The sequence below is a fragment of the Plecotus auritus genome, assembly GCF_963455305.1.
Source record: "Plecotus auritus genome assembly, chromosome: 2".
In the NCBI taxonomy this organism is placed as follows: Eukaryota; Metazoa; Chordata; class Mammalia; order Chiroptera; family Vespertilionidae; genus Plecotus; species Plecotus auritus.
This window is the reverse complement of record NC_137771.1, coordinates 38,491,501-39,021,350: the sequence shown is the minus strand read 5'-3', so window position 1 is coordinate 39,021,350 and position 529,850 is coordinate 38,491,501. Positions and strand designations below refer to the sequence as shown.

The 529,850-nt window shown below is 46.2% G+C and overlaps 14 protein-coding genes and 2 pseudogenes across 45 annotated transcripts in view; 5 read left to right on the top strand and 11 right to left on the bottom strand.

Annotated features, from left to right (window-relative positions):
* The window catches only part of LOC308242571 (NF-kappa-B inhibitor-like protein 1), a 5,261-nt pseudogene extending 4,750 nt beyond the window's left edge, over window positions 1-511 (bottom strand). The window contains exon 1 of the transcript in view: window positions 441-511. The product of the transcript in view is annotated as an NF-kappa-B inhibitor-like protein 1 (transcript). The remainder of the gene's footprint in view (window positions 1-440) is intronic.
* LOC308242464 (vitamin D3 hydroxylase-associated protein-like) overlaps window positions 1-17,989 on the top strand; it is a gene marked incomplete at its 5' end in the record, with an annotated part of 28,020 nt that extends 10,031 nt beyond the window's left edge. Inside the window, 14 exons of the mRNA XM_080656853.1 lie at window positions 6,156-6,269; window positions 6,530-6,679; window positions 7,021-7,154; window positions 7,977-8,183; window positions 9,433-9,473; window positions 9,903-10,027; window positions 10,941-11,066; window positions 11,815-11,912; window positions 12,205-12,304; window positions 12,774-12,817; window positions 13,563-13,602; window positions 14,012-14,120; window positions 15,689-15,834; window positions 17,637-17,989. Of these exons, the coding sequence (XP_080512979.1) occupies window positions 6,156-6,269; window positions 6,530-6,679; window positions 7,021-7,154; window positions 7,977-8,183; window positions 9,433-9,473; window positions 9,903-10,027; window positions 10,941-11,066; window positions 11,815-11,912; window positions 12,205-12,304; window positions 12,774-12,817; window positions 13,563-13,602; window positions 14,012-14,120; window positions 15,689-15,834; window positions 17,637-17,765 (1,563 nt within the window). The 3' untranslated portion in view covers window positions 17,766-17,989. The remainder of the gene's footprint in view (window positions 1-6,155; window positions 6,270-6,529; window positions 6,680-7,020; window positions 7,155-7,976; window positions 8,184-9,432; window positions 9,474-9,902; window positions 10,028-10,940; window positions 11,067-11,814; window positions 11,913-12,204; window positions 12,305-12,773; window positions 12,818-13,562; window positions 13,603-14,011; window positions 14,121-15,688; window positions 15,835-17,636) is intronic.
* A 42,001-nt stretch (window positions 17,990-59,990) lies between these two features.
* Window positions 59,991-80,219, top strand: DMBX1 (diencephalon/mesencephalon homeobox 1). The gene is made up of 5 exons (XM_080655992.1): window positions 59,991-60,015; window positions 74,795-74,960; window positions 77,619-77,797; window positions 78,073-78,421; window positions 79,169-80,219. Exons 2-5 carry the CDS (start codon window positions 74,807-74,809, stop codon window positions 79,609-79,611), a joined length of 1,125 nt encoding a protein of 374 aa, XP_080512118.1. The 5' UTR covers window positions 59,991-60,015; window positions 74,795-74,806; the 3' UTR covers window positions 79,612-80,219.
* Window positions 80,220-95,097: 14,878 nt separating this feature from the next.
* TMEM275 (transmembrane protein 275) lies at window positions 95,098-103,538 on the bottom strand. Its single transcript, XM_080654295.1, has 2 exons — window positions 103,093-103,538; window positions 95,098-96,364 (listed from the first exon to the last, which is right to left on the bottom strand). The coding sequence occupies exon 2, from the start codon at window positions 96,274-96,276 to the stop codon at window positions 95,746-95,748; it is 531 nt and encodes a 176-aa protein (XP_080510421.1). The 5' UTR covers window positions 96,277-96,364; window positions 103,093-103,538; the 3' UTR covers window positions 95,098-95,745.
* A 3,318-nt stretch (window positions 103,539-106,856) lies between these two features.
* On the bottom strand, window positions 106,857-109,871 carry KNCN (kinocilin; the record flags this gene model as incomplete). 3 transcript variants are annotated; one of them, XM_080656556.1, is made up of 4 exons in its annotated part: window positions 106,857-107,119; window positions 107,936-108,010; window positions 108,662-108,730; window positions 109,721-109,871. In XM_080656556.1, 4 exons carry the CDS (start codon window positions 109,869-109,871, stop codon window positions 107,040-107,042), a joined length of 375 nt encoding a protein of 124 aa, XP_080512682.1. In that variant the 3' UTR covers window positions 106,857-107,039. The 3 variants fall into 3 exon arrangements, with proteins under 3 accessions (XP_080512682.1, XP_080512681.1, XP_080512683.1); XM_080656555.1 differs by having other exon boundaries at window positions 106,987-107,119; window positions 107,936-108,037; XM_080656557.1 differs by lacking the exon at window positions 108,662-108,730 and having other exon boundaries at window positions 106,987-107,119.
* A 6,343-nt stretch (window positions 109,872-116,214) lies between these two features.
* Window positions 116,215-155,867, bottom strand: MKNK1 (MAPK interacting serine/threonine kinase 1). 8 transcript variants are annotated; one of them, XM_080656550.1, is made up of 14 exons: window positions 155,708-155,805; window positions 145,486-145,675; window positions 143,979-144,292; window positions 137,079-137,180; window positions 134,574-134,671; window positions 131,816-131,895; window positions 130,201-130,274; window positions 127,832-127,936; window positions 124,546-124,601; window positions 122,649-122,744; window positions 120,900-121,094; window positions 120,083-120,247; window positions 118,910-118,953; window positions 116,215-117,551 (listed from the first exon to the last, which is right to left on the bottom strand). In XM_080656550.1, exons 4-14 carry the CDS (start codon window positions 137,176-137,178, stop codon window positions 117,314-117,316), a joined length of 1,251 nt encoding a protein of 416 aa, XP_080512676.1. In that variant the 5' UTR covers window positions 137,179-137,180; window positions 143,979-144,292; window positions 145,486-145,675; window positions 155,708-155,805; the 3' UTR covers window positions 116,215-117,313. The 8 variants fall into 8 exon arrangements, with proteins under 8 accessions (XP_080512676.1, XP_080512673.1, XP_080512674.1 ...); XM_080656547.1 differs by lacking the exon at window positions 143,979-144,292 and adding an exon at window positions 139,316-139,422; XM_080656548.1 differs by lacking the exon at window positions 143,979-144,292 and having other exon boundaries at window positions 155,708-155,864.
* A 2,659-nt stretch (window positions 155,868-158,526) lies between these two features.
* Window positions 158,527-167,750, bottom strand: MOB3C (MOB kinase activator 3C; the record flags this gene model as incomplete). 2 transcript variants are annotated; one of them, XM_080658201.1, is made up of 4 exons in its annotated part: window positions 167,565-167,750; window positions 163,766-164,235; window positions 160,912-161,114; window positions 158,527-160,566 (listed from the first exon to the last, which is right to left on the bottom strand). In XM_080658201.1, the coding sequence occupies exons 2-4, from the start codon at window positions 164,181-164,183 to the stop codon at window positions 160,537-160,539; spliced, it is 651 nt and encodes a 216-aa protein (XP_080514327.1). In that variant the 5' UTR covers window positions 164,184-164,235; window positions 167,565-167,750. The 2 variants fall into 2 exon arrangements, with proteins under 2 accessions (XP_080514327.1, XP_080514326.1); XM_080658200.1 differs by lacking the exon at window positions 158,527-160,566 and having other exon boundaries at window positions 160,810-161,114; window positions 167,565-167,678.
* Window positions 167,751-178,031: 10,281 nt separating this feature from the next.
* ATPAF1 (ATP synthase mitochondrial F1 complex assembly factor 1) lies at window positions 178,032-210,541 on the bottom strand. 3 transcript variants are annotated; one of them, XM_080658118.1, is made up of 9 exons: window positions 209,988-210,541; window positions 204,445-204,553; window positions 200,987-201,037; window positions 199,959-200,021; window positions 195,225-195,275; window positions 194,058-194,105; window positions 189,924-190,019; window positions 187,647-187,754; window positions 178,032-180,828 (listed from the first exon to the last, which is right to left on the bottom strand). In XM_080658118.1, the coding sequence occupies exons 1-9, from the start codon at window positions 210,332-210,334 to the stop codon at window positions 180,634-180,636; spliced, it is 1,068 nt and encodes a 355-aa protein (XP_080514244.1). In that variant the 5' UTR covers window positions 210,335-210,541; the 3' UTR covers window positions 178,032-180,633. The 3 variants fall into 3 exon arrangements, with proteins under 3 accessions (XP_080514244.1, XP_080514245.1, XP_080514246.1); XM_080658119.1 differs by lacking the exon at window positions 187,647-187,754 and having other exon boundaries at window positions 178,039-180,828; window positions 209,988-210,469; XM_080658120.1 differs by lacking the exon at window positions 204,445-204,553 and having other exon boundaries at window positions 178,039-180,828; window positions 209,988-210,301.
* Window positions 210,542-213,797: 3,256 nt separating this feature from the next.
* Window positions 213,798-214,963, top strand: TEX38 (testis expressed 38; the record flags this gene model as incomplete). The annotated part of the gene is made up of 2 exons (XM_080658117.1): window positions 213,798-213,834; window positions 214,356-214,963. 2 exons carry the CDS (start codon window positions 213,798-213,800, stop codon window positions 214,961-214,963), a joined length of 645 nt encoding a protein of 214 aa, XP_080514243.1.
* A 2,365-nt stretch (window positions 214,964-217,328) lies between these two features.
* Window positions 217,329-258,330, bottom strand: EFCAB14 (EF-hand calcium binding domain 14). 2 transcript variants are annotated; one of them, XM_080658264.1, is made up of 10 exons: window positions 257,172-258,330; window positions 255,518-255,666; window positions 249,792-249,937; window positions 239,862-239,960; window positions 235,912-236,022; window positions 234,701-234,805; window positions 231,699-231,785; window positions 228,800-228,911; window positions 225,060-225,176; window positions 217,329-220,753 (listed from the first exon to the last, which is right to left on the bottom strand). In XM_080658264.1, the coding sequence occupies exons 1-10, from the start codon at window positions 257,351-257,353 to the stop codon at window positions 220,578-220,580; spliced, it is 1,284 nt and encodes a 427-aa protein (XP_080514390.1). In that variant the 5' UTR covers window positions 257,354-258,330; the 3' UTR covers window positions 217,329-220,577. The 2 variants fall into 2 exon arrangements, with proteins under 2 accessions (XP_080514390.1, XP_080514391.1); XM_080658265.1 differs by lacking the exon at window positions 231,699-231,785.
* CYP4B1 (cytochrome P450 family 4 subfamily B member 1) lies at window positions 254,644-319,180 on the top strand. 3 transcript variants are annotated; one of them, XM_080658258.1, is made up of 13 exons: window positions 254,684-254,790; window positions 255,469-255,702; window positions 311,954-312,095; window positions 312,277-312,321; window positions 312,804-312,931; window positions 313,699-313,823; window positions 314,125-314,276; window positions 314,428-314,534; window positions 315,299-315,489; window positions 317,140-317,273; window positions 317,862-317,926; window positions 318,028-318,110; window positions 318,499-319,180. In XM_080658258.1, the coding sequence occupies exons 5-13, from the start codon at window positions 312,926-312,928 to the stop codon at window positions 318,680-318,682; spliced, it is 1,047 nt and encodes a 348-aa protein (XP_080514384.1). In that variant the 5' UTR covers window positions 254,684-254,790; window positions 255,469-255,702; window positions 311,954-312,095; window positions 312,277-312,321; window positions 312,804-312,925; the 3' UTR covers window positions 318,683-319,180. The 3 variants fall into 3 exon arrangements, with proteins under 3 accessions (XP_080514383.1, XP_080514384.1, XP_080514382.1); XM_080658257.1 differs by lacking the exon at window positions 255,469-255,702 and having other exon boundaries at window positions 254,644-254,790; XM_080658256.1 differs by lacking the exons at window positions 254,684-254,790; window positions 255,469-255,702 and adding an exon at window positions 306,008-306,205.
* Window positions 319,181-320,494: 1,314 nt separating this feature from the next.
* LOC308243099 (cytochrome P450 4A11-like) lies at window positions 320,495-336,945 on the bottom strand (annotated as a pseudogene). Its single transcript has 12 exons — window positions 336,751-336,945; window positions 329,185-329,326; window positions 328,472-328,520; window positions 327,884-327,999; window positions 326,764-326,886; window positions 326,230-326,290; window positions 325,686-325,792; window positions 325,412-325,602; window positions 325,176-325,309; window positions 323,814-323,878; window positions 323,577-323,653; window positions 320,495-320,663 (listed from the first exon to the last, which is right to left on the bottom strand). The product of its transcript is annotated as a cytochrome P450 4A11-like (transcript).
* A 34,508-nt stretch (window positions 336,946-371,453) lies between these two features.
* LOC308243096 (cytochrome P450 4A11-like) lies at window positions 371,454-433,656 on the bottom strand. 4 transcript variants are annotated; one of them, XM_080658261.1, is made up of 12 exons: window positions 433,194-433,656; window positions 380,992-381,133; window positions 380,214-380,258; window positions 379,612-379,739; window positions 378,264-378,388; window positions 377,787-377,941; window positions 377,280-377,386; window positions 377,004-377,194; window positions 376,767-376,900; window positions 375,469-375,533; window positions 375,251-375,327; window positions 371,454-372,320 (listed from the first exon to the last, which is right to left on the bottom strand). In XM_080658261.1, the coding sequence occupies exons 1-12, from the start codon at window positions 433,224-433,226 to the stop codon at window positions 372,152-372,154; spliced, it is 1,371 nt and encodes a 456-aa protein (XP_080514387.1). In that variant the 5' UTR covers window positions 433,227-433,656; the 3' UTR covers window positions 371,454-372,151. The 4 variants fall into 4 exon arrangements, with proteins under 4 accessions (XP_080514387.1, XP_080514386.1, XP_080514385.1 ...); XM_080658260.1 differs by lacking the exon at window positions 433,194-433,656 and adding an exon at window positions 410,742-410,860; XM_080658259.1 differs by lacking the exon at window positions 433,194-433,656 and adding an exon at window positions 386,370-386,748.
* On the top strand, window positions 433,249-468,843 carry CYP4X1 (cytochrome P450 family 4 subfamily X member 1). Its single transcript, XM_080658263.1, has 12 exons — window positions 433,249-433,550; window positions 444,441-444,582; window positions 445,734-445,778; window positions 447,541-447,668; window positions 451,653-451,780; window positions 451,882-452,036; window positions 459,500-459,606; window positions 460,160-460,350; window positions 463,489-463,622; window positions 465,667-465,731; window positions 467,106-467,188; window positions 467,996-468,843. Exons 1-12 carry the CDS (start codon window positions 433,374-433,376, stop codon window positions 468,162-468,164), a joined length of 1,524 nt encoding a protein of 507 aa, XP_080514389.1. The 5' UTR covers window positions 433,249-433,373; the 3' UTR covers window positions 468,165-468,843.
* A 10,787-nt stretch (window positions 468,844-479,630) lies between these two features.
* PDZK1IP1 (PDZK1 interacting protein 1) lies at window positions 479,631-487,661 on the bottom strand. 10 transcript variants are annotated; one of them, XM_080655469.1, is made up of 7 exons: window positions 487,583-487,661; window positions 485,890-486,048; window positions 485,455-485,520; window positions 485,077-485,241; window positions 482,817-482,925; window positions 480,626-480,721; window positions 479,632-480,071 (listed from the first exon to the last, which is right to left on the bottom strand). In XM_080655469.1, the coding sequence occupies exons 4-7, from the start codon at window positions 485,141-485,143 to the stop codon at window positions 479,999-480,001; spliced, it is 345 nt and encodes a 114-aa protein (XP_080511595.1). In that variant the 5' UTR covers window positions 485,144-485,241; window positions 485,455-485,520; window positions 485,890-486,048; window positions 487,583-487,661; the 3' UTR covers window positions 479,632-479,998. The 10 variants fall into 10 exon arrangements, with proteins under 10 accessions (XP_080511594.1, XP_080511593.1, XP_080511588.1 ...); XM_080655460.1 differs by having other exon boundaries at window positions 485,077-485,255; window positions 487,583-487,654; XM_080655468.1 differs by lacking the exon at window positions 485,455-485,520 and having other exon boundaries at window positions 479,631-480,071; window positions 485,890-485,953.
* Window positions 487,662-505,066: 17,405 nt separating this feature from the next.
* Window positions 505,067-520,996, bottom strand: TAL1 (TAL bHLH transcription factor 1, erythroid differentiation factor). 3 transcript variants are annotated; one of them, XM_080655952.1, is made up of 5 exons: window positions 518,208-518,300; window positions 517,849-518,006; window positions 514,028-514,474; window positions 512,590-512,684; window positions 505,067-508,557 (listed from the first exon to the last, which is right to left on the bottom strand). In XM_080655952.1, exons 3-5 carry the CDS (start codon window positions 514,471-514,473, stop codon window positions 508,103-508,105), a joined length of 996 nt encoding a protein of 331 aa, XP_080512078.1. In that variant the 5' UTR covers window position 514,474; window positions 517,849-518,006; window positions 518,208-518,300; the 3' UTR covers window positions 505,067-508,102. The 3 variants fall into 3 exon arrangements, with proteins under 3 accessions (XP_080512078.1, XP_080512080.1, XP_080512079.1); XM_080655954.1 differs by lacking the exons at window positions 517,849-518,006; window positions 518,208-518,300 and adding an exon at window positions 520,874-520,996; XM_080655953.1 differs by lacking the exon at window positions 518,208-518,300 and having other exon boundaries at window positions 517,849-518,083.
* Between the last annotated feature and the right edge of the window lie 8,854 nt (window positions 520,997-529,850).

The following is a 529,850-nucleotide window of genomic DNA, read 5'->3' as shown; positions in this document are numbered from 1 at the left end:
TGTGGCCCTTTCTAAGGCAGGGCTCTTGCACCCTGCAGATGTCAGTCTTCATATCTCCCTGTGCTTGTGGGCTGGTGTGGTTATCCATTGGGTGCCAGGATTCCTTCTGATAGCCTTATGGAATTAAATAAGGATAACCTCAAAGAATTTGTACACGTGGAATCTTTACCAACCCAGGACTTTTAGAGCCCCACAGTGGCATCCAGCTCACTCCTCAGTGGGAGGCTGAAGGTTTTGAGAAATCTTTAGCTGGTTAACACCATGATGGAAAGGCTTGCTGTAGGTCACACCCTTAGGAACTGGGTGTTTGAGGCCACCATGGCTCACATGACATAACCTGCTTGGCATGTATCACAGCCTGCATGCTTTGTCAGGTTGAGTGGAGTGGGGCTGGGGGCCCTGTGGAGTACAGAGAGCTGACAGTACTGCCAGCAGCTCACCTGAGAAGAAAGTATGTTACATAGGACTGTTTCTTCTTCCATAGCTCCTGGATGCACTTGTAAAAGCCCATCCTGCTTACCCATTGGCTATAGCCTCCTTTCTCCTTTTCTTGTCTGGAAAGCTCTTTATCTGTCCTTCAGTTCTAAGTGATAGCTTTGCTAGGTAGAGAAATCTTAGTTGTAGGTCCTTGCTTTCATCATTTTGAATATTTTGTGCCAATCCCATCTGGCCTGCAAAGTTTCTGTTGAGAAATCAGCTGAAAGCCTTATGGGAGCTCCCTTGTAGGTAACTAACTGCTTTTCTCTTACTGCTTTTAAGATTCTCTCTTTGCTAAGCCAGTGTGGATTAGTGGTTGAGCATTGACCTATGAACCAGGAGGTCATGGTTCAATTCCCAGTCAAGACACATGCCTGGAACTCAGGCTCCATCCCCAGGAGGGGGCATGCAAGAGGCAGCTGATTAATGGTTCTCTCTCATCATTGATGTTTCTATCTCTGTTCCTCTCCCTTCCTCTCTCTGAAATTAATAAAAACATATTTTTTTAAAAAGATTCTCTCTTTGTCTTTAACCTTTTGCATTTTAATTATGATGTGTCTTGGTGTAGGCCTCTTTGGGTTCATCTTGTTTGGGACTTTCTGTGCTTCCTGGATTTTTATGTCTATTTCCTTCATCAGGTTAGAGAAGTTTTTTGTTACTATTTTTTCAAAGAGGTTTTCAATTCCTTGCTCTCTCTCTTCTTCTGGCACCCCCATGATGCAAATGTTGGTATGCTTGAAGTTTTCCCAGAAACTGCTTACACTATCCTCATTTTTAAAAAAAAATATTTTTTATTGATTTCAGAGAGGAAGGGAGAGAGATAAAACATCAATGATGGGAGAGAATAATCAATCGGCTGCCTCTTGCACACCCCCAACTGGGGATTGAGCCCACAACCCAGGCATGTGCCCTTGACTGGAACTGAACCCAGAACCCTTCAGTCTGTAGGCCAATGCTCTATCCACTGAGCCAAACCAGCTAGGGCAATCCTAATTTTTGACATCAAAATTACAACTAAACTACAGAACAACCATCATTCAGAGCCACCTAAAATCTGGCTGAATGGAAGTCCTATGATTCTTGAATTAAAAAAGAAGCCACATAGAGACTGGTAGGAGGGGCTGAGATGCTGAACAGACTGGTCCTACACTCATATGTGGCAGATAAAAATTGGAACAGATATCTTGGCTGCAGAGGCCCCCATGAAGAGGAAGGGGTCCCAGGCCCCCCAGTCCAGGGTTGTAGTACCAGGAAGAGAAGTTCCCATAACTTCTGGCTGTAAAAATCAGCAGGTATTGTGACTGAGGAAGAAAGAGGGTGGCTGGAATCCCAGGCAGTTCTGTTTAATGGGCCTATGCATGGACTTACTCGGATTCACTCCTTTAGAGCTCCAGCACTGGAGCAGCAGCTTGAAATGCACCAGAGACTTACAGGGAGGAACTGAATTGTCAGGCACCAGGGTGAGAGTTGGTGATGAGTGTGTGTGTCAGCTTTCTTCCAGACAGAAATGCTGGCAGAAGACATTATCCCTTTGATAAGCCCCCACTACCACCACCACTACCCCGAACTCCCCCAGCACAGAGCTGGCAGGTGGATGCCATATCAGAGACTCCATCAATCTGGCTCACATTTTTTGCCCATCCCCTGGTGATTCCTTGAGGCCCCACTCTACCCAACTTTCAACCCCACTCAAGCTGTTTCCAGTGGCTTTTCCATGTGAATGGCCTGTCTTGGCTCATGCTTCATATCTTCCTAAAAATCTACCAAACAAGTAGCATCTGGCTTCAGTGTGTCCCATACCTCTCGCTAAGTGGCCCTAGGCCTGGTTCTAGCAATAGCCGGCCTTGGTTCACAGCTTGGCCTCAGCTGGGCACCTCCAAGCTCAGCAGCTATCTGCAGTTCACTTTGTAGCTCATGCCAGGTGGCTCCGGGCAGAACACAGGTGGAGGCCCCAGAGCCAGAGTACCCAGTGGACAGCTTGAGACCACATTGAAGCACCACCTCCCAACTATCTCCACAAACAACACACTCAAGGGGTGGACTCAGTGGGCACAAAGCCCTGATGAAGTAAGTCCTGCTCCTTTGAGTGGGCCCCTGCACAGCTGATCCTCCACAGTGGTCAGAGGTCATTGGTCAGTGGTCACAGCCAGTCCTTGTTTGATTGACCTGGGGGTAAATCCCTCCAATTGATGAGCCAACAACAATCAAGGCTCAACTATAAGAGGAGGTGTACACAACCCACATGGGGGGGAGCACCTCAAGTGCCCAGCTTGGTTGGTCAGAGAGGCTGTGCCACTGCATTCTACAGAACACCTACTACATCAGGCTACTCTACCAAGCCTGGGAGATGGAACAGCTCAATCTAATAGAAACAAACATGGGGAGGCTGCCAAAATGAGGAGACAAAGAAACATGTCCCAAATAAAAGAACAGAACAAAACTTCATAAACATAACTAAACAAAATGGAGACAAGCAATCTACTAGATGCAGAGTTCAAAACACTGGTTATAAGAATGCTCAATTAACTTAGTGAGAACTTCAAAAGCATAAAAAAGGACAAATCAGAAATGAAGGATACACTAACTGAAATGAAGGACAATTTACAGAGAATCAACAATCCAAAAAAATGAGGATAGTGTACGAAGCCTCTGGGACAACTTCAAGCATTCCAACATTCACACCATCGGGGTATCAGAAGGAGAAGAGAGAGAGCAAGAAATTGAAAACCTTTTTGAAAAAATAATGACAGAAAACTTCCCTAACCTGGTGAAGGAAATAGAATAAGATGAAGCCAAAGATGTCCACACCAAGATGCATCATAATTAAAATGCAAAAGGTTAAAGACAAAGAGAGAATTTTAAAAGCAGCAAGAGAAAAGCAGTTAGTTACCTACAAGGGAGCTTCCATAAGACTGTCAGTTGATTTCTTAACAGAAACTTTGCAGGCCAGAAGATTTTGGCAAGAAATATTCAAAGTGATGAAAAGCAAGGACCTACACCAAAATTACTCTACCTAGCAAAGCTATCAGTTAGAATTGAAGGACAGATAAGGAGCTTCCCAGACAAGTAAAAGCTAAAGGAGTTCATTACTACCAAATCAGTATTACAAGAAATGTTAAAGGGTCTTCTTGAAGAAGGAAGAGGAAGAGGAGAAGGAGGAGGAGGAGGAGAAGGAGAAAAAGAAGAAGGAGAAATAAAAAGAAGCAATAAAATGGCAATAAATACATATCTATCAATTGAATCTAAAAAACACACCACCAACAACAAAATAAAAGAACAAGCAGAACAAAAACAGACTCAATAGATACAGAGAACATTTTGATGACTGCCAAGTGGGAGTGGGGTTGGGGGATGGGTGAAAAGGGTGAAGGGATTAATAAGTACAAATTGGTAGTTACAGAATAGTCATGGGGATGTAAAGTGCAGCATAGGGAATATAGTCAATAATATTCTATTAACTATGTATGGTGTCAGATGGGCGCAAGATATATCAGGATGATCACTTAGTAAGTTATGTAATGCCAACGTAAGAAGTGTCCAAACCTGTAAGAATTTTTATGAGTTTATTTGAGCCAAACTGACAACTGCTGGGAAGCAAAATCTCAATGGATTGAGAAAAGCTCCAGAGAATGGCAGTTTTGCATCCTATTGTATACATTACAATCAAAAGAGAAGGCATAAGGAGAGATTTATAAAATTCATTGGTGATAGATTAGGGAGGTGGGGGAAAGCAAAGTGGGGAAATCTATGGGATTGGATAAAAAAGTTAAATGAAGAGACACATTCTTCTTTTACATTGGTAGGTAGAGGAAAGTTAATAATTAACATTTATAGCACATAGAGTGATATGTGGGGAACAAGATAACAATGAGGGAATAAGATACCCTGACCTTGGGCTCTGGTGGGAGATTGTGCCTTGAGGAGTCTGGAAAAAAGGGATTACTCAGACATTCCAAAGGTATCTTTGATACAAAAAAAGACAATAGACAGGCTCATTTAAGGTAAAGAACGCCTTTTTGTCAAGGAATATACAGGCCTAGGACTTGACAACCCTCCACAGCTCGCTTTCAGTTAAGAAGTTTTAATTTCAGACCATAGAGCCAGTAGAGGATAATGGTGAAGATATAGATGACCTGGTTTTAAGTCCAGGCTCCCTTACCTTGTGCAAGAGAGTTAACCTCTCTGTGAGTCAGTTGCCTTCATTGGTGAAATGGAAATGATAATAAGAATGCTTGTCCAAGGGTTTTTGTGAGGATTTAATGAATTGGTGCAGGCAAAATATTTAAAGATTAACACATTGGTATATCTGAAAATGAACATGTTATATGCTTACTTTGAAAGCCTTATAAACCACACTGACGAGAATGGTGTTGCAACTTTATTCTGAAGGCAGTTGCGTCTTATAGTCAGATTTAGGTTATATAAGATCTTAAAAGGGTCACCCAGGTTGTAGTGAAGAGATTGAGCTGGAGGGGAAGAGACTTGAGGCAAGGGGTCCAGTGAGAAGGCTGTTGAGAAAACTGAGAAACACAGAAGGTTCTAGGCAGGAAGGAGGCTGTAGAGCAGGGGTCCTCAAACTTTTTAAACAGGGGGCCAGTTCACTGTCCCTCAGACCGTTGGAGGGCCAGACTATAGTTTTTAAAAAAAAACTATGAACAAATTCCTATGCGCACTGCGGGTCCGGGATGAGTCGGCTGCTAAGCAGGACAGGCAGCGGCACCCAGCGGGCCGGATAAATGTCCTCGGCGGGCCGCATGTGGCCCACGGGCCATAGTTTGAGGACGCCTGCGTAGAGTCAGAGGTGGGAGATATGAAGGAGGCAAGAACACCTATTGGTAGTATGTATTGCTAAGGGAGTGGTCACTGGGGTCCTATTGCCTCCATGGGGGGATGACTCAGCCGAGGACACTAAGGGAAGACAACTTTGCCTTCCTGAGTGCCTGCTGTGCTCTAGGGCCTTGTCATGTCATACTTGTCCCTGACAGGAGTCCTGAGGGGCTAGTGTCAGGCTTTCCATCATTCCCTGAAGGACCCAGCTCAGAACAGCTGGGGGGCCTGTCTGTGGTCATCCTACATGACTGACTAATGATTGACTTCTAGTCCTTTCCTCTCCAAGGACACCTAGGCCATGGCAGGGGAAGGGGCCCACCCTGGCTTATCCAGTTGACTCATGGTATGGTCAAGGCTGGGTCCCAACTTTCCTGCCAGTCATGCTAGACTCTTGTCCTTTCCCAAGGTCAGATCAGCAGGGATGGGAGGACTAAATAAGAAGAAAATGTGGGATGCTGGATTGCTGACCTGAAGGCAAACCACACAGAGCTGAACCTCATTTTCATAACCCATGAGTCTCAAGATATGCATATAATGTCACTCCCACTCCAATTGTGCCCCTTCTGAATAGCAACACTAAGGGTCAGGCTCTCCTCTGTGCCAAGCCCTGGGCTGGGCATTGAGGAAGCATAGACAGAAGGGAATATCTGTTTCCTGTAGGTCTTTCATGCCAACCTGGAGACAGACCAATAAATGCTTTTAATGCTAAGGGTGAGCACAGGGATAGATATGTACTGAGCACATGTGCATGTGTACAATGGAGTGTATGTGGTGTGATGTTGAGTGTGTGGGAGTGGGTCTGAATGGATCAGTCTTTGATATCTGTCCTTCCCACCTCATTTCCACAGGAGCCAGGCCTGGACCCCAAGCCCATCCTGGAGCTGCCCCTGGTGGAGCTGGCTCAGAAGTTGCAGGCGGACGAGCTGAGTCTGGAGAGTGTCCTCTGTAGCTACTTAGAGGAGGTAGGGTTAGGGGTCAGGGTCAGGACTTAAACCTGTCTCTGGGCTGGAGTGGGGAATGTCACCTGTCATTGTTCTACTTAGAGGATTTGGAGGGCAGATGTAACTTTGGTGCTGCAGGTAGCTTGGGAGTGTGCTCATACTACGATCATCTGTCACTTTCATGCTACTGAGTCAGGATGGGGGGAGGGGCTGTGGTGACTGAATGTCCTGTCCCTGGCCTCACTGTGAGCCCTTACCTGGTTTCCCTCGATGTTGCTCAGGCACTAAAGGTGCACCAGGAGGTGAACTGCCTGACAGATTTCCTGGGAGAATGTGAGGAACAACTGCAGGCATTGAAGAAGCTCAAGAAGAGTGAGAGAGGCCTTCTCTATGGGGTCCCCCTGAGTCTCAAGGACCCCTATGACTGCATGGTGAGTCTTGGGGTATATATGCTCAGGTATATGTATGTGTGAGTGCACACATGCCCTGAGCCTGTGAATATCTGAGTGTGTGACACGGGCAAGTTACTTATCCAGGATGCACAGCTAGAAAGTGGCCAGTGGGGACTGAACCCAGCAGCTCGGTTCAAACCCAAGCCCAAACTCTTAACCACCATGTTCTTCTGCCACCTGTGAATCCACCTAAGGTGCAGCACTGTCTCAGAGGGTATGAGAATGGATGTGGGTGGGGGTCAAGTGGGGAAGAGAGTCTGTTCACTGTGTGATTCTACCCTGACCCCCCAAGAACTGGAGTTAATGTCACTTCCCTGCAGGACCATGACTCTACATGTGGCCTGGCACAGTTCCTGGAGAAGCCAGCAGCCAAGGATGGGGTCCTTGTGAAAGTGCTAAAGGCCCAGGGGGCTATTCCCTTCGTTAAGACCAACATTCCCCAGACACTGCTCAGGTATCTGAAGTGGGCAGGCTGGGGCTGGGGCCAGGGCCAGAGCTGGGAGGCTGGGGCTCGGGAGGGAACTGGGGCTTGGGCTGGGAAGGGGCTGGGGCCAGGCCCAGGACTGAAACAGCACCTTAAAGTCCTGATTTAGAGCAGAGGATGAAGTGGGAATCAGTCATGCAGACCTCAAGAGCAAAGGTTCTTGGGCAAGTCTTTGTGCCCTCTGAGCCTCAGTTTCCTCCTTATGTGCGGGTTCAATGGTCTCTAAAGGCTCCTGGGCTTGGAGGTTCTGAAAAGTTAAGTCTCTATTTCTCTTCCAACTTCTGTCTTTAATTGTTCTTCTCATCTTGTATTCTCTCCTCCCCATTCATCCTTTAGTGTATCCAGTAAAAAAAAAAAACACACACACACACACACACACATTGATTTTAGAGAGAGAGGGAGAGAAACATTGATGTGAGAGAGAAGCATAGATCAGTTGCCTCCTGCATACACTCTTAACATACCCTGATGGAGGATTGAACTTGCAACTTGACCAGGAATCAAACGTGCAACCTCTTGGTGCATGGGACAACACTCAACCAACTGAGCCACACTGGCTGGGTCTAGCATGTCCATTTTTTTGACATGGAGCTGTGGGCTCCTTGCTCCTTATTTTAGGAGGTGTGATTGGTGTCTGCTATGGGTCTTTCCTGCAGCAGCAGCTTCTCACCTCAGCCCCTGGGAGGAGCTCATGAGTTGAAGCAGCCCTGTGGTCAGCCTCTATGTGGGGAAGGGGCAACATTTCCCAGTTAAACCTTCACCTCCCAACCCCTTTTCTTCTGCATCCCTCAGCTTTGAATGCAGCAACCCCATCTATGGACAGACCCGGAACCCTTTTAACTTAAAGAAGACCCCTGGAGGGTCCTCAGGGGGTGAAGGAGCTCTGCTGAGTAAAGGGGGTTCCATCCTGGGCATGGGTACCGACACAGGGGGCAGCATCCGCATACCAGCCGGCTTTTGTGGTGTCTATGGCCTCCGGACCTCAAGAAACCGCCTCAGGTACTCAGTGGTGGTGCTGGGTGGGGGTGGGAAGAGTAAGCTCAGCCCAGCCTAGAGGAATTAGGGGCCTGGGGAACAGAGGGGCTTGCTCCACACATTAACGCTCATTCACTCAGCTTAGTACTAGGGGAAAGTTACATCTTCTGTTCAGCTTAGTACTAGGGGAAAGTGATGAAGGTAGGAGGGCTTCAAATAACGCCTGCCTCAGCCACAGCTAAACATACCATGTTTGTTACAGGTGGCAGTGGAATAGACCTTCCACTCATTCATTAACTCACTAGTTCATTAACTGAGTCATCTTACATTTATCCATTTACCTACACTTTCTCTTATTCATTCATCAATCCATCCATTTTTCCATTTATCCACCCATGTAGCCACCATCCCAGTCTCTATCCATCAATTTCACCATTCATCTACCATTTAAGTTATTTAACAAATATTGAATATTTGCTCCGTGCCAGATACTGTATGCTAGGTACTTGGGATACATCAATGACTAAAAGAGTCAAATAACCAAGCCCTTGAAAAACTTATACATTCTTCCTTCCATTTGTTTATTCATTCATCTTTTCCATCCATCACACTCATCTACCCATTCATCAATCCATATTTGCCTTCATTTGCATCTATCCATCCATCCACTCATCTTTCAACTCCACTCTGAGTACCTACTTTATGGTGACCCCTGTGCTGGGGACACAGAGCACTCTCAGACCTAACCTCTGCCAATGTTAGACATCCAAATGGCTTAGTCAGAAAGTGATTGGGGCTCTAAGAGAGGGTCAAAACTTGTGGGAACTCACAGGATGAAGCTAACATTTTTTTTCACCAGAGATTTATTACTAGTAAAAGCCAAGACTTTGAATTTTCAGAGGCAGGGCAAGGAAAGGGAAGGCATCCTGAAGGAGGCAGCATTTGAGTTTTGTTTTGAAGGATGGACATGCAGAGATGGTATGGAGTCCAGAAGGCTGTATCTGTAAGCAATTAACTGCTTGGAGCAATATGTGTTCATGGAAGAGCTAGAAGAGGAAGTTATGGAAGTTGATACTTTAAAGCCTTGAAGGGCAGTCAAAGAGATCAGACTTTATGTTATGGGTAATAGTGAGTTATGAGAGAGTTGAAGCAGCTCTTATACCTGTGTGCTGAGCCCTTGGGGAATGCATTGGCTGGGTGCTCAAGTCTCCTTGGCACCCAGGCCCTTCCCTTCAGGTGCTGAGCTGGGCTCTGTGTGGGTGGGGATTTGCAGCTACACAGGAATTGCCTCTGCTGTGAAGGGCAAGAAATCAGGTAAGCTCCCATCTGTGCCTATTCAAAAACAAACCTGCCAGCCTTTCTCCAAAGGACATTTCACTCAGCCCTGATCTCAGACAGATCAGCCCCACTGGTGATAAAGACATCTGGAAGAAGGGACTTCATGGCTTCTGCCTGGCCTCCTCTAGTCCAGTGATTCTGCCCCACTGAGAAGTGCTTTCTGTTATCTAGCTTTAATCTTTCCTGTTGGTTTCTTGATACACTGTCCCAGATGAGATTCTCCCTCCAGGCACCAGAGCTGCTTTGGCAGGTTTATCAACTCCACCTGTCCTCAGTCTTTGACCCAGAATGGCCCCATGAACTCTTCCTTTGGCCCTGATCATGGCCCTGGGCCCCACCCTCTGAGGCCAGGCAGTGGGAGGTCCCCAGAGCAGAAAGGATGCCTCCTTCCCCTCTGCTGTGCAGTGGCCACCGTGGCTGGCCCCATGGCCCGGGATGTGGACAGCCTGGCGTTGTGCCTGCGAGCCCTGCTGGGTGAAGACATGCACCAGCTGGACCCCACTGTGCCTTTCATGCCCTTCAGGGAGGAGGTAAGCCGGGTTGGGGAACAGACCTGGAGGGCTCCTTCCTCTCCCCTCCCCTCATTCCTCATTGACCTGTCTGCCAACCCCTCTGAAGATCTCATTTCCTAGCCCAAGGTATAGCAAGCAAGTTGCCCACATGCTCAGTCATGCTCAACTCCCTACACACATCCTGGTATGATCAATCTATTATCATTATCTGTCATCCATTCTTTGCCTCTGTTGATCTCTCCATCCTTATCCTGTCCTAAAATGTCTTTAGCTTAAAAATACTCGTGTCTATTCAGAATATTATCTGCCCACCCATTCAACTCCAACTATCTATTCATCTACCTACTCCTCTATCTATTCAAATCTCTGCCTACCCACCCATTTACCTTTTCATGCATTCACCCACTCACTCATTCATGAATTGATCTACCTATCCGTTCCATCCACCCAGTCACTCACATTCCCATCCATTTCTTTCTTTCTTTTTTTTTCTAATCCTCACCGGCGGATATTTTTCCATTGATTTTTAGAGAGAGTGGAAGAGAGAGGGAAAGACAGAGAGAAATATTGATGTGAGAGAAACACATTGATTGGTTGCCTCCTGCATGAGCCCAGGCCAGGGCCTGGACCTGGGAGAAGCCTGCAACTGAGGTATGTGCCCTTGACTGGAATTGAACCTGGGACCCTTCGGTCTGCAGGCCAACACTCTATCCATTGAGCCAAACTGGCTAGGGCCCATCCATTTTTTGTTATTCCAGGGGGTTCTCCAGAGGACCTAGAGCCTGAAAAGTGTATAGGAAAGTCTATATATGGGTAAGGCAGCTGTGGCCCAAGGCCCCAGTTTATAAGTCTGGCACCTGGAGAGAGTGAGATCACCTTGTCCCCAGCCCAATCTCCCATCAGAGCCTTACTCATCTCCTCTTGCCCCCAGATATACTCCAGTACCCGGCCCCTTCGAATTGGCTACTATGAATCAGATGGCTTCTCTCAACCATCTCCTAGCATGGCCAGGGCTGTGAGGCTCACCTGCAGACTGCTCCAGGATTCAGGACATGAGGTAGGCTTACTTAGCCCTGGGGAAGGGAGGTGGGGTTTGGGGAGAAGGCTGGACTGGTGAGGAAGCTGAACTGGACCATTCTTGAAGAGAAAGGAAATTATATCTGAGTTTGGGCTGCTGAGATCATTGTGTTTTCCCTAAGCTCCATGGAGAAGATGGATTGGGAGGATGTAGGGATGGGAGGAGGGGGAGGCTCACCTGTGAGAAAGGCATCACAATTCTGTGCCTTCTCCCTTCAGTGGTGGGGACTCAGGGATTCACTCTTAAAATTCCTTCAGCCTCAAATGGCCATAAAGATCTTCCTGACTTCAAAATCTTCCTCCCCCTCCTCCCTTGCCTCTCATGCCCCAGTGGCTTGTCCAGGCCCTGCCTCCCATTTGAGAACTGCTGGTTGGCCACACACGTCCTATGTGATCTTGGACCACTCTCTTAACACCCTGAGCCTCAGTTTTTTACCACATGGGGCAGCTGTGAAGATTAAATGAGCTCACATATGTAAAGCATTTGGTATGAGGCTGGATCACAGTGGAGCAGGCAGGAAATAGGGCCTGGTTGAATTCCCATCACATTCCTATGAGGGAGTGAGCATGGCACCCACCCATAGGCCTACCATGCCCTGCTGAGGAGCTGAGGTAGAAGGAGATGAGGAGTTATGTGATTTTCTCTCCTTAGATCCTGATGGATGTGGAGAGAAAACAGGGTTGGGTGGGAAAAGCTCCAGGCCCTGACTCAACCTCTGTCTCCACAGGTCATTCCCTTCTCCATCCCCCGGATAGAGTATGCCATAGAAGAGCTCTACACAGGGGGGTTGTTTGCCGATGCAGGGGCCACCCTTCTCGAGAAGCTGTACGTTTGTTGGGACTCAGACATGAACAATGGTAGAAATGGGGTGGGGGAGGGGACCTGTGGGCCTGGATTGGTGGGATGCCAATGGCTAATTGTGTGACCTTACGTCATCTATTCAGGCCTCATTTTCAGAATGTACATGTTCTAGGTTGGTGGTGGTGGTAAGAGAAGTGTTTCTTTGGGTCTGACCTCCCTCTGTGGCTTATTTATGGAGGGTGAGTTGCGTGAGTGTGGGAGTCGGTCCATGACTGAAAAGCTGTAACTGACCAGCTATGTGCCTGTGGTTCCTCAGTGAGGGAGACGTTGTGGACCCCTGCATAAAGGCATTAGTGACCGAGCTCCGCCTGCCAGACCTGCTGAAGTGTATCTTGGCCAGGATCCTGAAGTACATAGTGAGTTTGGGCCTAGGATGAGGAGGAATTCAGAGGGGGTGAGGCCCAGAGAGGAAGACGCTCAGAAAGGGGGGAAGTTGACTCAAGGAGTGGGGTAGAGTCAGAGAGGAACATGAGATCCAGAGAATGTTGGTGGCTCAGAGCTGTATTCAAGAGGAAGAGGAGCTAAAAGAAGGGTATAGAACAGAGGATTGTTCTCAGGGAGGGGAGGAAGCTTCAGAGAGGCTCTGATAGGGGGAGGACATCTTAGAGAGAGGAAGGGGTTCCACAGAAAGGGAAGGGGATTTAGAGAGACGTGAGGGCCTAAAAGGGGCTCAGGGCTGTGTGAGGTGGTAGTGGCTTATGAAGGACTTGAGGGCTCCATGTCAGTGTACCGACCAGAGCTGCTCTTCCTGGACCCTCACCCAGGGCAGGTTGGCATTGGCCTGTGGTTTCTGAAGTTGGTGTCCCCCTCTCTCCTTATCTCTAGGAGCCCCGAACTGCCAAGAATTTGGAAATGATTCGTGGAGTGAAGTGAGTAGTTGAGTCTCTTCAGGTTCAGCTCGCCAGGGTTTTGCATGGGGTGGTGATAACTGAGTGAGGGGCATGTGGTTAGAGTTGGTGTTCACTAGGGCAAAGGCAATTTAGACTTTGGAATCTAATTAGGGTTTTAGAGTCATGCCTGACACTGGGTTAAATTTAGACCTTTGAGTGGGTTTGGGATTGGGGTTTGATTTGGAGGTAAGCTCTGAGTTTAGGCTAGAATTGGGTTAGGTTGTGGTAAAAAGTTGGGTCTGAATTGAGGTTAGATTTGGGCTGGGGTTGAAGTTGGTCTGAATTGGAATTGGGGTTAAGATTGAAACTGGGGTGAGGATGTGGGTTAAAGAGAATTCTAATTTGGGCTTGGGTTTGCTGTTGGGCTTGGCCTGGTGGGGCTTGGAGTTTAGTTGCTGGTTGTAATTGGGGTGGAGTAACCTGAGGGCTGACCTGGAGCCTCACAGGTGAAGAAAGAAACTATAGTTTTGGGGGGCACTTGTGAGTCCTTGTGGCTAGTGGTGGTAGTGGGGTATTAACCAGAGGATGTGTACTCTTGGGAACATTGGACAGGCAAGGTGTCTTGGTGAGGGGACAAGACACAGGGATATTCCCAGCCCATCAGCTGATGTGCAGCCTGCACTGAGGCTAGGCCCTGCCACTTGGGCATCATGCCCCATTTGTACAAGAGAAGATCCTCCCAATCTGACCTTTGGACTTCCCAGTGTCTTCCTCATTCCTCCAGGACACCCAAGAAACTGTGGGAGCAGCACACAGCAGTGCAGGTGATGTGTGCCTGGCAAGACCTTGAGGGACTGCTGGATCAGGGGCAGCAGAAGCCTGGTGGTGACAGGAGTGGCCAGACAGGGGACAGAGCTCTGTCCTGGCCTGCAGGGGAGGCCTGGTTGGACCTGGATGGGAAGGCTTAGTGACCTATGAGGTTAATCTAGTCCATCTCTCTGGGGCCTGGATTATATGTTGTCCCCAAATCACTGTAGTCTGAGACTCCCCTTCCTATCCCTTTACCTTAGCCCCTGGTAAGACCCTGACCATTCCTAGATATCTCAGTCTGCATCTCATAGCTTGGGAATTCTTCCTGGTGCTTAACACAACTCAGCCTGGCAGCACCTGACCTTATCCTGCAAACAGTGACCTCTGCTGGTCTTATCCCTCCTGCCCCTGTTGTTGCTGCAGGAGTATCAGCAAGAGTTCATAGACAAGTGGAGGTCCTTGGACCTGGATGTGCTGCTGGCGCCAGATCTGGACCCTGCCTTCTATATAGGCTATCCTGCCAAAGCATCAGGTGAGAGGTCACTGGGTCCTGGTGGGTTAGGCAGAGAGTCAAGTACTTCTGCGTCCTGCCATCACCTATGTGACCCTGATCTTTATTTTCATTCACCTAAAAACATTTTTTTTCTCTTAAATCGAGATAAAATTCAGGTAGCATAAATTCACCATTTTAGAGTGTGTGATTTAATGGTTTTAGTATAATCAGAATATTATGCAACCACCACTGCTATCTTATTCCACAACATTTTCATCACCTTAAAAAGAAATATCGTACCTGTTAGCAGACACTCTCAATTTCCATTTGCTTTAAAAATGAACTTTTTAAAGTGAATTTCCATTCGCTTTAAAAATGAAAAAAGCACAGATGCTCCTCATCTTAAGATGAGGTTATGTACCAATAAATCCATTGTAAGTTGAAAATATCTAAGTCGAAAATGCACTTAACCTAGTGGACATCAGATTAGTTTAGCTGGTTTCTGCTGAATATGTATAAGTAAAGTAAAAAAAAAAAGTAATCAAACCATCATAAGTTGGGGACCATCTGTATAACCTACATGCAATAAAATTCACAGAGTGCAATTAAATGAATTTTAACAAATGTATATAGTGGCATCACCACCACCATAATAAATATATAGAATATTTCCATCACTGACCAAATTTCTCTCATGTCCCTCTGCAATTTTTCCTAACTTCATGCTCCACAACCACTTAATCTGCTTTCTCTCACTATAGATGTGCCTTTTCTAGGATTTCATACAAACAGAATCATAAAATATGAGGCTTTTGTGTCTGGCTTCTTTCATTGAGCATGTGCATTCACTCTTAGCATACTTTGTGCTGCCCCATTTCTAGAGGTGTCTGCAGCCCAACCCACCTGAAATGCAGGCCTCAGCATAGGGCAGTGTCTGAGGCATCTCTGGGTCTCTTGCCCAGAACAGGTGCAAGTGTCAGAAGTGATGTCAATGCATAATGAAAACCCACTTCAAGCCTGGAGCCCTCTCCCCTTGGTCCCCCACAGTGGCTGCCCAAAGGCACACCCATACAGTGCTCTGCTCTCTGCTGTCCTCTGTAGGCATCACTACCACTTCTGTGATGCTCGGTCCCTGCACACAGGTGGCTGTTGCCATGGAGAAGTCTTTTCAACTCAGGTTTGCACTGCACACGCCAGCCATCTTGAAGCCTAGTGTATTGGAGGGCATGAGCTGAATCTCTGCCACTCACCAGCTTTGCAGCCTGTGAAAAGCCATCTAACCTGTCTGGCACCTGGGTTTCTTCATTTGTACACAGGGAATAGTGATCCCTACTTCACAGGGGTGGAGAGGATTCAGAGAATCAGCAATGTAGAGAGGCCAGCATAGTGCCTGGCACTGAGTAAGGCTTGGACAATGCGGATTCTCCTTCCCCCCACCTTGCAGGAAGAGCAGGGAGTGTTTGTCAGGTGATTCCTGGGGCTATTTCAAGCCCACAGGGAAGCAGTTCTGGGAAGGACCCGAGGGAGTGCTTACTCACATCACATTCTTCCCCACCTGAGTCTTTGGGAGTTGGTGATTTCCTGGGCTAACCTGGATCTTCCTACAGCGAGCAGCTCTTACAACAGCCTGTACAATTTGTTGGACTTCCCTGTTGGCGTGGTGCCCGTCACCAACGTAACACTACAGGATGAGGAGGAACTGGCCTTCTACAAGGGATACTACGGAGATAGTAATGACAGAAACTTCAAGGAGGTCAGTGTCCCCCTCCTTCCCTCTCCCCCGGGAGCACAGACCAGTACTGATTCTTGCCTCAATCCCTGTGGATGGGCGAGGGCAGGGTGGGATGGGTCTGGACATTCCCAGGGTTTACCCTTTATCACTTCTGCTAAAGTGACAAAGTGTCACCTCATCCCTGAGGACACACCATTTAAGCTCCAAGTCATCCTCTGTCCTTGTCGGGGAGAATACTTTATGAAAACAGTGGTCTACTCGACACCTCTGCAAGGAAAGTCCAATCCAGAGGCAGGGAAGGTGGATCAGGGCGAAGGCCCCAGGGTAGGAGCTTACTGTGAAACAACTGGACACTGCCCTTCTCTGGGCCTCAGTTTCTTTGTCAGGAAAAAAAAAAAACGGGAATAAAAAAATCTACTTTGCAGAGTTATGTTAAAGGTTAAATCAAAAAAGACTGAGGCAATTAGTATAAGGTCTTGTATGTAGGAAGTGTTCAATAAATGCTACTATTATTCAGAGGTGACTTACCAAAAGGAAATGTTTCTATGGGCCTATTTAATGCAGGGTCTAAAATAACAACCCTGACTTGGGTGAGAGAGAGAAAGAGAGAGACTGACTTTAAAAAGTATGCATGTGTCTGAGTAAGACATTAAGTAACTTATTTTCTGGAAATTATTTTATTTTTTACTTACTGATTTTAGAAAGAGAGAGGAAGGGGAGAAAGAGAGAACATTGATATGTTATTCCATTTGTACATTCATTGGTTGATTCCTGAATGTGCCCTGACCTGGGATTGAACTCGCAACCTTGGTATATCGGGATGACACTCTAATCAACTGACCTACCTGGCCAGGACTGGAAATTGATTTTAGTGGTAGAGTTACCCAGTGGAACTGCTGAGAAAATAATAATAATTACACTATCTAATGTGTCTTGAGCTCTGACTCTATTCCAGGAGCTGTTTAAAAGTGATATATATAGTGCAGCCGTAGTGGCTCAGTTGGTTGAGCATTGTCCTGTGCACCAAAAGGTGGCCAGTTTGATTCCTGGTCAGGGCACATACCTGGGTTGCAGTACAGGAGGTAACAGAGACAACTGGTTGGTGTTTCTCTCTTACATGGATGTTTCTCTCTCTCTCTCTCTCTCTCTCTCTCTCTCTCTCTCTCTCTCTCTCTCAAATCAATAATATATCCTCAGGTGAGGGTTTAAAAAAAAAAAAAAAGACAGGCATTCACACCAGATGGCTATTGTTGTGTTGGCTCTTGTCATTTTTTAATTTGACAATCTAAGAGAAAAGGGGTCAGTGCCCCTGACTAAATAGTCAGGTGTTGCATGCTTTAAAAATTCTTGCTGCATACTAGTGTGATGGAAAATTGCTGTCATAAAGCAATGAAAACATATTTAAATTCCTACAATTATGTTTGGATTTCATGGCAGGCACTCAGGCTCAGCCCCCACATTCCTGGGCCTGTGTTTGGAGTCAAGGCACCTCTTTTCACTGCAGAAGCGTAACTAGGTTCTGAATCAGGGACTTGCACATTCTTCTTTGCTGTGCTAAGAACATTGGCTGAATACCTGGTTTTACATTTCATTGTTATAGTCAGCTCTTTGCACAAGGAACAAGTTTTACCCTGGAGAGTTGTAGACAAAGAACAATTTTTCCAGGTTTTACCGAGAGCTGAGGAAGCCTGGAACTCTGAGATCCAGGAAATCTCTATCTTAATATGGATTGGAGATGAGATATTTGGATTAATGAGGAAGGGTGGGCAAAGGGCTTGTGAGCAGGAAGCAGGCTCTGATTTACAGACACTCTCTCTGAGCAGGCGGTGGAAGGATCCGTGGGGCTCCCAGTGGCTGTGCAGTGCATCGCTTTGCCATGGGAAGAGGAACTCTGTCTTCGATTCATGAAGGAGGTGGAGAGCTTGATCAAGAACCAGAGGGAACACAAATGACAAGCCATTTCTTCTGGAGACCTTCCTACATCCTTATCCAAGTCTGCTCCCGATGCCCCTTCCTTCTCATGAATACCATATCCACCTCCTATCTCCTCCGGGAAGCCCACCATATTCCTTTTCCTTGTAGTTTTTTCTGTCCTCGTAGGTGCTTCATCCGTGGACTCAGAGCCACTCAAGATGGGGATCAGGGTGAAGGGCTTAATAAACATTTCTTACTGGCCAGCCTTGTGATTTCTGATCTAGGCGGCACTATAGCCTCCTGATGGCCTTCTGCCTCCAGCTGTCCTCCTCCAGCCCAGTCCCCCAGATGCTATCCCAGATTGCAGCAGAGGGGAACGAGCCCCAAACTGAGTGGCTGCAAGTGTGGGTTCCAGTCTTGGCTCTGCCACTGGCTTGCTATGCAATGCTGGGCAAATTACTTCCCCTCTCTGGGTCTGTTTTCTCACCTACAAATTGAGGGAGTTAGATTTGATTACTTGATTATTCTGTGAGCTGTGATTCCCAGGTATTTCCCTGACAAGAACTTGCCATGGCCCCCACTGGGGTCTAGAGAAAGTTTCAGAGAGCAAGACCAAGGAAGGGAAGCCTAGTCAGAGCTGACCCTGGGTTGGGACCCAGGCCTCAGCTCACAGTCTAGTGCTTTGCCCACAAAGTGCTAATTTCTTGGTGTGACACACAGCACCTCCCAAAGTCCTCCAGTGTCCTCTGCCTCATTTCCTCCAACTGGAGCCCTCTTGGCAGCATGATGCACTTCTGCCTCTGTTCAGACTTTTCCTTTTACCTGAACATCATCGCTGTCTTTTCTGTCCTTCAAGCCCTTTGTCAAATGCCAACTCCTCCAGGAAGCCTTCTTTGATCCCTCATGACCTTTCCTTCATCTGATCTCTTGAGATCCTCCTGGATCAAAACTTACCCTTCCTCCTGGCAGGTAGCTCAGTTGGTTAGAGCATTGTCCCAACACACCAAAACTTACCCTTCCCACTCCTTTCGTCACTGGGTCTTATCGGTGTGGGGACAGTGGCAGCTGAAGCACTACCTTGTGTCTGTAGCGTGGAAAGTGCAAGATAGCTTCCTGGACAGGCCTGTTATCGCCTTTGGCCTATCATTTGTCACACAATGCAAAAATCACTTTTGAAGAAACATGCCCATTCTATTTCCAGTTGCTGGTTCTAGATGGACTATGAAAATAAGAATTGTTTAATGGCATTTCTGAAATGAAAGTTAGTCAGAAAAACAGATTTTACCAGTAGAAAACTTTTATTTATTCTCTAAGTACATGAAAACTAGCATCCAAAAGCATTCTTCAGTATTTATGGAGAAAAGACCTCATTAGAATGAATAACTGAAACCTGCCTACCTCACAGGGTGGGTCTGAGAATAAAAAATATATGAAAGTACAGAGAATGTATTATAGAAACCATACACCTGAAACCTATATGATTTTATTAACCAATGTCACCCCAATAAATTAAAATATATATGCAAGGTTCTTGTAAGTAGTAAAGATATATATGGACATAATGAAAACAAACACACACAACTTCCCCTTCTCCTATCCCATTCCTCTTTGTAGTCCCACTTCCAGTCAACTAGGAAAACCAATGAACTCATCGCCCCTTGTACTTAACGCACAAACCTTCTGGAGAAAATATCTCAGTGCAAAGGGATTGAATCCATCCATCCATCCATCCATCCATCCATCCATCCATCCATCCATCCACACATCCATCCTGCATTTGTTGAAGACCTCTGAACACAAATGGTGGAATTTCAGGCAGAAAAAAGGCCTGTGTTTAATTAACTGAGTTGAAGACCCCAGGAGTCACACTAGAAGGGCAGTCTTGACTCCACTTAAAACAGAAGAAACCATTTGGGGTCTCCAGGTGCAGGGTGGACTGGGCTACTGCTACTGTCACTATGGCCTCCATCCCGCTCCAGGCTCTACCACAGAGTCTGAGACCTCTGCTGGAGGAGCCGCGGGGCTTACCCTCACTCAGTGAGTATGGATCCTGCTGTGTTCTTCCTCCCCTCTAGAGGGAGGTCTAAAAGGTTCAGAGATAGTGGGGTAGGGAGGACCAGGGCAGAGAGGTTTTATTTATTTATTTATTTTACCTCAAGTGCCTCCTGCCTCCTTTCCCTGCGGCTTACTGGCTGTAACAGTCTGGGCACCAGGGGGCAGCATTGAGCTTCCTATAGCCCAGACATTACTGCACTATCGCCTTTAATCAGATCCACTGTTACCAGGACTTTTTCAGTCAGATCCTTTTCCAAACTCCATTGCGAAGATGCGGACACTAGAGGGTGAAAAAATAAACATAAGGGGACACAGAAATAAGCCAGGTGCTTTGACTTGGTAAAATATTTGCATATTTTAGGAGTTAGGGGGTGGAATTCTATTTTTGGCTGAAATTAGCCTGAAGAAAAGGAGCAACAGATACCAGGCTAAGGGACTGAGTAAGCCCCATCCTGGAGCCAGAATTCTCTCCAGGCTGGGATTTGTCCGCTTTCTCTTGAGCTGATATTTGGGGTCAACATCTGCCTTCCTCCCCAACTCCAGCTCCAGCTCACCCACTGACCTCTAACCTCTTACTACCTCCCAGCATCACCTTTACCTGGTCTGTGTGACTGTAGGCAGGTCATTGGCACCCTCAGAGCCTCTTGCCATGGGGGCCTCTCTGAGGCCCATGTTGTGGGTGCACATGGGGCCTCCAGGGACATGATATTTCCTGCGTCTCCCCTTCTCACTCTAGTATTTCCACCTGGGAGGGCTTGGTCTGGGTGCTCATATACGCAGGCTCGGCCTTCACTGCAGCCTTAGGCAAATCTCCCAGCTTCTCTAAGCCTCAGTTTCTTCTGTAAAGTGGAAATAATGATGACATCTGTCACAGCCTCAGGATGAGACAGATTGACAGAGGGTGAAGGCCAAGCGGAAGATGACCTGGGAGTCGCTGTGGAGTGAGAAGCGGGCATGGTCTAGGTGTCTGTCCAGCATTCACTGGGAAGAGCCAGCTCCTCCTGGGAAAGCCTGCCTGAGAGCAGTAGAGGAGGACTTTAGCTTAGAAACAGGAAAATTCACAGGGCCAGGAGGCTCTACCAAGGCTGAGCCTGAGGCCCCGTGGGAAGGGGGCACCTTGAGTCCTAGTCTTGTTTCTGCGCTGTGGGATATGGGTAAGGCCTATCCCCTTTCTAGTCCCCCGTTTCCCCTTTGACTGCAGGGGGAAGGAGTGTCGGCATGTCTTGCCCGCCCCCCCCTCCCCCATTCATTTCGAAGGCTGTGCCAGTCGGCCTCTCGTCGTCCCCTGACCCCCCACCCCTCGCTGGCGCAGGGACTTACCGGCTTCTCCACCCCACCCACCGCACTCCCAATTCGTCACGTAGCCAGGCCAACGAGGGCCAGACAGACCGACCCTAGCGGGGGTGCCCCTCCTCTCCCGTGCACTGACGGACAGACGGCCGCGGCGGAAACCCGCCCCGAGTCCGGCTCCCTCTCCAGCCGCCTGGCCGCCGGCTCCGCGCAAGGGCCGCCCCGCCCGCCGCGCTCCCCGGGCGCCCGCATTAAAGCGCATATGCAAGCCATGAATTATCAACTGAAAGGAGTCAATTACCGGCTCTAAAAACGAGTGTCTGCGCCGGGAGCGCCCGGGGCCATCCGCCTATTTACGCAGCGATTTCCCCCGCCCGGGCTCGCGAGGGAGAGACGGAGCCCGAGACGGGGAGGGAGAGGCTAGAGAGAGAGGGACTGGGGGGAAGAGAGCCAGAGACCCCGAGAGTCAGGGAGAGAGACTGCGAGGGAAAGCGAGACAGAGATGCGAGCAAAGCACATCAGGCGAGGCAAAGGCAGCTTGGGTGTCTCTTCTCAGAGCAGCAAGGAGAGGTGAACCCTGTGACACCCCCACCCCCACCCCGCCCAGTGTTGGTGTGAGGACCCTAACCTCCTGGGCTGAGGGAGCTGCTCTGCTGTCTCGGGCAGCTGAGTTGGGGGACAGACCTGGGGCTCAGGAAGTGATAAGGTGGGAAGCATAGTTTTGAGAGGCCTGTCCTAGCAGGGAACTGGGGAGCAGGCTGCGGTGTTGTCCAGTGTGGGGTGAGCTGAACAGCGTGGCCGTGAAAGGAGGAACGAAGGAGTGAGGAACCCGAAGGGGGGCGGGGAGGGAGCGTCTGTGTGTCTCCTCCGCATTGAGGGAGAAGTGGTGACACCAACCCCAATGGGCTCTGTCCCGTCCGCCCCCTAGGCTCTCACCCAAACGGCTTCCTCCTCTGGAAATGCTTTTCCTGCCTCCTCCCGCTCCTTCTTTGACTCGGGCCTCCCCAGCTGCGGTGCCTGCCTTAGCCTCGGCACACACCACTTTATTTTCCGTGGTTCAGGCCTGACTCCTCCGCCAGACAGTGAGTACCTCACGGGCAGGCCCTGGCAACCGCATAAATATTTGCTGAATGTATGGAGGGAGCAGTGAGCTGGGGTAGAGGAGACCTTTGCCTGGACTGAGGCTGTGACCCAGGTGCAGAGTCTGGAGGGAAAGGGAGTGTAAAGCACTCTGTGCAGACCGTGTGGAAGCTTCCAGCAACCTCAGTGCTGGGGCAGGGGGGGGGGGGGGAGGGGGAGGTTCAGTAACGGAGTCAGGTCCTGGCTGTGCAGGGGGCGGGAGATGAGTGGAAGGAAGAGCAGGGCAAGGAGGGTAGGGGTGGGCAGAGAGCTGAGGCCTAGCTCACTAGCATCAGCAAGTTGCTGCCAGATCCCCCAGGGCTTTGCCCTTAGGACTTCAGGGTCCCTGGAATCCTAGCCTCTTCTGGAGGGGGAGGGGACAGGGAACCCAGAAACTCTGAGGAAGGAGTGGGTCTCAGTTGGGGCAGATGGAATAGAGCCTTTCTCTTCTAGCTGTGAGACCTCAAGCAAACCTCTTTCTTAACTTCTGAGCCTTAGGCTCCTTATCTATACAATGAGGACAATGCTATCCACTTCTATGTGAGTGTTCTCATGTCTGCATAGCACTTTCCCCAAGAGGGAAAAACCATGCGACAAGTAAGAAGAGTAGCTACTATTTATGGAGGCTTACCAGGTGCTAAGTGCTGTGATTAGTGAATTATCTCTCCTCCTCCTAACAGCTTTCCGAGGTTGTAAAGTCACTTTGTGGACAAGGAAACCCAAAGAGGGTCGAGGATTGGGAAGTGGCAGCCTCCAGTTTTGAAGCCATGTCTGACCCAGAGCCCTGCACCATGGGGCCGCCCAGACGTCAGACATGCCCCCCCTACCCCTGCCCTGTTCCCTCAGCCCTCTAGTCTGACTGAGCCCAGATCTGCCGAAGGAGAGGCTAGACCAGGCAGGTCAGCTCAGGTCCAGTAGAAGTGGCCCCCGGGGTCCTGTTCCCACCATGGCGTGGGCTGGGCGGCCTGCCTGACAAGTCTGCAATCCTGCCATGCCATTAGCGGGCAGCCAGAGGGGGTGTCTGCAAGCGCCAATGCTGGGGTTCCCGCGGCTGCTTGCCTATTAGTGGCTGGTGGCTTCGTCGTGATTTATTGGGGCTTCTTCATTTCCCCTTGGTCCGCTATAAACATATTTATACCACCAGAGCGACCGATAAATTTCCCTTATGAATCCTGTTATCTCCCCCATTAACCATCCGTCACCTTTTATGCGGCCATGATGGGCTGGGCCGGGGCACTGGGGCTGGGTGGGAGGCCCACTGCCCGAAGCCCTGGGCCCAGTGAACTCTTCACCTCCCCCACTGCTCCCCAGACAGAGCAACCACGGCTGCCTTGGAGCTGCCTCTAGAATGAGGCCTCAGAACAGACTGGACCAGGTGGGCTCTGAAATGTATCTTCCTCCTGGGTCTCACAAAGAGCAAGTCCCTCATAGAGCTAACCTGAGTCTCTCCCGCTGTAGCTCTGGCTGGCTTTATCTCTTCTAAGTGAGCAGGAGCCTCCAGGAGCTGCTGCCACTGCCCTTCTTCCTCTACCCACCCTCAGGGCTCACCCTCAGCCTCCTAAGTGCAGAAGAAAGCGAGGACACAGTGAGGTGCGGTACCAGGGGCTGGATGCCAGCTGGCATTTGCCAAGCACCTCCTCTGTGCCAGTCACTTTGCATCCATGATTTCATGTGATCATCCCCAAATCCTGGAGCCATTGGCCAGATGAGGAGATAAGGCTCAGAGACATTAAATGAAGAGCCCATCACCCAGACAAGGGGCAGAGCTGTGATCTGGGTTTTTTTCCGGGCCTAAAGTTTATACTTCCAACCAATGTACTCCACCACCTCTTCAGATGCCCTGGGCTAGAAGGGGTTAATCCAAGAAAGTTTTCCAGCAGAGGGCTACAGAGCAGGGGAGGGGGGAGAAGAGGAGGGAGGGGATGGGCCCTCCGTGGAAGGCTGCCAGGGAGACAGGGCAGGGCTGGGGAGTGATCTCCACAGTTGGGGAAACTTGGACACCTGTGCAGAGTCAGGCTCCAAGCTACTGGGGGTTGGAGGCAAGGCCTCTTAGAGCCCCAAGGCACCTGTTCTGCCCACATCTGGCAGGATAAGGGGCCTGGTACATGGTCTGGACTAGCAGGGTCTGACTCAGATCTTGCCATCTGTGTGACGGCGGGGGAGGGGTGGGCGCCTTTCTCTGGGCCTCAGCCCCTGCCTGTACCCGGGCATGTGTTCTGCCCTTTGAGTAGCTAACATATCAGCTTCTTTGGGAGATGGCTGCGTGTATGTGGGATGCCTAGGAGTCTTATTTTCTATCCCTTCACCCACACATCAGCCGGAATGCCGAGAGCTTCTCTGAAGTAGAGATGACTCACACCTCTAATGGAGGACCATTTCCAGACCTAGGTAGATCAGAGTTCCCCTTGAGCCCCATGGCTTCTCTGGCCCAAGGCTGATGGGCACAGGTAAGTGTTACTATCCTCATTTCAAAGATGAGGAAACTTAGGCCCAGAGAAGGAAGGATTCTGAGCAAAGACCTGAGCCCTGGGTTAAGGGACAGTGCCTGGGAGGGGCCTCAGCTGCCTTCCAGCCAAAAGGTAGCAGAGGGGGGCTGAGGAGGGGGGTGGAGGGAAGTTCACTGGGTCTGGGTTGGCCCCAGGTCAGGGGTGGCACGCACAGCTCTCTGGGGATGTTTAATTTCTTCGGTCTCCAACAACGCCATGCCATCCTGGATGGTATAGGGATGACTAGAGCAGAGGGGATTACGGGCCAACACATCATGGAAACAGATTCTCCTCTGACTTCAAGAAGATGTGGCAGATCATTCTGGCCATTCCCCTGACTCCCATGGTCCAGAGGGAATTGCTGTTGGTTACAAGATCTAGTCCATCTACTTCCTGGCTCTCCACACCACAGCATCTGTGGGGAAATAGCCATGCTGGGAGGAAGGAGACCTGCTGTGCAGCCTGGAGCATGTTCTGGCCCTTTCTGAGCCTCATCCCTTAGAAAACTCCAGCTAAGACTCCAGACTCCATGCTACCATATGCCATGGGACACCCTAACCTCAGACCACAGCTCCTGAAGTGGAGACCAGGGCAGAGACAAGCGGGCGCCACAGCCAGGCACTGGTCATCTCTCCCACAGTGGTTCATAGCCTTGCTCCCTCTCCTGGTCTCATCTGCTCTTCTCCTTCCTTTTGCCCTCTCTGTCCTACCTACCAACTGTCTGTCTGTCTTTCTCTCTCTGTGCTGGCAGCCCCCCCCCCCCCCCCCCGCCATGCCCTCTCTCCTCTCTGCAAGGTTGGAAAGAGGGGTAAAGCAGGGAGTGTGTGTATGAGAGAATGCGCAAGAGCTCCCCGCCTCTCCCTTTCTGCCCCTCCTGCTCTCTCCTTCTCCCACACTCACACACACACACTCTCTCTCTTAGTCATTTTCAATGTCATAAATTTCCACGTCTCTCTCCTCTACTCGGCTATTACCTGCGCCTCCGTCACCAGCCCTGCTCTCGCTCCCAGATGGGCTAGGCCATCTCCGCTTTGCAAATGACTCAGGGAGAGAGAGGCAGGGAAGGAGGGAGAGAAAGGAGCAGAAAGAGATGGAGAGAAAAAGCCAGCCAGCAGAAGACAAGAGACTGAAGCAGAAAGGGGGAGAGAAGCAGCCCCAGAGAGGCCTCAGTCCTCTCTTCCTGCCTCCTCCACGTACAAAAGTCGCAGCCACTAGGGAGCCTGCCTGGACCAGGGCAGAAGGGGTGGTGCTGAGTCTGGGGGTGGAATCAGGTCACCCAGTGCCCCCTTCCCTGTGGGACTTGCTGCAAGTCCTTTCATCCCCCCCCACCCCCCCGCCACCCCTTCCTCAATCGTGATTCCTGAAGGCCTCTCCATGTGCCGGTGCTGTGCTATGGGCGAACCAGACACGTGGTATCCCTCTCTCCATTGGCTAAGCATAGGAGGTAGACAGACAGGGAGGTGAGCCCCCTGCCTACAATGTGCTAGGACCTCCTGGGGACACCTGTGGGGTGGGGTGGGGGTGGAGGACTGGTTTCAGAGGTCTTACAATTGAAAGTGGGCTGCCCTGGGAGCTGTGCCTCTGGCTTCTGCACAGAGCTCTTCTCACCACCAGTGTGAGGCTCTCTCCTCCACTCCTATGTTTTGTAAAAAATTATCTTTTATTGATTTTTAGAGAGAGGAAGGGAGAGGGAGAGAGAGAGAAACATAGATGTGAGAGTGAGACCTCGGCTGCCTACTGCCTCCTGCCTACTGTATGCCCCCTACCAGGGATCGAGCCACATAACCCGGGCATGTACCCTGACCAGGAATCGAACTGGCAATCTTTTGGTGCACATGATGAGCCCCACTGGCCAGGGCCTCCACTCCTGTCTTCATGGAAGCTCTGAGCTTTCTCAGCACTGGTTCATCAGATGACAGCAGGGCCCTGGGAAGACTCAGGTGGTCTTGGAGAGAGAGCAGTTTTAGGAGACCCCATGGTTGGAGAGTGAGGCAGAGGGAGGAGCCAGATGGGGGTAGTGTGGCAGGACCGGGGACAGTGTGGACAGGGAACCAAAGGCCCCAAAGATGCTGCCAGGAGGGACTCAATAAAGCACCAGCTATGCTGCTGCTGCCGCCGCTGCTAATGATGGGGTATGTGGGAACTGCTAGTGGTGCTAGAAAGACGTGCACCCTGGGCCTGGGACTAATACCAGAACCTCTGAAAGATTTCCTGCTGTATTCTCAGTTTCCTTTCAAGACATAGATATGATCATATCACTCTCTTGGTTCAACATTCCAATGGCTCCTCAGAAACCTGAATTCTTCACCCTGGTTTAGAAGGCCAGCTGTTCTGGCCCCACCCTCCCTCCTGCTTCTTTCCTGACTTCTCTCTCCTGACATGGCTTCCAATATGCCCAGGGCCTTGGGACTCACTGTTCTCCTCTTTCCACGGGGCTGGCTCAAATGTGACCTATATGGAAGAGCCAGCCCTGACTACCCCATCTAATGATGGGTAACCCCATTATCTCTATCATGACCTTCCGAATATTTATTTTGCAGCACTTTTTACACTCTGTCATTATTGGTTTATTACCTGTTTACTTGTTTAGTGTCTGTCTTCTCTGATGGATGTGCCTTCCATGAAGTCAGGAACCATGTTTTTCCTGTTCATCAAAGACAGTATCTGCCACGTCATGAGCCCTCAAGAAGTATTTGTTGAATGAATGAATGAATGAATGAATAAGTGATGTTGGAGTAGGCACCTTCTTCTGACCTTGGTTTGGATTGGGACTGATGTGGTGATAGATGTTGAGGCTGGTCTGATGGTTTCCAGGTTGTTGTCCATCTGGCAAATTTGTTGAAATCCCAGTGTGATAGATTCTATTTCAATGAGGAGAGGCATCTTGTCCTGATGCTGGGGATTTAGCCTGTGACCAGAGTCAGGCCTCGTAAGAGTTTTACTAGTTAGGCTAACGTGATAAACACTATACTATGGTGGGTGGGTGGGAAGAGATGAACCAAAGAACTTGTATACATATATGCATAACCCATGGACACAGACAATACGATGTGGAGTCCTGGGGTGGGGGGTGGGGGGGCTATAAAGGGTCAATGGGAGAAAAAAGGGGACATATGTAATACTTTCAGCAATAAAGATTAAAAAAAAAGAGTTTTACTTGACCAATGCCCACTTTTGAAGTTCCTCTATCTATGGGTAAACACACACACACACACACACACACACACACACTCACACTCACCACAGGCACACTCATATCCATGCAGAGTGGCCTAAAATAATACACACACACATGCACAGACCCCCTTCCCCCAGAGATGTATACACATCAAGGCACACAGGACAAGCCCATTTTCCCACATTCCTACACACGCTGGACACAACCCCACAAGTTTATAGTTGAACAGAGATACACACACACCTCTACAAATGTATACTTACGTGTGCAGACACAGTAATAAAAACCAACATAATTAAACACTAAAGACATCAGTGGAGAAGACACCTGTTCACTTGCTCACTGATCTGGGAGTCCACACCATGGAGTGACAGCCTGGGCTCTGAGCTGCCCGCCAGCAGGGGATGCGCTATGCTGCTAAGTGATCCACACTCTCCTGCCTCATCCCTGCACCTCCCCTGCTCCACTACTCCAACCCTCCTGTTCTTGTGAGAGGCTCAGGCTTCAGCAGACTCAGTCTGTGGCCAGAGGCAGGCCTCAGCTGGAACTGGGGTCAGGGCTTGGTCTGTGGCCAAGGTCAAGGTTCATTGGGTGACTGGGGTCAGACTCATCTGGAACCAAGATCAAAGGTCGGTTAGGGGCTGAGATTTTGTTGATGCCCCTTGTCTCTGCTCACAGGTGTACCTCCCATATGTGCCATCCTAAGGAGCTGCTGGAGGAATGAGACGCTGGCCCTCTGCGTGGGCCTCTGCAGCGATGTAAGGCGGGGCGGGGGGGGGAGCGCGGGCTGGGCAGATAGCTGTGAGGTACGTTTCCATCTCCGCGGGTCGGGCGGGCGAAGCCATTTCCAATCTGCTCTCTATCATTTTCAATATCATTAATCCCAGACACTCTATTTTCCATGCCTGCGCAGCCAGGCCCCCGAGTGTGCGCCGTGTAAAGTGACACATATTCATCACCGGCTCGTGGCGCCCGCACCGACGCTGATACAATATTAGTGTTGCCCCCTCCCGCCCCCCGCTCGGGCCCGCTCCGCCCGGCTCCCCGATGGCACGAATCCATCACCTGGAGCTCGTGTCACTTCCCCCAGCAGCCACATTTGTTTGGGCACTTAGGAGGTAATTGTGGCACATTAGCCGGGCGGAGAAGGGCGCCGGGCCCCTGGGAGGAGGGGAGGCTGAGGCATCTTCTCCCACAGCCCAAGCCCATCCTGGTGCTGCTTCTGGACTCGGGCTGGGGTCCCAGAAACCTGCATTCTTGCTCAGCCTTGGAAAGGGTGGTTCAAGGAAGGACCCCATGTAGGGGAGGCCAACTTGGGCTCCAACAGGAAGCCTCAGAAGGGTTCCCCAGCTCCCCTGTGAGCCCCAACATTAGGGCTCGGTCTAGTGGTTGGTCTTGCCAACCAGTCTATATCCCAGTACTAAAGCTTCATTTTAAGTCACATATGTTGAGAGGGAGGTGAGGAAGACAGGAGGGAGGAGACAGTGCCCAGCCCTTGGGAGCTCAGCTGGGATGGAAAACCTGGCCCTGCCCTGGGAACCATGGTCTGAGAGGGGTGCCATGGCAGAGCCTCAGGAGCCCTGTCTGAGTCCAGGTAGAGGGGCCTGTCACCCGCTTGAGCAGTAGATGGTGGCCCAGGGCAGGGTGCTTTGAGGACAGCCTCTGGACACTGGGAGGGCCAGAGTGACTACAGTGGAGGGAGGAGCAGCAGCCGGGGTCATTGATCTGGGCAGAGGCCAGGCTATACTGGGGCCTGGGTTTTCTCTCCTCAGTCCGCAGGGCTAACACCCATTAACCTCGTCAGCAGACAAATTGCCCGTCTTGTCAAATTCCCATTTAAAATGCAAACTCGATTTGACAGAGTAAACTGAGTGGAGGTGGGAGCGGATAATCCAGTGGAAGCTCATTAGCAGGGCCCAATGAGAGGGGCCTGCTGGGATGGCCTAACGAATCTGCCATGATGAACCTCCCAACCTTTCAACACCCCACCACCCGCTCAATACCCTGACTCACCTGCCCTCCGGAGTCTGGGGACCCCAGCCGCCTACTACTGCCTCTGGGAAGGTGCATTCAAGAGCTCTGGAAGCACACAGAGCTGGGAACCAACCTTTGCCCCTCTGACTGCCCACCCAGTGGCCATGGGCAGCAACAACAGTAGCTGTGTCCCCCAACCCCGCCCTGGGTTTCCCCTGGACACTAAATGAATATTTTCCTACGTGGCCCTCCCTGTAGGGGTCCTATGAGTTGGCATTATTAACTCATTTACAAAGGAGAAACTTGGGGCTCAAGAAGGTTGCCCAGCTAGAAATAGGCAGGCAGAGCTTGGATTTGAACCCCATCCAGCAGACTCCAACGGTCCCTCTTGTAGTCACTGCACTACTTGGCCTTCCTGGATGGTAAATGGCTATCCTGCCTCCTCTGCTTCTCTGATTTCAATGCCATCACTAACTGTGTCCTGGGGCAGGAGAAGGTCCTGTCCACCCGGCCTCTCTTGTTCTGTGTTACAGCCAGGCTGCCGCTACTTGTTTCTAATAGTTGGAATAACTGATAATTAAGAAGCTGCCAACAGCCCTGGCTGGTGTGGTTCAGTTGGCTGAGTGTCATTCCATGCACCAACAGGTTGCCCACCAGTTTGATACCCGGTCAGGGCACATGCTGGGTTGTGGGCTGGATCCCCAGTAGGGGGTGTGCAGGAGACAACCGCTGGATGATTCTCTCATTGACGTTTCTATCTCTTTCTTCCTCTCTCTCTCAAATCAGTAAAAACATATTTTTAAAAAAGAAGCCACCAACAGTCAATGCATTGTCACTACAACTTGCCTCACCAGGGCACCTCTACCTCCATCCCTCACAAGTGCAGTGGAGCCCCTGCCACTACATGGGTCGCTGTGCTGCCCAGTGCACTGGAAGCGGGTGCTGGGTGACCTTGGGCAAGTGTCCTCTTGGGTCTCATCACCTGGCCAGCGCTGGCATCATAGCAAGAGCCTTCTCACCCCTCCAGTCTCTGCCCCACCCCCATCAGTCCTTTCCAGGTGCCAATGCAATTGCTCTGAATCCTACTACTTTTCCATCATGACTCCTTACTTCCCTCAAGTCCAAATTCCTCAGCTGGCATCAAGGCCCTATACAATCTGGCCTCAGTTTACCCTTCCAGTCTCTCATGGCACAGAGTGTCCAGAACTCTCCTGTCTCTGCCTTTGCCAGGCTGTGAATCACCCTCATATCCTTGTCTTGCACCACCTCTAGACTCCACACCCACTCTACTTCTCTGCAGCCCCTCTCTGCACCCCTATCCTCACCTGGCTCTAGCAGTGAGCTGGAAGGGACTCCTATGAGACTCTGGGTCCTGTCTGGGAATTGGGGGCTATAGAGAGGAAGAGGCTGGGGGCTATTCTTGGCCTCCCTCCAGTTGTCTGCAGAGCCATCCTCTGAGGCTGGCCTAATTCCCAGCAGAGCCCCGCTCCCATCTTCAGGGTGGTGCTTAGGGAGCTGAGAGCCCAACGTTAATGCCTAAGAAAGTCGTGGGTGGATTAGAAAGCGAGGGGGATTAGGGCCAGAGCTGGTGGCTGATGCAGGAGCAGAGCCCCTCCTCCTGAGGAAGAGGAGGCTAATCCTGCTTAGCGACTTAGGAGCCAGCAGTGCCCAGAGGGGGGCTTTCTTCCCATCCACGCAGGCTGCTCAGACCTGCCGGCCCACCAGGCCCTAGCCCACAGGGCGCAGCCCAGGCAGGCACAGCATTAAGAAGACCCATCTACCCTTTCTGTCCTCCAAACTTTTGGTCCACTGGTGTCCCCCAAGTCATCTCTGCCTTGTCCCCCATACTGCCTCAGCCCTCCACATGATGCCTTCTTTTTTTTTAATGTATTTTTTATTTCAGAGAGGAAGAGAGAAATAGAAACATCAATGATGAGAGAGAATCATTGATCAGCTGCCTCCTGTACTCCCCACACTGGGGATTGAGCCCGAAACCCAGGAATGTGCCCCAACTGGGGATTGAACCATGATCTCCTGGTTCATACATGGACACTCAATCACTAAGCCATGCTGGCTGGGCACGTGATGCCTTCTTATCCTGCTATCTCTATACAAACTGCCCTGTCTAAGCACATGCCCCCTAAATTTTGTAGCTACCCACACCTCCATAAACTGAGCCATCCCACCGAGACTCCTAGTGCCCCATTCCTCCATGCTGCCCAGAACATCCACTGTGGATGCTGCAGTGCTGCCCACCCTCCTCAAGGGCTGAGGGCCGAGGGCCAAGACACTTGTTTCTGCGGCTGCTGGGGTGTTGGCTACTGGTGACTCCTCACCATCAAGTCCCTCCCCCAGGGGACTGCCCTTAGCTGCCTCTCCCGTGTTTATGCCCTGTCCCTAGGGGCACTCCACGGATGACTGGTCCGTGTAGGAGGACAAAGGTCTGGCCCCTATTTCAGTCCGGGACAAGTCTGAAAGGCATCCCAGCGCCAGAGCTTCCTGTGGGCTTGGTGAAGTCGCTGTTGGGACAGCAGCACAGTCAACTCCTGCTCTGCCCAGTCCTGCCACCCACTGCTTCATAAGCATTGCTCCTCAGATCACTCCCCAAAGCCTCCTGCTCCCGTCAACTCCCTGATCTCTGCACAACGCCTCACCTTCACTTTCTTCTTTAAGTCCCAAGGTTGAGGATGGAAGATTAGGTTGATCAGTGAAGGGCCTAGATGTGGGCGCTCCTGATCTACAAGCCCATCTCAGCCATCGAAGACCTGCAGTTCCTTCTCTGGGGATTAGTCGGGGGTTGGGGGAGAGTGGGAAGGTGTCTGATACTGGCCAGGAAGAGGAGGCAGATTCTGTCTGGAAAGCTGATTGAAGAAAAAGAAGGACCCTGGTCAGAGAGCTTAATCTGAGTGGGGGAGGCAGGTCACTTCCTGTGGGCCTGGTCTTAGAGGCAAAGCAGAGCTCTGCTTTGGGAGCCCAATGTGAGGGAGAAGGAAGAATCCCACATTAGGAGCTCAGTCTGAGGAAGCAAGAGAAGAGGCAGAAGCCCACCTTTGCTGCCTGCTCTGTGGGCCTCCACTCCATTGTCCATCCAGGTCTTCCCTTGCCAGTTGTGGCTCCCTCTCCAAGGGGTCAGCCAGCCAGTGTGATGCCCACATGTGGGAGGACTGGTCCAAGTTAGCGACAGGGGTATGTGAGAAGAGCAGGAAGGACCCCACCAGCAGGCTCCTTAGATCCACTAGGCTTAACGCTGTGGCACATGGGGATAGACAACATGCTGCATGCAGGGCCTCTGAGAAATTCTGGTCCCAGGGTAACTTGAGGGCAGGGGCAGGGAACTGGACAGCTTGACCTCTGAGAGTCAGTTTTGGATGTGGGGGTCAGTTGAAGGGGACCACTCCCATTCTGCTCCCTTTGATAGACAAATGCTAATGACATTACCAGCGATTGACCAGAAACGAATAAATAATTCAGTCTGGCCTGAAAATGGGAGAAAAGTACTTAAACGCTATTGACAAGCCAGTCCCTGGCCTCATTTCCCATGCAGACTCAGGCCTCCACATCGACCATGCCCCCTGATTCCTTCAAACCCCACTGTGGGCAGCCTCAGGCCTCCCTCCCACCAGCCTGGCCCAAGCTGAGTATACGGAGGGTGACCTGAGGAAAGCAGGTGGAGAGATGAGGTTTATGGCTAGAGGTACCCCCAGAAAGGACAGTGGTTCCCCAAGTCCTTCCCCATTCCCCAAGCACTTGCAGTGGTTTCTGTTCACAGGAAGGGTGTTCCTGGCCACTCCCTCTCCAGCACAGCCCCGGGTGTGCATCCATGGGGGGCACAGGCGTGCACTCACACGCACACAGAGCCCAGCAGCTGCTGCATCCTCTTCTAGGACAAGAAGAGTGGTGACCCCCCCGGGCGGCTGTCAGTCACTGTGCTCTCAGGGAATACAAACTCATTAAATGTTTCCCTGCCTTGTCACAGGGGCCTGAGTCCCCGAGTCAGGCCTGAGGAGGAGGAGGAGGAGGAGGAGGAGGGTGAGGAAGAGGAGGAGGAGAGTGAGGAGATGGAGGAGGAGAAAACAAATGTGCAGCTGATCCTTTAAAAGCACATCCGGTATTTCTGACCCCTGGAGAAGGGAAAGTGATTATGAAGGGTGGGGATTACCCGTGGAAGGGCCTCACCGTGGGTTCTCAGAATTTCCAGCTCTTGCAGCACACTGAGCTCCCCCAAGCAGCAACTCTGTGAAACAAACTCTTTTTATGTTCTCCAAGAGCCTCCCTCTCTCTTCGTCAGCTGCCTGGGCCTGCCTCCCCTTCATGATGCGTCCTTAGCCATCATCTGGTCTCTTCAGGGAGAACTATGGACCATTCTTCCTCTGATGCCTTCCCTGGCTGCCAACACATTTATGCCAGAGTCATAGAGCCTCCATGAGGCTGGACAGTCAGAAGCCAACAAGGCCCACTGGCTAGAGAATGGGGAAACTCAGAGACCTCAGCCGAGCAGGCAGGCTGCCTCCTTGCTGGAGGCTCCTAGCTGGACTCAGGGGTGGGGAATTTGGGAGGGAGGGCTGAGACCTGGACCTGGAGGTACAGGATGCTTCAGTGTGTATGAAGGGCCTGGGCCATAGAGCCCACTTCAGCCCAGCCCAGAAAACAGTTCTAAAAGGGATCCACCCCTCTGTAAACCAAACAATCTGCTCCTGAGTGTGGGTAGAGGCCCTGGTACTCCCTGGAACCCCATTGCCTATCCCTAGTAGCCAGACTTATCTCCTTGCCCCTTTTGGAGACGAGACCCTCACCCTGCAGTCTGTAGGGTTTGGGCTGTCTCCTCAGCCCTGACCGCCCTCCTGGTCTCCCTCCTGCCTGCCAGAACCCTGCCCACACTAGGGCTTGGCCCCAGAACTTCCCTGAACTAGCCTCTTCCTTCCACCCACTCCCAAGCCAAGTCCAAGGACTCCTCAGTTTTTCCATGCACGCTAACCTCTCCCCGCCGAGGGAGTTAAAAACTCCTTATCTGTTCATCATCCATAAGACTCTTCTGGTGTCTCTTCCCTCCCCCTGGAGACCCACGGGGAGTCATTTATCCAGATCAACTGGCTCTCTTCAGTGCAAACATTCACAGGAGCATTAACAAGCCTAAAACCCAATTAACCTTCAATTACTCAGGCCTCAGCCAGATTTTCTGTGATGGGGACATGGGTAAGGAATGTGTTTGGGCACCTTGGGGCACCGCCTGGGTGGTAGCCCCCTCCTTCCTATGGGTCAACAACCCCCCCATCATGCATCTCTCCTCCTGTCCCAGCCAGTCTCTCCCCACCACTCTCCCCCTGCCCTACACCACCTTCTTTCCTTTCTTCTTACTCTTCTCTCCTGCTCTCCATTCCTTCCTCATCCCTCTTAAAAAATTATTATTTTTAAATGCATATAACTAATACATGATTTGAAGAAAACTCCTTGTAAAATCATACTGCAGAAAAATACAACGAGAAAAACTAAATCCAGACCACCACCCTTTGGTCCCATTGCCAGTAATTGGGGGTTCTCCTTCCTTCTAGACATTTTATTCTATTCATGTGCAGAGAGACAAGTGTTGCTGTGGCCAGATGCCTAGAAGTGGAATTGTTTGGAAATGTATATTTAAAATTTTGATAATTATGGCCAAACTGCCCTTCACCTCCAGAACCTCCAATGTTGTGCCAATTTGTCCTTCCAAGTCTCCTTTTCCCCTGCTCTCATCAACACTGGGTATTATCTTCTAAATGTTTTTTTAAAAATACATTTGAAAACAACAAGAAAGCCCACTGCATGGGAGAACATATTTGCCAATGTTATCTCCGATAAGGGTTTAATCTCCAAAATTTACAGGGAACTCATACAACTTAATAAAATGAAGATAAACAATCCAATCAAAAAATGGGCAAAGGACCTAAATAGACACTTTTCGAATGAGGACATTCAGAAAGCCAAGAGACATATGAAAACATGCTCAAAGTCACTAATCATCCAAGAGATGCAAATCAAAATGACAATGAGGTACCATCTCACACCTGTCAGAATGGCTATCATCAACAAATCAACAAATGACAAGTGCTGGTAAGGATTCGGAGAAAAAGGAACCCTCCTGTACTGCTGGTGGGAATGCAGACTGGTGCAGCCACTGTGGAGAACAGTATGGCGTTTCCTCAAAAAACTAACAATGGAACTGCCATTTGACCCAATAATCCCACTTCTAGGAATATATCCCCCTATGTTCATAGCAGCACAATTTACAATACCTAAGATTTGGAAACAGACTAAATGCCCATCAGCAGATGAGTGGATTAGAAAACTGGTACATCTACACAATGGAATACTATGCTGCTATAAAAAAAAGAAAGAATTCTTACTATTTGCAACAGCATGGATGGAATTGGAGAGCATTATGCTAAGTAAAATAAGCTAGTTAGTGAAAGAAAAATACCACATGATCTCATTCATTTGTGGAATATAAAGAACATTATAAACTGATGAACAAAAATAGATATAGAGGCAAAGAAGCATCGAACAGACTGTCAAACTATAGCGGGAAGGCTGGGAAGGATTTGGCGGGGGAGGTAAGAGATCAACTGAAGGACTTGTATGCATGCATATAAGCATAACCAATGAACGCAAGACAATGGGGGCGGTGTGAGGGCATGTGGTGCGGTGGGGGAGGCCGGGGGAAGGTCAATGGGGAAGAAAAGGAGACATATGTACTACTATTTGTAATACTTTAAACAATAAAATAAAATAAAAATAAAAATAGATTTGTATTGATTTCAGAGAGGAAGGGAGGAGAGAAAGATAGATACCAATGGTGAGAGAGAATCATCAATCGACTGCCTCCTGGGGATGGAGCTGGGCATGTGCCCTGACTGGGAATCAAACCATTACCTCCTGGTTCATAGATTGACGCTCAATCACTAAGCACCCCAACCAGGCTCTTCTAAATGTGTTTGTTTTTTTCAATCAAATAGGAAAATGACATCTTGTTATTTAATGTGTAGTTCTCTTTTTTCTCATTTACTTTTCCCCTTCCCTCTCATTTACTTCTATGTCTTATATCCTTCTCTTCCTTGATTCCATTCTCATTCATTCATTCATTCATTCATTCTCTCCCCTTCAGCTCTCCTTTCATTCCTGCTTCCTTTCCCTCTTCCACATGTCTTTCTGCTCTCTTCCCCACATCTACTCATCCCTCTCCTTCCCCCTCTCCTTCTCTCTCCTCCCCTGGGTACTACAGTCCTGGGGGGAGGGGCACCCAGAGAAGCTATTAGCTCTGCCCCACCCCCCTAATACTCTGAGTTCCACTTGCCTCTTAACACCTCCCTGAGCCTGGGCCTCTAAGCCCCATCTCACTCTCCTCTCCCTCTAATCACTAGGGCTTATTTCTGATTTTCTGAAGTGACAAGGAGCTGGGTTTGGGGGAGGGAGGGCTGTCAGCCAGCATCTCCTAGGATTGAGGGAGGGAAGGCTGCAGGAAGGGAGGCTGAGCTCATGGGATGTGGAGACTTTAGCAAGGCCCTCTACACTCTGTGTAGACCCGCATTCTCCAGCCCCTTCAGCTTCGACTTAAGGTGCATATATTTCTACCTCAGACTGTCTTCTAGGCTATTTCTTCCAGTTCCTTTTCTGAAGGGAAAGTGACTCCCTGACTTCCCTCAAAGGAGCTCCTGTGGACAGAGCCGCAGTACTGTACTGCCCCCACTCTTCCTCCCTGCCACCCCCCTGTGGCCCCATCTCCCTCTGTCCCACCCCTTTGACCCTGAAGGTGGGAAATGCCTCCATTACTGCAGACTCCTGTTTCCTACTCCATGGAAATCCCTGCCTCCCCTCCCCTGTCCCAAATCCATCCCTCCAAGAGCTCAGTGAATTGGCATAAATTTAATTAAGGACAGCAGCAAGTCTCTTGTCACTTTAAAGACATTTAACATTTAAAATTTGTGCTAAGAAGAGTAGGGGTCTCAAGAGAGGTGGAAGGAGGGGGGCCAGAACAATTTCAGGGAGTTACCCTTGAGCCCCAGTTCTAGCCCCGCTGTGTGACTCTAGATACTCCCCTTGGTGTCTCTGAGCCTTTCCAGAACTTCGAAGAGGCCCAGCAGGAGCAGCGTGCTCCTGTCTGGAAGTGTTCTCCCTGAGCTAATTTAATTATGTGGCCTAACTGGGCCCAGGCTGGGGAGGTGGTTAATGGCAGCTGCAAGACAGTGAGTAATCAAGAATTAATTAAGCTTTTCTAGGGATTCGAGTCCGGGCCAGGGATTCCTGGGAGCTTGGCTATGGCTGGGTGAGGTGTGGGGCTCCTCCAGCTGCCTCCTTGCCCTGCCCCTGCCCCTGCCTCCTCAGGAGTAGTGGGGGGGGGGGGCAGCAGGCCCTAGCTCCAGGAAGACTCTGGGTTCAGGGCAGCCCAGTAGGCAGTCCCTGCTCAGTGGGATAAGGAGCCCCCCTAATACTGGGAGTCCCACTTGCCTCTTAACACCTCCCTGAGCCTGGGCCTCTAAACCCACACAGGGACTAGTACGGACAGGCCAATCCAGGAGCCAGCAGTGGAGTGGGCTGTGTGTGGAGCTGTGCCAGTGGGTCTGCCCAGACGTTTCTGTTAAGGGCTCAGCCTGTGTTGAGGTTGGGGCTCAGACTAAGGTTGGGCAGGTGGCAAAGGAAATGTGCCTCTGAGCTCTGAAGTCAGGCAGCCCTGTGTTCCACTCTCAGCTTTACTACTTGTTGGAGGTGTGCGCTTGCCCAGGAGCCGTCCCACAGCTCCATCGCCTTTGCCTCTGCCCCCATGCCTGTCCCAGCTCTCCAAGGAGCAGGTTCCTTCATAGCATTCAAGGTTCAGCAGTCTCCCTCCCCAAGAAGAACCACTCAGTTAAATTGACCTCTCCCGCCCCTTGTCACTATTACATCACTTTACCTTCTGTTCTGTTCTTGTATTTCTTTGTTTCTTGTGTGCCCATCTGCCTCCTTCACTAGAATAAAGTTCCAAGTGGAGGCAAGGACAGGGTCATTCTGACTCACAGCTGGATCCCCAGAACCCAGAAGGAAGAAATCCCTCTGAACAGTTTGTTTACCTGTAAAATGGGGACGTTAATACTCTGCAGGCTTTAAGGTTGGGAGAGGGTTAGAGCATGGACTCAGGAAGCGCTGAGCGCCCAGCCTGGCCCAGACCTCGCCAGCAGTGGAGGTCATGACATGATCCACACCGTCAGCATCGGCCACGTCGTCGTCACCATCATCATCATTGGCGAATTTCATGCCCATCCTCCCGGGCCAAGGACAGGGCTGCGGGTGGAAGGCGCCCGCTGTCTCGCTCCGGGCCCGCTCCTTCCCAGGCGCCCCCGCGCCGCCGGCGCTTTGAAGTCCCAATCCGGCAAATAGAGTCAATCAATTATGAAGGGAACAATCTGGCGGCCCCTCGGGGAGCGGCGGCCGAGCGATCCCGGGGGATTAGGCCGCAAATCGCGCTGAGCCTCCCTAAGTGACAGCGAGAGAATCGCGCGCGGCGGCGGTGGAGCGGGAGGGAGCGCGGCGCTAACCCGATTATGCAGATCGGCGGGGGGCTCGGATTAGGGCGCGGGGGGCGGCTTCGCCCTAAACGGCTCGGGGATTTGGGAAACGTTTTCTCGGGAGGAGGGGGGCGGGGACTCCCCGGGCCAGCGGCCCGCATGGCGCCCAGCTGGGTGAATGGAGGCCGTAGGTCGGGCTGGGCCTGGGAGAGAAGCCCACTGAGACATCGCAGCCACACTTTTCCAGGCACACAATCGCACAGGTAAAGCTACATGCCAGGGCCCACAATAACCCAGGTCCACAAGCCCACACACACACACACACACACACACACTAGCCCACAGTCACCCTCCCAAGCCACAAAACACTAGGGAATACCTTGGGAGGCATGAGCACATACACACAGGCTCAGCATCACAGAGAAGCCAGCCCATAATTGCTCACACACTCACGAAACCCTGGCTCATGGGGACAGGAGCATGCACAGACACTCACGGACACACCATGTGTTCAGATATGCTGCCTCCCTGCCATCCCAGCAGAAACCCCATGAACACAGGACTAGATATTAGCCACACAAGGGCCCATGGAGACATGGCCAGGTCCACCTGTGTTCTCTTATAGGCCTCCCTGCCCCTCTCCCCGGGAAGCACACTGAAGACGAGCGTGTGTGTAGTGCATGTGAGCATGGATGTGGTTTTGAGTGTGAGCCTGCAAGGATCTCTGAAGTCTGGGCCTACTCTTGGGCTTCTGTGTCAAGGGCTTTCTCAGGGCAGGTGGGAGGAACTGAGGTTTGGTACTGGGCTGGGAAATAGGCTGAGTCCCCCTGGTCACTCTGGCTGGGGCTGAGGGTCCAAGACTTTCCTCACCAGGTCCTCTGGGCCTGCTGCTTCCCTGAGTGGCAGTCAGGGAGGAGGTTGGGGAGAGAGAGAATGATAGCTTCCCCTTACCTAGCCAGGGAAAGGGCACAGAACGCAGCTACCAGCCAACCCAAGGCAGGATGTCAGGAAAGCTTCTCAGCCTTTTTTCCTCTATAAACTATTCAATGTGTATGATCAGTGCATGTCCAGGGAACATACATGCTTTTGTGCTCAGTGTATGTCCGTAGTCTTTGTGTAAGTCTATGGTAATATGTCTGCTTTTGGACCATGTTTGTTTGTGGTCATTGGTATGTATATCCCTAGCCACACAAACATCACAGCCACTCAGTGACTGTGGACACACACGGACCACAGACAGGTGCTCATCCTGGACACACAAAGTGACCATGGACACATCCACTCTTTACACACACACAGGCTCAGACGTTGAGAGAGACCAATCCTTTCCATGGACAGACAATGGACACTAAATGGAGTCACTTCGTCAGTCCCCACAGCTGCTGCCAGGATGGCAGAGTGCAATTGTTGGGGCATGGAGGACACCCCACCCCATCCCCTAGGCAGTGATAGAGTGACCCCGTGGCTGACTTGATCAATGGGGAAGAGAGATCAGAGTTAATGAGTCTTTAGCAAGCAGGTCACTCGCTGCTGCCCCCAGCCCCTATGCTGTATGTACATGTGTGACAGCGTGTCTATCACACCCACCATTGTTATCACTGGGAAGAGGCTGTGTGTGAGACAGAGTTATCCTCAGAATCTGGGATCCACCTTGAGGTGGTCTGCACTGACCCCTGGACCCTGGTCAATGTGGGGAGTGGGGTTTATGGTAGGGTAAAGATGTGCTCTGGTATAGGCTGCTGGGAGTAAGGGGGAATATTCCCCTCCCTGTGTAACCAAGCCCTATTCCCTGAGCCTGGTTCCCTATTGGACTTCCTGCTCCAGCTTTCTGGTCCTGAATCCCTTGGAGAATAAACTGGAGGAGTCAGACCCTCAAGAAAAAATTTTCCTGGGTATCTCTGACCTACTGGACAGAACAGGCCAGTTGGCCTGGCCCTTCACCTGCCCCATCAGGGTGTCTGGCCCCATAGGGCAGTCAGGCCTGATTTCACACTCAGGGAGGATTCTCTAGCCCCCAGTTGTGCAGATGTGATTAGTTGGCTGCAGGGAGGGCTTGGTCACCATCAGCACCCAGGCTGTGAGGAAGGGCCCCCTGGGCAGGGGCCCCCTCAGGGGAGTAGAGGGGGAGGCCTGCAGGACTAAAGGGAATGAGAATGGGGAGAAAGCACCCCCCTATACACACCCATGGGGCCTCCAGATGGGGACTCAAGAGGCATCCCAGTGGTCCTTCTTCCCCACAGTCTGCCCTGGTCCTAATCCGGCTGCCCCACTTAATAGATGTGTGTCCTTGGACAAGGTACTTAGCCTCAGACCTCATCTTTAAAATGGGGATAAAATAATACCTTCCTCATAGGATCTATACAAAAGAAATGAAGCAGAGTGGCTAGCAGGTAGTATATGCTCAAGCGGTGGGAACTTGTATTATTGTTACTATTTTTATTAGTCCAGAAAAGCAGGCTGCAGAAAGAATCCAGCAGCCAATGATATCTTGACACCCCATCCCCCAAAGGAGGAAGGCTGGGGAGAAGGGAGAACCCTTGGGAGCCCCTACAATTTCCCCCTCCTCCATTCAGGCTTATTACCTAGGAGAGCACAGAGGGCCTGGGGACTCCGTCTGGGTAGACTGCCCTGAGGGAAGGGGTGCCTGAACTTCCCTCCCACCCCTCTGCCCCAATCCTCCAGCCCCCAAGTACATGTGCATGAGGAGTGGTTGGGGAGAGGAGAGGCCAGTCTGAAGTGGAGTGGCTCAGTTGTTTTAGGCCAGAAGCCATTACCGTCCTGGAGAGAGAAGCCTATGGCCCATCTGAGGCTGTAGCAGAGGCAAGCGGGGTCTAGACTGAAATGAGACTCCAGTTCTGCCTGGGCCTCCTTGCTTCCCCCTTTCCTTTTCTCTGACCAGGTGAAGAGACAAAGTCCAACCCATTCTTCTCTAGTTTGGACATATTCTGCACTGGCTCTTGGAGTAGGGGTGGGGGCCAACAAGGAGTAAGGGGTCCCTGCCCACAGTAACTCCATAATTGATGGCACCTACTGTGTGCCTGGGCCCCAAGCATCTCCTGTTTATTTTGTACTATCAACATAGCTGGGAACCAGCAGGGATCTTTTCAAGAAAATCATCCAATTATCTAGCCTGAGGGGCAAGACATGGCTGTGGAAATCAGAGGATTTCCATACAGGGGTGGGGGTGCAAGGGTGACTGACTAGAGGGGAGGGGGGCTGGAGACCCTGCCAGTTTGCACAGCAAGCGTGCTGTTTTATGAAAATTGCCTGCCTATTTAGGGTGGCTTGGGAAAGCCAGTGATTGAGGAGAGGGCTAAAGCATCAAGCCAGGGAAGGCATTTGGCCTCTACCAAATTCCAGGCCCAGAACCCATTTGAACTCAAGGTGGTGATTCTTGAGTCACTCCCAAGGTGGGTAGAGGGGGACAGAGATGAGCTTAAGCCCTGGGCTTGGGCTGTGTGCACATTCTTACCCAAAAAAGGAAGAGTGCCCAGAAGACTATTTTGCAGTTGTCACCCAGAGCATCCTGGGAAGGGCTGCCTTTGCTTCTTCAGTAAGCGCCTCCCCCACCTTTGCCAGGTGCTGTGGTCCCTTTGAGTTAGGCCTGAACAGGTGCTCCCCTGACTGGTGCCAGTGAGCCCTCTTCCACCCTCTTCCAGCTCCTATTCCCTGCCTCTGCTGCTCATGGTCTCTCTGTATCTCTATTTCTATTATTTCTATTTCTCTGTCTCCCCATATCCAATTCTATCTCTCTGTGAATGCATGTCTCTGTCTCTGTCTCTGTCTCTCTCTCTCTCTCTCTGACTCTATCTCTGGCTCTTGCCTGTCTCTCTTTGTCTCTGTATCCTAGTGTTGCTCAGTCTGTCTTTATGTCTCTGCCTTCAGGCCTGTCTTTCACTCTGGATAAGCCTCTGTGTTGCACTCTGAGGTCTTTATGCTCAGGTTTGAAGGCCACGGTAGCACAGAGCTGAATGGAGAGGGGAAGCTATCCTGTCCTGAGGCTGGGCGTCCTGGATGCTCATATCCCCTCTGGTGGGCTTTATTCTCTGGAGCCTGCACTGGGACTCAGTCTGGGTCAGGCCAAAGACACTCTGAAAGCTTTCAAAGGGCTTCATCTCTATTTAGATAGGTAGTCAATCTCTCCGTACCTTCCCGCCTCCCCTTTCCTCCATTTTTACCTCATGAGAAGCAGTAGAGATGGATGTTTGAGTCAAAGAAACCCAGATTCAAGTTCTAGACCTGCTCTTAACAAGCTCTATTATAATGAGTAAGTTTTTTTGTTTGTTTGTTTTGTTTTTATCTCTCCCAGTCAGGGACATCCTTCTCATCTGTAAAAGGGGGATAGGATCAGTTGCTAAAACACTTAATACAGAGCCTGACTCAAGCACTGGGAATAATTTTTATTGCATTTCCCCATTTATTTGTTTACAAAGCCCAACACAGGCCTAAGCCCATAGGAGTTTTGTTGAATGAATATAGATTTCTCTGTTTTTCCTTTCTTTCTGGCTCTATTCCCTTCTGTCTTTCTCCATCTCCATGCTTGGAAAGGGTGGATGATAAGAGCTGCTTGAGCATCCTAAATGAATTCAGCCCTGATCTTGGCTCTGCGAATGGTGACAGGCTCTGTAAACCATGATGAGATCTAAATGTAGGGTTTGGCTCTGCAACTAGAGATGGTCTTTGTGACGTCTTGGGCTCTGAAAATACTGTAGTAACAAACTCCGCAAATTATGTTGGGATTTGTAACAGTGACAGGCTCAGGAACTAGTGATGGGTTCTGCTCTGCAGATGGTAATGGGCTCTGCAAACAGCCTGATGAGTTTGGCACATAATTTAAGACTCTGCAAACAACAATAGACTCAGCAAGCAATAATAAGCCCTGTGCTGGTAAATAGGGACAGGGTCTACAAATGGTAATGGGCTTTGCAAACAGTGATGGGGGTGACAAGTTGTGATGGGCACTAGAAAAACTGAAGACTAAGTGAAGGACAAGAAAGGACCTGTGGGTCTTTAGAGGAAGGCTGTCTCAGTACCATGGACAGCAAGATGCTCCACCTCCCAGCCCTGGCTAGAACTCATCTCTCCATTTATTCATTGGTGTTGGGGGTTGGGAGAGGTGTACTGGAGAAGAATTGGGACAAGAAGAGGAATGAGGCTATGTCCCCACCCTCAAGGCTTTTGGTAGGTTGAGAAAACAGACTTCTTAGTAACCTAATGTCAGGGGGGGTGGGGATTGTCTGTGTTGACAAATCTGTTCTCACTTCAGCTGTTGGTGAGGTAGAAGGTGTCTTTCCACATCAGAAGCTTTTTGGAATGCTAAAAGGTTGTTTAAACCGCACTGGGCTTCCTGGGGGAATTGAGAAGTCAGCTTTGAAAAGCACACTTGCAGGCTCCAGCCGACCTTAAATTCTAGCTGGCACTCGAATAGCTTTGTAGCAATTTAAATTTCTCTGTCTGTCCTTTCTAGGTCTGGCCACATTAACAGGCCTGTATCACAGGGAACATTCACAGTTTTCAGAGCCTAGGGCCTAAGGAGGACAGAAGCAAGAATCTGTTCTGGGTGGGCTGTGAGTAACAGTGCTGAGAATCTGATGGTGGCTGAGATGGCATGATGAGGACGGTGACCATAGAGATAGAGAGAGGAGGTGGTGGTGCTAATACGCTAATGGAGGTGGGGAGAGAGCTGGGATGTTGATAATGGTGGAGGTGGTGGGGGAAATAATGGCAATAGTCATAGGATTAAGTGAGTTGATATATGTAAAATACTTAGAACAGTTCCTGGCACATGGTGGGTGAATCCTATGTGAGTGATAGTGGCTGTTACTATTAAGCAAGGCCCTGGAGGAGGTGATGATGATGATGGAACTGGTGGTGATGAAGTTGATGGTGAGAATAGGGATTATAATAACAAGGATACGATTTATGAAGTATCAACTGCTGCCCTGCACTATTCTAAGCACTTTATATGTGGTAATTTGTTTAATCATTTTAACCTTATGAGGTAGCTAATATTATCCCCATTTATAAGATGATGAACTCAGGCACAGAGGGGTTGCAATATGCGATCGATGGTAACACAGCTAGTAGTTGGAGACGTTCCAGAGCCTGTGCTTGGCCATGAGCTGAGTGGTGATGCTGCTGGAGCTGGGACAGCAAGTGCTGTGTTCTGTGGAGGCTGGTGACAGAGGGGCCTGAACAGTGATGGTGGTGACAGCAGAGCTGAGGGGTGGCAGCAGTGGTGGAGGAGGTACAAGGGCAATGAAGTCCTCTAAGAACTTCCTCTGGCCAGGCTCCCAGCAGGGCTTGTGCCCACTGAGGGGAGGCTCTGCCAGGTTTCTCTGGGCAGGGGGTGAGGGTTCCTGCCTCCTGTAGAGTTCTGCTCTGAAAGCAGGTAGGAGAGCAAGGACCTCCCTTTCTTGTCAGCGACAGGGGGCTTTGGGTCCCAGACAGGTAGACTCTTGGCATGGTACAGAGTGGCAAAGCGGGGAGCTGGGACTTCCCCTCCCCTCCCCCCCCCCCCTGCTCCCTACCGCCGCCACCGCACCCCTGGGATTTGGCGTCCTCTAACCCCATCACTACCCGTCCTCCAGCTCTCCACCAGAGCCCGTGAAAGCAGCAGACAGCGGCAGGGCAAGCCGCACAACATGGAACTCTCCGGCTGCCTCACCTGCCCCTGCCAGGTGCCAGCTCTGGCCTGCCTCCTCTGTGCTGCAGCGCTGAGGGGGAAGCCTTAATAGAGAATCCGCCTCTGCGCCGCCGCTTCCCGCCCGCCAGCCTGTCCCTATTATCAGCACCATCAACAGCAGCAAATGACACTCTTGGAATCTTGACTCCAATCTGATGCCTGGTCCCCAGGGCCGCTGAGAGGCGCAGGCCAGCCAGGCTGGGGGGTTAAGGAGGGGCTGCACGGTAATAGGATGTGGCCGCTGAAGGTCTATTAGCTGCATTGCAGTTGCTGATGAGCCCCCTCCCCAGCTCCTCGGCGTCCCCATCCCCGCTCAGCCAGGCTCGACAAGAAGCCTAGGGAGGAGGGGCTGCTGGGGGTGGGGTGGGCTGGGCCATCTTTAAACCCAAACACTAGGCTCCCTTGGGAAACCTGCGGCTGGAGGAAGGAAAGTTGGAGAAATGAGGCCAATCAGACACTTCCTTTTGACCAGGTGTCTGGGGAGAAAGAGGAGTAGGAAACAAGGGGTTAGTCAGGGTGGATGAGTTTTCTCATTCTTATCTGGAAACAGCCTGGGATTCCAAGTCTGGAAGGATCCTCAAGGAGCACCCCATCCAGCCTTCTTCTCCAGCCTCTTCTTGAACTCTCTCAGGCACGGGAAGCTCAGGTCCTCCCAGGCCACCTGTCTCATTGCTTAGTGCTTCCTCATTTGGAGTCCTGATTGGCCTTTCGTGGTACCAGGGCCCTGAGACCCCTTAAGGGCACTCACTCTACATCCAAGATGACCTCACTGGATTTGGAGACAGAAAGGCCATCTCAAGTCTGCTTACCCAGGTCCTCACTCCTCTTCATGGCCACAGATCTTCTGGCCCTTGCATAATGTTTGTGTGGAAAGGTTCTAAGAGGCTGGGGTGGGAGAGAGCAGATGGATGGACCCCCCCCCACACACACACGCCACACACACACACAGGACCCTGGAGAGGCTGGAGAGTTAGTGGGCGGGGCCCTGGATGAGTGCAGGACACCCAGTCCTAGCCCAGCTTGTCTGCTGGGTGACCATGGGAGGGTTATACACTGCTCACCCTAGTCTGCCTCTCCCCTGCCCCCAAAAGGCCCTTGCTGAGAAAGAAACGTAATGAAGCTGGCTTTTCTGCCTTAGGGGACTGGGCAGGAGAGTGCTTTGGGAGACAGAACTCATGACTTTGGGACTGGATAATCTGTAAATATGGTCTGATGAACACCTCCTCTACCCATGCATGATTAGCACCAGGGGAGTGAAGGAAGGTGAGGCAAAGAGTTTCCTTGGGCCTGGCTGTCTGTGGTGGGCACACCATTGGAATACAGGGCTCTGTCCTGCCCTGAGGGCACCTGTCAGGCTAAGAGCCTGAGAACTCTGGATTCCAACCCAGCAGGACAGGATTCCCTTCTGCGCTTCACAGCAGAAGGGCTTGGCCTGCCTGAGTGAGAACCCCTGGGCCAGACAGATACTTGAGGAGAGCAAAGGAGAGGAGCCCAAGGCTTGGCTGACAACCACAGCCCCTGTCCCCCTAGGTCTAGGCCTCTGACCACAGCATTGAACTCAATCTGTTCTGCCCACTGCCCCCACCATGCCCCATAGTCCAGAGGCCGCAGAAATCCAAGCTGTTTGTCTCACTGAGTGCCTGTTCTCAGTGCCCCAGCGGGGGCTTGGCCATCAGTTACAGGGCTGGCTGGACACTCGGGTCTGGATGTGCATCAGTGGATGGCAGGCGGCAGGGGTCACCAACTCCTGCTCAGGAGCCCCGTGGTATTCTCTATTCACTCTGCACCTTCCCTGCCCTCTTTGCTCTTCCCTAGTTCACCTGTGTCTCTCCATTCCCCATCATCTGTGTCCACCTCATCTGTGCCCCTTTGATCTGTCCCCTCTCTCCTCCCATCAGATTCCTCTCTCCTGGTCCTTCCTCTTCGGTATTCCCCTCTCAGCCAATTTTCTGTGTTAGACTCTCTTCTCACTCAGCCCCTTGCAGGCTAAAAAGCCAAGATTCAGCCTGTGAAACTCCATCAAGCCTACAACTGCCCCAACCAGGCCATATCCTTCTCCAGTCAGCTGCCAGTGGGGAATTTGGACCTAAGGCAAAATAGGTTCTTTGGCCCAACCAAGGGCATCTGGAGGTGGGAGTTGAGAAGAAGAGTCCTTGTGTGATTGAGGGATATATAAGGATCCTGGCCAGGGCACCCTGCGTAGAGGCGCAGTTCTGGAGATCAGACAGCAGGGGGAGCCCAATCCTTTCTCTATTCTCAGGACCCATAGCTGTAATTACCCACAGCTGGAATAACTCATAGATGTTGATTACTCTGGGTAGGAACCTAGAGGGCATTCAGGTTTTTGTCCCACTCTGAATTTGATCTTGTATTGGTAACTTAAGAAAAACAACACACCTCTTACCTGTTCCCCAGAACAACTCTATTTGGAAGCCTGCAAGAGGTGTACACACTTGGGACCTTAGACATCTGAAAGAAAGGGAGGTAAAAGAGGTGCTTTCGCTCCTCTGAGGAGGGCCACCTCCACTGTCCTCAACTTCAGGGAGACTGGTGTTCTGCCCCTAAAATGGTCCCACTGGGAGAGATAAGGAGTAAGAGTGCTCCCTTCTCATCTATAGGCAGTGTCTTCTCTCCACGGAACTCACACCTACACCAGGAAGCAAGCCCACAGCGTCCCCAACAGACCTACCTGTCTGGTGCTCAGTGGTACAGAGGAGAGAGAGGGAGCTGAGTGGGGTGGACCTTCCCTGTGACAGTGTGAGTGTATTTGTAACACATTAATAAATAGTGCGTGCCCAGGTGTGTGTGTGTGAGAGAGAGAGAGGAAGAGAGAGATTTGTTTTGTTCTTTTCTCAGTGAAACCTGAGACGGTGCCCCCCTCCCAACACACACACCCAGGGAAGGTCTGAGCCTGAGCCTGGGTCTGAAGTCAAAGCAAGTGTGTATGACATTGACCTCAACTAGATGGAGTAGCTCCTTAGGGCCTGCACCACCACCCATTTTGTCCTCAGTGCCTAAAAGCTCACCATTAAAGATTTTATCCTTAGAAATGAAGGCACTACTCTAGACTTGAATGATATCATAGTCATGGCTCTGGGGTGGGACAGCATGACGGACCCAGAAGTGGCTTGGAGAAGACCCAGGCATCTGGAGATGGAAGGTGGCAGGACAGACTTCCTGAGGAAGCCTGGGGAGGGGTCTTTCAGACGGCCCAGTGACCTGGGGCAGGCAGGACGGATGGCCTCGTGCAGTAATTTCAGGCCCATAAACACCTTTCTGGGCCTCTCATTATGCTGGGAACTGAACTGAGATCCTTGGTGTCAAACCCCCTTCTCCCCCCAGCAGGCCATGGGAGGTTGGTAAATATCGTAATCAGATTAGTGAAGTGGAGACAGCAGAGGCTACGGTGGGAAAATGCTCTGGGCCAGCCTGGCCCCCACCCCTCTCCTGGGAATCTAACCCTCTTGCCCTGCCCAACCCCTCCTCTGGGAGCCCCAAAGCCATCCTGGCTCCTCAGTGGCCTCTGCTGGCCTGGGTGACCCCACCTGGCATCTGGCTCTCTCTGGGTCTGGTGGAGATTTCTGCATCTGGGGTCTCCTCAACCTTGCTGCCCCTCTCGCTGAGGAAGCTAGCCTTCTGGGTGGCTTTTCTCAGACCACTGAGCCCAGCAGGGTCCCTGCCCTTCCTCTGGCTATGAGGATGTGCTCACCTGTGAGACTGGGATGAAGCATCAGGATTCCAGGGTGATCACAGCTGGAGGGAATATCTGGTGGGAGGTGCAGTTTTATTCAGGGTGAAGTCAGAATCCTTTTCCTCCCCAGGCTTCTCCATAGCCAAGCTGAGCATAGGTCTGGGCACAGGGTTGCTGAGCAGCATGGTCAGATGGAATGGAATGGGGCAGCAATAGCCAGAGATATCCTGTGGAACTGTAGGAGTATGAAGTCAGACTGGGAGGGGAAAGGCTGGGAGGACAGGGGTTGTTGGTGTTCTGTGGATGCTGGAGGCAGCTGGGGTGAGAGCTGGAGGGCTGGGAGACTGGACAGTTAAGGATTGGTGGCTGGGAACCTGGAGAGTGGAGATTGGGATCTGGGGGTTTGGGAGTCTGAAAGCTGGGACTGGGGGTAAAGAAGATAGGAGACAGAAGATAAGGAGCTAAAAGATTTGGGTCTGGAATACTGAGGATTGGGATATTGGGGGACTGAGAATTTGAGGTATTGTGGAACTTAGGGGCTGCAGGCTAAGAACCAAGGTGTTGGGGGACTAGGGTATTAGGGCTGAAATGTTTGCAACGGAGAAACTAGGGCACCAGTGGAGCTCTACATGGAGAGAAAGGAAGTAGTGAAACACAGCCTCAGGGGCAGGGAGAGGTGTCCCAGGTGACGGGGAGGAAGTGCCTCCCAAGGTCCCAGGCCAGGCCTCCTTCAGCCCCTCCGGCTGAGCTGGGGCCACTGTGCCAGCATCGATCCTCTCCTGGTTGGGCTGTCAGAGTGGGTTAGGCTCCAGGAATTGGTTCCCTGGATCATCTCCCGGGAGCCAGCCCCTCCTGGCAGCTTTGTTTGGCGAAAGCTCGGGGATTAGTGGGGCTGCCCCCACACCACCTCCCAGCCGCCAGCTCCTAGCGCTTTCATCCCTGAAGGTCGCTAAAGCCTCAGTGCTTTGAGATTAGGCCCCACAAAGGGGCCCCTTGTGCTCCAGCCAAGCCTTGGGGGCAGGGCAGGAGGGGGTCCCAAGAACTCAGAGTAGACAAATCCTTCTCTCCCTCCTTAGTGCATCACGAAAGTCCCCCTGGCCAAAGGCTGAAGACCCCTCCCATCTCCCGGCCCCCAGCTCACACTGTGTCTCTAAGGGATCCTGGTGAGGGGGCATTTCAGGCCACTTAGAGGTGACCCCCAGGCCTAACCTTCCATCCCCAGCATATCAGCAACTACTTGAGGTCATCTCAGGGTAGGGGTGGATGAGGGAGTAAGGCAGGGAGAGCTGGGAGGGGGAGGTCCTAGGGTAGAGGCCAGAGCAGGTGATCATAGACTGAGAGAGAACATCTGTCCAACCTGCTCATTGAGCAGATGGAGACCAACCAGGGCTGGGAGAGAAAAGGGCTTGTCCTGGGTCCCACCAAGCTGCTGGCAGAGCTGGGGCAGGAATGTGGTGAGCTGCCCTTTCACCCTGTGCCCGAGCCCAGGCAGTGGTCAGCAGGTATTATTGATGAGTGGGGATGGTTTTGTGCTTCCGCATAGAAGAGGAGATTTGTTAAATGTGGGTTCCCGCATAAAGTTGCCAGCTGCTAATTTTCACCATATAAGGGCACTGAGGGAAAACTACCAACTGCTGTTCACATCATTTCATAAAAGCAAGGATAGACTAGTGTCAAAAAGTTTAAAAAGACAGAATAGAGAGGATGGGGCTTTAAATTGAATAGCTGTAGCTTCATGTACAACATCCTACAAAAACCTTAGTTTTCTCTTGGTATTTGGTAAAATGTCTTGGGACTCCTAGACCAGGTGGCTTTGGAGGGGAAGCCTACCCCAAGGGACTGAGGGTTTTAGGTCCTATGAATCCGGGTGTCCTAGATCCAGGTCTGCCTACCCCTCTTCCAGCAGTAGTTGTTTCAGGCCTGGCACTGGGGAGATTGAGAAAAGAGGCCCTGAGACTGGGCTGCTCCTCAGAGGCTCTGCTGAGAAGGTAGTCTTCCCCTTGTCCCCCACCTTGTCCCTCTCATCACCGAAGAGACTTCCAAAGAGGAAGGGGAGGGAGCAGGCCTGACTTCGGTCGATAGAGAAATATTTCTTTCTGTCCTCTTGCTCATAAAATATTTGTGGCCAACATATTGCACAACATTCCCAGAGAGGCCACAAAAGGCAGTGCTGGGCTGGATGGGGTCAAATGGAGCTTGGTCCCAGCCTGTGGGGCTGGGGATAGGGCGGCACCCATGGTAACTGGGTGGAGTAGTGGATACATGGGTTAGCTTGAGGAATAGCAAAGGTGCTCACTAAATCCCTTGTGAAAAAGTTTCCACAGGAAGGGCTACCAATGAGCAGTAGGAACTGATAGTATTTATTAGTTGATACTTATGTGACATTTACCACATACCAGGCACTATGCTAAATGTCAACTCATTTAATCCTTATAACAACCCTGGGCGGTCGGTACTGTTATTTACCCTTTTTAACAAATAAGAAAACTGAGGTAAAGAGGTTAAGTGACTTACTAGACATCACTCAGCAAGTCATTGGCAAAGCCTGGATTTGAACTCAGGCTGTCTGCTCCAGGGCCATCCATTTAATTACTGTGCATGTCATACTGCTATACTGTGATCCTCAGCAAGGGTTGCCTCTGGGTCTCTAGTATCATCTGGCCGTACCCTCCCCACTTCCAGATGCTCCATGGTTTACTTGGGGTTTGGAGTCATCAGGAGGTACTTGTCATTTTGGAAACCCTGGGTAGAATGAAAGTGTCCCCTGTTTAGTTGTGGTAGTTTTAAAATATGATCATAAATTCTTTGACACTTCTTTTGCATGGTGGAGCTTAATTCTCCTCTCCTTGAGTGTGGATTGAACTTCATGACTTGATTGTAATGTCAAGAGCAGAGCAGAAATGATGAGATGTCACTTTTGAGGTTAGGTTATAAAAGACTTCAGCTTCTATTTTGATCTCTCTTTCTCTCTTCCTATGGCTTTCTTCTTCTCTTGGACCCCAGCCTCTATACTAGTATAAAGAAATCCAGACTATCCTGCTCATGAGGCCACATGGAGGAGAACTGGGTACCCCAGCTGACACCCAGCACTAACTGTCAGTCATGTGAATGAGCCTTCTTGGGAGAGGACCTTCCAGATCCAATCATAGAGAATGGATTCCTAACCAAGATAACTGCAACCCATGACAGACCCCAGGCCAGAACCAGCTAAGCTGCTCCTGGACTCCTCACCCTCAGAATCTGTGGTATAATAAATGTTTGGTTTAAGCCACTTAAGTTTAGAGGTAATTTGTTATGCAGAAGTTGATAACTGATACACTTGGCTAGTCTTATCGTCTGGAGTCTCACCGTTAGAGCTTCACTGATGAGTGGGTTGTCACAGTTTCCTCCATGTTTCTCCCCAACCTTGAGATAAATAACAACTGGCTAATGCTGATTTGCTGAGTTAGATAAAGGCTAGAGGATCCCTCCAAGATGCTTAGGTAATGGCATTCTGGAACTGGTATGTGGCCACTTAATCATTCTGAACCCTCCCAGGCCAGAGGTGGTCACCAAAGATCAGTCTTGACAGTTATATGATTTCACAATTTTCCTATATGGTGGCTTTGCTTCCAGAAAGAACATCCCCTGTTTTAGTTGCTAGAAAAGGGACAAGGCTGTCATGCGGATAAGGGCTTGAGGAGAGCTGGGTACTGACCACCGGAGTAGGGCCCAGATTCCACAGATCCCATCTTTGGGCCCTGACATTCCTTGGTACTCTCCATTCCTTGCCCAGTAGTGTCCATAGCTTTATTCATGGAATCCTCTCAGCATCTTCCAATCTCATTCAGGGTCCCCACTGTTAGCTGGCCATTGACCCAGAGTCAGAATTTAGCACAATATGACTGTGCACACCTCAGTGTCAAGGTGTATATGTGTGAATGGGTGAGGGCATGAGGTGAAAGAGATTTGGGTGTAGAAGTGTGTGCTGGTGGCTTTCATGTAGCTTGCCCTTGTGCCCATGTGCATTTGACTTGTGGGTTTCTGGGTGGGAAGGAGCCTGTATGCTGCTATTTCTGTTTACTTGGGACAGTGTAGGCATGCACTGTCTACCTGCATGATGGCTTTATCAGAGGGGAGGGGGGCTGTGCACTTTGGCCAGTGTTTGCTGCGATTGGGATGTATGTCTGTGTGCCTGTGTGTCTGTCTTTCCACAAGCAGGTACCAGTGCTAGGAGGACCTGGGCTGCGGTACTTAAAGGGTTAAGGGAAACAGGCGCCACCATAACTCTTAATCATAGCTTTGCAAGCTTAGCCAGTGCCCCTGTTGAAAAATGTTTCAAAAAGCAAAATAAATGATCTTTTAGTTACAGAAGTATTGATTTTGCCCACATCTAGTAATAAAGAGCAAGTCACCTGTAGCTAAAACTCTTGTAAAATATATTTTATACTCTAATAGTCTGCAGATAGAGTCACCCGCTGAGCACAAATGACAAATCTCCCCAGCGCGGCTTGCGCCCCCCATATTTCACGTCAGGGACGCAGTGGTGGCACAAGCAGTGAAAGAGCTGGGCCTCCCCGCGGGTGAAGACAGGCCTGGTTGGCCAGAGGGGAAGAAAAAGGCAGGTTCCTGGCCCATGGTCCATTCCCCTGCCCCCACCTGGACTCTTATCACTACCCTGGGTCCTGGTAGAGGTTCCAGACCGCCTGCCCTGCAAATAGAGTGCCCCCTCCTCTATCCAGGTCCCCCAGAAGGTGCTTCCTCAGGCTCTCAGAGCAGGGCTATGTCTCTTCCCACCACTCAGCTTTGGACCCTGGCAGTTTGGGAATGTTCAGGCCGGATTAAGAGTGAACAAGGGGGTGGGAGCTTCTTCCTGTTTTGAATCCCTAGGTGTGCACAGACACATTCACACATGTGTCACAAGCTGGCCCCTCCAAGCCTCTTGTATACACAAAGGGACACAGCCCCCAATGCACACATAGAGTAACCCCCACATATATTCAGAGAGACACACTTGACACCACCCTGTCCATGTAAGTACACAGATGTGCAACACTTGGCTTTATGCATGCACCCAGACACGCTCAGGAGCTCACCTAGTACACAGGCAGGCCCATTCACATGCAGACCTGCCATGTAGCTAAAGAACCAGACCACATTCACAGTACCCAGAGAATTCTTTCAAAAATAGACTTCTGTCTGAAATGACCAAATAGTTACTTTGCTTTTGGGGATCTGAATGTGTGGCACTATATATATATATATATATATATATATATGAGAGATCTGGCCAAACACATGCCCACTTGCACATATAGCTCTCCCCACCTTACTGCTTGGTGGTGGTGGAGGTGCAGCCAGGGATAAGCCCAGGCCTGGGAAGTTACTGAGTGTGTGGACTGTCCAGTCCCTCCTCTGCCCTCACCTGCTGTGTGGCCCTGAACAAGTCCCTGCATTTCTCTGAGCCTCCCTTTGGATGGGCCCAACCTTTCCCCCTGGCATTCATAGCCTCCCCTCAGAGAAAGTCTACCCAATTGACCATGTCACTTCACCCTTGGAGAAGCCAGAGCGTTCTCCCACCTTCATAACCACCCGCTGACCTTGGGCCACCCTCCCTTTTAGGTAAGGTTACCTATGGGCCAAAATGGTCAAAGGAAACTCTCAAAGGCACAGTAGGAGAACCCCTAACCCCAACGCTGGGAATAAAGAAGGATTTCTAGTCCCTGCGGCAAGGGGGTGGATAGGGCAGGTAAGGAGGGTGGAGAGTAGAAGTTCAGGGACCCGCTGGGAGTAAGAAGGTAAGGGGAGAAGTCAGGTAGCACTGGGGAAAGGCTGAGAGGTGGGGGAAAGAGGCCAGGAGCACGTGTGGGGTTTAGGGAGTGGTGGGAGCATTGGAGGGAGGGGGCTGAACAGGTACCGACCCAGCTAGGGAGGAAGGAATGCGCTGGCAACGGACCGGGTGTATGTGGGTGGGGGGGGGTACTTTGGGGTGGTCAGAAAGCGCCAGCAATACGCGGGGTATCTCTGAGTGGAGAGGGGCAGGAACCGGTCGGCGGGAGGGGACAGAGCAGGTAGCTACCTCGCGCCGGGGTTGGGGCGGGAGGGGGAGGGGGAGGAGGAGGGAGGCTCTTTAAGCGGCGGCCGCGCTAATAACCTGTCCAGGAGATGGCTCGTGGCAAATTGCTTTGTTAGTCTTGTCAGCGCGGCCGGGGCCGCCGTCAGCGCGCGCCATGGATCAAGATGATGAATCGCCGCGGACCGCGCAGATGCGGGCGGCCCGCGGCCCTGCCCGGGGGTGGGGGTGGGGGTGGGGGTGGGGGTGGGGGGGCAGGGGGCCGCGGTGTGTGTGGGGGCAGCCGCGGCCATTAACTCTCGAATTAGCTTTAAGCCGCCACCACCTAGCCACTGCCCGGGCGGAGGGTGGGGCGCGGGGGTCTCCGGCCGCGGGGACGCGAGTGGGCCAGGGAGTTGGACCCGCGCCCCCACCCCGAACCTGGACTCAGAGGAGAGTGGGCCTCGGGAAGCAGCGTGGAGATGCCTGGTCTCAGCTCTCCTGGGCAAGCCTCTCCGTTCCCGCAGTTCAAGGGTATCTCCTGCCCCTGGGGGGCGGGGGGCGCCTAGAGTGGCCCCACGGGGCACCTGCCCCTCCTCTCTTGCGCAGGGAGTGGCCGAGGGGGCTACGAGTTCTCTTTCAGAATGCTTATTGTGGGGGGAGGGCTTAATGGAAGAGCTGGGTTTGACATATCTACTTTAAACCCAGCCCAGAGCCCAGAAATGGCAGGGCTGGGGCCTGGGGACTCCAGGGAGCCTCGGACCCTCACTTCCCAGGTCTCTCTGCACAGACAGCTGGGACCGGTGGTCTCGGAGTTTCTGGGGCCTGAAGCCCAGAAAGCATCCCATTTCCCAAGTACCCAAGTTAACTCATCCCTTGCCTGCCTACCCATTCGGTTCAATTTAGAAATGTCTTCCCAATGTCCTCCTTCCCCCCAATACAAGCTACATAATCACCGGTCTACATTCACATATTGCTATTTAAATGTACACATACATGTTACACACAAATATAGGAGTATATTCATCTAACTACTCATATACACCTAAGTCACAGGATAATGAATTCTCACAAACATACAAACACATCCCGAAATGCACCGCTGCCTCCGCTCCACTCCAGACCCCAGCAGCCCCGGAAAGCCTATTGGGGGCGGTCCCCAGCCAGTCTGGGGAGGCCTTCCTTTTAAACCCTTTGAAGGTGTCTGCCTCAGCCCCCAGGCAACGGGTGGGGAAACTCTAGGAGCAGGCTAAGGAGGGAGGCCCTGAATCATTTCCACTTCTTAGCGCCTGTCTAGACGGTGGCACCATCAGAATCATTTTGCTAAATCAGTAAAGCCCACCCACCTTGTGGCATGCCAAACTCCCTGAAGGACACCCTCCCCGTACCTCTCCTACCCTGTTTTCCTCTCTTTCCATCCCAGTAGGTGCCAGGGATTTTGCATCACCCTCTCCATAAGTGTCCACCATCAGCCCAGAGCCCAGCACTGTATCGCAATGTCTGTGGAAGTGCACCGGGATGGGAATGTGGCTCTGCCCACGGTGTCCTTATGTGTGGAGGCCAGTGCATCCCTGCCAGGGTGGGTGTGGCTGGTAGTGGGGCTGCTCCAGGTGTCTGGGAATTCTATTCTGTGGAGGCCCAGTGTGGTGCATACTCAGCCACCACTTCCACATTTCTGGTACTGGGACAGCTGGCACTGGTAGGGACCTAAGATAGGAAGCAAGCAAGGATTTCTTCAGCTGGGCTCAGAGTCTGTGTAGCGGACAAGTTCCTTCAAAGGGCAAGTGCCTAGTTGGGCCCTTGGCCCCATAGCTTGGAGCCCTCAGTAGCCCTTTAGCTCACCAGCAGAACCTGCACTATTCTCAACAGTCTGCACCCCCCATGCCCAAGTCTGGGCCTGACCCCAAGTCGGGGCCAGGTTGGGTTGGGATCCTCACCCCTTCAGTCTGCCCAGCAGCCACTGCCCTGAGACTGGCAGTAACTGGGGAGGGATGTGTTGGGCTTGGGTCCCTGGGCAAAGAAAGATGATGCTCCCTCCTGCTGAAGGGGAGCTCCAAGTGAAGCCGGATTCTTCTTATGGGGGGTGCCTTCAGCAAACCCTCCTGGCACCACCAAGTAGAGATGGCTATGGGTAGAGAGGGGCACACCTTTGCTACCATGGAAGAGGCTTCAGTGACCCCCCTCACTTGTGTGTCTCCAAATGTGAACCAACATATGTGCACCTGTATCCAGGTCAGTGTGTGACTGAATGACTGTGTGTCTGTGTGTGGGGGGGGGGGGCGGGGGGGTTTACAATTTTCTCCGGGATAATCCATGTTTATGTTTGTGTGTGGAGGGCAGGCAGGTGGGGGTGCATTGTCCTTTCCATAATTTCTCCAGCACTTGGAGTGCCTGCCACTGTCCTGATTCCTTTCCCTTCCCTTCCCTCCCTTTTCCTCCCCTTCCCTTCCCTTCTCTTTTCTCCCCTCGCTCACAGGGCTGGATCTTTGAAGGGAAATTAAAAAGTTATTTAAAGCCCCTACTCCACCTTTCTTGTCCCTTTAAATGGAGCCTAAACGGTTTTGCTTTGGCAGAAGAAATCTTTTCTGGAGCTTTGGGATGGGGGTGGGGGATCCTGGTGGGAGAGAAGGGTCTAAGCTGCCTAATCCTCTTACCACCCCCTCCCCTCCCCTCCCTTCTGAGGCCCACCGCTCCCACCCGCCCCGCCCTGAGGCGCTCAGCCCCTAACTCTGCCTGGGGATCAATCCTTAATTCTGTCCATGGCCCCTTCTGCCTGCCCAGCCCAAAATTCCTGACCTTTTTAACCCGGGCCAGGACTCTAAAACCTACTGGCAGCATCAGCCAGCCAACACCTCACACCTCTCCATGCCTTCATTCCTAAGCAAACAGCCCAGCTCCCAGGAGCTAGACCCCGGAGCTTACAGACCAGAGGGAATGTCAGAACCAGGATCCAGCTGCCCCGGCCCCAAGTGTAGTACCATGTGCCTGTCCTGTGTCCTTCCTGTACCCAGTCACCTGGATTCACAACCACACTTGAATGGTCATATGAGGCTGCATAAGTACACATGAACTTGTGGTCTTGGGAGCACTGGTCACAAGGACACACTCTAGATGTAACTCACAGTTGCTGCCACTATGGCCAAAGGCAGGCTGCACAGAATTCCAGCCATACAGGGACACACGCCATACACCCCCCACATACACTGCAACACACCTGGCTAAACCCCTCTCCTGTCACCTCCACACAACTACACATACAGAGCCTCAGTCCAGTCACTTGCCACTCTACACCCCTCGCAGCGCAGTGTGGGCATTAACCTGCCCCTCTGGCACAAACCTCAGACATCTCTCAGGAGGTGTCTTCCATCACCGCATGGCCCCAGAGCTAGCTTGACCACTTTGTCTTCCTGTGCACCTGTGCACCAGTCCTGCCTGGAGAGAGTGGGGCCCTGGCAGGAACTTGAGAGGGCCCCAGGCCCAGGGTTTCCCCTTGTGGGCCAGGCGCCCTGTGTCTGTCCCCCTTGAGACAGGTGTCTGTGCTGTCTGTGAAGCTGTGCTACACCTGCAGCTGCTCCAGAGGCTTCCAGCTGTCAGACAGGTGATGGGCTGCTAGAAGCGCCATCCTGGGCATGGACTGAGTGTGTGGACTGTGTGCTCTGATTTCCGGTTGTGGGGTGGTTTGGTGGTGCAGGGATGGCAGGGCTGAGGTAGTGTGGGACTGATAGGGAAAGGGTGTGTGTGTGTGTGTGTGTGTGTGTGTGTGTGTGTGTGTATGCCCGCTTGGTCGCGCAGCTCCGGACCAATCTTGGAGGGATGGTGGGGCGAAAGTCAGTCAGGGCTCCCCACACCATCGCTACAAACCCTAATGCTAAACCCCAAAACCCCAGCCCGGGTGAGGCCTTGGAAGGGGAAGGTTTCTCAAGACCCTTCCTCGCCCCTGGGATCGGCCTGCGGTTTCTGCAAACCCGAGAGAGACAGAGATCCCGGCTGGAAGAACGAGAGACAGAGATTCGGAGGAGGTGACAGGGGTTGTCCAGGTCCACAGACCCACGGATAATCGGACCCCGGCTGCCTAGGCCCAGAGTCGCTCGACAGCACCGGCGGGGCGGGCCGAGGGCGGGAGCGGCTCGTGATTGGCAGCGACCAGGGCCATTAGGGAGCGCACGGGCCCGAGCTGGGCGCCCGGGAAACGCCGTTTAAAACTCCAGCCCCGGCCTTGATGCGCGTAGCTGGCAGCGGCGGCGGCGGCGCGGGCCGGGGAGACCAGGTGCGAGCGGGCGGGGCCGGCGAGCTGAACGGCGGGGCGGCGGGCGGGAGGGCCGCGGGCAGAGGGCTCGGGGACCGCTTCCTCCCTTGTGGTCCTTCAGTCCGGTGCTGGCTAGGAGGATCGAAAGTTTGCTTGGGACCAGGGACTTGCAGACAGACAAACAGACTGAGGAAGCCAGGGAGACAGAGTCAGGGAGACACAGAGGGGTACAAACAGGGAGAGGCGGAGAGGACGACACCCCGGTAGAAACGGAGTCCGAGAGAGCGAGCGACCCAGAGCCAGGAAGAGCGCGGCACTCGAAATCCCGAGGCGGGGAGTCGGGCGGGCGAGCCTTGGCCAGAAACTGCGCCGAGGCCGAGGCTGAGGCGCAGGCACCCGCAGAGGACGCTTGGGATCCGTCACGGTTTTGCTTCATTTGGAAGATATTACTTCGCCCCTGAAAAAAAATAAATACAAAAAAGGTTTGGATATTGAGCGGAGACAAATCCTTCTCGGTTTGGAGGGGGTGGGGAGGAGGTGGCCAAGGTAATGCGGAGCAGATGCGGCCCGGGGCGTCGCGGAGCCCCGGGCGGGGGTTGGGGAGGGGGTGCGGCCCTCCGCCCAGGTCCCCGGCCCCGTAGCGCAGGGGCCGCCCAGGCCTTTACGGCTTCCGCGTCCACACCGCGCAGCGAACCCCGCGATGCCGGGGCATTGCCCAGGGTCTGGCTCCGGTCCCGCCCGCAAGGCTTCCGCTCAAACTCTGCCGCCGACGAATGCGCCTTTTCTCTCGGTTTGTGATTCCGCACGAATTCTCCAATTGGGGGTGGTTCAGCGCTCAGCCAGCCTCTGTCCTGCTAAATGCGGCCTCGGACTAGAGTCCCCCAGGTGGGTGTTTGGAGACCAGTGGACCTCATCCTCTTGAATTCGTTTTGCGTCTTGCGGCCTTGGCCGGCGTGGGTAGGGGAAGCTCCGGTGGGAGCCCGAAGGACGGACCAGCCTGGAGCTGCTCTCGCGGTGCACTGGGTATTGCGGTCAAGGGCTGGGGGAACTGCGGGGTCTCTCTGGGCCTCCCATCCGGTGGCCGTGACCTGCTCCTGGACGGGAACAGGCAGTGTCCGCACACGGCCAGCTGAACTTTCTCTCCTGTCACAAGTTCCCGGACTCTGTGCAGGGCCCGCGGCCACACGCAGGGGGCCTGCACGGAACTTCTCCCGATTCGCCCTGATTCAGGGGCCCGAACCTTCCGTGATTCAGGTGGGGAGGCGGGCTCCTCAGGGTTGTGATTTTGTGCGACGTGGGAGTCCGGGTTGAGGGTGGGAGGAGGCTGGGGTCATGGCCTTTTCGCCCTCTTTCCTTGCTTGGAACCCCTCCCGCAGGGAACCCGCGGAGCTTGGAGTGCGGCCTCAGGGTCGGTGCGCCCAGGGCACGGGACGGTCTTTTTCGTTTTAGACAAGTCTGCCGAGGCCCTGGGCCAGCCAGGCGGGTGCTGGTTTTCTGGGAGGCTCCGGTGTCAAGGCGTAGGGGAGAGCGGAGGGTTTACTGCCTCACGGGCCTTGGGGGACGGGGCTGTTCGCACTGCGAAGGTCGTTGGCGCCGCAGCGGCGGAAACTGCAGGTTCCCAGCTCCGCGCGACAGCCGGCTGCCGGCGGCCCTTCCCCTCACCGAGTTCCGAATCGTGTACGCTGCAGGCGGGTTGGCCGGGCGGCGTCTTCCTAGAAGTCCTGTCCCTGTTAGTGTTAGGTGGGGTACAGTAAGTTATTTTCATTTTTTTGGGGGGGGGGGAGTTCGCGTTTGATTTCTCTGCTTTGCCAGTCGCCTTCCAAAGGGGAAGACACTCTGACCTCCCGTCTCTGCGAACCAGCTGGGCTAATGTGTGTGTGTAGGCGGGCAGAAAAAAAAATCGAATTTGCTGCCTAGTGAGAACAAATTATCCGGATAATTGGCTCACATTCCTTTGCTCTGTGGCTAAGCTAGAAACAGTCTTTGGACAAGAAACAGTGAATCGTACTCAGGAGGAGGTAAACACTTCCCCCCCAGCCCCACAGACCTTTAGGGGCACGGACTCCTGCGAGGATTGGGGAACCTGGCTTCGGCTGCAGAGACACTGCTTGGAAAATGAAATCCGCAGAGAAGGGCGAAGGTGCAGAGATGTGGAAACCCGCCCTGGGCGAAGGCCACAGTGAAGCCCAGCACCTGGCCGGGGATGGGCTCCACCTGAGGGCAGGCTTCCCCGTCAGCTTCAAGAGTGATGGGTGAGTGCCTGGGGGGTACCTGAACCCACGTCCCGGCCACCTGTGGGATCCCGTGTGGTGGAGAAATTGAGCTGTTCCTCTGCTCCCACATAATCATGACTTGCACTGGGGATTCCATCCTCACACTCGCACTCACAGCTGCCCAGTGGATTTTGAGCAGAAAACAAAGTTTCTACAAAGGACTCCTGGGGCTGACAGTATTCTGGCCGGGTCAGGCCAGGAACCGGGAATTCACAGCCCTCTGCCAGCAGATGGGGTTTGACAATTGGAGAACCTGAAACCAGCGTAGGTTTTGGAGCAATGGGGAGAACCTGGAGGGGCGGGGGGCACAGCCCTCATCCTTGAGCTACTCCTGAACACACCCATGTTTACGCAGTCTAGATTGATGAACAACCTGGGACACACGCAGACACACACGCTGACCACCACAGAGTGGGATGCGTTGACTAATCACCTGGACTATGGGTAGCTCACTCAGGCACACGTAGTGAAAAGTCACACACACACACACACACACACACACACACAGGAGCACACGGGCAGGTCTGCTGGACGCACTCACAAATCCTTCTGATAGACACGGGTTAAACACACACGGACATTCAGAGGCATCACATGGAGACGCCCCCCACACAAGGGCAATGCTGGGAGGCTAAGACCCCCACCTCTCCAACTGGCGGGGCACAGCCCCAAAGCCAGGATCTACAGCTCCCGCCTGGTCTCTGCGCTCCTCATTCCCGCAGCTCTCTCCAGGCTTCGCCGCCCACTCCCCCTGCCGGGTCCCAGATCCTCCAGGAACCAGCCCCCACTCCCCCCCCCCCATTTCTATTCCTTTCTCCCATTCCCCCTCCAACTCCCCCACCCCTCCCCTCGGTCCCGCTCGGCCGCCCCGCGGTGCCCATGTAAATGACAGCAATAAATATCTAATCAAGGCCTGGGGCGACGCCGCCACCGCCCGCAAAGCCCATTACCGAGCGGGCGGCGGGAAGGGAGGGGTGCTGGGGAGGCGCGAGAGCTTCCGGTGCAGCTTGCGTCCTGGTCTGGCTGTTCGTCTTGCACTAAGTACCCCTCGTCTCTGACCTTGGGTAAGTAAGTGCTCTTCCTTCGCCTCAGTTTCCCCTTCGGTTAGAAGGGCGCCGAGCTGGGTTCTCCGTTATCCTGCCCAGTCCTCCCGCCATCCAGAGATTTCTCTTTTTCGTTTAGCCACCCGTCTGTTCTTCCGACAACTTATTTGACTCGACCCCAGTGCCGCCGGATGCCCCAGCTCGCACAGACCCGGGATCCCAGCTCCGGCCCCAAATGTCCTTCTGGCTTTAGCCGGCTCACCAGCAGCGGCAAAGGACAGATCCCAGGCGAGGTCACTCCTTGCAGCCAGCCTGCGGCCGCTGCGGGTGCTGCTTCAGTGTGCCCCAAGGTTAGTGGAGCCCACCGGGCCCCGTGGCCCTTTCCAGCCTCCACAACTCTATCCGCCAGGGCTAGTTTGCATTCCCACGGCTGCGGGACCCTGTATCTATCCGTCTGCCTGTGCCCGCGCGGCGGGAACTGGGATCTCTGACCCGCACCACACGCCGCTCCCCGAGTTCCTCCAGTTGTCCGAGGCCCGCACGTGGGCCTGGAACAGCGGCTCCTCAGGGACTCCGCAGTCCCTGTTTCCCGGCCCTGCACTACCTGGGTCCGGGGGCGCCTGGAGTGACCCAGTTCATTCCTGCGGGTGTCTCTGCCAGGGCGAACCCGGCGAGCTAGGCTGCCTCCGCGCAGGTGAGAAGCCAAGAACACGCTGGCGGCTCACCCTGTCCCCCGCTCCACTCTGACTCCGTCCGACCCCTCTGACTTAGTCCCTGGCGCGCTAGCTGCATCTATGCGGGAAAGGAAGAGAAGAATCAGAAGAATCAAGCAATTATCTAGACACTTCTTCTCCCTGGGCCTCGTTCAGGAGCTGATGCTGACAGGATTTGAGGGGGGGAAAAACAACACAACAAAAACTGGCCTCTCTCATCTTCTCTCCCTCCCTCTGCCGCATTTCACTGTATGAAGAAAAAAAAAAAACAACAAAAAAAAACAAAACTTCAGCCGCCTGATTTCTTTGCACCCTCCAACCCCCAAATTAAGGACCTCAAAAGAGGGCGTAGGTGGAGGGGCCTCCCTCAGTCTCGGCCCATTAGCCTGCGGGGGGCTAATTACCCCAATTAGCGGCTGATTTATAATTAATGGCTCGGACCGAGGGATAATTGGATGTTAATGGATAACAGTTTGTGTAGGGAACTAAGCGCCTGGGCTCCTCTAGAGGCCCGTGGGGGCGGGGTCTGTCCTGAGACCCACCCTGGACCCGGCACCCCGCCCCCTCTCTATCCCAGAGCCCAGGCGAGAGGAGAGAATCTACTTTGCGGAATGGAGCTCCAGGTGCCCGGAGTCTACCACCACAGCTGATCTGACCCTTGCAAAGCCACTCACCCTGACGCCCACCTGTCTGAGGTCCTCGGCTCCAACTCCAGGACTTCAGGAGCCCTCCGCTGAGCTGCAAGGGGAATGCTGGAGATTCTGGACCTCAGCCCCAGCGCACTCCCACCCCACGTGGATCAGGCAGTGTGGGGTTAATGGTAGCAATGTGGGGCCAGGGTGATGCATCAGATGCCACTGGGGCACCCAGAGGGCATGTCCTGGGTGAGAGCAGTGGCCAGAGCTCAGTATGGGACAGGTCGGGGGCTCAGACTGTGTTACGGTCAGGGCTGCAGCTATAGCCAGGAGGTGGCTTGGCTTTTGGTGGGGGCTTTTGCCCCGGGGTAGGCAGGGCAGCAAGGGTGAGGAGGAGACACTCAGCTCTGGGCTCTGCTGCTATTAAAAGGGTCCACTTTCCTTTTAATCTCCCAGAGCTAGTCTCTCCTCATCCAGGGCATCTGACTAGCTGCATTTCCCTAGAATCTGAGCCTGGAGCCGGAACCTATTACACGGTCCCAGAGTCCATTGCCTGACAAAAACAGTGGCTCTATCTTTACTCCTGGAATGAATGTCTCATGTTCCCTGTGGTGGGTACGAAGTACTGGCTCTGGAGCCAGACTCTGCCCTACAGAAGGTGAGGTGAGGTGAGCACTTCAGGGTTCGACTCCCTGGCTTCCCTTGGCTAAGCTGCTTAGCTGTGTAGCAAGTGACTTTACCTCTCTGGGTCTCAGCTGTCTTATCAATCACATCGGAATTATGAGGTTGTTGTGAGGATTAAATGAGATGCTACCTGTCAGGACTCTATCAGGATGGCTAGCAAAATTAGTTATTATTATATTTTAGGGAAGGGCAGGCAAACAGGCAACTGCAATTTGGTGAGGTAATGCTAGGATAGGAGTGCAAAGAAGTCACCTGACAGCCTGGGGTACCAGGGGAGGCTTCCTGGAGAACAGGGTGCCTAAACCTAGTATGAGGGATCGGGATTCTCCAGGAGATGCTGGTGGAGGGACAGTTTTCCCAGAGGAGGAGGCCATCACATGTGGACTGTGGAGAGCTGCATCTCAGTGGTAGGGGGAGGGCGGTGGTGTAGTGGGTTAGGAGCGAGCAGGACAGGAGGAAGTGGATGACTAATTTGGAAATGCCTTTCAAGAAATTTGGATTTGAAGGATCCAGAGATAACTCGTCTGAGAGTTGAGTTCATTTGTTTTAAATGGGGGAGATGGAAACAGGTCTAAATGTTCACTGAAGGAGCAGTGGGGCAGAGGTTTGCAACCCAGGGGGCTGAGGATCTGAGGAAAGTGGATGTGCCTCAGACTCCCCAGCTCTTAGACAGCCAGAAGTAAATGGTGCCACATTCCCAGCCGTTAGCCCTTGTAAGTGTCTAGAATGTGTCCTTGATTATTCTCTGTGGCCTTGCTGGCAACATTGAATCACTGAATTGTTGGTGCCCTCACCCACCCCCTGGGGGGCATGGCTGAGAGCAGTCTGGTCCCTGGCAAGGGGAGGAAAAGGCTTTCTGCACTTTTGAGAGGCTGATACTGACAGTGGGTTTTCAGGGAGGCTGGAGGGTTCAGCATGACCTGAGAATGGCTCTGAGGCGCTTGGAGCTCCTGTAAAATAAACAGCATCTGAGAAGGTGCAGCTGGGGTATCCTCATCTCCAGTTTGCCCCCATACCTTGTACCTGCAGCATCCTTGGTCAGGGTAAGGCAGGAGTCTGGGTACACCCTTACATCATAGGCTTCCATTGCTGATTCTTGGAAATGTAGGACTAAGGACTGATGTGAGAATAGGCATACTTATTGGGATTGGGGCTCAGCCTTCCTTATTCCCAAACAGCCAAGGGTGACTCATTTTCCTTAAGCCTCAATTCCTCATCTGTAAAGTGGAGATAATCATACTGCCTCCCTCATAGAGTTGGGATAAAACATTAATGAGGTTACTATAGTTGAGTATCTGGCATGTGCCAGGAACAGGCTTCTCTCAAAATCTTGGACCCACTAGCTCAGAGCTGGAAGAATTCTAGGTCATCTTGTTCAGTTACCCCAACACAGACATACACCCATGCACGCCCATGGAGGAATCTCTCCTCAGCCCCCCTCAGGTGTCTGGCCAGCCCTGGGTAACACCCTTCTCACCACAGAGCTTTCTCTCCCTCCTGGGGCAGCCATTGGGGCAGTGTCATAGCAGAAGTCAGAGATGGCAGAACCCTTGCCAGTGTCACATAGCAGCCTGGGGTTGGGCAGGAGCTCTAGCCTGGTGCTCCTGGCTTCATGTATTATTGTTCTACCTGCTGAGCAAAAGTCCTTTTGGTCTCTAAACCGCTGGATAGGAGGAAGAGCTTCAGGCCTCTTCCCCCAGAGGGTTGCTAGGGGACATCCAAGACTGAAAGGTCAGCAGCATTTCTCAGGGAAGGAAGTCCGTGGCAATGGTCTACCTTCAGTCCCCACTGCTGCCACTGACACCCATGGCTAGTCCTCACCAGGGCCTATCTCTTGGCCACAGTCTGGAAATAAGTACCAGATAGATAGCTTCTCAATGACCTGGGATTCCCATTCTGCCTCTACCACTGACTCACTGTGGGACCATAGACAGGTGACTTTACCTCCCCGAGTCTCAGTGTTCACATTCATATAATGGGGATAATAATTTCTATCTGTTAGGGTTGTGCTGAGTGAATAGAAGATGGCTTGGCTCATGGTAGACGTTCAATATGAAGTAGCTGTCATTGTCAATGAGATGGTGTGACTGTGCTTGGAACAGAGGAGGCAGGTCGCTCAGAGAATGTTGTGCCTTCCCCTCCTTTCCTTTCCTTTAAACAAAGTTGTTCTGCCTTGTTCCCCACTGTGTGTGGGAATGAGAAGAAACTGAGGGGAATGGAAAGTTCAGAAAAGGAGAGGAAGAGATGAAGAGAGATGGGGAGGCTTGTGGGGTGGCTGAGCCCTGTGTGACCAAAGGAAGGGTCCACTTTCCTTTTAATCAAAGACGCCTTGTGTGTGGTTTCCTAGCAGGGCTGCTGTTAATTTATAAAAAATGCCCCCTAATAAAATTCTGCTTGATTCTTCGATTGGCTGGGCATTAGGCCGCAGCCAGCAGCGACGCGGGGACATAACGGATGCATTTGCAGATTTGGAAAATTAAAGCCATCTATATGGCGCCTGTGGCGGGAGATCCGCCGATCTGCTTGCTTAATGAAATATAAAGATTCTTTTAACCAATGTAAGCACAATTCGACAGCTTGTGAAACGCGGCCGCACCATGATGGATGGCTCTCCTGGCTTGCCAGGAATTGCGGGGCGGCACCTTTTAAATATATAATTGATTCTGTTTGGAGTGTGCAGTGGGCTGAGCCCATGCAGGGCCCGGCCTGGGGCCAGAAGTGCAAGGCCCTGTTTAGAGGCTCCCGCAGGCCCCACAGGACTCTTGGCCTCCCTGTAGGACTCAGAACTGGATGCGGTTGGGGCTCCAGCTGCCGGGCCTGGCTGAGCACCCCAGGGGCAGGTCTGAACTGCCCCTATTGCTGGAAAAGGGCCCGCTGGGCAGTGTTCCACCCAAACCCAGGCTTATAGTCCTGGGGGCAGAGGAGATGGTGGGGACAGAGTGGACTCCCGACTGTCCACTCTGCCCTGAGGACCATACTGGGCTGTGGTGGCTCTGCCTCCCTCACCACCTATTAGCCTGAGGTTCTTTCTCATCCATTCAACATTTATTATTTACTAAGCACTGGCTGTGTACCAGGCTCTGTGCTAGTGTTGCAGAAACAACAACAAAAATAGATAAGGTAAATCTATTTTCTCTGTGTTGATGGTCTTTCTATCTCACTGCATCAACTCCATCTCTTTGCGCTTCCCCCCCCCCCCCCACTTTGTATTTTTCACTTGTTCTCTCTCAGACTCTTTTTAGGGCCACATGACTTCTGAGGGTACCATTTAGTGTCCGTTCCTGTGGTCACACACACACATACACACACACACACACACACACACACACACACACACACACACCCACAGACAAACAAACCCACAGAGATATAAATAATCACAGATACTACATACACATAGCTGCACACATGGTTATGTGGCCAACCGCAGTCAGGCTGTGTACAGACATGGCCACACATGAAGAGTGAGATGAGCTGCAGACAAGTGACTGGGTAGTACCACATGAACCCAGCTCCAGTGATAGGTTGCATCCAGACAAGGGCTGAGCACCCCAAGGACAGGTCTGAACTGCCCCTCTAGGGCCTCAGAGAAGACCTGGGTTCTGATGTCCACCTGGAGTGAGGAAGAGGAGTGTGAGGCTGGAGAGGAGCTCATCTGGGGAGATTTGGGCTCACCCCCCCACACACACACACACCCAGCCTCATCTCATAACACACACACACACACGTACCCACAACATACACACCAGGGGACATGTGTTTTTTTCTTTGCTGTTGTCCTATTGCCTTGGATCAAAGCAGAGAATGGAATGTGTTAGAGTAAGAGCCTGGGTGACTGTGGTGAGGAAACACTAGCCAGTGGGAAGAACCTCATCTGTGGAAACATGTTCCACTACTTGCTAGCAGCGTGGCTAATGCAGCAAATTATCCCATCTTTCTCACCTTCCATTTCTGCATCTGTAAGATGGGGATAATAATAGTTCCTACCTCCTAAAGCATTGGGAGAATTGTTGGAGATGTCTGGTCTATCTTAATAAATAGTTGTTATTCTTAATTAATTCATCTGATCCTCATCTCCAGAACTTGCCCCTGTGATTTGGGCTGGGGTGAGGAGTCCAGAAATGCAATAGATGCCCTTTCTGCCCTCATGAAGCTCAGTCTTGTGAGGAAGAAAGAGGTGTCATCACACTGTTCTAACTCAGGTGCCAGAATTAAGAAAATCCATGGGAGGTGCTTTGTGTTCAGTAAATGGTAGCTATTATTATTATTATTATTTTTTAAATATATTTTATTGGTTTTTTACAGAGAGGAAGGGAGAGGGATAGAGAGCTAGAAACATCGATGAGAGAGAAACATCGATCAGCTGCCTCCTGCACACCTCCCACTGGGGATGTGCCCTAAACCAAGGTACATGCCCTTGACCGGAATCGAACCCGGGACCCTTCAGTCCGCAGGCCGACACTCTATCCACTGAACCAAACCGGTATCGGCGGTAGCTATTATTATTGTTGTTGTTGTTGTCACCATCATTTCTGTGACCTGAGCATAGTTATATGGAACCTGGAGAGGGAGATAATGCCTTCTTAGAAATGAGTTGGGGAAGGCCCCATGTCCTAGGAGGTATAAGCTGAACTAGGTCTTTATGGAGAGGGAAGAATTGGACATGTGAAGGGGGAAGGAGGGAAATGGTGTTTCAGGTGGGGGCCCAGCTGGAGCAAAGGCATGGGGGTGACAAGAGGGAATGGCATTGCTGGGGACTGAGGAAGAGGAGGGGTGGGCAGAGGACAGACTGGGAAGGTCTTGTAGACATTCTGAGGGCCAGTGGGCTGGGGGAGTTGTGGGGCCCAGAGAGGCCTCTCTCTTGTCTTCAGTTAATAAAGACTTGTGGATCAAAAACTCTGGCATCAGCAATAATTAAGTCAATTAAAATGTCACCACTTTGCCCTGGCTGGTTTGGCTCAGTGGATAGAGCATTGGCCTGAGGACTGAGGGGTCCCAGGTTCGATTCCGGTCAAGGGCATGTGCCTTGGTTGCAGGCACATCCCCAGTAGGAAGTGTGTGGGAGGCAGCTGATATATGTTTTTCTCCCATCAATGTTTTTGACTCTATCCCTCTCCTTTCCTCTCTGTGGAAAATGAATAAAAATATATTTAAAAAATAATAAAATAATAAAATATCACCACATTAACAGCAGTGAGTTAAAGCAACAAAGCCCTAGAGTTTGGGGGAGGGGCAACCCCCTAGGGGTGGGGAAAGGGACAGATAAAACTACTTCTAAACTCTGTGCCCTCTTTCCCACCTGTTTTGGAGCCTGGCTCCATCCCCATATCCACTGGAACACAAGGACAACCCTCCCCATCACCATCCTCCAAAAAGGAAAGAAAGGATATAAACGTGAAAATCACCTGTAATCCCATCTGCTGTCTCCCTGAGATAACGCCTGTTAACATTGCAGGGTATAACCTTCCAGGCTTTTCCCCCTATGCATTTTCATACATACATTACAAAAATGGGATCACATCATGCATACTGTTACCTATTTCTTCCACTCAACAATATATTGTGAGCATCAGCACATATAGATACACATCATTGTCTTAAACTGTGCACCGTATTCCACTGCTGGCACGGCTGTCCCTCATCTACTGAACTAACTAACCCTCTCTCAGTGGACAGCAAGGTTTCCAATTGTTTGCCATCGTAAGCAGAGCTGTGATAAATATTCCTGTACACTTATCTCTGCATACTTGAAGGAGAAATTTCTGGAAATGGAATTGTTGAATCAAATGATGCTCTCTAAAAGGCTTTTGATGCAGGAACTAAAGAGCTCCTTTGTCAGCCAGGTAGGGGAGGGACCATTTCCCACCCCCCTAGATAACGTTGGGTAATAATTTTTCTTCATATTTGCTCATCGGATTGGTGTAAAAATACCTTATTATTTCTATTTTTATGTCTTTGGTTACAAGTAAGGCTGTGCTTTTTGTCATATGTCAGATGGCTATTTGTGTTTCTTGCTTAATAAGGTGTCTACTTACTTAGCCATCTTTTATTTAAGATGATTATGTTTTTGCTTCTATATAAGAGCTCTTTATATATTATAAATGGCCTCTTTTATTCTTATTTGTGCTATTATATTTTAATCAATTTTGGCATGTCATTTATATGGTAAATATTTTTTAAGTTTATTGTTTATGGTGTATTCTATTATGCAATTTAAAAAATTGATTTTAGAGAGAGAGGTAGAGAGGGAGAGGGAGAGGGGGAGAGAGAGAGAGAGAGAGAGAGAGAGAGAGAGAGAGAGGGAGAGATGAGAGAGAAACATTAATAATTTGCCTCTGGTACGTGCCCTGGCCAGGGGTCAAACCTGAAACCTAGGTATAAACCCTAACTGGAGTCAAACCTGCAACCTTTGGGTGTATGGGACGATGTTCCAACCAACTGAGCCCCCCACCAGGGCTATTATACAATGTTTAAATACATTATGTTGCCATGTTTGTCATTCTATTCTCTTAGATCTCTGCCTTGCGGCGGGGGGAGCATATTTATGGTGCATAGAGTGGGCTTCAGCAAGTAAATGTTTTGGTAGCTGTTATGTGTGAGTGTTGACTCAGAAATCTGTAAATCTACTCAGCTCCTGACTTGTATGTCCAACTGCCAATTCAATATTCTTACGTGGAAGTTGGATCTACATTTCACACTTACTATGTTCCCTCAAAACCTTGATTTCTGTTTCCCCCTCCAGACCCCCTTCTCCCTCAATAGTCCTGATTCTGGAAATGACCCATCTTCATTCAGTTGCTCAGGCCAAAACCTTGAGTCATCCTTTTTTGTCCTGTTTTTCACACACTTTATAACTAACCTATCAACAATCATGTTGATTCTGCCTTCAAAATATGTCATGAATCTGACCATTTCTCACCACCTCCACCCCCACAGCCCTTCAGGTACCTCCACGGCTGCTGGCCTGGACTTCTGCAGGGGCTTGGTCTCTCTGCTCTTCTTCTTGACCCTCTGCAGTCTGTTCCCCGTACAGCAGCCACAATGAGCTTTTAACAACAAATCGGATCATGTTACTCCCTATTCAAGACCCTCCAGGAGCTTCCATCACACTCAGGATAGAATTTAAACGCCTCACAATGGGCCATGAGCTTTCCAGGATTTGGCCGCCTTCTCTCCCTCCAGCCTGTCTCTTCCACTAGCTCCCGCCTTCTCTCTGCTCCAGCCCCCCTGTTTTTCTTGCTGTTCCACACATGCAATTAGCTGTTCATGTCTCAGGATCTTTGTCCTTGTTGTTCCTCCCGCCTGGAAAGCCTTTCCCCCAGAGCTGCTCATGGTTTACTTCAAATATCAGCGAGCCCTTTCCTGAACATATATCCTAAAATAATCTTCTCTTTTTCTTTTTAATCCCCACTTGAGGATATGTTTATTAATTTTAGAGAGAGGAAGGGAAAGAGAGAGAAACATTGATGTGAGAGAGAAATATCAATCGGCTGCCTCTCTCACACACCCTGACTGGGTACCAATCCCACAACCTAGGTATGTGCCCTGACCAGGAATAGAATTCACAGCCTTTTTGGTGTCTGGGGACGATGCGCCACCCACTGAGCAACCCAGCTGGGGCTTGCCTTTTCTCTTTGTTATTCTCCTCCTCTGCCTTATTTTTCTTCAGAGCATTGTTCCGGGCTGACATTACCACATGTTTTATTTGTTGTTATATAGCACCCCCTCCTCCCTTGGAATGTAAATTCCACAAAGGCAGGGGCTTTGTTTGGTACTTATTAGATGGCTGCTTAATAAATATTTGTTGAATGAACATGTGTAATATGTGAATGTGTGAATGTGTGTGATGTTTGTGTGTAGATATACCGGCTGCATGGATAGATGTCTCTGAGAATGTCTGTGTTCGACACTGTGGGAATAATGACATTGAATTTGTGACTTGCTGAGTTTGTGTGTGAATGACTGTTTCTGTGAATGCCTTTCGAAGAGTATCTGTGTATGTGTGTTTGCACATGAAACGTGTGTGTGCTTGTCTGTGTGTGTTTGCACACACATGCTGCAGATGTGTGGTTCTGGATAGCCTGTGTCTATTTCAGGGAGGGTGGGGAGCTGGGACACCTGGCTACATTCTTCTTCTTATCAAATGGACCTTCCATTGCCTCAACCTTCCCTTCCCCCACCACCCTCCAGAAACAGGAAACATCTTTGTGCCTTTGGGAGTCTACAGATATTGGGCCATATTCCAAAGATAACATCTTAAACTGACACAGGGTGGGTGCTCAGATGAGGACTGTGAGGGTCTGGAGGAGACCAGGGCTGATGGGACCTTGGCAGCCTCATGTTGATCTGAACCATCTCGGTAAGAGGGATGTATTCTCTGATGAACTGGCCACTAAAGAATGAGGTTGAAGCAATGGGGATGGGAAAGGTCCCAAATTGGCTGTGTGGTTTTGACATGTCACTGCTCTTTCTTTAAGCTTCAGTAGATTAATCTGTAAATTGGGTTCATTGTTCTTGGTTTGCTTGCTTCTTGGGACTATGGTGAGAACAAAGGGAGGTAATGGTAGTGAATGTATAATATATAATAGTCATAACAATAGTGTTCTTATGCAATACATTAGGGTTACATCAGAGCAAATGCCTCAAGGTCCCCAATTTAGCCCTGGATTTGGCCCCATGTAGGCCTCAGTGAATGTTTGTTGAATGAATCGATGAATGTTCAAATGAGTAAGTGCCTAAATGGGTAAGTGGGGAAGTGACTGCATAAAACAGCAAATGGATTGACAAATCACAATGAGTCCCATTTCTGAGCACATCCTGCCTGCCAGGCCTTATTGTAAAAGCTTCTCTTAATCTTTGTAACAACACCATGAGATCTGTATGTTATTAGCCCCATTTTGCAGATGGAGGAACTGAGAGTCAGAGAAGTTAAGTGACTTAAGTGAGATTCTAGGCCATGGAGTCTGATTCCAGAGCCTAGAGCAGGGGTCCTCAAACTTTTTAAACAGGGGGCCAGTTCACTGTCCCTCAGACTGTTGGAGGGCCGGACTATAGTTTAAAAAAAAAAACTATGAACAAATTCCTATGCGCACTGCAGGCCCGGGACAAGTCGGCTGCTAAGCAGGACAGGCAGCGGCACCCGGCGGGCCGGATAAATGTCCTCGGCGGGCCGCATGTGGCCCACGGGCCCGTAGTTTGAGGACCCCTGGCCTAGAGCATTAAACCCTGCATAAGCCCTGCTGAGTAAATCAATGAATGAATGGGTGAATGAAGAAATAAGTACAGGAACTCTCACACTCTTAGTCATGGGCAAGATGGGCCACTTCCCGATGGGTGGCAGAACCTCTTGGGGGTGATGTGGACGTCCAAGGTCTAGGCTGGGGGTTGTGTCTCTCCCAGAGTAGTGTGTGACACCCTGCCTCATGTCACCTCTCCCTCTTTCCTGTCTGCAGGCACATGCCGCAATGCAGCACTACGGGGTGAATGGCTACTCACTGCATGCCATGAACTCACTCAGTGCCATGTACAACCTGCACCAGCAGGCGGCCCAGCAGGCCCAGCACGCCCCGGACTACCGGCCATCAGTGCATGCACTTACACTGGCTGAGCGCCTGGCTGGTAAGAGCTGTGGGGATGGGACTACGAAGGTTGGGAGTGGAGGAGAGGTCTAGTGGAGGAGGCTCTGGAAGGCAGAGATAGGAGGGAGGGAGCATTGGGAAAGTTTCCTCTGGGAAGTTTGAGAAGATCCAGGTCACTTAGCAACAGAGAGGGATGTCAATTCAAAATCAATAGTGCTATCCAGAGCACCCCTAGGTGTGGTTGCCAGCACTGTGCTGGGCGCTGGAGTGGCCCTATGCCTTCAAATTCCCTTAACAACCCTGAGAAGGATTCATTTGCCTGTCTCACAGATGAAGAGACTTAGGTAGGAAGGTAAGAGACTAGCCCAGAATTTTACAGCCAGGAAATAGCTGGAATGCCCAAGGGAGGGGGGATATTACAGGCACAGGAAGTCATATAAATATGAGGGCTCTCATGTTTCATATACCCATGTGCCAGGCACTGTGTGAGTCTCTCTCTCTCTCTCTCTCTCTCTCTCTCTCTCTGCATCAAACTATTCAATCCTGATAAGGAGAGATTATTATATCAAATTTATGGATATGGAAACTGAGGCTCATACAGGTTACATTTAGGCAGAAGTGGGGCAGAGGGTTGGAACATAACATATGACTAAAGTTATGGGCTCTGAAGTCACAGACTTGCAGTCATTGCAGGGTCTGCCCACTCACCTGTCTTTCCGGAGCCTCGGTTTCCCCTTTGTAAACAGAGGGCCATGGCAGTGATCATCCATAGGATGTTTGGGAAGTTATTTGAGATAACTTATGCAAAATATTCAGTAAGTGCTCAGAGGTCATTATTACCCAAGTCCCAAGGTAAGTGCTCAGGAAGGGCTGCAGGTTGGTCCCCCCAACCCCAGCCCCTGGTTAAATTGATCGTTGCCCTGTCCTGACAGCCTCTCTGTGGGCATGGAAGGATTTGATGGCACAGGTGAGGAGTGTGATTTACTGGGAGGTGATGTCACCCCCTTCCTGTCCCAGGTCAAACCTTAAGGAGCTGTTGACTACATGTGGGCCCAGCCCTGTGCCAGGCAATGCTCAGAGGATTCATGGGCACCCCTAAGGAGACCAGGTGCCTATTGACCCATGAGATGGCATGGCAGGAGGAATGTGGCCAGGACCAAGTGGTAGGGCTGCTCAGAGCAATATGACCAGCTGCTGTAGTCAGGGAAGGCTTCCTAGAGGTCATGGAGCAGGAACCAGGCCTTAAAAGGTCAAGGAGCGGGACTCGCATGAGCATAGGCACAGAAATGGGATGGGATATGAGGACCCTGCCTGCATAGAGGTGCGATCTTGGACCCTGCCAGGACCCAGAAAGGAGGAGTCAGGGATAGAAGCCACCTCTTCTGGGGAAGAGGGCACCGAGGAACTGGAGGATTCAGCACTCCCCCAATTATCTAATTCTTGAGCAAGAGGGACATGAGCTCCAGAGGGGCCTTTGTATGGAGGCCTGGGCTTCCAGCAGGAGGTTGCCTGGCCTCAAAGGCTGTGACCACCTGCCCCTTGTAGTTCCTGGAACCAGAAACAGGATACTGGGCTGTTGTTTCTCAAACAGGGCCTGGCTGACTGAGGGATCCCCACTCGTCCACTGCCCCAGGGTGACCAGCATGAGCTCAGGGCTCAGTCCAGGCTGGTATTAGTATTGGTTTGGGGAGGGTTTCAGGGTTTCTTCTTTAAAATGAAGAAGGAGCAGCCCAAAGTCCAAGGCTTCCTGGACACCCAGTTGCCTCCTTCTCCCCCATCGAGAGTGTTGTGAGTGACTCTCCAGTTCCTGGAGCCAGGGCTGGCAACTCAGGTTTCCTTCCGCGCAGGCAGGTGATAGGAGGCTGGGGAAAGAGGCTCCTGCCCATCCTGCAGCAATGAGTCAAGCAGAAGGGCTGGAGAATGGACACCAGCCCTAGGCAGGCATCTATCCCGGGTGGTTTCCTTAAATCAGTAGTGCTCCACCCTGTCTCCCCTCCAAGCCTGCAGTGGTTAGAACCTGGTCTCTGTCCTTTCCTCCTTGAGGAAACAGCCAAAAGGGTCAAAACTGTGCTTTCAGGACCCTGCCAGGGGCCAGCTTTCTCTGGCTGAGACATCAGACCCCACCTTCAGAGACTCATAGGCCAGCTGGAATGATGAGGTTCACACCAGCAGAGATGGAGCCAAGGGCCAGGGGATACTGTCTACCCAGCAGACCTCTCCCATCCAGACCTTGCAGAAAAGTCCCAGCTCACAGCCTGACTTCTCCTGGTCAGGGGCCAGGGTTCTGTTGGCATCTAGACTCTAAGAGTCATAGGGTATCATAGGACATTAGAAACTCTGTGACATGGACTCACAGATCATTAGCATCATGCAGATTCAGAATGTTATACCCAAAGTATCCTGGAACTTAACGGATCTTAGGGCAATGCCCACCCACCACCTCAATCACATTCCTGACAGCTGTTCATGGAGATGAGTTAGACCTCAGTGGACCTGATAGTGAGTGATGGGTGTACAACCTTGAAAGCCCAGCCCTATGGAGAGGGGAGGAGTGGTTTCCAAGAGGAAAGGGCCAGGGTTCAGCTCCGGCAGGAGCCTGGGTGTTTGCAGTGGGTCAAAGCAGAGTAGGATTTAAAACCTATTTCCCATAATTAAATGGGCCCCCTCTCCTTGTCCTCCAACGGCTGTACATTTCAAGACATCATCTTGGAGGCCCGTTATGGCTCCCAGCACCGCAAACAGCGTCGCAGTCGCACGGCATTCACTGCTCAGCAGCTTGAGGCCCTGGAGAAGACCTTCCAGAAGACTCACTACCCGGATGTGGTGATGCGTGAGAGGCTGGCCATGTGCACCAACCTGCCTGAGGCCCGGGTGCAGGTAGGGCCCGCCCCTTTAACTAGACCTTGCAGACAAGCACCAGCCCATCAGTCTGGCTTCCCCTTGTCTAGGAGCCAGCAGTTCAGCCCTCAGTGCCAGAGTCCCTGCTGTCTCAGTGAACACCTTCAGTGACAGTGGGGGAGTTTAGAAGGGATTGAGGGTGTGTTTCCTAGTGAGGCAGGGGCAATATTGTCATGCACATCTCTGCCCAGAGCACCCACTCCACAACTCCCCTTCTTTCCTCCCCCTCCTCTGGCTCCTCTCCCTACCCCCAGGTGTGGTTCAAGAACCGCAGGGCCAAGTTCCGGAAGAAGCAGCGCAGCTTGCAGAAAGAGCAGCTCCAGAAGCAGAAAGAGGCTGAGGGCTCCCATGGGGAAGGCAAGGCTGAGGCCCCAACCCCAGACAGCCAGCTGGAGACTGAGCAGCCTCTGAGCCTGCCCACCGGTGACCCCCCTACTGAGATGCACCTGAGCCTGTCTGAGCAGTCAGCCAGTGAGTCAGCCCCTGAGGACCAGCCAGACCGGGAGGAGGACCCCCGGGCAGGGGCTGAGGATCCCCAAACTGAGAAGAGCTCTGGGGCTGACAGCAAGGCGCTGGCCTGCAAGAGGGGCAGCCCCAAGGCAGGTGAGGCTGGAGGTGCTGTGCGTGGGCAGGGCCCCCCAGGGAGATCCGCCTGGCTCAGCCAGACAGGGGCCTGGGTATCCGAGGTGGGTCAGAGCAGGGGGTAGTCAGCCTTTACCACAATGCACTTGGGCCTATGCCGGGTGGTCACTCTTTAGTTGCTGAACCCTGGGAAGGTCTTGGAGATTCAGCGGGAGGGGCTGGGTGGCAAGGGAGGGGTACTTGGGGGAACTCAAGGCAAAGCTATTTGTCAACCATTCTGGAGATATTCCTGTATTTTAACAACCAGTATAGATGTGCCTGTGCATATTGAGTGAGTACCATATTGGTACCTGAGATTCCCACATGCAGCAGAGAATCAGAGCCGTGGTTTTGAAGGAACAGAGCTCTGGCAGAAGGCATATCTCAGGCATAGGCAGGGAGAGATGGGGCTGTGAGCTGAGAGCTAGAGGGAGCCACTGACAGGAGAGGGGAAGCGGGTTATGGCCCTTGAAAAGAAAAGGACTCTCCCCAAGAAACCACACATGGGAGCCCTGGCAGGGTCCCTGGGGCTCCCTCAGGAAACCTGGGCTCCTCGCTTTTGCTCTCAGGATTCTGAGGGATGCTTTAGGGGGTGTCCTGGCTGACATGGGTGAATATGGTTTCAACCAAAGCCTGTTTTGCCATCAGTGCCAAGGGGCTGGGAAAGCTAGGGAGCCCCTCCTGGAAAACCAGCACCCTTGTCCTGAGTTCTTGGTTCTCTACTTGCAGATTCCCCAGGCGGCCTGGCCCTGGCTCCTGCAGCTCCGGGGGGCAGCCTCCTGGGCCCCTCCCACTCTTACTCCTCATCCCCCCTGAGCCTCTTCCGTCTGCAGGAGCAATTCCGTCAGCACATGGCGGCCACCAACAACCTGGTACACTACTCATCCTTCGAAGTAGGGGGCCCGGCCCCTGCTGCTGCGGCCGCCGTGCCCTACCTGGGCGTCAACATGGCCCCCCTGGGCTCACTGCACTGCCAGTCATACTACCAGTCCCTGTCAGCAGCCGCCGCTGCCCATCAGGGCGTGTGGGGGTCCCCGCTGCTGCCGGCGCCCCCAGCAGGCCTGGCACCTGCCTCAGCTGCCCTGAACAGTAAAACCACGAGCATCGAGAACCTGCGGCTTCGGGCCAAGCAGCATGCAGCCTCCCTGGGACTCGATACCCTGCCCAACTGACTGCTGGCCTCCAGCCCAGCCAGGGGTCTTGGGTGCCCCCCTCCCAGCCCCAGGGTTATCCCCAGATGGCTCTCAAGGAGTTAAGTCAATGAGCCCAGGGGTCCTGGCTCGGGAATCCTGCTCCCTGTCCCCCTCCCCCAGAGTCCTAGCCCTAGGTGAAGCCGCACCCACAAACCCTCTGCATGGCCCTGCTTGGATCCCAGGGAGGCTCAGTAGGAGGAGGTGAGAAGCTGGGGTGCCCTAGCTTTGCTGGGGGAGTGAGAGGCTCTCACTGGCTGGAGCCCTACCTTAGTGTTGCCTCCTCCCTTCCCTCCCTCCCATGCCTTCTGCCCCCTAGTAAGTTGATGTGTGGAATGTGAGATATAAATATAAATATATAAAACTATATTTTCAGGCACTTGCCTGCCCCAGGCCCCCCGCCCGCTCTTCTCAGCCGCCTTTGCCTCCCCCTATAGCTCCTGTTTCTCACTCTGTCTTTCCCGTCTCTCTCTGTCTTTCTCCTTCCCTGACCTCTCCCTGCCTGTCCTGTTTATGGCCTCTCCTCCAGCCTCTGTCTCCCCCACTCTGCACCTTTCCCCCATGGCTCTTAGCCCCATCCCCTCTTTCTTTCTTTGGTGCTGGCTGTGTTGGTATCAATTCCCAGGCTGTTTTGTTTGGGGTTGTGGCTTTTTAGTTGTAGTGATGTTGCTTCTCCTCTGTTCCTTCCCTGCCTGCCTGTCTCCTCCCCCATGGCACCCTCTCAGGGCAGCTGGAGGCGATCAGGCCCCAGCTGGAGACCCTGCAGCCACTCCCCTTCCCCCACTCCCCCTGCCTGGCATCTAGAAGGGGTGGGGCGCCATGTTCTCCTTCCTCTCTTTTCTCAGCTTTGAGGCCCATTCCTAAGATTGAGGAAGAGGGGAGCGGAGGCAGGAATCAGGCTGGGGTGGGCATCAAGCCCTCCCGGACAGGCCTGCTGCCCCTGCTCATCCAGGACTGCCCACGAGGCTCTAGACCAGCCGTGGGCAAACTACGGGCCCGCGGGCCGGATCTGGCTGTTCTATCCGGTTCTCTTGCTCTCCCCTCCGCTCCTTTACTTTGAATTTATATTAGTTCACACAAACACTCCATCCATGCTTTTGTTCCGGCCCTCTGGTCCAGTTTAAGAACCCATTGTGGCCCTCGAGTCAAAAAGTTTGCCCACCCCTGCTCTAGACCTCTCTGGTGAGACTTCCCTGGTTGGAAGGAGGTGAGAGGGGGAGGGGTGCTCTCAGAGAGAGGTGGTGCCCCTCTGCACACCCTGGCCTCCAGGCTCAGCAGTTAGTGTCCATTGCAGGGGTGTGTCTGAGCCAGGAGGGGAGGTTAGACTCTAGCTCCTGATCACAGTGAGTGCAAACCATGCAGCAGTGCGTGGTCTCAGGCTTCTATGGCGTCCTGTCCCAGAGTGGATCATTGAAGTAAGGGCTTCTTTCAGCTAGTCCTTGATGTGTTCCCATTTGACTGGGAACCCTGCTCAGCAAACTCCCTTTCAAAGCAACGTGACCTTGGGCCAGCCATAGCCTCTCTGGGCCCATGTCCTCATCTGGCTTCGATGGGCTGTGCTGTCTTGTCCAGCTCCAGTAGGCTGCATGTCTGTGCTCAGAAGTTTTTAGTGACACTCACAACAACCACAAAACAGCTCTCAAAAGCACAATGTGTGAATTAGAGAATTGCAGTTGCCTTGCTGTGGAGCAATGGGTGTTGTATGCACAAGCCTCTCCAGTGGGCACAGCCACGGTCTCCAGGCCTCAGTTTCCCAATAAGTATTATGGGTTCCTTCAAGTCGAGACAATCTGGATTTGATTCTGCTTTTCTTGAGTTCCAGTGCCAGCCTCTGTGGTCACCCCATCTCCATGCCTTCGTAGGATCTGGGGCTCAGGTCACGGGGAGGGGGCTGGCTTGCACAGATTCTCGGTCATGAAAGCAGCTAGAGAGCAAGAGGAGAGAGCACCAAGGGTCTCCTATGGGATCAGAGGGTATGGGCTTGGGATAGCCCACCGCCACTGGGGACTGAACCCTATCTCTTTACCCACTGAACCCTCCACCCCCTGCTTAGAGAAGTTGCATCTGAAATTCCTAAGGCTTGTCTCCTCTCCCAGTGGAAGAAAGTGGGGGGTCTATTGGTGTTTTGGTAGGATTGGTCTGCAGAACAGTTGATGTCCATCATCCTTGGGAGTCTCACAGAGGCAGATGGAAAAGTCTGGGGAGGGAAGTGAGGGGGATGGTAACCTGTGCCAGGAAAGCTGTTTGAACAAAACAATGGAGTGAGACTAAGTAGACAACAGGGAAGGCGTGGCTGGCTTTATGAGAGGTGGAGCTCAGGGCCTTGGATCCAGACAAGAGTCCTCACCTCCAAAGCAGGTGAGGATTTCTGAACAGGGGATCAGATGAAGCAGGATCTGGGATCTGGAATTTGGAAGATGAGTCCAACAGCTATAGGAGCACCAGAGCAGGAGACAGGGGGACAGGAGGGTGGCAGAGACTCTAGGAGACAGGAGGAATTTTTCGTTCGTCCTCTGGGATCAGCTCCAGTAAGATCTGTTTCTGAACCGAACAGAATCTCATCTGGACCAGGCATGGGGACTGAAGCTTTTTGCCTGTTCCTGGATGCAAATGACTGTCACTGGGCCTTGGAATTCAACAGCTCTAAACATCACCTCCTCCAGGCAGCCTTTCCTGACCTCTAAGGGACAATGTTCTGTCCTGGATGGAGCCAGGCCCACCTAAGGCTCAGCTCAGCTTCCCTCAGATCATTGTCAACACTTCCTCATTCAATTGACCCAATTCTACCAGCCCAGAGAAGGCAGGGAAGTATATGTGGTACCTGAGTCTGGGCAGATCTCTACCTAGTTTTGGGGGCCAGCTTCAGTCTAAAAGCAGCTAGAGAACAAGAGGAGAGAGCACCGAGGGTCTCCTACAGGATCAGAGGGTATGGGCTTGGGAAGGCCCACCACCACTGGGGACTGAAGCTGAATTGGCTGAGTCACCCTGATGCCCTTCCAGGAAAGCCTCATTCCTCACCTCTCCCTTCATTTGAGGTCTCCATTCCTCTGCTTCCTCACTTCCCCAGAGCATGGTCCAGAGGGGCCTGGGCCCCCAACCCCAACTCCACAGCCAGTAGGCTATACAGACTGCTTTCTAAACCAGCTGTTTTGTGACCATTTGTGCTTAGAGGTTGTGCCAGCCTGTGGCAAAAACACTGTGTACCGTATTTATTTATTCTGTTAGTTGAAAAAACAAGACTCAGACCCCCCTTCCCAGCCCTGCCCCCTGCGTAGTGCAGCATGACACTCTATCCCGTGTATCGGTCTGTCTGTCTGACTTCCTGTGACGTTGTGACCTACTCTTTGTCCTACTTGGCTAATAAAAGAGAATCTGGCAGCACAGCCTTTGGTCCAGGTTCATTCCCAGAGATGCCTGCAGTGGGCTACGCAGTTGCTGTTTCCAGGTCTGTCACTGCCTGTTCAGCGCTGTGGCCGTGGGGGAGGGAGGCAGGCCTGCCTCACGGGTTGGCCACTCCCACCATGGGCTTCAGAGCTCTCTCCTTGGCCCTTACCAACTGGCAGCTGCTATGTCACTCTGGAGTGGTCATGGGAGCAGAGGGACAGGGTGGGAAGGGTTCCACCTACTCTGGGCTGCATGGATCTCACTCACCCAAGCACACGTGGCAGGGTGGCCAGGGGCACGGGCACCTGGGGGCTTCAGGGCAGCCTGGGGGTGAGTCTATAGGATGGAGAGGGTGGGGGATTCTGTGGGAAACAGCAAGTAAGCCAGGGCCAAAGGGGCATGACAGGAAGGCACAATTGGATATAAGGCAGAGCTGTTCTCCAATAAGATGGGCGGCTTCCGGAGGGAGCGTTTTGACCTCAAGGATGAGCAAGCAGAGGATGAAGGGGTTTGTGCTATGGGAGGCAGCATGGAGTCCAGATTCATGAAGGACCCTCCAGGTCAGGGTGAGGATCTGTGTGTGTATGATTACAGCCTATACATCTATATGTACACGTGAGAACCTGTGTCTGCTTGCATTCGTGTGTGTGCTTATGCACAAGCAAGAGAGAGGGGGAGAGTGTGAGACTGTACAGATAGGCAATAACTGCAGGGGAAGGGTACAACTAAGAAATTCTTTTTGCGAAATCTCAGTCCCTTTCGCATTTCAAGAAAAAGATGACAGGCGATCACTCTGCTCACCAGGTTCCAGAGTGTGCACAGGGCCTCTGTGCCAGCTCCAGTCTGGGGTTTGGGAGGGGTGGCTGTCACCTCTGGGGATCTCCTGGTAGGAGAAGCCCGGCAGTCTGAATCGGCAGTCTGAATCGTGTGCAGGGAGCTGCCTGCTGCTGGCCTTCCCAGGGGCGGTGGCAGACCCCAGGAGACGCATTCCTCTCTCCCCAGTGGGGTTGAGGATTAGGGCAGGAAGCAGCCCCCTTCACCTTGCCGTCCCACCTCCCTGTCAGGGGCTGGCAGATCAAATGTCTGCCAAATCTCTCACTGCGCTCTCAGGGACCCGCGCCTACATTCCTCAGCACCACGGCCCACACCTTTCCTGGCCTAGAGGGAGCCAGGTAACCCTGCAGTTCCAATTACTTATACGTACTCAGCACTTACTGAGCACCTGCTGTATGCCTGGCCCTGTGCTGGGTACATGGAAACAAGTAAGGAGAAACATGGTCCCTGCTCTCCAGATAGTTACAACACAGGGCAATTTGGGGTTCAAAAATAGAGAATTCGGGGAGTACAGAAGAGGAGTCCCTAGCTCAGCCGGGGGAGGCCAGGAAGGCCCTTAAGTGGGGAGACTTTTGAGCTGAGTCCCTCAGGTCCAGTGCTTGCCAGGAGGGCAAGGGAGAAGGTGTCCTGGGAGAGGCAGGGCACATACAGCACCACCGCACCTGTCGGCTGAGTGAGCTCTGAACCCTGGAGGGCCTGTCTGGGTGGGCCTCCGGGACGGTGCGGGGTAGTGTCAGGCTGAGGATGGAAGGGAAGCTGTGAGCTTGGACTCAAGCATGAGAGCCTGGGGAGCACATTGGAAGCTATTCCCAGTGGGGAATGGGGTGGTCAGACTTGCATTTTGCTAAATCCCACCCCCATCCCATACCTTTGGGGCATGGGGGTTCGTGAAGAGGCAGAGACCAAAAAGGAGGCCCCTGTCATGTCCTGGTGAGAGGAAGGTGGCATCCGTGTGGACTAGAGGGAGCGGGGTGAGGAGAAGGGGTCACACTGATGAGAGATTTGGAAGCAGCAGGACTGTGGTGATTGCAGGCGTGGGAGGGGTTGAGGGTGCTCCTGAGTCTCTGGCTTGGTGGCAGTGGACGGGACCCTTGGGCTGGGGGGAGTGTGCGGGATGTGCCTGCGCTCAGGCTGGGCTTGTTTGCTGCATTTGAGGAGCCTTCCGTTTCTTGAAGGGAAGATGTTGGGATGTCCTGGATCAGCGCTGCTTAGACTTTAACTTACTTAACAAGTACTTACATAGCACTTCCTCTGTGCTTTGCACTTTACAGATATTATTAAGTCACTCTATCCCCACACAACTATGTGGTAGGTCCTATTTTTAACCCCATTTTGTAGATGACGAAACTGAGGAACAGGGAAGTTTAATAATATGCCCAGCACCACACAGCTAGCGATGGGGGACCCGCAGTATGAACTCAGCTCACCTAGAATCCATTCTCTTCACCTTGAGGGTGGTTAGCAGAGATATGGCGAGGGAGCGCATCTGAATGAGGTCACCGGGCAATGCTGAGGGTGGACCTCAGGGAAACACTGTGAAGCAAAGAAGATTCTATTGTGGAGTTGGGACAAGTTACTTCGGGCAAATAACTGCCCCTCTCTGGCCCTGTTTCCTCTTCTGTTGAGTGGGAATCACTAACCATGTCCAGCCTTCCTGGGAGGCGCAGGTGAGGCAAGGAGCAGGGCCTGAGGAAGTGGAGGGGCTGAGTGGCTGTGTGTCTGGCTTGCTGTGTGTGCTCAGACAGATGAGAAAGGCAGGGGGCTCTCTGAAACTTCTCCCCGAATCCGCCTGTTCTCAGGTGTGGGCCTCAGTGTTCTTCAGTCCAGGGCTCTGGTTCCTCAGGTGCCTTGGGGAAGGGGCACCTGTGAGAGGGTCCTTTAGGGCAGGGAGAGCGGGCCCATCCCTCCCCTTCTTTCCCACAGAGCTGCCCAGGGCTGGAAGTCTCATTCTCATTCTGCTCTCCCTTCTGGGAAAGCCGATTAGGAGGCAGCTTCCAGCCCGCCCCCCTGACAAGTTTGTCTGAACTTCCAACAAAGGCCCTCAGAGGGCTGCAGAGGGCGGCCCTGGAGGGGAACCTGACACCGCTGGCCTAGGATCACCCCAACCGCCTAGGCGGCAGCTCTTGGCTCTGACCACCCTAGGCAGGCAGGAGTATCTCTGAGGGGGACCTGATCCCACGAAGGCCAGGCCCCCGGCTGGGCCAGGGTGGGCTAGGGGACAGCTTTACCTGGGAGCACCTTGTGAAGGCAGCGAAGGCAGCACAGGCCAGCACAGGGAAGGCAGCATAGGCCAGCACCCGGGGGGTGAGGGTGGGGGTGGGAAGGGAGGGGGAGGTGCGGGGTGGAGATATGCTTCCAACATCCCACATACTTCCACACACTCCCAATTACACATTACCCTCCCCCCTCACAACCACACGTGCTCACACCCATATCTTCCCTCTGACACATGGGACATGCTGACTTCTGCACTAGACCACGCAATCTCAGGATGTCTGTCTGTCTACTATATATTACTCATATATTTACGCCCCCCCCCCCATACAAGCCCTCACACACACAGACCATGGTCTGTCACCTGGATGCTCCACATACACTCGCCCCATCCCCAAGATGTGCATTTTTCCCGGCTTACACTCCAGACAGCACCACCCAACACTTAGACAGTGACACCAACTCCCCTCTACATGGGCTCTCCAGCCACACTGACAGCTTGGTGCCCAGAGATGCCCCATGCTTGCTCCCCTGTGCCTGCTGAAGATACTGCCCACACACTCCCAATTACACATTACCCTCCCCCCTCACAACCACACGTGCTCACACCCATATCTTCCCTCTCAGACACATGGGACATGCTGTGGCAAATCAGACCCCACAGGTGGCAAGTCAGACCTTGTCCCAGCTGCTACTGTAATGGCCATGTTCCTTGATCCACACATCCATCCCCACACACATCCCCTCTGGGGGCCACCTTCACGGGCATGTGACTTGTGCAGTTACATAGGACCCTCCTTGAAATCCTTAATTTCTTAACAAGCAGTACTGCGTTCTCATATTGCACTGGACTGCATAAATTGTGTAGCTGGTCTCATTCCTTCATCGCAATCTCCCTTGACTCACCTGGCCCTTCTGTTGCTTCAGAGACTCAGGGTCTCCAGAAAACCCTTGCTTCTCCCACCTGTCCAAATGCTTCCTCTTGCTCTTATAGTTGAGACTTCCCTGTCCGTACCCATCCCTCACTAGGCAGCTGAGTGTGATGGGTGGAGGGAGCTACACACCTCCTCCTAGTGTGACCTTGGAGCTCAGTGTTCCCATCTGTAAAATGGGCGCATAACAACATGTACTTCAGGGCTTTTTGTGAGGATTAAATGAGATAACATCTGGACAATACTGAGCACAAAGCCTGGCATTTAGTAAATGTTCAATAAATTCTTGTTATTAATGCTATAATTACACTATTATTAGTGTGGTGAACAACAATAGACTCAGGCCCTGGCCCTATGGAGAGAGATTACTGGAATAATTGCACATGCATACATGTAAAGTAGCAGGGGCGAATGAGAAGCACAGGTCTCGGACCTCATGGGGCTTAAAGCTAACAGTAGAGGCAATCTGAGGCTAGGATCAGGGATCAGTCTAGGGCAGCTCACAGCTCTGTTAGAGGTTCAGAATGGGGCCAGGATCAAAGGTTTGTATGTGGCTGAGATCAGGGATCAGTTGGGGCCACAGGTAGGGCTCAGTCTAGGGCAAGTCATGGCTCAGTAAGGGTCAGAATTGGGGCTCAGGATGAGGCCAGGGCTGAGCTAAGTGTGTGACTGATGCCAAGTCAGTTTCATTCTAACATTAACTCACAGTGGGGCTGTTCAATAAGCTGCGAGGCTTCTGTGAACCTCCGTTTATTATCTGTGAAATGGGGAGATCTTTGCTTACCCCAAGCTGTGGGAATTGAGCGAGTGGTGATGAAAGTTTAGGATTAAACTGCTGCCACTGCTGCTAATGCTCCAAGCCTGGCCCCCTGGGGCTCTCCTCCCCCATGCCAGGCCAGGGAGGCGGTGCCATCATCTCCTACATCTCCAGCTGTGGGGAACCACCACCTCAGCCCGAGATCCTTTCCAAGAGGAGTCCTGGGATTCTGAAAGCTTTTGGAACAACAAAGGCCACAGGAGTGATGTTTCCTCTGGGGGCTGACTGCCCAGTGGCTCCTTTATCTTGGCAGCCAGGCTTGAAGAGCCATTCTTGGAAAGAACTTCTGTGGGGCGTGTGCGGTGCATATGAGTGTGAGCATGTGCACACAAAGCCGCTCTTTGTTGCCCTCTCCACCTGAGCAGCTGGCAGACCTAGCAGCCTGGCTCCTCATAGGTCACCCCACCCTTCCCCTCACCTCCACACAGACATGCTGGGCAGCCAGCAGGGAGGGCACACTTTCTTCTCACACTGTTCTGGGGTGTCCAACCAAACTGGACCCCCACTGTGCCCTTCCCATCTGCCTTTGCTCTTGCTGATCCCTCCTTCTGGGAAAAGCCTATTCATCCTTTAGAGCCCACCCACCTGACACCCTCTCCAGGAAGCCTTGTTTGATTATCTAGGGGAGAGCAAGCCCCTCCCTCTGGAGCCCTCTAGGCCCCCACGTGCAGGTCTTATTCACACCCAGATGGAGCTCCCTGAGCAGGGCCTGGCATGGCCCAGAGCCTGGCTCAGAGTTGGTGTTGAATCAATACCACACTTGCTAAATTGAACTGGAGGGTCAGTGCGAGGGCCAAACTCTTGTCTAGGGCCTCAGAAACTGGCTCCTGTCTGGCCTTGCTGTGGGGCCCTGGCTGCTGCTGGGCCACTAACTCCTGTGTAGAGGTTGGAGTGTAGTCTCTACAGGCCATCAGCCTGCCTCGAACAGCCTGGATTTCTGACTGTCCTCCTAGGGTTTTGATTCTCTGTGATATTTGCCCCCCAGTTTCCTCAATTGTTCCATCTCAGACCCCTGCCCATGCTGGGTACAAGCAGCTGCGGGTGCAGATGTGGCTTAGAGTCACTCATGTGGCAAAGGCTCAGCAGGGGCCCAAGGAAGTGGGATGGAAGGGCCTCCAGGGACAGCACCGAAGGATGAGTGCACACTGTCTGGCCATGAAGGGCTTCTCCCTTTCCTGGTCTGTCACATTCCTGGCATCCTTTAGAGATGAGGTTGGGTCTGAGGCAGAGACCTCAGGACATGGCTCTGTCCTGGCACGGGCTTTAGCTCCCTCCTCTCAGTCTTGAGCACCAATGTCCAGAGTTCAGGGACCACATCCAGTCTTTGTGAGGTGGGTGGGAGGGGGCCTCAGTCAACTAATGTTTATTGAGCACCAACTATCTGCAGACACAGCCTGGACACTGGGGATGTAGTGCCTGTGCCCGAGGCACTTAGCACTGCTGCAGAGACAGACAACAGATAGGTAAGCAAATACATTTGGGGTGCTGATTAAAGGTTATAAAAAAACTAAAATAGAGTTTGGGGTCAGGGGTCAGGGGTCAGGGTTCAACCAAGGAGACAGATGGAATGACCAGACCAAGAGTTAGGACAGAGATGTCCAGATAGATGGAGGGACAGGTGGACAGAAGGTGAGAAGAGGTTGGCTCAGGCCTGGAGGCAGGACTGAAGGCTCCCAAGGGAGAGGGGCTGGGAGGGGAGGCAGCTATTAAGCTGATGACTCCAGGCCCTAATCCTGTGCCAGGACGAGGCGGGCAGAGTATATGGGGGGAGGAGAGCACCCCTGCTGGGGTGTAATTTCACGCTGAAGGGCCTGATGGGGCGTCCCAGGGACTGATCCTTTCTGGATCAGAAAACCCACTTCCCTTTGTCGCATGCTGGGCGATTAACGCCTTAACCCTTTGTGGGCTGGCCTAGGACCAGCCCCGCCCCATCGTACCTCCAGCTCCGTGGGACCTGCCCAGAGCCCTTTGCTTCCAGCCCAGCCAACAAACACTTGGACCATGTCTGCAGGGAGGGAGAAGCTGTAACTGAGGAAAGCCTGGGGATGGATCCTAAGACAACTTGTCCACGTCTCTGTTTCCAGCTCCCCCGAGCCCTTGTGCCCCCAGAGAAGTGAGCTCCCCACTCCACCTGCAGGTTCTCTTATAGCTCAGTTCAAATCCAGTCTCCTGCAGGAAGCCTGGGGTCGAGTCTAATCCACCACCACAGCCCCATACCTGTCCTGTGATGAGGTGCTCACTGCCTCCCAGGGGAGCCCCTCTGACTGGCAATAAGCAATTCTCCATGAGGAATGAACATTGGCTGCCCCAGGAGGCCAGGGCCCCTAAACACTCCCAGCCATGCCTCCAGTAACACCCCAGAGACAGCCCTGGCCGTGTTGTCTGGTGGCGGCATTGCAGGCCTGGACTGGTCATCGCAGTCAGCCCTGCCTCCATGTCCTCTCCCTCATGTCCTCTCTGTGTCTGTTCAAAGACACCCCAGGAAGTTGTCTTTTCTCTGGCCCCGCCCTCACTCCTCCCAGACTAACTTCATTGCACCCAGTGTTGGCGCTCACTGCCTCTTTCCTCCCAAGCTGCCCTGGGATGGGGGAGAGGGGCAGGGACTGGGCCGGACCTCCTCTAAGCTCCCTGGGTCCCTAAAACCCCAGCCCCATTAAACGAAATCCCCTAAATGTTATTTACACTTTGGAGTCTTAAAAACCATTAACAAAAGCCACTTAATTCAATTATCTTCCTGGCTGGCTCAGTTCTCAGCACTGAGCCGGGCCTCCCCTTGTGGCCCCCTCCCTCTACCTCCCAACCCCCGTCATTGTGTCGGGCTAATGAGGTAAACTGAAGCGAGCCCTGTCCCCCCTGACAGGTTTATGAGAATTTAATAAAGCGTGGCCGGGACCAAATGAGTTGCCTCAGCCTCGGAGAGCTCATTGTCTCTGGCGTCAGCGTTTTTTGACTCGAGCTGCCCCCTCCCCCGCCTGGCTCCTGCCTGGCTCAGTCCTCACCGCCACCCTGGGTACCTCCCAAGGTAAGCCCGAGGCCGCTGGGCCTGGCAGAGGCCAGCTTGGTCCTGCAGGGCCGAGGCACCCAGGCGGCACCCTGGGTAGGACAGAAACTGAACTGGTCGGTGAGCCCAGGGAGGGGCTGCACCATCCCTTGTGGACCTCCCTCCTCACACCTCTAGGACTTCTGCCTCCTTACCCACACGGCCTTCGTGCTCCTGTCTCAAGGGACGCAGCCAACCTGAGGCTGGAGCCTGCCGGTGCCACCTTGTGCATGATTCATCTTTTCTTGCCTATTTTGAGTGACCAGCCAGATAACTTCCCAGAGAAAGGGAGCGTCTCCTCCTGCCAGAGAGCAGGCGGGGACATGGACACAGTGATGGCTTGGTCCCACTCTCTTCACAGAAGTTCACCTCCTCCTCACATTTCCCCTAGAACAGTCGTCGGCAAACCGTGGCTTGCAAGCTCGCGAGCCGCAGTTTGCCGCTCTGTTGACTAATGAGTTTGCCGACCACTGCCCTAGAAGGTAACAAGGGCTGTAGCAGGAGTCAAAAGTGCAGATGGAAGAGGCTCCCAGCCTGGAGGCCCCCAGACACACTGGCAGCAGGAAGGCCCCGTGCCAGAGCCCCAGGGGCTCCTAGAAGACCCAGCCATCCTCTTCCCTCAGATCCTGGACAGCCTACAACCAGCCTTTCTTGCCTGGCCAATGTCTAGGAGTTTCTGGACCATTCAAAGACCCAGGAATCCTTCTCTCCCCCTCAAAAGTGGCTCCAGGAGTTACTTCCTTTTGGGGCTAAAGCCTGGCCTATGGGAGACTCATCTGAAAGGTCCTTAAGTCAATGGGGTGTTGGGGGAGCACGTCTTAGGTATCAAGACTCAGTCTGTGACCTTGATGAAAGCTCAGTCCTTGTCCAGGCTCAGGGATCGATGTATGGATCAGGGTTAAAGTTCAGGTTAGGACCAGATTCAGGGCTCTTTGACCAGGATCAGGCTCAGTCTGCTATCAGAATCAGGGTTCAGTGTATGGCTCAGGGTCAGAGTTCAGTTTGTGACCAGAATAAGGGCTTAATATGTGTCCAGGATAAAGGCTCAGTCTGTGTACAGGTCAGGGCTCAATCTTGGATAAAGGTCGGGGTTCAGTCTGTGAACTGAGTCAGAACTCAGTCTAAGATCAGGATCAAGGTTCGGTGTATGGACCTGGCAGGGTCAGGGCTCAGAGTGTGACCAGGATCAAGCTCAGGCCAGGACTCACTATGGACTTGGGAGAGGGTTCAGTCTATGACTCCACTCAGGACTTACCTGTGACCTTGACAAAGGCTCAGCCTGTTTTGGGTCAGGGCTCCCTCTGTGATAAGGTCAGGTTCCAGGATTGGAGGTGTCATTTAGTCAATCTGGTTGACTTAACCTCTCCCATCCCCTCAGCTCGTACACCCAACTCTCCACTCCTCCCATTCCACAGGGCCTTGACCCTCAGAAGTGGAAAAAGCCAATGTGTGCAGGCTGCCTGAGCTGTAGTCTCTAGCCCGTCGTGTGCCCAGGCTGCCCTCTAGTGGCACTCTCCAGCAGTTTCTATTTCCTCAGGCTTGGCCCATCTCTATGGCCATTGCCTACTTTTGGGAGCCTAGGCCTCAGGCGTGTCCATCAATGTCTATCTAGCCATCTCTACATTCCCACGTTCTCCAGCCTCTTCACAAAGAAGTAGAAAGCAGGAATTGGCCAGGGGAACTCCCCCACACAAAGGGAGCTTTTCACCTTTCCTGCCCAGAATTGGCTCCTTGATAATTTTCTCTAGAGTCTCAGCTGTGGGATAAGATTCACATATTTTACTAACTCAACGAATATTTGTTGAGCACCCACCTTGTGCCAGGTAGGCACTGAGTGCACAGGAGTGAACAAGACAGCAGTCCCAACCTCTCAGAGTTCACAGTCCACTCACTTCTTCCTAATCCCCGACTCCCCATCCATAGACCTCATCATTGAGGCACGGGCACCAGCAGAAGGGTAGGTGAGATTCAGAACTAGGCAACTTAAGGTACCTTCTCTCCCCGAGACTCAGAGATTAGACTAGTCTAGATTCTGGGTTCCATCTTCATCTCTCCCATGTGCCTCATCTGGACTCATGGCTTAGCCACCACCCAATGCCAATGGCTTCTAAATCTGCATCCCCTCTGCTCTCTTTCCAGAATTCAGGGGGTCGCTCCAGGTCCAGGGGAAGTTCCACTGAGCTAACAGACCTTTTATCTTACCACAGCCCTTGCTTTTCCTCCAGATATGCCCAGCTGCTCGAACCAAGATTCTAGAACTTTATCCCAGATCCTTCTCTTTCACTCTCCTTAAACTCCCCCAATAGGAAGACCTCAAAAATGATGTCAAGTCTGTCCACTTCACAGCCACCACTCCAGTCCCAGCCCCCATCATGTCTCACCATAATAATCTCCTAACCCCATTTTTCTCTTGTCCCCAACACTGTTTTTCACACAGCAGGTAGAGCACTATTCATAAATCAGATCATGCTTAAAACCCTCCAGTGGCTCCCATCTCGCCAAGAATAAAATCCCAACTCCTCATCCTGGCTTACTCAGCTTGATATGAGCCAAGAAATAGTTCCTTCCCACGCCCTCACCAAGTTCATCTCCCACCCCACAGCCCTTTTTTCCTGGCCTGACACCAGAGGCCACGTTCATTCTCACCTTTGGGCTTTTGCACTGGCTGTACTGCCCTAGAGGGGCCTGAAGGAGTGTGAGGGGAGGAGTCCCCTGGTAGGGCAGGCCTGGAGCGGGGGAGGGGATGTTGCTAGGGTGGCTGATTGGAAACTGAGCCCTGGGGTATAGAGAATATCTTCTGATGTGCCTATGGAGAGGGAGCCACCACAGATGGGACAAATGACCTTCAGCTGGGCATAGCAGTGGAAGAGAGACTCCAGGGAGACAATGCCTCTCCCTGCCCCCACCTCACTTCCATTCTATTCATTCACACCATCTCTCTGTGGCCCATTGCCTTGAGCTCTTATCACCTGTTTATTCTTCCTCCTCAGCAACCAGGCTCCTAGATCTGAAAGTCTTCTTGACCGGGGAGAAGAGGAAGATGATGTGCAATTCTAGGACTCTGCCAGCAGGTGGAGAGGGGTGTGGGCTGAGCCTAGCATTCTAGGGCTAGAATCTGGGGTGTCTCCTCCTAAGAAGGTGTAGGAGAAGGGTGAGCCAGATTACACCCCAAGGCAGCATCAGCAGTGGCCCCCTCACCTCCTACTCTACCAGCAGCAGGTGGCGTCTGAGGCTGCAGACCAGTGAACCAGAAGAGGCAGGACTGGAGCCTTGGGTGGGGGCCTTAACACACCATACACACACACACACACACACACACACACCACACACCACACACCACACACCACACACACACACAGTGGGGGTGGGGAAGTGCTCTGAGAAGAGGTCATCAGCTCCAGGGGCTGGATGTTTCAAAGGTTAGGGCCCATCGACCCATGTGAATTAATAGAGATGGCCTGCTCAGCACCTATGGAGATAGATTCCCTCGTCCCCAGGTCAATGGGAGGGCAGATAGCAGGAGAGGCAGAGGCAGAGACGGGGCTCAGAGGAAGGAAGATAGAGCCACAGGGTTGGTGGGAAGAGCCTGGGCCCAAGCAGAAGAGCAGCGAAGCCCACTCTGGAAAGAAAAAGGGCGGCTGAAGAAGCCAAGGGCGGATGGGCAGGGAGTCATGGTCAGCAAGGGGTTGTGGTCCAGTGTGTGCCACCATCCCAGGCACTGCTGGCCCGGGTCCCAGCAATCAGAGCAGGGCCTGGCCCAGGGTTGCAGTATCTTCCCCCCAGACTCCAGGTCCTTTGTTTCTTCTTGCAAAGCAGCCTCTAGCTCTCTACCAGATGCCCTCACCCACCCACACAGAACATAGCTAAGCTCAGACTCTGCCAATCCCAGGCAGACCAGAAGGACTAGGATTTGCATAACCCTGGGGAGCCTTTCTTTCCTCACATCTCCCCTGGGTGACAGCCCTCAACCACCCCCACATACATGTGTGGTGTTAGTGTTGCTCACTATCTCATACACACAGTCAGGCGATCTCACCCACAGGCACAGTTGTTTATGTTCATTCAGTCCCCAGCCTGACACACCTGTTCCCCAGTTCACAGGCACCCCAGTCTGTCTTTTGATCACAGTCACACACTCCTCTCCCCTAGGTCTCCAAGGGGATGGGAGGACCCCAGCCCAGGGCCCTGTAATCAGGCCTTCCCTCAGGGCTGCACAGCCACATCGGACTTGACTCCAAGGTGCTTTATTGAGGAGTGAGCACAGAGAGAATGCACAGGAGGAGCCCTCATTGGGTCACCCCTGTGGGGCCCTAGCCTCAGTTCCCCCTGCACCCAAGTTGAGGGGTGTGTGTATGCAACCCAGTTCTACCTTAGGGACTATTCTAGCTCAAATCAGAACCTCCATCCTCCTCAACTAATCCCAAAAGGTCATGGAATGGAGATGAGGAGGGCGGGGAGGAGCAGAAGGGGGAGCTGGTGACCTTTCAGTATGTAGGGACAGGAGACAGCCGGGCTGATACTCCTCCCCTTCTCCCCCTTCCTCCCACTCCTGGTAGTTAGTCCCTCTCAGAGTGGCTTTGTTCCCAGTGCCCAAATGTCCTGGGTAGTGGTGTTAGGGACTCGAGGTCCAGGGGCCCAGTTTCATTAAGTCTGGGAGTGAAGTAATGTAGGGCCCAGCAGACTCCACCTAAAGGGCCAAGGAGCTGCCCCCTCCTGGGGTGAGGGGCATGCCTCGACGCATTCTCCCCCTAACAGTCCCAGAGATGGGACACATGAGGCCACCTGTGCTCAGCACCCGACCCTTATGTAAATGTCCTTTTTCTTGTCTTCTGTTTGTTCTTACTTGGCACTGAACGGAGGGACCTGGCCAGGAGAGCCCGAGAGGGCCCCGGCCGCTAGGGGGCGGCGCGCTCCCGGGGCAGGTTGAGGCGGTCCCCGTTGGTGCGCGGCATATGGGCGGCTGCAGGCGCGGAGGCATCCAGGGCGAAGGGGCCGAGGCCGGGGCTGGAGCGGCCAGAGGACGCTGACGAGGCGGCGGGGCTGAGCTGAATGGCCGTGGTGTCCTGAGCCGTGCGCTCGCTGCTCTCCATCTCCAGCGCCACCGGCCCGGCGCCGCTGCCGCCCCGGCCCGAGCCCTTGGCGGCCGCTGAGTGCGGGCGGGCCCCGGGGCCCCGGCGGCTACACGCACAGCAGGCTGCGAAGAGGCCCAGCGCCACCACCAGCAGTGCCGGCCCCACCACCAGCGGCGCGTAGTGCTTCGGTGGGAAGGAGGCGAAGGCGCCCACCAGGGTCACGTTCACGCCCGCCAGCAGCACGCACAGACCGCAAGCGCAGCACAGCGCGGGGGACCGCAGCTCCAGCAGCCAGCCCCGCGCGCCGGCGGGCGCCTGTACAGAGGGCCCTCCACTCTTCCCTTTGGGTGGCATCGGTCTGGGGATGCCGAGCACCCATCAGGCTCCTTCTGGCTGCCGGCACGGACCAGCCCCCATGTCAGCGGCCAAGCGCCCAGTCATCCTGTGGGACAGAGCAAGAGGGAGGGGTCAGCAGCGTATTTCAGGTTCCAACCCCACTGTCAGTTCGGGGGCTACATCCAGTGCCTGGGAGTGCACAGGTCATCTTGGCCAGCCTCTGCCTCTGGGAAGCAATAGCCCACCTGGAAAGAGCCTCCCTTTGTTTTCCTACCCAGTCCCTGGAGCCCTCTGGCTAATCTGCCATCCTCCTACCCTCTCTCCTCCAGACAGACACAGCCTCTCCACCTCCACTCCTCCAGGAAGCCTTCTTGGGCTAATTAAATGGATTGAACGGCTTCAAAGCGCTGGAATGGGAATCATCAGTAGTCCTAGTTAGAGGGCAAGTGGCCACTCTTGGGATTTAGACACCCCCCGTGCTCCACCCTCCTGCCAGGGCCTTATAAATCATCCGGTATAGCCCCTCCTTGCCCAGAAGAGGTCTAGCAAGTTACCCCAGATCCAGGACCAGAACCTAATGACGTGCCTCCTGGCCTGCATGTATTCCCCACCTTAGGCTCTAGTAGGCACAGCAGTGACATCCTGAACATCGGGTGAGGCCCTGGAGTGAGTGACCGCATGAGAGTGAGGAGCTTCTAATGTCTCAGATGGGCAGTGAGAAAGGACAGTCCCTACGTAGGTTGGGTCTGGCTGGAGCAGACCCAAGGCCCCAGGTTCTTTCTAGCTGTGAATTCTATTAGATTCCAATCCTACCTCCATCCCACCTTGCCCAGCCCCCCTCCCCCAGGATTCTACTGTTGAACCTGGACTCACAAGCCTGATCACTGGATGCTAGAATTCCTTTCTAGGATTCTCTAGTATCTGGGATCCATCATTGGATTCTAGAATTTGGGGCATGCATGCACAAGCAAGCGTAAGGTAATCAGAGTCCAGGGATTTAAGACTTCTATTGAGAATTCTGTTCTATAATGTGAAGTCATAGGTATGAAGGCCCTCAAAGGATGAGATTATAACTATGGAGTTGTGTTAAAATTATGAAAAAAATTTCAAAAAAGGGCTCTGAGTGGGGATGAGAGGCACATAATCAGATGGTACCACACCTGGGAACAGAGCATGCAGGATAAGTAAGGGAGCCTGACCTGAACAAGTGGCCTGTCCAGGCTTCAGTGTTAACACCTGTCATGTAGGGCTAATAAGAGAACCTACCTCAGGGTGTAGTAATAATTAAATGCTTTAAGCTAAATCAAATGCTTAGAACAGAGCCTGGAACATAGTGAAAATTCAATGAGTGTTAGCCATTTGCCAGTGTGGTAGTTGATAGACAAGGGGGCAATAAGCTCTTAGATCTGGGAGGTCCGCCTTGTTTAGTTTGCAAAGAGAACAGTGATCTGTCCCTCCGGTGGAAGTGCCCAAGCAAGAGGCTCTGAGTTGTCCTGTGGGTGTCCAAAGCCTGCACACACTGCGATGGAGAGAGTTTGATTACTTGTGAATGAAAATGAGGGCAGGGGCCAGAGAGGGGTAGCTCAGGTCCTCACTCTGGACACAGGTTTGAACTAGCCTGGCCCAAGCAGGTCAGAGAGCCTGGCAGGGGCAGGGACACCTCCATTTCTGCCCAGATCTGATGACTCCAGGGCTCCCTTCTCTGGCTCCATAGTGAGAGGTAGCAGTTCTATTGGGACTCCAGCCAGAAGCACTTGGCTGACACACTAAGCTGGCAGGAATTCAGAAATTCCCAAATCCTGGCAAAAAAGAAAGACAACACAAAACCAAAAAACAACACACCCCATGTTGATCCTTGAGGGCATTTACAGACCACAGATTCCTCAAGAAGTTCCACATTTTCATGAACCATTTGCTCTCTTTAACCTGCAGCTGTTGGTCCTGCCGGGCAGAAATAGTAACCACTAAAGGGTACAGCAATTTCCAGTTTGCAAAGCACTTCACATTCATGACATCACTGAATGGTACAACTGCTTGATACTTATTACCAGCCACATTTCACAGCTGAGGAAATGGAGGCTCAGAGTGGGAGGTGGAGCTGGCTCCCACGGCTGCACTAAAAGATGACGCTCTGGGACCAGAGTCAGGGAACACATGACCTGCTGCAATTGTGTGCAGTCTTGCTTCATCTTACAGAGCAGAGTTTGATCCCTTGGGGGCTGATGTGGAGGTAACTCCTAACTTTCCTGCTACCCTCACGAGGGGCTGTGAGATTCCCTAATATAGCCCCCCCGTTTCTCAAGTTCCAATATTCAATGTTAGATATTCATGAGGTGGGTAGGAGCTTGAAAAGAGGGGCTCTGTGAATATCCAACATCATCTGACAAAGGCAGGTCTTCCCTCCTATGGGAAGGCTCAGTCTGAGGCTGATGGAGGGAGCCCCTGGTGGAGGGGATGGAGTCTGGCTCTTCACGTCACTACACAACAAACTCCTGAAAGCTGACACTGGACAAGGAAGCGCAGGCCACAGGTGGCTGGAGGGTCCAAGTTTCTTTTCCCTTATAGGGAAGTCTCTTTGTCTTTGAGTTTCAGCAGTTTTACTAAGTTGTGCCCAGGTGAGATTTTTCTTCATATTTGTCCTACTTGGGCTTCCTGTGACTTCGTACAATCTGTGGCTTGATTCCCCACTGCCACCCCAGTTTTGAAATATTTTCAGCCATTATCTTTTCCCCATTCTCTTCCCTCCTCTACTTCTGAGACCCTAGTTGTGCTCGTGTTCAACCATTTGACATTATCCTATGTCTTTTACACTCTATTCTTTATTTTCTAGCCTGTTTATCTTCTGTCTGGTTATTTTTCTTCTGATCTATCATATGGTTTACCAATCCTCTCTTCACCTGTGTCTTCTTCATCTATTCAGTTCTTCATTCCAATTCTAGAATGTTCATTTCTAGAATTGCCACTTTATTTCCCAAAGATTCTAGTTTTTTGTTGTTGTTGTTGACTCTCTCTTATCTGTTTTCTTGAACATATTAAATCTTTTAATGTCCATGTCTGAAAACTCCAATATCTGGATCTCTTGTTTCTATTATTAGTTTTATTGCTCTTGGTTTTTGGTCATTTACTCTTACCTCTTGGAATGCCAGTTAAGTTTTTATTAAATGTTCAACATTGGAGAGATAGCCTGAGGCTCTGAATGATGTCAACTTCCTCAAGAGATGTACTTTTGCTTCTGACAGGCAGCTCAAGAAGGGACAGGCCACTTTAACCCGCTCTGGGATGGCAGGGACTCGGAGCTGTGCTTCAGGTTTTCTGAGCCTGGGTTATATGTGGTTGGTGGTACTCTCAGAGGATAGCCCTTTGAGCTCCCCAACTAAAAGCTGAAGTTTGTTTTTGTTATTGTTGTTTTTAAAACAGGGCCTCCCTTCTTTTTAAGCCCCAAATTTCTATTTTGACTTGCCAACTCCGCGGCCACTGCCTCCTATGAATTGCAAAATGCCTTAAAGGAAAGCATGAAACCAAATATTCCTTTCTCTCCAAGATCATGGCCCCTCAAGTCCTTACAGCCTTGGTAGCTCTTCCATGTCCTTAAACAGAGTTCTTAACTGTCTACTCCAACATTCTTAGTTATCCTCAGTGAGTGAGTTGTTCTGATACAAGCTAGTCTATCTTAGCCAGAAGTAAGTCTAGGTGAGAATCTGAAATTAGCACCTTCAGATTGCTAAATGTGCTATGCTGAGCACTTTCAGTAACAGGAGATAAGCTATTACTGTGATAGCCCCACTGTATAGATGATGCTATTGAGGCACAGAAAGATTAAACTCACACGGGACCACGGAGTAGCAGTGGTGGTGCCAGGATTTGAAACCTGGTGTCCTGATCTGGAAGCCTGAGCTCTCAGTTTAGCACAGTGCTAGGCTTGCTAAATGCTTGTTGAATGACTGAAGCACAGAGCATAGACTCTCCTCAGGGCCCTGTAGATAAGCTTCTGTAATTAGCACTTACCCTGCTCACCTGTCAACAGCACAGGAGAAGCCGGGGTGTGTTTTGAGTGTCCCTCCAGAAGGCAGACTCTGCTGCTCCTTGGCTTAGCACACTAAGCCCAACAAAGAATGCCTGCTCAGGGGCTGAGCTTCCAAGTGCTAATTGTCAATGAGTGATTCTTATCTGCTCCTGGTTGGCAGAGCTGACTCTGGAAGACAAAACTACTTCCAGAGTTTCCGCCCAGGCAGAGAAAGGGCTAAGGGCTCTTTCTGCCTCCACCCTGGTTAATTGGGATTTGGGGGGTACACAGAGGTGAGGTATTGAGGTCGCTCAGCTGTTGCAATTCAATTTGCGCCACCATTTCCACCTGTAGACTGTGGCCCTCCAGTTGGAGCTGTTGCAATACTGGGCACTCTTTCGTTGAGGGAGCTCTGGCTAGCTCCCCGTTGTGTCACTGGGGTTGTTCACTAAACCTTTCTGGTTCTTTCCGCTTCTGAACACGTGTTAAGATTGCACTTCCTGGCCAATTTGTGATTAGGTGGGGCTGTGACTTGTTCTGGTTAATGAATTATGACTTGTGCCACTTGCAGGCTGGAGTATTTAATTTGGAAGCAGAATGCTTCCACTTGATGCTATTGCTATCCCAAAGCCTCCAACAAATTATCAATAGGTCCTCAGTAGGTGGAGGCAAGAACTCCTGAGGAGGGGGTCTCTGCCTGAAGCCCCTTGAGATCAGCCTGCCCCACACCCTGGCCCAGTCCATGGGTCTGGATGTCTGTGTTGTACAAGAGCAGTTGCTTGACCAGGGGCAGCTGCCAGGCCTCCTGGCCCCAGGTTCATGCTCCAAGGGCCCAAGAGCCTCTAGGCAATATCAACCATCAGACATGAGCCACTGGTCCCAGCCCCCGTCCTCCAAGTGTGATTGAGGGACTCATTTCTCAGTCTGAACTTTTTGTCCCTCACTGTGAACCCCTCTGTTCCCCTTGATCTTAATCCATTTGTCCCTCCTACCCCACCCCCGCTGAAAAGTCTGGGCCAGCCCCTTCCCCTCACCACTCCCAGCCCCAGTGCTCTCTCTATCCCAAGCCCCTTCCGTCCCCACTGCACCCCATCCTCAGGGAACCGCATACTCATTGCTGGCTTATTCACCACCCTGGAAAGCTCTCAGCTTCTCCAACTGAACTCTGCCTCCCCAAAGCCCCAAGAGTGGCTACCACCCACCCTCCAGCCAAATCCACAGGCCCCTCCACACCCCAAGTGGCAGGCACGGGGGTGTGCACGCGCGCACACACACACACACACACACACACACACACACACAACACCCATGGGCACTCAGTAACCAGACATGCCCAGGAATACAAACACGGATGCATGACACACTGAGGATTGCAGACACAGGCCAACAGGCAGACAGACACTCTCTCAGTTGCCTGCCTATCTGTTGGCAGTGAGTGCTGCCCAGCAGAGGCGCCTCTGGAGACTTCTGACTTCTCTTTACCTGGGAATGTGGGGGTGGAGGGGAGCTACTCGGTAGTGAGGAGAGCCGGAGCCCTGGGAGAGGTGATGAGGGGCATAGGCCATTCCAGCTGCTATGAGGGTGCCTTCCCATTTGCTCTCAATTTCTCTTACCGGGGCTCAGTTTTTGCTGAGTTTGGATGGTCTTTGCTGGCCCTGCTTCTGGTCCAGCTGAGAGGCCCCAGTGACACAGGACTCTCTCAGGCCTCCCCGTGGCTCTCTCCCCTCCGCCCACCGCCCCAATTCAGAGCACCAGAGCATTTCCAGTCCAATCCTCAACCCAGTCTGCTACCCAGCCCTGCAGATTCTCCCCTCCAGGTATCTTTAGAATCCAGCCCTTCCTCTGGTCTCACTGCCTCCCCCACTCTGCCACCTTCCCCCTTTCTTCCTGTGGATTAAAATCTCAGCCCTGGCTCCCTCCAGATAGTGATTGTGCGGGATTAGAGCTGAACTCTCCAGGTGTGGTCCAGCGCGCATGCTGCTCTCTGGGCCTGAACCACGTGTTGACTTGACCTTCACCTGGCTAACTCCAGCTCAGCCCTCAGAGTGCAGCTGGGATGCCACTCCCTTCAGGAAGCCTCCCTTAACTCCCCAAATCAGCAGGCAACCCATGACTCCTGTGTCCAGGTCTGCATCCCCCAGTGGCCTTCCCTGAGGACCAAGATTATATCCGCCTTGCAGCCACTTCCCCAGAGCAGTGCCTGAGTCTCCCAGGGGCCCAGGGAATATGGTTAAATAAATGGTGAAGGGAGGAGTTCATCAGAGGGTCCTCTAACGTGTCTCCTGTCTTCCTAGCTCCATCTGCCTCTTGGTTTTGAAGTCACTCTGTGCCCACTTCTCTCCGATTTCCTCCTTCGCTTTGGGAGCCTGTGAGGGGCAGCTGGGTGGGGCTGGAGGTGGATTCTAGGGCAGGTTCTTACAGAGTTAAAGAGGGGGAGATCAAAGACTAGCAGAGGGGCCCAAATTAGCCACTCTGTGCTGTCTCCCTTCTGTGTCCCTCTCTGTTTTTCTCATCTCTTTTGGAAGAACCCTGTCTCAAAGCTACAGGTCCCTGACCTCCTGTCTAGGCACAACCCAGTTCCCCTGGGGTTCAGGGCTGGATGGAGTATCTCCTCCATTCCTTACAGCAGCTCCTCCTCACGCCCTCTCCTCTCTCCCCTCTCCTCTCATCTCCTGTCCTCCCTCCAGCTTCCTCCAGCTCCTTCACTTGCCTGAGCCAGTCCGTGGCCCCCTGAGCACCCAGGGCCCGCAGGAGGAAGAGATGCCAAGAGATTCCTGAAGCAGGAGTGGGGTGGGGTGGGATGGAAGGGCGGGCTGGTCGCCCTGACTCACCGGCCTGGCTACAGAGATCCGGACTCCGCAGCGGGTGGGCAGCGGGGGTGGGCAGGGGCGCTGTGGGCCCGGGAGCAGCCCCTGGCCTCCGTGGGCTGGGCGGGGAGGGCCGAGCGAGCGCGTGCGATGGGCGGCAGATTCCAGCGTGGTCGTGGCCCCTCGTTCCCTCTGATCTCAGGAGGAGCGATGATCTCACGAAGTGTCCTGCCTCCCGCTCCTCGCTGCGCGTCTCCCCTCCCTCTCCGGCATCTTTGTGGTTTCAAGACCCCTGCAGAGACCCCAGCCGCTCACAGGCTCCGGGCTGGACTTTTTGAGTCCGCGGTGGACACAGCGCCGCTCACCCTACAGCGAGGGGTGCAGGTCCCCCTGGTTCTGTCTGCAGCCTCAAACCGATATCCCTGGAGGGGGTGGGGATGGAGCTGTGGGAGCGGGGAGATTCTTCCAGGGATGGGATTGTTCTCAATCACCCTTCCCCAACCACCCTCCACCAATCCTGCCCCAGAAAGGGGTGTGGCCACAAGCCTTTTAAGGGACCACGTCTCCCCAGAGCGATGGGAAGGGCTCTTGGGGTGAAAGAATGAGGAGGGAGTGCGGGCTCAAGGCCACCAGCCTGGGCTGTGTTAGAGAGACCTAGTGGGCATCTGAGGGGCTGACTTTCCAGACACCCAGGTTCAGCTGGAAGAGCCTCTCTCCCTCCCCTTCATCCATCCTCCCATCCATGCACAGCCCTCCCTGATGGGACCTGGTGCCAGACACCCTCCATCCTGACAGTGGTCCTGTGAGGGTGCTGCTGTCCTTGTCCATTTGCAGATGAGGAAAGTGAGGCACAGGGCGAGAACAAGGATGTGAGTCTTAACTCCAGACTCCACCCCCAGCTGGTCAGTCCCCAGGTTGGCCTAGAGGACTGCCTGGACCAAGCACGCCCCTCACCACCCAGCCAGGGGCGGAGCCTGCAGGGCACAGCCACAGCGGAGGTCAGAACAGTGCTATTGGACAGAACTGATTTCGTTTATTGAACAGACCGCTGGCAGAGCAGGTCCAATGTTCTGGCCCTGTCCACACCCCTTCCGTGCTTAAATATTGCAGGGTTCAGGAGCTGCTCAGAGGTGAGAGGGCACTTCCCAACACTACCCACCACTCCACCCCTGCCCCCTTGGCCCAACCTCACCTTCTTCCAAAGCAGGGGTGGCGAGAAGGCATGTGTCTCTGCATGGACCACTCCTGTGATCAGGTTGAGGGCGTGTGGGTGGAGGAAACATGCTTGGGGAGGGGATATCTGGACATTCACCTGCACTGGGGGGAAGGAGTCTCAAGGAGCTCATATTGGGGAGTGGGGAGTGGGGGGTGGGGGAAAAGAGTAGCCAGACGTGTCCTCAAGAACTCCCACCCAGTTTCAAGGGTCTTTTGAACCCCACCCAATTCTCCAGTGCCTTTCTTTCTTTCTTTCTTTTTTTTTTTATCCCCACATGAGGATATTTTTTCATTGATTTTTAGAGAGAGGGAAAGACAGAGAGAAACATTGATGTGAGAGAAACCCATTAATGGACTGGTTGCCTCCTGCATGAGCCCCGACCAGGGCCCGGGCCAGGGAGGAGCCTGCAATGGAGGTATGTGCCCTTGACCAGGATCCTTCAGTCTGCAGACTGACACTATCCACTGAGCCAAACCGGCTAGGGCTCCAGTACCTTTTTATGTGTTCATTCCTTAATTTATTCCACTCTGATCCCCAACACTGCTCTGTGCTTTGCCCTGTCAGCTTCGGGGAGATCATGACTGGGAAGGGTTGCCGATGGGCCCGGGTGGGAGAGCTCAGGCTCTACTTGCTCCACTCCTACCCCCTCCAGCCTTGGGCACTTTTGGGGGTGCTGTAGGTGAGGATTGTAGATAGACAGGAGGAAGGGTTCCTTATTGATCAAGGAGGGGCTGCCAAGCCTGAGTACTATTGATGATAATGAGGTTTTGAGGAGAGGAAGAAGGAAAGGGGAAGAGGCAGGAGCAGGAGCAGGAAAGAGGAGGGGAGAAGGGGAGGAGGGGAGAAGGAAAAGGCAAGGAGGGGAGTTGACTCCCCCAGGCTGGAAGAATGAAACACTCCACAATGGGCCAGAGTATATTAAATTGAGCCCCTTTATGGAGCTCTGTCCCTCCATGGTCAGGGAGCTGGTCCTTGTGGCCTGTGCAGAAAATAGCTCTTGGGCAGGGAGAGAGAGGAGACTGGGTGCAAGTCATGGCTCCACAATCTCCCACCTTGGGACTTGATGAGTCCTTTTCCTACAGAGTCTCAACTTTCCCATCTGTACAGTGAGATGGTCTCTCCCACTTTTGGTTGGGTTTTCCAACATCCACTGGGTATTTTCTGTATGCCCAGCTCTCCCCACTCTAGCCTCAAGAGGGGAAATAGACAAGGACCATTCAGAGTGATGTGGGCTATGATGGAGGGAGCCCTGGGCTGATGGGAGCACAGCCAGATCAGGGGAAGCTTCCAAGAGGAGGTGCCACCTGCAACAATCCTTTCAGAATGAAATTCTTCCTAGCTTTGTCTTCTTGCTCAACAGACCAGGACAGAGGCCACAAACAGATGTCTCTGAAGAGATCATGAAGGTGCATGTGTATGAAGAGTGGTGTGGAAGGAGGAGTAATGTTTTCTGCATAGCTACATGCACCTGGGCCAGGTGCTCCTCACCCCAAGCCTGTAGGTACATGGGGCCTTGAGGGGGATCTCTAGAGAAAGCCTGGGGAATGTTTTTCCCATTACAATTAAGCCATTAACCTTTATTTTTATTTTTTTAAATATATTTTATTGATTTTTTACAGAGAGGAAGGGAGAGGGATAGAGAGTTAGAAACATCGATGAGAGAGAAACATCGATCAGCTGCCTCCTGCACACTCCCTACTGGGTATGTGCCCGCAACCAAGGTACATGCCCTTGACCGGAATCAAACCTGGGACCCTTGAGTCCACAGGCCGACGCTTTATCCACTGAGCCAAACCGGCCAGGGCAGCCATTAACCTTTATTGAGCACCTTGGGACTTGATGGTGACAGGAAAGGGGCAACATATAGTGGGTTTAAATAGGATTAATAATTATTTTATGAAAAAGAAGACTTCAACCTGCCTGATGACTATCGAGAGAGGGAGACACAAGCTGGTGGGAGGACCAGGGGGGAACTATGGTTAAGGGATTCTTGGAACTAGGCCTTTAAAGGTGGGGGGTTTGAAAGGCAGAGGAGCAGAGGAGCCTCCAGGAGAACATCAGCCAGGGCTTGGAGGGTGGATGTGTTTAGAGTGTTCAGGAGCAGTGAGAGGGTGGGGAGAAGAAGGAGACTGGATGTCTTGTCTGGAGTCAAATACCAAGAGTCTCAGGGGATGGCTCAGCTCAGGAGCCACCTCCTCCTGGAAGCCTCCCGTCATGACAGTGACCACTTTGTTTGTTTAGGATCCCTCTACCCGCCTCACCCCCCACTTCCCCTCTGGTTCACTGCTGCTAAGGTCCCTGAGGAGTTGCCCAGAGTTTTAATATCCTCAAAAGAATCTGATCCAGACACTCTATTCAGCCAGTGAGGCCCAGGGACAGGCCAGGACCCTGTCTGTGGTTCCTGTAGGCCTGTGGTTCACTTCTATGGCCAGGCTGAAGCAAGAGACTGGGATATCCCTGGACCTTAAATTCCACAGAAACCAGTCAGTAGATAGAAAATGGAAGGAAGTTGAGCTGAAGCCCAGAGAGAAGATCCAGGTCAAGAGCCTAAAACAAAGACCTTCTGTGGGGCTTCTAGCGACATCTTGTTTCAGACCTCCGGACCCCCACTCTGTGGATCTCGTTGCCAAGAGCTGTGGCCAGGTGAATGCAGGTCTGACATCTCCAGGTCCTGATTTATTTCTGGTTTGGAACCAGGAGGGCTCTGAAATCCGGGTGGCAGGCAGGAAGTGGGGGCAGGGCAGGGGGCAGCTCCTCAGCCCTCCCCAGTTCCCCGGGCCCCTGGCTTCAGCTTCTCCAAGGTTCTGCTCACAGTGGCCAGGTTGCTTCGGACTCCTGGGGGAGAGACCAGGATGGGGCTGCCTGAGTAGACAGATCTCTGGGTCAGAGCTACCCAGAGGGACCTGGAGCAGAGTGGGATAGACTAGGGAGAGGGGGGAGGCCCAGGAGGCAGTTTCAGCCCCATTTATAGAGGCGTGGATGGTCAGAACAGCCCTTCAAGAGGACTGCGGCCTGGTGTGGGGTTAAAGGCAGGAACTGGGGCTTGACTGCCTAGGCTCAGTTCTAGCCCCACTACTTCCAAGCTATGTCACTTAATTTCCCTGTGCCCATATATAAAGTGGGGCTAATTTCAGTACCTTCCTCATATGGTTGTTCTGAGAATGGGATGAATTAATATATGTAAAGTGATTGGAACAGTGTCTGGCATGGGACCTATGCTGAGCTGAGGCATCCTACTGCTGGTGGCAGGCACTGTGGGTTGGGCCGTCTTAGAGAGAGTCCTGACTGGAATTTTCCAGTGTGTGGAGATGGGGCAGGAGGAAGGTGCTCAGTTTCAGGTACCAGCTCTGAGAGTTGGATTCTACAGTGGGAGAGGAGAGTGAGAAAATGAACTAGGGCATGGGATGGAGTGGGGGAGGGACAGCGAGGTACTGACTATCCCAGGCCCTGAGGACAAACAAGAGGAGCTAAGCTCAGCTTGGAGCAAGAAGGGTTTTGACTAAACATATAGAAGAACTACCCAACTCTGCGGGCTCTTTGGGGCTGGGGAGACCCCTTCTGCATGCCCCTCAAGGTTTCTTGTGGGTCCCACAGAGCTGCTCAGCCAGAGGGGAAAGGTGGAAGAAGGATTCTGGAATTTCTGGTACTTACCCTCTTTATTACCATTGGCGTTGGATCTTCCCTCCCCCTGGTCTGGCGCTGGATGGGGGTGGACTCTCAGGTTCCCTGCAGGATGAGACCACCCCAAGCTCCCTGGTCACTAGGCCAGTTTTGGAAAGAGAAGTCCTTCCTGTTGTCTAATCTCCATTCCTGCTGCTGTCTTTGCTCCACTCTATACTTTTAGGTCTTCTACACTCTTTGGGCTGGTGTGGGGTGGGGTGGAGATGGGGAAAGGACCTTGAAGGAGATGGTAGAGACTGGGGATAGGTAAAGCCCCATAGGATTGATGGAGATGGGAGGGTGTATTTTGGGAGGTGAGATGAAGTGGGGGCTATATAAGGGTGCTAAGGTCTTGAGGGAGAAAGAAGGTTTTATGGTGGCTCAGGGATGAAGTGGAGAGATCTGGAGATTTTGGAGGTTTGGGGGAGATGGAAAGTCTATCAGGGGAGATGGGAGTTTTAGGTGCTCTGAGCCACTTTAGGCACTTCTGCAGCAGGCTGGAATCTGCTGTACTATAGTCATAGCAATGCCTGCACCACACACCCAAACACAAACACATACACACACAGGCGCGCGCGCGTGCACAATTCCAACACACGCAAGCAGGAACAGTCACACATGTGGGCTCTGTTCCCTGCACAGTGGGCCACAGACTTACATACAAAGGGTCTTGCACAGACTTTGGCAGAGACTGCTGGGGATGGGGAGAGGTCTCACCTAAGTTAGGCAGGATGTGGTCCAGGTTGAACCGAGCCTTCAGGAAGGGGTAGGCCAAAATGAGGAGCCCTGGAAAGAGAGACACAGAGGGGTTCTGTGATGGGGAGGGACCTGGGGGGTGGGAGCTGCATGAAGCTGTGGGTGGGCTGTGATCCAGGGTGGTTTACAAGGGTGATATTGGACATGCATGGAGGAGTGTGCAGGTTGGGACTATGGGGTGTCAATGTGAGCCTGTGAGTATGTGCGCGGGGCCACTCTCTAACAGTGGGTGCCAGGAGGGACAGAGAGCAGTGCCTATCTGGGGAAGGGGCTACAGGCCCCACCCAACCACTGGAAATAGACTCAGCTGCCACAACCACCACCAGCTCCCCCAGGGTAGGCTGGGGGGCTCCTCAGCATGCTCCTTTCCACCCAGACCTGAAGAGGGGATAGCAGAAGAGTGGGTCCTGCCCTGCCATTCCCACTTTATCCCCAGACCAAGTGTCCATGGCCCTTGGCTGGAGTTTGCAGGTACAGATGGCCAGAGCCCACAAGCCTAGTGCTTCTGGTTCTGTTTGGCCCAGGGTGGTGGAGTGGGGGTGAGAGATGGTATTCAGCATCACTATAGGCACATCAGTGGGACTGGCCCAGATAGACAGATGGACAGATGCCTGGACAGACAGATCTGCTGCTGAGACATACTGAGGAAAAAAGGAAACCGTTTGTCTGAGCTGCATCCTGTCTTGGCTCAAGGAGGGTTCACTGGGAACTCTGTCCCCTTTTATCTGCTCCCATCAACCCACCAGCAGGCTTATGAATCCTACCACAAGCCCAAGAGCCCAGGCCTGAGACTGGAGAGCCAGAGGGGGAGCGGCCAGAGAGGAACGGGGCACAGCTCCTTTCCTGGCAGTCCATGGAGGGAACCTCACCCCAACCTTCCTCTCCCTCCCTGTACGCCCCCACCAAAGCTGCCTTGCTCTAGCTTCCACCCTCTCCAATTCCTGTTGTCCCAGCTCTTCCCTTCGCTTCCTGTTCACCAGCCCATGCCCCTGCCCCTCTCCGAGCCCAGCACCTGCTCACCCAGACCAGCAGCGCCAATAAAGATACCACCCAGAGCAGCCACAGCTTTGGACACGGAGACACCGATGATGATGCTGCCGGCCACCAGGCCAAGGGCCACACACGCCAGCTGCAGGCAGCGAAAGTCTCTGCTGCTGATGGGGATGTCCATGCAGGCCTACCCAGGGCACTGAGGCCAGCCAGTGGGGCCTGTTCCGGAAAAGCCCTGGAGGTCTTGGTCCTCTTGGCTGTCCCTTGCCGGAGCTCCACCTTCAGGGTGGGAGTTTCTGGGCAGTATGATTCTGGGCTTGTCACCCTTAGATTTATCTGCAACCCTATCCCACAGCTCTCCTCGGTGTTCCACACCTTGATCTAAGATCTCTTCCAGGTCACCCCAGCTTATTGTTCCTCCTCTAAAGGCTTCTGAAGCTGGGGACCATTTTGGGGACTCCTGCCTGGCCACACCCAGTGCTGGCTGCCCGAGTTCTAGAGAGTGGGGCCTGCCCCATGGGGTCCTCCACTGCCAGCCTCCTCCTGGGAGAGCTCAGCCCAAGCTCCCCTGCCCAGGACATCCTGCCCCAGCTCCCAGGAGCCTGCTCAGCTGCCACTGAGCCTTGGCCCATTAAAGTTTAAAGAAGTAGTGGGGGGGCAGGGGGGATTTGGTCCAGGGGCCAGGTTCCTCTGAGATGCAGGCAGCAGGGAGGTGCTGAGTTATTCATGTGGTTGCAATGTGAGCTGCTGCCTGGGTCCCAGCGGCCCCTAGGGCAGTCAGCCCAGGTTCCACTGCTGGTCCCTGACAGGGCAGGATAGAGGAAGCCACGTGAGCTACTGGCTTCACATGGGGTTCAGTAGCCAGGGGTGTGAGGAGACTCCCTGGCCACATACTCAGTGCTCACTCTGCTGTCCCTTTGGCTTGGAGGTGCACCTGGGGCTCTACTTAGGGACTCAGAGACAGAGCGAGGGAAGGAGACCTGGAGGAGACTCAAGAGACAGGGACAGCAACTAGGACAGGAGGAGGAGAGGTGTCCCTTCAAATCCACTCTGTATGCCTGCCCTCCTCCCTCCCCCACCCCATCCTGCATCCTCTGGTTGCAGGCAGGGCTGAGGAGTCCTAGCTTGAAACCCACTCTTCCCCCCCCCACCCCGCCCTTCTCCTCAATTAGGGTTGGTACTCACTCCCCTTTAGTTTTCAGTGGGCTGAGTGAGCCCTTCTAGCCTCCTGGGAACCCTGGCCGGGAGCTGACAGGGGAGAGCTGTGGTGGGGGCCCCGGGGGCTAGGGCTGGGAGAGGAATTGGGATTGGAATCAGCTCAGGTGGGGGTTGATGTCTGTGGCCTGGATCAGGAGACTGGGACATGGCTGGTGCCTCCCGACCTCTGGCCTGAGCTCCTCTGCCCAGCCTATCTGACCTATTGGCAGGATCCACCAATTTGAGGTCAGGCAGCACTCACCCAGTCCAGGCAGCCCAGCCCTGTCACCCCCACCTCGCTCCAATTCTAGCCCTCATCACGGATTGTATTCTGTGGCCCTATATGGGCCAGAGGCTCCCTGGTCCCAGAATAGGGCCCTAACCTTAGCCCTGGACCTACATACCTGGGCATAGTACTCAGGGTCCACCCCAACCCACTGGCTTCTCTTCCCATCTCTCCCACCACATCTATAGTCTAGCACAGCTGGGCCCCTGGTCTCTGCCTCCAAGGCTGCCTCGGGCCCTGGTCCCTCCCCTTCTCCTCGGCTGCCCTCCTGCTGAGTGTCCGCCTGGCCCCTGCAGTCTAGTTAATACCTCCTCATCCTTCGGGACACTGCTCAGCCAGTCCCCACTCTGTGAAGCCATTTCTGATGGTGCCTGAGTGGGTGGGCTGCCCATCACTGCTGCCATGTCCCGAAGTGCCCACCATCAGTCCTCATTCTCTCTGTGTCCCTCTGCAGCCTGTGAGCCCTTGAGGGCAGTTGCAGGGAGTGAGCTCCACAGAATGCCACAGCCAGAGGGGACCAGAGCTCAGGGAAGGCATGGACCCTCACAACCACCTCAGGTGGGCAAAGAGGAGGGCTGAGGGCACCATAGGACCTCTGTCTCTAACACGGGCTCTCCTTGGCGGGGGTGGGGGGCCTAGGAAGGCCAGTCACCTGACTGAGCTTCAGCAGAGGGAAAGCACGCCCAGATGCTGGAGAGAGGCCTGGGCGGGGACAGGTGTGAACTCAAAGTGTGTAGAGAGGAGGGGTGCCTGAGAGCACCCATGGGCTCCCTGGGCCATGATCCTGGCTCATAGGAGAAAGCCCCTGGAGGTGGACATTCCTCAGCCTCAGCCACTGCTGCCAGTATCCCCTTTGCCTCTCACCAGGATGAGGTCTGATTATTCCTCTAATTAGGCATCAAATGACAGACCATGTTTCTGTTACACGTAATTGATCCCCTACTGACTAGTTTTAGAAGGAGCCGTAAAATAATTGTCCATGAAAACATGTTCCTGAGATGTGGAGCTTTGGGAATCTGAACATCCTCCACAGAGCCCCCACCTCCATAATGTGTTTGCATAACCCCGATGGGCAGGGCCTGTGCTGGCTCCTCTCATGGTGTAAGGCTGAGGGGCGCTGCCGGGACCATCAGCAAGACAGGGGCTCTGAGGCCATGTCTCCCATCTGGAATTGCGGGACTTGGGCCAGCCACACCTCTGCCTAAGTCCTGCTTTGCTCATCTTGTGAATGGGGAGGGGGATGGCAGAGGCTGAAAACAGGGATGCCTGTGCATCATGAGTTTCCGATTCCAGAACATTCTGACTTCTAAAAACTGGAGACCAAATAGCAAATTAGAGTTTTTCTTTGACATTGCAAATCCCTCAGGGCACAGATCGGAGGAGGAAATATGGAGGAGAGACACATTGAGCCATTATCAGTTCCAAAATCACAGAGAGCCCTGGCCAGTAGCTCAGTTGGTTAGCGCAGTGGTCGGCAAACTCATTGGTCAACAGAGCCAAATATCAACAGTACAACGATTGAAATTTCTTTTGAGAGCCAAATTTTTTAAACTTAAACTTCTTCTAACGCCACTTCTTCAAAATAGACTTGCCCAGGCCGTGGTATTTTGTGGAAGAGCCACACTCAAGGGGCCAAAGAGCCGCATGTGGCTCACAGGCTGCAGTTTGCCAACTACTGGGTTAGTGCATCATCTTGATACACCAAGATTGTGGGTTTGATTCCTGGTAAGAGCACATCCAAGAATTAACTAATGAATGCATGAATAAGTGGAACAACAAATTGATGTTTCCCTTTAGTAATGCTCTGAGATCCAGACCTACCAAAAGATGCTGGCTGCTTTGAAGACAGTTTCTAGGTGTTTTTCATTGAGTTTTGTTACATGTCTGTCCCCAACTCAAATCCATTCCTCAAGGGTCAGCATTTCCCATAGAAAAACCATATACCTTTTTAGCATCCCTATTTGGCTGCAGAAAGAGGCACTGTAAGCTCTTTTAGGATTTGTAAGCTGAAACATCAGTCCAGCCTGCATCTTTTCCCTCATCACAGGAGAGCATCATTAAGGGACTTTTATGATGCCTGCTCCTCCATTGATTACACATGTAGAGAGGAAGTCTTGCCAGTTCTCATCTCCAAACAGGCTGTATCATCTCTGAAATGCATATCTGTCCTTGGACAATATGCTTACTACAACAGGTAAATGACATGGAAGTTCAAGGCACTAGAGCCGGACCACTCACCATGTCCCACCCCATAAGCTTCAGAGCCCTCTTCCCTGAAGCCTGGGTCCTCCAGACCCAGACTCAGGGTGTGGTGAGGCCATGGGTCACCGCTGAGTTCCATCACACAGTCTCTCTGTCTCCTGGTGAGACCAGCCCTGGAGGGTGCCTGCCTTGAACTTTCCTTCCAGATCCAAAGGTGGTGTAGGGGTGGGAAGAGTGGGCAAAAATGCCTGGGTTTGGTTTAGTTCTGTTTATTTTTCTTGAGGGGTGAGGACCCTGGAAAAGAGCATGATTAATTCACTGATCCCCTGGGGGACAGGCAGCTTTCCGGGGAAAGTCGGGAAGCAGCTTCCAAGGCAACGGCTACCATGGCAACAAGAGTGCCAGCCATGGGAGAACCTTGCTCCTCCATTCCTTCCAGACCTAAGTAGCTGGAGCAGTTGGCACAGGACCCAGGCATTGCTTTCTTGGAGCTGACTTTGGTGAGGGGCAGCCAGGAGGGAGGAAGGAGGGCCCTAGAGCTCAGGCAGGTGGGGACCTGGCAAGAGAAACACCTGGTCCCTGTGCCCAGGCCCCAGATGGGGCTCATGCAGGAGTGGGTTGGGCTAGGACAGTGATCGGCAAACTCATTAGTCAACAGAGCCAAATATCAACAGTACAACGATTGAAATTTCTTTTGAGAGCCAAATTTTTTAAACTTAAACTTCTTCTAATGCCACTTCTTCAAAATAGACTCGCCCAGGCTATGGTATTTTGTGGAAGAGCCACACTTAAGGGGCCAAAGAGCCGCATGTGGCTCGTGAGTCGCGGTTTGCCGACCACTGGGCTAGGAAATCAGGCCTATGCTGAGCCTTGGCCTAACCTTATGCTGAGGCCTGAGGTCTGGCACACGCCACTGTCTGGGACCAGCTCTCTCCTAAGGTCCAACCTAAGTGTGAATCCTCGAGCCTGGGAACCAGCTGCCACAGTTTCAGGCCCCAAAGCCTCCCCCAGTGTGCCTGCCACATCTGCCTCTGCCAGCAGAGCCAGGCACACGGCCTGGTCCTCAGAAAGAGTAAGGCCCTTCCTACGGTTGCCTAGCGACCTTCCTACGGTTGCCTGGTGAACAGTGGCAGAGGAAGGACTAGAATTCAGGGCCCTGGTGCCTACCGCTGCCCCTTGGGAACAGGCACCTCACCCCAGAGGGGCAGAACAGCCTGTCAGCAGAGGATCCCCTAAAGGGCAGGTTACCGGGCCCATCTGGAAAGCCCAGACCCAGCTCCACCCACAGCCTAGGAAAGGGGGAAAGCTCATCTCCGTCCCTGGGACCCAGGTGAGTAATTCTGCAACAGGAGGTAATGATAAAAATAACCAAAACGATCATAGCTAACAACTATTGAGTACTAGCACTTACTGTGTGGGCCTGAAACGGCCTAAATGCTCTACATTTGTTAATTTGTAACTCTCACAACAGCCTGCCCAATTTTTGGTTAAAGAAACTGAGACCCTCAGAAATTAAACAACTTACCCAAGGCCCAAAGCTAGTAAGTGGCAGAGCTGGGATTGAACCTGGCAGCCCAGCTCTGGGTCCCAAGTCTCTCTGGAAAGAATTCCAGTTCCACCTTCTTAGCTGTACAGCCCTGGGCAAGCTATTTTTTCCTTTTTCCGCTTGGTTTTTCATGGTAAGTAGGGTAAAATAATAGTACCTTTCCGAATAGGACTACTGTGAGAATTAAATGTGATAATGCCTCAAGCTTCTCAGAAAGAACCAGTTACTAAGTGCACATTAAAGCTAGCAAACCAGAGCAGGCACAGTAGCATTTACACAGAGGAGTGGAGGATGGGAGGGCCGGCAGGTGGTCTGGGGTGGGAGGTGGGTGTGAGGGCACAGCCTGGGCACAGGCACAGCGGCAGGGACCAGCTGGAGCTGTGTGCAGGGCAGGGTGGGGCTGGGCGCAGGGAGTGTGTGATCCAGGAAACCCCTGGAAGTCACCTCCCTGCTGGGCCAACCTGAAGGACTGACCAGGCTGGGGCTGGAGTCCAGGACAAAACTCATACCCTGGTCCTGAGACCTGAGGCACTGGGAGACTTGGGGCTAAAAGGCTCAGATGGTGGAGGCCTGATTTCCTAGCCCAACCCACTCCGGGCGGATGGAGACGGGATGTGAGGGTGGTGAAGGTCCTGCAGAGGGAAGACAGCCATTGGAGTGTGTTGTCATCCCACGGAGGCACTCACAAGACAGGACAGCTGTGGCTGGGCCCATCACCGCCCCTGAGTGAAGAGCCCCCAGTCCCGCTCCTAGCTCTGCTCTGCCAGTCCACTGCCCTGACAGCCCTCCCTCCTGCCACCTCCTTGGGAACTTATAAAGGCCCCGCCTTAGTCCTTTCCAGCCTGGCTCTGAGATTACACGGGACGCGCACACAAGAGCCCTCTGCGTGGTGAACACAGCAGGCTGCGGATGTGAGGCGCCATTTTTCTTTGTTGCCAACTCGGCACACAATGGGTCCTCAAGAAGGGCTGCTTTAGACAGAGGGGAACTTTGTTCCCACCTGGGTGGTGGGCCGAGCTGTGTAGAGGGCGCATCGGTTAAAGCATGCTTTGAAGTCAGCCTGCTGACAGCATCTTTTCCTTGATGGGGAGACCCTGAAAGGCAGAGCCTATTTCTTACTCATCTCTGGGTCCTGGCACAGACTGGAGATGGACAAATGTTTGATGACCCTCATTTCCTCACCTGAAAAGGAAAAGCAATCATGTCTCCTTCACCTTGTTTTGTTAATCCAATGAGGTCCGTTCTCCTTTCCAGGTTTGCAGGTGAAGAAAGGATTACCTGGAAGGCCACAGCTACAATTTAAAAGTTTTATTCAAACAAGCACAATGTATAACAGCATCGTGGTGTTGTGTAAATGTCTGCCTGAGATATGCATATCGATTTTCTTTAGGTAACTCAGCAGCTCAGCTTATCTGATGCCAGGTTCGCCTTCACGCTCCCTGGCAGGCAGCAAGCACCACATCACTCAGACCAGGCAGCTGGGCTGCCTCAGGCCCCGACCTGTGCTACCTTCCACACCAGGCCTGAGAGGCAGCAGCAGACTTGGTCTCTAAGTCACTTAAAACCAATTAGAATAGTAGGAAACAGCTGGTTAAAACCTTTCACACGCATGGGCATTCAGGAAAAGAAGAGCGAGCCTCCGCTGCTCTAGTTAGTCCATGGGCTTGCAAGTGGAAGTTTTAACTCCCATCTTTGCTGGAAGAGCAAAGTTAAAAAAAAACTTTTTAAAAACGAAATAATACTGACTTTAGCAGCAATCCCAAACAAGGAAGAGGATGATAAATGAGGGACACATTTCGGTCATGGCAAAGAAAGATTATGTGCTTCTCTGTGCTACAGACTGGAAGACTGATCTGGCTCCGGAATGCAAAGCCTCTCTGCCCTTCCCTGAATTGAGGGGACGGCTTTGCTCAGCCCAGGGGGAGGACATCCGGAGGACAGAGGAAGGTGGAAGGACAGACAGAGTGGGGGGTGACAGCGCAGGGAGGGAAGGGCCTCTGTCAACTGACGCTTCTTGAGACTGGCTCCCTGAAGGCTGCAGCCCCAGCCACCACTGCCGCCCATTCAGGAGAGCAGGCTGGCAGGCTGATCCAGGATCTGCAGGCGGGTGAGCAGGTGGGCTGGAGCCCGGCAGAGATGTTCCTGCCTCAGGCTATTATGCAAAGTGACGAGTGATTGCTTTCCTTTTCAAAGACAACCCCTTTGGAAAAAGCCTTTTCCTTGAGGTCCCTGGGGAAATGGGGGGTTGGGTGGGAACTTCAGGGCCTCTGTGGATGAGAAAGCAGCTCCAGCCCCACAGCAGGTCCCTCTGTGGGCTCTGCAGACTTTGGCCTCACAGGTTTTCAGAGGGCAACACCTGGACAGGCCTAGGGCCTGAAAGGTGTGACTGGAGTCAGTTGAGAGCTTTGGGGGTGGGGCATGGCCTCTCGTCAGTACTGCGGCCTGCCTGGGTCAGGGCTCTCCGCCGGGCCAGGCGTGACTTGGAGGGTGGAGAAAGCCTCACAGAGCAGAGGCCCTCGGCCAGGGCCTTGGACTCCTCTGCCAGTTCATTCTCCTCGTGCTGAGACAGTTGGCGGTTAAGGGCGATGGCCTCGGCCGCGAAGAGCGTCAGGTCCATTGTGCTGCTATTTCTGCAAGGACAGAAGGAAAAGCAGAGAAACGAGGGAGGCAGGCCTCAATGGCCTCAGCCAGGCCAGCTCCCTGACACCCACATTGACTGCTGCAGTCCGTACTTCTACCGGGTTTTCCTGAGCCGGCATAGGACTGCTTTCTGCAAAATTGTTCTTGCATGGTCTGGAATCTGACTTCACTGAGGTCAGAATGGCTTTAAGCCTCAATTACCGTCCTTGGACTTGAGGGACAAATGCCCCATTCATTCAGCGCACCCTCTTCCACAGCTGTGCACAGAGCTCTCCCAGAGGGAGGGCTCGGCACATGGAACCCACCCATGTGTATCCTTCTCCCCCGTCAGGGCAGGGAACTCCAAGAGCAGGGGCTGGGCCTTTGTGTCTGTCCCCAGCAGCCAGCTCAGGGCTGGCACATACAAGCACTTGGGGTGTGCTGAATGAAACTGCTGAAGTGGATCTGAGGTTTGGAGCCTCAAAGCACCTGGACGCAGCTCCAGAGAATCAGGTAGGACAAGTTGGGCAGTACATTCTAGCTCAAGGGAACTGGGAACATAAAGGTATAAGACTTCCCTGTGGAACTCCCAGAAACTGGCCATGAGGTTGGTTCCTGGAGGGGGTCCCACAATGCTTTATCCCTGGCCCTTTGGGAACAGGGCAGTGCTCACGAAGAATGTGATTAAGTGTTAAAAGGCACTAACATCAAACAGATCCAGGTTCAAAGTCAAACTCCCAAGGCCTTGAATAAGTTAACCTCATCTTTCTATGCCTTAGTTTTCTAAACTATAAAATGGGGTAATAGGAATACCTCTCTTTGAAATTTATCATGAAGATTATTCAATAATCTGTGTGCAGCCCTTCGTACCACATCTGGCATGTGATATTTACTATACAGTGGCCATTATTATTGTTTGTCTAATAGTATTTATATCACAATTGATCCTACCGCCTTACAGTCCCCCTGATTCCTGCTACTATCACCAAACCACGTGTGGCAGAAGGAAACCTTTTAATAACCCTCAGATAAGGTCTGCTTTAGGGGCTGCAAATGGTGATTTCCAGTTAGGATTCAAGTGTTTATTGAAAAGCAGGGTTTTCTCCTGCACACAGCACAGGGAGGAGCCATGAAGGTGCTGGAGGGCTGGGGAAGCCATCCAGGTGGAGAAAGAGAAGGGGGTGAGACATTTACTGCTGGGGTAAAGAGAGGAAGAGAAGTAGGGAGAAAGGCAGGCCAGGGAGCCACTTCAGGAGGATGCCTGAGCCTAGCGATGGGCTCCCCACCCCCACCTCCATCCCATGTGGCTGAGAGTTTGAGAAAGTCAAAGCCAAAGAAGGAAGGGTGTTGGGTGTGTGGGAGCATTTACCTCTGGAGGACTTGCGGCGTGGGGAGTCCCCTTTCTGGAGCTTGCTAGAATGGGAAGGATAGACTGTGGGTAAGTGCTGCTCCCTCCTTCAAGAGCTGCACCCAACCATGCCAGCACAGAGTGGGTAGGTTACTACAGGCTCTGGCCCAGCACAGGGACTTGGCCAGGCCTGCCTGCAGGGTTGGATCTTCCAAGGAGAGAACAGCCCTCAGCTCAGTTGCCTCTGCATGGAGAGCCCTCTTTGTCTGGCAAAGTCCTAACCATTTTCCAAGGCCCAGCTTTAGGGCCCCTTCCCCTGTGAGACATTCCCCCTTCCCTGCCACCGCCCAACCCCTGCCTGTCCTAAGCAGAGGTGGGTCATTGTCCACTGGTGCCCCAAGCGTCTGCCACACTGCCCTGTCATTCATTCCCTTGTTTCCCTCTCCCCATTAGAACATGAAGACAGGGACTGGGTCTAACTCATTCCACTATTGCAAGTGTCTGATGTGGTGAGTACTCAGTAAACACAGCAACTCCTGAGTGGCTGGGAATTAGCCACTGAGAGACACTGGGATTGGGTCCCACCTGTAACATGGGGCTGTCGGGGCCACTGAGGCCGAGATATAATGACTCCCAGGAGGTCTGGCAGACCCCTGGGAGGACAGAAGTCAGGTCCCATCAATAACTAAGGATGGTTAAAAATGATTTCTAGTGAAGACTTTGGATAGTTTGGTGAAAACGCCACCATTTGCCTTTGGACAAGATGCACCCAGACCCCAGGACCTCAAGGAGACCGTATGTGCCCCTCATGCAGCCACACAGCAAGCAGGCAGCAAGGCCTTGCTTCTGGGTGCTCTCAGCTAGTGGTCTTCGTACAAGGAGATGGCACTGCAGGCCCCCATGACACCAGGCTGCTTCCTGGGCTGGATGCCTCTGCCGAATTCCCCAGAGGCTTCTGTTTGTTCCAGAGAAGCACAGGCCAGCGAGGGCCTTAGTCTGTGACCAAGGTTAGAGCCAAGTGTATGACCAGTATGGGTGGGACTCAGTCTGGGGCTGGGTTAGGAGTCAGTTCACTCTGTGTGCACAGGAATTGAAACTGCTATACCATCTCCCTCCAGCTGAAGTCTGAGAGCTTCCTCATGGCCACACTGCAGCCTGAGGAGGTGGCATGCCACCCCTCCCTGGGTCACTCACCCCCTGCACCCATGGGTGCTGCAGAACTTGGGCGGCGCTCAGTCTCTGCTTCGCATCTCGAACCAGGAGCTTGGAGATGAGGTCTTTGGCCTCACTGGAGATGTGTGCCCAGTCCTTGTCAGGAAACTCATACTTGCCTTCCTGGATGCTCTCAAACAGCTTGTTCTAGGTAAAGAAGATTCCTCTTGAGGTGACACTGGCCAGGCCTGGTCACTCTGTGCCCAACTGACTTCAGTTGAAGCTGCAGCTCATGGCTGGGGTATGCCACAGACTCCCCATACTCTCCCCTAAATCATCAAATGACACAGAATGCCCTTGGCAGGCAGATGGCTATGCTACTTGGCAGGCTGGTGGGTGATGCGTGGGAAATATCAACCACAGAACAAAGCCTAGATCCCCTGGCCCTTCACACAGGGCCCTCCAGGAATGGGCTCCTGGCAACCTCTAAGTTCTCATCTCTCACCACAATCAGCCTTACATGCTACCTTCTTCCCTCTACACATTCAAACCTCTGTGTCTTTGTAAATCTCCATGTCTTTGCTTGAGCTGTTCTTCTACTTGTATATCTTGCCCCTTTTCCCCTGAGGCCACACTCATCCTTTCAGATTCAGCTCAGGTATGATCTTCTCTAACTGGCTGGGCTAACTGCCCCATTATCTTTATTTTACCTGGTGGATGCCCTTGGACAAAAGAGGGCAGGGGCACTATGTACCCCTTTCCAGATCAGGAACAATTCCCAAACCCAGTCGTACTTAGCATCCCACAACCCTGCTGGCCCCCAGCCCCACTCTGCAGTGGGTCCTGGGACTGCGCTCACCTGGCACACCCTGCAGACCTCTCCCCGGTCCCAGCCACAGTCGGCCCCACAGTGACCTACAAAGGGGGGGTAGCCACTCAGCATGATGTAGAGGACCACGCCCAGGCTCCACAGGTCACAGCGCTTGTCGTAAAACGTGGCCTCGTCCATGAACACCTCCACCACCTCCGGGGCCATGTACTCTGCAGAGCCACACTGTGGGGGCCAGGGTTGGGGAGGGGGAAGTGACAGAGAAGAGAGAGGCTTAGTCATGGAGAGAGGATGGCAAAGAGCAGAATGTAATGGGACTTGAGCAAAAGGATAGAGCTGCAGAGCAAGAAGCTGTGAGGAAAGCCAGCCAGAGAGCTCGCCTGATGCTACCAACGCACTTAGAAAAGCTAGGCCAACTGAACATTGGGAAACTGAGTCCTATCATCCCCGTGATCCATGTGACCAGTTCCAGGTCACCTTATCTTTTCCGGTCCTTCTCCAGTAAGCAGAGACCCCTGGTCAAAAAGCTCCAGGAATCGCTCCCTGCCTCAGCTGTCTGTATCCAGTCACTTAATGCGCAGGTGCTTCAATGGATCGGAAGCACGGCTCTGGGGGAGATCTGTGGAGATCAATTCCATGCAGCAAGGATTTCTTACAGTGAAGTCCTGCCCAGCTTCCCTGCAAGCTTAGAGCAAGCACGCATAAGGATTTAGAATTAAGAGACCATCATAGCTAGGAGAACTCTTAGAACAAATCCAGTCTCCCTGCTTCTCCCATTTACAGATGGGAAAAACCAAGCCCTACAATGCGACAGGGATTTGTTTAAGCACATCAGTGGCAAAGCCTGGATCCAGGATTCCTTCCTCGCATCCCTGCATAGAAACTGCTGATAAAAATAAATAATGCTTTTTGTCCCCTCTTCATTATTTCAGGTTCACCAAGAGACACCCCCCCGCACCTCCACACACACACTAATTTGATGGAAAGATGGTAAGTGAAGAAAGGACATTTTCTCTGTTATTGGCAATTAGAGTTAATGACTTTGAGAACAAAGTAGTTCAGTGTTGTAAAAGCTAATAAACAAACATTTCTAATAATGTTGCTCAAAATAAGACATGGGCATAGTCAAATGCATGTCTTTAATAAAGATTATTAGGAAAATTCATTTACAAAGCAAGCAAATCTCAAAAGGATTATAATTACAGAATATCGAGTATGTACAGAGATGTTGTAGAAAGAAGTAGCTCCCAGCAGCACCATCTGGGCATGAAGTGTGAAGTGAGAGAAGCAACAGAACAACTTAGCCGTGTGAGCCTGCATGCAGAGAGCCTGGGACCTCAGTTCTTGCCACAGAGAAGCCACACGCCCCATCCGCCATCACTAGGTGATGCGCCACGACTTTGGCAGAGGGAAGGGGACTCTCAGAGCTTTCACTGAGAGAGCCAAAGGGCTGGCCTGGGAGTGGTGTCTGTCTTTACCTGGGCCGGGATCCAGGGCTCAGCCTGTTCTTATAGATGTAATTTGTCTCATCATTGGCAAAGGACCCACCCCAAGCTAAAAGCTCTAATGTCAGTTTCATTAGCAGCTAAGCACTGGGGCAGGGAGGACGGCATCAGGGCAAGCAGTGAGCCAGGTGACAACTCAGACAGCAGGAAGAGGTACAGATATGCTCGCTTTCCTTCTTTAGCCTCTGATCTGGACTCCAGAGCTCTGGGTCGGGGCACTCCAAATGTATAGAAGCTCAGAAGGAGGTGGCCCAGGGTGCCCAGTCATACATACCGGAGTGGTCAGCTCTGGTGTAGTTATGGGGGTGCAGGAGTTATTCAATTTCACCCCACTGCCCAAGTCAAAGTCACAGATTTTCACTGGAGACACCTAAAAAGGAAAGCAGAGCGTGAAGGTTACCAATACAAGAAACCAATGCCATGACGAGACCAAGGTGACTATGTGGGTGCACAGTTCTGTGGCTGCCACACTGCAGCCCAGCTTTACCTGTCAAGTCATGCTTACTCTCCTCGGGTTAATTAGGCATCACCTGAGGGTCCATCCTACGGTGTCCTCTTCCCCATGCCCTTGCCTATTTCCTGACTAAGAGAAAATGCCTGCACAACATGGTCAGGCTACTATGAATTGAGTATAAGACAAGCAGCAAACCTATGGAATCTTGTCGACAAACAAAAGTCAGAAAAGTTAGTATGTATTCCTGACACACTCCTTGCAGACCATTCGGTGGAGGGCAAAGGAGTTATGAGTAAATAACCCTTGACCATCTCAGGTGGCTTAGGGTGACCAACTTGTCTTTGCTTGCTTGGGATTTTGTTGGTTTAAGCACTGTAAGTCCTCCTTCAGGCCAGAGCAAACCGCGATGCTGGCCTGAGACCACACAAAGCATGAGTCATCTCTGGAGCCACGCAGAAGGGTGGTTTGTGTGCACACAGGAGAATGGCCTGTGTGGCGGAAGCAGCACAGAGTCAAATGTGCTGGTTCTGTAAGTCTCAGATCAGACATTTACCTCCTGGGGGAGCCAACTGCTCCTTTCCTTCTTTCTTCCCTCTCTTCATTTTCTCCTCCCTCCCTTTTCTATCTATCTCATGAGATTTTATAAATACTAAATAGTTATAAAATATTTAGTATATCCACACAGTGCTGGCACACTGTAAGCACTAAAAATGTTAACTATAATAATTATGAATAATCATAATGATAATAATGATAAATTATATCAATGTCAGAGTCATTGACAGGAAGGCACAAGATCGTATTGGAGCTAAAACATTACGATTCCCCACAAGAGTTGTAACTACTAAGTATTCACTCACAGCCATTCCTCATGCATGAGCTATCCCTTAATTCAGACCAAGACACATGTGTTCATGCATACACACACACATACACACACAGAACTATGAACGTGGGCCATCAAAACCATCAGGGCCTAAACCCTTCCTAGCAAACACAGAATCTGTCAAATTCATACATGCTTATGGAAATGCAAACACTTCCATTTACTAGTAAATTGAGTTGAGGGAAAGTTTAAAATAGATGGCATTTATTCAACACCAAGTATAAATGTTTACTTTCTAATGGGCAACAAAAAAAGAAACAGAAACTCTTTTCAAGAACCTGCTTCCTGCCAAAACCGGTTTGGCTCAGTGGATAGAGCGTCAGCCTGTGGACTGAAAGGTCCTAGGTTCGATTCCGGTCAAGGGCATGTACCTTGGTTGCGGGCACGTCCCCAGTAGGGGGTGTGCAGGAGGCAGCTGATCGATGTTTCTCTCTCATCGATGTTTCTAACTCTCTATCCCTCTCCCTTCCTCTCTGTAAAAAATCAATAAAAAATATATTTTTTTTTAAAAAAAAGAACCTGCTTCCTAATTATCACCTCTAATGACATATATACCATGATAGAAACATCATTTATAGGCAGAGATTTGCTTCCTGTAAGATTAAGTTGTTGTTTATGACTCCCATCAACTGTTCTAAAGGTATGTGCATTGGACTAGAAAACATTCATTTTGTGTAGGTCTCATATATTTTACAAACTCTCAGGATTAAGCCAATCACACTACTGAAACAGCAAAGAAGGGACAAGGATTAAGCCTGGAAACTGCTAATCAATATTGAAAGCAAGGTGGCTTTTCCCGCATCAGTGTAAACACTGTAACATTCTAAGTACCTTTTCTGAAGATTCACACAATATATTTTCTGGCTTCAGATCTCGGTGAGCAATGCCTGAAATGACAAAGAGCAAGGAAATGGTTAACATATGCACATAATTACCAAACATTCCACACACAATTAATTTTTTCCAAATGCTGTTGTTCGCAGATTAATTCCCAATTATGGTACATTAAAAAGTCAACGAGCTGCAGGAGGCAGAAGTAACCAGAGACAAACCAAAAGCACCATTGAATCTGCAAGTCGGTTTGAAGCAGAAGCTTTAGAAATTGAGCAGGGTGAGAAGGGCTAAATGAGTCCCAGCCAGCCTACCTCTCAGCACTGTGGGGACAACCAAGAATAAGAAGCCTAACACGAAGCAGAGCAAAGGGCTCTGCCAACAGCCATGTTTGGAACAGCAATGCAGAAATAACGAGTGCCTTATTTAAGAGCATCTCCGGGGGCTGAGACTGCTCTACCTCATTTCTTCTTGTGTGGCCGATTGAAAAAAAAGATCCCTTCAGTGGGACCTCCTTAATGTTCAGAGGATCAAGTGTTAGTGAACAGTCTCCCAAAGCTTGCCCAATTCCCTTCTCTCCTGCTCCGCATATCCAGACAGTCCTACCAGAGCACAGCAGAGTCTGCTTCGGCCCATGGGTGTTCTTCAGATAAGCCTCTTCCCCCCTGCTTTTTGGCCAGCTCTCCTGAAGGAGACTGCAGATAGTAGCTGAGCACATGAGGGGTTAAAAATCTATTGACTGGGCCAAGAAGGCACCTGGGGGAAAACCACCTTCTAACCAAAGACAGGGACAAAGAACCAACTCACAGGGCTAAGGAATTCTAGTGGTAGGCCCAGAAACCTCCCTCTCTCTTTCCTCCTGCAGAATGTATGAGGCAGAGACAGAAGGGCTGCAAGGCTGAGCAAATGCCAAACAGCTACTGCTTGGAAGGACTGGAGAGCAGCAGAGGATTGTAGGGTAACAGGAAAAAGCAGAGTCCGCTTTAATAAAACTCCCTGGGTGATCCATCTCTCAGACTCCCTGGCAGGTGACAGAGGCCCAGCCCACTGGAGGCTCTTCACTAAAGGAAAAACCTGAGCTCCAGCAGGCTCAATGACTTCATCAGTCACCTAATTGAATGAGAACCCAGAGCAACCCAGTCCAGGCTGCACAAATTGAGTCGGGCTGCAGCTCTCCTCACTAAAAGTGAAAGATATTTTCCATTACAGCAAGTGCTCCCACAGAAGGATCATGAGCCACACATGGAGCCTTGCTCTCCAAATAGGTGCTGATGGCCGAGGCGTTCCCCAGCCTGAGAACTGAGGGCCATGTGTAATAATAGGTCTGCCTCTATGAGCGTACCAGCCATCCAGCTACTCCGGTTCATTTCCCAGAGGTTAAGCTGCAGTGTGTCCAGTATTTAAGAGTATGGAACTTGTTTCCGGACTGACCCATTCTTGCTCAATTCATCTTCCCAGTGTGAAGTTATTTAGAAAACAGCCAAGTTCAGCTGGAAATCGTTTTTCATCCCCTCCAACTTCTAGGCACATGGGCAGCTGGCCAGCTAGATGCTAACAAGCATTTCAGAACTCCTCAGACACCACCAGCCTCTGTTCCCTTTAGTGCATTCTTGTAAAAAAATAAATAAATAAAAAATAAAAGCCCCTTTACTCCCCTCTAAGGTATGGATCTTGTAAAAAGCGTGACCCAGTTTTGCAATCTATGGAGGCAGCTTGGGGAGCAGTTGTAAATCTTTGTCAGGCAGGTGTTACCTACATGCATCCCAGCTTTCAGAAACAGAACCACTGCCATTCATCATGCTGCAGAAAGCACAGAGCCCCCCTTCTAGGAATTTTCATCCCTTGTACAAGTCAGGCTCCCAACATGGTGTGGCCTGGGTGCAGATCTCTCTCCAGCCACTGAAGGAAGTGGGGTAGAATCAACGAACCAGAACCTCTGCACCAGGCCACACCAGCCTGCACTGTGCTGCCGGCACAAGGTGGGGTACGTGAGCAGGATGCCTACAGTGGTCCTGTGCACTCACAACCAAGGTGGCCCACATCCACAAAAGTGAAGGGAGCAGAGCAAAGTCACAAATTATTCCCATCAGGTAGAATGCTTTAAGGCAGTGGTCGGCAAACTGCGGCTCTGTTGACTAATGAGTTTGCCGAACACTGGGATAGGGGCTTAATCACAAGGAACAAAAGCCTATAATTATTGGAATCCAGAGTCTAGGTCAGTGGTCAGCAAACTCATTACTCAACAGAGCATCAAACTGCGGCTCGTGAGCCGCATGTGGCTCGCGAGCCGCAGTTTGCCGACCACTGCTTTAAGGGAATATTAGGAATAAAAATGCTTCCTGCCTGGTAGGGGATAAGGATGGAGGAAATAATATTATTGAAGAACCATGTACTATGTGCTAGGCACTATGCTCCATATTGTATATGTACACACATGTAGGACACACTCAATTATGTAAGTACAGATGAAAGGCTTAGAATAGTGCCCAGCAAATAACAAGTCCTAAGTGTTAACTACTGTTGGTGATACAGTTCTCTCTTAATTCTCACCATAACTCTGTGGGGTAGGCATTATTCTAGCTGGTAAAAAGGTAAAGCCAGAATTCATTATTTCTATTGCACTGCTGTTTGGCAAATTAAAAAATGTATGTTATAATTAAACATATTTATGGAAATGGAAAAACACCCAATTTGCAAAAACATTTAATTTACTAAAAAAATTCTTAAATAATCAGTCCTAATAAGGATTGTAAACCAAAGTGTAATTCAAACACTAGCAACCCTGCCTTTTATCATTGTGAGGTTCGACAGATACCGCAAACTCACTATGTTAACAGAAAAACGCATTTTCCAGTTATTGTGAACAAGATATAAAACTACATATATACTATCATGCCAATATAGGTGGTGTATTTTAAAAGACTAGAAGGAATAACACCCACATATTTATACTAGAGAGGTTGTAGGTGCATGGTTTGCATTCTTCATTAGAAAAGGGAAAGAAAATCATCCACATCCACACACCCACATATACCTTATTCAACATGGATTTTATTGTTCTCTTCCCTGCTCTTTCTTCCATAATCCTTATCATTCTGAACAGGTCCTCATCTATCCACCACCCACATCAGAAGTCTGGAGGCACCCTGGTTTCCCCCTCACCCTCATGGGTAGGCCTGCCAGCTGCACCAGCTCTTGGCCCAGCCTCTCTGCCTGGCAGCCTTGCTCCCTTGGTCCCCAGAGACTGGCTAGCCCAACCCACCACCAAGGCAAAGGCTCGGCTTACCTTTGGTGTGCAGGAAGTCAAGGGCAGCAGCCACATCCTGTACCACGCGGCTGGCCTCTCGCTCATTGAAGTGCTTCCGCTTCTGGATGTGGGCCAGGATGGAGCCTGGGAAGCAGAGGAACATAGGGAAATGCCTTTTCAGGCTTTACTGAGTATAATTTGTCAGAGGCCAAGTGTCCACAGGTTTGGGTGGGGGACATAGGCTTACTCATTGCTGAATGTCCAGCACCAAGTGTGGTTCCTGGCACAGAGGAGGTACTAGCACAAAACTGCACTGAATAGAATGGAACTGCTAACTTCTGTACCTGTCTATGATGAGTACAGAAGGGAGTGAGAACAACTATTTAAATGACCAAAATATGTAAATGCAATTTGGCTTCTGGAATAAAAAAGAACTACAAGTGAATCCACCTGGGATAGGGGGCCTCTGTAGGAATTTTTCCTCCTTTGCCTCTGATTTTAGATCCAAATGAGAGCATAGTCTACAAACAGAAATGCCACACCCTCACCAGATATGCAAAGATCTAAAAAAAAGAGAAAAAACTGCTTTCCCCTGAACTTTCATTATTATTATTATTATTATTATTATTATTTTGTTGGCAACTTGTTTGAAAAGTCTCTGAGTTTCATGATGGATGATCATCACCTCAGGCCTTAATTAGAAGTCCAAATATATACTCAACAATGAAGTACCTCCTTGCAATTTCTCAAAGACCAAGTAAATTTTGTTGGCTAACATTTATTGAGTAGTTGCTGTGTGCCAAGCACTGTGTAATGCTCTTTAAATAGATTATCTTAGCCTCACCACAACTGTACAAAATGTATAAAATACAGTTATCCCCATTTTATAGATAGGGAACCCAAAGACAAGAATGGTTAAGCAATTTGTTCAAGATCATACACCAGTAAGTGGCGGCATCAGGACTTAAGCCCAGTAAGTCTGGCCTCAGAACCTGTGCAAACTTCCCCTCAGGAAGACCTGTGGCCCAAATGCTGGGCAGATGGGTTGCCCTGAGCCAATCACACTCTTTACCCATTGGGTCTGGCCTCAGTAGAGGTGTACTCTGAGTGATATGTACAGATGACCCCAGTGGCATGGAGTATTAAAACATGTAATTCAAAGTCCTAGTGCTGTTGTGCGGGGCAGGGCAGACACAGGCACTAGCATATACATATAGCTTGGCTCCAATGTGGTTTATTCTCACTACTGGAAGCCAGTATTTCTGGACTGAAGGTGTCATCCTAAAAGTGGTACATGTTTACTTATTCTGGTTTTGGCACGGACATGAGATTAAAGATCTTTCACTTGCCAGATGAAACAATCAAGGGATCTCAACATATTAGGAAACATTCCAAGAAAACCAGCTCCTGGCTAGATCTCAGGTTTGCCTTGCTGCAGTGCGTCTCTTGTTTCCAAACTTGTTAAAAAGGAAGGTGGAGTGTAACATACTTCTCAGCTAGCCCCCATCATAGCCAATTGTTTTAATAATATTAATTGCTGATAATTATTAAACTGTTAGTGCCTACCAGGCGCTAAGCTAAGTATTTCACATGAATCATCTCATTTAACCTTCACAGCATCCCAAGGAGGTAGGTGCTGTCATTATCCCTATTTTATAGATGAAAGAATACTGTTTGGAAAGGTTAAGTGACTTGCCTAAGGTAAGTGATGGAGCTAGACTGAAACTTAGCTTTGCTGGTTTCTAAAGCACGGTCTTTTAACCATCAAGCCCCTCCACAATCCTCCACTCAGTGCCAGACATCCTCCCTAACCTTCACCTTGCAAATGTGTCCAAGGTTGGGTAAGTGATGGGGAGGACAAGCGCTTCTCTTTCTCCTTCTCTTTGTCAGAAAAGCAACTTCAGCATGCATCCCAGTGATTGTGTGTATAGGTGATGGCAGTAGTGGTGATGGTCAAGAACGGCATCATTCTAACTGAAGGTTGGCACATCCTCAGGCCTCTTCTCTATCCTGGGTCTGTATCCTAAACAATGGAACCCTCTTCTCCCCTGGTGAGCCTTTCTGGACTTCACAATGTATGTAGGAGCTTCCACCCACAATTAATTCTGTTAAATAGTGAATGTGTCAAAACATGGATTGATAAATTGATGACTACATGTATCTATTTATGAGCCCTATTATAATGAGAAGGCATTTATAGAATGCCCACACAGGTGACATTCTAAGCTCTGCAAAATGCTAATTATCATCCTTCCCTCCGGCCTCCCTTCTCCCAAATCAAGGGCAGTTTTAAGTCCTTCATCCTTTTTATTAGCTTGACTCGTTTTAGAAGTCTCTGGGATTCATGATGGATGATCACCACCCTGGGTCTTAATCAGAAGTCCAAACACATACTCAACAGTAAGTACCTCCTTGCAATTTCTCGAAGACCAAGTAAAACCTTGTGTCATCTTCAAAGAATTCAATCAGCTCCAAAATGTTCCTTAAATAGGGAAAAATAGGAGGAAAAGGAAAAATGGTATTATATATTAAAGCCCATTTACAAATATACAATGAAAAAATATATACAACACCCTGTAACAGGGCAGAAATCAACCCGAAATCAGAATGCTTATTAATAACCCATGTTTGAGAAGCAGCCAATTGTGTTAGCAAAGCTCAGGTCACCTTATCTTTCCATAATGTTTAGTCTCTGGTGTTTTCACCAAGTCTGTGCTGTCAAACCCCAACCCTAAACCCCACTAGGTAGAGTTATAAAAAAGTCCTGGTCACATTAAACTGAATAAAATCTGCAGCCGACTGGAAGCAATTGCGGCTAATAACACTGAATAGTAGGTGTGTGTCCTGGAGGCAAGCAGCAAATAATTACTTGCCCTCCCTCTTGCCCATAAATCACGGGGCAGTATTTACATTGCCTGGAGAAAATGGAAACATCTGTCAAATAGACTTGGGGCCTAACGTAGGCACCACTAGACCCTAACTGCTAAGCGCTGCTTAATGAAACACCGTGTTCCCGGCCACCGTAGCACTTGTGGCCTTCCCCGGTGAGCACTCCTGTCTGCCTGAGCATTACCGTGCTCCACCAACAAGGTCGTCTTGTAACTCAGTAGGGAAGCCACCAGCCTGGATATTGAAGGTGTTGGGGCTTTTTTTCTTTTAAAGAATGAAATAAACCAAGTAGAGTCTCTAATGCTGAACTCAAAAGCTGCAGGCTGAAAATAAAAATCTGTCCCTCATAAAAAAATGCTGACCACTTTGGGAGACACCAGGCTTTTACTAGTGCGAAGGCGTCCAAATAAGATGGCCAAAATGGCCTAATTTGAAAGAAGATTGTAGAGGCAGTGCCTGGAGTTAAATCAACAGCAGCCCCCATCCTCCAAGCTTAATGACAAAGCCATCAATACCGGGCCACTGGCTCCCTGCTGACCCTACCATGGAGAGAAAGAAAGGGGAAAGCGAAGTCTTGGAGGTGACCCTGATTTAAAGCCACAGCGGGAGAGCCACTCATTTGGAGCTGGTGGTGAGCAGGCTCAGACAGGGTTGGAGAGCACCTTGGCTCAGCTGTCAAGCAGAAGGTTAGACCAGGTTTCACGACCCTCAGTATTAGCTGCACATATGTAACTAACATAGGAACAGAAAACAGCAGCAAATATTCTTAATAGTTCTCTTCATCCTCATCCATTAATCACAGCAGGTTCCTAAAAGTTTCCACTAGGCAGCCTAGTTTCCACAGGCACTTGAAAGAAATAAAACTCGATTTTTGTCCCAGGCACTAATTCAGATTGCTCACTCATCTAATGGGCCTGAATTGCTGATATTTATAGTATTTCAGCCTAAACAGGAGATAGCTTCTTTGCTGCTGTTATTTCTTCTCTCTATTTTTTCTAAACATTGGAAGACAGAAGGAGTTATATGCAGTTGTGGGGGAGGGAGTGAGAGCTCAGGTCAGGAGGTGGTAAGAACCTTTTTCTGCGGTCACACATCCCCCCAGAGAAGCAGCAACAAACCCAACACTATACTCACTTGTTTCCTTGACACTGATATAGCGTCTCCACCTCTCGAAATACCCTACTCCGACTGTGCCCTGCTTGTTTTTCGATGATCTATGGGAAGAACAACATCTGTCAAATATTCACACCTGAACTCAAAACACCGCTCAGCAGGAGCCCCTCTGGCAGAACGGACGGCCAAATTTAGCCCAAGTCAGTTACAAGCACAAGTCTGGAGTAGGACTTGGTGACATAGGCCCTGTGGCTCTGCCAGCAAAGCCGCAGACTGGCCCGAGGGCTGTTTGACTCTGGAAAAGCACAACTCCACGGAAGCCTCTGAGGGCTGTCCCCAGCTGCTTAGGGGAGACTGAGGCAGCCAGCAAGACAAAGAACTATCTCTATCCAGTTCTTATTCCAAGGATATCTCTTTTTGCCTTTTGGGTAAGAATTTATAAGCTTTAATGAAGGATCTCCTAGTGCTGGAGGAAGAGCAAGGGGCAATGAAGGGCCCAGGTCAATGCCAGCGCTGCAGTTCATCTGAGAACTTAACCCTTTGATAAAAGTCATTTAGGTACATAATCTCTTAACCCTTACAACAAAATCCCAAACGACAGAAAGAGGTAAAACATTTTGCCCACAGTTCTGATAGGTGGCAGGGCTGGAATTCAAGCCTAGAGCTGCCTCCGAAGCCCTTGCTATCCTATATACCTGCCTGTATCCTATACATCTTCTCTCAAGAGAGCCCAGAGGCCTTCTCTCTCCTATGATCCTGTGGGATGCTCCCCCTCCCCACCTGTATTTGGAGATGCTTGGCAAGTACTGACTGAAGGAATGCGTGAGCCAACAGATGAGCAGGTAGTTTACACAGGGAGTGGCTGACTCTGAACATGTCTTCGGACCCATCCAGAGTCCCAAACTGCTGCTCGGCAGAGCTGGCTCTGCTTCACAGTCCCATGCGATGAGCAGGCAGCAGATGATGACATCCTGTTCCTTCATTCCAAGGATGCTGTGTAGAACACTGCAAACTTCTCCAATATGTTGTAGCACACACATCCATGACCAATGCAATTTTCTAAATAAGTCCATGTCTGTTAGTAAACCTCTGGGCCCGTTGTCTGCACAGAGAGGTGTAGTGCTGGGGCACAGAAGCTACTCAGCTAGTTCGTTCACCAAATATTTCAGATCAAAGTCAGGAAGAACTTTCGAGCAGGCAAGCTATCTAGCAATGGCATAATTTTTTCTGAGGAGGTAATGCACTCCTACTGCTAGAGATGGAGGAGCAGAACATGGTACAACTGTTTGAGGAGTTATAGAGGATATTCAGGACTAGATTATCTTGAAATTTCATTCCCATCCTGAGACTCTAGTGATTATCAGTTGGATGCTGATAGGGAAAGCCCTAATAAAACCAAATATCATGCAGCCCTGTGGGGAGAAGCAGCCCATCTTTAGGGAGTTTTCAAGGAACATGAGAGACATGGGCAGAACCGCTGAAATCCAAGTATTGCCAAGCCAGGGTCCGTCTTTGCCCAAAGATGCCAGGGGACATGGAGGAAGGGCCTGGTTTTCCTCTTGTGAGCCAACTTTGAAGAAATAGGTCTGTCATCCATAAATGTATTCAGACATTTGAAAATCAATTGACATTTGCAGTTTTTACCACACTTAAGGCATATTTTTTAAAAAATTATTTGTAATTTATACTGATCTGTTTCCAAACAGGAATTGAGGCAGTACTTTTGTTACCATATGAAACAATACTGCAGCAAAAAGGAACATGGCTTAGCAGAAGTTTTCCCCTTAATAAATCCACAGCTGGAACTATGGCCGATTGGTTAAAAAACACACGTCTTCCAAGAGTCAATTTGACTGAGTCTTCCCATATGAGGCAGCGCTTAGACCTGGTGGCTCAGGTGGATGACTTGAAATAAGTCTGAATTGCCCCCTTGGAATCAATAAGACCTTGTTTCTAGATCCGTGGTTCTCAAATCTGGGTGGATATTAGAATCACTTGGAAACGTGGTAAAAATACAAAGACGCTGATGCAGGGTCTTTGAGAACCACTGCTCTCAATCCGTCTCTTCTTCCATTTGAGGTCAGCAAGTGAAAGCACAGAGGGGTGAAGTGAGCCATTCCAAGATCACACAGCTAGCAGCCACCTCTCCTGTCCCACAGCTGAGTGCTCCGTCCTCACGATCATGATACTCTACATCACTTGTAGAGCATTTTGTCATTTGTAAAATGTTTCTACTGATACCAGTTCATTTTTATTTTCATATTCATAACCAATCCATAACAATGAGACAGAAAGGGCAGGTATTAATATCTTCATTTTGGAGATGTGGGAACTGAGGTTCAAGGATTTTCAGTGACTTTACCAAAGTCAAATAGTAGTAGTTTGTCAAAACAGAGATTCAGGTGGGTTGTCTCATTCCACATCTGTTTGTTTACTCCCTGAAGCTAATTTCATTTGTCAGATTAATAAGAAGCATTAATACTATGAGCTAGGTATTGTTTCAAGCCCTTTGCACATATTAACTTATTTAATCCTCACAAAAATAATATATAGGTTCTATTATTACATCTATTTTACAGATGAGGAAACTGAAGGACAGATAGGTTTAGGAACTTGCCTAACGGTACACAGCAAGTAGAGAAACCAACATTTGAATTCAGCAAATACAGCTTTGGAGCCCCAAATCTTACTGAGCCACCACATTGGGGCATATGAAATTTATTTGGTTTAGGACTGACCACGTACAAAGTAAAGCCTGGCATCCAGATGAGACACTCACTTTGACAGCATACTCTTGGCCATTCTGCAGGCTCACGGCTCCTTGAACTTTGGCATAGGCTCCCTCTCCAAGCAATTCAGAGGTCAGCTTGTACACATCTAGAGATGAAATGGATGAGAGAAATAACAAGATGAGTCACCCTTTGCAAGTTAAGATGGAAAGAAGAGCTTCTGTCACTCAGCTTCCTTGGGCTGACAACACAGGCACACGGTGACTCCGCAGTACGGTGACAAGGAAGACCATTAGCTTTTCTGGCCATCTCAGAACTCAGTTTCTCAACAACCAGATCACATGGAAGACATCCTGTTTCCCATTTTAGAGATGAGGTCAGTGAAAGGGTTTCAATTCACACACATATTTCCCGAGCACCTACTATGTGTCAGACAGCATATTAAATTTATAATAGGGACAAAGCAAGGAATAAAATATAGTCCCTGCTCTTTGAGAATCACAATTCAATGGGGAAGACAGACACATACACAAATGACCCCAGAATAAACCAGACAGTGGGAAATACTATCAGAGAGAGGACAAGACATAGTAAAAAGGAGCCAGGGAAGGGATAGTTTATATCTATCTGTTCAGAGAATCTGGGGGATCCTCATAGAAGGATGAATTTGAATCGACACCATGCATTCATTTACTCATTTGCTGAGCATCTACTATGTGCCCAGCTCTGTGCTAGGCATTGGTGATACAAAGGGGAATAAAGCACTGTTTTATTTTATACCACACACAAAGGACCCTCATGGGAGGTTTTTGAGAAGTTTCCAGAAGTCACCCACAGGAAACAGGAGACAGACATAAATGTAAACGGAAGCCTCGAGGTTTTTAGGGTGCTGAGTCAGAGCGGTTCTCACAGAGTAATAGGCTTGGGTTGAAAGAACATTTAGGTGGCCTGTCCAAGCTCACAAATAGCACAGGCTCTTTGAGCCCTTCCAAAGGAAGCTACAGCTCCATCATAGTCTCTGCTGAGCTGGCCTCCTTCTCCCTTAGCCTCCATTCTTAGCCTTCAGCTTCTTCCTCTTGAGGTAGCCTAGCACTTAAACCCACAGACTGAGCAGAATACTTTTTAACCATGAAATTAGGTTTTATCACTCTGAGTCATGAGAAGCCCTATAATTGCACAAGCCATGCTTGAATAACAGGAACTACTCTTATATTCATTGAAAGAGCAAGACCTGTTGATTTGGAAATTATTCTAAAAATCATGGTACTTCTGTCCTTCTCTTCTCCCCTTACCCCCTCCACCCCAAACACACACACATCTACTGACTGGGTTAAAGACAAACAGACTCATAGATACAGAGAACAGACTGACAGCTATCAGAGGGGAGGGGCGTTGGGGGGCTGGGTGAAAAAGGTGAAGGTATTAAGCAGAAAACAAACTCACAGTATGGTGATTATAAGAGAGAAAGGGGTCGGGGGGGGAGTATAAGATGGTATAGGGGAGATAAATAGTGAAGGAAACAGACTTGACTTTAGATGGTGAACACAATACAATATACAGATGATGTATTATAGAGTTGTACACTTGAACCTATATAATTTTATTAACCAATGTCACCCCAATAAATGCAAAAAAAATTAAAATAAAGAATACACACTGTTGTTTGTAAGTATTTTAAATAACATGCTTTACTCACAATGGACACTTTAGTATTAGCCTTTTACACATGTCAGAATAGGTTGGTGGTTGGAAGTCCAATATTCCTGACTCATAAAGGGCTGGTCACTAGAACTACTCTACAAAACAATCAACTCATTAGTGTATCTGCAATATTGTAAAGAGGGACCATAAGGGGAAGCTATTTCAGGTTTCACAAAAGAAACAAAATAGATGAAGGGGCATGTCACTACTAGGAGTAGCTACTGATCCTTTCAATTCTTTGCAGAAATGTCCAATGATTCACTTAATCCCATCACATGCCCAGTGGTAACAGGACGAGCATTGAGCCTGGTGCCTCACACAGGATTCAAAATGTTTGATGATCAACACTGTGTCCCTTGAACACAACATTCACTCTTAAAAAACGGTGTCAAACTCAGCACAAGTAGCTACAATCTCTTGGAGTCAAGTTCTCTGCTTACAGAAGATTGAAGTTTCATTTGCAGCCATGGCCCTTTCTTCCTCTTCTTACATGGTTGTTCTCCCTCTCAGCAGCCCCTCTAGGAACAGCTGAGGGAAAGATCACATCTGGAAGGGGATGAAACACACCAGCCAATCTCACTGCATGTACAACTCTGACAGATTGGTCTTCCTGTCCCTTGACCGTTCGGAGGAGGCCTGTGCATCATCCAGGGGCTTTTCTCATCTCTGCTCTCTCTCTTTCTGTCACTCCTTTGTGGAAACTCTTGCACTCCTTCTTTCATCCCTATCATACACATAACCATGAGCTGGCTCTACAATAACACAGATCCTGTGATCTAGACCCATGGGCTTTTGGGAAGCTCCTCCCATGCTTGGGGAGCCACAGGCCCTGGTCTAAGAGTTGTGTGACTAACCTTCAAACTTTCCCGGCAAGGAGTCAGTGGCCCGGGCCTTCCGCTTCTTCTTCTTCCTCTTGTCACTTTCTGCAATGGGAAGGGGTTCGCTGCTGCCCATCTCTGGGAGAAAAGAGGAGATGTGAGGGAAATATCACTGTACTGATCAAGCTGTAAGTTCACCCAGAAGCAAAAACAAAACAAACCAGGGGGAGCGGGGGCTGAGACCCAGGAGCTTTACACTGATGGTTTTTAAATATCTGTGAGGACTATTGATTTGTTTTGACCCAGGAGGCAAAACTAAAGGCAAAACCATTATAGCAGATCATTAACTGTGGAAAGAAACTCAGAAAGACAGGCTAGATTAAAAGAGGATAGTAGAGGCCTGCTTTAACCAAGCTCATTAGCACATGGATTAGATCTGCTACCAGTCAAACTATAGTCCCCAAACAGAACAATGAATCCATAAGCAGAATCCCACCTGTGACATTCTCTAGCTTCAGCACCAGAAAGACAAGAAGGAGGGTGAGGTTGGGAGGGGGTACATGCAAATAAAATCATACGATTAGTAACATCCCTATGTGGATGTGCACAGGGATTTCAAAGGCCTTCAGTGGAGATTGCTTCTGTGAAGGTACAATAGGGCAGTGATATCTACAAGCACAGACGAGTGCCTATGGAGCCAGAGCACACTCTTCCCTCTCTGTTCCTTATTTGAGGGGATACAGGTAGGGTCCATTCAGAAGTCTGTAGTTGACAGGTCTACACCAGGCTGCTGGATGAGGTCATTTATTGCAAAAGCATTATTATCTCTCCCTGGCAAGCACCTGGTGCCCTGTTAAAGGGAAAATTTGGGAGGCAGATATTTGGACATTGGACAGATTGGGCAGGAAAAAGTAGAGACAAAAAGAATAAGCAGGAGACTGAGAAGGGGAAAGAGAAAAGGAGGAATAATGAGCCAGTACCCAATCGTAGTACTGTTTCTAAGACACTCTAGTAAGGGCCTTCCCCTGGTAAAGATAAATTACTTACAGAACATGTCATGCCCCTGATCCAGAGTGGAGCCTTAATACTCTTTGCCTGCAGTTAGAAATAATAAGATTTCTCTGAAGTCTCTGGGTCTAAATCCCCACCAGGGTGATTAAACCTTTACATCCTTCTAAAATAGAGGCACTCGAGTGCTGATGGGGCATATGGTGTGAGTGCCTTTTAGACCAACCTTCAATAAACACAGGCTCTGGGTTGTTGGATTTTTTTTTTTTTTTTGAGAGAGATTTTGAAATGGAAGCTGGCTCTTTGCCCATTGAGGGAAAAGGCCCACTCTCTTCTCAGAGGACCCTCCTGAACATGATCAGAGAAATGGCTCAGGAATATTGATTAGAGCTGATGCACGTCTCTATGCACTGTTCTCAGAAGCGAATATATGACGAGAAAGCACACAGAACGACAGCCCTTTTCAACACCACAATCCAGAAAGCATGGTTAGGCAGCCAAGTGTCTGACAGCTCAATTTAGGTGCATCTTTCCTCCCACTTTTAGGATCTGCTGACAGAAGATATTCAATTATATTTTATATAAGAGATAAACACAGGGATAAAAGGAATCCCTAGAGAATCTCAAAATATTACTCTAGCCAACAGCTTCAAACACAAGATTCATCTTGTGTAACACGCTATGAATTAAAAAAATTAAACTTAAATATCAACACCCAAATATACATCCTTACCAAGGTATATTAAAAAGAAAAGAGCAGCTCAACATAGTGAGAAATTCTACAGAAATAAAACACAGGATCACTCATCTTCAGGAGCTCAGGGAGGGGCACTGACCACTGTGACAATAGGCTGAGGAGGGACCACTGTCCCTCTTGCTCTGCCTCTGTGTGCAGTCCAATGTCAACCCTGGTCCCCATTTATTTTCTCACCAGCACTGCAAACCAAGTGCAGATGGGAAAGATTTTAGATTCACTTCTCTTTCTCCTTCCCCTGCCCACACTCTGATGGAAGGCCCAAGGACAAGCAAAACAGCCAACAGACAGGCAATGTAGAGGAGGAGCCAAAGGGCTGGTGGCATTATAATTCACAGGGGATGCTCAAACATTCTTACGACTCTAGCTAGAAAACCCTGTTAGCTGCAATTTATACTTGGTTTTTACCACAGCAGGGCTGAGGGAGCCTCTTGTGGAAGAAGCATACCTCTGAGCAGGCTGCACACTCAATATTAGATTTTAGGGCTTCACACACAAAAAGATAGAGTACCTGGTCTATTCTGCATGGATTTCATTGGAAGAGGGTATGCCAGAAGGGACAAATGGTTAAGACTTTCCTTAGAAACAGACCTTGTTGAAGGAGAGCTGTTTTTGAAACTAGGAAGAAAAAAATGTAGGAAGACAGTGAAGTGAAAAAATATGCTTAACTTCCCTGTTTACACTAAAGGAACCGGGAAGGGAGAAGTGTCACAATCTTACCAAGGAGTTGATAGTTTCCTCTCTGGAGCCTGTCGATAGTCTATTTTATCACCGACAGTACACTTGCAGGGCCTGTGGGACCTTATTTAATATGCATGCAATCATTTGATAAAAGCTTCTTCAGAGGGCAAGATTCCACAACCAAGCAGGTCCTTAGCTCACCTCCTTCCCTTGGCCTAAGGATTCTTCTCAGCTATTAAAACCCATTTCAAACGTCTCCATCCCTTTAAATGAATTAAGGTCTGTGCAAACTCTGTTAGGCACTATGCAAATAGATGGGATTACTGCGCTGAACTGGAAGTTAATGCTCCATTCTCTGCTCCCTAAACCCTGCTGGAAACTATTAGAGCACTGATTTTATGTGGCCTTGAGAGCTCCCCAAAGTTCCTAAAGGCCAGGACTGCCACCTCTTCACCTTTGCATTTCCTTAAGTTAGACATACACCAGCCATCAGAGAACATGCACTGAAATGAAAATGATATAAAATGATGCACATACGAGGTGTTAGGTATAGTGCATGTTACCCAGGCCCTTTAAGTATGAGTGCACATACTGAAAGAAATTTGGGTACATGTTTGCACTTCAGACAACAGTTTCATGAATTCCCTGATAAACTTCCTCTTAAAAAGAGCACTGTGACCCAAAAGGTTTTTAACTTTCTAGCCCTTGCTACAGGATTGGGCAATGTGTCTGTTATTTCAGAGAAGGAAGTGAGCACTTCTTTTGTTTTCAGACTGAACCAGCTGGTGTGGAGGCTCCCAGCACTTCACCGCCTCCTGCCCTTGCCTTCATCTTGGGCAGGGCTCGGTGGTCCACATTTGTATATTGGTGGAGGTGGAGCTGGAAAGAAAGCACACTGCTGATAGGGAAGGCACATGGGCTTGGCATCAGGAGACCAAACTGAGAGTCGTGATTCAGACATAGTACCAAGGCCAAGTTACTTCACCTCTTAGAATCTCAGTTTCCTCATCTACAGAATAAGTTTAAAAATAATGCCCACCTTTTCCAGCAACCCTGTGAGAATCCAGTGATATACTTCTATAAATGTGCTTTAAAAAACATGTGTATTCCCTAGCTTGTTTGCCTTAGTGGATAGAGCACCGGCCTGCGGACTGAAGGGTCCTGGGTTTGATTTGGGTCATGGCACATGCCCAGGTTGTGGTCTCAATTCCCAGTAGGGGGTGTGCAGGAGGCAGCCAATCAATGAGTCTCTCTCATCGATGTTTCTATCTCTCTCCCTCTCTCTTCCTCTCTGAAATCAATAAAAATATATTAAAAAAACAAACAAGCATGTATATGTACACACAACAGAGTAGAAGGACTATCTAGAACTACACAAAAATGTTAATACTACTACAATTTGAAAGAGTGTCTACTATGTGTCAGGCACCATGCCAGGCATTAATATATATTATTATCTCTAATTCTTACAATAACCCTAAAAGATAAATATTTCACCATATTTCAAGTGAAGAAACTGAGACTCGGAAGATAATTATCTACCAAATGCCAAGCATGTAATTAGTGGTTTACCTAGGATTCAAACTCAATGCTGCCTTTTCAGGTCCAGTCCGTTTCTAATTTACAGTAGTTTTCTCTGCATGCTGGGGTGATTTCTATTTTCTTCTTTATATTTTTCAGTATTCTCCAAGTTGTATACAATAAAATTTATTACTTTTTATGCTATTATTATCTCAGTCACATTTTATTTTTCAATAAAAGGCACAAATTTCCTCCAATGCACATTGGAATTTTGAATCTGATTATACATTTTAAAAAATCATATCTAGATTTTTCTGTATTGAAATTCAACATTTGGTGAAGAAAAAACATTTCAGGAATATTGGTGCCAACCTGAAGATATTTTCATAATCTTGAAAAACAACAAATGCTACTTTAATTTTTATCTTTTTAAATGCTATTTTTCTAAAGAAAAAAATGTTGTAAAAACAAACAATGCATTGAACATTCAAGCCTGAGAGACACCAGGTTAAATTCTAGCTCTCTGCATGAGCTTTGACAAGTTGCTTAGCTTCTTTGACTACCGGCGTCTTCATATACAAAATGAGGTCACAGTAATGCCTAGGCTGCTTATATCACAAGGCTGTTATGAGGATCAAATAAGAACCTATTACACACATACTGTATTTATTGAGCACCTACTAATTGTCCAGTAATAGACAGTGAGAACACAGGAGAAGACATAGTCTCTGCCCTTATGGAATTTAAATCCACTGACATGTAAAACAATTTCAATACAGTGGGACAAGTGCTGTGACTGGAAGTACCAAGCGCTGTGAAGCAGAAGAGAAGCATCTAACTCAGTCTGGTAACTACAGGAAGGAACAGCTAAGCTGGCACCTGAAGGAGGAGTGGGAACTGGCCAGAGTGGAGGCTGGGGAGAGAGACAGAAGAAGAACATGTGCTAAGGCCTGAAGGAGAGGCAGCATGGCCTCGGGGGAGTGATGGCAAATCAGCCAAAGGGGTGAGCAGAGGCAGAGCATGTGCAGTCTCACCATCATAGCATTATCATCATCGTCAATCATAATGAATGTGTTTAGTCCTAGGCATAAGTTTATCTTGTTTTCTCTATTAAAATAAAGTAGGGCCCAGCTGGTGTGGCTCAGTGGTTGAGCATAGACTTATGAACCAGGAGGTCATGGTTCGATTCTGTTCAGGGCACATGCCTGAGTTGCAGGCTCCATCCCCAGAAGGGGGCATGCAGGAGTCAGCAAATCTATGATTCTCTCTCATCACTGATATTTCTATCTCCCCCTTCCTCTCTGAAATCAATAGAAATATATTTTAAAAAGTAAGAGTAGTAATGCAAGTTCTCCCTTTGTAAAATCTGTTAGTCTACAAGTATTGATTGTACTCCTATGGTAACAGCTGTTAAAGATACAGATCCAACAACCAACCTGGCTCCTGCATGGGGAGAGGGCCCAGAGAACTCACAGAGCAGATGAGGAGTCTCACCCAGTGGGACTACAAAGGCAACAGATGTTCCTGACATGAAAGTACTAACCCACTGTTCTCCCCCAAGCTAGCCCTAAGGCCCACCTTCTGAAAGAACTGTCATTTCTCTATGAAGTCTTATGAGCCACAGTGCCCCCAAAGTCACCAGCTCTGCTCCATATTTTGGCAGAGCCTATAGAGAACGGACCAGCTCCTACATCTGGTATGTGATATCAGGTGATCATTTTCCTACTAAAAATGAGACTTTGCTGGCTAACAGTTCGGCTAACTCAGCTCATGCTCCTCTCCCAACCACTCTAGAGTTCTTTTTAAGGTCTAGGATTCACTCCTCTTCACATTCTTTAAGATTTACTTCCCTCAGTCACAGAGCTTTCTAGAGAAGAATAGCGGTGAGAGCAAGCTGATGAATATAATGATCAATTCAGCAGTTTTCTCAGTCATCAGCTGCTGAGGGCCCCCAAACAAATGGAAACTGAGAAAATGAAACTGAGGCAATGAAAGTAAGGGGGATGGACACTCTTAAGGAACAGCCCAAGACTAAGAAATGTGAGGCAGAGGAGGAGGCAATCAGGAGGAGCCTGGGGAGATTGAGCCCATAACATTTACTTCTCTGAAGCAGTATAACAGCAATTAAAGTAAACACTACCACTACAAGTAGTTCTAGTACACACATGCTTATATGGTGCTTACCATATGCCAGGTAATGTTCTAAGCAATTTACAAATACCACATTTTACATGTATGAACTTATGTAATCTTCACAACTCTATGAGGTAAGTATCATTATTTGCACATTTTACAGATGAAGAAAGGCTAAGACCATTCTCACCCAGATATCAAAGAGATGAAGTAATTTGCCCGGGGTCACATAGCTAGTAGTGGCAGAGCTAGGATTTAAATCTAGATAGTCTGGCTTAGAATTCAAACTTTAAACTATTACAATATATTTAAACCTTAATGCTGAAAAGCAGAAGAGGGTAGCTAGTCAGAGTTAGCCAGATATCAACAAGAATGCTTTTATTTAGAAACCTTAATGTAGAGATTCCCTACTGGTGTGCTATGAATGAGGTATGATCCTTTCATCAGGCTAAACAAAATCATTTTCTATGTGTGCTATGATGTCAAAAAGGTTGGTCATCACTGCTCTAACTTACATAAAAGGAGTATATTATCACCACTTTATCATTATTGTATTAATCTGAAACCTAATTTATCAGAAGTCTCTTCTTGCTCTGAGATAGCTTTGTATTTTGTGTTTTGGGCATATTATGTAGGAAGAACTACAAACCAGTCCAACCACATTATTTCATGGCAGTTCTTGTATCAGGTTCAAGGTTACATTCTTTTTCTGCCAGACCTATTAGTGGGCTGATTTGGTTTCTGATGATATCATTACTACGTAAGGGACAAGGTCAAGGAAGGGGTACATTCAGACAGAAGCTAGTCAAATTTAACACATGATGGATAAGAGGAGGTACCTGTGAAATCAGCTCAATCAAAGGACAGTCTGTAAGTGTGATTCCAGGGGCAAAGGCATTTCACATGTTTTCCCCAAGAGTCCTGTGTGTAGCAAGGCTGGACAGCATTATGCAGATTGCAGTGTCTCACTCAACTACAGTAAAAGAAGTATGAGGCCTGCTAAGGGGCCACCAAGGTGGTGATTCACAACAGGCCTCGAACAGAGCTGGGATAGTAAGATTCTCAGAGGCAAAAGGTCTAGATTCAGGCCCATCTTCTTCCCCTGCTCTGATACTGGGATCACAAGCAGCCTTCAGAACGGTCACTGCATCTCCTGGTGGAAGGAATGACAAGAGAAAGGGCAAGAGGGGTAAAGAAAGTGTGTGTTTAAAAAGTGGCAAACAGGAAAATAGAATTACCATATGATCCAGCAACTCCACTTCTGGGTATTTATCCAAAGAAAACAGAACACTAACTTGAAAAGGTATAGGCATCTCCGTGTTCAATGCAATATTTACATTATTTACCAGTATAATAGCCAAGATATGGAAACAACCTGAAGTCCATTGATGATTAGAACACGCACACAATGGAATATTATTCAGCCATAAAAAGAATGAAATCTTGCCATTTGTAACAACCTGGGGAAGGCAAGGAAGGCCCATAACTAAGGCAGGGTTAGAAAAGAAGAGAAAGAAGCAGAACTGGTCCTGCTGAACAACTGGAGATGGAGTCAAAGACTACTATCCTTCCAAGTATAATCTCTCTATCCCCACTGCCTAGTATGGAGCCAGGCACAGAGGAGGACTCAATATATGTTTAGTAACCAAAGTCAGAGAACCCTAAGAGCAGTAGGACCATCAAAGGAGGGGAGAATTCAGGAAGGGAAGCTTGTTGGGATGGGGAGCCATGGAAGACAGTGTGCTACTGGGAAACTGCAGATGAAAGGTGACATAGCAGCAAAGCATGAAAACTCACAGATCAGGCTAAGACCATTCTCACCCAGATATCATCTGACCCAATCTACAAATTAATTAAAGTAAACATTTTATGCATTATTTATAACCTGCCAGGCATGATAGAACCTCAAGTTAGAATGTTACACAGAACACTTCAAAAGGTCATCATATATGTCACTTATAAGTTAAAAAAAAAAAAACCTGAAAAGATACATCTCGAGTCATTTTAACAATGGTTACTTTGGGAAAATGAAATTGAATGGGTACAAAATTTTATTTTTTATACTTCTGTTGTATTTTATTTTGTTATGATATAGTTGTTTTATAATGAAAAGTAAAATAAATTTTACTTATAGCATGGTTTTCCTTATGAGTCTCTCTGCTATTATATTCTGATAGAAATGTGCTCCCCCTCTTTAAGTAACTGTCTTAGGCATGTCAGGCAGTCCAGCTAATCCTGGTTGCCTAACTGAATACTGAAATCTCTGACTGACTTCTTCCTCTGGAAACAGATAATTTCAATCTAAAGCAATCTAAAAGTCTAAGTAAAATGTATAGCCAATCTTACCTATAGGTTTGCCCAATTTTTGGAAAGCAAATCCTCTATAAACTTGAAATTCCAGATAAAATAATGCTGCTAACAGGGGGTTGCTGTCTTCCAGCCGCAGGAAGTGTTTCAATGGTCTCTACAGGTAGCACACATTCTTGAGTTCTCTGCTTCAGTTCAGCTTCTGCTTCATCATGTCTGCCATGAAAATCTTTAAAAAGCAGAAATAGGAAGGATATCAAAATGCTGACTTTTTGCCCTGGCTGGTTTTGCTCAGTGGGTAGAGCATCGGCTTGTGGACTGACGTGTCCTGGGTTTGATTCTGGTCAAGGGCACATACTTGGGTTGCTGGCTCAATCCCCAGTGGGGGGCATGCAGGAGGCAGCCAATCAATGATTCTCTCTCATCATTGTTGTTTCTATCTCTCTTTCCCTTTCCCTTCCTCTCTGAATCAATAAAAATATATTTTTAAAAATGCTGACTTCTTGCCAAAACCGGTTTGGCTCAGTGGATGGAGCGTCAGCCTGCGGACTGAAGGGTCCCAGGTTCGATTCCGGTCAAGGGCATGTAACTTGGTTGCGGGCACATCCCCAGTGGGAGGTGTGCAAGAGGCAGCTGATCGATGTTTCTCTCTCATCGATGTTTCTGACTATCTATTCCTCTTCTTTCCTCTCTGTAAAAAATCAATAAAATATATTTAAAAAAAAAAAATGCTGACTTCTTTAAAAGAACCAGAGAAGATAAAGATCAATCTAAGTTTTCCCTAAACCTAAGCGTTACACCAGTAAGTAGATATACACAAAGCAATCACAGACTTCTCCAGTCTTGACTATAAAATCAGACATTTGAGCATTTGAAAATATTGAGATTAAGCATTTGAAGATTTAACAAGTGTCTGAGTAAAAGTTTTTAGATTCTGTTTCCACTGTGGAATTCTAGAACCAAAAAGATATAACTAGACGTAGATGACAGACTTGGACAACAGAGAAATGCTGACATTTCTCTGTTGTCCAAGTCTAGAGGCAGAAAGATAAACTAGATTCTGAAAGCAGCAGGTGGCATGAACAGGAACAAGGTTTTATGCCAAATGCATAATTATTGCTAGTTTTCTATGTGATGACTTCATTTTCTGTCCACTGCTATTTTTAATTTCATGGCTCTAGCTATCATGTGTCAAAGTAGATTTGTGAATTTCTCTACAACATGAATGTGTACTTCCCCCTTTTTCCAATGGAAAAGCTCTGAAAAAGCAGTTTAAATCTGAATTCTGAGAACTTTGTGCCAAAATTTCTAAAAAGGTTTTCTAACTGGAAGCCAGATGTGTTTCACCATTTCCTCAACTCATGTGTCCCAAACTGAACTCACCCCAACCCCACCCACCGCCTCCTTCCTTTTTCCCCTTCTTCTCTATCAGGTTATATCATCCTGCCAGTCGCCCAGCAACAGAACCTTTAAATCATTTCTAATGTCTCTTTCTTTCCCAATCTTATAAGCTCCAAATACTTATACTGTCAGGCTTTCCCTCAGCCTGTGATGTAGCTCTTTGAAGAATAGCACCTATTCTTTCTTCAGGGCCCATCACAAATTACTGAAAATAGTCCCACAAATTACTTCATCCAGCATTTAATCAAACCCACAGTATACTATTAAAATACTTAGAGCTAGCTATACACAGCTTATGTGGCTCTCCCACTAGGCTACAAACTCCTCAAAGGCAGGGACATATCTTTTTCATCTATGTATTTCCAGCATCTAACACAGTATCTGGCACACACACACACACACACACACACACACAGGACTCTAGTAAATATCTGAATGAATTACTTCATCCACAAAATATTTGTTTATTGTCTAATATAGAATGTTAGCACATAAAATAACCCTTCCTATTTGTGCCTTTTATCCTGAACAAATCTCTGTGACCCAATGAAACTATTTCCAGGGCCCAAAGAAGCTCTCTCCTTGTGGGCCACAACACTTCCCAAGACGGCCTTGAACTTCAACTCTTTGCCTTTAGTCTTATCACAATATTACTAAACCCTGTGTTCCTTCCTTCTTGTTGCCTATAGTAGGGGTTGGCAAATTTGTTCTGTTAAGGAGCAGATAGTAACTATTTTAGGATTTGTGTGTCAGATGGTCTCTATCGCAACTATTTAATTTTGCCTTTATAGAGAAAAAGCAGCCATAGACAACACGTAAATGAATGATTGTGCCTATATTTCAATAAATATTTATGGATACTAAAACTTGAATTTTTTTTTATTGTTGATATTACAGATGTCCCACCCCCCCATTATTCCCCTCTACCGGTTCCGGCCCCACCCCAGGCCTTCACCACCCTATTGTCTGTGTCCATAGATAATGCATATATACATATAAGATCTTTGGTTAATCTCTTCCCACACCCCGTTCGCCCCTTCTCTCTGAGATTCGTTAGTCTGTTCCATGTTTCCATCCCTCTGATTCTATTTTATTCATCAGTTTATTTTGTTCGATTTCTTGCTTGTTTATTTTGATTTTTAGGTTCAACTGTTGATACATATGTATTTATTGCCATTTTATTGTTCATATTTTTACCTTTTTTCCCTTCCTTTTCTTCCTCTTCTTAGAGAATACCCTTCAACACATCATGTAATATTGGTTTGGTGGTGATGAACTCCTTTAGCTTTTTCTTGTCTGTGAAACTCTTTATCTGACCTTCAATTCTAAATGAAAGCTTAGCTGGGTAAAGTAATCTTGGTTGTAGGTCCTTGCTATTGATCACTTTGAATATTTCTTGCCATTTCTTTCTGGACTGCAAAGTTTCTGTTGAGAAATCAGCTGATGGTCATATGGGTGCTCCCTTGTAGGTAACTAACTGCTTGGAACTTGAATTTTCATGCCACAAAATATTCATCTTCTTTTGATTCCTCCCCCCACCCCAACCATTTAAAAACATAAAACACATTCTTACCTTGTGGTCTATATGAAAACTGGTAGTGAGCCAGAAATGGCCTATAGTCAAGTTTGCCAACCCAGCTTATTTCCCCTCCTTACAATTCTATTCCTCTACATACACACATATACCCACACGCACATGCACACACACACACACACACACACACACACACACCTCTAGTAGGTCTACAGTAAAAACAACCCTCAGAATTCCTTTATAGACTTTGTGTTATTCCGCTGTTTAGAGCCACAGTAGGGCTGGGGAGGTAGGAAGCTTTGATGGGCTTTCGAGCCATTAGGATCTAGATTCAGATTCTGGCCTTACCATATACTAATGAAGTAACCCTGGACATAATGCTCAGCCCCTCTGTGCTTCACTCTCATCATCTATAAAACAGGGACAATAACATCTACAACAGAGAGTTGCTGTGAGAATTAAATGAGCTAATATATATCCAGTTCAGTCACAATGCCTGGCATAGAGTAGGTGCTCAATAAATAGTAACTATTATTCAAACTTGGGATATGGCTTACTGTTAGCAAAGTACAAAGGCAAAGAGATAGAATTTGGAGGTTTTCAGATACATGATACAGGTTCCCAGTGCTTGGTTGGTTCTGATTTCTTCTGGCAACATTCCAAATTCCTCTGAGCCGCTTTTCCTCCCCAGCAAGAACATCTGACTCTGGCAATGCCTGCATCTTCTTAACATTTCTTACCAAATACCCAGATGAGCCCTGAAATCCTCTCCTCATTCTTGTATTCTTCTTGGCATAGGGCTGGGGAAGGGTGAATGTGGCCAGATCAAACCTACACAGATCAGCCTGCCACTGGGTCTTATATAGGTTGGACACCCAATTCTCTCTCAATTCTTCCTAAGTTTTTTGCTGTATAGGGAAATTTCTCCAGAGCTTAAGAACTGGTTTTTCTATAGAAGTTTCAGAGCAAAATAGCAACAATAACAAAAACACATCAAGTATACAAAATAAGGGTTCCATCATATCACTTTCAAGACAGAAAACATCAAGGGTGAGCAGATAAAACTAAGGCTTGTGGTATCTCTGTCCTTGGTCCAAAAAGCCAGATTTGAGCCTTTCACTTCCTTGCTCCAACACCTCCAATGAGTGTCCACTGCTTCTGGAGTCCTAAGCTCCTGTGCTGTCACTTACGGCCTCCACAAACTTGCCCCAGACCATGCATCCTGCATTATGTCTTACTACTCCTCGACTGAAGTCTTGACCTACAGTCCAGGCAAAATAGACTGTTTCTATGGAACTGCCTTGAACAATTTCCAGGTTCCCACACTTGTACATAATTCAATCCCCTGTAACATTTTATTGCACATCTCCCCCTAGATTGTGCGTTAGGGACAGGACAGAGACTATTTCTGATTTGTTTCTGGGTCCCCTATACCTAGCACAGGGCCTGGCACACGGCAAACACTTAATAAATATGAATAAATGAATGGAAACACCTGAAGTTACTCTTTCCTTAAAGTGTTTTAGTTGGACTCTTATTAGCAGACTAAGTATAGTCTGGGTTAGAGCCAAGAAGTAGAAAAACCGAAGAGAAAGAAAAGAAGCATGACCAATGAGATCCAAGCAACGGAAAATAGGTTTTAAGAGTAAGGTAAAAGAAACCAGAGCTGTTTAGCCTGAAGAAGAGAAGATGAGCCCTAACTCGATTTTGACTTTAAATACACAAAAGGTTCTCATGAGAAAATCTTGACCTCATCCTCCCTTTATAATCAGAAGAAACTTTTCCATATTCATGGAAAATGGAACAAGAAGAAATGGCTTAAGTTAATGCCAGGGGGGTTTAAGGAGGAGAGGAAGGAAAACCAAATTAGGCACCATTTTTCCAGAGATACTGTTATTGTACTTTTTGGCAAGAGAATTGGAGTGTCTTGATTAGCACTTCTGTTGAAGGCTGTGCAAAAGGGAATAAATATGCTGCTCTGTTTCTGTTTACTGTGGACAGAGATGAGAAAGACACAAATCAGGTAAGATTTTCTAAGAGCCAAAGACTTTTTATTGACCCTTTTCCTACAGGCACTTTTTTTCATGTCATGCTTTGCAATCCCGTGATAGAACAATCTAGCATTTCAAAGTTTCCTGATGGGGCAATGGAAAGAAAGAGAAGGCAACAATGTCACAATAAGACAGGGATAATGCCCTAATATATACTTTCTATAAAAACAATATCTAACTGGACATTAATAACAATTATTAATATTATTACTATTAAAGCTAATATTAATTGAACACCTACTCTGTGCCAGACACTGTGCTATTAGAAAGTGCTTAACATAACTTATCTCAATCCTCATAATAACCCCATGGTATAGGTAATATTTGTATCCCATTCTACAGATGAATAAACTGAGACCCAAGAAGGTTAAATAAGTTGCCCAAGTCACATAGCTAGCAAGTGATAGAGCCAGGACTAAATCCCAGGCAATATGTCTCTAGAGGCAATATGACTTTAATAAAACGAGGCATGCAATCCCGCCAGCCGCAACTTTGACATGCTTGCTCTAGAGTCTACTAGTATATACCTAACTACTGTCTCTCCCTATATACCTAACTACTATCTCTCTATATAAGAAGGATGAGAGGCTAGAATTTAAATGCTAGAGCCTCTGGATCTAGGTTCATATTCTCAGTTACTTCCTTATACTGCCCCAAGTCAGGAAGAACAATGTATCACATGAATGACATTAGCAAGAGAAGAGATTTCAGAAGTGAACCAAAATACTCCCCATATTACAGAGAAAGAAGCTGACACTGAGGACTCACAGATTATAATGAGCAGAATCAGAACTTGAATGCCAGCCTTTTGACTCCAAGTGTAGTCCCCTTTCCTCCATTATAGATTCTTGTTTAATTTGAGAGTGAGAAAATGAAGGAAAAGTATGTGCTAAATCAGTCCCTCCCTCAGCACTTTTATAATGAACTGTTAATCTCACATTAAAACCTATGCCTGAACTACAAGGGTGCCAGAAGTCTCTATAAATGGATTCTAAGATCCTACTACCTAAGAATGGCAATTCACAATTTATGGTACTGCAGGAGCTGACATAATGCTCGCATATTAAACCAATCAAGCAGCCCTAGACCAGGCATTTTCCATAGTAGGTCAGTGGTTCACAGTTTAAGCCTGAACTGAACTATGTCAACAGCCTCCTCATCAATGTCCCCATTCTGGGACCTGCTTTGCTCTAGTCTGGCCTCCATTCTGCAGTCACAATAAACAGAGTCCTAGTCATGGCCTGCAGAGCCTTGCAGCACAATGGAAAAAAGAACATGGGTCTTTGAATCTAATACTCATAAGTGTGGACCAAGTTCTGCCACCTACTAGCTACTTGACCTTGGGCAAGTCACTTTAATCTTTCTGAGGTCTGGTTTCTTCATCTTTAAATTGGAGATAAATATCCCCATATTACAGGGTTGTGAGGATTAACTAAATTATAGTGTGTAAAGTATCTAACATATTGCAAGCCACAAAACAGAGCAGACACTTGGTAAATGTTAATGTTCGTCTCCCCACTCCCTTCTCTACATTTTGAGCACAAACCACAATTTCAGCTTATTTCCACTCCTCACCACCTCACCAACTCCATTTCTCTCCCCCAACACAAACACACACACGCACGCACGCACGCACGCACGCACGCACACTCATTTCCACCTCTAGGCCACTATTCAAACTGCTCCTTCTCACAGGAATTAACTTCCTCCAAGGCCCACCATAAATTTCCTACCTTTAGGAATCCTTCTCTTGACCCCCTTTGTTCGTGTTGGGATTGATTTCTCCTTCTTCCAAACTCCCACGTTGTTTACATTCTTTACTACATTTACCATAGTCAGCCTGATTTCAGTTATTTATGTACTTATCTATCTTCCCAGCTACACTAGAGGGAGAAGGCTCTAAGAAGAAAATTACTTATAGGAGGATAGGAAATATGAGGTTTTCCTGTGTATATTTCTCAATACCAGGGTCTTCTACATAGCAAGACCTCAATATTTATTTATTGGATTGAATCTTGCCACCCTTGACTGGGAATCTTTACAGAAAAGATCCTGGAGTGAGTTTACCCTAAAGCTCTACATTTACTGCCTGATTTGATAGACATGCATTTTTTAATTCTAATGTTCCTAAACTAAGATCCACTGATAACCATGTCAGCACGCTTTATTCCTTTAGCCATTCTCTCAACACACTTGGGACTCCTCTCAAGAATCCCTCCAGGGTATAGATAGACATTGCTGGGAGGACGGCATTCATTCACAGAGTACGGTGATGTGGGAGCAAGCTCTTTGGTGAACTGTTCCCCGCAACTGGTTAGGAGATGACTACCATTAAAACCATATTAAAAACCAGAGTTGCGGATCCTAAAGTAGATCTGGATGATTTCTACCTGCTTCAGTTTCCAAGATGATACATATAAAGCATTTAAAACAATATCTGCCACATAGTAAGCACTCAATAAATGTTAGATTAATGATGTAGTAGACTGGAAAAAACAAAGAGCCGGGACTTTTCACTTCCAGCACTATTTCCACCACTGACTGATTCCCTGTGCAATCTTGATCAAGTCCTCTGCCCTCTAGGTCTTTCCCAATCTGTAAAAGTAAAGAGATAGAACCAGATGATTCCCATGCTCCTTCTACCTTCAACGATGTATATTTTTCTATGAACAACAAAGAGCCTTCTGTTCCATATGCTGAAGCTGTTGGTAAGGGAAAATGTGAATGTATAGCTGCTGGCTCCCAGATGGGAGGAACCAAGGACAGGGCAACCGATAGTAAACCACCTGTGCACTTTCCCATTTGTGAGCTATACTAGTATACACTGAGTGGCCAGATTATTATGATCTCTGAACGCATAATAATCTGGCCACTCAGTGTGTGTGTGTGTGTGTGTGTGTGTGTGTGTGTGTATTTATTAGAGGCCCGGTGCATGAATTCGTGCATGGGTGGGGTCCATCCAGCCTGGCCAGGGGGAGGAGACATGGGCAGTTGGCCGGCCTGCCTGCTGGTCAAACTCCTGGTCGAGGGGACAATTTACATATTATCCTTTTATTATATAGGATATACATTGAGTGGCCAGATTATTATGTGTTTATAGATCATAATAATCTGGCCACTCAGATTATTATATCATACTCAGTGCAGGGTCCTGAACAAAACGTATTGCAAAGGCAAGACAAGAGCCTGAAAACAAGAGCAGCAACGAAAAAGCCTCTTTTGTGCAGAATACCTGCACTTTCTTGCCTTTGATGCCTGTAATTAGGGCACAATCAATCTACACCAGGGCTCTCCTTAGGCACATCTTCTCTTGAAGGAAAAACACAAAGGCCCACTCTGAACCTGAAAGCTCATAAAACAAAAACCAAAGCAAGTAAAAAATTTCACTGACTCATTCAACCACAAACACTGCAGAGGCCTACTAGGTACCAGGCAGAGGAGGGATGAAACAGACATGGTCCCTTGCCACCAATGTACTCAGAGTGATATACCTGAAGGCAGACAGCGAACAGAGTTATAGTCGAGCTGTGGCCCCTGCTACAGAAGGTGGGAAGGGGACAACTAATCCAGTAGGGGGATCAGAGAAGCTTCACTGACAGGTCACATGAGACATGGGCCTTGAAAGATGAGAGGGAAGAGGGGACTCCAGGAAGAGGGAATACAAGCAAAGGGACATGCAGGGAGTGTTTGAGCAGCAAAAGTAGTTTGTTTTGACTGGGTCACAGGGAGCAAGACAAGGGGAAAAAGGACAGAAGAGAGGTTTTGGAACAGATTATGGAGGAACTTGTGTATGAGGCTGAGGAGTCCAAACTCTATTCAGTAGGCAATGAAGCCTACCAAGGTTTCTGAGCAGAGATAAAAAATAATGAGAACATTGTCTCAGGAAGATCATATGGACACCCATAAAGAGGATGCAAAAGGAATCAAGTTAGTAGATTACTATGAGACCACGTAACAGGAAACCACACTTCAGAAGCATGTGCAGGAATCCAACAGCTCCCGTTCACAGAGCTCCTCTCTGCCATGGTCCAGCTTCATGCAATCTGCCCTCAGGAGGTGCTCACTTGTCAGGCCCTCTGGTCATTAAATCTTCTAGGGAACTAGAGTAACAGGCCTCCCAATCAAAGTCAAGAACCCAATTATCCTTCTGGGTCATAGTAAGGGAAGAGCTGATGTGGGATAAGTTGGCACCAATCTTCAGCTGGCCCAGCTCCATATAAAAACCCAACCCTCACTCTCCACTTTACATCACTTCCAGCCTAGCTCTTTTTAGAGGGGCTGAAGCTAAGGGCAGTGGGGCTGAAAGCACCTGGCCAAGGGCTAAGGAGCCAGTGAGACAATATATATCAACTACCCAGCATGGCACTTGGCACATGGGCAATGGTTTACAAGCATTCGTTCCTTTCCCATACTACAAGGTCAGAGCCACCTATAAATCTCACTGAGGCTTCAGGACCTAGGTCACCTCAACTCTCCCCCCAGGGCCTCTCTAAAGTACCCTAGTCCAAAACGACCGAGCTCATATAAATGACATCCATTTCATGACAGGTGCCATGCTAGGTGACACACGGAATTCTATTCAACTTTCACAATGACCCTACTTTGCCCTTTTTATACAGAGAAAGTAACGTTCTGAGAGGGGAAATGACTTGCCAGAGGACACACAGATAGATGTGCAGAGGTGAGATCTGAACCCAGGACCGCGTGACCCAGAGCCACGCACTTCCAACAGGTCATCCCTGTCACCGTGCTGGCCCTGCTCCTGACCACCTGACAGGTAGCCTAGAAAGTCCCTCCCTAAGGGGAGAGGTGGCACCTGACACTGTGCTCTCTCCTCAAGGCACAGCGAACCGCACATGTCAGGAGATTTTCAACGAAAAGTTAACTTTAAAATAATGTAGGACAAAGATATTTGAAATACTTCACATGAAAAATTACTCATGGTGTTGGACCGCCTGAGCCTTGAACCCAGTCATATAGCTAGCAGGACTCAGTCTCAAATTGGCCCCAGACTGAGCTCTGACGTAGGACACCTGCCACACCCCGGCCCCGACCCCAAGCACAGGCCAAGCGTGACCGGGACCCACGCCGCACCCTGAGCTCCTCATAGATGGAGCCCTGAGAGGACCCTTAAAAAGCGTCCCCTGGGCTGACACCCGCAGCAGAATCGGGTCGTGACCTCGGACCGTTCTGAAGGCCCTGATTTCTCCGTCCCAGGGCATGAACTCACTCACAGACACGCCCTCCCCAAACCTCATTTCACTCGCAGGGATACCTCGCTGTCTGGTCTTCTTCTCAGCCGACTTGCCACGGAACTGATCGCGCTCCCCCACCAGCAGATCGCTCTGCTGAGGTCGCGGAAGAGGCGGTTCTAGATCCGAGGGGGCGGGCCCGACCGCAGAGGAGCGCTGAGGGCGGACCTGCGCCTGCGCTCTGACGGCTACGCCCAGGGAGAGGGTGGGGCGAGCTCAGTAAACTGCGCAGGCGCGATTGAGAGGGGCGGGGAGGTTGCGGGGAAGTGGGTGGAGCTTAGCTCCTTTGATGCTCAAACTTTTCGAGTGAAGTTTGAGAAGCCTGGGAAGCGCCAGGAGGGAGGAGGCCAGGAAGCAGCAGGTGTCATTAACATTTACCGAGAACTTCTGCATGCCAAGAAGGAATTTTTAAAATGTCTTTTACATATGGGGATATGCTGCCTGTCTTCTAAAATGAGAGCTAATTCTGTAAAATTTCTTAAAAGGTTTGGGTGCCTATAATTTCACGATGAGAGTTTCTCCTTTAGTAAAGCATTTCCCCAGTAGTTCAAAATAAAAAGACTTAAAAGTTCATTTCTTGGAGAAAAATAACTGCAAATATATTGATATTTCAAGCCCCCCCCCCCCCCCCCCCCCCGGTCCTCTCCCAAGATGCAAGAGTGCTGACTTGGATTTGATTCAGATCCTGACTCTGAGTGTGTTTCCTCTGTTGTGAAATGGAAATAAATATCCCTTCTCTTCCCGTCTCAGGATTGTTATGAGCCTCTTGGACTTCCTCCCCATCATCCATCTGAAAAACATTAGTTCCCTTTCCCCTTCTCAGCCCAGTCTTCTCATCTGCATGATGGAAGGAGGTCTGGAACATTAGAGAACATTCAGGGCTTTGCTAGATTTCCCAGTGTAGGTGAAGGCTGGAGAGGGGTTCTTCTCCCAAGCATCTGTATTCAATCACTTTCAGAATCTCTCAGTCCAACCTGGAGGCCCCTGTGTATCCTGATCTCTCCCATCATCACCTTCTGGGCCCATCAAGCTTCATGTGCTCAGAGGCCATGCTGGCCTGTTCCTTGAATGTCTCAATAACCAGCTGCTCCTGAGCCACTCAGGCCTATGTTCCAATCCAGGTGCTCAGAATTGCTATGTCCTCCATATGGCAACCAAGTTCAGTTAACACAGAGAGGAGGGCTCTAGGAAACTCACAGGAGGAAGGGCTCCCCCAAATCAGGTGGAGCTCCAGCCATGCTTGTGGCTCCCTTTACCACAGCACTACATATAGCTCCCAGGGAAGGGGAAGTGGCAGCAGGAAACCTCAAAGAAAAGGCTGAAGTATTCATGAGGGCTGAGGGTGGTAGGGCAGCCTTTACTCAATAGGTGGATGTTCTGCTCCAAGATGGGGAGACTGGCTCACTTTCTTATTCCCTGCTCCAAATAGTTTTATGGGTCCAGGAAAACAAAGGTTCCAACAGCCTGGCTGCCCAAACTGTCCCTCTGCCCCTAATACATTGCCTCTCCCAGGACTCTCTCATGCAAAGTTTTGCCCTTTGGATTGGGGGAGGTTATTTTTTTTTTTTTCTCTTCTGTCTCCTCCTTCCTCTCTATCTCTGTCTAGTCTTCTCTAAGCATCCCTCTCTGAATTTCTCAAAACAGTTTTGTGATGGCTTGTAAGGAGCAGGCCTTGGCCACACAGTTCTGAGATTAATTTATCCTCACTACCATGGTGTATTTCAAAACAACTATGATCTCAGAACCTGAACTTTCTAGAAGTCCGAATTCTCCAGCAATTGAGGAGGTAGTGAGTGACCTGTCACAGGAGGTGTTAAGCAGAGCCACCTTTTAGAATGCTGGACGTGGGCTTCCTCTGGTGAGCCAGAAGAAGGGGCAGCAGAGTGGAGGGCCTTACAGATCCTAGAGCAGTGAAAGGGGGGATACTAGGCACCAAGAAGGAAGCTAGGCAGCTACCCAAAGACAAACTTGATCCAACAAGCTATTGTATATCAAGCATTTAGAACTGTACCAGACACATAATATTAGCTATTATTGTTATCATTGTGGATGACTCATAGACTGTGAATAATGAAGAAGTTAAGAATCAATTATTTCCTTGCTTCCACTCCTGGTCATGAAATAGATGGGGGAAATTGAGGTCTGGAGGGGCCTGCCATAGTCAGGGGCTGGGCTGGGACTAGAACCCAGACCTCTGCCTTCCAGGAGAGCTGCTGCACAGAGCCAGGCTCCTTCTTAGGTAGAGGAAGAGCTCTAGGTGGGCCTTTGCTGACTCTTAAGAACCAAGCTGTTTTTCAACTCGTCTGGGCAGTTGATGGTAAGGGGCAGTGGAATGAAAGCAAGACCTGAGCTAAGAGACTCAGGTGTCTCCTGGGGAATAAGCTCAGGAGTCAGCCCCATGTCCAGCTGCCCCCAACAGCATTTTCTTGAGAAGGGCTTCCTCTGCTGTGATTAGGGTTAGCATTGTTTCTGCCCTGTTCCTTAATCCATTAGCTCCAATAAACCACCCACATTAAGGGGGTGAGAACAGCCAGTGCCAGGTAACCTAAGCTGAAACAAGTAAAGAATCTCCCAAGAAGAGACTGAGCTCTCCGAAGGCAAGGGCCAGTCTTCCCCACTCCTAGGATCCTAGCCTTGCCCAGGAATTCCAGGTTCAGCATTCTCAGAGCCCCTGGGAAAACCTTGGTGTCTCCACCCTGGAGAGCTGGGCCAGACGTGACCATACCAGCCAGCACTCCTTATGGCCAGAGACAAAAATCCCTCCCTGCCCCATTCTGGCCCAGTTCCTTCCAATCTGCCCAAGAGTCATGTGGCACCCAGACCACAGCTTCCCACCAGCGCTGCTTTAGTTTGCCTTTTATTTTACCAAAAATAACAACAATAAAGTCTTCCCTCTGTTTCACAAAAATAGATTTCCCCCCTTCCCTCACCACCCCTCCCACCCACTTCACCCCCTTCTTCAATCAGCGCAGGCCACAGCCTAGAATCTATGTTTCCACCCACTGTCCCTGGGAGAATCTTTGACCACCTCTCCCTCCCTCCCTCCCTCCAGAGCCTTTGGCAAAGCTGCAGGGCCAGTGTTGCTTCCCTTGGGAACTTCTCTGGAGGCAGCAGCCCGAGTCCAGTGGGCTGACTCCAGGAGCCCTGTCTGCTTTCCCAGAGATCAGGCAGCTGCTGGGTCATGGAGAGGGGCATGAGTTTGGAGGTTTGAGGTTTGGCTCAGCAGATAACCCTGGCAGACCTGAGGGAAAGTGGGACACTCTGACATTAGGCTAGAAATCTTTGCTCAAAGCAGGAACAGTTGTGTCCTGGAGAGGGGCTGTCAAACCCTCATTCCATGTGCTTCTCATCTCCCTGTGTAGCAATGCACAGGCCCTGGGGTGGGAGTCGGGACCATGGCTTCTCCTCCAGCTCCATAAAGCCTTGCCGTGAGGCCTAGGACAGCTTCTCCTCCTGGCTTCAGTTTCATCTTATGAACGTGAAGGGTTCTGTGAGTGAGATTAGATGCTCCTCAGGTCTTTTCTGGCTCTTCTTCTGGCCTCCCAGTGTGGAGGCTCTGGGAAGGAAGGGCCCTGTCCCTGCCTCAATTTCCCCACCTGTGGGTCTGCGCACAGGGCTGGGCATGGGAGTGCTGAGTAATGGAGTACTAAATGAACAACCCAGTTTCTCTGCGAACAGCTGTGCTCTGAGAGCCAACCAGCTGGAATGTCTCAGGATGGTTGAAAGGAGGCAAGTACTTGAAGGATGGGGTTTCTCCAAGCCTGGAAGACTGCATTCACTAGCCCCGTGGTTCTTAATATCCTGGGATGGGAGACAAGACTTGAGTTTCCCAATTCAAGTTCTACTAGATCCTTGGGTTGGATTATTTTCTTGTGCTGGGCTTCAGATGCTGGAAGCCAAGTGTACGGATTCTAGAAGCTAGATTGTAGTATGTGATTCCCAGTTTAAGCACCAGAGGACCATTGTGGCCAGAGGGATCACCCCTTACCCCCAGGAGGCTGTCTATAATCAGGCCTTTCTGGAGTCAGAGGGCTGAGTGAAATGACAGTTGATGTGCATCTCTGGCTGAGCAATCAGAACCTGTGTCTGTGGTGGGCCAGGGATTTAGGTACCCAGGGCAATGCTCCCCTTCCTACCTCCCCACAGTTCCCCAGAATTCATGTTGATGGAAAAAGGTAGCCTAGAAGTTTCAAACATAGAGCTACACCCACCTACAACCACATTTTGTACTTACACATCATCAGACACATCAAGTAGGGACAGTGAATTGTCATCACTCCTACAGTGATCATGGTCTGATGGTCCCAGTCCCTCCTCCCCTTCCTTCCTTGTTATTTTTTTCCTCCCATCCATCCATTTGCCTAACATTTATGAGGTCCCACTATGTGCCAGGGAGGGTAGGGTCTAAAGTGGCTGGCTCTCACAGACACTCTCCACAGTCAAAATCACACACACACACTGCTCACTCACACACAGGCTGCTCACTCTGGTACCTTTCTTGCCATCACCTCAACCACATCCACATTGTCCAGTTAGGCTTGGGAACCACTATGATAAGGTCAAGTGTCAGAGTGGAAATCCTCTAGCCTACCCCATCCCTAGACTTCACGTCAGAGGTTTAGCTCCTCCTTTCCTCCTGTTTGCCCACATTTAAATTCTCCCTTTCTCCACTCACAAGCAGTCAGGGGACATATGGGCAGACTCCTGAGAACCAGAAGTCCAGGGGCTTTGGGTGTATGGAGGGGTCCCAGGGCCTTCAGGTTCCTCTGCCACCAGACTCCTGAGAGTCCCCCTCCTCAGCCATTCTATATTCAGACGATCATCTGATGAGCAACAATGTCCAGGTCTAGGCTCAGTGACAGATCCGCTCTGTCATCTCCCTCTGCAGAGACACAAGGTGGGGGTGATGGTGGGGGTGGGGTGGGGAATGGGAGTCAGTCAGAGCTCAACCTGCCAGGCAGCCCCCACCCAAACCATAGGGCCTGGCTGCTCTTCTGCCTGAACCTGGCCCCTTCCCTCCTCCCACCCCAACTCCAGGCTGCAGATCTGGGTTTGTAAACTGTAACTTGAACAAATTCTCTATTAAAATACAGAGTCACTGTTCAATGAATTGTCTTCCCCTAATTTATCCACTTGGGTATTGGATTTTCTTAGTACAGGTAGACTTTGGATCTGAAAACTCAGAGGCTAGCGCTGATAGGGGAGGGTAGCGGGGGCTTGGCCTCACCAGTGGCTCCAGCTCCCGCTGGTCCACCAGGCTGAACTCTCGGATGAAGTAGTAGAAGTGCTTGTAGCAGGTGTTGACATGTGCCTCGGCCCCCATGCTGAGGATGCTGTCGAAGTGGTGGATGTAGACATGGACAAAGACTCGAAAGAGGCGGGTCAGGATCTTGGTGCAGACCTGCTGGAAGTTCTTGGGAAAGGGAACTCCTAGGGGGGTGAAGAGGGGCAGAAGTGAGGGGGATCAGAATCTTGGTATGAAACCCTACCCAGCCCTGCCTGCCCTCCCACATACAGGCAGCTTTTGCCCAGGATGGCCTCTTCCCTAGCACACTTCCATGTGGGAGACAGAGAGAGATCGTGATTTGCTTTCCCCCATACTTCCCTTTTTACAAAGCACAAATCTGATTTGCTTCTGTTCTACTGAGATACAAATTATCTTCCACCTTTGCCCATGACTCTGAGCAGGACTCTGCCACCTGGTTGGGGGTCACTGAACAACCCTTCTTAGAGTATGATGAAAGAAAGTAATGCCCCAACTCTCCCCAGAAATATATGCATCTGTAGGTGCTCTTACAAGACGCCTTTGGATAAAATTCCAAGGTGAGCTCATCAACATCTGGGGTCCATTTTTAAAAACATGGGCCTTCATAATTAAGTCCTAACTTCCCAGCATGGAGCCTGCTCAAGGCCTTTCAGGATCCTGACCTCCCTCTCCAACCCCACCCTGATTCCTTCCTCTTTGCATCAGCTGCCTCCCACAGTGCAGTCCCTAGACCCCTAATCCTGAGAATTACTAAAGCTTCAAGAACTAGTTCAGATTATCTCTCATTCCTTCAAATTTTCAATAACACTTACTCTTCCATCTGTGAACCAGGCCATGTGCTGGGCCTTTTGCACCTTTTGCCTGGTATGATAATGGGTATGATAGCCATCCTAGATATGATAAAATGGAGGTGCATGAAGTTGGAGCCACTTGCCCGAGGACACATAACTATTAAATAGTACTGACTGGAGTCAGGATCCAAACCCTGTCTGCACTGCACTGTAGCATCCCTCTGAGATAAATGCCACAAACTCTGCTCAAGAAGAGCTCTAGGGCTTGGCAGTGTGGCCCAGTGGTTGAGCATTGACCTATGAACCCAGAGGTCAAGGTTTGATTCCCGGTCAGGGCACATGCCCAGGTTGTGGGCTCGATTCCCAGTAGGGGACATGTGGGAGGCAGCTGATCAATGATTCTCTCTCATCATTGATGTTCCTATCTCTCTCTCTCTCCGTTCCTCTCTGAAATTGATAAAAATATATTTTTTAAAAAAAGAAGAGCTCTAGAACCAGTGAAAAAGACAGTTTCCTATAGTCCCCCGTGCTCAGGGTGGAAATCTTGGTGGCCATGTGCTCTTCTCTGCCATCCCAGGGTTAAGGCACAGACATCTGGGGTCTCATAAGCCCGGGGGCTAAGTCTAGAAGGGAATAAGAGCCCAGACACAGGCCCACACTGGCCCACCCCGTTCCGTAGATCCCTTCTCTTTCCTCACTGTTCTCAGGAAGGGCTGAGCCCTGCCTCTCCATGAGCCCTTCTAGGCCCAGTCCAGGTTCCTCAGACTAGTCCTGCATATCTAGACTTGGGGCCCAGGCTCCAAGAGACCTGAGCTGCAGTTCTGAACGCTCCTGATTCAGTGCACTGTCCCTCTCTTGGCCTCGGTTTCCTCCTGTGTGAAATGAAGATACCCACTGTCGGGCATGATAGTGCAGGAAATGACAGGCCACCAGCTGGGGAAGGGCCTAGGGCAGTGGTCGGCAAACTCATTAATCAACAGAGCGGCAAACCGCGGCTCTCGAGCCGCATGTGGTTCACGAGCTGCAGTTTGCCGACCACTGGCCTAGGGCATTGAATTGTGACTCAGTGCTCAGCATTCAGACTTCTCTCCTCTGTGCTTGATCACCCTGCCCCACCCATCTCTGAATCCCAAAGCCATGAGGCCAGGTGGGGCTGCTGTGATGAACACAGTGTCATGCTAACACCCCTTCTTGATGCCCTTGGGTGGGGAAGCAGGGCCAGGGTGACATCACTAATCTCCCTTACCCACCCTTATCCGCCCAGGCTGCCCAGCTGAGATAAGAAAAGTCTCCACGGCTTGGAGCTCTGCCCTTAGAGCTCCCTGAGGTGGAAATACTGTCAGGCACACCCAATCTCCACTCCCTCCCCTTCTGGGGACCGGAGTCAGAGGGAACTCCCAGGAGGCTGCAAGTCAGATCAACCCAAGGAGGGTAACCTGCTAGAAGCACCTTGAGGCACCTCTTCTGGAAGGTTCTGAGGATCAGAGTGGTCTCACCATCCTGTTCCCTGGAGGGGCACTCAAGCTTTAGACAAGAAGAATCCCAGCCCTAGCCGGCTTGGCTCAGTGGATAGAGCGTCAGCCTGCGGACTGAAGGGTCCCAGGTTCAATTCCAGCCAAGGGCACATGCCTGAGTGGCAGGCTTGATCCCTAGTGGGGGGGGGGAGGGGTGTGTGTGTGTGCAGGCAGCCAATCAATGATTCTCTCTCATCATTGATGTTTTTCTCCCTCTCTTTTTCTCCCTTCCTCTCTGAAATCAATAAAAAAATATTTTAAAAAAATTAAAAGAAAAAAGAAGAACCCCAAACTGGGAGTCAGGCCGTCTGAAATTGAGATGTCTGATCTTGACAAGCAGACATTGAACCTCTCAGAGCCTGTTTCCTCTTCTACAAAATGGGGATGAAAATTACACATACACACACACACACTCCACAGAATCACTATATCAAACTAAATGCCGCATCTGTGAAATGGGCTCCGGTGGCTCCCTCCCTCCCTGGCCAGGCCTGACCAGGTGGCACTCACCAACGCGAGTGGGAAAGACATCCTCATCATTGATGAGGCCCTCAATCCAGTCCATGAGTAAGGCCATGTAGCGCGGTGCCGAGAGCTTGGCTGGCCGCCGGTACTGCCGCTCGTCCTGCCAGCGGTACTCGTAGCGGGGCCCTCCAGCCATCACTGGGCAGCTGGTCTCGCTGCAGCGCTCAGCCATGGTGCCATAGATGAGGTTGATGCGGTTAAAGAAGTCCACCACGTGCACGGCAATCCAGTCGTCAATATTCTCGCCCGGCGGCAGCCTCACCACACTGCGCAGGTCCAGGCCGGACTTAAGCGACGCCTGTGCCTTCTTGTACAACTCAAAGCGCTGTGTGCCGGGCTCGAAGCGCTTCCGCGGCCGGAAAGTCTTGTCCTTGGCGAACACCTGCTTCAGGCACAGGGCCATGGCCGGGCTGGGCTGAGGGACGGGTGTCCAGGGGAAGGACCTGCAAGATGCCCTGCCAGAGCCAAGGGCATGGAAGAGCATGGTGGTCAGGTCCTTACCAAATGTGCTTTGACTTCCCAACACAACATTCCCTCTCACTTCTCAGCTTTTGGCCCATCTCAGCAGCCTCTTCCAGATTCTAAATCTTCCTCATCCCCTCGGTACAGCACCCTGCCCTGTTCCCAGGCTGTTCTCTCTCCCCTGTCAAGTGCCACAGCTCTGCCTTCTTATTCTGTTTCCTCTCCATATGCATTGCATCTCACAGAGGGCTGGGCCTCAGATCCAAACAGGTGCTCCTTAGACTTGCTGTTGACCAGTAGAGAGGTGGCAGAGGCTTCCTGCTGGCCCTGGACCAGATGACCTCTGGGGGCCCCACAGGCCACCTGGTGCAGCGTGGGACAGCCTGGCGGCATTGTGCTGGGGGCAGGAGGAGCCCCCCCCCGCCCTCCCCCTTCAGCTTCCTCTGGGATATCTTATAGTTCATCCGGCCGGCTACAAGCCACTGGGGATTCCCAGAGAGCAGAAGGGACTTTTCTACCAAAAATGTCCTTTCCTTTTATTACCCTGAAAGAGGAAAAGCCCTTATATGGCCAGCTGGGTGGCCTGTGAGTGGCTGAAGGAGAGGGGGAGGTAGCAGGTCTAGAAGGGCACCACCTCCTCCAACAGCAGTTGGAGATCCTTCCCTCCAAGCCAGCCTCCCCTTTCAGAAACCCCAACAGGCCCCTCCCCCTGCACCTGCTACAAAGTAGACATTCCTAGAGCACCCACTATGTGGAACTGGAAGGTAGGAATGCAGTCAGAGCCACCCAGCTGGGTCCATCTAGAATTCATATGACTTTGCTTTGCCTTTTAGAACTGAAGAATCCCAGATTCAGAACAGACCTTGGGGACAGCAATCAGAGCCCCAAGCTTGCAGGCAGAAGTCCAGGGTTATAGGACCAGCACCACCATGACTGTAGTAGGTAGGCATGGACTTGGCCCATGCAACTTCCTGGGTCACTCCGATATAGTCCATGTTACTGTGACTCTCAAGGTAGGCTCTTACTTCCTCTGTGAGTGTGTGAGCTCTTGGGAAATGCAGACCTAGGTTTCTACTGAGACAAATTTAGCCACAAACTGAGCACTGGCCCTGACCCCAGACTGAGCACTAAGGCTGAGTATAGGCCAAGCACTGAGCTCTGGCTCCAGGTTGAACTCTGACCTGACCTTGACCCTGGTCAGTGGGGGTGCTGACTCCAATCCTAGACTGAGACTTGAATATAGCCACAAAGAAAACCTCAGAGATGACATTGGAGCATTTTTCCTTTCTCATGTCTCTAGTAATACTGGGACAGGACTGGGGAAGGAGGATGGGGAAAAGGTGACACTGGGTGTAACCAAAGGCACAGTAAATATGGGTTGGGGGAGGTGTCATGTCAGGCAATAAGTCAAGCTAGTGGAGAAGTTCGGAACAGGGGTTCTTTGTTGTAACCACAACAGGCAGGCAAAGAAGAGGACAGTCAAATAAAATGAGAGGAACTTGGAGAATCCATCCCCTGTCCCCCACCTTCTCACCCAAAGAAGTCCCCAGCATGGGACCTGAGCTTCCTGACCCAAGAGCAGGTGACTTCCATGCTTCACTTGTTACCTGCATTCTAAACTCTGCTTGGGCAGGTGCTTCCAAAATCTCTCACACTGCAGTCAGGTGGGGTTCCTGGGCTCTTTACCTTCGCCCAGTTCCCTTTACTGACTGTTACCAACAGACCTTCAGTCTGGCATTCAACACCTTACCCTACCTTTCCTGCCCCACTTCCCAACCAACCACACTGGGCTTCTTGCTGATCCCTGAATATGCCCCTCAGTCCTGCCTCTGAATCTTCACACCCCTCCAACCCCACGCCCAGCCTAGGTCTGGGCCTGGCACATGCTCAACACTCAGGCTTTAAGGAAAGCTTAAACTCAAGAATCTTAGGGTTCTCAGAGGAATGGCAGGCGTGGATGGGTGGGAAGAGATTAACCAAAGAACTTATATACATATATGCATAATCCATGGACACAGACAATAGTGTGGTGAAGACCTGGGGTTGGGGGAAGGAGTGGGCTAGAAGGGGTCAATGGGGAAAAAAAGGGTACATTTGTATAACTTTCAACATTAAAGATAAGTTAAAAAAAAAAAAAAAGAATCTTAGGGTTGAAATAGCCCTGAGGAATCAACTGACCCAACCCACTTTTTACACAGATGTGGAGTTTGAGGCCCAGAAAGGGGACTTGAGAGCCTTCATTCACATAGCAAGTTATAGGCAGAGGATCTCCAAGGGCAGAACTGGGAACTGGGATAAGGTGGGGCTCAGCCCAAGACAAGCATAAAAGACCATTTTCCTACACTGGCTGCACTAGCTGGTCCCTGGTCTGGTGGAGATAAGGGGAAAGAGGGGAATGGAGGGAGAGGTGAAGCATCTTCCCACCAATTAGACCAACCTAATTCCTGTTCCAACACGCTGAGCCTCCCCACTGCCCCACAGCAACTTGGGTGTCCTGACCAGGGGGCTAGAGTCTCACCTTCCTGCTGTAGAATTTCAAGGCCTGGGTCTTTCCCAGGAAAATGTAAGCCTGCCAGTGGGAGGATGGACAGGTGCCCTCTCTCCATGCCACTAGATTCTCTTCACTTCCCACTCCAATAACCTTCCTGAGTTTCTATCCCTCTCAGAACCTTTGATCCCTCCCTGAATCAAAACTATTGCCCCTAGTAGCCCTATTTTCTAATTCTGTGTCCTTTTACCCCTAAAGTGGTCAGTGATGGCTCACAGCCTGGGTGGGCATCTGGGCTTCCCGAAGGAAGACTACAGAGTAACACTTCCTGTTTCTGACACAGCCCCCTGCCAGGGCCACACCTACCATTCCTCAGGCTGAACCTAGAACCCAGCCTAGAGCTGTGGGAAAGGCGTGTGGGGCGGTGGGGGCTCCCTGCTGGGTAGATATCCAAGAGAGAAGTCGAGATGGGGTTCCGTGCTCTGTACAAAGTCTGCCCAGTCCCCGCAACGCTCAGCCACCCAAGCCCATCCTTTGGCCGTCGGTCTCCTGCCACCTCTCTCCAGCCCAACTGCCAGAATAGCTCGGTCGTAGGACCCAGAGGGGCAGGCCAGACATTTCCGCTCCCGAAGACACGCCCCCTCAAATACTGGCACCCCTAAATCCCGACTTTCGACTTTCGCTGCTCGGACCCGGACCGAGGACTGTGGCCAGCCTGCCTTCGGGCAGAGGTCGCCCCCGACGGCGCCATGCCCGGACAGCGGAAGAAATGAAAGTGGAAGCAAGGCTGAATCGTGTCCCCGGCGGGGGCGCGCGGACGCGGAGATCACTCACGGGTCCGCCTCGGTGGATTAGTGCGAGTCCTCGTCTGGCCGCGGGTGACAACCCCAGCGCGCTGGGCCGGTCCTCTCCCTCCGCAGGTTCTCTCGCCTGTCCACCGGCCTGCCCAGCCGGCCTGCGGTCGCCCTACCGCCCCCGAGGCGACGCCAGCTCCTCCCCGGGCCTCCGGCCCGCCGCGCTGTGGCCGGCCAAGGGGCGGGGAAGGGGCGGGGAGTGGGGACCCTCCCCCCGCAGTGCACGCACTCATTGTCGCCTTTCCGGAAAGTCTATATCGTGCTCCCAACTTCTCCTCGTAGGGCAAACTTAGTGTCTGCTTAGACTTCTACCAAGGAGGCAGCCTCAGCTTTCTCCGCTGTAAAATGGGGACAAGTTCAGCTTTCGTCTGGAGCAGAAACAAAGGCGCTACGAGATAATGGTGGTTTTCTCGCTCTCCCCGAATCACGTGTTTCACTTGCGCCTGAACTCAAAGGGATCAGTTCTGCCCTATACACTTCCATACCCTCAGCTCTTGGTATATTGCCTGGCACACAGCAGGCACATAATTCCCATTGAATGAATGAATGAATGAATGAATGAATGAATGAATGCCTCAGGACTCATGAGTGGGTCCCTCACTGAAAGGACTGGCCCTGAAGATGCTCAGATCACAGATTTTCAACTCCCCCACCAGGGCTGGGGTTCTTGCTCAGACTGGGCTGGTTCTCCTCACTCCTTACCCGAAATCACTCCATTTCCCACCGCCAGACATTTGTTCTCGCTGTTCCCAGTTGAATGTCTTCTTTCCCTCCTTCCTTTCAACCAAATCCAAACCCTTTAGTCTTGACTGTTCTTCCTACTTTTCTACCTGGGTTCCTTCCCTGAGAGCAGACAGATATTCCACACCAGCATCCAATCACAAGTGGGCCCCAGGATGAGGGACCAGGTGGCTGTCTTGGGATAGCAGGGAAGGTTGGAGGCCTAGAGTGGGAGGGCCAAGGCAGATGGATAGGCTGCAGAAGGCACTCTGGTGGGGGGGGGGGCGAGGGGGGGGGAAAGGGGAGTTTAAAGAAGGCACTATTTAGGGGTGTAGTCAGGGTACAGGGAAACCACATGGATAGTGTATCACCAAAGGGCTAGCAAGAGCAGCCTTTTGATGTCCACTCTAGGCTGAAGCTGCCACCCCTAGCTGAGAGGTGCTGGGAGGGAGTTGTCAAAGTGGGAGCTATGAGGAGGGAGCTGCTGACTGGAGCTGTGGCCTAAGCTCCAGGGGCATATCCCACTCACAGCAATCATACTGCAAAGGACTGGGGGTCTAAGGGGGCCTTGCCCACCTCCCTTCCTCTGACTTCTAGGCAGGTCTCCCCATTGGCCAATTCCTACTCTTGAAGCCAAGGGCAGGGAACCTGTTGATTAACCCTACAAAAATCAGCCTCCTAGAGTGTGTCTGGGGGGTTGGGAGGAGGCAATGAAAGGAACTTAGGATGTGGGTCAGGGACTTTGACTTACAGAGGAAACACAAACCGCTTTGTGCTTTTCTTATCATTCAGTTCTAAGTATTTCATAATTTCATTGTCATTTCCTCTTTAACCCATGGATGATTTAGAAGTGTGTGTTTTAGTTTCTCAGCCTATGGGAGGTTTATGTTTCTCGTGTTGACCTCTAATTATATTGCATTGTGGTTGGAGATCATGGTCGGTAAGATTCTTTGGAATGTGATGTGACTCCTTCTGTGGCTTTGCACATGGTCATTTGCTGTACCTCCAGCTGGGTTTTATAGGATGGCAGGGGTTTGCCTGGTGAAGAGTGAAAAGTAGAGAATCTTACATTGTGGGAAATATAGCTGATCCATTTAGGAGGAGCTTCAGAAGTCGCCAGCTCACCCACAGATCCCCGGGGTCTGCCCGATACTAGCTGACAGGTTGAAGGCCTGGGAGAAGACAGAGATAGCCCAGGTCTCTCAAATGCCTGTCCCCGCTTCCTGTGGCTCTCAGTCTGGGCTAGAGAGAGTCTTACAGGAGGCTCTGCTGGGGCTGAGAATATCCAGACCTTTGAGAACAAGGTCCCAGCTTTACAATGTATTTAGCTGTGTGACTGGGTTACTCCTATACTCCCTGGTGGCATGCTGTAACTCTACAGGCACTGCTCCCTGCCACTGTTTCCTGCGTATGACAGGTGGCTCAAAGAGGGCCCTGTCTCTGAAGCTTGGTGGGAACCATTGAGAACCTAGTTGCGGACATACTCTTTTCCACTGAAAGAACATGGCTCCTCTTTGGGAGCTCCAGTGGCAGGGGGTGGTATCCAGACCTGGGCTCCGGCCCTGCCGTGTGTCTCTAGGAAAGCCCCTGTCCTTCTTTGGGCTTCAATTTTCCCCATCTGCACTACAAAAGCATCTTCCATCCACACCATTCCAAGTGCCTTATCAGGACAAGCTTCCTGCTCTTGCCCCTGTAAGCCTGTACCTGTGACACCACTGATACAGAGGAGTCTCTCCCTGGGGACTTCCCAGTCTCTCCTATGCCAGAAAAGTTTCCCCGTACCTACACTCCTCTCAGAATGAGCTACAGCACCCCCAGATCACCCCTCAGGCTTCTGGAAACTCCAATGGGGAAACCTGGCCAGAAATCAGAGGAAGGGAGGTGGGGGAGGCCCCGTTAGACCCCCCAGTCCTTTGCAGTATGATTGCTGTGGGCTGGGTATGCTCCTCGAGCTTAGGCCACAGCTCCAGTGGAGGAGCCGGATGGGGCCCACCTTCTCCTCAATCTCCCAAGAAAAAGTTTCTATTTCAGCTCTGCCTTTTCCTGCCCAGATTCCTGCAGTATCTTTCATCCTGGCACATTTAGGAAAAAACAAAGAATAGCCTCATTGCAATAAGAGGAATTGAGGTTAGACTTCCTTTAGTTTGAAAGACAATGTTGAAAAGAATGTACATTAAAATTCTGTATGACCTTGGACAAGGCATTTGTCCTCTCTGAGCCTATTTCCCCCTCTGTAAAATGGAAACCACAACAATACATGCCCCACAGAAGAGCTGTGAGGGTCAGCAGAAGGCTGTGGTCAGTCTTTTTGGGGTGCTGCCTTCAAGCCCCAACAGGCTCTTGTGTAGAAGAGGGATGGCCCTGTTCCTGTGGTCCTGGAAGACAAGGGGCAGTGACCAGGACAACATGAGAGGACACTTGACATATCAGGGCTGTCCAACCATGTAGCCTGGATGGCTGTACTCACTTCTTGGGGTGGGGGTGGGGAGAATGAATGTGCAAGCAAAAGTGGCACAGCCACTGTGACATGGACTTTAGAGGGCTTTAGTCCCTCTGAAGAGCAGGAGGGCCCTCTTGAGCCTGAGAACCTCAGACTCAAGTGTTCTGTGCTCCAAGGTCCCTCTTCCCTCCCTGCTCCCTGCCCACCCCTTGAGTGGGAGGCATAGCCCTCACCTCTCCAGGTTTCAGGATTTCCATCTTGGGAAGGATACCTATAGAGCCTGTGGTGGAAGCCTGGTATGCATAAGAGCCATAAGATAATTTCGTAACACCCTCCCCAACCTGACCTGACCTCCAACATAGCTGTGGTGGGCATTGCCCTCTATAGATGCATGCCCTCCAACCACTTGGGTTAGTTCCCAACTCAGGGGTGTCCCAGGAGTGGAGGTGATAGATGGTGGCAGGGTGGTTGGGGGTTAGAAGGTAGGCTGTGGTGACAGTTTGCCAGTGTCCCAGGCTCAGCCTTCCATGGAACCCACCATGAAGCCTGCACAGGAAGTTCTGTCCAAGCCTACTTCCTCTGCCACTGTGGTGCCTCCCTTTCAGCCTCTGGGGCTGCCTGCCTAGAGCATGACCCCAGTTCTAACCCTCCTCAGGCTACCACAGTCCCCATGGCCCTTTCTTCCCTCCTCTCAGCATCCTTTCTCCAAGTGTTTTCAGTAATACCAGCCTTAGCGTTGCCAGTGGGGATGGGGGTTCCTTACAGAAGACCATCTGATTCTGACCAAGCCTGGAGATCTCTCAGTTTCAGGAGGGACTGGGAATAGAGGAAATCAGCAAAATCCAGAATGACAAAAATTCTATAGGACAGATTCTTAACACATAAATGTCAAGAAAACAAAAGAGGTAAGGGAAAACCTGTAAGTTAAAAGTGACTTCATATGGAATACTACTCAGCAATAAAACAAACTGGCTATTGAGAGTTGTAGCAACTTGGCTAGATTTCAAAGGCATTGTGCTGAGTGAAAAAATTTAATCTTAAAAGATTGCATACTATATAATTTTATTATATACATTCTCAAAATGACAAAATTATAGTGATGGAGAGCAGATCAGTGGTTGCCAGGAGTTAGGACTGAGAAGGAAAGTTTGACTATAAAGGCATACATAGCACAAGGGACTTTCTTCTCTGGGTGATAGTATCCTGACTGTGGTTCCACAAACCTAAAATTTCATAGGACTATAAACAAAAGGAAAAAATAAAGAATGAGTGCATATAAAAGCTGGTGAGATCCAAAATAAAGTCTGTATTTATATTGTATGCATGTCAATTTCATGGTTTTGATCATTCTGGTTATTATATGTTACATTGGGGAAAGCTGAGTGAAGGGTACGTAGGAACTCTATTATTTTTGCAACCTCTATGTGAGCCTAAAATTATTTAAAAAGTTAAAAAATGATTTAGACATATCTAGTTGCAAGATATCGATCTTGTTTGGATCCCGATTTGAGCAAAACTGTAAAAAAATTATGGGATAATTGGGGAAATTTGAATATGACTACACATTTGATAGTATTAAGGAATTACTGTTAATTAATTTAGGAATGTTTTGTGTTTTAAAAGTATTTATCCTTTAGAAATATAAGCAGAGGTATGTATGGATTAAACAATATAATACCTGGGATTTGGAGAGAAAGTGGGTGGGGATCTAAATGAAACTAGATTGTCATGTGTTGAAAATTTTTTGTGTTGGGTACAGGGACTTGGGGTTCATTATACTATTGGTTTTACTTTAGTATATGTTTGAAAATTTCAACAATAAAAAGTTTCAGAAAGAAAACAGAAAAGGCAAGGCCTCTCTTATAGAGATTTTGTTTCAGTATCTTTGGGGTGGGTACAGGAAGCTGCTGGTTAAGCAAGGTCCCTAGTGATATTTATACAGAAAACTAAGGTTTGGGTATCTCTACTGTAGACTGAATATTTGTGTCCCCTAAATTCATATGTAGAAACCTAATCCCCTGTGCAATGGTATTTGGAGGTAGGGTCTTTGGAAGGAGATGGGATTGGTGATCTTATAAAAGAGACCTCAGAGAGCTCCCTTCCCTTTCTACCATTTGAGGACAGAGCTAGAAGACAGCCTTCTATGAACCAGGAAGCAGGTCCTCACCAGACACTGAACCTGTAGGCAACTCGATCTTGGACTTCCCAGCCTCTAGAAATGTGAAAAATAAATTTCTGTTGTGTATGTCACCCCATCTATGTTATTCTGTTATAACAACCTGAATAGAATAAGGCAACCTCTTCCTGGTCCCCAAATTACTTGTGGGGTGAGGACCTCCCTGAGGGCTGGGGTGATGTCTTCTAATAGTAGTAAATTAATCGAGTTTTTATCATCTTAGAGAGTCAGCATGGTAGAGTGGAAATAGCACATTGGACTCATTGATTCATTCATCCATCTATTCATCCCATAAATATTTACTGAGAACTCATTAGATGTCAGGTACTATATTTGGGTTAGGTACAGACCTTGCCCTTGCATTGTGGGTGATAACAACAGTCCCAGTCTTTTGAGGAACTTTCTCCAGGCCCAGGTGTTCCACTTCACAGCTCCTCAGACTGAGGTTAAAGAGCAACAGGTCAGGCAGGGGTGGCTTTCACAGTCTAATCTCCTCAAGCATTTCACAAGATACTATGGACTGGTAAGATTTGCATCCCCCACAGTACCCAGTAGTGTTTTTTATTTTTAGATATTTTTATTAATTTTTTAATTTTTTTATTGTTTAATGTATTATATATAGTAGTACACATATCTCCTTTTTTCCCCCATTGATCTTCCCCCAGCTTCCCCTACCCTCTGTTGCATGCCCTCATCCCACGCCCCAGTATCTTGTGTCCATTGGTTGTGCTTATATGCATGCATACAAGTCCTTTGGTTGATCTCTTTTCTTCCCTCCCCAACACTCCCCAGCCTTCCTGCTATAATTTGACAGTCTGTTACTGCCTCTGTATCTATCTTTTTGTTCATCAGGTTATAATGTTCTTTATTTTCCATAAATGAGTGAGATCATGTGGTGTTTTTCTTTCATTGCTTGGCTTATTTCACTTAACATAATGCTCTCCAGTTCCATTCAAGCTGCTGCAAATGGTAAGAATTCCTTCTTTTTTATAGCAGCGTAGTATTCCATTGTGTAGATGTACCATGGTTTTCTTTTTTTTAAATTTAATAAATCTATATTGTTCAGATTATTACAATTGTTCCTCTTTTTTCCCCCATAGCTCCCCTCCACCCGGTTCCCACCACACCCTCTGCCCTTACCCTCCCCCCGACTGTCCTGATCCATAGGTGTACGATTTTTGTCCAGTCTCTTCCCGCACCCCCCACACCCCTTTTCCCCTGAGAATTGTCAGTCCACTCCCTTTCTATGCCCCTGATTCTATTATATTCACCAGTTTATTCTGTTCATCAGAATTTTTTATTCACTTGATTTTTAGATTCACTTGTTGATAGATATGTATTTGTTATTCATAATTTTTATCTTTACCTTTTTCTTCTTCTTCCTCTTCTTAAAGAATACCTTTCAGCATTTCATATAATACTGGTTTGGTGGTGATGAACTCCTTTAGCTTTTTCTTATCTGTCAAGCTCTTTATCTGACCTTCAATTCTGAATGATAGCTTTGCTGGGTAGAATAATCTTGGTTGTAGGTTCTTGCTATTCATCACTTTGAATATTTCTTGCCACTCTTGTCTGGCCTGCATAGTTTCTGTTGAGAAATCCGCTGACAGTCGTATGGGTGCTCCCTTGTAGGTAACTAACTTTTTTCTCTTGCTGCTTTTAATATTCTCTTTGTCTTTTGCTCTTGGCATTTTAATTATGATGTGTCTTGGTGTGGTCCTCTTTGGATTCCTTTTGTTTGGGGTTCTGTGCACTTCCTGGACTTGTAAGTCTATTTCTTTCACCAGGTGGGGGAAGTTTTCAGTCATTATTTCTTCAAATAGGTTTTCAGTATCTTGCTCTCTCTCTTCTTCTGGCACCCCAATAATTCGGATGTGGTACACTTGAAGTTGTCCCAGAGGCTCCTTACACTATCTTCATATTTTTGGATTCTTTTTTCTTTTTGCTTTTCCGGTTGTTTTTTGCTTCTTTGTATTTCAAATCTTTGACTTGATTTTTGCAATCCTCTAGTCTGCTGTTAGATCTCTGTATAATATTTTTTATTTCAGTCAGTGTATGCTTAATTTCTAGTTGGTCCTTTTTCATATCCTCGAGGGTCTCGCTAAATTTATCAGCCTTTTCTAGAAAATTCTTGAAAAACGTTATAACCATGGTTTTGAATTCTATATCCAGTCATTTGTCTTCCTCCATTTCTTTCGTTTGTGATCTGTTTCTTTGCCTCCACATTTTCACTGCTTCCCTGAGTTGATAGAGTGGCTTTGTGTGCTAGGTGTCCTATAGGGCCCAGTGGGTCGGCCTCCCCAGTTACCTGAGGTGGACATTCTTGGTGCACCCCTTTGTGGACTGTGTGTACAGCCTTGTTGTAGTTAAGTCTTGATTGTTGTTGGTATCACTGGGAGGAACTGACCTCCAGGCCAATTGGCTGTGAGGATCAGCTGTGTCTACATTGGGAGAACTTCTGTGCTGGAGACAACCTTATGGGAGAAGACTTGCAAAAGCCTCTGTGCTCAGCTTGAATGGGGCAGAGTCTCAGGGAGGAGCAGACAGCATTGGTTTTCCGTCAGCCCTGCCCTAATAGGCCCTTGTGTCTCAGTGTCCCATGGTAATCGCTGCAAGCACCTCTGAGAGAAAGCCGCCCTCAAGTTCCGCCCACTGCCACAGTCCAGTTTCTCCCTGAATGAGTCTGGGTCCCCCGAGTCTCGCCAGCAACTGGAGTTCAGTGCAGTCAGGAGCTTTTGTCTCCCTCCCGCTTGAGAAAGCCAGCCACGCACTCAGTTGCCAGTCCTTTCCGCGCACGCACGCATCTCAGTACCTCTGCCTCCTGCAGTTCCTCTGAGTCTCAGTGTGCTTTTCTCTTTCCTTCTAGTTGTAGAATTCCCACTCAGCCAGCCTTCCTGTGGTTCTGGATGATGTCCATTTTGTCTTTTAGTTGTAGTTTTGAAATTGTTGTGCGAGGCAGTTTAGGTGTTTACCTATGCTTCCATCTTTGTTTCTCTAGGCTGTACCATAGTTTTCTAATCCACTCATCTGCTGATGGGTATTTAGGCTGTTTCTAAATCTTAGCTATGGTGAATTGTGCTGCTATGAACATAGGGGTGCATATATCCTTTCTGATTGGTGTTTCTAGTTTCTTGGGATATATTCCTAGAAGTGGGATTACTGGGTCAAATGGGAGTTCCATTTTTTGTTTTTTGAGGAAACTCCATACTGTTCTCCATAGTGGCTGCACCAGTCTGCATTCCCACCAGCAGTGCACGAGGGTTCCTTTTTCTCCACATCCTTGCCAGCACTTGTCATTTGTTGATTTGTTGATGATAGCCATTCTGACAGGTGTGAGATGGTACCTCATTGTCGTTTTGATTTGCATCTCTCTGATAATTACTGACTTTGAGCATGTTTTCATATGTCTCTTGGCCTTCCTTCTGTCTTCTTTCAAAAAGTATCTATTTAGGTCCTTTGCCCATTTTTTTTATTGGATCACTTATCTTCCTTTTATTAAATTGTATGAGTTCCCTGCAAATGTTGGAGATTAAACCTTTATCAATGATAACATTGGCAAATATGTTCTCCCATACAGTGGGCTTTCTTGTTGTTTTGTTGATGGTTTCTTTTGCTGTGCAAAAGCTTTTTATTTTGATGTAGTCCCATTTGTTTATTTTCTCTTTAGTTTCCATTGCCTTAGGAGTGGTATCGGTGAATAAATTGCTTCGGCATATGTCTGAGATTTCTCTGCCTGTGGATTCCTCTAGTATTTTTATGGTTTCCTGTCTTATGTTTAAGTCCTTTATCCATTTTGAGTTTATTTTTGTGTATGGTGTAAGTTGGTGGTCTAGTTTCATTTTTTTGCATGTATCTGTCCAATTTTCCCCACACCATTTATTGAAGAGATTGTCTTGACTCCATTGTATGTTCATGCCTCTTTTGTCAAATACTAATTGAGCATTATTATTAATTTTTAGAGAGCGAAGGAGAGAAACATTGATGGGCTGCCTCTTGCACACCCCTTACTGGGGATCAACTTGGGCATGTGTCCTGACCAGGAATCAAACTGGCAACTGTTTGGTGTGTGGGATGATGCCCAACCAACTGAGCCACACTGGCCAGGGCTTCCCTGGTATTCTTTAACCCTCCTTGCCTCTCTTCTGAGAATGGCACTGTCAGTTTGCCCCATATTGTAATTACTCATATTAGTGTCTCCCTTGCTGAACTGTGAGCTCAAGGGCAAGGAGTGATCCTTTAAATCTGGGCCCCAGAAATAAGCATGCTGAGCTTGGCCCTGCTTTAAGGCCTCAGCCCTGGCTCTTCTCTTTACCTGGTACTTTTCTTCAACTCCAGTATCAGCTGTTACCGCTGCAGAGATGGCTCTCCTGACCATTAAGTTATTGCCTCCACTCTGCATTCTATCACATTATTATTATTTTTTATTTTCATAGCACTACCAGTATTTGAAATAATGTTATTCATTTGTCTTCTTCACAAGCATATAAACTCCATGACTACAAGGGCCTTATTTGTCCTGCTCACTGCTTTATTCACCAGCTTCCTATATCTGTACTTGACATCTAATAGGTGTTCACTAAATATTAATAAATACTGAGTCATTGCTAAATCAAAGGACTGGGAAAGTGGGCATTTTTACCTCTTCTCTAAGGTTGAACCAAAGGTCAGTATTATGGAGACTGCAAAAAAAAAAAAAAAAAGAAAGAAAGAAAGAAAAAGCATACATGTGACTACTACTTCCAAACTGGTTGGAGGAAAAGAGAGAAATAGCAGCATAAACCTCCTGAGAACAAGACAAGGGAAACGATGACCAGGTGCTAGATGTAGGGCACAGATTCAGAGGCCAGAGAGACACAGGCGGTGGCTGGAACAGAGCTTGAGAACAGGGTTCCTACGCATTTTCCGTGTCTGCACCTAATATGGCGGTGGTGGAGTAGGTGCTCTGTGAGGACTACTGAATTGCACTGAGCAGACAGCCCAGCAGATTGGTGATTTACAGAGACTTTGTATATAATCTGGTACCATGGATTACAAATATTCCTACTCAGTAAGTTCTCAATCTAAATGATTCTCTTAAATTCAGAGTATTTAAATATAGGCATACACAAGATAATGTTTTGGCTAAAATCATGTCACTTATTTATTCAACAAACAAATGAGTATCTTATATGTTTGATACTAGAAATGGAGATGAAAGCCTGGCCCTCAAGGAGCTCACAGTCTAGTGTGGGCAAAATATATATAAATACATACATATAATATAGGCACAGGGGACCACTATAGGAGGCAAAGGACAGGAGATTGAATCCAATTCTATGGTTAATGTTCATAGGAAAGGAAGACCTGGCATTTTTTGTGAAGAACTCATAAGGCAATGGTTCTCAAAGTGTGGCTGGTGAATTACCATCATCTGGAGCACATATTAAAATGCAGAATCCCAGGAATTTCTACAAAGATTATGATTCAGCATGCTGAGGTTTGGGATTTGGGAATTTGCATTTTGAAGTGCTCAAGATAATTCTACTTCCACTTAAAGTTTGCGAACATGTGAGATAAGGTTTGCTTGTTCAACTGGAATGAAGAATGATCTGCACATCTGAAATGTTAATTTGCGTTGGTCTTTAATGACAGGCAGGGAGGTAGAGAAGAGGAAGGGAGTTGACATTTATTAAGCTCTACTGTAGTCTATAAATTAATTCTCATAATAATCCTATGAGGTAGATATTATTATCCCCATTTTACAGATGAATAAACAGATTTAGAGTTTAAATAATTTGTTCAATATTATAGAGCTAATGAATTGCAACACCAACAGCTGAACCCAGATTCATTTAACTCTAAAGCCTGTCCACTTTCTATAACACCATGTTGCACCAGCAGACAAATTTACTGACAAATGTTACAATGTTCTTTTAGTTCTTTGCCAGATCTTCCTAGGTAAATATAAGGAACAGCCAGATGGTGCTTTGATCTTTCCAGTGTAACTGTCCATGGATACAATCTTCCTTGTGATTTAGGGCAAAGCTGGGAGGAACAATAAATGAGCAGCCAGTTCTTATTTCTTTTCCCATCATTTTCTCACCCTCTGGTGGAGGTGCTATGAAAATGTCCTATGGCTAGGAACTGGGTCCATCTGGACGGAAAAGCAAACATAACCGGATACCCACATAGCAACTCTGACTGATGCTAAAGATTCCCGAGACTCAAAACATCCAGATTCAAGTTTCTCAAAAAATGAACTGTCAGGACCAGAGGTAGGTCCAGAATTTGCATCAGGAAATAGCCCTGTCTTTAAAGAAATTGTGAAAGGCTAGCTAGCAGCTTTTCCAGGTTAAACAAACACTATCTGTCTCTTTCTATATACAGACTCAGAGGTATAACAAAAAAGACTCAACTCAAAAAATAATGGGAAGTCCAACCCCATTTAAAGAGCTTGGGAACAGGCCCAACCGGTAATGAAGAAAACAAACATACAAAGGAACTATAACTACTGGTTCCATTCCCACTCACCATGTTCAGTGTCATACCACCAGATCTCGGGCAGCAAAGTGAAGCATGTCAGAGCAAGAAAAGGAAAGGCGTAGTAGAGGCAGCTGACAACAATGGGGTGGGGGGGGGGGAGACTCAGGTTCAGAAGACTGGTGTGTAACTACCACCCTCCTCTATCACTGAGCTTTGAGCCACAACAGTGACTCTACAAACCACATGAGAGTTTCCAGAGCTGGAGAGCTCCTTTCTCATTTTCGGTGTTTCAAGCAACTACTAAGCCCAAAGATGAATTTTGATCAAATCAGCTCACAGCACTGACACTATGGATAGCATATAGCTTAGATTTCACTGCTGAATATAACAAAGACTGTAAGCCAGAGTTTATTTTATTGCTATACTTTCTCTACACCCAACCTGGGAACATTTGTTTCCACCCACTTTTTCATATAATAGTAGCACAGTTTAGAGTTGTTAAAAAACAACACAAAAACATACAAATCTGGATTGCTCCTTCCTTATAAAAAGTTGATTTATTTACACTGCACTGATTCACCCCTTCCAAATACACAGATTCTAAAAGACAGAGTTAGAAGAGGAGGTGCCACAAACCATGGTTTAAAAATATGCAGGCACTGTACCTGTGTGTTTTAAGTATACCTGACATCTACTGATGCTTCAAACCAGCTACACTAAAAGCAACTCTGGGAGCATCTAGATGAAGTCTTAATCCTGATTGCAATACCTGGTTGTTCTAGAGTCTAAACAGGATATTTGGGTTATGCTTTTGACAAGCTAACTGGCACATGGGAAGAGTATCTAAAGCCCACATCTAACTATAGCAGGTCTTCAAGCTATCTTGTCACAAGTTTAGAAAGATGAGGAACTATGCTCATTTGGGAGTTGTACCACCAAAATGTCCAGAATGCATATGCACTTTTAACAGTGTGTAAAATCAAGTCAACCATCCTGCTGATCTTTGGCTGTCTCTTATAATGAAGTGAAACACTTAAAAAGGAAACCTCAAGTGTGCTGAGAGATAATTATCAGAATTTTGGCTACCTCTGTTCCTGACTATCAAGTAATAAGGCTCACCTCCATTAGTATTTCTTACGTAAGCACACAGGGCAACTCCTTAAGAGACTGCATTATAGATGCTGAGCTCCTGAGAGTTCAAGGGGGTGTGTGGGCTGAGCGGACGCTGTAAAGGAGCCAACCCTTGCAGCTCTAAGTCTTATCCTGGTTCTGGGCACATTTCAGTTCCGCACCAAGTCCACTCTGCTCCAATTCAGCGATGACAGACATATATTTGAAGTCATTTGGTCTGAAGTTAAACGTCTCCACTAACCCGTACGTCTCCTTCCGATCAGTGGCATAGAAGAGCTGAACTTGATTGGCAATGCACTGTGCCTCAGCAACATTCTGGAAGGTAAAAGAATAGTGAGCTCTCTGCCTGCTCAGGACCGAAAAGCTCTGTGTTTGAGTCCTGTGGCAAGTGGGCCCTCACTCGGGAGTCTCTGCTTCAGGAAACTTCCCCGACTCCCTGATCACCCAAGTCTTAGCTAGGTGCCTCCTCTCTGTGTACCCAAATTACCCCATGCTTACCACTATCGTCGTATTTATCATACTTATTGTATTTGTCCTTTCTTTTCTTTTCTTTTTTTGTCTATCTTCCCTAGTATCAATTCCTCAAAGTATGTGTGCTTGTTTTACACCCCTGCACATAGTGACATCTGGTGAATGTTTGAATAAATTAATGCATATGCTCAAAATCTCCCTCTTCATTTAGTTCCTTTATAACTGTTAAGTATATTTCGGGGGAGGGGAGAGAATAACAATAGTTACCCAGCTCCAAGCTCTAGTTGGTAAGTACTAAGTTCTTGACTAACCCTGTCTTTGAGTGTGGACTATATTTACTGACTTGCTCCTAACAAGCAGACTACAGTGGGATGACGAAGAATGACTTCTGCTATTAAGTCACAAAAGATATAGTAGTTTCTAACTTGCTTTCTCCTGAATCACTTGCTCTGGAAAAGCCAGTTGCCATGTGATGAAGACATTTAAGCCCTACAGAGAAGTCAATATGGCAAGGAAATGAGGCCTTCTGCCAACAGCCATGAGAGTGGGGTCAGAGGTAGATCCTCAAGCCCAATCAGCCTTCAGGTGGCTGTAGTGCTGGCCGACTTCCTGACAGCAACTTCACGAGACTGAGCTGGACCCTCCCAGCTATGCTGCTCTTGAATTCCTGACCCACAGACACTGTGAGGTAACCAATTTTTGTTTTAAGCTACTAAGTTTGGGGTAATTTGCTATGCAGCCATTTCTAACTAATAACTAAGGCACCAGCAAAGCCCCAGGGAAAGCTCAGAGGCCGGGAAATGGTGGCCAGAGCACTCTATGTAACAGAGGTAGGGTCAGGACATAGACTATACTTTTGAAACTTTACAAGAGTTACTTCAAACAACTCTTATTTTTTCTGTTTAGTCAATCTCCAGTTCTAACTAGTTAGAGGCACTTACTCATTATCATTGTGTTCCTATGGCCAAAGCCAACCCCAAAAGATAATGAAAAATTCCCAGGAAAACTGACTGTCAGGGGGTGCTATGTCTAGCTATAGAATGAGGAGGACGGGTTTATAAATACCCTAGGCCGCTTTGTCTCCATTCCCTCCTGTGGGTTTTCAGGTCATTTTCTCACAAGCAGGCACTAATCTCTGAGGCTAGATCTTTAATCTAAAGCCTTTTTCCAAAATGCTGGCTATTTCAAATTAATGGAATTTCAGAGCTGGAAGGGGCCGCAGAGATCACCCAGTCCTCATTTAATAAGTCAGGAAACCAAAGCAGATGAAGTCCAGGGATCGGCCCAAGGTCATGTGGCTAGAGAGTGGCAGAGACAGGACCAGACCTCTGGACTCCCAGGCTGGTCCTCCCTCCACTTCACCCTGACACTGTGGGGGAAGATAATTAAAATCAATCAAGGTTGTTAACTCTGCTTCATCCATTTTACCTTTTTTTATACTTAAACATGCCTCAAGAGCAAACCATTTCTAAAGCAAGTGCACGCCACAATCCAAGGCAGATATCACTGTTCTCTGAGCTCCTGAACTGTAGGGCCTCTGACAATCAATTTTTATTTGAGGCTTAGGATGGTGGAGGCAGGGGTTATCTCAGCTGTGTTCACTCTAGAATAGTGCCGTCCCAACAGTAGAATCCTAGGGCTCTGAAGAGGTGCCTCAGGTCCCTCCACCTCTGTTTCAGCTGTTTTATCCTAGGGTTTACATAGTAAGATTTTGTTTGGATCCAGGATTCCTCCTACTAGTTTGAAGACCACTAGTGTGGTGGGTAGGGAGGTAAGATACAGGTAGCTATGTGCATCTGTCTCTCGATGGTTATTCACCCCCTGCCTTTTGTTTTCTTAATTCTCAACATGAAGCAGTAGCGTCCTCTTTCCAAGATCCAAGAAGATAAACATATTAACTCCCTGTGTTGCTCAATAAGGAGGTATATCAACAAACCTGATTTCTCCTTCTCTTTTAATTTTCATAGCTATGATCAATTTACTTCCTATATATTTTTGGGGTCATTATCTCTCCTCCAATGATTCTTTTGTGTCTTCAGGATAAAGCCAAACCTCTAAACATAACTCACCAATCCTTTTCATATATCAGTGATACCAAATTCTTTGTTATACCGCAAGTCATTTTATGCCTCCTAGTATTTACTTATGCTATTTGCTCTGTCTGAAACATGCCTCTCTCCCTCCCACCTTTCTTTACCTGGCAAAACTCTGGCTCATCTTTGAAGGTTCAGCACAGGTGTCATTTCTAGGAAGTCACCTTCCTCCTTCTGGGTCAGGGAACCCTACTCCCCAGAATGCTGTGCATGTTTTTATCTAAACACTTACTGCATTCCAATTAAAGCTTTTATTGATAGACATATGGAACCAGATAAGGTTTTCTAATATTCTACTAAATTTTCAGCATTAAAGTTAATTAGTTAAGAAGAAACCTTTAGCCAAAACCGGTTTGGCTCAGTGGAAGAGCGTCAGCCTGCGGACTGAAAGGTCCCAGGTTCGATTCCGGTCAAGGGCATGTACCTTGGTTGCGGGCACATCCCCTGTAGGAGGTGTGCAAGAGGCAGCTGATCGATGTTTCTCTCTCATCGATGTTTCTGACTATCTATCCCTCTCCCTTCCTCTCTGTAAAAAATCAATAAAAATATATTAAAAAAAAAAAAGAAGAAACCTTTAGTTTCCATGTATTTCTATTTATCTGCTTTACTGTATTTGGAAATACTATGCCTAAAGTACAAACTTATGTGCGAGTATGCAGGTGATCATATATTTATATTACAGGTAGTCCTCGGGTTACGTCGGACTCAACTTATATCGTTTCGTGGTTACGTCGCCATCTCCCATTTATTTATAAAAAAAAAAGTTCCGTCATTTCGACGTATGTACATATGTGCTTTATGTTTTTTATTATTTATTTATCACAAGTAAAGGTCAGGAATTGTTAACTTTCTTTTAAATTTTTTTTACTGTTTCACTTCACCACTGCTGTGTATGTGCTCCATGTGAGTGACGTAGGTGCTTATGTAGGTGGTGGGTTCCGACTTACGGCGAAAATCGCGTTACATCACGCCATAGGAACGGATCTCCGATGTAACCTGAGGACCTACTGTACATTTCTCGGTTTCCCATCTCTGAATCATGCAACCTCTATAATAATTCCTAACATATCTAGTTCTGTACAGTAGCTCCTCGAATAACATTAATTCATTCAATGTTGTTTTGTTGTAACTCGGAAGAGATGCTGTAGGAACTTAACTATTGTGTATATCAAGTTGCCTATGGTAAAGTTGGTTTTGTTATGCCTTTTTGCCACAGTTCCAAGAACCTATCAATGACATAAAGTGAGGACTTACTGTATACTACACTGGACAGTCAGTCAAACTGACTTATGCAAGGCAAATACAGAGTGGAGTAAAAGTAGGTTTACAGTTGTGAGAACATGAAACATAATTTATTCTTGTATTATTATTTATTAATTATTGTATTATTTTCCATAGGAACAACGGTAAACCTACTTTTGCCCCACCCTGTATTTATTGTCTGGTATGCTGTGGAATGTTATAAGGTCAGGAGGCAAATTTTAATGATGGTGGGAACTGTGTATCAGTTTGAGACCACCAAAGTGAGGTGGTCAAAATGCCCAAGTAGAAGGGTCTCTCCTCTGACCTCTCAAGTGCACTTTTTAAAAAAATATATATTTTGATTTTTTACAGAAAGAAAGAGAGAGGAATAGAGAGTTAGAAACATCAATGAGAGAGAAACATCGATCAGCTGCCTCCTGCACACCCGCTACTGGGGATCAGCTGTCTTCTGCACACCTCCCACTGGGGATGTGCCCACAACCAAGGTACATGACCCTGACTGGAATCGAACCCGGGACCCTTCAATCCGCAGGTGACATTCTATCCACTAAGCCAAACCGGTTAGAGTTCGAGTGCACTTTTAATATGATTAGAGGCTGTACTTCGCTGAAGACCAGAAAAAAGTGCAAGCTCTATGTCACTTACTCCTCGGATCAAATCTTAAACCTTGTCATTATTGGTAACTATATCCCCTCCAAATCTCAATTTGAAGCACCTCAACACACTTGGTCTACTATTTCCTATCTTTTAAGCTCACTCCCAACTTCAAAAATCTTTTAACTCCACTAGGACTCACAATTCTGTCTCTAACCTCCCTTGTTTTCACTTCCCTCTTTATCCAGTTTATATTCCATGGTCAACAATTATAATCAGTCCTTTGCCTTTACATTCAACTTCTGGGTTCCTATTTTACTTCATTATACAACCTGGCTAAACCATAACCTTAGTTAAATGAAACTCTCAGCCCTTTCTTTCTGTGCCTGTACCCACACAGCTATTCTCTCTTCCATTTTCCTAGACCACAGGTAGGCATACACGTTCTGTAAAGGGATAGACAGTTATTATTTTAGGCTCTATGGGTTCTATAGTCTTTGTTCCAACTACCCAATTCTTTGTTGCAGAGCTACAATAGCCACAGATAATAGGTACTAGTAAGTGATAACCATGGCTATTTATTGTATTCCAATAAAAGTCTTTTACAGACACTGAAATTAAAATTTCATATACTTTTCACAGGTTCACAGGTCAGAAAATATTCATCTTCTTTAGGCTCCCTTACCCCCCACCAACCATTTAAAGATGTAGAACATTCTTAACTTATGGGCCTTCTAAAAACAGACAGTGGACTGGAGTTGGCCCATAGGCTACAGTGTGCTGACTCCTGTCCAGGACATAATTTCAGACTTTCTCTTTTCCACTCTAATGTCCAACACCTATTCTTCCATCCTCACTTCCAGCTAATGACAGGCCTTTCCTTTCACTAAGCAAACTAGAGAGAATTTCTACAGGCTACTACCACCTCTATTCATTTAACTGCGCCCTTATATCCTGGCCTCTCTCCTGTTTTTATATTTTCCTCATTCCCAGACTTACCCACTCAAAAATCTCACTTCAACATTTCTCTCCTCTTTCTCCACATTACCAATATTTCCCTGTCTACTGGATCTTTCCATCAGCATACAAGTATTATTTCTCCCATATTTAAAACACTACAAAAAAAACACTCTCACTCCCACTTCTCCCCACCCCCACCCCCAGCTATTGCCCCATTCTCTCCTTTCCCTCACAGAAAACCCTTTCAAAGACTTGTTTATGCTTACTCTAATTTCTTTCCATACTCTCTTAAATGCACTCCCATTATGTGTTTATCCTACTGCTCCATTTGAAATGTCCCTTATAAAGGTACCTCATGACTTCCATTTTGTGAAATGTACTAAATTCTCAGTCCTCATCTCATTTTCCCTACCAGAAGGGGAGATTTGGCCAGTTGAGCACTCCCTGTTTCTTGAAACATGTTATCTCAGCTTCCAGGACATTCTATTATCTTAGTTTTCTGCCTACGTCACTGACTTGTTCCTTTTAAATAATTTTTGTTGATGCTTCCTCATCTCCGCTGGGCTCTCCTCTGAACTCCAGGCTCATATATCTAACTGCCTACTGCTTGGAAATCTAATAGGCATCTCAGATTTAACGTGCCCACAGCTGAGCTCCTGATCTTCCTTCCAAACCTTTTTCTTCCACGATCCTGTTTACCTCAGTTAATGGCAACTCCATTCTTCTGGATAGGGTTTTAGGTACCTTCCAGTTGAGTGTGGTGGGTGGAAGTAAGAATAGGAGAAATAGGACTGTACAGTTTCATGGGTAATAGACAGGGAAGTAGAGTCCCAACTGTGCCCAAGACTTGGGACTCACTGCTATTGTAATACTGGCTGAAATACTAGCCAAGTGCAAATACTAGCCAAGGAACTTACACCGCTTCCTTCTCTGTATGCAGCTGGTAAGAGAGAAGGGAAAAATAAGTGGGTGTTGCAACGAAAAATCTCAGGGAAAAGAGGCATGAGAGTGGCCAGTATCTTGAGGACATCCTGAACTTAAATGCCACCAGATAAATGAGATTAAAATGAGCAAAGGTTAGACAAATAGGCTGTACAGTAATCATAAAACTGCTCCTGGCCCTAGACACGTGGAGAGAACAAACACAATGGATATCATTACCTATGGGCATATGGTCGATGCTCTATCCAGGGAATGGAAAGGGGGCAAGGGAAATCACTATGTATGAGGAATGTTGTGTATGCGAACAGTGTGGAAGATAAAAGATCGAGCACTATTCTAGACTTGGAACTCTTCCCTACTCTTAAGAAGCCATTTACGTGTCCAGTTTCTTACCTAAAACCCCTAGGGCCTAATGGACACAAGACACTGGGGGGTAGGGGAGGCTGGGGGAAGGTCAATGGGGAAAAAAAAAGGATATATATGTATTACTACATGTAATACTTTAAACAATAAAAAAAATAAATAAAAATGTAATAAGGGGAAAAAAAACCCCTAGGGCCTGATGTGTTTTGAAGTCAGAATTTTAGAAAGGTGCAGAATGCTTTCAGAGCGTTTGGACTTCAAAATTGTGAAGAAGTGATTGAGGATCTGTACTAACTTCAACTTAGAAGAGATTGAGCAAGACCGGTTATTGTCAACTTTAAGTAAGAAACAAATACATGTAGGTAGCTCAAATTTTGCTTCTCCTGAATTTTGCTGAAGAATATTACTTTCAGGGCTACCAGGTAAATCCACAGATTTGATTCTTACCAGAAATGTAGAATCCATTTCTGCTGTCATCAGTACTATGCCCTTTTTTTCCTTAAGTTCAGGGTAGTGATATAAAATCAGCTGGCTGGCCGCAGCTTCCCCTCGGGTCTGTAAGGAAGAACACTTATCAAGGTGCAATAAGGTACCACCACAACAAAACTGCAATTTTGGAGCAAGAGAGAAATTCTAGCTCTTACCAGCCCCTTGGGTATCCAGTGAGTCTGAGGACTGGTGTGTTGGGGATGGTTAGGCCTGCCAAGGCACGGTGAAGTGACAGTTTGCACAGCATTATTTGTGTCTTCAATTGAAAAATGTTTGGCTCTTTTCCCAGAAAATGTTTACAGTAGGCAATGAATCCTTCATCATGGCCATATATTTAAAAACAAAATGGCACAAGCAGCTACCAAATAAAGTTCTAAAGAAAGCAATATGCCTGTGTAATTGCCACTTTTATGGACTAGTGCATTTCACAGCTGAAATCTACTCCCCTTGGCTGGCTCTGAAGACTGAGCTCTTTTAAGCTGTAGCAAACAGCTGGAGAGTTGGCACATGGGCCAGATTTGCAATGTGCAGTTTTAAAATAAAAGCTGGGTGGGAGGTAGGTAGAAAAGCATGAGAATACCATAATTTCATGAAGAATGAACAGGATAGTAACCAGACCTTAATCCAGACTAGGAAGAGAAGCTGGGTTCAAAGCTAAAGCCCCGATATAGTGTTGGAGGACTATACATTCAAAAAAGATCTCTGGGTTTCCTCTCTAAAATTCCAGCAAGAGTCCTTTTAATTATCAATATCTAAGTATTGATAGGGTACTTTTAATAGTTTAGCCTCGCCCTGACCGGTTTGGCTCAGTGGATAGAGCGTCGGCCTGCGGACTGAAAGGTCCCAGGTTCGATTCCAGTCGAGGGCATGTACCTTGGTTGCGGGCACATCCCCAGTAGGAGGTGTGCAGGAGGCAGCTGATCGATGTTTCTCTCTCATCGATGTTTCTGACTCTCTATCCCTCTCCCTTCCTCTCTGTAAAAAAATCAATAAAATATATTTAAAAAAAAATAGTTTAGCCTCTCAGTTCTCTTTAACATACTTCTACTATACTGGTCATTTTGATTATAATTCTATTTCTGGATTTTTTTCTTATACTTGAATATGAGCTTCATGAGGGCAGGGACCTTGGCTCATAGGTATCTAGGTTCTAGCACGGTTTCCAACACAACAGCATAATGGATAAGTTCATAGACTATCGAGTTAATTACCTGGAGTCAGTCAAACCCAGCTCTACCACTTACTAGCAGTGAGTAAATAGAAATAATATCTCATGGAATAATTGTGAGGACTAAATGATAATGGCACATAACATAGTAAGTATATTAAATGTTGGTTATTATAGTATGTGCCCAATAAATGATTGTTAGAAGAATTAAAAAATAACAAAGTGAAAGCTGCCCCCTCATTCTATTTTGCGCTCCCTTTATCCCAACTTCAAAATCATATACATGCTTGTTTTTGCCAGATTTGGCCTCTAAATATAGAATGTCAATCTTAGTTATGATCTAATATGAAATACTGACTTTTTTACAAAGCTTCAGCCCAGCTAGTGCAGCTCAGTGGTTGAGCATCGACCTATGAACCAGGAGGTCATGGTTCAATTCCTGGTAGGGGCACATGCCCAGGCTGTGGGCTCGATCCCCAGTGGGGGTGTGCAGGAGGCAGCCAATCAATGATTGTCATCATTGATGTTTCTATCTCTCTCTCTCCCTCTCCCTTCCTCTCTGAAATCAATAAAAAATATATTTTTTAAAAAAAGCTTCAAATGCTTTGGATCAAACTAAATCTAATATTTGGGGATTTAAAAAAAGAGGAGGAGGGAAGCAAACCAAAAAACATCTATGGAATGGAAACTACTACACAGCACCTTGGGAAGTGCTGACTTGATTAATAAAACTCAAATAAGACATGGAGCCTACCTTAAGACTACAATTATAACTTACCCATGTTTGTTAAGTGAGGCACATCAGTAAATGTTTTAGAGATCTGGGGAAGAGACAGGAGAGAGCCCGAAGTAGTCAGAGAACATGTTTTTGGATCTTTTCCAATTTCTAGGTATTGAATAGGGCCTGGAAAGCTAGTCCAACATATCAAGTATGACAATTCATCAATGCCACAGCAAATATTGCTGGGGGTCTGTAGATATTCTGTGTTCTCAAGTCTCAGCAAGGGCTCAGGATCCCACAAAGGGGTAGGCCTCTTTCCTATAGCGGATGAGCAGAAGCCACCTACCTGAATATTTATAAGCGCAGTGAAGTGGAGTTCAGTGCCTGACCACTGTCCTACAAAGAACTCATAGCCTTCCCTTCTTGGTAGTGCACATAGAAACTGTGGGAAACACAAGGAGGTTCATCATGGACATATATTTAAAAACAAAACGGCATAAGCAGCTACCAAATCAAGTTTTAATACTTTTACTGTGTATGTGCATATCCATAAACAAGGAACAGTACTATTTGCATGTTTTGAACATAAATCATATCAAATTATGTGTATACTTTTGCAACTTGCTTTTTCATTTCATATTATACTAAGATTTATCCAAGTTGATAACCTATAAACCTAATTCGTTAATTTTCACTGTTGTATGGAATTCTACTATAGAAATTTACCACAATTTATCTATTTTTCCATTGATGAACATTTGGATCTTTTTCACTTTCTAAACTTCCTAAAGCTGCTAAATTAATTTTTGTTCCATTTACTATAATCACTTCATACTTTATCATCTGAGGCTAATACTGCAGTTCTAAACACCAAGAGATGATTAGTTTTATGCTAATCAGAGATGTTTAGAATTGGGAATGAGTGGTGGAGGAGAGAATGATGCCAGAATATAAAGCATCAGTCATGGAATTGTCTCAGTATGGCCAACCACTCAGGCTGTTTCTTTATTATTAGACTAGAGGCCCAGTGCACGAAATTTGTGCACGGGGGGGGAGGGGCCCTCAGCCCAGCCTGCACCCTCTCCAATCCGGGACCCCTTGGGGGATGTCCGACTGCCAGTTTAGGCCCGATCCCTGGGATCAGGCCTAAATCGGCAGCCGGACAACCCTCTCACAATCCGGAACCACTGGCTCCTAACTGCTCACCTGCCTGCCTGCCTGATCACCCCTAACCGCCTCTGCCTGCCAGCCTGATTGCCCCTAACTGCCCCCCCCCTGCCGGCCTGGTTGCCCCCAACTCCCTCCCCCCCAACCAGCCTGGTCGCCCCTAACTGCCCACCCTGCTGGTCTGGTCGCCTCCAACTGCCCCCCACCCGGGCTGGCCTGGTCACCCCCAATTGCCCCCCTGCCGGCCTGGTCACCCCCAACTGCCCCCCTGCCAGCCTAGTCACCCCACGCAGCCTGCTGTTCAGTCGTTTGGTCATCCCTTACTAACCCCCCTGCTGGCCTGGTTGCCCCATGTAGCCTGCTGTTCAGTCGTTTGGTCATCCCTCACTAACCCCCCTGCCAGCCTGGTCACCCCACACAGCCTGTTCAGTCGTTTGGTCATCCCTCGCTAACCTGGTTGCCCCACACAGCCTACTGTTCAGTTGTCTGGTCGTCCCTCACTAACCCCCTGCCGAACTTGTCGCACCACGCAGCCTGCTGTTCGGTCATTACTGTGACTGTGACGGCGTCCCAGACAATTTGCATATTCCTCTATTATTAGTAAAGACTAGAGGCCCGTTGCACAAAGATTTGTGCAAGAATAGGCCTTCCTTCCCCTGGCTTCGTTCCCGGCTTCCCAGGAGCCACCAAGCCCCTGCTCCCGGGCCGTCCGGGAGCCGGCAGGTCCTCGCTCCTAGCCGGAGCACCACTCCTGTAGCTCCCTCCGCCCCCCCCCCCCCCGCCCTCATAGCAGGAGTCCCGCCCTGCTGCTCCATGCCTGCATATGCAAATTAACCCATAATCTTTGTCGGTTAATTTGCATACTCACTCCTGGGCATAGCAGAGGTACGGTCAATTTACATGTTTGTCTATTATTAGGTAAAATGAGATAACTTCAGTGCCTATCTAATAGCTGGTTCCTCGTTAGGACAATATAATGAACATCTTCTCCAAAAAGTCGCTTTGTAATTCATACCTTTTCCTCAACAGTCCCTAAGCAACCACTCATACAATCTGTACTTCTTTTTGGTTTGGCTTCTCTCCATAATTATCCATGTTGTTGTATATATCAATAGTTCATTCCTTCTAATTCCTGAATTATTCCATTGTGTATATGTATACACATCACAATTCTTTTATTTATTCAACTGTGGTAGATTTGGGTATTTTCAGTATTTTGTCAATACAAATAAAACTACTATGGACATTTGTGTATAGTTATTAAATGTACATGTGCTTTCAGTTCTCTTGGGAAAATAACTAGGAGTAGAATGGCTGGGTAGTATGGCAGGTATATGCTTACCTTTTATAGAAACTGCCATACTGTTTTCAAAGTGGTTGTATCATTTTACATTCTCATCAAGAATACATGAGAGTTCTAGTTGCTCCATATCCTCACCAACACTTGGTATGGTCAGTTTTTTTTAATTTTAGACACGTTAGTGGTATCTTACTGTGGCTTTAATTTGCAGTCCCATTATGACTAATGATGTTGAGCACTTTTTTAGGTGTTTATCTTCCATTCTACTTCATTGGTCAACTGTCTGAATCATTTGCCCATTTGTTAATCGGGTGGCCTGTCCTCTTATTAAGTTGTAAGAGTTTTTAATACATTCTGGGTACCAGTCATTTGTCAATATATGTCTTGCAAATATTTTCTCCCAGTCTGTGGCTTATCTTTTCATTTTGATAACAAGATCTTTTGAAAAGTAGAAAATTTTAATTTTTTTATTGTGGTAAAATATACATTACACAAGTTATCATTTTAACTATTTTTTTCCATTTTAACTATTTTTAAGTGTACAATTCAGTGTCATTAAGTACATTCACAATGTTGTGCAACCATTACTACCATTCAACTCCAGAACTTTCTCAATCTTCTCAAGCTGAAACCCTATATTCATTAAACAATAATTCCCTATTCTTTCCCCCCCAGTCCCTGACAACCACCATTCTACTTTCTGTCTCTAAATTTGACTACACTAAGTATCTCACACAAATGTGGAATCATACAGTATTTGTCCTTTTGTGACTGGCTTATTTCACTTAGCATAATATCTTCAAGGTTCATCCATGTTGTAGCATGTGTCAGAATATCCTTCCTTTTTTAAAACTGAATAATATTCTACTTTATACACACACATCACATTTTATTTAACCACTCATCTATCAATGGACACTTGGGCTACTTCTACCTTTTGGCTATTACAACTAATGCTGCTATGAACATGGGTATAAAATTAAAAATTTCAATGAAATGTAATTTATCAATTTTTTAAATAGTTTGTGCTTTTTGTGATGTACTTAAGAAATCTTTGCTAAACCCAAGATCACTAAGATTCTATGATCTATTTTGAGTTAATTGTTGAAAATGGGGTGAGGTAAGAATAAGATTATCCTTTCCCCCATTTAACTACCATGGTCCCTTTGCTGAAAAACAAGTGACCACCTATATGTTGGTCTATTTCTAGATTCTCTACTCTGTCCCATTGATCTATAGGTCTATTTTTATGCCAATATCATACTGTCTTCATTACTACAGCTTACAATAAGTCTTAATAAGATAATGTAAGTCCTCTAACTTTGTTCTGTTTCAAAGTTGTTTTGTTATTCTGGGTCCTTTGGATATCCAAATAAATTTTTTAAATCAGCTTGTCAACTTCTTTAAAAGAAAGGCCTACTGGGATTTTGATTGGGATTATATTCTACAGATCAATTTGTGGAGAAATGACAATAATATGGAGTCATCCAGTCCATGAATATGATATATCTCTCCATTTACTTCAAGGTTTTTTTATTTTCTCTTGGCAATGTTTGGAAATTTTTTTTTAGAATCCTAGAAATGATTATCAACACCAAGTCAGCTGGCCCACTTCACCTATTCCCTTCCCTTAGGTTTTCTGGTAGCTCATTACTACAGCAACAATCTCATAATTCCTTTTAGGTACATCTAATCAGAATAGCATGGCCAAAACTGAAAAGAAAATTGATAATAAAACAGGCACTTATGGGAAGTTGGAAATATTATGCTCTCAAGTTCTATATCCAACATTTACTTATACTGTTAATTAAGATCCAGATCAGAAAGGACTCAGAAAAAGCCAGAGACTTATTGTGCCAAACTCACATGATTTCATAAGGCTAAACAGTACAATCAACATATAAGCATCTTTGTTAAGTAAACAGAACTATAACATGAAATCGCATGGAGCATGAAGAGATTAGTTAGAAAACATCCTTATTTGCAGCATTGATAAGCAATCCAGAAACTTACTGTTGGACAGGACTGAGCCCGGTTCCAGATCAAATCAAACTTCTCTTCCTGTAGGTTAGAAAGGACTAAAAGTCACAAACGAACAAAAACCCCATAAAAAACTACAATGACACTTAAATTCACCAAGACTGAACTCCAGAACTAAAATACAACTAAAATAAGTTTCATCATTTACAACTGCCTTTTATGACAGAGAGGAAAAACCAGATGTATTCTTTGCTGTTCAGTGTCAGAATCTGCTGTGAACAGTGTATACTCTAAATGCTCCAAACTCTCCAGGGGACTCTGCTAAGTGTCTGAGATATCAGGTCACTAAGTCTGTCTGGGGGAAGGCTTAAAAAGTCCCATTCAAACAGTGAGCCAGTATCAGAGATCTAAATATCATAGAAGTACAGATCCCTTGGCTTTTGAACTTTTGAAGGGCAAGGGTATACATGTATAAGAGGTAGAAAAAAATAACAATACTCTTACAACAACCAAAAGGCCTGGCTTTATTTTTTCATCTATAAGTTTTTCTCCTTAATCTTACAATTACACACGTAAGCTTGGTGCATATTGCTTGATATAAACTTACCCTAGGTTATTTCCTCTTCCGGGAAGAACAATTAAAGAACTAGCTGATACCTCAGTACATCAAATGCTGCTTAATGGTCAAGCAGTGACCAGAGAGTATCTATCTCCATGACAGCAATTTTAAGAAGGAAAGAAACAAAACACCCCACAAGAAAATGCCACTTGGTAAGGGGAAATGTCAGAAAAAGATTAGGAAGAGGCTCCAAGGCAGCTCATGTATAGGTCACTTATAAATAAGAAAGGAAGAAACCTATGCTAGAGGCCCTGTGTTAAATTCCAATAGCTTGGGAAACACCAGAAAGAAATAAAAGACTTAGAAATTGCTCAGCAACATGAACTTACACCACGCTCCCTTGTCAGAGACTTGACTCAAAGAGACATTTCTAAACCAGAATATGGGAAAACAAGAGCTATAAATATACCATATGGAGCTTCCAATCTTTGGTACTCAGGGCATAATAAAAACCCTCAGAGCTATAAGCGTAAGTTCTCAAGAGGCAATAAACATAGGAAAAGTAAAGGCAACTGCCTGCTAAGGTTAGAGACCTGACCTTCATGCTATAACACTTTCATTTTCCCCTCCAAACTACTTACAGGAATAACTGCGTAGACTGTATCTTTTGCTGCAAAATACTGCTGCCAAATCTGTACAAAAAAGAGAGTATGTCTGTGACATGTGGGTAATCTTTTCAACCTGCACCAAGGAATGATGACAGCTTTCATTACTCACAGTAACATACAATTTGATAACAGAGAGGAAAACCCAAAGTAATTCTTTTATTACTAGTACATGATTACAAAAAGATTTAATACCATCTACTCTTCTAGATAATTAAACTGTAACTCTTAATAACAAATTCCTGTCAGAGAAATGGAGTCTATGACCTTGTTAATCATTTCTCTCAAGACGTGCCTTGTATATAATAGACAAGCTCTTTTTTTTTTTCCTTTTCATATCTTCTCTCTTCCTTCCCCAAACCCAAACTCCCTAGTCCAGTGGTTGGCAAACTGCGGCTCTGTTGACTAATGAGTTTGCTGACCACTGACCTAGACTCTCAATTCCAATAATTACAGGCTGTTGTTGTTCCTTGTGATTAAGCCCCTATCCAGTGGTCGGCAAACTTATTAGTCAACAGAGTGGCAAACCGCGGCTCGCGAGCCGCAGTTTGCCAACCACTGCCCTAGCCAATTGTGGGCCTTCTTAGAGAGTAGGACATTAGTCACTCAGAACCCAGAGTCTGGAGTCAGGCAGGTCTGGATACAAATCCCAGCTCCAATCATTTGCTAGCTATGCTACTTTAGGCAAGTTACTGAAAAATAACAAAATAATATCTATATAACCATCAGTAAAACAGCAATAGTATCACCCTCACAGGACTGTTGTGAAGATGAGCTGAAATAATTTAGGTTTGTGCTTAGCACAACAGAATTACAATGCAAACTGGAGCCAAAGTGCTCTGAGGGCAACGAAGAGCCCTTAACCCAAGTTAGGGAATGAGTGCCAGAGGAGAGGACACTTGAGATGTATCTTGAAAAATGATCAGGAGTTAGCCAGGTGAACAGGGAGTCTGGGAAGACAAAGAGGTAGGGAAGAAGATAAGAGAACATTCCAAAAAGAGAATGACAACATTAGCAAAGGCATAGAAGCAGGGGAAGACATAGCCAAAGTGACATCTGAACTGGTGTTGAAGAATGGACCACCCTCCTTTAAAGCTGCTGTTTTGTTAACATTCCCATTAAAATGGGGGGCCCAACTGAAGATACTAATCAAAGTGTGATCTAGCCAACACAGAGCACAGAAGGACTGTTACTTCCTAGGACTTGGGTAAATCACTCTATCAGTGCAGCCTAAGGTTGCTTTGCTTTTATTTTTCATGTCAGAACAGTCTTCTCATTTTAAGGATAGCATATCCTGCTTATTTTTATTTAATTTATATTAGTAGATAGTTTATGAATCAACACTGAAATACATGAGATTGATAGATACTTCCTAACAAAATTGACTTTGGTCAAAATTATTTTAACAAACACAAATTTGTATCTAAAATTATAGGTCTCAGTGGTATTTGTCATATGATCAGGAGTCTCGGGCCTGGCTTCTCTCCCCACTAAAGGACATGCTTGGTGTCTACTTTCCATTGGCACTTCTTCCCAAAGGCAGTTTGAGGTCTCTTTGAGACTTTGCATAAGCCTCTATTAACAGAAGTTAAAATCCTGTGCTGTCCTTATTTTTGTGTCTATCCTTCCACCAGGTTAAAGCTCCTTGAGAGTAGGGGATTCTCTCATTTATTTCTATGTGTGGCACAGAGAATGACATTTAATAGGTATTCAATAAATGTTTACTGAAAATGAATGATGTAGCACCCAAAAGCAACTATGGCAACTGGCACAACTTCCCATAAAGGAATATGATGCAGAGTGAAACGGACATGGGTTTGAGTCTCATGTTTAATTCCCCAAATAACTCTAGCTCTACCACTTACTAAGTTACTTAATCTCTTTAAGCTACAGTTTCCTCAATAGTAAATTTGGAATTACAGCACCTACTTTACAAAGTAGTTAATGAAATAGTGCATTTGAAGCATGAACAATATCTGACACATATACTGTTTTTATTATTTTGATTGGAGGCCCGGTGCACGAAATTCGTGTATGGGGCGGGGGGGGGGGGGGGGAGGCCCTCAGCCCAGCCTGTACCCTCTCCAATCCGGGACCCTTCAGGGGATGCCTGACTGCTGGTCTGGTCACCCCCAACTGCCCCCCTGCCGGTGTAGTTGCCCCGAACTGCCCCACCCGCCGGCCTGGTCATCCCGAACTGCCCCCCTGCTGCCTGGTAGCCTCTTAGTGCCCCCCCCTGCCGGTCTGGTTGCCCCCAACTGCCCCCTCACCAGCCTGGTCGCCCCTTACTGCCCCCCACCCGGTGTGGTCACCCTGAACTGCCCCCCCTCTAGCCTGGTTGCCTCTCACTGCCTCCCCCTCCTGGCCTGGTTGCCCCCAACTACCCCCGCTGCTGGCCTGGTAGCCCCACGCAGCCTGCTGCTCAGTCGTTTGGTCGTCGCTCACTAACCCCCCTGCCGGCCTGGTCGCCCCATGCAGCCTGCTGCTCAGTCGTTTGGTCGCCCCTCACTAACCCACCTGCCAGCCTGATCGCCTCACACAGCCTGTTTGGTCGTCCATTTGGTTGTTTTGGATGCAACGGTTGCTTAGCCTTTTATATATATAGCTTCTCTCAATATATCTAAAACACAACTCATGGAACTATAAGGAATGCCAATAAATAGCATATTATAATCTAACTAGAGGCCCGGTGCACGAAATTCATGCACGGGGGGGGGGGGGTGTCCCTCAGCCCAGCCTGCACCCTCTCCAGGTAGGATCGGGCCTAAACAGGCAGTCGGACATCCCTCTCACAATCCAGGACTGCTGGCTCCCAACTGCTTGCTTGCCTGCCTGCCTTCCTGATTGCCCCTAACCGCTTTTGCCTGTCAGCCTTATCACCCCCTAACCACTCCCTTGCCAGCCTGATTGATGTCTAACTGCTCCCCTGCCAGCCTGATTGCCCCTAACTGCCCTCCCCTGCAGGCCTGGGTCCCCCCCAACTGCCCTTCCCTGCAGGCCCAGTCACCCCCAACTTCCCTCCTCTGCAGGCCTGGTCACCCCTAACTGCCCTCCCTTGCAGGCCTGGTCCCTCCCAACTGCCCTCCCCTGCTGGCCTGATCACTCACAACTGCCCTCCCCTGCTGGCCATCTTGTGGTGGCCATCTTGTGACCACATGGGGGCAGCCATCTTGTGCATGGAGTGATGGTCAATTTGCATATTACTCTTTTAATAGATAGAATAGAGGCCAGGTGCACGGGTGGGGTCCGGCTGATTTGCCCTGAAGGGTGTCCTGGATCAGGGTGGGGGTTCCCTTGGGGTGTGGGGCAGCCTGGGTGAGGGGCTGTGGTGGTTTGCAGGCCGGCCACACCCCATGGCGACCCAAGTGGAGGCCCTGGGATCTGGGATTTATTTATCTCCTATAATTGAAACTTTGTACCTTCAGTGGAGGCCTGGGCCGGCCAGGGTGTGCAGAAAGCTTGGCTTCCTCCATCACCAGGGAAACCCAAGCCTCCTGTTCGCTCCGTGGCTGCAGCCATTTTTGTTGGGATTTATTTATCTTCTATAATTGAAACTTTGTAGCCTTCAGCGGAGGCCTGGGCTGGCCCGGGTGTGCAGGAAACTTGGCTTCCTCCATTGCCAGGGAAACCCAAGCCTCCTGCTCACTCCGTGGCCACAGCCATCTTGGTTGGGTTAATTTTCATACTGGCTCCTGATTGGCTGGTGGGTGTGGCCTGTGGGTATAGTGGAGGTATGGTCAATTTGCATATTACTCTTTTATTAGATAGGATTAGAGAAAAGAATCAGACATGAACATTTAAATAGCAGTGAAATAAGCAGAGGCAGGACAGATGAAGAGTGCTTTGAAGGCCCAGCTGGTGTGGCTCAATGGTCGAGCGCAGAGCTCTAAACCAGAAGGTCATGGTTCGATTCCCAGACAGGGCACATGCCTGGGTTGGGGGCTCAATCTCCAGTGTGGGGCATGCAGGAGGCAGCCTATCAGTGATTCTTTATTATCATTGATGTTTCTATCACCCTCTCCCTCTCCCTTCCTCTCTGAAATCAATGAAAATATATTAAAAAATAAATTAAAAAAAAATAAAAACACAAATATAGCATTTACTCTATGCCAGGAATTGTTTAAAGTGCTTTACAAATATTAACTCATTTAATTTCCCAAATAATTCTATAAGGTAAGTACTATTATTATCTCCACTTTACAGATAGGGAAACTAAGGCTCCAAGGGGTTAACTAACTTATAAAGTCATTCAGCTAGTAAGTGGGCAGAGCTAGGATTTAAAATAGGCAGCTTGGTTCTAGAGTCTTTGTTCTTAATCAATACATTATGCTTCTCCAGAGCAGAACTTTAAGAGGATTCAACTGGTGAGGATATGATAGGGGGAGTGGGAGAAATAAGAGCAGGAAAATCTATTTAGAAAGGTAGTACAGTAATCCAGGTATAGAGCAGCAAAGATTTTTAAATAAGATGTGGACAACAGGAATGAAGAGGAAAGGGATGTGAGTTGATTAAATATGCAGTTTTGAGACCAAGAAAGGTAAGTTTTCTTATGCCACTATTTTTCATGTAATTCATCACTTTTCTATCCATGGCCACTTTTCCTTTTGGCTAGAAAGAGGTGTCAGGAAATCTATGGTCCTTTCTACTTTCAGATTTGGTTCACAGAGCACACATTTTCATAAAGTACATCCACCCATTTTTATTCAATACCTGCTTTATTTCTTCTGCAGTTTTGTCTTTCACCATCTCAATGTTAAAGATTGAACTGAGAGTCTGAAAGGGAAAATAAAAGGAAATTAACACCACAATTTAAAAAACAAAGCAGCTTTACTTTATCTGTAAACTTTGTGGGAAGCAACATGTCAGTACAGTGCATCAGAGAAGAGTGTAAGAAAACTTCTATGCGCAAAGAAGTGAGCCTCCAAGCCCGGGCAGGTATTTGCAGTTCTATTCTTGGGGGGTACAGGTACTTCCTAAATCAGCCGTGGGCAAACTATGGCCCGCGGGCCAGATCCGGCCCACGGAGCCGAAAGAGTGGAGGGTTCTCTTGCTCTCCCCTCCGCTCCTTTACTTTGAATTTATATTAGTTCACACAAACACTCCATCCATGCTTTTGTTCCGGCCCTCCGGTCCAGTTTAAGAACCCATTGTTGGCCCTCGAGTCAAAAAGTTTGCCCACCCCTGTCCTAAATCCTTCACCCTCACAATGAGCACTGCAGCACTTTGCAACTGGTAAGAGGAGAAAGTTTAGTTATCTTTAATTTAACTGCCATTCTGCCAGGAGTTGCTCCTTATTTGCAAGTTAAATGACAGAGTAAACATGTTTTTATTTGATTTTTAAAAACAAATTCCTATGGGAAAAAAGGGTATCACTATATTTCCTCTAACATCTCCAGGATTCACACTATACTAGGTGTCACATCAAGGACACAAAAATTCATAGAATATTTCTCATCACCACAGTTGGTAAATCACAAAATCACTGAACCACAGTAAACATGTTCATATTTGCAGTCTCTTATTATAGACTAGAGGCCTGATGCACAAAATTCGTGCAAGGGGCTTGGCCCTCACAGCCACAGTGGCTTGCCTCGACCCTCGCAGCCCCGGCTTTGTCCGGAAAGTCATCCAGAAGGACGTCTGGAAGGTTGGCTGTCCAGTCTAATTAGCATATTACACTTTTATTATTATAGATGTTACATGTGGCTTCAAACCTGGGTATTTAATTAGAAACCTACCTTGTCCTTAGTGAATCCTCTGTTCATAGGCTGTTTCCCCAAAGTGTTTGCCTGAAATATGATAGACAAGACATGAATCTATACTTCACTGAGAAGAAAAAGACCACCGAGGTAGTGAGGTGCCCAATAACGCATTTAGTAATATTGTACCTAAGAACTCATCTCTCTCCACTCCATATAGTAACTGTACATACTGTTCTTAAGAGTTGTGAGAACTTCTTTTTTTACATAGCTTCTGAGATACAGAGATGAGAAAGTATTCCTTTGTTAAAGACCAGCATTTACTAGTACTGAGAATGCATTCTATATCCTTATATTCTATGGATATAAGGGGCTCCTTCCCAGATTAAGGGTTGCTTGGGTTTTCTGTGTTCCGCTCTCTGATCTGCTCCACAGTGAACCACAGAGGAGGTAAGGAATGGAAAGATCTATTTTCCAAGGCTGTTTCTTATCTGTGACAGCACTTCTGATGGTAGACATCCTCAGCAGACTATAAAGTCTTTTTAGTATTCAGTCTTAATATTCCTTCCATCAAATTAGACTGCCCCTCAAAAAAGGCCAAAAACAACTGAAGGTGATTATTTTCTCTCTTAATCCACTATCTCTGATAAATCAAGGCCACAGTCAGAAAATCCCATTTTGATTGTTTCTTATAGTGGGCATGGGTTGTTCTGAGTGAGTCTTCCACTCAGTTTCTCAGTTCAAGATCAAGCCTTTCAGAGGGAAGGAGTACAAGCTACACCTGGGCTTTGAAGGTGAAAAACACTTTCTGCATAAAACCCTGCCTTGCATTACTCTGTGCTTTAATATATCCAAACCTTTCATAAATTATGCCCAGAGAACTCATACCCACAAATTAGACAAAAGACTGGTATAGGAAAACCTATTTGGATACACCCTGGTCTTTTTGGTCAGACCCTATACACTGACAGCATTCTAATGCAGTCTTTCCTTCATATGTAAACATACCAAAGAGAAGTGATTTCATTTTCTTACCACTCACCTTTAGGTGTATTGTGAAAACAAAACCCTCCATTTGCACAACTGCCTTCACTTTTCAATGACTAAGCCTGGTGTATTCTTTTTCAACAACGTCCCTCCAATTCATTCATTTCCATTTTTACTTACAGAAATAAAAAATTTAAACTTACTACATTTTATCTAATCAAGGACACCACAGATTTTAAGAAGCACCATTATTTTATGTATTAGAAAATTATGCCAATTAAACAATAACACTATACTTATATTTCATTATCAATTTTAAGGCAATTTCGAAGATGTTAAAATGTGAAAAAAAAAAAGTGAACTTGAAAACCAGTGAAATAAAGTAATTAAAATTATAATTGAAACTATGTGCCCAAGTGTTAAGAGCACTTAATAAGAAATTTAAATGAGTACATTACTACTCCCCTACAGATGCCTTTGAAATCTGTGGAGACAACTTTTTTAGCACAATAATTGACTGGATCATTTATGGAGGGACAGGGATGCTAAATGAGCCACAATTTTACAGATGAGTTCTACATAATGAAGCACTTTCCCTCATCCTGGATAACTTCTCAATGTCTAGCTAGACATCCTTGTAAGTGAAACACCTTTTTTATAATGACCTGGGCCTGAAATCTAACTGTTTCCTTCCTTCCTTCCTTCCTTCCTTCCTTCCTTCCTTCCTTCCTTCCTTCCTTCCTTCCTTCCTTTCCCTTCCTCCCTCCTCCCTCCCCTCCTCCTTTTCGCCTTCCTTCTTTTCCTTCCTTCCTTCCATTACCTCGGCCTGAAATCTGTTTTCTTTCCTTTCCTTTTCTTTCTCTATTTATTTTTTTAAGCATGGCTTTAATAAACACTAAATTTTTCAGAAACGCAATTACTATGTAACTCGAGAGAAGACTATATTGTGGAATCCGTGAGGGTCACTGATTACAACACTGCTCATGGTTTGGGAGTTTTTATAATTACCAGCACAATCCCCCCGCACCAGTCAGCTTTTGCTGCTTATGTTATCCACAGTGATTTCACATAAAGGTGAAAGCATCTGATGACTTCATTAGGTCACAGTTGTGCCCAAGAACTCACATATTAAAATATGAATTTTATTTAAAAATACTTTCCTTTATTTTATAGTTAGGGCACTATATTGATATTTTCCCCTCTGAAACTATGTGTGTAGGTGGATTATATTGTCTACATTTTATTTCAGGGTAGAAAAGGGAAATTTTTTTATAAAAAATTATTGCAAAAGAGGATGTTGGGTCTCATGTGACAGAATCCAATGACTCAAAGAAAAGATGAGGCTTTGGAAATGGAGTGATTAGCCATTAATCAGCCTTCCTCTGAGTAACTAGATAAGAAAGACTGTAAGTAAATATTTACCTAAGAGTTGCCATAGTATAATGAAATCTTATTCTGCATCTTATCATAAAGTTGAATTTCTAAATCCGTCTACAAAAAGGGGCAAAGAGCTTTCCCATATAATATTGAAAGTTGATAATACAGTAAAGAACTATTATTGGCACTATAAGTTTATTATGGTAAATTACATTTGTTAAAATATTTGTAGTCGAGTTGTTTGTTCACATAAAGCTGTAAATTGTTTGTCATAGAAGGTTGAATTTATTCCCCAACCTTACAATGATTAACCCACTGACTACTGCTCTGATTCTAATTAATCACTTATTAAAAGAATGGGTGGATTCTCTTAAAACTTAGGATACCCAAAGCAAAAAAAGTTATTCTCTAAGTAAAAGAAACATCTCTCATTTCAAAATACAATGTCAAACCCCAATTTCCCACTGTAACTACCTTATTTCAGCCCACACAGCCCACACCTAGACTACTATACATCCTCCCTGGTTTTGGCTTCTCCCACTTCAACTAGTTCTGTGCATCATCCTAGATAAGTATTTTTCAAATCATAGGTTGAAATCAATTTAGTGGCCAAAGTTTTAAAAAGATAAAATAAATAAGAGTACATTGCATGTAGCAAAAGCATTGTTTTATAAAAATTTTGTTTCAGTTACAATCATATACTTATTTGTGTACTGAATTAGTGTAAAATATATTTCTTTCTGCGGGTCATGGTCAAAAAGTTTGAAAAGCACTGCATTAGACTTTCCTATACACAGCTTTCAACATGCTTTCCCCCAGCTTTGATTCTTATTTAGGGATAATAATAGCTATTAGGCACTTTTTTGCCACCCGCTCTCTACAGCCCACTGCCATGTGCGCCTTACTTTGATCACTCGACTGCATCCCTGGGAGCAGAGACTACTATTCCCATCCCTCTATATCTCCGTGACCACAGTGATGTGCCAGAAAGAGTAGGAGACTGAGCTGAGTAGAGAGAGGCTCTATTCCATTCATCCCGCTGACCCATTAATGGGCCCAATTCCAGGATACAGGTTGGGGTTGAGGGTGGAGAGCACTGGTGAGCCAATAACCCAAAAAGGGACAGGTCTTACCTTCTGTTCCACACATTTGATAAAATCACCTTGCCTGGAGTGCCCCACGGGCTGCTTCCGAAACTCACTGCGCTTCTCTAGTCGAGACTCAAAAGCAGCTGGGTCAGACCTGATCAAAGGTAAACCAGTTAAACCACTGGGACCTTTTCAGATTTGGAAAGGACAAACAATATGTTCCATTTCTACAGAGAGGGGACACAGGTATTCAGAGGCTGAAGGATTTGCCTTCAGTTAGTTAGGCCTACAAATCAAAAAGTGGACAAAGTTGTCTAGTTATTCAACTTTTGTTAATCCTCAAGAGGCCAGTGTAACCTTTTTCTCCTGCAGAATATTTCCCAAGGTGACGGAGAGCTTGGCCCCTCAGGTACTTACACTTTGGGTACTTGGAATTCAAATTCTCAAGATGGGAAGGGGACTTTGAGGTCATCTTGCTGGGTCACCTCCTCAGGCAGAAATCTAAAAACATTCCTACCAGGTGTCAGGCTTTTACTTGAACACATCTAGTTCTTGGGCATCTTCTCCTCAGGTTAAACATGTTTCTTCAGATGCAGGTGATTCAGAGGCTTTGGCCAACCTATTTTGCAGATTTAGCACCTGAGTATCTCCCTGACCCTCTTTCCAAAAAAACCTGCTCCTGCAGATGGAACGTCAGAATTTTTCCTTTATGTCAAAATGGGGCTGGTCTTCAGGCCTGAAGTCCAGGTTGGGGCTGTCATCCTTGATAATAATTCTTTAGGCTGTGTAGCTAATGATATGATATTTGGTTCTGTACACTTTGGTGAATACTCCAGCTCCTCAGCCATGAAACCTGTAGTGTCATGGATGATATCTATAAGATCCAAGCATGTCCTGCTCAGCTCTCTGGTGGAATCCTGGCTGTTCAAGGCACTGTAGGGGGGTCTCTTCCATAAAACTCCTTTCCAGAGATATTAAACACTGCTCCCCGCACTGCCATGTCCTGAGTGTATGTTTCCCTCTGTAGTAGGCCAGCTCCTGGGTACAGAGTGGCTCCAGAGGTCCTGCCCAGTGGGGTTTGGCAACTGCCCGGCCAGGGCCACAAGTACCAGAACCAGGGAGGCCACACATGGGCCTCCCATGGTGAGTGGATAGACAGTGAGGGGTGGCTTAGGCAGTGAGCCTGTGTACTCCTGCCTTGGGCGTCATTATTAAAATATTCTGAGCCTAAATTTATCTGTTACCTTTCATCCTCAGGAATAAGAGAAAATGTCTAATTCCTTTTATATGAGTGAAAATCACTATTATGTCACCCTTTAAATTTATCTTTTCTAGGTAAAATTTCTTCAGTTTTTTGAGACCCCTTTCCCTACATGTGACTTGTGAATCTTTCCTCACTGTGGACCTGCTCTCTGGACACACTCCAGTCTGTCCACACTCTAGATATAGTGGGCCTGGAGCTAGATCAAAACCTCCCAATTCACCCATGCAGGGTGTGATGTAAAACCCAGATTCTGGGCTGGACTGGAGTGAATGGGGCACACAGCTTTGTCCCTCTGTTGGCTCACATCACACCTGTGGCTGGTACTCTAATAGCCCAGGTTTTTGTGAGTATGACTCAGCACAAACCAATGAGGACTGTAAGTCCCTTTAAAATATCTCATGAGGAGAAACCAAGATGGCGGCATAGGTAAACACCTAAACTGCTGCCTCGCACAACAATTTCAAAACTACTACTAAAAGACAGAACGGACACCATCCAGAACCACAGGAAAGCTGACTGAGTGAAAATTCTACAACTAGAAGGAAGGAGAAAAGCTCACAGAGAATTGGAGGTACGGCAAAGGGTCTTTGTGCGTGCGGAGAGGAAGAGCAGCTGAGAGCCTGGCTGGCTTTCTCTGGCGGAAGGGGGAAGGGAGCCCCCGACCGCATTGAACCCCAGTTCTGACTGCACTGAACACCTATTCCGGGCGAGCCCCTGGGGACCCACGCTCTTGTGGGGGGAGTCTGGACTCTCGGGCGGAGACTCGGGAGCCGGGGAAGGCGGAAGACTGAAAGTCCGCTCGCGCCAGTGCGCACAAAGGCTGCGGAGGCTGCCACAGGCTTTCCCTAGCGGAAGGGAGTGAGAGGCTCCTGACGGCACAAAACCCCAGTTCTGACTGAAGTGAGCCCCAGTTCTGACTGCAGTGAACCCCAGTTCCAGGCGAGCCCCCGGGGACCCACGCTCTTGTGGGGGGAGTCTGGACTCTCGGGCGGAGAATCGGGAGCCGGGAAGGCAGAGGACTGAAGGCACACACGTGCTAGCAAGGGCAAGGCTGATGGGAAGCCAAGACTGAGACTCCACCCCATCCAAGCTGAGCACAGAGGCTATTGCAATTTGGCAAGTCTAATCCTATAAGGCTGTCTCCAGCACCGGACTTCTCCCAGCATAGACACAGCTGATCCTTACAGCCAACTGGCCTGGAGGTCAATTCTTCCCAGTGATACCAACAACAATAAAGACTTAATTACAACAAGGCTGTATACACAGTCCACAAAGGGGTGCACCAAGAGTGTCCACCTCAGGTTAACTGGGGAGGCAGACCCGCTGGGCCAAATTGGAAACCTAGCACACAAATCTACCAACTCAGGGAAGCAGTGAAAATGCGGCGTCTAAGAATCAGATCACAAACGAAAGAAATGGAGGAAAACAAACGACTGGATATAGAATTCAAAACCACGGTTATAAGGCTTTTTAAGAATATCCTAGAAAAGGCCGATAAATATAACGAGACCCTCGAAGAGATGAAAAAGGACCAACTAGAAATTAAACATACACTGACTGAAATAAAAAATATTATACAGAGACCCAAAAACAGACAAGAGGAACACAAAAATCAAGTCAAAGAATTGAAATACAAAGAAGCAAAAAACACTCAACCGAAAAAGCAAAAAGCAAAAAAAAAAATCCAAAAAGTTGAAGATAATGTAAGAAGACTCTGGGACAACTTCAAGCGTACCAACATCAGAATTATGGGGGTGCCAGAAGAAGAGAGAGAGCAAAATACTGAAAACCTATTTGAAGAAATAATGACCGAAAACTTCCCCCACCTGGTGAAAGAAATAGACTTACAAGTCCAGGAAGCCCACAGAACCCCAAACAAAAGGAATCCAAAGAGGACTACACCAAGACACATCATAATTAAAATGCCAAGAGCAAAAGACAAAGAGAGAATATTAAAAGCAGCAAGAGAAAAACAGTTAGTTACCTACAGGGGAGCACCCATATGACTGTCAGCTGACTTTTCAACGGAAACTATGCAGGCCAGACGGGAGTGGCAAGAAATTTTCAATGTGATGAATAGCAAGAACCTACAACCAAGATTACTCTACCCAGCAAAGCTATCATTCAGAATTGAAGGGCAGATAAAGAGTTTCACAGACAAGAAAAAGCTAAAGGAGTTCATCACCACCAAACCAGTATTATATGAAATGCTGAAAGGTATTCTTAAAGAAGAGGAAGAAGAAAAAAGGAAAGATAAAAATTATGAACAACAAATACATATCTATCAACAAGTGAACCTAAAAATCAAGTGAATTAAAAACCTGAGGAACAGAATAATCTGGTGAATACAGTAGAATCGGGGTCATGGAAAGGGAGTGGACTGATAATTCTCAGGGGGAAAGGGGTATGGGGGGGTTCATAAAGAGACTGGACAAAGGTCGTACACCTATGGATGGGGACAGTGGGGGGTAGGTGAGGGCAGAAGGTGGGGTGGGAAATGGCTGGAGGGGAACTATGGGGGAAAAAAGGAGAAATAATTGTAATAATCTGAATAAAGATTTATTTAAAAAAAAAAAAATAAAATATCTCATGATATGCTCCTACATGTTTGGTCCTGGGTCCTAAGGCCAGGCTCTATTCCTCTTCCCTTAACTTGGCCCAGGTTTTACTGACCCTTTTTTGGCCCTGCTTTCATCTCCCTTTTCACCTCATGATCCTTTCCTTTTTGTATCCACACAGCTTTCCCTCCCATCTCCCTGACTGGGTCTCTCAGCTGCTTCTAGAACTTACCCTTTTTCATTCATTCAACAAACTGTGTTATCCCTTGCTTGCTGTTTACCTTTCTGGACTCTATGGGTACAAAAATAATTAAGAAAGAGTCCCCACCTCAAGGAGCTTCTATCTAGTGAGAGGGACAGACAAGTAACTAAGTATAGTAAAATGCTACGGGTGTATGATGCAATTTTACTCAAACATTCCCAAATGGTTTGAGGTGGTTTCATGCCCCTGTACCTTTGCTGCTGCCCCCCTTACCTGGAATATCCTCCCCCAATCCCATTCCTGTATTCCTTTGTGTTAACCCACAGTGCTCAAAGGGAGTTTTGGTAATAAAGCTAGGGAGACAAGGCTCACAGCATAAGAGCCTTGTGAGGAACTCGAAGGAAAATGGACATTATCCAGAGGTCAGCGGGAAGTTCACATAGCAGTATGTAAATGTCGATGGGAATGATCTAGTGGAGGAGAGTAAGACCAGTCATTCACTTGCTCTTGGGTAAGAATGAAGACTAGTTGTAAAATATTCAGAGTATGAGTAGACAACTCTCCTGACATGCCTGTTTGTGAAAGAGATCAATGACAAAAGGCTGAAGGGAAATGCAGGCCAAGAAAAGGTTTTTAAAAAGACAAATATGTGAGTATATTTGAATGATGTTGAAAGAAAAGCAAAAATAGTCATTTATTCCATCATTCTTTCAAAAAGAAGAAAAGTCACCATAGTAGCAATGAGATAGACTGGGATGGAGGGGTCCAAGATGGGTGGGGAAGACTAGCTAAAGGATGACAGCAAGAGTCCAGGTGAAGATGATGGGGGATTAAATTAAGGTCGTGGAATGAGAGATGAGACCGAACTCAAAGAAGTTACAGTATTTAGTCTTTGGTTTCCTTCCATAAGACAACTGTCTGCCCACCCTGCCAAATTCTCTCCTAAGCCCCTTTAATTTTCACCTTTGATCTCCTTTAGCTCTTCCACTTGAATTCTTCAGACCCTACTATGGGCCCCACACACCCACCCAAACTTCCTCTAACCCCCAGGTCCTTTCATCTGGAAGCAGATGAATGCCAACCAGCTGTGTGTTCTTGGGCAGGTCTCTTACTCTCTCTCTGACACTCAGCTTTCTCACCTTAATGAGAGGGTTCAATGGATGATCCAACTGGGACACTACTACCAGGCCTCAGCTGAGTCAGTATGTGACCTCGAGCAAGTCAAGTCCCTTCTCTGGAAAGCTCCATTTTCCCATTTCTTTAAGGACAGGTGTCTTGGAGCTGCCTACTTAGGAAAGGCTGTTAAGAGTCTTTGAGAACTGAAGCACAAAGGCAGGCCACGGAGAAAAAGCCAGGGCTTTGCGGAGACTCAGCTCTAACACTAGCTGTGTGACATGAGGCAGTGATTTGCCTCTCTGAGCCTGGATACTTCCTCTGAGTGCGGACAGTGGTAGTGCCCACCTCGCAGGTATATGGTAAGCACTCCAAGCGTCAGACACACCGGAACCGCAGGCCCGTCGCCTCCCCTCCTCCCTGCCCGCCGCCCGTCCGAGGGAGCCCGCACCTGCGCAGCTGCTGGATCTTGTCGCGGTAACGATCGTAGAAAGGGTTGGCCTCGAGCTCGGCCCCGACCCTGCCGCCGTCGTCGCCCCCCGCGGGCTGGCGAGAGGCGCAGCGCACGGGGAACACGCGCAGCTGCGCGGGTGACACGAGCCCCAGGCCCAGGGCGCGGCTGCGCACCGCGCACAGGCCCCGATAGAGGCCCGCCACCTGCAGGACTGCCGGACCGGCGCCTCCCGCCGCCGCCACCACGGCAGCCATCGCTGCCCCCACTTCCTCCACCTCCTCCACCTTCTCCTCAGTGTCCTCAGGCGCGCCGGCCACGGCCCGCGGGCCGCGCGCCCGCTCCATTGGCGCTCCGGGTCCGCTGCACCGGCGCTCCGGCCTCGAGGTTCCGCGAGCTCAAGGTTCCGGGAGCCGGCCGGGCGAAGGGGGCGGGGCGGGAGTTAGGGTCTCAATGCCCCGCCGGTCCGCGGGCTCTGCACGTCCTTCCACTGCCCGCCCCCTCCTTGGAGCCCGCCCGGATTCACGCCCGCCGGGTGGGTACCAGCAGCCTCTGCTCTCCAAGTCTCCTCTGGAAAGTCGCTCGGGTCTGCTGCTCCTCGCCGAGCTTGCTCCCTTTTAAATTCTCCTGGCACTTGCTCTAGTAGTTGTCCTTCAGCATCGAAGGTCCTTTAATCGGTTGTAATAATCGATTATTGCAAGACACAATAAATAAATATATCATGTTAGGTGATGATACATGCTATTCGTTAAAATAGGAGCCCTCGTGCACTGCTGGTGGGAATGCAGACTGGTGCAGCCACTGTGGAAAATAGTATGGAGTTTCCTCAAAAAATTAAAAATGGAACTCCCACTTGACCCAGTAATCCCACTTCTAGGAATATATCCCAAGAAATAAAAAACACCAATCAGAAAGATTATATGCACCCCTATATTCATAGCAGCCCAATTTACAGCCTGAGTGCCCATCAACAGATGAGTGGATTAGAAAACTGGTGCATCTACACAGTGGAATAATGCTACGCTGCCATAAAAAGAAAGAACTCTTAGCATTCACAATAGCATGGATGGACCTGGAGAGCATTATGCTAAGTGAATTAAGCCAATCAGAGAGAAATAAATATCACATGATCTCACTCATTTGTGGAACATAATGAACAACTTAAACTGATGAATAAAAACAGATCCAGAGACAGAAGCATCGAGCAGACCATCAAACCCCAGAAGGAAAGTGTGTGTGTGTTGGGGGGGGTGGGGAGCGTGATAAGAGATCAACCAAAGGATTTGTATGCATGCATATAAGCATAACCAATGGACACAAACGGTAGGGGGGTGAGGCATGTGCTGGGGGTGGGAGCGGCAGGGGAGAGGTCAACGGGGGAGGGGCGGGGGGGCGGGGAAGGAGACATAAGTAATACTTTAAATAATAAAGAATTTAAATTTTAAAAAAGCAGAATAGAGATATGGGATACTTGAGCAGAGACCTGAAGGAAATGAGGGAATGATCTGTACGGATCTAGAGGAAGAGCCTTCCAGATAAAGGAAATGGCAAGCAGAGGCTCTGATGCAGGAACATGCTTGCCCTGCTTGTGGTCACCAAGGAGGTTATTGTGTGAAGAAGTACGGAGAAGGGTAGTTAGATTGCTCAGGGCTTTGAAGGCCTTGGTTGAGGATGTTGGTTTTGAATCTGAGTGAAATGGGAAGTCACTATAGGTTTTGAGCAGAGAAAATGATCTATTTTTTTAAGTATTCTGTCTGCTTGTGAAATGTGGGGCAGGTGGGGGCAAGGATGGAAGCTCTCCTAAGGGTGACCAGTTTGTCCTGGTTTACTTGGGACTTTCCTGGTTTTAACACTGAAAGTCCTATGTCCTGAAAACCTCCTCAGTCCCAGGCAAACTAGGATGATTGGTCACCCTATGGGGAGACTAATAATGGAAGTGAGAGATGGTGATATTTAGAATAAGGTGATAGTGACAGGAAAGTGGTTTTGAAAGCAAGCCTAAAGAGTTTGCTAATGGAGTGAATTTGGGTGTGAGAGAATAAAGGAGTTGAGGATGACTTATAGGCTTTGGCCTGAACAACTGGAAGGAAAGAGTTGCCATGTATGGAGAGGAGGAAGGCTAGGGTAGGTGAGAGGGTGGATGACCAGGAGTTTAGTTTTGGTCATGTTAGTTTGAGATCACTTAATAGACTGGCAAGTAGGGACATCAACTGGACTGTTGTGTGAATGAGTTTAGAGTTCTGAGGAACAGTCTCAGCTGGAGATAAAAAGCCGTTAGTTATCGGTATGTATAGGTGTATATATGATATTTAAAACTATGAGTCTGAGGGGAGGGGTGTAGAGAGGTAAGGAGGGTAGAGGGAGGACAAATGGTGATGGACAGAGACATGACTTGCAATGGTGAACACACAATACAGAGTCCAGATGATGTGTTGTACAATTGTGCACCTGAAACTTGTATAATTTTGTTAACCAGTGTCACCTTAATAAATTCAATAAAAAGGAAAAAAATCTTAGTCTGAATGAGATCACTGAGGGAGTGAATGTAGATAGAGGGCTAAGGACTGAGGGCATGCTAACATTTAGTGATCAGGGAAAAAGAGAAACCAGCCAAGGAGACTGCAAAGCAGGAGCCAGTGAGGTATGAGGAAAGCTGAGGGTTAAGTAAACCTGGAAAGTAATCCATGCAGAGTAGTGCCCAAGTCACATGCTGGGGGGCCACAGAGAGGAAAGTAATTAAATGGTGCCAAAAAGCTGAGCTAGGCCCAGGGGTAGTATAGGGAGGCTGACTTGAGCTTAATTAGGGAAGGGCTTTCTAACTGAGCAACCCATAAATGGGTCAAGTTGCCTCAGGAGGTGTAAGCAAGTAAGTCCCTGACTCAAGCAAGTCCCAGGGGATGAGTTGCTGGGTAGGGGAGATCTACCTCCAGGGCTCAAGCATCTGATGGGCTTGGCACTAGACAATCCTCAAAACCCCTTCAAACTGGAGATGATAGCATTCTGGGAAGCCAACTGAAACAACTGTTTGTCATAGAGTATGGGGGTTGAGCTGAGCTTTGAAGGATAAGCAGGTATTCAGTGGGGGAAAGAGTGGGGAGGAGCACTCAGGTAGAGGCATTATGAGCAAAACTCCAGAGATGTGAGTAGGCAGGCTGTGCTAAGGAGTCTGACCTAATCAGAAGGGAGAGGTAAGTGAAGGATGGGGAGGAAGGTGAGGCTGGAAAGAATGTAGGGCCAGAAAGTAGGGAACTCCCTCAGGACCTGGTGCCACTTGTTGAAGGAAGGTAACGAAACAAAAATAAGATTGTAAGAGGCAAGACAGGAGGCATTATTCACTTAGTTCTCTTGAGCAGGTTTTCTTCTGACAGCTGGATCGCAGACATCTTGAGAGCAGGGCTGCCCAAAGCTGTGTGTGCTCCCTGCCACACTTCCCACTGGGAACAGGTCTCCATCAACTGTTCCTTAATGCCCAGCAACATGGATAAGTACCTGAGGGACTGGGGCCCTTTCCTGGTGTTGGGGCTGTTCTGTGGGTTCACCATAAGGGGTAGAGGGCAGACAATTCAGTGGTTGGGTCAGTCCCTGATAGAAGCAGTAGACATACAGTACGACACCATTAGATGAAGTCCATATCATTAACCCAAGACTTCACAAGCTCCGCCCCCAGAATGCTCAATGCTCAGAACCCAGTGACCTCACCTTTAGGAAACAATGGGACATGGGCATTTCAAGGACTCATAGTAACTGGAGAGATGGGTAGGTAAGCTCCCTCTCTCCAGGGCCACTGGCAAGGTACCAAAGCTGGACCTTATGGATTCCCAACCGAAGGACCTGAGTATCCCTGGTGGTAAATGACCCTCCTATTCCTGATCCTTGCTTGGTGCCCTTAGCTTGGGAGGACCTTATGCATGGATGGTGTGTGTGGTGGGTCCTGCATGGAGGAGTGCTAAGCAGTTAAGCTACGGTTTCCTCTAGAAAATTAAGGATTTCTTGAGGGCACAGGGGTGCTATGAATACACTAGGACCACCACAACTGAATGGGTAGAATGGGATGGGACACTGGTGTCCCTGTCAACTGGATGGGTCCAGGGTTGGGAACCAGAGGCCTGACTAAGCCTGGACAGGCCATGCTCCCCTCCAACCTCCAGCTTTCCTTATCTATAAAGGGCTAAGGGGCCTCTTAAGCTCCCTGGAAATCTAACTTTGACTAAGAGAATGATGAATTCAATGAGGAGGGAGGGAAGGAATGAAGAGCATGGTTAAGTGGATGGAATGACCAATGAATGGGTTAAGAATAATAAGAAATAACTCAGGCCCCAAGTTAGAGCTATCAGCCAGTTTGCCTCTTTTTCCTTCTTATTGCCTTAGTGTGGATCTCGCTGTACTTTGGATTCCTGGGGCTGTGTTCAGTGCTAACTGGTGGCTGCATCCTCTTTCTGCACTGGAGGAAGAACCTGCGGCGGAAAGAGCATGCCCAGGAGTGGGTAGAGGTGATGAGAGCCACTACATTCACCTACAGCCCACTGTTGTACTGGATTAACAAGCGAAGGCACTATGGCATGAACACAGCCATCAACATGGGCCCTTCCCCGACTGTCTCCAAGACTGAGACTGAGGTCCAGACTTCAGATCCTCTGTGGGAGTTGGACAGCACTGAGAGTAGGAGCTATGCTGCTCAACAAAGCAGCCCCAAGGTGGAGGCCCCTGTCCCCCCGCAACCTGCATTGCAGCTGGTCCCACAGCCTCCCCTAGCTTCCCCAATGCCTCGGCCCCAGAACAGCTCCCCCCTCCCGATTCCCATCTTTCAGGAGGTGCCCTCTGCCCTCTCCCTGTGTAACCTACCTCCAATGCTGAACCACTCTGTCTCCTATCCTTTGGCCACTTGTCCTGAAAGGAACCTCCACTCCCCTTCCCTCCCCACACTGGCCCATGGGGACCACTGCTTCAATGCCAAGCCTTTTGCTTCAGAATTGTAGTCTTCTTTCACTAAGTGTGGAAGCTGGAGGTACTGGGGCAGAGCTAACCTCGGAGGTGGTATTGACACAGGCTAGGGCCCATCTGATGTCACATTATGAAAGATTAAAAAAAGTCCCAGGCTCCCTGGTGTCTCATTTGTTGTTAGGAGGGCAAAGTCCTTTCCCTGTTTGATAGGGACAATTTGCAAATCAAATTGAAGGTCACTGAGAATCACCAACACAAATGGGAATTGGAAGGTTGGTTGTGGGAAAACACACTGAACTAGTACTTGTGATGGGCTCAACAGTCCTCTACCCAGTTTTTACTTAATACCACAATGTATGCTAGGTTCTGGGATAGGTACCCAAAGGCACTGCCATTCTGTGGGACATTAAGCACAGCTGCCACAAAGTGATAGCTGTGGAGCATGTGTGAACTATGGCGATTCATAGTGGCAGGTCACAGGCAAAACAGGTCAGGGATCCATGAGCCACACTGTACTGCTGGCTCAATCACATTCTTTTGTTAACATGTATGTGTACTGAGTTGGGGTTGTCTCTACATTGTTTCTAATACAAGAACACTGCCAATGACCCTCGTTACAGATGAAGAGACAGTTCTCAAGGGCATTTGCCATGTTGTTATATTGCAGAGCAAGGTCTCAAATTTACATCTGACTGGCTTCAAAGTTCATCTTCCAAACATCCACCCTGGTGTCCCTTCCTTAATGATATGTCTGGTTAGAAAATACTTGGCAAATGATTTGTGTGTGTGTACGGTGGAACTAACTTGGTCCATGGAGTGGCTTGGGGGAAGGGCTGGTCAGTGAAGCCCCTAAAATAATATACAAAAATATATCCAGTTTTTAAAAAAGATCTCTCCTAAAGAGATTTATGGCTCTTCCAAAAGGTAAGATCCACTATATGAGAGAAATTTTGTACTTTTCTGGAAACGATCCTAAAAAGAGAAACAAAGATAATACTAGCTATTTTGTGCCAAATTAAAGATAAGAAAGCTCAGGTCTGCCCCAGAATATACATTTTTTCCTTTCACTTTGGATATAAAGAAATCATCCTATATAATAAAGAGGTAATATGCGAATTGACCATCACACCCTCACAGGATGGCTGCCTATGACCAGGCCGGCAGGGGGGCAGTTGGGGGCAACCAGGCCGGTGGGGGGGGCAGTTAGGGGTGACCAGGCCGGCAGGGGGGGCAATAAGAGGCAACCAGGCCAGCAGGTGGGCAGTTGGGGGCAACCAGGCTGGCAGGGGGGGCAGTTGGGGGCAACCAGGCCAGCAGGGGGGCAGTTGGGGGTGATTAGGCTGGCAGGGGGGGCAGTGAGGGGTGAGTAGGCCAGCAGGGGGGGGCAGTTGGGAGAGACCAAACAACTGAACAAGCAGGCTGCATGGGGCGACCAGGCCGGCAGGGGGGCCGTGAGGGGCGACAAGGTTGGCAGGGGGGGCGGCTGGGGGTGACCAGGCCAGCAGGGGGGCAGTTGGGGGCAACCAGGCTGGCAGGGGGGGCAGTTAGAGGTGACCAGGTCGGCAGAGGAGGGCAGTTGGGGGGGACCAGGCCAGCAGAGGAGGGGCTGTGGGGGGGACCAGGCTGGCAGGGGGAGCAGTAAGAGGCAACCAGGCCGGTGGGGGGGCAGTTAGGGGCAACCAGGCAGGCAGGCAGGTGAACAATTAGGAGCCAGAGGTCCAGGAGAGGGATGTCTGACTGCTGGTTTAGGCCTGAACCCCAGGATCAGGCCTAAACCAGCAGTCGGACATCCCCCGAGGGTCCCAGATTGGAGAGGGTGCAGGCTGGGCTGAAGGGACCCTCCCCCACCATGCACGAATTTCGTGCACCGTGCCTCTAGTCTTATACTTGGTAAAATGCTCAAATGAGCTAAGCTTTACGTAGTCTTCCATGAGGGGGAAGGCCACCCAGAATGTGTGTGGGTAATCTAGCAACCATGTAGAGCTAATTTTTCTAATATTTTTCTATGCAAAAGAGCTCCAGCTCCTATATGACCACTTTCTTGCAATGGATTTCAAGTCCACACCCTTTTTTAAGGCAGTGGAACATTTCTTTTAAACATGTTCTTACACTGAACCTCAACATATAAAACAGCCCTAGGTGGAGCTTCTGTGGTTGATATAGGAACAGGGGCTCACTCATAACCTCCCCTTCTCCCCTCCCAACCTACAGATGCCAAAGAAGCAGCCTTCACTCCTTCAGTCCAAATTCTGCATTCGTCAGGTAGTCTTCAATTGAACACTGTGCCCACAGTCTGTCTGCTTTCAAGAGGAGGGTGGAGTCCATAAAACTAGGTTTCAAAGCAGATATTTTTTTCTTTAGTAACCAGGGGTGGGGACATTAGTCATAGACACAGTGGGAGAAAAAGGAAATGTTTTATTTAGATAAATTAAAATGGTTGTATTACTAATATGAAATAAGCAAAGTTCAAATCAAGCCATGGAAACCTTGAATTCACTCCCCAAACAGAACCAAAACTGCTTATACATTACCAAAATAGCTCCACTAAAGCAGAGTAGATTGACATTTCTTAATGTGAAAAAACAAGGTAGGTTAGGTTCATATAACAAACAATACACGCTCTATAAAGTCTCAGGAATACCCAAATGTGTTCTGGTTTGGATACGAAAGCAGGGACTGCATCTAGCTGGTGTTGGTAAGCAAGCCAATGAGGTGTGTAGCAAATGAAAGCTGTCACTAAAAACAACTCAATAGCAGGCCATTATGAGTATGAGCCCATCACAGCCAGAATCTTCAACTGTGACCGGCAAGACCAGCGGGGGCGCTGACAGTGTTCTGTCCAGCAACATAAAGTAGGAAACGCCAATGGTAGGGACAGTAGCCAGTAGGTGAAGAGTGTCTGTTCTTCAGTTTTGCTGTTTGAGGCACATTCCTAAGTGCCAGGCCCCTCTCTGCCCTTAAGACAACATCACAGTCATCTCTAAGCTGATTCTCTCTTCTTTTGGTTCTTTTCTTCCTACAAAACACTTTTGCCCTTTAATTAAACATTATATCAGATAGTACAAGACAAAAAAAGGACCAAGAAGCAGTGCTCTGGGTAACTTGGGAAAGGCAGCATTAGGAGCTGCCAGAGTGGAAAGGTCCAAGTAACTGAAACCAAAACCAAAACCCAACTCACCACTACTGTTGACCTTCCTTTCAGAGCTTAGAGGTGGCAGGTGAGGCTTGATTATAGTTTAAGACAATTTACAAATAAAAATGCCAAATAAATACTGAACAATAGGTTTCTGAGGCTCTTCTTAGGCCAATGAATCTGCTCAACTTAGAACAAAGGAGTTCAAGGTGCCCTAGTTCTGCCTGGGAGATAGGGCACTTCCCCAGGCTGTGTGACAAGGGTAGTCTCAAGTCTGAGAGGGTAGCAGGAACACCTCTGCCAAACTGGGTAGGGGGAGAGGATGGTACTATATACCGGGCTCAGGGATGATGCTAGCCAGACACACTTGAGGTAAGAACGGATGATAAACTAAACTAAACTAAACTAAACTAAACTAAAAAATGACTCATCCATGATAGCTCTCTGATGCAAAAGAAAAGTACATACAACAAAGAGTTAAGGTGTCCTCAAAGTATATGCCTATGAATAAGAATTTGAAACTAAAAAGGACAAGCTACATTACCCCCAAGTATATTTCATATAAATCAGTTCTCAAAAAAATACCTTCCAGGTAGACATACTATTTATGGTACAGTATATACAAATATAGCAGAATAATTCAATTTATTGCTAGAGTGTTATTTGGTTGTTAAAAAATCCATCAGGGTATATATATTAAAAAAGGGGGGTGGGCATGGAAGGCAGCCAGAAGAGTACTCTTCGAGTTACCCAAAGTGCTAATTTTATATTATATTTTAACCTTTCCAAGAAAGTGAAATAGCTCCGATGGGCAAGGAAAAATATATATATATATTTTTTAAAGAAAGAGAAGCATAAGCCGTATGAGGTAAGCAGACACATTCATGGGAAAAGACTTCATCTTGCTTTAACTAAATTTTAATATTTCTAGAAAAAAAAAATCAAGGTTAGCCTACACCAAGCTGAATATCATATAAAGAAAAAGCAAAACAAAACCAGCCCTTAAATAGTTAAGGATGTTTGGCTGCATCCATGGCTAACTGGGCAACTTGGACAAAATAAAAATGGAAATGAGCTCCACTAAAGAAGTTGGTCCACGAAAGCTTCTCTAGTTTCTCCCTGACGTGGCCTACAGCACAGTTAAGTTTTGCAAAGTTTTTTCCTTTTGTGTTGTTCAGAGACTCCTTCTAAGAACAACACAGCACAGATAGCATGGAGGTATAATTCCTTTCAGTTCAAGGTCCTGTAGTACCAGGCTATAGAAGTATTTAAAGGGAAAAGTATTGCACTTGCTTGCATTAGATCTGAAAACACTTGGTACCATCATGTAAAGCCCAATGTTCCAGGTCTGTCTGCTATGTTTGGCATCCTCTGGACATAAAACTTCCAGCTACTTCTGACCTGATAACCATGAAGAAACTTAGTATGTTCACAACTTTTATGGCCTTATCCCCCAGAGGAACATATTAGGTTCTTGGTTGGCCCCCATGCAAAATCTCAGAGTTTCCTGGGTCAGAATTAGAGGCACAGCTCTCCTCTAAAGCTCCTGGGCAGCCAGGCTGAGCCAGTGGCCAGGGACTTCAGCCCTGCCATTCAGAACGGAGAAAGTATCAGAGGTGGAAGTCAGCCACAGCTTAAAGATAGACTAGAGTGCGTGTGTGATAATCCTGCTCACTCAGGGAGGGAAATATAGCTCCCGACTGGATAACATTTTATGTTCATAAACCCTGAAGTAGGATAAAAAATAATAAAAATGCCAAGAATACTTCTCTGGTTCACAGGTTGGAATTAGCTAAGGGGACAGAAACAAAGAGATAGATCTTACTTTCCTGCACCTGGAGGCTACGCTGTCCCCAGTATCTACTCCCTAAATATATTCCTCCGGCCACCAGACCAAACCCCATGGCAGCACCTAAAGGAGATGCCTGAAGGAGACATGGGCCTAGTTTTAGTCGCTACCAGATCCAATTAGCGATTTTTGACAAGCCATTTGTTCACGTCCTGTTTCAAACCATTCCTCTAACTTCCCACAAAATATGCAGAACTCTTCTTTCATTTTAAATATTTATAAACAGGAAAAGCCTATCTTTTAAAGGAAAGACATTTTTCTGAGTCTGAATAAAGTGCAGCTAATTTAAGGCAAATTTATGTGAAATATAAAAGGTGGCTTATTCTCACTATATATACATTTTCTAGTTCTAAAAGATAAGGTCTCCTTCCCTCAAAAAAGGAAAGAGAAAGAAAAAGGGCTTGACTTTTATTCTGGCAATTTTAGAATTAAGATCTTACTGGTTTCAGGAAATCATAGATTTCTGAATATCATAAGTAAAATGGTCTTTCTTAAAAAAATAACTTTTATATAGCTTTTTCAAACAAGTTAAAAGGTTGCAATGTGTCTGCTACAATAGTTTGGAGGATTGGAGGACTGATAGATAAATAGAAGGGTTGTTTTTGTTATGTGAGTAGATATTAGGTAGCCCAGGGTATATATCCGTTTCTAAATATGCCCAATGAGGCTAGACACCTACAGCTGCTCTTAGCTCCAGGAATGAGTATCTTCCATCTCCATCAGCATCAAACTCTCTCAAACTCTCTGGTGCTGGCATAGTAGAGCCTAAGGAGTTCCAAATTTCCTGGTAGGTCAGCTCCCCATCCATGTCCTGGCCAGTCTTGTGGAATAAATCCTGAAGATCTGTTTAAAAAATTGCAAAAAGTGTGTATGTCTATAAATATAGCTAAATTTAGTTAACAGTTTAAAAAATAGCCTCAACTGAACGTAAAGCACTAAAAGAAAGCTACTTTGCAGACTCTGATTCCAAAAGGTAAAGTATAAGATATCACTAAATCAGAAAGACTAATTCTTTCTTGATCCTTGAGAGAAATACTGTATGGCACTATCCTCCCAAAATAGAAGCAGTGATAGATAATCAGAGGAGAATAAAATAGACTGGCCTTTTCTCTGTCCAGGGCCTTCCTTTAGGAATTTTCAGATTTTATACTTCTGTTGAAGGGGTGAAAAGGACTAAAGAGGCTTAAACAGCTAATTGTCAGGAGCTGAGCTTGTAAAATAGACTCTGGCATTTTGTCAGTTAAACAGTTATGATGTGACCCAGCAATTACATTCCTAGGTATATATTCAAGAGAAATGAAAACATATGTCTACACAAAAACTTGTATACAAATGTCCATAGCTACATTATTCCTAAGAGCCAAAAAGTAGAAACAACCCAAATGGCAATCAATTGATGAATGGGAATACTTTATGTATTCATACAATGAAATATTATTCAGTTATGCAGAGGAATGAAATACTGTTACATGCTGAACCATGGATGAACCATGGATGAACCTTGACAACATTATGCTAAATGAAAGGAATATAATGCAAGAAAAAAGTATATATAAGGTCATATATTGTATGATTCCATTTATATGTGAAATATACAAAACAGGCAAATCCAAACAGACAGTGGTTGAGAGATTAGTTGTCAGGGGCTGGGGGAAGGGGATAAAGGGAATGACTGTTGAATGGGTACAGGGTTTCTTTTTGGGATGATAAAAATGTTCTAGAATTAGTGTGATGGCTGCACAAATTTGTAAATATATTAAAAAAAACACACTGAATTATACATTTTAAAAGAGTGAATAATATGGTATGTGAATTATTTCTCAACTAAAAACAACCAGAGGACTATACAGGGTGGGGCAAAAGTAGGTTTACAGTTGTTTGTATGGCAAATCTATAATAATAAAAGCATAATATTCTAGTTAGACCGGACGTCCTTCTGGATGACCTTCTGGAGGAAGCTGGCGCTACAAGGAAGCCTGGGTCCCAGGTGCCTGCTGGCGGCCAGAGGGAAGCCTGGGTTCTGGGTGCCAGAGGGAAGCCGGAGCCGGCAGCCGGTGGAAGGAAGGCCTAATATTGCACAAATTTTGTGCATTGGGCCTCTAGTACAATAATAAAGAATAATACAACAACAAACTCTGTGTCATGTACTCACAAATATAAATCTGTTTTTACCCCCTCTGTATATCTCTTCAAAGCTACATCTATTCCAGCTAAGAGAGAGAGCAATAATACCAGTTGATTTTTTTTTTTAATTAAAAAAAAAATCCTCACCTGAGTGAGGGTATTTTTTTCATTGATTTCTAGAGAGAATGGAAGGGAGGAGGTATGGGGGAAGAAAGAGAAAAACATTGATGTGAGATAGATGCATTGATTGGTTGCCTCCTGCATGCGCCCTGACCCCGGGTAGGGGATTGAACCTGCAACTCAGGTACATGCCCTTGACCAGGAATCAAACCCCTGACCCTCTGGTGCACAAACTGATACTCTAACCACTGAACCATGCTGGCCAGGGCTATATCTTCTTTTTTATTTCTAAGATATTATTTGAGCCAATAGGATTGGAGAATTTCTATCAACAGTTTCTTCTCGTATTTTCTCAAGGACCCCATAATGAACACTTATTTAATTAATAAATAATTTAAAATTATTTTTTTAATTTAATGTTTGCATTTTATTTTGAAAATTACCAATGACATATCTTCGTGCTCATTGATTCTTTCCTCAGCTATGTCCAAAGTATTACATATGTCTCCTTTTTCCCCCATTGACCTCTCTCTGGCTGCTCCCACCCCCCAGAACATGCCCTCACCCTCCTCCCCCACTGTCTGTGTCCACTGGTTATGCTTATATGCATGCATACAAATCCTTTGGTTGATCTCTTACTCACACCCCCTTCCCTGTCTTCCCTCTGAGGCTTGACGGTCTGTTCAATGCTTTTATGTCTCTGGATCTATTTTTGTTCATCAGTTAATGTTGTTCATTATATTCCATAAATGAGTGAGATCATGTGATATTTATCTTTCTCCAACTGCTTATTTCACTTAGCATGCTCCCCATGTCCATCTATGCTATTACAAATGTAAGAGTTCTTTCTTTTTTATAGCAGTGTAGTATTTCATTGAGTAAACGTACCACAGTTTTCTAATCCACTCATCTGTTGATGGGCACTTAAGCTGTTTCCAAATAGGAGGGCCAATTATTTACATAACATTTAAAAAGGACTTGAGCCCTGGCCGGTGTTGCTCAATGGTGAGAGCATTGGCCTGTACACCAAAAGGTCTTGGGTTCCTAGTCAGGGGAATGTGCCTGGATTGCAGGTTTGAACCCCAGCCCCTGGCCAGGACAGCGGCAGAAGGCAATCAATCGATGTACCTCTCTCACATTGATGTTTCTCTCTCTCTTTCTGTCCCCACTCCCCCTTCCCTTCCACTCTCTCTGAAAAGCAATGGGAAAAATATCCTTGGGTAAGGATTAACAAAAAAATGAAATAAAAAAGACTTGGACTTGATTATGCCCCTACTGAATGACTTAGTAGATTTAGTCTCTACTATCAGAAGATAGTCAATGAGGCTTATGTTTCTTTAAAAATCTTCCTAAATTCCTTTCCTTTCTTTATTTATTCAACTTCACACTTAGATTCAATAGGCCTCCGGCTCTTTGGTACTTAAGAAGAATAGTAATAATTTGAAGGGGAGAAACAGTTGCAGTTCAAGGTCTAGTCCTTCAAGGAGTTGTAGACAAGGTTCTGAATAAGGGCCTAGTTTTACTCTTAAGATAGTCTTAGCAAAGCAGCTAAATAAAAGTCTTGAAAGCTAGAAAAGCAGGTGGGATGCTTGTTCTCAATGCCTGCCACCAAGTGGCCAGCTGAAAAATGTTTTATTGTGTGTGTACTAGTATATGAAGCATAAGTTAATAAAATGTGCTATGCACTTGGTAGAAGTACTTAAATAAAAATCTAATTGCTGTTCCAGATCATTTCAAAAGTGTAGTCATTCAAAAGTATGTAAAAATCTATGTTAGGTACAAATGTTAAGAAGGCTTGTTTTTAATCTGCTCTTAACAGACTTTCAACTCCATTCATTCTCATCAATTCTTAAAGTAATAATGGAGAGTAGGAGGAGGCAACTTGTATTGCCAATAAACACAACTTAACATTCTCCTGTCTCCCCAGAAAACAGAAAAAAAAAAAATTGCAATGGGAAAAAAAAATAATTGCATTTAAATGGCAAAATAAATTTAGGTCTTCTATGCTTCAACTGTAGCCTGTAGATAACTCATTCACTTAACAAATATTCATGTGTTCCAGCCACTATGCTAAGGGCTAGGAGTGAAGTTAAATTTTATGTCTCCCGAGGAAATTACAACAGAGTGGTAGGTACTAAACAGAAGAGGTCATACACAAAAGGAACCTTATCTGGTCCTGGGAGGTACGGAAATGATCCCTGGTGGAATGGTATCTAAACTGAGGTGAGGAGCCAGGCAAAGGCAATGGACAGGAATGGGGTGATTTTTCCAGGCTATTAGCAAATGCAAAATCAGGAGACCCAAACATCACGATGAGGGACAGAATATACACTGTTGAGAGCAAGGTAAAGATACTTTTCTGTGAATCATATCCTTTTTACTAATCTTACTGATTTTCAGCTAAAGGACTCCTCATTTTTGGAGGCCCTGACAAATAGGGTCAACTTTTATTTTTCTAATCTTACAGTATTTATTATGTTTTCTTGTTTGCCTTCTCCACTAGACTTTTATATCTGTGAGGAATGTGAGACTATCTTATACTGTATTGTTATTGCTTAGCACTGGGTATAATTAGGTACTCAATGAATGAATGAAAACTCTAAAAACATTACTAGAGAGATAATATAGTGCATTGGTTAAGAGTGTAAACTTTGGTGTCAGACTGACTTGGTATGAATTTTGCCTCAATTATTTGCTGTGTGGACTTAGGCAGTTTCCCTATTAGTAAAATGAGTATCATACATGAATATTTATGTTCTCTGGATTGTTAATCAGGATTATGAAATACAAATGCATATCAAATATTGGTCCAGAATTATATATAATTCTTTTTCTTGCAAGTTAAAAAAATTAGAAATTTATAACTTTGAACTTTCCCATATCACTCCATGGTATAAAAATTTACCTTTGATGCTAGCAATTCCTGGTAGGGAGACAGATCTTAGCTGGGCTGTTTTCTCAATGTCATCTCCAGGAGATTGTGGAAATTCTGATGGCTTTGATGTGAAACTCTGTACTTGCTCTGTAACAAATACACATCATTTTAGTTATTAGCAAGTCTGACACCAAGTTAAACCAGCAATGAAGGTCATCTCTTAGGATAATTGCATATATACTTAATTTAAGAGAAATTGTGACAAAAAGACAACCTAATGAATGAAAGAAGATACATCTAGTAAGGGGTTAATATCCAAAATTTATAAAGACGTTATACAACTTAACACCAAAAAAACTAACAATCTAATTAAAAAATGGGTAGAGGGCCTTAATAGACACTTTTCCAAAGAGGACATATAGATGGCCAATAGACATATGAAAAGATGCTCAATATCACTAATCACCAGAGAAATGCAAATTAAAATCACAATGAGATATCACCTCACACCTATCAGAATGGCTATCATCAATAAATCAACAAAAAACAAGTATTGGTAAGGATGTGGGGAAAAGGAAACCTTGTGCATTGTTGGTGGAAATGCAGACTGCTGTAGCCATTATGGAAAACAGTATGGAGATTCCTCAAGAAATTAAAAATGGGCCCAGCAATTCCACGTCTAGGTATATATCCAAAGAAACCCAAAACACTAATTTGAGAAGATATACGCACCCCTATGTTCATTGCAGTGTTACTTATAATAGCCAAGATATGGAAGCAACCCAAGTGCCCATCAATACAGGATTGGATAAAAAAGTTGTGGTACATATATACAATGAAATATTACTAGGCCATAAAAATAATGAAATCTAGTAATGTCGCAGATGGACCTAGAGCAGAGATTTTCAACTGGTGTGCTGCAAAAAAATTTTAAAACATGCAATATCTGACCATTTAGTGAGGGGCACTGATCTCTTCTCCCTTAGACTGTAAAATAAAAAAAATGACAACAGCCAATGCAATAATAGCTGTCTGGTGTGAATGCCCTGTTTGAACCATGAACATGTAGGTCATGTACTAGTAATAGTGTTGCACTTTACTGGTCACATCGCATAATAAGGTTGATTAGTTAATTATTGGTACCAGAAATCCTTATATACAAGTATAGGCACCCAGTTTTTTAAAAAGTCACTTTGGAGCAAAAAGAATAGGTAACTATTATTATTATTATTATTGGTAAATAAATAAAAATTATATCTATTTTTTGGTCAGATTGGCAAAAAATATATTTTTTTGTTGTGCTGCAGAATTTTAGTAATTAGTTTATGTGTGCTATGAAATGAAAATGGTTGAAAAATCATTGACGTAGAGGGTATTATGCTGTGAAATAAGTCAGGCATAGGAAGAGAAATATATGATTACACTTATATGCGAAATCTAAAGAACAAAGTAAATGAACAAAGAAGAAACAGTCTCATAGATACAGAAAACAAACAGATGATTGCCAGAGGAGAGGGGGGTTGGAAAGCTGGGTGAAAAAGGTGAAGGGATTAAGAGGTACAAATTGGTAATTACAAAAACAGTCAGGGAATATAAGTTCAGCGTAGGGAATATAGTCAATAATCCTATCTAATAAAAGAGTAATATGCAAATAACCATTACTCTGCTATACCCACAAGCCACATCCACCAGCCAATCAGGAGTGAGTATGCAAATTAACCCAACCAATATGGCTGTGGCCATGGAGCGAGCAGGAGGCTTGGGTTTCCCAGGCAATGGAGGAAGCCAAGCTTTCCGCACACCCTGGCCAGCCCAGGCCTCCACTCAAGGCTACGAAGTTTCAATCATAGAAGATAAATAAATCCCAACAAAAATGGCTGCGGCCATGGAGCAAGCAGGAGGCTTGGCTCTGCTCAAGGCTACGAAGTTTCAATTATAGAAGATAAATAAATCCCAGATGCCAGGGCCTCCACTTGGGTCACCAGGGGGCGTGGCCGGCCTGCTAACCACCACAGGCCCCTTGCCCAGGCCGCCCCATGTCCCAAGGAAACCCCCACCCTGATCAGGGACACCCTTCAGAGCAAACCAGCTGGCCCCCACCCATGCACCAGGCCTCTATCCTATCTATCCCTCCTATCTAATAAAAGAATAATAGGCAAATTGACCATCACTCCAACACACAAAATGGCTGCCCCCATGTGGTCAAAGATGGCCGCCACAAGATGGCCAGCAGGGGAGGGCAGTTGGGAGGGACCAGGCCTGCAAGGGAGGGCAGTTTGGGGCGATCAAGCCTGCAGGGGAGGGCAGTTAGGGGTGACCAGGCTGGTAGAGGAGGGAAGTTGGGGACGACCGGGCCTGCAGGGAAGGGCAGTTGGGAGGGACCCAGGCCTGCAGGGGAGAGCAGTTGGGGGAGACCAGGCCTGCAGGGGAGGGCAGTTAGGGGTGACCAGGCTGGCAGGGGAGCAGTTAGGCATCAATCAGGCTGGCAGGGGAGTGGTTAGGGGGTGATCAGGCTGGCAGGCAGAAGTGGTTAGGGGCGATCAGGAAGGCAGGCAGGCGAGCAGTTGGGAGCCAGCAGTCCTCGACTGTGAGAGGGATGTCTGACTGCCCGTTTAGATCCCAGATTGGAGAGGGTGCAGGCTGGGCTAAGGGACACCCCCCACACCCGTGCAAGAATTTTGTGCACTGGGCCTCTAGTATTGTAATAACTATGTATAGTGCCAGGTGGGTACTTGAAATATATGTAAATTACATGGTTGTCTAACCACTATGCTGTACATCTGAAATTAATATAGCATGGAATGTCAACTCTAATTGAAAAAAAAAAGAGAGAATTAAATAGCATAGTGACTGAATGAGTTAAAGGCATAGACTGAATATGTTTAGGGCTAAGTGAAGATCAATCAATATTATACATTAAGGTTTGAAACTGTGGTCTCTGGTGTGGCTCAGTAGGACCTGTGGTCTCACCACAAGATTGTATAGCACCAGTACATGTTTAAGATGTTAAGAGTTTAAGCTGCAAGTGAGAACAGCATTGGATATTTGATATCCTGAGAGCTGTGCTATGAGCTGATCAGGGGTATATGCTACCAGACCAGCTGGTGCTGAAAGAATGCTACCATACAGTTGTGTAGCAGACTGCTAGGACAAGACCTCCCACTGTAGTCTGTATCCCACCCAAAAGAGAATAGAGAGGTTGTATTGCTTTCTCAAAAATAAAAAATACTTCTGGGGAGTAGGGGTCAAAGCCAACATAGTCCAATGCCTTAGGATTATGTTCTCCTAGAGCTTAAACCAGTGGAGGTTGATATATCTGCCAATATTGACTAGGTATGTCCCTATCTAAAGCCAAGGGCCTTTCCAATTCAATGATCCCATCATTTGTTAATGGTATTTCAGAAGGACTAATAATTATTTTAAAGTAAATTTTATGCACTTAAAAATTGAAAAGACTTCCATAAACATTTAGCTGCTTTAATACATGCTATGACAGTAATGTTTTTTTGCCTATAATTGGATGCAGACAGCATGGAGAAGTCTATTTCCAGCTAAACATTACCCTTCTTCCCTTAATAGACTGGAGTACAAATCATGTACCAAATGGGCTTTTGCTAAATGAAAGGAAAGTGTATCAGCTTCATCTCGGTGCGCTCAGGCATCATTCACTGGGTTCGATCAGTCCTGCTGGAACACCTTTCCACTCCATGTGGGAGGCAAGCTGCTCAAGCCTGCGTGAAATATTCAGAAGCCAGCCTTGAATATCTCACCTTCATGGGTGGTCTCTGGAGGACTGTTGCTCTCAGGCTTGTTGGAGAGAGCACTGATCAGCTGTAGTTTCTCCCTTACCTTGGATACCTGAGAATCTGAACTATCTTCTTTCTGTCCAAAACAAAGATCACAGAGGTTTAACACGGAAGCAAGACTTCATTTGATTCTTTATTATATTCCCAACGCCTATTTAGCATGTAGTGCTTGACCCCCAGGAGGTTCCCTATCAGTACAGGCAATGAAGGAATGAATCAACAAATACTAGAGATATCTTCGGTACTCAGTGTTGATGAGGGCCTAGCTGGATTTGAGCCTAGACCATTAAGGGAACATTATGCTAGAGATGATCTGATTCACTGTGAACATTTGGCTGATGGGGGAAGGCATGCCTGTGTCAGCAGTAAAGGAAATGCCCCCTTGCTCAGGTGCCTCTACGACACCTATTTCCTAAATGAGTAGCATATTGGTTTCTAGGAATGATTTCACACTAACTAAATAATTTTCCTGAATATATTACTTCACCTTGTGACTGGACCACTTTAGGTAGAGTTTTATGCTCTTATCACATTAAAAAAAAGCAACCAAACCACAAATATTCCCCTGATCTTCCTTCTCTCCCCGCATGGTGATCATTCAACTGGTGGCAGGAACGGTTAGGAACACGAAGAAGAAGCTCTAATACTTCTAATTCAAAGTCTTATTTATATCTTTTTAAAAAGCTTTTTACCTTATACCCTGCCTCCTCTCCAGGATGATCTAAAGTGGCGTATAAAAATAAATTTAATTATAAAAGGAGAGAAGTCTGGTTTCTATGAGGCCTGTTTCTAACTGCTTAGGCTAGGGTGAAAGGTCCTGATCTTGTGCTTAATTAGAATATCAACTCATTACATGTTTGTTTTATTCAATACTAGAAGCCCAGTGCACGAAATTCGTGCATGGGGGTGGGGGGGGTGGGGGGTGTGTCCCTCAGCCTAGCCTGCACCCTCTCCAATCTGGGACATCCCTCTCACAATCCAGGACTGCTGGCTCCCAACTGCTCGCCTGCCTGCCTTCCTGATTGCCCCTAACCACTTCTGCCTGCCAGCCTGATCACCCCCTAACCACACCCCTGCCAGCCTGATTGATGCCTAACTGTTCCCCTGCCAGCCTGATTGCCCCTAACTGCCCGCCCCTGCAGGCCTGGTCACCCCTAACTGCCCTCGCCTGCAGGCCTGGTCACCCCTAACTGCCCTCCCCTGCCAGCCTGGTCGCCCCCAACTACCCTCCCCTGCAGGCCTGGTCCACCCCAACTGCCCTCCCCTGCCGACCCGGTCACCCCTAACTGCCCTCCCCTGCCAGCCTCATTGCCCCTAACTGCTTTCCCCTGCTGGTCTGGTCTCCCCCCAACCCCCGCCCCAACTGCCCTCCCTGCAGGCCTGGTCACTCCTAAGTCCCTGTCCTGCAGGCCTGGGTCCCCCCCAACTGCCCTTTCCTGCAGGCTTGATTGCCCCCAACTGCCCTCCCTTGCAGGCCTGGTCCCTCCCAACTGCCCTCCCCTGCTGGCCTGATCGCCCACAACTGGCCTCCCTTGCAGACTTGGTCCCTCCCAACTGCCCTCCCCTGCAGGCCATCTTGTGATGGCCATCTTGTGTCCACATGGAGGCAGCCATCTTTGACCACATGGGAGCAGCCATCTTGTGTGTTAGAGTGACAGTCAATTTGCATATTACTCTTTTATTAGATAGGATATATTTACTTATTTCTCTGCTACCTTTATTTCTACACTGTTAGTATATAGATCACTCTTCGTTTATTTAGGAAGCTAATATATGGACATATATAACTAAAACTAGGTCCTAACTGCTTGAAGAATTTATGCTAAGAGAAATGGCATGTGGTTAGGATGCTTGGATGAGGCAGCACAAAGGGACTCACATATTGAGATGACAATTAAAAAACACAAAGGATCTAAAAGTAAAGCCAATAAATTTAGGCAAAAATGTGTACTAGCTGTGTTTTATTCTGATACCCTGAGACTTTCTTTCCTGGGATACCAGAGTATATCACAGATTGCTTTTCTTGTAAATATGTCTGGGATGAATAATAAAACAGAAAGGTACAAGGTGAAGGGAACTGGCTGAGGCTTAAATGGATTATATAAATTCTGAGACTGCAATCTATATGTATAAAAGGCTAATATTCAAAGTGTCCCGTCGGGAGTTTGACCAGGAGACCAGGAGTTCAATTGCTCGCTATGACGTGCGCTGACCACCTGGGGGTGGCGCGGAACATAGCGGGTGATAAGTGGCAGCGGCGGTGGGGTGCTGAGGGAGTGAGGGAAGGAGGAGGTGTGGAGGCAGGGAGGTGGGGAACCTGATTGGCCCTGATTGCTGGCCAGGCCTAGGGACCCACCCGTGCATGAATTTCGTGCACCAGGCCTCTAGTTTAAAAATAATTTTTAGGTTAGACACTTTTTTAAAATTATCTAAGCCATTGTTCCCCACCATTAGTACATTTAACTTCCTGTCTTAGCTTAAAAGTCATTTCCTTAGAAAAGCCTTCCTCATCTCTGCTAATGCCCTCATCATATCCTATATTTTTTCTGTCTAGCATTTATTACACTCATGATTAATTATCTGTTCAATTATGTGTTAATGATTTTCTGACTGATGGACTTTGAGCTCCACCAGAAGAGGGGTCATGTGTCTATCCTGCTCAGAATGGCCATCCCAGCTCCTAGCAGAGTGCTTGGCACAGGGCAGGTGCCTGATCAACTCTTCACTTACTCAATATACTAATTGTCTTGAAGTTTTAGCAAATTAGACTAGAGTGTTCCTTTTGAGAAAGCAGCAGCAGTTCAAAAGCACAAAGATGCAGATGCATTTATCTTTATGTCAGAGTAAGCTTCCTGTTATTTACCTTTATGCTTTGGGTTTTTAATGTATCTATTCTGCTGGTCACCTGATGCAAAGACTCTCTTTTCAGAGTGGCAGCTCTATCACCTATCTTAAAGGGTAAAAAGAACAAGAGAAGATTAAAGGCAAACATTAAAACTTACACAATATCTAGCACTTTTTAAGCAATTTGGTCAAACTTATTTTAAAAATCTCAGAACACTTTCAGCGGAAATACCAGAAGGAGAATGAGAGAAGAGGGGGAGAAAGTCCACCAAGATACAAAACTGAAAATGGTGCTTAGTCTAGCTGATTCATTCAAACTTTAAAACTTTGAATTATAAAAAGTGAGAGAACTTTAACCTAGAAGCATGCTGAGATATTAGTGGAAGAAGCAGTAAGACAGATCCTACTATTAACAATTTCCTGTTCTGGAGAAAAAATAAAGTGGGGAGGAGAAGAACAGTAGGGAAAGTTTGGGATGGTAAGTTTTCAATAAGCCTCAAAAACCTTGGAGGCCTTTTACTCATCAAATCATCCAAAATTCCTAGCCCCTGCTTAGTTTAGCAGAGTTCAAATGCAAGGCTCCCTTTTACAGTAAGGCTCCTTTAATCTTTGCAGATTTGTAGTCAATTACACACCCCTGTAAAACAGAAGAGGGACAGGTCTTACTCCACCCTCCAAGCCAAGTCGAGGCAACCTGCCAACACTCCACTATGAGCCAGTTCAAACACTGCTTTCTATGTGCCAGAGTTTGACTTTATTTGTGGGCTTTCTTCTAGCTTTGGTGGTTACTTAAATTCACAGTATAATTTCCTGTATTTGGTTTCCATTTCTTTATATATGCCTATATCTTTGCTGTATGAAATCTTTAAAGGTGAGACTTGCAACTATTAAAAAAACAATCCACATGGATCCCAGCACAAGGTATGTGAGGAAAGTTGATTAAAGAACCACACAATAACATGAAAACCAGTAAACCACATGGTTGGCTAGCATTGGTGACTTAGTAGGTCATCTAGTTTCCTCACATGTAAAATGAGAAGCTGGACTCAATGACCTCTTAAATTGAGGAGCTGGTCAGTTCTGATCTGTTTTAAATGGCTTTCCTGACCTTATATGCAAAAGTATATGTGCAGATGGAACAGGGTAAATCTGAAAGCCAAGTTCTGGCTTAGTGAAATGGCAAAAGATTCTTCAGTTATTGCCACTGACATTGCTCCTACCCTTAACAACTTAAAAAAGATCAAGAAGACCTCACTTAGAAATATGTGCCAGAGCTTCCCTACCAGATGGGTCACTTGTAACATAATAGGAGGCTTGTTATCTCAGCCAACAACTTGTGGTGAGCCCTGGCAAGCAACTAAACCTCTCTACATCTCTCTTCCTAATTAGGACCAATACCGCCTGTGCCACACACATCACAGAGCTAGTGTAGGATTAGAGGAGATAAGGATTAAGGATTAAATATGATACAAATGTGTAGCCTCTCAAATATGCTAGAAGACTGTGTCTGAAAAGGTGGTGGAATGTCAGCCACGTACAGACAAAAGACATTGCGACACAGACACGTCACAAAAGATCTGAAAAGATTTATGATGCTGATGGACAGGTTTGCTTGCTTTTTTATCTTGCTCATAGCAACCAAATCTCTTTCTACCAAGTCGACTCTCTGGGTAAGATTACTGACAGTTTCATTCATCCCCTCAAATTTAAGATCATTCTGCCTCTTGTACCCCACTAGGGCACTGTTTACCTCCTCTAAAGAGTTGTGGAGGTACAGGATATTCTGGAGTGGAAATAAATTAAGTTGTGGAATCCAGCTAAAGATGTATGCTAGACAAGCAGGCCAGCAGCACTGAACAACCATTATTATGTCAAGTTACGGAAGTAAACTCCTTTTCCTTGTTTAGCCAGGGGTGGGCAAACGTTTTGACTCGAGGGCCACAATGGGTTCTTAAACTGGACCAGAGGGCCGGAACAAAAGCATGGATGGAGTGTTTGTGTGAACTAATATAAATTCAAAGTAAAGGAGCGGAGCGGGGAGAGCAAGAGAACCAGATAGAACAGCCGGATCCAGCCTGCGGGCCGTAGTTTGCCCACGGCCGGTTTAGACCATTGATCGTCTGTCTCTGCTTTGTCCCTCTACTCTAAATCGCTCTCAGTTTACTCCCTCTGGAATTGTTCGGCCTCAGCTAGACAGGAGGGGGAAAGAGAAGAGGACTACCTACATGATTCACTCTCTGGTCCCAGGAAGCTGAGAGGTTGGGAATTGATTTCCCAATGTTTACCTCACCTGCTGGCAGGAAAGCTTGCTGGCTTATTAACTAAAACATCCATTTACCTAATTTGTCAGAACAAAACTACCTTAGGAACAATACCAATTACTGAATTGGCTCATGTAGCAAAACTATAACAAGTAGTGCATTATTTAGTACAAGATTCAATTATTTTATTGACATCCTTTAGTTACTGATTACTACTTAAATAGAAATGATGACTATAGGTTTTAAAGGGCATTAGACTCAGGACAGGAATTCTTCTTAGTGAAGATTTCCTTTATTTTCTTCAATGTGATCCTAAACTCAATATCCTTTTTCCTCCTTGTTTTAGTCTTTAGAGAATCTTAACTTTTTAAGGATATGCTTTTTAATATTATTAGAATTTACTGTGACTCAAAATAGCCATCCCTAGGAGTTAATCTGCTATCCATCCAGCTTTAACTTGCTCAGATTGCTGTTTTTCATAAAGAGTTTCAGGATACTCTGGTCATTCTATGTCTTTCAGTCTTTCAAGATGTGAAAATAAACTTACTCCACTGATTGACATGCAGGGAAAAAAGCAGACTGCTAAACAAGAGATAGGACAGCATCTTGGATCCCTATCCAAGCCCTCTCTGGTCAGCTCTCACACAGGCACAAATATGCACGAGATGCCAGCTGAGGAACTACAACACTAAGCACAAACTACTCTGCTGCTCCAGAGTCTACTGTGGTCACAGGGAGGTAAGCCAGAGACAAAAAGTACCTGTTTCACATTCTCGCTGTGGGGTTTATTGTCAAGTTCTGATGGAGCTGAAGGTGATGGAATAATCTGGTCGCTTCTACTGATCTCCTTCACAGAGTACTGATTCTGTTAACAGGAATGGAGGTTAGTACAGGCCAGTGGTCGGCAAACCGCGGCTCGCGAGCTGCTGTTTGCCACTCTGTTGATTAATGAGTTTGCCGACCATTGGTATAGGCAATAAGTAATTACTAAGCCTTCTTAGCCACTGGGATGATCTCAGAACATTTAGCTTCTCACTGGGGCTTCCACAGATTCATCAACATGGGGGACAGATCTAGGAATGAGTGGAGAAGCTAGGGAGCTTTTGTACACCTTGAATAGTCCCAATTTCAAGTACATATAACTCATCTCCACAGCATGACAGCAGAGGTTGTGCTCTCCTTTTCAGCCTTCATAGATCCTGAATGGAGCTGAGTACCCATTAGGAGATGAACTCAGGCCTCTGAATAACTGCAGATAGCTTACATCTGCACAGTGTGGAGAGACATTTGAAAACAACCCCTGAGCACTGCAGGGGTTGTTTGTTTCACTTATCTGTTACTGTGTAACAAATCATCCCTAAATTTTGTGGCTTAAAACAACTATAATTTATTATTTCTCAGGATTCTGTGGGTTATCTAGGCTCAGCAGGGTGGGGGTGTTCTGTTTCACATGTTGTAGGCTGAGGTCACACATATGGCTGCATTCTATTGGGAGCATGAACATCCAAGATGGCCTTTCATTCTCTGGAGCCCCCTTCACTTGGCCTCTTATCATTCCCTAGTCTAAGAGCCCTGCCAAATTCTGGGCCCACAGAACAGTGAGAAATAATAAAGCGCTGACTTAAGCCCTAAGTTGTGGCGTGATTAGTTATGTAGCAATCAACAATGGAGAGACTTCCCTACTTTCCTTTCATTCTTTTCCATTTTCCTTCCTCCCATTCCATCCTCAGCTGTCTTATTTCGGTATCTCCTGCAGCACATTTGCAAAAGACTGAGGCTCTTAATTCTATCCACCTTAACTGCTTAATTTACAGATTGTAAAAATAACAATAAACACTGCTTACTGTATTTTTTTTAAAGGTGTATAGTAGGGTCTGTTTAGACAAATGGAAAGTGGGTATCTCTACTATTACTACTCAGAAAAGGGGAGGCAGAGTGCTGACTTTCTGTAGTGCTTGTAGATTTCCTTACCAGGTCACTCTGTAGTAACTCCATGGCTTTCTTGTGTTCGTCCACAGTTTTCTGTATTGCCTCCACAGCAAGATGGACACTGTTTAAAGTATTGCCAATGGAAGCTACACTCTGAACATAAACATGTAGTAAGGTTAGTGTTTTTTCCTTTTTAAAAATTTGTATTAGTTTTATTAAAATGTACCTGATATACAATAACTGCACATGTTCAAAATGTAACTTTTGACATACATACACCTGTGCAAGTATTAACACAATCAAGATAATACACATCCATCACCCCCAAGTTATCCCTGTCCCTAGGCAACCACTGATGTACTTTCTATCACTACATATCAATTTGCATTTTCTAAATTTCATAGAAAGAACCCTAACCGGTTTGGCTCAGTGGATAGTGTTGGCTTGCGGACTGACGGGTCCCAGGTTCGATTCCAGTCAAGGGCATGTACCTTGGTTGTGGGCACATCCCCAATAGGGGGTGTGCAAGAGGCAGCTGATTGATGTTTCTCTCTCTCATTGATGTTTCTCTCTATCCCTCTCCCTTCCTCTCTGTAAAAAATCAATAAAAATATATTTAGAAAAAAAATTTTAAAAATAAATTTCATAGAAAGAGATGCAGTGAGTAAGTACTTTTTAAAAAATATGACTTCTTTCAATTAGTACAATTATTTTAAAACTTATCTATGTTGTGGCTACTCAGCATGTAGCCGGGTAGCATTCTGTTGTATGGATACATTGTAGTTCATTTCCCTGTTGATGGGCATTTAGGTTGTTTTCAGTGTTTGGCTATTACACATAAAGCTGTAATAAACATTCGTGTCCATGTCTTTATGTGGGCATATGCTTATAATCACAATACCTAGAAGGTGAATGGCGGATCATATGGTAGATGTATACTTAATTTTTAAAAAAACTGCCAAACTGTATTCTAAAATGGTTATACCATTTTATATTCCTACTAGCAGTGTATGAAAATTCCAGTTACTCCATACCCTCAACACTGGTATCAGCAGTTTTCAATTTTAGCCATTCTAATGGGAGTGTACATATCATTGATTTCATTTTACATTAAACACCAATAAATGGAGGTCAGTGTTTTTAATTATTTCAAATATCTTCAAACTATGAATTTCATGTGGCTTATACTGACACAATTAACAGGAAAAAATCTATATATATAAAAGCCAAAGCGATCTCACGACCAGACAACCAACCGGTCGCTATGATGCACAATGACCACCAGGGGGCAGACACTCAATGCAGGAGCCACCCCCTGGTGGTCAGTGCACTCCCACAGCAGCAGTGCAGCTCAGCTCAGCTGACAGACAGTTGCCAGACACTGGACTCATGCTGGTGAGTACAGCTGCAGCGGGGTGCCTCTCCCGGGAACACTTCCCCTGTGCACCTCAGCAGCAGCGGCTGCAGCGGCAGGCACAGCGGGGTTGGGATGAGCACGAGTGGCGCAGAGCCCTGGGCTCCTCTGCCACTTCACGCACTGCTTCATGCTGTGCCGGATCTATACGGACAGCGGGCTGGGGCCCGACAATCTGGCGGGTAAGGACGGGCTGCGCAGCTTGGAGTCCACTGATGCCCGCAGGCCATGCCGAGGGACCCCACTGGTGTACGAATCTGTACACCGGGCCTCTAGTATATATGTAAACAAAAGCAATTTTATCAATTTAAAGGACTTTTCCTAGAGGAAAACCAAATCTTTCCTTTAAGAAACCCACTAGCTTATAGATTTGGGACCCACAGATAAGATTCTCCCACAAACTGCCTCTACCAAGCCCTGCTGTAGGCAGGCAGATGGCCAGAGCTCACACTGTAGATTGCCATGGAGTTTGGAGCAAATGATGGCTTTTGAGTGAAAATGAGTGGAACCATTTCTGGCTTTGGGAAAACCAGCATTGCAGAGATGAAGTAAAAATTCCACTTGACATTATTTGTTCTTTTTTTACTTTAGAATCCCATTGGCAACTACTGAGGAGAGTTAGCTATGAGCAGTGGCTTATTTTGCTTTCATTAGCCTAAGGAGCCCAAGTGGACTGGGAACTTGGGAACATGACTCAGAAGCCATCTTATTAAAAAGCCCTGTCCTAAGGGAACACTCAAAAGAATGTTACTATTTGATGGGTCTTGATCTTTTATTAAGATAGACTGACAACTTTATGATATCACATTAGTATTTTTAACCAAGCTCTTTTATATTACGCTGCTAGCCAAGAATCCAAGAGAACAAAAGATGACATTTTCAACATTAAAAAAATTTATATGAGTATACTGAGGTTAGGTATTTGAGATGATCTACCACTTCAAAACGGAGCTACTTGTAACAGAAGTAGTGTCTGACATTATTAACACATAAATTTGCAAAGAGACAACACCACACATTGGGTAGAGTCTCTGAGCTGGGATGTTATCTATGCAAGCTCTGTTGTTACAGACTCCTAACTGACTGGATGTATGATCCCAGGAGGATGCAAGAAGATAGTAAGCTCTTGTTTGGTATTCTCGGTAACTGCAAAGTGCCTGGCTCACACTGGAAGAAGCTCCACAAATGTTTACTGAATTAATGAATGCAAAAATAAACCAGTTTCCTTCACTAATGCAAGACTGCCAGAGTCGCTTTTGTGCTAAAGGCTACAGAGGCCTATCTTTTTCCCACTTGGCACTTGGGAACAATGGCAAGAAGTATTTGGCCTCACCAAAGTTGTCCCTACTTTTGTATTTAAAGTTATAAACAGATGACATTATTGGACAAATAGCAAACTATGGAGACCGAGCTCACAAGTGGAGTGGCTATAAAATGGCAAGTTTTGTTTCTGTTTTTGGCTTAGGAAGTTCTCCTTTGTGGAGATAATTTATATATTTATAGAGCCTGGCATGTAATCAAAGTTATCACACACTAAATTTGAAAAGTTAAAAACTAGATTTGACTCCCTTGCTCCAGAATCCCTTCTTATATTTCCTGCTGCAGGAGCTGATGTTGCTTGTGTTCCAAGTAGGCCCCTTCTTCTTCCTACCCACTCTCCCCACCCAGCTCTAAAGATCCCTATGTATTACCCATCTGCTTGGTCACTGCCTCCTGCTCTAGGCCTGAATCTTAGGGATCAAAAAAACAGACATTCCAAATTACTGTTTGCCTAAGGCATATATGGAGTAAATTGCCTAGAGCAGGGGTGGGAAACATCCTGCCCTTGGGCCATATAAGCCCCAAGAAATCATTTGGTCTGGCTTTGCCAAGGCATTACGGGTGAGTTAATTAGACATCTGACCAAATATAGTAGGCTAATTTTTAGGTTGACAATTTTGTATGGCCCTCAAATGATGTTATAAATATCCAAATAGCCCTTGGCAGAAAAAAAGGTTTCCCATCCCTGGCTTAGAGGATGTGCACCGTTACCTTTATAAAACAACATACATTATTTACCAAAATGCTTTTTACCATTTTTATTCCCAGCAGGAGTTTCCTTTGCTCTACATCCTTGCTAACACTTATCGCATCCTGAATTTTAAATGAAGAATTTTAATTCTTCAAATTATCTTTTTCTAAAAAATAAACGGTAATATAAAAGTTAATAATTTAGAACAACTCTCATATACCACTGGTCTGCTTTCATGAAGACAAAGTGGATGATGAATCAAAAAGACAAATGAGAAAAAAGAACCCATATATGTTAACATAAGAGTCCCAGCATAGCAATCCTGGGACTTGGAGAACCAAATAAAAAGGTGCAAAGCCACATAAACCAGAGCTAAAGTCACCTGTTGCAAATTAAACGCCCAACTAACCAGATCAAAAGAGATACTTTAAAATCTTTAGGACACAGTGATATGCTCTATTACTGCCCTCCTGGAACAGGTGATTTCAAATGCCAGGTTTTCAAAGAAAATGTCTAAGCTAGAATTACAGCAGTTGGTTAATCTCAGTGCCTATACATACTACTTACCTTCTGAAGTCCCTCTACAGTAGCAGGCAGACTAATTAAATCTGCTGCTGATTTAACGTTGGCTTTGAGGTGGTTTACTGCAGAATTCAACAGAGAAATCTGAAAGGAAGAGGAACAAACAATGAAAACAGAATTTGCACAGTGGATTCTTCCTTCACAGACTCTACATTTGATGCTGATGTCAAGGCACCCTTCGATTTTATGCACTTCTATAATCCAGACATTATACCTTATTCAGCTCATTCTTGAATAGAGTGGAGATCGGGGAGGCAGCGATAATACCCCTTTTTTCCCTGTCCAATTTAAACACTGTGCCAAAGAGAGAAAGGCAATTATTCTTTACCCTAACTCCTGGCAGCTACAAAATGTAAAAATCTTAAATTACCCAAAAGATGATTGCAACAGTGATTACAACACAATTGTTCAACAAAAGGACAGAAAGAAAGCTAATGATCAAAGACCCCTGAAGGATTTCATTTTGGTAAAAAAATAAAAACTTAGTTATTTACTGAACTTTTGTTCCTGCCCAAGTGGGAACATATAAAGTAAAAGCCCATCATCACAAAATACAGTCTACAGGAACTGTACCCTGCCAACTTGAACAGCACTTTCAACTACTTGGGGATTTAGTTTTGGTTTAACAATGTGATTAATATTTCAAACTCAATAGCTCAACCAAAGCACTACTTTGTACCCCGAAGGTTCTCAATAAATACCCAGTGACTTTCGGACTGATGCACTGAATGTATTAAAATAGGAATTGAATCAAAATAAAATGTCTTCCCTTTTACTATTAGGGGTATAATTCTACACAGCTGGACTTCTCTCTTATATGGGGGCTGGGGGAACCTGTATAATACTCAATTTCAGGCTGCATAGATCATATTCTAACAACGTTGCAGTGTGGCTGAAACATTCTTGGAAGACTCCTGGTTCCATACTGCTTTCCTATCCCAAATGCTAGAATGAGGACACAAATCTACCAATAGCATTATATTCAGAGGGCCTCACAGAATAGCCACTAAAGTTTCTGGGCACTTATTCCATAAAAACAAAGTAAACCTGATCCCCTACTCTTTCCTTCAACAAATGTTTGGCATCTCCATGTCAGGTTCTGCTGCAGGCACTGTGGAGATAGTGGCAAACAAGACCATGAAGTTTTGCTTTCATGGAGCACCCATCATAGTAGGTGAGAGAAAAACAAAGAAGGAAAGTATCAGATAATAAGTACTATGCAAAGAAATTAAGCAGAACTCCGGGAGTGAGCAGCAGTGTGCTCTGAACAAGGAGTCCAGTGAGGAGCCTGGGAACTTAGGTTCTCTTTTTCTTTCCCTTTAGGAGGAAAATGTTCAGGGACACCAAGCTACTTTCCATTCATTCATTACTGCAATAAATATTTCTTGAGCCCTATTTTATACCAGGTGTCAGTGATCTTTTGGAGTTTACATTTTAGTGCAAGGAGACAGGCAATGTTATATGAGTGGGATGTGCTAGGAAAAAATGAAAATAAGGTAACTTGATGAGTGACTGGGTAACGACTTTAGATTGTATGATTAGAAAAAGCCTGTATAAAGAGATGGCATTTAAACAGATCTAAATAATAAGAAGGAATTAATCAGACATAAATTGAATGAAGTGCATTTGAGGGTAGAGGGAACTGCTGGGATAAAGGCCCCAGTGCAGGAAAGAGCTTGGCATATCTGAAGAACAGAAAAAAGGCTGGCGGCAGAAGCACAAAATATGAGTGAGAAAGGGGGAGGGAAGGTAGAGGTGGAGGCAGGGAGGTAGAGGGTCTACCCCTCTATGGAAGGGAAGTAACATTAAATAAATAATTAAGTACTAAATGTGATAATAAAGTTCTAAGAAAAGAACATCAGTGCGGGCTGAACTGGACAGGATTCACGGAAGTAGACTCCAATTAGACTCTGATGGAAAGATTTTATATATAAAAATAAAACAGGTATTCTTTGTAGGTTAGAAGGGTGAGTGTGGCATTGGGTAATAGGTAGGGAGCAACAACATCAATAGGCCCAGGAAAACTTTTTCTGTATGGCAGTTCTCAAAGTGATGATGATTTATTTACTTGTGTAATTATTTGTTAAGTTTCTCAAGAATAGTAATGGCCTTACAAAAGGCCATTGTGGCTGGCTGGCAGCTACTATTTCTCCCCAAACCAGAGGAGCAGCTGAAAGCCAGTGCCAGCAGAATAAGGTGAGGTACTGTTTCACTTCTCCCCATGCCCCAAACTCTCTAGGCCTGGGTATCAGCTGCCTCACTGAAAGAGTTTGCTCTTGGAGAGCTGACCATTAACTCTCTAATTACCAAACATCACTTAGGACTTCTTACTCACTTATAAGACCTGGAACACACACTGGTCACTAGGACTCAGCTATGTTCCCATAAACTGCAAAGCTGGATTCCATCTCTCAACATTCCTTTCTTTTGAGTGGAATAATGCCAAAATCTATGGAAAACTGCAGCAAAGCTACATGTGTAACTAGAATGGAGAGACAAGGGGCTCCCTCCATTATCACTGGGACTGCTCTAGGATGTCAGATTGGATTCAAGCATTACAGAACTTATCTCTGATTCAAAGAGTCTAAAAAGTTGAATTAAGTAGAAACCATTAAGATAAAAACCCAAATTTCAGCCAAAAGATGAGTCATGACATTTATGCATATTACATGACTTTTCATTAGCAAAATTAAAAATAGCTACTGTAGACAATTTTATACTATGATATCTGAATTGCTGCTTTTTTTTTGCTTTGGGGTTAAATTAAGTGTGTTCTTTCTTTCTTTTTAAAAAATATTTTTATTGATTTCAGAGAGGAAGGGAGGGAGAGAGAGATAGAAACATAATGATAAGAATTAATGATTGGCTACCTCCTGCACCCCGCCCCCCCTTACTGGAGATCGAGCCTGCAACTGCAACTGGGGCATGTGCCCCTACGGGAAATTGAACTGTGACCTCCTGGTTCATAGGTCGATGCTCAACCACTGAGCTACACCGGCTGGGGAAGTGTTCTTTACATAGTAAGCAAAAAAGTTACTAAAACAGGCAACCATCAATGATGAATATGAGTTCTAGTAGGAACCTGACATCACACCCTTTCAACTTCATCTACTGAGCACCTACTGCATTTTATAGTGGATATAAAGATGAAAGGCAGAAAGGAAAAGTGGGAAAAGACAGGCTCCTAGCACCTGAATATTTTAATGTTAGCACTGCTACACAGCTGTGCGACCTTGGGCTAACTACTTCCCGGAATCTGTTTTCTTATTGGTAAAATGGAGATACCACTCCTACTTCATAGGTCTATAGGAGAAAAAAAGATTTCATATGTAGTACTTCTAATAGGGGCCTGCATAAACAAAGCATTTAATGAATGGCAGTTATCATCTCAATTGCCACCATTATTGCCAACATCACACTTAAAGCACAGAGTTCCGTTACAACCTTCTAGTGTAATTAGATGCATACACAAATACAGCAGTATCCCATTATATTCAGTTTTGCTTTCTGTGGTTTGTTACCTGTGGTCAATTGTGGTCCAAAAATATTAAAGGGGAAATTTAAGAAATAAACTAATTCATAAGTTTTAAATTGTATGCCCTTCTGAGCAGTGTAATGAAATCTGCTATCCTGACCCATCCCACCACATGATTCATCCTTTTGCCCAATATATCCAGGATGTATACTCCACCCACCCATTAGTCACTTAGTAGCTGTCTTGGTTATCAGATGATTGTCACGCAGTGCTTGTGTTCAAGTAACCCTTATTTTACTTAATAATGGCCCCAAAGCTCAAGAGTAGTGATGCTGGCAATTTGGATATGCCAGAGAAGCTATAGTGTTTCCTTTAGGTGAAAAAGTGAAAGTTCTCCACTTACTAAGGAAAGAAAAAAATCAAATGCTGAGATTGCTAAGATCTATGGTAAGGATAAATCTATTTGTGAAATTGTGAAGGAAAAGAAATTCGTTCTAGTTTTGCTGTTGCACCTCAAACTGCAATAGTTATAGCCATAGTGCGTGTTAAATGCTTAGTTAAGATGGAAATGGCATTAAATTTGTGGATGGGAGACATGAACAGAAAGTGTGCTGATTGATGGTAACATGGTATGCCAGAAAGCATTGAGCCTATACGAAGACTTCAGCAAGGTCCCCTGAAACGAGTAACACCCAGCCATTTCTTGAAAGTAAGAGATGGTTACACAGATTCAGGAGTAGATCTGAACTAAAAAATGTAAAAATTACTGGAGAGAGACTGCACTTACATAACTTTTATTACAGTATATTGGTATAGTTGTTCTATTTCATTGTTACTGTTGTTAATCTCTTACTGTGCCTAGTTTATAAATGAAACTTGATCACAGGTATGTATGCATAGAAAAGACATAGTATATAGAAGGTTTGGCACTATCAGCAGTTTCAGTCATCCACCGGAGGTCTTGGATAAGAAGGGACTACTGTGACTATCTTCTATATATATAAAAGGCTACAGCGACCTACTGAACAACTGGTAGGTATGACACTCACTGACCACCAGGGGGCAGATGCTCAATGCAGAAGCTGCGGAGCAACAGCAACTTTGCAGAGTGCCCTCTCATACTCCGGAACCCCTCAGGGGATGTTGGACTGCCAGTTCCCTGCAGGCCAGGTCAAGGGACCCCACCTACCAGAGGGACCCCACTCACTCTGCAGACGCCCTTTGAGCCCTGGTGCCGCCCCAGGTGCAGCTGGCCAGGAGAGACCGCAGGAGGTTGGCTCCAGGGTACGTCTGGCCCATCTGGCCCAGTCCTGCCCTGCTGGTCACCTTCTAATTAATTTCCTTTCAATGTGCACGAATTCGTGCACCGGGCCTCTAGTCACATCGTAAGATATCTGGACCAAGTGCCAAAAAAAGATATAGAACATACTATAGAAAATGATGCCCTCAAAGTCCTTGATGACTCTTGCTGACATATCCTTCCTTACTTCTGGCCTCTTTCCACCAAACTATGCTATAATACAATACAAAAATCCCCTGAACGCACTGTTTTTCATTTGTCTCAAATTTTTATAACTACTCAATTCTCACAATTCACAGTAGTTATGTTCTAGAACAGAGATTTTCAATCAGTGTGCTGCAAGAATTTTTAAAACATGCAATACCTGACTATTGAGTTGAGGGCACTGACAAAATAAAAAAATGACAACAGCCAACACAACAATGGCTACCTGGTATGAATGAATCAAAATTATACCTATTTTTTTGGTCAAATTGGCAAAAAATGTATTTTTTTGGTATGCTGCAGTATTTTACTAATTAGTTTATGTGTGCCATGATGAAAAGGGTTGAAAATCACTGTTCTAGAAATTCACAGCAAACACTGAGTGAGTGATTACTGAACCGTTGCCCCTAAGGGAAGTAGAGAGTTAGGTTCCAAGAATCCCCTGGTCACAACATTTTTGTCAACTGATCGATACAATACGTAACTTTGTTTTATGTGTATTTCTTTTAAAGACGTCTTATTTAATGTATATTGTTGAACTCGTGCCTGAATGCAACTTATCCAACACATGTATTTTCACTGTAAGGCACAACACAGCTTTCTTGCACTTTGCAATATTAGAGAAGATTTCAGCACATGATAGTTGTACATTTTAAGAAGCAGAATCACACACACAAAAACCATGGCACTAAATATATCATGAAAACTTGTTTACACTATGAACTGAAACAAGGCAGTGTGTGGCCTTGTTTGACTTCAACTGGAAACATTCCTATTGGGTGACTAATTTTTCATCACTGTATGCTTGCCAGTGAATGACTGCAAAAGCACCACACGTACAGATTTTTAGGTTACAAACAAATTTTAGCTAGTAGGTGAATTTGCAAATATGGAAATCTGCAAATGATGAGGATCAAGGGTATTAATGAGGACACCCTCTCTCTTTCTATAGAATTTATCTAGCCAAGTCCTATTAGCCCTTCAAGTCTCAGCTCAAGATATATGAGAAGCTTTGCTTGAATCCAGCCAGTCTGGGTTAAAAACATACCTGAAAAATGCCCCCACAGTACTCATATAGACCAGCTTCTTATTGCTTATTAGGCTGTTTTAAAACTATTTACTTTTCTATTTTTCTTCCATTTGATGGTAAGAGCCTTGAGGGTGGGAATCCAAAGGCCTAACTCCATAAAAGCAGCTCATTAAACATTTGTTGAATTAATGGTCTTCAAAGAAGGGGAGCAGACTCCCTATAATGTTGAGAATGGACATGGGTATGAAATGAGAAGTTTCATAAATAACACAGAAAAGTAAATTGATTTTAACACTTTTTAAGACTTTTCAATACAAAATTTGATTTTAACTTATTTCAAACTTTATTTTTTTCAGGCTGCATTAACTTCAATTCATACTGTGATAAGGACAGTCCTTGTTAAGTGATATACATTTTCTTATTGTTTAAGCCACTTTAGATTTCTTAAAAAAATTTTTTTTGCCTCTAAAAGAATCGAATTGACAGGGTTACCCTGAGATATAGAAACATGGTTAAATATTAATTTCATTTTTGTAACTATTTTGGTTTTGGACAAATGCCTTTCTATAAGAAATGTATAACAATTTTAGAAAATCATTCAGAGAATGATGAGCTCCCTCTGGACCAAGCATTTCACACTCAAAGGCTAACACGGGCCAAATAAACAAGGTTTAAGTTTATGTGGGCAGCAAAAAAACAAGAGCTTCAATTTTCATAGAAATGTAGGTTTATTTCGATAGAGACATGCTGAATACAAAGGGCTGAAATAAATGAGTAATCGTTAACATAAAATAACAAAACATTTTAATAAAAATTAATATTTTTCTTGAATACTAACTTACCAGACACTGAACTGAACAAATTAATAAGCATAATGCAAATAAACCTATTTTTCTTGTTCTCCGAAAGCGAAATATTTCCTGTTGCGCACACCAAACAAGTCAGTCCAAGACTGATGACGTGGCAATCGGCTGCTAAAATATTCACTGCTAGTATTAGTGGAGAAATGGTGCGCCTGCACGTAAGGGGTGTATGGGAAACGAATGCAACATGATTATAGTAATCAGTCATTATGGAATTACGTAGTTCGTTAATAATTATGTATAACAAGATATTATAAAAATTAAGTTATGAAATTTTTATTAAACTGTTTCTTATATACCATTATATTGGCTGGGCTACAAAAATATTCATTGTGGGCCGCATGCGGCCGGGGGCCGTGATTTTGACATACTTGCTCTGGACCAACCTAAAGCTCTAGGTTACCACCACCCGTCCTTCTGTACCCATGCCAGCAGAGAATTTCTCTACCTCAGGGTAGTTTCATCAGTCAGTCCCATCAACTTTGAAGATCTACTGAAGGTAAAATGGAAAGGGTTTCAGTTCAATCTCTCCTACTTTTATATATGAAGCTCTAGGACTAAAGTAAACTTTCCCATTTATCTTCTTTCCCAGGTGCTTTTTGTTATTAAAAATAACAGCCAGGACAAGAATAAAATGATTACTTTGTTTCTAGATTCCAAATTGAAGAGAACAGAGAAGCCAAAACACATAGGAAAGGGTTGAAAACTGTGTCCTCTCACACCAAGTACAAACTTCCCCTTTGACTCTTCTGTGCTGCTTGACAAGGAGATGGGAATGTAGCTGATATTGCTGGCTCTTCATCCTGAAAGATTTCATCCTGGCCCAAAACTGTAAACTCCATGACTATCTAAATGGAATCTCCGGTTTGCCCTAGTGAGAGATGTTAATTATCTCTCAGTGCTTCACTGTGGTTGATTTTCACTTGATGTAATCTCTGGTCAAACTGCTCATTTGCTCTGTGAATACAAGGCCAGTCTTATCCTGTTCTTTTTACAAAAGAAGGAGTGAATACTTGTTTTTTCCTAAATGCTAAGAGTCCAAGGATAATACATAATGAGTAAATACTGCAACTGATCAATTATTTCACACATAACTAAAAAAAAATGAAATAGAACAGAAAATAAAATATCATAAGGCATCATAAGGGTAAGCTAATATTTTCAGAAACTTTTATTTGTTACATATATGTATGTGTTTATTAGATAACTACAGGCCTGGTGCATGAAAATTTATGCACTGGAGTGGGGGGGCCCCTCAGCCCAGCCTGCCCCCTCTCATAGTCTGGGAACCCTCAGGGGCGGGAGGTGAACTGGCGATCAGGGGAAGGCGACACCCCATCACACCTCTGCTGCTGACACTGCCAGTAGGGCAAGCCTCAGCCAGCCCTGGTTACCTGAGTCTCAGGCAGCCCTGGGCAGCTGGGCAACTGCCAACTGAGGCTTGCCTGTGCCTCAGACTGGCCCTGGGCAGCTGGGGGCTGAGGGGACTGGGGGACTCTGGAGGCAGGCGCATGAAGTGGCCTTGCTGTGTGCCTGCCGCCCTGGCGGGGCTGAGGGGACTGGGCACTGCCATCTTGTGGCTGTGGGCGCCGCCATCTTTGAGGGTGGGGCAGTCAATTAGCATATTCCCTCCTTATTGGCTGTGGGTGCCACCATCTTTGAGGGTGGGACAGCAATTAGCATATTCTCTCCTTATTGGCTGTGGGTGCCACCATCTTTGCGAGGGTCAATTAGCATATTCACTCTTTATTAGATAGGATGATGTAAAATATTTCTTATTGTAGGCAAAAGTTTTAAAGTTGCAGCACCAGGCCATTGATCTCTGGTCTTAACTGATGAATTGCCCAACTCCTGCACTACTGCTGAAAGGTGGTGGGGGAGCTTCAGAAATACACTGAGTGGCCAGATTATTATGATCTCTGAACGCATAATAATCTGCATATATATCCTATATAATAAAAGGCTAATATGCAAATTGTCCACTCGACCAGGAGTTCAACCAGCAGGCAGGCCGGCCAACTGCCCATGTCCCCTCCCCCTGGCCAGGCTGGCTGGACCCCACCCACGCACGAATGCATGCACCAGGCCTCTAATATATATATATATATATATATATATACATATATATATATACACACACACACACACACACACACACACACTGAGTGGCCAGATTATTATGTGTTCACAGATCATAATAATCTGGCCAATCAGTGTATGTGTAAGCCCTTTATCCTAGCACAGTGCTCCTGTCACTGGCTTATTCTGAAATTTTTGACTCCATTCTGAAGAAGAGAATATCCTCTTAGTGCCAACCAGAATGGCACATCTATTTTTAAGCATTTTGCAGGTGTACTTGAGGGTTTTTTTAATTTGCTACTTGAGGGTTTTTTTAATGCACATTTTTCCTAATTAAACTGCAAAAACTGAGGACAGGGGCTACAGTTACCCAGCAGCAACTATATAAATACAAGATCCTTGATCAAAAACCTTTTAGGGATTAGAAAAGTTTTTCCTCTAGGCCTGCTTGCGTGGCCAAGGTACTTAACCAACTCTGCCACTTCCTCCTATGCTATGCTAGAATAACTATCATTAGCTGTGGATAGCTTCCAGATTGGTTTTAGTATAGTATGCAGTATATACCTCAAGATTGTGTCTGTAAGTTTGTATACTCTTAAACAAAATAAGCTCTTATTATCTAATAAAAATATGTTATCCTTTTTCTTGGGGGTTAGATGGCACTCTTTCTAAAAAAAAATTTATACCTACACTGCTCTTTATGAGAACTGACTCAAGTATTTCCAACTCCCTCTAAATTACTCTACTTTGTAAAATTATCCTTTGAAGAAAGGGTTAACAGTTTAATTATTTGGTAAATGCATAACTATTACCTATTTTACCTGAATTTAATGTGTTGGAATCACAGTTTGCAAAACCCATAACAAAAAGTAAAACAATTTGGAGTTACCTATACCTACAGATTCAGACCAAATAGAACTAAATATTCAGAGCTTACATAGAAATAAAATCACACTTTTGCTACCTGCTTATTCATTTCTGTGATGTTTATCCAGATCTTGTTCAAGCCCAGCTCTCCAGATTCAATCTTCTCAAGTTCTCTTTGTTTGCTGAGCAGTTCTTCATTAAGTTTGGGAATTTCTTGGAATGAACTTTTCTGATTAGATTCCACTAAAAGCAAAAATAAGAACAATCATAAATAGCCATAAAGTTCCCTCATGGCTCCAAGGAAAAAAAAAAGATCCCATACAGTAGGAAAGAAGATAGATCAACACGTTAACCCTGGGAGGATAATGACTAAATTTATATCAATGAAGTACATGTCCTTTTATTTATATAAATGTACATCTTTAACACTAAAGCTTTTATTTATTTTTATTTTTTATTTATTTTTTATTTTTTTTAATTGTTTGAAGTATTACAAATAGTAGTACATATGTCTCTTTTTTTTTTAACACTAAAGCTTTTAACTGGGGCTATTCACAACTGGGAATACAACTTTTAAAAGTCAGATGGCTAAAAATGATAATAATGACTATCAGCAGTAAGAGTTAGATTTGAATCACAGCTCTGTAACTTACTGTGATCTTGAGAAAATTACTCAACTTTTTTCGAGCTCAGTTTCCTCATCTGTAAAATATACTTTACAGGATTTTTAGAATCAAATGAAAGAATGGCTGTAAAGTACTAAACACAGCTGGCCAGGCATACAGTAAGTGATAAATAAATGTTAAGTACTGACCACCTTTACTCCATTAATGCTCCAGGTGACAACCCAAGTTATATCTCTAAGTGCATAAGTCTTACTTTTTTTATCTCAAATTGGTCAAATGCAAGGTGGGTTCTTACCCCCTTTAAAGTACTGTTATGAGGACTAAGATTTTTAAAACTTTTTCATAAACAGCAGGGTGTTTTCTTAAATCCACCCAAAAGCTCAAAGTAAAAGTAAAGGAAGATAAAGGAACATGTTAGCTAAGTATAGCTGATATTTGGCCTTTCCTTTGGGAAATATCTCCTGAATGGCTTAGAGATTTGTCAGCCTGAAGGCAGAGGCCTACAAGAGTGCTTTCTCTTGTTATTTTAAAGAGTATTTTTCCTTTACATGGAAAATATTGATAATGACTGGTCCTCCAGAATAAAACCTACATTTTTTTTAAAGCACACAGTGCCAAATTAGTTATTATATACTTTCTTTGAAACCAAAAATTGGCACGCAGGACAGATATAAGACAATTTACTAAAATGTAAGTACTAAGACATTCTGCATGGTTAGCACTTAAAATATACCTGGCACTCAGTATTACTGACTGAATAAATCTGGCCTTTGCTTACCTCCCCATCCACATTTCTCATTACTTTACCTACCTCTTTAATCTATTTCTTAGCCAAGCAGATTTTCCTAACATACCAACCTCTTTAAGCCTCAGTGACCCTGCACACTCTATTCTTTCTGCCTAGATGCCTTTAGCTTGCCCCTTTTTCATTTCTGCCACCCTAGCCTAGTTAATTACTTTAAAGATTCAGCACAAATAACTTGGACCACCGCCACGTTTTACCACTCCTAACACTTAATATACACTGTGCTGTAGCTATATACTTGTCTGTCTCCTGAACCAGACTGAGAGAGCTATAAGAGGACAGGGACCATATCATATTAGTCATATATTCCCAGGGCCCAGCAGTGCCAGGTACACAGAACTCAAATATTTTTCCAGCGAAATAATTGTAGGGTACGAAATGGAAATAATGTTAGCCTATTAAGTCAAACAAAGAAAACTCAACAAACACAACAACTAAAAATCATAAAGGACACCTATAAGGAGGGAAAAACTGGCTAGTGGTGTCCCTACTACAACAAAGCCCACTATCTGAAAATTCAGAATTATTAAAAGAAATCAGGTATTTTTATTCATCTTTTAAAATATACACCAAAGAATTGCTTTATATATATACTTCTCTAAAAACTTTTAATGTAACATTTGGTTTACACATGGTTTGTAGGACTACACATTCATCTCATACAATAAAAAACATTTTAACAGTCTAAATTATGCAACACTTAGCATTTCAGTAAATTTAGTTTACATTTTCAGTGAAGTTGCAAAGTAACTCATCCCATACATGTCTGCCATTCCCAAGTGGTCAAACATCCCAAGAGTGTGTGTGTAAAGAGGGGTGAGGGGGAGTCTCTCCCTTTCCTGCAGTCTATACAAATTAAGTAGAAGGTAGAAGTGGAAGATAAACACATAAATAACTTGGGTTACAATTATTAACTAATAAACATCTAAAACTGACAAGCCCTGAACACACTCTGGATGCTGAGGATTGTATGAGCCAAGAAGGGATCGTATTCACTGATTTGGGGCCCTGTAGGAGAAACAAGTCAAGTCAAGGCACTCTGACTCCACAAATAGGAGGAAGAGTAGCAAACAACTTATGATTACTTATTCATGTTCTTTCAACATGGAAAGCAACTCATTTAAAATTTAGTATATTAAGACTCAAACTTACTTAGCTCTTTTCCTGATCTTCAAGGTCAAAAAATGGAGATTTCTGAAAACACCCTTCAGACAGAACATATAAAGCTGATAGCAATTTTTTATGTCTTTATAGTTTGCAATAAACTTTTATGTAACTATTAAACTTGTTATTGAGTGCCTACCATGTGCCCAGACTTGCACTCAGTGCTAGTGCATAAAAAGACCATGAAGTTCTCAGTTCAGCAGGAAGTGAGGCATGAGGCACTGTCACAGTTACTATATGGTGTTACTACGCTATGACAGAGGAATGCTCAAAGTGCTTTGATAGCACGAATACATCTTTGTTGACTCGTTGACTGCCAGGTCTATTACACATATACTTTAAAAATGTTTTATGGATGGGAAAGTGAAGGCTCAGAAAGAATAAGTGACTTGTCCAAGTTTTTAACAGCTAGTAATGAGCAATCCAGGATTCAACAGTCAAACCTTTTACTCCTAGAACCAGCACTCTTTCTAGTATACTCCAGCTACCATAAATACGTACATCTTAATACCCTCATTATCACAAGATCATTTTTTTAGGTTCTGTACTAAATGACCACACTGCTACTCTGCCTGAAAGAGGAGATGCTTGATTCATTAATACTTTCCTTCTTTTCCAAATTCTTTTTTCTATTATTCTAGTGTTCCACAGTTGAGTGACAAAGAGGGATGGTTAGGAATAGATCTTCCTTAGAATAACTGTGGAGGTCTTTTGGAGTACCTGGAATACTGAGCTAAGAGTTAAGGCCAGCCAGTACTTTTAGCTTAAGGATCAAGTTACTCCTTGAATACAAGATAAAAAACACGAAGCCTCTCTGCTTTGCTTTCTATTTCAGCAACCTTACCTCCTTTCCTCACAAGTGTCTTGGAAAATTTATTGAAATAAAGAACAATGGGCTCTGAATTTTTCAGAAAAGTATTAAAGCCAGAATAGCAGATGATCTTATTTAAGTCAGTGACTTCACTGTTCTCCTGAAAACCAAGAGGTATAAATTAACTTGTTGAAATATATTTAAAGCAGAATTCAGGAAAGATTATTTAACCTTTACAAGATTGACCTCATTTAGTCAAGGTAATAGTTTTCACAAAAAAACTCTTGGACCCTAGCCAGTTTGGCTCAGTGGATAGAGCGTCGGCCTGCGGACCAAAGGGTCCCAGGTTCGATTCTGGTCAAGGGCACATACCTCGGTTGCAGGCTCCTTCCCGGCCCGGGGCCTGGGCCCAGGCCCTGGTCGGTGTGTGTGCAGGAGGCAACCAATCGATGTGTTTCTTTCACATCGGTATTTCTTTCTGTCTCTTCCTCTAAAAATCAATGGAAAAAATATCCTTGGGTGAGGATTAAAACAAAACAAAATAACAACAAAAAATTCTGGGCAAGTGGTTCACAATGGACTTACCCAACCCATGGACTGACAACATGCCCCAGGGCCCAGCCCCTATCTCTCAGGAAGTCCTGCTTTAGACATTATAGGTGCTGGCATTTCTATTGTAGCAAACCAAAGTCAACAGTGCAGTTGGACTGACAATTCTAAATCTGCTTTATTCAGGGGCCTGACAAATGTAGTCAGAGTCTCAGGGGAATGTTGCTCAATTATATAAATTGGGTCTCATAGTCCAGGGTACAATTCTTGGAATCTCCTGAATATAGTATTTCCAGGAATTGGGATTAACAAGTGCTCAATAAATATTTGTTAACTCGTTGATTGCCAGGTGTATTACACATATACTTTAACTGCATTTCTAGACAAAGAAATTCGCTGACAAAAGTATAAATTACTTGGATGTCCTGTAAACACAGGCACAGAGGAGTCAGAGAAAGGAATTCGAGAGGCAGAATTGAGCAATGTTTTGAAATGTATAAATAAACAATTGCTACATGTGATCAAAACAAGCTGTAGCACAAACCTAAGAAGTCCAACTAATTAAGGAGATGATGGCACAGACAGGTGTCTTCACTGGCTGTTTACAGCTAAACACTGTTTCTGAAAACTTCATTTCCAAGTTATGATTACTCCTTACAAAGAAAACACTGGCCTTAGAAACACCTTGCAATTCGGCTAAGGACAACCATTAAGCAGGAACAACAACTAGAATACAAATCTCATTCTTTTTTACACTATACTCTGATTTCACTAGTTGATAAAACATGTAAGTCAGGATGATTCTGGCAGAGAATGACTTACCCAAGGCCATTCCCTAAATCAGAAACTTAGAAGAAAGCCAAAGTTAGTAGTTGAGCTTTTTTTTTTTTTTTTTTCAAGCAACATCACTAGGAATGTCATCAACACACTAAGGATTAGTTGTCCCTAGATCAGGTTCAGAACTTTAATAACTGCAGGCATCCAAGAGAAGCTGGAGTGAAGGAAAACTAGGATGTTGTGACTTCCTAAGGCTTAATATGGAAAGTTAGTTAACAACTCTAATTCCAGTTCTGGGGCCAGATTTCTTTACGATCTTAGGAAAGCCTGGTGGTCAGTTTCCTGATGTATGAATGCTGCTAAGGTTAGTGAATTTGTGATTAACTTGGAATTGGTTCCTTAGCTTAGAAAATTAACCTTTGAAACTGAGAACCAAAGATCTCAGTGTTGGTAAAGGAAGATATTTAAGTTAAATCTGGTAGAAGCCAGCATGCAAACCCATCTTTCAGAAAAAGTACTTTGCATATGCAAAATACAACTTTATAATTTAGAATATATAAAACTCCATAACTTAAGAAAGTATCTTACACTTTGAAACCCACTCATGAGAAATATTTATTTGTGACTTGGTACACAGTAAGCACTTCATAAATGTTGGCTATTATTATTGCCCATTCCTATGTTCTTATACAATTTTTAAGGAGGAAATTTTTCTCAAGGGCCTATGAGGAAGAAGGAAATAGCCCAGTGCACTGAGAAAGTATAAAGTGGCAACAGGTGGAGGTTAACCAAGGTTCTAGACTCCTGAAATTAGCACTTCCCTTTTGTGCCCTAAGTGTTGATTAAAATGCCATTTTTCAGATGCTATTTGTCCTGATGGTGCACAAGCACTGTTTTTTGTTTGTGTTTAAGACAAATAACTGTTACTATATTGAAGCTGACATCTAAGAAAGAATAGAAAAATGCTGGAAAAAATGTATAATGTATAATTGCTTTACCAGTGGGCAAAACCCTTAATTCAGCATGATCCACTTTGTCCTAGATCCTGGAAAAGAATCCAAGATTATACTCTGAAATATGCAACCACTTACTTGTTCTAAATTTTTCCTTGAGGGTATCCAGATCCTCCTTCAGAGCAACTTGCATCCACACCAAGCCCACGCAGGCCACGACACAGGCGGCAAGGATGACAAAAGCACAGAGGGGATAACAGATCTTGCAGCATCGTAAATAGTCTCCCCTGATCACAAGAACAAATTCAACCAGGAGTACAAGGGTGATTATGAGCACAGCTTTATTAGAAATAGCATTCCTGTATTGCTATGCAAGTATGTTTTTAAATGAATAAGCAGCTGATTTACCAGGGACTACCGAGTAACATAGTTAAATCTGAATAGCAAGTTGAAAATAACTAAGTAATAAGACCTAGGAAGAGGTCATCTATTCGGTACAAAAGTTTAAAACTTCACATGAAACAGAGGGGACTTCCTGTGGGCCACAGGAAGCACCTGTGGGAACTGCAGCTCACTGCAATCACTACCAATTCAAGTCTTTGGAAACAATCTCAGGTTAGGAAAGTGCCTAAACCAGGGCTTCTCTGCAATTCCATCACTGCCCTGTAATTTACCTGCCTCTCTCTGTCAAATACATGCTCACTCCAGGGGACTCTGTTTCAGTTTATTGAAATTTCATAAACTTTTGAGCAAGTTTTAGTGCAAATGGAATGAAAGAAACAGGAATTGTAGGGGGAAGTGGACACCTGGTAGACTAGCTATCGGCTTAGAAGAAAGGAAGCATAGAAAGGAGTTAGATTTCACACCAAATTTCAACCAACACTCAGGTCTAAACTAACCCCAAAGGGTACTATTCCAGTTGAGCTATTCCATTTCATCAGATCGTCACAACCCAAACCTAGGGTTGTCCTTAACTACCTAATCTGGCAAAGCTCATTAGAAGCCAAATCCTTCCTTTCACAAAATAGGACAAAGATACTCTAAACAAACTCAAAGGATTCAACCTCTTTTAGCACCCCAACCTTCTGCCTAGCCCTTGCTTCCACATGCTCAGCAGAATATCTTTTCTTTTAATGTAGTCCCTGAGAGGGTCCAAGGCACCTTCCAGGTTCCCTCCAGCCCTTTCCCAACCCTGAGTCCTAATTCCCAATGTCCTCAATACTCCTACTGGGTTCATCTAGTGGCTGCACCATTTATTTGAAAGTGGTTTGAGAAAAAGCTGCCTCTTCATTTTGTCCTCCATGCTCCATTACTCTCAAGGCTCGTACAGTATGTCCCTCAACAAATTCTTTCATCATCAAGATTCAGACTCATCAAGAGTGCAAAAATAATAATAATAATAATAATAATAATAATAATAATTTACAGTCTTAAGGTCCCTTTTTCTGGAGAGCTTTAAAAAATGGCTACTTCCAAAAGCTTGTCTGCTCCTATGTTCCTATTCTTAGCTTCTTTGCTACTCCTGACTTGTTGTTCCTGGGCTCCTGGCATATTCCCCACATCCACACTTCCACCCTAGATTTAGAGCGCTTTTTTTTGTACACTTACAGACAGCTCTCTAACTTATCCTTCATTGAGAACCTGAAGAAACAACTTTTCTCCCTCTTTGCCTTCCAAGGACTACACCGATTGATTTTTTCCCCTAAGAACTCCCTTCTTCTCTTCAATTTGCCCCCTTGGTAGTGCAAGATGTCTTTTCCGCCATCCCACCCCTCACCACTGCATCACTCACTTGACAAAGCGAGAGCGATTTCCAACTACACCAAATTCCTCTTCCTCCTCGGAGCTGGACTCAGAGTCTGAAGCAGGAGGCTCAGTGCGAAGCAGGCGGTGGCCTGAGCCTTTCTTGGGCTTCTTTCTCCGGGTATCCCCAGACAAGCCAATCAATGCATTGAGCTCTTTGCGCTTTTTCATCTTCTTGTGTGGGGTGAGTGGAGCACCCACTCCTGAGCTGCCAGGTTCGTACCCGAGGCCCAGCTCTCTTGCTACCTTGGAGCTGCCTTCCAGGGTGGGGGATCCTGGGCCAGAGCCCCCTGGTCACTCCCACCCAAGGGTGGGACTGACCAGATCCGCCGGGAGCTGGAGATTGAAGCCCAGAGGAAACTGGAACTGATGGGTGGGGGAAGTCACATTGATATGGCCAGGGAGCTGGTGATCCAAAAGGTCCTGGGCATGAAGTGTCAGTTAAGAGGGTGTCAAGAGGATAAAAACCAAGTCAATAACGAGCGACTCTGCCCTGATAAGTAGATAATGTTTCTAAGGGTGCTCCAAGAGCTGGGGAAGGGCACATCGACGGGTGCTTTGGGCTTCCGGGCAGGATTTCCAATGGAGAGAGAAAAGAAACTTGTTCTTGAATGGGAGGGAAGGGAGAGGCGCACAACCAGACAGTGGGAACGCGCTAGTCCCTCCTTAGCTGGAGAGGTGGCAGCAGGAGGGGCTCCCAGTTGCTACAGTCCGGACAGTCGGGGAGACAAGTAAATGTCCGGGTCGACGGTGCTCACTGTCCTCCGGCCTCTGGCCTTAGTTTGAAGGAAGTCCAAGACCGAAGAAAACCCAGAGGCCGGTTCGGAGGGCTCGGCCTGAGAGGAGCCAGTCCAGCGCCCGGGGAGATCCCAGCCCCGCTGTCTGGGCCTGGGGGCACGGTGCGGAAGGGCGACGGCAGCTCTGCCCACCTGAAGAGCTCCCGCCCAGAGTGTGAGGTGTTCCGGCACCGGCGACTCTTGGCAACTCACAAGAGCCTTGTTCGCTCCGTCCGCGAGTCCGGCCCCCGCTCCGGCTGCGGCCGCGGCTGCTCCCGACGCGCAGGTGGCGGCGGAGGCTGCCGCGGGTTCCAGCCCCGGGCCATCGCTCCAGCTCCAGCTCACTTCCTCTTGGCAGCAACTGCCAGCGCCGCCTGCCAGTAATCCGCGTTTCCATTGGCCGTCTTCCTGGTGACGTCACACCACAGGAGCTAGTAGAGGCGGGAGGCGGGGCGTTAAAGGGCCCTGGGCACCTGCGAGGGATGGGCCGGCTCCCTGGTGGGGAGGCCCCGCCCCCACAGGGGCGTGAGCCCACCTGGTCTGGGGAGGAGTGTTGTTTCCTGAGGGTTCGGCATGGGGTCAGCCGAAGCACCTAGGTGCTTGACTTGCGTGGAAAGTTTATTCAGCTGCTCCAGCCCGTTTGGTTCAGTGGATCGAGTGTCAGCCTGCGAACTGAAGGGTCCCGGGTTCGAGCTACATGCCCAGGTTGCGGCCTCGATCCCTAGTAGGGGGCGTGCAGGAGGCAGTAGATCAATGATCCTTTCTCATTACTGATGTTTCTATCTCTCTCTCCCTTCCTCTCTGAAATCAATGAAAATGTATTTTTTAAAAGTTTATCGAACTGAACTTATGAACTTAGTCTGGAGGCAATGCACCTCTGACTCACGGGCTGTTTATGACCCGATTGAACACAGTTATTCATTTCATAAATATTACCATGTGTCGTGAGCGGTTCTGGCGCTGGAGATACAGCGATGAGCAAAATAACTACTGTCCCCTGTAAAATAAATACAGGACACCCAGTAAAGTTTGAATTTCAGATAAACAATGAATAGTTTTTTAGTGTATGTCCCATACAGTTTCTGGGACATCTTCATACTGAAAACTTAGTTTTTTATCTGAAATTCAAATTTAACTGGTATCCTGTATTTATCTGCCTAGCCTATTCCTGCAGCTTATATTCTGGTGGGAGGAGAGCAACAACAGCCATGTATATTAAATGTCAGGAGGTGATAAGTGTTATGAAAAAATTGAAACATAAGGGGATGGAAGTGCCTCTGTGATAAGGGGACATTGGGTTAAAGACTGGGAGGAAATGGGAGAATGAGTTATGCCAGTGGTCGGCAAACTGTGGCTCGTGAGCCACATGTGGCTCTTTGGCCCCTTGAGTGCAGCTCTTCCACAAAATACCACGTGCGGACACGCACATACAGTGCGATTGAAACTTCGTGGCCCATACACAGAAGTCAGTTTTCGGCTCTCAAAATAAATTTCAATCGTTGTACTGTTGATATCTGGCTCTGTTGACTAATGAGTTTGCCGACCACTGGACTAGGGTGACAATAATGGAGATGGTGAGCATTCTGGATGCTTCTTGAAGGTAGAGCTAATAATATTTACTTGGATTAGATGAAAGGTGTGAAGAAAGAGGAGTAATGGAGGACTTCAGAGTTTTGGGGTGGAACAACTGGAAGAAGGGAATTGCCATTTACTGAGATGATGAAGAGCAGTTGTGGGGCAAACTTGAGAAGCCAATCCAATATTCAAATGGCTTTTTTTGGTAGATCCATTTAGAATTTGGGGCAGAGGTTGGGGCCTGAAATATAAACCTGAGAGTATCAGATATAGATGGTATTTAAAGCAAAGTGCTTTGAACTACTTGGAAGAAAGTAACTTAAAGTAATCTTTTTTAAAATGTATTTTTATTGATTTCAGAGAGGAAGGGAGAGGGAGAAAGAGATAGAAACATCAATGATGAGAGCGAATCATTGATTGGCTGCCTCCTGCACGCCCCTGGGGATCGAGCCCACAACCCGGGCATGTGCCCTGACCCGGAATTGAAACATGACCTCCTGGTTCATAGGTCAACGCTCAACTGCTGAGCCACGCAGGCTGGGCTTAAAGTAATTTTTTTATGGCAATTACGCACTCCTTCTTATTGTGCCATTTGCACTGTTTATTCAGGGAGACACACCCAAAGCCGGAGTGTCTTATTTATCTTTCTGTGTCTAGCCCAGAGGCAGGCATTTAGTAACAATGAACTAATAAATATGTGATGGATACTTACATAACTGAGCAGAGTTGTACAGAAGTATGAGTGGAGTCGGAATCACAAGATCTGGGATTAAATCATGCTTCTAATATTATCTCTGTCAGCATGGAAGCCATTTAAATTTTCTGGGCTTCAGTTTTCCCTCTGAAAAAATGGGGATAACATCTATCTCACAGGACAGACAAATGAGAAGATGCCTGAGAAAGTGCTTCTGAAGCCCCAAATCATGGTGCAGTTATTGCTTTTATTGTCTTGTTTTGATTCTAGAGCTGTGCAATTCAATACAGTAGCCATTTAAATTTATGGCAATTTAAATTTACGTTTAACTTAATCAACATTGAATAAAAAGTTTAAATGAGTTATTCTGTCTTACTGGCCACTGTACTGCAAAAGGGAGCCAGGGGCTGAGGAAACCACAGGAGTGAGGCAGGCCACAGATGCATCGGCCAACGACAATGACTTCTGGTCGGCCAGATCCTGCCCTCTCTGCCGGACTGGCTATATAATTTGTGGGGCCCAATCCAAAGGAAAATGCAAGGTCCTTTGTTAAAAAGCAGAAAAAATATTTTTCTTTCTTTTGTTATTCCTGACTCGACCTGTCATGCTGTTTATTATTCACTAATGAATATTATGCTCCCTTGGGCATGGGGATCAGCACAGGGCCTGGGACCCTGCCTCTGACTTGGTGTGCATCCCCGCCCTGCATCCAGGCCCTTGTCTGGGATAGAAGAAGGACAGGGAAACAGGCAGATGAGAACCCATTTTGGGGAGAGGAAGGTGGGGAGGTGACGAGAGACAGAATGACCTGTGAGCTGAGACTCCAGGTCCCCAGTGCATGCTCCATTGTTTCATGGACTTCATTTACAAAACACAAATTCAGAAATAAAATTATTACAAAATTCAAGATGGCAACCACAGAACATTAAATCCCCATTGAGGGGCACCCTTCTGAGTGCGGGGTTCTGTGCAACTGTACTGGTCACACACCCCTGGCCCTGGCCCTGGCCCTGATAATATCTAGCTCACAGAGTAGCTGTGAAGAGGGAACGTGCCTGACTCATAGTTAGTGCTCAATAAATGTCAGCTGCCCTATTAATACAATTAATTATTAAATGTGATTTATTACAGACTTATTAAATGTAATTTTGATGATATGTCTTTATTTACCTAATAGAAAAGACTGCTCTCATCTACTTTAAGAACTCTGTTTGCCATCATCTTTCTTGGTGTTTTGCTTTGGTTAAAGAGGGGGGAAGGAACAGAATGAGCATTTAAAAATACTTAGGTATCAAGCATTTTGGTGTTAATACTCACTACACTAAGCTAATCTTCACCAGGCCAGTGTTTTATCCCTGCTCTAATTGAGGAGGAAATGGATGCTCAGAGATTGCAAGAGGCTTGCCCAGGGTCACACAGGACATCAGTGGCAGATGCTGGGGCTTGAGTCGGGATCTGTCTGCCTCTGAAGCCTGAGTTCTGCGCCCAGTGCCCTGCACCACGCTGATGGAGCCCACTGTCCGGGGCCTTTTTCTGGAACTGAAGAATCTTCCTTCTGGGATGGCCTCATCTGCTTCCCCAAGCCCCTTCCCCATTCTTTTTTGCTGTTGTGCTGGCAGCTGCATCCTGAGGAGAGGACTAAGGACAATGGGGAGGGGAAGGATTGGGTGGTAGGAAAGGGGCCAAGCTCCAAGCTAAACAATGGTTCCTCTCCCAGTGGGTCCCAGGCAGCTGGAAGTAGCAAATGGTTCCCAGCATTATTGTGGGCAGGGGTGAGGGCTGCGCCGCTGGGATTCTCCTATTCCAGGCACAGCCTCCTCCGAGTTGCTGCAAGCTTTGGTGCCTCAGCTGTGTAGTAGCTTCAGTTTCCCCATCTGTTAACTGAGCTTTAGCACTCAGAACAGTGCCCAATGCTCGGGGACCTCAGGAACTGTTTGCTGAATTATCTTATAGGAAGAATAGAGGAAACTCTGAAGAGTTTCTAGGCATTGTTCTTCATTTTGATGACCCCATCTATCCATCCATCCATCCACGCACCCAACACTCCTGCCTTGAGGGAGTCTCTACCCTGTGTGAGGCTGTGAAACACACCAATACTATCCAGGCTTTCCCCTGCAAAAGTTCCCAGGAAGCAGGCAATGGCTCCTGGGAGCAAATGCCACAGGATAGGTTTATACTGGAAGAAATAAGAAAGCAAGTCTGGAGTGACAGGGTTTATTTTAAGATGAGAACAATAATCCTGGGAGGAAAGAACCTGCAAGGAGGCCTCCAGCCCACCTGCCCCTGCTCCTGCCTTCTTCCTCTGGGGCTTGAGCCGGAGACAGGGCTGCAACTGGACATGGAAGGAGCTCTGGGACCAGCACATCTGGGTTCGAGTCTCAGCCTCTCCACCCACTCACTAGCTGTGTGACCTTAGACAAGTTCCTTTTCCTCTCTGAGCCTGTTTTCTCATGTGTAAATCAAAACTAACAATGTTCACCTCCTGGCGATGCCTGTGGTAAGGATTACACTTAAAAGGCGGGCATTAGAGGTTAAAGCCCTCTAATTATTAAGTGCATTGGGTCGACAGGTTGACCAGGAAGCACCTCTGGACCTCTGGGGAATCTTATTTGAATGTAACAGCACAGTCTGGGAGAGAAGGTTGATGGAATCGTGAAGGGGAAGCTTTTCTCACTGAAGAAGGGGCGTGGCGCGCGCGTGCGCTCGGGCACACGCATTGGGTGTTGGTGGGAGACGCTGAGTCAGAAAGGCCACCTGAGGGTCGGGTAGGAAAGAAGGAGGCTGCCCGGGCCCTCCTGAGTTCTTTCTCAGGGAACCGGCTTTGTGTGTCTAAACCAGCCTAAGACTGTAGCTCCAGCTCTGTCTGATACCGGAGTCTGCTTTCCTGAGAAGACCCGCATGAGGTAGACACTATAGACATGCACGGGCTTGTGCTGCCCTCTGCTGTTGCTTTTGGACAACTGCATGTATTGGATGGGGACAATTTCCATTCACATAAGTAAGTCTCCTATGTCCAGCCCTGTGTTGGAAAGTGGGGACACACAGATAGACAAAATTAAAATCTTATATTCCCGCTGTTTAAGAGCTTCTAGTGTGTGTGTGTGTGTGTGTGTGTGTGTGTGTGTGTGTGTGTGTGTGTGAGAGAGAGAGAGAGAGAGAGACAAAATAATAGACACATAAACAATAAAGATGTAATCAGCACTATGATACAAGATGGGAAAAGGGTAGGGATGGCATCAGGGAAAGTTTTTGAAAGAATGTAAATTTTACCCTAGCTGCTTTGGCTCAGTGGATAGAGCATCTGCCTGCGGACTGAAGGATCCCTGGTTCTATTACGGTCAAGGGCACATGCCCGGATTGTGGGCTCAACCCCCAGTGTGGGCATGCAGGAGGAAGCCGACTAATGATTGTCTCTCATCATAGATGTTTCTATCTTTCTCCCTCTGTCTTTCTCTCTGAAATCAATTTAAAAAAGAATTGAAGTTTTCATTCATCCATCCATCATATGTTTATTGGGTACTTAATGTAATCCAATCTCTAATCTTTGTGCTAGATCTATAACAGGGAACAAAATACAGAAAAATCCCTGCTTGCATGGAGTTTAGATTCTAATGAAGGGAAAAACTCATAAGATGGATAATTATATATAGTGTTGGATGATGAGTAGTAAGAAAAAAAAGCAAGAAAATAGACAGTATTGGAGTGACTATGACTTCTGAAGTGACCTTTGAGTAAAGACGCAAGGGAGAGGAATTTTAGCTTATGAACATGATTGAATTGTACTGGACTTTTCCTCCTGCATAAATAACTAGAAAACTTGGACTTTTCCTCCTGCATAAATAACTAGAAATATATGAAACAATATTCAGACATTGGACAATAGTTAACACAGGACTTGATTCCTGGAAAAGGAAGACAAACAAGATGAGCCCGATGATTAGGCCTGAAGCACTTTCTCAAAGAACATGGAGGGGAACCCAAGTAGAAAACAGGGGTATTTTTGTTTGAGGAGAGAAACATTGACGTTTGAAAAGGCAGACAAACTAGAATTTGCAGGGAACAGTACCAGAGAGGAAAGAGTGACTGAGAGCTCCAGAAATCTCTATAGGGGTCTCCCATGAGTCTCTGTAGAGATACTAAGTTGTGCATGTACAGGCTGAAACGCCATGAATATGGCCAAATAATTACCAGGGACCTGTAATTTTCAGAGTTTAGACCTGGTTGGGGGACATTCATACTCCAGCTGGTTAGAGGGGAGAGAACTTGTTTAATATCTGGGGTATTCAGTAGAGACCTCAAAAGGATCATAATAATAAAGGCTCCTCTAAAGCTACCTTAATAAAGTTTTAAAAAGAACCACACTGATCCATAAGTAACTAAATTGCTTGCCCAAACAAAATAAACTTCAACATTCTTTAAAGGAGCAAACAAAATTTAAACTCTCAACAATGGAACATTCACAATATTTAACACCTAATAAAATTCCCACTTGTGCACCCCCATGTGTGGAATGATGCTGGGCTTGATTCTGTGCCAGTCCTGAGAGCTGAGATGAGAGTGCAGGTGTGCCTTCAAGAGGTGGTGCGAGGGACCTACAAATCAGTACTACAGACAGAGACTCTATTAATTCATTTCTCCTCAGGGTCCAGGCCAAGACAGGAAGACTCAGTTGGAATTTTTGGCAGACAAATCCCTGAAGACTTTGACACTCCAGGTTTCAGGAGCCCAAGGACAGGGAAATCACAGATCAGGAGACTATTAGCCCTGATCTAGCCTCATGATTGCTCTTGCCTCCTCCCAGTCTTCCTGACTACAGGCTCACCCCTCCCTAACCTCCATTCTATCCCCACAGTGCTACCAGAGCAATTTTTCTACATCAGAGACCTTGGGGTTTTGATAAAAGATGGTCTTGGACGGTATATCTGGCTCCACCTCTGTTCAGATCACCAATGTCATATTTGCTTTGATGAAGTCTCGCTGGTCCAACAGATTGAGAACAGCTTCAGACCTAGGAAATGGGGGCCCTGACTTAGTCACATCCTACCCCTATGGTTGAGGCTGTTGGAGGTGGCTCAGGACCTGTGTAGTTCCCTAATCTTGCTTCTCATAGTGGCCTAGTTCCCCTTCTGCTCAGCAGATATCCTTGGCAACCTGTAGATTCAAATGTTCTGGCCTTTTGTCTTTGAATGTTAACTTTTTCTGAAAAGCTCTTTCTTGTCTCTTTTACCTGGATACATTCTAGGTGCTCTTCAGTGCTCAGCTTAGGTGTACCTGGTTCTGGAAAGCCTTCCCTGATTCCTCCCAGGTTGCTTAAGTGCTCTTTCTTCTCCTCCTTCTCCTTCCCCCTCCTTCCCCTGCCCCTTCTCCTTATCTTTTTCTCTTCTTCTTCCTCCTCCTTCTTCCTTTTTCTCTTAATTAACACCAGCTGCACAAAATTGGCTTATCTATAATTTTGACTCATGACACTGTCATCATTAGTCCTTGCACAAACCAACCTCCCTCCCTCCCTCCCCTTCTTCCTTCCTCCCCTTCTTCCTTCCTTCTTTTCTTCCTTCCTTCCTTCCTTCCTTCCTTCCTTCCTTCCCTCCCTCCCTCCCTCCCTCCCTCCCTCCCTCCCTCCCTCCCTCCCTCCCTCCCTCCCTCCCTCCTTTCTTTCTTTCTTTCTTTCTTTCTTTCTTTCTTTCTTTCTTTCTTTCTTTCTTTCTTTCTTTCTTTCTTTCTTTATTTCCTTTCTCCCTCTCTTCCTTCTTTCTCTCCCCCACCTCTCTCTCTCATAAGCTTACAACTCAACCCAAGAAGGCACACCAACAAAAATTACATTTAAGTATCCATTCCCCTTTTCCATCCCCAGTAAACACCATTTTGGAATTTGTATTTGTTATTTTTTTGTTTTTAAACAAATAGAAGCGAACGTGCGCACGCACACACACACACACACACACACACACACACACCATGCTTTTAAATTTTTTTGAAATTTATAAAAAGTATTCTGTATGCAATATTCTGAAACTTGCTTTTTTCTTTCAGTATGTTACCAAGTTTCATCCAAATTGTAATATGGGCTGTGGCTAATTCAATTTTGCTGCTATACATAAAATATTTGTTGTGCAAATATATCACAATTTATTATCCATTTTCCTGTTAGTGGGCATTGGAGTTGCTTCCATTATTTTCCTATTATGAATAGTACTGATAAAATAGTATTGTACATGTGTTCTGGTGCATGTCTCCTTGTACACACTCACACTTACATACACATATATACATATCTTGAAGAGTAATTTCTGGGTTGTAGAATATATGAAAATTCAACTTTATAAGATAATACTAAATTGTTTTTCAAAATGGTTGTCACAATTTACATTCCCACCAACAATGTATAGTAGAAAGATTGGTTCCCATTCTCTTACATTTGCTATTGTTAGAATTCTTACACTTCATAAAATGAATAGGGGTAATTGGGATATCATTGTAGTCTTCATATTCATTTACCTAATTACTAAGGAGGTTGAGAAAATGTTTACTGAAGATATAGTTTCTTTTTCTGTGAAAATCCTGATCATGACTTTTGTTCATTTTTAATTGCTTTTCTTTCTCTGAGTATTATAGGCATTTTGTAGATTCTTGGTATAAATCCTTTGTTAGCTATCTGTTATAATTCTTTTTCTCCAGTATGTAAATTATTGCTTATCTTTCTTTAAAATGTCTTTTATGAACAGAGGCAATTATTTTAATATAGTCCAATTTATTTTTTTCTTTTGTTATTAGCTCTTTTTTGGCAAATTGTTCAAGAAATTATTTCCTAGGTCAAAGTTATAAAGGTATTAACCTATATTTTATATTAAGTGCTTTAAAGTTTTATATTATCCATTTTGGTTCTTAGTTCATCTTAAATGTATTGTGTGTGTGTGTGTGTGTGTGTGTGTGTGTGTGTGTGTGTGTGTATGGAACAAAATATCGATTCAATGTCATGTTTTTCATTTTAAAAAATCATTTAAAAATATTTTTTTATTGAGTTTAGAGAGGCCAGTTGTAGAAAGATCTCTTGGGGTCCCTCTTTCTTTGGAGAGGTTTGAGCACCAAGGTCTCCTTAGGAAATCCCAGTGTCCCCTCCCCCCTAAACATAATGAGGCCCATATTACATCTGGGGCCCTTCCAGCTGTGCTTGGGAGCAGTAATTTGCTAAGGGATCAAGATCTCGAAAGGCCATCACAGGGGCTGCTATCCTTGGATAGACCTTACCTATTCAGTCAATTTGAGAGATGAGCTAAGACTTTTCTATGGACCCCAAAGTGACCAGATAGCTCTGATTCCTCAGAGATCATTGGGTCACCATCTACCCTAGCAGCCCACTCTCCCCCACCTAGCTATGACAGCAGATGGCCTGTAAGCCTTCAGCCTGGGAATTCCTGGAGGTGGGGGAAAGTCCCCGAAGGGCCCATCCTAGGATCCTAGCCTTAGGCTGCAAAAGACCAGTTAAAGTTGCCTCTTCAGCCTAAAGCTGTGCAGCTTTTGTGAGGTTAGGAGTAGCCAGACCTAAAATTCAGGGACTCATATTAGTGCAAATAGTCTAGAGCTTAAGGGTAGTCATAGGTGAGAGGAAATGTTCCCTTATCTATAGCAACATCTGTCTTATATTGCTATAGAAAAAGTTATGTCTTATCCAGAAGTCCTGAAATATTATTGGGGGAGATAATTACGCCGCAAATCTAAGCTACATTGGGAGCATTATCTCAATCCACTGAGGTACTGCTTCCTGGCAATTGTTGACAGTTTGGCTCAAATCAACTCACAAAAATTCTTTTAAAAAAATCTAAGCTACATTCTACATCACAAATAAGCATTATGATTAGCACTGAGCTCCCTCGAAGCCAAAGCACAAGGGGAACCACAATAGATATCAACATTTTATTTCATTAATTCCACCCATAAGGTGTTAATAAATGTGCCTTCAAAGAAACCTGAGGAGCACTGCATGTACTATACCCATATTCTGTTTGCAAATTCCTAAGGCATTAAATATTGAAGGCTCAGAAGCATCTTGCAATAAAATTCCTTTTACTCAGAGTTTCCCACATTTAATTGATCATGGAGGTCCTTTTTCATATAAAATTTATTAACATCTTAGAAAAAATTAGCATTTTGGGTAGTTAAGTTTGGAAAATACTCATTTATAGTTTTCCTTTGTCGGGCAAAGCATTTTTTCCCCTGATGCTAAACTCTAAGGGAGGACCAAGTATATCTCTGTTTCCCTGCTAATTTGTCACTGCCCATCTGTATTAACCTCTCTGTCCCTGTGACTCTTTGTCAGTATCCATGTCCTCCTAAATTTCTGTGAGTTTTGGAGCCCAGGATAAACTTCCCTGGTGGAAACCCACCTAATCCTAATGTGACTTGCCAAGGTTAATGAGGTGAAGCCAAAGCAGAGCTTTGGAGGTGAGCACAACTCCCTCAGAAGCTGGTCCAGGAATTCCAGTGGGAAGGTATTACAAAGTGTAGCAAGGTCTTGAGAGCCTTACCTGAATACAAGATGGGTTTATGCTTAGAGACAGCTGTGGGTCTAAGCAGCTGACTTTGGCGACCCCTTTCCACATTTCCTCGTTTGCTTCTTTGGGGGAGATGGGCTTGAGGAGCAGAAAGAAGGATTATGGAGTGCCACCTGACTTTGATTCTGGGCAAGTGCAGACGGAGTCTGTTTTCCACAGTGCAGGAGTGGACCTCCTACCGACACAGGGCAGCTGTGCAACCCGGTCCCCCAAACAGACCAGGGTCCCTGATTCTCTGCACGAGAGGCAGCATTGAGCACCAGTGACTTGATTCTGTTTCTTATCGCACGCACCTGGGATCCCTGGTTCCCAGTGCAAACACACTAAGAGTCAGTGACTCCAATTCTCGGTGCATGCGCACCAAGCAACAGAGACTCTAATACTCAATTCTCGCCATAGGCACAGGGGGACTCTGACTCCTGGCACGCGCTAGGGGGCCCTGATTTTTGACACACGCCAGTGAGATCTCTTTTTCAGCGTGGCGTAGGTGGGGTCCCTGATTCTAGATGTGCACACGAGGCTGCACTGAGTGCCAGTGACTGATCCTGGGCAAGTATGGCTCCCACCAACCCATGGCAGCCACATGTCTTGGTGTCAGAGCTCTTCAGTGACACTTGGATGGCGCGAAGCTCCCACTGCACACAGCCCAGGCAGCTGCAACTGGACATTTGAACCTTCTGGTAACAGTTAGAATGAGGAGACAACAAAACAATCCCCAGAGGAAAGAAAAAGAGGAATTGCCAAGAAAGGATATAAGTTAAATGGAGGCATGCAACATGACAGAAAATGAATTTAGAGTAATGGTCGTACAGTTCATACACTGGATTGACAAGAAAATCAACAACCTATGAAAAATCAGGAAGAAATCAAAAGCGATATAGCTACAATCAAAAACACCATGGAAGGTTTCAACAGTAGACTAGAAGAAGCAGAGGACCGAATTAGTGAGTTAGAAGATAAGGTAGAGATAAGCCCAATCTGAACAGGAACTGGAGAAAAAAATTTAAAAGCAGGAGAAGAGCCTAAGGGAGCTTTGGGACAACACAAAATGAAGAAACATACGTATAATAGGGTTTCCAGAAGGACAAGAAGAGCAGCAAGGATTAGAAAATTTATTTGAAGAAATAATGACAGAAAAAACACACCAAGATGGCGGCATAGGTAAGCACCTAAACTGCTGCCTCGCACAACAATTTCAAAACTACAACTAAAAGACAGAACGGACACCATCCAGAACCACAAGAAAGCTGGCTGAGTGAAAATTCTACAACTAGAAGGAAAGAGAAAAGCTCACAGAGAATTGGAGGTACGGCAAAGGGTCTTTGTGCGTGCGGAGAGGAAGAGCGGCTGAGAGCCTGGCTGACTTTCTCTGGCGGAAGGGGGAAGGAAGCCCCCGACCGCACTGAACCCCAGTTCTGACTGCACTGAACCCCAGTTCCGGGCGAGCCCCTGGGGACCCACACTCTTACGGGGGGTGGGGGGGGAGTCTAGACTCTCGGGCGGAGACTCCGGAGCCGGGGAAGGCAGAGGTCTGAAGGCGTGTGCGTGCCAGTGCGCACAAAGGCTGCAAAGGTTGCCACAGGCTTTTCCTAGTGGAAGGGAGTCAGAGGCTCCTTACTGCACTGAGCCCCAGTTCTGACTGCACTGAACCCCAGTTCCAGGCGAGCCCCTGGGGACCCACGCTCTTGCGGGGGGAGTCTGGACTCTCAGGCGGAGACTCGGGAGCCAGCGAAGGCAGAGGTCTGAAGGCGCATGCGTGCCAGTGCACACAAAGGCTGCGGAGGTTGCCACAGGCTTTCCCTAGTGGAAGGGAGTCAGAGGCTCCTAACTGCACTGAGCCCCAGTTCTGACTGCAGTGAACCCCAGTTCCAGGCGAGCCCCTGGGGACCCACGCTCTTGTGGGGGGAGTCTGGACTCTCGGGCAGAGACTCTGGAGCCGGGGAAGGCAGAGGTCTGAAGGCGTGCATGCGCGCAAGGGCAAGGCTGACGGGAAGCCAAGACTGTCTGCTCCGCCCTGAGACTCCACCCCATCCAAGCTGAGCACAGAGGCTATTGCAATTTGGCAAGTCTAATCCTATAAGGCTGTCTCCAGCACCGAACTTCTCCCAGCATAGACACAGCTGATCCTTACAGCCAACTGGCCTGGAGGTCAATTCCTCCCAGTGATACCAACAACAATCAAGACTTCATTACAACAAGGTTGTACACACAGTCCACAAAGGGCTGCACCAAGAGTGTCCACCTCAGGTTAACTCGGGAGGCTGATCCACTGGGCCATATAGGAAACCTAGCACACAAATCTACCCTACCAACTTAGGGAAGCAGTGAAAATGCGGTGACAAAGAAAAAGATCAGAAACGAAAGAAATGGAGGAAAACAAACGACTGGATATAGAATTCAAAACCACGGTTATAAGGCTTTTCAAGAATATCCTAGAAAAGGCCGATAAATATAACGAGACCCTCGAAGATATGAAAAAGGACCAACTAGAAATTAAACATACACTGACTGAAATAAAAAATATTATACAGAGACCCAAAAACAGACTAGAGGAACACAAGAATCAAGTCAAAGAATTGAAATATCAAGAAGCAAAAAACACTCAACCAAAAAAGCAAAAAGCAAAAAAAAAAAAAAAAAAAAAAAAAATCCAAAAAGTTGAAGATAGTGTAAGAAGACTCTGGGACAACTTCAAGCGTACCAACATCAGAATTATGGGGGTGCCAGAAGAAGAGAGAGAGCAAGATACTGAAAACCTATTTGAAGAAATAATGACCGAAAACTTCCCCACCTGGTGAAAGAAATAGACTTACAAGTCCAGGAAGCGCACAGAACCCCAAACAAAAGGAATCCAAAGAGGACCACACCAAGACACATCATAATTAAAATGCCAAGAGCAAAAGACAGAGAATATTAAAAGCAGCAAGAGAAAAACAGTTAGTTACCTACAAGGGAGCACCCATACGACTGTCAGCTGATTTCTCAACAGAAACTATGCAGGCTAGATGGGAGTGGCAAGAAATTTTCAATGTGATGAATAGCAAGAACCTACAACCAAGATTACTCTACCCAGCAAAGCTATCATTCAGAATTGAAGGGCAGACAAAGAGCTTCACAGATAAGAAAAAGCTAAAGGAGTTCATCACCACCAAACCAGTATTATATGAAATGCTGAAAGGTATTCTTAAAGAAGAGGAAGAAGAAAAAGGTAAAGATAAAAATTATGAACAACAAATACATATCTATCAACAAGTGAACCTAAAAATCAAATGAATTAAAAACCTGAGGAACAGAATAATCTGGTGAATATAATAGAATCAGGGGCATAGAAAGGGAGTGGACTGACAATTCTCAGGGGGAGAGGGGTTTGGGGGGTTCAGGAAGAGACTGGACAAAAATCATACACCTATGGATGAGGACAGTGGTGGGGAGGTAAGGGCAGAAGGTGGGGTGGGAACCGGGTGGAGGGGAGCTATGGGGGGGAAAAGGAGAAACAATTGTAATAATCTGAATAAAGATTTATTTAAAAAATTTAAAAAAATAAATAATGACAGAAAACTTTTCTGATATGGGGAAGAAAAAAGCTATACATGTACAGAGAGTCCCAAGCAAGATGAATCCCAAAAGACCCATACCAAAACACATCATAATTACAATGGCAAATGTTAACAACAAATAGAGAATCTTAAAGGCTGCAAGAGAGAGACAGAGAGTTACCTACAAAGGATCCCTCATCAGATTATCAAATGATTTCTCAATGGAAACACATCAAACTATAAGGGAATGGAAGGAATTATACAAAGTGATGCAAAGCAAAGGACTGAGTCCAAGAATACTTTATCCAGTAAGACTATCAATCAAAATTGAAGGGGAAATCAGGAGCTTCGCAGACAAAAAAAAATGGCTAAGGGAGTTTATCACTACCAAGCCAGCAATGCAAGAAATGCTAAAGGGAATGCTGTAAAAAGAAGAAATAGAAAGGGAGGAAGGAACACAGGCATAAAGTACAGAAATGGCTACAAACAAGTACTTATCAATAATAACATTAAACATAAATGGATTAAATGCTCCAATCAACAGAAATCAAGTGACTGAATGGATACGAAAACATGACCCATATATATATATATGCTGTCTACAGGTGACCCACCTCAAAACAAGGGACTCACACAGACTGAAAATGAAGGGATGGAAAAATATCTACCAGGCAAATTGAAATGAAAAAAAAGCTGGGGTAGCAATACTTATATCTGACAAAATACACCTCAAAGTGGAGACCATGGCAAGAGACAAGAAAGGCCACTTCATAATTCTAAAGGGACCAATACAACAAGAGGATATAACTCTGGTAAACATTTATGCACCCAATGCAGGAGCACCCAAATACATAAAAAAGCTTTTGGAAGATATCAGGGGAGAGATTGACAGCAACACAATGATAGTAGGAGACTTTAATACCCCATTAACATTACTGGATAAATCGTCTAGACAAAAACTTAGCAAAGAAACATCAATCCTAAACAACTCACTAGATCAGATGGACTTAATCGACATCTTTAGAACATTCCACCCCAAAACTACAGAATATACATCCTTCTCAAGCACACATGGGACATTTTCAAAGATAGACCACATATTGGGACACAGGAAAAGTCTCTCCAAATTCAAGAGGATTGAAATCATATCAAGCATCTTCTCAGATCACAATGGCATAAAATTAGAAAGCAACTACACTAAAAATCACAAAAATTCAAACACTTGGAGGCTGAATAGCATACTATTAAACAATGAGTGGGTTACCAAAGAAGAAATAAAAAAATTCCTGGTAACAAATGACAATGAAAACACAACAATCCAAAATCTTTGGGACACAGTGAAAGCAATCCTGAGAGGGAAGTTTATAGGATTACAGGCCTACCTAAAAACAAAACAAAAGAAAGAAAAAGAAAAACTGGTAATAAACCATCTCACTCTGCAACTTGAAGAATTAGAAAGAGAGCAACAAGAAAAACTCAGTGTGAGCAGAAGGAAGGAAATAATAAAGATCAGAGCAGAAATAAATGATATAGAGACAAAAAAAAAAAAAAAAAAACAAAACACAACACAATACAAAAGATCAATGAAACCAAGAGTTGGTTCTTTGAAAAGGATAAACAAGATTGATGAACCTCTAGCCAGGCTCACCAAGAAGCAAAGACAGAGGACCCAAATAAACAAAATCAGAAACAAAAGAGGAAATAACAACAGACCTCACAGAAATACAAAGAATCATAAAAAAAATACTATGAGCAACTCTACTCCAACAAACTGGTCAACCTAGAAGAAATGGACATATTCCTAGAAAAATTCGACCTTCCAAAACTCAACCAGGAGAAATAAAAAAATCTGAATAGGCCAATAACTATGGAGGAAATTGAAGCAGTAATAAAAAAAAAACTTCCAACAAATAAAAGCCCTGGACCAGATGGCTTCACAGGGGATTTTATCAAACATTCAAAGAAGAAATAAAACCTATCTTCCTCAGACTATTCCAAAAAATTCAAGAGGAAGGAGCATTTCCAAACTCTTTCTACAAAGCCAGCATTACCCTAATCCCAAAACCAGATAAAGACAATACAAAGAAAGAGAATTACAGGCCAATATCTCTCATGAACATAGACACCAGAATCCTCAACAAAATTCTAGCAAATTGAATCCAGCATTACATTAGAAAGATCATACACCATAACCAAGTGGGATTTATTCCGGGGATGCAAGGATGGTACAATATCTGCAAATCAATGTGATACACCACATAAAAAACTGAGAGATAAAAACCATATAATCATATCCATTGATGCAGAAAAAGCATTTGACAAAATCCAACACCCTTTCTTGATAAAAACTCTCAGAAAGGTGGGATTAGAAGGATCCTAGCTCAACATAATAAAAGCCATATATGACAAACCCACAGCCAACATCATACTCAATGGGCAAAAACTAAAACCATTTCCCCTAAGAACAGGAACAAGGTAGGGATGCCCACTCTCACCACTCCGGTTCGACATAGTACTGAAGTACCAGCCATAGCGATCAGACAAGAAGAAGAAATAAAAGGCATCCAAATTGAAAAAGAAGAATTAAAACTGTCCTTATATGCAGATGACATGATATTGCACATAGAATATCCCAAAGACTCCATCAAAAAACTATTAGACTTAATAAATGAATTCGGCAATGTAGCAGGATACAAAATGAACACCCAGAAGTCTACGGCTTTTCTATACACCAATAATTTCTCTCTCACAGAAAGAGAAATTAAAAAAGCAATCCCATTTACCACTGCAACAAAAAAATTAAGATACCTAGGAATGAACTTAACCAAGGAGACAAAGGACCTGTACTAAGAAAATTTCAGGACCCTAAAAAAAGAGATAGAGGAAGACATGAACAAATGAAAGAATATACCATGTTGATGGATTGGTAGAATCAACATCATTAAAATGTCCATACTACCCAAAGCAATCTATAAATTCAATGCAATCCCCATTAAAATACCAATGGCATACTTCAAAGACCTAGAACAAATTCTCCAAAAATTCATCTGGAATAAAAGAAGACCCCAGATAGCTGCAGCAATCTTGAGAAAGAAGAACAATGTTGGAGGTATCACAATACCAGATATCAAGCTATACTGCAAAGCCACTGTTCTCAAAACTGCCTGGTACTGGCACAAGAACAGACATATAGTCCAGTGGAACAGAACAGAGAACCCAGAAATCGACACAAGCTGTTATGCTCAATTAATATTTGACAAAGGAGGTAAGAGCATACAATGGAGACAAGACAGTCTCTTCAATAAATGGTGGTGGGAAAACTGGACAGATACTTGCAAAAAAATGAAACTAGACCAACAACTTACACCATATACAAAAATAAACTCAAAATGGATAAAGGACTTAAACGTAAGATGGGAAACCATAAAAATCTTAGAAGAAGCTATAGGCAGCAAAATAGCAGACATTTGTCATAGCAATATCTTTACCGATACAGCTCCTAGGGCAATAGAAACTAAAGAGAAAATAAACAAATGGGATTACATAAAAATAAAAAGCTTTTGCACAGCAAAAGAAACCAGCAACAAAACAACAAGAAAGCCCACCGCATGGAAGAACATATTTGCCAATGTTATCACTGATAAAGGTTTACTCTCCAACATTTACAGGGAACTCTTACAACTTAACAAAAGGAAGGTAAACAATCCAATCAAAAAATGGGGAAAAGACCTAAATAGACACTTTTTGAAAGAGGACATTCAGAAAGCCAAGAGACATGAAAACATGCTCAAAGTCACTAATCATCTGAGAGATGCAAATCAAAACGAGGTACCATCTCACACCTGTCAGAATGGCTATCATCAACAAATCAATGAACGACAGTGTTGGAGAGGATGCGAAGGAAAAGAAACCCTCCTTCACAGCTGGTGGGAATGCAGACTGGTGCAGCCACTGTGGAAAACAGTATGTCGTTTCCTCAAAAAATTAAAAATGGAACTGCCATTTGACCCAGTAATACTACTTCTAGGAATATATCCCAAGAAAATAGAAACACCATTCAGAAAGGATATATGCACGGCTATGTTCATAGCAGCACAATTTACAATAGCTAAGATTTGGAAACAGCCTAACTGCCCATCATCTGATGAATGGATTAGAAAACTATGGTACATCTACACAATGGAATACTATACTGTTGTAAAAAAGAAGGAATTCTTACCATTTGCAACAGCATGGATGGAACTGGAGAGCATTATGGTAAGTGAAATAAGCCAGTCAGTGAAAGAAAAATACCACATGATCTCACCCGTCTATGGATAATAAAGAACATTATAAATTGATGAACAAAAATAGACACAGAGGCAGAGAAGCATTGAACAGACTGTCAAACTACAGCGGGAAGGCTGGGGAGGGTTGGGAAGGGGAGGTAAGAGATCAACCGAAGGACTTGTATGCATGCCTATAAGCATAACCAATGGACGCAAGACACTGGAGGAGTGGGGGAAGGCATGTGCCAGGGGTAGGGGAGTCCAGGGGAAGGTCAATGGGGAAAAAAAAGGAGACATATATACTACTATTTGTAATACTTTAAACAATAAAATTAAATTAAAAAAAAATAAAGAAGGATTATGCCAAGAGATGCAATGATTAGAGGCCTGCAGGTCACCCTGGACTTGGTTTTAGCCTCTTTTCAGGCCTGAAAAGCTGGGTCCTTGGAGCAGGCTAACATAACAGCAGGTCTTTCCTTGACTCCTCCAGGCACACACAGTCTGCATCCCACCCTATTTGCCTGAAGCGTGACTGTCTCTCCCAGCAAGAATGAAGCTCCTTAAGGGCAGAGCCAGCTTCTTGTGTCATCCTGGGGTTCCCAGCACCCAGCGTGGTGGGGAAGGGGCATCAGAAAGTGCTTGGCCATGAACTGTGGTCGGCAAACTGCGGCTCGCCAGCCATATGCGGCTCTTTGGCCCTTGAGTGTGGCTCTTCCAGAAAATACCACAGCCTGGGCGAGTCTATTTTGAAGAAGTGGCGTTAGAAGTTTAAGTTTAAAAAATTTGGCTCTCAAAAGAAATTTCAACTGTTGTACTGTTGATATTTGGCTCTGTTGACTAATGAGTTTGCCCACCAATGGCCATGAACATTTGTGAGGTAGCTCAGGTTTTCTAAAACTTCCACAGGTATGATCTCATTTGGGATTACAGCTCCTCTGCAAAACATGCCAGGGACCATCACCCCATTTTATAGCCAAGGAAACAGAGGCTCAGAGAGGTGCTGGTAAATGGCTGGGCTATATGCTACACCCTATCTGCAGCTTCTGGAGGGATTCCCATGTGGGATGCTTGGTATAGGGGGGTTCCTACTTATGAGTGAGGAGACAGGGAGTTCTGTCTGGTCTTACCAGTAGCATCCTGTGATTTTCTTCTCAATGGAATCTTCCCATTTTGGCCTGCAGAGGGAAGCATCAAAACACAGAACTTTCTGAAGCCTAGGACTCATTTGGGACCACACCCACTTTACATGAGAACCTCAGCAGAGTTCTAAGCAAATATAATGACTGCTATTTACAGCTATGTGCCACAATTATATATATGTTATTATTTCTAATCTTTAAAACAACTAAGCATGGAAGGGATGGCCATCTCTATTTCCCAGCTAGGGAAACTGGCTCACTTGCTTGAGGCCATGGTTTAGTAAATGGTATACCTGGGATTTGAACCAGGTCTGCTGGTCCCAAAGGACTGGTGCATCAACCTTAGCAGGCCCAGCACAAATGTCTGTTGAATGAACTTGTTAAATGAAGTCAAAGCAGAATTCTCCCCCTTCCCAGATACCCTGCTCCTCCCAGCCATTGTGCTTCTCTAGTCAACACCACATGGGCTGAGTGCAGATCCCCAGCTCAAGGAAGAAATCATCCTGCTCCTGGCTTCTACCTCCCAATCTGCCGCTACCTGATGACTCCCAAATGCCTTCTCTCTTCTTTTTTTTTTTTTTTTTTCTCCCCTCCACCCGGTTCCCACCTCACCCCACCCCATGCCCTTACCCCCCGCCCCCCCCCCCCCGCCCCTGTCCTCATCCATAGGTGTATGATTTTTACACAGTCTCTTCCCGCACACCCCACACCCCTTTCCCCCCAAGGATTGTCAGTCCACTCCCTTTCTATGCTCCTGATTCTATTATATTCACCAGATTATTCTGTTCATCAAATTTTTTATTCACTTGATTTTTAGATTCACTTGTTGATAGATATGTATTTGTTGTTCATAATTTTTATCTTTACCTTTTTCTTCTTCTTCTTCCTCTTCTTAAAGAATACCTTTCAGCATTTCATATAATACTGGTTTGGTGGTGATGAACTCCTTTAGCTTTTCCTTATCTGTGAAGCTCTTTATCTGACCTTCAATTCTGAATGATAGCTTTGCTGGGTAGAGTAATCTTGGTTGTAGGTTCTTGCTATTCATCACTTTGAATATTTCTTGCCACTCCCATTTGGCCTGCATAGTTTCTGTTGAGAAATCTGCTGACGGTCATATGGGTGCTCCCTTGTAGGTAATTAACTGTTTTTCTCTTGCTGCTTTTAATATTCTCTCTTTGTCTTTTGCTCTTGGCATTTTAATTATGATGTGGTCCTCTTTGGATTCCTTTGTTTGGGGTTCTGTGCACTTCCTGGACTTGTAAGTCTATTATTTTCACCAGGTGAGGGAAGTTTTCTGCCATTATTTCTTCAAATAGGTTTTCAGTATCTTGCTCTCTCTCTTCTTCTGGCACCCCAATAATTCGGATGTGGTACGCTTGAAATTGTCCCAGAGGCTCCTTACACTATCTTCAACTTTTTGGATTCTTTTTTCTTTTTGCTTTTCCGGTTGAGTGTTTTTTTGCTTCTTTGTATTTCAAATCTTTGACTTGATTCTTGCAATCCTCTAGTCTGCCGTTAGATCTCTGTATACTATTTTTAATTTCAGTCAGTGTATGCTTAATTTCTAGTTGGTCCTTTTTCATGTCCTCGAGGGTCTCACTAAATTTATCAGCCTTTTCTAGAAAATTCTTGAAAAACCTTATAACCATGGTTTTGAGACCTATATCCAGTCATTGGCTTTCCTCCATTTCTTTCATTTGTGACCTGTTTCTTTGTCTTGGCATTTTGGCTGCTTGCCTGAGTTGATAGAGTGGCTTTGTGTGCTAGGTGTCCTACAGGGCCCAGTGGTTCAGCCTCCCCAGTTACCTGAGGTGGACACTCTTGGTGCACCCCTTTGTGGGCTGTGTGCACAGTCATGTTGTAGTGAAGCCTTGATTGTTGTTGGTATCACTGGGAGGAATTTACCTCCAGGCCAGTTGGCTGTGAGGATCAGCTGTGTCTATGATGGGAGAAGTTCTGTGCTGGAGACACCCTTCTGAGGCAAGACTTCCTTCAGTGGGGCTTTGGTGCTCACTGAGTGTGTCCCTTATGGATCTGAGGAGTTGTAATCTGGATGGTCCTACTCTGACCCCTGGGTACACTGGCTCTTGGATCTCCAAGGAGGTGCTAATTTAGCCTCTGCCTGAAGCCCCCCAGCAGGAGCTACAGAGAGATCTGCAGATTCCTCTTCTTTGGTTGGGTTTTGGAGGTGCCCAGATGAGGTTCAGCTGTGAAGCAATGCAAGCTGCGTGGGGCCTTGGGCCTTCTTTTGGATGTTCTGGGTCTCTCTAACTCAGCTGCAGTTTGGTATTTAAGTTTAGATTTCAAAAGACCAGACTATTCATATGCAAAAGCCTCTGTGCACAGCTGGGATAGGGTGGAGTCTCAGAGTGGAGCAAACAGCAATGGCTTCCTGTCAGCCCTGCTCTAAGAGACCCCCCAGGTCTCAGTGTCCGGTGGTAATTGCTGCAAGCACCTCTGAGAGAAAGCCGCTCTCGAGTTCTGCCCGCTTCCAGACAGTCCAGTTTCTGCCCCCTATGAGTCTGGGTCCCCAGAGTCTCGCCCGGAACTGGAGTTCAGAGCAGTTGGGAGCTTGTGTCTCCCTGGGGATTGAAAAAGCCAGCTGCGTACTCAGTTGCTAGCCCTCTCCGTGTGTGCGCGCCTCCGTACCTCTTCACTTTACTTCCACAGCTCCTCTGAGTTTCAGTGTGCTTTTCTCTTCCCTTCTAGTTGTAGAATTTCCACTCAGCCAGTCTTCCTGTGGTTCTGGATGATGTCCGTTTTGTCTTTTAGTTGTAGTTTTGAAGTTGTTGTGCGAGGTGGCAAGTTCAGGTGTTTACCTATGCCGCCATCTTGGTTTCTCTTCAAACTGTAAACCTCTCTCTTCTTTTTGAAGGTGTCTTCAATGCTTCTTTTTCATTCTAAGCCTACACAGAAAACAAGAGCTGGGAACTAGAATCTGGTACATTTGAGCAGACTAGGTCCTGACCTCCTGCCTCTGGCCTTCCCAATAGTCCCACATTTAGGTGACCCTTAATGGCCACTGCCCTGTTATAAGCCTCCTCCTGCTCCCCCATCCTCCAGGCCTTTCTATCTCCCCACATTAATCCTCACATCAAAACCAGAGTGGGCCTTGCTGGCAATGCCTGTTTCCTTCAAACCTTCTAGCATTCCCCATGGCCTCTAGGGCATGATCTGGGCTTGGCCACTCTTCCCATCCTCCTCCTTCAATAGTCCCCACCCTCGTGCCCAGTGCCCAAGCTTTCTCCAACAACTGTCCAGCTGTCCCCTGTTTCAGTGGCCTTAGCCACCCACATTATTTCCTTCCAGACTCAGCTGTAGTGACGACTCTCCTGGGAAAGCTTCCATGACTTCCCTTTCTATTCTAGATAGAACAAATTCTTCCCTCCACTCCCCTCCCTGTGGTCACCAAAAACACGTGACCACCCTAATTTGATTTGACTCTTTCTCTCTCACTCCCATCCCTCATCATTGGGCCAAGCACACAGTAGTAACTTAGTGGGTGTCTGTAGCATGCATGACCTTGATCTCAGATGGCTTAACTGCTTGGGCCGATGCTTTCAGGTTGCTGCTGCTCTAGTCTCCTCTGAGATTATAGGAAAACTGTGCAAAGTGGTATAAAGAATGATCTAGCTTCAGTGTCCTTACTCTGATCAGATAGCCTCTTCTTCCAGACATCTTTCCACAATAAAGGCACATCTCCCACCCCATCCCAGCATGGCCAGAGGGAGACCCTACCTTTGAGTTCTGTCTTGTCATAAGCTTTGAGACACATTCCCTGCTTCCTTCTTCCCCAGCAACTCCCCTCTCCAAAGGTCTGTCCACAGTCTTTATAAAGTCTCTGCACAGCTTCTAGACTCCCACATTACTCACCCTCTGTTGCTGTCATTTATCAGGAGAGGAGAGAGAGAAAGTGAGGTTGGAGATAGCAGAGAGTGAAGATGCAGAGGTTAAGTAATACAGTAGTCCCCCCTTACCCAAGGGTACATGTTCCAAGACCCCCAGTGGATGCTTGAAACCATGGATAGTACCAAACCCTATATATACACTTATGTTTTTTTCTTATACATACCTATGATAAAGGTTACTTTATAAATTATGCAAGTAAAAGATTAAAAACAACAACTAGTGATAAAACAGAATAATTGTAATGATATACTGTAATAAAAATTATGTAAATGTGGCCTCTGAAAACATGTTATTGTAGTGTACATACAGTGTAGATACACTGGACAAGGGATGATTCATATCTCAGGACACAAAGGAAATGGTGCGAGATTTCATCATGCTTCTCAGAATGACATGTAATTTAAAACTTATGAATAGTTTATTTCTGGAAATTTTCATGTAATATATTTGGACCTTGGTTAACTAAAACCTCAGAAAACAAAATTGTGGATAAGGGGGGACTGCTGTGCCTTTATATTCTAGGGCTTCATTTCTTAAGAAGTGGCAAGCACTGGTTAAGAAGAAGTAATTCCTCCTCTTCAGCACATGCTGCAGGGAAGGGGAGGAATGATTTACTGCCAGAATCCTCAGCATCTTCCCCAGGGAGTGCCCTCAGAGACAGCTGGAGATGACAACCCCATACCTTTTTCTTTCCTTTCTTTTTTTTTTTTAAATATATTTTATTGATTTTTTACAGAGAGGAAGGAAGAGGGATAGAGAGTTAGAAACATTGATGAGAGAGAAACATCGATCAGCTGCCTCCTGCACACCCCCCACTGGGGATGTGCCCGCAACCAAGTTACGTGCCCTTGACCGGAATCGAACCTGGGACCTTTCAGTCCGCAGGCCGATGCTCTATCCACTGAGCCAAACCGGTTTTGGCCTTTTTTGTCTTCTTTTGGCAGAACTGGATTCACATCTTTTGCCCTTGTCTTGTCCTCTCCATTCACATATGTAATACATATAGTTTGATTGGTTTATTATTAGACACTAATCATGGTGTGGAGGGATTCATTTTTTAATCTATCTGTGCTGATTTTAATTGCCTGATGTAGTTTGGAGGTTTTGATCATGGAGGAAATATTACCTAGCTCTGGGTATGTCCAGAAGAGTCTGTGTCAGTCCCAAAGTCAATTTCATGGTCATGGGCCTGAGAGACAGCATTTTGTGAGTGTGGAGCCAATAGGCTGGTGCTTGGATATTTTGGAAAACAGAAAGTGGAAGACAGGAAGTGGCAAATGATGAGAAATCTGGCTCTCTCCTGAGGGCACTGCTTCCCTGAAGACTTCAGAGCTGGTGGCTATTATCTATTATTCTTAGAGTCTCTGAGTCTGGAGGCAGGATTCAAAATCTCACAATTTCACTGTGATCTCTTCAAACATGTGAGTGAGGTGAAGCAGGCAGAAAAACACATATTTTAGTGTTTCCTGAATCTCAAAGGTTAACCACAGACTCTGAGTTGAACAAGACTACCAAGCTGTTCTGACTCAACATCTCTACACTACAAGATAACCATTTGCTTGAATTGTTATCTAAATAAGGTCCATATAGTCAGGTCATGTCAGATGAATGGTGACGTGAAAGTTTGCCTCTCCCCTGGAAACTTTAACAAGTTGATCAACTATAACTCAATAAAGCATTCCCTGCTCAATATAGAGGCATGTCTGAGAGACCCACTCATTGAAACATCTAAAAGGGTCTTTTGTATGTTTTTGTTTTGTCAGCACCAGCACAACAGTTCACACGATGTAGTCAGGGTTGAGCCTCACAGTCAGCCAACCTAAGGAGAAATCCCACCCATGAACAGGACAATAATCAAGACCAAATTACAACAGGAGAGCTCAAATAACTCACCAAAGGACATTCCTAAAGCATCCAGCTCAGAAGATCAAAGATACTGCACCACTGGGCCCTACAGGACAGTTACTACATAAGACCACCCCACAAAGACTGGGAGGCATAGCAGTTCTACCTAATACATGAAAACAAACACAAAGAGACAGCAAAAAGAGGGAGACACAGAGAAACAATCCCAAAATGAAAGAAAAAGAGGAATCTCCAGAAAAAGAGCTCAATGAGTTCAAAGTAATAGTTACAAGGATGCTAAAGGAACTTAGTGAGAATTACAAGGAACTTAGTGGGAACTACAATAGTGCAAAAATGGAAACAGAAACTATGAACAAAAACCAGTCAGAAATAAAGAATACCATATTTGACATCAAGAATACACTGGAATGAATTAAATGTACATTGAATGAAGTACAGTAGAGGATTGAATTAGTGATTTGGAAGACAAGCTAGAAACCCCAGCCAATTAGAGCAGCAAAAAGTTAAAAGAATTAGAAAGCAGGAGGATAATTTAAGAAAACTTTGGGACATGAAATGTAACAACACTTGCATCCTAGCAGTACCAGAAAGAGAAGAAAATAGCAAGGAATAGGGAACCTGTTTAAAGAAATAATGACAGGAAACTTCTCTAACCTGGTGAAGGAAAAAGTCATAGAGTTCATGAAGCACAGAGAGTACCCCTTCCTGTTATCTATATTATAAAGAGGTAATATGCAAATTAGGCCAGGACTCCATAATGGGTCACCACCAGACAGGAGGAGGTTGCGCATGCAGGTGAGGCCAGGAGCAGAAACGGAGACAGAGGCAGGGGGGCCTGCCCAAGCCGGGGCCGTGGCTCAGGCGGCCCCGGAGTGGACACAGGCAGGGAGGCCAGGGGGCGCTGCGAGTCAGGTGCAGGTTTTGGCCTCCTGCAGCACAAGTCAGGCCTCCTGCAGCACCAATCTGGCCTGACTCCCGCGGTGGCCAGTGCTGTGTGAGTCCGGTGCAGGTCCCAACCCCCCACGGGTGCCTCCTCACACGGCAGGAGGCGGGGCGCCTCCTTGTGCAATTTCAATTGCGTGCTGGGCCTCTAGTCTACCTAATAAAGGAGTAACAGGCTAATTGACTGTACCTTTGCGATGCCCACCAGCCAATCAGGAGTGAGTATGTAAATTAACCCAACAAAGATGGCGGGTTAATTTGCATACATGGGTGCTGAGAGGCTGGGGGTGGGGCGGGACTTTCTTGTCATCGCCATGGCGACGATGCAGGCATTCCACACCACCCCAGCCACTTCGGGCCTCTGGGCAGCATGGGAAGGCTGAAAGGCAGCTTTGGGCTGGAGGGTAAAGGCAGCTCTGGAGCAGAGCGGAAAGGCAGCTCAGGCCAGAGCGAAGGCGGTGCCAGCAGCCAGGGGAAGAAAGGCCCATTCTTGCATGAATCTTCATGCATCAGGCCTCTAGTATAATTATAAAACTGTATAACCAGAGCTATGGTGGAGATCAGCACTGGGGACCTTGGGGTAGAGACAGGTTGCAGGGGTGCATCATGTAAGACTTCCTGGAAGAAGTGACATTTGAGCTGTCAAGAGCATTCCAAGAAGAGAGAACAGTACAGAAGTGCTGCAGAAGTTGTCCTGGGGATAATGAGTAAGAGATGAGGAGGGAACTGAAGGTTGCAGGTAGGGAGGGAACACCAGAGTGACTTGCAGGAATTAGTGTGCCCGGCTTGGGTGGCAAAGGGTTTGGCATCCATCCTGAGGGTAAGAGGTACAATGCCATTGATAGCTTATAGGCAAGGGAGTGCCATGTTTCAAATAGTTTTCTCTCTGTACCCTCTCCTGTTATTTGCTCATTCCACTCTCCCCATCTGAAGTGGCCAATGGCATTCTCTTCCTTGCATGGGAAGGATTTCTGGTCTCACCTAGCCCTGCATCCCATCTTCTTCCCCTTGACTCCTAAGCTCTGCATCTCATGGCATCTTCATTACAGCTACCCTGAACTTGCAACTTATGAATATTCTCTTCACTTTTCTACCTCCAGGTCTTTGCATTTGCTATCCCCTTTACCTGAAATACCCTTCCCAGACCCTTCTCTGTCTGGTTATCTTTTACTTATCCTTCAGGCCTTGGCTCTGTAGCTACCTCCCCAAATCATATCAAGCCCTCTTCCCACAGATGTTTTTGACCTGTGTCTTCTCTAGTGCCTTAAAGGGGGAGCCACACTAATGCTTGGCCTGTAACCTCAGCCCCCAGCTCAGACCTACCTGGGCAAGCTGGCTGAGTTGTTTCCTGAAGTGGTTTTCTTTGGCAGAGGAAGCAGAGAGGTAGGTGTGGGCAGCATTCTTAGGCCCTGGCACCTGTTTCTGCCCAAGGTTCAGGGCACATAGTGTACAATAGAATTATGGTGTAAATAATTAGGCATTTTCAAGGGAGGGTGTGGCCCCAGGGAGGGGAACAAAAGCTCATTCTTGGGCCCTAACTCCGGCTTCAGAGTCAGAAGATCTGGCTCCGAACTAAGCACCTATAAGGCCTTGCTGTGAGACTCTAGCAAGCCTATTTTCTCTTCCTGAGTCCCAGTTTCCTTATTTACAAAATGAAAGAGTCAGACTCGATAGATGATCTGTCTCTGGGGTCTTTTCAATAAATAATTCTGAGTACCTTGCTGAGTCTACTGGTGACACAGGGATGAACCAGACCACATTCCTGCCCTCAAGGAGCACGCAGTCTAGAAGTGGGGCAGATTCATACTCAGATGGTTCCAACACAGAGGCAAAGTTTAAAGGATGGACTTTGTGGTCAAACTGAACTGGATAAGTTCTGGATGAGTCATCTCAGGCAACTGTCTTTACCTCCCTGAGCTCCAGTTTCCCCTTTGGTAAAAGAAGGATGATAATTTCTGTTTATGGAGGCTGTGTTATGAGGAATAAATGAAAAAAAAATCAACATGTCTAAAAAACTTGGTGCTCTAGGCATTATTGTGGGAATTTCACTTATCAAGAGAGTCCCGTGGAGAGAGGGATTCACTCTGCTTGGGGTGGGCAGGTCCACCCAGCTCACCATTGCTAGTCAAGGGGTTGAGCTTTCAATCCAAGGTATTTGCCATCCCTGCTCTGGCAGATTCTGCTCTCCTTCAACTACCCTCAGTATGCTGTGTTCCAGCTCTGCCCTATGTCCCATCTGACTATTCCTGAGCTTCTCTGGATGGCCACCATTTCCTACTCATCTTTTCTACTCAGGGCAGCCTCTGCTCTGCCCAAAACCTGCCTCCTGTTGCCTAAAAAGGATCCAGCAGTGTTGTTGGTTCCCTCAAAATTCCAACCCCATTCTCATGCCTCTTGTCCACATAGGCACGGCCAACCCTTACACTGCAGTTCTCATGTCCTCTTTCATGCTTGGCACCTGGATCCACCTCTTATGCTCCCCTCTTTCCTGAATTCAAAACCTTGTTCTCTACTAGCATCTTCCCTTCAGCATTACAAAAATTCTCAGGTCTCCCTCTCTTCAAAGTCAAACACCTTTGGGTGCTCCTCAGCTTCTCTTCACAGCCATGCTCAGAGAGTATACTGTTGACTCTCACTGTTTACATTCCTCACCTTCCACTCACTCCCTCCCTCCCCACCCCCCCGCACTGTGTTCTGTTTTCTGGCCCCAGAGTGGTTTCTAGGTTAACAAGGCACTCCCACAACTCCCTATTGCTGCTCAATCCATAGGACCTTTCTCTTTTCTTAAACTATTCAGTTCCCCTGAGGGCCAAGCAGTATTTGCTTACCACAGAAAAGGGAATCTTTCCCAGGGCAGGGCAGAAGGCTGAGCAGGGAGCCAAGGTACTTAGTGAGCTCTCAAAGGTTTTGGAAGCTGTTCTAAACATAAGTATTCTCTACTTGCCTGAGCAGGACCCACAGTATAGTGTTACTATAACCTGAGTCAGGTAACTTGATTACTTGCCCTGACCTGCATCTGCCCCAGCATCCTTGGTTGTCCTTGCTGGAGACGGAACCACCATTGGGCCTGTTTTGCTGAAGTGGAGCCCTGCTCCCTGAATTAGAGAGAAAGGCATTTCTGAGGGCATTGATTCAATCCCTCTTCCTCTGTCTCACTAACTGGAACTGCAGCTCTTCTTGCTCACTCCCAGTGATGGGGAGCTCACCATCTCATAGCTCAGAGGTACCTGCCCGTCAGGCTGGTTGTGTAATGGGCCTGGCATGGTAAGAGCTCTGTAACAGTGAGTTCCTGTTCTCTTGTTCCTTCCCTCTCTCCAGGAAGTGCTGCATTTTCCTACCATTGGGTGTGATACCAAGCCTTAAAAAAAATTATCTTTATTGTTGAAAATATTACATATGTCCTCCTTTTTGTCCCATTGACCCCTTCTAGCCCACCACAGGCTTTTACCACCCTATTGTCTATGTTCATGGGTTATGCATATATGCATACAAGTTCTTTGGTTGATCTCTTCTCACCCACCCTTGCCTTCCCTCTGAGATTCAACAGTCTGTTTCATGCTTCTATGTCTCTGCATCTATTTATTCAACAGTTCATTTTGTTCATTAGATTCCATATATGAGTGAGATCATGTGACACTTGTCTTTTTCTGACTGGCTTATGTCTCTTAGTTTCCCTCTCTCCCAGAAGTGCTGCATTTCCCTCCCACTGGGTCTGATACCAAGCCTTTTTGATAAGTCCCTACAATTGACTCAGCCCTGCCCTATGGCTCAAGAGAAGAAACCCAATGAAAGATGCACTAAACTGCATGGAGCACCTTGTTTATATGCATATGCAAATTAAATCTTGGCATCTAATCTTCACAAGAATCCTGGTTGGAATGGGTGGTATGTTTTGGGGTGGAATGGGGAGTACCTGGAGTACTTGTTTTCTGCACTTACATAACAAATACTTCACTTTTTACTTAAATTATACTTCTGAGGGACATGTTTGTGGGAGACTCTTGGAGATTATTCAGGGTTAGGGAGGACTAAGACACCCAAATTGGTTACTGGGTACTGTCACCAAAAGTGTCCTCAGTATGCTTCTGTAGAAATCCCCCACAATCTCCCTCTCCACTGGGTGCAACATTGTTCCCTTCCCCACCCTCCCTCATGGGGTTATATCATCTTTCTTCTGCTTTACTTTGTGCTTTCTAGTTTTTCTTTCTTTTTCTTTTTTTTACCTTTTTTTTAAATTTTATTTTTATTTTTTCTATTTTTTAAATTGTTTAAAGTATTACATATATTAGTACATATATCTCCTTTTTTTCCCCCATTGACATTCCCCCAGCCTCCCCTAACCCCTGTCACATGCCCTCAATGTCTTGTGTCCATTGATGTGCTTATATGCATGCATACAAGTCCTTTGGTTGATCTATTTCCCTCCCTCCCCAACACTCCCCAGCCTTCCTGCTGTAACTTGACAGTCTGTTCGGTCGGTACTTTACTGCCTCTGTATCTATCTTTTTATTCATCAGGTTATAATGTTCTTTATTTTCCATAAATGAGTGAGATCATGTGGTATTTTCTTTCATTGCCTGGCTTATTTCACTTAACATAATGCTCTCCAGGTCCATCCATGCTGCTGCAAATGGTAAGAATTCCTTCTTTTTTACAGCAGCGTAGTATTCCATTGTGTAGATATACCATAGTTTTCTAATCCATTCATCTGCTGATGGGCATTTAGGCTGTTTCCAAATCTTAGCTATGGTGAATTGTGCTGCTATGAATATAGGAGTGCATATATCTTTTCTGATTGGTGTTTTTGGTTTCTTGGGATATATTCCTAGAAGTGGAATTACTGGGTCAAATGGGAGTTCCATTTTTAGTTTTTTGAGGAAACTCCATACTGTTCTCCACAGTGGCTGGACCAGTCTGCATTCCCTCCAGCAGTGCACGAGGGTTCCTTTTTCTTCGCATCCTTGCCAGCACTTGTCATTTGTTGATTTGTTGATGATAGCCATTTGACAGGTGTGAGATGGTACTACATTGTTGTTTTGATTTGCATCTCTCTGATAATTAGTGACTTTGAGCATGTTTTCATAGGTCTCTTGGCCTTCCTTCTGTCTTCTTTTGAAAAGTATCTATTTAGGTCCGTTGCCCATTTTTTTTTTATTGGATCACTTATCTTCCTTTTATTAAATTGTATGAGTTCCCTGCAAATGTTGGAGATTAAACCTTTATCAGTGATAACATTGGCAAATATGTTCTCCCATACAGTGGGCTTTCTTGTTGTTTTGTTGATGGTTTCTTTTGCTGTGCAAAAGCTTTTTATTTTGATGTAGTCCCATTTGTTTATTTTCTCTTTAGCTTTCATTGCCCTAGGAGCAATATCGGTGAAGAAATTGCTTCAGCATATGTCTGAGATTTCTTTGCCTGTGGATTCCTCTAGTATTTTTATTGTTTCCCGTCTTATGTTTAAGTCCTGTATCCATTTTGAGTTTATTTTTGTGTATGGTGTAAGTTGGTGGTCTAGTTTCATTTTTTTGCATGTATCTGTCCAATTTTTCCAACACCATTTATTGAAGAGACTGTCTTGACTCCATTGTATGTTCATGCCTCTTTTGTCAAATATTAATTGAGCATAATGGTTTGGGTCAATATCTGGATTCTCTATTCTATTCCATTGGTCTATATGTCTGTTCTTGTGCCAGTACTAGTCTGTTTTGAGAATAGTGGCTTTGTAATACAGCTTGAAATCTGGTATTGAGATCCCACCGACTTTGTTCTTCTTTCTCAGGATTGCTGTGGCTATTTGTGGTCTTCTTTTTATTCTAGATGAATTTTTGGAGAGTTGTTTCTAGGTCTGTGAAATATGCCATTGGTATTTTAATGGGGAGTGCATTGAATCTATAGATTGCTTTGGGTAGATGGACATTTTAATGATGTTGATTCTCCCAATCCATGAACATGGTATGTTCTTCCATCTGTTTATGTCTTCCTCTATCTCTTTTTTCAGTGTCCTGTAGTTTTCCACGTATAGGTCTTTTACCTCCTTAGTTAAGTTTATTCCTAGGTATCTTAATTTTTTTGGTGCGATGGTAAATTGGATTGCTTTTTTAGTCTCTCTTTTTGTAAGTTCACTATTGGTATATAGAAATGCCATAGATTTCTTGGCATTAATTTTGTGTCCTGCTACATTGCCAAATTCATTTATTAAGTCTATTAGTTTTTTGATGGAGTCTTTCGGGTTTTTTATGTACAATATCATGTCATCTGCATATAAGGACAGCTTACTTCTTCTTTTCCAATTTGGATGCCTTTTATGTCTTCTTCTTGTCTAACTGCAATGGCTAATAATTTCAGTACTATGTCGAACAGGAGTGGTGAGTGTGGGCATCCCTGTCTTGTTCCTGTTCTTAGGGGAAATAGTTTTAGTTTTTGCCCATTGAGTATGATGTTAGCTGTGGGTTTATCATATATAGCTTTTATTATGTTGAGTTATGATCCTTCTATTCCCACCTTGTTGAGAGTTTTTATCAAGAAAGGGTGTTGGATTTTGTCAGATGCTTTTTCTGCATCAATTGATATGACTATGTGATTTTTATCTCTCAGTTTGTTTATGTGATGTATCATGGTAATTGATTTGCGGAAATTGTACCATTCTTGCATTCCTGGGATAAATCCTTCTTGGTCATGGTGTATGATCTTTCTGATGTAGTGCTGGATCCTATTTGCTAGAATTTGGTGAGGATTTTGGCATCTATGTTCATGAGGGATATTGGCCTGTAATTCTCTTTCAATGTGTTGTCTTTATCTGGTTTTGGTATTAGGGTGATGCTGGCTTCATAGAAGGAGCTTGGAAGTGTTCCTTCCTCTTGAATTTTTTGGAATAGTCTGAGGAGGATAGGTTTCAGTTCTTCCTTGAATGTTTGGTAAAACTCCCCTGTGAAGCTGTCTGGCCCCGGGCTTTTGTTTGCTGGAAGCTTTTTGATGACTGCTTCCATTTCTTTCATAGTTATTGGCCTATTCAGATGTTTAGATTCTTCCTGATTGAGTTTTGGAAGGTTATATTTTTCTAGGAATATGTCCATTTCCTCCAGGTTGTCCAGTTTGTTGGAATAGAGTTGTTCATAGTATTTTTTAGCAATCCTTTGTATTTCGGTGGGGTCTGTTGTTATTTCACCTCTTTCATTTCTGATTTTGTTTATTTGGGTCCTCTCTCTTTGCTTCTTGGTGAGCCTGGCTAGAGGTTCATCAATCTTGTTTATCCTTTCAAAGAACCAGCTCTTGGTTTTTTGATCTTTTGTATATATATATATATATATATATATATATATATATATATATATATATATATTTTTGGTCTCAATGTCATTTATCTCCGTTCTGATCTTTATTATTTCCTTCCTTCTGCTTACACTGGGCTTTTCTTGTTTCTCTCTTTCTAACTCTTTGAGTTGTAGGGTTAGGTAATTTATTACCATTGTTTCTTGTTTTTTTGCAATAGGCTTGTAAAGCTATGAACTTCCCTCTGAAGACTGCTTTCGCTGTGTCCCATAGATTTTGGATTGTTGTGTTATCATTGTCATTTTTTGCCATGATGTTTTTTATTTCTTCCTTGATCTCTCTGGTAACCCAGTCATTGTTTAATAGCAAGCTATTTAGTCTCCATGTGTTTGATTTTTGGGATTGTTTTTATTGTAGTTGATTTCCAGTTTTATGCCACTGTGATCTGAGAAGATGCTCGATATGATTTCTATCTTCTTGAATTTGAAGAGACCTTGACTATGACCCAACATATGGTCTATCTTTGAAAATGATCCATGTGCACTTGAGAAGAATGTGTATTCTGTGGCTTTGGGGTGAAATGTTCTGTAGATGTCAACTAATTCCATCATGTCTAGTGAGTCATTTAGGATTGATGTTTCTTTGCTGATTTATTGTTTAGAGGATTTGTCCAATGGTGATAGTGGGGTATTAAAATCTCCTACTATGATTGTATTGCTGTCAATCTCTCCCTTGATATCTTCCAGGAGTTTTTTTTTTATGTATTTGGGTGCTCCTGTATTGAGTGCGTATATGTTTACCAGAGTTATATCTTCTTGTTGGATTGCTCCCTTTAGTATTATCTCTTGTTATGTTTTTCACTTTGAGATCTAATTTGTCAGATATAAGTATTGCTATCCCAGCTTTTTTTTCAGTTCCATTTGCCTGAAAAACCTTTTTCCATCCCTTCATGCTCAGTCTGTCTGTGTCTTTTTTTCTGAGATGGGTTTCTTGTAGACAGCAGATATATAGGTCATGTTTTCTTTTCCAATTCGTTACCCTATGTCTTTTGATTGGGGCATTTAATCCATTTACATTTAAAGTTATTATTGATAGGTACTTATTTGTTGCCATTTTTATTCTTTACCCCTGTGTTCCTTCTTTGCTTCCTATTTCTTTTTTTTAAAGCAGACCCTTTAGCATTTCTTGCATTGCTGGTTTGGTGGTAATAAATTCCCTTAGTCCTTTTTTGTCTGTGAAGCTCCTGATTTCACCTTCAATTTTGATTGATAGCCTTGCTGGGTACAGTATTCTTGGATTCAGACCCTTCCTTTGCATGACTTTGTATATTTCATTCCATTCCCTTCTGGCCTGATGAGTTTCTGTTGAGAAATCAGTTGCTAGTCTGATGGGGATTCCTTTGTAGGTAACTTTCTGTCTCTCTCTGGCCGCTTTTAAGATTCTTACTTTGTCATTGGTGTTTGACAATTTAATTATAATGTGCCTTGGCGTCGGTCTTTTGGGGTTCATTTTGCTTGGGACTCTGTGAGCTTCTTGGATTTGTGTGGGTTTTTTCTTCCCTACATCAGGGAAGTTTTCTGCCATTATTTCTTCAAACAGGTTTTCTATTCCTTGCTCAGTTTCCTCTCCTTCTGGAGCCCCCAATATGCGGATGTTGTTTTGTTTTGTGTTGTCCCAAAGTTCCCTTAGGCTCTCCTCCTGCTTTTTAATTTTTTTTTCTAGAAGCTGCTCTACTTGGGTATTTTTTCCTACCTTGTCTTCTAGCTCACTGGTGCTGTCCTTTGCTTCTTCTAGTCTACTCTTGATGCTTTCTATTGAGTTCTTTACAGCAGCGATGTCATTTTTCATTTCTTCTTGGTTCTTACTCATATTGTCGAATTTGTCTTCCATTCTTTCAGCCACTTTATGACCATTTATCGGAATTCTTTCTCTGGCAGGTTGCTTGCCTCCATTTCATTTACTTCTTTTTCTGGTGATGCCTGCTTTTCTTTCATATGTGGACTATTTCTTTGTCTCCCGATGGTCTCTCTTCTCCGGGTGTCTGGTTATGTAATTCTCTCTCTTCTGCATTGATTTAAAGGCACAAAAAAATACAACACAACCAGGTACAACACACAAGGCACTGAACAGAAATGTATTCATGATATTAATAACCCCAAATAAAGGTGACCACCAGAGAAAGGAAAATTAGAGGATAGGAGAGAAAGAAGAAGAGAAAAAAAAAGAAAGGAGTGCAAAAATGAAATTGGGAAAAGGAAAAACAAAGTAAGAGAGAAAAGAAGAAGAATAAGAAAGAAAAGGGGAACAAACTATATATATGGGGAGGAAACTCCAATAGAACAGCCACTAATCCCAATAAATGCCAGCAACAAGTACCTGGAGATGAATACAAACTACAAACATCAATTAATATCAAGCAAGATGAAGGAAAACAGAAGCAAAAAACAAAACAAACAAAACAAAACAAAAGAATAAGCAAAACAATCTCACAAGTATAAAAAATCGATATAATCAATATTCAAGCAAACAACAACAAAAGGACAGAGAGAAAAACAATTTTTTGGATAGTGAAGACAGAGAAGAGAGAGGTGTGTATGGACTTGGAGAGGGGGATTGGAAATTAGATATATAAGTAGGATGAAATTTTAACAGGGGGTAAAAAGAAAGAATAGGGAAAATCTAAAGCAGAAAAAGGGTAAGAGTAACACAAAAACAAAAGGGGAAAAGTTAGGAAGAGAGTGATGGCATAAAGGTAGAGTTGAGATAGAGTAAAATGATTCTAAAGGAAAGATGAAGATAGAATGTAGAACACTACTCCCAAAGTAAAATAAAGAGAAAATAAAATGACACCTTTTTTAAAAAAAAGGTAAAATAGTAGTAGTAATAATACTGATTGAAAGTAAACATGTAATAATTAAAAAGGTAAAATCAAGTGAGGAAAAAAGAAAAAAATTAGTTTCTTATGTAAAAGATGAAAAAAAAAAAGTGCAGTAGTGAAGGTCATTCACTTCCTCTATTGTTCTGTTTGGCACACCTGTTTCCTAGGCAGGACAGTATTGCAGTTCCCTGCGTTCCACTGCTTCTCAGTGTTGTAAGCCATTCCTGATTTTTAAGCAGGCAGCATGTCTTATTTTCTTGTATTCCTTTATTTGTGATTACACAAAAGTCAATTTGTGACTGAACCCCTGGGTGGCAGTGTTTCTGGATTGACCTCCGGGTCTATAGGTCCTCTCTAGTCTGTGCTTAGATCCTGCTTTCCCTGTGGCACTCAATACCAGTTTGTGGGAGTGGGCTGCCCCAGAGCTGGTTTTCCGATGGTCACTCCCCGCTCTGATCCCCAGGTTCCAGAAAAACAACTTTCCCCTGCAGTCTCCTAGGGTGTCCCCAACTGGGTGATCCTATGTATTGGGCTTAGCAATCAGAAGCAAGGATTTAAAGGGGAAATTGCAAGTGTGTGAACTCTGGGGCTGTGCGCAAGTCTGTGCAGTCCTTTTTCCCCCCTTGTGACCAAGCAGCAGGCACACTTTTAAAATTTCTAGGCTGTCCTGCGCCAGATCAAAATGGGTTGCCTTTTAGAGATCCCCCCTGTCAGCAGCTCTGAGGACCCCCTCCACATTCACGGATCATGCCACCCCTAACAGCCATGATTCTACTAGGTGCAGACTTCCCCGGTCCTCCAGCTCCCGCAGTGCGCGTGCTTCTCTGTCCTGCTGGGACCAGATACCTCACCTTATCCCAGGCGAAATCTGACCCCTCCGTGGTGGAGTGTAGAGCTCCTCTGAATTGTGTGTTTGTGCCAATTGAGGACCAATGTTCTGGGGTTCGCAGCTGTTCGGTGGGTGCCGTAGTTGCAGATTTTCAGGCTTCCAATAACATCCACTTTCCCCTTCAAGATGGCACAGTCTCCGTGTCCAAGCTGGTGGCTCTGGGAGGGGACCCAGCAGCAGTGGGGACTGCCCGGTCAGGGGAGCCCCATCCAGCAGTCCCCCACCTTCTCCTGGAGTATAGCTGTCCCTTAACTCACCAAGAAACACTCCCAGTGCGACCCTCAGCTGCTCTTTCTATCTGCTCCGGGACAAGGCTCGGGACACGTCCGTCTATTCCGCCGCCATTTTTTTTCTAGTTTTTATTTCTATAAAAGTTGTCTTTCCCTGCTTTTTCTATATTGCTCTTTCTTCTCTTTCTCATTTTCTTTTGGATTAATTGATCATTTCCTCATTCCGTTTTTCACCTTCAAGTTTAAAAGTTGTTAAATTATATTCTTTTTTGTTCTTGTTAATTCTCACCCGAGGATATTTTTTCCATTAATTTCTAGAGAGAGTGAAATTGGGGGTTGGGGGAGAGAAACATCCATGTGAGAGGGCCACATCAATAGGTTGCCCCCACACTAGCCCTCACCAGAGTCAGGGATTGAGCCTGCAACCGAGGTACATGCCCTTGCCTGGAATCAAATGCACAACACTTCAGTCTGAGTGTCGACATTCCAACCATTGAGACAAATGAGTTAGGGCTAAAAGTTGTTAAATTATATTCTTAAGTGGCTACCTAGAAATTTTAACATGTATACTTTACATAGCCAATTTTAGCATTAAAGTAAAATCAAGACTTTATCCCCTCCTGAATAATTTAAGGACTTTTGAACACTAACTCTTACCTTCCCCTCCTGCTGCCTACATATTATTACTATCAGTTAATTTAGTTACTATATATATATATATATATATATATATATATATATATACATATATATATATATATATATATATATATATATATTCTACTAGAGGCCCAGTGCATGGATTTGTGCACCGGTGGGGTCCCTCAGCCTGCCCTGCACCATCTCACAATCCAGGACCCCCCAGGGGATGTTGAATTGCCAAAACCAGCAGTCCGACATTCCCTGAGGGATGTAGTAGTGTGGGAAGCAGCAGGCAGCCAGGAGGAGCCCAAGCCATGCTGCTCCTGCTCATCCAGCCCCGCTGTGCCTGCTGCTGCTTGGTAGCACTACTGCAGAGGCTGGAGAGGCTCACGCTGCCACAGCTGCACTCACCAGCCATGAGCCCTGTGTCTGGCACCCATAGGTAAGCTGAGCTGTGCTGTTGCTGTTGCTGTGGGAGCACACTGACAACCAGGGGGCAGCTCCGGCATTGAGCGTCTTCCCCTTGGTGGTCAGTGCACTCCATAGTGACTGGTCATTCCGGTTGTTCTGGTCATTCTGTTGTTCTGGTTGCTTGGCTTTTATATATATACTAGTGGCCCGGTGCATGAAATTTGTGCACAGGGAGGGGGGTGTCCCTCAGCCCAGCCTGCACCCTCTCCAATCTGGGACCCCTTGGGAGATGTCTGACTGCCGGTTTAGGCCCAATCCCTGTGGGCCTAAACCGGCAGTCTGACATCCCTCTCACAATCTGGGACCGCTAGTTCCTAACTGCTCACTTGCCTGCCTGCCTGATCACCCCCAACCACTCTGCCTGCTGGCCTGCTCTCCCCCAACTGCTTGCCTCTGCCGGCCTGCTTGCCTCCAACTGCCCCCCCACTGCTGGCCTGCTTGCCCCCAACCGCACCCCCCCCCCGCCAACCTGCTCGCCCCCAAGTATTTCCCCCCACCACCAGCCTGCTCGCCCCCAACTTCCCGCCCTCCTACTGGCCTGATCACTCCCAACTGCCCCCCCCCAACTAGCCTGATCACCCCCAACTGTCCTCCCCTCCTGGCCTGATCGCCCCTAACCGCCTCTGCCTCGGCCCCGTCACCATGGCTTTGTCTGGAAGGATGTCCGGAAGGTCTCCTGGTCTAATTAGCATATTACCCTGTTATTAGTATAGATAAGACCTTATGATTGTTGTTTAATACAGTAAATGTTTATTTACATTTACCCATGTAACTACCACTTTCTCTATGCACTATTGCAACTCGGACCTTCCTTCCAGAATCTACTTTCCTTAGTTTTGAAGTATGTTTTTTAGAGTTTTCTTCAGTTAGAGTCTGCTGGTGACAGACTCTGAGCTTTTCTTTGTCTGAAAATGTCTTTATTTCCTTCTCATTTTTGAAAGATAATTTCTCAGGGTATACAAATCTAGGTTGATAGTTATTTTCTCTTAGATTTTGAAGATATTAGCCTACATCTTCTAGCTTCATTGTTGCTGTTGATTAGAAAGTAATTAGACTAATTTTCTTCTTTATTGGTGATTATCTTTTATCTTTGCTATTCTGTACACTTACTATAATATATTGAGATGTAGATTTCTTTTTCATTTATCCCACTTAGAATTTATTAAATTCTTGATTCTAAAAATATATTGTCTTTCATCAGCCCTAAAAATTCTCACTAATTAATAATTAAATAATAATTTCCTCAAATTGTCTTTCCTCTGTGCTCTCTCTCTTCTTATTGTAGAATTCTGATCAAGTAAGGTTAGACATTTTCACCAAATTCTCCACATTTATTAACCAATATCATGTGTTCTTGTTATCTCTTTATGCTTTGTTATAAAAAAATTGTCACATACTTATTTTTTAGTTTATAATTGTCTGTTTGGCTTAATCTGTTATTAAAGTTCAATTTTTAATTTAATATTTCTCATTTCTAGAAATTGTATTTGTTTTTTTTCAAATATACTTTGATATTTTTTATAGTTTATTCCTGACTTATATTTTTAATCTTTAAAACATTTCTTTAAGCTTAATGGAATCATGCAGGTAAGGAGTGTATGGCACAGAGAAGTCACAGACTGGGTATCTTCAGGGCCATCTAGTTGTGAATGCCACATCTATTTGTGGCTAGGGTTCAAGGTCTGAAGAAGGGGTTGACGCACAAATGGATACACTAGACAAGAAAGATAAATTTAGAAGGCATGGGGACCCAGGTGGAGACCTTACTCTCTAGGGAAGAGGCTCTCTGAATTCCCAGACCCATTAGCTTTTATTTACTAGAATACACATTTGCCCTTTAGGAATGCAAACAGGCATATCAATGGTAAAGTTTGGTAAACAATAAAAGGATTATCAAGTTAGGGAATTGCCTTCAGCCATCCAGTCAACAGCAATATTATGCTGATTTTTAGCCCTTGCTGATTATCAAAGTCCATTAGCCTTCCAGCAGACTTCTTGCATAATTATGCTAACTACTTGTTGGTCTTAGCCTCCGGCATCTAGCCTAATGTTTTATTTAGCCCCCACAATGTTTGTTTCTTGTTATATTTCATTAGGTGCCAAAATTTAAAAAACTGGGAGATTTCATATAAAATAGAAATGTGTGCTCTCTCTTTAGAATTCAGAAGATCTGGCAGTCCTAGCCTTTGTCCTGGCATGGCAGTAAGCTAAGTGTCTTCTCTCTCTTAGGTGGGGTATGAATCCTCCATAGCCTCTGTGGCCCTCTAGTGTCATATATTGCATCCTTGACCTGCTCCTTCCCTTCATGTCAGCACTCTCCAAACCTGTTTGTTTGCACCCCTGTATAGAAATAAATGATGTCTAGTGCTTACCTCCCTCCCACCAATTTTTTTAAAATTAAAGAATACTTATTTCATAAACTATGGCTGATAACGACAATGCCTAAAGTCTCTGTTGGTCTGATTTTACTGTTTGTTTTTCCTTTTGGGTCTTGCTCATTGGTGTCTTGTTTCCTTTTGTGTTTTGTAAGTTTAGACTAGAGCTATTCTTTTTTCCTGTGGGATTTCTTTGAGGCCTATGTTGAATATGAGTTCCTCCTCATAAGACTTCCATTTACTTGTTCAGAACCTGGGGTAGATAGGGAGTAAAACAAATCCAGGAGTACTCTAAACTGAATGCTTTGCTTGAGGGTCTTCCAACCACCCAAGTAGAAATTTAGGTTGAAATCCCAAATTAGGTCAGTTTGTGGTTATGAATTCTCTAAGTAGAGTTTTTAAAAAAAATCTCTTACCTAACATTAAGGTTTGAGACTCACAATTTTCTTTGCTCTTTAAGTAAACACTTAAATAGATGGTGTAGATGTTTGGTGTCTCAGAATAACAAACAACAAGTATTAAAAAAGTGTCTCCTTTCCACTCAACATTTTATTATGAAAAATCCCAAATTTATAGAAAAATTAAAAGCATAGTATAATGAACACATATATATTCTAGATTCAGTAATTAATACTTCAGCATATTTGCTTTCTCTCTGTGGTGGCCATGAGAATGCAGACCTTCAATTACAGAGAGCATAGTTGACTGTAATAGATGTTGCACTTTGCAGTATATTGCCTTGTTTGCTCCAAGGTCACTCCCATGGGCTGATCCTGGCTCATAACTGAGAGCAACAGGGATACTAATGTAGACCTGTTCCTAGGACACATGGAACTCTTCTGATGGCAGATTTGGCTTAAAGACTCTTGCCCAACTCCCTTAGACTGCCATTTCCTTTATGGCAGTCCAAGACACTTCTACTTAAACTTGCTTCCTTCTCTCCTTCACTCAGGGTCAAACTGGCATCAGTCTGATGGCACTCCCAGCCTTTTCAGACTTTTCTCCTTTTTCTCACATAGGCATTTCCCCCCAAAATAAAATCCTTGTACATTTAATCCTGTCTTGGTATCTGCTTTTTTTTTTAATAGTTTATTTTTTTGTTATTTATTTATTTTTTTAATCTTCACCCGAGGATATTTTTCCATTGATTTTTAGAGAGAGTGGAAAAGAGAGGGAAAGACAGAGAGGAATATCAATGTAAGAGAAACACATCGATTGGTTGCCTCCTGCAGGAGCAACCCAAGCTGGGCCCAAGCTGGGGAGGTGCCTGCAACCGAGGTATATGCCCTTGACCAGAATTGAACTAGGGACCCTTTGGTCCGCAGCCCCACGCTTTATCCACTGAGCAAAACCAGCTAGGGCTTGGTATCTGCTTTTTTAAGGACCTAGACTCTCTTTCAGACTTTCTCTCTCTCTCTCTCTCTCTCTCTCTCTCTCTCTCTCTCTCTCTCTATATATATATATATATATATATATATATATATATATGTACATATATATATATCTATTCACACACATTCTACATACATGTACTATCTATATATCTATATACCTGTTGACAAAAGGGGCCACATGCTGACCTGACAAGCTCAGGGGAGGCCTGCATGACAGACAGTCTTGCAAACTCAGAGACCTAAAGTAACCACAAAGGATGGTCTGAAATTAAACTTTAACTAAACGTAGTTATGGTGGGCAGTTACATCCTAGACCAGTATCTTCACTGATAAGGTCAACCTTTACCTTAACTGAGCCTATCTGTCTTTTTGCATCTATGATAACATACTCTTTTAAGGTATGGGTAACTTGTAACTTCCCTTTTTCCTGGAGCCCCTGGGGCAAAACCAAATGTGGTGGGCACCAGGACAGATACCACAAATTCCTTCATTATCATGTTAATTGTTCCTGCACCCACCTAAGTATGTGTCCATCATTTTACTTTTTATCCAGTCTCAGGGGTTTCCCACCGCTTTGCTTTATCCCACCTCCTTAATCTATCACCAAGGAATTTCATGTAACCCACTTATGTCCCTCCTTTGATTGCAATGTATAAATACAAATGTAACCCGCCATTCTCCAGAGCATTATCTCAATTTATTGAGGTTCTGCTTCCTGGCGTATGTTGACAGTTTGGCTCAAATAAACTCACAGAAATTCTTTACAGGTTTCAATGTTGTTGTTTTTTTGCGTTAATATACCTATCTATCTATATCTATATATAAATTTTTCTGAACTATTTGAAGGTAAGTTGCATTCAGCATGATACTTCACTCCTAAATACTTGGTCTTTTGTATTTGAATATTTCATAAATAAAAATTACAAATGTAGACAGGCATTTATTCAAAATGCCATTTCTCCATTTCATGCCATTGAGAAATTCCATATAGTAGTGTGTGGTTATGACTCAATGGTGCAAGAAAGGAGAAACTGACAATTCTAGGGGAGGAAGCATCTTGGAGCTGGATCCTGGATGAGAAGTAAGATGTAAAGGGGAGCAAAAAGGGAAGGACAACAGCATGAGTAGAGGCACAGGGCTGGTATGATCTGGTGAGATGAGGAGGATTTGTGAGCAGATGTCTTCAACTATTCACTGGGAAATCTGTTTGGAGGCGAAATGGGGCTGGATTGTCAGCTTCCCTCAGTCCTCACCTCCCCATTGTTCTGTTGGAGCTGGAGACTTGCTTTTCACCTTTGTCTCCAGGTTGTATCCTCAGGATAAACTAGAGAATTAGAGAAGGTCCTGGAGTTTGTTCCTAGGGATGCAGGATAGTAAGAAGCTAGGAAAATTCCTGGGCAAGTGGAATGGGGAAACTGAGACAAGAAAATTAAACAAGGCCAAACAATTTGAACAACTTACAGCCAGCTGGTGAATTGCAAGACCTTATTTTCCCTAAACAAGGACACTTGAGAGCAAATGGTTTATACTTCTCCCTAGCCAGAGAACACATGGCTTAAATGACCCTGGTTGGGGACACAGAGGCCAGAGACCCAATTAATGCCATTTGTTCCAGCTAAATTCAAGGATGGATAAAGTCAGGGAAACAAACCACAAAAACCCCATTAGAGCCAGATAGGCCCAACAGAAAAGTATAACAGTAAAGCAGACCAAAGAATAATCCCAAACTCCCCTATACATTCATTTTTAAAAATTTTAAAAAATTCTTTATTGATTAAAGTATTACATATGTCTCCTTTCCATTGACCTCTCCCTGGCCACTCCGATCCCCCAGCACATGCCTTCACCCACTGCTGTCTGTGTCCATTGGTAATGCTTATATGCACGCATACAAGTCTTTTGGTTGATCTCCTACCCCTCCATCTCCCCTGTCTTCCCTCTGAGGTTGGACAGTTCATTTGATGCTTCCCTGTCTCTAGATCTATTTTTGTTCATCAGTTTATGTTGTTTACTATATTCCATAAATGAGTGAGATCATGTGGTATTTATCTTTCTCTGACTGGCTTACTTTGCTTAGCATAATGCTCTCCAGGTCCACCCATGCTGTTGCAAATGGTAAGAGTTCTTTTTTATAGCAACGTAGTATTCCATTGTGTAGATGTACCACAGTTTTTTAATCTATTCATCTGCTGATGGTCAATTAGGCTGTTTCCAAATCTTAGCTATTGTAAATTGTGCTGCTATGAACATAGGGGTGCACCTATATGCTCATTTTGATGCTTTAGCATATTAAAACTGCAACTGGAAAGCTAATGAATTTTCTACTGAAACCCTTCCCTAAAACTCTCAGCCCAGAAGAAAGATAAAAACCCTTAAGACAAAGACCCATTGTAGGCTCACTCTAGAGCAGTGGTTCTCACACCTTTCTAATGCCGCGACCCTTTAATACAGTTCCTCATGCTGTGGTGACCCCCAACCATAAAATTATTTTCATTGCTACTTCATAACTGTAATTTTGTTACTGTTAATGAATCGTAATGTAAATATCCGTGTTTTCCGATGGTCTTAGGTGACTCTGCTAGTGGTTCTCAACCTGTGGGTCGCGACCCACAGGTTGAGAACCGCTGCTGTAGAGCCTTCCTCCTTTAGGAGGAAGTAAAAGTTTATGCCCAAATGTGTGCTACTGGAGACAGCACATTTGCTGGAGGGATCTCAGATTCTGAAGAAGGCTTCATGGGTTTCATGGCAGAGACAGCTGTCTTTGTTCCTTAGTAGCTAGCAACTTTAGGCAACAATCCCACCCCATTGTCAAACTGGAACCTTCCCTGATTCTGGGGACTGTGGAATGTTGGGTGCTTGCTGAACTGGCAGCAGTGGGTCATCTGGGAGCCAGGACTCTGAACTCTACTCCCAGCTCTGCCCAAGACCCTCTGAGTCATCTCAGTCTGAGACAGTCATTCTCAGCCTGGGGTCCTGAGTCCAGGAATGGGATCTTCAAGCAATTTCCATTCAAAAAGCAAAATAAAAGTAGCATTACTTTCTTTGTATCTCCTTTTAATATTCCAATGAGAAAGCTGGATTTCCCACCTTCCAAGTTTCTGAGAATGCCCTTTGCTTCTCTGTGGATGTCCTGCTAACTGTGACCCTCTCAGGAAATCCCCAGGAACTGGCTGGGATAAAAAAATACATCTGGTTGAGTTTTGCTCAGATGAGTCCCTCTGGAGGCAGGAAGACACCATAACTATCATTAGAAACTCAAGAGACCACCTCCTCACTGTATTGCCACTGCTACTGCTGAAACCTGTCACGGCATCATGTCCCGTCTGAGGCCGCTCTCACACTGCTCCAAGCCCTGCCACAGAGCTAGTACACACCTCATCCCTACCAAAGTGATGCTTTAAATTTGGCTTTTAAATTATGAGACAATAGTTCAAACAAACTTAAAATACAAAAACACAATATAACAGAACCTATGAACCTACCTCCCAGATTTAATTGAACAGATGTGAATATTTTGCCAAATTTGTTTCAGATGCCTTTTACTCTTTTAAAAGCAATTAAATGTTACATATAGCTAAAATCCTACCCACTTCCCTTCCTCTCTCTACAAAAGCCTAACCTGAAATAAGCATGTTTCCATATAGGTTTTATAGTTTTTAAAAATATGGTATGTGTGTAATACATACTATTGCTTTTTGTGTTTCAGTGATATTGAAATATCATATATGACAATAGTATAATTACAAATCAGTAGGGATAAATGAAATAAATACTCAAATAGTGCTGTGACTATTGACTGTCCATGTGGAAATGGGAAAATTAGATCTCTATCTTATATCATGCACAAAATTTCAAATGGATCAAAGACCTACACACCCCACACTGTTTATTCCCAGGGACCTGATTCTGGCTTCCCAGCCAAAGGCCCTCAGACCACTACTGAGGCAGAGTCCTGGCTTGCCTTCCTGGGTAGTGCCTGCATGGAACATGGCTGGCTTCCTAGCCTCTGATCTTGCCCTGCCCTGCCCACATTCCACAGCCAGAGCCTCCTCCCTCCACTTTATACACACCCAGGCTTAGGTACCAGCCAGGGGCAGCTGGGATTATTCTGAAGCAACTTTGTTTTAGTGAGACAAGCTATCTGAAAGACAAAGAAACCTCAGAATCCTGGCTAGAGGTTATCCCACCCATTCTCTTTTTATTAACTATCCATCCAAAAAACAGCTATGGGAATATTTAACTTAATTGTACTGAACACTCTGTGTAGAAGCTGGATGCTTTACACATGTTATCTTATTTAATCCTCCAAACAACTTTATGAAGCAGATACTATTATAACTTGTTTTCTGCAGATTAGCATTTGAGATTTAGAAAAGTTAAAAAACTTGCCCAGGGTTGGATGTGTAGTCAGAAACTGCAAGATGATGTTTTTAACTAAAGCTCCTGTCTGTCTCAGGCAGTTGGCATGTCTGATGAAGAGGCCAGGCAAGGCTTAGGTGGTGGGTGGCCTGAATGCTAGGGTAAGGGTTTGGCTTTCTCCTGGCTGCCCCAGTCAGGTCTCAAAGGGTAGAAACCGTTGGAACCGTATGTCTGGGAGATGCCAAATCGGGTAGAGCTGGGGCCTGGGTCAACCTTGTTCTTTAACAGAACTCTGGGATGGGCAATTGAAAACTACAATTGCTTTGCTGTGAGGTTTTAGACAATTCCCTGCCCCTCTCTGGGCCAAAGTGGCTCCCTTTATCAATCCAGGAGGGACTGAATTTGATGATCCTCCTCATCACCCTGAAGGTAATATTATATGTTCTTTAGTGTCAAGTTTGTACTATGATCTTGGGGTGAAGTTGGCCCTTTTCTGACCCAGAATCTCCCTTCTGGGTCTAGAACCTTGTTCCTGAAGTGCCTCATTAAAAAAGGACTCAAAGCTTCATAAGCCTGGCATAAATGCAAGCCCTGCCAATGGCCCATATGGAAAGGGACAGTGGAAAGCACAAGCAAGGGGAGCCTCAGGTTCATTATCTGGAAAATGGGTATAAAGAGTAGTACCTGTGACCTCCTTGTTTGGGTTAAATGACATAGTGTGTAGAAAGCACCTGAAACAACAAGGTGCTTATAGGAAAAGGCAGTCATTATGCCAATGATTATAGAAAGAATTGCCTTCTGTTTGCTCCTCCAAGAAACCAAGGCAGGATAACCATTGTCTGATCTCTTTGGAACCCACCATCTGTTTTCTCTCCAGCCCCTTTGGAACTAGTTGGCCAGGCAGACTTTCTCTTCTGTTGTCTGTAACTTTTGGGGCTGCTGTCTCTGCCTTATGAAGCTCTGCCCATTCTGGGCTGCTGTTGGCAGGGCTGTGGGCAGGAACTGGCAAGATGCCTGGGTCTAGAGTATAAAGGAACCCGAGGGCAATGGGAGGAGACTGGGTGGCTGCAACTTCAGCCATGGTGCCTGCCTTGCTCTCCCTGAGCCTTTCCCGCCTGGGCCTGTGGGCTTTGGGACTGATCTTGGTCTTAGGTTTCCTCAAGCTCATTCATCTGTTGGTGCGGCGGCAGTTCTTGGCCAGGGCAATGGACAGCTTCCCAGGGCCCCCCACCCACTGGCTCTTTGGGCATGCCCTTGAGGTACGTGGGGGATATGAGGAGGGAGAGGTAGAGAAGGAAAATGGCCTCTTTTCCTTTAGAGAATCCAGTCCAATCTCCTAGGGGGAGACCTACTTGGGCAGGGAAATGATATCCTGGGAGCTAGCCATGGTTCCCATTCAGCTTTCCCACCGGATTCCACCTCAATCCTCCCTTCTGAGCTGGCCTGGGCAAACACTTTTTAAAATATATATATTTTTATTAATTTCAGAGATGGGGAGGGAGAGAGAGATAGAAACATCAATGATGAAAGAGAATAATTGATCAGCTGCCTCCTGCATGCCCTCCACTGGGGATTGAGCTGGCAACCTGGGCATGTGCCCTGACAGAAAATTGAACAGTGACCTCCTGATTCATAGGTCGACGCTAAACTGCTGAGTCACTCCAGTGGGGGCACTTCAAAGTTGAGGACCAGGCACGCCACAGACTTCTTTCCATCATTCTGAGGCCCAAGGTTCAGACAGAGCTCTGATAAGGGCTTGTTTATAGTATCAGTGCAAAAGCCCTGGTTAGTCATAAAATTAGGCAATTTCATTTAAAGTTTAGCCAGTGTCCTCTTTGTTCTGTGCAGTGTAAAGATTTCAATTTTTAAGGCAGAAAATTAAAGTGAAGGCAAAGATGAGTGCTATTACCTGAGAGACCTGTCAGGACATCTAAGCCATTGGTGCCCCCAAAGGTGGGGTTCTCCTGGCCACAACTATAGGCTGGTTCAGGAGCAGTGGCATCTTCCTGGGTTCAGATCATGACTTGTCCTCCCCAGTTACCTCAGGGTGGGTAGACCACCTTAACACTCATTGTCAGGAACACCTCTTGGCTCCCTACCTAGATGGGGAACTAGACCAGAGGTTTTTGAACACAGGGCAAGGAACACCTGCATTGGAATCAACTGGGAGAAGCAGATTCCTTGGCTCCCAGTCCCTGGAGATCCTAATTAGCATATTGCAAGTACCAGCCTGAATTTAAAAACCTTCATGAGTGTTTTGCTCTGCAGCTGGGTTTGGGAGCCCAGGTATAGATGCCAGAGTTTAAGACTCAGAGAGAGGCATAATTACTTCTACTTCCTGAGTACCTTCCCCCATTCTCAGTCTGGGGAATTGCCTCCCCTCATGGTTGATGCTGGGAATGAACTTGACTTTTAAGTGAGGATTGCCCAGGCTTATTTTTTGGCCCCTATAAATAACTCCTCTCTCAGGATGGCCTAGTAATCTAAATGCACCTTGGAGACACACAGAAAAGAAAGGATGCATCAGGGATATGAATCAGACCTAGGGCTTGCTCTCAAGAAGAAAACTGTCTAGAGGGGAAAATTGACACTAGAGCCTCCCCTGCCCTAGGCCGGGTAGGATGCCTAACCAGGAGTTTGCATCAGCCCGTGCTCTGTATCTCAGCACTTGTCTCATTGGGTTGTCACCTTCTGTTTATTTGTTTATCTTCCCCACTAGATTGTGATCCCTAGAGGATGGAGATCTGGTCTGATTCAACCCTGTACCCTCTGGGTCTAGCACAAAGCCTGGCTCAGAGTAGGCATCACTGAATGAACAGTGAATGCTGGAGAGTAGGGAGGGGTATCTATAGAGGAGAAAGAGTGATGGAGAAGACAAGTGGAGGAATCAGGAGGGATTTGGAAGAGGCTTTGCTAAGTACAGAAGGAGGTAATGGAAAGGTTGCAGTCTAACTCTAATGGTGGTCTGAGAGGCATTTGGGAGAACTTCAATCCCTTTTCTCTCATATCCCTTCCACTTCCCCTTACTTTATCAAGCTGGGTTTTCTAGAAGAGGGACCTTGCTCTCCTACCCCCATATAAGACCTGGCTTTCTCTTCTCCCAAAATCCCCCCATGACCCAACTTGAGAGTGTGTAGAAGGCCTGGAACATGGCTTAGGTCTGGCTTCTTGACTCTAACACAAATATGTGAAAGGTCTTGGCACCAGGAAGGGCAGGGAGGGGTGGTTGTTCTTTAGCACTATTAAGGTTTCCTGGGGAACCATGGCAGACCCAACTCCTCTGCATTCTCCTGGGACTTGGCACCTCTGGTCTGGTTGGATCCACACTGGAGCTTGAGAAAGGGGGAGGGGAGGGATAATTTTTCATAATGTAAAAAGTAGAAAATTGAGCTTCATAAAGGGCAAGGAATTTGCCTGTGTCCATGTAGTAGTTCAGAAATTGAGTCAAGGCTGGACCCCAGAATCCTGCCTTTTCATTCAGTACATAATCAGGCCATAAAAATCAGGTCTAGGTTTGATTCCTAGACCTAGTGATGGTGGGAATAGGAAGGGAGGAGGAGGACTAATGATGGAAGGAAGGGCCTGGGGCAGGGAAGAGCTATCTGTCGTAATTAACTTCTACCTTCTGTTCTTCAGTTATAGGCTGGAGGTCTGAAAGCATCTACCTGTCATCCTCCTCATTTCTCAGAATGTGTCCCCTTGAGGTGGAATTATGTCATATTCTTGTAGAATCCTGTTCATTCCACCTTGGGGTCCAGGGAGGGCTTTGTGCATAATGGATGCTCAGCCATATTATTGGCCTAAAGTTAGGGATCCTGGGAGGGAACCACAAATCTGACCTGCATGTTGGGGTTGGGAAAAGGAATGCCAGCTCTCAGCCCAGGAAAGGCACTCCCCTGAGACTGCATGGAGATGTTGGTCCTTTCCTTACCTGGGCCCAGCAGAGAAGGGCATAGAAGCGAAGGGGTGGCATCCAGTCACATTCTCAGGGAAATGTGCAGGGGATCAAAGACCTGAAGGGGATTAAAAACTTGACAGGTCCAGGGGATGGGTGACCCCCACATCCTTCCACCCCAACTCACCTCTGGGCCCAGGAATAAGGTACCTCAGTGTTGGGTCACACTGCGCTGTACCTATGGAGGGCATAGATGTGCAGAGAGACCAGGCTGCCTATGGACAGAACAGAGGGCAGGTGACCAGTTGCGTAACTTAGAGAAGCTGGCTAGGCATGCCCTGTCTCACCCCACCCTCTGAGGAAGGACACCCTAGCCCTTTTGATGGGGATGTAGCTCCAGTAGTGGGGCCAAGAGCTGTCCTCAGCCCTACCAGGTTTCTGAGGCAGTCAGGAGTACATAGGAGAAAGCTGGGCATGGGAAGCCAGAGGGCTGGCTCAAGCTGTGGACATGGTCAGCATGAGTTCAGGTTCTCCTGTCCCTGGTGGAGATGGTGCAGAGGGGCACACTCATGGCTAATGTGGGAAGGAGTGGAGGTGAGATGAACTAGATCAGCCTAGGGCTTCTTCCACCCCTGCGATCCTATGAGTCTGGCTTCTTTGTGACTTAAGCCCCTCCCTGCCCCTGTCCACTTGGGTTCCCTGAAACTGGGAGGGATGAAGAGAAGGGGAGCAGTCAGGGTGATCAGAAAGTAAGTTAGTAAGGAAAACCCAGGAGGTCAGATGGAAAAATAAGAGAGACACAGGAAAAAGTGGGCACTTCCAGGAGCACCAACCAGGAAGGAGGCAGAAAAGAGGTCAGGGACACCAGAGTTCCCTCTTACTGGTAGATGGAGATGATGTAGTGATAAACATTTTGACATTGTGTGCACCAGGGCACTGAAAACTCTTTTTTTATTTTTTTAAAATATATTTTATTGATTTTTTACAGAGAGGAAGGGAGAGGGATAGAGAGTTAGAAACATCGATGAGAGAGAAACATCAATCAGCTGCCTCCTGCACAACCCCCACTGAGGATGTGCCCGCAACCAAGGTACATGCCCTTGACCGGAATCGAACCTGGGACCCTTCAGTCCGCAGGCTGACGCTCTATCCACTGAGCCAAACCAGCCAGGGCAGGCACTGAAAACTCTTACACCCCCACCCGCCCCAGTTAAACTCATGATAGTAAGTTCAGAGGCAATGAGGGAGAAGATCTATGGGGAGATTAAATTGGACTCTGCACAGGTTGTAAGGGAGGAGAGATATGAACCAGAAAAGTTGACTCCCTGGCCAGCAATCTTTGGAGCTTGACAGACCTGGGTTTGAATATGGATTTCCCCTATTTTTTAATATATGTAAACTTGGGCACGTTTTTTAGGCTCTCTGAATCTTGCTCTCCTCATCTTTAAAATGGGGATGACAATACTTAGCTTATAGGATTGCTTTGACATTAGTGAAATCATGCAGTGCAGTCCTTGGCAAGCAACCTCAGATCTCTATACCTTAGGCTCCTCTTCCCTAAAATGGGGCTTCATAGACTTAATATATATATATATATATATATATATATATATATATATATATATATATATATATGTGTGTGTGTGTGTGTGTGTGTGTGTGTGTGTGTGTGTGTGTGTATGTGTGTGTGTGTGTGTGTGTTTATTGATTTCAGAGAGGAGAGAGAGAGAGAGAGAGAGAGAGAGAGAGAGAGAGAGAGAGAGAGAGAGATTAATGATGAGAGAAAAATCATTGATTGGCTGCCTCCTGCACATCCCCTACTGGGGATCAAGCCTGCAACCCAGGCATGTACTCTTGACTGGAATAGAATCTGGGACCCTTCAATCCACATGCAGGTTACCTGATGCTCTATCCACTGAGCAAAACCAGCTAGGGCAACTTGTAAGGATTGGATGAGATCAAGATGCAAGGTGTGTGGAAGAAGGCCTGGCACACAGCAAGTGCTTAATAAAGATTAGCTATGCCTTCTCACAAATAATGAAGCTCAGACTTTATTCTGAGACCCATGGCCAGGCTACTGAAGGGTCTGAAAGACCCTCTCAAAATAGGAAAAATGGGTAAATACATAATGATACATTCTTATAATGGAATACTATGTAATTGTGAAAAATATTGAGGGACAGGTAATTGTACTAGTTTGAAAAGAAGGACGAGATATGTTAAATGAAAAAAAAGGGGCAGGTTTGGAAAATAGTTTATTGTATACTTTATTTTTACATAAACATTTCTGTGTGAGTAGATGTGGTTAGAGAAACTCCCAGAGGGCACACAATATGCTCTGAATGGTCTCTCCACCCTCATCTCAAGTCACTGTCCCATCATGAGGCAGCTCCTGGAAGACACCACACTTTTTCCCACCCCAGAGTCTCTGTACTTGTTCCCTCAGCCTAGAATGCTCTTCCCTTACTCTTCACATGGCCAGCTCCTTATCATCCTTTGAGTTTCACCTTAAATGTCATCTCCAAAGAGAGGCCATCTGGATCACTCTTATCCAAGCAGATCTTCCTATTAGTCTCTCTTGAAGTACAGTGTTTACTTCCTTCTTAGCACTTACTATTGTCTGAACCATTCTACTTAACTGTTTATTTGTTTCTTATCAGTCTTCCCCATAGAATGAAAGGGCAGGACCATGTCTGTCTCATTCCCTTGAGATGTCTAGGCAATGCCCTGCACATAGTTGGTCCTCAGTAAAAATGTGTCAAGTGATTTAACAGGGCTGGAATTAAGGTGGTTTCCTTTTTGCACAGCAAGCTGGTATTATCTTTCTAATGAAAAGCTTCAATGCCAAAAAGAAATCTCTTTTTGGCTGCAGTTTAGATAGAGGGGTGGTGGCACCAAGTGGAGGCAGGTTGGCCAATTTGGGGTTGTTGAGCTAACCCAGGTGCAAGTAGGTGGCTTGGACTTAAAGCAGTGGCTCTGGGTCTGGAGAGGCACCTGGACCCAGAGATCGATAGGACTGAGTGACAGGCTAGGAGGTGGCAGGCTCAGGGACTTAGGGCATGGCTAGTAATGTCAGATGTCTGAACGGCCTGGCCTTCTGTCACCATTACAGATACAGCAGCCAGGGAGCCTGGACAAGGTGGCATCCTGGGCTCAGCAGTTCCCCTACGCCCACCCACTCTGGTTTGGACAGTTTCTTGGCTTCCTGAACATCTATGAGCCTGACTACGCCAAAGCTGTGTATAGCCGAGGGGGTGAGCATTGTTGGAAGAGGGGGGCACTTCCTGAGAGCAAAGGGCTTAGGACACCAGGTGGGGAGGAGTCCTGGGCCTGCACCCTAAATCTGGGCAGATGAGGTTCACATCCTGCTTATCAATAGCCTCTTTTAGGAATCCCCCAGTCCTGGCTTTACCTAATCTTCTCTGTCTCCTACAGACCCGAAGGCCCCAGATGTGTATAACTATTTCCTCCAGTGGATTGGTAAGTGGTTACCTTCCCTGCCCTTGGTGCTGGGTGACCATGATCCTTCCCTGCCTGGTCCCTACTCAGTCAGTTATTCATCCATGGGACCTCTTGGTCCCATGTGCAGTTCCTAACCTCATCTGCTCAGTGAGGACAAGACAGGGAGGAGGCAGGAGAGTTCCTGGATAGTCAGGGAAGTAAGGTCCAGGTACCTTCTCCTTCTGGGTGTGTCTTCTCCCCTGGAGAGGCAGGGCAAGGGATCTGGAAAATCTGAGTGTAAGGAACAGCCTCTGGAGAGGGTGGCACTAGAGGTGATCCTAGGAGATATTACAGATGGTGCTGGCCAGGGCAAGGGCTTGAAAAAAAATATGGTGGTGGGCCCATGGCTGGTGTTACTAGAGGTTGCATGGCTGGAAGGCGAGCTGGGTCAGGAGATGAGCCAGGCTGCCAGAGATGGGGCAGGATGGTGTGCAATGACAAGCACCCCCCTTCTTCCCCAGGGAAAGGCCTGCTGGTCCTCGATGGGCCCAAGTGGTTCCAGCACCGCAAGCTGCTCACACCTGGCTTCCATTATGATGTGCTAAAGCCCTATGTGAAGGTGTTTGCTGACTCCACACACACCATGCTGGTGAGCTCCACGTGCCAAGCTCTAGGAGGCTGTGCTGTTGGCCAGCCCCTCCCCACCCCAATTTCCCCTGGAGAAGAGCAGTGAGGAGAATTGCTGAGGCACTGAGGTCCTTCCTGCCTGGAGCAGTGCCAAGCCTTGCTATGCCTGACTCCTTTTGTGCGCTGGCTGCTTACTAGGTGTGGAGCTCCACATGTCTGGAGCTGGCCCCTGTCTCCATCAGGAGACCCAGCCATTTCTCCCAGACCAAAGGGCCTCTATGGGACCTGACAAGGCTCCTACTGTAGCATGAGGGGGTGCCTATATTTGGGAATATGAGGACATCCATTTATATCTAAAAAGTGTCTCCTCATTCTCTTTCTACCACAACTGCCTAAAGCAACACCATTGACAAATCATTTCTAAAAGGATGCCAGGGGTCTGGGTCAGGCTCAGCCTCTCAGGTCCGAATAATCCCTAGAGGTTATTCAGGGTAGTCTTTCCCCTTTAGGAAACTCCTCCCCCAGCATTACTGCTGGCCTGATTTATGCACTTGCTGTGCTGGTCAACTCACCACCTCTTGGCCCTTCAATTTCCTTATATATTGGCTGCTCTGACATGGAGAAAAGAGTCTGTGTGTCTGTGTGCTGTGCAAGGCCTGCCTCCTAGTCCTGCCCTGTGAACCTGAAGCCCTACCTGCCCCACCCCCACATTCCAGCAGGGTCCTGGAGGGCAGGGATGGGACACAAAGCCTGCTGGCCCCCACATTACTTCCCTTCTCTGGGTTCCAGGACAAGTGGGAGGAAAAGGCTCGTAAGGACAAGAGCTTTGACATCTTCAGTGATGTGGGCCACATGGCACTGGACACACTCATGAAGTGCACCTTTGGCAAAGGAAACAGCGGCCTGGGCCAAAGGTCAGAGGGCACTTGGAACTGTCCGTAGTCTCAACACAGGCCAGCTCAGAGAAGAGAGTTGGCAGGACTCCTGGGTCCTGGTCTGAGAGAAGACAGGGTCTTGCCCCAGGGAACCCCTGCTTGTGGGGAGCGTGGGCCTTGCCCATGGTGGGGAGACACATTCAAGCTTTAATGGGGAGGTTTAATGGTAGGGAGAGTAAGGGAGAAAGTGCTGTAGCTGGGGCTGGATTCCTAGAATGGGGCAGCCGGGGCTCTGCTGTGGGTTAGTGTCTAAGTGCTCCCCTCTTCTACTGTTGTGCAGGGACAATAACTACTACCTGGCAGTCAGCGATCTCACTCTGCTGATGCAGCAGCGCATGGAGTCCTTACAGTACCATAACGACTTCATCTACTGGCTTACTCCGCATGGCCGCCGTTTCCTGCGGGCCTGCCAGGTGGCCCATGACCACACAGGTGGGCCTTTCCCACATGTTCTGCCCACAAGAAGTCTAGGTTCTAAGCTAGCTCCTCTGGGCCCCTCTGAGATGTTTTTCATGAAGGACTTCTGTTCCCCTGGGGGCAAAGGAAGAGCCCTAAGCAGTGACACCCTATACTTCTGACCCAGATCAAGTCATCAGGGAAAGAAAGGCAGCCCTACAAGATGAGAAAGAACAGAAGAAGATCCAGAACCGGAGGTACCTGGATTTCCTGGACATTCTCCTGGGGGCTCGGGTGAGTGCACAGTTGCCCAGCCTCTCCTGAGACTGGTCCTAGAGGGGTCTTCAGACCATCCTCCTGGGACAAGGATCACTGGACAGCTTCAGGGGATGTTAAGCATTTTCCTCTTCTTTCCCCAGCAAATATGATCTAGTCTCATGACACACAAAGGCTCAGAGGTGGGGAGGTGCAGGATGTGTCTGGCTGTGGCAGTGGGGAGAGATGTAGTGGCAGGGACCCTGGGTAACATGCCAGAAGGCCCAAAGACCAATTCTAGACTTCTAAGACTCTGAAGAATCTCAGCACCTTAGAATTTTAGAAACTTAGACTTCATTCATTCACTCATTTATTCACTTACTCCATAAATTCACTGAGCCCTGCCATGGGTTAGTTCCTGTGCTAGGGATGCAGAAGATGAGGAAGACCTGGCACTACCCTCCAGATGCTTATAGTCTAGTGAAGAGGGAAGTGGATGTTGACCAAGATCTCTTCCTCTGTCGAGTGGCATTCCATGCGTCAAATGAGCAGAATCAACAGTCCAGGCTGGGTAAGGTTGCAGGTCACTAGCCAGAGGGGTCAGGAAAGGCTTCCCAGAATAGGATGCATCCAAATGATTTTGGAAGATCAGATAGAAATCTGGGGGAGGGTTCTAACTTTCAGTCTGAAACACAGCTTTCACAACCTTCCTCAGACCTTCATTTGACAGCTGCTGTTATGAGTACTACTTGGTTTCTACCTCACATGTCTTTGTTTGCTCCATTATGCCTACTTTAACCCAGGATGAAAATGGGATCAAGCTGTCAGATGCAGACCTTCGGGCTGAAGTGGACACATTCATGTTTGAAGGTCATGACACCACCACCAGTGGCATCTCCTGGTTTCTCTACTGCATGGCCCTAAACCCAGAACACCAGGATCGCTGTCGGGAGGAAGCCCGTGAGATCCTTGGAGACAGGGACTCCTTCCAGTGGTGAGTGAGTCTTCAGGGAAGCCCAGTGTGTCCTGCTCAGCTGCAGGCTGTGTCTGTGCTGTCTGGTGTCATCATAGATGACACAGAGCCATCCTGGAAACCAGGTGAAGGCAGCAGCACCTGTCCTGTTGCCTGCAATGCGTAGATGCTCCCCTGAGCCCCTTCTCCAATTGCAGAGTCTTTTCCAATGTGAGTAATGTAGAGAAGGTTGTCAACAGGAGGCAAATTTCTTGTGTGATGATTCTGATGGTAGAACCTGACTACCTTTCTGGGTTCCTGGAGAGAAAAAGGTGCAAACTGAGGATGAACAGAGTTGGGAAAACCAAGGGAGCTGACTCCTTCTTACCTGCCTTTGGATAGTCATGTGCAGCCTCCAGACTCCTATGGTGAAGGAGAGAATGCTGTTTTCTAAACTCCATCAGCCAGAAACTGAATTATTCTGTCTCCTGGTTCAAGTTGAACTCACTAACACAATACTATTGATGCTGACCTTTCTTTGCTGCAGGCTCTCTGGGAACCTCTCACCCCTCTGCCTCCACATCCCTCTCTCCCTGCCTTCTCCCCTCTTGTTATTACCTGGGCTAGGCATTGGGCAGGGGTGCAGAAAATGCTCAGCTGATGAGAGAAAGTTTAGATTCATTTGAGGGAGACACACAATTCCAGGGTCTAAGATTTAGAGGATGAAGTCTCCATTACTTTTTTTTTATTGGTTCATGTTGGAAATCTTCCAGGGTGTCCAGCCACATGTCAGGTGCTGTTGAGGGTGTGGGTTAGAAGAGTAGGAAGAGGATCCAATTTGCTGTCCTTGGGCATTTTAGAGAAACTAACTCACATAACTAAAAAGCTAGAGAAAACCAAAGAATGAGTGACCCCATGTTACAGGCAAAGAAATCAGAAGGGGTGGGGCTTAAGTTATCTTTCTAAGGAGGAGTGAAACTCCTGCAAAGGGAGAGAGCTGGGCATTCTAGTTTGGGAAACAATGTGAGCACAACCTGGAGTCAGGGAGTTGAAATATTTATTTTATTTTCCTTGTTCTATCTAGAACTTGAAGCAACTCAAAGGATACTTATTCAATAAAATAGTAAAACACAAATTAAAAATGAGGACTAGAGGCAAAAACCTAGGGGTTATGTAATAAGGTATTGCATAGTAGTTATATTTGGACCTCACATTTGTGTCTGAGCTTCTTACTGGGAAAAGGGAAAAAGAGAAATATGTATATTGTCATTGTTAATGCATTTATTACTTCATTCAACCAATGAATATTAGCCTCTGTTCCTTTCCATTCCAGCTCCAGAGGGGAATCCAAGCAGAACCCAAACAACTGTCTCTTGTGGGCCTTCTGTGGGTCTATGAGAGACACAGGAGTGACCATGTCTTTGATGACTGGGTGCACACACACCACTAGGGTCCTGGGCTTTCCCTTTCCAGCAGTGAAGATGAGGGAGGGATAGAGAAACGTGGAGTCAGAACCTTTGGTCTGAGTGGCCACCCTATGTCCAGAGTGGCCCGACCACTTGGTGCACTTGTGTTCCTCTGAGACTTGGGGTTGTGATGGTTGTGGAGGGGGGCAGTTGGGGCTGGAGCCTGCCTTCCTGCAGGACCCTGTGGCTTCCCATCTCCAGAAAAGACTGGTTGTGTTGCCGATAGGGATGATCTGGGCAAGATGACCTACTTGACCATGTGCATCAAGGAGAGCCTCCGCCTCTACCCGCCTGTGCCCCAGGTGTACCGCCAGCTCAGCAAGCCTGTCAACTTTGTGGATGGCCGCTCTCTACCTGCAGGTGAGATGGCATGAATTTAGGGCTGGAACTGGAGTCCTTGAGGATGCTTCTCTGACATTCGCTGTGCCTTTGGCTCACTCTTCGCAACAATGGCAGATAACTCATGCTTTGTGTTTGGCTTGGGTCCAATCCTGGCTCTATAACAGGAGTAAATTTCTCTACTTCTAAGCTTCTTTTTCCTCTTCTGTGAGGAGAGTACCTTCCTTACAGGTTTAATTTCAGGGCTGTCATGTACCACCACCCAGGTAGTGCCTTGAACAACTTCAGGAGGCACCATTCACATAGCAGAAAGTGTGTAAGAGTCTTTGCCTGTCCTGCTTGTGTTGGGGTGGGTTAGTCCTTTTTGTTCTATTCCACAAAAGTCTATGTCGGGTGCTGTGCTCAGTGCTGGTGCTACAGGAAATAGGTATGATAATGATCATAAGCACATGGATGTGCTAAGGGTTGTCATGAACCTTTTGTCACTAGCAGAGCTGAGGCAGGGGTTGGTGCCTAGTTAGGCAGACATGAGGGGATTTGGGTCCTGTGAGGAGGTGGACCTGGCTGTCCCAGGACCACCTGGTCACCTGCCCTCTACTCTGCCCACAGACAGCCTGGTCTCTCTGCACATCTATGCCCTCCATAGGAACAGCACAGTGTGGCCCGATCCTGAGGTACCCCATTTCTGGACCCAAAGGTCAAATGCGGTGGGAGGCTATGGGGGTCACCCAGCCCCTGGACCTGGCAGGTATTTAAGCAAGACATATCCTCTCAGGTCTTTGACCCCCTGCGCTTTTCCCCTGAGAATGTAATTGGACGCCACCCCTTCGCCTTCATGCCTTTCTCCGCTGGGCCAAGGTAAGGAGATGGCCGAATTTCCATGTCCTCAGGACTAGGGAGGGGAGGATGGACGATGTTGTGGGTGAGGCATCACTTTGGGGAACTCTGTGATGAGGGGAACCATGTTAGGTGATTCTAATGCTGGCTAAGTTCCAGGAACCTTCTTCTTGCCATCAATATAATTCATGTCCCTAGCAGGTGGTGGTGTGGGTAAGTCATTTCAAAAGAGACCCCCAATGTGGATCTCTTTAGTCTGGGACCCTACTATGCTCCCAAGCTCTGTTTCTTGAGTCCAGCCAATGATTCATACAAAAATAGTTATTGATTTTTGTTGGCCGCTGAGAACACTGGATTTCATCACTCTGGACACGCCACAGCCCGATGCCTCTTTATGTGCTCACTGCAGGAACTGCATTGGGCAGCAGTTTGCCATGAACGAGATGAAGGTGGTCACAGCCCTCTGCTTGCTCCGCTTTGAGTTCGCCGTGGACCCCTTGCAGCCACCCATCAAATTGCTCCAGCTGATCCTGCGCTCCAAGAATGGCATCTACCTCCACCTGAAGCCACTGGGCTCAGGCTCTGAGAAGTAGTTCTGCCAAGAGTAGGGCCTCAGATAGCTCAAGTTGTGGCCTCTCCCTGGACACCGCCTCCTCCAAGCTGGACTATGGAGCAGCTATGGCTCCCTGTCTTTGGGAGGTTTGTATTATAGATGGGGAGTAGGTACCCACATACACAGTCACCGTGAGGGCAGTGCCATGGAAATATGTGTGTCTATAAATGCTTATCATACATGTAGTCTAGAGCTGACTCATTCATTCAACAAATGTGGTGAGCACCTATTTGCTTCTAGGATCTTGCTTTTTCTCCCATAATTTGCAATCTTTCTAAAATGTGGCAGAAACTTACATTCCAGCCTGGGTAATACAGCAAATGCAATGCAAGCTGTTCCGTGGGATTCATGGTTATGACCAGGCATTCACCACATGATAGAAGAATGGCTTTTGAGGCTTGCCCCTTAACTGAGATGGCTGTCTTTAACTATATGTATGTGCTTTTGGAAAATAGCATATGAAGAATTTGCCTAAAGCAAAAAAATGTACAGAGCAATACATTTCTAAAGCAAGCACCCAGGTAACCACTGCCAAGGTCAAGGAATATGGAGTATGATTTCACAGGTATGTTTTATGACCTCTTAAGATGGGTATCTGTGGCACTCATGCCATTGAAAATGTCTGTGTCACAGTCACCCCATGCTCTGGGTGTATGGGTTCTGACTGGGGGAGGTGGTAGAATGATAGACGGGAGCTTTCTGGAAAGTTTGTGTCTGAATTAGGCCTTGAGCCAAGTACGAGATGCAAAGAAGGAATCTGGGATAGAACCTCAGGCTGGGGCCACATGAGGAATCAGAGATCCTTCCCCAGGATAGGGAGGCAAATAACTGCATCCCACTACAACAGGAGGTGTGCCGGGAGGTCTGCCCATGGCATTCAGGACCCTGACCTAAGAATGGCATGGGGTGGAACAGGAGGGGGACCTATGTTCAGAACCAGCAAGAGAACAGGGCTAGGTTAAGAGGCTGATGGAGGAATAGAAAGGGAATAGAGAGCCCAGGGTCAGGGGGACCATCAACCACGTAGTCACCAAATGTGGCAGGAAAGGGAAGACAAAGGAGATAAAGAAAAGACAGACACATCACATCATGTTGTGAACTTTATTCCAAGGAGGAAAAACAAAGGAGAGGGTGTGGAGATGACAAATGGGTAGGAAACACATAGAAGGCCACCGGGAACACAGACTGATGGTAGTCACATGAGGACCAATTAGGCTGAAGAATGGCTTCCCAGATGTCCACGGTCTATTCCCTGCCAGGTGTGACTATGTCCTGTTTCATCTGTGTGGCCCATATAATCATACATGTCCTCATAGAAGAGAAGGCAATGTGAATATAGAAGCAGAAAGACATTTGAAGATGCTGCTGGATTTGAATATGCTGGATGGCTCCAGGAGCCAAAGATATAAAAATGCAGCTCTAGATGCTGGAAAGACAAAGACAGGGAATCTCTCCTAGAGCCCTGGAGGTTGGGTGGCCCTGCCCACACTTTGGTTGTAGTCCAGTGAAACCCATGTAAGACGTCTGACTCCAGAACCCTAAGAGAAGAAATTTGTGGTGTTCTAAGTCACTGAGGCTGTGGTAAATTATTATAGCAGCTAAATGAGACTAATTCAGAGAAGGACAAGCAGGCAAAAAGTGAAAAGTACAGAGAAAGGAGCAGACAGGCAGAGCACTGGAGGGAGAACATCAGGTGGAAGGGCAGGTGTGCAGATGGAAAGCAGGAATTGGAGAGATAGACAGGGAAGGGCAGGAAGGAGTTCCTCAGAGCTTGCTCTTGTCCCAACAAGGACTAAAGGAGCTTTCTGAGCAGCAGGTGGATCCCATTCTTCGAATTCAACACAACTTTTGACATGGGGAAAGGGACTCAGAGAGGATCTGCCGCCAGCTCAAAGCGAAGCAGGGTCAAGGCCACAGCCACCTTCAGCTCCTTCATGACAAAGTTCTTCCCAATGCAGTTCCTGGGCCAAGATGAGAATATGAGGAAAACAACATGAGAAATGGTATCAAATCTTGTTTTCAGCTGGGCAGGCATTTGTCACTGAGCCCTTGTCAGGAACAGGGCATTCTAATGTAAGTCAATCCAATCCCCTTCCTTTTAGGTCATGCATGCTTCTACCCCACAAGTCTTGCTTCACATTCTGCCCCTGAACTTTGACAAAGCCTATCTCTCTTCCAGAAGTAGCTCCTAACTCCTACTTCTGTTCTCAGCAGGCATGAAATCCTGTTAGGGAAATGTCAGTGCCCTAAGCTATTGAATCAAGTCAAGGAAATCACTACAAAGTTAAGCACTAGTTTGTTTACTTCTTCCACAAGCAATTTCTGGTTTCACAATGTGGTGGCCAGGTCAGGGCATGACATAGAGTGGGTTGGGCAACACACTTAGGTTCTCACCATCTAGGAGGATGCCTGGGACTTTGATGCTCAAAGAGAAGGAGAGATGGGATTGCTGGTGGAAATCAGAAATGCAACAGGAGAGTTTCCTGGGACAATCAATTGCACCACGTACCTCCCAATCAATGGTCTAGACTCCAGCCTCTCCCTCATCCCATCAGTCAACCAGCTTCTGTAGCCTTCCTATTTTACTACAGAAATGTCCCTCCTTGACATCTGTTAGTCTCCTCACCTGGACTTTTCTGTCTCCCTGCCTCCCCTAACTCTTCACTGAAGCTACAGCCCAGCTCAGTCCCTTCTAGGCCCCCAATCACAGGTAGGACATTTCCAATACCTCAGCTGGCATCAAAGCCCTCAATGGATTGTTGCCACACTCACCTCTTACCTGTCCAGCTCCACTTCCTAGCTCAGCTCATGCTGTTGAGATCACAGAGAGTGCCCTCTCTGCACCTCTGCCTGCCACATGTTCAAGTCTGATCCCAATGACATGCCATCCTCAGTCCTCTGCTAGCAGTACCCCTTCCTCCCAAGACCCCCAAAGCAGCATTAGTGTTTTATTTAAGAATACCTCACCATCCAGTGCCCTGGACAGTGCAAGGAACATGGAACGTTCAACATTGTGCTCAATAAGTGAATGAGTGAGTGAAAGGATGAATGAATGTTGTGTTGTGAGTAGAGGCATTTGTTTCTTGACTGTGAACTCCTGGAGACTGAGACAGTATCTTTCCCATCTCCTAGCACAGGACTTGGCACACAGACACAGGCTTAAGAAATACATTTATATTTGAATGAAGTCAATTGAATTGAAAAAGTAAATTAATATTGGAAAAAGAAAAAAAAAAGTAAACCTGAGTTGTGAGCTAGGGATTGAGCTGCCTAGTGCTCTCCTGCCCTCTAGTGGCAGACACATGACTTCAAGCCAAGGTCTATGAGAAAGGACTCAATTCTGGGAGAAACCAAATGGTACAGCCAATCAATCTCTGGAAGAAGTTTTTGAAAAGTGTGTTCTGTGAAAGTTGATTCTCCATTTGAAGAATTCACAGACTTATGGATTCAGAAAAAGTTTGTTTCTTCCTTTTTTATTTTTTGTTAATCCTTGGGTAAAATGTTTTTCTTTTTGTCCATTGAATTTCAGAAAAAGTAGAAGGGATGGGGAGAGACACACAGAGAGAAACATCGATGTGAGAGAGACACATTGATTGGTTGCTTCCCTCAAGCACCCCAACTGGGACCATGGATCAACCCTGCAATCATGGTACATTTCCTTGGAATCAAACCCACAACCCTTCAGTCCCTGGCAGACGCTCTGACCCCTGAGCCAAAGCAGTTAGGGCAGAAAAAGCTTGTTTCTAGTAAACAAGTACAACGTTTATGGAAGTTACTATTTCACAAGAGGAACTGTGTAGTCTTTGCAGATTTTCAAACAGCAGGCCATCTGGAGTGTACCCATCTAGCTCGACAGCTGTTCAATTATGCTTTATATTTTACACACCAGGGGCCTTTCAAATGCTACGTGTCATATGCAAAGTAGTGGGTTTTCTCTCAAAGCAGTGATTGTCCTTATTTTTATGCTTCTTGCCAATGTTGGACAGTGTTGACTTTGGAACTTTGCTATATAAAACCCATTTTATATAAAGAATTTTACCTCCTGGAAAGGTAGTCATGCTTTTTTGAATATCAATATAAAGGCAAGCTTTTATAGACTAGTCTGCAAAATTAAAGAGGCAGACATTGGAGTGAAATTCTCTTCAAAGGACTCATGCATCATTCCTAATTAGGGCTTGAGCAGTTAGGACAAGGAAGGTGCTAGAAACCCAAACGTACACAAATATCACAGATACAGTGAGTGGCAGATTAGTGAAGTAGAAAAGGCAGTGGCAGGACTGCCCTGTGGGAAGAGAAAAACCCACTTTTTAATATTACCCATAACTGAGAAAAGTAATCTGAAATTTAAATTTGTATGAAAAATTTTAACTCTGAGAACTTGTATTTGTGAAATGAGAAAATTGCTAGACTCACTGAACTTTAGAACAACAACCGACACTGAATTGTACAAGGCCATTGGGAAAGTAGCTATTTGAAGAGTTTTGGAGCAATATGTGCCTCTCTATTTTTGCAGTCTCCCAACAAAAGTTGGACTTCATATTAACACTCACATAACCATGACATTTCCAGTAGGCAAAATTCTATATATGAAGTGGGATTTATATACCATCGTTCCACTGTCTACACAGTCCACCATTGGCAAAAGACAAAACAAACAAAAAAGGCAATCAACTACTTTTGAGAGAAAATCAGTGGATCAAGTGTTTGTGTCCTGCCCTGAAATGCCACCTTTCTTTTGTACATATAGAAAAATGCCTCCTTCTCAACACACCGACATACAGGTGCATAACTGCAGACACATCATATAAATGTAGGTCACAATCAAGGAGGTGTGCACCCAGTGATATGCACCACCAAAGTTCAGGATGCCTCACCTTGATCATCCTGAGAAGGGCAGGAAAGCATGGCTGTGTGAATCAAAACCAGGTGCAAAACGGGAAGGGTCAAACACCTGCAGAGAGAGCAGTAGGGCCAGGACAGGTAGGGTCAAGCCCCTCCTTCAAAATCATGAGGTTACAGGACTGCCAGGGGTAGAAAAAGGAGGGGGTATTGTCTAGAGATCAGCTCATCCTCCCTCCCACAGCCCATCCTCCCTCCCAGAGCCATCATACCTCTGGATTAGGCCACACTTTCAGATTATGGTGAAGTGCATAAAAGTTAAGTGAGACAAGGATTCCTGTTGGGCAGAGAGAGGAGAGAAGACTAATTATACACATGCCAGCAGGGGGCAGGTGCATGCACAAAAAGCTTGGGAGCCACAATGAGAGTCACTCCGACTGGATTGATCCTATTGCAATAGAGGTGGGGTGCACATGGCAAAGCACATGTGCACACATTAGGAGACTATATCAGATGGTGACCCAGTCAATCATGGCCTAGGAGTGAGGAGGAAGAAAGAAGTAAAGGCCTACTTTTGGAGCAATTAAAGGTAAAACTCACATTTATCAAGTGCCATCCATGAGTCCCCTGGGGATTATGCTTTAACTCATCTATCCTCACCACAACCCTCCAAGGAGGGTGCTAATATTCCCATTGTTCAGATGAGACACCTGAGCTTCCAAGAGGCAGAGCAACTTGCCTATGATCAAACAGCTAGGATGTGGCAGGGTTGGGATACAGACCACCAAAGGTGAGCTAAGGAGTGACCTCCTACCATGGCAGGGTTCTCAGATCTGGTCATTAGCTGCTCTCTGACATCAACCTGAGAGCTCCCTAAACACTGGCCCATCAGACCCATGACCATGGATTTTTCTGGTTTCCCTCATTTGCCTAGATCAGAATAAAAAAGAAACCACATCTACATCAACCTCTGACTGATTGTCTCTGCCACCCTCACATCTCAGGGAATTAGAATATTAGAGTAAAAAATCAAAAGCCACATCAAGAATCCAACATCTTCTTGTGATGAAGATTCCATGGACTGAGTCAGTATTATATTAACTGCCATTTATACAGTTCTTTGCATTTGTCAAAAAGGAGTTATGCACACATTACCTCAGATAGGGAGGGAAGTCAAATAGATGTGACCATGCAAACAGAATTGCCCCTAGAGTCTTGTAACCTGGTGTTGGGATGGGAACATGGAGTGTTAGAATCATAGAGCATCAGTGTCATCAAATGGAATTACTGTAGCATTATAAATCCATGGATTCTACATGTGATGGATGCTAGTCCTGGAGAATGATAATGCTTAGGATTCTCTGCATATGAGGTGTCATATAGGCATGGACCCTATTTAGGTAAATGATTTATTTCTCTCTGAGTTGGAAGGAGAACTAATATTTATTGAACTTGCTGTGGTCCAACTCAGTGCCAAGCATTTTATATTCCTCATCTAAGCTATAGAGTAAGCATCCAACTAATGATGAAGAAACTAGACCAGAGAGGTTCAGAACTGCTCTCGGACATGTGGATCTGGTCTGCCACGGGTTCCTGCAGAATTCCTGGGTTAGTGAGTGTGGTAAAGTTCAAAATTCTGGGTAAGGAGCGTCCATCAGGGAAGGTGATGGGCTTGCTGAGCTCTCTGCCAACAGCTGGTATAGGCAGATAGAGTCGCAGTGCCTCCTTGATGCACATGGTGGTGTAGGGCATCTGATCCAGTTGATCCCTGAAATGAATGAAGCCCAATCTGAGGGCAGGCATGGCCCAGGCAGACCAGGGCTTCTTGTCTACTGAGTAGGCAGGGCTCTCCCATATCCTGAGCGCTCACTAGGTGATGAAGGCACCATCCCCTAGGAGGCTCTGGATCTCCTTTCAGCACCTCTGTTGATGCTCAGGGTGGGAAGCCAGAGCATAGAGAATCCAGGAGATGCCACTGGCTGTGGTGTCATGGCCTTCAAACATGAATGTATCCACTTCAGCAAGGAGGTCCTTGTCAGACAAGCTACTTCCATTCTTCATCTGGAAAAGGAAGGTGAGTGCACTTCTTGCCCTTTCCTCTGCCCTTCTGGGCAAAGCCTCAGGCCCCTCCTACAGACACTCACTCTGGCAAAGAGGAGGATGTCCAGGAAATCCAACTTCCTCTTTCTCCTGAACCTCTCAAGATTTTCCTCATCCTGCAGATGCACCTTTCTCAGTTTGATAACTTGGTCTGTACCAGAACAGTGGTTCCCAGGAAGAGTTGAGGGCTCTGGGTGCCCAGAAAAAGCGACCCAGAGTGGCCCCATCAGCCCCTCACCCTGCTCCAATATGGATGACAGTGAATCAGGATGGGTATGGGAGACGTGTGCACATAAGAGGTGAGAGGTCTAGCATCATCTGATTGCAAGTTAGGCCTCCCCTCTATAGCACACCCATAGAGTGGGCTCTGCTTGAATGCTGCTTGGAGAGGGTGACATCACCATGTGGTGACACACGCGAACACCAGCACAGTCCATTGCACCCTGACATTTAGGTTCCCAAGCCCTGAACCAGGTAAGTATTCAGTGAGGTATGCCCTAGCTGCCAAAGGACAGTAGAGGTCAGGGCCAGTCCCTTTGAGATGTACATGATGAAGTAGGGGGAGCAGCCCAGGAGGTGGAGTCTAACCTGTGTGTTGATGGGCAAGCTGGCAGGCCTGCTTGTTCCAGAGGCCATCAGGTGTCAGTGAGTAGATGATGTCATTCTGGTAGAAGAAATTCCTCACTCGAGAATAAAAAAGATTTTTCACAAAATGGCCTGGATGTAGGATTGGGATTGAGATTTATTGCAGGCAGAAGATATAGAACAGATTAAGGCATTGGGAGGCCACTGACCTGGAGGTGAAGTGGGGCTCTAGGTGGGAGTTTCCCCAAACAGTGGGTACAGGTAACACTGAGGCATTCATTGCTCCTGTCTTACAGCCTTTGAGACCCTCAATCCTTCATAAGTGCCAAGAGCAACCAGACTTCTCCCTTGCTAGGGATCAGGGATCTGTGGCTGATTCAATTTTGGTCTGGTTTGGACTTGTCTGTGGTCAGGAGCCTTGGACAGACTCTGGCTTTCTGTGCTCATGAGCATTCAAGCTGCCTGAACTGCCTCTCCAGTAAGTCCATGTCAGTTGGTAAAACAAAAGCCCTGCAGCTGAAAGATTATCACTGACCTGTCCATCTGGATGCTGCTCTGCTGACTGAAGGCACACTTCATGATGGTGTCCAGGGTCATCAAAGAGATGTGTTCAAAGATCTCCAGAGGAGAGTCTTGACTGATGAGCTCCTCCCATTTGTCCTGTGGTGGGAGGGGGACATTGACCCTCCTCTACTCCCCCAGAGGGCCTCTGCTGACCCAGCTAAGCTCTCTCTCTCTCTCTCTCTCTCTCTCTCTCTCTCTCTCTCTCTCTCTCCCTTTCCCGATACCTCACTGTCCTGAATAGAGGCATTATAACATATTAAGACTGTACAGCAAACATTAGTAGTGTGAGTATTGTACTCTCAGAAACTGATTACATAATTAAACAGGTTCCCTCATAAGAGTCTGAATTAGTTTTGAATTTTAGGAGTAAGTTATGATTGTTACTACCTTTTGCCAAATCAGAAAATATTGTTACTCAGGCAACAATTTGGGAATTTCTCTGTCCTGGAGTTGAGCTAAAGTTGAGAGATAAGTACACTTCAACTCTATGTAGCAAATGTGTCAAGGTAAGAGGTAACCTAAGAGACCAGTACTAGGGCTGCTAAGGACAGGGCATCAGGGACTTTAATTTCTTCCCTTCATCATATGTTAGCTGACCAAAGCTGGTAGGATCAGGATCCGGGTCTGTGAGTGCAGATGTAATCTTCATTTCCTTCCATGGAGTGGCTCCATTTCATGCTGAAGCAAGCCCTGGCACCCAGGCCAGAGCCCACCTGAGGACATCCTGGGATGTCCACCCTGTCTCTGAAGCTGCCACTGCCCAGGCCTGCCAGTGGCCATTTGTCTTGTCCAGAGGAATGACTATTGCTCTAGTCCACTGTACTGAAGACATGGAGGTGAGAGGAGAGCAGACCCTGTTTCTACCATGGTTCTGCTTTCTCTTGGCAATGACCAAAGTAGTGTGGATCCAAGCTGGTGCCAGGTATCTCCTGTTCCATCCACTTTTGGGAAGCTCTGTCACATTGTGGGATATGAGCATATTATTCTAACCAGTAGTATGTGATGGATGCCTGAAGGACACTCATATCCTAGTGTGGACTATATGAGCTGTGCTGCAAGTGGGTGTGAGCAGGTGAGACAGGGATGGACTTACCAGCATCATTCAGACAGAGTCAGCCATGAGCCCCACGTAGGGCTTCAGGATGTCATAGGGTCAGCATCCGCCTGTGTTGGAACCAGGTCTACCCATTCAGCAGGAGCAAACCATATCTTGGACCACAGAAAGGTGTGTTGTTGGGAGGGGAGATGGAATCAGAAAGATGACTTGGGACAATTTGGGAAGAACCAAGGGTGTCAGAAGAAGGCAAATTATGGGCAAAGGCAGGAAAGGCCAGTACATTTCAGGAACGTCAAATTCTCAAAATGGCAAGTAAATTGGATGTCATCATGACAGCTGTAGGATATAGGCTGAAGCAGAGTAGGGGGGCAGGTCATAGAAGATCATAAATGAATATTACCCTGAAAACATTGGAGAGCCCTGAGAAATGATGGGAAGAAACTGAGTTTCATGGGGGCCATCACCACTACCTGGAAGGGGTGAAGGTTTTATTAGAAGAGAAATCAGGCTTGATTCAGAGATGAGGGTGGTGATATAGTGCTGGTTAGCTGTTGTTTTCTGTGAGCCAAAGAGATAGCTCTTGGTAAGTCTACCTGGCAGAACAGCAATCCTGATTATACATACTTACCAATCCAGGGAGCCAGGAATCTGTACCAACCATGAGACTTTGGGTCTGAAAGGAAAGACTGGGCAATGGAGGAATTTGGAGGGGACAAGCCCTTTGAAGCAACTGTGGTCAAGAACACGGGCTGCTATTCCTTCCTGATCATTGTCAGCTGGCAGGGTGTCTCAAGCGACCTTCCTCAACCTCCCATCTCAAGTATCTCTGTTCTAATAGTTAATGTGGGCTCAGGAAAGCAATCCCAGCAGCAGAACATCCATAGGATGGTGAATCGGCCAGAAATAGTCTCTATCCTCAGTGCCAGAGAAACAGAAATCTGTGGTCTTCCCACCTATTTGTGGGGGCTTAGTCATTCCATGACTCGGGATAGGCAACAATGAGAGGTGCAAACCCAACTCAGTGTGGACAGGAACTTGTCTTTCAGATCTGGGCAAATTTACACAATTGATCATCTCAATCTGGTTAAAAGCGGAAGAAAAAGAATGAAAGAAAGAGAGAGAGATTAAGGGGGGAAAAGTGGCCCCACACCTTTGTTTAAGCATTCCGTTTCAGCAGACATTGTTGGCCTTAAGCTGGCTTGTGGGCTGGCAGGGTGGTTGTTATAGGGTTCAGATAATGATGGTAGAACTGCAAGTCTATTCTGGAATTATCAACTCAAGGGCATGCACCCAAGCAGAAAGAGCTGCTCCAGCCACAATTCAGGTTTCTGTCTCACCTGACCTTCCAAGGACCACCTTCATGTAGTCAGGGTCATAAACCATGAAGCTGACACTGCTTTCCCATAGCCAGCGAGGACAGGCACATGGGAATTTCTCTACCCATTTCTGAAACTGTTGTAGCTCCTGGTCCTTTTGGAACTATAAGCAAGGGAAAGACAAATCAATAAAACCTTTCTCTTTAAGTCTGGATTTTGGAGTGGTGGTGAAGGAAAGAATGGCCACAGGGAGAATTCAGGATCCATCAGCAGTTATTATGAGCTTGAAATTGTATCTGATGAGCCAGGATCTGATCTGTATTCTCACTCTTCATCAAGACTTGGTCTAAGGTTAGATTTTGGCTTCTGGTTGGGCCCTCACTCAGAACTGCCTTTAGAATGTTACACATAGAACAAGTTTTATAAATGTTCAGTTATGGACTGAGTGGTGTACATGCTTTCTTCACAGACTTAGAGTTATTGGTTGAACTGTATCCCTTTCAAATTCATATGTTGAAGACTTAACCCCATGTATCTGAGAATGTGCGTTTATGTGAAGATGGTGTCGTTGTAGGAGTAATTAAGTTAAAATTAGTTCATTAGACTTAATCCAATATAACTGTCTTTATAACAGAGGGGAAGTTTGGACACAGAAATAGTCAATCGGAGAGGAAAGATGATATAAAAAGCCATATGGAGAAGACCATGGTTTGCTAGTCAAGGAGAAAAGCCTGGAGCAGATGGTTCCTTCACAGCCTTCAGAAGCAACCAACCCTACCAACATCTTGATTTGACTTGAGACACTCAATTTCTGTTGTTTCAGCCACCCACTTTGTTAAGCAGCCCTAACAAAGTAGGACAATTGTGTAATGTTCAAGGCACAGCTATGAGTGGGGATGGATTAGTACTTTATCCTGTTTCTCTGAAGAATGAGGAAACTGTTAAAGCATATGCCCAGGTGGCTGAGGACCCCAGGGTGTTTCACAGAGCCTAAGGGCTGGAAGCAGCAGGGTGCAGAAGGAGTAGATCCAGGGACTGGAGAGCTGCCAGGGCTAAGTCTCTAATTCTTTCTCTCTGCATTTATTCTCTTACCAAATGTTTATTGGGGCTCTACCTGACAATTTTCTAGAAGCTGAAATATGCTCACAAATAAACAGACAACGGTCCCTGTCCTCATGAAGCTAGGTCCACAAGGTGAAGAGCACTTGAACCCTTCCTGGATGGTTGTCATTCTACCACATGTCCTATCTGTGTGACATTGTGAATTCTATTCGAGAATCTGATTGTAATATAGCCAAGGTGTTCACCTGCTACAAGCCACAGTGGCTGGGGTTGAATAGGGCATTCAGAGGCTCACTCATGTTGGGGAAGAGGTCTCAGAGCTTGTGGGCTGGGAAGACATTTCAAAATGTTTCCACTACAGTGAATGATCAAATACATAAATGAGTAGATGAGTAGATGAATTTACTCATTCATTTATTTGGTAAGTATGTATTGAGCACTTACTTTGGGTCAGTTGCCATCCTAGTTGCTAGAGATGCAGCGGTGAACAACACAAGTCCCTGCTACCACAGAGCTTGTGTTTGAGTGGGGTTGAGGGTGGGCAGACAATCCTGTTGTGACCTGGGAAGTGTCCTATTTGAAGGACTTCGGAAAAGATTTCATGCTCCCAGGTCATGTACATTATTGGGGCTGCCTTTCTCCTTTGACCCCAGGTGGGGCCTGATCAATGGGAGCCTCTTACCACCCCAGCTATGTTACCTGATCTCTAGGATCCCTCCTACTGGCCCAGTAGGGGCCTGGAAAACCCTTTTTCAACACAGTAGCATGCCCTCTTTCTAATTGCTTGGTGCCTGAGCCCGTCAGCTTCCTGAAAATTCCTGCTGCTGGACACTGTCATTACTTCCCTTTGGGGACCCAAAGGAGGTAAATTGTATTCTGCATTTCCATTCTCCTATCTAGGCCATTTGGCATCCACTGCTCTGTCAGCCCTCTAGTCAACAAGTTTGGAACGCCATCTGTCCCTGAACATGTGTGACTAGAGCCAGTGGAGACTCTTATAAAGGGAATAGTGCCCATGATGGCAGGGGTGACAACCCTGTGGGCAAATACCCAGTTCCCATGTGGCCGCCACACTTCAGCCACTCCATGCAGGCAGCACTGCCCTGGAGTCATCCTCACTTGGCTGACCCTGGCAACTACCACACCAAGAAATTTCTACAAAGGGAGTAGGTGGACAGGTAATAATGTGGCCACACAACTATCCTCAGATGTGGGTTCTGCTGGCATGGCAGGGACTCCTGGTTTGGAGGGAGGACATGAGAGTTGGGGGTGGAAGTAGGGCAATTGGATTATTTGAAACCCAAAGATGTTAGAAACCCAAAGATGTTAGTTCCCCTTTCCATAGTCCCTGTGACATTCCATACAAACTAATGCAGTGATTTTGTACTTTTAACATGCTTGTCCTTCATAGGCATTAATATTATTGTAAATTCATACAAATTAGAGTGAGTGGAACCGTGGCCTTGGTCTGTACCAGGCACAATTCTAACATTACTAGAGGCCCGGTGCATGAATTTGTGCAAGGGTGGGGTCCAGCCAGCCCTCCCCAATGAGGGCTGATTGAGGCCAGGCCAGCAGGTGGGAAGAGATGTGGGATGTTGCTGAGCCGGCCTCACCCCTGATCAGAGGGGCCATTGGGGGTGGGGCTGGCCAGGGGGCAGAGCCATGGGATTTTGGCTGGCTGGCCCCTAACCCGATCAGGGGTGGTACTCAGGGGTGGGACTGGCTGGGAGAAGGGGCCTAGGGCCAGTTGGGGTGGGAGGGCCGATCAGGGGCAGGGCCAGCCATCAGGCCAGTTGGCCAGTGCAGCGGGTGTCATAGCGACTGGTTATTCTGGTTGTTCTGGTTGTTCTAGCATCTGGTTGCTGGCTTTGTATATACACGAATTTAAGGGGGGGGGGTCCCCTCATCTCGGCCTGCACTCTCTCCAATCTGGGACCCCTCAGGACCTCTGGCTCCTAACCGCTCACCTGCCTGCCAGCATGATCCCCCTAACTGCTCTCCCCTGACAGCCTGTTCTCCCTATCTGCTCTCCCCTACCTGCCTGATCGCCTCTAACCTCCTCTGCCTTGGCCCTGCCAACATGGCTTTGTCTGGAAGGACATCTGGAAGATGTTCAGTCTAATTAGCATATTACCCTTTTATTAGTATAGATGCCACCTTGTCCTAAAAATGCAGGTTGTTCCCAGGTTTTCCTATCGTGGAAGGGGAGCCTGCAGTAGCATCCTGGGTTCTGACCAGGGCTTATGCTCTTGTGCTTTATCTCAGCAGATGCGATTCCTAGAAGAAGACTCTTGGATGTACCTTGAACATTTCTATCGAATTTGCCAAATCATCCTCCAAAAATGTTGAACCACTTTAAACTCCTACCAGCAACCATGCGTGTGCCCTCCATCCCACTTTGATGCCAATATCATTGATTTCTCCCTAGAAGCTTCCCTCCCCTCAGCCAAGACTGCTTGGTACTTGAGCCAACCTCATTGTTCAGCTTGGGACTTGATTTCCTGAGATGGAATTATGGAGGAGGAAAAATAGTTTTACTCTGCCTTTCTGAGTTCTTAGTGGAGGCCCTTGTAATGAAAGACAGATCACCAAGAGAAAAACAAAAGTTCATTAACATGTGTACCTCGTGTATATGTGGGAGATCCCAGGGAAAAATGAGTAACTCCCCAAGGTGGCTTAGAATGCAGATTTAAATACCTTCTTCCTAGGGAAAGGGGACGGGAGATGTAGGCCTCTTAGAGGAGAGTAAATGATTTTTAGTAAAGATGAATGGGGGTGGGGGTAAATAGTTTGTAACAAAGTTTGGGTGTGATGTCAGCTTCTACTCTCCTGTCCTGTGACAGGAGTCAGTCTTCTCTGCCTGATGACACTTCTCCCGTCAAGGGGACTTATGACATTTAAGCTCCTTTTGGGGGGTTCGATTTTAGGCAGATCAGGAGATTTCAGTGAAAGCCTCTGCATGCATTTGCTGTTTTTCAAGCATCTGCAGCTCAAGATCATCAATATAACAACACAGCATATGTTGGGGTGGCATGTTCTCTGACCTTCAGAATAAACCCAACAAAAGCTTGTTTCCTCTCTTAGATGATTTGCCACAGTAGTGGTATTCCCTAGAGATGGTATTCTGACCAGACCTTCCTGGGAGTGGTCCTAACATACCCTATGCTTGTAGAAAGGTGTAGGCCATATCACTAAATAAACCAGGGTCAGTTTTCTCATCTTGTGGAAAGAGAGATAAAGTTATGATAGTTTGTCTCCCTTTCCACAGGTTTCTTGTGGGTTTGTGTCTCCGCTACCCACCCCCCCAGCAGCCCCAGTGCCTTGACAGCGCAGCTTGGGGCTGCTGGGTGCCGGCCTCCCTGTGGGTTTGTGTCTCCGATCTGGCCCCTCTGCTGCCCCAGGTCCACGGTGGCAGGGCTTGGGGCTGCTGGGTGCTGGCCTCCCTGCGGGTTTGTGTCCCTGATCTGGCCCTCTGCAGCCCCAGCACTGCCATGGTGGGTGGGGCTTGGGGCTGCAGGGTGCCGGCCTCCCTGCGAGTTTGTGTCTCCCATCTGCCTGGCAGCCCCAGCGTCACCTGGCCACTATGGGCCTCGCCATCTTGGTTGGGTTAATTTGCATACTCGCTCCTGATTGGCTGGTGGGCGGGGCTTGGCATAGTGGAGTGATGGTTAATTTGCATGTTTCTCTTTATTAGTGTAGATAAACTAAAGGCCTGGTGCACAAAATGTGTGCACTGGGGTAGGGGAGGGGTGTCCCTCAGCCCAGCCTGTGCCCTCTTGCAGTCTGGAACCCCTCAGGGAATGTCTGACTGCTGGCTTAGGCTGGGGGATATCAAGCCTAAGCTGGCAGGAGGATATCCCTCTCACAGTCCAGGTCCCTACCTCCTTACCATCTACCTACTCGCTGCTTCTTAGTGTTCGGCTCACTGCTCCTTAGCACTGCCATGGAGGCAGGAGAGACTCCCGCCACCACTACTGTGCTTGCCAGCCGTGAGCTCTGCTTCTGGCTGAGTAGCACTCCCCCTGTGGGAGCACACTGTCCACCAGGGGGCAGCTCCTGCATTGAGCGTCTGACCCCTGGTGGTCAGATGGGAGGTTTCCCTCAGTCTGGCCTGCCCCCTCTTGAAATTCAGGACACCTGCGGGATTGGGCCTAAACTGGCAGTTGGACATCCCTCTTGCAATATGGGACTACTGGCCCCTAAGTGCTTGCCTGCCTCCCTGATTGCCCCTAACCACTCACCTGCCTGATCACCCCTAACCACCTCTGCCTGCCTGATTGCCCCTAAGCACTCTGCCTGCCTGCCTGATCACCCCAACCACTCTGCCTGCCTGATTGCCCCTAAGCACTCTGCCTGCCTGCCTGATCACCCCAACAGCCTCTGCCTGTCTTTCTAATCATCCCAACAGCCTCTGCCTGCCTGATCACCACAACCACTCTGCCTGCCTGATTGCCCCTAACCACCTCTGCCTGCCTGATCCTCCCTAACTGCCTCTGCCTGCCTAATCACCCCTAACCACCTCTGCCTGCTTCCCTGATTGCCCCTAACTGCTCGACTGCCTTCCTGATTGCCGCTAAGCGCTCACTGGGGGGCGGACGGCCGGGGAGAGGGGTCATAGTTGTTCTGGTCTCTGGTTGTTCTGGTTGTTCCACCATTTCGGTTACTGGGATTTTATTATATAGGATAAGAACTCTCTTAAGTGCTATATTCATCATCATGATCCCCAACTTACAGATGAGGAAATCGGGTTGTAGAGCAGGCATTTAAAGTATGTGCAGAGCTGGGCTATGAACCCAGGTAGCTCAGAAACAGAGCCCCACATGCTCAACTGCCCACCTTGTCCCTTGTCATCTGGCCTGAAAGATTAGTTTCAATCTGAATTCAACATGTGGCAGTCAATTCCAGACTTAGCCAATTACAGATGTATTGAATGAATGAAAAACTCAGGCAGTATTATAAAAGCAAGGATTAGACCGAACCAGGTGGCTCAGTGCATAGAGTGTTGGCTTGCAGACTGAAAGGTCCCAGGTTTGATTCCAGTCAAGGGCATGTACCTTGGTTGTGGGCACATCCCCAGTAGGGGGTGTGCAGGAGGCAGCTGATTGATGTTTCTCTCTCATCGATGTTTCTAACTCTCTATCCCACTCCCTTCCTCTCTGTAAAAAATCAATAAAATATACTTAAAAATAAAATCAAGGATTATTTACCTGCAGTATCTCCTGCAGGATTACAGAGATGATTCACACCATGCTTAATATTAGTTATAAAAAGAGCATTACTCACTTACTCAGTCTACATATCATCTAATGCCATAAGTGTATGGAAAAGTCACTGGAGGAATACTTAGTGGTTCCTTCAGTTATATCCCAGCTCAGAAAGGTGACTCCTGTATCAATAAAAGTCACAGTTTCTCCAAATCAACAAATCATCTGGAAGTCCTTTGTACCAAATTTGCATGAAGTAACTGGGCTTTGGTTGTCTCTCTGTGGCTGATATGAGCAGTTCCCATTTGGGGCTCCACTCTGCTGATAATATCTTGGCCTCGTTCTCTAAACCTTCTCAGGTTTCTGCTGCACCCCACCTCCTAAGGCTTGCTCAACCCACACACCCACCTGGATGAGCCCCTCTCCATGCAGCCCCCTCACCTTGCTCTGTGCCCTCCCCCCCCCCCCCAGGGACTAATGCTAACAGAGCTGGCTGAGGAGCACGTTCTGCCACCCAACCTGCCAGCTGCTCCTTTCTCTGTCTGTCCACACACCTGAGTCAAGCTAGCCTCTGTGTCAGGCTCTGTGCTAGGGATGAGCGCACAGAAAGGGGGTGATATCCTCAGCCCCAAGGAGCTCACAGGGCAGGGGCATGGAGAATAGGAGCTGGCAGGTAAAGAGATTCTCGTTAATGGTGAGACTCAGATGCCAGTGCTTCTTCCCTGGGACCATCCTGGAAGTTTCTTGCTCAGATGTGCCAGTAACTTGCCAGGGTTTTAGCACTGCAGTTACCAGTCTGAAAAACCCCATTGTCTCAGGCCAACCAAGCTGGTTGGACCCCTACACCCGATTTTATCCCTTTTCCTGGGACCTGATATCTTCTCTAAATTCCTGTCTATCATCCCCACATGCCATGAACCCCCACAGGCAGGGATCCATGAGACGATGTCTGTGTTCCCAGGCAAGCTCGGGGCCAGGCAGACAGGATGGAATTGAATGCACATGGGCAGGGAAGCATGGAGAAGTTCTGTTCTGTGAGCCTGGAGCAAGGGAGATGCAGAAAGGAGCAGCCATTGTCCTCAAGGGCTGGCTGACATAATAGCTTGCAGACCTACCTAAGGAAGGAGGATCTGACAGACTGAGAACACCAGCACATGGGATGAGGAGCCACGATCTGAGGGGTAACCTGGGTTTTGCCCCCACGGCCACATGCTTCTCACACAACAAGGCTTTGTCCTATAGACTTGCTGACCATGACCTTGCTCTGAGAGCCTCTGCCCTCCTCGCCCTCCCCCTCCCCTGTCCCACTCCCATTTACCTCCTGGTTGTGCCCAAACAGCCAGTGGGAAGGAGGGGACGGGAACTCCCGGACAGATATGAGCAGCCACTGCCTGTGCAGGTAGAGCTGAGCTGCCTTGAGCAGCATCAGAACCAGAGCCAGCAGGGAGGCCACCTGCAGGAGCACAGAGATACTGCCCAGGAGTCTTGTGGGGCTCAACACAGAGACACTCATGGTGCAGTGCATCTGGACCTCTGACTGTCTCTGACCACCTCCGGCCAGTCTGGAAGTTTTCTCCCACCCACCTGTGGGGAGGGTGAAGGGTGAGGGCAGAGCTTAGAGCTGAGTCACCAGAGTGGAGGAGCTATCTTGGGACTAGGAAGAAAAGATTTTTAGTTGACAGTGACTATGTGTATATTTCAACTTCCACTTATCATTTTCCTAACAAACGCATAATCATCACCTGTTATGTGCCAGCCAATCCGCTAGGTGGCAGGACACAGCTGTGAGCAAAACAGAAATGAACCCCGAGGTATAGAAATCAGTCTAGCTCACCAAATTTTCAGTAGGTATGGCTACACAATTTTATTATCCTTTCCATTTCAGATGTAAGCTAGTTACACATAGGTAAGGTAAAGTGGCCAATGGAAAACAGCCGTTGACAGCTTGAGTTGGGGTTAGACTCCTTCTCCCTTGTATCCAAAATTGCCTGCCTACCTGCCTCTGACGTTTTCTCCAGAGTTTGTCCCTGTCCCATGTTCAGTTGTGACCCAAGAGGAATGTGCTGGTGGACAGAGTACTGAATTTGTACTCACAACGTTCAGCCACAGGTCAGGCCCACCTCATCTGAAGTCAGCAACTGACTCTCTCTGTGCCTCAGTTTCTCCTTTTGTAGGTAGAATCATCATCTTTTTTTTCTAAGAACAGCATAGAAATGCTCATTTATTCATGCATTCATTCACTCAGTATATGTTTCTTCAGTGCGCAATTTGGTAGGTAAAGTCAGAAAACATTTAGTACAATGAAATATGAAAAGCCTTTTCTTATACATTGGGGAGGGGGAAGAAAGATGTGAGTTGTTTTGAAAGAGTTTACATTGGTTACAGATGAAGTGGGTGGGGGAAGCTGAAGCGGAGCTAGTCCTGGGATAGGTGCAGAGTTCATCAGGAAGAAATGTTTGCTCCTGCAATTGTTAAGGGATTAACCAGGGGTGGGCAAACTTTTTGACTCGAGGGCCACAATGGGTTCTTAAACTGGACCGGAGGGCCGGAACAAAAGCATGGATGGAGTGTTTGTGTGAACTAATATAAATTCAAAGTAAAGGAGCGGAGGGGAGAGCAAGAGAACTGGATAGAACAGCCGGATCCGGCCCGCGGGCCGTAGTTTGCCCAAGGCTGGATTAACCCCTCTTTTCTCATCCTTTCACCCTCTGGCTGCCTGTAATTACTTTAGGACAACTCAGAATTTTTTCCTTTTTAGTAGAAACCATAAGACTTCAGATCTGAAAGGTAAGGAAGGGCATTATAGGAAAATTGGAGGGGACCAAAAAGGCAGACAGCCCCTTGAGGCAGCTGTGGTTCAGAGCTTGGACTGCATCCTTTCCTGATCATTGTCAGCTGGAAGTTTGTCTCAAGTGGCCTCCTATGTGCCTGCCATCCCAAGTGTCCATGTCCTAAGAGTCACTGTGGTCAAAAGGTGGACTCAGTATCTCAGCAGCAGAACACCCACAGAACTAGGATGGTGAATCTGCCAGAGATATAGGTTCTATCCTCAGTGCCAGAGAAATCACAGCCATCTGTGGTCTGCCTACGATTTATGGGGTTTTAGTTATCCCATGACCAGGACAGGCAAAAATTAGTGGTGCCAAATCCAACTCAAGGTGGGCAGAAAATTATCTTTCAGATCTGGGTAAATTTATATAATGGATCATCTCAATATGGTTGAGAGAGAGAGAGAGAGAGAGAGAGAGAGAGAGAGGAAAAAAAGAGGGAACAGGGAGAGAAAGAGCAGAAACAAGGAAAAGAGGCAGGGAGAGGAGGGGAGAGAGAGGAGGGAGGGAGAAAGGATGGAGCAAAGGAAGGAAGTTAGAAAGAAAAGAAAAAAGAAATTGGGCCCCACATAGCTTTTTAAGCATTGAGTTTACGTAAATGCTAGAGGCCCGGTGCACATATTCGTGAAGCTGTTGTAGTGGCCTGCAGGAATTGGGCGAAACCCACAGTCCAATGATACCTGCAGTTCCTACCTGCGGCTCCCAATCATCCTGGCCCCACTGTGCCTGCCTCAGGCTCTCGCCTAATCAGTCCCAATAGGGGGAGGCTCCTGCTGCCTCAGCATACTCACCAGCCAGGAGCCCTGTGTCTGGGCCCCACCCAAGGGGAGTGGCCTGTGGGATCAAGCTGAAACCGGCTCTCTGACATACCCCCAGGGTATCCCAGATTGCAAGAGGCTGAGGGACCCCCGGTGCACGTTTAAGCTGAGGAGGGACTGCGGGAGGGCTCCAGGGCATGTCGGCTCATCTCACTCAGTTCCTATCTGCCGGACCCCAGCAGCAAGCTAACCTACTGGTCGGAGCATCTGCCCCCTTGTGGTCAGTGCACATTGTAGTGAGTGGTTGAGCAGCCTTAGCATATCATTATCCTATTACACTTTGATTGGTTGTTCGGTTGTTCTGCCGTTCAGTCTATTTGCATATTACCCTATTATTATATAAGATTTTTGGCTGTAGGCTGTTTTGTGGGCTAGGAATGTGGTTGGTAGAAGCTTTAGGTAATGGTGGCAGAGCTAAGTCACCTTTTGAATTTCACAACCCAAGAGCATGTACCCAAGAGAAAAGAGCTGATTCCCATTTAGCTCTCACCTGATCTTCCCAGGATCACCTTCATGTAGTCAGGGCTGAATTTGAGTTTGCTCCCCATAGCCAGCGAGGATAGGCACATGGGATTGTCTCTACCCTTTTCTGAAGCTGTTGTAGCTCCTGGTCCTTTTGGACATGCAACCAAGGGAAAGAAAATCAATAGAACCTTTCTCTTTAGGTCCAGCTATTGGAGTGGTGGTGAAGGGTCGGTTGGCCACGGTTTGGAGCTGTTTCTCATGAACCTGGTTCTGATCTGGATTCTTGCTCCCTTGCCAAGGCTTGGTCTAAGGAGAGAAGGAAAAGCAAAGGTAAAGGTGTTTTAGGAAATGGTGACAAGTTCAGTGTAGATGAACAGTAAAATGACAGGTGAGCAGTGGAAGACAAAGATGAAAGCAAGGGAAGGGGGGTAATGTCTGATGAGCCATGCGTTCCATAATGAGCAAGAGGACATTACATAGGCAGTGCCTACTTAACACCCATGGTGGTTCTGAAGCAAGGTATTGACATTATCCCACAGGCCACTGAGTGAAAGGTATTTTGCTGTCAGAATGACTAGCTGGAAGGTCTGACCTATCACCCTGGCAGCAGCATGACTTGAGAGGAGGGATCAGATTTGAAATAGTTTTCAAAGGTAGAGTCAGGAGTTTGTTAGTCAGAACAGGAAGAGAAAGGACCTGTCAACACTTCAGAAAAGTCACCAGTAACCCCTCAGGGTACATAGTGCCAGTTAACCCCATGGGGCACCACTAGGCTCATTAAAAAGTCTGAGTCAGACCCTGTGTAGAGCCTAAGTTTCTTTAAAAAATACCAAGCACATATAGGAAGCAGCCATACTAGGATGGGAGCGGGGAGAACAAATGCTTTCTGAGCCCCCCAAAAAGAGAATTGACTTCAGAGCGCTTCCACTCTGAATTTTAAAATATGGGCTAATGATAGGCTTTTGGAATAGGGAGTGGGGTATCTGTTCCACCCTGGAATCTGGGAGATTTGGGTCTTTCCTTATCATTACACCCTAACGTTCTGCTCTGGGTCTTGATGCACACCTTGACCATGAATTCCTCAACTGGGCCCAGATATTGGTATCCTTTGTCCTCAGGTGGGTCTCTCTGATTTACTTAGCCCCTATTTCAGACATTGATTTTTTTTTTCTGACTTCTCAGCTCAGTCCATTTCAGACTGGCTAGTCATCTGATCTCCACTCTCTCCTTCCCTACATCCTCCTTCCTTGGCAGTTCCTGCATGCCCTCCAACCAGTTCTGATAAAATTCTGGCCAGAAGGGGCTGGCACTGATGTGAAACAATACTATTTACTTTAACAAACAGAAAGCCAGATATTTCTCCAGCAAAACGGGTTTATTCAGGAACAACGAAGAATCACAAGTTTGGATATGCAGTCTAATGGTTAGCCATGTGCAAGTTTTAAGTAACTAGGAAAGGAAAGTCTGTTATGGAGGAGAAAAGGAAGTTGGGAGAGCCATTATAAACAGAGTTCTTCCTGTTGTGGTCCTTGATCCATGTACTGCATAGAGCTCCCCCTTCTGACCTTCTGCCTTCATTTTATTTATTTTTATTTTTTTATTTTTTAAAATAATCTTTATTCAGATTTTTGCAGATCTTCCTCTCCCCCCCCCCTATAGCTCCCCTTCACTCAGTTCCCACCACACTCCAGGCCTTCCCCCCAACCCCCCACTGTCCTGTCCTTAGGTGTAAGAAATAATGACAGAAAACTCCCCCTACCTGATGAAAGAAGTAGGAAGTGCAGAGAACCCCAAACAAGAGGAATCCAAAGAGGACCACACCAAGACACATCATAATTAAAATGCCAAGAGCAAAAGACAAAGAGAGAATATTAAAAGCAGCAAGAGAAAAACAGTTAGTTACCTTCAAGGGAGTACCCATACAACTGTCAGCTTATTTCTCAACAGAAACTATGCAGGCCAGAAGGGAGTCACAAGAAATATACAAAGTGATGAATAGCAAGAACCTACAACCAAGATTGCTCTACCCAGCAAAGCTATCATTCAGAATTGAAGGGCAGATAAAGAGCTTCACAGATAAGAAAAAGCTAAAGGAGTTCATCACCACCAAACCAGTATTATATGAAACTAGAGGCCCGGTGCACGAAATTCGTGCATGGGGTGGGGTGTGTCCCTCAGCCCAGCCTGCACTCTCTCCAATCTGGGATGCCTCAAGGAATGTCCGACTGCCCGTTTAGGCCCGATCCAGGTAGGATTGGGCCTAAACGGGCAGTCGGACATCCCTCTCACAATCCAGGACTGCTGGATCTCAACTGCTTGCCTGCCTGCCTTCCTGATTGCCCTAACCACTTCTGCCTGCCAGCCTGATCACCCCCTAACCCAGCCGTGGGCAAACTACGGCCCGTGGGCCGGATCTGGCCCATTCGGCTGTTCTATCCGGCCCGCGGAGCCAAAAGAGCGGAGGTTTCTCTTGCTCTCCCCTCCGCTCCTTTACTTTGAATTTATATTAGTTCACACAAACACTCCATCCATGCTTTTGTTCCGGCCCTCCGGTCCAGTTTAAGAACCCATTGTGGCCTTCAACTCAAAAAGTTTGCCCACCCCTGCCCTAACCACTCCCCTGCTAGCCTGTTTGCCCCTAACTACCCTCCGCTGCAGGCCTGGTCACCCCTAACTGCCATCCCCTGCAGACCTGGTCCCCCCCAACTGCTCTCCCCTGCCGGCCTGGTCACCCCTAACTGCCCTCCCCTGCTGGCCTGATCGCCCACAACTGCCCTCCCTTGCAGACCTGGTCCCTCCCAACTGCCCTCCCCTCCTGGCCATCTTGTGGCAGCCATCTTGTGTCCACATGGGGTCAGTCATCTTTGACCACATAGGGGCAGCCATCTTGTTTGTTGGAGTGATGGTCAATTTGCATATTATTCTTTTATTAGATAGGAGGATTAGATAGGATAGAGGCCTGCTGCATGGGAGGGGGCTGGCTGGTTTGCCCTGAAGGGTGTCCCGGATCAGGGTAGGGGTTCCCTTGGGGCATAGGGCGGCCTGGGCAAGGGGCCTGTGGTGGTTTGCAGGCTGGCCACACCCCCCAGCAACCCAAGCGGAGGCCCTGATATCTGGGATTTATTTATCTTCTATAATTGAAACTTTGTAGCCTTAAGCAGAGGCCAAAGCAGGCCAGGGCAGGTGGAAAGCTTGGCTTCCTCTATTGCCGGGGAAACCCAAGCTTCATGCTCTCTCCGTGGCCACAGCCATCTTGGTTGGGTTAATTTGCATACTCGCTCCTGATTGCCTGGTGGGCGTGGCTTGTGGGTGTAGTGGAGGTACAGTCAATTTGCATATTACTCTTTTATTAGATAGGACTAGAGGCCCAGTGCACAAAATTAGTGCATGGGGGCATTGTGTGTCCCTCAGCCCAGCATGGACTCTCTCCAATCTGGGACCCCTTGAGAGGTATCTGACTGCTCGTTTAGTCCCGATTCCACTGGGATGGGGCCTAAATGGGCAGTCAGACATCCCTCTCACAATAAAGGACTGCTGGCTCCCAACCGCTTGCCTGCCTGCCTGCCTGATTGCCCCTAACCGCTTCTGTCTCCCAGCCAGATCACCTCCTAACCACTCCCTTGCCAACCTGATCGATGCCTAACTGCCCCCCCTGCCAGCCTGGTCTCCCCCAACTGCCCTCCCCTGCAGGCCTGATCGCCCCCAACTGCCCTCCCTTTCAGGCCTGGCCCTCCCAAATGCCCTCCCCTGCTGGCCATGTTGTGGTGGCCATCTTGTGTCCACATGGGGGCTGCCCTCTTGTTTGTTGGAGTGATGGTCAATTTGCATATTACCTCTTTATTATATAGGATTATATAGGATGCTGAAGGGTATTCTCTAACAAGAGGAAGAAGAAAAACGTAAAGATAAAAAAATTATGAACAACAAAGTAACAACAAATACATATCTATCAACAACTGAATCTGAAAATCAAATGAATAAAAAACCTGATGAACAGAACAAACAGTTGAATGTAATAGAATCAGGGACATGGAAAGGGAGCAGACTGACAATTCTCGGGGGAAAGGGGATGTGTGGGGTGCGGGAAGGGATTGGACAAAGTGCCTTCATTTTAAATGAGGTTTCTGTTTAATTTTTACAATACACATGCCAGTTCCTTTGCAAGACTGTTAAGAGCCCAAACTGAGACCAGGGACACAGACTTAGTCTCACTTTCACTTTTGGCTTTCCCTAGGTGTCTCTGTGTCCTTATCTGTGAAAAGATTCTTTTGTTGCCCTACATTTCAGAGTGGCCTGGAGGATCATGGAGAGACTATTTCTGAAAGTGATGCATTTTGGCCAGCTCTTATTATTACACTTACTTGTGTTCCAGGAGTGAGCTATTTCTTTTTTACATATATTTTTTTTTAATTTTTCAATTATAGTTGACATGCAATATAATGTTAGTTTCTGGTGTACAACCCAGTGATTAGATATATAACTTACAAAGTAATTACCCCATAAATCTAGTACCCATATGACACCATACATAGTTATTACAATATTATTGATTATACTCTCTATGCTGTACTTTATATCCCCATGACTATTCTGTAACTACCAATTTGTACTTCGTAATCTCTTCACCGTTTTTACCCAGCCCCAGCCCCCTCCTATTTGGCAACTATCAAAATGTTCCTTGTATCAGAGAATCTATTTCTGCTTCTTTGCTTATTCTGTTTTTTAGATTCACATAGAAGTGAAATCATGTGACAAATCAAATTTGTTTTTCTCTCAGCACAAACCCTCTGGGTTTATCCATGTTGTTACAGATGACAATATTTCATTCTTCTTTATGGCTAAATCATAGTCCATTGTATACAGGCACCACTTCTTCTTTATCCATTGATCTGTTGATGGACACTAGGCTGCTTCCATATCTTGGCTATTGTAAATAAAGCTGCAATGAATATATGGATGTACATGTCTTTTATAAAAAATTTAAAAATAATTTTTATTTTTCAATTACAGTTGGCATATAATATTATATTACTTTCAGGTGCAACCCAGTAATTAGATATTACATAACTTACTAAGTGATCATAGAAAAATCCTGTATCCATCTGACATCATACATAATTGTTGCAGTATTATTGATTATATTCCCTGTGCTGGACTTTACATCTCTATGACTATTCTGTAACTACCAATTTTTTTGTTGTTGTTGATTAAGGTATTACATATGTGTCCTTATTGTATGTCTTTCTGATTTGTGTTTTGGATTACTTAGGATAAATACTCAGAAGTGGAGTTGCTGGGTCCTTCTTTGTCTGGTGTTATAGCCTTTGTAATAAAATCTATTTTGTCTGGTATAAGTATTGCTACCCCAACTTGTCAGGAAATATCTTTCTCCATCCCTTTCCTTTCAATCTGCACATGTCTTTCCATCTGGAGTCTTTTGTAGAGCCTATGGAAAGGTCTTGTTTGTTATCCCTTCACTGAGCCATGCTGGCCAGGCTGCATGTCTTCCTCCAACCCAGTAATTTCAAGTGGATAAAAATCTATTTTTTTAAAAAAAAATCGAAGTTGAAAAAAAATCAAGGGACCCATCAGAACTATCACCAATAAAATGAATTCTTTGAATAAAATCAGTATGTGTTTTGATTGGAGCATTTAATCCATTTTTATTTAAAGAAATAGTTGATAGATATGTATTTATTGCCATTTCATTATTCATATTTTAAATCTGTTTTTCCTTTTTCTTAAAGAAGGCCTTTTAACATTTCTTGTAATTCTGGTTTGATGGTGATCAACTCTAGCTTTTTCTTATCTGGGAAGCTTTTTATCTGTCCTTTGATTCTAAGTGATAACTTTGCTGGGTAGTCTTGGTTGTACATCATTGCATTTCATTTCTTTGAATATTTTGTGCCAATTCCTTCTGGCCTGCAAAGTTTCTGTTGAGAAATTAGCTGACAGTCTTATGGGAGTTCCCTTATAGGTAACTAACTGCCTTTCTCTTGATACTTTTAAGTTTCTCTCTGCCTTTAACCTTTGGCATTTTAATTATGATGTGTCTTGGTTTGGGCCCCTATGGGTTCATCTTGTTTGGGACTCTCTGTACTTCTTGGACTTGTATGTGTATATCCCCATGACTCTTCTGTAACTACCAAATTGTACTTCGTAATCTCTTCACCGTCTTGGTCATGGAAAATTTTGGTCATGTTTTCAAATAGGTTTCCAGCCCAGGCCAAGTAGCTGTCGCTCAGTGGTTAGAGTGACAGCCCACCCACTGAAGTATTGCAAGTTCAATTCTCAGTCAAGGGCACATACCTGGGTTGCAGGTTTGATCCCCAACCCTGGTCATGATGCATGCTGGAGGCAACCAATCGATATATCTCTTTCACACTCATCTCTCTCTCTCCCTCCCTCCTACCCTCCATCCCTTCCATTCTAAAAATCAATGTAAAAAATATCCTCACATGAGGATTAACAAAACAAAAAAAAATCAAGTAGGTATCCAATGCCTTCCTCTCTCTCATCTCTTTCTGGTACCTCAATGATGCCAATGTTGCTAAGCTTGAGGTTGTCTCAGACACTCCTTTAACTATCCTCATTTTTTGTGATTCTTTTTCTTTTTGCTGTTTGGATTGTGTGTTTTCTGCTTTCTTGTCTTCAAAATCACTGATTTGACCCTCTGCTTTGTCTATTTTACTATTGATTCCCTGTAATGTAGTCTTCACTTCAGTTAGTGTATTCTTTATTCCTGACTGGTTCTTTTTAATGTTTTCTATCTTTGTTTATGTGTTTCCTAGCTCTTTGTTGAAGTTCTCACAGAGTTCATCTTCTTTTCTCCTCTGTTCATGGAGCGTCATTATAAGGAGTGTTTTAAATTCTGCATCTGGTATATTTCTTGACTGCATTCTGTTTAGTTATTTTTCTGAAGTTTTGTTCTGTTCTTCCATTTGGGACATGTTTCTTTGTGTCCTTATTTTTGGCTCTCTTTCTGTGTGTTGGGGATGGGGTGGGAGGTGTGTGTGTTTGATATATTAGGTAGAGCTATTACATCTTCTGGTTTTGGTAGAGTGGCCTTATGTAATAAGTGTCCTGTAGGGACCAGGGCGCAGATCCCTGGATATCCAAGCTGGCAGTCCAGGTGTGCCTTTTGTGTGGGTGGTGTTGTAGTTGAGCCTTGATTACTGTTGGCACATCAATGGAAGGGATTTGCACCCAGACTGATCAGCCCAGAGCACTGGTCATGACCACAGTGGAAGATCTGTTGTCCAGGGACAACCCCACAGAGCTGCACTTATTTCAGCAGGACTCTGGTGCCCAATGAGTCCACCCCTTGAGTGTGTTGCTCATGAAGGTGCTTGGTGGTGCTCAGGTGTGGTCTGAAGCTTTCCACTAGGTACACTGGCTCTGGGGGCTCCCGGAAGGTGCAGGCCAAGTCAGCCATGGCCTGTGCTTTGCCCAGGGCCACCTAACATGAGCTACAGAGTGATATGAAGATGGCTGCTACTTGTGCTTGGCTTGGAGGTGCCCAAGAGTTGCCAAGCTTCAAACCAAGGACAGCTGGCACTAGTGTGAGTATTGGGGACACTTAGCAACAGGTACAGGGTAATCTGAGGCAGGGTGCTGCTTGTTTAGGGTTTGTGAACCTTTGAGACATTTCAGGAAGGTCCACAGAATGAGCCAAGACCAACTGCTTATATGGAAAGGGTTCTGGTGGGCCTGCAAGTTAGGTAGGGTGTGGTCTCATGGAATCACCAAGGCAGGGTGAACAGTGTTAGCCCAGTTGATGGAGAGTTTATATATGGCACCTGTCTGCCAACTGTTGGAGGAGGGCGGAGGGAAAATAACAACAATGGTCTCCTTGAAGTCAGAGAGTTCAGTTCTTCCCCATGTGTCCCTGGAGCCATTCAAACTGTACCACCAGCTTTGGAGCTCAGAGCAAGTGAGTCCCAGTAAGTAGGTGTGTAGGCCTTCTCATAGGAATGCCTGGGACTCCAGTGGCCCTCTAGCTCACTCAGCCACAATCCTCACCAGTGTTCATAGTCAAAAGTTAAGGAAGCTTCTGGAATCCTGGGCTGGGGGCCTGGTAGGGAGCTGGAACTCCTTGCTCCTGAGTGGAGACCTCTGCAGCAAAGATATCCTCCCAATTTTTAGCCATCACAGGAGGGTGTGGGACCTGCCCATTCTGTACCTCTGCCCCTCCTAACTGTCTCAATGTGGCTTCTTCTGTATATCCTTAGTTATAGGACTTCTGTTCAACTAGACTTCAGATGGTTCTAATGATAGTTGTTCTGTAGTTTAGTCATAATTTTGATGTGGGTGTGGGAGGATGTGAGTGTCATTTAAGCTATTTGCCATCTTTACCAGAAGACACCCAGATGCGGATTTAAAATATATATATATATATATATATATATATATATATATATATATATATATATATGAGAAACCAAGATGGAGGCATAGATAAACACTTAAACTGCTGCCTCACACAACAACATCAAAACTACAACTAAGCCAAAACCGGTTTGGCTCAGTGGATAGAGCGTCAGCCTGCGGACTGAAAGGTCCCAGGTTCGATTCCGGTCAAGGGCATGTAACTTGGTTGCGGGCACACCCCCAGTAGGAGGTGTGCAAGAGGCAGCTGATCAATGTTTCTCTCTCATCGATGTTTCTGACTATCTATCCCTCTTCCTTCCTCTCTGTAAAAAATCAATAAAATATATTTAAAAACAAAACAAACAAACAAAAAAACTACAATTAAAAGGCAAAACGGACACTATCCAGAACCACAGGAAAGCTGGCTGAGTGGAAATTCTACAACTAGAAGGAAAGAGGAAAGCACATTGAGACTCAGAGGAGCTGCAAAAGGCTGAGGTACAGAGACGCGTGCGCGGAGAGGACGGGCGGCTGACTGCACGGGTGGCTGAGTGCGTGGCTGGCTTTCCCAAATGAAAGGGAGACGGGAGCTCCGACTGCGCTGAACTCCAGTCCTGGGCGAGACTCTGGGAATCCAGACTCATTTGGGGGGAATCTGGACTGTCAGGAAAAGAGAAAGCACACTGAGACTCAGGGGAGCTGCGGAAGGCAGAGGTCCGGAGACGTGCGCGCACGCAAGGGCAAGGCTGACGAGAAGCCAAGACTGTCTGCTCCGTCCTGAGACTCCACCCCATCCAAGCTGAGCACAGAGGCTTTTGCAATTTGGCAAGTCTAATCCTATAAGGCTGTCTCCAGCACCGAACTTCTCCCAGCGTAGACACAGCTGATCTTCACAGCCAACTGGCCTGGAGGTCAATTCCTCCCAGTGATACCAACAACAATCAAGACTTAACTACAACAAGGCTGTACACACAGTCCACAAAGAGGTGCACCAAGAGTATCCACCTGAGGTTAACTGGGGAAGCTGACCCACTGGGCCATATAGGAAACCTAGCACACAAACCTACCCTACCAACTCAGGGAAGCAATGAAAATGCGGCGACAAAGAAAAAGATCAGAAACAAAAGAAATGGAGGAAAACAAACGACTGGATATAGAATTCAAAACCATGGTTAAAAGGCTTTTCAAGAATATCCTAGAAAAGGCTGATAAATATAATGAGACCCTCGAAGATATGAAAAAGGACCAACTAGAAATTAAGCATACACTAACTGAAATAAAAAATATTATACAGAGACCCAACAACAGACTAGAGGAACACAAGAATCAAGTCAAAGAATTGAAATACAAAGAAGCAAAAATCACTCAACCAAAAAAGCAAAAATCAAAAAAAATCAAAAAAGTTGAAGATAGTGTAAGAAGACTCTGGGACAACTTCAAGCGTACCAACATCAGAATTATGGGGGTGCCAGAAGAAGAGAGAGAGCAAGATACTGAAAACCTATTTGAAGAAATAATGACAGAAAACTTCCCCCACCTGGTGAAAGAAATAGACTTACAAGTCCAGGAAGCGCACAGAACCCCAAACAAAAGGAACCCAAAGAGGACCACACCAAGACACATCATAATTAAAATGCCAAGAGCAAAAGACAAAGAGACAATATTAAAAGCAGCAAGAGAAAAACAGTTAATTACCTACAAGGGAGCACCCATACGACTGTCAGCTGATTTCTCAACAGAAACTATGCAGGCCAGAGGGAGTGGCAAGAAATTTTCAATGTGATGAATAGCAAGAAACTACAACCAAGATTACTCTACCCAGCAAAGCTATCATTCAGAATTGAAGGACAGATAAAGAGCTTCACAGACAAGAAAAAGCTAAAGGAGTTCATCACCACCAAACCAGTATTATATGAAATGCTGAAAGGTATTCTTAAAGAAGAGGAAGAAGAAAAAAGTAAAGATAAAAATTATGAACAACAAATACATATATATCAACAAGTGAGCCTAAAAATCAAGTGAATTAAAAACCTGAGGAACAGAATAATATGGTGAATATAAAAGAATCGGGGTCATAGAAAGGGAGTGGACTGATAATTCTCAGGGGGAAAGGGATATGGAGGGGTTCAGGAAGAGACTAGTCAAAAATCATACACCTATGGATGAGGACAGTGGCGGGGAGGTAAGGGCAGAAGATGGGGTGGGAACCGGGTGGAGGGGAGCTATGGGGGGAAAAAGGAGAAACAATTGTAATAATCTGAATAAAGATTTATTTTAAAAAAATTCTCTTATGGGAAACCAAGATGGCGGCATAGGTAAACACCTAAACTGCTGCTTAGCACAATTAAAAAAAAAAGAAAAAAGAAAAAAAAGAAAAGAGCTTCACAGATAAGAAAAAGCTAAAGGAGTTCATCACCACCAAACCAGTATTATATGAAATGCTGAAAGGTATTCTTTTTTTTTTTTAAATATATTTTATTGATTTTTTACAGAGAGGAAGGAAGAGGGATAGAGAGTTAGAAACATCGATGAGAGAGACACATCGATCAGCTGCCTCTTGCACACCTCCTACTGGGGATGTGCCCGCAACCAAGTTATGTGCGTGCCCTTGACCGGAATCGAACCTGGGACCTTTCAGTCCGCAGGCCGACGCTCTATCCACTGAGCCAAACCGGTTTTGGCTGAAAGGTATTCTTTAAGAAGAGGACGAAGATGAAAATGTTAAAGATAAAAATTATGAACAACAAATACATGTCTATCAACAAGTGAATCTAAAAATCAAGTGAATAAAAAACTGGTGAATATAATAGAATCAGGGGCATAGAAAGGGAGTGGACTGACAATCCTCAGGGGGAAAGGGGTGTGGAGGTGAGGGAAGAGACTGGACAAAAATCGTACACCTATGGATGAAGACAGTGGGGGGGAGGTAAGGCAGAGGGTGGGGTGGGACCCGGGTGGAGGGGAGCTATGGGAGGAAAAAGGAGAACAATTGTAATCATTTGAACAATAAAGATTTATTAAATTAAAATAAAATATAATAAAATAAAATATATATATATATATTATTGATTTCAGAGAGGAAGGGAGAGGGAAAAATAGAAACATCAATGATGAGGGAGAATCATTGATTGGCTGCTTCCCGCATGCCCCCTACTGGGGACTAAGCCCACAATCCAGGCACGTGCCCTGACCAGGAATTGAACCGTGTGACCTTCTGGTTCATAGATTGATGCTCAACCACTGAGCCACACCAGCTGGGCCAGATGTGGGATTTAAAAGAAAATTCAGAACTCTAAATATCCATTTGTCTCCAATGTCAGTCGATTTCTCTGCAACAAAAAGTAATTAAAGTGTTTTACTTATTCTTGTTACCTAACTCATTTCTGCACATTTGAACATCCTTGTTTCTGTTAAAAAGGTTTTGACTATGTTTTCTAGTTCTTAAGCAGCACATACAGTAATTTTCAGCTTTCAGCTTCATTCTGGGGGAAAGGCCACCACACCATTTTCTCAATGGTAGGATATTGTAGCTGGTTCATTCCGAGTTTTTGAAAATGTAGAGATTAAGGCATTTAAGAGAAGATTTGACTCATGATTAATCATTCACTTAATTTACATTCACTAAGTGGCAAATGTGTGGTAGATAGTAAGCCACATGACAATGTCTCTAGCCCTTTGCATATTTGCTTATGGATGGAATATATTTGTTTAGAATACATATTTATGTTTAGTGTAAATTTGTTTATGACTGAATGGATGAATGACATAACACTTATTTCACTTCCCTGGGTCTCTTTAGCTGGAGCCCTTGTTTCTCTGATAACTGCAAATGGAAATTCATGTGTGCACTCACTGCTTCAGCATAGTGCCCATTGTTACCCATTTGTTACCTCATGTAATTCTCACAATAACTGACAGTGGTAGGCGCTATGTCATTCCCATTTTTCACAATTGGGAGAACTGAGGCTTAGAGAAGTTGAAACTTGGTTAAATACCACATGAGTCCAGGAGTGATGTTCCATTTACAGAGGCAGCACATTGCAGGAAGCTGGCCAGAAATTTGATTTGTAAGTAGCTCTGAAACAAAGCAGGATAAATTTTGCTGATAGTAATCGACACGTTCTTCTTTCTGCTCCCATTTATTGGGTCAGTGATATCTTGTCTTGGGCAGGTTTAATGCAGGGCAGGGACAGGGCAGAAAGGCCAGTTCTCCCACTGGCTGAGCATATACAGATTGACATGCTCCCAACGCATAGCAGAGTTTTAGGCAAAAGGATTGTAAACATCATTTTTGTTATGCACTTGACAGAGAGATTATTTAGCAAGTATAATATTTCAAAAACTACACTACAGATATTGACATACTTGCATTTCTTTTTAAAAATATATATTTTATTTATTTCAGAGAGAAAGGGAAAGGGAGAGACAGAAAGAAACATCAATGATGACAGAATCATTGATCAGCTGCCTCCTGCATGGCCGTTATTGGGGACTGAGCCTGCAACCTGGGCATGCGCCCTGACCTGGAATTGAACTCTGACCTCCTGATTCATAGGTTGATGCTCAGCCACTGAAGCACACTCACTGGGTTGCATTTCTTCCTCGAACCCAGTTATTTCAAGTGGAAAAAATCCACTGTAGATTTTTGGAGAAACCAAGATGGCGGCAAAGGTAAACACCTGAACTTGCAGCCTCGCACAACTACTTCAAAACTACAACTAAAAGACAAAATGGACATCATCCAGAACCACAGGAAGGCTGGCTGAGTGGAAATTCTACAACTAGAAGGGAAGAGAAAAGTACACTGAGACTCAGAGGAGCTGCGGAAGTAAAGTGCAGAAGTATGGAGGCGCGCTCGTGTGGAAAGGGCTGGCAACTGAGTACGCAGCTGTCTTTTTCAATTGGGAGGGAGGCACAAACTCCCAACTGCTCTGAACTCCAGTTCTAGGAGATACTCTGGGGACCCAGGCTCATACGGGGAGAAACTGACTGTCTTGCATCGGGCGGAACCCAAGGGCAGTTTTCTCTCAGAGGTGTTTGCAGTGATTACCAAGAAACACTGAGACCCAGGGGCCTCTGAGGGCAGGGCTGACAGGAAGCCATTGCTGTTTGCTCCGCCCTGAGACCCCACCCCACCCAAGCTGTGCGCAGAGGCTTTTGCATATAAATGGCTTGGTCCTTTGAAATCTAAAATTACCTAACAAACTGCAGCTGAGTTAGAGAGACCCAGAACATCCAAAAGAAGGCCCAAGGCCCCACAGCAGCTTGCATTGCTTCACAGCTGGGCCTCATCTGGGCACCTCCAAAACCCAACCAAAGAAAAGGAATCTGCAGATCTCTCTGTAGCTCCTGCTGGGTGGCCTCAGGCAGAGGCTAAATTAGCACCTTCTTGGAGAGCCAAGAGCCAGTGTACCCAGGGGTCAGAGTAGGACCATCCAAATTACAACTCCTCAGATTCATAAGGGACACACTCAGGGTGCAGACTCAGCACCAAAGCCCCACTGAAGCAAGTCTTGCCTCATAAGGGTGTCTCCAGCACAGAAGTTCTTCCAGCATAGACACAGCTGATCCTCACAGCCAATTGGCCTGGAGGTCAATTCCTCCCAGTGATACCAACAACAATCAAGGCTTAACTACAACAAGACTGTGCACACAGCCCACAAAGGGGTGCACCAAGAGTGTCCACCTCAGGTAACTGGGGAGGCTGAGCCACTGGGCCCTATAGGACATCTAGCACACAAAGCCACTCTATCAACACGGGGAAGCAGCCAAAATGTGGAGACAAAGAAACAGGTCACAAATGAAAGAAATGGAGGATATAGAGTTCAAAACCACGGTTTTAAGGTTTTTCAAGAATTTTCTAGGAAAGGCAGATAAATTTAGTGAGACTCTCGAGGATATGAAAAAGGACCAACTAGAAATTAAGCATACACTGACTGAAATAAAGAATAATATACAGAGATCCAAAAGCAGACTAGAGAATAGCAAGAATCAAGTCAAAGATTTGAAATACAAAGAAGCAAAAAACACCCAACCGGAAAAGCAAAAAGAAAAAAGAATCCAAAAATACGAAGATAGTATAAGGAGCCTCTGGGACAACTTCAAGTGTACCAACATCCAAATTATGGGGGTGCCAGAAGAAGGGAGAGAGCAAGATATTGAAAACCTATTTGAAGAAATAATGACAGAAAACTTCCCCCACCTGGTGAAAGAAATAGACTTACAAGTGCAGGAAGCGCAGAGAACCCCAAACAAAAGGAATCCAAAGAGGACCACACCAAGACACATCATAATTAAAATGCCAAGAGCAAAAGACAAAGAGAGAATATTAAAAGCAGCAAGAGAAAAAAGTTAGTTACCTACAAGGAAGTACCCATACAATTGTCAGCTGATTTCTCAACAAAAACTATGCAGGCCAGACGGGAGTGGTAAGAAATATTCAAAGTGGTGAATAGCAAGAACCTACAACCAAGATTACTCTACCCAGCAAAGCTATCATTCAGAACTGAAGGTCACATAAAGACCTTCAGATAAGAAAAAGCTAAACGAGTTCATCACCACCAAACCAGTATTATATGAAATGCTGAAAGGTATACTTTAAGAAGAGGACAAAGAAGAAAAAGGTAAAGATAAAAATTATGAACAACAAATACATATATACTAACAAGTGAATCTAAAAATCAAGCGAATAAAAAATCTGTTGAACAGAATAAACTGGTGAATATAATAGAATCAGGGGCATAGAAAGGGAGTGGACTGACAATCCTCAGAGGGAAAGGGGTGTGGGGGTGAGGGAAGAGACTGGACAAAAATCATATACCTATGGATGAGGACAGTGGGAGGAGGTAAGGGCATGGTGTGGGGTGGGAACCAGGTGGAGGAGAGCTATGGAGGGGAAAAGAACGTAATAATCTGAACAATAAAGATTTATTTTTAAAAAATCTATTGTAAAAAAAAATTTAAGGTTGCAAAAAATAATAATCAAGGAACCCATTAGAACTATTACCAATAAAATGAATTCTTTGAATAAAATCAGTAAAAATGAAATAAAAAATTAATATTTCTGCAAGTCTGATGAGATCATTATAATAAATACAATATGCATGCAAGTTTTACAAAACACTTCTTCACTAATGCTATTTTTATAATCCCTATTTTTGTTGCTCTGGTAGCGTGTCTTTTTCCATATTAAAAAGTTTGAAAATTTAAGTAACACAATGGGATAATCATGATTAACAGAGCTAGTACTATTAACCATGGAAGTTCAACAACTGAAAAAAATGGAAGTAGTAACACTTATTTATAATTTGGCTAATGTCAAATCACAAAAAAGACTACTTTAAGTTAATTAAAAAATTTTTAAATGTGCTTCTAAAGACAAAGCATTTCTTTTATTTTATTCCTTGTCAGGTTTTACTTTAAAGTTTTAATATTTCATATTTGTTTACAAAGGGCTGTGGAATATCAGAATGGATACCATTTTATTAATAAAGTTACATGCTATATTATATGTTGTAGAAAAATAAGCTCTTTTGTTGTTCACAGAGAAGTTTGGGTTCTGTTTCCAAAAATGTAGTAGCTTGGGTATATTTTCTAATTTTGAGTAAGGTCTAGAATTCACTTTAGTTGCAGTAGGTAACTTTACTCTAAGCTTCAGGAGTTTATATAATTTAAGGAAATATGTATATTGGTCATGTGGAAGACTAATTAGAAATATATTATATAAATTTGGGGAATTCAAAATGTATAATTAGGCATATTTTCATTCTTTATTTTAAAATGTTAATATTTAGTTAATAATGAATATAAATTAATATTATAAAATTTTGGTAAATTTATGACTCACTATGTGTGTCTTTGTAATGAGAAGAACTGGCAGGAGAGGGATAATATGATACCTTGGAGGCTCCATGTGATACAGCAGACAGATCTAGCTCAAGTTACTTGGCTTCCTTAGGCTTCAATTTTATTATCTATAATAGGGGTATGGTAATGCCTAACTGGAAGAATGGAGATATATATGTAAGATTCAATATTTTTTAATGATATTATTATTTCACCTTAGCACGGCCTATTATGCCCAATAGTTATGTTCCTTAGTGATGCTCAGATAAAATTATTATTTTTTGAATTGCACCCAATTTAAACAAATGGGAGGGATTACGAAAGGCATTTGTTTAACTTACTATTGAGAATTTATTTAACTTAATATTATACAAGTTGAGGAAAAGAGTGAAGAAATAAAATGAAGTCACTATAGTCAGGCTATTAAATTGCTAAAATCAAGTAGGTTAAGGCATGAGGAAATTATTCTACTCTTGCTTTAGCTTGCCTGGTAATGTAAACTTTTAAAATCTATATATCTACACCTTTATATCTATATCAATATCTATATATCTATATATCTATATATCTATATATCTGTATATCTATATATCTATATATCTATATATCTATATATCTATATATCTATATATCTATATATCTATATATCTATATATCTATATATCTATATCTGTATCTGTATCTGTATCTGTATCTGTATCTATATCTATATCTATATCTATATCTATATCTATACCTATCTACCTATAACTCTTTATATATCCTATAAATAACCCTCTGATTACCCATTGGGGATTTTTTTTGTGTGTGTGTGTGTGTTTTGCTTGTTTGTTAATCCTCACTGGAGAATATTTTTCCCATTGATTTTTAGAGAGCAAGGAAGGGAGGGGGAGAGACACAGAGAGAGAAACAGCCATGTGAGAAAGACACATCAATTGATTACCTCCCACACTCGCCCTGATCAGGGCCAGGGATCAAGCCTGACCAAGGTGTGTGCCCTTGACCACAATTGAACCTGAGACCCTTCAGTGAGGGGGCCAATGCTCTGTCAACTGAGCCAAATCAGCTAGGGCTGATTACCCTCTGAAGAATTAAGGAAAGAATGTTCATATCTCCAGAACACCTGAGATCCATTATCCAGAACATTGCATCTGAAAGATTATCATCTCAGACCAATCCAGAAGCTAAGAATGCAGGACTGATTCTTCCCCAAAATGTACTTTTTACTATAAGAACTCTCAGCTTTTCTTTCTTCTTCAAAACACTCTGGATATTGCCTACTTGCAATTCTAGTTTACAAATCTTTCCTACCCTTGAATTAAACTTTGTCATTTATTGCTAGCCAAAGCCTCTGGATTCATTTACCCTCCATCAACAACGTGTATTCTTGATCAGATGACTTCAATATGCTCTTATATTCAACTATTTTGGGTTGGCACATTTATATTAAAAAGAGAAAGACTGGAGAGGTGTGGAAAAATGGTGGCGGAATAGACTGACATGTCCTGAGCCTTGTCCTGGAGCAGATAGAAAGAACAGCTGAGGATCACACAGGGAGTGTCTGTTGGAGAGTTAAGAGAGAGCAATACTCCAGGAGAAGGTGGGGGACTGCTAGACAGGGGTCCCCTGACTGGGCAGCCCTCACTGCTGCTGGGTTCCATCCCGGAGCCACCGACTCAGATGCGGAGACTGTGCCATCTTGAAGGGGAAAGTGGATGTTATCTGAAGCCTAAAAATCTACAACTGGGGCACCCACTGAACAGCTGCGAACCCCAGAGCACTGGTCCCCAATTGGCGCAAACATGCGGATTCAGAGGAGCTCTACACTCCACCACGGAAAGGTCAGATTTCACCTGGGATAAGGAGAGAGAGAACTACATATCCAGACACCCGGATAAGAGAGACCATGGGGAGACAAAGAAACAGCCTGCATATGAAAGAAAAGCAGGCATCACCAGAAAAGGAAGTAAATGAAATGGAGGCAAGCAACCTGACAGAGAAAGAATTCAGAGAAATGGTCATAAGGTGGCTGAAAAGAATGGAAGACAAATTTGACAATATGAGTAAGAACCAAGAAGAAATGAAGAAGAACCAAGAAGAAATGAAAAATGACATCGCTGCTGTAAAGAACTCAATAGAAAGCATCAAGAGTAGACTAGAAGAAGCAGAGAACTGCATCAGTGAGCTAGAAGACAAGGTAGGAAAAAATACCCAAGTAGAGCAGCTTCTAGAAAAAAAAAATTAAAAAGCAGGAGGAGAACCTAAGGCAGGGCTGGGCAAACTTTTTGACTCGAGGGCCACAGTGGGTTCTTAAACTGGACCGGAGGGCTGGAACAAAAGCATGGATGGAGTGTTTGTGGGAACTAATATAAATTCAAAGTAAACATCATTACATAAAAGGGTACGGTCTTTTTTTTTTTATTTCAATAGTTTTATTCATTTCAAACATTTTAACAAGAAGAATGTAAACACTAATTATTATAATTTGAAACTTCAAAAAATGGAGGAATCATAGCACAATAACATACTTTATATTGAAGATGGCAAAGGCAAAATAAAATTGCCTAACAAAGGAAAGGTACAAAAGCCTTTCAAATTAAACTTAAATATAATAAAATAATTTAAAACTAAAACAAATAGAAAAGAACAAAATGTGTAAACAGTAAATGTGGTTAGTGGCCATGGTAGCGTTACTGATACCGCATCTGTATCAGCAAAAAAATGCAGTCGCAGCATGGCTAGTGTGACATGTCCTCTGTGTGTCTTTTTCCCTGTTACGCGCATCCGCAGTGGGAAAAAAAACTGCAGTGGATACAAGCCCTAAAAGCTGAAAGTCTTTGTTGTTTTATTAACAAGTCATTGTGATGTACAGAATGTGGGAACAGGAAAAAATTGTGTTTGAGTAGAGCTCTTAATCTTACCTCAGAAAGGCTCTGATACTGTGCTCTCCAGGGGCGTGTCTCCCTACATCACCACGATAACGTGTCTACGCATTCCCAGGGTGATGTCGGGAGACACGTCCGTGGGCATTACAAGGAGCCTCTGGAAGATTGAGAGGTTGTTCCTTCTACTGAATGGGCGGGTATAAATCCACCCACTCAGAAGAAGGAGCTTCGGCCATGTTTCCCAACATTGCCATGTTAACACTGCTGCTGGTGAAGGAGCGGAGGGGAGAGCAAGAGAACCCTCCGCTCTTTCGGCTCCGTGGGACGGATAGAACAGCCGAACGGGCCGGATCCGGCTTGCGGGCCGTAGTTTGCCCACGGCTGACCTAAGGGAACTTAGGGACAACACGAAACAAAACAACATCCGCATAATAGGGGTTCCAGAAGGAGAGGAAACTGAGCAAGGAATAGAAAACCTCTTTGAAGAAATAATGACAGAAAATTTCCCTGATATAGGGAAGAAAAAACCCACACAAATCCAAGAAGCTCACAGAGTCCCAAGCAAAATGAACCCCAAAAGCCCAATGCCAAGGCACATTATAATTAAATTGGCAAACACCAACGACAAAGTAAGAATCTTAAAAGCGGCAAGAGAGAGACAGAAAGTTACCTACAAAGGAATCCCCATCAGACTAGCAACTGATTTCTCAACAGAAACTCATCAGGCCAGAAGGGAATGGAATGAAATATACAAAGTCATGCAAAGGAAGGGTCTGAATCCAAGAATACTGTACCCAGCAAGGCTATCAATCAAAATTGAAGGTGAAATCAGGAGCTTCACAGACAAAAAAGGACTAAGGGAATTTATTACCACCAAACCAGCAATGCAAGAAATGCTAAAGGGTCTGCTGTAAAAAAAAGAAATAGGAAGCGAAGAAGGAACACAGGGGTAAAGAATAAAAATGGCGACAAATAAGTACCTATCAATAATAACTTTAAATGTAAATGGATTAAATGCCCCAATCAAAAGACATAGGGTAATGGATTGGATAAGAAAACAAGACCCATATATCTGCTGTCTACAAGAAATCCACCTCAGAAAAAAAGACACAGACAGACTGAGGGTGAAAGGATGGAAAAAGGTTTTTCAGAAGAATGGAAATGAAAAAAAAAGCCTGGATAGCAATATTTATAGCTGACAAATTATATCTCAAAGTGAAGGACATAACAAGAGATAAGGAAGGCCACTTCATAATACTAAAGGGAGCAATCCAACAAGAAGAAATAACTCTGGTAAACATATACGCACCCAATTCAGGAGCACCCAAATACATAAAAAAAAAAAAAACTGCTGGAGGATATCAAAGGAGAGATTGACAGCAATACAATCATAGTAGGAGACTTTAATACCCCACTATCACCATTGGACAAATCCTCTAAACAAAAAATCAGCAAAGAAACATCAATCCTAAATGACTCACTAGACCAGATGGAATTAATTGACATCTGCAGAACATTTCACCCCAAAGCCACAGAATACACATTCTTCTCAAGTGCACATGGGTCATTTTCAAAGATAGACCATATGATGGGTGATAGGCAAAGTCTCTTCAAATTCGAGAAGATAGGAATCATATCAAGCATCTTCTCAGATCACAGTGGCATAAAACTGGAAATCAACTACAATAAAAACAATCCCAAAAATCAAACACATGGAAACTAAATAGCATGCTATTAAACAATGACTGGGTTACCAGAGAGATCAAGGAAGAAATAAAAAACATCATGGCAAAAAATGACAATGAAAACACAACAATCCAAAATCTATGGGACACAGCGAAAGCAGTCTTCAGAGGGAAGTTCATAGCTTTACAAGCCTATTGCAAAAAAACAAGAAATAATGGTAATAAATTACCTAACCCTACAACTCAAAGCGTTAGAAAGAGAGAAACAAGAAAAGCTCAGTGTAAGCAGAAGGAAGGAAATAATAAAGATCAGAGCGGAGATAAATGACATTGAGACCGAAAAAAACAATACCAAAGATCAACAAACCAAGAGCTGGTTCTTTGAAAGGATAAACAAGATTGATGAACCTCTAGCCAGGCTCACCAAGAAGCAACGAGAGAGGACCCAAATAAACAAAATCAGAAGTGAAAGAGGTGAAATAACAACAGACCCCACCGAAATACAAAGGATTGTTAAAAAATACTATGAACAACTCTATTCCAACAAACTGGACAACCTGGAGGAAATGGACATATTCCTAGAAAAATATAACCTTCCAAAACTCAATCAGGAAGAATCTAAACATCTCAATAGGCCAATAACTATGAAAGAAATGGAAGCAGTCATCAAAAAGCTTCCAGCAAACAAAAGCCCGGGGCCAGACAGCTTCACAGGGGAGTTTTACCAAACATTCAAGGAAGAACTGAAACCTATCCTCCTCAGACTATTCCAAAAAAATTCAAGAGGAAGGAACACTTCCAAGCTCATTCTATGAAGCCAGCATCACCCTAATACCAAAACCAGATAAAGACAACACAATGAAAGAGAATTACAGGCCAATATCCCTCATGAACATAGATGCCAAAATCCTCAACAAAATTCTAGCAAATTGGATCCAGCAGTACATCAGAAAGATCATACACCATGACCAAGTAGGATTTAACCCAGGAATGCAAGGATGGTACAATATCCGCAAATCAATAAACATGATACATCACATAAACAAATTGAGAGATAAAAATCACATAGTCATATCAATTGATGCAGAAAAAGCATTTGACAAAATCCAACACCCTTTCTTGATAAAAACTCTCAACAAGGTGGGAATAGAAGGATCATACCTCAACATAATAAAAGCTGTATATGATAAACCCACAGCTAACATCATACTCAATGGGCAAAAACTGAAACCATTTCCCCTAAGAACAGGAACAAGACAGGGATACCCACTCTCACCACTCCTGTTTGACATAGTACTGGAAGTATTAGCCATTGCAATTAGACAAGAAGAAGAAATAAAAGGCATCCAAATTGGAAAAGAAGAAGTAAAGCTGTCCTTATTTGCAGATGACATGATATTGCACATAAAAAACCCGAAAGACTCCATCAAAAAACTAATAGACTTAATAAATGAATTTGGCAATGTAGCAGGATACAAGATTAACGCCAAGAAATTTATGGCATTTCTGTACACCAATAGTGAACTTACAGAAAGAGAGACTAAAAAAGCAATCCCATTTACCATCGCACCAAAAAAATTAAGATACCTGTGAATAAACTTAACTAAGGAGGTAAAAGACCTATACGCAGAAAACTACAGGACACTGAAAAAAGAGATAGAGGAAGATGTAAACAGATGGAAGAATATACCATGTTTATGGATTGGGAGAATCAACATCATTAAAATGTCCATACTACCCAAAGCAATCTACAGATTCAATGCACTCCCCATTAAAATACCAATGGCATATTTCACAGACCTAGAAAGAACTCTCCAAAAATTCATCTGGAATAAAAAAAGACCCCGAATAGCCACAGCAATCCTGAGAAAGAAGAACAAAGTTGGTAGGATCTCAATACCAGATTTCAAGCTGTATTACAAAGCCACTGTTCTCAAAGCTGCCTGGTACTGGCACAAGAACAGACATATAGATCAATGGAATAGAATAGAGAACTCAGAAATTGACCCTCACTAATCACTATGCTCAATTAATATTTGACAAAGGAGGCATGAACATACAATGGTGTCAAGACAGTCTCTTCAATAAATGGTGTTGGGAAAATTGGACAGATACATGCAAAAAATGAAACTCGACCACCAACTTACACCATACACAAAAATAAACTCAAAATGGATACAGGACTTCAACATACCACGAGAAACCATAAAAATACTAGAGGAATCCACGGGCAGAACAATCTCTAGTATATGCCGAAGCAATTTCTTCACTGATACTGCTCCTAGGGCAATGGAAACTAAAGAGAAAATAAACAAATGGGACTACATCAAAATAAAAAGCTTTTGCACAGCAAAGGAAACCATCAATAAAACAAGAAAGCACACTGCATGGGAGAACATATTTGCCAGTGATATCAGCGATCAGGGTTTAATCTTCAATATTTACAGGGAACTCATGCAGCTTAACAAAAAGAAGATAAACAACCCAATCAAAAAATGGGCAACTGATCTAAATAGACACTTTTCGAAAGAAGACAGAAGGAAGGCCAAGAGACATATAAAAACCTGCTCAAAGTCACTAATCATCAGAGAGATGTAAACCAAAACAACAATGCGGTACCATCTCACACCTGTCAGAATGGCTATTATCAACAAATAACAAGTGCTGGCGAGGATGCGGAGAAAAAGGAACCCTTGTGCACTGCTGGTGGGAATGCAGACTGGTGCAGCCACTGTGGAGAACAGTATGGAGTTTCCTCAAAAAAACTAAAAATGGAACTCCCATTTGACCCAGTGATCCCACTTCTAGGAATATATCCCAAGAAACTAGAAACATGAATCAGAAAGGATATATGCAACCCTATGTTCATAGCAGCACAATTCACCATAGCTAAGATTTGGAAACAGCCTAAGTGCCCATCAGCAGATGAGTGGATTAAAAAACTGTGGTACATCTACACAATGGAATACTACACTGCTCTAAAAAAGGAGTTCTTACCATTTGCAACAACATGGATGGAGATGGAGAGCATTATGCTAAGTGAAATAAGCCAGGCAGAGAAAGATAAATATCACATGATCTCACTCATTTGTGGAATATAATGAACAACATAAACTGATGAACAAAAATAGATGCAGAGACAGAGAAACATCAATCAGAACGTCAAACCTCAGGGAAGGTAGGGGAGGGTGGCATGAATGGGAGGTGGGGGGTAATGGGGGAATAAGGACACATATTACCTTAATACAGAAATTAAAAAAAAGAGAGAGAGAAAGACTGGTTCTTGAAGTTGTAAAATTGAGTTAATATAATTCAAAACTGTCTATAAAAGGAAGATTGTGAGTGAGATTGACATTTTGGGCTATTCGCTGTTGTGGTATGAAATACCACAAAATGTGAAACTCTACATCTGTCCCAACCTTTCCTTCTTCCTTCTATTCAAGGCCAGTGACTGCACTACCAATTCCAACCTCTCTCAATCTGCAAGAAATGGAAGGGGGGAGAGAAAAACAGCTCTATCAAATGCCCAATTAGGTACCATCCTAAGTCTCTTCTTATTCATAACCAAACTTTTCAGAGTTGTTAATACTTTCTCCACAGTCTCAGTCAATTGCCATCACATTCACTCTGTAAGCCACTTTATTTTGGCTTCTCTGTCATTTCAAAAGCTCTTCCTTTGCTTATAATTGATTTCCATGACACTGATTCCAATGAATATATTTCAAACTAGTGTCAAGGGCACACAACATTCATCTTTTATTTCAAATGTCTTGGTGTCTGCTTGTATTCCACAACACTTGGTGCTCCTGGTTTCTCTCATACTTCTCTCCTTGCTTCCTTTCCTCCTCTGGAGGCTCACACTTCTCTACCCAGTTTTGAAACTATGGACTACTCAAGATGACAGAGCAACATAATTAGACACATTTAGAGGTTTCCTTGATTCACCTGTTGTGTCACCCAAAGGAACTGGGGAGGTCAACACATCTGGTGTGGCTCACAGGTAGCAAGGAGAAAAGACCTTGGAATTTTCAGTCTGGAGAGAAGAAGCTTAGGGCAAGCTGCTTTCCTTTTTTGGATTTAATTACCTTAATCAGAAGAAAGAATGAGTACTAGAGAATCCATATGAATTCTTCCAATTATAGCATTTATCCATTGTACTGTATCTCTTTGCTTACCTATCTGTCCCCTCCACCAGACTGAGAACTGTCCCAAGGAAAAGCTTACCCTTGATCCTTCTTTGTTTCCTGGCATTGCCAGCATTGGCTGGTGTACAGGAGGCAGCAGTGAGAGTGGAACTGGCTCTATGCTTCCTTCCTAAACATTTCCATTCTCTTACCTCCAGGCTGTTGAGGAAGAAAATGGTGAAACTACGTATTCTCGAACCTCTGCATGAAAGCTGCTATGTAAATTTAACTGGTTCCTCAATATTTTAACAACTTGTTTGCCAATGCCCTCAGCATTGATTACATAAACTATCTGATTCTGAGACACTGCCAAATATCTTCTAGTTGGGGGGTGGAAGTAGGCAGGAGGTGGGAATGTCTAAGGAAGAGAGAGCTGAAACAGGTGTGGTACAAAATGGAACATCTGAGGCACCAGCTCTTGGTCCAGATGAAGTCATCACCCTTAACCCTTAACCTGACAAATAAAACCTGGCTCCAGAGACTGGGATAGCCACTTGAGAAGTGGGAGACAGTGACAGGGAGGAAAATAGGAAGTTGTAGCAGATATTGAGCTTATTGTTCAAGGCTTTAAATCCAACACCATACAGGTGCCTATCTTAGCATAAATGCATGAGTGAAATAATGAATTGTGGACAATGCCTATAAAGAAGGCTGGGAGTTGGGGATAGCAGCTTAAAAAGCTGCAGTTGGATTCTACTGCAGCACCTAATAGGTTAAAAAAATCATATTACTTTCTAATTACTACATTTACTATTATGTATGCTCTAGAGGTAATTTGTGTCTCCTGTATCCAGGACTGGCTTCATAGGCATGGTAGGTTCAGAGGCAATGAGTGAGAAGATCTATGGGGAGAAGACAATGTTTATTACTCTGTGTAGCGATGAACTTTTTGACATTGTGTGCACCAGGGCAGTGAAAACTCTTACACCCCCACCTGCCCCAGTTAAACTCACAATGGTAAGTTCAGAGGCAATGAGTGAGAAGATCTATGGGGAGATTACATTGGACTCTGCAGTGGGCTTGAAAGGAGAAGAGCCCCAGAGAAGGCCAAAGATGGGTAGCTGGAGACCAAAGTAGCCATGCCCAGTCCCCAGGGCCCTTCAGAAAAGTGGCTTGAGTCAGGGAGGATCCTGGGGGTTACATTATCAGATGCTCAGTATCTTTCTTCAAGGCTGTTTCCTGGAAGACATATAAGTTAGTTGGGTGGGTGAGAACCATGAAAGGGAACTTTGCAGGAAGGAAAAACAGGGCCAGCACTATCACAGACCTCAACATGACTGGCACAGCCTAGGACTGTGAGGTGCACAATGTATGCCACTGAACACAGCAGCTCTAACAGAGTCCAATGTGCAGAAGAGAATGTGGGGGCTCTCGCCTGAGTTAGAGCAGCACTAACCTACAAGCAATGGACAAGTCAGTTCACATCTCTGCACTTCAGTTTTCTTATCTGTAAAATGGGAGTAACTAGCCATTCTACATGAGGCAATCTATAAATTCACTCACATAATACCTGACATATAGGATCTACTCAATACATTTCTGTTCCCTTCCATTTCCTATGTGAAGACATAGAATGCAGAAATAAGCAGCAAATCTGGACATTAGCCAAAGCAGGCAGCTTAGGGCTGGCTGGGAAAAACAAATAAAATTCTGCAATGCTGTTTGTCAAACTGCCTGACCTCATTGAGCAAGACTTTGGGCTGGTTCCTTAGGCGCTTGGCTGACTCTGGCCAGTGGATACATTAGCCAGATGCTTGGTGTGCTCTCTCCCTACTTTCCTATCTTCCTTCTTCTTCATTTCCTTTATGTACTCTATTCATGCAATGTGCACTTTATCGAGTACATACTATTTCCCAGGCCCTGTGGTGAGGCCCTTGGTGACCTGGAGATGTCACCTGGAGATGTATCTCTGCACGTGGGAAACTCACAGCCAGAGTAGAATCAGGAGTCTAATTCACCATGTGATCAAGCTTCCTTTCCTCATCTATAAAGTGGGAATTATGGCAGTGTCTAGCTTGTAGAATTTTCTGAAGATTAAATGAAAGAATTTGTAGAGCAGGATTAGTGTAGTGTGCAACCACATTACTAGTAAATGCTCAATGATGGCCAATTATACTATTATTAATATTTTTTGTCATAGATGCAAGCAATTATAACACAAAGCAGATCATGGGTAAGGGACTAACAGTGTTGGAGAGGCCCAGAGGAGGCAGAGTTCAGTCAGTGGGGGGCAGTGAAAACAGTGACACTGTCACCAGTGGCATATCCTGGTTTTTCTACTGCGTGGCCCTAAACCCAGAATACCAGCAGCACTGTAGGAAGGAGGTCTGTGAGATCCTCAGGGACAGGGACTCCTTCCAGTGGTGAGTGAGTCTGCCAGGGAGCCCAGTGTGTCCTGCTCAGCTGCAGGCTGTGTCTGTGCTGTCTGGTGTCATCGCAGATGACACAGGGCCATCCTGGAAACCAGGTGAAGGCAGCAGCAGCTGTCCTGTTACCTGTAGTGCAAGGATGCTCCCTTGAGCCCCTTCTCCAACTACTGAGTCTTTTCCAGTGTGAGTAATGTAGGGAAGGTTGTCAACAGGAGGCCTATTTCTTGAATGTTGACTCATGGTAGAATGACTACCCTTTTGGGTTCCTGGATAGAACAGGGAATGCTGGAAGAGAAAGAGATGCAAATTGAAGATGAACAGAGTTGGGAAAGCCAAAGAGCTTATCCCTTCCCACCTGCCTTCTGATGGTCTCTTCTGGTGAAGGAGAAAATGCTGTTTTCCAAACTCCATCAGTCAGAAACTTGGAATTATTCTGTCTCCCGGTTTAAGTTGAACTCATTAACACAACACCATTGATGCTGACCTTTCTTTGCAGCAGGCTTTCTGGAAACCTCTCACACCTCTGCATCCACATTCCTCTCTCCCTGTCTTCTCCCCTCTTGGGCTAGTCATTGGGCAGGGATGCCAAAAATGCTCAGCTGATGAAAGGAAGTTTAGATTCATTTAAAGGACACACACACAATTCCAGGGTCTAAGATTTGGGGGATGAAATCTCTGTTACTTATTTTTATTGGTTGGATGTTGGAAATCTTCCAGGGTGTCCAGCCACATGTTAGGTGCTGTCGAGGGTGTATGTGGAAAGAGGAGGAAGAGGATCCAATTTGCTGTTCTTGGAAGTTTTTAGAGTGACTAACTCACATAACTAAAAAGCAAGAGAAAACCAAAGAATGAGTGACCCCATGTTGCAGGCAGTGAAAGTAGAAGGGGTGGGGCTCAAGTTGGCTTTCTAGAAAGGGGTGAAACTCTGAAAAGGGAAAGAAAACAGGGCATTTTAATTTGGGTAACAATGTGAAGACAGCCTGGAGGCAGGGAGTTGACATTTTTTTATTTTTCCTTCATTTTATCTTGAAGCAACTCAAAGATATTTATTCAATAAAATAGTAAAACACAAATGAAAAGTGAGGACTGGGGAAGTGTGGGGGGAAACCTAGTGGCTCTTTAATAAGGTGTTGCATAGTAGTTATATTTGGACCTCACAATTGGTCTGAGCTTCTTACTGGAAAAAGGGAAAAGAGAAATATATATATTGTCATTGTTAATGCATTTATTACTTCATTCAGCCAGTGAATATTAGTATCTGTTCCTTTCCATTCCAGCTCCATAGGGGAATCCAAACAGAACCCAAACATTTATCTCTTATGGGGCTTCTGTGGGGCTCTGAGAGACACAGGAGGGACCTTGTCTTTGATGACTGGGTGCACACACACCCCTAGGGTCCTGGGCTTTCCCTTTCCAGCAGTGAAGATGAGGGAGGGATAGAGAAACGTGGAGTCAGAACCTTTGGTCTGAGTGGCCACCCCATGTCCAGTGTGGCCCGACCACTTGGTGCACTTGTGTTCCTTTGAGACTTGGGGTTATGATGGTTGTGGACGGGGGCAGTTGGGGCTGGAGCCTGCCTTCCCGCAGGGCCCTGTGGCTCCCCATCTCCAGGGATGATCTGGGCAAGATGACCTACTCTACCATGTGCATCAAGAAGAGCCTCCACCTTTACCCATCCATGCCCCAGGTATACCGCCAGTTCAGCAAGCCTGTCAGCTTTGTGGATGGCCACTCTGTACCTGTAGGTGTGATGGCATGGATTTGGGACTCAAATGAGAGTTCGTGAGGATGCTTCTCTGACACTCGCTATGCCTTTGGCTCACTCTTTGCACCAATGGCAGAGAACCCATGCTTTGTGTTTGGCCTGGGTCCAATCCTGGCTCTATAACAGGAGTAAATTTCTCCACCTCTAAGCCTCTTTTTCCCCTTCTGTGAAATGGCTGTGAGGAGAGTACCTTCCTTGTAGGGTTGTTATCAGGATTAAATCACCAGGGCTGTCATGGACCACTATGCAGGTAGTGTCCTGGACAACTTCAGGAGGCACCATCTACATAGACTGTGATGCTTTGCAGGGCCGACCCATACAACCATATTTGGGGGCTTTGTAGAATGTTCAACTCTGTATCTGGCCCATGGTATGCATCCAATGACTGGTAGCCATTACTACTGTAGCATAATGTTATGAATAACTTGCTTTGAGAGACAGTGATTCAAAAGCGGAAAGTCTTTGCCTGTCCTGCGTGTGCTGGGGTGGGTTCAGTCCTTTTTATTTCCATTCCACGCATATCTGTGTCATGTGTTGTGCCCAGTGATGGTGGTACAGGAAGTAGATATGATGATGACCAAAAGCACTTTGATAGTGTCTTTGTTTATTTTTTTATTTTTTTTAATATATTTTATTGATTTTTTACAGAGAGGAAAGGAGAGGGATAGAGAGTTAGAAACATCGATGAGAGAGAAACATCGATCAGCTGCCTCCTGCACACCCCCTACTGGGGATGTGCCCGCAACCAAGTTACGTGCCCTTGACCGGAATCGAACCCAGGACCTTTCAGTCCTCAGGCCGACGCTCTATCCACTGAGTCAAACCGGTTTCGGCAATAGTGTCTTTGTTTAATTATATGGATGTGTTTTTGAAAAATAGCATAAGGAGAATTGGCCTAAAGCAAAAATAATAATAAAGAGCAATAAATTTCTAAAATAAGCACCCAGGTAACCACTGCCAAGGTCAACGAATATGGAGTATGATTTCACAGGTATGTCTTCTGCCCTCTTGAGATGGATCTGTGTGGCACTCATGCCCTTGATCAATGTCTGTGTCACAGTCACCTGGTGCTCTGGGTGTATGGGCTTTGGCTGGGAAAAGTGGCAGAATGATAGAGGAGAGCTTCCTGGTAGATTTGGTGCTTAATTCAGGCCTTGAGGCTGGGTGAGGTATGAGGTACAAAGAAGGAATTTTGGGGAGCACCTCAGGCTGGGGCCACATGAGAAATCAGAGATCCTTCCCCAGTAGTCCCTGCAGCAGCTGCCTGGTGGCTACATATACCTCTAGGGTTCAAGATCTAAGGCCATTAGTGAGCTCCAGTCCAAGAATTAGACATGTATAGAGGGAGGGCACCTGATGCAGTGGGATGGTCAAAAGAGAATTATAGCCCTGGGATGTAGAGATGTTTCTATGTTGCCCCAGGGATGGACCATCTTGAGACACATCCTTCCTGCTATTGATGCCTCCCCTCTCAGAAGAAGGCCACAGCCCTGGAAGGTTGGCCATGGGCACCTGCTCACTCCTGCAAAGCCCTGTTAAGACCTAGACCTTCTTGCCCACCTAAAGCTGGGATGCAGAGACCTAGCCAGAGTGTTCACTATGCCACCAACATCTCTCTCTGTCCTGGCCCTGGATAGACCTTTCTATGCACAAGTGAAGATAGTTTCAAAGCTGTTACCTGGGATCTGAGCCCAGTGGTCATAATCAAACCTGGCCTATGGGTGGCGCCCAACTTTCAGACTTGTCTCCTTTTCTTATGTTTAGACTGTCAGAAGGCCTGTGAGGCAGAATTGGAGGAGGCCATTATCCTACTTCAATATTAAGGGAAGGACCCTGTCAAGATGCTCATCAGGGAGGTGCGTGAGCTGAGCCTTCAGTTTCTGGATTCTTTAACCAAGGCTCCATACATAGTGTTGACTCTGTCTGAGGGGATGTGTTGGTGAGAAATAGAGCTGAGAGTTCTGGAGCCAGAAGGAAAGCAGAGACTCCAAGTGGGAGGGGAGGACCGAGGTTGGGGACCGGAGGGCACCAAGATGAATTCCACGCCATCCTTCCAGCTCTCTAACACACCCTGCTACCTCTCTGATCCCAGGTACTTGTGGCATGAGTGTGTGGAGAGAGTGTGGTGTGAGGGCACACATAGTGTGGTTGCACAGGAGTGTCTCTATGTATGTGTCATGCAGGTGTGCATGGAGCATGAACTCAGCCTGGGTTTGTCCCATGGTCTGAAGCCAGCAGGATCATTTCTTGGTCCCTCCCTTGACTCCTGTGAAATTCTGTGGTTAGAGCATTTGACATGGCTGACTACCCAGAATTCCAAGTTCCTATTGTCCTGCGCTCTCCTAGCATGGCCACTAAGTCCTTCTGCACCACCTGATGTCCAGGGACCTTCTGAAGATCCATTACAGGATGCTCCCAGCTCACATTTCTGCTCTGTATATCAGTCAAACACTGCGTGTCCACCCTGCCCCTTCTTAGAGCAGTGACCTGGGAGGCCAGGGGACTGGAAGTGAGAGCCAGGTTGGAGGAGAAGGCCTTCAGGGAGGCAGAAATAGGCATCCTACTGCAACAGGAAGTGTGCCGGGAGATCTGTTTATGGCATCCAGAACCCTGACCTAGGAATGGCATGGGGTTGGATAGGAAGAGGACTTATGTTCAGAACCAGCAAGAGAACAGGGCTGGGTTAAGAGGCTGATGGAGGAATAGAAAGGGAATAGAGAGCCCAGGGTCAGGGAACCATCAACCACGTAGTCACCAAATGTGGCAGGAAAGGGAAGACAAAGGAGATAAAGGAAAGACAGACACATCACATGACATTGTAAACTTTATTCCAAGGAGGAAGAAAGAAGGAGAGGGTGTGGAGATGACAAATGGGTAGGAAACACATAGAAGGCCACCGGGAAAACAAACTGATGGTAGTCACATAGGGACCAATTAGGCTGAAGAATGGCTCTGAAGATGTCCACGGTCTATTCCCTGCCAGGTGTGACTATGTCCTGGTTCATCTGAGTAGCCCATGTAATCACACATGTCCTCATAAAAGAGAAGGCAATGTGAAGACAGAAGCAAAGAGACATTTGACAATGCTGCTGGATTTGAATATGCAGGATGGCTCCAGGAGCCAAAGAAATAATAATGCAGCTCTAGACGCTGGAAAGACAAAGACAAGGAATCTCTCCTAGAGTCCTGGAGGTTGGGTGGCCCTGCCCACACTTTGGTTGTGTCCAGTGAAACCCATGTAAGACGTCTGACTCCAGAACCCTAAGAGTAGAGATTTGTGTGTTCTAAGTCACTGAGGCTGTGGTAAATTATTATAGCAGCTAAAGGAGACAATTTAGAGGACAAGCAGGAAGAAAGTGAAAAGTACGGAGGGGCAGACAGGCAGAGGACCGGAGGGAGGACATCAGGTAGAAGGGCAGGTGTGCAGATGGAAAGCAGGAATTGGGGAGATAGACAGGGAGGGAAGGAAGGAGTTCCTCAGAGCTTGCCCTTGTCCCAACAAGGACTAGAGGAGCTTTCTGAGCAGCAGGTGGATGCCATTCTTGGAATCCAAGACGATTTTTTGGAGGGGGATGGGGGCTTGGAGAGGATCTGCCGCCAGCTCAAAACGAAGCAGGGTCAAGGCTACGGCCACCTTCAGCTCATTCATGGCAAAATGCTTCCCAATGCAGTTCCTGGGCCAAGAGAAGAATATGAGGAAAACAACATGAGAAATGGTATCAAATCCTGTTTTCAGCTGGGCAGGCATTTGTCACTGAGCCCTTGGCAAGAACAGGACGTTCTGATGTGAGTCAATCCAATCCTCTTCCTTGTAGGCCATGCATGCTTCTACCTCACAAGCATTGCTTCACATTCTGCCCCTGAACTTTGACTTCTCTTCCAGAAGTAGCTACTAACTCCTACTTCTGTTCTCAGCAGGCATGAAATCCTGTTAGGGGGCTGGTCAGAGACTTAAGCCACCAAGTCAAGTCAAGTGAATCACTGCAAAGTTAATTATTAATTTGGTCACTCCTTCCACAAGAAGTTTCTGGTTTCACAATGTTGAGGCCATGGCATGGAGTCAGGTGGTCACCACACTTAGTTCCCCACTTTCTAGGGGCACACATTGGGACATTGATCCTCAAAGAGAAGGAGACATTTGATTGCTGTAAAGAAATCAGAAATGCAAGAGGAGAGTTTCGTGGGACAATCATGGATTAGGGAGCTTCAACTAGTTGCACCAGCTGCCTCCCAATGAATGGTCCAGACTCCTGCCTCTCACTCATCCCCTCAGTCAACCAGCTTCTGTAGCCTTCCTATTCTACTGCAGATATGTCCCTCCTTGACATCCATCAGTCTCCTCACCTGGACTTTTCTGTCTCCCTGCCTTCTCCTACCTTCACTGAAGCTACTGCCCAACTCAACTCCCTCTAGGCCCCCAATCACAGGTAGGACATGTCCAAGGCCACAGCTGGCATCAAAGCCCTCGATGGGTTGCGTCACTCACCTCTTACCTGTCCAGCTCCACTTCCTAGCTCAGCTCATACTGTTGAGATCACAGAAAATGCCCTCCCTGCACCTCTGCCTGCCACATGTTCAAGTCTGATCCCAATGACATGCCACTCTCACTCCTCTGCTAGCAGTACCCCTTCCTCCCTGGACCCCTAGAGCAGCATTAGTGTTTTATTTAGTGTTTTATTTAAGAATACCTCACCATCCAGTGCCCTGGACAGTGCAAGGAACATGGAACGTTCAACATTGTGCTCAATAAGTGATGAGTGAGTGAAAGGATGAATGAATGTTGTGTTGTGAGTAGAAGCATTTGTTTGTCTGTGAACTGCTAGAGGCTGCGACAGTATCTTTCCCATCTCCTAGCACAGGACTTGGCACACAGACACGAACTTAAGATACATTTATATTTGAATGAAGTCAATTGAATTGAAAAAGTAAATTAACATTGGAAGAAGAAAAAAAAGTAAACCTGAGTTCTGAGCTAGGGATTGAGCTGCCTAGTGCTCTCCTGCCCTCTAGTGGCAGGCACATGACTTCAAGCCAAGGTCTATGAGGAAGGACTCAATCCTGGGAGAAACCAAATGGTATAACCAATCAATCTCTGGAAGAACGATTTGTAAAAAGTGTGTTCCGTAAAAGCTGATTCCCATCTGAAGAATTCATAGACTTATGGATTCAGAAAAAGTGTTTTTTGCCCCTCTCCCCTTTTTTTGGTTTTGTTAATCCTCACCCGAGTATTTTTTGCCCATTGATTTTTCAGAGAGAGTGGAAGGGCGAGGGAGAGACACAGAGAGAAAACATCAATGTGGATTGCCTGCACCCAAGGTATGTGCCCTTGACGGGAATCAAACCTGTCACCCTTCAGTCCCTGGGCCAATGTTCTAACTACTGAGCCAAAGCAGCTAGGGCAGAAAAAGCTTATCTTTAGTAACCAAGTACAAAGTTTATGGAAGTTACTATTTTACAGGGGGACTTCTGTAGCCTTTGCAGACTTTCAAACAGCGGGCGTTCTGGAGTATACTCATCCAACTCGATTTCAGTTGTTTCAGGTATGCCTTATATTTTACACACCAGGAGCCTTTCAAATGCTATATGTCATATGCAAAGTAGTGGGTTTTCTTTCAAAGCAGTGATTGTCTTTCTTTTTATGCTTTTTGCCAAGGTTGGACTGTGTAAATTTTGGAACTTTGTTATATACAACCCACTTTCTATAAAGAATTTTGTCCTGGAAAAGTATTCATGGTTTTGTGCATATTAATATACAAACCATGCTTATGTGAATATCAATATATTAGTCACATTTACATGAATATCAATGTATAGTGAAGCTTTTGTAGGATAGTCTGCAAAATTGGAGAGTCACACATTGGAGTGAAACTCTCTTCAAATGGCTAGTAGGCCGTTCATGATTAGGGCTTGAGCAGTTAGGACAAGGAAGGTGCTAGAAATCCAAATACATGCAAATATCACAGATACTGCGAGTGACAGATCAGTGAAGTAGAAAAGGCAGTTCCTAGACTGCAATGAGGGAAGAGAAAAATAAACCCTTTTTAATATTACTGATAACTGAGAAAAGCAATCTGAAGTTTAATTTGTAAAAAAAAACTTTAACTCTGAGAAGTCATATTCCTGAAGTGATAAAATTGCTAGAATCACTGAACTTTAAAACAATGACTGACACTGAATAATGGTAGGCCACTGGGAACGTAGTCATTTGAGGAGTTTTGGACCAATATGTGCCTCTCTATTTTTGCAGTCTCCCAACAAAAGTTGGACTTCATATTAATATTCACATAACCATGACATTTCCAGTAGGCAAAATTCTATATATGAAGTGGGATTTATATACCATCGTTCCACTGTCTACACAGTCCAACGTTGGCAAAAAGCAAAAAAAAAATAACAATCAATAGCTTTGAGAGGAAATCAGTGGATTAAGTGTTTGTGCCCTGCCCTGAAATGCCACCTTTCTTTTGTACATATAGAAAAATACCTCCTTCTCAACACAACAATATACCAGGGCATAACAGCAGACACCACATATAAATGTTGGTCACAATCATCAAGGTATGACCCTCGGTGATGCGCACCACTCAAGTACAGGATGCCTCACCTTGATCCTCCTGAGAAGGGCAGGAAAGCATGGCTGTGTGAATCAGAACCCCGTGCAAAACGAGAAGGGTCAAACACCTGCAGAGAGAGCAGTAGGGCCAGGACAGGTAAGGTCAAGCCCCTCCATCCAATCCATGAGGGCACAGGAGAAGGTGTTGTCTAGAGAGATCAGCTCATCCTCCCTCCCACAGCCCATCCTCCCTCCCACAGCCATCATACCTCTGGATTAGGCCACACCTTCGGATTATGGTGAAGTGCATAAAAGTTAAGTGAGACATGGATTCCTGTTGGGCAGGGAGGGGAGAGAAGACTGATTATACACATGCCAGCAGGGGGCAGGTGCATGCACAAAAAGCTTGGGAGCCACAATGAGAGTCACTCCGACTGGATTGATCCTATTGCAATAGAGGTGGGGTGCACATGGCAAAGCACATGTGCACACATTAGGAGTCTATAACCATGACACAAGTGTGAGGAGGAGGAAGAAAGAAGTGAAGGCCTACTTTTGGAGCAATTCAAGGTAAAACTCATATTTATCAAGTGCCATCCATGAGTCCCTTTAACTCATCTATCCTCACCACAACCCTCCAAGGAGGATGCTAATATTCCCATTGTTCAGATGAGACACCTGAGCTTCCAAGAGGCTGAGTAACTTGCCTATGATCAAACAGCTAGGATGTGGCAGGGTTAGAATTCAGACCAAAGTGAGCTAAGGGGTAGCTTCAACCATGGCAGGGTTCTCAGATCTGGTCATCAGTTGTTCTCTGAGAGCAACCTGAGGGCTCCTTAGGGACTGGCCCATCAGCCCCATGACAGTGGATTTCCTAATCTCCTTCATTTGCTTATATCCCATAAGAAAGAAACCGTATCTACACCTATCCCTGAGAGAATTAGAATATTAGAGTGAAATTCCAAAAGCAACAAAAGAGTCCAATATTTCCTGGTGAGGAAGATTCCATGGACTGAGTCAGTATTATATTAACTGCCATTTATATAGTTCTTTGCATTTGTCAAAAAGGAGTTATGCATATATTACCCCAGTTATGGAGGATTTTAAAATTGATGTGACCAAACAGACAGAATTGCCCCTAGAGTCTTGTAATCTGGCATTGGGATGGGAATATGCAGTGTTAGAATCATAGAGCATCAGTGTCATCAAATGGAATTACTGTAGCATTCTAAAACCATGGATCCTACATGTGATGGATGCTAGTCCTGGAGAATGATAATGCTTAGGATTCTCTTCATATGAGGTGTCATATAGGCATGGACCCTATTTAGGTGAATGATTTATTTCTCTCTGAGTTGGAAGGAGAACTAATATTTATTGAACTTCTGCTGTGGTCCAACTCAGTGCCAGGCATTTTATATTCCTCATCTAAACTATAGAGTAAGCATCCAATTAATGATGAAGAAACTAGACCAGAGAGGTTCAGAACTGCTCTAGGACATGTGGATCTGGTCTGACACGGGTTCTTGCAGAATTCCTGGGTTAGTGAGTGTGGTGAAGTTCAGACCTCTGGGTAAGGAGCGTCCATCAGGGAAGGTGATGGGCTTGCTGAGCTCTCTGCCAACAGCTGGTACAGGCGGATAGAGTCGCAGTGCCTCCTTGATGCACATGGTGGTGTAGGGCATCTGATCCAGGTGATCCCTGAAATAAATGAATCACAATCTGAGGTCAGGCATGGCCCAGGCAGTCCAGGGCTTATTGTCTAGCTTAGTGGGTAGGGTTCTCCCATCTCCTGAACACTCACCAGGTGATGGAGGCACCATCCCCCAGGAGGCTCTGGATCTCCTTGCGGCATCTCTGTTGATGCTCAGGGTGGGAAGCCAGAGCATAGAGAATCCAGGAGATGCCACTGGCTGTGGTGTCATGGCCCTCAAACATGAATGTGTCCACTTCAGCACGGAGGTCCTTGTCAGACAAGCTACTTCCATTCTTCATCTGGAAAAGGAAGGTGAGAGTGAACTGCTTGCCCCTTCCTCTGCCCTTCTGGGCAAAGCCTCAGGTCCCTCCTACAGACACTCACTCTGGCAAAGAGGAGGATGTCCAGAAAATCCAAGTTCCTTTTTCTCCTGATTTTCTCCAGCTCTTCCTCCTCCTGTAGATGTGCCTTCCTCAGCTTGATCACTCTGTCTGTCCCAGAACAGTGGTTCCAAGGAAGAGTTGATCACTGGATGCCCAGAAAGAGCAACCACAGTAACCCCATCTGCTCCCCACCCTGCTCCAATATGGATGCCAGTGAATCAGGATGAGTGTGGGAGTGAGTGTGCATATGAGGAGTGTGAGATCTAGCACCATCTGATTGCAAGTCAGGCTTCCCTTCAATAGCACACCCATGGAGTAAGCTCTGCTTGAATGCTGCTTGGAGGGGGTGACATCACCAATGTGGTGAAACATACAAACTCTCACACAGTCCTTTGCACCCTGACATCTTGGTCCCAAAGGTTAGGAGAGGTCAGACTCTTCCTGAGGGTCAGTGCCTTTGAGATATGCATGATGAAGGAGGGGAGAAGCCCAGGAAGTGTAGTCTAACCTGTGTGTTGATGGGCAAGCTGGCAGGCCCGCTGGTTCCAACGGCCATCAGGAGTCAGCCAGTAGATGATGTCATTCTGATAGAAGAAATTCCTCACTCGAGAAGTAAAAAGATTTTTCACATCCCTAATGGCCTCGATGTAGGATTGGGATTTGCTGCAGAGAGGAGATACAGAACAGACTAGGGTACTGGGAGGCCTCTGACCTGGAGGTGAAGTGGGGCTCTAGGTGGGAGTTTCCCCAAACAGTGGGTACAGGTGACACTGAGGCATTCATTGCTCTGTCTTGCAGTCCTGGAGACTTGCAGTCCTGTATAAGTGACATGAGCAACCAGGCTTCTCCCTGTGCCAGGCATTAGAGATCTGTGGCTGAGTCAAGCTTTGATCTGGACTGGAATTTGTCCATGGTCAGGAGCTCTTAAAAAACTCTTGCTTTTTGGTAAAAATAAAAACCCTGTAGCTGAAGGATTATCACTGACCTGTCTGTCTGGATGCTGCCCTTCTGGCTGAAGGCACACTTCATGATGGTGTCCAGGGTCATCAAGGAGATGTGTTCAGAGATCTCCAGATGGGAGTCCTGGCTGATGAGTTCTTCCCATTTGTCCTGTGGTGGGAGGTGGATATTAAACCTATTCTACTCCCCCAGGGCACCTCTGCTCTCTGTCTGTCTCTCCAGATACCTTACTTTCCAGAACAGAGGCATTTGTAGTATATTCAGACTATAAAGTGCCATGGCCAATAATCTCAGTGGTTAGAATATCTTCCCATGCACTGAAGGGTCACAGGTTCGATTCCTGGTGAAGGGCATGTACCCGGGTTGCAGGTTCCATCCCGGGCTCTAGTTGGGGCCCATGGGGGAGGCAACCTATCAATGTGTCTCTCAAATCGATGTTTCTCTCTCTTTCCCCCACTCCCTTCCACTCTCTCTAAAACTCAATGGAAAAAATACACTTGGATGCAGATTAACAACAAAACAAACAAACAAACAAAAAGACTTAAAGCAAATGTTAGTAAAGTGAGGACTGTATTCTCATAAAGTTTGATTATATAATTAAACAGGTTCCCTCATAATAGTCTGAATTAGTTTTCATTTTTGGAATAAATGATGATGGTAACTAACTTTTACCAGACCAGAAAACGTTGTTACTCAGAGGAAAAAGGGTGAATCTTCTCTATCCTGAGATTGAGCTAGACCTGAAGGACAGGTGCACTCCAACTCTAGGAAGCAAATGTGTCAAGGTAAGAGGTAACCTAAGAGACCAGTACTAGGGCTGCTAAGGACAGGGCATCAGGGACTTTAATTTCTTCCCTTCATCAAACGTTAGCTGAGCAAAGCTGGTAGGATCAAGATCCAGGTCTGTGAGTGCATATGTAATCTCCATTTCCTTCCATGGAGTGGCTCCATTTCATGCTGAAGCAAGCCCTGGCACCCAGGCCAGAGCCCACCTGAAGGACATCCTGGGATGTCCACCCTGTCTCTGAAGCTGCCACTGCCCAGGCCTGCCAGTGGCCATTTGTCTTGTCCAGAGGAATGACTATTGCTCTAGTCCACTGTACTGAAGACATGGAGGTGAGAGGAGAGCAGACCCTGTTTCTACCATGGTTCTGCTTTCTCTTGGCAATGACCAAAGTAGTGTGGATCCAAGCTGGTGCCAGGTACCTCCTGTTCCATCCACTTTTGGGAAGCTCTGTCACATTGTGGGATATGAGCATATTATTCTAACCAGTAGTATGTGATGGATGTCTGAAGGACACACGTATCCTAGTGTGGACTATATGAGCTGTGCGGTGAGTGGGTGTGAGCAGATGAGACAGGGATGGACTTACCAGCATCATTCGGACAGAGTCAGCCATGAGCCCCACATAGGGCTTCAGGATGTCATAGTGGAAGGCTGGGGTCAGCATCCGCCTGTGTTGGAACCAGGTCTGCCCATTCAGCAGGAGCAAACCATATCCTGGACCACAGAAAGGTGTGGGATGGGGGAGGGGAGATCGAATCAGAAGGATGACTCAGGACAATTTGGGAGGAACCAAGGGTGTCAGAAGAAGGCAAATTATGGGCAAAGGCAGGAAAGGCCAGTACATTCCAGAAAGATGAATTTTCCAAAATGGAAGGTAAGAAGATGTCATCATGACAGCTGTGAGATAAAGGCTGAAGTCAAGTAGACAGGTCATAGAAGATCATAAATGAATATTACCCTGAAAACATTGGAGAGCACTGAGAAGTGATGGGAAGAAGCTGAGTTTCAGGGGGGTCATCACCACCACCCGGAATGGGTGAAGGTTTTATTAGAAGAGAAATCAGGCTTGATTCAGAGATGAGGGTGGTGATACAGTGCTGGTTAGCTGTTGTTCTCTGTGAGCCAAAGAGATAGCTCTTGGTAAGTCTACCTGGCAGGAGAATAGCAGTCCTGATTACACATACTTACCAATCCAGGGAGCCAGGAATCTGTATGAACCATGATTCTTCGGGTCTGAAACGAAAGGTAGGGCATAATAGGAACCTAGAGGGGACCAAACAAGGCAGGCAGTCGCCAGGAGGCAGCTGTGGCCCAGAACACGGGCTGCCATTGCTTCCTAATCATTGTCAGCTGGCAGTTTGTCTCAAATGACCTCCCACATGCCTCCCATCCCCAAGTCTCTCTGTTCTAATAGTTACTGTGGGTCAGGAAGGCGGACTCAGTGTCCCAGCAGCAAAACACCAATAGGACTAGGATGGTGAATCTGCCAGAAATATAGGCTCCATCCTCAGTGCCAGAGAAAACACAGCAGTCTGTTGTCTTCCTACCATTTGTGGAATCTTAGTCATCCCATGCCTCAGAAAAGGCAACACTAAAAGGTGCCCAACCTAAGTCAGGACTGAAAACAAATTGTTTTTCAGATCTAGGCAAATTTACATAACAGATCATCTCAATCTAAGAAGGGGGGGGGGAGAGAGAGAGAGAGAGAGAGAGAGAGAGAGAGAGAGAGAGAGAGAGAGAGAGAGAATATGAAGGAAAAGAAAAAAATGGCCTCACACAGCTGTTTAAGCATTCAGTTTAGAGAGATATTATTGGCCTTAAGCTGGCTTGTGGGCTGGCAGGGTAGTTGGTAGAGGGTTCAGGTAATGATGGCAGAACTGCAAACTATTCTGGAATTTCATAACCCAAATAACATGTACCCAAGAGGAAAGAGCTGCTCCAGCCACAATGCAGGTTTCTGTCTCACCTGATCTTCCCAGGATCACCTTCATGTAATCAGGGTCATAAACCATGAGGCTGACTTTGCTCCCCCACAGCCAGCGAGGACAGGCACATGGGAATTTCTCTACCCATTTCTGAAACTGTTGTAGCTCCTGGTCCTTTTGGAACTATAAGCAAGGGAAAGACAAATCAATAAAACCTTTCTCTAATTTAGGTGTGGAGCTTGGAATGGTGGTGAAGGGTAGAATGGCCACAGGGATATAATTCAGGATCCATCAGCAGTTATTATGAGCTTGGAACTATATCTGATGAGCCAGGTTCTGATCTGGATTCTCGCTCTTCATCAACACTTGGTCTAAGGCAGTAGTCAACAAACTCATTAGTCAACAGAGCCAAATATCAATAGTACAACGATTGAAATTTCTTTTGAGAGCCAAATTTTTTAAACTTAAACTTCTTCTAACGCCACTTCTTCAAAATAAACTTGCCCAGGCCGTGGTATTTTGTGGAAGAGCCACACTCAAGGGGCCAAAGAGCCGCATGTGGCTCGCGAGCCGCAGTTTGCCAACCACGGGTCTAAGGTCAGATTCTGGCTTCTGTTTGGGCCTCATTCAGAACTGCCTTTAGAATCTTACACATAGTACAAGTTTGATAAATGTACGGTTATGGACTGAGTGACATAAAGCCTTTTTCACAAATATTAGAGTTATTGGTTGAACTGTGTCCCTTTCAAATTCATATGTTGAAGACTTAATCCCAAAAACCTCAGAATATGAGTTTATTTGAAGATGGGGTCTTTATAGGAGTAATTAAGTTAAAATTAGGTCATTAGAGTGTGTCCTAACCCAATATAATTATGCTTATTAAAAGTGGGAAGTTTGGAGACAGAAACAGTCACTCATAGAGGGAAGATGATATGAAGAGCCATATGGAGAAGATCGTGGTTTGCTAGTCAAGGAGAGAGGCCTGGAGCAGATGGTTCCTTCACAACCTTCAGAAGCAGCCAACCCTACCAACATCTTGATTTGAATTGTGAGACACTCAATTTCTGTTGTTTCAGCCACCCAGTTTGGTAAGCAGCCCCAACAAAGTAGGACAATTGTGTAATGCTCAAGGCACAGCTATGAGTGGGGATGGATTAGTACTTTATCCTGTTTCCCTGAAGAATGAGGAAACTGTTAAACGATATGCCCAGGTGAGCTGTGTTTACATCCAAGCCTGTTGACCCCAGGGTTCCCACAGCTCCCTGGTAGTCTCTATTATTATATTTCAACCCAGTGTTCTAATTGCTTGGTCCCATGTTGGCAAACTTACCTTTAATATCTGTAATTTATGTGTTCTTAGAGCCTGCATAGAGCATGGCTCTTAGGAATTATGCCTTACTTTTAAAAGAATCTAGAGATGCAAGAAAGAATGAATGAGCACATGTGTAGGAGAGTGGATGAGTGAGTCTTAATTAAAATTCTTGTTGCAACTGAAAGATATAATCACGAGGTAATATAAAAAAGAGAAAAGGGATAAAGAGAAGGCTGAGGACCCTGGGGTGTTTCACAGAGCCCAGGGGCCAGAGGCAGCAGGGTGTGAAAGGGGTAGATCCAGGAACTGGAGAGTTGCCAGGGCTGAGTCTCTCATTCTTTCTCTCTGTACATACATGCATTCATTTTCTTACCAAATGTTTATCTAAGTTCTACCCGACAATTTTCTAGGCAATACTATCACATTGTGTCTGAGTGGCACTGTGAATCCTATTCCAAAATCTGATTGTAATATGGCCAAGGTGTTCATGATCAACTGTGCTTGGGGTTGAATAGAGAATTCAGGGGCTCACTCATGTGGGGGAAGAGATCTCAGAGCTTGTGGGCTGGGAAGACATCCCAAAATGTTTTCACTACAGTGATTCACTCATTTATTTATTTGATAACAATGTATTGAGCACTTACTTTGGGTCAGTTGCCATTCTAGTTGCTGGAGATGCAGCAGTGAACAACACAAGTCCCTGCTACCATAGAGCTTGTGTTCGAGTGGGGGTGAGGGTGGTCAGACAATCCTGCTGTGACCTAGGAAGTGGCCTGCTCAAAAGACTTAAGGAGGAGACTTCATGCTCCCAGGTCATGTACATTATTGTGGCTGCCCTTCTCCTTTAATCCAACATGGGGACTGACCAGTGAGAGCCTCTTAACACCCCATCTGTGTCACCTGATCCTCTAGGATCCCCTCCTACTGGCACAGCAGGGGCCTGGAAAACCCCATTTCAGCACAGTAGCATGCCCTCTTTCTAATTGCTTGGTGCCCATGCCCATCAGCTTCCCAAATTTCTTGCTGCTGGACACTCTCATTACTTCCCTTTGGGGACCCAAAGGAGGTAAATTGTATTCTGCATTTCCATTCTCCTATGTAGGCCATTTTGGCATCCACTACTCTGACAACCCTCCAGTCAACCCATTGGGAATGTTACCGGCCCCTGAACATGTGTGGCTGGAGCCAGTAGGAGCTCTTATAGAGGGAATGATACCCATAGTGGCAGAGATAACAGATTTGTAGGCAAATACCCAGTGCCCATGTGCCCTCCAAGCTTCTGCCACTTGATACAGGCAGTGCTGCCCTGGAGTCATCCTCACCTGGCTGACCCTGGGAACTGCCCCACAAAGAAATTTCCACAAAGGGAGTAAGTGTACAGGTAATAATGTGGCCACACAGGACATCCTAAGATGTGGGCTCTGCTGGCATGGCCGGTACTCCTGGTTTGGAGAAAGGACATGAAAGTTGGGGGTGGGAATGGGGCAGTTTGGGTTATTTGCATCCCAAAGATGTTAGTTCCTCTTTCCATAGTCCCTGTGGGATTCCATCACTACTTAATGCAGTGATTTTGTACCTTTAACATGCTTGTCCTTTATAGGCATTAACATTACTGTAAATTCATACAAGTTAGAGTGAGTGTAATGGTGGCCTTGGTCTGTGCCAGGCACAATTCTAACATAGGAACTCACTTGAGTGCTATAATCATCTTCATCCCCAACTTACAGATGAGGAAATTGGATCTTAGAGCAGGCATTTAAAGAATATAGCAGAGATGCCATAAAAAAGAAGGAATTCTTACCATTTGTAGCAACCTGGATGGAATTGGAGAACATTATGCTAAGTGAAATAAGCCAGTCAATGAAAGAAAAATACCACATGATCTCACTCATTTGTGGATAATAAAAAACATTATAAACTGATGAACAAAAAGATAGATACAGAGGCAGTAAAGCATCAAACAGATTGTCAAATTACAGCGGGAAGGTTAGGGAGAGGTGGGGGAAATAAGAGATCAACCGAAGGACTTATATGCATGCATATAAGAATAACCAACGGATGCAAAACATTGGGGGGTGAGGGCATGTATGGGAGTGGGGGGGGGGGCACAATGGTAAGATATGTACACATATAATACCTTAATAAAAATTAAAAAAAGGAATATAGCAGAGAATGGATGGACCTGCAGAGCATTATGCTAAGTGAAATAAGCCAATCAGAGAAAGACAAGTACCATATGATTTTATGCAGATGTGGAATTTAATGAACAAATGGAACTACCAAGCACAATAGAGACAGACTCCTAGATAGAGAGCAGTCAAACAGTTCTGTTAGAAGTGGGGAGTGGGAGTTGGAGGGATTGAGCAAAAAAGAGAGAAAGAACTTTAGACAAAAACAGCAGTGTTTTTTTTGAGGGGGATGGAGTTGGAAGAGGGGATGAATGGTGATGGGGAATATAAAATAAAATAAAATAAAATAAAATAAAATAAAATAAAATAAAATAAAATAAAATAAAATAAAATAAAATAAAATAAAATAAAATAAAATAAAATAAAATAAAATAAAATAAAATAAAATAAAATAAAATAAAATAAAATAAAATATGTGTAGAGCTGGGATATCAACCCAATTAGCTTGGAAATGGAGCCCCACATGCTCAACTGCCCATCTTGTCCCTTGTCATCTGGCCTGAAAGATTAGCTTCAATCTGGATTCAACATCAGGCAATCAATTCCAGACTTAGCCAATTACAGAGGTATTGAATAAATGAAAAACTCAGGCAGTATTATAAAAGCAAGGAAAATTTAACTGCAGTATATCTTAGGTCAGCAGGATTAGAAAGATGATTTACACCATGAGTAATATTAGTTACCCAATTATTGAGTCTACATCTCATCTAATGCCATCAGTATATGGAAAAGTCACTGGAGGATTAGAGTGGTTCTTTCTGTCAAATCCCTGATTAAAGAGGTGACAACTGCAACAACATAAGTCACAGTTTCTCCAAATCAACAAATCATCTGGAAGTCCTTTGTACCAAATTTGCATGAAGCAACTGGGCTTTGGTTGTCTCTCTGTGGCTGATATGAGCAGTTCCCATTTGGGGCTCCGCTCTGCTGATAATATCTTGGCCTCCTTCTCTAAACCTTCTCAGGTTTCTGCTGCACCCCACCTCCTAAGGCTTGCTCAACCCACACACCCACCCGGATGAGCCCCTCTCCATGCAGTCCCCTCACCATGCTCTGTGCCCTTCCCCCAAGGGACTAGTGCTAACAGAGCTGGCTGAAGAGCACGTTCTGCCACCCAACCTGCCAGCTGCTCCTTTCTCTGTCTGTCCGCACACCTGAGTCAAGCTAGCCTCTGTGTCAGGCTCTGTGCTAGGGATGAGTGCACAGAAAGGGGGGTGATATCCTCAGCCCCAAGGAGCTCACAGGGCAGGGGCATGGAGAATAGGAGCTGGCAGGTAAAGAGATTCTCGTTAATGGTGAGACGCAGATGCCAGTGCTTCTTCCCTGGGACCATCCTGGAAGCTTCTTGCTCAGATGTGCCAGTAACTTGCCAGGGTTTTAGCACTGCAGTTACCAGTCTGAAAAACCCCATTGTCTCAGCCAACCAAGCTGGTTGGACCCCTACACCCGATTTTATCCCTTTTCCTGGGACTTGATATCTTCTCTAAATTCCTGTCTATCGCCCCCACATGCCGTGAACCCCCGCAGGCAGGGATCCATGAGACGATGTCTGTGTTCCCAGGCAAGCTCGGGGCCAGGCAGACAGGATGGAATTGAATGCACATGGGCAGGGAAGCATGGAGAAGTTCTGTTCTGTGAGCCTGGAGCAAGGGAGATGCAGAAAGGAGCAGCCATTGTCCTCAAGGGCTGGCTGACATAATAGCTTGCAGACCTACCTAAGGAAGGAGGATCTGACAGACTGAGAACACCAGCACATGGGATGAGGAGCCACGATCTGAGGGGTAACCTGGGTTTTGCCCCCACGGCCACATGCCTCTCACACAACAAGGCTTTGTCCTATATACTTGCTGACCATGACCTCGCTCTGAGAGCCTCTGCCCTCCTCACCCTCCCCCTCCCCTGTCCCACTCCCATTTACCTCCTGGTTGTGCCCAAACAGCCAGTGGGAAGGAGGGGACGGGAACTCCCGGACAGCTTTGAGCAGCCACTGCCTGTGCAGGTAGAGCTGGGCTGCCTTGAGCAGCAGCAGAACCAGAGCCAGCAGGGAGGCCACCTGCAGGAGCCCAGAGATATTGCCCAGGAGTCTTGTGGGGCTCAGCACAGAGACACTCATGGTGCAGTGCACCTGGACCTCTGACTGTCTCTGACCACCTCCGGCCAGTCTGGAAGTTTTGTCCCACCCACCTGTGGGGAGGGTGAAGGGTGAGGGCAGAGCTTAGAGCTGAGCCACCAGAGTGGAAGAGCTATCTTGGGACCAGGAAGAAAAGATTTTTAGTTGACAGTGACAATGGTTGTGTACATTTCAACTTCCCACTTATCAGTTTCCTAACAAACACTTCATGAGCACCTGTTATGTGCCAGCCAGTATGCTAGGGGCCAGGACGCAGCTGCAAACAAAACAGACCTGAACCTTGAGTTCCAGAAATCACAGTCCAGTTCATCAAATGTTCAGTAGGTGTGGTTACAGTATTTCATTATCATTTCTATTCCAGAGTTAAAAGCTAGTTACAGATAGGTAAAATGGCCAATGGAAAACAGCCATTGACAGCTTAAGTTGGGGTTAGAATCCTTCTCCCTTATCTCCAAAATTGCCTGCCTACCTGCCAGTTGAAGTTTTCCCCAGGGCTTGGCTCTGTCCTCTATTTAGTTGTGACCCAAGGGGAATGTGCTGGTGGATAGAGTACTGACCTTAGGGTCAGGAGGTTCAGCCCCATGTCTGGCCCATCTCATATGAAGTAAGCAACTGATACTCTCTTAGCCTCAGTTTCTCCTTTTGTAGGTGGGATAGTAATCTTTTTCCTAAGAACGGCATAGGGCCCTGACTAGTTTGGCTCAGTGGATAGAGCGTTGGCCTGCAGACTCAAGGGTCCCAGGTTGGATTCTGGTCAAGGGCATGTACCTTGGTTGCGGGAACATACCCAGTAGGGAGTGTGCAGGAGGGAGCTGATCGATGTTTCTGACTCTCTATCCCTCTCCCTTCCTCTCTGTAAAAAATCAACAAAATATTTTTTAAAAGAACGGCATAGGAATGCTCATTCATTAATTTATTTGCTCATTAATTAATTCATTTATTCACTTATTCAGCAAATGTTTCTTGAGTGCACAATCTAGTAGGTAAAGTAAAAACAAAAAACAACAACAGTAAAATAAGCTATGATAAGGCCTTTAGCTGTAGGAATGAATAGTGAGCTGGGTCCATCCAGAAAGGAGAAAACTAAACCAAGAGAATTGGGTCTTGAAGGATGAATACAAGTTCATCAGGAGGAGAGTGCTAGATAGAGGGATGAGCACCGAGAAGTCATGGAGATCTTATATAAAAGAGAAAGGGATATGGGGCAAATTAATCTCTTACCCTCAATGTTTTCATGATTCCCTCCCCCAATATCATTCAGGTAGTAAAATACAATATACTTCAAGAAAATTCCTTGGCAGGCAGCCTTCCAAGGGGCTCCATTTCCTCCTGATCTGTTCCTTCATCCATCTAAACTCTACTCCCAACACCCTCCTCCATTGCCCTACCATGTGACAAGCGATCATCACACAACCAGAGTTCTTTTCTTTCTCCCCTAAATCCTGGGCTGCTGTCCAAACCCAAGGGCCTGGGCATGTAACCTTTTACACCCATTCCTCCCAACCTTCCCCCAGTTCTTTGGTTATTTTCCATTCCTCTGGCTCCAACCCTAGGGACTCTTGAACCCTGACTCTCCCTTAATTGGCTCAGCACCAGCTTTTCACCATCAGCATGAGGGGCAATAGTGGAGGACTTTGGAGTCAGAAAGCCTGGGTTTGAATTTTGGTTTTAACTCTTTCTTTCTCTCCCTGAGTCCTCAGTTTCTTTAATATATTTGGGCTTATAATGCTTGGTGATAGCTAACATTTAGTGAGCACTTACTATGTTTTAGACACTGAGCAAAGAATTTATGTTTTCTCACACAACAACCCTACAAAACAGACTTTAAAAATAATCCCACAACTCTAGGCGAGAAAACTAAGGCACAGAGAGGTTAGCTACCTACCCAAGGTCACTCAGTTGGTAAGGGTTAGAGCCAGGATTCAAACCCAGGCTGTCTGGCCTCAGAGATCTGCATTAACCATTAATGTAAAGAGATTTCAGTCCATACATGGCACCTCCCAAACTTCCCAGGAGACATGTCATGTTTGCTGTTTTAGCCTGTGTTTCCAAGTAGTGAACGAGTGTTTTAGCACCTCCACATATTGGCGTAAATGCAAGCCTTACTATCCAGGGCAGCTTTTGTGAGAAAGTGTTGGACAAACCATGTGCTCAGATGTAATAGTCATTGAAATAGTATTTATGGAGAATTTTTAATGATATAGGAAAGCTTATAACAAAGTGATCAAAGCAGAATGTACAGCTGTCTGTGAAGTATGAGCTTAACTCAGAAAGTTGTGCTTTCCTTGGACAATATTTTTTAACTAGTAAATATCTTTTTCCTTCATCTGATATCTAGACACTCCAAACAAGGTCTCCATGAATGTGGTAACTAGGCAGTCTATGTCTTTATGCTTCTCATAGCCTGGAACAGAAGACTGTGTCTGCTGCTGCTGCCCAATAAATACTGATTTAATAAAGAAAGGAAGGAGGGAACAAGAAAAACCTTGGACTGGTTAGGCCACCATCATAAACAGACTAGATTCAGTTTGGGGTGCCATGTTGTAAAAGGACATTAATATTTTTATTCCTAAACTAGAGGCACGGTGCATAAAATTCATGCACTGAAGGGGGGGGTGTCCCTCAGCCCAGCCTGTACCATCTCCAATCCAGGACCCCTCAGGGGATGTCAGACTGCAGTTGGACATCCCTTTCACAATCTGGGACTGCTGGCTCCTAACCACTCGCCTCCCTGCCTGCCTGATTGCCCCCAACTGCCCTTCCCTGCCAGCCCGATCACCCCCAACTGCCCTCCCCTGCAGGCCCGGTCGCCCCCAACTGCCCTCCCCTGTCAGCCTAGTTGCCCCCAACTGCCCTCCCCTGCCAGCCATCTTGTGGTGGCCATCTTGTGGCAATGTCTCTGAGGGTGTCTCCAGAAGGTGTGAGGGCCACCTAGGCTTTTATTAGTATATATGTTTTCTGTTTCAGCTTATAAGGAACAGAAAGGCAACGTAGCAGCTTCAAGCATTACTCATGTGAGTCAACTGCCACCAGGAACTTCTTGTTTTCTAGGTTTGATAAAGTTGGGTTTGATGCTGATTCAATTTATCATATCTTGTTTTCTTTTGCTCCACTACAAAGGCTGCATCTACCAGGCAAAAGCCTTCTAAATCTAAATATTTGCTTGTGTTTTCCATCCAAGGGAACACACAAAGCTATCGTGTTAGTTTATTTTTAACCTGGGACGTTTTGTAGCATCACCAAATACCTGAAATAAGACATACAGATAATTTTGAGAAAGCACCAAAAATGTCTTCTCAATACTTGCCTAATGTTCATACTTTCCAAAACACAACAACTGCCGAGATCGGTTTGGCTCAGTGGATAGAGCGTCGGCCTGCGGACTGAAGGGTCCCGGGTTCGATTCCGGTCAAGGGCATGTACCTTGGTTGCGGGCACATCTCCAGTGGGAGGTGTGCAGGAGGCAGCTGATCGATGTTTCTCTCTCATCGATGTTTCTGACTCTCTATCCCTCTCCCTTCCTCTCTGTAAGGAATCAATAAAATATATTTTAAAAAAAAACAAAAAAACAAAAAAAACACAACAACTACCAGGTGTTATTAATCTTATTTTACAGACAAGAAAACTAAGGCCCAGGGATGTTAATTAACTTTATCAAGGCAACAGAGCAAGTAAGTGTTAGAGTTACGACCATAACCTCAAATTTCTAACTCCAGATTTCCTGCAACTTACCATCATTTACTTTGTGTAACATTTACTATCTGCTGACATGATGCCAAGTGCTTTCATATGCTACCTACTTTCATTCTTACCAGAACCTTGTCATAGTGTCATAGCACACACCACCCTCTGAATGATCTCTCCAAGCTCATCCCAAGCCACTGTCCCACCATGAGGCAGTTCCTGGAAGACACCACACTTTTTCCCACCTCAGAGCCTCTGTACTTGTTCCCCTGGCCTTGAATGCTCTTTCCTTACTCTTCACACAAACAGCTCCTTATCATCCTTTGGGTTTCACCTTAACAGTCATCTCCAACAAGAGGCCATCTGGATCACTCTTATCCAAACAGATTCTCCCTGTTAGTCTCTCTTGTAGTACAGTGTTTACTTCTTTCTTAGCACTTACTATTGTCTGAATAGTTCTACTTAACTGTTTACTTGTTTCTTGTCAGTCTTCCCCTAGAATGAAAGGGCAGGACCATGTCTATATCATTCTTTTGAGATGTCTAGATAGTGCCTTGCACTTAAGTCCTAAATAAGAATGTGTTGAATGACTTAACATAGGTGGAATCTAGGTGGGTGTTTTTATTACACAGCAAACTGGTATCGCCTTTCTAATGAAAAGCTTTAATGCTGAAAAGAAATGTTTCTGGCTATAGTGTAGTAAAGGGTTGGTGGAGGCACCAGATGGAAGCAGGTTGGCCAATTTAGGGTTGTTCAGCTAACCCAGGTATGATAAGAGAGTTGCTTAGACTTACAACATTTGAACTGGGGCTGGAAAGGAGACTGAGTCCAGAGATGGATAGGACTAAGTGACAGGCTGGGAGGGGGGATGCAGAGGGAGGGCAGCCTCAGGGGCTTAGGTCCTGGCAGGTGACATTGGGTTGGCATCTGTCACCATTACAGATACAGCAGATGAGATGTCTGGGAAAGGTGGTATCCTGGGCCCACCAGTTCCCCTACACCAGTGGTCGGCAAACTGCGGCTCGCGAGCCACATGCGGCTCGCGAACCGCAGTTTGCCACCCTGTTGACTAATGAGTTTGCCAACCACTGGGATAGGGGCTTAATCACAAGGAACAACAACAGCCTGTAATTATTGGAATTGAGAGTCTAGGTCAGTGGTCAGCAAACTTAGTCAACAGAGAGGCAAACCGCGGCTCGCGAGCTGCATGTGGCTCGCGAGCTGCAGTTTGCCGACCACAGCCCTACACCAACCCACTCTGGTTCAGACAATTCCTTGGATTCCTGAACATCTATGAGCCTGACTATGCCAAAGCTGAGTATAGCGAAGGGGGTGAGCATTCTAGAGAGAGAGTGGGACTTCCTGAAAGCAAAGGGCTCAGGGTACCATGTGGGGAGGAGTCCTTGGCCTGTTTCCTAAGCCTGGGCAGCTGATGTACACATCCTATTTATTAATGTCTCTTCTGGGAATCCCACAGTCCCTGGTTGACCTGATCTTCTCTTTCTTCTGAAGATCTGAAGGCCCCAAATGTTCATGACTTTCTCCTCCAGTAAATTGGTGAGTGGGCACCTGCCCCCTCCTCTTGCCATTCCAGACCTTTGGTGCTGGGAATCTTTTTCTGCCCTGTTCTGCTCAGGGTAGGAGACAGGAAAGCTCCCAGCTGGCTCAATGAGCACCTCTTTCTAGGTGTGACTTTTTTCCTACACAAGCATATATTCTACTGCTTCTGTTTTTCTGGTAGGACCCTGACTAATACAGCTTTTGGTACCAAGATTGGTTGTGGAGGAAAATAATCTTAAGGATGAGTTTTCTGAAATTTTTCTGGGTTTTCTGGAATTGGTTTTCTAATTTGATGAGCTGGAAAGGCCCTATTGACTCTATTACCAGTGGTAAAAGGGCATGGTAGTCCAGGCATGATGCAACAATAGAGATACACAAACTGTCCCCAGTGGATACCACTAACCAAATACCTACATAAGACAAGGTTCTGGTGACCATGTTTTTGATACCTTAGAGTATTTTAGTTAAACTAAGGAGTCTAATAAGATTGACTGCTTGCTTCTAGTTGTGCTGGAGAAGTTGGAGAAAGAAGAGGATAAAGTTGGGGATTCAACTTCCCAGCCTAAAGTACTTTTAAATAACCTAAAAGTTTCCATGCCTGACCTGAAAGAAACCTTTATGTCCTGTAGCCACAGGTCTCAGATAGGATTGAGATTTCTGAAAACCAAATCCAGAATCTCATCTTGCCAGTGTCTGAATAACAATACAAATTGAATTTCTAAACTTGCAGTTGTCTTCTGCTAAAGTGGAACATTGATTGAGAAGTAGTGAGAGCCTGAAAATGGGAATGGAAGCATATGGGAAGATCCCAAAGAAGCTAGAGACATCAAAACCCTACATTCTGTTGAGTCTTCTATGGCATATGGTGAGTATATGTAGAGAGCGCCTGGGAAGGCACATGGGCATTTCTTTAATTATTGTCAGCTGAATCCAGTGGCGATGGCAAAGCCACGTCCTGGAAACATGCTTTGCCAAAATGCAAGAGTGTTATCAGCTTGACCTTCAGTTCAGGTGCCAGGGGATAGGTTTTGTTATTTAAATCCAGCCAAGCACCAGGAATGAATACAACTCAGGTCCACCCAAGAATGCACATAATCTCCTTTGTCTTGACTTTTAGTAAAACTTCCTGTTTGTTTTTGTTTGTTTTTTTGTTTTTTCTGTATAAAATAAACACACTGTATTGGCTCGGGGTCACTGTCCCTGTTCCTGTCCATGTCAGAGGACAGTGGTCCCACCCAGCCCCAGCTTTTTCCTTCTATCTCTGTGTCTGTCTCTTTCTTTCATTTTCTCAATCTTCAGCTGCCCCTACTCAGGAACTGGGCCGCTCTCTAGCCGCACTGGATGCGGAGAAGAGAGAAATATTTACAAGTATGTATCTATTACAATTATGCATTCCAGAAACAGAGAAAGAAGCTTGGTATAGGTTTAGATATATAGTACCAGCTAGGTGACAATAACTTGCAGGGCTGAGGTAAGTTTCTCCAGCAGACCATATATGCTACAAATCAATGTCTAATAAATGGTGCAGTTTCTTCCATTGCCATGATTTACCAGTTCAGGAATCAAGGGATGGAAATGGGAGTAGCACCACTCATTGTTACCCCTAGTGATTCCATTAGCACATATTTTACTTCTTGTCCTTACAATCTTATGCTTTGCTGGCCTAGAGGTCTTAGTTCCAAAAGGAGAAATGTTTCCACTGGGAGACATAATAATTATTACATTAAACTAGTAAGTAAAACTGCCAGCTAGCTATTTTGGGCTCCTCATGTCTCTGAATCAAAAGCAGTTACTGTACTGGATTGATTCTGATTACCAAGGTGAAATGACCAATGGAGGTATGTCTGTAATACAGGATATATCTAGAGTGTCTCTTAGAATTGCCATGCCCTGTTATTAAAATAGAAAAATACCACAACCCTATTCAAGCAGGACTAATAACCAGGATCCTTTAAGAATGAAGGTTTGGCCCTAACCGGTTTGGCTCAGTGGATAGAGTGTTGGTCTGTGGACTGAAAGGTCCCAGGTTCGATTCTGGTCAAGGGCATGTACCTTGGTTGCGGGCACATCCCCAGTAGGAGGTGTGCAGGAGGCAGCTGATCAATGTTTCTAACTCTCTATCCCTCTACTTTCCTGTCTGTAAAAATCAATAAAATTTATTTAAAAAAAGAAAAGAATGAAGGTTTGGGTCACCCCACCGGGCAAAATACCATGTCTAGCTGGGGTGCTTGATGAGGGCAAAGAGAATATGGAATTGGTAGTGGAAGAAGGTGGTTATAAATGCTAGCTATGGCCATGTGACCAGTTGCAAGAACAAGGACTGTAATTGTTTTGAGTATTTCTCTTTTATTTTGTTATAAACATGTTTGTTTGTGTGTGTGTGTGTGTGTGTGTGTGTGTACATGAGTGTATCTGATACTTTTTCTTCCTCCTCTTTTGCCCTTCAAATCTAACATAAGATGTATTAATAAAAGTCAACTTTATATCACAGCATTGAAGTTACAGAACAGTGAACATCATCCAATGACATAGCATTGTCTTTGGGGGGGAAAGGGTTAATGCCTTTTAATGATGCACAGGGTAGTGGTAGAATTATAACTTTATTATAGTTTCTACTAGAGGCCTGGTGCATGAAATTCATGCATGGGAGCAGCAGGGGTCCCTTCAACCCAGTCTGCACCCAATCCAGGACCCCTCAGGGGATGTCTGAGGATTGGGTGTAAACTGGCAGTCAGACATCCCTCTCACAATCCAGGACCACTGGCTCCTAACTGCTCACCTGCCTGCCTGCCTGATCACCTCTAATGTCCTCTCCCTGCCTGCCTGATCACCCACAACTGCCCTCCCCTGCCATCCTGGTTGCCCCTAACTGCCCCACCCTGCCGGCCTGGTAGCCCCACGCAGCCTGCTGTTCAGTCGTTGTTTGAGGGTGTTCTGACCAACTTGCATATTCCTCTATTATTAGTATAGATTTGCAGATTAAGAATGATTTAAGGGAATGTGTGTGAATGCCAAGTAGACAAGGGGTGGACTGTGACATCTAGTTTTATGTGTCAACTTAGATAGGCTGTAGTACCCCATTTTTCAATTAAACACAAGACTAGATGTTGCCGTGAAGATTTTGTAGATGTGGTTAACATCTACAATCAATTGCATTTAAGAATATTTCCTTGGTAATCTAGGAATGCCTAATACATTCACTAAAAGCCCTTAAGAGCAAAGTTCTAGAAGCTAGACAAAGTAAGAAAAAAATATTCTTCCTTAGGGCTTCTGCAACACTTTGGTTGTGGCCCAGTGAAACACATTTCAGATTTCTGATCTCTTAACTTATAAGATCATAAATATTTGCAGTTGTAAGACACTAAATTTGTTGTAATTTTCTATAATATCAAAAGAATACTAATACAGGGATAGAAAGGCAGGCAGAAAGTAAAAAGATAGGAAGAGGGCAGACAGGCTGGAGGATCAGCAGGTGAATAGGAGTTAGGTAGAAAGTAAGAGGTGCAGGTAGGTAGAGACAGGGTATATCAAACAAGTAGGAAATCTGGAAAAGAGTGAGACAAAGAAAAGCAGACAGTCTGATGAGCAGGAGAAAGGGGACAGAGGCTGATGATAGGAAGACAGCATGATAAATAAGAGGGCCTCAGAGTTTGTCCTTGTCCAATCAAAGGTTATAGAAGCTTTCTGAGACACAAGTGGATCCCATTCTTGGACTTCAACACAATTCCCAGTAGGGATATGGGGACTTAGGGGGGATCCAGCATTGCTCAAAGCAAAGCAGGTTAAGGGTCATGGCCACTTCCAGCTTGTTCATGGCAAACTGCTTCCCAGTGCAGTTCCTGGGCCATGGAGGGGAAATGGCATGAGAAATGGTCTTAAACCCTGTTTTGAGGTAAGCAGGCATTGGCCTTTGCAGGAGCAGGGAAGTCTGATGTGAGTCAATTCGATGCCCTTCCTTTTAGGTTACACACATTTCTACCCCACTAGCCTTGCTTCATATTCTGCTCCTGAACTTTAACAAAACCTATCCTTTTTCCAGATGTAGCTCCTAATTTCAACTTCAGTTCTCAGAAGTCATGTTGGGGGAAGGTCAGTGCCCTAAGCCACTGAGTCAAGTCAAGTGAGTCATTAAAAAGTTAATAATTAGGCCCTAGTCAGTTATGCTTAGTGGTAGGAGCATCAGCCTGTGGTCAAGGGCACATACCTAGGTTGCATGCTGGATCCCCAGCCCCAGAACGGGTGCGTGTGGGAGGCAACCAGTCGATATGTCTCTCTCTCATCGATGTTTCTCTCTGTCTTTCCCCATCCCCTCCATTCTTTCTCTCTCTAAAAAAATAAAAATAAATAATAATAATAATCAATGGAAAAGATATCCTTGGGTGAGAATTAACAAAAAAGAAAAAGAAAATAGAGTTAATTATTAGTTTGTTCACTCCTTTCACAAGAAGTTTCTGGTTTCACAATGTGGAGGTCAGGTCAGGCACAGTGTGGAGTGGGGTGGACCACGCTCTCATGCCCTCATCATCTAGCAGTGGTTCTCAACCTTTCTAATGCCACGACCCTTTAATACAGTTCCTCATGTTGTGGTGACCCCCAACCATAAAATTATTTTCGTTGCTACTTCATAACTGTAATTTTGCTACTGTTAATGAATCGTAATGTAAATATCTGTGTTTTCCGATGGTCTTAGGCAACCCTGCTAGCAGTTCTCAACCTGTGGGTCGCGACAAGTATCTTTCATCTCTGTGTTCCTACCTCCTAGCACAGGATTTGGCACACAGACAGTCTTAATAATTTTATATTTGAAGTTAATTGAATTTTTAAACACCAAAATGGAATAAAATAAGACTAGATATGAGTTCTGCCTAAGGATTCAGCTGCCTAGCATGCTTCTGTCCTCTAGTGGGAGTCATGTGACTTGCAGCCAAGGTCTACGAGAAAGAACTCAATCCTGGAAAAATCAAATTCTAAAGCTAATTTCTAGAAGAACAATTTGTTTAAAGCCTGTTCTGTAAAAGTTGATTCACCATTAGAGGAATTCAAAGAATTATTGATTCAGAAAATCTATATAGGGTGAGAAGCAAGAAAGAATTAGAGGCTCATATTTTGGAGCAACTCAAGTTACAACTCAATTTATCAAGTGCCATCCATGAGCGCCTGGAGATTATGCATTAACTCATTCCATCCTCACAACAACCCTCCAAGGAGGCCACTTATATTCCCATTGTTCATATGAGGCACCTGAGCTTCAGAAAGCCTAAGTAACTTTCCTATGATCATATAGCTAGGATGTGGTAGGGCGGGAATGTGGTAGGGTAGAACAAATGTGAGCCAAGAGGTGGCCTCCAGCCATGTAGGTGTCCCAGATCTAGTTATCAATTCCTCTCTGCCATCAACCTGAAGGCTCCTCAGAGACAGGACCATCATACCCATGACAGTGGATTTTCTGATCTCCCTCATTTTCCTAGACTCCATAAGAAAGAAAGCACATCTCCCTTACCCTCTCTGATTGTCTCTGTAGCCCTCACATCTCAGGGAATTAGAACTTTAGGACTAAATGATAAGGCCACATTCAAAGGTTACCATTTGTTTATTGAAATTTTACTATGTTCAAGTTCTGTGCCAAGCATGTTATATTCCTCATCCAAACTACAAAGCAAACATCCAATTAGGATGAAGGAACAAGACCAGAGAACTGCTATAGGACACATAGATCTGATCTGCCATGGGTTCTTGCAGAATTCCTGGGTTAGTGAGTGTGGTGAAGTTCAGACCTCTGGGTAAGGAGCGTCCATCAGGGAAGGTGATGGATGGGCTTGCTGAGCTCTCTGCCAACAGCTGGTACAGGAGGATAGAGTCGCAGTGCCTCCCTGATGCATATGTGGTGTAGGGCATCTGATCTATGTGATCCCTGAAATGAATGAAGCCCAACCTGAGGGCAGACAGGGGCCAGGCAGACCAGAGCTTCTTATCTAGCTGAGTGGGCAGGGCTCTCCCATCTCCTGAACACTCACCAGGTGATGGAAGTGCCATCCCACAGAAGGCTGTGGATCTCCTTGCGGCACCTTGGCTAATGCTCAGGGTGGGCAGCGAGAGCATAGAGGATCCAGGAGATACCCCTGGCTCCTGGTATCTCTTGAAGATGAATGTGCCCACTTCAGCACAAATGTCACTGCTCCCATTCTTCAACTGGGAAAGGCAGGGGAGAGTGCATGGCTTGCACCTTCCTCTGTACTTCTGGGAAAAACCTCAGGCTCCTCTTATACACACGCACTCTGGCAAAGAGAAGAATGTCCAGAAATCCAACTTCCTCTTTTTCCTGATCTTCTCAAGATCTTCCTTAGCCTGCAGATGCACCTTTCTCAGTTTGATCACTTGGTTTGTTCCAGAACAGTGGTTCCCAGGCAGAGCTAAGGGCTCTGGATACCCAGAAAGAGCAACCCACAGTGGCCCCATCTGCCTCCCCACTCTGCTGCAATATGGATACCAGTGAATCAGAATGAGTGTGGGAGAGGTGTGCACATGATGGGTGAGAGGTCTAGCACCATCAGATTGTAAGTCAGGCCTCCCCTCTATAATATACCCATGAGTAGGCTCTGTTTGAATGCTTCTTGGAGAGGGTGACATCACCAATGCAGTGACACATGTAAACACCAGCAAAGTCCATTGCACCCTGACATCTCAATTCCCAAGCCCTGCACCAGATAAGTATTCAGTGGGGTGTGTTCTAGCTCCCAAAGGGCAGCAGGAGTGCCAGGAGCCAGTTCCAGCATGTCATAATTGCAAGAGTTTCATCAAAAGGTTGATGGAACTTGGGGACTCAACAAGGACTGAGTCACATATGTTATCACCTGTTGGGATGGCTAAAGGCATTTCCCCAAAACCTGAATAGGATGATTGTTTACTGCCAGACAGCTCATGGCATCTTAATCTACATGTCATTGCCTCCTGTTGGCCAAACACCTGAACAGCCGTAGGCTATTCCCCAATCTGACAATGCTTCTGTATGAAACCCTACCCTTTGAAGTGTATAGATCCATCTTGCCTTAGGACAATTTGTGTTAATAAAATAAAAAGCAAGGGGTCCTGAGACAAAAAGAACTTGGCTCCTTTAGCTAAGCTCCTCTGAACCCCAATGCCTTTCAAAATTATCTTTCATCTCTGGACTCTTACTTAATCTATGCACAGCCTTTCTCCAGATTGCTGAACCCTTCTTAATGTTGGAACAAGAATCCCAACATTAATGGCGTCCTCAACTGGGGCTTCCTGAAGCCTTGCAACACCAACATTAATGGCGCTCGAACTCAGGGCGTCTGGATAAAGAAGGATTCGCCTGAGCGGAAACAACACCAGGGATGGTGGTAAGATTAACTGTACATAGAGACCATGTCAGCTTTGGAAGCCTGTGGATCCGCAAGTGCACGGGTGATTCTTTGTGTTTAAGTCAGATTATAATGGGGGAAACTTTGGTTAAAAGGCAAAATTATAAACAAATTGGAATATCAAAAGGTACTTTTTTTAAAATGTGGTTTCTTGTTCAAATTAAAATCCTAATTCATATTTGGAATCAAAAATCTATAATAAGAAATAAAACCCCACTGCCGAATCCACCTCTGGTGTGGAGAGATTCAAAGGTGGCTGGAGAGGGCAGAGCTATGAGCTCTCCCACAAAAAGACTACTTAAAGCTTTTTTAAAAAATTATAGAAGAACTCGATGGGAAATGCAAAATTTGGCTAAGGTCACCTTGGCTGCTAGTTATTACTTTGGAAAGCGAAATATGAAAAAATTTAAAACCTATCTTTTTCTATTAAGCATGCCTTTTAAGAAACGTGGCCTGTCTGTTATTGACTCTTCCCCCAAAGCAAGCAGGATGTGGGGAAAGGGAGACATGTGGTGACCCTGCAAGATGGACGCCCACTCCCCGATTATGCTAATTTAAAGTCTCCTCACTATGAAAAGTTAGAAATGTGTCTGGGACTTCTGTGCTCAGAAAGAGAGAAGCTAGCTTAAAACAAATGTGCACAACTGTCTGATTTTTGGACATTTAGATAGGGTTTTTAGCTAAGCTTAAATCTCTCTTTGCGATGGCACAGAATAAAACCCCAGGACTGGTTTTTTTTTTCCTGCAAAAAGGAAGATGGTGGATTTGACGTAGGGAAAAAATACAGGCTGGATTCTAGCAATAAGATTGGTATTTCCATAATAAAGAGTAGTTTTTAAAATGCTAATGAACCATGTTAAAAAATTAATTGTAAGGCCGCTAAGAAAATCAGTAAATTGTCTGTTACAAAAATTTGCCAAAGTAAATGCCTTAAAATAATTATAATTGGATTTGAATGTCAAAAATTGTTGAAACATAGATAAATAATATATAAAAATCTAAGTAGCCAGGTAAAAACTGGCTATGCCCTTTGTTAATTAGGAAGGGGCTAGTTGCCCTTCCCCCAGCAGAACAAACAGGTAGGCCAAAGTTTCCAGCAGGAAGAAGATGCAATTTGCATTTGAATGACTACAAACTTGCTCCAAACTCGTTTGGCAGCTTAAAATTTTGGAAGTTTGCTTAATTATATAAATAATAAAATTTATTAAATATCTAGGTATTTTGAAATAACATAATACTGAAATACTAATCTGAGTATGCCTTGTAAAAAATATAGAGGACAAAATTAAAGCTATTGATTGATTATGTCTTGTATTTTTGAAATTTATTCTTAAAAATTTTAAAGTGTTACTAATCAAGAATTGCTAAATATTTGACTTGCCTGCTCTAAAAGTTCAAGATTAAAATTAATTTGGGAGAAAATGTAATTGTGGTAATTAAATGCCTAAAGTATAGAAATTTATTTTTGAAAAAATGATTGTTGTGTTTTCTCTGAAATAATTAGAAATTCAAAATATGTTGTTTATTGGTCTAATTTAAAAAGAGGATTAATTCTGAGGTCCCAACAAAAAATTTTAATACTAAAACCAGTTAAAATTTATTTGATATCCTTTAAGATAATTATAAAAATATATAATCAATCTTTAAATCATACACACACACACACACACACACACACACACACACACACACTAGAGGCCCAGTGCACAAATTTGTGCACGGGTGGGTTCCGGCCAGCCTGGCCCTAATCAGGGCGGATTAGGGCTAGGCCTGGTGGGAGGAGGAGATGGCACGAGGTTCGCTGGCCAGCCTGCCCCAATCAGGGCCTCATCAGGGCCGGGCCAGCTGGGGGAAGAGGCTTCGGGTGATTGACTGGTGGGCCCAGCCCCCGATTGGGGCTAAGGGGCTGATTGGGGTTGGGGCCAGCCATGGGGAGGGGCTGTGGTTGGTGGACTGGCCGGCTCCACCTCCAAATGGAGTGGGGGGTGCCAATAGAGGGCCAACAGCCTGGGGGTGGGGCCATGGGTAGTTGGCCGGCTGGCCCTGCCCCTAATGTGGTGGGGGGGCCAATCTGGGGTGGGACCAGGCAGGGAAAGGTGCTGCAGGAGGTTGGTGGGCCGGCCCCACCCCCTATTGGGGTGGGGCAGCAATCAGGAGCGGGGCTGGCAGAGGGGAATGGCTGCAAGCCGATCAGGGTGGTGGGGGCCCATTAGGGCTGTGGCCAGCCAGGAGGAGATGCTCAGGAGGTTGGCTGGCCAGCTCCGTCCCCTATTGGGGCAGGGGTGCACTCAGGGGTGGGCCGGCTAGGGGGAGGGGCTGCAGGCCTATCGTGGTGGGGTGGGCTGATTGGGGGCGGGGCTGGCCAGGGGAAAGGGAAGGGGCGTTTGGCCAGCAGCCAGCTCTGGATGGGATGGGAGAGTCTGATCAGGGGCAGGCCAGCAGGGGGGAGGGGCCGCGAGGTTGGCCAGCCCCACCCCTTGGTCAGCCGGTTCACTGGCCACAGTGGGCGTCATAGTTACTGGTTATTATGGTCATTACGGTCATTGGCTTTTTATATAGAGATATATTTGATGGTCTTTCCAAGTTAAATTTCAAGACTATAACCGAGGGATGATTTTTGGAAAACTCCAAGGGCCTGGAGTAATTTAAAAATTTTGTTCTCTCTTCTTAAAGGAAATTTAGCCAATCTAGTATACTTGAGATCACGTGGAAAACTTTATCAAATAAAAATTAATCAATATATTTTACTTATATACATATATTTTAAATGTTATGAAGGTTTTGGACTCTAAGAAGGGCAAAATAAAGTGGCTTGGATTTTATCCTTGGAGGAGGGAAAAATGGTGGCGGAATAGACAGACGTGTTCCGAACCTGGTCCTGGAGCAGAAAGAAAGAACAGCTGAGGGTCGCACAAGGAGTGTTTGTTGGCAAGTTGGGGGACAGCTGAACTCCAGAAGAAGGTGGGGGACTGCTAGACGGGGTTCCCCTGACCGGGCAGCCCCCACTGCAGCTGGGTCCCCTCCCGGAGCTGCGGGTTTGGACGCGGAGTCTGCGCCATCTTGAACCGGAAAGTGGAGCTTATCGGAAGCCTGAGAATCCACAACTGCGGCACCCACGGAACAGCTGCGAGCCCCAGAACATAGCTCGCCAATTGGCGCAAACACACGGGTTCAGAGGAGCTCTACACTCCACCACGGAAAGGTCAGATTTTGCCTGGGATAAGGAGAGAGAAAACTACATAACCAGACACCCAGAGAAGAGAGACCATGAGGATACAAAGAAACAGCCCGCATATGAAAGAAAAGCAGGTATCACCAGAAAAGGAAGTAAACGAAATGGAGGCAAACAACCTTCCAGAAAAAGAATTCAGAGAAATGGTCATAGGGTGGCTGAAAAGAATGGAAGACAAATTCGACAATATGAGCAAGAACCAAGAGGAAATGAAGAAGAACCAAGAAGAAATGAAAAATGACATCGCTGCTGTAAAGAACTCAATAGAAAGCATCAAGAGTAGACTAGAAGAAGCAGAAAACCACATCAGTGAGCTAGAAGACAAGATGGGAAAAAATACTCAAGTAGAGCAACTTCTAGAAAAAAAAATTAAAAGGCAGGAGGAGAGCCTAAGGGAACTTTGGGACAACACGAAACAAAACAACATCCGCATAATAGGGGTTCCAGAAGGAGAGGAAACTGAGCAAGGAATAGAAAACCTCTTTGAAGAAATAATGACAGAAAATTTCCCTGATATAGGGAAGAAAAAACCCACACAAATCCAAGAAGCTCACAGAGTCCCAAGCAAAATGAACCCCAAAAGACCGACGCCAAGGCACATTATACTTAAATTGGCAAACACCAACGACAAAGTAAGAATCTTAAAAGCGGCAAGAGAGAGACAGAAAGTTACATACAAAGGAACCCCCATCAGACTAGCAACTGATTTCTCAACAGAAACTCATCAGGCCAGAAGGGAATGGAATGAAATATACAAAGTCATGCAAAGGAAGGGTCTGAATCCAAGAATACTGTACCCAGCAAGGCTGTCAATCAAAATTGAAGGTGAAATCAGGAGCTTCACAGACAAAAAAAAAACTAAGGGAATTTATTACCACCAAACCAGCAATGCAAGAAATGCTAAAGGGTCTGCTGTAAAAAAAAAAAAAAGAAAAGAAAAGAAATAGGAAGCGAAGAAGGAACACAGGGGTAAAGAATAGGGATAGCAACAAATAAGTACCTATCAATAATAACTTTAAATGTAAATGGATTAAATGCCCCAATCAAAAGACATAGGGTAATGGATTGGATAAGAAAACAAGACCCATATATCTGCTGTCTACAAGAAACCCACCTCAAAAAAAAAGACACACAGACTGAGGGTGAAGGGATGGAAAAAGGTTTTCCAGGCAAATGGAACTGAAAAAAAAGCTGGGGTAGCAATACTTATATCTGACAATTAGATCTCAAAGTGAAGGACATAACAAGAGATAAGGAAGGCCACTTCATAACACTAAAGGGAGCAATCCAACAAGAAAAAATAACTCTGGTAAACATATATGAACCCAATACAGGAGCACCCAAATCCATAAAAAAAACTCCTGGAGGATATCAAGGGAGAGATTGACAGCAATACAATCATAGTAGGAGACTTTAATACCCCACTATCACCATTGGACAAATCCTCTAAACAAAAAATCAGCAAAGAAACATCAATCCTAAATGACTCACTAGACCAGATGGAATTAATTGACATCTGCAGAACATTTCACCCCAAAGCCACAGAATACACATTGTTCTCAAGTGCACATGGGTCATTTTCAAAGATAGACCATATGGTGGGTGATAGGCAAAGTCTCTTCAAATTCGATAAGATAGGAATCATATCAAGCATCTTCTCAGATCACAGTGGCATAAAACTGGAAATAAACTACAATAAAAACAATCCAAAAAATCAAACACATGGAAACTAAATAGCATGCTATTAAACAATGACTGGGTTACCAGAGAGATCAAGGAAGAAATAAAAAACATCATGGCAAAAAATGACAATGAAAACAAAACAATCTAAAATCTATGGGACACAGCGAAAGCAGTCTTGAGAGGGAAGTTCATAGCTCTACAAGGCTACTGCAAAAAACAAGAAACAATGGTAATAAATTACCTAACCCAACAACTCAAAGAGTTAGAAAAAGAGCAACAAGAAAAGCCAAGTGTAAGCAGAAGGAAGGAAATAATAAAGATCAGAGCGGAGATAAATGACATTGAGACAAAAAAAAAAAAAAACAATACAAAAGATCAACAAAACCAAGAGCTGGTTCTTTGAAAGGATAAACAAGATTGATGAACCTCTAGACAGGCTCACCAAGAAGCAAAGAGAGTGGATCCAAATAAACAAAATCAGAAGTGAAAGAGGTGAAATAACAACAGACCCCACCGAAATACAAAGGATTGTTAAAAAATACTATGAACAACTCTATTCCAACAAACTGGACAACCTGGAGGAAATGGACATATTCCTAGAAAATATAACCTTCCAAAACTCAATCAGGAAGAATCTAAACATCTCAATAGGCCAATAACTATGAAAGAAATGGAAGCAGTCATCAAAAAGCTTCCAGCAAACAAAAGCCCGGGGCCAGACGGCTTCACAGGAGAGTTTTACCAAACATTCAAGGAAGAACTAAAACCTATCCTCCTCAGACTATTCCAAATATTTCAAGAGGAAGGAACACTTCCAAGCTCCTTCTATGAAGCCAGCATCACCCTAATACCAAAACCAGATAAAGACAACACAATGAAGGAGAATTACAGGCCAATATCTCTCATGAATGTAGATGCCAAAATCCTCAACAAAATTCTAGCAAATTGGATCCAGCAGTACATCAGAAAGATCATACACCATGACCAAGTAGGATTTAACCCAGGAATGCAAGGATGGTACAATATCCGCAAATCAATAAACATGATACATCACATAAACAAATTGAGAGATAAAAATCACATAGTCATATCAATTGATGCAGAAAAAGCATTTGACAAAATCCAACACCCTTTCTTGATAAAAACTCTCAACAAGGTGGGAATAGAAGGATCATACCTCAACATAATAAAAGCTGTATATGATAAACCCACAGCTAACATCATACTCAATGGGCAAAAACTAAAACCATTTCCCCTAAGAACAGGAACAAGACAGGGATACCCACTCTCACCACTCCTGTTTGACATAGTACTGGAAGTATTAGCCATTGCAATTAGACAAGAAGAAGAAATAAAAGGCATCCAAATTGGAAAAGAAGAAGTAAAGCTGTCCTTATTTGCAGATGACATGATATTGCACATAAAAAACCTGAAAGACTCCATCAAAAAACTAATAGACTTAATAAATGAATTCGGCAATGTAGCAGGATACAAAATTAACGCCAAGAAATCTATGGCATTTCTGTACACCAATAGTGAACTTACAGAAAGAGAGACTAAAAAAGCAATCCCATTTTCCATCGCACCAAAAAAATTAAGATACTTAGGAATAAACCTAACCAAGGAGGTAAAAGACCTATACGCAGAAAACTACAGGACACTGAAAAAAGAGATAGAGGAAGATGTAAACAGATGGAAGAACATACCATGTTCATGGATTGGTAGAATCAACATCATTAAAATGTCCATACTACCCAAAGCAATCTATAGATTCAATGCACTCCCCATTAAAATACCAATGGCATATTTCACAGACCTAGAAAGAACTCTCCAAAAATTCATCTGGAATAAAAAAAGACCCCGAATAGCCACAGCAATCCTGAGAAAGAAGAATTAAGTAGGAGGGATCTCAATACCAGATTTCAAGCTGTATTACAAAGCCACTGTCTTCAAAACAGCCTGGTACTAGCACAAGAACAGACATATAGATCAATGGAATAGAATAGAGAATCCAGATATCGACCCAAACCAATATGCACAATTAATATTTGACAAAGGAGGCATGAGCATACAATGGAGTCAAGACAGTCTCTTCAATAAATGGTGTTGGGAAAATTGGACAGATACATGCAAAAAAATGAAACTAGATCACCAACTTACACCATACACAAAAATAAACTCAAAATGGTTACAGGACTTAAATATAAGATGGGAAACCATAAAAATACTAGAGGAATCCACAGGCAGCAAAATCTCAGACATATGCCAAAAGAACTTTTTCACTGATACTGCCCCTAGGACAATGGAAGCCAAAGAGAAAATAAACAAATGGGACTACATCAAAATAAAAAGCTTCTGCACAGCAAAAGAAACCATCAACAAAACAACAAGAAACCCCACTGTATGGGAGAACATATTTGCAAATGTTATCACTGATAAAGGTTTAATCTCCAACATCTACAGGCAGCTTATACAACTTAATAAAAGGAAGATAAATGATCCAATTAAAAAATGGGCAACAGATCTAAATAGAATCTTTTCGAAAGAAGACAGAAGGAAGGCCAAGAGACACATTAAAACATGCTCAAAGTCACTAATTATCCGAGAGATGCAAATCAAAACGACAATGCGATACCATCTCACACCTGTCAGAATAGCTATCATCAACAAATCAACAAACCACAAGTGTTGGCCAGGATGCGGAGAAAAAGGAACCCTCGTGCACTGCTGGTGGGAATGCAGACTGGTGCAGCCACTGTGGAGAACAGCATGGAGTTTCCTCGAAAAACTGAAAATGGAACTCCCATTTGACCCAGTAATCCCACTCCTAGGTATATATATCCTAAGAAACTAGAAACACCAATCAGAAAGGATATATGCACCCCTATGTTCATAACAGCACAATTTACAATAGCTAAGATTTGGAAACAGCCTAAGTGCCCGTCAGCAGATGACTGGATCAGAAAACTATGGTACATCTACGCAATGGAATACTATGCTGCCATAAAAAAGAAGGAATTACTACCATTTATAGGCACCTGGATGGAATTAGAGAACATTATGCTAAGTGAAATAAGCCAGTCAATGAAAGAAAAATACCACATGATCTCACTCATTTGGGGATAATGAAAAACATTATAAACTGATGAACAAAAAGATAGATACAGAGGCAGTAAAGCATCAAACAGACTGTCAAATTACAGCGGTATGGTTAGGGAGAGGTGGGGGAAATAGGAGATCAACTGAAGGACTTATATGCATGTATATAAGAGTAACCAACGGATGCAAAACATTGAGGGGTGAGGGCATGTATGGGAGTGGGGTGGGGGGGGCAATGGTAAGATATGTACACATATAATACCTTAATAAAAAAAATAAAAAATAAATAAAAAGCTTTTGTACAGCAAAAGAAACCATCAACAAAACAACAAGAAACCCCACTGTATGGGAGAACATATTTGCAAATGTTATCACTGATAAAGGTTTAATCTCCAACATCTACAGGCAGTTTATACAACTTAATAAAAGGAAGATAAATGATCCAATTAAAAAATGGGCAATGGACCTAAATAGAATCTTTTCAAAAGAAGACATAAGGAAAGCCAAGAGACACATGAAAACATGCTCAAAGTCACTAATTATCCGAGAGATGCAAATCAAAACAACAATGTGATACCATCTCACACCTGTCAGAATGGCTATCATCAACAAATCAACAAACCACAAGTGTTGGCCAGGATGCGGAGAAAAAGGAACCCTCGTGCACTGCTGGTGGGAATGCAGACTGGTGCAGCCACTGTGGAGAACAGCATGGAGTTTCCTCAAAAAACTGAAAATGGAACTCCCATTTGACCCAGTAATCCCACTCCTAGGAATATATCCTAAGAAACTAGAAACACCAATCAGAAAGGATATATGCACCCCTATGTTCATAGCAGCACAATTTACAATAGCTAAGATTTGGAAACAGCCTAAGTGCCCGTCAGCAGATGACTGGATCAGAAAACTATGGTACATCTACACAATGGAATACTATGCTGCCATAAAAAAGAAGGAATTACTACCATTTGTAGGCACCTGGGTGGAATTAGAGAACATTATGCTAAGTGAAATAAGCCAGTCAATGAAAGATATGTACACATATGGTAAGATATGTACACATATAATACCTTAATAAAAAATATAAAATAAAAAAAATAAAGTGGCTTGGATATTTCTTGAAATCCAACAGCAGAATTTTGAGATGGAATTTTAAAAGACAAAAGCCTCCAGCCGCCTGCATTTCAATTAGGCTAGAGGTGGGCAGCGTTTGTGCCTTGTGAATCAGACATATAAGTTTACTAAATTTACTTGCTTTGCTTTTTTAATAAAAATGCCTACTTTAATTACTTAATAAATTAGCTTTTAAAATATAATCAAGGTCTCATATAAATTAAGTTATACAAGAAGCCAATATTTTTGTAAGCAATTTGATTAAGTCTTCTAAGAAAGTTACTGAGACCTCCCATGATCCCTCTGTATATGCAAATAAGCCAAAGGGGATACTCTTTAAAAATAAAATTCTAAGCTTAATAAAAAGGAAAAATTTGAAAATTTTGAAATCTCTTCCACTAATATTTACAGGGTAAACTAAGATTGTTGTTAAAATATTAAATCTGACAGTAAATAGTAGTCAACTTATTGTAATGAGAGTCCTTGTAATATAGCTATTCAGATGCATGACTCAGTATTCAAGCAGTAGCCCTGTAGGTTGCGTGGTGTAAAAAAGGAAGACAAAGCTTCTTTTAAATAAAACTCTTTAACAGCTGGCCTAGAAATTACTATGGAAGGAAATAGAGGTTTCCTTCAAACTTCTTAAGAACTGTAATTAAAAGTCAATATATTTGGCCTCATAAAGTAAATAACTTGTGTTTTTGCCTCCCTGATGAAGTTTATGTAAAGTTACTTAAACACCAATAGCAGAAATTTAATTAATATAATTTATTGTCCATAACCTAGGACAGTGGTCAGCAAAATGCGGCTCGCGAGCTGCGGTTTGCCGCTCTGTTGACTAATGAGTTTGCCGACCACTGCGTCAAGTGAAGTTAAAAAATAAACCTTATTTCAGATTAATTTAAATTGGCTAATTGAAATAAGTGAATATTCATAAAAACTTAATTGTACTGGACAAAAACCTGCTCCTGAAGTATTAACCAAATTTTTTATGGATGGTTCATTTCATGGTAAAAACTGCTTAACATGCAATGAATCCAAAGCAGTCATATGTCTATACAGAAAATTAAAAATAAAAAGTTATCAAGACTCCATTGTAAAATTTCCAAAAGCCTCCTAATATTTAAATAAAAAGGGGGGGATAGTGGGAAAATATCCTGTAAGTAAATTCCTTAATTGCTTTAAATTTTTTACTTTGAAAATTAATTTTCATTTGTAATGTTGATAGCAAGACACCCATGAAAACACACATAGTGTCAACATAAGCCAAAAGAAAAATCGTTTGGACAAAAATGAAAGGATCCTAGGTCTAATTTATAGAAAAGATTCCTTTATTCACCTTTGGTCAAGAATATGTTTGTATATTTCCAGAAAACTCCTCCAAGCCCGCATGGATTCCTGCAACAACGGATCCCAGAGAGGAACTGACAGACTGCTCCAACCACAGAAATAGCAGTGGCCTCCAAGAACAGAGGAGAAACAGTCCAGAAATGAAGATAGTGAAGACACCTTGCCATACTAGCAGTCAGCAGCTGTGCGTTGCTGCAGGTTGCCCAGGACCAAACCAGAGAAGGGCAGACCTGCATTGCCACCGTTTCTCCACTATCCAGAACTAGCATATCATTGCTGACATGTACACATAAGGAACTCTTGGACATTGAAATTGGGACTCAAAGAACTGTTGGCCCACAAAGAAACTGATTGCAGGCTAATTCCTTTAATGCCTGGCAGCAATTTAAAGGGACATGAGAAAACTCTATCCTTTCCATTGAATTTAAAAATCTTAAAACATACATTCTTGTTAAATTTAAAAAATAAAAAAGGGTGAGATGCTAGGAGCCAGTTCCAGCATGTCATAATTGCAAGAGTTTCATCAAAAGGTTGATGGAACTTGGGGACTCAACAAGGACTGAGTCACATATGTTATCACCTGTTGGGATGGCTAAAGGCATTTCCCCAAAACCTGAATAGGATGATTGTTTACTGCCAGACAGCTCATGGCATCTTAATCTACATGTCATTGCCTCCTGTTGGCCAAAACACCTGAACAGCCGTAGGCTATCCCCCAATCTGACAATGCTTCTGTATGAAACCCTACCCTTTGAAGTATATAGATCCATCTTGCCTTAGGACAATTTGTGTTAATAAAATAAAAAGCAAGGGGTCCTGAGACAAGGAGAACTTGGCTCCTTTAGCTAAGCTCCTCTGAACCCCAATGCCTTTCAAAATTATCTTTCATCTCTGGACTCTTAATCTATGCACAGCCTTTCTCCAGATTGCTGAACCCTTCTTAATGTTGGAACAAGAACCCCAACGCAGGGGTCAGACTCTTCCTGAGGGTCAGGGCCAGTCACTTTGATATGTACATGATGAAGGAGGGGAGCAGCCCAGGAGGTGGAGCCCAACCTGTGTGTTGATGGGTGAGCTGGTAGGCCCACTGGATCCAGAGGCCATCAGGTGTCAGCCAGTAGATGATGTCATTCTGGTAGAAGAAATTCCTCACTTGAGAATAAAAAAGATTTTTCATATCCTGATGGCCTTGGAGTTCCTGAAGGAGAATATACAGAACAAACAAGGTATTGGGAGGCCTATGACCTGGAGGTGAGGTGGGGCTCTAGATGGGAGTTTCCCCAAACAGTGGGGACAGGTGACACTGAGGCATTCATTGCTCCTGTCTTACAGCCCCAACCAGAGCCCGCTTGAGTGACATCTTGGGATGTCTGTCCTGCCATTAAAGTTGTCACTGCCCATGTCAGCTACTGGCAGTTTGTCCTATTGTCCAGGGGAATGACCATTGCTCTAGAAATGGAGATGGAAGGAGAGCAGGACCTGTTTCTACCATGGCCATGCTTTCCCTTGGCAATGACCAAAGTAGTATGGATCCAAGCTAGTGACTGGGTACCTCCTGTCCCATCCACTTTTGGGAAGCTTTTAAAGAAATACCTGCAAGAAGAAAAGTTGTCTTGAAACAGAAGATTTATTGAGCTATATGCCAGAAAAGGATCAAGTCTTGGTGCATGAAGTCTAAACCACTAGCAACAGTGCCAGATAGAGAAGGCAACATGCTTGTCATAGGAGTTAACAGACTCTAAAAAAAATTTTAAGACTTTTTTTGAGAGAGAGAGAGAGAGGGAGAGAGAGACAGTGAAAGGGAAGGAAAGAAACAGCAGTCAGACCTCTGGCACCTCCCCCATGCACCAGAGCATTTGCCAGACTGGGAATCAGGAGGCACATAAGGGCTGAGAGATTTAGCACCATCTGATTGCAAGTCAAGCCTCCCCTCTATAGCACACTCACGGAGTAGGGTCTGCTTGAATGCTGCTTAGAGAGGGTGACATCACCAATATAGTGACACATGCAAACACCAGCACAGTCCCTTGCACCCTGATATCTCAATCCCCAAACCCTGCACTTGGGTATATCTCCTGACCTATAATTGAACCGGTACCTGTCACCTTCTGGTGTAAGAGATGATGGTTCAATCAACTGAGCCACTCCAGCCAGGACTTGACAGGCTCTTTTTATACATCAGGGAAGGGGAAGAAAGATGTGAGTTGTTTTGAAATAGTTTACATTGGCTACAGATGAAGGGGGTGGGAGAAGCTGAAGTGGAGCTAGTCCTGGGATAGGTGCAGAGTTCATCAGGAAGAAATGTTTGCTCCTTTGGATGGTGTGGGCAATAGTTGGAAAGTTCATGACTAAGCAAGAAGCATAGGTTCCTAGGGCTCCATCGCACCTAGCTGTCCTCTTTAGGTAATTGGAAAGATAGCCCCCTGGAAGTTAATTCTAAGTTTCAATGCACAGTCAGGAATGTAAGTAGTCTTTGTTGCTTTTATCCTGTAGTTGTTAACGAATTAACCTCTCTTGTCATCCTTTCCCCTCTGGCCTGCAGTTATTAATTTAGGGAATCTCAGAATTTTCTCCTTTTCAGTAAAAATCATCAGACTTTGGGTCTGAGCCCTGGCAGGTATGGCTCAGTTGGTTGGAGTGTTGTCCCACATTCCGAAAGGCTGTGAGTTGGATTCCCAGTCAGGGCACATACTTAGGTTTTGGGTTTGATCCCCAGTTGGGGCACATACGAAGGCAACCAATTAATATTCTCTCTATCTCTCTCTCCAATAAGCATATCCTTCGGTGAGAATTCAAAAAACAACAACACTTCAGGTCATAAAGGTAAGGAAGGGCATTATAGGAACTTGAAGGGGTCTAAACAAGGCAGGCAGCCCCAAGGAGAAAACTGTGGTCCAGACCCTGGATTACTGGCCCTTCCTGGTCATTGTCAGCTGGTAGTTTGTCTTAAGTGACCTCCCACATGCCTCTCATCCCCAAGTCTCTCTGCCATAATGTTGTAGGTTGAAATCAGGCTTTTCCATGGCACCACAAGAAAAGAATTATAAGGATCTATACACCAGAGATTATGGTGTGGCAAGGTGATTTATTAGGGTGGAAATAGACCTCTGGGTTTCCAATATCCCATCTCCATCCACTGGCCATGGAAAATGTCCAATCCAGTCTTCAGCAAGGCCAAGACAAAGGCCAGTGTCCAGATTTCTGCTTCATATTAAAGCTTAGTCCTTTTGGAGGCACACAGTCTACCATGGCCCAAATTGATGGTAGGCCTGCATGGTCACGTGTTTCCTGGTGAGAGAGAATGTGAACAAACTGGGCAAGTCTGGGGCATCAAAAGAGAGAAAGTTTCTTTGTTCCCTGGGGTTTTAACCAGGAGTTTTTCCAAAATAACCAATCTACTTCCAAAGTTTACTTGGGCTTGCATTGGCTCCATGCCATAGCCAATGATCTCCTCCCTCCCCTGACCCCAGGTTACACTGACAGGCCTTATGGACAAGCACTTCTCCTGTGCCATTTTTACTTTATTTCCCATGTTCTTATGTCCCACTGTTCTATCTATTTCCCCAATGATCTGCAGGGAATGGACCAGTGGTTCCCTGGGTGAGGAGTGTGAAGTTGTAGCTTCCTGGTGAAGCAAGCAGGCTTAGTGTTCCCAGCAGACCATGCTTAATAATGCCTGACTTCCCTTGCTCTCTTCATTTTTCATAATATTTAGGTAACTATGGTAACACTTATAGCTGCTGTAGGCTCAGAAAAACAGATAAGTGTCCCAACAGCAGAACACCCACAGGACTAGGATGGTGAGTCTGCCAGAAATATAGGTTCTATCCTCAGTGCCAGAGAAAACACAGAAATCTGTGGTCTGGGGTTTTAGTCATCCCATGACCAGGATAGGCAACAATTAGAGGTGCCAAGCCCAAGCCATGGTGGATAGAAAATTGTCTTTTAGAGCTGATGAAATTTAAATAACAGATCATCTCAAACTGATTAAGAGAGAGAGAGACAGAGAAACCAAGATGGTGGCATAGGTAAACACCTAAACTGCTGCCTTGCACAACAATTTCAAAACTACAACTAAAAAACAAAATGGACATCATCCAGAACCACAGGAAGGCTGGCTGAGTGGAAATTCTACAACTAGAAGGAAAGAGAAAAGCACACTGAGACTCAGAGGAGCTGCAGAAGGCAGAGGTACCGTGGCGTGCACAGAGAGAGCTGGCAACTGAGTACGCAGCTGGCTTTCTCAATCAGGAGGTAGACAAAAGCTCCTGACAGCTCTGAACTCCAGTTCTGGGTGAGACTCTGGGGATCCAGACTTATTCTGAGAGAAACTGGACTGTCTGGCAGCGGGCAAAACTCAAGGGCAGCTTTCTCGTGGAGGTGCTTGCAGTGATAATTGCGGGACACTGAGACCCAGGGGCCTCATAGGGCAGGGCTGACGGGAAGCCATTGCTGTCTGCTCCACCATGAGACTCTGCCCCATCCAAGCTGAGCACAGAGGCTTTTGCAAGTCTTCTCCCATAAGGGTGTCTCCAGCACAGAAGTTCTCCCAGCATAGACACAGCTGAACCTCACAGCCAACTGGCCTGGAGGTCAATTCCTCCCAGTGATACCAACAACAATCAAGGCTTAACTACAACATGACTGTGCACACAGCCCACAAAAAGATGCACCAAGAGTGTCCACCTCAGGTAACTGGGGAGGCTGAGCCACTGGGCCCTATAGGACACCTAGAACACAAAGCCACTCTATCAACTCAGGGAAGCAGCCAAAATGCAGAGACAAAGAAACAGGTCACAAATGAAAGAAATGGAGGAAAGCAAATGACTGAATATAGAGTTCAAAACCACAGTTATAAGGTTATTCAAGAATTTTCTAGAAAAGGCCAATAAATTTAGTGAGACCCTCGAGGATATGAAAAAGGACCAACTGGAAATTAAGCATACACTGACTGAAATAAAAAATAATATATGGAGATCCAACAGCAGACTAGAGAATAGCAAGAATCAAGTCAAAGATTTGAAATACAAAGAAGTAAAAACACCCAACCAGAAAAGAAAAAAGAAAAAAGAATCCAAAAATTTGAAGATAGTGTAAGGAATCTCTGGGACAACTTCAAGTGTACCAACAACCGAATTATGGGGGTGCCAGAAGAAGGGAGAGAGCAAGATACTGAAAACCTATTTGAAGAAATAATGACAGAAAACTTCCCCCACCTGGTGAAAGAAATAGACTTACAAGTCCAGGAAGCGCAGAGAACCCCAAACAAAAGCAATCCAAAGAGGACCACACCAAGACACATCATAATTAAAATGCCAAGAGCAAAAGACAAAGAGACAATATTAAAAGCAGCAAGAGAAAAACAGTTAGTTACCTACAAGGGAGCACCCATACAATTGTCAGCTGATTTCTCAACAGAAACTATGCAGGCCAGACAGGAGTGGCAAGAAATATTCAAAGTGATGAATAGCAAGAACCTACAACCAAGATTACTCTACCCAGCAAAGCTATCATTCAGAATTGAAGGTCAGATAAAGAGCTTCACAGATAAGAAAAAGCTAAAGGAGTTCATCACCGTAAAACCAGTATTATATGAAATGCTGAAAGGTATTCTTTAAGAAGAGGAAGAAGAAGAAAAAGGTAAAGATAAAAATTATGAACAACAAATACATATCTATCAACAAGTGAATCTAAAAATCAAGTGAATAAAAAATCTGATGAACAGAATAAACTGGTGAATATAATAGTATCAGGGGCATAGAAAGGGAGTGGACTGACAATCCTGGCAAGAGACGGGACAAAAATCATACACCTATGGATGAGGACAGTGGGGGGGGGGGGCATTAAGGGCAGAGGGTGGGGTGGGGTGGAGGGGAGCTATGGGGCGGGAAGAGGAACAATTGTAATAATATGAACTATAAAGATTTATTTTAAAAAAAGAGAGAGAAACAGAAAGTGGGGAGGAAGGAAGGAAGGAAAACTGGGAGGAAGAAAGGGAGGAAGGAAAGGAGGAAGAGAGGAAGGGAGAGAAAGAAGTTAGAAAGAAAACAGAAATTGGCCCCTCATAGCTATTTAAGCATTCAGTTTTATGTAAATATTGTTAACCTTAGACTGGGAGGGTGGTTTGTTAGAGGGTTCAGGTAATGATGGAAGAACTATGTCTCTTCTAGAATTTCACAACCCAAGGATGTATACCTAAGACAGAAGAGCTGCTCCTGCCTGGGATTCATGATTCCCGTTTAGCTGTCACCTGATCTTCCCAGGATCACCTTCATGTAGTCAGGGCTGAATCTGAACTTGCTCCCCATAGCCAGCGAGGACAGGCACACGGGAATGTCTCTACCCTTTTTTGAAGCTGTTGTAGCTCCTGGTCCTTTTGGACGTGCAACCAAGGGAAAGAAAATCAATAGAACCTTTCTCTTTAGGTCCAGCTATTGGAGTGGTGGTGAAGGGTCGGTTGGCCACGGTTTGGAGCTGTTTCTCATGAACCTGGTTCTGATCTGGATTCTTGCTCCCTTGCCAAGGCTTGGTCTAAGGAGAGAAGGAAAAGCAAAGGTAAAGGTGTTTTAGGGAATGGTGACAAGTTCAGTTTAGATGAACAGTAAAATGACAGGTGAGCAGTAGAAGACAAAGATGAAAGCAAGGGAAGGGGGGTAATGTCTGATGAGCCATGCGTTCCATAATGAGCAAGAGGACATTACATAGGCAGTGCCTACTTAACACCCATGGTGGTTCTGAAGCAAGGTATTGACATTATCCCACAGGCCACTGAGTGAAAGGTATTTTGCTGTCAGTGTGACTAGCTGGAAGGTCTGACCTATCACCCTGGCAGCAGCATGACTTGAGAGGAGGGATCAGATTTGAAATAGTTTTCAAAGGTAGAGTCAGGAGTTTGTTAGTCAGAACAGGAAGAGAAAGGACCTGTCAACACTTCAGAAAAGTCACCAGTAACCCCTCAGGGTACATAGTACCAGTTAACCCCACGGGGCACCACTAGGCTCATTAAAAAGTCTGACTCAGACCCTGTGTAGAGCCTAAGTTTCTTTAAAAAATACCAAGTACATATAGGAAGCAGCCATATAGGGTGGAAGGGAGGAGGACAAATACTTTCTGAGCCCCCCAAAATAAAGAGAATTGACTTAGGGTCTTCCACCCTGAATTTCAAAATATGGGCTAATGATAGGCATTTGGATCCATACCTTGACCATGATTTACCCATCTGGGCCCAGATATTAGTATCCTTTGTACCTCCTCAGGTGGGTCTCTCTGACTTATGTAACTTAACCCCTATCCCAGTCCATTGTTCTGATTTCTCAGCCCAGTCCATTTCAGACTGGCTAGTCATCTGATCTCCACTCTCTCCTTCCCTACATCCTACTTCCTTGGCAGCTCCTACATGCCCTCCAACCAGTTTTTAGAGAATCCTGGCCAGAAAATGTCTGGCACAAATGTAAAACCATACTGTTGACCTTGAACAAATAGAAAGCCAGATATTTCTCCAGCAAAATGAGTTTATTTGAGAACAATGAAGAATCACAATTTTGGACGTGAGGTCTAATGATGAATCAAGTGCAAATCCCAAGAAACAAAGGAAAGGAAAGTCTGTTATAGAGGAGAACAGAATGTTGAGAGAGCCTTTTTAAAAAGAGTTCTTCTATGCAGGCCAGACGGGAGTGGCAAGAAATTTTCAAAGAGATGAATAGCAAGAACCTACAACCAAGATTACTCTACCCAGCAAAGCTATCATTCAGAATTGAAGGTCAGATAAAGAGCTTCACAGATAAGAAAAAGCTAAAGGAGTTCATCACCGCAAAACCAGTATTATATGAAATGCTGAAAGGTATTCTTTAAGAAGAGGAAGAAGAAGAAGAAAAAAGTAAAGATAAAAATTATGAACAACAAATACATATCTATCAACAAGTGAATCTAAAAATCAAGTGAATAAAAAATCTGATGAACAGAATAAACTGGTGAATATAATAGTATCAGGGGCATAGAAAGGGAGTGGACTGACAATCCTGGCAAGAGACGGGACAAAAATCATACACCTATGGATGAGGACAGTGGGGGGGGGGGGGGTGGGCGTTAAGGGCAGAGGGTGGGGTGGGGTGGAGGGGAGCTATGGGGGGGGAAGAGGAACAATTGTAATAATATGAACAATAAAGATTTATTTAAAAAAGAGAGAGAGAGACAGAAAGTGGGGAGGAAGGAAGGAAGGAAAACTGGGAGGAAGAAAGGGAGGAAGGAAAGGAGGAAGAGAGGAAGGGAGAGAAAGAAGTTAGAAAGAAAACAGAAATTGGCCCCTCATAGCTATTTAAGCATTCAGTTTTATGTAAATATTGTTAACCTTAGACTGGGAGGGTGGTTTGTTAGAGGGTTCAGGTAATGATGGAAGAACTATGTCTCTTCTAGAATTTCACAACCCAAGGATGTATACCTAAGACAGAAGAGCTGCTCCTGCCTGGGATTCATGATTCCCGTTTAGCTGTCACCTGATCTTCCCAGGATCACCTTCATGTAGTCAGGGCTGAATCTGAACTTGCTCCCCATAGCCAGCGAGGACAGGCACACGGGAATGTCTCTACCCTTTTTTGAAGCTGTTGTAGCTCCTGGTCCTTTTGGACGTGCAACCAAGGGAAAGAAAATCAATAGAACCTTTCTCTTTAGGTCCAGCTATTGGAGTGGTGGTGAAGGGTCGGTTGGCCACGGTTTGGAGCTGTTTCTCATGAACCTGGTTCTGATCTGGATTCTTGCTCCCTTGCCAAGGCTTGGTCTAAGGAGAGAAGGAAAAGCAAAGGTAAAGGTGTTTTAGGGAATGGTGACAAGTTCAGTTTAGATGAACAGTAAAATGACAGGTGAGCAGTAGAAGACAAAGATGAAAGCAAGGGAAGGGGGGTAATGTCTGATGAGCCATGCGTTCCATAATGAGCAAGAGGACATTACATAGGCAGTGCCTACTTAACACCCATGGTGGTTCTGAAGCAAGGTATTGACATTATCCCACAGGCCACTGAGTGAAAGGTATTTTGCTGTCAGTGTGACTAGCTGGAAGGTCTGACCTATCACCCTGGCAGCAGCATGACTTGAGAGGAGGGATCAGATTTGAAATAGTTTTCAAAGGTAGAGTCAGGAGTTTGTTAGTCAGAACAGGAAGAGAAAGGACCTGTCAACACTTCAGAAAAGTCACCAGTAACCCCTCAGGGTACATAGTACCAGTTAACCCCACGGGGCACCACTAGGCTCATTAAAAAGTCTGACTCAGACCCTGTGTAGAGCCTAAGTTTCTTTAAAAAATACCAAGTACATATAGGAAGCAGCCATATAGGGTGGAAGGGAGGAGGACAAATACTTTCTGAGCCCCCCAAAATAAAGAGAATTGACTTAGGGTCTTCCACCCTGAATTTCAAAATATGGGCTAATGATAGGCATTTGGATCCATACCTTGACCATGATTTACCCATCTGGGCCCAGATATTAGTATCCTTTGTACCTCCTCAGGTGGGTCTCTCTGACTTATGTAACTTAACCCCTATCCCAGTCCATTGTTCTGATTTCTCAGCCCAGTCCATTTCAGACTGGCTAGTCATCTGATCTCCACTCTCTCCTTCCCTACATCCTACTTCCTTGGCAGCTCCTACATGCCCTCCAACCAGTTTTTAGAGAATCCTGGCCAGAAAATGTCTGGCACAAATGTAAAACCATACTGTTGACCTTGAACAAATAGAAAGCCAGATATTTCTCCAGCAAAATGAGTTTATTTGAGAACAATGAAGAATCACAATTTTGGACGTGAGGTCTAATGATGAATCAAGTGCAAATCCCAAGAAACAAAGGAAAGGAAAGTCTGTTATAGAGGAGAACAGAATGTTGAGAGAGCCTTTTTAAAAAGAGTTCTTCTATGCAGGCCAGACGGGAGTGGCAAGAAATTTTCAAAGAGATGAATAGCAAGAACCTACAACCAAGATTACTCTACCCAGCAAAGCTATCATTCAGAATGGAAGGTCAGATAAAGAGCTTCACAGATAAGAAAAAGCTAAAGGAGTTTATCACCGCCAAACCAGTATTATATGAAATGCTGAAAGGTATTCTTAAAGAAGAGGAAGAAGAAAAAAGTAAAGATAAAAATTATGAACAACAAATACATATCTATCAACAAGTGAATCTAAAAATCAAGTGAATAAAAAATCCGAGGAACAGAATAATCTGGTGAATATAATAGAATCAGGGGCATAGAAAGGGAGTGGACTGATAATTCTCAGGGGGAAAGGGGTATGGGGGCGTTCAGGAAGAGACTGGACAAAAATCATACACCTATGGATGAGGACATTGGCGGGGAGGTAAGGGCAGAAGGTGGGGTGGGAACCGGGTGAAAAAGGAGAAACAATTGTAATAATCTGAATAAAGATTTATTTAAAAAAATTAAAAAATTAAAAAAAATTAAAAGAGTTCTTCTTGTTTAGCTCAGTGACCCATGTACTACATAGAGTTCCCCTTCTGGCCTCCTGATTTCATTTAAATGAGGTTTCTTTTTGTTAATTTTTACAATACATATGCCAGTCCCTTTGCAATGACTGCCAAGAGACCAAGCTGGGACAGGAACATATATTTAGCTTTGCTTTCACATTTGGTTCAGCCTGGGCACTTTCTCTGGCTCCATGTCCTTATCTGTGAAATGAATCTTAAGTTGCCCTGAAATTGGGAGGATCAAGTGAGAGACTATTTCTGAAAATATGTTTCTGTCAGCTTTTATTATTTCTACTTCCTTGTGTTCCAGATGTGGCTTATTATTTTTTTATTTTTTATTTTTACAATATTACATTAGTTTCTGGTGTACAACCCAGTGATTAAACATAGAACTTACAAAGTGATTACCCTGTAAATCTAGTACCCATATGACACCATATTTAGTTATTACAATACTAGAGGCCTGGTGCATGAATTTGTGCATGGGTGGGGTCCCTCTGGGTGGCCTGCAGAGATCGGGCCAAAACCCACAGTCCAACGCCACCTGCAGCTCCTACCTGCTGCTGCCGCTCATCCCAGCCCCACTGTGCCTCATGTCTAATCAGTCCCGATCGATCTGGAGCCATGATCCCTGCTCACCAACCATGAGCCCTGCATCTGACGCCCTCCCAAGGGGAGTGGCCTGTGGGATTGAGCTGAAACCGGCTCTCTGACATTTGTGAGGGGTCCTGGATTGCAAGAGGGCACAGGCCAGGCTGAGGGACCCCACCAGTGCACGATCGGGCCAGGGAGGGACTTCGGGAGGGCTCCAGGGCGTGTCCAGCCGATCTCACTCAGTCCCTATCTGCCAGACCCCAGCAGCAAGCTAACCTACTGGTCGGAGCATCTGCCCCCTGGTGATCAGTGCACGTCATAGTGAGTGGTTGAGCAGCCTTAGCATATCATTAGCATATTACACTTTGATTGGTTGTTTGGTTGTTCTGCCGTTTGGTCTATTTGCATATTACCCTTTTATTATATAAGATTATTGACTATACTCCCTGTGCTGTACTTTACATCCCTATGACTATTCTGTAACTACCAATTTATACTTAATCCCTTCACCTTTTTCACCCAGCCATAAATCCCCTCCAATCAAAATGTTCTCTGTACCTAAGAGTCTGTTTCTATTCTGCTTGTTCATTTACTTGTTTATTTTTTTAGATTCCATATAGGATTGAAATCATGTGGCATTTGTCTTTCTCTGTCTACTTATTTCACTCAGCACAGTACTCTCCAGGATGATCCATGCTGTCGCAGATGGCAAGATTTCTTTCTTCTTTATGGCTGAGTCATATTTCATAGGTACCACTTCTTTATTCATTCATCTATTGATGGACCTTTAGGTTGATTCCATATCTTGGCTATTATAAATACTGCTGCAATGAACAAATGGATGTGTGTTTCTTTTTGATTTAGTGTTTTAAGTTTTGGATAAATAGTCAGAAATGGAATTTCTGGGCCCTTCTTTGTCTCTTGTTATAACTTTTGTTCTAAAGTCTATTTTGTCTGGTATAAGTATTGCTACCCCAGTTTTTTTTTTTCAAATTTTTATTAAGGTATTATATGTGTACATATCTTACCATTGCCCCCCCACCCCACTCCCATACATGCCCTCACCCACCAATGTTTTGCATCCGTTGGTTGCTCTTATATGCATGCATACAAGTCCTTCAGTTGATCTCTTATTTCCCCCACCTCTCCCTAACCTTACTGCTGTAATTTGACAGTCTGTTTGATGCTTTACTGCCTCTGTATCTATCTTTTTGTTCATCAGTTTATAATGTTTTTCATTATCCCCAAATGAGTGAGATCATGTGGTATTTTTCTTTCATTGACTGGCTTATTTCACTTAGCATAATGTTCTCTAATTCCATCCAGGTGCCTACAAATGGTAGTAATTCCTTCTTTTTTATGGCAGCATAGTATTCCATTGTGTAGATGTACCATAGTTTTCTGATCCAGTCATATGCTGACGGGCACCTAGGCTGTTTCCAAATCTTAGCTATTGTAAATTGTGCTGCTATGAACATAGGTGCTACCCCAGCTTTTTATCCCCATTTTTATTAAATATATTTTTCCATCCTATTACTTTCTGTCTGTGTATATCTTTCATTCTGTGATGAGTCTCTTGTAGACAGTGTATATATGGGTCTTGCGTTGTTATCCCTTCAGCCACCATATGTCTTTTAATTAGAGCATTTAATCCATTTTTATTAAAGTATTTGTTGATAGATAGTATATGTTTATTGCCATTTTATTATTCATGCTTTATCTTTTTTTCTTCTTCTTTTTCTTAAAAAGGGCCCTTTAATATTTCATGTAATTCTGATTTGGTGGTGATAAACTCCTTTATCTATTTCTTATCTGGGCAGCTCTTTGTCTATCCTTCTATTCTAAATGATAGCCTTGCTGGGTAATCTTGGTTATACATCCTTGCTTTGCAATACTCTGAGTATTTTGTGCCAATCCCTTCTGGCCTGAAATGTTTCTGGTGAGAAAATCAGCTGACAGTCTTGAGGGAGCTCCCTTGTAGGTAACTAATTGATTTTCTCTTGCTACTTTTAAGATCCTCTCTGTGTCTTTAACCTTTGGCATTTTAATTATGATGTGTCTTGGTGTGGGCCCTTTTCGATTCATTTTGTTTGGGACTCTCTACTTCCTGAACTATGTCTAGTTCCTTCACCTTATTAGAAAAGTTTTCTGTCATTATGTTTTCATATAGGTGTTCAATGCCTTGCTCTCTCAGTTCTCTTTCTGGCATCCCCATGATGCCAGTGTTGCTATGCTTGAAGTTGTCCCAGAGGCTCCTTAAACTATCCTATTTCTTTTAATTCTTTTTGCTATTTGACTTGGGTGTTTTCTGCTTCCTTATCTTCCAAATCGCTGAGTTGACCCTCTGCTTTGTCTACTCTACTGTTGATTCCCTGTGATGTATTCTTCATTTTGGTTAGTGTATTCTTCATTTCTTCACAGTGGTTCTTTTTTATGTATTCTATCTTTGTTTATTTCCTCTTTGTTGAAATTCTCACTGAGTTCATCTACTCTTCTCCTATATTCATGGAGCATTCTTATAACAAGTATTTTGAACTCCACAGCTGGTAGATTGCTTGTCTCCATTCTGTTTAGTTCATTTTCTGAAGTTTTATTCTGTTCTTTCATTTGAAACATGTTTCTTTGTCTCCTTATTTTGGCTGTATACCTTTGTTTATTTCAATGTATTAGGTTGAGCTTCTCTATATTCCAGTTTTAGTAGAGTGGCCTTATGTAGTAAGTGTCCTATAGGACCCATTGGTACAGTTTTCCTGGTCACCCAAGCTGGGCACTCCAGATGTGCCTTTTGTGTGGGTTGTGTGCACTCTCCTGTTGTAGTTTCAGCTTGATTGCTATTGGCATGTCAATGGAAGGGATATATGCTCAGGCTGATCAGCTGGAAGTACAGTAGAGGATCTGCTATACAGCGTGACCCCATAGAGCAGGACTTGCTTCAGCACATCATGAGTGCGTTGCTCATGGAGGTAGCTGGTGGTGCTCAGTTGGCATCTGAAGATTTTTACTGTTATGTGCTGGCTTGGGGGCCTCCTGTGAGGAGCATGCCAAGGTCAGCCACTGCCTGTGCCCTGCTCAGGGTCATCCAGCATGAGCTACAGAGCAATTAGCAGATGTCTGCTACTTGTGCTGGGCTTGAAAGTGTCCAGGAGAGGCCAAGGTTCAAACCAAGGCCAGCTACCACTAATGTGGCTCCTGGGGCCACTTACCAAGAGGTATAGGACATTATGAGGCAAGGCACTGCTTGTTTGGGATTTGTGAATTTTTAAGAGATTTCAGGAAGTATGAGCAAAAAAAAAAAAGCTGTTTATATGAAAAGGGTACTAGTGGAGCTTCAAATTAGGTGGGGCATGGTCTCATGAAATCATGAGGCAGGGGCAAACAATGTCAGCCAAGATGATGGAGACACAGGTATGACACCTGTCTGCTGGCCCTGTCAGTAGGATGACTCAGCAAAGAAACAATGGCCTTTGCCAGCACTGCTGTCTGTGAGAAAACTTCCCCTCAAGCCATCACCCTGAAGCCAGAAATTTCAGTTCTTCCCAGTATGTCTCTGGAGCCTTTTGATGGCTGTACCTGCACTGGAGCTCAGAGCAAGTGAGTCTAAGTAAGTCTGTGTGTGTGTTCTTTAAGAATAACACCTGGGACTGGAGCAGCTCTCTGTCTCACTCAGCCACAATCCTCACTGATTTTCAAAGTAAAAAGTTATGGGGGTTCTCTTCCCAGCATTGTAAGCCTGGGCAGGGGGCCTGGTGTAGAGCCGGGTGTAAGGCTGGGATCCCTCACTCCTCAGGGGGCACCTCCACTACCTAGATATACCTCCCAATTTTTAACCAACACAGATGGGTGTAGAACCAGCTCATTCTGCCTCTCTGCCCCTCCTACTAGTCTCAATGTGGCTTCTTCCACAGATCCTTAGTTATCAGACTTCTGTTTAGCTAGACTTCAGATGGTTCTGAATGATGGTTGTTTGGTAGTTTAGTTGTAATTTTGATGTGGTGTGAGAGGATGCCAGTACTGCATTGCCCTACTCCACTGCCTTGACTGGAAGCCCACAGGTGTGGATTTTTTGGAAAAATTATAAGAGTCTAAAAGTCTTATTGTCTCCAAAGTAAGTAAATTTGTCTGAAACAAAAAACTATGGTACATCAGCAGATGAGTGGATTAGAAACCTGTGGTACATCTACACAATGGAATACTATGCTGCTGTAAAAAAGAAGGAATTCTTACCATTTGCAACAGCATGGATGGAACTGGAAAGCATTATGCTAAGCGAAATAAGCCAGTCAGAGAAAGGTAAATATCACATGATCTCACTCATTAGTGGAATATAATGAACAACATAAACTGATGAACAAAAACAAAAAGAGTCATAGAAGCATCGAATAGACTGTCCAACCTATGAGGGAAGGCAGGGGGTGAGGGGGTAAGAGATCAACCTTACCCCCTCAAGTGTCCAGTCGTCCAGTTGTCCATTCAACCAATTAAAGTATAATCCTATATAATAAATAGGTAATATGCAAATTGACCATCACACCCTTGCACAAGATGGCCACCCCCATGTGGTCACAAGATGGCTGTCACAAAATGGCCAGCAGGGGAGGGCAGTTAGGGGTGACCAGGCCAGCAGGGGAGGGCAGTTAGGAGTGACCAGGCCAGCAGGGGAGGGCAGTTAGGGGTGACTGAGCTGGCAGAGGAGGGCAGTTGGGGGCGACCAGGCCTGCAGGGGAGGGTGGCAGGGGAGGGCAGTTAGGGGCAACCAGGCCAGCAGGGGAGGGAAGTTAGGGGTGACCAGGCCAGCAGGGGAGGGCAGTTAGGGGTGACCAGGCCAGCAGGGGAGGGCAGTTAGGGGTGACGAGGCCAGCAGGGGAGGGCAGTTGGGGGCAACCAGGCCAGCAGGGGAGGGCAGTTGGGGACAACCAGGCCTGCAGGAGAAGGCAGTTGGGGGCAACCAGGCTGGCAGGGGAGGGTAGTTGGGGGGGGACCAGACCTGCAGGGGAGGGCAGTTGGGGGTGAACAGGCCTGCAGGGAAAGGCAGTTGGGGGGACCAGGCCTGCAGGGGAGGGCATTTGGGGGTGACCAGGCTGGCAGGGGAGGGCAGTTAGGGGCAACCAGGCTGGCAGGGGAGGGTAGTTGAGTGGGGGGACCAGGCCAGCAGGGGAAGGCAATTGGTGGTGATCGGGCTGGCAGGGGAGCAGTTAGGCATTGATCAGGCTGACAGGGGAGTGGTTAGGGGGCGATCAGGCCAGCAGGCAAAAGCAGTTAGGGGCAATCAGGATGGCAGGCAGGCGAGTGGTTGGGAGTCAGCAGTCCTGTATTATGAGAGGGATGTCTGACTGCCGGATGTCCCACAGGGATTGGGCCTAAACCGGCAGTCAGACATCTCCCAAGGGGTCCCAGATTGGAGAGGGTGCAGGCTGGGCTAAGGGACACCCCCACCCAAGTGCACGAATTTCATGCACCAGGCCTCTAGTATGCTAATAATATGCTAAGGCGACTCATCCACTTGCTATGATGTGCACTGACCACCAAGGGGCAGATAGTTGACCAGTTGACCAGTCACTATGACGTGCACTGACCACCAGAAGGCAGATGCTCTGACCGGTAGGTTAGCTTGCTGCTCATGTCCGGCCAATCGAGACTGAGCGAGATGGGCCAGACATACCCTGGAGCCCTCTCACAGTCCCTCCCTGGCTGGCCAACCTCCTGCATCCCTCCCCTGCCCCGATCATGGGTGGGTGGGTGGGAAGTAATCAACCAAAGACCATCCTATATAATAAAAGGCTAATATGCAAATAGACCGAATGGCAGAACAGCCGGTCACTATGATGCATACTAACCACCAGGGGGCAGACACTCAACACAGGAGTTGCCCCCTGGTGGTCAATGCACTCCCACGGGGGAAGTGCCACTCAGCCAGAAGCCCGACTCATGGCTGGCAAGCACAGCTGCAGTGGCGGGAGCCTCTTCCACCTCCGTGGCAGCACTAAGGATGTCCAACTGATGGCTTAGGCCTGCTCCCTGCGCTCCAGAACTGCGAGAGGGCACAGGCCAGGCTGAGGGACCACCCCTCCCTAAGTGTATGAATTTCATGCACCGCGTCTCTAGTTAAACAATAAAGAACTTAAATAAAAAAAAGAAGTCATTAAAGTCTTTTACTTAATCTTGTTACCTAATTCATTTCTGTGCATTTGAACATCCTTCTTTCTGCTAAAATGGTTTTGACTATGTTTTCTAGTTCTTTAGCAGCACATACAATCATTTCCAGCTTTTAGCTTTATTCTAGGGCAGTGGTCGGCAAACTCATTAGTCAACAGAGCCGCAGTTTGCTGACCACTGTTCTAGGGGAAAGGCCACTACACCACTTTCTCAATAGTGGGCTGTTGTAGCTGGTTCATTCCGAGTTTTTGAAAATGTAGGGATTAAGGCATTTAAGAGAAGATTTGAACCATGGTTAATCATACACTTAATTTACATTCACTAAGTGGCAAATATGTGGTAGCTAGTAAGCTGCATGACAATGTCTCTAGCCCTTTGCATATTTGCTTATTGATGGAATATATTTGTTTAGAATACATATTTTTGTTTAGTGTAAATTTGTTTATGACTGAGTGGGTGAATGACATACCACTTATTTCACTTCCCTGGGTCTCCCTGGCTGGAGCCCTTGTTTCTCTGATAACTGCAATACTGAAATTCATGTGTGCACTCACTGCTTCAGCACAGTGCCCATTGTTACCCATTTGTTACCTCATGTAATTCTCACAATAACTGACAGTGGTAGGCGCTATGTCATTCCCATTTTTCACAATTGGGAGAACTGAGGCTTAGAGAAGTTGAAACTTGGTTAAATACCACATGAGTCCAGGAGTGATGTTCCATTTACAGAGGCAGCACACTGCAGGAAGCTGGGCAGCAGTTTCATTTGAAAGTAAATCTGAAACAAAGCAGGGTAATTTTTGCAGACATTAATCCACACTTCCCAGTTTCCTGCTCCCATTTATTGGCTCAGTGGTATCTTGCCTTGGGCAGGTTTAATGCAGGGCAGGAACAGGGCAGAAATGCCAATTCTCACACTGAGCATATGCAGATTGACATGTTTCCAATCCTGTGTGGGTTTTTAGGCAAAGGGATTATAATCAATCATCATTTTTGTTAGGCAGTGACAGCGAGATTATTTAGCAATTATAATACTTCAAAATCTAAACTATAGATGCTGAAATACTTGCATTTCTTCCTCCAACCCAGTTATTTCAAGTGGACAAAAACCTACTACAAAAAAAATAAATGTTGCCAAAAAAAAAATCAAGTGACCCATCATATTACCAATACAATTAAGTCTTTGAATAAATTCAGTAAAAATAAAATTGAAAAATGAATACATCTGCAATTCTGCTGAGATCATTATGATAAGTACAAATACATGCAAGTTTTGCAAAACAGGTTCTTCACTAATTTTATTTTGATAATCCCAATCTTTGTTGATATAGTGGAACATATTTCTTCATATTAAAAATTTTAAGTAGCACGATGGGATAACCATTATTAACAGAGTTAGTGCTAATAACCATGGAAGTTCAACAACTAAAAAAAATTGAAGTAGTAACACATTTATAATTTGGCTCAAATTATGTAGTTGCAAAACCATATAAACTCTAGAATAAAAAGGAAGTAAAAATCTCAGACACCTCACATAGCAATGTTTTTGCTGATATATCTTCTAGGGCAAGGGAAACACGGGAAAAAATAAATAAATGGGACTACATCAAACTAAAAAGATTCTACTAGGCAAAATAAACCATCAACAAAATGAAAAGGGAACCCACTCCATGGGAGAACATATTTGTCAATGATGCATCTGATAAGGGGTTAATTTCCAAAATATATAAAGAACTTGTACAACTCAACACTAGGACAACAAACAATCTAATTAAAAAATGAGCAAAGGACCTGAATAGACACTTTTCCAAAGAGGACATACAGATAGTCAATAGACATATGAAAAATGCGCAATGTCACTAATCATCAGAGAGATGCAAATTAAAACTACAATGAGGTATCACCTCACATCGCCAACAAGCAACAAACAACAAATGCTGGCAAGGATGTGGAGAAAAGGGAAACCTCGTACACTGTTGGTGGGAATGCAGACTGGTGCAGCCACTGTGGAAAACAATATGGAGTTTCCTCAAAAAATGTAAAATGTAACTGCCTTTTGACCCAGTGATCCCACTTGTAGGAATATATCATAAGAATTCTGAAATACCAATTAGAAAGAATATATGTTCATAGCAGCATTGTTTATAATAGCCAAGTTCTGGAAACAGCTTAAGTGCTCATCAGTAGATGAGTGGATAAAAAAGCTGTGGTACATTTACACAATGGAATGTTATACAGGTGTAAAAAGAAGGAACTCTTGCCCATTGTGACAGCATGGATGGACCTGGATGTTATTATGCTAAGCAAAATAAGCCAGTCAGAGAAAGACAGATACCATATGCTCTCACTTACATGTGGAATCTAATGAACAAAATAAACTGATGAAGAAAATAGAACCTGGGAAGTGCAGAGGACTGGATAAAAGAAGGTGAAGAGATTAGCTAAAGAACATACTAGTATATGCATAGCCCATGGCCACACACAGTACTGTGGTCAAGAACAAGGGAGGGAGGGGCTGGAGCTGGGTAGAGATGGGCAAGGGGCGGAATATGGGCGACATCTGTAAGAAAATCAACAATAAAAATTTTTAAAGACGTGCTCCTATACACAAAGCATGTTTTTAACTTTATTCCTTGTCAAGTTTTACTTTAAAGTTTTTAAGGTTCAATATTTGTTTACATAGGGGTTTGGTTTATCAGAATGAATACCATGTTATTAATAAAGTTATGTGCTGTTTACATGTAGAAAAATAAGCTCTTTTGGTGTCCACAGAGAAGTGTGGGTTCTGTTTTCCAATAATGTAGGGACTTGGGTATATTTTCTAATTTTGAGCAAGATCCAGAATTCATTTTAGTTGGAGTAGGTAACTCTGCTCTAAGCTTCAGGAGTTTAAGTAATTTAAGGAAATATGTATATTGGTCATGTGGAAAACTAATTAGAAATAAATTACATGAACTTGGTAATATTGAACACTTCAAAGTGTATAATTCAGGTGGATTTTCCTTTTTGTTTTTAAATGTTAATATTTAGCTAATAATGAATGTGGATTATTATTATAAAATTTTGGTAAATTTATGACTCACTGTGTGTCTGTGTAATGGGAAGAACTGGCAGGAAGGAGAGGGGTCTTATGATACCTTGGAGGCTCCATGTGATACAGAAGACAGATCTAGGTCAAGTTACTAGCTTCCTTAGGCTTCAATTTGTTTATCTATACTGGAGGTATGGTAATACCTACCTGAGAGAATGGAGACATATATGCAAGTGTTCAATATTTTTTTATGTTATTATTACTCCTGATGAGAGTCTAGTTTAGCAAAGGTTCTCATGCCCAATAGGTATGTTATTTATTGATACTCAGGTAAAATTATTATTTTTATATTGCACAAATGTGAGGGATTACTGGAGGCAATTGTTAAACTTATTATTGAGAATTTATTTAACTTAATGTTATACAAATTGAGGAAAAGAACAAAAAAATTACTAAATTACCAAATCAAGTAAGTTAAGGTATGAGGAAATGATTCTACTCCTGCTTTAGCTTGCCTGGGAACTTAAACTTTTGAACTCTGTATATCTATATCTATATCTATATCTATATCTATATCTATATCTATATCTGTCTATGTCTATATAATATATATATATATATATATAGCCATGTCCATATCTATATATTTCTATAAATATATCTCCTATACCCTCTGAAGGATTAAGGAAAGAATGTTCATTTCTCCAGACCACCTGAGATCCATTATCTAGAATGTTGGACATCTGAAAGATTATCATCTCAGACCAATCCAGAGGCTACTAGTAAGAATGCAGGGCTGATTCTTCCTCAAAATGTACTTTTTACTATAAGAACTCTCAGCTTTTCTTTCTTCTTCACAACACTCTGGGCATTGCCCACTTGCAATTCGGGTTTGCAAACCCTAAGACCCTTGAATTAATCTTTGTCATTTATTTCTAGCCAAAGCCTCCTGATTCATTTACCCTCCATCAACAACGTGTATTCTTGATCAGATGACTTCAATATGCTCTTAAACTCAACTATTTTGAGTTGGCACATTTATATTAAAAAGAGAAAGGCTGGTTCTTAAAGTTGTAAAATTGAGTTAATATAATGCAAAACTGTCTATAAACGGGAGATTGTGAGTGAGATTTACATTTTGGGCTATTCGCTGTTGTGGTATGAAATACCACAAAATGTGAAACTCTACATCTGTCCCAACCTTTCCTTCTTCCTTCTACTTCAAGGCCGACTGCACTACTGATTCCAACCTCTCTCACTCTTCAAGAATGGGAGGGAGGAAGGGAGTCTTAACTTCCTTCTATTCTCAAATCCACAACTGGGTACCATCCCAAGTCTCCTCTTTTACATAGCCAAACTTTTCAGAATTTGTAATACTTTCTCCAAAGTCTCAATGAATTGCCATCACACTCACTTCTCAAGCTACTTTATTTTAGCTTCTCTATCAATCATTTCAACAGCTATGGTTACAGCTGATTCCAGTGAACACATTTCAAACTTGAGCCTGTCTCCAGGGCACTCAACATTCATCTTTTATTTCAAGTGTCTCAGTGTCTACTTGTATAATCCATGGGAATCCTTCCAATTATAGCATTTATTCATTGTACTGTATTTCTTTGCTTACCTATCTGTCCCCTCCACCAGATTGTGAACTGTCCCAAAGGAAGGCTTACTCTTGATCCTTCTTTGTTTCCTGGCATTGCCAGCACTGGCTCATGTACAGTGATAGTGGGATTAGCTCTATGCCTCCTTCCCAGAAATAACCATTCTCTTACCACCAGGCTGTTTGGGAAGAAAATGATAGAACCATATGTCTTGGACCTCTGCATGAAACCTGCTATGTAACTTTCACTGCGTACTCAATATTTTAAAACTTGCTTGCCAATGTACTCAACATTAATTGTATAAACCATATGATTCTGCCCCGAGGTGTGGCTCAGTTGAGTGTCATCCCATCACCAAGAGGTTTTTGGCTGGACTCCTAGTCAGGTCATGTGCCTGTGTTTGATCCTCAGTAGGAGCTGTGCAGAAGGCAGCTAATCAATGTTTCTATCTCTCTATCCCTTCCTCTCTAAAATCAATAAAAACATGTTTAAAAAATAAATTAAAAACCATACACGCCCACCACTAGCCCACTTCTAGCTGAGGGACGGAGGTAGGCAAGAGGTGGGAAGGTCTAGGGAAGAGAGAGCTGAAACAGGTGTGGCACAAAATGGAACAGTTGAGGGGCCAAATGAAGTAACTGCCATTGGAGTCTGTCTTAACCATTAACCTGCCAAACAAAACCTAACTCCAGAGACTGGTGTAGGTGCTTGGTGAATGGGGGAGCGGGGGCAGTGGAGAGGCAGTGACAGGGAAGAGAATAAGAAGTTATAAGAGATTGTGTTTATTGTTTATGGCTGTAAATCCAACATTTAACAGGTGCCTATCTTAGCAATAATACACAATGATTAAGTGAATTGTGAAAAATGCCTATAAAGAAGGCTGGGAGTGGGGGACAGCAGCTTGGGAAGCTGGGTCTGTTGGATACTACTTCAGTATCTACTAAGTAATAAAAATCTCATTCCTTTCTAACTACTTTACTACATATACTATTATGTATGCTCAAAAGGTTTTTTATGTCTCCTGAGTCCAGAGCTTGCTTCATGGGCATGGAATCTGAGCAGTCACACAGACCTTGCACTCAGAAGGGTGTGTGTTTGGTTAAATGCTCTACTTTCGTCATCTCATTAATAGATTTTTAACACGTTTTCATTTTGTACTGTGATCCACAAATTATGTTGAGGGCCCTGATTGCATGTGTATGGTGGAACTACTGTACAATGGTATGCTACTTAACATCTCTTCCCAATTCATGGTTCAGGGTACTCTGCTGGCAGCTTGAAATACGATATGGTGGACATTTGCAAACACTAGAAATCAAAGTGAGCACCACATGTAAAATATTCACCAGCACACCACTGGTCAGGCCACACTATATAAATATAATGATTATACATGCCCACCACTAGCCCACAGACCCTGTGGGTTTTGTTACAATTTCAGAGTGGAAAGGTCTTTTGTATAGCAGTTTACCATTTATTTGTGGCAATGAAGAAAAATGATGACCTCAACCTTGGCATTATTTCAAAACCTAACTTCAAATTTCCCTTGATTGAAAACGGTCACTCTTGAAATATGATACTCCAGGAGGATGTAGGAGGTCGTCCTGGATGAAGATTTGCATCTCTTAATAAAGGGTTGGAAATCCTGGAACTTGCGCCTACCTCCTCTGACCAAGCCTGAACTGCCGCTCCCATCGCTCTTCCTCTTTCCGGGGAAGAAGAAAGCTTTCCGGAGGCCTCCGGGAAGCAGCGGGCAGCGTGATCCTTCCCAAGCGCCAGGCTTCAGAAAGCTCATCCTCTCCCGCTTGCCTGGAAACTGCCGGCAATCCACAGAGCAGAGTGATGGAGACCTCCTGGCTGGAGATGCGCTGGACAAGGTCCTTTTACCTGGTGTTCGTGTTATTCCTGACCCTAGTGCTGCTGCAGGCCATCAAGCTCTACCTGCGGAGGCTGCAGCTGCAGCGAGTTCTGCGCGCCTTCCCAGGTCCATCCCCCCACTGGTTAATGGGCAACCAGAAGGTAAGACGGAAGAGAGGAGCAAAGGAGGATGCTGGAAACCAGGCGGGCAGAGAGGCGACTGCTTCCTTCCCTTCCTCCCATCCTTACATCCTGCACAGACCTCTCTGGCCGGCCCAGCTTGTGGCTCTCCCTATCTTTTCCTGTTGCTCCCTCCCCCAGCCCTACAGGGGAAGGGAAACACCCTGGAGCTGAATCTGGGAAAAGAAAGCGTGGTGTAACTCAGGTCTATCTCTGCTTCACCAATCTCTTACATTTATGTACTGCATTTTAAAAAGTCTTCCACACGTATTGTAAAAATATTTTTATGAAGTATTATCCTAAATAATAGTTATTAATTGCAGAAAATGTGCAAAATTGGACTCAATAGTTGCCAACATTGGGCTATTTCAACTGGAAAAAAATATCTTTCTTTTCCTAAGATTCTTGTGAAGCAGGGAGCAGCCCCAGCCAATCACTCACAAAATATTGACTGACTTAAATTTGTATGGCAGAGGAAGGCTGTTACCTTTTGGTTTCTCCTATTATCTAAATCCACTCCTACCCCCTGATTCCTTGTTTTATTAAAACATAAACTACTAATCCCTTTTAGTGCATTAATTTCTAAAATCATATAGAAAACAAAAATCGAGTTACAAACCACTAGTATAATAATACTAGCTTTTATAATTGTCCATGCATTTATCTTTATTGAGATCTTTCTGTCTTCATATGGTTTTGGGTTACTTAGCAGTGTTTTTTCATTTCTCCTTTGAGCATTTTTACAGGGCAGATCTAGTGGTAATAACCTCCCTCAGCTTTTGTCTATCTGAGAAATGTCTTCATTTCTTCCTCAATTTTGAAGGACAGTTTTTCTGGATATAGAACTCTTGATTAACGGTTGTGTGAGTGTGTGTGTATGTGTGTGGGTGGGCGGGGGGAGGGTGCCTGTGCCTACCACTTTATGGGTTTTTTATTTTTGTTTTTATTTTCTTTTTTACCATGAGATTATTTTATTGCAGAATGTATGTTGGTAAATAATGGCTTAGAACTGCACAGTGCACCTATATATGCTTTGGTTTCCTTATCTGTGAAACAGGAATGAAAGAGTACTTCTCAGGATTATTTTTTAAATCTTTATTGTTGAAAGTATTACAGATGTCTTTCCTTCTGCAACCACTGTCTTCTGTCCTTCAAAGTTTCTGATGGGAAATCTGCTGCTGATCTTGCTGAGAATCCTTTGTATGTAAAGGGTCACTTCCCTCTTGCTGCTTTCAAGGTTCTCTTTTTGTCTTTGTATTTCAAAAGTATGATTATGTGTCTCTGGGTGGGTCTCTTTTAGTTCATCTTACTTGGAGTTCACTGAGCTTCTTAAATGTCTATATTCATGTATTTCATCAAATTTGAGAAGTTTTCAGCCATTATTTCTTCAGATGTTCCCTTTATCCCTTTCTCTCTCTTCTCCTTCTGAGACTGTATGTTGGTCAGCTTGATGGTGTCCCATAGGTCTCTTAAGCTCTGTTCACTTTCCTTCAATCATTTTTCTTTCTGTTCTCAGACTCAATAGTTTCCATCATTTTATCATCAAGTTCATTGACATTTTTTCTTTCTGATTATATCTGCTTTTGGATCCCTCTGTGAGTTTTTCATTCCCATTACTGTACTTTTAATCACCAGCATTTTTTAGGTTTGCTATCCTTTTGTTGATTTTTGTGTTTTGTTCATACATCACTTTTTAAAATGTTCTTCACCTCTTTCTTTCATTCTTTAGCATCTGTAACACAGTTGTTTTGAAGTCTTTGTCTAATAGTGCTGCCCTTGGGTCTTTTTCAGAGTCAATTTCTATTTATTAATTTTTTCATTTGAATGGGCTATATTTTCTTGTTGTTGGTGGGGCTTTTTTTGTATGCCTTGTGATTTTTTGTTGAAAGTTAGACATTGCAATCTAATAATATGATTATTTAAGAAATAATATTCTCTCCCTTTTCCAGGGTTTGATGGGAGGGGTTGTTTTAGTTTTTTTGTTTCTTTAATTGTTGTAAGCTCTCTATGTACCAAGGATCATCATGAGGTGTAAATGTAATGTCTTCTCATATCTTTTCTGAGCCTGTGCCTTTCCTTGAACAGGTGTGGCCACTTTCTAATTTTCCATATATATACAATTGCTTTTGAATGTCCTAGTTTTTAATGTATGGTTCACAAACAAGAAAAAAAGAGAAAAATGGCCAGAAGAAAAGGGCACCGGCCTTTAAAATTCCCTAGAAGCCACTTCAGTTGGTGAGAGCAAGGGGGCTTGCAACAATGGGAGAGGTATAATAAAAATGACCTTTATCCTCTTTGTGTGCCCCTCTGTGATCAGAAGAAGTAGTTCCTAATATTTGTAGAACAGGGTGCTTCTTCCCCACACACAACTACATACCCCGCTGTGTCCAAGCTGCTCCAGGAATACCTGTAACTGTTTGCTATGGGACTGGGAGTGGGGAATGGGTAGCTGCTACTGTGTGAAGAGCTGAAATTGACAAAAATTAACTGCAATGTACAGTCCAAACCTTACTCCTGGAAGATTCAAGCCTTCAGTAGACTCCAGAGTTAGAAAATAGGTACATTTGACAAATTCTGCCAGTGCAGTGGCTGTCTAGGTGGGAAGACAAGTTACTGGTTCTGCCTAATCTGCCATCTTTCCAGAATCCTCCCCCCTAGCTAATTATTAATCTTTATTATGTAATCCTTTTCTCTCCCTCTCTCTAACAGCTTTAAAATCTTCACTTTGCCTCTGGTGTTCTGAAATTTAATTATGATGTACTTAGGTGTGGCACTTAGGTTTGTTTGTTTTTTGAATTATGGTCAGCAATCTTTTCTATCTGAAAACTCATATTAATCAGTTCTGGGAAATTTTATGTAAAATCTTTGTCTTAGTTTAGATGTTCCCAGCATAAGACCCTAAGACAAGGATCCAAGAGCAAATATTTTATTTTGGAGATGATGCCAGGAAACTTTGATAGAGGCTTTGGCAGTTGATATAGAGATGAGAAGGCAGTCAACATAAGGTTGGTTTTCAAACAAGTTACCACTGTGGACAACTGTAGTTTAATCCCACAGGCAAACTCTGGTAGCCAGTATGTATAACTCAGAGTTATCCTGCCTGAAGAGTAAAGAAACTGGGGCATTTTTAGATTAACTCCCGACAGTCGTTGGTGGAAGATTGGTCCTAGGGAGTGTTAAATTTCCAGCACTTCTAGACTGTTACGTAGGCAACAAAGCAGGCTCCAGTGGCTAAGGGCAACTCTTAAATTAATAATTAAAAGTTCTGGTTATGGTATGCATTGAAGTGGTAAGGATGAAGAGTTAGGGACAGAACAATAATAGTGAATAGTACAATTTCTTTGATACCTCCTTCCCATCACCTTCTCAAGCTTTCTCTTCTCTCTTTCTGGAACTCCTATTGGTTGAATATGCACCTCCTGGATTGGACCCCTATTTTTTAAAAAAAAACATTCAAAAATTTGCTTCTTGACTTTATCTTTCTACAATTTTTAAAATTTAGTTATTATGCCTTGGCTGGTTTGGTTCAATGGTTAGAGTGTCATCCCCTGGACCCAAGGGTCGCGGGTTCAATTCCCAGTCAAAGGCATGTACCTCAGTTGCAGGCTCCCTAGCCCAGGTAGGGGCGCATGCTGGAGGCAGCCAATTGATGTGTCTCTCTCACATTGATGTTTCTCTCTCTCTTTCTCTATCTCCCACTTCTCCCTCCCTTCCACTCTCTGGAAATGAACAGAAAAAATATCCTCGGGTGAGGATTAAAAACTTTTTTTGGCTATCACAATTTTAATTTCCAAGAGTTCATCTTATTCTTCATTTATTCTTATATTAATTACCTTATAATGCATTTTAATTTTTTAATGTTTTTATTGATTTTTAGATAGAGAGGAAGGAAGAAGGAGAGAGAGAGAGAAACATGGATGAGAGAGACACATGGATCGGCTGCCTCCTGCTCCCCCCTACTGGGGATTGAGCCTGCAACCTGGGCATGTGGCCTGACTGAGAATTGAACCTGGGACCTCTTGGTCCATGTGATGATGCTCAATCCACTGAGCCACGCCAGCCAGGCAGTATAATGCATTTTTAAAATCCTAAAGCTTACTAGTTTAAGACAACAAAGAAGTTCAAATGATCTACTTTTTCTTTTGTTTTGTTTTTTATGCTTTTGTTGTCATATCTAAGAAACAATTGCCAAATTCAAAGTTAAATTCTTAGGACTTCTTCTCTAGGTGGACTTTAAATTAAAGTGCCTCACCGAGAGTTTTATAGTTGTAGCTCTTTCATTTAGATCTCTGATCCATTTTGAGTTTTGTATATTGTATGAGGTTGGGGTTCAACTTCATTCTTTGGCATGTGGGTATCCAGTTATCCCATACCATTTGTTGAAAAGACTATTCTTTCCCCCATTAAATTGTTTGGGCACCTGAGTAGGGAAAGCCAAGTCCTCCTTCTGTGTATCTACTCTACTCTCACACCACTACCACATCCACATTTCTGACACCAGATGTTTTACAGTTCTCCCCACACCAAGCAATTCTGTGACACTAACTGGGTGTGTTAAAATTTAACTCAATTCTGATACTATCTACCTGAAAATAGCATCAGATCCCACAGATTAAGAGCTCAGTCCTCACCTTCACTTCAGATGCCAATTGCAAGTCCATGTTGTTACCTGTGCTTCTGACCAATCAGTAATAAATTGAAGTTTCCCATGATGCCTTCTTCAGGTTGGATTAATTTGCTAGAAGGTGCCCAGCCAGAGTGGTTCAGTGGTTGAGCATCAAACTGTAAACCTGGAGGTCACAGGTCCATTTCAAGTCAGGGCTCATGAGCTGGGTTGTGAGCTCAATCCTCAATGTGGGGCATGCAGGAGACAGCTGACCAATGATTCTCTCTTATCATTGATGTTTCTATCTCTCTCTCCTTTCCTTCCTCTCTGAAATCAATAAAAATATATTTTTTAATTTACTAGAAGGAATCACAGAACTCAGAAAAACACTTTACTTACTGATTACTGGTTTATAAAAGAGTATGATAAAGGATACAGATGAACATCCAGATAGAAGAGATGCATTGGACAAAATATGTGGGACTGGGCACAGAGCTTCCATGTCCTCTCCAGGTGTGCCACTCTCTTAGCACCTACACATGTTCATCAACTAGGAAGGTCTCCAAACTCTGTACTTTTCAGATGCTTATGAAGGCTTTATCGTGTAAGTATGATTGGTCATTAACTCCATTTTCAGCCCCTCTCCCCTCCCAGAAGAATGGGAGGTGGGCCAAAAATTCTAAGTTTCTAATTATGGCTTAGTCTTTCTGATGACCAGCCCCCACCCAGGAGCCCACCAAGACACTGCTATCACCAAGGAAAGTCCAAGGAGTTAAGAACCCTGTGTCAGGAACCAGGCTCAAAGACCAGATGTTAGAACAAAAGATGCTTCTAGTACTCTTGTCACTTAGGACATTACAAGGATTCTAGGAGCTCTGTGCCAGGAATTGGGGGAAGACTATATATATTTCTATTATCTCACAGCACCTTTGTCAAAAATAAATTGACTATAAACATGGAACTTTATTTCTGAATTATCAATTCTATATAATTGATCTATATGCCTATACTTATGCCAATACCACACTGTTTTAATTACTGTTGCCTTATGGATAAGTTCTGAAATCAGAAAGCATGAGTTCTTCTACTTTGTTCTTTTTCAAGACATTTAGGCTATTCTCAATGCTTCTGGTTTTAGCATCAGTTTGCCAATATCTACACAGAAGCCAGTTGTAATTCTGATTCAGATTACATTGGATCTGTAGATCAATTTGAGAAATATTGCCACCTTAATATTAAGTCTTCTGATCCATGAACATGGGTGTCTTTCTACCTATTTAAGTCTTTTAGGTTTTCTTTTAAAAAGGTTTTCTAGCCCTCACCGGTTTGGCTCCAGTGGATAGAGCGTCAGCCTGCGGACTGAAGGGTCCCGGGTTCGATTCCGGTCAAGGGCATGTACCTTGGTTGCGGGCACATCTCCAGTGGGGAGTGTGCAGGAGGCAGCTGATCGATGTTTCTAACTCTCTATCCCTCTCCCTTCCTCTCTGTAAAAAATCAATAAAATATATTTTTTTAAAAAAAGGTTTTCTAGTTTCAGGCTACACGTTTTACACTTTTTTTTGTTAAATTTGTTTCTGAATATTTTCTTCTATTTGTTAGTCATAAATGGAATTGTTTTATTTTCATTCAGATTGATCTTTGCCTTCACGATATTTTAAAGTCTATACTAGTATTCCTCTTGACTGTCACTAAATTATTTTTTGTGTTTAAGAGAGGCCTTTCTGAGTTTTGAAGATTGGAGTTGGCTGATATATCAAGCTGGCTAATGTTACCAACCCTACCTCTTTACCTTTTTTTAACCCTTTATGTTCCTTTAAAAAAATTTTTAAATATTTATATTGATTTCAGAGAGGAAAGGAGAGGGAGAGAGAGATAGAAACATCAATGATGAGAGAGAATTGTTGATTGGCTTCCTCCTGCAAGTCCCACACTGGAGATCGAGTCCACAACCTGGGCATATGCCCTGACCAGGAATCGAACCGCAATCTCCCGTTCATAGGTCGACACTCAATCACTGAGCCACACCGGCCAGACTATGTTCCTTTTAATGATTCATTACTCAGGCACAAGGAGAGGATGGAACTATTTTGCATTGTAAAACATTTAGGTTCCAGAAGGAATAGGTGTGTGTAAGGGAAATTCCCTGTAAGACAAGGAATTTAATTCCTTGCTCTATTCCAGTCATGCTGGCCTTCTTGCTATTCTTCAAAGGTGCCAAGAAAATTTCTCCCTCAGGGCTTTGGGTATGCTCTTCTTTGATTGGAATGCTCTTCCTGCACTTTATTCAGAGAGACCTGCCCTTGACCTCTCAAACTAAAATAGGGCCTTCAAGTACTCTTTATCCCCTGTTTGTATTATCTTAGCACTTATCATTCCCTATCACCATATTATATACTCCTTTACTATATTCTGCTCTCCTCCCCACTAGAATACAAAATCTGTGAGAGGAGGGTTCAACACTATCAACCCAGTGCTTGGCTCATAATGGGTGCTTAATAACTACTTTGTTGGATACACACATATTAGGTGCTAAGTAAATTCATTCATTGCTCTATTTACTACAAAGAAAGGACCAGGTAGATTGATACTTATTCAGTAGACCAATGAATCCCAGCCAGTGTGTGGGACCGTGTTGTATATGCAGGTATATGTGTGTGCACGCACACGTGCCCACATGCACACTTGTATGTAATTCGGGGAAAGTCCATATAGCTAAGTAGTAAGGCACTTGGGCTCCGGAGTTCTTCCTGGGTTTGAATCCTTACTACTAGTTGCAACTGTACAACCTTGGACAGATTACTTAACTTCTCTAAGGCTCAATTTCCTCATCTGTAAAATGGAGATTGCAATTGTGCCTGCTTCATAGGGTTCCTGATGTAAAAATTAAAGGATATTAAACATGGATAGCACTTGGAAGCACCCAGCTCATAGTAGTGCTTGGTAAATGTTAGCTGTTACTATGACTCCAGGGATTAAACAATTTCCGAATATTTCCAAACAATGTCTCCTAAATATGTGTAATATGTATTTTCAAATGTATTTAATACTGCCATGGATGAAAAAAAAATCAACTCATATATTACAGGATTCATATAACTTTCTATCCTTTTTGTCTAGACAGGAGTTACTAAAAGTATAACCAAATGATCAGGGTGTCCATGATCATTTCTAACCTAAAAAGTAATCCTCATACTAGGCTGTAAGTTCCATGAGGGCAAAGACCTTGCCTGTCTTATATTTCTCTGTATCTCTATCACTTGGTGCATATAATAGGCACTTAATAAGTTTATTTTCTGCAAATGAACAAATATTAGCATTGTTGGCAAACCACTCTTGGTGTCGGAGGTGCTTGTCACTGCCTTGACTGTCAGAATGGGACCAAATAAGAGTCTGCAGGAACTAGTGTCAATAGTTGCAATATTTTAGGGGCCCTAAACTATCCGGGAGCACTTCATGGATTAGAGGTGCTAACTGGTAATAGGATATTAGGAGCTAAGGTTTTCTACCTGTCCTGAGGGTAAGAACAAATAAATCACATGGCAAATGCTGTGTGAGTTTGTCACACAAGGAAGAACTTGGCAGCCTTAGGGTGTTTTTGCAGGTCAGGTTCCCCACGATCATGCTCAAATGTGTAGCTGGGCACACCCAGACACACACACAGGTCTCCACACCTCTCCTACCCCATGTTATACAAGAAGCCGATATAAACGAATCTATTGTCAGTGATTTCATGGAACTATTTAAATGTACCATTAGTAGCAGTCTGCATATCAGGCAAAAAGTTCATATCTAATGGTAGTATTTGTACTCTGATTTATACATTTTCTTGGGATTCCTAAGCTTGGGTTATAACATTCTAAACAAGAAAGTGTAATTATCTTCTCAATATAAATATACTAGAGATCTGGTGCATGAAATTTGTGCATGGGGGGGTGGGAGTGTTCCTCAGCCCTGCCTGCACCCTCTCCAATCTGAGACCCCTCAGAAGATGTCTGACCAACAGTCAGACATCCCTCTCACAATCCGGGTCCGCTGGCTCCTAACCGCTTACCTGCCTGCCTGCCTGATTGCCCCTAACCGCTCCCCTGCTGGCCTGATTGACACCTAACTGCTCCCCTGCCAGCCTGATTGCCCACAACTGCCCTCCCCCTCTGGCCTGATCGCCCACAACTGCCCTCCCCTGCCAGGGCCTAATGGCCCCCAACTGCCCTTCCCTGCTAGCCTGATGGCCCACAACTGCCCTCCCCTGCCGGCCTGATCGCCCACAACTACCCTTCCCTGCCATGACCCACCTCCTCTGCCCGGACCACCTCCTCCATGGGAGGCGGTGGAGACACCGGGACCAACCTCCTCCATGCCATGCAGAGCCGCGGGACCCCCCAGGCCTTACCATGTGGAGCGGCCGCCAGGCCCTACCTCCACTCTGTGCGTGGCCATCTTGTGACGGCCATCTTATGACAACGTGAGGTCATCATGCCACCTAGGCTATTATTAGTATAGATGTTATATTCCCAGACCAAGTCACTGTCATATGACATACACTGTGAGCTGTTTTCTCAACTGAGAGGGTGAAGGGAGATTTTTTGGTTTTCTTTTTCTTTTCTTTTTTTAGTTTTGCATATGTGTTGGTTTTTATTGATATATTATAAAAACAATTATTTGCTTCTTGCTTTTACAGCACTGAGCGCCATATTCTTGGGCATCAGCAGGGCCGAGGTGCAATTTTAGCAGACATTGGAAATAAATAGATTCATTTCTTTTTTTTTTTTTTTAAATAGATTCATTTCAAAGCAAGAGCTTGTATCCAGGAAAAGTGGGGGCATATTTTAGATATATCTCTTACATCGTGTCTACACACAGCTGGCACACAGTTATCTGAACAAGAGTGAGAAGATAGATTACATGCATCGAGCCACAGAAAATCCAGTAATTTATCTAGGCAATAATTTTGACTTCTTCTTTTTGAAACCTTTCACTAGTGTGGACTTGGGTCACACGCGATGAATCTTTCACTCCACACAGAGGCATTTTGACTGACTTAAAGGTAGATAAGAATCACTGGCTAAATAGAATGCTGTCAGTTGTCAGCATTGGGGAGAGATCAGATTAGCCGTGATGGAGTTGTTTCAAACACTCTGGTCGGTAAAGGCAGAATAGACATGGCCTGGCAGTTCAGTTACCATGAGGAAGTGATGCTTGGATAAGGGCTGCACAGGGGGAGGTGGAGCATATGGGAAGTGGTGGTGGTAGGCTGAGAGTTTTGCATTTGAGTTTGCATCAAGCTTCACACTCCCAAATAAATGAAACTCCTACTGTTATACATAAAAAGAATTGGATTTTCTTTGTAGATGGAGTTGGCAGGTTTTTCGAGAGAAGTATTTACCATTAAGTTATTACAAAAAAGACACTCATCAATAATTAGAGGAACGGGAGAGGGAATGGTGTGCTGAATGATGGATCATGTTCAACCCACTAACAGTTAGCTTTCCACATAGGAAAAAAAAATCTTTTTCAGCTTTCAGATGCCACTCCTAATCTAAGTGTGTGACCTTGGCAGGTGAGGCAGGGGATGTGACTGGATTCCCTTCACCCTCTCAACTGGAAAAACAGCTCACATTTGACAGTGACTTGGTCTGGGAATACAACATCTATATTATAAAAGGCCTGTGGCCCTAGCTTAAGGACCAAACTACCGGTCACCAGGAGGTGCATGGAGCACCTCTCGGTCCCCACCCCCCTCCCCGCCCAAGCCGCTAGCCATGAGGGGGAGGTTTCAGGACTGGGGACTGCTGAGCTTCAGCGAGCTGTCGCGGGGCGGGGGGGGGGGGGGTGGGGAGCAGTCCAGGGGTGGGGGGAACCTCTCGTGGAGCAGTGGCAGGCCAGGGGAGCCTTGCAGAGCAGTCGATGGGCAGCGGACGCGAGCATCGAGGAGCGTCCTGGGGCAGGGTGCTTCACGTAGCATCACTGGTTGGCAGAGACCATGCAACGGAGGCCAGGCTAGGTCTAGGAACCCTACTCACGCACTTTTCATGGGCTGGGCCTCTAGTATATTTATATTGAGAAGATAAATACACTATCCTTGTTTAGAATGCTATACCCCAAGCTTAGGAATCCCAAGAAAAGCATGTTCACCCACTTCCAAAAAAAGGGTCAGGCTCCTCTGCCTGGTGACCCTACACAGGCCCTGAACTCAATTAGGCTCTGGAAGAAGGGCTGTGTGTAGACTGGTTGGCATCTCTAATTTCCTTCACTTTTTTTCACTGCAGTTATTTCAGGAGGGTGATTTCGAGTCATTTGAGGAGATTGTGAAAAAATACCCGTGTGCCTTTCCTGCCTGGATTGGGCCCTTTGAGACATTTTTCCAAATCTATGACCCGGACTATGCAAAGACATTTCTGAACAGAACAGGTAAGATAAGGAATGAATCTCAGCAACCTCATCTTCCTAGGAGTGATATGCACAACCCATAGGCAGGACTCTAAAGGAATTCTGAAGCAAAGATTGGTATTAGGCCTTCAAGAGGTACTGGAGGAAATGTTGAGAGGCTTTCCACCAATCCTTCCCACACCCCCAGTCACTCTCTAGTTTAGACCTCCCTGGGCCCTTTTAGGTCACTGTATTGAAGCCCAGCAGGCACCACCAGATCACCCCGGGCTTTCTTTTCCTCTTTTGGTTTTGTGACTTCTGTGTCAGCAACACTCCCCAGCCTGGCCCCTTTCTTGAGAGTAAGAGTTCAGAGGGATTCAGAAGAAGCTCTGCCTGTGCCGGTTCGGTATATAGCCCTGAATGCCAGGTCATTGCTTTACTCAGGCTAACCTCTCCACTGTGGTCCACATTTTGTTTTCATTTTTTTGCATATTTCTCAACTGTGTTCCCTTTGGAGCACAAGTTCTCTGACTCCTCCATCCAATTCTTTTTCAAGGCTTCCACAGTACATTATCTCATAGCACAAAATTAAATGTCCAGTTTTTGTTCCATCAACTTTGTAAATTAAGGTGTGATATTCAGATCTTTCTTCCCTGTGCCATTCTCTCCATTACTTTTAGCAAAATCTCCATTATTTTTTAGCAGTTCTCCAGGTTGGTTTCATGTTTGTCTCTTGAAGGACAGGAGATGTAAACACCACGTTAGAGTTCATGAGAACCACAGGTGGCACTTATACCTTGCTTTCTGGTGTTTCCCCAACCCCTGTTGTCACCCAACCCTCCCCCCTAAAACACACACACACACACACACACCATATAATATGTTGTCCCAACTCCTGTTCTGGAAACTTTGTAACCTGCAGGTAATCTCTGTGTCTGATGTAGGAAATGTAAATGAGGAAAGATTCTGGGTTCATGCACCTATCTGCCTCATGGGGTTTGCTGTTCTCTGATTCCTGAACCAAGAGTTTTGTCAACTCCCCAACCCCTACACCTGCCAAGGGCTACAAGAATGAGCCCTGCGTTTCCTTTTACTGACTATTTGGTGTTGATGTGGGCAAATGAGAAAACCTTCACCAACTTTGATAATTTTCCTCTAATGCTGTCTTTTGTTTCCCCTGCTTGACTCTGCAGATCCCAAGTCCCAGTACTTATACAAGTTCTTGAATCCATTACTCGGTATGTATGTGACCCACTCTCTTGCTAGAAGCCCCTTTTGCTATAGTAGAGCATTCCAAAGAAACGCAAGTCAGAATTCAAAAGCATTAAGAGTATGGTAGACCTATACTGCAAGTTATCTAGGGGGAAGGTCAGGAGGGAGTGCTATGGTAACAGCACAACTTCCTAGGAATCCTCCTTGTCCAGTTCTGTCCCTGAAATCTCATTCTCAAGGCAGCATATGTGTGTATCTGTCCTATCTCTGTCTTTAAAATTGCAGCCTAGCCATCAGTATTTTTTATTTTATCCTTTCTTCTCTCTTGTTTTCTTGGCTTCTTCCCATTCTTTTTGGACTTCCTCTACTTCTGTATGCAAATCAGTAAAATTTTGCTCCAAAATACAGTTTGGAAATAGTCCATGAGCAGATAAATTAAGTCTTTTAGTCATGTAATTGGTATTTATGTTAGACAAGAAAGGAATTAAATGAAAGAATATGGGTTTGGGATTTAGAACTACTTGAATTGAAATACAGCCCCCCACTGACTAGTTGTTTTCTCACCTTTGATGATGAGGAAGAGAGTTACATCTCTGGACTGTTGAGAGGATTAAATGAAACATATTTTCAGCACTGATTGTAATAGCTATCACATACCAGTGCCCGACCATGCATTGCAAGACTGGTATGTTGTAAGCCCTCAATGAAGGATTGCAATTATATATTAACTAGAGGCCCAGTGCACAAATTCGTGCGCCAGTGGGGTCCCTCAACCTAGCCTGCAGGATCAGGCCAAAATCAGCTCTCTGACATCCCCTGAGGGGTCCCGGATTGCAGGAGGATGCAGGCCAGGCCGAGGGACCCCACCGGTGTACGATCGGGGCTGGGGAGGTACGCAGGAGATTGACCAGCCCGGAAGGGACCACAGAAGAGCTCCAGGGCATGTCCAGCCCATCTCACTCAGTCCCGATCAGCTGGACCCCAGCAGCAAACTAACCTACCAGTTGGAGCATCTGCCCCCTGGTGGTCAGTGCATGTCATAACAAGTGGTTGAGTGGACTTAGCCTATCATTAGCATATTACACTTTGATTGGTTGAATGGCCAAACGGTTGACCAGACACTTAGCATATTAGGCTTTAATTATGTAGGATATGCTTTGAGTTTCTTTTAAAGTCAACTCTTCAATGACCTCCCTGGTAACAGAAGATTATGAGGCATTAGGCTTGATGAGTGTTTTCTGTTTGTATCATTTATGGGTGTGAAGCACTGACAAGGGCTCAAGGAGGAGCTATCTGGGGACATAGTGGATACTCTTGTCCAGTTCCTTGTGAATTTTGTGTTCACAGTATAGTTCATGGGTTGGTTTGGAGTGAGAGAAGATTAATATCTGCTGTGTCTCCACTGTCGGCTAGAGACCAGCCAAGGTGCCTTATATATACATCTTAATATAATCTGCACAGAAACACAGTGAAGTAGATATTTATTATCACACTTGGTCATTGAGAAAATCAAGCCTTAGGAAGATTAAGTGACTTACTCAATTATTACACAGGTAGTAACTGATGATTTCAGTATGAGCACTCTCATAAGGCTTTATAAAGTGGGGTTTCTGACAATGCTAACTACATTCATCCCAGATGTAAGCATCAAAACTCACCTTGATCTTAATATATGAGCACTGTTTTGACATTCTATTACATCATGACTGCACATCATGGTCACTCCATGATGTCTGTTCCTCACCTCTCCTTCTAATTAAAATGCTTTTGTGCCTTTTGTGTCTCAAGGAGAAGGACTACTGAGTCTACATGGAATCAGGTGGTTCCAGCACCGGCGCCTAATAACTCCTGTATTCAATTTTAACACCCTGAAATCCCACACCAGCATTATGGCCCAGTCTATAAACACAATGCTGGTAAGTGAAGGTACAAAAGTGTTCTGATGTGTTGCAAAATACCTCCAACAGGAAATGGGTTAGACATATGTGTAGTGGGTAGTGAAAGTCAAAAAGGAATGCTTTCTAGAAATCAACCAATGCACAAGTACCCCCTAAGCAATAGGTGTCTATGTAAGCCTTTACTATGTTTTTGGGGGTGATAAAAAAGACGAAGATCTGGTTGTCTGTCTTAGATATATTTTGAGATCCTATGGCAGTAAATCAAAGTTGTAAGACTCAAATGATAAATGTTGTCAATGACAGGTAAGGAAATCTGGAGTAGCTATAATTTCTTCAAATTCAGAGGAGACTCACATTTATCATGAAATCTGAGCTGGACTTGAATGTGAATAATATGGATGAGGAAACTTAGGCAGAGTGAGATAGGGCAGCATGAACAAATGTTTGGAGGTTAGAATGGACTTGCCTGATAGCCATAAATGACCTGCAAATGATAAGTGTCTACATTAAAGTTGCAGATGTGAGTTTCCTTGCGGAGGATCATTAAGAGCTGACCTGCACCCTTCCAAAGGGGCATGAGGAGGTTGCAGAGGACTGCTCCTATGGGCAGTCCCTGGTTTATAAATGAGTTCTATTCATAAACTCCAGGTGTGAATGATACATTTTTAAATTGTACTTATTTAAAAATCAGATTAGAAAAGAGAAACGAAGATGGCGGCATAGGTAAATACCTAAACTGCTGCCTTGCACAACAATATCAAAACTACAACTAAAAGACAAAACGGACACCATCCAGAACCACAGGAAAGCTAGCTGAGTGGAAATTCTACAACTAGAAGGAAAGGGGAAAGCACATTGAGACTCAGAAGAGCTGCAAAAAGCTGAGGTATGGAAATGTGCGCACGCGGAAAGGACGGGCGGCTGACTGCACAGGCGGCTGAGTGCGTGGCTGGCTTTCTAAAACAGGAGGGAGACGGAAGCTCCTGACTGTGCTGAACTCCAGTCCCGGGCGAGACTCCGGGAACCCAAACTCATTCAGGGGGAATCTAGACTGTCAGGAAAAGAGAAAGCACACAGAAACTCAGGGGAGCTGCGGAAGGCAGAGGTCCAGAGGTGTGCGTGCGCGCAGAGAGGATTGACTGCTGAGTGCACGGGCGGCTGAGTGCACTGCTGGCTTTGTAAAGCTCCCGACTGTGCTGAACTCCAGTTCCGGGCAAGTTTCTGGGAACCCAGATGCATTCGGGGAGAAACTGGACTGTCTGGCAGTGGGCGAAACTCAAGGGCGGTTTTCTCTCAGAGGTGCTTGCAGTGATTACCGAGGGACACTGAGACCCAGGGGCCACATAGGGCAGGGCTGACGGGAAGCCAAGGCTGTCTACTCCGCCCTGAGACTCCGCCCCATCCAAGCTGAGCACAGAGGCTTTTGCAAGTCTTCTCCCATAAGGGTGCCTCCAGCACAGAAGTTCTCCCAGCGTAGACACAGCTGATCCTCACAGCCAATTGGCCTGGAGGTCAATTCCTCCCAGTGATACCAACAACAATCAAGACTTAACTACAACAAGACTGTGCACACAGTCCACAAAGGGGTGCACCAAAAGTATCCACCTCAGGTAACTGGGGGAGGCTGAGCCACTGGGCCATATAGGACACGTACCACACAAAGCTACTCTACCAACTCAGAGAAGCAGCGAAAATGTGGAGACAAAGAAACAGATCACAAATGAAAGAAATGGAGGAAAGCAAACGACTGGATATAGAGTTCAAAGCCACGGTTATAAGGTTTTTTAAGAATTTCCTAGAAAAGGCCGATAAATTTAGTGAGACCCTCGAGGATATGAAAAAAGACCAACTAGAAATTAAACATACACTGACTGAAATAAAAAATATTATACAGAGACCTAACAGCAGACTAGAGGACTGCAAGAATCAAGTCAAAGATTTGAAATACAAAGAAGCAAAAAACAACAGGAAAAGCAAAAAGAAAAAAGAATCCAAAAATATGAAGATAGTGTAAGGAGCCTCTGGGACAACCTCAAGCATACCAACATCTGAATTATGGGAGTGCCAGAAGAAGAGAGAGAGCAAGATACTGAAAACCTATTTGAAGAAATAATGACAGAAAACTTCCCCCACCTGGTGAAAGAAATAGACTTACAAGTGCAGGAAGCGCAGAGAACCCCAAACAAAAGGAATCCAAAGAGGACCACACCAAGACACATCATAATTAAAATGCCAAGAGCAAAAGACAAAGAGACAATATTAAAAGCAGCAAGAGAAAAACAGTTAGTTACCTACAAGGGAGCACCCATACGACTGTCAGCTGATTTCTCAACAAAAACTATGCAGGCCAGATGGGAGTGGCAAGAAATATTCAAAGTGATGAATAGCAAGAACCTACAACCAAGATTACTCTACCCAGCAAAGCTATCATTCAGAATTGAAGGGCAGATAAAGAGCTTCACAGATAAGAAAAAGCTAAAGGAGTTCATCACCACCAAACCAGTATTATATGAAATGCTGAAAGGTATTCTTTAAGAAGAGGAAGAAGAAGAAAAAGGTAAAGATAAAAATTATGAACAATAAATACATGTCTATCAACAAGTGAATCTAAAAACCAAATGAATAAAAAATCTGATGAACAGAATAAACTGGTGAATATAATAGAATCAGGGGCATAGAAAGGGAGTGGACTGACAATTCTCGGGGGAAAGAAGGGTGGGGGTGCGGGAAGAGACTGGACAAAAATCGTACACCTATGGATGAGGACTGTGGTGGGGAGGTAAGGGCAGAGGGTGGGGTGGGAACCAGGTGGAGGGGAGCTATTGGGGGAAAAAAGAGGAACAATTGTAATAATCTGAACAATAAAGATTTATTAAATTAAAAAAATAAATAAATAAAAATAAATAATAAAAATCAAATTAGTAATATACTAAAACAGTTTCATCAGAAACACTTCCAATCCCACAAACAAAGCCAAAATTTTCTTCCACCTTCATCCGCAAGTCTATCCCTTTCTGCACGAGAGAACCACTGATTGGCTGGGTTCTCAGCCAAGCTCAGAGAAGCGGATTTTCCCTCCAGTCACTGGAGCTGTGGTGAAAGTAAGTAAGAACCAGTCGAGGCAGAGAGCTTGAGGTGCAGGTTAGAGTGAGAGGGGGCCTACTCTTCGGATTCTGGTGCTATGCAGCTTGGCTCACAATTGCATATCAGCCAGTAGTGACATTTGATTTTATCACCATTTCAATCAACCATTTCTGTCTCCCTCACTTCTCAGTCCCACATTTCCCTGAGATTCCTCTCACAGCCCTTCCTTCTGCTGAATTGTGCCAAATTGCCTCCAGCATTGAGCCTCCCCTCCGCTCTCCTTTCTTCTAAACTCACTTCTGTACTCGGTAAAACTTACATCATTCAGGGTGACAGCAATTGACTAAACAGTAGACACTTAGGTAAAAACTTTAAAAATATCTCTTTGCCTTTTTTTTCTGTGGCCTCCAAATCCTTAGCACCTAGCTATAGGTATCGTCGCTAAATAAATGTCAGTTGATCTGAACTTAAACATTTAGATTTATTGGTATTTTTACTTTTAATGTTCCAAGTTTATTCTAAGTGCAAATATGGTAGTTGGAAGTAGTGATGGGGTGAGGGGACCTAACAGTTTGGGGACTGAAGGTGGAGGAAGCCCTGGGCAGACTCCTTGTAATTATGGGTCTTGTATCAGAGAGGATTTCTTTCACTAGGATCTTATCTGTTTTAAAGCAGAGTTATGGTAATAACTGAAAGGCCAACGATACTTAATTCAGCCATTTACTGGGTATCTGGTTGGCTCCATGCTCTTTCTCACCCAGCTGGATGCATTTTTCCCCCTTCCTGATGCTAAGTAAACATTTAGCTTATTTGCTTGAATGAATTTTGGCTCCTGCTAGGTTGTCTCTCTTACATCATAAGGGCAGGGTCAGATAAAGGCACTTGGATGGTGATGTTGATCTTGACTTCCTGTGCCAGGACAAATGGGAGAATATTTGCGGCACTCAGGAATCAGTTTTGGAGATTTTTGAGGACATCAGCTTGATGAGCCTGGACACACTCATGAAATGTACTTTCAGCCGGGAGACCAACTGCCAGATAAACAGGTTAGTGACAGGAGGGAAAACAAACAAACAAACAAACAAAAAACATTTGTTTGCCATTATCTGAGTCACCTATTGACGTATTATCTCCACTTTCTCTCTAGTACCCATGATCATTATACTAAAGGGTTATGTGAAGGCTCTGAAATCATCTATAAGCGCGTGTTCAGTTTCTTCTATCACCATGACATAATTTTCAAATTCAGCTCTGAGAAGCGCCACTTACAGAAGATAGTCAACATTTTGCATCAGTACACAGGTATTTCTTGAGTTTGGGTTGCCCGAGTGCATACATTGTCATAACTGTATTGTGTCTGTGTAGAGGAATAGGCCAATGAAACATAATTCAGCCATATACTGGGTATCTGGTTGTGAAAAGAGAAAGAATTCTTGTTCTTAATGGAGCTTTTAAATGCAAGTCCTTTAGAGAAGTTTGCTACATTTATAATAGTGTCTTATGAGAGAGAAGTTTTCAATGTATTCTATAATTTTTATTATGCATAATTTTTATTAATACAAATGTAACAAGTGCGTACTTAATATTTCAAAGCATAAATAGCATTTGGCTGTTTGCACCATGCTTGCAGTAATAATGAGAAGCGAAAAATATTCATGCAACACAGGAATGAATAGGGAAACAGAGTAAACGGACATACAATCAAAGAAGGGGGAAATGGGAGTTATCCAATTGTTATGGAAGACAAATAAGTTCCAGAGAGCTGCTCTACAACATCATGCCTATAGTTAACAATACTGCATTGTATACTTAAAATGCGTTAAGTGGGTTCATCTCTGATAAGCATTATTACCAGAATAAAAAAAATAAAATAAAGTTTAAAAAGCTTGTTTCAAAAATATATAGTTTTAACAAAACATAAACAAAGAAGTTGAAATAGATCAAACTTTCTAAACAATTCAATATTACTTTTAATGAACATAACAATAGAAAATGTTTATCAAGCAGTTAATTAATCTTCCTTTAGCTCCACCAATTACTAACAGTGTGACTTTGGGTAAGTTACTTACTGCTTTGTCTCAGTTTTATCTGTAAAATGAAGATAAAAAAGAATGTAACTCATAGGTTTGTGGTGATGATGAAATATGTTTATATATGTAAAGCACTTTGAACATTTCCTGGAATTGAATCAATGTTAAATATCCTATCTAATAAAAGAGTAATATGCAAATTGACCATCACTCCAACACACAATATGGCTGCCCCCATGTGGTCAAAGATGGCCGCCCCCATGTGGACACAATATGGCCACCACAAGATGGCCAGCAGTTAGGGGTGACCAGGCCAGCAGAGGAGGGCAGTTGGGGGCAACCAGGCCTGCAGGGGAGAGCAGTTGGGGGTGACCAGGCCAGCAGGGGAGGGCAGTTAGGGTCATTCGGGCTGGCAGGGGAGCAGTTAGGTGTCAATCAGGCTGGCAGGGGAGTGATCAGGCTGGGAGGCAGAAGCGGTTAGGGGCAATCAGGCAGGCAGGCAGGCGAGTGGTTGGGAGCCAGCAGTTCTATATTGTGAGAGAGATCCCAGATTGGAGAGGGTGCATGCTGGGCTGAGGGACACACTCACACACCCATGCACGAATTTCATGCACCGGGCCTCTAGTGTTCCATATAAAAGTGAAATCAGTTATATTTGTCTTTCTGTCTGACTTATTTAACTTAGCATAATATCCTCTAGGTCCATCCATGCTGTCACAAATAGTGAGATTTCATTCTTTTTTATGGCCCAGTAATATTCTATTTTATATATGTACTACCTCTTCTTTAGCCAAATGTCTAAATGCTTCACATACCTTGGCTATTGTAAATAATGCTGCATTGAACATAGGGGTGCATATATCTTTTCAAATTAGTGGTTTGGATTTCTTCAGATAAATACTAAGAAATGGAAATTCTGGGTCATACAATGGTTCTATTTTTAATTTTTTGAAGAACCTCCATACTGTTTTCTATAGTGGCTACATCAATTTGCATTCCCACCAACAGTACACAAGGGTTCACTTTTTTCCATATCCTCGCCAACACTTGTTTGTTCATCTATTAATGATAGCCATCCTGACACGTGTGAGATGATATCTCATTGTAATTTTAATTTGCATTTTTCTGATGATTAGTGGCATTGAGTGTTTTTCATATATCCACTGGTCATCTGTATGTCCTCTTTGGAGAAATGTCTATTCAGGGCCTTTGCTTATTTTTCAGTTGGAGCATTTATTTTTTTCATGTTGAGCTGTATAAGTCCTTTATAAATTTTGGATAATAACCCTTAATGGATAGACCATTGGTGAATATCTTCTTACATTCATTAAGTTGTCTTTTCATTTTGTTGATGGTTTCCTTTGCTGTACAAAAACTTTTTAGTTTGAGGTAGTCCTATTTGTTTATTTTTTCTTTTGTTTTTTTTTTTTAAAAAAACAATTTTTAAATACATTTTTATTGATTTCAGAGAGGAAGGGAGAGGAGAGAGATAGAAGCATCAATAATGAAAGAGAATCATTGACCAGCTGCCTCCTGCACACCCCACACTAGGGACTGAGCCCGCAACCTGGGCATGTGCCCCAACTGGGAGTCAAACCATGACTTCTTGATTCATAGGTCAATGCTCAACCACTGAGCTATGCCGGTTGGGTTCTCTTTTTTTTCTTTTGCCTAAGGAGAAAGATCAGAAAAAAAATATTACTAAGAACAATGTCAGAGAGTTTACTGCCTATGTTTTCTCCAAGGCAATAAGATGACTATAACCTTGTAGTATAGATTGATATCAGGTAATGTGATACCTCCAATTTTGTTCTTTCTAAAAATTGCTGTGACTATTTGGGGTCTTTTGTGGTTCAATATAAATCTTTGGATTATTTATTCTGGTTTTGCAAAAAAAAAAAAAAAGGCTACTGATATTTTAATAGGGATTGAATTGAATCTACAGATTGCTTTGGGTAGTATGGACATTTTAACAATGCTAATTCTTCCTATCCATGAGAGCAATGTATACTTTCATTTATTTACATCTTCTTCAATTTCTTTCTTTAAGATTTTTAATTTTCTGATTACAGGTATTTTACCTCCTTGGTTAAATATATCCCTAGGTATTTTATTTATTTTTTTCTGATGCAGTTTTAAATGGGATTGTTTGCTTCAATTCTCTGATAGTTCATTGTTGACATATAAAAATGCAACCAATTCTGTATATTAATTTTTGTCTTGTTACTGTACTGAATTAATTTACCAGTTCTAATATTTTTTGGTGGACTATTTAGGATTTTTTTATGTATGGTATCATGTCATCTGCATATAATGACAGTTTTATTTTTTCCTTTCCAATTTGGATGCCTTTTATTTCTTTTTCTTATCTGATTGCTGTAGCTAGGACTTCTAATACTATGTTGAATAAAAGTGATGAAAATGGACATCCTTGTCTTGTTCTTTATTTTAAGGAAATACTTTTATCTTTTCACTGTTGAGTATGATGTTGGCTGTGGGTTTGTCATATATGGCTTTTATTATGTTAAAGTGTGTTTCCTCTGTTCCCACTTTGCTGAGAGTTATCATAAATGGATCCTGGATTTTGTCAAATGCTTCTTCTGCATCTGTTGATATGATCATATGATTTTTATCCTTAATTTTGCTTATCACATTAATTGATTTGTGGATATTGAACTGACCTTGCATCCCAGGAATAAATCCCACTTGATCATGGTATATAATCTTTTTAACATATTGCCGAATTCAGTTTGCTAATATTTTATTAATTTTTGTATCTATGGTCATGAGGGATATTGGTCTATAATTTCCTCTTTTGTAAAGTATTTGTCTGGTTTTGGAATTAGGGTAATATTGGCTTTATAAAAGAAGCTTGGGAGTCTTCCCTCCTCCTCTTCAATTTTTTGGAATACTTTGAGAAGGATAGGTATTAGTTCTTCTTTGAATATTTGGTAAAATTCACCCATGAAACCATTTGGTCCAGGACTTACATTTGTTGGGAGATTTTTGATTACTGCTTTGATTTCATTAGTTGTAATCAGTCTGGTCAGAGTTTCTTTTTACTTCAGTCTTGGAAGATTGTGTTTCTGGGAAGTTATCCATTTCTTCTAGGTTGTCCAATTTGTTGGCATATAATTGTTCATAGTATTTTCTTATAACCCCTTATATTTTCATGGTGTCACTTGTCATCTTTTATTTCTGATTTTATTTATTTGGGTTCTCTCTCCTTTTTTATTGATAAGTCTGCTTAAATATTTATAAATTTTGTTTGTTTGTTTTTCAAGGAGTCAGCTCTTGTTTTCATTTATCTTTTATATTGTTTCTTGGACTCTATTTTATTAGTCCCAATCTGCCCTTTATAATTTTTTTCTTCTACTCACTTTGGGCTTTGTTGTTCTTTTTCTAGTTTCTTTGAGTATAAGGTTAGATTGTTTATTTGAAGTTTTTCTTGTTTCTTGAGGAAAGTCTATATTGCTATGAATTTCCTTCTTAGAACTGCATTGGCTGTGTCCCATAGATTTGGGGTCATTGTGTTTTCATTATCATTTGTCTCCGGTATCTTTTGAGTTCTTCTTTGATCTCATTGATCTCATTGTTGGCCTATTCATTTTTTAGTAGCATGTTATTTAGCCTCCAGTGTTTGTGTGTTTTTTAGTTTTCTTCTTGTAATTGATTTCTAGTTGCATACCACTGTGATCAGAAAAAAAGCCTCAATATGATTTCAACCTTCTTAAATGTATTGGAGCTTGTTTTGTAGCCTAACATGTGGTCTATCCTAAAAAAATATCCTAAAAAATGTTAAGTTAAATCCATCTGGTATAATGTACCATTTTCAGCCACTGTTTTTCTGTCTGGATGATCTATCCATTGATTTCAATGGGGTATTAAAATCTCCTACTATAACTGGTCTGTCCCTTTATATCTGTCATCATTACCTTTCTATTTAGTTGATACTGCATTGGGTGCATAAATGTTTACAAGGGTTATATACTCTTGTTTGATTGATCCTTTATTATTATTAAATGTCCTTCTTTGTCTCTTAGTATAGCCTTTGTTTTAAAGTCTATTTTGTCTGGCCCAGCTGGAGTAGCTCAGTTGCTTGAGTGTTGTCTTGTGCACCAAAAGGTTTCTGGTTTGATTCCAAGTCTGGGCACATACCTGGGTTGTGGGTTCAATCCCTGGTTAGGACGTGTATGGAAGTCAACTGATCAATGATTCTCTCACATCAATGTTTATCTATCTATCTATCTATCTATCTATCTATCTATCTATCTCCCTTTTTGTCTCTAAGCATATCCTCTGGTGAGGATTTTAAAAAAGAAATCTGTTTTGTCTGATATAAGTATTGCTAACTCAGCTTTTTTTGTTGTTTCCATTTGCATGAAATATCTTTTTCCATCCTTTACTTTCAGACTGTATATATCTTTTAATCTGAAGTGCATCTCTTGTAGGCAGCAAATATATGGATCTTGTTGCTTATCCATTCAACTACCCTATGTCTTTTGATTGGAGCATTGAATCCATTTACATTTAAACTAGTGATTGATAGGTACATATTTATTGCCCTTTTAGTCTTTATAACTATGTTCCTCTTTTTTTCTTCTTCTTCTTAAAGAAGACCCTTTAATATTTCTTATAATACTGGTTTGGTGGCAATGAACTCCTTTAGCTTTTTCTTGTCTGAGAAGCTCTTTATTTCACCTTTAATTTTATAGCCTTACTCAATAGAGTAGTGTTGGTTGTAGGTACTTGATTTTCATTATTTTGAATATATCATGCCAATTCCTTCTGACCTGAAGTGTTTCTGTTGAAATATCAGCTGACAGCCTATGGGAGCTCCTTTGTATGGAACTATCTTTCTCTTGCTGCTCTTAAGATTCTCTTTGTCTGTAGCCTTTGTCCCTTTAATTGTAATGTGTCTTGGTGTGTGCCTCTTTGAGTTCATCTTAATTGGGACTCCCTGTGTTTCCTGGACAGGTCATCTTTTTTCTTAACCAAGTTAGGGAAGTTTTTACCTATTATTTCTTCAAATAAGTTCTTGATCCCTTGCCCTCTCTCTTCTCCTCCTGGTACCCCTATGATGTGAATGTTGTTATACTTGATATTGTCCCAGAAATCCCTTAGAGGTTCCTCATTTTTAAAATTATTTTTTCTGTTTTATAACTTTATTTTTTAAAGATAGAGCCATCTATCTGTCTATCTACCTATCCACGTATCTATCTATCATCTATCTACTCTCTTAAAGATGTTTTTTTCCCACCACCATTTATCCCCCCTATTTCCTCCTCCACTTCCACCCACCATCCCTACCCCCAGCAATCCTATCCCCAGCAATCACCACACTGTTGTCTGTGTCCATGAAGGAATTTCTCTCTCTCTATCTATCTATCTATCTATCTCTCCCCCACTTTCCTCACTCAACCCTCCCTCAACCCCAACAGCTGTCAGCCTGCTCTCTATAAATTTATCTCTTTTTTGTTTGTTAGTTTCTTTTGTTCATTAGATTCTACATATGACTGAAATCATATGGTATTTATCTTTCTCTGACTGGCTTATTTCACTTTAGCATAATGTTCTCCAGGTCCATCCATGCTGATGCAAAGGGTAAATTTTCCTTTTTTAAATTTTTATTTTGTGGCCTACTGGTATTCCATTGTGTAAATGTACCACAGCTTTTTTATTCACTCATCTACTGACCAGCACTTTGTTTCTGTGTTTCTGTTATCTTCTCCTCTAAATGCTGAGTTGTTGTTTTTTTACTTCATTTTTATTGTTGACACTATTATCCTCTGCTTCATCTAACTTGCTGTTGATTCCTTCTAGTGTATTCTTCATTTAGGATATTGTATTCTTCATTTCTGACTGGTTATTTTTTATGGTTTATATGTCCTTTTTAATGCTTACTATCTCTTTAAGTTCTCACTAAGATCCTCCATTGTTTTCCTAAATTCCTTGCGCATCCTTATAACCATTGTTTTGAACTCTTCATCTGGTAGCTTAATTGCCTCCATTTCACTTAGTTCTTTTTCTGTGGATTTCTTTTGTTCTTTCACTTGGAGTACATTTGTTTGTCTCCCCATTTTGTCTGCCTGTATGTGTTTGTCTCCATATATTAGGTAGATCTGCTAAGTCTCCCTATCTTGTTATTATGATCTTATGTAGTAGGTGTCTTGTGGGGCTCAGTGGTGCACTCTTCCTGATCACCTGTGCTAGATGCTCCAAGAATGTCTCTTGTATGTATTATGTGAGCCCTTCTGTTGTAGTTGAGTCTTGGGTGCTGTTGGCCCATTCATGTCCCTCCCAATTGTTAACTACAACATGTGGATATGGGACAAGCTCATTTTGCATCTCCACCCTCTTAGAAGTCTCAATATGGCTTCTTCTTTATATGCTTGATTATAGGAGTTCTAGTCAGCTAGTGTTCAGGTGGTTCTCAAAGGTGGTTTTTCTATAATTAATTGCAGTTTTGAAGTAATAATGGAAGGAGGCAAGCACAACATTTACTTATTCTGCCATCTTGACTCTAAGCCTCAGTCTTTTGAGCTTTGATAAAACTGTCATTTGATGGGAAAATAAATGTCTGCAAAATTAAATCTGTTTAATAGATATACCCACTCTGACCTCAGGAAATTAGACAAGATTTGAAGTTATTTATGGGCCATGGCTTGCTCTAAAATTTGTTTTCTTTGATTTACTTTGTTGTCACTTTGATAATGGGGGATTATTATACCACAGACCAGATAATCCAGGAGAGAAGGAAAGCCCACAAGGACGAGAAGGAGCATGGTAAAACTGACAATAGGACTCATCGGGATTTTCTGGATATTTTACTTTCTGCCCAGGTAAATCTTTCACATTTCTGAGCCTGCTCATATATCTAAGTAACTGTGTGGGTAGGTGGATAAGTAGGAGGAGAAGAGACAAATGTAAAATTGATCAACTAAATTTAACAATACTTTTGAATTAATGGGTTGGCTCCATACAATCTGTGGTAAAGATAGAATTGTGCAGCTTTGTCATTAGAAAAAGTCAGATTGAACTATATTTTTTACTGATTTGACAGGATTTGGTTACTATCATAAAGATACATAGTAGTTCAGGAAAACAAGGAAATGGGTCACAGGTAAGCTGATAAAACGTTGATGATAAGGTGCTGGATAAGTCTGACGGGATGGTTGAAGGAACTCTTTACAAGGCCTACTGTCCTTTTCCAGCTTTGGTCCTCCTTTATGCTCTGGGCAAAGTGTGACTTGAAGTATATATTTGTTGAACTGAGTTAAAATTGAAACTTGTGTTGGAAATGATAATTTTTTTCCTTAAATCCATTATTTTGATTGGTGCTCCAAGCATCTATAAACTGAAGTTGCATAAACATACCTCTATTGTACTTTCTAGGCTGAACATGACAACAGCTTCTCAGATGCTGACCTGCATGCTGAGGTGAACACATTCATGGTGGCAGGGCAAGACACCGTAGCAGGAAGCCTTTCCTGGGTCCTCTACCACCTGGCTCAGAACCCTGAGCATCAGGAGAGATGCCGGGAGGAGATCAGGGGCATCCTGGGGGATGGGTCTTCCATCACCTGGTAAGATTCTGCATCCCTAAACAATTCATCCTGTTTTCCTCCTGGGATTTTGCTTTCTTCTTTCTTCTTCTGGCACCTTGGTGACTAGTGCTTCAACAGATGTGTATGTAAAAGCATACAAGGGAGGCTACCATTCTTCTCTTTCTCTAGAGGGCCCAAAGCTATCCCTTTGCCTTTTGAAAAAGAGCTTCATGTATCCATAAATTACATGTTTCATTGTTTTTCTGAGCAGTAGTGTGTGAAATATCTTATTTCTTTCTTTCACCCAATTTTTGGTGCATTGATCGGTAGACTTGCATTTAGAGCTTGAGTGGTAGGGCTCAAGAGGGGCTCCTCTTCTGAGAGACCTGAATGAACACCTGTGTCATTTAAGTCTCTCTTGTCTCCTTGTTTACTCCTCAGGATTGGCTTTGGACTTTGAACATAGTACTAAGTGAGGCACACTGAAGTTGAGTTTAGCAAATATGGACTGAGGACATTTTAAATACTGAGGCACTAAAACTACATGCAAGATTTGATGTGGGTTCTACTCTCAATGAACTCCCCACCCCTCTCCCATATAGATAATTGCAGAATAGCATGATAAGGCTGAGAGATATGTGCTAGCAACCACTTAGAAGACAGGTGCCTAAGCTGGAATGGGGGTCTCAAGGATACTTCCTGGACGATCTGACGTTTAAGGTACTTCTTATAGGATGGGCAGGAGTTAGATGGAAAACTTCATTTTGCTAGAGTTTGAGCATATCTTGCTGTTAATGAAGCCCAGCTTATGAATTTTCCCCTTAAACATGCTGTTTGCAAATAACACTCTCTTCATTCTAGCTAGGTATTTCACATATTGTTGTTTTGCTGGTCAGAGGGGCAGAAAAATAGAAATGTTAAGGGTAATGTGGCCCCATGGTTAGAGGGAAATCATCATATTTCAAATACAAAGGTCAGCTCAACTAGAACATTTGTAAAGGTATTTGAATTTATATGGGTATAATAGAGATCTCACTTTTTACAAAAAAGAATAATCATCATTTTCTACTATAAATTAAAGGTCTGATCAATATAGCACAAAATGCAGTGTTGCTTAGTCATTTTTATTCATTCATTGAAATTGAAAATACTGTATACCATCTCCCAACAGTAATTAGATATTTTAATCTTGATTATGGTAGATATATATACAACTCAACTAGTGATCATTCTTGTTCTTGTTGGGTTTATGTAAAATGTGAAAGTAACAAAAAATATTTTCCAGGTGAGAAAACAAAGTACAGAGGATCTTTTACTATCATTTGTTTTAATGAGAGTAATGGCAATTATATTATAGGGAATAAATATGTTTTTATTCTATAATATGGCCTTATAGTTATACTTAATGAAATTTGTACATAGAATTCTGAGAATTGATAATTCCTTTAGACAGATAATAAAACCATACTACAAAAAGCAGTTTCTAGAAAGCTGAAAATTTGTTCAATGTTTTTATCTGGTTTCCTAGCCCATTTCTGCTTTGGGTTAAAATTCCTCTCTTCTTTTTACACCAGGGCTATAGTGGACAGCATTGTTTTCTTAAATATGCTAAGTTCCAGACGAAGCACATGAATCTTTTTATTCTGGGCTCAAGGAGGAAAGTGTTCGAAAATAAGATTTCACATTTCAGAATGATCAAAGCCTGCATTCAAAATACGTATTCAGAAAAGCAAATAGAAATACAATAGAGCAAATAGACTAAATACTACATGCAATCATTTTATTAAACCAACCTGACTAGCGAGGGTGCAAATGAAAAACTTCATTCTTGCCCAACCAGCGTGGCTCAGTGGTTGAGTGTCGACTTATGAACCAGGAGGTCACAGTTCAATTCCTGGCCAGGGCACATGCCTGGGTTATGGGCTCCATCCCTGGTGGGGGTCGTGCAAGAGGCAGCTAATCAATGATTGTTTCTCAATTGATGTTTCTCTCCCTCTCCCTCTTCCTTCTTTTCTGAAATTAATAAAAATATATTTAAAAAACAAAATAACAACAACAAAAACTTTGTTCTTCTCTTGTCAACACTTCAAATTTGCTGCGTGAAAGCAGGAGTGAACCTCACATATTCTGATTGATTTAAATCAAAAGAGCGGTCTTATTCCAGTAATTAAGCTGTCTGATCCAGTAGAATATTAAAAACTTAAATTTCCTATTCACTTGGAGCATCAACCCCTACCCAGCTCAGTACTTCTTTGGGTCTGGAAGCCAGTGGTGGGTAAGGTGCTTATGGATGGCTTCCTCTTATTCACCAGCTCTTCCCCTACACTGCTGTTTCTGACCCTTCCAGAAATGGGTCCAGGCAGGAGAGAGGATAAGGAGAAAGTGGCTGGTACTATTGTGACCTTGCCCTCTGAGCTTGGTGGATATTCAAATGCTTCCTTTTATTCTCAATAGTTGCCCCTGTGGGTTTCTTGGAGATTCCCTCACAGGGACTTTGCAAGGGTGAAGCAAGGGAATTCTTGTCCTTAGAATTCCCCTCAAGCTGGTTCCAGAGCTCTCCCTCTGACCAGTTCAGTTCATTGGCCCACAGGACACATGGGAGCATTCTTGCTTTGTCCCTGTTGCTCTCCATTGCCTTTCTCTGTCTATTCAGAGTCATGGCTTTTCCTATACGTCCTGGGCTCCCCAAACTCCAGGGAGCACACATCAGATCACCTGACTAATCCTCTTGAAACCCCTTTTACTTAACATGGGAGGGAACCTTCTTCCATTTTCCATGGCAAATCCTGCATTCCAACACTTCTCTTGAAAGCATTTTTTTTTTTCCTATCAAAACTCTCAAGCCTCTTCTCTTCAGTCCTTAGCCATTCCTTATACATTCTGGATTTGTATAATGAGCTAAGGTTTGTAAAACTGGTTTTCAGAAATCTACTTAACAGATCTTTTTCCAGTACTTTAGCACCTCACTTTGTAATGAGGATACTTGGCATCTGTTTGGTTTTTCATCCTCTGGGAAGGAGTTCCATTTTAAAATGCTGTTGCATAAACAATTGGAAAAATAGCTTTAACACGAGGATGATATTTACCAGGAACAAACATCAAATAGGAAAAGAAATCAATATTTACAAAGTGGATGTGGAGTCTGAGTTCCTTTCCCTTCTTCCCTTGTATTCACAGGGACCATCTGGGCGAGATGACATACACTACAATGTGTATCAAGGAGTCTCTCCGATTGTGCCCTACAGTCGTATCCGTTTCCAGACAACTCAGCAAGCCCATTACCTTCCCAGATGGACGCTCCTTGCCTGCAGGTCTTTGCCCTCATTTCTTAACCAGCTAGATATTGTGGGATCCTAGGGACCACAGTAAAAGACCAGTAGGTTTCTCAACTCTTGGAGAAGTCAAAAGACAATCCTAAAAATACCAGGCTTAAGGTGGGGCACAGGAGGCATTCTCTTGATCAGATGTGGTTTCAGCAACTTTCCCAAAGGCACATAACCATTTGCAACAAAACTATGCCCAGAACCTGTGTCATAAGATTCCGAACCCAGGCTTTCTCCCATTGTTGGAACATTGTTTTAAAGGTAATCCTTGTTTGGCTGAGTTTGAGACCCAGGCGAGACTTCATGGGAAATGAACACCATTATCTTTATCTAGAAGACCCAAGGAAAGCTTTCAGCTTCTTTGTCATCACAATATCACCCTAATAAATGAGCAGCACTTAATATTTTACATAACGCCTTCAAACATTTTATCTCATTTTTCTCTTGGAACATGATCTTAGCAAACAATTTTATAGTGCTTTGCAGTTTAAAAGCCCTTTCAAATACTTTTGGTGTTGCCAAAAAACCCGCTGCGGGACCCCAGTGTACTGCCAGAAGAGCTAGAGCTCATGCAGCAGTCCCATGCCCAGAGCCCAGGGCTCTTCAGAACAACACACGTTTCTGAGCAGGGTGGATGGGAGGCAGAGGGTTCACATGAGACATCCTTCACGTATCTGCTTCATTGTTCTATTTATTCTTGCCCTTGGAAACAAGCCGACAACCTGTTAGTTACTGTGACATTGTTGACAGATCAAGAATTAATTCTGGTAATCAAATAATCCTAAATCCTCTCTCCTGTGTGGCTTTTTTTTTTATTCCCAAACTACATGGGTATTTGTCAAAATTCCCCACCCTGTATATAGGAACAGCACCAACAGAAACTTGACATTGGATTTGCATTATAGAATTACAGCGCTGTTCTTATGTCCTCAAACTGTCCCCAATTAGTGCTTTATAGTCCATTAATAGATATACTGTAGTCCCTGCTTATCCATGCTTTCATTTCCCCTGGTTCAGGTACCCGCAGTCACCTGGGGTCTGAAACCCTTATTTTACTTAATAATGGCCCCAAAGCACAAGAGTAGTGATGCCAGCAATTCAGATATTCCAAGGAGCAGCTATAAGTGCTTTTGTAAAGAGAAAAGGTGAAAGTTCTTATATGCTGAGTTTGCTATGACCCTACCATAAAAACGAATTTTCTATTTGTGAAATTGTGAAGAAGGAAAAAGAAATTAGTGCTAGTTTTGTTGTTGCACCTCAAACTGCAAAACTTACGGCCACAGTGTGTGATAAGTGCTGAGTTAAGATAGAAAAGGCATTAAATTTGTGGGTGGGAGACATGAACAGAAATCGTGTTCTGCTCGATGGCAATGTGTTGCCAGAAGCATTGAGCCTTACGAAGACTTCAGCAAAGGGTCCACTAAAATAAGTGACACCCAGCCATTTACTGCCACAAAGGGATGATTACCAGATTCAGGAATAGGTTTGGCATTTTATCATCTCACATCATCACAAGACGTGTGAGTGCAATACAATAAGATTTTTAAAAGAGGGATGGCATTCACATAATTTTCATTACAGTATATTATTATAATTGTCCTATTTTATTATTAGTTATTGATAATATCTTACTGTGCCTAATTTATAAATTAAACTTCATCATAGGGTTTGGTACCATCCCCAGTTTCAGGGTTTCACTTGGGGTCTTAGAACATGTCCCCATGGATAAGGAGGGATCACTGCATAAGTGATTTCCAGAGGCAGCAGAACGCGTAAGCATATTTTGACGTGATACCAATCACTCTTTAAGATAGAGTCATGTGTTAAGTAGATCATTAGTTTGAAAACTCAGGTGCCACCAAGTGTCATCTTCCCACAGGACCTTCACTCCTGGCATCAGCTACAGTGCCCACAGCTCTGCCAGGAACTAGCTCTTGTCCTTGTAGAAGAACGTCTTACTGAAGAGTGGTAGAGCAATAGCCCACTGCTTACTCTTTCTCCTGCAATCTCTGTTATCTTTTCCCTTTCTCAGGAATAACTGTGGTTCTCAGTATTTGGGGTCTTCAACACAACCCTGCCGTCTGGGAAAACCCCAAGGTATGACTATCTTCCACATAAATGCTTCAAAGAACCAATGCCACCCAATTCACTTTCTGTTAGCTCTGCATGGAAGTGGAAAACGATACAGCTAACAAAAATAAACATAAAAACCAAAAATGTAAAACTTTCCCACTAAAGGAAAACAGTCCTATCCCTCTATTCCTACTTTATCTTTGCTTTGAATGAACAAATTGGCCTAATGTCACACGGGCTGCTTTAATTGCTGTGGCCATTTACTCAGCAGGCTCTGCCACGCACTTACCTAGATAATCTGCACGAGTGCCGATGGTCAGTAGAGCCCCCTTTTCCTGGATTTCACAATCAGGATTCTGGAAGGAAATCAAGTATCCCTCAAGTTGGGCAATTTGAGAAGAGTTCTATGAAGGAACTTTTGATAAAGGTATGGGTTAGAGTTTAAGAAAAGCAAAATGGAGCAAATAACTGCCAAAGGGCTTACCACTTCTTGGCCTGATGAGTCACAGGAGAGAGGGTGATGAGTCTGGAGAGAGAGAGCTTCTGGAAAAGGCCATCAGACAGGAGCTGTGGCTGTCAGTAGAGCATGCAGCCCACCTTAGACAACTTGGCAGGTAGGAGCCCAGGAAGTAAATACCCTGAATGCTCTCTCCTCCCACCCTTCAGGCCTCTTATCAATGTCTTTTCTTGGCCAAACCCAACAGAACAACATGTGGTTCAGCTTCTTAGAGCCCAGAGCAGGGAGGAGAAAGGATCTAGGAGACAAAAAGAAGAGGTGTAGCATACCTGAGTTCCTTGATTCGATGTTCTCAAAACTTTAAACACATGTTTGATGCTTCCTTTTACAAAAGCTGCTAGGGTTAAAGATTGGTTACATGTAATGGGAAGCTGGCCTGCATAGCTCAGTAACAATGATCACACAATCACTTTGACTTGACTTCTAAGTAGGTGCTCTCTTACCTCCAAAGTGAAAATCATACCACTGGCCATAGCATTTCTGCTTTCCCCTTACTTAGTCTGGGTAGCAGATTAGTCAATTGCGAAGTCGGACAAGGTCATAGGTCTAGAGTTGCACTGTCCAGTGTGGTAGCCATTAGCACATGTGGCTATTGAACACTTGAAATGTGGTTGGTCAAAACTGATGTGCTGGAAAAAATTCACACTGGATTTTGAACATGCACCCAAAAATGTGAACTATTTCCATAATAATTATTTATATTGGATAGATGTTAGAATGGTAATATTTTCTGTTAAATAAATTCCATGATTAAAATTCATTTCATCCTTTAAAAATGTGACTACTAGAACATTTGAAATTATATATATGGTTCACAGTATATTTTGGTTGATCGGTACTAAGAATGTGTTAATGGTGTTGGGGGTGACCTTTCATTTCAGGTCTTTGACCCCTTGAGGTTCTCTCCGGATAATCATGTTAAGAGACACAGCTACTCCTTCCTACCATTCTCAGCTGGACCAAGGTGAGGACAAGTTGAAGCTGTTGAAAATATATAAAAATGTTTACTTGGAGACAGCATTTTTCCTTTAGTCCCTCAGCTCTGTAAATTCTTCCATGGAGCCCTATCTTCTCGCCTGGCCATGAGGAGATCTTAGTGCCTAGTTGAACCTCTGAGAGGGCCAGTTAGTTTCACAAAGGACACGCCCCTCTCTATCACATCCTAGGTAGTCACGTCTCAGAAAGCTATCTCATGAGGCAAGCTGTTGCTCAGAGGCTCAATGCAGTTCACCCCCAACGCAAGTGGGCTGCATTTATTTTTTTCTAATAATAGAAAAAGGTGTTGTTTTTTATTTTAGCCTTATTGATGTATACCTGACATTTAAATTCTAAGATCTTTAAAGTGTACATCATGATGATTTCATATACATCTTCATTGTGAAAAGATTCTTCCCCATCCTTCACCTCATGTATTTGTGTGTGGGAAATATACACCACTGTGTAATTGTAACTTACTTTCTTAGCACACCACAATTATAAAATACAGTGTTGTGAATGACAGTCACCATGTTTTCCATCAGATCCTCACATCAGAAACAACTCTGAGCAATGCCAAGTGCCACCTTGGTTAGGGAGACCCTTGCATTGGGGCCTCCCAGCTCACATTCTCGCAGGAGACCATGTAAACCCAAAGTACAAAAGTTTGTATGGCGTTTTTAGAATGAACACATTGCTTTACTGGAACGTCAGACTTGCTATTCTAGCATCGTATTGCAGAGTCAGGAGAAACACGTTTGTTCGAATATCTCTGCTTTTCTCTCGGTGTCTGCAGGAACTGCATCGGGCAGCACTTCGCCATGATTCAGTTAAAGATGGCCATTGCCATGACTCTGCTTCGCTTCAAGATGACGCCCGACCCCACCAGGCCGCTTATTGTTGTACCCAAGGTTCTCCTCAAACCCAAGAATGGGCTCTACTTGTTCTTAAAAAAAATTTCCTAATGTTTAGAGCCCAGGCTAGAATGATTATAAAATTTGATTTAAAATTAAATTACTACTAATGGTTCAAGAACATGGAGAGGAATCAAAGTATGGTGGGAAGGTCACGGGTAGGTGTGATAGGGGTCTCTGTGGAGCTGCATATTAGCCAAAAACATTCCTAGGTGATATAGGGTGTCACCTAGATCTGTTTCTATATGATTTTGGGAGATTTTTCTATCTTTTCTGTTTGATTTTGGGTACTATTAATGCTATATACCAAGAAGTTTGCTAAGAGGATTCCATACATCTTCTGTTGTTTTTTTAAATAGTTTTCAGAATGACACAGTAACACGTGAATGTGTTCTCACTATAAAAGATTTCCAACACTAAAAAAAGCATGTAGAGTAAAAAGTAAAAATCCATTTCGCATAGCACAACCCTCCCTGCCCTGGCCAATCCTGCTGCTTTCTCTAAAAACAGAATAGTTCGCCAGAACCGGTTTGGCTCAGTGGATAGAGCGTCGGCCTGCGGACTGAGGGGTCCCGGGTTCGATTCCGGTCAAGGGCGTGTGCCTTGGTTGCGGGCACATCCCCGGTGGGAGGTGTGCAGGAGGCAGCTGATCGGTGTTTCTCTCTCATCGATGTTTCTGGCTCTCTGTCCCTCTTCCTTCCTCTCTGTGAAAAATCAATAAAATATATTTAAAAAAAAAAAATAAAAAAAAAAAATAAAAACAGAATAGTTTGGTGTGCATTCTTTCGAACATTTTCCTATACATTTCATATGTGCATTTGTATGGGATCATATCCATATTGTTCTTGCTTTTTATCACTTAATAAAAACAAATCTCATTCCCAATCCTGGCTCATGATGTATCATAATTTATTTAACTATTTTCCTATTATTAGATATTTAACTTATTTGTAGTTTTAAAAACATGCTTATTGGCCATTTGTGTTTATTTTTGTTTTGTTCTCTATGATTTGTGCATCATCTATGTTTCTTTTTCTATGGAGTTGTCTTTTTCTTATTGTTTCATGTGAGTTCTTCGTATGTTATGGATAATAATCCTTGATTGTAACTGTTCTTTGTAATTTTTCTCATTTTCCTTTTTAAACAATACTTATGTTGTCACTTACCATATAGAACTTTTACATTTTCATGAAGTAAGATAGATAAACTTTTCTGCATAGTTTCTGGGCTTTGAATATTAGCCAACAAAACCTTCATTTAGAATATTATCAAGATAACTTTACATATTTTCCTGGTGCTAACAACTCTTGTGAAGCCTGAACAGGAATTTCTTTATATATATATATATATATATATATATATATATATATATATATATATATTTGTATGATTTCAGAGAGGAAGGGAGAGGGAGAGAGAGGTAGAAACATCAATGATGAGAGAGAATCATTGATTGGCTGCTTCCTACATGCGCCCTACTGGGGATTGAGCCTGCAACCAGGCATGTGCCCTGACTGGGAATCGAACTGTGACCTCCTGGTTCATAGGTCTATGCTCAACCACTAAGCCACCATAGCCAGTGGCAATTTCTTAATGATTTTCAGATTCATCACTCATCTGATGTTTAAGTGCTTACTACATATCAGACATTTTGATAAGCATTAGAGATTCAATGGGTTAATAGACACGGTCCCTGCCCTCATGGAGCTGGTATTCTGAAGTGGAAAATGAATGACAGATAGTTACAAATTATATTAAGTGCCATGAGGAAATGAGTGGGCTCAGCTACACAGTAATCAAGGGGAATTTACTTTGAATTGGTTTATCTAGGAAATTCTTTTTAAGAAGGTGACATATAAGTTGAAACCTGAAAGATGATCATGGAAGCTACCCCTACTTTTTCTCATGGGCTTCCTAGCAGCAAAATGATGGCACTTTGAAAGAACAGGGGTGAGGCCATGTGTCACTACCACACGTCTAAGAGGGAGAAATGGACTGGGAAGCAGGGGGTTAATGGTGAGTTCTGTTTTGTACATATTGAATGGGAGGTGCCTGGTGGGCCCCAACAGAACAGATGCCCAGGAGGCAATAAAAACCCATGAGAAAAACCTGAGCTGGGGAAGTTGTTACCAAGCCACTTTACACTGAGTGGCCAGATTATTATGATCTCTGAATGCATAATAATCTGGCCACTCAGTATATATATATATATGTGTGTGTGTGTGTGTGTGTGTGTGTGTGTGTGTGTGTGTGTGTGTGTATTAGATGCCCAGTGCATGAATTCGTGCATGGGTGGGGTCCAACCAGCCTGGCCAGGAGGAGGGGACATGGGCGGTTGGCCGACCTGCTGGTCAAACTTCTGGTCGAGGGGACAATTTGCATATTAACCTTTTATTATATAGGATATACACTGAGTGGCCAGATTATTATGCGTTCAGAGATCATAATAATCTGGCCACTCAGTGTATAATGCCACACTCAATGCTGTTAGGAATATTTTTAACAAATATCTTTGTAAACTTGTTTGAATGTTTTGTAAGATAAATCTTAGAAGTAGAATTTTTGGATTCGAGTTTATGAGGGCCCTCCATTGAATCTTCAGTGTAAGAATATGAAATTACAGGTTAGACTTCTCTGGGCTTCCAAGGCAGATCAAACTTACTCTCCTCCTCTGGACACGAAAAATATGTTCATCAAATAATTAAGTCCTTTGGGGGGAAATTAAGAGTCCAACAATTTTGTGTTTATGTTGTCATTGAATCAAATGCCCCAAAATATTTTTTTCCACTCATGGTGCAACTGAAATTCTTTGAACACCTTTCCTAATGACTCTAGACACCATTATGAAGTGTGTCCTCAGTCACCAGGGCAGTGCCCAGGTGGACAGGTCAGTGACTAAAAGACAAAAAGTAAACTCATTGACCAGGAGCTATTTCATCCATGAGCATGCTGTTCCACTTTTCTCTTCCAACATCTCCAGATCCCTCCTGGAGGCAAAATTTAACAAGACCAAACTCATCCACCTTGGTCAACACTTTCCTGCATCACAATGACCTGGTGTACAAATCAGCCATCAGAACTTCCATTTTAATAAATATTGCCCAGTGGCCCATGAACACACAGATTTTTCTTAGGCTTTGTATTGCCTGAAACCTCCATAAAACAACCGGTTGCCTAAGACACAAACCTTGGTGATGGATGCTTCCTCTGTGGTGGTTGGATAATATGTAGCATACAGGAAGTCTTCAAGAAGTAAATGGAAGCTAAACGTGATGTAGGGCAGGGCCAGTTCTAGAATCCCAAAAAACTAACTTCCAGCCAGGGCTCTCTCTACTAAAGCCACCCCCACACCTCCCAAGGGATCCCATCAATGGCCACTCCACTCAAACCCCCAATCTGGACCCCCTCTCTGCACAGGAAAAGGCAGGTTGCCTTTTCCAGCATCGATCTTCCCAGGAACTGTGTAAGTTCTGCCACCTGGTAGTTATTCAAGATATTGCAATCAATAGGGAGGGGGAGGGGGAATAAAGAATAGGAACAAACTTTTGGCAAAAAAAAAAAAAAAATAGAGCCATACTTTTTGTAAGCAAACTTTTAGAAAGTGTTTGGCCTCAAAGCAAACTGGAATCCACTGCCCCCCTCACTATTTACACTGTGGTGTAACGGAGTAAATGTAAAAGTATTCAACTCTTAGGGAAACCAATAGTGAGCATGTACATTACAAGACCCTCAGAAAGGCTTATATTCTTTGATGGAGACATTACACTCCTGGGAGTCTGTCCTAAGGAAGAGTCATTACTTCAGAGATTTAATGGAAAGGGCTCAGGAACTAGGGCCATTCAGATAGAGGCAGTGTCAGAATACAGAGATCCATGGGGAGTGGCCAGGAATCAGCCCTTCAACCCGACCCCAGACTGAACTGGGACATCAGGAACTGACGTGGGTGGAGAAAAGGAGGATCAGTCATTCAGGAGGATGGTGGGACTTCAGGGACAAGAGTCTGAGGTTGTGCGTTCCAGGAAAATGGGAGCCCATTGGGCTCAGCTGATCTGTCAACCACCCAGCGCAGCTGGCCAACTTGCAGACTAATTCCAGACCTTACTTGGTAAAGAAGGACTTTGGGGAAGAAGTAAACATTTTTAATATTCTCAGCTAGGCCAGGTGACAGGAGTGAGCCTAGGATAGGCAATAGCTGGTGGGCAATGGTAATGGGCTGTGGTTGGCAGACAGGTGGCTGTGCATGGTGGCCCTGGGTCTACAGGATGCCAGGTCTTTACATTGGACTCTCACCAAAAATAGGAAGTAGGTTCTCTTTTAAATGTTCATTTAAGGAAAAGAAAACTGAGACGCAGAGAGGTTAACTGGTTGATGCATGTTAATTCATTCAAAAACACAAAGCAATTGTTCTATGCAGGGACTATGTCAGATGCCTGGGGATGCCCTGCCCTCCAGGAGCTCACAGACATATAGAGTCCACCCAGTGAGTGTGGTAGGGAAAGAGGTGTCAGAGAATCACCCTGAAGCAGGTGAGGACGCAGAAGAAAAAAAACATGAGCCCTGAACGTGAACACTGAGATGTGAAACATCCTGGGAGGGGAGATTGGAGTATGCAGTCACAGAAAGCCTCCAGTGTGTCCATCTAGTGGCTACTCTAGATAGTGCAGGCAAAGCTGAAAGGAAAATTATGATGGCTGTTGTTAACCCTCACTGAACATTTACTAAATGTTTTCTATACATAATTAACTCATTTACTCGTCACCACAGACCTATATGGTAGCCATAATTTCACCCTTTGTTTTCATATTCAGGCACTGAAATATTGGCAGGGTGCAATTTGCCCAGGACAGTCTGGTTTCAAGCCCATGTCCACAGCCACTAAGCTGCACTGACTTGGAGGTGTGAAGGGCTGATCCTGGTTGGCTGTGTTTGGGAAAGGTCTCTCTAGTGGCAGTATGGGGGGTGGTGTGAGTGTTCAACAAGAGTGAAAACAAAACAACCCAGGCAAGATGGAGACCGGAAGCAGGGGAGCTGGGAGTAGGGGTAAGGGAGGGGCATTCAGTGTGAATCCACCCCTGGCCTGGGTGAATGGGTGCAGATGCCACTAATAGGAACAAGGGCTTAGGTTGGTGAAAGACCAGGAATTCTATTTTGGACCTGAGGTACTTGAGGAGTTGAGAATAAGGCAACAAGTGTCCTGGAGGGAATGGGGCTGAAGGTGCTAATTTGGAAGTTGATACGACAAAGGAAGTACTATAAATAATGGAGTGGATAAGGTCCCCATGTCATTCTTTGAACAAGTATTGACTGGGGACCTCCTGTATTTCCAGCTTGTGCTGGGCACACAGGGCAGATGGGGTCTGTGTCTCACTGAATCCAGAGTTCACAGTGTTGTCCAGAGAGCAGCGCCATGACCAACGTGGGAGCCTGGGGGGCTGAGGGCAGGTGGTCAGGAACAGCTCCTCAGGAAAAATGGCTTCTACCCTATTATGCTGAGAGCAGAGGATCAAATAAGACATTGTATCTTGTAACAAGAAGATGGGACTATAGTGCCTGTGGTGAAAGCAGTCTCTGCAGAGTGTTGGGCATGAAAGACATGGAGGAGTGAGTGGGAAGGATGGAGGCAAAAACAGCAAATGCCAACCACTTCTCTTAGACACTGGAAGGGACCTCTCTCCACTTTCCCAGATGCAGCTTTCCAAGTGGACTGTAAGGCTGCAATGGTAAGCATTCTGTTTTCTTCAGCTCCCATTTCTCTCTCTCTCTCTCTCTCTCTCTCTCTCTCTCTCTCTCTCTCTCTCTCTCTCTCTCTCAGCCTGCATTTTCTCCTCAAGACAATGGGTCCATTTATACAACCTGATCAAATCAGAATGGGGCTTCAGCCAAAAAGCATCCTACAAGCCATATGGGAGCCTTCAGCTTCGTGTGAAAATCACCATCACTGTGCTTGGGTGTGGGGGAGGTCCCTTGTTTCAGGACATTAGCTCTTAGGGCATGGAAGATTCTTCCATCAGCTTCTCCCCACCCATCTCTCTTTCTTTTTTTCTCTGCCCACTGGAGTTATCTCTCCTCCCTGACCTTTTTCCCACTTCTCCAGTACCTGTCCTCACCACCCTTATCCCACACCCCCAAGTTTACAGCTGGAACTGGTTTACAGGCCAGTTATTCATTTGCAAAGTCCATGCACAGAACTGTACCGGCCTCAGCAGTGCAGAACGAACCTGTGCAACCAGCCCCTTTGTGGTGGTGCCCCAGAGGTCCAAGAGAGCAGCTAGGCCCAGCATATTCTGTACCCTCCAGCCATGCAGAGCCTCTAGCCTGCCTCTCACCCTGACTTGCCACATGACTTGGGCAAGTGCCATCCCATCCAAGTCTTCAGGTTCCATAGTGCAAAATGGGCTGGGCTTAAGGATTTTGCTAGCTCTTACACACTGTGGTCTTGCATCCACGTAATAATAATAAAAATAAATCGCTAATATTTATTGTGCACTAACTGTGCTAGGTACTATTCTTTTAATCCTCACCCAAGGACATGTTTTTATTGTATGCGTTTTTTTGAGAGAGAGAGAGACATCGATTGGTTGCTTCCCATATGTGCTCCAACCAGGGAACAAACCTGCAACCTAGGTATGTGCCCTGACTGGGAATCAAACCCACAAACTTTTGGTGTACAGGACGATGCTCCAACCAACTGAGCCACCCTGCCAGTGCACTATTCTATGTCTTTTATGTGCAGTTTCTTTTAACCGTCACAACACCTCTTATTAGATAGCCCCCACTTACTGCCCCAATTTACAGATGAGTAAGCCAGAGCTCCGGGGTGGAGTTGACTTATCCAAGGTCACAGATACTAAGTGTCAGGGTGGCTAAATCAGGCTGCCTGACCCAGACCTGGGCTCTAAACCTCCCACTTGAGGGCAAAATCCCTGGCTCAATTACTAACTGCTCAACTGAGCTTCAGACCTGAACTGAGAATCCAATAGTCCTCCTCCGATGCCTGTAGATGCCACACAGGCTCCTAAATGCCATGTGTCCATAAATGCAGTCACCCACACACATTCCTGCTTGTCCTCTGGCACCTGCCATCCTCAGTGCTATTCACTAGCCTATATTGGGCCTTTGTGAGAATCAGAAAATGGCGCCTCTCCCTGCAGGCTGACACAGGCCCAAGCCAGCTTGCAAGGCCTGGTGAGTGGAGTCACAGGCTGCACAACTTAGAGCAGTGTCCCGGCTCCATCATCTTCCACTTTGCTAGGGACCATACTGGGACTCATCCCCCTTGACATAACTCTCTCTCTCCTGCCTCTCCAGGGGGCTAAGGTCTGCAGCAAACATGGTATCCTCTGAAATAATGCCCCAGGGCAGAAGCCACTGGGCACCCAGACAATTTCTGAGAGAAAGGGCCACAAGGAGGAGCACTGGTGGCCTAGCTGCCCTTGAAGTCCATGGGAAGACTGAGAACGGAGCTGGCACAACCTGTAGGGGTTCCTAGGGACAAGCCATGGGAGGGTCTCTGGGGTTCCTAGGGACAAGCCATGGGAGGGTCTCTCGTAGTGCCTAAGGGGGAAGAGCCCCACCTGAAGCTCAAGTTCAAAGGCTTCACTGAATCTGCTCTTCCTGTGAAGTGTGCAGCCACCAGATGGCAGCCGAGGTTACAGGCAGACCGACCGAAAGCATCCCCCCCCACACACACACAAAATAAAACAAACAAACAAACAAAAATCTGAAGGCCAGAGGAACAATGATGTTCAGAAGAGCTTGTCACTGATCCCAGGACCCTCAACGAGAGAGAGAGAGAGAGAGAAAGAGAGAGAGAGAGAGAGAGAGAGAGAGAGAGAACACATGTGTGGGTGTGCCCATGTGTGTATGCACCTGTGTGGGATTGAGAGATATTGAGATATGGACAGATTTACAGCTGGACAGATAGCTGAGGTTTAGTTCCTTCCTTCCTTTGAGTCTTCACCAAGCATAGGGCTTCCCTTCCCCTGAGTTCAACCCTGTCCTGGGTGCTAGTGACACACAGAGGGAAGTGAGCCTATTCTTGCCCTTGAAGAGCAATCAGGCTGGAGCTGGACAAAGACAAGTAAACAGACAGCAAGTTGGGGGGAGGCTGGGGGAGCCCAGACGAAGCACCTAGCTCAGGGTGGTGGGAGGAGCTTCCCAGAAGTGACATCTAAGCTGGGCCTAGATGGTCTTCTGGCAAGTCCTGGGTGCCATAGTAACATGCATTATCTCCTTTCCCCCCTCAGCAACCCAGCAGGGAAGACTTGACAGAACCAGTTTTGCTGACAAGTGAGTGGAGCATCTGAATGGTCCCACAAGCAGTGAGGACCACAGCTGGAATCTGAACCCGAGTCTGCAAGACTCTCAAGCTCAAAGACTTCGCCACTGTGTGTACTTCCAAGGACTGAAAACTGGAAGGAGGGGGGCGGGAGGGGGGGTCCAGGCTCCTGGTCAGATCTGGAGGGGAGGCAGGTGCTTCCTGCCCTGGTCCCAGAACAAGTCTGACAGCTCCAGCCATCTGACTCACCTGTGAGGTGGGTCTAAGGGGACAGGGCAGAGTGTGTGTGACTTGGGTCACATCACCTCCCAGTAACATTCTGCACCCCACACCTCACCTCTACCCTGGGCCAGAGGATACTGCCCAGCAGTAGTCCAGATCTGAGGCTCCTGGAAGCACAATAAGCAAGTAGTACTTCTGCTCATTATACCCTGAGCATAAGTGAAGTAATCTTGAAAATCATCTCGATGGCCTGGCACTCATATATAACAGGTGACACTCAAGATAGAACTCCAGGCTGGAAGTTCCTCTTGGAGTCTAACTGAAGTAAGCTGTGCTGCAATCTGCCTTAGATATGCAGTCCCTGGGTGGAGCCTTCAGTGCCTGAATTTGGGTGTAATCTACTATGTAACCCTGTGAAATTCACACGTGTTAGTTAGGGGAAGAAAAAGAAAGGTGCAAGTCCTATTCCAGGAAGTAGGAGGAGCAAGAATAAGAGAGAGCTTGCTGGTCCTAGAGCTAGGGTGTGGGCAATTTGAGCGTTCTGTCTGGAGAGTACCTGGAGGGGTGGGGTGGGGGGGGGGGAATGATGCGGCACAAAGAAGGGAGACTCCAATGAGGGGACTTTCCCCTCCACGGGTCACATCAGGGCAGCATGGGCATAGGCGGCGGGTGGGGTTGGGGAGGGGAGCAATGGGGAGAACCAGCTGGAAATAAAGGATGAATGGGAGGGGGACGGTGAGCGCTGAGCTCAGGTGGAGGGAGCAAGGGAGACCGGGCCGAGGCAAGGAGATAAAGATAAGAACAAAGGCCAAGAGACGCACCCAGAAAGAGACAGAAACAGTGATGGAGATCGGAGGTCGATAAAGGCTGGGAGAGCCGATCTGGGTGGAGAGGTCCTAAATGGGGAGAAAAGAGTGGGAAGGAAGCGGGAAGGCGTAAAGGAGCACCGGCCTTTTGGGGTTTCCTGCGCGCCCACCCCACCGCTCCGCGGTCTCGGGCCCGCCCCCTCATCTGTCACTCCGGAGCTTGGAATCCCCTCCCCCCCCCCCCCCCCCAGGGCCGGAGCGCAGAGAGCACCTCCCGCTCTGTCCCAGCCCACGGGCTCCCTCCCCAGCCCCGTGAGCGCCGCCCCCTCGGGACGGACTGTGCCGCCCGGATAGATGGTGGGGGGCCCAGCTGGTACGTTATCAGCCTCCTCCAGGAGCAAGCCTGAGCCGCTCAGCGGCTGCCTGTCTGAGATTAGGCCCCCGGAGGGTCATTAAGCGCCGCCCTGGCCCGAGCCCAGACTCCTTTCCCTCCCTCATCTGGCCAGTCGGGCAGGTGGGAACTAGCGATAACGATTGGGGGCTCCAGCAGTTCTGGGGCCGGCAGCCCCTTGCCCCCTGCCCCCTGTGAGGGCAGGAACAAGGCGGGGGGGGGGGGGGGCGTGTAGAAAGGTCAGTGCCAGCCCAGCACCTGCAAGGACCCCCAGAGTTCCCACCATCCTGGTCCTGCCAGCATGGGGAGGGGCTGAGGAGGCCCAGGAATCTGGGCAGGGCCCTGCGAGCCCATTCAACCTGGTAAAATCGAACAGGTGAGAGGCGCAGGCTTCACTTGCTGCAGGGAGACACAGGAGTGGTGGCTCTGCCTTTGGGCCCTAGCAGGCCTGGGGAGGACCAGACTCAAACCCACCCCACCCTCGGGACACCTTGGGGGCAGCAGTGACAGGGAATGTAGCTTCATGCAAGGAGAATCCGATCCAGGCAGCCAAAGGTCCAGACCTGAGGCTGGAGAGGAAGAAGAGGTATTCTGCCCACTAGGAACCTCCCTCTCTCCAGTCCCCGAGCTCTGCCCTCTGGTCTAATCAAGGAAGACTTCCTAGAGGAAGACCAACCTTGTTTGGGCCAAGAAAAAAAGGAATATGCAGAGTTGAAACTAGCAGAGGTGGGTGAGAAGGTATCCGCCCAGGTGGTGGCTGCTTGAAGTACAATTCACAAGCAGTATGTCTGCTCATGATACTCTGAGCATGAGGGAAGTGATGTTGAAAATCATCTTAATCATCACTTGAGCAAAAGCCTAGAGGGGGGATCACAAGAGCTACAGCCACAATTCACTGCGCTGAAGCTCAGAGAGGAGAGGAGATTTGCCCAAGTCCACACAGCAGAGAAAGGGTAAGCCTGGGGCAAAGACCCTGCGTCCTTCTGTCGGGTTCCTCCCATTGCTGCAGGCTGCAAACCCCAGTGAGGAGAGAAGGGAGAATCCGGATTTCAGATGGGTCTCCCAGGGCATTTGAGTGAAGCCTTAGAACAGCAGAGGAATGGCTATAACGCTGAAGGGAAGACGCTGTGACAGGTTGGAACAGTTGGCAGAGGGAGATCTTGGGGACAAGTGGTCTGCCTCCTACCTTGCAGCCCCACTCCTCTGCATCTGGGGGGGTGCTCCCGGGTGAGTCTGACTCAGATTGTCACCCCAGACAGAGAGACAGAGGCTGTTCCCAAAAGAATGACAGTCACAGAAGTGAGGGGCCTCCAAGGTCAGCCAGCGGCTCTAAGCCATGCCTCTTCTCTCTCCTTCCTGCTTCACTCTCACCAGGAGTCTGACTCCACCCCCTCACCCCCACCCCAGGACTGGTTCTGTGGTGAGACTGGCCAAACCAGCCACAGAAGGGAAGCTGAGTTCAGAGAGGGCAGTGACTCTCCCAAAGTCACACAGCAAGTTGGTGGAGCAGCGGGCTCTCAAATCTGGGCTTCCTAAGTCCCCAATCCAAGACTCTTTCCTGGTGCTTCCCATGCAGGAAGCCCACCCAGAGAGGCTTGTGGAGTGGGGTGGAGCTGAATGGGTGAGAGATAAGTGAACCCACCACAATGCCAGGCAGCATGGAAGCCAGTGGGAGGGGTTAGTGCTGCCTGGAATAAGGGTGGAGTGGTGAGCTCCCTGGCCCCATGGGGCCTCCCAGAGAGGGCTTCCTGGGTAACCCTTGTCCAAAGCCACCTGGAGAGCAGCTTTGGTGCTGATTGTCATGATGCAGAACGCAAGGTAGGTGCTGCCTGGGGGGGCCCTAGGAGCCTCAGAAGTACAAAAAGTCTTTATTCACAGAAATAAGGCCATTTCCACAGTGAGGGGAGGAAATGTAGGCAGGATGGGAGGTGCTAAGCTGACTGTCTCCTTCAGAAGGGTCTCCTGAATTGAATTGAGTGGGAGACTCCCCCCCGCAGGAGACCTCAGAATCACAGTGGAGCCCCAACCCAGGCACAGTCTGAGTTCCGAAGTTGGCCAGAATGATTCAAGGGAGGGTGGGGTGGGGTGTGGTTGGAGAAGTCAGCCTGTTACTGTAGATTCCTGCTCAGAGGCATGGCATTGATTACAGGCGCCCAAGATCAGCGCTGGGGGCCACCGGCAAGTGGAGTCACATGGGGGTGCTTCGGACCTTGCCCTCCTCCTCCGGGACATTCTCATAGGCATTCTCATGCTCATCGGACCTGAACGAGGGTAACAGGGATCATTACACCTTCCCTCCCATCGCCTTCTCCCTGCCCCATCCTGCACTTGTGAGAACAATATCTTTCAGAGTAGACTTTTGAATCCCAGAAGGGGTTCCCCTGACCACATCTGGTCTTGTGCACCTGACACTGGAGGTCCCTCATTACCACCTCCCTGAACCCCCTCCACTGAGCCCCTCCACACAGGCACCACTGAGCCCCCTAATGAGGCCATCTCCCCACTGAGCTCTCTTCCCACACAGAGGCCCCCCACTCCTCTCTTTAGAGTCCCTTTCCCTAGTTAAGCCCCTTTTCCCCACTGCATCTTCCTGAGCCCCAATCCACTTACTGAACCCCTTCCCCCACCAAGTCCCTATCCCCTTCCTGGGTCCTGTCCCCATGGACCTGCGGTTCTCATCAAGCCCCCGTCGCTCACCAGTTCCCTCGCTGTGCCCTCTCTCCTCACTGAACCCTTCCCCACAGGAGTCCCATCCTCCCCTCAGGCTGTGGCAGAAGCATCTGGTCCTGATGGCCCAGCCCCTGGAGCACCTCACCTGAAGCTGGCCGCCATCGAGGAGTACTTTCCTTCCATTCCTGCCAAGATCCCATCTTCCTTGTTGCCAACGGTCACGACCATGTTCGCGGGCTCCCTGGGGACAGGATTCATCCGTAGAGCTCTCTGGATCCCCTCCCTTCTCATACCCCCTTCTCCCCATGTCCAGTAAGGCCTTGTCTGGGCTCTGGTTCTCACAAGTCCAAGGGCAGAGGCTGCTGCCCTCCCCTGCGAGGCCCCTGGCCGCACCTGATTCTGGCCCCACTCCATGGACCCTCACACCTTTCTGCCTGCTCCACAGTGGGAGCCTCAGGTCCCAGCCCAAGACTGGCAGCCTCCCTCTCTTCTGGCTCAGCTCAGCCCCAGGACTCGGGGTCTGCTCAAGATGTCCACACACTTTCCCAGGCAGCAGGAGCATCATGGTCACCAGCCACTGAAGACAGAGCTGGGGTCAGTGGAGAAAGGGCAAAGCTCCTGGCCCCTTATTAAAGACTAGAGGCCCGGTGCATGAAATTCATGCACTGGGGTGGGGGCGGGGGGAAATCCATCAGCCTGACCTGTGCCCTCTCACAGTCTGGGAGCCCTCGGGGGATGTCCGACTGATGGCTTAGGCCCACTCCCCTAAGCCAGCAGTCGGACATCCTTAGCACTACTGCACAGATAGGAGAGGCTCCCGCCACCACCTCTGTGCTCAATAGCCATGAGCCCGGCTTCTGGCTCAGCGGTGCTCCCCCTGTGGCAGTGCACTGACCACCAGGAGGCAGCTCCTGCGTTGAGTGTCTGCCCCCTGGTGGTCAGTGCGCATCATAGCGACCTGTTGTTCCACCGTTTGGTCGATTTGCATATTAGCCTTTTATTATATAGGATTAAACCCCCTGAGTGTGGCCTCTGTCCCACCTCCCCAGAAACAGCTTTCCAGAGGGCCCCAGGGAGCCTTACTGCTGCTCATCTTCCCTTGGACATCCTACAGGCTGCTCAGACTTACTGTGTCCCAAATTAAACTCAGCAAGTGCCCCAGTTCTGCTTTTGTGTTCTGTGTCTCAGGAGTGGTCCTGTCAGAAGCCTAAATGTTTCCCTGTCCTTCCTCCCTCTTGCCTGCTGCTGTCTCCATCCCTCATCTCCCAGGGGGTCTGACTCCTAGGCAGCAGACAATCTAGACCTGTCGCCTCTCTGCATCCCCTTGTCACCTCCATCATCCAGACTCTCTCCTGACCTCATGCCCAGCCTCCACATTGCTCTCCTTGCACATGGCCACTGTGGGGCAACCAGAACCACTTGCAAACTTGCACTAGATCCCCACCGCACTAGGGAGAAGCCCACGGTTCAGTGCATTGCTGTGCAGGGGTCTGCTTGGCCTGGGCCCGCGCCTTCGTCACCGGCCTATCTTGGACCTCTCCATCCCTCTCTCCACCCATGCGATGTTGTGTTTCTCAGTGGGCCATGCAGGGCTACTGCTTGCACCATGGCCCCAGGCCATATGGGTGAGAGCTGGGGCAGCTGCAGCCTTGCCCCGGGGTTGGCAAATGCCCAGAGGGCCGGATTTCAGCTGAGCCCCTCTACCTCGGTGCCCTGCCCCTAACTCAGGACCCCAGGGCACTCTTCCCTGACTCCAGTCTCCATTCCAGGCCACCCTATCCTGAGATTGGCTTTAGGGTAAAGGTGCAGTGGAGACCTTCTTGGACCACCCCTGCTCCCCAGACGGGTCAGGCCTGCACCGCACTCTGCTCTCCCCTTAGTGGCAGTACTTGCACCTCTGCCGGCTACTTTCAAATCTGCCTCCCCTGCCAGTGGGGAGCCTGCAAGCACAGGGGGTGTCTGTCCCACTGCCCCTCTGTACCCCCATGTGTGGCACAGCAGCTGACCCCAGGAAGGACAGAGCCTTCCTTTCCACAGGTTTCACAGCCCCCATCGTGGGCCGGGCGACTGTCCCAACTATACAGATAGAATCGATGAGACTTGGAGAAGAGGAGCCATTTCCCAACCCTCCCAGTGAGTGAACACAGAGCAGTGGGGCCTCACAGGCAGGTCTGGGAGCCAGTGAGCTGGTGCTGTAGCCCAAGACGTCGAGCCTCAGTGTCCCTTTTACACCATGCGAGGACTGGACGCAGAGTTTCTGCTGGACCAGTAGCCATGGTCCTGGGGACACCCTGCCTGTGGTGGCCCAGCCCCCAGGGTCCCCAGGAAGCACTCACGGCTCTTCTTGGCACCAGAAGTGGTTGACAGCAAAGGCGATTGCAACGAGGACCAGGAACACGGCCATGGCAATCAGGCCCTGCATCCAGGGCTGCAGGTTCCCCAGGCCTGGAGGAGGGAGGTGGGGGGTGCTACAGTGATCTGGCCACAGTGGGGCTGTGAGAACAGAGCAGGGGGAAGGGCCTCCCACCCCAAGGGCTGGGGCCTGTGCTAGATGTCATCAGCCAGCTACCAGGGCCAGAGGAGACATTCTGGGTGGCAGGGGTGGGAAGGAGGACCCATCTGACACTCCACTGAGCTGAAGAAAGGAGTGGAGGTTTGGAGGAAGGAAGACAGTAGTTCAAAGGAGGAATGAGATGCTGAGGACAGAACAGGCTTCATAATATTGTGTCTGAGATCCAGGCGGCTCAGAGCTCCCTCATCATGGGTCACCTGCAGGGCCCCATAGGGAGTGTCTGGGCCACAGGGACCAAAGGGCAGCCCCCTGCACAGCCGGCCTAGGCCTGCCAGCCAGGGGTGGCAACCCTCCTCCCTGGCTCCCAGCAGGCTGGGCAGCCCAGCGCTGACAGACCGGGCTGGCATCTGGAAGATCCTGTTCTGTAGCAGGAGGGTTCCTAGTGCTGGGTGGGGCATGGGAATAAGAAATAGGCTTGCTGCTCAGCTATGGGTGCCCAGGTGCCCAGAGAGAGGGGTGGGACAAAACGTGAGACAGAGGGGCTCTCCTCTGGGTCTTGGGGGCCAGGAAGGAAGCTTCAAAACCTGACCCCTTTCAGCTCCTCCAGCCACGTGCTCAGGGGGTGAGGCCCCATCCATGCACATCTCTGCCTTTTGACCCTTAAGGGTTATGTTTAACCCTTGACACCACCTCTAACCCTCAAGGTTTCTCAGAAGTCTCTGTTCTCAGCCTCTGGCAGCCCCAAAGGACTCTTAACTTCCTGGGCTTCACTCTGCTCCATGAGCCTGAGGAGCTTGGCCCCACAGAGGACATGCATGCAGCAGCAAGTAGAAGTCTCAGGAGGGGACAGAGGCTAGCAGGTGGCTTCAGATGGTCCTGCCTCCAGCCCAAACACCAGCATCCTAGTGCCATCATCTATTTAGAGGTGCCAGGCTGGGCATCAAAAATATCACTCTGACTCACTCTCACTCAAAAGTCCTTCCTTGAGTCTACCCTACAGCCTCCTGCAGGAGTGAAGGCCCTGCCTCTTCTCAGCTCCCTCTGAGCCGGCAGGTATTGGGAAGGAGGCGGGGTTTTGGAACTCTCTGGCCTATGGCCAGGTCAGATCTTGCTTCTCTCCTTGGGTAACAGAGGATTCACAGTGTGGTTACCCTGAGTTCCATACTTGCCAAAAAGCAATGTTTTGGACTCATTGTTTCCCTAAGAAGCAATGGTTTAGACACATTGTTTCCTCAGGTTAGTGGCTGCTCAAGGATTGGGAGTTAGGGCTCAAGCCCTGGGGGGCCTCTCCTTGCTTCCTCTGAACAAGGCAGCCAACTCCCTCCAGACACATCATGTGGCTCTGGGGTGAGAGGCAGAGCAAGGGGAAGAGCCTGGGGTAGGAGAGAAGAGTCCAGATTTAGGCTGCAGAAGTAGCCTCACAGTGCAGGGCAGACACCAGATCTTGGGGTGTGGTACCTCACTGGTGCCAAGCTCTTCCACGCCCCTGACACGGCAGCCACAGTGGTAGGTAGGCAGGGCGGCTTTATTGTCCTCATATTATTCATGAGAAAGCTGAGTCTCAGAGAGGGGTAGTGATTTGCTCAAGGCCACACAGCAAGACAGAGGCAGAGCTGGACAAAGAACTCAGGTACGTGGTGGGGGCCACACTGGAGCACTAACCCCTACCAAAGCCCAGGAAACTAAAATGAGGATTTATGCCAAAGCCATGGGCACAAGTGACAGTTCGGCCCCTCCCCTGGCACAAGTGACTCAGCCCAAACCCTGCTCTCAGGACCCAGCTATCTCTAGGGACATTCCTGCTCCTAGAGCTTTTGTCTCAACTCCTCTCCCCAATCCTAGACCAAACATTTCCCTGTTGCTTGCACTTCTCACTCATGGAAAAGAGTCTCAGGCAGAAATCTGGCTCCAAGTTCTCGGCCTTTGGAGGTTCCTCCACGACTCCAGTCTCTGCTCCCCTGTCCGAGCTGCAGGTGTCAAGGGTGGTGACAGAGGCCAGAAGACACCCCTCATTCACACCTGGGTACCAGCACCCAGCCCAGCCCTCTGCACCACAGCCACCCGGCGGCCAGTCCTATGCTCACCTTGTTGACAGCTGGCGGGTGGCACTGCGGAGAGCAGGCCCAGAATGAGCAGGCTGAGAGCTGACATGGCTGCAGGCAGCTCCCGGGACTCCCCTGGGCTGCTGGAATCTGTGAGGTCTGTGGGTGTGTGCTGAGATCAGCCAGAGCGTAGCTCGCAATCTGGCCCTGGAGGAGAGGAGCTGGTAAGGAAGAAGGCAAAGTGGGAGGAGGAGGGAAGGGCAGAGAAACTGCCCTCCCTCCCATGGTAATGAGCTGTCAGGCCTGCCTCCCTGGAGGGTGCCCAGCCCACTGGAGCTGGCATGTGAGGTCACCTTTCAGAGTCTGGCTAAGGAAGTGAGTCTACGGACCAGGGGAATGTGGGGAGAGTCGGGATCTCACCTCCAAGCCCAAGGCCTCCCCACAGTTTTTACATCAGCTTCCCCTTCCTGGCAGAGAGGCTGGTCTCTGGGAAGAGAGTGACACATTATTGCTTCTGCCCTGAATGAGCCCATTGGGTAGGGCCCCTCAGAAGGCAGACAGGAGGATTAAGAAATTTGCTGGTTGGCTGGGGGAGAGTGAGGTAAACCCCAGAGGCCAGGGAAATGTCAAAGCTACCCCTCCCGCAGAGCCTGATCTATTTCCTGTTCTCCTCTCACCTGTCCCTACTCAGCCAAGACCCAGTCCTGGGACACAGTCCTGACTCACTGTCCTGGCTTCTGTCCATCTATGCCTGGTGCTGCACAGTAGCTCTCTAAATCCACCCTCTCCCATGGGGGTCACGACAGAGGGCCTAAGGTTCCCAGGCCCCAGCCTTCTCTATCCAGCCCCGCTGACCTGGCTCAGTTCAGCTCTTCCTCTTGGCCCCAGATGTGGCTCCTGGGATCTGGGTGGAGCTTCCCTGGAACAAGATCTGGGCTTGGTCAGAAGTGTCTCCGCATACCTCTGGCCCACTTCCACCCATCACAGGAAGACGAGTGGGGGATCACAGCTGGGCTGTGGAGGGCAAGGGAAGGACACCCTCAGGTGTCAAGGTCCAATATGGGGCTCTGAACCACTGGGCCTCAACCCTCAAAATCACATGGAGTTCATTAGGCCCCAGCTCAGGAACTGAGAATGACCCAAGTGCCTGTCGAGGCCTGGGGCCAAGGTTACGCTGGGTCTCCTTGTCCCCCAAGCCCCGGGAGTACAGGATGCCAGAGATGCTGAGAATGCAGTTCCATAGACACCAAGAAAGAAGGAGCCAGCAGACAGGGGCAAATTCTCAAAGGTGGGGGGGTCCCCAGAAGCCAGAGCATGAGTTAGAAACCCCTCCACAGCTACCCTGGCCAGAAGCCACCAGACTGCTGCTCATAGGACCTCCTGGGCAGGTCCTTTCTCCTGCAGGACAGGTCTTCTAGGGCCAACACTCAGACTTTACGCCTCATCCCTGCTTCCCCTATGTGCATGGGTGTGGGTGTGCACATGGCAGTGCAGTGGGCCCATTTCCATTCAAAGATGGGGTGTCTCAAAGTGATCCAGGGAGGCTTGGCTTACAGTCCAGTGGCCCCTCCATACATGGATATCCTGTTCTGCCTCCCTATCCCAGTTTGGTGTCCTCAGAATCTTCTGGCACAAAGTTTGTCTAGAGTCGACACCATGCATGTTAATGAACAGCCACAGGTTCACTGACTGGAATGCAAGGAATGGGGTTGCATTTAACAAACATCCACAATGCCTTCTTCGAGGGTTTTAAGCAGGGGAGTCCGGTCAGGTTTGCATTTGAAAACACCTCTGGACAGAGAGTGGAGAATGAAAGGGGAATGCAAAGATTGGAGAAAGAGAGAACAGGGGAGGCTGTACAAGAGCCACACAACAGGGCTGTGGCCTGCACCAGGGAGTGGCAATAGGAATAGATCTGAGCCCTCTTTATGAGGGGCCGTGGCTGCTAAAACATGGTGACTAGCTGGGAGTGGGTGGGAAACAAGGAGGAGCTGAGGGTGACTCCTGGTTTCTGGCTTGGGTCGCTGGTGAAAGGTGGTGCCCAGGACAAGGCAGAGCAAGCTTCGGGACGTGGGGAGGAATGATGAGCTACAGGCTTAGAAGTATTGTGCTCATGGTGCCTGTTGGCCCTCCAGAGGGAAAGGTCCAGAAGGCAATCAGATCCCAGGAATACAGAGCTAGATCCAGGAGCCTTCTGTGGTACAGCATGGGTAACTGAAACATGGGAGTGCCAGTCTCCCAGGCTATGTGTGTGTGTGTGTGAGAGAGAGAGAGAGAGAGAGAGAGAGAGAGAGAGAGAGAGAGAAGCAGGGGTAAGGAGGGAAGCAGTGAAAGGCCAGGACACATAAGGGTCTTTCATGAAAGAGGAGTCAGGATGGAGCAGGAGGAGGAAACCCCAGAAGAAGGGGTGTCCCAGAAACTCAGAAAGGAGAATCCAAGACCACGTGGATAGGAAAGTCGCTGCTGTGAGCCCCCTCCAGCCAGTGACTCACAAGAGCAGCCCAGCCTCTCCCATCAGTCCCCAAGTCCCAGGTCCTGCCTCCCTTACCTGAGCAGCACCCCCACTTCCCTAAAAAACCTGGGGAAGTACAAGGATTCCCTGGGCCATGCTTTTGGGGCTGGAGAGTGGGATAAGCAGGAAGGACATCAGGTGACCAACAGGAGGAAAACACACCTCCCAGGTCAAAGTCCCAAGCTTTAGAGCAAAACAAGTTGTTCCGGAAAGGGGAGTGTGGGTGGACACTGGCTTTGAGGCTGGTCCCTGCTCTCTGGGTGTCCTCATACAACTGAGGGGGGTCATCTCCCCATCTGTATGGACACAGCCCTGGGTCCCCATGGCAACAGGTTGGGCCCCTAGTGGTCTGGCTTAGAGCCAAAATCTGGACTCAGACCTCAGCAGCCCCATAGGGCTGGACCCTGTGTCCTCATCTCTGAACTGCTGCTCCATCAATGCTCAGTTCCTTCCTCCTGTTCCCAGCCCAGTTCCGCCATCCTGAATCATGAGGCTCTCTTAGGCCCTCCATGTAGCTTATCCTTGTGTGCTTACCCTTCAGAAAAGCCCAAGTGGGCCTAGACTTCCCCCAGTCACCTTTCTGCCCCACCTCATCCTGCCTGACATTCCAGTTGTTGCCAGCAGGTGGCAGAGTCCAGCTCCATCCCACACTGGTTGTAGCAAGAGAAAGCAGGATAGTGCATTCAAGAAAGGTGTTGAGAGCACAAAAATAAAAGCTTTTTTTTTTTTTTTTTTGCTCATTTGTATAATATTTTGTCTCATTAATGTCTTTGCTGCAAGCCTAAGAGCACCTGGAGACTTTGCTTTATTCATTCAAAGAGATCCTGCTTAAACTCCTCAAGGGCTTCCAATGGCTCTAAAGATAATATGCAAACTCCTTACCCTGGGCTTGAAGACCCCACAACCTGCCCTTACCCTCCTCTCCAGCCTCATCTGGCCCCCATGCCTCCTGTCAGTCCTAACAGTAGCCCAGCGGTCTCCTGCATCAGGCCTCTCCATACTTGCTCTTCCCTCTGCCTGCACCCATCTTCCCATCCCATTTGCCAGCCAGATGCTAGCAGATCCTTCAAGTCTTGCTTAAATATTACTTTCACCAAGAGGCTTTCTTTCACTGTTCCTCTCCCCCATCTGCAGTTACTTCTTCTGTGAGTCCTCCCTGCTCATCTCTGTACAGCCATTATCACAAATTGCAATTACATATTGATGTCCGTGTTTCCTCACTTGTCTGTCTCCCCAGGTACAGAGCACCATGCCTGAGCACACACCCAGAAAATACTTTATGAAAGTAAGTCTCAGTATATTCAGTACCCACCTCTAGCCTGACAGTGAGTGGAAGCTCGGAGAATGATTGAGTAAATAAAGCATTTTAGCGCTAGTTGGATGCTTCTTTTTCTATATCCTCTAGCTGTGGGGACAGAGCCTAGGTCTGATTCATCTCTGTATGTCGTCATAGCTCAGAGACGTTGAAGCTATCCAGTCCAGAGTGAGAGTGAGCTCCCCATTCCTAGAGGTGTGCAAGCAGAAGCAAAGAGCCAGGTCATGCAAGAGGAGCATCTGCATAAGGGGTCTGGCCCTTCCTGTGCTATGCTACACATTTCATTGTATGCATTTTATTTTTTTAAATAAATCTTTATTGTTCAGATTATTACAGATGTTCCTCTTTTTCACCCCATAGCTCCCTTCCACCTGATTCCACCCCCCCACCCCATGCCCTTACCCCCCGCCACTGTCCTCATCCATAGGTGTAAGATTTTTGTCCAATCTCTTCCCGCACCCCTCACACCCCCTTCCCCCAAAAAATTGTCAGTCCTCTCCCTTTCTATGCCCCTGATTCTATTATATTCACCGGTTTATTCTGTTCATCAGATTTTTTATTCACTTGATTTTTAGATTCACTTGTTGATAGATATGTATTTGTTGTCACTTTGTTGTTTATAATTTTTATCTTTACCTTTTTCTTCTTCTTCCTCTTCTTAAAGAATACCCTTCAGCATTTCATATAATCCTGGCTTGGTGATGATGAACTCCTTTAGCTTTTTCTTGTCTGTGAAGCTCTTTATCTGACCTTCAATTCTAAATGATAGCTTTGCTGGGTAGAGTAATCTTGGTTGTAGGTTCTTGCTATTCATCACTTTGAATATTTCTTGCCCCTCCCTTCTGGCCTGCATAGTTTCTGTTGAGAAATCAGCTGACAGTCGTATGGGTACTCCCTTGTAGGTAACTAACTGTTTTTCTCTTGCTGCTTTCAAGATTCTCTCTTTTGTCTTTTGCTCTTGGCATTTTAATTATGATGTGTCTTGGTGTGGTCCTCTTTGGATTCCTTTTGTTTGGGGTCCTCTGTGCTTCCTGGACTTGTAAGTCTATTTCTTTCACCAGGTAGGGCAAGTTTTCTGTCATTATTTCTTCAAATAGGTTTCCAGTATCTTGTTCTCTCTCTTCTTCTGGCACCCCCATAATTCAGATATTGGTACACTTGAAGTTGTCCCAGAGGCTCCTTACACTATCTTCATATTTTTGGATTCTTTTTTCTTTTTGTTTTTCTGGTTGGGTGTTTTTTGCTTCCTCATATTTCAAATCTTTGGTTTTATTCTTGGGGTCCTCTAGTCTACTGTTGGATTTCTGTACATTATTCTTTATTTCAGACAGTGTATGCTTAATTTCTGACTGGTCCTTTTCCATTTTTTTTTTTTTTTTTTTTTTTGGCATTTTCATTAAGATCCTTAAAGGTCTCACTAAGCTCCTTGGAGATCTCACTAAGTTTCTCGGTGGTTTCTAAAAGATTCTTGAGTAACCTTATAACTGTGGTTTTGAACTCTATGTCCAGTAGTTTGATTTCCTCCATTTCTTTCATTTGTGACATGTTTCTTTGTCTCCGCATTTTGGCTCCTTCCCTGTGTTGATAGAGTGGCTTTGTGTGCTAGGTGACCTATAGGGCCCAGTAGCTCAGCCTCCCCAATCACCTGAGGTGGACACTCTTGGTGCACCCCTTTGTGGTCTGGGTGCACAGTCTTGTTGTAGTTAAACCTTGATTGCTATTGGTACAGTGGGAGGAATTGACCTCCAGGCCAATTGGCTGTGAGGATCAGCTGTGTCTATAATGGAAGAACTGCTGTGCTGGAGACACACTTATGGGGCAGGACTTGCTTCAGTGGGGCTTTGGTGCTCACTGAGTCTGCCTCTTGAATGTGTCACTTATGGATGTGAGGAGCTGAAATATGGTGTCGTCTCACACTGACTGCTAGGTACACTGGCTCCTGGATCTCCAAGGAGGTGCAGGTTAGCTACTGTCTGAGGCCACCCAGCAGGAGCTACAGCGAGATCTGCAGATTTCTCCTCTTTGTTTGGGGTTTGGAAGTTTTGGAGATGTCTGACCCAGCTGCAATTTGTTAGGTTAAGCTGAGAAAGGGCAGGCCATTCATATGCAAAAGCCGCAGCACACAGCTTGGGTGGGTTTGTAAATTGGGTGGGGCGGGGTTTCAGGGAATCACTAGGGTGTGGCAAACAGTGATGGCTGCCAGTCAGCCGTCTCTGCGTCTCTGTGTTTCCACATTTCCGTGTCCCGCACCCCAGCACAGTAAACAATGATTCCTGCACGCACCTCTGCAAGAAAGCCACCCTCACTTTCCGACCCGATGCCAGACAGTCCAGTTTCTCCCCGTAGGAGTCTGGGTCCCCAGAGTTTCGCTGGAAGCTGGAGTTCAGAGCAGTCGGTAGCTTGTATCTCCCTTCCAATTGAAAGAAACAGCGCACCCAGTCACCAGCCTAATTTGCGCGCCTCTGTACCTCTGCTTTTCTGCGCCTCTGCACCTCCTACACAGTCTCAATGAGCTTTTTTCTTTCCTTCTAGGTGTAGAATTTGTACTCCGCCAGCTTTCCCGTGGTTCTGGGTGATAGTCATTTTGTCTTTTAGTTGCAGTTTTGGTGTGATTGTGAGAGGCAGCATGTACAGGTGTATACCTTATGCTGCCATCTTGGTTTCTTATTGTATGCATGTTAAAACATCACTCTGGAAGCCTGTGATTCTGTGACTCTGTTAACAGATTATGGGAGATTTTTGTATTGTAGTCAAGTTCTGAGGAAGTGGCCGGTGTGGACTGTGTCTCCCCGCAGACTCAGCATTTCATCCACCTGGCTCCCCTTCATTTAGCAATCCCTTCACACGGGCCCGTGGGCAGAACTCAGAGATTCATGGACTTGCATGGTGAATACATCACAACTGTTATTCACTAACCTCTAACTGAAAGTTACCATTTTCTTCCATTAAGAATGAAGGCAACAAACCACAGTGTCCTTGTGGTATGTTCATATTGCCATACATTTGTAGCAGATATCTGGAGATATCATGTATGCTCATCACTATGGAAGTATAACAGTCACTGGACCTTCTGCTAGATCTTATTATTTAATACAGTATAAAGATACACATAACTTACTATATTACAAACTTATATTTTTAATATTTTGGTAACTGTGTTTCAATAAAATTTATTTCCTTTGCTATGCTACACATTTTATTGTATGCATTTAAAAACATCACTCTGGCCCTGGCCACTGTGGCTTAGTTGGTTGAGTGTAGTCCCGGGCACCAAAAGGTTGCTGGTTCCATTCCCGGTCAGGACACATGCACAGGTTGCAGGTTCGATTCCTAGTTGTGGTGCCTGTGGGAGGCAGCCAATCAATGTCTCTCTCTCTCTCTCTCTCCCCCGCCACCATAGGCTTCCCCAAACTGCCCAAGGCACAAAAAGGGTTAAGAAGTTCTGACCCACCTGGGAGCCTGTGGCAGGTTGGCAGAAAACAATGCCCATGGAGAAAGATTGGCATGCTCTAGACAGAAGTTTTCTAGGACTGGGAGCTGGGAACTATGGTCAGATTGAATAGGTGCTCACCCCCTACAGAGAGCCCTGTGCCTGGGAGCTAGCAGGGGCAGAAAGCAGCCCTCAGAGCCAGCCAAGCTGGAATGTACTGGCTGTGACTCCTGGGTCCTAGGCTACTCCACTGGGCCAGTGAGATTTATGGCCAGGACCGCCCAGTGGGGGAAGATCAATCACTCCGCCTGCTGCCCACTCACTCAGCCAAGAAACTGAAGGTCTGGCTCTGCCAGGAACCCTGCCTGCCAGCAGAGTTCCCGAGGCCAACTTTTTACCAAGTGGTTCCAGCACAGCCCCGCTGTCCTGCCCAAGGCCACAGGCCGGCTGTGGAACCAAGGGGTACTGATTTCTAGGAACCAAGTGGTTCCTTCTGGCCTAATGGCTCATCCTGAGTAGCATGATCTTGCTCCTCATTTTTCAGCTGGGGAAACTGTGGCCCAGAAAGGGACAGTCACTAACTGAAGGTCGTACAGTGAGTTAGTAGGAGAGATAGGACTAAACTCCAGGCATCCCTATGCCCAGGGCTTAGTCCCTCTGTCAAGCATCAACTGGTTGGTCAGTTTCCCAAATAACATCTGGTCTGCTTTCATTCATTCACTCAACAACTATGTAGTGTCTACCATGGGACTGAAAACACAGGAGTGAACAGGATAGAGCTTACATTATACAATTATCTGATTACAACTGCACCAAATGTTTTAAAGGAGATAAAAGGGTGCTAAAAGTATATAATGGAGATGCCATCTAGTCTAGGAATTTTTTTTTTTTAAAGGCAGTAGTAAGTCTAAAGTTTATCCATTCATTCAACAAATACAGATTGAATACCTCCTGGGGACCAGGCACTGTTTTGAGATGCCAGGAATACAGCAATAAACAAACAAGTCCCTGTCCTCAGAGAGCTTACATTCTATCAGGGTCAACCAGGAAACAAACAAACAAATAGATCAAATGGGTCAGATGACGAGATGGAAAGACAAGACAGGATCAGGAGAATGGGGTGCTGGCAGGGCAGGGTGGCTGGCAAATTCATCAGCGAAAGCTCCTCTAAGCGGTGACAGTGAGGTCTGAGAATAGAGGAAACAAGATGCTTAGCTGTCAGAGAGGAGAGGAGAGGATCGCATTCAAGGTGAACAAATGGTAAGTGCAAAGGCCTTAGGGAAAGAACTTGAAGGGCCTGTCAGTGAGGCTGAGGGAAGAGGGCGGGAGAGGACTGTGTTTTGAGGGTAAAGCTAACATAATTCAGAATGTGAGAGAAAGAGAGGAGCCAGGGTGGTTTCAAGGTTTGAGTCTGCTCAGTGAGATAGACAGCGATGGGGAGGTTCAGGAAGGACAGGGTGTTATTGTTGGGGGGTGGGGCAGGAGTCACGAGTTTGGTTGGGAGATGGATGTGTGAGTCTGGAATTCAGGGGCAAGGTCCAGGCTGGAGAATTGCATTTGGGAGGTGGCGGGCAGGGCAGCAGTGGAGGAGCTCCCAGGACACAGAGAGATCTGAAGTGCTGGGCTTGGGGAAGGGCAGATGGGAAGGAGTGCAGGCAGGGAGATCAGCCTAGCCAGACAGCAGAGGACAGTTGGAAAGGGGTCTTGAGGGCCTCGCAGGACCTGTGAAGAGGTTTGGTTTTTCCCTTACAGATAATGCAGAGCCAGAGTAGGGTTTTAGGCAAAGATGTGACAGGGGCGATCTTGCATTTCTGCAAGATCTCCCCTACCACAACTTGAAGAATGGATTAGACAGGGCAGTGAGCACTGAGTGGGCTGTTTTATTGGGTTGGAGTGGAGGTGGAGGGTGGGTCCAGGAGAGAGACAGTGTGGCTGGGACTAGAAGACGGTGTGACATGGAGAGAAGTGGGAGGATCAAAGAGCAACTTAAGGGGTACAACTGGCAGACTAAGAATGTGCGGAGTGAGGGATGCAGAAGAATAAAGGTGGTACCAAGTCTCCCATTGTGGACAATGCTTGGATATTGGTTCTATTTTTGTTTGTTTGTTTGTCAGGTTAGTTTGTTCATTAGATTCCAATATAAGTGAGATCATATGGTATTTGTCTTTCTCTGACTGGCTCATTTTGCCTAGCATTATAACCTCTAGCTCTCCATGCTGTCCCAAAAGGTAAGAGTTCCTTCCTTTTTACAGCCACGTGGTATTCCACTGTGTAAATGTATCCACAGCTTTTTAATCCACTCATCTACTGATGCGCACTTGGGCTGTTTCCAGATCTTGGCTATTGTAAATATGCTGCTCGAAAATAGGGATGCATATATTCTTTCTGATTGGTATTTCAAAATTCCTATTATATACTGCATAGGTGGGGTCCCTCTGGATGGCCTGCAAGGATCGGCAGAAACCCGCAGTCCAACACTGCCTGCAGCTCCTACCTACCGCTCCCACTCATCCGGCCCCACTGTGCCTGCCACGGTTCGCACCCAATCAATTCTGATAGGGAGAGGCTTGCGCTGGCTGCCGCAGCAGCACTCACCAGCCATGAGCCCTGCGTCTGGTGCCCTCCTGAGGGGAGTGGCCTGCGGGATTGGGCTGAAACCAGCTCTCCAACATCCTCGGAGAGTCCCAGATTTCGAGAGGGTGCAGGCCAGGCTGAGGGAACCCATCAGTGCACATTCGGGCCCCAGAAGCAAGCTAATCTACTGGTCATAGCATCTGCCCTCTGGTGGCCAGTGCACATCATAGCGAGCGGTTGAGCAGTCTTAGCATATCATTAGCATATTACGCTTTGATTGGTTGTTCGGTTGTTCTGCCGTTTGATCTATTTGCATATTACCCTTTTATTATATAGGATTCCCAGAAGTGGGTTGCTGGATCAAAAGGCAGTTCCATTTTAATTTTTTGAGGAAACTCCATACTGTTTTCCATAGTGGCTGCACCAGTCTGCATTCCTACCAAGTGTATTAGGGTTCTCTTTTCTCCACATCCATGCCAGCACCTGTTGTTTGTTGATTTATTGGTGGTAGCCATTCTGGCAGGTGTGAGGGGATTTTAATTTTAATTTGTATCTCTCTGATGATTAGTGATGTTGAGCATTTTTTTTCATATGAATACGACCATCTGTATGTCTGCTTTGGAGAAGTCCTTTGCCCAATTTTAATTGGATTGTTTGTCTTTCTGGTGTTGAGTTGTGGTGCTATTTTTTAAGTTGGAGAATACCAGAAGAGCAGCAGGTTTCAGGGGGTGGGTGGAGGGGGAGAAGCATGTATTAATTCTTTTAACAAACTTTCTGAAGTATCTGTTCTGGGCCAAGCACCATTCAAAGCACTATAGCTCCACAGCCCTGCCCTAGGGAACTCACATGTTAGTGGATGAGACAAGCAATGAGCAATGAGTCCAATATTGGGTTCTAGAGTAGAAGGGCTGAGTTCACAGACACAGCTCAGTGTGTCCATCTGGCACTCCTGGGAGACATCTGAGCTGAAAATAGAGGTTTAGGATTCAGCAGTTTGTGGATGGTGACTAAAGACTGGGATAGGGAAGGATGAGAAGTCAGGCCAGGACCCAGCCCTAAGAAATGGACTGGGAGTGGATCTCCTTCTGAAATGAAGGGAAAATAAAGAAGCAACACATATTGCCTGTATACCGCTATGATCAAACCACAAGCATCAGGCATACCTCATATTTCAGGGCCTTTGGAGTCATGGGACTGATTTAATTTATCCTAACTAAAACTGTTTTCCTCCCTTGTTACTAATTTTGCCATTAATCTCTTAAATATTTGGAGAAGCTGATATTTTCAGTCTGAAAAGGAACAGCCTTGGGAGGGTCTCTTTCTCCAAATATTTGAAGGGTAGTCCCAGATCAGGGAGAGAAACTGTGCTCTGTGTCTCTGGGCATGGAGTTGGAGAAGATGAGAGCAAACAGAAAGGCTGGGTTTGGTTCAGTGAGAGAAAGGCCTGTCTGGAAGAGCTGTCTAGTGATGGCAGAGATGACCCTAAAAGGTGGTGAGCTCCCCACCCCAGAGGTGTGCAAGTAGCAGCTATGAGCTTGCAGAAGGGAATAGAGCACAGCAAGGGCAGGGGAGGGGTACATGGTCTTAATGCTGGAGTTCCTGGGGCCCAAGATAGGTGATCTGGGGTCAAGACCCTCAGTCACCACTAGCTGTGTCACCTGAGCAAGTCTCTTCCCTTCTCTGAGCCTCTGTTTCCAGTAATGCTGCGCTGAACTGGCTGGAGGATAATGCATCTGAACACCTTGTCGGCATGGACACTTGGGAAGTGTTAGGATCACCCAGATCTAAACAGAGCATCACATGTTGGAGCCACACTACCTGTCTCAAGCCAGTCCTTACTTAGAGCAGAAGCCCCAGCAGGGCGCTGAGAGGCATTATAGGCCACACGTTGGCCAACATATTCACCGCCTGGAGCTCAGTCTAGAAGAAGCCACACCCAAACCAGGGGACCATTTCATACTTGAAGCTTTTGTCTGAAAGGTCAGACTTTGACCTTCAAAATGAAAATCACTGTAAAAGGCTGGAGCTGCAGGCAAAAGTTAAACAAAATGCAAATAATTTCACAATTTAAAAAAACATGTAGTTTTTTTTCTAGATGAACAATGAAAATGTTCACTAGTGAAATGGGTGAAATTTGTGATTTTGTTTGTTGATTCAATTTTCTTCTGTTCTTTCCAGAAATTCTATAACAAAGAATGTTTATTTGGGGGAGGAGGGGAAGGGTGTGTCACAAAATTCACAGTTTAAAAATAAATGTTCATAAAAAGGCAAAATTAGGTCACTTTTCCACATATTTATTAGTGCTCTTAAATAGCCCAAAAGTTAACCAAGAATCTCTCTTTGCCAAAGAATCTGTCCCTAACCAGGCAGGGCCAGTAGGGTTCTGTGGCAGAGCCTGTCTGTCTGTTTTCTGCCCCTTCCTACTCTTCTGGAGAGGCCTTCAGGTGCCAGGACACAAGTAGGAAATGCCTAAGTGTGCCCTCCTGCTCAATCCATGGTGACAGAGAGACATGTAGCTTTAGTAATGCTGCCGCTTCTTGAAGATATGCTTACTGTGTGCCAGACACTATTCTCGGTGCCTCTGATCCCTAGCTCATTGAATCCTCACAACAATATGAGGTGAGTGCTATATCGCCATTTTATCAGCATGAACACTGAGGTTCAGAGACATTAAACTTAGTAAGTGGATCCAGGATTTCAATCCATTTGACGCTAATTTTTTTAAGTATTATATTATGCTTCCTCCTCACAATAAAAAAAATATATCAATTACTAAAAAGGTATACAATTAGAACCCCAAGGAAGGAGCCATTCAACTCCCTTGCGGGGAGAAAAGGTCGGGAGAGACTTTCAGGAAGAGATGACATTTGAGTTAAACTTTGAAAGATGACTAAGAATTTACCAGAATGCGGCACACAACCTGACAGAGTGGACGTTCAGTAGATATTTTTAAGTCAACTATTAAAGATTTCAATGGAATGTATAGATGAAACAACATGATGCTTGTGGTTTGCTTAATAATAATGTATTTCAAGAATAGGGAGTGTGGGGAGGAATGGAGGTTTCGAAGAAATAAGATTACCCAAGTGACTTATTGCTTCTCTCTCTCTCTCTCTCTCTCTCTCTCTCTCTCTCTCTCTCTCTCTCTCTCTCTCTTCCCCTCCATATATATGCAAAAGTAGATTTATAGTTGTGAGTACATGAAACACAGAGTTTATCCTTGTATTATTATTAATTACTATTCCTACTTCATGGGAACAACTGTAAACCTACTTTTGCCCCACCTTGTATATATATTACAATAAAGGTAATGGTCCATTTGTGACCACTCATCCTGAAGGTCTGATGAAATAATTCAATAAATATTTACTGAGCACCTCCTCTGTGCACCCCCACACTGGGCATGGTGGAGCCACCAGTGGCCAGTGGCACACTGTCCCAGCATTCACCAGCTCACAGACAAAAGGACTCAAATACAGGCAGATGGTGAGCAGCAGCCAGATATGGTCTAAGGCTCTGTGAGTTCAGAAATAGGAGAGAACCCCATCCATGGGGGGAACCAGCAGATGCAGCATCTGAGATAGTTTAACACACGGAACAGTTGCTGTGGTGGGAGTCTGCAGGGAAGGCACTTCAGGTGTGCAAAGGCTTAGAAGTGAGAAAGTAAGAGATGATAGATGTGGAGCACTCCGGGAGCTCAGGATCCCCTTAAGAGGAGAATAGGTCAGCATTTTTCATCCTGACTTTAAACTAGTGTGGCCACTCTTGCTCCCCCTTCCACCCCGCCCCACCCCCAATCTCTGCCCATACCCCCCAGAGACTGGGAGCCAACAAAGTGAGTGATGGCAGGCTAATCATGGCCCCTTGGGTCTGAGGAGGCCCCTTGTCTCTCTCTGAGGACCCTCCAGCAAGGACAAGTGCAGGACAAAAGCATCGCCTTCCCCTCCTCGCCTGCCACTGCCCTCATTAGCATCATACAGAAAACCTGCCAGCTCATGGCAGCCCGGCAACTGGACAGGCCAGCCCAGCTTTGGCAGAGCCCCAACTGAGCAGATGTGGACCAGGAAGGGTCCTGTGGCCGATCCTGCCCTGCTCCCAAAAAAAAAAGCCAAACCAGGCAACCACCACCCTGTCCTGCCTGCCCCATAAGCCTCTCCTTACATTACTGTGTGGTCTGCTGCAGGCGGCAAAGCCAAAGAGAGGTGGAGAAGATAGGGTGATATAAACTGAGGGACTTAGAGACCTCAACGTCCCATTGTCATTAGACCCACAGTCAGATCTTAGCATCATAGACCAGGGCAATTGCAGCACATTGGGACCTCGTTTAGACTGCTGCTTTAGAACACGCCTTCACCAAACAACAGAATTGCTGCCTCCCAGGACTTCAGCCCTGAGCAGGGTAAAGCAGGTAGCACATCAGAGCTATGAGATCCCAGGCCCTCCTAGGCGAGATTGCCTGGGGGCTTGGGGTTGGGAATGCCTGTATCTGTCTGAATCCCACCTATTCAGGGGTAATGGAGAGGGGGCGTGAGAGTGATTGGGAAGCCTGATAGCCCATTGAACGTGCAGCTCCCAGGGGACAGCTGGAGAAAGGGGCGGAGCACTCAGAGCCCGAGCCATGGCCAGCCTGTGTGGGAACAGCCAGAGGGCAGAAGGCCTGGCCCCGGGAGATCCCGACAGAGCCTGGGACCCAGGAGCACCACAGGTCCCAGGCTGCAGAGGGTGAGCTGGGAAGGGCTGCAGACCTTGGGCTTCGGGGGTCTCAGCTGGCTGAGCTGTCACCAGGCATGGGGTGGGAAAGGGTTTTCCACCCTGGTCCCGTCGCTCGCTCCACTGGGTCTCAGAAAGGCAGGGGTCCTGAAGGGGTGGGGGGCTCAGTAATGGGATGGCGGGAGGGGGAGGGCGGGCGGGAGGGAGGCAGACAGGAAGAAAGGATGTTATTGTCAGATCGCCATCTGCATAATAGACCGAGTCAGGAGGGATTGTGTCTTCTCCAAGAATCAGGGAACACAAAATAACAAATAGCCAAACCTCCCTCCCCCAGTGTATAGGAGGCCTCCTATGATTTCCCCTTAGTATGGTCCCATCCTAAGGGCTGGAACTGTGTGGTCCTTCCCTGTCTGATCCTGGCAGGGTTCATGACTCCACAGGCTATGGGGTGACAGAACTGGCTCCCACGTGACCTTGGGCGATTCACTGACAGTCTCTGACCTCAGTGTTTCCTCACCTGTAAAATGAGGGCGGTTGTCCCCTCGCAATGGGTTCTTGGGAGATACAGAAGGTGAGACCGCAGGACTGAAAGTGCAGTCTTTTGGGGTAAGTGTAGTGAGGCTGACCGGTAGTGACCCACATGCTCTTCCGCAGCTCCCGGGGTCTGGGATCTGGAGCCTTTTGCCTGCCTCTGCCATACCCTGATCTTCACTGACGATCCACAGAGCATCTCTTCACCCCGGGGGAGTGGCATGTTAATAGGTCTACATATAAGTTCATTCAAATTAAACAAAATAAAATTTTCAGTTCCTCAGCGGCTCTAGCCACTTTTCAAGTGCTCAGCAGCTGCCTGCGGTTAGTGACTACCACACAGGGCAGGGCAAATATAGCACATGTCCATCATCACAGAAAGTTCGACTTGACCGCACTGGCTAAAGGGGTAAGAGTGCGGTTTGGGAGTCAGGAGATCTAGGTTCTAGCTCCAGCTTAGCTCGTAGTCCATGCTGAGTTTAGACAAGTCCCTTTGCTTCTCGGAGCCTCAGTCTCCTCATCGGTGCAGCCCATCCCTCACCCTGTGTAAGGCAGGGCACAGTCAATGCTTGATAAGGACCTTTTGATTGATTCTGTCTCCCCACCACCTTGGGTCAGGCTCATGTGGACACGGGGAAACAGGTGGAGGCTGGGGGACCCACCTGCCATCCCCAGGCTCCAGCAGTTCATGAAAATACTGTAGAACCTGGAGCTTGTCAGGCAGGCTTCCCTGAGTGTCTCAATTGTCTCCAGGCAGCAAAGCTAGAGCCAAGAGGGCAAGTCCTGCAGGGGGCCCGTGTGTATCTTTCCAGGGGCTTACAAAGGCCTGGGTGTAGCCTGAAGATCCCAAACTCATCCCTCCCAAAACCAGAGAGAGGCCTGGGCAAGGCCCTGGGGAGGAGGTAGCCTCAGGGGCTGGTTCAAAGGGGAGGGGAGGCGTGGGGAGTCAGAAATGCACTATCAGCACTGCCGTCCTCCCCACTTCCTCTCTTCGAACGGATCACATCCTGTTATTGTGTGGACAGAGAAGGCCAGGAGCTGGGGAGGGAGGCAGGGTTCGGACCAGGCCAGTGGGGAGAGAAAGGAGGAGCCAAAGAGAATGTCGCAGTGGGCAGTGGGTAGCTCCAGCAGCCCTGCCTGACCCCAGGGGGCCTGGGCAGGAGTAGGGGACCCAGGAGGGAGGACCAGTATCCCTGGAGTAACTTGAATTTGCCATTGAGAGAAGATGCTGGGGCTCGGGACAGGATGTAACTCCCTACAAAGGCACCTAGAAGAAAGGGAATAGTACCTCCTCCAAGCAGCCTGCCCAGCATCCTCTTCAAGCTCCTTCAAGCTGCTCGCCAGCATTGCCCAGCATGGGGCAGGCCAGAGGAATCCCTGCTGCTGTGAGCAGCTAGTGTTCCCACTTCTCCCCCTGCCCTTTTTCTTTCTTCTGCCATTCCCACATACAGCCCTATCCAAACCCCATTCCAGCATTGAGGTTTAATATGGCTGCTTTCTATGAAACACAAACACCTTCCCTACATATATTATTTTGAAATCCCATGGCAGCCCTATAGATGGGTGTTAAGATCTTCATTTAACAGACGAGGAAACTGAAGCTCAGAGAGGTTAAATGATTTACCCAAAGTCACACAGCAGGTACAGTAAGTGGCAGCTCTGGGTCTTAAACCCAGGTAAGTCTAACCCAAAGGCTTGAATCTTCCTGTGGCCCAGCCGCCTTTCCTGCTCAGTCCACCTGTGCCCTGGCCTTTCCCTCCTGGTGCTGGCAGCACATTGACTGTCCTTACTGCCCAGGAGCCTGTCTTCAAGCTGAACCTGTTGGAGGCAAGCTCTCCAGAACCCTCACTGATTGTTATAGCCCTGGGCAGCTGGCTGGACCAGCTGAGTTGCTGTCTCCCCCATGGCACAGCACAGGCCTATCTGCTCTAAAGCCACTAACTCTCTACTGGGCACTCTTCTACTCCTCCTGAGGGGCAGTGAACACTGGCTCTGGACTCAGACCGGAATTCAAATCCTAGGTCCCCTTGATGAAGCCCCATCCTCTCATTTCCTCCTCTGGGCAATGGAGAGGATGCCCTGGGCCATCTTGACTTAGTCCTTTCCTGACTCTGAATCATGATGACCAAGCCTCTACTGCAGGACATGGTGCCCAGCACAGGGCCTGTCCCCAGCAGGCTGGTCAGAGGTGCTTGCCTGGCTCACATGGGCCACAGGCCAGAGGGGTGTGCTGGATGCTGGGAAACAGTTCACTGTTTTGCAAGAAGGAAGAGGGTAGTGGGCAGCATGAGGAGGCAGGAGGCTATGAGCAGACCAGATAAACAGCCTCCTCAGCTTCATCACCCCCCATCTTTCCCCATCCAGGTCCAATATGATAACCAGGCAACTGGTGTGTCTAGCCTGAGAAAACTCACATCCTGCCTTCCTACTCCCCCTACCAACAAAAGCAGCCCAAGACCCTCTGCCACCCCAGGGGCAGAGCTGTCCACCACCCCTTACCAGCCCAGGACCATGTTGTTGGGCAGGGGTGGGGGAAATGGAGCAGGCATTTTTGCAGAAATGACCCTGTCTCCCACCCATCCACCTCCCCTCACTCTTTCATTTCATGTTGCCCTCAAAACCGCACTAGAATATTCCATGCAGGGTAATATTCAGCAAATGTTGAAAGGGACCTGGGCCAGATCTAACATAGGGCACCAGAGAGAAAGAGCCAAGTCAGACATGGTTTTGCCCTCATGAGCTTGGATTTGAATCGGGAAGCAGACAAGTGGACAAACAGCGGACACACAGAGTGAATGAGAACCTGTGGGGACACATAGGAGGTGGCTGACCCCATAAATTCCTGGGTGCTGAGGACAAGTTAATCAAATGAAAGGAGGGTGGGAGCAGAGGATGCGTAGAACAAAAAGTGCAAAAACTGGACAGCTATAAAAAAGAAAAAAATGCCAAAACCGGTTTGGCTCAGTGGATAGAGCGTCGGCCTGCGGACTGAAGGGTCCCGGGTTCGATTCCGGTCAAGGGCATGTACCTTGGTTGCGGGCACATCCCCAGTAGGAGGTGTGCAGGAGGCAGCTGATCGATGTTTCTCTCTCATCGATGTTTCCAGCTCTCTATCCCTCTCCCTTCCTCTCTGTAAAATATCAATAAAATATATTTAAAAAAAAAAAAGAAAAAGAAAAAATTGCAGCGTGGAACAGAAAGGATAGGACAATAGGAGCAAAGAGAATGAAGGGCAGAGTGATGAAGGAAGGCTGGAAAGATCAGCAGGCCATTCAGGCATGACCCCCGGTGTGGGCCCTTCCCTGCAGTGGGTACAGGTTGTCCTGGGAGGCAGGAAGCCTGGGCCTGCCCTGCCTGCCACAGCTGTCATTGTTTATGGGACATGTGGGCCTGGGAAGACTCCTTTCCCCTCTGGGCCTCCATCTCCCATGTGGAGATACGGATGCTAGCCCAGACGATCCCCGGGGCCTGGGCACTCCATAGCTTCATAGTCTCCTCCTTGGTGCCACAGGGCTGATGGGCTCTTCCTGACCTCTCTAGACATGGACAGCCTCGCCCGCTCCTGGGAAAGGACCTTCTGGAAATGAGTGCTCTTTCATGACAGCCAGGCTGCTACCTCTACCCCTCCCCCTGACAGACACTGTTCTCACTAAAGTCATCAGCGACCTCCACATTGCCAAATCCAGGCAACACTTCAGGCCTTTTTTTGCTTGACCTCTCAGAGGCATTGGGCTTGGCTAATCCCACATACATACTTGCTTTAGCGTCTGAACCACCACACTCTCCCAATGTCCTCCCACCTCTCTCACTGCTGTGTCAGCCTCTCTCTGTCTGTCTCTGATCCTTTCATCATGCTGCTCCTCGGGCTTATGAGCACAGGTCCCGGGCCACCCACCACTGCCACCACCACGACCCGCTGACCTCCCTGCCCCAGAGCTCAGTCTCACCATCCCAGCTGCCTGGGGACCTCCTAGCCCTGGGCTATGGAGAGACACACAGCCTTCCAGACCCAAAGAGCTTCCCTACAGGCCAGAGCCTGATCCCAAGTGCTGTTGTGCTTTTGCCCTCAAAGCTACAGTTGGAAACACCCAGGACAGGGGGGTCAAGATCCAAACCTGGCGGGACGAGATAAGCTCACCCGAAGGAGCTGTGGGCACCTTGAGTTCCCTTCTTGGCACATTTATTTTCCTTAATACTAATCACCTTCCAACTTACCATATAATCAACACATTTGTGATGGTGTGTGTGTGTGTGTGTGTGTGTGTGTGTGTGTGTGTGTGTTTACTGTCTCCTTGCTAGAATTTAAGCTACACAAGGGATCTTTGTTTTCTTCACTGCTGGATCCCCAGGACCTAGAACATTGGAGATGCTCAGTAAATATTTGTTAAATGAATGCAATAAAGAAGGATTGGTACTCCATTGGAAATGCCCGCCTGACCTACTAAAGATCCAACAGTCCACGTTTAGAGGCCTCCCAATAACCCAGAGTCCCACCTCTGAATGCCATTCCCATCCCTAAGCCTCCATTCACTGCCCCCAAAGCCTCGACCTCCTTCCCTGAGCCCCATGTGAGAGACCTGTACCCCTCAATCCTCAAGAGCCAGGCATTAGAGCTGTAGTCTCAACTGAGCTATCAGGAAACCTGGGAGCCTCCTTTGGTGAGACTTGAATCTGTCCTGAACCTATGGTAAAAGCAACTGCCCACCCACAGGAGCTGAACCTGACACAGAGTGGAATATCCGTGGGGCCACCCTGGGTGGAAAGCGTGGGTGCACAATGCTGAGAAGCGGGAAAAGAATGGAAACCCTACTGAGGAAGCCTCAGGGAGGGGGGATTCCCCCTCAGAGGACAGCTGAGTCCTGGAGGTCCCCATTTCAGGGGAGACAGGTTCTTGCCACACCTTTCTTTTTAATGTCCCAACTCTCAGGCCTAGGGTGCAACATGCAAGCACAGAGTCCAGTCCCCTTTGTAAAACTTTTATTTAGAAATCTTCCCAATATATCCTTATATATACACACACATCATCACCACATGGGTTTTGTCGCTAGAGTCACACGCCCACAGTGTTGGCCTCTGGGCTGTACAAAGGTCAGGTACCTGGAGCGATTACTCCTCTTCTGCAGAAAAATGCAGAGACCAACGTAATTCATCAGTTCATCACGTACAGTACAACATTGACGGAAAGTGCTGGGCCCGCCCACAGGAACACTGCACTATGTACATGGGCAGGGGCAAGCCTTCAGCGGGGGCCACGTACCATTGGCCTCACAAGTACGACCAGACCACCCCCAAAGGCCGAGATAGTTGTCGGCTGACTACAGATTCTGTGCCCTTGGTTTTGTTTTTGGAAAAAGATAAAGGTTGTACCATCTTCTCATTTGCCACTACAAATAAAAGAATATACATTTTTCTTAAAAGATGGGAGTCCCCCATCATTTTTATTCTCATGTTTTTAAACCTTCCCATGTTTTCCCTTTTGTACAGATATTATTCTTGGAATGTTGCCATTTCTTCATGGGTGAGGAGGAGGCAGGGGAGAGGGTATGATGGGGTGAATGGCTGGAAATGAAAGTAAAATATGGATCTTCTATAGTTCTTACAAAAACCTAAAGCCTTGTGCTTCCCTACCCAGGCCTGTGTTAGGTGGTTGCATTACTTTTTACATATTCTACCCATGTTGCCATATCTCTTATCCATTCTCATTCCTGTACCTTGCCTTGGAATGAGCCAGAAATGAGGTCAATTATGAGAAATGAGAACAATCTAGATAACTCAGGCAAAAGTGGGTTAGAACCTACATTATCCCAAGCTGTGTAGTCAGGCAGCCTGGCCCACTGCCTAGGCCCTGAACTCAGGGTTGGAAACCCCACCTCAGGATTAAGGGCAACCGAGTTCTTTATGGTCTCAGAACGCTTCTACTTTCATGTCCATTCAGTCCTAGGAGCAGAGAGCCAGGGTATTGATGGGAAACTGACACTTAGAGATAACTTGTGAGAGGAAAGGGAGCCAGAAGCTTGAGTTCCTGACAGAATGTGTGCTCCATCTCCTAAAGCCCATCCACCCGTCCGCACTGTGGCCCCAAGTCAAGTTAACCCACCGGGAAGCAAGCGCAGCCTTAGGACAGGTGTTCCATCTTTACAGATGGGATGCCTCACAGGAGCTTCCAAGTACTGGAAAGGAACCCATCCTAATGTTCATTAAAATATGACCTGGGGCAGCTGACATGACACAGACAGAGAGCTACAAGGGTTAACCACAGTGCTCCCAATCCTCACAACTTAAAAAGAAAAGGAGGGAGCAGGGGTCATTCCCTGTCTGCATATGGCTGTACCCGAGGCCCCATCACAGTGAGGGCAAGGCCTGAGCTGAAACCCAAAACGTGTGAAGATCTTCCACGTGGCCATGGACAGGGTCGGGCCATTGGATCATTCCCCTCTGACCTCAAAGGCAGAGCCTGGTGGGAGACGGCTGGGGTGACTTGAGGGTACAATGACAGGTATGAAGGGCTTGTGTGCAGTTTGTTCCATGGGCTTGAATGCGGGTCACAGGCAGGCCTAACCTTAAGAAAACCACACCCCGACACTTGGATTGACACAGGAGATCAACGAGGGGCAGTGGTCCACTCTACAAAAGGATTCTTCACTTACAAAAGGACTTGTAGTAGTATTTCTTTAAAAGATTAAGTATAAGGATTTGATTTACAAAAATGTCATGTACAACTTTTGGAGGGGGGCACTCCTATTGCATTAAGCTAGCCTCCCATTTACACCCATGATGACTGAAAGCTACACGGTCGAAGGGTGTTTAAGATTCTGCTCAGTGAATGTGCATCCGTTCGGGTCTCAGCTGGGGCCTGGTCTCTGACTGCATTCCCCATGTCCTAGAAGTGGAGCTGGATCCTGGGTCATATCTACCTAAAGATCCCAACAATAGATGAAATTTTTTAAAAATCCCAAGTGCCAGGAAAAAAATCCCAAATGCCAGGAATTCCTAGGACAGAGTGTGTGCTCAGTTCCACTCAAAACACCGACCAGACCATTAGCTAACAGACATCCTGCAGCGGGGCGGGACCTCTGAGCATCTTGGAGAATGCACAGATGGGGCTCCCATCTCCTCTCAGCACCAACCCATCCATCAGCACACTGGCATCTGCTCACCGCTGGAACAGTGACGAGTAGCTCTGAGACACTACCAGGATTTGAAGCCCATGAGCCCCAAATAGTGTTTGCTCAATTCCCTCTAATCATTTTTTCCTTTCTCTGCCTTCACCCAAAGCCCAAGGGACATGCTCACAGCTGCAGACCCAGTCCCCACAGTTACAAGGAATAGGAAGGCAAATGTCAGTGGGGAGAAAGCAATGCTTCGGTCCCCTGGCTTTTCTGCCCCTCTGGCCCAGCTAACCGGGAGCAGGTGGTCCACCAGCCATCTTCTTCAACCAGGCCCTCAAGAAGAAGGCACCTTGAGGCTTGACTCCACAGCAGTTGGCAAGCTGAATGGACCAACATGGGCCTGGGTGAAGATGGGGCTCAAGAAATGGGCAGCTACTGGGTACCTATATATTTGGGTAGAGTGGCTACCAAAGCCACCCAGCCTGCTTGGGAGGGGCTAAAGACAAGGCAGAGATTGCTGAATGCCTCAGGTGAGAGCTGACAACCCCAGGTTTCCGCAAAGACAGGGCTCCCAAGCTCCAGGCCAAAAGCAGCGCCACTCAAGCCTCTTATATGAGAAGTCTTAGGGATTTGGGGAAGGGGCAAGACCGTGCCGTCTTCATAAAAAGTACCTACCACTTTTCTCCATTTTCTCTTCTCCTATTGAGGCAGGAAGTGAAAAGCCAGCCCCAGGGCAGTTTGGGCTTCCCAAAGTTCAGGCATCAAGGAAAGTTCAAGTCCATTGCCCTACTTCAGAGCTGCCCAGTCTTTGCCCACCTGCCTTGAAGCCCACCGTCCCAGCGGCCTGAGGGCACCCTCCTGGCTGGCCCAGGATGGTCCCAGGCCCATCACCGAGGGCCCGCTCCATCAGTGGCAGGCAGCATGGCAGGATGGAGGCTGCGGGCTGTGTGCTTGGGTGCAGGCTCTTCTGTGTAGCTGTCCGGGCTGGCTGCCCCATCCAAGGAGCTGCCACAGCTGGAGTTGGGGGACAGCACATCCTGCAGGAGATCATCTGGAGGTGCACCACCGCCTCCCCCACCACCTCCTCCGCCAGCCCCTACCATGGGGTCCTTGCCAGGCTTGGCCCTCTGGGTGCCCTCCTCTTCCTGGTCATTGAGCAGCTTGGCCAAGAAGTTGATGTACTTCATGGCCAGGCGGAGAATCTCATTCTTACTGAGCTTCTTGTCTGGGGGGTGTGTGGGGATCAGCTTGCGGAGCTCAGCAAAGGCCCCATTCACATTCTGCTGCCGCCATCTCTCCCGGCTGTTGGTGAAGATGCGCCTTACGACTTTGGTATGGGGACCTGGAGGGCAAGGGGGCAAGGGTTAGGAGAATGGGTTGGAAATCTACCAAGGATCTTCTCCTATGGGGAAGGAGAAAAACCATTCATTGGGAAACCTACAATGCCTTCTTCCCTTTTACTTAGAAAACTCTTACTCATCCTTCAAAACCTAGTTTACCTCAACCCATCCAGAGAGATCTAACCAACCACCACAGCCTTACAATCCCTGGATCTCCATTACTCTTGATCATTGCTGTATGCTTCTATGATTATCTCTCTGTACTGTGAGACATTGAGGACAAGGGCCACATATTCATTCATTTACTTCTACCAAGAAGCCATATTGCACTAAGTTACAAAGACAAACTCTGGAGCCAGACTTTCTGGGTTCAATTCCTGACTATTACTCACTAGATAGTGACTCTGAGAAAGTTATTTAAACTCTCTGCCTTAGCTTCATCATCTGTAAAATGGAGATAATACTAATCACTCAAGAATAAAATTATCACATGGATCTAACAACTAACACAGGCAAAGTACTTAAGACAATACCTGCCTCAGATTAAACATTTGTTCAATACATGTTCGCTATTATTATCTGTGCATCAGTTATTTCCTAACAACCAGGCAGAAGGCCTGGCACTAAGGAATAATGCTGAACAAAATAGACAGTGACTGCCCTCCTGGAGCTTACCTTTTAATGGGGCTGAAAGATGGTGAACAAGCAGCAAACAGATAAACAGACAGGAGGCTGAATGTAAATAAAAGATGGAAAGGAGCTACTGTGCTTAGCTGAGTTGGCTGGGGGCAGCCTTTTGGAGGAGGTGACATCTATAAGATGAGAACTTAAGGCTGAAGAAGAGCCAGCCAGGCATGGGAAGAGAGAATGGCATGTGGAAAGGCCCTGAGTTGAAAAATGGCTGAAGTGGGTAAGATCTGAGTAGGCTAAGTCCAGTTCCTAGGGCCCTGCAGTAAGGTGTGGGGATTTTTACTGTAAAGGTGATAGAAAGCACAGAGTAAGGGTTTAGTAAATGTTTGCTGACTGATCATGCTGGCAGGTAGGGAAATGGAGGAGAGAGCAGAGAACAGAAGGAAAAGGACTTACCCTGTAGGCTCTCTCCCCCAGAAAGGAGTGGAGAGACAGCCATGGACAGGTTCAGCCTGAGGCCCTAGGAAGGCAGATGGGAGCTGCCTCAGTCTCTCCATGTCTACAATGCACTGATTATATGCACTGATCAATATTCACTGCGTTCGTATACTAAGACTTGCAGAGCAGTGACAGACACCAGCAAGCATGTATCTAGCATCTATGGTGTGCAAAGCACTGTGCTATGTCCAAGCCTGACCTGGGATTTCCAAAGCCAGGGAAGACAGAGGTGGGCCCTGCCTGTGCTCCTGAGCTCCTGGGCTGTGGCTGCTTCCTCCCCAACACAGAGCTGGGCTCCCAGCAGTCCTCAGGAAGCTCTGTACACTGGAGGAACTGCCAGTACTGGCCTATTGGTTCGTTCTCTTCCTATGATCCTTGGAACCAGACCTCAGAATGTGGAAACTTGGGTAGGGGGGAAGAAAGGAAAAGTTAAGACATCACCTAACACCTACTCCTCATTTCACAGCTAAGGAGACTGGGGCCAGGACAGAGAAGAACTCGCCTCCAAGGTCATTCTATGACCCAGCTTGTCCATGCCAACACTTTCTGCTTGATCATCTCTCTCCTGCGCGCGCGCGTGTGTGTGTGTGTGTATGCATGCACACATGTAGGAGAGAGATGATCAAGCAGAAAGTGTTGGCATGGACACACACACACGTTTTCCCAGGGAGGGTTACTCATTCTCTGCCACAGTGCCTCTGAAGCTGTCTTTCCAAATCCCAACAGGCCCCAGCCCAGCTGGCTCTGCCAAAGGCCAGACCCAGGCTGGGAAGAACACAGCACACCTGCTGGGCCAGTGGTCAGCAAACTCATTAGTCAACAGAGCAGCAAACCGCGGCTCACGAGCCACATGTGGCTCACGAGCCGCAGTTTGCCGACCACTGTGCTGGGCAGTCCTACCCTAGGTGCCTCAGAGGAAATAACTTGCTGTTCTCAGCCTCCAGGCCAGGTGGGGAGGAATCCCTCAGTTGTGGCACAGGGAGAACCAGCCCCTGCTCCATGACTAATGCTGGCTGATGTTTGAGGGAGCTCCTAGGTGCGTGGGGGAGGTGGGTACCTTAATGGAGCTGACAGATGGTGAACAAGCAACAAAAGATAAACAGACAGGAGGCTCAATGTAAATAAAAGATGGAAAGATGGAGCTAGACAGGCCCCAGAAGGAGCACCTACCCCGAGCAGACCCCAAAAACACTTTACCCCATTGTGTACTTTCAATAATGTGAGGAAGCTATTATTCTCCCCACTTTACAAATGAGGAAACTGAGAACCAGAGAAGTTCAGCAACAGGAACCACATCAAATCCTGACTTTAGACCTTGTATTAGTTCCACTACTATGTACCCTTTTTGGTTAAATTTCTGATTTCAGAGTCCGTGGAGTTATCCTGCACCTTCACCCTCATTTCCATCTATCCTTCTAAGAGAACTGCCCACCTCTTCACCCCTTCCTCTTTCCTCAGTGTGTCCATCCTGCTCCTACGCAGCCCCTTCCTCTTTCTCTCTCTGGCCGGTCACTGAATAGGTGCTCAGTAAATATCGGTAACATTATGGGTAATGGCTTCCCTAACCCTCCTGCACTCCCCCCAAACCCTTGCCCCCTTCCCATCTCCTTCCTTTCCTCTGTGCCTAATTTCCCATGCTTCTGCCCTTTGTAGAAAATGCCACTTTCCTGGGGAACTTCAGGCCTGGTCCATCCTACTTCCTGTTTGGCATACCTATCATCCCTCTCTAACCTAGCAGCACGGACACCCCATGATTCTTCCCTCTTGGCCCTATACCCCTGCGCCCCAGGCTGGTTGGGTCTTTTGAGGTCTGTTCCTTGTCCAGACTCTAGCCTCTCTCCTCTCCAGAAGACCACAATGGGCTCCCCTCCAGAAGCTCCTGCTCAATACCCATCCTTCCCACCTGCCCCTTTTGTAAATCTCAGCCTGGCTCCAAGGCCTCAGGTGCCCTTCCTTCAGGAGCCCAGGCTCCAGCCTGGCTGAGCACTGGGAGCTCCAGTGATTTCCTCCACATCCCTGGGCTCTAAAAAGCCTGCTCTCCTGCCCCCTGGTGCTGGGCCCCATCTGCACATCAAGGTCAACCTTGGGAAGAGGGAAGGAGTCTTCCAAATTTCCCACTCATTTAACCCCTTTCCCCAAGTTCAGAGCCAAAGATTACTCAGGCAGTGTATAATAGCAAGGCTAGGGCCCTTCTGAGGAAGCAAGGGGCAGTGTAGAATCTATAATGTCAGGAAGGGAACTCCAGGTCTCAGCCCTGAGTGTGGAACATGGGACAAGAGGGCCCCACAATGTAGGGACTTGAAAGGAGACCCCTGAAGGTGCAACTCCAGGCTAGGAGCAAACTCCAGACTCTAGACCAGCCGTGGGCAAACTACGGCCCCGCGGGCCAGATCCGGCTGTTCTATCCGGTTCTCTTGCTCTCCCTTCCGCTCCTTTACTTTGAATTTATATTAGTTCACACAAACACTCCATCCATGCTTTTGTTCCGGCCCTCCGGTCCAGTTTAAGAACCCATTGTGGCCCTCGAGTCAAAAAGTTTGCCCACCCCTGCTAGACTGAAGAGATCTTGGAAGGAAGTGCAAGGAATCCCTGAGGTTAGTGCTTAGTGTGGGAGCACCTTGTGTTTCTGCCCTCCCCCAGGATCCTTGCTGAGTGTAGGAATGGAGCTGGAGTGGGGACTGCAACTGACCCTCAGAGGCTTGGGCTAAATGTCACAACATGTCTTCACTCCCATGTCCTCTCTTCTCTAATCCCAGCTCAGCTGCAAGGCAACTTCCAGCAGTTTAGGGTCGCAAGGTAGCCTGCCCATCCACATGAGACACCGAGGAGTAGTCCCCATGATCCCTCCTTCTGGAGGCTTTAACCAGCATAAGGGGCAAATAACAAAGGTGGGGGCAGAAACTCACCGTCAGTAATCTCCATCTCATAAGGGGAGGGTCTCCTCTTCACTCGGTTGTTGGTGGCAAACATAGGGAAGGCATCTGGCTCCCCAAAGAACCCGCTGTGGGAAGGAGCAGGCAGATCACAAGATCACATGTAGGGTGGAGGTGAGACAGAGGCTCCTTAGCAATCACCCTGCATGTCCTTGAGCCCCTTACCCCTGGAAAAACAAGGGCAACCCTGGTCCCTTCACACCTGAATTGGGGATAGAAGGAGCATGAAACACACACACACACACACACACACACACACACACACACACACATACACATCAGAGGTGAACATATGGAACAAACACAAAAATGAACACACACAAACCCCACAGAGAGACACACTTCCCCCCCCCCCCAAAAATCAAGCCACACAATCCACAGACAACCTGCACTTTCAAACAGGTGCTCACACAAGCAGACATGGCCTTCACACTTGGTGGTGTGCAACTCCAGCACCATAAAAGGGCACACTGCTTCCTCCCTCCAACCTCCCCCCACCTTCACCCTGGCCCCATGGAGTCTGTGGAGAGGCAACAGACAGGAAACCCTGACTCACCCCACCCCCCCATCACCCACTTGGGGCTCTCTATAGCTTCTCTCTGGAATCTCCTGCAGACTCACTGACTGATCCACACTGTGTATCCCTGCATCATCTGCCTATCCCCACCCCAACCCTGCCTCCCTTTCTCCACCTTCTCAGTGGCCTCAGCAGGGAAAAGGACTCTCTCATAACAAGGGGTGGAAAGCTTGGGGCCAGAGACCACAGCTAGGGGCAGAGGGGCTGGGGAGAGGAGGAAGGGATCCACTCCCCAAACAGACTGTTGAAAGTATTGCATATGTCCCCCCTGTTCCTCCCCATGCCGGATTGACCTCTTCTAGCCCCCCCTGCTTCCCCCACTAGGCCTTCACCACCTATGTCCAGACCCTAGAGCAGAGATTCAGATGCAGAGTGGGGAGCCCACTCTCAACCGCCCTTAGATCCTGTCCCCAGTAGGCTACAGCTTCCAGAAGAATTGCACAGTGGAGCACATTCAGACACACTCTTGCCTGGTACTCACGTTCACGGGACTCCCTCCTGCCATCCCCTACCTCCCAACCACACAGCACACCGCACTTCTGCTCTTCTGCTCACACCCAGCCACATGCCTGCACTCTCCCTCCTTGGCTTACCCACACCCAGGCGCTCCGCAGTCACAAGGCACCCCCATATCTGCGCGCGCTTCCACACAAGCTCACAACGGGCTCATTTCTCGCTCGCACACGGGGCTTCCAGGCTTTGACGCCCATGAGTTAAAACACCCCCTCTCTTCTTGCGCTCCAGCCAAGCATCCCCGAAGTGCATACGGGGAGCCCCGGGGCCGGGAGCGACTACCCGCTGCCCACTCCCCGCGACCTCCCACCGGGCACTGACCTGCCGAGCGAGGCGAGAGGCTGGCTGAGGCTATAGAGCAGCGTGCGGCCGGGGGCGGCGGGGGCCGCCAGCGCGGGCGGGCTCAGCTGCACCATCCGGCCGTCGCCGGGCAGCTCCGCCGGGGCCGGAGCCGGCGCGGGCGCAGGGGCGGGCCCGGGAGGTCTGCACAGCTCGGTGGTCGGCACCCGATGGCGCGCTTCGGCCGCTGCCGCGTCGCGGCCCTTTAAGTCCCGCGCGGCACCGCCCCCGCTGGTGGGGCCGCCCCCCGGGCCGCCGCGCGCGCCCAGCTCGATCACTGGGGTCTCGGCCGAGGCAGCGCGGTTCGTCTCCTTGGCGACGCCGTTCAGCAGGACCAGGTGCGGGGGGGCCATGCGGGCCTCGGCCGCCTCCCGTCCCTCTTGTGGAGGGTCACTGCGTGCCGCCTCGCTCGGCGGCCGCTCCGTCATCCTGCAGGCAGACGGACAGACACGCGTGGGATGCGGTAAGGGAGTGAAGGCAGAAAAAGAAACTCACGCACCAAGTGAGGAAAGGCGACAGACTTAGAGCCACGTGGACACACACTGGCCCTCGGGGCCTAACGCCCTGGCGGGCCTGGGGCGGGAGGAAAGGGAGGGGGGGGTGTCTGTGGTTTGGGAGAAGAGGGGAAGGTGCCTGGGAAACAGAGACCGAGGGCCAGAAGGACGGAGGTGGAGAAAGACAACAGAGACTTTGGAAGAAAAGGCATACAGTCAGCGAAGGAAAAACAGACGGGGGAAAAGGAGGAAGGAAACGTAGAAAGAGGCGAGAGAGAAATATCACCCCGTCCCCTTCTCGGGCCGCAAGGGAAGAGGAGGGAACAAATCCCCGACCGAGTTCCTCCCGCCCCCCCACCTTTGGTTTTGGCGGGGAATCTGTCCCGCGGAGTTGGGGGTTCTTTAAGAACCTCTCAGCAATACCGCCTCCAGCCTACCGCCACACATGTACCTAGAAACGTGGTGGGGTGCAAGTAGGGAGTTTAGGGAATGGAGGCTGCAGAGCCTGGGGTCCACTCTGCTGGAGCTGCCAGAGAATTATCCCGGGGAATCAGCACCCCATTTCAGCATATATTCACCCCCCGCAGGGGTGTCTTCTGTGTAGCTGCTGGAAACCCCAGCCTCCCTTTACTCCCCCCAGGACTGAAGGTGAGACAACAGGGAGGGATGAAGATGATCCTGGTCTACCTCCCTGCACACTCCCCTCTTCTGCTCAGCTGGACTTGAAGTGAGGTCGGGTCTGGAAGGGAGGCCTGGCTGAGGCAGTACGGAGCTAACGCATTCAAAGGGTGCCCCTGAGGCTATGGGTGTGGGCTCCCATCCACACCTGGGAAGAGGTGCCCTAAAAGTCCTGGAACTCTTCCAGCCCTCCTCCACCCCTTTCTGCCTTAGTGTTGTCCTCTAGGAAATATCTCCTTATGCATTTAAAAGCACTACACAATGGCTCAAGTAAACATTATTATTGACTTGGAGACTGGGCCCTCCAGGGGACCGCTGCCTTGCCCAAAGCCACACCGATGTGCCACAGAGCAGAACCAGAACTCTGATTTCACTTTGCCTACACTATCCTCCATATATGCCCTCTCTGTATACCCCTGGAGCCTAGGCCATTCCTCTCCTCCACAACCATACTGCAGGTTAATCAGAGAGGCTCCACTGCCCCGCACAGCACTCCTGCAGTTTCTTCCGGCACCTGCGCTGATGCCAGTGGAGCCAGGCCCCATTAAGAACTAAAACAAAAAAACCATGGGACTCTGGGCCCAGAGTTTGGGGGCGCCTTTAAGTTGTTTTATTTTAAAATATGTAAATAAAAATATAATCAACTCCGGGCTTCGTAAGATGTTCAACGTAAGATTTTTGTTCTCAGAATTATATAATTGGGGTATTTTATAGCAGAAAATAAATACCCTAAACTCCAATTCAGCCCCAAGCAGAGTCCATCTAATCATTCACGGCAGCTATTGAGCTTCCATTTTGCCACTGCTCTCTGCTCAAGACCGGAGTGGACCTGGGCACAATCCTCCCACCCTAGAGGAGACACCGGACTTTTTGAAACCTCCTCCGAAGCTCGGCTCAATTGCCACCAGACACACTAACCAGTGGAGAATCGCCATTCAGACTGCACTCCTTCCCTGGGTCTGCCAGCCCTGAAGCCCGGCCCAGAAACAACAAATTTCCCTGAGACAAGCTGCAAAAGCAATGGGTCCGCAAGGCTTCACTGGAAGCGAGTTTACGATCATGGTAGAAACAATAGATCTGTATCCACAGAATGGAACCGCCAAGACACTGGCCATTAAAAATGTACACAAGGTATACCTGTAGGTCCTCCTGGCTCCCCTGCAGCAGTGAAATGTACCAGAAATTACCATTCTGTGACAAAATACACAAGCTCCGAAGTGCCGTTTCCCTACCTTACTGTCCCAATGCGTGATGCGCCCAAGTGACACGTGCTTCAGCCCCAGTTTCTAACCCAGTGACAAATGATGTGCAGTGCAATCGCAAGACTGAGCTCAAGCTCTCCTTATGACACATTTATACCCTCTGATTAATTCCAGGCTCCCCTGCTCAGCGTAGGAGCGAATCCCAGAGGAGCAAGGGGAGTACATATTCCAGATGAGTTGACCCTGCCCCAAATGCCCTCTCCAGATGCCTAGAAATTTCTGTATCTCTCAGGTTCCCTGTGGGAAACCTACGATTGGTCCCCAGGGTCTGTGGGGGACCACTCCCCGCCCCTCCCGGATCTCGGGAAAATCCATGGGGCACTTCTGCAACTGGTATCATCCAGGCCAGGGGTCTGTGCTCCAGAAGGTGCCACAGAGGAGGCCTCACAAGCAACTTTGGTTGTCGGTTTTCAGCTACTAAACCCCATCACTTGGCTTCGTTTGAGATTACTAAAGAGAAAGCCCGAGTGATTTTTGTTTATTCGTTTTTATTTGGGGGAGATGAAGGAAAGGGGAGAAGGTTTCAAACTGAATGGCACTAGCAAATTCGACCATTACAATGCATCCGTCTTTGTGCAGCCAAGACCCAGCTCGCAGCACCCAACACCGGGTTTTCATCTCCAGCTGCCAATCGCCTTAAGGAGTCCTTGCACCTGAATAAGTCAGGGGCTCTGGGGCGCTCCTGGGGTTGGGTGTGGGAGGTGGAGGGGAGGCACCTAGCATTTCTTATGTGAAAACAGCCTCTGGGGCGTCCGAGGCCACCGCCTGAGACCTGGCTTCCAGTCCTCACACTGCACCCACACCCGCTTGACCCCCTGGGGGAGCCCCAAGCTTGCAGGAGAACCGACAGCATCAGTAAATAGAACCGCTCTCCCCCTGCTGCTAGGGGGGTGGAGGGGATCCCAGCGCGCCCCACCCTAGGCGTTAAGCCCGGGTCAGGGCCCACCGAGCTAGGACCGCGCTCGCCAGGCTGGCGGCGGCCTTCTTCCTGCTGCCGGATCTGCGGGCGCAGGCAGCCCGCGCACCCGGATATAGGGATACAGTCGCCCCAAAGTTAGGCGCCTGGGGAACGTCCACAGAACCGATGGTAGCAGCCCGGGGGACTAAGGTTCTGGTTTTACCAGTGCTAAAAACCAACAAAAACTGTTTTTGCTAAGGGTCGAACAAGGAAGGGCCTTCTGGAAGCCTCAGAGGCCCAGAGGCCAGTCGGCGGCGGACGCAGATCCCGGCTTCCCAACGCTGGGCTCGTCCTCCCCTTCACCCTCCATCTGAGACTGGACCGTCCTCCGTCCTGAGCTCCCCCACCCAGGCCGGAACCCAAGGCCTTCCTGGTCACCATTTCCACAGATAGCGTCCCCCCAAAACTCACCTGGGGCATATTTAGGGAGACCGGCCCTTCTGAATAGGCTCTCCACTCCTCCGTGGGAGAGGGGCGGGAGCCCAGGTCCGGGTCTCGGGCGGGGGTCTTTGCTTCCCCCTCTCTCGCCGGGAGACCAGCAGTTAGGCCGCGGTGTGGTGCCGGGCGGTCTGCCGCGCCCAAATCGAGTTTCCAGGAAAGATGGGGGTGGAGAGAAAGAGGGAGGGCGAGAGGGAGGGCGAGAGAGAAATGGGGGTCAATGGCTGGGAATTACCTCATGTCCTCGCCAGCCCAGGGAATCGCGAGCTGCTTTCCGCCCCCCATCTGCAGGTGCTTGAAGCCTCCCCCACCCCATAAAAAAGAACCTGCACCTGACCAATCAGGGATAACTATGGAGTCCAACCACAACAACAGCCCCGCCGCAGTCCGCCCCAGCATTTCGGACCCTCCAGCCTGGACGTCTGGTTCGGTGTGACCCAGTGTGTGTGCTAAGCACTGGCGCGTCTACGCGGTTGGCTCGGGGACCGGGTCAGGCGGGAGCTGCAGCCGTCTGCAGCAGCTTGGCCTGGGTGTGTGTGTTGGGGGCTGGGGGGTGGGGGCGCATGTGTATTGGAAAAGGGGAATCCAGTTTTCAGATCCCGGTCCATGGGGCAGAACCTCTGAGCCACATCTCTCCATGACCCCCACCTGCCTACCTCCAGCCCAAAACGAAACCAGAACCCATTTCAAAGACCTTTCCTGCCTGAATGGAGTTGGAACCGCGGGGACCCAAGAGGAATGGGGGGTTGGGGGTATTTGCTCTATCCAGGACCCTTTTCTTCCTATTGATTAAGAAATAAGGAAGGAAGGAAGAAATAAAATAAATCAAGAAAGAAAAAAATCAAGGAAGAAAGAAATCAAGGAATAAATAAAGAAATAAAGCAAGAAAGAAGGGGGGAGAGAAAAGAGAAAATGGAGACAGAAAGAGACTATTTTGGGCGGTGAGCGCCAGGTACACTATGCAGATGATGCTTTATTGTGACACTTGAAACCTATGTGGTTTTATTAACCAACGTCACCCCAATAAATTTAATTTTTAAAAAAGAAAGGAAATAAACGCCACCTCCCCGCAATCATCCCTACACAACGAATTTCGATTTTTCTGCATTCAGACCCCAAGAGAAGGGAAGAATCCTAATAATGCCTCGCAGCAGTAAACAAGAAGGGAAGGAGGGGGAAAACAAACCCACTGCTGCTTCCCAGCGTGCAGCAGTGGCCAGATTTAGTTTGCTCCCCCCAAAGGGTTTTGTTTAATTTATTTTGCCTAAATCATCCAGTGTATGAGCACTCATGGAAGTTTTGGATTAATTGCAAAGGCCTCCATTTTTCTGCCCCGACTTTTGGTGGAAATATAGGAGCAATTCTTCCCTGCGGTTTCAATCCAACGTGGGAGATTCTCCTTCTCCTCTTCTAATGCACAGGGGGGAGGGGGGGGGCCGAGGGGAATGCACTCATTCCCGGGTCTTAGGGCGAGGTTGATTTTTGCTGTATGACCGAGCCTCTGTGTTTGTCCCTCTCCATTTTCTCTCCCTACCCTAAACCCAGCAGCTTGAAAAGCCAGAAGGCTGCTGGGGGGAGCCGCGCGGCTTTGTTATAGATCCAAAGAAGCTAAAAGGAAAAAGCCGCTTCGCTCCTGAACGATTATTTTAATTAAAATAAGATGGTGATGATGACGTTAGAAACCACAATAACTGGCAAAACAAAACCATTTCTTCTGGAGCTAGGGCAGCACTGACTCCGTCCCTCGGAGCCCAGACCCAGACACCGATGCGACGGGCACCCGACCCACGCGGGAATGTCGCTCACCAGGGAAGGGATGGGAAAATGTTCCTTGGAGATGATCCCGAGGGTCCCCACCCGAGGCGCCAGGCCTGGGGAATGTGCCCATTGCCTTTTCCCGGCCTCTCCCGTAGAGTCCAGCAGCCATGACCGGAGAAACTGACCAGAAATGGACAAAGGCGGAATGCGAGTGCGGCTGGAACCCAAGCCCAGGGCTCCCGGCTGAAAGAGCCTCCCACTCATCAGCAAATCCCTGAAATACCAGGGCACAGGCGGGCCTCCGGACAGAGCAGCCACCGCTCGGAGCTCCGTCTGCCCATCAAAGCCATCAGTGGCTTCCAAATACATCATTTGGAATAAAATGTGACATCCCTCCCCGCGCCCCCATGCCACCTCCTCAACTTGCGCCTCCATCTCTCGCTCGCCTTTCCCGCTACCTGCCAGCGATGTGCAAACGCACTCCTAAAGGACACAAGCACACAGCACACAATCCAGGGGACAGGACCACACACGGTCCAGCCCGGTAGAAGGGAAGCAGAGTAAACAAACTCCTCTCTGCCCCACAAACCGACGTGGTCAGGCCAGCACATTGTCCAACATGACACAACGAAATCAGTCCAACGGCAATCGCCCATGGACACACAACCCCACCGAGTCGAGATCACACATGCCGAACACAACAACGAAACCATCCAGACACAATCGCAAAGGCCACACAACCCACACACAGAACCAGACTCAAATTGAGAAGGCAAACTAACGACTACATACAACGTGAAAACGCAGGACGACCGCGAAGAATCCAAGTCTACACACCCAAACAGCGCAGACACCATCCCACTCGGACCCCACAACCGATCGCCAAGAAGACCACGCTTGGAAGAAGTTCCACACTGTCCACCGCTCACACACGCACTCTCACAACCCCACTGCATGCACACAACCACGAAGAAGAAATGAAAACCAACCACCGCCTCGCGCATTTCTGTATATTGCGTAAGGAGAAAAGGGAAGGAAGGAAGAGAGTCTCCAAGGCGGGAGGGGCGGCGGCGGCGGCAAGCGCGACGGCGTCCGTGGAAAATGCCCCCCCTCGAAAGAAACAGAGGGACAAGGAGCGGAGAGCTGTTCTACGAGTGGGGGAAAAGAGAGAGGAAATTGCTGGGGAATTCCTGGGGAGGCTGCAGGTTGCTGTCCCCTAGAAAAAGGCTAGAATGCTCACGTTTTGCAGCTACGGGGGGACGCGTGTGGCCATTTTGAGGCCGGGTCCTTGTGCGGAGGCCCTCCCCCGCTCCGGTCTCCCCCCGCCCGCGCGCGCGCCGCACGGACTCCGCCGCTAACTCGCTCTAATCCTGCTCACGTCCCAGGCCTCGTTAGCATGGGCCGAGGCGCGCCGGGGCCGTGTGCGCCGCGGAGATAAGGCTTTGCCGCGGGTCCGCTCGCCCTCGATAAGCGCCTCGGCCATTATGGGCCAAATGATTCATTTTAATTTGGCAATTTCACTGGAGGGAATGGGACTGGCTGCGTGTAGCTGGGAAGGGCTCGGGCTCCGGCTCCGGAATGCGCTGCGCCGCGAGTCGGGCGCGGGGTCTAGGACCCGGCGGGCCCAGCCCCATTTCTGATCCTGAGGCCTCTTGGGAAAAACGGGCTTCCCCACCACCTCAGTCCTTGCAAGGCCTTCCAGGCCTTCCTTTCTCCAGCGACTCCCATCCCAGAACCCTGTCCCTGTCTCTGAAGACCAGGACGCCAAAACCATCACTCCCAACCCTTCTCTGCAACTCCATTTATTATTTCTCCAGTGTCCTATTCAGCCCTGACTCTTTTCTGCTCTAAAATGGAGCCGCTTGTCTGGAATGTCCCCTACTGAGCTCACACCAGGGGGTGTATGGAGGCAGAACTGGTGTCAGTGGAGAGATTAAAATGTCCATTCTACTGTTTCAGGCGAGCCCAGAGCCCAGGAACATCCCTCCTCTCATAATATTTTTAAGCATTTTAATCTTGCTAAGCACTCTACAAATATTAACTCATTTGGTTTTCATAAACAATCCTAAGAGGGTGGGGACTATTATTATCCTCAGTTTACAAACAATAAAACCAAGGCACAGAGAATAAAAGAAAATTTCCCAGTGTTGCATATTTACTGAGTGGTAGAGCATGGGTTTGAAGCAAATTTAGCACCAAATCTTGTCTGGAGCCCAGCTGATGAAAAAGGGCAGCTAGAGCTTAGGCTTGGAGGAGGAATCTGGGCTCAACTCATTAGAGGGAATGAAATCTGTACTGTGGGGTAGAAATCTGGGTTCAGGGAGACATAGGCAACTGAGGCTTAGCCCATGGAGGGTGTCTGGGTTCATTCTTTTATAGTGGAGTGAAATAGCACAGGTTCAAGTCTTACAGGTCACTTAGCCCTGAACCTCAGTTTCTTCATCTGTGAAATGGGAAAATAATACCTCCCTCACTGAGTTGTGAGGATTAAATAAAATTATCTTTGAAAGGTGGTGGTGCTGAGGACAGTAATCTATGAACTCTCACCCATCCCAGAGCCCAGGATGACATATATAAACTTGTATGAGGGGTTTGGCTATTAATACAGAGAAAGAAATTAATGCATGGAGAGATGTGGCTTGGCTAAAGCTTACAGTCCACAGCTCAATCCCCCAGGAGCAGGCTGCTTTGTCCTTCCAGATTCTCTGGTTTTGAGCTCCTTTGGGGACATGAGAACTAGGGAAAAGCTTTAGCCTGGTCACAGACTGAGTCCCACTCAAGGGCTAAGCCCGGAGTGTGACTGCAGCGAGCCCTGTCTCCTCCTTGGCCATCAGGACAGCTCTCCGTGAAGGTACAGTTAATTCAGTGCAGCCTGTCTGTCCCCGTGTTCCCCTGTGCTCTCTGGTGGAAATCAGGGTGCCATGTGGATACAGGTAACTTTTACAGAATCCCATGGAAGAAAGGTCATCCACGTCCTGAGAAAAGGGGTCTAATTTCACAAGGCCTTCCCTGGCCCACCTACACCAACTGCTCAGCAGGGACCCTGAGGAGGAGCCTCTGTGGTCTGTTCAGCCCCAGGTCTCACTTTCATCCCATGGCTCCAGCCTTGCCTCATTCACTGTTATCAAATCAAACTCTCTCCCCATTGTGCCCTAGCTTCTGCTGGTCCTTCTGCCTTGTTGTCCTCCTCCTCTCACATCCATCCTTCCAGACTAACCTCTCAGCCGCTTCCTGCCTGCAGCCTCCATGCAAGGGATTGGCTTTCATCTCTCCTCCTCTGGTCTCCATTTCCTTTTTTTTTTTTTAAGCAGTATTTTTTTATTTTTTTGTATTATTGATTTTCTTATTTTGAGAGAGAGGGAGAGGAAGGAAGGGAGGGAGGGGAGAGAGAGAGAGAGAGAGAGAGAGAGAGAGAGAGAGAGAGAGAGAGAGATAGGTGAGAGCAAAATACTGATCCATCAGCCCACAACCTGCACTACACCCAAGTTCAAAGCCCAGCTCTGCTGCACTTGGACTGTGGCACCATTGGGCAAGTCATTTCATGTCTCTGAGCCCCAGCAAAAATGGGGCTGGCCATTCCCATATCAGAGAGCCCAGCCAGGGAATGCTTCCCTGAGAAATGATGCCTGGACTCAGATCTAAGAGTGGGATCTGAAGGGCGAGTGGAAGAGTGAGCATCAAGAGTCTTCCAGGTGGGTCAAGGGCTCAGGTTCATGAGCGGAACAGAAAACAGCCTGGTGGCTTGAGCAAGCCTCTGGACAATTCAAAGGATTTTCAGAGAACCCTTTGGTTCATTTGGTTTGAGGGTAGGTGTAGGGTCCTGTGGAGGAGATGTGCATTTCTAGAATGTCTGATTGCAAGGTGGAGAAGAGGTGTGTGGGGGCGGGAAGGATGTGGAAAGACCAGTTCTGAGGCCAATGTCCTGGTCCAAGGTATGTGGACTGGGATGCTGGCAGAAGAGATGGCAAAAGGCAGATGAAGATGACATGTATTTAGGATACAAAACCGGGCTTGTTAGAATTTGGAGGGTGAGGAGGAAGGAGAAATCCAGGAACCCTCGGGGTTTTGGGTTCCCCTTTCCTTAGATGGTCACCTGGAGGCTCAGGGACACAGGGAAGGTTCTGCCTTTGGTTTTGAATTCCTTGACTTTGGGTGCCTTTGAGGCTGTTGTCTTGACTTGGGGGGCAATGACCTGTCCAAGAGCTGTGAGGAAGAAACAGGGACGCAAGGCTTTGGTCAGCCCTGCCCCAGACATCCCCCCTCCCCGCCTCTATTCCAGTCTGCCGGCTGGTCCCAACCTGTCCCCCAGGCCCCACCATCTCCGCCTGGGGCTGAGGGCTGGTGACGTCGGCACCTCCCCCTCCCCTGTTTCCTAACGACCCGTCATTGGAAAAACGGAAACTGTGAGCTGAGCTGGGCGCCGCCAGAAATAGCATCTGGTGCCTGTGGGTCAGCGCGTGGCCCCAGCGTCCAGGAGCGGGTGACGCCGCTGGTGGCCCTGCCAGGAAATGCCAGCCCTCCTCCGCCAGCTCCGAGCCGGGGGGCCTTGTCAGGCAGGAAACCCGGGAGCTCCTCCGTTGGGGTGTCAAGGCGGAGGGGAAGTTGGGACCCAGACTGGTTGGTCTGGAGTCTGGTCCTGGAGCTGAGCAGCCTGGAAAGAACAGCCCAGCCAATATTTGGGCCTGAGGCGTTGTCCCCTCTCTGACCTGTGCCCCGCAAACCCACTCCCTCACCACCACCACCACCCCCACCCACCCCCACCCCCACCCCCGCCTAAGGCTGAGTTCTCCCTCAACTCCAAATTCTAGGCTTTCAAGCGAGAACGCCCTACCCTACCCTGACTCTGGGTTCCAGCGACTCTCTGAGCTTTCTCCCCTGAGCTTGTCCTCTGAGAGAGGTGCTGTGTGTGCTCTGGTTAATTACCAATAGGTGCATTTACATGGCAGTACCATGTGCCAGGCACTGACCGAACCTCCTCCTAAAGATTAATTCAGTTACTCCTGACAACAACCCAGTGAAGTAGGGACCCCATTTTGTAGGTAGCCAACTGAAGCACAGACAGGTTGAGCGACTTGCAGAGAACACCCAATGACTCTATAGGAGAGTAACAAATACCCGAAAATCTCATGAAAAGATGTGCAAACTTGCATTAGGAGCTGCAACTAAAACCTGTGATAACTGTACCACAAAAGGCTGATGATACCAAGTATTGGTGAGGATGTAGAGCAACTGGAATTCTCTTACATTGTTGAACAGAATGCAAAACTGACTCAGCCACTTGGAAGAACTCTTTGGCAGTTCCTTATCAACATACTTACTTGGGAGAATTGAAAAATATATACCTACAAGAACTCTGTACACAAATATTCATAGCAGCTTCATTCATAATAGCCAAAAACTAGAAATAATCCAAATGGTCATCTACAGGTGAATGGATAAACAAATTGTGGTACATTCATGCAATAGAATACTACCCAGCCATATAAAAGAACCAAACTACAGATACATGCAAAAATACAGAATAGCCTCAAAAACATTATGGAAGAGACAAGAGTATGGAAAACTTCCAGCAGAAAAGAAGTTTTTGCCTCTAGTTCCTCCTCTTGTGTCCACTAAACATCCTTCCAACATGGTGCTAACCACACATATCTGGGTTTCTGCATACCCCACCAAGCCCCTTGAAGGGCCCGGCTTATCGCACAGACAGAGGAGGAACGCCACAAATGTATGGTGAATAAGAGTGACAGAGACGAACCTGGCAAAAGAAATTGAGGGAGAGGGACACCAACCCGCAGGAACCTGGGCCATGAACTTAGAGGAAGTGGAACTGGCCAACCTTCCTGGTCCTAAAAACCAGCCACAGAGAATGTGTAAGTGCATCCTTAAGGCCCCTGTCAGAGAGAGAAATGGTTCCAGGATCAGACAAGCTGTGAAGAAACGCAGGCCTTGATGGGGTTAGGGTGGTGGACTCTCCCTATTTTCATAGATAATCTCTGTGCTGGCTGGGGTGGAGAACACAGGCAGGGGGCTTGGAGAGTCACAGAGCAGGTCCCTCTAGGGTGGTTCTGGAAGTTTGGAGCAAGTCACTCGCCAGGAATGGACTCAGCTTTGGTTCATGTACCTGCTTCCCTTCCAACCAGCCAGTGTCTATGACCTGCTATCACTTTACCAAGGTAGGAATATTGGGCTTTAGGAAGTGAAACACATACTGACCTCAACCCTCCGCTGTTGAGAGAGAAGGAGGAGGAGAGAAAGGAGAAGAGAACATGGGTTCTGAGGTCAGACAGACCTGAATTCAAATCCTGACTTCACCTGTGTGACCTTGGGCACATCACTTTACCACTGCGTCTCCATAGTCCCAACCTAATGCTCAGGTTAAGAGCAAGGGCTCTGGATCGAGACTGCCAGAGTTTGAATCCTGGTTCTTCATATTGGCTGTGTGACCTTGGGAAAATTTAATTAACCTCTGCTCTTATTTTCTACTCCATAAAATTGGGACTAATAAAAGTATCTACCTCATACAGTTGTTGTGAGGAATAACTAAGTTAACAAAAGTGCTATGTTTTGAAGGGTACACAACGCTTTGAACCTACGGAGGGTTTGGAGGCAAAGGGAGCAATGTGAACAAGGCACGAAGTGTGTGTGTGTGTGTGTGTGTGTGTGTTTGTGTGTGTGTGTGTGCCCTTTCTTTCCTTTATGGTAGCAAGGGTAGTAGGGTGGGCCTAGGTTTGATTGCTTGATACCTAACTTACTGACTCAAATACCGTGGCATATGATAGTATGCTCTGGGAGGCTAGTGTCCTGAGTTTCCAGTACCAGCTCTGTGCTTACTAAGCTGTGTGAACTTGAACAGTTCCTCCTCTTCTTTGTACAATGAGGACCAAGTGACTTCTGAGAGCTCTGAAGCTTGGATACCTTACGTCATTGTTTCCATTATGTTTTTAATTAGTCCCTCTTGCCCTCCTGGTCCCAGACCTCCCGTGAAGAGACAGGACACAGGGCTCTCCCCTAATCTCTCCTTTTCCTGGAGTTCAGTCTCTGACCAGGAAGTGGGAAAACAGGATTTCCTCTGAGGATGTTCTCTGTGACCCAGACAGTTCCGGTTTGGGAAGCAGAGAGGAGATAAGGAACATCACCCAGGCTTCCAAACCTTAAATCCCCTTTCCATGGGTTTGATGTTTTCTTTCACACTGTACTTTGAACTCCTTAAAAACAGGGAATGTGCAATTCAGAGCTGGAAAAAGGCATCTTGGTATCCCTAGGCAACAGTTATTATTAATCAACATTTTGGTGGGGAAAATGGAACTCTCTTTTTCTTTTTAAATTGTGAAATACATTAAGCATTGTAAAAAGTAGGAAAATCTCCTTTCCCTCATTTATACCTGTGAAGGCCCAACTCTAATGATCTTTTATTGAAGCCTTCCCCCTCTGGACTTGTAAACCACTCCTCATACCCTATTTCTGAATCATTGTTCATATAATCACAGCATGTCAGCGACACATGGCTAACCCCTTCACCTCAAAAATTGGGAAACTGAAGCCGAGTGATATGACGTGACTTGCCCAATGTCACAGAACTTGGGGCAGAGCAACGAGAAGAATTCAGTTGTTGCTGACTTCTAATTCAGTGTTCTTTCTACTTGTATATTTTACCCCTTTACCTATCTTTAGTTTCTTGTCCCCAACCCACTCCTCCAGTGCTATACCTATTCATATCTCCATGCTTTTCAACAAGCTATTTCCTCTATTAGAACTATCACCTCTTTCCCTTCTCTTTCCTCTTGCTCCTGCAAGATTCTGGAAAATTCCAGTGTTGTCAGAATAACCCTCCTCCAAACTTCTCTTAATCTATTCTCCCATTTCATATAGGAGCACCGACCTCACAGCATTGCTAATGTTTGCATATCTGTCTCCATTAGATAGAGTTCCTACAGGGCAGATTTGTATTGTTCATCACCTTATGCTCAGCACCTAGCTCAGTGCCCAGCAGAACCAATATTAGATACCTGTGGAATGATTAGGAGTGAAAATGGTGCTGATGGGGATCGGAAACATGGAGAGAATGGCTGCTGCTGGGCTAGATGCTGTGGAAGAACACCAGATTGTTAACTATAAGTGTGTGACCTTGGCCCAGTTATAACTTATTTCTGTCTGCCTTATCATCTGAAAAAAGGGGTTAATGATACTGCCGTATATACTTCAGTCCGGTTTTGTAAGTATTAGTAAGAGGAAGTGGGAAAGCACACTTAGAAAAATGTGTGAAATAGTCTATCAACCTAAGACATTATCATGTAATTTATTTTGCAGGCATAAAGGCCTCTCTCATCTAGGAGGCTAGCAAAGGTTCTGCCCTTATGAGTAATGTCTAGAAAACAAGGGCACAGAAAAATCTTTTGTTCCTCCAATTTCCTGGAGCCCTGACAGTAGACTCGAGGAGGTTACCAGGATGAAAATCGCCGAAATGAGCCCTGGGGTGGCCTCCTTCAGGGCTCTTGGTTAAAAAAAAAAAAAAAAAAAAAAAAAGTCATTTCTGGTCTTGGCTAAAGGACAAGGGGACTCCTTCTTAGGGGAAAATACGGCAGGGCAGCTTAGAGGACAGTGTATATTTGAAGACAGCATTGACTGTAATGTTCAAAATCATCTGTTGTTTTTTTGTAGGAAGCTCTTCCTGAATTCCTCAGGCCTCAGAGAAGTTGTTTTCCCAGTGGCTTAATAAGAGCTTGAGCTCTGAAGTTATACTTGAGTGTGAATCTCTCCTAGCAACTTACTTGGATATGTTACTTCCCTCAGGCTGTTCCCCATCTATGAGGATGACAATCACAGTTGGGGTGAGCAGGGGCTTAAATGAACTAACACATATTAAGTACTCTGCACAGTGAGTTCTAAAAAGGTGGAAGCTATCATGATTACACTGCTGTGGCTTAGGCTGGACCACTCGTTTTGGCTTTTCATCATATACTGCTGTGTGACTGCTTCCAGGGTGTACCTGTTTTCCCTAATCTTTACAGCTGGCAAAGGGCAAGGCTCATGTCTAACATGTCTACATCCATTACTGCAGGGCAAGGCAGAGGACAAGTGAGCATGGAACAGTTAGCCACAAGGAGCTCAGAGGCTGAGTTAGCGCACATTTGGTGTGTGTGGGGGGAGGGGGCAGGGAGAGGCCAATTGGTCAGGACCCAGACTAGTGGGTATGTTTCTGGATGCAGAAATTCCATTGTTCCCTTATTTCATTTGAATTAGCACACCCATATCTATAAACAGCTTGCTGGGGACTGGATGAATGAAAAAAATTCAGAGAAATGTCACTTGAGAGACAATCATCTCAAGTCTTTTAATCCAGTTTTCCCAGTACTAATGCTTTTTCCAAAGATGCCTAGATGCTATCATAGCAATAGCTTGCCAAGTAACTTACCATAGTTAAACACTCTTCTTAGAGAACTTTCTGGAGTAGGCTTCAGTGATGGTCCCTCTTCTCTGGAAATGCATTTAGTAGAGACATGTTTTGTTGAATTAATCTGCAGTCTAAAATCATTCTCCAAACTGCTTAAGCGTCCTTATCAGAGGCCTTAAATGGAATCTGATTTTGCCTAAAAAGCCTCAGGTTCAGTTTTTATTGTTCAGATAGAGAGCTTCTTATTTGGTATGGGTTCCCAGTGATAATGGTATAGTTAATGAAGTTGTCAGTTAATTCAGTAACATCCCCTGGTTTTGTGTTCATTAATGTGCAATATAAATTGTACCTACACTCTCTTGAAACACTGAGGACTAACGTTAAACAGAGCACACAGTGCTGTTAAAGTGTGGCATTGACAATTCCATTAAAATTTTACTCCAATGCCTGGCTGGCATGGCTCAGTGGTTGAGTGTCAAAATATGAACCAGGAGGTCATGGTCTGATTCTTGGTCTGATGCCTGGGTTGTGGGCTCGATCCCCAGTGAGGGGTGGGAATGTAGGAGGCAGCCGATCAATGATTCTCTCATCACTGATGTTTCTCTCTCTCTCCCTTCCTCTCTGAGATCAAGAAAAACATTTAAAAATATTTTTTAAAAAGTTTTACTCCAGTGAAGTCCATAGGTGGACTTTCATGCTACTTATTAAAATAACTAAAGCTTCCAACAATGCCTATGGAAACAAAGGGAAAAACAATCATCATTGCTATTTACTCCTCTTACTTTTAACCTGAAAGAGCAACAGTGAAGGAAAAGATGCACAAATG

Excerpts from the sequence above, each read along its gene's own strand:
- DMBX1 (XM_080655992.1), top strand. The coding sequence starts at position 74,807 with ATGCAGCACTACGGGGTGAATGGCTACTCACTGCATGCCATGAACTCA. Across the intron at positions 74,961-77,618 it reads ACTGGCTGAGCGCCTGGCTG|ACATCATCTTGGAGGCCCGT; the intron begins GTAAGAGCTGTG and ends GTACATTTCAAG. Across the intron at positions 78,422-79,168 it reads GAGGGGCAGCCCCAAGGCAG|ATTCCCCAGGCGGCCTGGCC; the intron begins GTGAGGCTGGAG and ends CTCTACTTGCAG.
- TMEM275 (XM_080654295.1), bottom strand. The coding sequence starts at position 96,276 with ATGCCACCCAAAGGGAAGAGTGGAGGGCCCTCTGTACAGGCGCCCGCC.
- MKNK1 (XM_080656547.1), bottom strand. The coding sequence starts at position 139,340 with ATGAAATCCATGCAGAATAGACCAG. Across the intron at positions 134,672-137,078 it reads CTTGCCGGGAAAGTTTGAAG|ATGTGTACAAGCTGACCTCT; the intron begins GTTAGTCACACA and ends TTTCATCTCTAG. Across the intron at positions 122,745-124,545 it reads TGTGTGAATCTTCAGAAAAG|GTGTCTCCAGTGAAAATCTG; the intron begins GTACTTAGAATG and ends TTTCCTTTTTAG.
- ATPAF1 (XM_080658118.1), bottom strand. The coding sequence starts at position 210,334 with ATGGAGCGGGCGCGCGGCCCGCGGGCCGTGGCCGGCGCGCCTGAGGAC. Across the intron at positions 204,554-209,987 it reads AAGATCCAGCAGCTGCGCAG|GTCTGACCCAGCTGCTTTTG; the intron begins GTGCGGGCTCCC and ends ACCTTTGATCAG. Across the intron at positions 194,106-195,224 it reads CAGTCTACGCAGTTATTCCT|GAAGAGAAGTTTGATTTGAT; the intron begins GTAAGTAGTTTG and ends TCTAACCTACAG.
- EFCAB14 (XM_080658264.1), bottom strand. The coding sequence starts at position 257,353 with ATGAAAAAGCGCAAAGAGCTCAATGCATTGATTGGCTTGTCTGGGGAT. Across the intron at positions 249,938-255,517 it reads CAAGGAAAAATTTAGAACAA|TGGAATCTAATCAGAAAAGT; the intron begins GTAAGTGGTTGC and ends TTTTGCTTTTAG. Across the intron at positions 234,806-235,911 it reads AGTTACTACAGAGTGACCTG|AATCAGTACTCTGTGAAGGA; the intron begins GTAAGGAAATCT and ends TCCTGTTAACAG.
- CYP4B1 (XM_080658256.1), top strand. The coding sequence starts at position 306,026 with ATGGTGCCTGCCTTGCTCTCCCTGAGCCTTTCCCGCCTGGGCCTGTGG. Across the intron at positions 314,535-315,298 it reads ACATTCTCCTGGGGGCTCGG|GATGAAAATGGGATCAAGCT; the intron begins GTGAGTGCACAG and ends ACTTTAACCCAG. Across the intron at positions 318,111-318,498 it reads CCTTTCTCCGCTGGGCCAAG|GAACTGCATTGGGCAGCAGT; the intron begins GTAAGGAGATGG and ends TGCTCACTGCAG.
- LOC308243096 (XM_080658259.1), bottom strand. The coding sequence starts at position 386,564 with ATGAGTGTCTCTGTGCTGAGCCCCACAAGACTCCTGGGCAATATCTCT. Across the intron at positions 379,740-380,213 it reads ATTCCTGGCTCCCTGGATTG|GATATGGTTTGCTCCTGCTG; the intron begins GTAAGTATGTGT and ends TCTGTGGTCCAG. Across the intron at positions 376,901-377,003 it reads GATGGTGCCTCCATCACCTG|GGATCACCTGGATCAGATGC; the intron begins GTGAGTGTTCAG and ends CATTTATTTCAG.
- CYP4X1 (XM_080658263.1), top strand. The coding sequence starts at position 433,374 with ATGGAGACCTCCTGGCTGGAGATGCGCTGGACAAGGTCCTTTTACCTG. Across the intron at positions 447,669-451,652 it reads AGTCTATAAACACAATGCTG|GACAAATGGGAGAATATTTG; the intron begins GTAAGTGAAGGT and ends TTCCTGTGCCAG. Across the intron at positions 460,351-463,488 it reads GATGGGTCTTCCATCACCTG|GGACCATCTGGGCGAGATGA; the intron begins GTAAGATTCTGC and ends TTGTATTCACAG.
- PDZK1IP1 (XM_080655468.1), bottom strand. The coding sequence starts at position 485,143 with ATGTCAGCTCTCAGCCTGCTCATTCTGGGCCTGCTCTCCGCAGTGCCA. Across the intron at positions 482,926-485,076 it reads ACCCGCCAGCTGTCAACAAG|GCCTGGGGAACCTGCAGCCC; the intron begins GTGAGCATAGGA and ends TCCCTCCTCCAG. Across the intron at positions 480,722-482,816 it reads TTCTGGTGCCAAGAAGAGCC|GGAGCCCGCGAACATGGTCG; the intron begins GTGAGTGCTTCC and ends TCCTGTCCCCAG.
- TAL1 (XM_080655954.1), bottom strand. The coding sequence starts at position 514,473 with ATGACGGAGCGGCCGCCGAGCGAGGCGGCACGCAGTGACCCTCCACAA. Across the intron at positions 512,685-514,027 it reads CCTCTCGCCTCGCTCGGCAG|CGGGTTCTTTGGGGAGCCAG; the intron begins GTCAGTGCCCGG and ends TCCTTCCCACAG. Across the intron at positions 508,558-512,589 it reads TGAGATGGAGATTACTGACG|GTCCCCATACCAAAGTCGTA; the intron begins GTGAGTTTCTGC and ends CTTGCCCTCCAG.